The following is a 576,716-nucleotide window of genomic DNA, read 5'->3' on the forward strand; positions in this document are numbered from 1 at the left end:
ATCACTGGGCCTGCTCTCCCTAGGAAAATCTGCCAGTCTCAGTTGCCCAAACCCTCCAGATAAGGAGAAAACTTCAAGGTCCCTGAGCCCACACCAATTTTGTAGGCCGCTCTGGAAAAAATGCACAGTCTGACACATCCTCGGCACATACCTCCAGGAAGACACACAGGTCAATGGACCTCATTGGATCCCTGGCTTAGGTTTTCAGGACCGTGCCCCCAGAAGCCTGTTCGAAAACCAACATATGGTCAAACATGTGGTCCCGGATTCATACAACAGAAACCTTCCTGTCCCGAGAAGGAAACCTTCTCGGTGGCTCTTGGGAACTGGGTCCAACCCTCAGTGTAGAAGAATCCTGCATGACCCCAGAGCCACTGCCACATTCTAAGGTCTCCCTGGATACTAAGCAGCATTGTGACCCATCAGACTGAGAAACTCTGTCTACCCAGATCACTTGGAACTTCGAACCAGAGCCTTTGGAGCAAGCCTGCCCTGTTCCTTGGCTGCAATTGTAACAGGGATAGGGCTCTTCAGGCATCCATTCAGAGAGCACTGACGTTGAATCTTTCCATATGGGCAAACCTGGAGCCCTCTAACCGGACTTCCATTGTCTCACAGAAAGACACCTTGCTGTTTGGAGCAGCTCACAAGTTCCAGCTTCGGAAAGTCCCCAAGGATTCTTGAGGCCACCCCGCCATTTGTTGGATCATGCATACAAACTCCAGCGTGAGCAGACATCTGGCACTTGCCCTTTCTTAGGTGCTGGAGATCTCGAAACATCCGTAGCACATTGGAACTGCCATGCATTCGGCACTAAACTTAACCGGAGGTAGTGTTTTCAGACTTCTGTCCTCACACTCCTCAACTGCAAGCCCTCCATGAGGCCACCCGTCCATTATGTGGCCATCCTAGACATACAATCCAGACAGAAAAGCCTGTGCTACTGCCTCCCAGCTGCATGAATTTCAAATCCAGAGAAGCTGACCTCAGGGTCTGCAGATGTGGCCTGCCCTCACCTCGCCCCTAACCCTTACCCGAGTTTGGGTCTGAAGAATTCAATCCCAAAGCCCTGACCCACATGCCTACAGGATAGGCCCTCCAGAATCACACCACATCACTGGGCCTGCTCTCGCGAGGAAAATCTGCCCCTCTCAGTTGCCCAAACCCTCGAGATAAGGAGAAACCTGCAAGTCCCTGAGCCCACACTAATTTTGTAGGCCGCTCTGGAAAAAATGCACAGGCTGACACATCCTCAGCACATAGCTCCAGGAAGACACGCAGGTCAATGTCCCTGAGTCTGACGATTGAACCTGACATGTCCCTAGGACTTCATTGGATCCTTGGATTAGGTGTTCAGTCCTGAGTCCCTGGAAGCCTGTTTTTTTTTTAAAAAAAAAAAAAAAAAAAGTATGATCCAACTTGTGGTCCCTGATCCATACAACAGAACCCCTCCTTTCCCGAGAAAGAAACCTGGGTCTTGGGAAATGGGTCCAACCCTCAGTGTAGGAGAATCCTGCATGTTGCCAGAGCCATCGCCACATTTTAAGGTCCCGCTGGACACCAAGCAGCATTGTGACCCATCAGACTGAGAACCTCCATCTACCCAGATTACTTGGAACTTCGAACCAGAACCTTTGGATCAAGCCTGCCCTGATCCTCAGCTACAATGGTAATGTGAGTATGGCTCTTCAGGCATCCATTCAGAGAGCACTGTTGTCGAATCATTCCATATGGGCAAACCTGGAGCCCTCTAACCGGACTTCCCCATCCCGCAGAAGTGCAACTTGCTGTTTTTAGCAGCTCACAAGCTCTAGCTTGGGAAAAGACTCCAAGGATTCTTGAGGCCACCCCGCCATTTGTTGGATCATGCATACAAACTCCAGCGTGAGCAGACATCTGACACTCGCCCTTTCTCAGGTGCTGGAGATCTCGAAACAGTCGCTGCTCTTTGTAACTGCCATGCATTCGGCACTGAACTTAATTGGAGCTAGTGTTTTCAGACTTCTGTCGTCACATTCCTCACCTACAAGTCCTCCATATTGGGAATTCTGGAACCACAAGGCAGCCTTCTGCCTGCCCACCAAAAAGAATTTCCCTATGGGTTTGCCCTGAAACCCCATGTGAGGATCCATATGCACAGCCCTCATTGGCACCCGAATATCATGGACCGCCCTGTGCACTAATGATCTGTGTGACACAGTTTGAGCCCTGACCTCCTGTCAGCCACTGAGATAGCGGGCCCCATATCCTGCATGTGGGAACTGTTTTGGACCGAGGCTGTAATCACAACCAACCTGTATATTCAGGTCCTCTCCCCAGAACGTAGGTCAAATTCATGCCCAGGGGGAGCCTAAAGCAAAAAAAGAGTTTGCCTCCTTCCCCATGCAGGAAAACTGGATGTTGAGATGGTTGTCCAACCCTCAGTGTGGGAGCCAGCTGCATGGCGCATAAGACCATGCCCACTCAGGAGGGGAAACGGCACAAACAGGCATTGTGACCCTCAACTTAAGACCCCTTTCTAACAAGCCCCTTCAGGAGCATGACTAGGAGGCCACTGAACGGGCTTCTCATGCCCATAGCCCAAATCCTAATCCTTGTTGGGTTTATCCGGGTGCCCAAGCCCAGAACCTGTCTCTGGAATCCCTGTTTGTGCAGAACTATTCAGACGAAATACAGCATTCAAACCTTCCCCAAGATAGACACCAAACTTGGGGCACAGAGCAGAATCCCCAGATAGGAAGCATCTGCCATGGACCCATGATGCCACCCGTCCATTCCGTTGCCGTCCTAGACATACAAGCCCGATAGGAAAGCCTATGCTACTGACTCCCAACTGCCTGAATTTCAAATCCCGAGGAGCTGAACTCAGGGTCTGCAGATATGGCCCTGCAGATATGTCCTGCCATCACCTCGCCCCTAACCATTACCAGAGTTTGATTCTGAAGTGTGTTAAAGAGGCTATGGAGCAAGTATAACCCTCCTACACTGTTGGTGGGAGTGCAAGTTCATGCAGCCACTTTGGAAAACTGCCAATTCTTCAAAAAAAATTTTTTTTAAAGAGCTACCCTATGACACTGCAATTGCACTGTTGGGTATTTATACCAAAGATACAGATGTAATGAAAAGAAGGGCCACATTACACCAGTTAGAATGGCCAAAATTAACAAGACAGTAAACAACATATGTTGGAGAGGATGTGGAGAAAGGGGAACCCTCTTACACTGCTGGTGGGAATGAAAGTTGGTACAGCCATTTTGGAAAACAATGTGGAGATTCCTTAAGAAATTAAAAATAGAGCTACCTTATGACCCTGCAATTGCACTACAGGGTATTTACCCCAAAGATACAGATGTAGTGAAAAGAAGGGCCATCTGTACCCCAATGGTCATAGCATCAATGGCCACAGTTGCCAATATGTGGAAAGAACCAAGATGCCCTCCAACAGATGAATGGATTAGGAAGATGTGGTCCATACATACTATGGAGTATTATGCCTCCATCAGACAGAATGAATATCCAACTTTTTTATCAACATGGATGGAACTGGAAGAGATTATGCTGAGTGAAATAAGTCAAGCAGAGTCAATTATCAAAAGGTTTTGCATATTTGTGAAGCATAAGGACTAACACGGAGGACATGGGGACATGGAGAGAAGTGAGTTGGGGGAACTGGAGGGGGAGATGAACCATGAGAGACTGTGGACTCTAAGAAACAAACTGAAGGCTTTGGATGGGAGAGGGGTAGGAGCTTGGTGAGTTGGTGGTGGGTATTATGGAAGGCTTGTATTGCATGGAGCCCTGGGTGTGATACATAAACAATGAATTCTGGAACACTGAAAGGAAATTAAAAATAAATAAATAAAAATTTAAAGAAAAGGAAAAAAAATTAAAAAAAAAAATATATATATATATATGCATGCATATATATATATGCATGCCCCTCTGACTGGATGTGTTCACCTAGCCTGACTCCCTTTTTTATCTATGCTTTGCAAGTAAGTTCCTCTGGGAGGGGCAGGGTAAATCTAAGTTCACTGCATAGGGATAATCTAAGTTCCCTGGAACAAAATGGCTCCCTCTGACCAACCAGACTCTTATATTCCCCCACTTTTCTTTGGACATTAGTCAAATCCTTGATTTTTCAGCCATTTCTATGTTATATTGAGCATGTAAGGCTAACATTTTATAGCTCTAATTTTCTTTGGTATAAATGACATTAGGGCGTTTATAATACAGGGGCCATAAAAGTAACAGTAGTACACAGTCAATTGATAAGTTAGCCATTCAACACTTTGTATAACCTTTTCCATTTTTCCTAATTCCATGCATCTAATTTCCCACCTATACTTTACATAAACATGTTACAATAGGAGCAAGGAAAGGAGATCCACCCATCCACCGCCAGTCTCCAGAATTAGTTTTGTCAAGGTCTCTTTAAGGGTCCGGTTAATTCTCTCTACTTGCCCGGAACTCTGGGGCTGATAGGCACAATGTAGTTTCCAATTAGTGCTCGCGGCCTTGGCCAGTGTCTGTAAGACTGAACTGACAAATGCAGGGCCATTGTCTGACCCAATCGCGAGAGGCAGCCCAAACATAGGAATTATTTCTTCTAGTAGCCTTTTTGGCCACCACTCCTGCCATCTCATGTTTGGTGGAAAAAGTCTCAACCAAGCCTAAAAAGGTATCTACAAAAACTAACATATATTTGTGCCCATATTTTCTGGGTTTCATTTCTGTAAAATCTATTTCCCAATAAATTCCTGGTTCCGTACCTCTTTCTATTTTCCCTCTTCCATTTTAGATCTTCCCACATTAACTGCCTGGCATTGAGCACATCTATCAACTACATCCTCAACCATATGCCCTAATTTAGAAACCTGAAATTGCTTGCCTATAAGGTCCTTGAGTTTGTATATCCCCAAATGAGTGCCCTGATGTATCTGGTCTACTAACTTCTTACCTAGTTTTTGAGGAAGAATTATTTTTCCTGCTTTATTCTTAGCCCAATCCCCTTCATAGTCCAATTTAACCCATTTCTGTAAATACTTTAAATCTTCTTCTGAATAGTTCTTTTTTTTTTTTTTTTTTTTTTTTTGTAGGGGTGGTTCCGGGAGTTTAACCAGATCTTGCACTGTTTATGGGGCTGCTTGCTTTGCGGCTTGATCTTCTAAGTGGTTTCCTTTCGAAATCAGATCAGTCCCCTTTTGGTGTCCTGGGCAATGCATAACAGCTGCCCATTTTGGGTCCCAAATAGCCTTGAGGAGAGCCAATATTTCTCCTCTATTTTTAATTCATTTTCCTTCTGCTGTTAATAGGCCCCTTTATTTATAAATAGCCCCATGTATATGGAGAGTAGCAAAGGCATACCTACTCTCCATATAGATGTTGGCAGTTTTATCTTTGGCCATCTACAGTGCCTTAGTGAGTGCAATCAGTTCTGCTTTTAGTGCCGAAGTTCCATGTTGCAGGGCTGCTGTCCAGAGTTTCTGCTCAGGAGAAACAACCACAGCCCCTGCATACCTCTTTTCATTGACCATATAGCTACTCCCATCTGTGAAGAGAGTCATCTCAGCATCGGGGAGGGGACTGTCTCTGAGATCTGGCCTTTTTCCTGTGACATGGGTTAGGACCTCCACACAGTCAAATGGATGGTCAGCTAGCTCCACTGGCAGCAGTGTGGCTGAATTTAGCATGTCCAGGGGCTGGAAGGTCACTCTTGGTTCATTGAGGAGAAGGGCCTGATACCCCGTCACTTAGGTGGTCATCATCCATCGGTCTGTTGGAGTCCGGAGAAGGCTCTCAATAGCGTGGGTGATGGTTACAATGAGATTTTGATCCAAAGTCAATTTACTTACATCCTTGACCAGGAGGGCCGTTGCAGCAGTTATGCAAAGGCAAGGGGGAAATCTAGCTGCTACTGGATGTAGTTTCTTGCTAAGATAGGCTACTGGCCTTAGCCAAGGCCCCAGAGTCTGAGTTGAAACTCCTTTGGCCACCCCTGCTTTTTCATCCACATATAATTGGAAGGGCTTGGTAACATCTGGGATGGCCAATGTTGGGGCACTCAGCAAGGCTGTCTGTAATTCCGAAATGCTCCTTCTGCCTCAACTGTCCACTCTATCATAGTGAGCCCTCTTTTTGCCAGTTTGTAGAGAGGTCAGGCAATCTCTGAAAACCGTAGTATCCACAGCCAGAGTAGCCCACCATCCCAAGAAACTCCCTCACTTGTTGGGACATGGTGGGGCGGAGGTATTGGGTGATCACCTGTTTCCTGGACTCAGACAATGCATGCACTCCCTTGTGGAGATCAAAGACTAGATAAGTGGCATGTCTCTGAAAGAGCTGTGCTTTCTTCACTGACACCCAATACCCTTTTTCCTGCAGAGTCTGTAAGAGCTCTCATCCCAAGCAAACATGAATCAGTTCTCAGCGGCTACTAGCAAGTCATCAACGTACTGTAACAGAGTGACTCCTGGGTTGGAGCTTCTATACTCACGCAAATCCTCATGTAGGGCCTTGTCGAAGATAGTAGGCAAATTCTTGAACACTTGGGGAAGTCTTGTCCAGGTGAGCTGGCCTTCAAACACTTTCTGTGAGTCGGACCACTCAAAAGCAAAAAGGGGCTGAGATTCCCTTGCTAAAGATATACAGAAAAATGTATCCTTGTGATCTAAGAATGTATACACAGTTCTTTGTGGGCCCAGGAGGGAGAGTAGGGTATAGGGGTTAGGCACCATTGGATGGATATCTTCAACCCATTTATTAACTTCCAGCAAGTCCTGGACTGGTCAGTACTCCCCAGTCTCGGCATTTTTAATGGACAGCAAGGTGTGTTCCATGGAGATTTGCAAGAAACTAGGATCCTGTCTCCTCGGAGGTAGCTAATGTGTTTTCTGATCCCTTCCTTTGCTTCATGGGGAAGGGGGTACTGCCGAACGCAAATAGCCGTAGCTGTTGCCTTTAATTGTACCACCACTGGAGGTTGTTCCTCGGCCAAGCCAGGGGGTTACCCTTCTGCCCAGACCTGGGGAAACTCATCCTGTAGGATTTGGAGAAGGCTTCCACCCTGCCTTTGTTTCCTCTGGTTTGGAGACTTGTTCGTAAAGGTGGTATTCATCTACTGCTGCCATAATCACTGGTACAGTGGGTTGTCTCAAGGTTACAGTCATGCCTCCTTTCGAGAAGTGAATGCCAGCTCTTAACTTGTAGAGGAGATATCTTCCCATCAAGTTATATGGGGCATTAGGGAGGACCAAAAATTGATGTTTAACTACTCCTGAGGCCAAATTCAAAGTCCTTTCTGTGTCAATTTATGTCTCTCCCTGCCATTTACTCCTTGCACCCAAACTTCCTCTCCATATAGTTTTCCCATAGGTTTAAGTAATGATGAAAACTGGGCTCTCATGTCCACCAAAAATCAACTGATTTCCCCTCCACTTTAATTTTTACCCGAGGTTTGAGGAGGGGCTGAGAACAATGGCTCCTTCAGTCTCTGGTGGCAAGCATTGCTGTCTTCCTTTAGGGCACTTCCTGGCCCAATGTCCTTTTTCCTTACAGTAAGAACACTGATCTGAATCTAAGTCTTCCCGCCAGACTTCTCTGTGCTTAGGTCTTTCCTTCCATTTACTATCCCCTACCCGTCTCCTCCCTACCTCATGTAATGCCAAAACCTTAACCAGTTTTTTTTGTCTGTTTTTCATCCTCTTGTGCATCCCTGTTGTTAAACACCTTTTCTGTTATTCCCACTAACTCAGTCAGATTCTTCCCTTCAAATCCCTCAATTTTCTGAAATTTCCTCCTTATATCAGAGGCTGACTGACCGGCAAAAGGAAGATTCATTCCCCTCTGATTTTCGGGAGCCTCAGGATCGATTGGGCTATACATTTTATATGCTTCAATTAGCCTTTCTAGTAAACCTCCTGGAGACTCATTCTTACCTTGAGTCACTGTACTAATTTTAGATAAATTTATGGGTCACCTTGAAGCTGCACAGAGGCATCCCAGTAGATCCTGGTGGTAGAAACGTAAGCTCTCCTTACCTTCATTGGAGTTCGGATCCCAGTCGTGGGGTTCCCTCTGGCAGTAGTCCTCCATTTGGCGGGGATCGAGGTCCCTGTCAAGTCTCTCGCTTATCACCTTATGGGTTTCTCGCATGATGCAATCCCGCTCTTCCCCGTTAAAGAGAGCCATAAGGAGCCATTGAATATCAACCCAGGTAGGTTGATGAGTAAGAAAGACAGTCTCCAAGAAGCTAATTAAATCCTGAGGGTGGTCAGAAAATGATTCATGTTGGGTCTTCAAGTTAGAGATTTCAGAAGAGGAGAGAGGGATATAGCTTAGGTAGGGCCGCCCTCTCCCGTCTGGGAGAGCAAACTCACGAAAAGGCAGCATTGGCGCAGACAGTACTGGTGAGGTAAAGGGAGGCTGAGGGGGATAGAGGAAAGGGGAAGGATCAGGGCAGTCTCTCTGCTTGGTGGTCCCATAAGTGGACCCCAACCGTACATGAGGTGGACTGGTAAAGGCATTTTGGGACTGAGAGTCAGATTTAGTGGAGAAATGGGAGGGGGATTCCACAACCTCCATATCCAATGGAGGTAGTACGGTCTTCTTCCCTGGTTCCCCCTCATCTATCTGTTCTGGATTTGGTGCTCTGACATGCCTTAGAGGGAGAGAAATGGTTTCATTAGCAGGGGGAAGGTGGGACTTGAGCCATTAGGGTGGCTCTTCTATCAGATACCGCCAGGCCACAATGCATGATATTTGGTCTCGATGTAGATCAGAGACCTCACTCAGGGTAGAATAGATCTGAGTCAAGGCAAACGTTCCTTCCTGTGGCCACCCTGTGGAGAAAGTGGACCACTCTAATTGGCAGAGTGTTTTTAGTTTTCCCGGGTAAACTTTGTCACCTGACTGAGTGGCTTCACCTTGAAAATCCTTGAAATGTTCAAGAACAAGACCTAGGGATGTCAAAGGCGCCTTACTCCCCATTGGTCCCATTTCTCCAAATACAAGAAATAGCACAACAGACAACAACAACAACAACAAAAAAAACCAAGGCAAAGACCACTGCAGATACAGCGATCCTCATCCAGATCCTGCTGCTGGTGGGGACTTTCTTGGTCCCCTGCAAACACAACAAACCACACAACAGACAACAAAATAACCAGACAAAGAGAACTTTAGACCCAACGATTCCTACCCAGAACCTGACAGTGATGGGGGCTTTCTTTATTGCCCACCCGCCTATGGGGGACTCAAACCCCTCAACAGTCTAGGGGGACACGAACCTCCTGACTGCCTAGGGGAACTCAAACCCCCTGACTGCCCAAGGGGACTCAAAACCCCCAACCATCTAGGGGGACTCACACCCCCCATCTGCCCAGGGGGACTTGAACCCCCCGAACGCCCAGGAGGAATCAAACCTACTGTCAATCTACCAGCAGAGGGATGGGGAATCCCCGCATCCACTCCAGCCCTGTGGAGCATTGCTTCATCCACCTTCTCCCTGGTGGGCTACACCCTGGAGCTCCAACCAGACAGACAGATAGGATCCCAATACCCAATATCCCAGTACCCAAGATCCCAATACCTCTGGAGGCTTTTCCCAAAAATTTCGATGCTGGCTCAGTTCTCGCCATTTGATCCTGGACAAGCCTCCAATGTTAGGGTCCGTGATCAAAGGAACGAGACCAATACAAAGCGAAGGTCAAGCAAAGCTTTATTTCACACCAATCATCAAGAATCAAACTGATCAGTAAGGGCCGTCTCTTACAAAATGGTGAGGACAACGACCCCGGCAAGGCCGCTCCAAACGTGGCCACTGTGGAAGAGGCCTCCCCCCAGACGATGCTGCTCCTGACTAGGTTGCTCACCAAGGAGGCCTCATGACGAGGAAGCTGCTCCCATAATGAAGCTTCTCCACGGAATGACACTGCTTTCGCAAGGTCGCTTGACAAGGCCGCGACTCAGGGCCACAGGGCCGCTGGCAGCTCTCATGGCTCTTACATCTCTGACAAGAGCTCTGACAGCTCTGACAGCTCTTACAAGAGCTCTGACGGCTCTGCAGGCTCTTACAGCTCTCCTGGCTCTGATGGCTCTCCTACTCCTCTGACGGCTCTCCTTCTCCTCCAACCATGGCTCTCCTTCTTCTTCTCTGGCTCTCCTTCTACTTCTCTGGCTCTCCTTCTTCTCCGACAGCTCTCCTACTCCTCCAACAGCTCTCCTACTCCTCCGACGGCTCTCCTGCTCCTCTGACGGCTCTCCAACTCCTCCCCAACCTCAGCCTCACAGACTAACCTTTATAGGGGTGGTTGAGCCACACACACACACACAGGTGGCCAATGGGATTTAAACTCACCTCAATAAATATATGTGCGCCCCACTGATTGGATGTCTTCACCTGGCCTGACCTGCCCTTTTATCTATGCTTTGCAAGTAAGTTCCTCTGGGAGGGGCAGGGTCAATCTAAGTTCACGGCATAGGGTCAATCTAAGATCACTGCAACAAAATGGTTCCCTCTGGCCAACCAGGCCCTTAAAACACAATCCAGAGACATAAGCCTGAGCTCCTGCCTCACACTCACGCTAAGTTCAGATCCTGAGGAGCTGGTCAGGGACTGCAGATCCAGCCACCCATACCCTCGACTCTAACCGTAAACCAATAGTGATATTTTTTAAAGATTTTATTTATTTATATGACAGGCAGAGATCACAAGTAGGCAGAGAGGCAGGCAGAGAAGGAGAGGGAAGCAGGCTACCCACTGAGCAGACAGCCTGATGTGAGGCTTGATCCCAGGACCCCGGGATCATGACCTGAGCCGAAGCCAGAGGCTTTCACCCACGGAGCCACCCAGGCACCACTGGACAGCGTTTTCTCAGACTTCTCTTCCCAGAGTCCTTTCCCACACCCCCTCAGCATGGGGTGCAGGGGCCAAACCTCAGGATTGTGCCTTCCCTCACAAAGGAAACTGTGCCCTTTACAGTTGCCCAAAACCTCCAGTTTAGAGGAAACCAAAAAAGCCTCCCAATGACACCCCATTTCTCAGGTTGCCCTGGACAAAAAAGTGCAGTCTGACACTGTTAGTAAATACCTCCTGTCTTACACAAATGTAGATGGCCCCAGAAACAAAACATTGAACCTGACATGCCCCTAGTCCCTAATCTGAGCCCTAGATTAGGATTTCAGGAATCTGTCCCCAGAATCCTGGTCTCAGATACCAATATGTGGGGGTTCCAGAGGCCCAAAACAGAACACCTACTGTCCCACGAAGGGAACCTGTTTTTTTGAAGCTGTGTCAAAGCCTCAGTGTAGGATTATCCTGCATTGCTACTGAGCCAACACTGCATTCCAAGGAATCCCCATATTCAAAGCTACATTGTGACCCATCACATGAGACTCAATTTCAACTGAGTCCCCTGGGTTCCTCCCCCTAGAGCCAGCAGATCAAAACTCTCATGTTCTTACAGTACAATTCTTACAAGACAGGGGGTTTTTCAGGTATCCTCCCATAGAGCCATGCTCTAGAATCTTTCGGTATAGGGCAGCCTTGAGCCATCAAACAGAAATCCCCCTGTCCCAAAGAAGGAAAATGTGCTCGTTGGAGCAGCACAGAACCCCAAAGTGGGAAAACCTCCATGGCATCATGAGGCCACTCCTCCATTAAGGGGCCGTGATCTATACAAACTCCTACTGAGCCAATGTCTGATGCTCACCCTTACTTCAGATGCTGGAGATCTTGATTCAGCCTCTGCATAGTGGAACTGCCATGCCCTCAGCCTGAAACCTAACCCTACCTTGTCTTTTCAAACTTCTGTCCTCACACTCGTGGCTCACAAGCACTCCAGATTGTTAATTCTGGAGCCACCACAAAGCACTCTGCCTGCCCGCTGGAAAGAAGTGCCCTATGGGTCTGCCCAGAAACCCCACTAGGATCAATGTGCACAGCCCTCGACTGCAACCCTATTTCCTAGGCTGCCCTGTGCACTAGTGCTCTGTCTGACACAGCCTGACCCAGACATCTGTTCAGCCACCTAGAGAGCAGTTCGCATATACAGCACATCAGAAGTGCCATGGCCTGAGTCTGGCATCTCTACCCAACCTGGGTATTCATGCATCTGTCCCCAGACCTTATCTCAAATCCCCACCTGTTTGGGAAACTGATGCACAAAAGAGTACTCCTCCTTCCCCATGGCAGGAAACCTTGCTGTTGGGAGGGGTGTCATGCCCTCAGAGTTGTCTCCAACTGCATGGCCCATGAGGACATGGTCACTCAAGAGGGAACCCTGGGCACAAACATGTATTGTAACCCTCAGCTTGAGCCCATTTTCAAGCAAGCCCCCTCTGTAGCTGGATCAGGATCCCACATATTGGGCCTGTCATCCCCCAGGCCCAAATCTAAACCCTCAGTGGTGTTTTCCCAGTGCCTGGACCCAGAGTTCATCTCTGAAATCCCTGTTGTTAGGGGACCTCTGCGACGGAAACAGGACTCTGCCATTCCCCCAGAATGACACCAAAATATTGGGATCTGGGCAGAATCCACAGAGAGGGAGAAACTATCATGGCCCCATGAGGCCACCCCTACAGTGCACAGCCATGCTAGACACACCATTCAGAGAAAAAAAAAAAGCCTGAGCTACTGCCTCCCATTTACCTTAATTTCAGATCCTGAGGAGCTGCCTTCATCATCTTCAGATCGGTTCTGCCATTACATTGCTCCGTGAGGTGTTTGCAGACTTCTGTCCCCAAAGGGCTAGGCACATGGCCTCCAGGATGGGGCCACTGAGACACACCACAGGAATGTGCCTGCCCTCCTGAAGGAAACTCTGCACGTCCCAGTTGCCAAAACCCTTCAGATTAGGAGAAATCTGCAAGGCCCCTGAGTCAACTCCAAATTCATAAGCCGCTCAGGATAAAAATGTGCAGTCTGACACACCCTGAGCACCTACCTCCAGTCAGACAGCCAGGTAAATGGCCCTAAAGACAGAAGATTGAAACTGACATGCCCTCAAAACCTAATCAGAGTCCTAGCTTAGGTTTACAGACATCTGTCCGCAGAGGTCTGTTCTGGAATACCAACATATGGTGCAATATGTGGTCCCTGAGCCACAAACAGAGCACCTCCTGTCCCCAGAAGGAAACCTTGCTCTTGAGAGCTGTTTCCAACCCTCAGGGTAGGAGAATCCTGCATTGTTCCTGAACCACCCCCACATTCCAAGGTCTCCCTGGACACAAACGAACATTGTGACCCATCAGCATGAGACTCCACATCAATTCAGCTCCCTTGGCACTTCGCCGCAGAGCCACCAGATAGAACCTGCAATGTCCCTAGATTGCAATGATAACTTGAGGTGGGCTTTCCAGACATCCATGTGTAGATCTCTGCTACTGCTACTGCTACTGCTACTGCTGGAGCCATCACACCTGACTCCCCTGTCCCGCAGAAGGAAACATTGCTGTTTAGAGCAGCTCATGAGCCACAGCATGGATAAACCTCCATTGCCTCATGAGGCCACCACTCCATTAGTTAGCCATCATGGACGGAAATTCCAGCATGAGTGAACATCTGACACTCACGCATACTCAGGTGTGGGAGATCTAGAATCAGCCACTGTACACTGGAACTGCTATGCCCTTGGACTGGAACCTAACCCTAGCTTGTGTTTTCAGGCTTCCGTCCTCACAATCCTGGCCCATAAGCCCTCTAGATTGGGAATCCTGGAGCCACAAGGCAGCATTCTTACTGCCCACCAGAAAGACGTAGTGCCCTATGGGTCGGCCCAGAAACCCAAGATGAGGAACAACCTGCACCACCCTCGAAGGCACTCCAATTGCATAGGCAGCCCTGTGTACTAATGCTCTGTCTAACAGAGCCCGAGCCCCAACTTCCTGTCAGCAACCCAGATACCCAACCACATATCGTGCAGATGGGACCTGCCATGGCCCGAAGCTATCATCTCTAACCAACCTGGGTATTCAGGCATCTGTCCCTAGACCTTAACTCAAATTCCTGCCTATTGGGAAACCTGATGCACAAAACAGAACTCCTCCTTACTGATTGTAGGAAACCTTGTTGTTGGGAAGGGTGTTCAAACCCTTAGAGGAGGAGAGATCTGCCTGGCCCTGTAGGCTACGCCCACTCCTGAGGGCAGCCTAGGGAACAAACATGCATCGTAACCCTCAGCCTGAGACCCGTATCCAAATAAAGCCACTTGAAAGTTGGACCAAAAGGCCCCACATCAGGCTTGCCATGCCCCTAGGTCCAAATCCTGACCCAAGGTGGGTTTTTCCAGGTGCCCATACCCAGAGCTCTGTTCCGGAATTCCTCTTTTTTGGGACACCCCTGAGACAAAAAACACAAATCCTCCCTTTTCCTTGAATGACACCAAACTATTGGGATCCAGGCAAAATCCTCAGAGAAGTAGAATCTCCCATGGCCCGATGAGGCCACCCCTACATTCCGGAGCCATCCTATAAACAAAATTCAGAGGCAAAAGCCTGAGCTACAGCCTCACACTTGCCCTAATTTCAGATACTGAGGAGCTTCCCTCATTGTCTGCAGTTCAGGCCTGCCATCCCCTCGGCCCTAACCCTAACCCGAGTTTGTGTTTTCAGAATATTGTCTCCAGAGCCCTGTCTCAAACGAACTCAAGGCTGGGGTCTCCAGAGCCACACTGAAGGACTTTGCCTTCTCACCCAATGGAAAGTGTGCCCTTTACAGTTGCCAAATCCTCCAGATAAGGAGATACCTGCAAGGCATCTGAGGTTACCCCAATTTCGTAGTCTGCCCTAAGCAAAAGTGCACAGTCTGACACAACCTGGGCATCCACCTCCAGGAAGACCCCAAGCACCCTGTCCTTGACATGCTCCTCAGCCCTAATCTGAACCCTAACTTACATTTGCTGGCATCTGTCCCCAGAGGCCTGGTCTTGAAAACCAATGTATGGGGTACCAGGAGGTCCAGAACCGAATGACTCCTGTCCCCAGAAAGGAACATTGGTCTTTGGAGTTGTGTCCAGTCCTTAGGGATGGAGAATCCTGCGTGGACCCTGAGTTCTGAGATCTTTCTGTATGGAGGCATCATACAGATGCCTTGGGGCATCAAAGCTGTCAAAGCTGTCACCCCCCTGTCCTACAGAAGGAAACCTTACCATTTGGATCACTTCACCACTCCAGAGTGGGAAAAACCCCTGTTCTCATGAGGCCGCCTCTCCACTAGGCGGCCATTACAGACACAAAATCCAGCCTGAGCACCCGTCTGACACTCGCCCTTACTTTCGAGTGTCTGGAGTGCTGGAGATCTCAGTCAGTCTCTGCAGATTAGACCTGCCCTGCTCTAGGCCTTAAACTTAACCCTAGCTTGTGTTCTCAGACTTCCATCCTCACACTTCTGGCCCACAAGCCACCCAGACTGGGAATTCTGAAGCCACCACACAGCACTCTGCCTGCCAACCAGAAAGAAAAAGTGCCCTTTGGTGTTACTGAAAAGCCCTAAATGAGGATCCACCTGCACCGCCCTTGACCACACTCCAATTGCATAGGCCTTCCTGTGCACTATGCTCTGTCCGACACAGCCTAAGCCCAGACCTCCCAAAAGTCACCAGACAGCTGGCTCCATATCCAGCAGATCAGACCTGCCCTGGCCCTAGGCCGTCATCTCTAGCCAACCTGCATTGTCAGGCATCTGTCCCCAGACCTTAGCTGAAATCCCTGCATATGGGGGAAACTGATGCACAAAACAGAGCTCCTCCTTTCCCATGGCAGGAAACCTTGCTGATGGGACGGGTGTCAAACCCTTAGAGGAGGAGAGACCTTCGTGGACCAGGAGGCCATGGCCACTCCTGAGGGCAGCCTAGGGAACAAACACGCATTGTGACCCTCAACCTGAGCACTGTTTCCAAATGAAGCCTCTCAGGAGTTGGACCAAAAGCCCACATATAGGGCTTTCCATGGCCCTAGGCCCAAATCCTGACACAAGTTGAGGTTTTCCAGGTGCCAGGACCCAAAGCCCTGCTCTGGAATCCCTCTTTTGGGGGGACTCCTGAGACAGAAAACACAACTCCTCCCTTCCCCTGAATGATGCCAAAATATTGGGAGCCTGGCAAATCCCCAGAGAGGCAGAATCTTCCCTGGCCCCATGAGGCCACTCATATATTCCCTGACCAGCCTAGACAAAATCCAGAGCAAAAGCCTGAGCTACCACCTCACACTTGCTCTAACTACAGATCTTGAGTAGCTTCCCTCAGGGCCTGCAGTTCTGCCCTGCCATACCCTCGACCTTTACCCTAACCCTAACCCAAGATTGCGTTTTCAGACTTCTGTCCCCAGAGCCCTGACCCACACCCTCGAGGCTGGGGCCTCTGGAGCCACAATGCAGGACTGTGACTGCCCACCCAAAGGAAACTGTGCCCTTTACAGTTGCCTAAACCCTATGGATTAGGAGACACCTGCAAGGGTCCCGAGGCCACCCCAATGTCGTAGGGCACCCTGAACACAAATGCACAGTCTTACACACCCTAGGCATCGACATCCAAGTAGACACCCAGATCCGTGGACCCAGAGACAGAAGATTGAACCTGGCATGCCACTATGCCCTAAACTGAAGCCTAGCTTAGGTTTGTAGGCATCTGTCCTCGGGCATGGTCTCAAAAACCAACATATGGGGTTCCTGGAGGCCCAGAACAGAACACGTAATGGTCCCAGAAGAGAACCTTGTTCTTTGGAACTGTGTCCAATCCTCAGGGCTGGAGAATCCTGCATGGTCCCTGAGCCACGACCACATGTCAAGGTCTCCCTGGACACAAACCCGCATTATGACCCATCAGCATGAGACTCCATCCCCATTCAGCCTCCTGGGTAGCTCGCACCAGAACTAGCAGATATAATCTGCCTTGTTCCCAGGCACCAATAGGAACAGAAGGTTAGGTGTCCAGACATCCATATGCAGACCCCTGCTCTGGGATCTTTTTGTATGGGGGACCCTTGGGGCATCAAATCTGTCACCCCCTGTCCTACAGAAGGAAACCTTGACATTTGGAGCCCTCCAAAAGTAAACCATGCCCTATGGAGCTGCCTAAGTCAGGGCAAAGGTGCAAGGCCCCCAAAGCCACCCACTTTCGTTCTCCACCTGTCTGACACAACCTGAGTACTGTCCTCCAACCTGGCCCCTGGAAAGCTGGCACCAGAGGCATCAGATGGGAACTGCTATGCCCCTTGGCCCAAATCCTAACCCTAGATTGGGATTTCAGGCATCCAAACAAAGAGCCCTCCACTTGAACCCCTCCACAAGGGGGATGTCTGAGCCATAAAACAGGGCCCCACCTCTCACCGAGAGTGAAATAATACTATTTGGAGCTGCACAGATCCCTGAGCAGGAGATTACTCCATGGCCCCAGGAGGACACGCACAAATTCTGCAGCCTTAGTGGACACAAATTCTAGTCTGTTTTGCGTGAATGCTGACATTCACCCTAACTTCAGAAACTGGAGAACTCCCCTCAGCATCTGCAGATAGGATATCCATGCCCTATACCTTAAACATAAGCTGAGCTTGGGATTACAGAATTCTATCCCTTGAATTAAGGAATGCAAGGACTCCAAATTGTGGACTCCGGAGCCAGCCCACAGGACTCTCTGTGCCCTCCAGAAAGAAATTGTGCCCTATGGAGCTGCACAAAACCCCTTGATTATGGCAAAAGTGCATGGCCCCTGATGCCGCCCCATGTTCGTTCTCCATCCTGGAGACTAATACACAGTATGACACAACCTAAGTCCTGCCCTCCAATCAGCCACCAGGATAGCTGGCCCCAGAGCCAGCATATCAGAACTGCCATTCTGGTAGGCCCTAATCCTAACCCTACACTGGTGTTTCTGCTCTTGAAACGCTCCACACGGGGGAACCCTGAGCCATACTACAGGACTTCACCTCTCACAGAGAATGAAATCATACTATGTGGAGCTGTGCAAATCCCCCAGCAGGAGATACCTCCAAGGTCCCAGGAGAACATGCACACATTCTGCAGCCCTAGTGGACACAAATTCTATTCTGTTCTGAGTGAACGCCTGACATTCACCCTAACTTCAGGGTCTGGAGACCTCGCCTCAGCATCAGCATATAGGGGATCCATGCCCTACAATCTAAGCAGAAAATGAGCTTGGGTTATCTGAATTCCCTCCCTTGAATACTGAAATGCAAGTGCTCCAGACTGGGGACTCTGGAGCCACCCCATAAGAGGTTCCCTATGGAACTGCACAAAACAGCTCAGGGCAAATGTTCCAGCCCTGGATGCCACCCTACTTTCTCCACCCTGGACACTAATATGCAGTCTGACAGAACCTGGACGTCCTGTCCTGCAATCAGCCACTGCGACCGTTGGCCCCAGAAAGAGCAGATAAGAACTGCCATTCCCTAATGGCATAACCCTAGGTTGGGTTTTCTGGCATCCATACCCAGAGTCCTCTTCTTGTATCCCACCACATGGGGGAACCCTGAGATACAGAACATAACTTCTTCTGACCCCCAGAAGGAATAGTTGCTTTTTGCAGCTATGTATAGCCCTAAGAAGTGGAAGAACACTGTGGTGCCCCTGAGGCGATGCCCAAATTTACATCCAGCCAGGAAACAAACACCCATTGTGACCCTTCGCCTGAACCCCATTTTCAACACAGCCCCATGTGTAGCTCTTCGCAGAGCCAGTATATAAGGCCTGCCATATCATTAGGTTCTAACTCCAAACATACATACTGGCATGCATTCCCAGAAATCAGCTCTCAAATCCCTCTGTACGGGGATCCATGAGCCATAAACAGGAGCCACCTTTCCCCCAGAATAGACCAAACTATTTGGAACTGCACAAAAAACCCAGAGCAGAAGCAAACTCCATGAACCCCTGAGGCCACCCAGAATTTGGTACATGGCCTGGACACAAAATCCTGCTGGAGTTACCTCTTGACACTTGCCTTAACCTGAGATCCCTGGAAGCTCTCCCAGCATCTGAACATTAGGCCTGCCATGCCCTAAACGCTAACCCTAACCCTAGCTTTGATTTTCTGAATTCTGTTTCAAGAGCCCTAGCCCACAAGCACTACTGAGAGAGAAATCCAGAACCACACCATGGGGGTCTTCCTACCCTCCAGAAGGAAACCATGCTCATTGGAGCTGCACAAACCCCCCGGAGGAACCGGCACGACTACCAAGGTCACACCCATTTGCGAACCAGACACCAGACCCTAATGCACATTTTTTCCCACAGTGTGAGCCATGTCCTCCAATCAGCCACCTACATAGCTTGCCCCAGAGTCAGCAGATCATTTTGCCATGCCCCTTGTCCCAATAGCTAACCCTAGGTTGGGTTTTTAGGCATCAATACCCAGAACCCTGCTCTTGATCCCTCCATATGGGAACCCATGTGTCATACAATAGGACTCCACCTCTCACAAAAAATGAAATCATATTATTTGGAGCTGTGCAAAATCCCCGGCAGGAGATACCCCCATGACCCCAGGAGGACACCCACACATTCTGCAACCTTAGTGGGGGTGGGATACAAGATGGCAGGGAAGTAGGAGGAGGCGCCATTTCAACCATTTCAATCAGTGATCTGATTACCTACCAAAGAACTCCAATCACCCATGAAATCAGCCTGAGTTCAGAATTATACACGTCTGGATCTCTACAGGGGCAGAAGATTCCAGTGGCCAGGTAAAACAGAGTGGGAACTTCGGACTGTTATTGGAAGATAAACAAAAGAGGGGGGAGCCACTAGAGGCAGCGTATTGGAAAGTAATACTCCAACATGAGAGTGCTCTGCGTCTGGGGACCAGCATTAACTTGGAGTCTGGTTGAAAGCACTCAAAAAGAGCAAAGGCGTGGGAGGAATTTGTGGGAATCAGGGCGGTAGGGACGGGGTTTAAGTCCCCGGACCCAGGACAGCCACCCCTGCTGCTGAACTAGAGAGAGAGTGCTGCAGAGAGAGTGCAGTGGAGAAACCAGGTCTTGGTCCCTGAGCTGCCTGCACACCTGAGAACGCCTGGGGTCTGACTCCCATGAGGGGCTGGGAGCCTTGCCAGATGGCAAAACGCCACACCATGCTATCAGTGTCTGAGACGTGTGCATCCCACACCCTCCCCTGAGAGAGGTGTGTGCAGGCACCAGCCTGGTGCTCTTAGACCTGAGCCATTCCATGAGAACCTGAGAGGTGCGCGCCCCACACCCTCCCCTGGGAGAAGTGTGCGCAGGCGCCAGCCTAGTGCTCTCCAACCTGGAAAGACCAGGCACTCCCAGCCCGGGCCAGCGGGAAAATCTCAGTGTACAATCACTGCTTAGAACCTTGCTGGCGGTCTGGAGCTGCACAGACAGCCGCCGCTGCAGTGGTTTTGCGTACAAGCAGGAGATCCTCTGTCCCCAGGGAATGCAACTCGGAACCTGTTCTGCCAGCAGCCGAGGGGGACTTACATCCTCTGCAGCAGCCACAGGGGTGCAGACTGAGGCTTCTCTCTGAGAGGGAGGTTGGGGTGCAGTTTTCTTTCCTTTAAACCTCCAAAAACCATCAAAAACTGTCACAGCGAGAGAAAACAAATGAACAAACATAAAAACCCCCAGAGGACAAAAGCCTGAAAAACCAGTTTCCTCAGAGTCCACCCCCTTAAAGGGGGCAGGAGGACTTAACTCAGGGAACTTCATTGACAGAAAACCCACGATGCAGGCCCTCCCCCAGAAAATAAACCAGGAAAAAAAAAAGACAAGAGAACAACCACTACTACTTCATAGATACAAATTTTACTTTTAACTCGTTCCCACTATTCTGGTTCTTTTTTTATGTAGTTTTTTAACCTATTTACCATCACAGTGAGGTGTTCAGTACATCAAATTACATAATAGCCTTTCAATCTGAAGCTTTGGATACATATACCAGTGTTTTTCTTTTGCTTTTCTATTTTTAAATTATTTTTTTTTAATTTTAGTTTAGTTTAGTCTAGTTTATTCTTTTTTAATTTTTATTTTCTAATATTCATACAGAGTTAAACTTCAAGGAAATCCCCTTCCCCCAATCAATTCTAACCCTATAGGTAAACCAAGTTTTAATCGCCCTTTACCTTAGGAAAGTTGAGTCCTTTAACAAAGATATCAAGATACATCCAGGAAGAATCAAAATAACCTTCCTCTCACACACTGAGAATTTATAACCACTCTCCCCACCTTTTCTACCGCCACTGTTTCTGTGTATTTGTGTTTGTCCTGATAGTATATAAATCTTATACTTGGGGCTCTTTTTGGCAAGGTTCTTCCTTTTTTTGCATATATATATATATTTTTTTTTTTTCTCTTGTCATATAGTTTTATCAGTCTTTTTCTTTGTCTGCTTTTGTTTTTATACTTCATGAGTCTTACCTTGGGGCCAATTGTGCTGAGTCTTCTCTTTTATCCTCCCTTGTTTTCCCTCTCTCTCTCTCTATCTTTTTTTTTTCTTTTCTTTTTTTTCTTGTTTGGGTGGGGAATCCTGATTGCTCAGAAGGGTTCCAAGGGGAACCTTGACTGCACCATGGTCAATACATCCATCTACATACATTCAGTCATCTCTCACCAAAATGACTAGGAGGAAAAATGCCCAACAAAAGAAACATATAGAGGATGGGCCTTCTGCAGCAGAGCTAACAGCTATTGACATAGACAATATGTCAGAAAAGGAATTCAAGCTAACAATTATCCAGGCAATAGCTAGGTTTGAGAAAGCCATTGATGACCAAATGGTATTGATTAGGGCAGAACTGAAAGCGACCAGGGATGATGTTCACAATGTTAGGGCAGAACTGAAAGCCAGCAGGGATGATATACAAAATGCTCTCAGTGAGTTCCAACCTGCAACCTTAGTGGACACAAATTCTAGTCTGGTCTGAGCGAATGCCTGACACTCATCCTAACTTCAGGATCTTGAGAGCTCATCTTAGCATCTGCAGATAGGGGATCCATGCCCTATACCCTAAACATAAACAGAGCTTGGGCTTTCAGGATGCCATCCCTTGAATTCTGGAATGCAAGCCCTGCAGGCTAGGGACTCTGGAACCAACCCATAGGACTCTCCGTCCCCTTCAGAGGGAAACCTGTCCCTATGAAGCTGCACAAAACCCCTTGATTAGGGCAAATTTGCACAGCCTCTGATGCCACCTCACTTTCATTCTCCACCCTGGACATTAATATGCAGTCTGTCACAACCTGAGTCCCGACCTCCAATCAGTCACATGGTTAGCTGGCAACAGAGCCAGCAGATCAGACCTGCCATGCCCCAGGTCCTAATCCTAACCCTGGGTTGGGGTTTCTGGCATCCATACCCAGAGCCCTCCTCTCAAATCACACCACACGGGGGACCCATGAGAAACAAAACAGAACTTCTCCTGCCCCCTAGCAGGGATCCTTGCTTTTTGCAGCTATGTATAGCCCTCAGAGGTGGAAGAACACTGTGTTGCCACTGAAGCCACACGGAAATTTACAGGCAACCCAGGACACAAACACCCATTGTGACCCTTGGCATGAGCCCCATTTTCAACACAGGCCCATGGGTAGCTCTTTGCAGAGCCAGGATATAAGGTCTGCCATAACACTAGGACCTAACCCTAAACATAAGTTGGGTCTTCTGGCATCCATATGTAGAAATCTGCTCTCAAACCCCTCCATATGGGGGACCCATGAGCCATAAAACAGGACACCACCTATCCCCCAGAATAGGCCAAAGTATTTGGAACTGTGCAAAATCCCCAGAGTGGGAGAAAACTCCATGGCCCCTTGAGGCCACCCCCACATTCAGCGGATCACATAAACACAATCTCTAGCCTGAGTGACCTCCTGACACTCGCCTTTACCTCAGATCCTCAGGAGCTCATGCAGTGCCTGTAGATTGGGCCTGCCATGACCTATGCTCTAACCCTAAACATAGCTTCAGTTTTCAGTCTTCTGTCCCGAAAGCCATGGCCCACAAGCATTCCAGATAGAGAACTCTAAACCACACCATCGACTCTGCATAAACTACAGAAGGAAACCATGCTTAGTGGAGGTGTACCAAAGCCCCAGATTTGGAGAAGCCAGCACGACTAACAGGGCCACTCCCATTTACGGAAAGCAACTCTGGATCTTAATACACATTTTGTCCCCAGCCTTAACTCTGAACACCAGTCATCCACATAGCTGGCCCCAGAGATAGCAAATTGGACTTGACATGCCCCTAGTCCCTAATGCTAACCTTAGGTTAGGTTTTCAGGCATCCATACCCAGAGTCCTGCTCTCAAACCTCTCCATATGGGGGCATCTGTGCCATATAACAGGACTCCACATCTCTCCCAGAATGAAGTTATACTTTGTGGGGCTGCAAATATCCCCCAGAGGAGGAGAAATTTCCATGGACCCAGGAGGCCACCAACTCTTTAGGCAACCTTAGTGACACAAATTCTTATCTGGTCTGAGAGAATGGCTTACACTCAGAATAATTTCAGAATCGGGGATGGTCACCTCAGCTTCTGCAGATCAGGGATCTATGCCCTACACCCTAACCATGAAGGGAACTTGGAATGTCAGAATTCCATCCCTTGAGACCTGGAAAGCAAGGACTATAGATTAGGGAATCTGGAACCACACCACAGGACTCTCCCTGCCCTCCAAAAGGAAACCCTGCCCTATGGAGCTGCACATAACCCCTAGATCAGGGGAAACCTGCACGGCCCCCAATGCCACCCCACTTTCATTCTCCACCCTGGACACTAATAGACAGTCTGACACAACCTGAGCCCATATTCCAATCAGGTACGGGGACAGCTGGCATAAAGCCAGAAAATCTTATCTGTCATGCCCCTAGGCCCTAATCCAAAACTTTGGTTTGGGTTTCAGGCATCCGTTCCCAGAGCCCTCCACTTGAATCACTCTACACAGGGGATTCCTGATCCACAAAACAGAACAAAACAGCTCCTGCCCCCCAGAAGAAAACCTTGCCTTTTTGAACTATGTAAAACCCCCAGAGTTGGAAGATACCTGAGTAGTCCCTGAGGCCATGCCCACTTTTGCAGGCCACCCTGGACACAAAATCCCATTGTGATTCTTAGCCTGAGCCCAATTTTCAGCACAGCACTATGAGAAGCTCACCCCAGAGCCAGTATATAAGGATTGTCATGCAACTACTACCTAACCCTTATAGTATTTTGGGTTTTCAAGCATCCATACCTGGAACACTGCTTTCAAGGGTCTCCATATGGGGGAACCCTGAGCCATAAAACTGGACAGCACCTATCCCTCAGAATAGACCAAAGTATTTGGAACTGTGCAAAAAGCCCAGAGTGGGACAAAAATCCATAGCCCCATGAGGCCACCCGCACATTAGGCGGACCTCATGGACACAAACTCCAGGCTGAGTGACCTCCTGACACACGCCATCACCTCAGATCCCCAGGAGCTCACATCAGCGTCTGTAGATTGGGCCTGCCATGCCCTATGACGTAACCCTTACCCTAGCTTCAGTTCCAGACTTCCGTCCCAAGAGTTCTGGCCCACAAGCCCTCCAGATAGAGTAATCCAGAGCCACACCTTGGGTCTCTGCCTACCCACAGAAGGAAACTGTGTTCACTGGAGCTGCACAAAACCCCCAGATTAGGAGAAACCTGCATGGCAAATGAGGCCTCTATGATTTTCAGAACACCACCCAGGACACTAATAAACATTCTGTCCCTCAACTTAAGACCGACCTCCAGTCAGTCACCCAAGTAGCTGGCCACTGTGTCGGCAGATCAGACTTCCATTTCCCCTAGTGCCTAATGCTAAACCTAGGCTGGGTTTTCAGGAATCCACTCCCAAAACGCTGCTCTCAGATCCCTCCATATGGAGACCTCTGATGCAAACAGCAGGTGTCCCCCTCTCCCCCAGAATGAAACCACACTATTTGGAGCTACACAAAATCCCCAGTTTAGGAGAAACCTGCATGGACAACAAGGCCTCCCTGATTTACAGAACCCGACCCAGGACACTAATACACATTTTGTTCCTCAGCCTGAGCTGTCCAATCAGACTCCACATAGCTGGCCCCAGAGTCAGAAGATCAGACGTTCCATGCTCCTAGTCCATAATGCTAACCCTATGTTGGGTTTTCAGGCATCCATACCCAGAGCCCTGCTCTCAAATACTCCAATATGGGGACCCCTGAGCCATGAAACAGGACTCCATGTTTCCCCCAGAGTGAAACCATACTTTTCGCAGTTCTGAAACAACCCCAGCAGAAGAAACTTCCTAACCAAGGAGGCCACCCACACATTTGGCAGTCCAGATGGACGCAAATTCTTACAAGGTTTGAGCAAATGCCTGGGATTCACCCAAATGTCAGAATCTGGAGATCTTGCTTCAGAATCTGCAGATCGTTTATCCATGCCATACACACTCTGAGAGTTGGTTTTCAGAATGCTATTTCTTGAGTCCTAGAAGGAAATCATTCCAGTCTGGGGACTTCAGATCCACCCCACAGGACTCTCCCTACCCTCCAGAAAGAAACCATGCCCTATGGAGCTGCAGAAAACTCCTAGATCAGGAGAAACATGAACAGGTCCCAATGTCACCCCACTTTTGTACTACAATCTGGACAATATTATGCAGTCTGACACAACCTGAGTCCCGTTCTCCAATAAGCCACCAGGACAGCTGGCCCCAGAGTCAGCAGTTCAGACCTGCCATGCCCATAGGCCCTACTCCTAACCCTAGGTTGGCATTTCAGGCATCCATACCCAGAGACTTCCACATGAATCCCTCCATATAGGGGAGCCCTGAGCCACAAAACAGAATTCCTACTGACCCCCAAAAGTAAACCTTGCCTTTCTGAGCTATGTAAATGCCTCAGAGTTGGAAGAAAACTGTGTAGGCCCTGAGGCAATGCCCACTTTGCAGCCCACCCTGGACGCAAACACCCATAGTGATCCTTTGCCTGAACCCCGTTTTCAACACGGCCCTTTGGGTAGCTCACCACAGAACCAGGATATAAGGATGGCCATGCTACTAGGACCTAACCCTTATCATAGGTTAGGTTTTCAGGCATCCATACCCACAACTGTGCTCTCAAATCCCTCCATATGAGGGAATCCTGTGATATAAAACAGGACACCACACAACCCCCAGAATAGACCAAACTATTTGTAACTGTGCAAAAACCCCAGAGGGGGGCAAAACTCCATGGCCCTATGAGGCCAAACCCACATTTCTCAGATCTCATGGACACAAACTCCAGGCTGAGCACCATCCTGACACTTGCCTTAAGCTGAAATCCATGGAGGCTCGCCTCAGCGTCTGTAGATTGGTCCTGCCATGCCCTAGGCCCTAGCCCTAAACATAGTATGGCTCTTCAGACTTCCATCCCTAGAGTCCTGGCTCACAAGCCTTCCAGACAGAGAATTTCAGATCCATACCATGGTACTCTGACTACTTCCAGAAGGATGTCATGCTCAATGGAGCTGTACAAAACCCCCAGACTTGGAGAAACCTCCATGGCCAAAGGGCCACAACCTTTGATGCAACCGGACCCTGGATCCTAAAACAAATTCTGTCCCTCAGCCTGAGCTCTTAACTCCACTCAGGCACTCACACAGCTGGCCCCAGAATCTGAAGACCCGCCTGCCATGCCCCTAGTGTCCAATGCTAACTCTAGGTTGGGTTTTCAGGCATCCATACCCAGAGCCCTGCTCTCAAATCCTTCCATATAGGGATCCCTGAGCCATACAACAAGACCCCACCTCTCCCCAAGAATGAAACCATGCTATTTGAAGTTGCACAGAACTCCCAGAACAGGAGAAACCTCTATGGTCCCAGGAGGCCATCCACACATTTGACAGCCCTAGTGGACCCAAATTCTAGTCTGGTCTGAGTGAATGCCTGACACTTGCCCTAAATTCAGAGTCTGGTAAGCTTGCCTCAGAATCTTCAGATTGTGGATTCATGCCTAGACCCTAACCATACACCGAGCATTGATTTTTGGAATTCCATTCATTGAGTCCTGGAGTGAAAGGACTCCACATTGGAGACTGCAGGGCCTCACCATAGGGCTCTCTATGCTCTCCAGGAGGAAAACATGCCCTATGGAGCTTCACAAAACCCCTAGATCGGGGGAAACATGCACGGCCCACAATGTCACCCATTTCGTTCACTACCATGGGTGCCAATATGAAGTTTGACACAATCAGTGTCCCATACTCTAATCAGTCACCGGGACAGCTGGCCCCAGAGCCAACACATTGGACCTGTCATGCTGTTAGGCCCTATTCCTAACCCCTGACTAGGTTTTCAGGTATCCATAACCAGCGCCCTCGTCTTGAATCTCTCCATAAGGGGGACCCCTGAGCGACAAAAGAGAGCTACTCCTTTCCCCCAGAAGGAAACCGTGCTTTTTAGAGCTATGTAAAACCCTCAGATTTGGAAGAAAACTTCATTGACCATGAGGCCACGCTCACTTTTGCAGGCTGCCCTGGGCACAAACACCCATTGTGACCCTTAGCCTGAGCCTCATTTAAAAACAAAACAAAACAAAACAAAAAATTCCAGTGGTTAACTCACCCTAGAATCAGGATATAAGGACTGACATGCCACTAGGACCTAACCCTTATTGGAGCTTGGGTTTTCAGGCATCCATACGTGGAACCCTGCTCCCAAACCCCTCCATATGGAGGACCCCTGAGCAATAAAACTGGACACCACCTATCCCCAGAATAGACCAATATGTTTGGAACTGTGCACAAACCCCAGAGTAGGAGAAACCTCCAAGGCCGCATGAGGCCACTTCATATTTGGAAGATGGCATGGACACAAACTCCAGTCTGAGTGACATCCTGACCCTCGCCTTAACTTCGATTCTTGGGGAGCTCACCTCAGGGTCTGCACATTGGGCCTGCCATTTACTAGGCCCAAGCCCTAGACCTAGCTTGGGTTTTCAGACTTCTGTCCTCAGTGTCCTTGTCCACAAGCCAGAGTTGGCAGATTGGACCAGATATGTTCCTAGGCCCTATATCTAACGCTATTTTGTGTTTTTAGGCATCCATCTGCAGAACCCTGCTTGTGAATCCCTCCAAATGGGGTACCATAGAGCCATACAAGAAGACTCCACCTGCCTCCCAAAATGAAACCTTGTTATTCGGCATTGTACAGAACCCCCAATGAAGGAGAAACCTCCATGTACACATCAACTTATGGTAGCCCTAGTGGTCACAAATTATAGTCTGAGCAAATACATGACATTTGCCCTAAGCTCAGATCCTGAGGAGCTCAACATAGCATCTGCAGATCCGACCTGCCATTCCATAGGACCTTTCCCAAACCCTAGCTTGTGTTTTTAGACTTCTTTCTCCAGAGTCCTGGCGCACAAGCCTTCCAGACTGGGGACTCGGGAGTCATACCACAGGACTCTCCCTGCCCTTCAGAAGGAAACATTACCTATGGAGTTGAACAAAAGCCCCTGATTAGGAGAAACATGCACAGGCCTGAGGCCACTCCCATTTACAAAAGCCAGTCTTGGACAGTAATACACATTCTGTCATTCATCCTGAGCCCTGACCTCTACTCTGCCACCAATGTAGCTAGCCCAAGAGCCAGCAGATCAGAACTGCCTTGTGCCTAGGCCCTAATTTTCACCCTACTTTGTTTTTACAGATATCTGTCCCCAGTGGCTTGGTCTCAAATCCCTCCATATGGGATATCCCTGAGACAGAAAACAGAACTCCTCCTGTCCTCTGGAAAGGATTTATAACTGTTTGGAGATATGTAAATTCCAGAGAGTGAGAGACATCAGCATGGCTGAGGCCATGCCCTCTTTCTGAGGACTCACTGGACACAAACTTGCTTTGTGACTCTCAGCCTGTGCTCCATTTACAGCTGAGTCCCCCACGTAGATCCCCCAGGGACAGGTGATCAGGTATGCCATGCACCTAGGCCCATACCTAACCCTAGCTTGGGTTTTCAGACTTCCATCCCGAAAGTGCTGGCCCACAAGCCCTCCAGATGGATAACTCCGGAACCACACAATAGGACTCTGCCTGCCCTCCAGAAGGAAACCATGCTCTATGGAGCTGCACAAAGTCGCCAGATTAGGAGAAACCTGCATGACAAACGAGGCCAACCCCTATTAAGGAACTTGTCCCTGGATACTAATACTCATTCTGTCCCTCAACCTGAGCCCCTGTTAGGGTTAATAATCAAAGGAGCGAGACTGATACAAAGTGAAGGTCAAGCAAAGCTTTATTTTGCGCCAAGCATCAAGAATCAAACTGCCCGGTCAGGGTTGTCTCTTATAAAGAGGCGACACCTCCCAGCCTCACTGACTAACTTTGTGTGTGTGTGTGTGTGTGTGTGTGTGTGTGTGTGTGTGTGTACGGTGTAAGAGAATGATTGTGTTTCATTCTTCTACATATAGCTGTCCAGTTCTCCCAGCTCCATTTATTGAAGAGACTGTCTTTTTTTCCACTGTATATTTGTTCCTGCTTTGTTGAGGATTAGTTGACCATAGAGTTGAGGGTCCCTATCTGGGGTCTCTAATCTGTTCCACTGGTCTATGTGTCTGTTTTTATGCCAGTACCATGCTGTCTTGGTGAACACAGCTTTTTAGTAAAGCTTGAAATCAGGTAATGTGATGACTCCAGTTTTATTTTTGTTTTTCAACATTTCCTTGGCAATTCGGGTTCTCTTCTGGTTCCATACGAATTTTAGGATTATTTGCTCCAGCTCTTTGAAAAATACTGGTGGAATTTTGATCGGAATGGCATTGAAAATATAGATTGCTCTAGGCAGTATAGACATTTGAACAATGTTTATTCTTCTGATCCAAGAGCATGGAATGGTCTTCCATATATTTGTGTCTTATTCAATTTTTTTCATGAGTGTTCCTTAGTTCCTTGAGTACAGATCCTTTACCTCTTTGGTTAGGTTTTTTACCAGGAATTTTATGGTTCTTGGTGCTATAGTAAATGGAATCGATTCTCTAATTTCCCTTTCTGTATTTTCATTGTTAGTGTATAAGAAAGTCACTGATTTCTGTACATTGACTTGGTATCCAGCCACGTTACTGAATTTCTGTATGAGTTCTAGCAGTTTTGTGTTGGAGTCTTTTGGGTTTTCCATATAAAGTATCATGTCATCTGCGAAGAGCAAGAATTTTTTCATTGCCAATTTTGATACATTTTATTTCTCTTAATTATGTGAATGTTGTTGCTAGGTTTTCTAATACTATGTTGAACAAGAGTGTTGAGACAGGGCATCCTTGTCGTGTTCCTGATCTCAACGCAAGGCTGTGAGCTTTTTACCATGGAGGATGACATTTGCTATGGGTTTTTCATAGATGTTATGAAGTTGAGGAATTTTCCCTCTATCCCTGTAGTTCAAAGCATTTTTATCAGGAAGAGATGCTGGGATTTTATCAAATGCTTTATCTGCATCAAGTGAGAGGACCATGTGGTTCTTCTGTCTTCTCTTATTAATTTGTACTATGACATTGATTGATTTGCAAATGGTGAACCATCCTTGCAAACCAGGCATGGATACCACCTGGTCATGTTGGAAAACATTTTTAATGTGCTGTTGGATCCTGTTTGCTAGGATCCTGTTGAGTATATTAGCATCCATATTCATCAGCGATATTAGTCTGAAATTCTCCTTGGTGAGTTCTTTGCCTGGTTTGGGGATCAGGGTCATGCTCGCTTCATAAAAAAATTCTGGGAGTTTTCCTTCTGCATCAATTTTTTTAAAAGGTTTTATTTATTTATTTGACAGAGAGAGATCACAAGTAGGAAGAGAGGCAGGCAGAGAGAAAGGAGGAAGCAGGCTCCCTGCTGAGCAGAGAGCCCGATGCGGGACTCGATCCCAGGACCCTGAGATCATGACCTGAGCCGAAGGCAGCGGCTTAACCCACTGAGCCACCCAGGTGCCCCCTGCATCAATTTTTTGAAACAGCTTCAGGAGAATAGGTTTTATTTCTACTTTGAACGTTTGGTATAATTCCCCAGGGAATCCGTCAAGTCCTGGGCTCTTGTTTTTTGATCACTGCTTCAATCTTGTTAATAGATATCAGTCTATTCAGATTGTCAATTTCTTCCTGGATCAATTTTGGCTGTTTATAGTTTTCCAGGAATGCATCCATTTCATCTAGGTTGCTTAACTTATTGGCATATAACTTAATAATAAATTCTGATGATTGTTTCCATTTCCTTGGTGTTAGTTGTGATCTCTCCCTTTTCATTCATAATTTTATTAATTTGAGCTTTCTCTCTTTTCTTTTGTACTAGTGTGGTCAATGGTTTATCTATCTTATTGATTGAAAAAATACAGCTTCTAGTTTTATTGGTATGTTCTACTGTATCTCTTGTTTCTACCTCATTGATCTCAGCTTTAATCTTGATGATTTCCCTTCTTATGTGTGAAATTGGATTAATTTGTTGTTGATTCTCCAGCTCTTTAAGGTGTAGATACAACTGGTGTATTCTGAATTTTTCTATTTTTTGAAGGAGGCTTGGTTGGCTATGTATTTCCCCCTTAGGACCGCCTTTGCTGTATCCCATAGGTTTTGGACCAAAGTGTCTTAATTCTCATTGGTTTCCATGAATTGTTTAAGTTCTTCTTTGATCTCTTTGTTGATCCAAACATTCTTAAGCAAGGTGGTCTTTAGCTTCCATGTATTTGAGTTCCTTCTGAACTTTTTCTTGTGATTGACCTCCAGTTTCAAATATTGTGATCTGAGAATATGTAGGGAATAATCTCAGTCTTTTGGTATCGGTTGAGTCCTGATTTGTGTCCCAATATTTGGTCTATTCTGGAGAAGGTTTCATGGGCACTGGAGAAGAAAAAGTATTCTGTTGATTTAGGGTGGAATGTTCTGTATATATTTATGAGTTCCATCTGGTCCAATGTGTCATTCAATGCTCTTGTTTCTTTATTTATAAATATTTACAATTGTTAGATCATCTTGGTGGATAGTCCCTTTAAGAATTATGTAATATCCTTCTGTATCTCAGAGTGCAGTATTGAGTTTAAAATCTAATTTATCTGATATGGGAATCACTACCCCAGGCTTCTTTTGAGACCCAGTGGGATTAAAGATGCTTCCCCATCCCTTCACTTTCAGTCTGGGTGTATCCTTAGGTTCAAAATGAGTCTCTTGTGGACAACATATGGATGGGTCCTGTCGTTTTATCCAATCTGCAACCCTGTGTCATTTTATGGGTGCATTTAGGACATTCACATTGAGAGTGGTTAGTTGTAGATATATTTTATTGACATTGTGTTACCTTTGAAGTCTTTCTTTCTGTAGATTTTCTCTATATTTCTGTTCAATGATACTCTTATGATTTTTCCTCTTTTATAGAGCCACCCTTCATATTTCCTGCAGTGTCGGCTTGGTGGTTGCATAGTCTTTTAAGCCTTGCCAGTCTTGGAAACTCTTTATCTATCCATCCATTTTGAATGCCAGTCTTGTTGGATAAAGTATTCTTTGCTGCATGTTCTTCTCATTTAGGACCCTGAATATATCTTGCCAGCCCTTTGTGGCTTTCCAGGATTCTGTGGACAGGTTTGACATTATTCTGATGGACTTTCCTCTACATAAGGAGCTTCTTTGTCTTAGCTTCTTTCACGATGGCCTGCCTACAATTATAATTCCTCATTTTATTAGGAGTCTTGAGGACTTTCGAGAATCTATAATTTTGGGGGAGACCGTTCTGCCTCTAGTACATGACCACTTGTTCCATTCATGAGATTGGGAAAAGTTTTTTTTTCCTAAAGATTTTATTTATTTATTTGACAGACAGAGATCACAAGTAGGCAGAGAGGCAGGCATAGAGAGAGAGGAGGTAGCAGGCTCCCTGCTGAGCAGAGAGCCTGATGTGGGACTCGAACCCGGGAGCCGAGATCATGACGTGAGCCGAAGGCAGCAGCTTAACCCACTGAGCCACCCAGGCGCCCGAGATTGGGAAAATTTTTATGGAAAACTTTTTCCTAAATATCTGCTAGACTTCTTTCTTACTCCTCCCCTTCAGGGATTCCAATAATTCTGACGTTGGAACGTTTCATGGCATCATTTATTTTCCGTATTTAGTTTTCGTAGTTTCTAAGCTGTTTGTTCCAGGCTTCCTCCTGATCCTTTCTCTCTATCTCTTTGTCCTCCAGATCACAAATTCTATCTTCTGTCTCAGTTACCCTAGCTTTTAGAGAATTTATATAAGATTGGAAATCATTGAGATCATTGTGAGCATCATCCCTAGTGGCTTTCAGTTCTGCCTTACATTGTGAACATTATTCCTTTTAGCTTTCAGTTTTGCCTAATCAATTCCAGTTGGTCTTCCATGATTTTCTCCAACCTAGCTATTGCCCGGATAATCGTTAGCTTGAATTCTCTTCCCGACATATTTTCTCTGTTGATAACTGTTAGCTCCGTTGCAGAAAGCCCATCCTCTGAATTTTTCTTCTGTTGGGCATTCCTCCTCCTAGTCAATCTGGTGAGAGATGTCTGAATGGACATAGCTGGATGTATCTATCGACTGTGGTACAGTCAAGGTTCCCCCTAGAACACTTCTGAGCAATTAGGATTCCCCGACCAAAGGAAAGAGAAAAGAAAGAGAGAAAAAAGAAAAAGAGTGAGAGAGAGAGAGAGAGAGGAAAACAGAAAGATAAAAGAGAAGGTTCAGCAAACGGACCCCAAGATAAGATTAATGAAGTATACAAACAAAAACAGACAAACAAAAAGACTGATAAAAGTATATGGCAAGAGAAAAAAGTATATATATATATATATAATATATAAATATATATTTGATGACATGATTCTTTATATGGAAAACCCAAAAGACTCCACCCCCAAACTACTAGAACTCATACAGCAATTCAGCAGCGTGGCAGGATACAAAGTCAATGTGCAGAAATCAGTGGCTTTCTTAAACACTAACAATGAAAATACAGAAAGGGAAATTAGAGAATTGATTCCATTTACTATAGCACCAAGAACCATAAGATACCTGGGAATAAACCTAACCAAAGAGGTAAAGGATCTGTACGTGAGGAACTACAGAACACTTATGAAAGAAATTGAAGAAGACACAAAAAGATGGAAGACCATTCCATGCTCTTGGATCGGAAGAATGAACATTGTTAAAATGTCTATACTGCCTAGAGCAATCTATACTTTTAATGCCATTCCGATCAAAATTCCACCGGCATTCTTCAAAGAGCTGGAGCAAATAATCCTAATTTTGTATGGAATCAGAAGAGACCCCGAATCGCTAAGGAAATGTTGAAAAACAAAAATAAAGCTGGCGGCATCACCTTACCTGATTTCAAGCTTTATTACAAAGCTGTGATCACCAAGACAGCATGGTACTGGCATAAAAACAGACACATAGACCAGTGGAACAGAGTAGAGAGCCCTGATATGGACCCTCAACTCTATGGTCAATTAATCTTCGACAAAACAGGAAAAAATATACAGTGGAAAAAAGACAGTCTCTTCAATAAATGGTGCTGGGAAAGCTGGACAGCTATATGTAGAAGAATGAAACTCGACCATTCTCTTACACCGTACACAAAGATCAACTCAAAATGGATAAAAGACCTCAACGTGAGACAGGAATCTATCAGAATCTTAGAGGAGAACATAGGCAGTAATCTCTTCGATATCAGCCACAGCAACTTCTTTCAAGATACGTCTCCAAAGGCAAAGGAAACAAAAGCGAAAATAGACTTCTGGGACTTCATCAAAATCAAAAGCTTCTGCACAGCAAAGGAAACAGTCAAAAAAACAAAGAGGCAACCCACGGAATGGGAGAAGATATTTGCAAATGACAGTACAGACAAAAGGTTGATATCCAGGATCTATAATGAACTCCTCAAACTCAACCCACACGAAACAGACAAACACATCAAAAAATGGGCAGAAGATATGAACAGACACTTCTCCAATCAAGAAATACAAATGGCTATCAGACACATGAAAAAATGCTCATCATCATTAGCCCTCAGGGAGATTCAAATTAAAACCACATTGAGATATCACCTTACACCAGTTAGAATGGCCAAAATTAACAAAACAGGAAACAACATGTGTTGGAGAGGATGTGGAGAAAGGGGAACCCTCTTACACTGTTGGTGGGAATGCAAGTTGGTGCAGCCTCTTTGGAGAACAGTGTGGAGATTCCTCAAGAAATTAAAAATAGAGCTTCCCTACGACCCTGCAATTGCACTCCTGGGTATTTACCCCAAAGATACAGATGTCGTGAAAAGAAGGGCCATCTGTACCCCAATGTTTATAGCAGCAATGGCCACAGTCGCCAAACTATGGAAAGAACCAAGATGCCCTTCAACGGATGAATGGATAAGGAAGATGTGGTCCATATACACTATGGAGTATTATGCCTCCATCAGAAAGGATGAATATCCAACTTTTGTAGCAACATGGACGGGACTGGAAGAGATTATGCTGAGTGAAATCAGTCAAGCAGAGAGAGTCAATTATCATATGGTTTCACTCATTTGTGGAGCATAACCAATAGCATGGAGGACAAGGGGCGTTAGAGAGTAGTAGGGAATTTGGGTAAATTGGAAGGGGAGGTGAACCATGAGAGACTATGGACTCTGAAAAACAGTCTGAGGGGTTTGAAGTGGCGGGGGGGTGGGAGGTTGGGGTACCAGGTGGTGGGTATTATAGAGGGCACAGCTTGCATGGAGCACTGGGTGTGGTGAAAAAAATAATGAATACTGTTTTTCTGAAAATAAATAAATTGGGAAAAAAAAAAAAAAAAAAAGTATATGGCAAGAGAAAAAAGTATATATATATATAATATATAAATATATTATTTATATTTATATATATAAATATATATATATTTATATATATATAATATATAAAAAGTATATATAAATTAAAAGTGTGTATATATATATATATATATATATATATATATGCAAAAAAAAAGGAATCTCATCAAAAAGGCCCCCAAGTATGAAATTTATATACTATCAGGACAAATACAAATACACAGAAACACTGGTGGAAGAAAAAGATAGGAGAGTAGTTATAAATTCTCAGTGTGGGTGAGTAAGGTTATTTTGATTCTTCCTGGATGTATCTTGATATCTTTGTTAAAGGACGCAATTTTCCTAAGGGAGATAAATATTGGTTTACCTATAGGGGTAGCATTGACTGGAGAAGGAGGATTACCTTGAAGTTTTACTCTCTCTCTCTCTCTCTCTCTATATATATATATATATATATATATATATATATGAATAAAAATAAAAAAAGAATAAACTAAACTAAACTAAAAAAAAATAAAGAAAATTAAAAATAGAAAAGCAAAAGAAAAACACCGTGTATTCTGACACACCCTGTGTAACAACCTCCAGTCAGACAACCAGGTTCATGACCCTAGAGAACGAAGATTGAACATGACATACCCCTAGGCTCTCTCTGCACACTTGCTTAAAATTTCAGGCATCTGTGCCCCAAGGACTGGTCTCCAATACCAATATATGCTGTTTCCCAGCAGCACAAATCAGAACACCTCCTTTCAGCAGAAGGAAACTATTGCTAAACTATTGCTATTCAGAGCTGTGTCCAGCCTCAGGTTAGGGGAATCCTGCATGTCCCATGAGCCACTGCCACATTCCACATTCCACATTTCTCACCATGGAGGCAAATCCGCATTATCACCCATCATAATGAGAGTCCATTTCAATTCAGCCCCATGGGTACCTCGACCCAGAGGCAGCGATCAACCCTGCCTTGTTCCTAGGTGCTAACAGGAACAGGAGCTGGGGTTTCGAGGCATCTATCCAGAGGGCCTTCTCTCGAGTGTTTCCATATGGGGGATCCTTGGTCCAGGAAACAGGACACCTCCTGTCCTGCAAAAGGAAACGTTATTGTTTGGTGCAGCTTACGACCCCAAGAGTGGGAAAACCTCCATGGCTTCGTGAGGTCACCTCTCCATGAGGTGACCATCATGGACACAAACTCTAGCCTGAGTGAACATCTGACACTCACCCTTACCTCACATGCTGGAGATCTCGATTCAGACTCTGCAGATTTGGCCTGCCATGCCTTCGGCCCTCAACCTAATCCAAGCTTGTGTCTTCAGGATTCCAACCTGACACTCCTGGCCCGCAAGCCCTCCAGACTGGGAATTCTGGAGCCATAACTCAGCACTCTGACTGCCCAACAGAAAGAAGAAATTCCCTATGGGGCTGCACAGGAATCCCAAATGAGGATCAACCCTCACGGCCATCGGTGGCAACCCCATTTCATAGGCGGAACTGAGCCCAGAACTCCCATCAGTTACCCACACTCTGGGCGCATATCTAGCAGATCAGACCTGCTATGTCACTTGGCTGTCATTGTACTCTCCCTCGGTGTTCAGGTTTCGGTCCCCGGACCTTATCTCAAATCCCTGCACATGTGGGAACATCATGAACAAAACAGAACTCCTTTCCTCATGGCAGGAAGCCTTGCTATTTGGATGGTGTCAAACCCTCAGAATAGGAAAAACTTGCTGGGCCCATGTGGCCACGCCCACTCTGGAGGGCCGCCATGGGCAGAAACACGCACCATTTCCCTCAGCCTGAGCCCTGTTTTCAAATAAGACCACTCTGTAGCTGGACCATGAGCCTGCATATCAGGCTTGCCATTCCCCCTACATCAAAATCCTGACCCACAGAGCACTTCTCCAGTCACCTATAACCAGACACCTGCTCGGGAACCCCTTTTTTATGGGGAGCTTTTACAGAGAAGACAGGACTCCTACCTTTCCCCAGAATGACACCAAAACATTGGGAGATGGGCAAAATCCTCAGAGAGGGAGAATATTCCATGGCCCCATGAGTCCACCCCTACATTCTGTGCCAGCCTAGACACAAGAAACAGAAGCAAAGACAAGAGCTACCGCCTCACACTTGCCCGAATTTCAGGTCCCATGCAGCTCTGCTCAGGGTCTGCAGATTGGGCCTGCCATAACCTTGGCACTAACCCTACACCAACTTTGTCTTTTCAGACTTCTGTCCCCCATGCCCTGGCCGACAGGCCCTCCACAGTGGAGCTCCAGAAGCACACTGCTGGACTGTGCTTGCACTTCCAAAGGAAACTCTGCCCTTCTACGTTGCCCAAAACCTACAAGAGAGTGGCTCTCTGCAAGGCCAGAGAGCCACTCCAATATCGTAGGCCTCTCTGGACAAATACGCATAGTCTGACATATCTTAGCACCTATAATCTGATAGTCACCGATGTAAAAGGCCTTAGAGACAGAAGATTGATCCTGACATGTCCCTAGGACCGATTTTGCACCCTAGTGTAGTTTTGAGGCATCTTCCCAGAGGCCTTGTCTCGTATACCACGATATGGTCCATCATTTGGTCCCTGGGCTACAAAACAGAACACATACTGTCCCCAGAAGGAACGTTTCTATTCAGAACTGTGTCCAGCCCTCATGGTAGGGGAATCGTGCATGTCACCTGAGCCACTGTCACATTCCAAGGACTCCATGGGCGCAAACCCGAATTATGACCCATCATCATGAGAATCCATTCCAACTCAGCCCCATGGGTACCTCGACCCAGAAGGAGTGATCAACCCTGCCTTGTTCCTACCTGCCAATGGGAACACAAGGTGAGGATTCCAGGCATCTACCCAGAGGGTATGCTCTCAAGTTTTTCATATGGAGGAAACAGGACACCTCCTGTCTTGCAAAAAGAAACGTTGTCATTTAGGGCAGCTTGCTACCCCATGGAGGGAAAACTTCCATGGCCTCATAAGGTCACCTCTCCATGAGGCGACCATCATGGGCACAAACTCTAGCCTGAGCGAACGTCTGACACTCACCCTTACCGCACATGCTGGAGATCTTGATTCAGACTGTGCAGATTTGGCCTGCTATGCGCTTGGCCCTGACCATAACTCTAGCTAGTGTTTTCAGAATACCAACCTGACACTCTGGCTGGCAAGCCCTCCAGACTGGGAATTCTGGAGCCACAACTCAGCACACTGCCTGCCCACCAGAAAGAAGAATTGCACGGCTCTCAGTGGCACCGCCATTTCATAGGCGGAACTGAGCCCAGAACTCCCATCGGATACCCACACTCTGGGCGCATATCCAGCAGATCTGACCTGCCATGTCCCTCAGCCGTCATTTGTACCCCGCCTTGGTGTTCAGGCATGGGTCCCCATACCTTATCTCAAATTCCTGTATATGGGGGAACATGATGCACAAAACAGAACACCTTTTCCTCATGGCAGGAAGCCTTGAGGTTGGGATGGTATCAAACCCTCAGAATAGGAAAAACCTGATGGGCCCCTGTGGCCACGCCCACTCTGTAGGGCCGCCATGGGCACAAACATGCACCATTTCCCTCAGCCTGAGCCCCGTTCTCAAATCAGACCCCTCTGTACCTGGACCATGAGCCTGCATATAGGGCTTGCCATGCCCCTATTCCTAAATCCTGACCCATGGAGTGCTTTTCCTGTCACCTATACAAAGACACCTGCTCTGGAACCCCTTTTCTCGGGGAGCTTTTACAGAGAAGACAGAACTCCTCCCTTTCCCCAGAATGACACCAAACCACTGGTAGTCGAGCAAAATACCCAGAGAGAGAGAATATTCCATAGCCCCATGAGAACACCCCTATATTCTGTTCCCAGCCTAGACGCTAAGGCCCAAGCTACCGCCTCACACATGAGCGAATTTCAGGACCCACGGAGCTCCCCTCAGGGTCTGCAGTTTGGGCCTGCCATAACCTCTACATTAACCCTACACCAACTTTGTCTTTTCAGACTTCTGTCCCCCAGGCCATGGCCGACAGGCCCTCCACGATGGGGCTCCAGAACCACACTGCTGGACTGTGCCTGCCCTTCCAAAGGAAACTCTGACCTTCAAAGTTGCCCAAAACCTGTAAGGCCAGGGAGCCCCCCCAATACCATAGGCCTCTCTGGACAAATACGCGCAGTCTGATATATCTTAGCACCTACCATTTGGTAGTCACTGATGCAAATGGCCCTAGAGACAGGAGATTGAGTCTGACATGCCCCTGGGAATGAATCTATATCCTAGTGTAGGTTTTGAGGCATCGCCCAAGAAGCCTGGTCTCCGAAACCACCGTATGTTCCATCATGTAGTGTGGTCCCTGGGACACAAAACAGAACACCTCCTGCCCCAGAAGGAAACTTTGCTCTTGAGAGCTGTGTCAAACCCTCAGGGTAGGAGAAGCCTGCATGGCCCCTGAGTCACTGCCACATTTCACAGTCTCCCTGGATACAAACACACATTGTGCCCCAGGACCAAGAGACTCCATTTCAACACAACACTCGGTGTAGTTGGTTTCAGAGCCACCAGATTGAACCTGCATTTTTCCTAGGCTTCAATGGTAACACAAGTAGGCTTTCAGGTATCCATGCGTAGTGTCCTGCTTTCCAATCTTTTCATGAAGGGACCCTGGAGCCCTCAAACTGGATTCCCCCTGTCCCTCAGAAGCAAACCTTGTTGTTTGGAACAACTCACAACAGCCAGAGGGGGAGAACCTCCATTGCCGCATGAGGCCACCCCTCCATGAGGCAGCCAACATGGCCCCAACACCAGCCTGTGCACTAATGCTCTATCTGACGTAGCCTGAGCCCAGACATCCCATCATCCACTGAGACAGCAGGCCGCATATCCAGCAGATGAGAACTGCCCGTGCCCAGGGCCATCATCTCTCTCCAACATGGGTTTTCAGGCATCTGTGCCCAGACCTTATGTCAAATCTGTTCATGTGCTTGAACCTGATGCATAAAACAGAACTCCTCTTCCCCAATAGCAGTGAATCCCTGCTGTTGGGATAGGTTTCAAACACTCAGTGTGGCTGAAAACTGTATGGCCGATGAGGTCATTTGGGGGCTGAAGTGTGTGCAAACTCACATTGTCACCCTCAACCTGATCCCCATTGTCAAGTAAGGCCCCTCAGTAGCTGGACCGAGAGCTCACTTACTGGGTTTGCCAAACCTGGAGGCCCAAATCCTACCCATGTTGGAGTTTTCCAGGCTCCCATTCCCAGAGCCCTGCTCTGGAAGCCCTCTGTTTGGGTGACCCCAAAGACAAAATACAGGATGCCATCCTAACCCCAGTGTGACACCAAATTCTTGGGAGCTGAGCAAAATCCCCAGAGAAGGACAAACTCCCATGGCCCCATGAGGCCACCCCTACATTCTGTGGCAATGATAGAAACAAAATCCAGACCCAAAAGCCTAAGATACCGCCTCACACTTGCCCTAAGTTTAGATCCTGGGAATCTCCGCTCACGGTCCATGGATCGGGACAGCCATCCTGCGGACCTTATCCTAACCCAAATTTCTTTATCACACTTCTGTCTCCAGAGCCCTTGCCAATACACCCTCCTGGGGGGGCCTCCTGGGCCACATATCAGGAGGTGCCTACCTTCTGAAGGAAACCGTGCCTTTTAGAGTTGCCAAAACATTTCAAATTAGGAGGACACTGCAAGGCCCTCGAGGCCACCCCAATTTCGTAAGCCTCTCTTGAAAAAACTGCATAGTCTGATGCACCGTGTGTACAAACCTCTAGTCAGACAACCAGGTAGGTGACCCTAGAAAAAGAAGATTGAACATGACATACCCCTAGGCAGTAATCTGCACCCTTGCTTAGGATTTCAGGCATCTGTGCGCCAAGGACTGGTCTCCAATACCAATAAATGGGGGGTCCCAGCAGCCCAAAACAGAACACCTCCTGGCTCCAGAAGGAAACGTTGCCATTCAGTGCTGTGTCCAGCCCTCAGGGTAGGGGAATCCCGCATGTCCCATGAGCCACCACCACATTCCAAGTTCTCCATGGAAGCAAACCCACATCATCACCATAATCATGAGAGTCCATTCCCACTCAACTCCCTGGCTACCTCAACCCAGAGACAGCAATCGACCCTGTCTTCTTCCTAGGTGCCAATGGGAACATGAGGTGGGGTTTGCAGGCATCTATCCAGAGGGTATGCTCTCGGAGTGTTTTCATATGGGGGAACCTGGGGCCAGGAAAATGGACACCTCCTGTCCTGCAAAAGGAAACGTTGTTGTTTGGTGCAGCTTGCAACGCCACAGAGGGAAAACCTCCATGGCCTCATGAGGTCACCTCTCCATAAGGCGAACATCATGGGCACAAACTCTAGCCTGAGCGAATGACTGACACTCACCCTTACCTCACATGCTGGAGATCTAGATTCAGACTCTGCAGATTTGTCCTGCCATGTCCTTGGCCCGGAACCTAACCCTAGCTTGTGTTTTAGGAATTCCAACCTGACACTCCTGGCTGGCAAGCCTTCCAGACTGGGATATCTGGAGCCACAACTCAGCACTCTGCCTGCCTTCCAGAAAGAAGAAATGCCCTATGAGGCTGCATGAGAACCCCAAATGAGGATCAACCCACACGGCCATCGGTGGCACCACAATTTCATAGGCGGAACTGAGCCCAGAACTCCCATCAGCTACCCACACTCTGGGCACATATCCATCAGATCTGACCTGCCATGTCCCTTGGCCATCATTTGTACTCTCCCTCGGTGTTCAGGCATTGGTCCCCAGACCTTATCTCAAATCCCTGCACCTGTGGGAACATCATGAACAAAACAGAACTCCTTTTCCTCATGGCAGGAAGCCTTGATGTTGGGATGGTGTCAAACACTCAAAATAGGAAATACTTGATGGGCACCTGTGGCCACGCCCACTCTGTAGGGCCACCAAGGGCACAAACATGCACCATTTCCCTCAGCCTGAGCCCCGTTCTCAAATAAGACCCCTCCACAGCTGGACCATGAGCCTGCATATTGGGCTTGCCATACTCCCTACTTCAAAATCCTGACCCACAGAGCGCTTCTCCAGTCACCTATACCCAGACACCTGCTCTGGAACCCCTTTTTTGGGGGAACTTTTACAGAGAAGGCAGGACTCCTCCATTTCCCAATGACACCAAACCATTGGGATACAGGCAAAATCCTCAGAGAGAGAGAATATTCCATGTCCTCATGAGACCACCCCTATATTCTGTGCCCAACCTAGACACAAAAATCAGATGCAAAGGTCCAAGCTACCACCTCATACTTGCCCGAATTTCAGGTTCTGCAGAGCTCCCCTTAGGGTCTGCAGTTTGGGTCTGCCATAACCTCGACACTAACCCTATACCAACTTCGTGTTCTCAGACTTATGTCTCCCATGCCCTGGTCGACAGGCCCTCCACGATGGGGCTCTAGAACCACACTGCTGGACTGTGCCTGCCCTTCTGAAGGAAACTCTGCCCTTCAAAGTTGCCCAAACCCTACTTGTTAGGAGAATACTCTAAGGCCAGGGAGCCCCCCCAATACCGTAGGCCTCTCTGGACAAATACGCATTCTGACATATCTTAACACCTACCTTCTGGTAGACACCGATTTAAATGGCCCTAGAGATAGAAGATTGAACCTGACATACCCCTAGGACCAAATCTATGTCCTAGCGTAGGTTTTGCGGCATCTTCCCAGAGGCCTGGTCTCATATACCAACATATGGTCCACCATGTGGTCCCTGGGCCACAAAACTGAACACCTCCTGCCCCAGAAGGAAACCTTGCTCTTGTGAGCTGTGTCAAATCCCCAGGGTAGGAGAAGCCTGCATGGCTCCTGAGTCACTGCCACATTTCACAGTGTCCCTGGATACAAACACGCATTGTGACCCAGGAGCAGGAGACTCCATTTCAACTCAGCACCCTGCATAGTTGGTTTCAGAGCCACCAGATTGAACCTGCATTTTTCCTAGGCTTCAATGGAAATGCAAGTAGGCTTTCCGGGTATCCATGCGTAGAGTCCTGCTATCCAATCTTCCATGTAATAGACCCTGGAACCCTCAAACTGGATTCCCCCTGTCCCTCAGAAGCAAACCTTGTTCTTTGGAGCAGCTCACAACAGCCAGAGGGGGAGAACCTCCATGGCTGCATGAGGCCACCCCTCCATGGGGCAGCCAACATGGCCCCAACTCCAGCCTGTGCACTAATGCTCTATCTGACATAGCCTGAGCCCAGACATCCCGTCATCCTCTGAGACAGCGGGCCGCATATCCAGCAGATAACTGCCCATGCCCTGGGCCATCATCTCTCTCCAACATGGGTTATCAGGCATCTGTGCCCAGACCTTATGTCAAATCCATTCATGTGGTTGAACCTGATGCATAAAACAGAACTCCTCTTCCCCAGTAGCAGTGAATCCTTGCTTTTGGGATGGGTTTCAAACATTCAGTGTGGCTGAAACCTGCATGGCCCATGAGGCCACGCCATTTTGGGGGCCGAAGTGTGCGCAAACTCACACTGTCACCCTCAAACTGATCCCCATTGTCAAGTAAGGCCCCTCAGTAGCTGGACCGAGAGCTCACCTACAGGGCTTTCCAAACCCCTAGGGCCAAATCCTAACCCAAGTTCGGGTTTTCCAGGCTCCTATTCCCAGAGCCCTGCTCTGGAATCCCTCTGCTTGGGGGACCCCTGAGACCAGAATCAGGATGCCATCCTATTCCCAGTGTGACACCAAATTTTTGGGAGCTGAGCAAAATCCCCAGAGAGCGACAATCTTCATGGCCCCATGAGGCCACACCTACATTCTGTGGCCATGATAGAAACAAAATCCAGACACAAAAGCCTAAGATATTGCCTCACACTCGCCTTAAATTTAGATCCTGGGAATCTCCCTCAGGGCCTATGGATTGGGATGGCCATCTCTCAGACCTAATTCGAATCCGAATTTCTGTTTTCACAGTTCTGTCTCCAGAGCCCTTGCCAATACACCCTCCAGGCCGGGGCCTCCTGAGCCACATATCAGGACTGTGCCTACCTTTTGAAGGAAACCATGCCTTTTACAGTTGCCAAAACAATTAAAATTAGGACACTGCAAGGCTACTGAGGCCACTCCAATTTCGTAGGCCTCTCTTGAAAAAACTGCGTAGTCTGCCACACCCTGTGTACAAACCTCCAGTAAGACAACCAGGTCGGTGACCCTAGAAAAAGAAGATTGAACATGACATACCCCTAGGCAGTAATCTGCACCCTTGCTTAGGATTTCAGGCATCTGTGCGCCGAGGACTGGTCTCCAATACCAATATATGGAGGGTCCCAGCAGCCCAAAACAGAACACCTCCTGGCTCCAGAAGGAAACGTTACTATGCAGAGCTGTTCCCAGCCCTCAGGGTAGGGGAATCCTACATGTCCCATGAGCCACCGTCACATTCCAAGGTCTCCATGGAGGCTAATCTGCATTATGACCCATCATCATGAGAGTCCATTCCAACTCAGCCCCCAGGGTACCTCGACCCAGAGGTAGCGATCGACTTTGCCTTGTTCCTAGGTGCCAATGGGATAACGAGGTGGGGTTTCCAGGCATCTAACCAGAGGGCCTGGCTTCAAGTGTTTTCATATGGGGGAACAGGAAAATGGACACCTCCTGTCCTGAAAAAGGAAACGTTGTGGTATGGTGCAGCTTGCGACCCCATGGAGGGAAATCCTCCATTGCCTCATGAGGTCATTTCTCCATAAGGTGAACCTCATTGGCACAAACTCAACCCTGAGCGAACGTCTGACACTCACACCTCAGATGCTGGAGATCTCTATTCAGACTGCCAATTTGGCCTGCCATTCCCTTGGCCCTGATCCTAACTCTAGCTAGTGTTTTCAGAATACCAACCTGTCACTCCTGGCCCATAAGCCCTCCGGACTGGGAATTCTGATGCCACAATTCAGCACTCTGCCTGTCACCAGGAAAAAAAAAATGCTCTATGGGGAAGCACAAGTACCCCAAATGAGGATCAACCTGCACAGCCTTAGGCTGCACTGCCATTTCATAGGCAGAACTGAGCCCAGAACTCCCATCAGCTACCCACACTCTGGGCGCATATCCAGCAGATCAGACCTGCCATGTCCCTTGGCCATCGTTTGTACTCTCCCTCGGTGTTCAGGCATTGGTCCCCAGACCTTATCTCAAATCCCTGCACATGTGGGAACATCATGAACAAAACAGAACTCCTTTTCCTCATGGCAGGAAGCCTTGATGTTGGGATGGTATCAAACCCTCAGAATAGGAAAAACCTGATGGACCCCTGTGGCCATGCCCACTCTGTAGGGCCACCAAGGGCACAAACATGCACCATTTCCCTCAGCCTGAGCCCCGTTCTCATATAAGACCCCTCCGTAGCTGGATCATGAGCCTGCATATCGGGCTTGTCATGCCCCCTACTCCAAAATCCTGACCCACGGAGTGCTTCTCCAGTCACCTATACCCAGACACCTGCTCCAGAACCCCTATTATGGGGGGACATTTTATAGGGAAGACAGAACTCCTCCCTTTCCCCAGGATGACAAAAAAACATTGGGAGTCGGGCAAAATCCTCAGAGAAAGAGAGAATATTCCATGGCCCCATGAGACCACCCCTATATTCTGTGCCCAACCTAGATACATAATGCAGAAGCAAAGGCCAGAGCTAATGCCTCACACTTGCCCAAATTTCAGGTTCTGCAGAGCTCCCCTCAGGGTCTGCAGTTTGGGCCTGCCATAACCTCGACACTAACCCTACACTGACTTTGTGTTTTCAGACTTCTGTCCCCCATGCCCTGGCCGACAGGCCCTCCACAATGGGGCTCCAGAACCACACTGCAGGACTGTGCCTGCCCTTCCAAAGAAATCTCTGCCCTTCAAAGTTGTCCAAACCCTCCTTATTAGGAGAAAACTGGAAGGCCAAGGAGCTACCCCAATACTGTAGGCCTCTCTGGACAAATAAGTGCATTTTGACATACCTTAGCACCTACCTTCTGGCAGACACTGAAGTAAATGACGGTAGAGACAGAAGATTGAACCTGACATGCCCCTAGGACCGAATCTATATTCCAGTGTAGGTTTTGAGGTATCTCCCCAGAGACCTGACTCGCATACCAACATATGGTCCATCATGTGGTCCCTGAGCCATACAACAGAACCCCACCTGTCCGGAGAAGGAAACCTGGCTCTTGGGAATTGGGTCCAACCCTTAGTGTAGGAGAATCCTGCATATACTCAGAGCCATTGAAACATACTACGTTCTTCCTGGACACCAAGCAGCATTGTGACCTGTCAGACTCAGAAGCTCCCTCAACTCAGAACACTTGGAACTTTGAAGCAGAGCCAGCAGATCAAGCCTGCCATGTTCCTCGGCTGCAAATGTAACTCGAGTTGGGCTTTCCAGGCATCCATTCAGAGATCTCTGCTGTTGAATCTTTCCATATGGGGGACCCTGGAGCTCTGAAATTGGGCTTCCCCTGTCCAGCGGTAGGACACCTTGCTGTTTGGAGAAGCTCACAAGCTCTAGCTTGGGAAAACCTCCAAGGCTTCTTTTTTTTTTTTTTTTTTTTTTTACCAGTCATTGGAGATCATGGATACAAACTTCAGTGTGAGCAGAAATCTGACCCTCACCCTTATTCAGGTGCTGGAGATCTCGAAGCAGCCTATGCACACTGGAACTGTCATGTGCTTGGCACTGAACTTAACAACTGAAGCTGGTGCTTTCAGAATTCCATCCTGTAACTACTCCTCTGCAAGCCCTCCATATTGGGAATTCTGGAGTCACAACACATTCTTCTGCCTGTCCACCAGAAAAAAGAAGTACCCTATGGGTCTGCCCAGAAATCACACATGAGGTTCCACATGTACGGCCCTCAATGCCACCTCACTATCATAGGCCGCCCTGTACACTAATGCTCTGTCTGACACAGCCCGAGCCCCGACCGCCTGTCAGCCACCCAGATAGTGGGCCCCATGTCCTGCAGGTTGGACGTGCCATGGACCGAGGCCGTCATCTCTAACCACCAGGGTATTCAAGCATCTGTCCTCAGAACGTAACTCCAATTGCTGCCCATGGTGGAACCTGAAGCACAAAAGAGTACTCCTACTCCCCCTGGCAAAAAAGCTGGATGTTGAGATGGTTGTCCAACCCTCAGGGTGGGAGACAGCTGCATGGCGCATGAGACCACACCCACTCAGGAGGGACATCTTGGCACAAACAGACATTGTAACCCTCAGCCTGAGGGCCCTTCAAACAAGCCCTCTCGGGAGCAGCACCAGGAGCCCACAGAGCGAACCTATGTTGCCCCTAGGCCCAAGTCCTAACCCTTGTGGGGGTAATCAAGGTGCCAGGACCCAGAACCCATCTCTGCAATCCTTGATTGGATGGGACCCCTCAGTCAGAAAACAGCATTCTTCCCTTACCCCAGGAAGACACCGAACTCTTGGGAGCCAGGCAGAATCCGCCGATAGGAAGCATTTCCCATGGAACCATGAGGCCTCCCCTCTATTCCATGGCCATCGGAGGTACTCAGTGCAGACAGAAAAGCCTTTGCTACTGCCTCCCAGCCACCCGAAATTCAAATCACGAGGAGCTGACCTCAGGGTCTGCAGATCGGGCCTGCCATCACCTAGGCCCTAACCCATAGCTGAGTTTGGTTCTGAGGACGTCATTCCCAATGCCCTGACCCTCATGTTCTCCAGGATGGGGACTTCAGAATCACACTGCCTCACTGGGCCTGCTCTCCCAAGGAAACTTGCCCGTCTCAGTTGCCCAAACCCTCCACATTAGGAGAAACTGCAAGGCCCCTGAGCCCACCCTAATTTCATAGGCTGCTCTGGATAAAGTGCCTAGTATGACACACCCTCAGCACCTACCTCCAGGAAGACATGCAGGTCAATGGCCCTGAGTCTGAGGATTGAACCTGACATGGCCCTAGGACCTCATTGGAAATCTAGCCTTGGTTTTTAGGCCTCTGTCCCCAATGGTCTGTTCTGTAAAATCAACCTATGGTGCAACCTCTGGTCCCTGAGCCATACAACAGAACCCCTCCTGTACTGAGAAGGAAACCTGGCTCTTGCAAACTGGGTCCAACCCTCAGCGTAGGAGAGTCCTGCATGGCCCCAGAGCCACCGCCACATTATGAGGTCTCCCTGGACACAGAGCAGCATTGTGAACTGTCAGACTGATAACCTCCTTCAACTCAGATTACTTGGAATGTTAAACCAGAGCCAGTGGATCAAGCATGCCCTGTTCCTCGGCTGCAATGGTAATGCGAGGTGGGCTTTCTAGCATCCATTCAGAGAGCTCTGCTGTTGAATCTTTCCATATGGGGGACTCTGGAGCCCTGTGATGGGACTTCCCCTGTCCAGTATAAGAGCTCCTTGCTATTTGGAGCAGCTCACAAGCTCCAGCTTGGGAAAGCCACCAAGGCTTCTTGAGACCCCCCACCACTCGTTGGCCATCATGGATACAAACACCACCATGAGCAGAAATCTGACCCTCGCCCTTATTCAGGTGCTGGAGATATTGAAGCAGCCGATGCACATTGGAACTGCCCTGTGCTCGGCACTGAACTTAACAGTAGCTTGTGCTTTCAGAATTCCATCCTCTAACTCTTCCTCTGCAAGCTCTCCATATTGGAAATTCTGGAGACAGAACTCATACTACTGTCTGCCTACCAGAAAGAAGAGTACCCTATGGGTCTGCCCAGAAATCCCCATTAGAATCCACGCGTATGGCCCTCAATGGCACCCCAGGATCATAAGCACCCCCCTTTGCACTAATGCTCTGTCTGACACAATCCGAGGCCGACCTCCTGTCAGCCACCCAGGTAGCATGCCCCATGTATTGCTATTGGCCCCTGCCTTCACCCTAGGCCACCATATTGAATCAAGCTGGGTATTCAGGGGTCTATGTCCAGAACGTAGCTCCAATTCCTGCCCCTGGGGGAACCTGAAGCACAATAGAGTACTCCTACTTCTCCCTGGCAGGAAAACTGTATGTTGAGATGGTGGTTCAACCCTCAGAGTTGGAGCCAGCTGCATGGTCCATGAGACCACGCCCATTCAGGAAGGGTCATCTGGGCACAAACAGGCATTGTGACCCTCAGCCTGAGACCTCTTTCAAACAAGCCCTGTCGGGATCTGGCCCAGGAGCCCACAGAGTGAGCCTGTCATGCCCCTAGGCACCAAGGCTTAGGATTTGGGCCTAGGGGCATGACAGGCCCACTCGGTGCACACCTTGTCCAGCTCCCAAGGGGGCTTGTTTGAGAGGGACCTCTGGGTGAGGATCACAATGCCTTTTTGTGCCCAGCTGCCTCTCCTGAGTGGGCGTGGTCTTTTGGGCCATGCAGCTGGCTTCTACTCCAGGGGTTGGACAACCATCTCAACATCCAGTTGTCCTGCCATCAGGAAGGAGGAGTACTCTTTTGTGCTTCAGTTTTCCCCATGGGCAGGGATTTTAGCTAAGTTCTAGGGACAGTTACCTGGATACATAGGTTTGTTCGATATCATGGTCTCGGGCCAAGGCAGGTCCCACCTGCAGGATATGGGGCCCCCTATCTGGGTGACTGACAGAAGGTCGGAGCTCAGCTGTGTCAGACAAAGCATTAGTTCACATGGCGGACAATGATAGTTGGTTGCCGAGGGCCGCACAGGTGGATCCTCATGTGGAGTTTCTTCACAGACCCATAGGGCACTTCTTTCTGGTGGGCAGGCAGAAGGTTAGGTTGTGGCTCCGGAATTCCCAATAGGGAGGGCTTGCAGGCGAGGAGTGTGAGGATGGAAGACAGAAAACACAAGCTACAGTTAAGGTCAGTGCTGAGTGCATGGCAGTTTCAATGTGCAGCGGCTGTTTTGACATCTCCAGCACCTAAGTAAGAGCGAGTATCAGCTGTCGGCTCACACTGGAGTTTATATCCATGATGGCTTAGGAATGGTGTGGTAGCCTCAAGAAACCTTGAAGGCTGTCCCAAGCTGGAGCTGGTGAGCTGCTCCAAACAGAAAGGTGTCCTTCTTCAGGACAGGGCAAGTCCGGTTAGAGAGCTCCAGGGTCCCCCATATGGAAAGATTTGAGAGTAGGGCTCTCTGCATGGATGCCTTGAAAGCCAACATCGCATAACCATTGCAGCCGAGGAACTGGGCATACTTGATCTGCTGGCCCTGGTTTAATGTTCCAAATGATCTGAGTTGATGAATGTTCTCAATCTCACGGGTCACAATGCTGCTCGGTGTCCACGGAGACCCTAGAATGTTGTGGTGGCTCTGGGGCCATGCAGGATTCTCCTACACTTAGGGTTGACCCAGTTCCCAAGAGCCAGGTTTTCTTCTTGGGACACGATAGGTTCTATTGTATGGCTCAGAGACCACATGTTGAAATCATATGTTGAATTTCCAGAACAGGCCTCTGGGCACAGAGGCCTGAATACCTAGGCTAGGGTTCCAGTGAGGTCCTTGGGTCATGTCAGGTTCAATCTTCGGACTCAGGGCCATTGACCTGTCAGTCTTCCTGGAGGTAGGTGCTGAGAGTGTGTCAGACTGTGCAACTTTTTCCAGAGTGTCCTATTAAATTAGGGTGGGCTCAGGGGCCTTGCAGCTTTCTCCTAATCTCGAGGGTTTGGGCAACTGAGACGGGTCGAGTTTCTTCTGGAGTGCAGGCTCAGTGATGTGGTGTAATTCTGGATGCCCCATCCTTCAGTTCATGTGGGTCATGGCTCTGGGACCAAAGTCTTCACTGAGAAACTCGGGTTGTAAGGGCCTAATTGGCCAGAGTGAATCATTTGTGTTTATTTAGTGAACTTAGATTGACCATATGCAGTAATCTAAGATTGACCCCGCCCTTCCCAGAGGAACTTACTTGCAAAGCCTAGTTACAAAGGCAGGTCAGGCCAGGTGAAGACATCCAATCAGTGGGGCACACATAGATCTACTAGGGTAAATTGAAATTCAATTGGACAACCGTGTGTTACCTAGCATTTTTTTTTTTTTTCTGTGTGTGGCAGGCTTACCATGACTGTGCAGTGTTCTCTGTGTATTGCAATCTCAATGGCCACCTGTGTATAGCCCGGTTAAATTACCTCTATAAAAGTTAGTCTGTGAAGTTTGGAGGGGTCGCCTCTTTGCAAGTGACGGCCCTGACCGGTCAGTTTGATTCTCAATGCTAGACGAGAAATAAAGCTTTGCTTGACTTTCGCTATGTAACAGTCTCGCTCCTTTGATTATGGACGCTAAAATTGGAGGAGGCGCCTGGATTCAAACGATGAGAACTGAGCCAGCATCCGAATTTCTGGGAAAAGCCTCTGGAGGTAAGATCATGGGATCCTATCTGTATGCCTGGTTGGAGTTAGAGGGTATGGCCCACCAGGGAGAAACTGGATGCAGCCATGCTCCCCAGGGTGGAGTTAATGCTGGGACACCTCATCTCTCTGCTGTTAGATCATCAGGGGGGTCCAGTACCCCAGGGTGGTCAGTAGTTTCGAATCACCCTAGATGGTCAGGGGCTTCTAGTCCCCCTGGGCGGTTGGGGGGTTTGAGTCCCCCTAGACGGTCAGGGGGTTCGAGTTCCCTTGGGTGGTCATGGGGTTTGAATCCCCCTATATGGTCAGGGGGTTCGAGTCCCCCTAGGCAGTTGCTGGGTGGGTTCGAGTCCCCCTGGACAGTTGAGGGTTTTGAGTCCCCCTAGGCGGTTGGGGGATAAAGAAAACCCCCACCAGTGGAAGGTCTGGGTAAGAATCATTGAGCCAGCAGTTTTCTTTGTTTGGTCCTTTTGTTGTCTGTTGTGTTGTTTGTTATGATTGAAGGAATCGGGCAAGCAGAGTGTAAGGGGACTCTGACTTTCATCTCTCCGTTCTTCATAATAGATTTGAAGCTTCTTGCTCACTCATATCATGTGTTAAGGGCAATGACTGGAGCCAACTATGGTTAGTCTAATGCCGGTTAAGGTGCCCAATGCTGATGCTCATTGGAGCCAGACATGGAGTATGAGTGCCTAGTGTGCCACTTTTGGTAACAAGAACTGGCACTGTGGGATGAACTGAACTCGAGACAGAGACTTTAAGGACTATTCCCAAGCAGCTGCTGAAACTACCTTTGTTTCAGGGAATTCCTTGCCTTCTCTGGCCCGACATGGATTGCCTATCCCCTCCATCCCCCTTGCTGGTGGGAGAGCATGGCATCTTAAGTGGAGATGGTTATTTGTCTGTCTCAAGGTTTTAATGGGTAATTGTTAAAGTGGCTTCTGAAGTCTTTGGTAACCTGAAACTCTGAAGGGTTGCTTGAATGACAAATGGAATTTAATTTGTTGGACATGTAGGTCTTAACCAAATGGGATAAAATGCTAGAGCGTTGGCTGATGGAACTTGGTTTGTGCTTTCGAAATCTGCTGGTGAACATGTTCTGTGCTTAACTGATTGATAAATTTGCCAACTAAAGAATTCTGTTGTAACAACTCACAAATGGTTTATATTTAGTCTTCAGTAGAGATTCAGGTATTTCTAAGAGTACAAAATTCTGTTAAGTGTAATTAAGACTGAAGGAAATGAGAAAAGCAACTCTGTATGTAAAAAGTAGGAGATATGTGAAAGTTTGAATCTGAAAAGTGCCTGACTGTGTGAATGTGTCTGTATGGCTCCACTTCCACTACGGATTCTCAGTGGGCTGCACCTGAGTCTCGTCGGGTCTCATATGACATAATGGTCATCTACTCAACAGAGTAGCCTGTTCCGGGCTTTATACGGACAGACCATAGCTAAGACGCTCCTAAGTTCCCACGAGGGATGCGAGTAGGACAGCATCTGAAAGACCACCCTCCTTTTTTCTGCGACATCATTCACAATGGGAGGGAAACCTAGTAAACTCATTATCTGCATACTGTAAAAAAAGAGACACTGGTATAGAAAATCTGGTTTTCTCTCTGTTTAAAAAGACAAAGCTTTCTTAAGTTAATTGATCTGTTATGGTTTTCTCTTTGCCTGCCCAGAAAATTCAGTTTCTATGTTTTGTTTTATCAGGTGTTTAACATCCCTAATTATATTTTGGCATATGTTTTAAAACTTTCTAAGGTTTTAGCAATTGTTGACAGGATTTAAACCAATGATAAACCTTGGGTTACATTTCGGAAAATGACATGCATTTCCTAAAGTTTTAATATGTTGATAGATCATCATTTGATATTGTGATTATGGAAATGTTATGTGTCACAGAAGTAACCTGATTTTCTTGCCAGTGACATTGTAAATTCTCATCTCTCCAGCTCATTACAATATCTATTCTGAGTTTTTGTCATTTGTAATCGTTTCATTTCTCTTGTAAGACAAATTCCGTCTTAAAGAAAATTCATATGGGAGACGTTCAGGACAAATACAGGTCTTTGATATGTTAAAATCCTGGAACTGAAATGGGTAAGAATTTACAGAAGAAAAGCTGCATTCGGACTAAACCAGAATTATTAACATGGGACTAGGTGAACTGAAAGACTGTAATGTTGTACCTCTTGATGTTTTGTCTTATGTTTGCTCTTCCAGACTAGAGAAATTTTTTCTTAAGTTATCTGTAACTTACAGAGATAAAATGTAGTCATGTGTAAACAAATAAAGGTATTCAAGTCTTTCTCTCTATCTGCACCCTCTGAAACCAAAAGGTCTCAACAAGTATTCTTTCTTCCATGGCAATCAGTCATTTGCATAAGTTCAATAAGAATCCGTTCTCCTTGTAACAGGACACCATTGGAAACACTGGTTATTTTACCATGGCTTTGACTGGAATGTAATATTTGAAAAGACCCAGATATGACTAGACAGCTTAAAGGAACTAAGATTGACTTTATAAAACCCAGAACCGTAAACCCTTTGGAACTGGTGGCCTGATACCTTGCTTACAGAGTTCCCAGCAGCCTCATCAGGTGTATAAAGGATGTTACTTCCTGGCAGGTGCAGGAACCTCAGGATTATTTGGGGACCTCAGGAAGAGGAATTCACCCAAATCGACAGGTATTGCAGGAATGTCTGACCGCAAGTATGTAGCTGGGCTTCTAGCCTGGAGAGGCTATCATAAGTTCAACCTAGAAATTCCTTATGAGAAGTTCCAGCAGAGCAGATTCTAAAAGATTTATATGATCCCTTACTGTTCTTGCTGAGCTTATGTAAATAATAAGGCCAAGCTTGTTAAAACTGGACTTGTTTTTCAAATATATTAGTCCTGATTTGGCTATCTCTGAAAACGAGGGTTATTTTAGAGAGAAAAATAATGTTTTAATAACACACCTTTATGGATGTTAAATTCTATATTTGATTGTCTTTAAATGTTTGCTAACTTAAGCTAGACAACTTGAAGTAAACTTCAGGGAAGTTGCATGATACCTCACTTAGATGATCTTGCTTTGTCAGTCAGTCAGCCCCAGATATAGGAAACTTCAGAAAATTGAAGGATTTGAAGGGAAGAATCTGCTTGAGTTAGTGGGAATAGCAGAAAAGTTGTTTAAGAGCATGGATGCACAAGAGGATGAAAAACAGACAAAAAAATAAAACTGGTTAAGGTTTTGGCATTACGTGAGTTGAAGAGGAGATGGGTAGGGGATAGTAAATGGAAGGAAAAGCGTAAGCACCGAGAAGAGAGGGGGGAAGACTTATATTCAGATCAGTGCGCTTACTCTAAGGATAAATGACATTGGGCCTGGGAGTGCCCCGAAAGGAAGACAGCAATGCTTGCCACCAGAGACTGAAGGGGTCATGGTTTCGAGCCCCTCCCCGAACCTTGGGTAAAAATTGAAGTGGAGGGGAAATCAGTTGATTTTTTGGTGGATACAAGAGCCCAATTTTCATCATTACTTAAACCTATGGGAAAACTACTTGGAGAGGAAGTCTGGGTACAAGGATCAAATGACACAGAGAGACTTAAATGGGCAACAAAAAGGACTTTGAATTTGGCCTTGGGAATAGTTAAACATCAATTTTTGGTCCTCCCTAATGTCCCATATAACTTGATGGGAAGATATCTCCTCCACAAGTTAAGTCCCGGATTCATTTCTCGGAAGGAGGCATGATTGTAACCTTGAGACAACCCATGGTACAAGTGCTTATGGCAGCAGAAGATGAATACCTCCTTTATGAGTCAGTCTCAAAACCATAGGAGACAAAGTGTGGGGGAGCCTTCTCCAAATCCTACAGGACGATTTTCCCAAGGTCTGGGCAGAAGGGTAGCCCCCTGGCTTGGCCAAGGAACAACCTACAATGGTGGTAAAATTAAAGGCGACAGCTATGGCTGTTCATGTTCAGCAGTATACCCTCCTACCCCGGGAAGCAAAGGAAGGATCAGAAAAGACATTAACCACTCCGAGGAGATGGGATCCTAGTTCCTTGCAAATCTCCATGGAACACACCTTTGCTGCCCATCAAAAAGGCGGAGACTGGGGAGTACTGACCCGTCCGGGACTTGCGGGAAGTTAACAAATGGGTTGAAAATATCCACCAGGTGGTGCCTAACCTTTATACCCTACTCTCCCTCCTGGGCCCAGAAGTACTGTGTATACTGTCTTAGATCTCAAGGATGTATTTTTTTCTGCATGTATTTAGCAAAGGAATTCTTAGCTCCTTTTTTGCTTTTGAGTATCCAACCCACAGGGAGGATTCCAAGGCTAGCTCACCTGGACAAGACTTCCCCAAGAGTTCAAGAATTCGCCCACTACCTTCGACAAGGCCCTACATGAGGATTTGCATAAGTACAGAACCTCCAACCCAGGAGTCACTCTGTTACAGTATGTTGATGACTTGCTAGTAGCTGCTGAGGACTCTGAGTCATGTTTGCAGGGGATGAGAGCTTTCTTACACACTCTTCAGGAAAAAGGGTTTCAGGTGTCAGTGAAGACAGCACAGCTCTGTCAGAGCCATGCCATTTTTCTAGGCTTTGATCTCCACAAGGGAGTGTGTTCACTGTCTGAGTACAGGAAACAGGTGATCACCCAATACCACCGCACCACCACGTCCTGCAAGTGAGGGAGTTTCTTGGGATGGTGGGCTACTGTAGGCTGTGGATACCGCGGTTTGTGGAGATTGCCCGAACTCTCTATGAACTGACAAAAGGAGGGCTCACTATGGTAGAGTGGACAGCAGAGGCAGAAGGAGCATTTAAGGAGTTACAAACAGCCTTACTGAGTGCTCCAGCATCGGCCATCCCAGATGTTACCAACCTTTTCCACTTGTATGTGGATGAAAAAGCTGTGGTGGCCAAAGGAGTTTTAAATCAGACTCTGGGGCCTTGGCGAAAGCCAGTAGCCTATCTTAGCAAGAAACTAGATTCAGTAGCAGCCGGGTTCCCCTGTTGCCTCCGCATAATTGCTGCCATGGTCCTCCTGGTCAAGTATGCAAGTAAACTGACTTTGGGTCAAAATCTCATCTTGACCACCACCCACGCTATTGAGGGCCCTCTCCAGACTCCACCTGACTGATGGATGATGAACATCTGAGAGACAGGGTATCAGGCCCTCCTCCTCAACGAACCAAGAGTGACCTTTAGCCCCTGGTGGTGCTAAATCCAGCCACACTGCTGCCAGAGGACCTGGTTGACCATCCCACACTACTGTGGGTATGTCCTAATCCAAGTCACAGGAATAAAGCTGGATCTCAGAAACATTCCCCTCCCGGATGCCAAGATGACTCTGTTCACAGATGGGAGTAGCTACATTGTCAATGGAAAGAGGTATGGGGGTGCTGCGGTGGTTTCTCCTGAGCAGGAACTCTGGACAGCAGCCCTGCTAGATGGAACTTCAGCACAAAAAGTGGAACTAATTGCACACACTAAGGCACTGCAGATAGCCAAAGGTAAAACCGCCAACATCTATATGGACAGCAAGTATGCCTTTCCTATTCTCCATATACATGGGGCTATTTATAAAGAAAGGGGCCTATTAACAGCAGAAGGAAAAGGAATTAAAACTTTGGTTCTCCTCCAGGCTATTTGAGACCCAAAAGAAATGGCTGTTATGCATTACAAGGGACACCAAAAAGCGACTGATCTGATTTCAAAAGGAAACCAATTAGCAGATCGAGCCGCAAAGCAAGCAGCCCAAGAAACAGTGCAAGAGTTGGTTACACGCCCGACTCTAGCCCTACCTTAAAAACTGGACTATTCAGAGGAAGATTTAAAGTATTTACAAAAATGGGCTATATTAGACTATGAAGGGGACTTGGTAAGACTAAAAGAGGAAAGTTAATTCTTCCTAGAAGACTAGGTAAGAAGTTAGTAGACAAGATATATCAGGGTACTTATTTGGAGATACACAAACTCAAGGACCTTATAGGCTAGCAATTCCAGGTTTCTAAATTAGGGCGTATGGTTCAGGATGTAATTGATAGATGTGCTCAATGCCAGGCAGTTAATGTGGGAGGAACTAGAATGGGAAGAGGGAAATGAGAAAAAGGTAAGGAACCAGGAATTTATTTGGAAATAGATTTTATAGAAATGAACCCTGGAAAATATGGGCACAAGTACATGTTAGTTTTTGTAGATACCTTTTCAGGCTGGGTAGAAGCTTTTTCTGGCAAACATGAGACAGGAGGATCAGTAGGCAAAAAGGCTACTAGAAGAAATAATTCCTAGGTTTGGGCTGCTTCTCATGATTGGGTCAGACAATGGCCCTGCATTTGTGAGCTCAGTCTCACAGATATTGGTCAAGGCCATGGGCACAAATTGAAAACTGCATTGTGCCTATCAGCCCCAGAGTTCAGGGTAAGTAAGGAGAATGAGCCGGACTCTTAAAGAGACCTTGACAAAACTAATTCTGGAGACTGGCAGTGGATGGGTGGATCTCCTTCCTTTACCCTCCTCAGGGCATGATGTACACTCTGTTTAAACAAGGTGACCCCATTTGAAATAATGTTTGGGAGACACCCCCACCCGCTCAGTCCTTGGCTACAAGAGGTTGCCTTAGCAGAAATTACTGATCAGTCTGCACTCCAGTCACTGCAGGCATTACAGTCTATCTTTAAAAAAGCTCATGCAGAGATCTGGACTGCCCACACTGGGATGGAGATGGAGGTGTAACCGCATCCTTACCAACACAAGGACTTGGATTGGACATGTCACTATCAAGTGGGGAGCTTGGAGTTTCGCTGGGACTGTTAACTGTCATCCTGACTACCCCCACAGCAATAAAAATAGAAGGCATCAGGACCTGGATTCATGAGGGTCACGTCAAATGAGCCAAAGATGAAGACGCCCCCCCCAGAAGTGGAAGCCTCAGCTAATGGACCCCGCTGACCATGGACTAAAGCTAAAACTCAAAAGACTATGATTTTATTGTTGTTCCTATTGTTACCTGTTTATGTTAAGTATAGGTAGGAATTTAGATGAAGTTGTAAATGGCTAACTCATCAGCCGTCTGTGCACTAGTGCCATTTGTACAAAAGAAAACTAGAGGGATAAAATATTAGACTTACATGCTCAATATAACCCCTTACAACCAGAGAATGTAGAACTGGCTGAAAAGTCAAGGATTTGACTAATCTTCAAAGAAAAGGGGGGGGGTGTAAGGGCCTGATTGGACAGAGTAAGTCATTTTGTGTTTATGTAGTGAACTTAGATTGACCCTATGCAGTAAACTTAGATTGACTCCACCCCTCCCAGAGGAACTTACTTGCAAAGCCTAGATACAAGGGCGGGTCAGGCCAGGTGAAGACATCCAATCAGTCAGGCACAAATATATCTACCAGGGTAAATTGAAATTCAACTGGGCACCCGTGTGTTACCTAGCATTTTTTTTCTGTGTGTGGCACACTTAGCATGACTGTGCAGTGTTCTCTGAGACTGCAATCTCATTGGCCACCTGTGTATAGCCGGGCTAACCTACCTGTATAAAAGTTAGTCAGTGAGGCTGGGAGGGCTCGCCTCTTTGCAAGTGACATCCCTGACCGGTCAGTTTGATTCTCAATGATTGGTGCAAAATAAACCTTTGCTTGACCTTCACTTTGTACCAGTCCCGCTTTTTTTATTTCAGGCTCTAACACCCCCATTGGCAGGGTTTCCAGGAAAGGACTGGGGTCACATGCCTGAAAGATGGGTAGAGATGACTGATGTGAGCAATGACTGGTCTCACATGTTGGATTTGGCCCCGCTTTCTGGGTGGAGGGTACTAGGTCAGGGCTCTGGCTCTGTCAGAGAAAGCACTAGTGGCAAAAGCAGCCTATAAATCGGGGTTCTCTCGAGGGCCGAGCAGATTGATCCTCAAGTGGGGTTTCGGGGCAGACTCACCAGGTGCTTCTTCATTCTATGGGGAAGGCTGAATGCTGCGATGTGGCTGGAGAATTCTCTGTCAAGAGGGTTGGGGACCAGGAGGGTGAGGATGGAATTGTAAACACAAGCTACGGTTAAATTCAGTGCCAAGCAGAAGGCGGTTCCAGTGTGCAGGGGCTGATTTGAGATATCAAGCACCTGAGTAAAGGGCGATGTCAGACTTTTGCTCACACTGGAGTTTGTGCCTATGATGACTAACAAATGGAGGTGTGGCATCAATAGGCCATGGAGTATTTCCATCACTGGGTCTTGTGAGATGCTCCAAAAAGCAAAGTTTCCTTCTACTGGACAGGTGGAGTCTGGTTTGTTTTCTCCAGTGTCCCCCATGTGGAAATTTCGGTAGCAGAGCACTCCTGCAAAGATTCATGGAAAGCACACCTCCAATGACTATTGCAGCCGAGGAACATGGCAGGTTCGTTCTGGTGGCTATGAGGCGAAGTATTAAGGCCTTGAGTTCATATGGAATCTCTTGGTGATGGGTCTCAATGCTAGTTTGTTACCCGGGAGATCTTAGAATGTGATAGTTGCTAAGGTGCCATGTAGGATTCAACTACGCTGAAGGTTTGACACAGGAAGAAGAGCACGGTTTACTTCTGGGGACAGGAGATGTTCTGTTGTGTGGCTCAGGGACCACATGTTGCATCAGATGTTGGTATTCCAGAACTGACCTCTGAGGACAGATGCTTGAAAACCTAATCTAGGATTCCAATGAGGTCCTAGGGGCATGTCAGTTTCAATCTTATGACTCAGCACCATTGAGTTGGGTTTCTGCCTGGATGCAGGTGATCAGGATGATTCAGACTGCACATTTGCGTCCAAAGAGGCCTCCAGTATTGGGGTTGGAGCAGGGGCCTGGCAGGTGTCTCCTAATCTGGAGGGTTTGGGAAACTGTGACAGACAGAGTTTCCTTGGGGATTGTAGGCACAGTCTGTTCTGTGGCTCCAGAGACGCAATCCTGGAGTATATGTGAGCCAAAGTTTTGGAAGAGAAGTCTGCAAACACAAATTTGGGTTAGGGTTAGTGGTGAGCTGATCACAGGCCTAATGCATAGACATGGAGGTCACCTCATCAGGAAATTTAATTAGGTTGACTCAAAGGCAGTAGCACAGGCTTTTGTATCTGGAAGTGTGTCCTGGATGGCCTCAATATGCGGGTGTGGTCTCATGGGGTCATGGGAGATTTTTCCTCTCTAAGGATCCTGGTGACTCCCAATAGATTGGTGGCTTTTTCAGGGAAAGGAAGAGTGATGTTTTCCATCATAGGGGTGCCCCAAAACAGCGATTCCAGAGATGGGCTCTGGGTCTGGGCTCCTGGAAAATCCCACCAAGGGTTAGGATTTGGGCCTAGGGGCATACCAGGCCTGCAGTGAGGGATCCTGGTAGTACAACGGAGAGGGCTTGTTTGAAAGCATGCTCAGGCTGAGGGTCACAATGCCTCTTTCTCCCCAGGGAGGACCTCATGGGTGGCCGTGGCCTCATTGGCCATGCATAGGGCTCCCATTTTGAAAGCTGGACACCCATCCTTGCAGCCAGTCTTCCTGCCATGGGATAGAGGTGTTCTCTATTGTGCTTCAGGTTTCCCCATTGAGAGGAATTCCAGCAAGGTCTGGGGACAGGTGTCTGAATACCAAGGATGGGTAGAGATGACGGAGTTGGGCCATGGCCAGTTTCACATGTTGGATATGGGGCTCTCTCCCTCTGGGTGGCTGACGTGAGGTCGGGGCTCTGGCTCTCTCAGACAGAACTAGTGCTCACAGAAGCCTATAATTTGGGGTTCCATCAAGGGCCGAAGAGATTGATCCTAATGTGGGTTTCTAGGCAGACTCACCAGGCATTTCTTTCTATGGAATAGGCAGAATGCTGCATTGTGGCCCAGTATTCCCTATCAAGAGGGCTTGGGGACAAATAGGGAGAGGATGGAATTGTCAACACATGCTAAGGTTAAATTCAGTGCCAAGAGGAAGGAATTTCCAATGGGCAGCAGCTGATTCGAGATATCCAGCACCTGAATGAGGGTGGATTCACATATTTGCTCACACTGGAGTTTGTGTCTATGATGACTAACAAATGGAAGAGTTCCGTCAAGAGGCCATGGAGGATTTCCCACATGGAGGCTTGTGAGATGCTCCAAACAGCAAAGTTTCCTTCTACTGGACACATGGTGTCTGGTTTGTTTGCTCCAGGATCCCCCATGTTGAAAGTTTGGGTAGCAGAGCTCTCCCGCATGGATGCCTTGAAAGGACACCTCCATTGACCATTGAAGCTGAGGAACATTTCTGGTCCCTTCTGGTGGCTCTGCCTAGAAATACCAAGGCCTTGAGTTGACATGGAAGCTCTTGCACATGGGTCACAATGCTGGATAGTTACCAGGGAGATCTTAGAATGTGCTAGTGGTTACCTGGCCATGCAGGATTCTCCCACGTGTTGGGTTTGACACAGGTCGAAAAGCACGGTTTCCTTCTGGGGACAGGAGATATTATGTTGTGTGGCTCAGGGACCACATGGTGTATCATAAGTTGGTATTCCAGAATAGGCCTCTTAGGACAGATGCGTGAAAATCTAATCTAGGATTCCAATGAGGTCCTAGGGCCCTGTCAGGTACAATCTTCTGACTCAGGACCATTGACGTGGGTGTCTGCCAGGAGGCCGGTGATCAGGGTGTTTCAGACTGTGCATTTGTGTCCAGAGCAGCATTCAGAATTGGGGTGGTCTCAGGGGCCTTGCAGTTTTCTCCTAATCTGGAGGGTTTGGGCAATTGTGTTGGGCACAGTTTCCTTGGGGATGGCAGGCACAGTCTTGTGCTGTGGCTCCAGAGACCCCATCCTAGAAAGCATGTGAGCCATGGTTTTGGGAGAGAAGTCTGCAAACAGAAACTGGGGTGATGTTTAGTGGTGAGGTGATCGCAGGCCCAAGGCATAGACCTGGAGAACCGCTTGTCAGGAACTGTAATTAGGGTGACAGGTACACAGTGGCACATGCTTTTATATCTGTATTGTGTATCCAGGATTGCCTCAGAATGCAGGTGTGGTCTCATGGGTCCATGGGAGATTTTTCCTGTCCAAGAATCCTGGCAGCTCCTAATAGTTGGCTGGCTTTTTTTGGTGCAGGGAAGAGTGCTTTCTTCGATCTTAGGGGTGCCCCAAAACAGGGATTCCAGAGATGGTCTCTGTGTCTGGGCTTATGGAAAATCACACCAATGGTTAGGATTTGGGCCTAAGGGAGTACTAGGCCTTCAATGAGAGACCCTGGTGGTGAAAATGAGAGGGCTTGTTTGAGAGCATGCATAGGCTGAGGGACAAAATACCTGTTTGTGCCCACAGAAGCCCTCAGGAGAGGGAGTGGAATCATTGGGAATGAGGCTGGCTCCCACTCTGAAGGTTGGACACCCAAACCGTTAGACAGGTTTCCTGCCAAGGGGAAATAGGAGTTCACTACTGTGCATCAGGTTCCCCCATTGGCAAGGATTCCAGCAAGGTCTGGGGACAGATGCCTGAATACCAAGAATGTGTAGAGATGACAGACGTGGGCAATCGCCAGTCTCACATGCTGGATATGGGCCCCACTCTCCGGGTGGATGACACGAGGTCAGGGCTCAGGCTCTGTCACACACAGCACTAGTGGCCAGGGCAGCCTATAAATCGGGGTTCCCTCAAGGGCCGAGTAGATAGATCCTCATGTGTGCTTTCTGGACAGACTCACCAGGCACTTCTTATTTCTATGGGGAAGGCATAATGCTGCGACATGGTTTGAGAATTACCTATCAAGTGGCCATGTGGACCAGGAGGGTGAGGATGGAATTGTAAACACCAGCTATGGTTAAATTCAGTGCCAAGCGGAAGGCTGTTCCAGTGTGCTGGCTCTGATTTGAGATAGCTATCACCTGAGTAAGTTCAGATGTCAGATATTTGCTCACACTGGTGTTTGTATCTGTGATGAACGACTAATGGAGGGGTGGCATCAAAAGGCCTTGGAGGATGACCCACGCTGGGTCTTGTGAGGTGCTCCAAACAGTAAGGTTTCCTTCTACTGGAAATGGGGAGTCTGGTTTGTTTACTCCAGTGTCCTCCATGTGGAAAGATGGGGAAGCAGAGCTCTCCCGCATGGAAGTCTGGAAAGCACACCTCCATTGTCCATTGCAGCTTAGGAAATGAGCAGGTTCATCTGGTGATGCTGGGGCGAAGTACCAAGGTCTTGAGTTGACATGGAATATCTTGCACATGGGTAACAATGCTGGTTTGTTACCATGGAGATGTTAGAATGTGCTTGTGGCTAAGGTGCCATGGAGGATTCTCCTACCCTCAGGGTTTGACACAGGTCCAATAGCACGGTTTTCTTTAGGACAGGAGATATAATGATGTGTGGCTCACAGACCACATGTTATATCACAAATTGGTATTCTGAACAGAACTCTGATGACAGATGCCTGGAAACATAATTTAGGGTTCCAATGAGGTCCTAGAGGCATGTCTGGTTCAATTGTTGGACTCAGGACCATTGACTTGGCTGTCTGTTTCAATGTAGGTGATCAGGGTGTTACCGACTGCACATTTGCTTCCAGAGAAGCCTCCAATATGGGGGTGGGATCAGGGACCATGCAGGTTTCTCCTAATTTGAAAGGTTTGGGCAGCTGTGACGGACAAATTTCCCTTGGTGATGGCAGGCCCAGTACTGCAGTCAGGCTCCAGAGACCCTATCCTTGAGGGCATAGGAGCCATGGTTTTTGGACAGAATTCTGCAAACACAAGCACATGTTAGACTTACTGGTGATATGATTGCAGGCCCAATGCATATAACTGGATAACAGCTCATCAGGAATTGGAATTAGGGTGATTTGAAGGCGGTAGCATAGGCTTTTTTGACTGGATTGTGTATCCAGAATGGCCTCGGAAAGCAGGTGTGGTCTCATGCGTTTAGGGGAGATTTTTCATCTCTAAGGATCCTGGCGGCTCCCAATAGTTTGTGGCTTTTGCGGGGAAAGGAAAAGTGCTGTTTTCCATCTTAGAGGTGCCCCAAAACAGGGATTCCAGAGACGGGCCATGGGTCTGGACGCCTGGAATATCCTACCAAGGGTTAGGATTTGTGCCTAGGGGCATACCAGGCCTATAATGTGTTATCCCTGTGGGGCAATGGAGAGGGATTGTTTGAAAGAATGCTCAGTCTGAGGGTCACCATGCCTGTTTGTGCCCAGGGCGACCCTCAGGAGTGGGTGTGGACTCATTGGCCATGCAGATGGATCCCAATCTGAGGGTTGGACACCCATCCAAACAACCTGGTTTCCTGGATAGGATAACATTGTAAACACAAGATATGGTAAAATTCAGTGCCAAGCGGAAGGCAGCCAGTGTGCAGAGGCTGACTCGAGATACAAGCACCTGAGTAAGGGAGGATGTCAGATGCTTGCTCTCACTGGACTTTGTGTCTATGAGGACCACCAAATGGAGGGGTGGCGTCACAAGGCCATGGAGAATTTCCCATGCTGGTGAATGTGAGATGCTACAAACAGCAAAGTTTCCTTGTACTAGACAGGGGGAGTCTGGTTTGTTGGCTCCAGGGTCCCCATATGGAAAGTTTGGGTAGCAGAGCTCTCCCATATGGATGCCTGGAAAGCACACCTCCATTGACCATTGCAGCTTAGGAACATGGCAGGTTCCATCTGGTGGCTCTGGGGCGAGATTCCAAACGGCCTAAGTTGACATGGAGTTTCATGCTGTTGGATCATAATGCTGGTTTGTATCCAGGGAGATGTTAGAATGTTGGGGTGGTCAGGGGTCATGCAGGATTCTCCTACACTGAGTCTTGGACACAGCTACCAAGAGCAAGGTATCCTTCTGGGGACAGGAAGGGTTCTGTTGTGTGGCTCAGAGACCCCATGTTGGAATATAACTTGGTATTGGAGAACAGTCCTCTGAGGAAAGGCACCTGAAAATCTAAGCTAGGATATCGATGAAGTCCGAGGGGTATGTCATGTTCAATCTTCTGACTCAGGGCCTTTGACTTGGATATCTGCTTGGAGGCAGGTGCTCATGGTGTGCCAGAATGCAAATTTCGGTACAGAGTTTTCCTCGCAATTGAGGTTGGCTCAGGGGCTTTGTACATTGCTCCTAATCCTCAGGGTTTGGACAACAGTGAAGGGCATAGTTTCCTTTGGGAGGGTAGGCACAGTTGTCTGGTGTGCCTCTAAAGGCCCCATCCTGGAGGGCATGTGGGCCATGGCTTTGGGGACAGAAATCTGCAAATGGGAACTAGGGTTAGGGTGATGGCCGAGGTGATCACAGGCTTGATCTGCAGGCCCTGAGGGCAGCTCATAGTGTACTGAAATTAAGGTGTCTTGAAGGTGGTAGTGCAGGCTTTTCTGTCGGGATTGTGTTTCCAGGACGGTCGCCAATGGTAGGGGTGTCTTCATAAAGGCATGGGAGATTCTTTGTCTCTGGGGATTCTGATTAGATGCCAAGAGTTTGGTGTCTCTGAGGAAAGGGAAGACTGCTGTTTTCTGTCTCAGGGAACCCCCAGATGTGGGATTCCAGAGACAGGTTCTGGGTCTGGGCGCCATGAAACATGAACGAGGATGAGCATTTGGCACTAGGAACCTGGCAGGCATGCTTGGCAGGCTCCTGGTCTAGATACCGAGGGGTTTCATTTGAAAGCAGGCTCACGCTGAGGGTCACAATGCCTGTTTGTGCCCAGGATGGTTACCATGAGTGTCCGTGGTCTGATGGGCCATGCAGCTGGTTCCCACTCTGAGGGTTGGACACCCATCTCAAAAACCAGGTTTCCTGCCATTGGGAACGAGAAGTACTCTTGTGCATCAGCTTCCCCAATAGTCAGGGATTTAAGCTACAGTCTGGGGAGAGATACCTGAATATCCAGGTTGAGTAGATGTTATGGCATCGGGCCAAGTCAGGTCCCACCAGCAGGTTATGAGGCCCACTGTCCATGTGCCTGACTGGAGGTCGTGGCTCAGGCTGTGTCAGACAGAGCCTCAGTGCCCTTGGTGGCCTATGATATTAGGGTGCTGTAGAGGGCCATGCAGGTGGATCCTCATGTGGGGTTTCTGGGCAGACCCACAAGACACTTCTTCTTTTTGTTTCTCATGCAATATGCTGTGTTGTGGCTCCAGAATTCCCTATCATGAGGGCTTGCGAATCAGGAGGGTGAGGATGGAATTGTCAATACAAGGTATGGTTAAATTCAGTGCAAAGCAGAAGGCAGTCCCAGTGTGTAGTGGCTGATTCGAGATATCCAGCACCTGAGTAAGGCGAGATGTCAGATGTTTACTCACACTGGAGTTTGTGTTTAAGATGACCACCAAATGGAGGGGTGTCGTCTGGAGGCTATGGAGAATGTGCCACCCTAGGGCTTTTGATGTGCTCCAAACAGCAAGGTTTCCTTCTACTGGGCAGGGCGAGTCTGGTTTGTTTGCTCCACCATCCCCCATATGGAAAGTCTGGGTAGCAGAGCTCTCCCGCATGGAAGCCTGGAAAGCACATCTCCACTGATCATTGCAGCTGAAGAACATGACAGCTTCTATCTGGTGGTTCTGGGACGAAGTTCCTTGCCGCCAGAGATGACATGGAGTTCCATACTTTTGGATCACAATGCTTGCTTGTGTCCAGGGAGAGTTTAGAATGTTGGGGTGGTCAGGGGCCATGCAGGATTCTCTTACACTGAGTCTTGGACACAGTTACCAAGAGCAAGGTATCCTTCTGGGGACAGGAGGGGTCCTGTTGTGTGGCTCAGGGACCACAGCTGCAATATAAGTTGGTATTGGAGAAAAGGCCTCTGGGGACAGGCATCTGAAATTCCAATTTAGCGTATTGATGAAGTCCTGACAGGGCATGTCAGGTTCAATATTCTGACTCAGAGCCTTTGACTTGGATTTCTGCCTGGAGGCAGGTGCTCATTGTGTGTCAGAATATGCATTTCGGTCCAGAACATTCTTCGAAATTGAGGTGGGCTCTGGGGCTTTTACTTTGCTCTTAATCTTCAGGGTTTGGGCAACAGTGAAGTGTAGAGACTCCTTCAGGAGGGTTGGCACAATCATCTGGTGTTGTACCAGAGGCCCCATCCTGGAGGGCATGTGTGCCAGGGCTTTGGGAACAGAAATCTGCCAACGTGAACTAGGGTTAGGGTTAGGGCCAAGGTGATCACAGTCCCGATCTGCAGGCCCTGAGGGCATCTCATAGTGTACTGAAATTAAGGTGTCATGGAAGCAATAGTGCAGGCTTTTCTGTCTGGACTGTCTAGGTCGCAAAAAGCAGGGTTGGCTTCATGGGGTCATGGGAGATTCTTCGTCTCTAGGGATTCTGCCCTGCTCCCAAGAGTTTGGTGTCTCTGGGGGAAGGGAAGTCTGTGGTTTTCCGTCTCAGAGGGCTCCCAAAAGAAGGATTCCAGAGATAGGTTCTAGGTCTGGGTGCCTGGCAAACACGAACGAGTGTGAATATTTGGCCCTAGGAACCTGGCAGGTCTGCTCTATGGGCTCCCGGTCCAGCTACGGAGGGGGTTTGTTTGAAAGCAGGATCATGCTGAGGGTCACAATGCCTGTTTGTGCCCAGGATGGCTCCCATCAGTGGCTGTGGTCTCATGGGCCATACAGCTGGTTCCCACTCTGAGGGCTGGACACCCATCTCAACAGCCATGTTTCCTGCCATCAGGAAGGTGGAGTACCCTTGTGCATCAGGTTCACCCATATTCAGGGATTTGAGCTATGGTCTGGGAGAGATGCCTGATTATCCAGGTTGAGTAGATGTGATGGCTTCGGGCCAAGGCAGGTCCCACCAGCATGTTATGGGGCCCAATGTCCGCTTGCCTAACTAGAGGTCGTGACTCAGGCTGTGCCAGACAGAGCCTGAGTGCTGTGGCGGCCTATGTTATTAGAGTGCCATCAAGGGCCATGCAGGTGGATTCTCATGTGGAGTTTCTGGGAAGACTCAGCGGGCACATCTTCTTTCTGTGGGGTAGGCAGAAAACTGCGTTGTGGCCCCAGAATTCCCTAACAAGAGGGCTTGTGGACCAGGAGGGTGAGGTTGGAATGGTAAACACAAGCTATGGTTAAATTCAGTGCCAAGTGGAAGGAAGATCCAGTGTGCAGTGGCTGATTCGAGATACCCAGCACCTGTGTTAGGGCGGATGTCAGATGTTTGTTCACACTGTAGTTTGTGTGTATGATGACCGCCAAATTGGGGGTAGCATCACGAGACCATGGATGATTTCCCACGGTGGGGCTTGTGAGATGCTCCAAACATCAAGGTTCCCTTCTACTTGACAGGGGCAGTCTGGTTTGTTTGCTCCACGGTCCCCCATATAGGAAGTTTGGGTAGCAGAGCTCTCCCACATGGATGTTTGGGAAGCACAACTCCATTGACCATTGCAGCTGAGGAACATGACTGTTTTGATCTGGTGGCTTTGGAGAGAAGCTCCAAGGGAGCTGATTTGACATGGAGTTTCAGGCTGTTGGATCACAAAGCTGGTTTTTATCCAGGGAGATGTTAGAGTGTTGGGGTGGTCAGGGTCATGCAGGGTTCTCCTATACTGAGTTATAGACACAGCTACCAAAAGCAAGGTATCCTTCTGGGGACAGGAGGGGTTCTGTTTTGTGGTTCAGGGACCACATATTGGAATATAACTTGGTATTAGAGAACAGTCCTCTGGGGAAAGGCACCTGAAAATCTAAACTAGGGTATTGATGAAGTCCTAGGGGCATGTCAGTTTCAATCTTCTGACTCAGGGCCATTGACTTGGGTGTCTGCCTGGATGTAGGTCATCAGGGTGTTTCAAACAGCACATTTGCGTCCAGAGCAGCCTCAAATATTGGGGTAGGCTCAGGGGCCTTGCCAGTTTCTCCTAATCTGGAGGTTTTGGTCAACTATGATGGGCACAGTTTCCTTCGGGATGGCAGGCCTAACCCTAACACTAACCCTAACCCTAATCCTAACCACCCAGGGGGACTTGAACCAACTTGACCGTCTAAGAAGACTCGAACCCCCCGACCACCCAGGGGGACTCGAACCCCTTGTCTGTCTAGGGGGAGTCGAAACCCCTAACCGCCCAAAGGGACTCAAACCCCCCAACCGCCCAGGGGGACTCAAACCCCTTGACCATCTAGGGGAACTCGAACCCCCGACTGTCTAGGGGTACTTGAACCCCCAGACTGCCTATGGGGACTCAAACACCCCATCAGGCCCCTGACAGACCAGGGGGACTCGAACACCCCAGTGACCGCCTAGGGGGATTCAAAACCCCCGACAGCCAAGGGGGACTTGAACCCACCATCGATCTACCAGCAGAGGGATGGGGCGTCCCCGCATCCACTCCAGCCCTGGGGAGCAAGGCTGCATCCATCTTCTCCCTGCTGGGCCATACCCTGAAGCTCCAACCAGACAGACAGACTGTGATCTTACCTCCAGAGGCTTTTCCCAAAAATTCCAATGCTGGCTCAGTTATCGTCATTGGAATCCGGGTGCCTCCTCCAATGTTAGGGTCTGTAATGAAAGGAGCAGGACTGATACAAAGCGAAGGTCAAGCAAAACTTTATTTCCCGCCAAGCATCGAGAATCAAACTGACCGGTCAGGGCTATCTCATGCAAAGAGGCGACCCCTTGCAGCATCACAGACTAACTTTTATAGAGGTAGTTTAGTTGGGCTATACACAGGTGGCCAATGAGTTTGCAATACACAGAGAACACTGCACATTCATTCTAAGCCTGCCACACACAGAAAAAAAAAATGATAGGTAACACACGGGTGCCCAATTGAATTTCAATTTACCCTAGTAGATATATGCTTGCCTCACTGATTGGATGTCTTCACATGGCCTGAACCGACCTTGTGTCTGTGCTTTGCAAGTAAGGTCCTCTGGGAAGGGCGGGATCAATCTAAGTTTACTGCATCGGGTCAATATAGAATGACTCTGTCTGGCTAATCAAACCCTCACAGGGCAACCTTAAGCACAATAGAGAACTCCTTCTTCCAGATGGCAGAAACCTGGCTGTTGAGATGGGTGTCCAACACTCAGAGTGGGAGCCAGCTGCAAGGCCAATGAGACCACGACAACTCCTGAGGGCAGCCCTGGGCACAAAAAGGCATTGTGAGCCTCAGCCTGAGCATGCTTTCAAACAAGCACTCTCAGATGCACCAGCAGGATCCCGCATTGCAGACCTGGTACGCCCCTAGGCCCAAATCCTAAACATTGGTGGGATTTTCCAGGTGCCCAGACCCAGAGCCTGTCTCTGGAATCCCTGTTTTGGGGCACCCTGAAGACGGAAAACAGCACTCTTCCCTTCCTCCGAGAAAGCAACCAAACGATTGTGAGCCACCAGGATCCTTAGAGAGGAAAAAGTCTCCCACGGCCCCATGAGACCACGCATGCATTCCGAGGCCATTCTAGACACAAAATCCAGGAAGAAAAGCGTGTGCTACGGCCTTCCAGTCACCAAAGTTACAGTTCATGAAGAGCTGCCCTCCAGGTTTATGCATTGGGCCTGCAATCACCTCGCCACGAACCCTAACCTGATTAGGGTTTGCAGACTTCTCTCCCAAAACCATAGCTCACATGTCCTCCATGATGGGAACTCTAGAGCCACAACACAGGACTGTTCCTACCACCCCCAAGGAAAGTGAGCCCATCATAGTTGCCCAAACCCTCTAGATTAGGATAAAATTGGAGGGCCCCTGAGCCCATCCCAATATTGGAGGCTGCTCTGGACACAAATGTGGAGTCGGAAACACCCCGATCACCTCCATCCAGGCAGACACCCACGTCAATGGTTCTGAGTCAGAAGATTGAACCTGACATTCCTCTAGCACCTCATTGGAATCCTAGAATAAGTTTTCAGGCATCTGTCCTCAGAGGCCTGTTCTGGAATACCACCTTAAAATACAACTTTTGGTCCCTGAGCCACACAACAGTACTTGTCCTTTCCCCAGAAACTAACCGTGAATTCGACCTGTGCCAAATCCTGCAGGATAGGAGAATCCTGCATGGCACATTAGACACCAGCACATTTTATGATCTTCCTGGTAACAAACCGGCATTGTGGCCCATCTGAAAGAGATTCCATGTCAATTCAAGGCCTTGGTACTTCTTGGTACCACCAGAACGAACCTGCCATGTTCCTTAGCTGAAATGGTCAATGGAGGTGTGCTTTCCAGGCATCCATGTCGGAGAGCTCTGCTACCCAAACATTCCACATGGGGGACCCTGGATCAAACAAAACACACTCCACCTTTCCAGTAGAAGGAAGCCTTGCTGTTTGGAGTATTTCACAAGCCTCAGCATGGGAAATCCTCTGTGGCCTTTTGACGTCACTTCCCTCCATTTGTCAGTCATTATAGACACAAAGTCCAGTGTGAGCAAACCTGTGACAACCGCCCTTAATCAGGTGCTGTATATCTCGAATACACCGATGCACATTGGAACTGCCTTCTGCTTGCACTGAATTGAACCATAGCTTGTGTTTACAATTCCATCCTCACTCTACTTGTCCCCAAGACCTCTTGATAGGGAATTCTAGAGCCACAACATAGCATTCTGCCTTCCCCATAGAAAGAATAAGGGCCTGGTGAGTCTGCCCAGAAACACCACAAAATATCAATCTGCACGGCCCTCAGGGAACCCCGGTTAATAGGCTGCCCTGGCTATTAGTGTGCTGTCTGACAGAGCCTGGGGCCCGACCTCGTGTCAGCCACCCAAAGAGCAGGCCCCATATACAGTTTGTGAGACCGGTCATGGCCCAAGTCTGTTAACTCTACCCATCCTTGGTATTCAGTCACATGTCCCTAGACGTTTGCTGGAATCCCTGCCAAAAGGGGACCCTGAAGCACAATAGAGAATTTCTCCTTCCACATGGCAGGAAACCTGGTTGTTGGGATGGGTGTCCAACCCTCAGAGTGGGAGACAGCTACAAGGCCATTGAGACCATGCACACTCTTGAAGACTACCCTGGACAGAAACAGGCACGGTGACCCTCAGCTTGAGCATGCTTTCAAATAAGCCTCTCAGATGTAACAACAGGATCCCGCATTGCAGGCCTGGTACGCTACTAGACCCAAATCCAAAACTTGGTGGGATTTTTTCAGGCGCCCAGACCCAGAGCCCGTCTCTGGAATCCCTGTTTTGAGGCACTCCTAAGATGGAAAAGAGCAGTCATCCTTTCCCCGACAAATACACAAAACTATGGGGAGCCGCCAAGACCTCAGAGAGGAAAAATCTCTCATGGACCCATGAGACAACACCTGCATTCCGAGGCCATCCTGGACACACATTCCAGATAGAAAATCCTGTGCTACCGCCCTCCGGTCACCCTAATTACAGTTCCTGATGAGCTGCTGTCCATGTCTACACATTGGGCCTTAGATCACCTCGCCACTAACCCTAACCCGATTTAGTTTTGCATACTTGTCTCCCAAAACCATGGCTCACATGCCCTGAAGGATGTGGTCTGTGGAGCCAAACCACAGGACTGTGGCTGCCATCCCCAAGGAAACTGTGCCTGTCACAGTTGCCCAAACCTTTCAAATCAGGAGAAACCTGCAAGGCCCCTGAGCCCTCCCCAATATTGATGGCCCCTCTGCATGCAAATGCACAGTCTGAAATGCTCTGATCACAAAGAACCAGGAGACAGCCAAGTCAATTGTCCTGAGTCAGAAGATTAAACCTGACATGCCCCTAGGAACTCATTGGAACTCTAGATTAGGTTTTCAGGCATCTGTCCTCAGGGGCCTGTTATGGAATACCAATTTATGATACAGTATGTGGTCCCTGAGCCACACAACAGAACATCTCCTGTCCCCAGAAAGACACCATGCTCTTCTTCCTATGGCAAACCCTCAGGTTAGGAGAATCCTGCTGGGCACCTTAGCCATTAGCACGTGATAAGATATCCCTGGTAACAATCCAGCATGTGACCCAACTTCAATAGATTCCATGTCAACTCAAGGCCTTGGTACTTCACACCAGAGCCACCAGAACGAACCTTCCATGTTCCTCAGCTGCAATGGTCAATGGAGGTGTGCCTCTAGGCATCCACGCGGGAGTGCTCTGCTACACAAACTTTCCAAATGGGGGACTCTGGAACAAACAAACCAGGCTCCACCTGTCCAATATTAGGAAACCTTGCTGTTTGGAGCATCTCACAAGCCTCAGCGTGGGAAATGCTCCATGGCCTCTTAACGCCACCCCTCCATTTTTTGGTCATCATAGACACAAACTCCAGCGTGAGCAAACATCTGACATCTGTCTTTACTCAGGTGGTGGATATTCGAATCAGCCGCTGCACACTGGAATTGCCTTTCGCTTGGCACTGAATTTAACCTTAGCTTGGGTTTACAATTTCATCCTCATCCTACTAGTCCACAAGCCGTCTTGATAGGGAACACTGGAGCCACAATGCAGCATTCTGACTTCCCCATAGAAAGAAGAAGTGCCTGGTGAGTCTGCCCAGAAACTCCTCATGAAAATCATTCTACTCAGTCCTCTGGGAACCCCGATTTATATGCTTCCCTGGCCACTAGTGCTGTGTCTGACACAGCCTGAGCCCGTACCTCATGTCAGCTACCCAGAGGGCGGGTCCCATATCCAGCATGTGAGACTGGCCATGATCCAGAACTGTCATCTCTACCCATCCTTGTTATTCAGGCATCTGTCTCCAGACCTATGCTGGAATCCCTGCCAATGGGGGAGCCTGAAGCAAAATAGAGAACTCCTCCTTCCCCATGGCAGGAATCCACTCTGTTAGGATGGGTGTCCAACTCTCAGAGTGGGAGCCAGCTGCATGGCCAAAGAGACCACGCCCACTCATGATTGCCGCCCTGGGCACAAGCAGGCATTGTGACACTCACCCTGAGGATGCTTTCAACCAAACTTTCTCAGTTGCACCTCTCAGTTGCACAGTTTGGGCAACTGTGACGGGCACAGTTTCCTTGGGGATGGCAACCACAGTCCTGTGGTTTGGCTCCACAGACCACATCCTTCAGGGCATGTGAGCCATGGTTTTGGGAGACAAGTCTGCAAACACAAATCGGGTTAGGGTTAGTGGCGAGGTGATCTAAGGCCCAATTTCATACCTGGTACACCCCTAGGCCCAAATCTTAACCCTTCGTGGGATTTTCCAGGCACCCAGACCTACAGCCCCTCTCTGGAATCCCTGTTTTGGGGCACCCCTAAGATAGAAAACAGCAATCTTCCATTCCCTGAGAAAGCCACCAAACTCTGGGGAGCCACCAGGATCCCTAGATAGGAAAAATCTCCCATGGACTCATGAGATCACACATGCATTCTGAGGCCATCCTGGACACACAATCCAGATACAAAAGCCTGTGCTACCACCTTCGAGTCAACCGATTTACAATTCCTGACGAGCTTGCCTCCAGGTCTATGCATTGGGTCAGAGATCACCTGGCAACTAACCCTAACCCGAGTTTGTGTTTGCAGACTTCTCTCCCAAAACCATTGCTAACATGCCCTCCAGGATGGGGTCACTGGAGCCTCACCACAGATCTGTGCCTGCCATCCCCAAGGAAACTGTGCCCATCACAGTTGTCCAAACCATCCATATTAGGAGAAAAATGCAAGGCCCCTGTGATCACCCCAATACTGGAGGCCGCTATGGATGAAAATGCACAGTCTGAAACACCCTGATTACCTGAATCCAGGCAGGCACCCAAGTCAATGGTCCTGAGTCAGAAGATTGAAACTGACATGCCCCTAGGACTTCACTGGACCCCTAGATTAGGTTTTCAGGCATCTGTCGTCAGAGACCTGTTCTAGAATACGAACTTATGATACAACATGTGGTCCATGTTGAATCATATTCATCATATTCAATCCATGTTGAACCCCACAACAGAACATATCCTGTCTTCAGATGGAACTCGTGCTCTTGGACCTGTGTCAAACGCTCAGGGTACATGAATCCTACAGGGCCGCATAGCCACCAGCACATTCTAAGATCTCACTGGTAACAAACCTGCATTGTGCTCCATCTCCATGAACCTCCATGTCAACTCAAGGCATTGGTACTTTGCCCAAGAGCCACCAGAACGAATCTGTCATTTTCCTCAGCTGCAACGGTCAATGGAGGTGTGCTTTCCAGGCATCCATGTGGGAGAGCTCTGCTACCCAAACTTTTAATATGGGGAGCCCTAGAGTAAACAAACCAGACTCCCCCTATCCGTTAGAAGGAAACCTTGTTGTTTAGAGCATCTAACAAGCCCCAGCGTGGGAAATCCTCCATGGCCTCTTTTTTTTTTTTTTTTTTTCTCATTAAACTTTTGTTTTAATGGGTCTCAAAATTCTGTGACAGATTTTTGGTCAGGTTGTTTCCATTAAAAAGTACTGATTTTAAAAACTAATAACTTAAAACTGCCACACACACACACACACACACAAATAAACAAATGGTCCACAAAACATTCTCCGTTCCTTCTGAAGGTTTTATGATGCATTGTTATCATTAACCAGTCTTTTACTATTAAACTTAAATGGCCAATTGACACAAACAGTTCTGAGACCGTTTTTCCACCACTGATTAAGACTGGGGTGGTACGTATTGGGTATAATATTCATTTAGCCTTCTGAGCTTTCTGGGAAGACTTGGTGACCTTGCCAGCTCCAGCTGCCTTCTTGTCCACTGCTTTGATGACACCCACAGCAACCGTCTGTCTCATGTCATGAACAGCGAAACGGCCCAGAGGAGGATAGTCAGAGAAGCTCTCAACACACATAGGCTTGCCAGGAACCATATCAACAATGGCAGCGTCACCAGATTTCAAGAACTTGGGACCATCTTCCAGCTTTTTTCCAGAATGATGATCTATCTTCTCCTTCAGCTCAGCAAACTTGCAAGCAATGTGAGCTGTGTGACAAACCAGCACAGGTGCATATCCAGCACTAATTTGGCCTGGATGGTTCAGGATAATCACCTGAGCTGTGAAGCCAGCTGCTTCCATTGGTGGGTCATTTTTGCTGTCACCAGCCACATTGCCATGACGAACATCTTTGACAGATACGTTCTTGACATTGAAGCCCACATTGTCCCCAGGAAGAGCCTCACTCAAAGCTTCATGGTGCATTTCAACAGACTTGACTTCAGTTGTAACATTGACTGGAGCAAAAGTGACCACCATGCCAGGCTTAAGGACACCAGTCTCCACTCGGCCCACAGAGACAGTACCAATACCACCAATTTTGTAGATGTCCTGGAGAGGCAGACACAAGGGCTTGTCAGTTGGACGAGTTGGTGTCAGAATGCAATCCAGAGCTTCAAGCAGTGTGGTTCCACTGGCATTCCCATCTTTACGGGTGACTTTCCATCCCTTGAACCAAGGCATATTAGCACTTGGCTCCAGCATGTTGTCACCATTCCAACCAGAAATTGGCACAAATGCTACTGTGTCGGGGTTGTAGCCAATTTTCTTAATGTAGGTGCTGACTTCCTTAACGATTTCCTCGTATCTCTTCTGGCTGTAGGGTGGCTCAGTGGAATCCATTTTGTTAACACCAACAATTAGTTCTTTTACACCCAGTGTGTAAGCCAGAAGGGCATGCTCACAGGTCTGCTCGTTCTTGGAGATACCTGCTTCAAATTCACCAACACCAGCAGCAACAGTCAGGACAGCACAGTCAGCCTGGGATGTGCCTGTAATCATGTTTTTGATAAAGTCTCTGTGTCCTGGAGCATCAATGATAGTCACATAATTCTTGCTGGTCTCAGATTTCCACAGGGAGATATCAATGGTGATACCACGTTCACATTCAGCTTTCAGTTTATCCAAGACCCAGGCATACTTGAAGGAGCCTTTTCCCATCTCAGCAGCCTCCTTCTAGAAATTTTCGATAGTTCTTTTATCTATCCCACCACATTTGTAGATCAGATGACCAGTAGTGGTAGACTTGCCCGAATCTATGTGTCCGATGACAACAATGTTGATATGAGTCTTTTCCTTCCCCATTCTGGTTTAGGATGAAGCTGTGGTTTTCAGGACACCTGTGTTCTGGCGGCAAACCCATTGTGAAAAAGCCTCCATGGCCTCTTGATGACACCACTTTATTTGTCAGTCATCATAGAAACAAACTCCAGCGTGAGCAAACATCTGACATACACCCTTACTCAGGTGCTGGATATTAAAATAAGCTGCTGTACACTGAAACTGCCTTTTGTTTGGCACTGAATTGAAAAGGAGCTTGGGTTTACAATTTCATCCTCACCCTCCAGGTCTGCAAGTTCTCTTGACAGTGAATTCTGGAGCCACAACACAGCATTCTGCCTTCCCCATAGAAAGAAGAATGGCCTGGTTTAGTACTCCCAGAAACACCACATGGGGATCAATCTGCTCAGATCATGAGGGAACCCCGATTTATAGGCTACCATGGCCACTAGTGCTGTGTCTGACAGAGCCTGAGCCCTGACCTCATGGCAGCCACCCAGTGGGCGGGGTCCATATCCAACATGGGAGACTGGCCATGGCCCAGGGCCATCATCTCTACCCATCCTTGGTATTCAGGTATCTGTTCCCTACACCTTTGCTGGAATCACTAACAATGGGGGATCCTGAAGCACAATAGCAAACTCCTCCTTCCCCATGGCAGGAATTCTGGCTGTTGGGATGGTAGTCCAAACCTCAGAGTGGAAGCCAGTTGCAAGGCCAGTGAGACTACGCCCACTTATGAGGGCCACCCTGGGCACAAGCAGGCATTTTGACGCTCAGCCTGAGCATGCTTTCAAATAAACACTCTCAGTTGCACCTCCAGGATCCCGCATTGCAGCCCTGGTACGCCCCTAGGCCCAAATCCTAACACTTGGTGGAATTTTCCAGGCGCCCAGACCCAAAGCCCGTCTCTGGAATCCCTGCTTTGGGGCACCCCTAAGTTGGAAAACAGCACTCTTCCCTTCCCCGAGAAAGCAACCGAACTATTTGGAGCAGTCAGCAACTTTGAGAGGAAAAATCTCCCATTAACCCATGAGACCACACCTGCATTCTGAGCCCATGATGGAAACAAAATCCAGATACAATAGTCTGTGCTACTGCCTTCGAGTCACCTGATTTACAGTTCCTGATGAGCTTCCCTCAGGTGTATGCATTGGTCCTGCGATCACCTCGCCTCTAACCCTAACCCGAGTTTGTGTTTGCAGACTTCTCTCCCAAAACCATGGTTCACATGCCCTCCAGGATGGGGCATCTGGAGCCACACCACAGGACATGCCTGCTATCCCCAAGGAAACAGTGCCTGTCACAGTTGCCCAAACCCTCCAGATTAGGAGAAACCTGTAAGGCCCCTGAGCCCACCCATATGGAGGCTTCTCCATATGGAGCATATGGAGGCTGCTCTGGATGCAAATGCACCGTCAAAACACCCTGATCAACTTCATCCAGGCAGACATCCAAGTCAATGATCATGAGTCAGATGATTGAAACTGACATGCCCCTAAGACCTATTTGGAACTGTAGATTAGGTTTTCAGGCTTCTGTCCTCAGAGGCCTATTCTTGAATACCAACTTATGATAACACATGTGGTCCCTGAGCCCCACAACTGAACATCTCCTGCCCAGACAGAAGCCGTGCTCTTGGACCTGAGTCAAACCCTCAGGGTATATGAATCCTGCACAGGCCCTTAGCCATCAGCATATTCTAAGATCATCCTGGTAACAAACCAGCATTGTGACCCATCTTCATGAGACTCATGTCAACTCAAAGAACTGGTACTTTTACTCAGAGTAACAAGACAAACCTGCCATGTTCCTCAGCTGGTAAATAGATGTGTGCTTTCCAGGCATCCATGAGGGAGTGCTCTGATACCCAAACTATCCACATGGGGAACCCTGTAGCAAAAAAAAAGACTCCCCCTGTCTGGTAGAAGGTAACTTTGCTGTGTGGAGCATCTCACAAGCTCCACCATGGGAAATCCTCCATGGCCTCTTGACACCACCCCTCCATTTGTTGGTCATCATAGGCATAAAGTCCAGTGTGAGCAAACATCTGACCTCCACCCTTACTCAGGTGCTGGATATTCCTATCAGCCCCTGCACACTGGAAATGCCTTTCACTTGGCACTGGATTTAACCATAGCTTGCATTTACAATTCCATCCTCACCCTCCTGGTCCACAAGTCCTCTTAATAGTGCATTCTGGAGCCACAACACAGCATTCTGCCTCCACATAGAAAGAAAAAGGGCCTTGTGAGTCTGCCCAGAAATTCTGCGCGCCCGACCCACATAGGATCAGTCTACTGGACCCTTGAGGGAACCCCAATTTATAGGCTCCCCTAGCACCTAGTGCCGTGTGAATGAGCCTGAGCCCCCACCTCGTGTCAGCCACCCAGCGGGAGGGTCGCATATCCAGCATGTGAGATTGGCCATGTCCCAGGGCCATCATCTCTACCCATCCTTGGTATTCAGGCATCTGTCTCCAGACCTTTGCTCGAATCCCAGCTAATGGGGGAACCTGAAGCCCAGTAGAGAACTCCTCCTTCTCATGGAAGGAATCCTGGATGTTAGGTTGGGTGTCCAAACCTCAGAGTGGGAGCCAGCTGCATGGCCAAGGAGACCACGCCCACTCATGAGGGCCGCCCTTGGCACAAGCAGGCATTATGACCCTCCGCAATAGCATGCTTTCAAATAAACGCTCTCAGTTGCACCTCCAGGATTCCACATTGCAGGCCTGGTATGCCCCTAGGCCCAAATCCTAACCCTTTGTGGGATTTTCCACGTGCCTATACCCATAGCCCGTCACTGGAATCCCTGTTTTAGGGCACCCCTAAGATTGAAAACAGCACTCTTCTCTTCCCTGAGAAATCCACAAACTATCAGGAGCCTCAGGATCCTTGAGAGGAAAAATCTCCCATGGTCCCATGAGTCCACACCTGCATTCCAAGGCCATAGTGGATACACAATCCAGATACAAGAGACTGTGCTACTGCCTTCTAGTCACCTGATTTACCTTTCCTGATATGCTGCCCTCCAGGTCCATGCATTGGGCCTGTGAATACCTCGCCAATAACCCTATCCCGAGTTTGTGTTTGCAGATTTCTCTCTCAAAAGCATGGCTTGCATGTCCTCCAGGATGGGGCCCCTGGAGTCACACCACAGGACTGTGCCTGCCATCCCCAAGGAAACTCGGCCTATCATGTTGCCCAAACCTTCCTGATTAGGAGAAACCTGCAAGGCTACTGAGCCCAACCCAATTATGGAGGCGGCTCTGGATGCAAATGCACAGTCTGAAACACCCTGTTCACCTCCATTTAGGCAGACACCCAAGTCAATGGTCCTGAGTTAGATGATTGAACCTGACATGGCCCTAGGACTTCACTGGAAGCCTAGATAAGCTTTTAAAGCTTCTGTCCTCAGAGGCCTCTTCTGGAATGCCAACTTATGATACATCTTAGGTCCCTGAGCCCCACAACAGAAAATTTCCTGTCCCCAGCTGGAAGCCATGCTCTTGGACCTGTGGCCAACCCTCAGGGTATATGAATCCTGCCCCTTAGCCCCTTAGCCCCTTAGCCACCTTAGCCACCAGCTCCTTAGCCACCAGAACATTCTAAGAGCTCCCTTGTAACAAACCAGCATTGTGACCCATCTTCATGAGACTTCATGTCAACTCATGGCCTTGGTACTTCGCCCAGAGTCAGCAGAACGAACCTGCCATATTCCTCAGCTTCAATGGTCAATGGAGGTGTCCTTTCCAGGATTCCATGAAGTAGTTCTCTGCTACCCAAACATTCCACATGGGGGAACTTGGAACCAACTGCCCCTGTCCAAAAGAAGGAAACCTTGCTGTTTGGAACATCTCACAAGCCCCAACTTGGGAAATACTCCATGGCCTCTTGACGCCACCCCTCCATTTGTCAGTCAACATAGACACAAACCCTAGCATGAGCAAACATCTGACATCCGCCCTTACTCAGGTGCTGGATATCACGAATAAGGTGCTACACATTGGAACTGCCTTCCGCTTGACCCTGTATTGAACCATAGCTTGTGTTTACAATTCCATCCTCACCCTCCTGGTCTGCAAGCCCTCTTGAGATGGAACTCTAGAGCCACAACGCAACATTCTGCTTTCCCAATAGAGAGAAAAAGGGCCTGGTGAGTCTGCCCAGAAACTCCACATGAGGATCAATCTGCTCGGCGCTCGAGGGAACCCCAGTTTATAGGCTGCCCTGGGTACTAGTGATGCGTCTGCCAGAGCCTAGCCAAGACCTAGTGTCAGCCATCAAGTGATAGGGGCCCATATCCAGCATTTGAGACTGGCCATGGTCCAAGTCCGTCATCTCTACCCATCTTTGGTATTCAGGCATCTGTCCCCAGACATTTGCTGGAATCCCTGCCAATGAGGGAACCTGAAGCAGCATACAGAACTTTTCCTTTCCCATGGCAGGGATCCTAGCTGTTGGGATGCGTTTCCAACCTTCAAAGTGGGAGCCAGCTCCATGGACAAGGAGACCACATCCACTCATGAGTACCACCGGGACACAAGCAGGCATGGTGACCCTCAGCCTGAGCATGCTTTCAAACAAACGCTCTCACTAGCACCTTCAGGACCCCGCATTACAGGCCTGGTATGCCGTTAGGCCCAAATCCCAACACTTGGTGGGATTTTCCAGTGGCCCAGACCCAGAGGCCGTCTCTGGAATCCCTATTTTGGGGCACCCGTGATTTGGAAAACAGCACTATTCTTTTCCCCGAGAAAGCCACCAAACTATTGGGAGCCCCAGGAAACTTAGAGAGGAAAAATCTGCAATGGACCCATGAGACCACATCTGAATTCCGAGGCCATCCTGGACACACAATCCAGATACAACAGCCTGTGCTACCACCTTCAAGTCATCCGATTTACAGTTCCTGAGGAGCTGCCTTCCAGGTCTATGCATTGTGCCTGCAATCACCTCGCCACTAACCCTGACCCGAGTTTGTGTTTGCAGACGTCCCTCCCAAAACCATGCTTCACATGACCTCAAGGTTGTTGTATCTAGAGCCACAACAAAGGACTGTGCCTGTCATACTCAAGGAAACTGTGCCCGTCACTGTTGCCCAAATCCTTAGATTAGGAGAAACCTACAAGGCGTCTGAGCCCAGCCCAATATTGGAGGCTGCTCTGGACTCAAATGCGCAGTTTGAAACAACCTGATCACCTCCATCCAGACTGACACCCAAGTCAATGGTCCTGAGTCAGAAGATTGTACTTGACATGCCCAGAGGACTTCATTGGAACACTGGATTAGGTTTTCAGGTATCCATCCTCAGAGGTCTGTTCTGGAATACCAACTTATGATACAACATGTGGTCCCTGAGCCACAGAATAGAACATCTCCTGTCCCAAGAAGGAAGCCGTGCTCATGGACCTGTGTCAAACCCTCAGGGTAGATGAATCCTGAATGGCCCCTTAGCAACCAGCACATTCTATGATCTCCCTGGTAACAAACTAGCATTGTGACCCATCTTCATGAGACTCCATGTCAACTCAAGGCCTTGATATTTCACCCCAGAACCACCAGAATGAACCTGCCATGTTCCTCAGCTGCAATGGTCAATGGAGGTGTGCTTTCTAGGCATCCACGTGGGAGAGCTATGCTATCCAATCGTACCACATGTGGGACCCTGGAGCAAACAAACCAGACTCCCCCTGTCCGGTAGATGGAAACCTGTTTAAAGCATCTCACAAGCCCCAGGGTGGGAAATCCTCAATGGCCTTGACGCCACCCCTCCATTTCTCAGTCATCATAGACACAAACTCCAGCATGAGCAAATATCTGACATCCACCCATACTCAGGTGCTGGATATTCAATTCAACCGATGCACACTGGAAGTGCCTTTTGCTTAACTCTAAATTTAACCATAGCTTGAGTTTACAATTCCATCCTCAGCTTCCTGGCCCACAAGCCCTCTTGATAGGGTATTCTGGAGCCAAAGGCGGCATTCTGCCTTCCCCATAGAAACAAGAAGGGTCTGGTGAGTCTCCCCAGAAAGCTCATATGAGGATTAATCTGCTCGGTGCTCGAGGGAACCCTGATTTATAGGCTGCCCTGGACACTAGTGCTGTGACTGGTAGAGCCTGAGCCAAGTCCTAGTGTCAGCTACCCAGAGATCGGGGCCCATATCCACCATGTGAGATCGGCCATGACCCATGTCCGTCATCTCTGCCCATCCTTGGTATTCAGGCATCTGTCCCCAGACCTTTGCTGGAATCCCTGTTAATGGGGGAACCTGAAGCACAATAGTGAACTCCTCTTTCCGCATGGCAGGAATCCTGTCTGTTGGGATGGGTGTTCAACCCTCAAAGTGGGAGCCAACTGTATGGCCAAGGATCCAACTGTATGGCCAATGAGACCACGCCCACTCATGAGGACCACCCTGGGCACAAGCAGGCATTGTGACCCTCAGCCTGGGCATGCTTTCAATCAAGCCCTCCCATTTGCACCTCCAGGATCCCGCATGCAGTCCTAGTAAACCCCTAGGCCCAAATCCTAACACTTGGTGGGATTTTCCAGGTGCCCAGCCCCAGAGCCCGTCTCTGAAATCCCTGTATTGGGGCACCCCAAAGATGGAATACAGCACTCTTCCCTTCGCCGAGAAAGCCACAATAGTATAGGGAGCCGCCAGGATCCTTGAGAGGAAAAAACTCCCATGGACCCATAAGACAACACCTGCATTCCGAGGCCATCCTGGAAACACAAGCCAGATACAAAAGCCTGTGCTACCACCTTCAGGGCACCTTATTTACAGTTCTTGACAAGCTGCCCTCCAGGTCTATGCATTGGGCCTGTGATCACCTCGCCGCTAACCTTAACCCGAGTTTGTGTTTGCAGACTTATCTCCCAAAACCATGGCTCATATGTTCTCCAGGATGGGGTCTTAGAAGCCACACCACAGGACTGTGCATGCCATCCCCAAGGAAAATGTGCCCATCACAGTTGCCCACACCCTCCAGAATAGGAGAAACCTGCAAGTCCCCTGAGCCAACCCCAATATTGGAGGCCACTGTGGATGCAAATGCCCATTCTGAAACACCCTGATGCCCTACATCCAGGAAGACAGCCAAATCAAAGGTACTGAGTCAGATTAGTGAACCTAACATGCCCCTGGATGTCCCTGGAACCCTAGATTCGGTTTTCAGACATCTGTCTTCAAAGGCATGTTCCCAGAATGTGAATTTATGTTATAACATGTGGGCACTGGGCCACACAACAGATCATCCTGTCCCCAGGAAAAAAAACCTGTGCTCTTCCATATGTGCCAAAGCCCAGGATAGTAGAATTTTGTACAGTTCCTTAGCCACCAGCAAATTCTAAGATCTCCCTGGTAACAAACCAGCACTGTGGACCATCTGCAAGAGATTCCATTACAAATCAAGGACTTGGTACTTTGCTCCAGAGACACCAGAAAGAACCTTCCATGTTCCTCAGCTGCAATGGTCAATCAATTTGAGCTTTCTAGGCATCCATGCGGTAAAGCTCTGCTACCCATATTTTCCACATGGGGGACCCTGGAGCAAATAAACCACACTCCACCTGTCCAGTAGAACGAAACCTTGCTGTTTGGAGCAGCTCATAAGCCTCAACTTGAAAACCCCTCCATGGCCTCTTGACACCAGCCCTCTATTTGTCAGTCATCATAGATACAAACTCCAGTGTGAGCAAATATCTGACATCCGCCCTTCCTCAGGTGCGGGATATCTCAAATAAGCCGCTGCACATAGGAACTGCCTTCCGCATGGCATTGAAATAAACCGTAGCTTGTGTTTACAATTCCATCTTCACCCAACTGCTCCTCAAGCCCTCTTGGTAGGGAACTCTGGAGCCATAATACAGTATTCTGCCTTCCTGATAGAAACAAGTGCCTGGTGAGTCTGGCCAGAAACCCCACATGAGGATCAATCTTCTCGGCCCCATATTGGAAGGAACCCCGATTTATAGGTTGCCCTGGCCACGACTGCTGTGTCTGACAGAGCCTGAGCCCCGAACTAGTGTCAGTCACCAGAGACTGGGCCCCAGATCTAGCATTTGGGATTGCCAAGGCCGAAGTATGTCATCTCTACGCATCCTTGGTATTCAGGCACCTGTCCCCAGACCTTGGCTGGAATCCCTGCAGGGGAACCTGAAGCACAATAGAAAACTCCTCCTTCCTCACGGCAGGAAACTTGGCTGTTGGGATGGGTGTCCATCCCTCAAAGGGGGAGCCAGTTACAAGACCAATGAGACCATGCTCACTCCTGAGGGCCGCTCTGGGCACAAATATGCATTGTGACCCTCAGCCTGAGCATGCTTGCAAAGAATCCCTCTCAGTTTCACCACCATGATCCCGCATTGCAGGCCTGGTATGCCTCTAGGCACAAATATTAAAACTTTGTGAGATTTTCCAGGTGCCCAGACCCAGAGCCCACCTCTGGAATCCCTGTTTTGGGGCACCCCTCAGATGGAAAACAGCACTCTTCCCATCCCCGAAAAAGCCACCAAATTATGGGGAGCCACCAGGATCCATAAAGAGAAAAAGTTTCCCATGGACCCATGAGAACCCACCTGCATTCCGAGGCCATCCTGGACACACAATTGAGAGAGAAAAGCCTGTGCTACCACCATCCAATCACCCTAATTACAGTTTCAGATAAGCTGCCCTCCAGGTCTAAGCATTGAGCCTGTGATCACCTCTCCACTCACCCTAACTCGACTTTGTGTTTGCAGACTTCTCTACCAAACCATGGCACACACCCTCCAGGGTGGGGTCTCTGGATCCACACCACGGGACTTTCCCTGCCATCCCCAAGGGAACTGTGCCCGTCACGGTAGCCCAAACCTTCTATATTAGGAGAAACCTGCAAGTCCCCTGAGCCTACCCCAATATTGGCAGATGCTCTGAACGCAAATGCACAGTCTGAAACACCCTGATCACCTACATCTAGGCAGACAGCCAAGTCAATGGTCCTGAGTCAGAATAGTGAAACTAACATGCCCCTAAGACGTCATTGGTGCCCTAGATTCGGTTTTCAGTCATCTGTCCTCAGAGGCCTGTACTGGAATATGAACTTATGATACAACATGCGGTCCCTCAGCAACAGAACAGAACATATCCTGTCCCCAGAAGGAAAAACCGTGCCCTTCCATCTGTGCAAAAGCCCAGGGTAGTAGAATCCTGCAAATCACCTTAGCCACCAGCACATTCTAAGATCTCCCTGGTAACAAACCAGATTTGTGGCCCATCTGCAAGAGATTCTATGTCAAATCAAGAACTTGGTACTTCGCTCCAGAGACACCAGAATGAAGCTGCCATGTTCTTCAATTGCAATGGTCAATGAAGTTGAACTTTCCAGGCATTCATGTGGTAGAGCTCTGCTACTTCATTTTTCCTATGGGGGAAGCTGGAGCAAATAAACCAGACTCCACCTGTCCAGTAGAACGAAACCTTGCTATTTGAAGCAGCTCATAAACCTCAATGTGAAAACCCCTCCATGGCTTCTTGACGCCATCCCTCCATTTGTCAGTCATGATAGACACAAACTCCAGTGTGAGCAAATATCTGAAATCCGCCCTTACTCAGGTGCTGAATATCTCGAAAAAGCCACTGCACATAGGAACTGCCTTCCCCTCGGCACTGAAGTGAACCGAAGCTTGGCTTTATAATTCCATTCTCACCCGACTGGTCCCCAAGCCCTCTTCATAGGGAATTCTGGAGACACAAGGCAGCATTCTGCCTTCCCGATAGAAACAAGTGCCTGGTGAGTCTGGCCAGAAACCCCACTGAGGATCATTCTGCTTGTACCTATATTGGAGGGAACCCGATTTATAGGTTTCCCTGGCCACTACTGCTGTGTCTGACAGAGCCTGAGCCCCGACCTAGTGTCATTCACCAGAGAGTGGGCCGCACATGTAGCATTTGGGATTGCCAGGGCCCAAGTATGTCATCTCTATCCATCCTTGGTATTCATGCACCTGTCCCCAGAACTTTGCTGGAATTCTTGCCAATGGGTCAACCTGAAACACAATAGAGAGCTCCTTCTTCCTCATGACAGGAAACTTGGCTGTTGGCATGGGTGTTCAAATCTCAAAGGTGGAGTCAGTTACAAGTCCAATGAGACCACACCCACTCATCAGGGTCCTCCTGGATGCAAACAGACAATGTGACCCTCAGCCTGAGCATGCTTTCAAAAAATCCCTCTCTGTTGCACCACCATGAACCTGAATTGTAGGCCTTGTACGCCCCTAGGCCCAAATCCTAACCCTTGTTGTGATGTCCCAGATGCCATGAACCAGAGCCCGTCTCTTGAAACCCTGTTTTGTGGCACACATAATATGGAAAACAGCACTCTTCCCTTCCCCGAAAAAGCCACCAAACTATGGAAAGACGCCAGGAACCATGGAGAGGAAAAGACTACCATGGACCCATGACACCACACCTGCATTCCAAGGCCATCCTGGACACACAATCCGGAGAGAAAAGCCTGTGCTACTGCCTTCCAGTCTTCCTGATTATTGTTCATGACAAGCTGTCCTCCAGGTCTATGCATATGGCCTGCGATCACATCGCCACAAAGTCACTAACCCGAATTTGTGTTTCCAGACTTCTCTCCCAAATCCATGGCTTACATGCCCACCAGAATGGGATTTCTGTAGCCACACCAAAGAACTCTAGCTGCCATCGCCAAGGACACTGTGCATATCAGAGTTGCCCAAACCTTCCAGATTAGGAAAAACCCGTAAGGCCCCTAAGCCCACCCCAATATTGCCGGCCACTCTTGACAGAAATGTGAAGTCTGAAACATCTACATGATCACCTACATCCAGGGAGACAGGCATGTCAATGATTGTAAGTTAGAAGATTGAAATTAAAATTCCCCTAGGCTCTCAATGGAACCCCATTAGGTTTTCAGGCATCTGTCCTCAGGGGCCTATTCTGATATACTAATTTATGAGACATCATGTGGTCCCTGAGCAACATGAAAGGACATCTCCTGTCCCCAGAAGGGTACCGTGTTCTTCAACCTGTGCAAAACCCTCAGGGTAGGAGAATCCTGCATGGCACCTTATCAACCAGAACATTCTAAGTTCTCCCTGGTAACAAACCAGAATTTTGACCCATCTGCAAGAGATCCCATGTCAACTCAAGGCCTTGGTACTTTGCCCCAGAGCCACCAGAACGAACCTTCCTTGCTCCTCAGCTGCAATGGTCAATGGAGATGTGCTTTCCAGGCATCCATGCCAGAGAAATCTGGTTCACAAACTTTTCACATGGGGGAACCTAGAGTAAACAATCCAGACTTCACCTGCCTAGTACAAGGAAACATTGCTTTTTGCAGCAGTTCACAGGCCTCAGCATGTGAACTCCTCCATGGCCTCTTTACACCACCCCACCATTTGTCGGTTATCATAGACACAAACGCTAGTGTGAGCAAACATCTGACATCCACCCTTATTCTGGTGCTGGATGTCTCGAGTAAACCACTGCACATTGGAACTGCCTTCCACTGGGCACTGAATTGAACTGTACCTTGAGCTTACAATTCCACCCTCAACTGACTGGTCCCCAAGCCCTCTTGACAGGGAAATCTGGAGCCACAACGCAGCATTCTGCCTTCACCATCGAATGAAAAAAGGCCTAGAAGTCTGCCCAGAAACTCCACATTAGGAGCAATCTGCTCGGCCCTTGAGTCAACCTAGATTTATAGGCTGCCATGGCCACTAGTTCTGTGTCTGACAGAGCCTGAGCCCCGACTGAGTTTCAACCACCAGAGAGCGGGCCTCATATCTAGCATTTGGGATTGCCATGGCCCAAGTACATCATCTCTACCCATCCTTGGTATTCAAGCACCTGTCTCCAGACCTTTGCTGGAATCCCTGCCAATGGGGCAACCTGAAGCACAATAGAAAACTCCTCCTTCTTCATGGCAGGACATTTGGCTGTTGGGATGGATGTCCAACCCTCAGAGGGGAAGCTAGATACCATAACAGTGAGAACACGCCCACTCCTGAGGGCCGCCATGGGCACAAACAGGCACTGTGACCATCAGCCTGAGCATGCTTTCAAACAATCCCTCTCAGTTGTACCATCATGATCCCGCATTGCAGGCCTCGTACTCCCCTATGCCCAAATTCTAACCCTTGCTGGGAAGTCCCAGACACCCAGAACCAGAGCCCGTATCTGGAATCCCTGTTTTGGGGCACCCCTCAGATGGAAAACAACACTCTTCCCTTCCCCGAAAAAGCCACCAAGCTATGGAGAGCCGCCCGGATCCATAGAGAGGAAAAGTCTCCCATGGACCCATGAGAACACACCTGCATTTGGAGGCCATCCTGGACACACAATCTAGAGAGAAAAACCTGTACTACTGCCTTCCCGTCACCCTAATTTCAGTTCCTGATGAGCTGCACTCCAGGTCTACACATTGGGTCTGTGATCACCTTTCCACTAACCCTAACCTGCATTTGTGTTTGTAGACTTCTCTCCCAAAACCATGGCTCATATGCCCTCCAGGGTAAGGTCTCTGGATCCACACCACAGGACTGTGCCTGCCATTCCCAAGGAAACTGTGCCTGTCAAAACTGCCCAAATCTTCCAGTTTAGGAGAAACACGCAAGCCCCTGAGCCTACCCCAATATTGTCGGCAGCGCTGGACGCAAATGCCAGTCTGAAACACCCCAATTTCCTACATCCAAGCAGACAGCCAATTCAATGTTCCTGGGTTAGAAGATTGAACCTACATGCCCCTAGGACCTCACTGGAACCCTAGATTAGGTTTTCAGGCATCTGTCCTCAGGGTCCTGTTCTGGAATACCAACTTAGGATACAACATGTGGTCCCTGAGCCACACAACAGAACATCTCCTGTCCCCAGAATGAAATCTTGCCCTTCGACCTGTGCCAAGCCCTCAGGATTGGAGAATCCTGCACAGTACCTGAGACACCAGCACATACGCTAGTTTGTGCATTGCTCCAAACCATGAGGCTTCCATCTGCTGGACAGTTGAGTCCTGTTGAATGGCTCCAGGATGTCCTATATGGAAGGACTGAAGAGCAGGGTTTGAAGGATGGATGCCTGTACAGCATACCTCGCATTCCCATTGGCTCTTTGCGATAAGATATGTTTGAACTTTGGCTCTGGGGTGAGCTAACCGGGAGCTGAGTTGAAATGGACACTCCTGAGGATGGGTCATAATGTGTGTTTGTGTTCATGGAAACCTTGGAATGTGCTGGTGGCTCAGGGAACTTGAAAAATTCACCTAACTGAAGGGTTTGATATAGCTCCAATAAAAAAGCTCCCCATTTGGAGATGAGAGAGGTTCTGTATGGTGCCTCAGAAAAGCCCCTGGTGCTGGTCTTCAAACCAGTTCTCTGAGGAGAGACACCTGGAAACCAAAGCTAGGGTTCATATTAGGGCCTAGGTGCCTGTCTGTTTCAATCTTCTGTCTCTGGGGACACTGTCTGAGTGCCTAAGTGGAGATAGTTGCTCAGCTTGTGTCAGAGTGCCCCTCTAAGTCCAGGACAGCCTAAACTGTTGGCATGGACTTGGAGGCTTTAGAGGTTTCTCCTAATCTGTAGGGTTGTGGCCAATGGATTGGGCACAGTTTTCTTGGAGAGGACAGGCACAGTCCATTGGTGTGCCTCCATAAGCCCTAGCCTGGAGGGTGTGTGAGTCCGGGCTGTGGGCACAGAAGACTGAAAACACAAACTCAGCTTAGGTGCGGCGCTGAGGTTATGGCAGGCCGGATCCACAGACCATGAGGGGAGATCCTCGGCTTATGAAAGAAGGACGAATGGGAGGCAGTCGTACAAGCTTTTGTATCTGGATATTTTGTCCCCCATAGCCGTGGAATGTAGGGGTGGCCTCAGGGGCTATGGAAGTCTCCCTCTCTGAGAACTTGAGGCAGCTCCAAAGATTTTGGGGTCATTTTGTGGGAAGGGTGGAGTCCTGTTTTCTGGCTCAGGTGTTCTTCCAGGAGAGGGACTCCAGATCACAGTCCTGGGTATGAGCGAATGGAAAACTTGAACTCTGTGGAGGATTGGGATCATAGGGGCTTGGCAAGCCCCATATGTGAGCTCTTGGTCCAGGCCATGAGAGGCCTTACTTTGACATGGGGCTCATGCTGATGGTCACAATGCGAGTTTGTAACCAAGAAGGCACTCGAGTTTGGGCTTGGCCTCAGAGGTCATGAAGGTTTTTCCTACCCTGAAGGTGTGACTCCATGCCAACAGCAAGCTTTACAGACATGGGGAAGGAGAAGTTCTGATTTGTGCTTCAGGTACCCACGTGTGCCAGGATTTGATAAAATGTCTAGGTTCAGATGCCTGAAAACCCAGGTTGGGAAGAGATGACGGCGTAAGGCCATGGCGTGTCCGATGTGCTGGGTGTGGGGCCAGCTGCCTCCTTGTCTGTCGGGATGTCTGGCCTCAGGCTGTGTCAGCCAGAGGATTAGTGTCCAGGCAGCCTATCCAATTGGGGATGAGGCCCGAGCAGGTTTATCCTCAAATGAGGTTTCTGGAGAGACCCATAGGGCAACGTTTTTCTTCTGGTGGGCAGGCAGAGGGCTGGGTTGTGGTTCCGGAATTCCCAGTCTGGAGGGCTTGTTTGCCAGGTGTGTGAGGAAGGAAGTCTGAAAACACAAACTAGCGTTAGGTTTGGGGCCGAGGGCACAGCAGGCCCACTCTGTAGAGGCTGAATCGAGATCTCCTGCATCTGAGGTCAGGGAGAGTATCAGACATTGCCTCAAGCTGGAGTTTGTGTCCATAATGGCCCCTTCCTGAAGGGGGTGGAAGTGTCATGAGGCCAGGGTGGTTTCCCCACGCGGGGAGTTGTGAGCTGCTCTAAACCTCAAGGTTTCCTTCTGCAGGACGGTTGAGTCCTATTGGATGGCTCTAGGATGATCCCTACAGAAAGACTCGAGAGAAGGGGTCTAAGCATGGATGCCTGGAAATGCCACCTCATATTCCCACTGGCTTCTCTGGGCAAGGAAGCCTCAATCTATGGGCTCTTGGGCGAGCTACCCAGAGGACTGAGCTGAAATGGACTCTCCTGAGGATGAGTCATCATGTGGGTTGGTGGCCATGGAGACCTTGGAATGTGGCGGTGGCTCAGGGACTCTGCAGGATTCTCCAAACCAAAGGGTTTGACACAACTCCAACCAGGAAGCTTCCCATGTGGAGATGAGAGGTGTTCTTTTTGGTGCCTCAGGAAAGCCCCATATGCTGGTCGTCGAACCCAGGCGTCTGAGGAGTGACACCTGGAAACCAAAGCAAGAGTTTAGATTAGGGCCTAGGGGCCTGTCCGGTTCAATCTTCTGTCTCTGCAGACATCTGTCTGTGTGTCTGCGTGGAGGTAGTTGATCAGCTTGTGTCAGGATGCCCCTGTTTGTCCAGGGCAGCTTACAGTATTGGGATGTCCTCGGGTGTATTGAGGTTTCTCCTATTCTGTGGGGTTGTGGACAATGGAATGGGCACAGTATCCTAGGAAATAGCAGGACAGTCCTGTGATGTGGCTCCAGAAGCCCCAGCCTGGAGGCTGTGTGGGCCAGGGCTGTGGGGGCAGACATCCAAAAACACAAACTCGGCTGAGGTTTGGGGCCACGGCTATGGCAGGAGTGATCTACAGTCTGTGAGGGGAGTTCATCGTGATTATAAAGTAGGGTGAATGAGAGGCGGTCGTTCAGGTTTATGTCTCAGGATGTTGTATTCATGATGATCGTTTAATGTAGGTGTGGCCTCATGGGCCGTGGAAGAGTCTCACTCTCTGGTTATTTGCCCAGCTCCCAAGAGCTTGGGGTCATTCTGTGGGAAGGGAGGAGTCCTGTTTTCTGCCTCATGTGTCCCCCCAATAGAGGGATTCTGGATCAGAACACTGGGTACAGACAACTGGAATACCCGCCCTCTGGTTAGGCCTAGGGGTCTATGGGCATGGCAAGCCCCATATGCGGGCTCTTGGTCCAGCCACTGCAAAGTGTTACTTGAATAGTGGACTCACGCTGAGGGTCACAATGCGTGTTTGTGCCCAAGGCGGCCCTCAATATTGGGAGGGGCCTCATTGAACATGCAGGATTCTCCTACACTGAACATTAGACATGCCAACCTCAAGATTTCTTAGTATGGGGAAGGAGGAGTTCTGATTTCTGCATCAAGTTCACCTCTGGGCACTAATTGGAGATAAGGTCTAGGTTCTGAAGCCAGAAAACCAAGGTTGGGAAGAGATGATGCCCTAAGTCCATGGAGGGTCCAATGTGTTTAGTTTGGGGCCAGCTTTCTAGGTATCGTTCAGGAGGTCTGCACTCAGGCTATGCCAGACAGGGCATTCATGCCCAGATAGGATGTATAATTGGGGTACAGTCGAGTGGCGTGCAGAAGATAATCATTTGGGGTTTCTCAGTAGACCCATAGGGCAAAGTTTTTCTTCTGGAGGGCAGGCAGAGTGCTGCATTCTGGCTCCGGAATTGCCAAACTGTAGGGCTTCGGGGCCAGGAGTGTGAAGACATAAGTCTGAGAACACAAGCTTGGCTTTGGTTTCGGGGTGAGGACACGGCAGGCACACTCTGCAGATCTGAATCGAAATTTCGTGCATCTGAAGTCAGGGAGAGTTTCAGACATTGGCTCAGGTAGGAGATTCTGTCCATGATGGCCCCTTCATGACGGGGGGTCATCAAGATGCCATGGGGGGTTTTCCCATGGTGGTAGTAGTGAGATGCTCCAAACCACAAAGATTTTCTGCGGGTCAGTTGAAACCTGTTGGATGGCTACAGGACAACCCATATGGAACTATTCCAGAGCAGGGTTCTAAGGTTGGATGCCTGGGCAGCCCGCCTCACATTCCAATTGTCTCCTAGCGACAGGACGTTTGATTACTGGCTATGGCGTAGCAACTGAGGGGGCTGAGTTGAAATGGATTCTCCTGAGGAAGGGTCATAATGTGGGATTGTGTCCATGGAGACCTTGAAATGGGGCCGTGCCACCAGGGCCCTGAAGGATTCTTCTAACTGGGGGATTTGATACAGCTCCAATGAGCAAGGTTCCCATTGGGAGACAAGATTTGTTCTCATTGGTGCTTCAATAACTCCCCATATGCTGGTATTGGAAACCAGAACTCTGAGGAGATATGCTTGGAAACCAAAGCAATAGATCTGATTAGGGCCAAGGGTCCTGGCCGGTTTAATCTTCTTCTCTCAGGTCATCTGTCTACGGGTCTGAGTGGAGGTAGTTCCTCAGCTGGTGTCAGATCGCCCCTGTTCGTCCTGGGCGATCTTCACTATTGGGACAGCCTCTGTGACTTTGGAGGTTTCTCCTAATTTGCAAGTTTGTGGCCAATGAAATGAGAAGAATTCCTTTGGGGAGGGAAGGCATAGTCCTGTGGTGTGGCTCCAGGGGCCCAAGCATGGAGGGTATGTGGGTCAGAGCTGTCTGACAGAAGTGTGAAAACAGAAACTCGGCTTAGGTTTGGGGACGTAGGTATGGGAGGCCCGATCTACAGACCTTGAGGAGAACTCTTCACGATATGAACAAATGGTGAGTGTGAGGCGCTTGCTCAGGCTTTTGTCTCTGGATTTTGAGTCACTAAAGGCCATAGAATGTCGGGGTGGCCTCATGGGCCATGGGCGAGTCTCCCTCTCTGGGGATTTGGCCCGATCCCAAGATTTTGGTGTCATTCTGTGGGATGGGAGGAGTCCGTTCTGATTTTTTACCTCAGGTGTGCCACTAAAAGAGGGATTCCAGAGCAGAGCCCTGGGGAGGAGCGACTGGACAACCCGAACTCTTGTTAAGATTGGAGGCCTAGGGCATGGCAATCCCCATATGAGGGACCTTGGTCCAGCCACTGAGAGGTCTTACTTGATGACAGGGCTCATACGGAGGGTCACAATGCATGTTTGTGCCCAACGCAGCCCTCAAGCATGGGCAGGAACTCATGGGCCATGCTGGTTTCTCCTACACTGAACTTTGGAGTACACGCCAACCACAAGGTTTCTTGCCATGGGGAAGGAAGAATTCTGATTTCTGCATCACGTTCACCCCTGGGCAGTGATTGGAGATAAGGTCTAAGTTCTGAAGCCTGAAAACCGAGGTTGGGAACAGATTATACCCTAAGACAATGGCGGGTCCAATGTGCTCAGTGTACGGTCAGCTGTCTGGATGTTGGTCAGGAGGTCCGGGCTCAGGCTGTGTCAGACAGCGCATTAGTGCCGAGGTTAGCGACATAATTTGGGTACAGTCGAGTGCCGTGTAGGTTCATCCTCATTTAACATGTCAGGGAAGCTCATTAGGGCCACATTTTTCTTCTGGAGGGCAGGCAGAGTGCTGTATGGTCGGTCGGAATTGCCAAACTTGAGGGTGTCGGGGCCAGGAATGTGAGGATGGAAGTCTGAGAACATAAGCTAGACTTAGGTTTCTGGGCGAGGGTACGGCAGGCACCCTCTGAAGATCTGAATCGAAATCTCGTGCATCTGAAGTCAGGATAAGGATTAGACTTTGGCTCAGGATGGAGTTTCTGTCCATGATGGCCGCTTCATGAAGGGGGTGGAATCTCGAGGCCATGTAGGTTTTCCCACATTGGGAGTTGTGGGATGCTCTAAACTGCAAGGATTCCTTATGAGGGAAAATTGAGACCTGTTGGACGGCTCCAGGACATCCCATATGGAATGACTCCAGAGCAGCATTCTAAGGATGGATGCCTGGGCAGCCCGCCTCGCATTCCAATTGTCTCCTAGCAACAAGACAGGCTCGATCTGATGGCTCTGCAGGAGCAACCGTTGGGGCTGAGTTGAAATGGACTCTCCTGAGGATGGGTCCTAATGTGTTTTTGTGTCCATGAGGACATTTGAAGGAGTGGTGGCCCCAGGGCCCTGAAGGATTCTCCTAACCGGAGGTTTTGAGACAACTCCCAAGAGCACGTTTTCCATGTGGAGACAAGATTTGTTCTAATTGGTGCCTCAGGAAACCCCTATATGCTGGTTTTGGAAACCAGGCCTCTGAGGAGAGATACTTGGAAACCACAGCAATGGATCTGATTAGGTCCTAGGGTCCTCTCCGGTTCAATCTTCTTCTCTGGCGACATCTGTCTATGGTATGAGTGGAGGTAGTTCCTCAGCTTGTGTCAGACCGGTGCTGTTTGTCCAGGCGGCCTATGCTATTGGGATGGCCTCGGGGACTTTGGAGATTTGTCCTAAATTGTACAATTATGGACAATGGAATGGGCAGAATTCCAGTGGAGTGGGCAGGCACAGACCTGATGTGTGGCTCCAGGGGCCCCAGCCTGAAGGGTGTGTGGGCCAGGACTGTGGGGACAGATGTCTGAAAATACGAACTTAGCCTAGGTTTGGCGACGTAGGTATGGCAGTACTGATCTACAAACCATTAGGAGAAATCTTTGGGATATGATAACAGGGCGAGTGTGGCACTTGCTCTGGCTTTTGTCCCTGGATTTTGTGTCAGCGATGGCCGTGGAATGTCGGGGAGGCCTCATGGGTCATGGACGAGTCTTCCTCTCTGTGGATTTGGCCCGATCCTAATTGTTTTGGGTCTATCTGTGGGATGGGAGGATTCCTTTCAGTTTTGTTACCTCAGGTGTCCCACCAAAAGAGGGATTCCAGAGCAGAGCCCTGGGGAGGGGTGACTGGACAACCCAAACTATGGTTAAAATTGGGGCCTATCCAAAATTAACAAAACAGGAAACATGTGTTGGAGAGGATGTGGAGAAAGGGGAACCCTCTTCCACTGTTAGTGGGAATGCAAGTTGGTGCAGCCTCTTTGGAGAACAGTGTGGAGATTCCTCAAGAAATTAAAAATAGAGCTTCCCTATGACCCTGCAATTGCACTCCTGGGTATTTACCCCAAAGACACAGATGTCGTGAAAAGAAGGGCCATCTGTACCCCAATGTTTATAGCAGCAATGGCCACAGTCGCCAAACTATGGAAAGAACCAAGATGCCCTTCAACGGATGAATGGATAAGGAAGATGTGGTCCATATACACTATGGAGTATTATGCCTCCATCAGAAAGGATGAATACCCAACTTTTGTAGCAACATGGACGGGACTGGAAGAGATTATGCTGAGTGAAATAAGTCAAGCAGAGAGAGTCAATTATCATATGGTTTCACTTATTTGTGGAGCATAACAAATAGCATGGAGGACAAGGGGTGTTAGAGAGGAGTAGGGAATTTGGGTAAATTGGAAGGGGAGGTGAACCATGAGAGACTATGGACTCTGAAAAACAATCTGAGGGGTTTGAAGTGGCAGGGGGGTGGGAGGTTGGGGTACTAGGTGGTGGGTATTATAGAGGGCACGGCTTGCATGGAGCACTGGGTGTGGTGAAAAAATAATGAATACTGTTTTTCTGAAAATAAATAAATAAATAATAATTTAAAAAAATATTGGGGCCTAGGGTCATGGCAAGCCCAATATTCCTTCTAATGGTCCAGCAACTGAGAGGCCTTCTTTGAGGACAGAACTTATGCTGAGGGTCACAATGTGTGTTTATGCCCTCATGGCGCTCAAGCATGGGTGGGGACTCATGGTGCATGCTGGTTTCTCCTACACTTAACATTGGACAACATGCCGACCGCATGTACTCGTGCCATGGGGAAGTAGTATTTCTGATTTCTGCATCTCATTCACCCCTGGGCAGTGATTGGAGATAAGGTCTAGGTTGTGAAGTCTGAAAACCGAGGCTGGGAAGAGATGACGAACTAAGGCCATGGGGGGGGGTCCGATGTGCTCAGTGTGGAGCCAGCTGTCTGGGTGTTGGTCAGGAGGTTCAGGCCTGGGCTGTGTCAGATAGGGCATTAGTGCCCAGAGTAGATTTTATAATTGGGGTTCAGTCGAGTGCTGTGCAGCTAGATCGTCATTTGGTGTTTCTGGGTAGCCCCAAGGGCAAAATTTTTCTTCTGGAGGGCAGGCAGAGTGCTGCATTGTGGCTCTGGAATTCCCAAACTGGATGCCTTGTGGGTGAGGAGTTTGAGGATGGAAGTCTGAGGACACATGTTAGGCATAGGTTTCTGGGCGAGGGCACGGCAGGCACTCTCTGCAGATCTGAATAGGGATATCGTGCATCTGAAGTCAGGTCGAGGTTCAGACCTAGGCTCAGGTTTGAATTTCTGTCCATTCTGGCCACTTCATGAAGGGGGCAGCATCTCATGGCCATGGAGGTTTTCCCACGATGGGAGTTGTGAGATGCTCCAAACCGCAAAGATTCTTCTATGGGACTATTGAGACCTGTTGTTTGGCTCCAGGAGTTCCCATACAGAATGATTCCAAGCAGGGTTCTAAGCATGGATGTCTGGGAAGCCTGCCTCTCATTCCAAGTGTCTCCTAGTGACAAGACAGGTTAGATCTGCTGGATCTGTGGGAGCAACTGAGGGGGCTTATTTGAAATGGACTCTCCTGCGGATGGGTCCTAATGTGGGTTTGTGTCCATTGAGACCTTGGAATGGGGCGGTGGCACATGGGCCCTGAAGGAGTCTCCTAACCGGAGGTTTTGGGACATCTCCAAAGGACAAGTTTCCCATGTGGAGACAAGATTTGTTCTGATGGGTGCCTCAGGAAATCCACATATGCTGATATTGGAAACCAGGCCTCTGAGGAGATATACCTGGAAACCAAAGCAATGGGTCCATTTAGAGCCTAGGAGCCTGTCCAGTTCAATCTTCTTCTCTGGGGACAAACATTTATGTTATGAGTGGAGGTAGATGCTCAGCTGGTGTCAGATGGCCCTTGTTAGTGCCAGGTTGGCCTACACTATTGTGATGGCCTCGGGGACTTTGGAGGTTTCTCCTAATTTGTACAATTATGGACAATGGAATGGGCAGAATTCTCGTGGACTGAGCAGGCACAGTCCTGATATGTGGCTCCAGGGGCCCCAGCCTGGAGTGTGTTTGGGCCAGGATTGTGGGGACAGAAGTTTGAAAACACAAACTCAGCTTAGGTTTAGGGACGTAGGTATGGCAGGCCTGATCTACAGACCATGAGGATAACTCTTCCGGATATGAAGAAAGAGCGAGTGTGAGGCGCTTGCTCATGCTTTTGTCTCTGGATTTGTGTCAACGATGGCCGTGGAATGTTGGGGAGGCCTCATGGGCCATGGATGAGTCTTCCTCTCTGTGGATTTGGCTTGATTCCTATTGTTTTGGGTCAATCTGTGGGATGGGAGGAGTCCTTTCAGTTTAGTTACCTCAGGTGTCCCACCACAAGAAGGATTCCAAAGCAGAGCCCTGGAGAGGGGCGAATAGACAACCTGAAATATCGTTAAAATTTGGGGCCTTGGGGCACGGCAAGCCCAATATGCTGTCTTTTGTTCCAGCCACTGAGAGGCCTTACTTGAGGACTGGGCTCACGCTGAGGGTCACAATGCGTATTTGTGACCAGCACGGTCGTCAAGCATTTGTGGTGCCTCATGGACCACACTGGTGTCAACTACACTGAACATTGGACAACATGCCAACCACAGGGTTTCTTGCCATGGGGAATGAGTTCTGATTCTGCATTATGTTCAGCCCTGGGCAGTGATTGGAGATAAAGTCTAGATTCTGAACCCTGAAAACCCAGGTTGGGAAGAAATGATGACCTAAGGCCATGGCGGGTCTGATGTGCTCAGTGTGCGGCTAGCTGGCTGGGTGAGGGCCAGGAGGTCCAGGCTCAGCCTGTGTCAGAATGGGCATTAGCGCCCAGGGCAGCCTGTATAATTGGGGTACAGTCAAGTGGCATGCAGGTTGATCCTCATTTGTGGTTTCTGGGTAGCCCCAGAGGACAATATTTTTCTTCTGGAGGGCAGGCAGAGTGCTGCATTATAGTTCTGGAATTGCCAAACTGGAGCACTTGTGGGCCAGGAGTGTGAGGATGGAAGTCTGAGAACACAAACTAGGCTTACGTTTCTGGGCGAGGGCACGACAGGCACACTCTGCAGAGTTGCATCGAGATCTCGTGCATCTGAAGTCAGGGCGAGGATCAGACGATCACTCAGGTTGGAGTTTTTGTCCCTGATGGACCCTTCATGAAGGGGGGGGGGGCGGGATAACAAGGCCATGGAGGTTTTCCCACGATGGGAGTTGTGTGATGCTCCAAACTGCAAAGATTCTTCTGCGGGACTATTGAGACCTGTTGGATGGCTCCAGGACTTCCCATACGGAACTGTTCTGAGCAGAGTTCTAAGGATGGATGGCTCAGCAGCCCGCCTCTCATTCCAGTTGTCTCCTAGAGACAAGACAGATTAGATCTGCTGGCTATGGGGGAGCATCCGAAGGGGCTGAGTTGAAATGGACTCTCCTGCGGTTGGGTCCTAATGTGGGTTTGTGTCCATGGAGTCCGTGGAATGAGGCGGTGGCACCGGAGCCCTGAAGGGTTCTCCTAACCATAGGGTTTGACACAGCTCCAATGTGCAAGTTTCCATGTAGAGTCGAGATTTCTTCTGATGCGTGCCTCATGAAACAGCCATATGCTGTTATTGGATTCTAGGCCTCTGAGGAGAGATGCCTGGAAACCAAAGCAATGGATCTGATTAGGGCCTAGGGTCCTGTTCGTTCCAATTAACCTCTGGGGACATCTGTCTACAGGTCTGAGTGCAGGTGGGTGATTAGATGGGCTCAGACTAACCATGTTTGTCCTGGGAAGCCAACACTATTGGGATGGCCTTGGGGACTTTGGAGCTTTATCCTATTTGTAGGTTTGTGGCCAATGGAATGGGCAGAATTCCTTTGGAGAGGGCAGGTACAGTCCTCAGATTTTGCACTAGGGGCCTGAGCCTGTAGGGTGTGTGGGCCAGGGCTGTGGGGACAGTTGTCTGAAAACAAACTCGGCTTAGGTCTGTGGTCGTAGGTATGGCAGGACTGATCTATAGACTGTGAGGAGAACTCTTCGGGATATGAGCAAAGGGCGAGTGTGAGACCCTTGCTCAGGCTTTTGTCTCTGGATATTGTGTCACCTATGGCTGTGGGATGTCCGGGTGACCTCATGGGCAATGGACGAGTCTTCCTCTCTGGGAATTTGGCCCGATCCCAAGAGTTTGGGGTCATTCTGTGGAAAGGGAGGAGTCCGTTTTGATTTTTAACCTTAGGGGTCCCACCAAAAGAAGAATTCCAGAGCAGAGCCCTGGGGAGGGGCGACTGGACAACCATAAATCTGGTTATAAATTGGGGCCTAGGGGCATGGCAAGCCCATTATGACGTCTAATGGTCCAGCCACTGAGAGGATTTACTAGAGGACAGGACTCACGCTGAGGGTCACAATGCATGTTTATGCCCTCACAGCACTCAAGCATCAGCGGGGCCTCAGGGTGAACACTGGATTCTCCTACACTGAACGTTGGACAACATGCCAACCACAAGGTTTCTTGCCATGGGTAAGGAGGAATTCTGATTTCTTCATCACATTCGCCACTTGGCAGGGTATCGAGTTAAGGTCTAAGTTCTGAAGTCTGAAAAGCTTGGTTGGGAAGAGATGACGAGATAAGGCCAGGATGTGTCCGATGTGCTCAGTGTGTGGTCAGCTTTCTGGTGTTGGTCAGGATGTCCGGGCTCAGGCTGTGTCATACATTGTATTAGTGCCCAGGTTAGACTATATAATTTGGGTACAGTAGAGTGCCGTGTAGGTCTATCCTCACTTGGGGTGTCTGGGAAGCTCCATAGGGAAACAATTTTGTTCTGGAGTGCCGGAAGAGTGCTGCTTGTGGGTCCGGAATTGCCAAACTTGAGGGCTTGGGGGCCAGGAGTGTGAGGACGGAAGTCGGAGAACACAAGCTAGACATAGGTTTCAGGGCAAGGACAAGGCCTGCACACTCTGCAGAGCTGAATAGAGATCTCGTGCATCTGAAGTCAGGGTGAGGATCATACGTTGGCTCAGTTTGGAGTTCCTGTCCATGATTTCCCCTTCATAAAGGGGGGTGGGAATCACAATGCCATAGATGTTTTCCCACGTTGGGAGTTGTGAGATGCTCCAAAATGCAAGGATTTGTGAGATGCTCCAAAATGCAAGGATTCCTTCTGCAGGACATTTGAGACCTGTTGGATGGCTCCAGCACGTCCCATATGGAATGACGCCAGAGCAGGATTCTAAGGATGGATGCCTAAGCAGCCCACCTCGCATTCCAATTGTCTCCTATCAACAAGACAGGTTTGATCTGCTGGCTCTGGGGGGAAGCAACCAAGGGGGCTGAGTTGAAATGGACTCTCCTGCGGGTGGGTCCAAATGTGGGTTTGTGTCCATGGAGACCTTGGAATGGGGCTGTGGCACCGGGGCCCTGAAGGAGTCTCCTAACCGGAGATTTTGAGACAACTCCAAAGAGCAAGTTTCCCATGTGGAGACAAGATTTGTTCTAATTGGTGCCTCAGGAAACCTGCATATTTTGGTATTGGAAACCAGGCCTCTGAGGAGAGATACCTGGAAACCACAGCAGTGGATCCAATTAGGGCCTAGGGTTCAATCTAGGTCCTAATCGGAGACCCCGATTAGGGTCTCCAGTTCAATCTTCTTCTCTGGCGACATCTGTCTATGCTATGAGTGGAGGTAGTTGCTCCGATGGTGTCAGACCGCCCATGTTTGCCTGGGAGGCCTACACCATTGGGATGGCCTTGGGGACTTTGGAAGTTTCTCCTAATTTGTATTATTATGGACAGTGGAAAAGGCAGAATTCCCGTGGAGTGGGCAGGCACAGACCTGATGTTTGGCTCCAGGGGCCCCAGCCTGGAGGGGGTGTGGTCGAGGACTGTGGGCACAGAAGTCTGAAAACACAAACTCAGCTTAGGTTTGGGGACGTAGGTATGGCAGGACTGATCTACAGACTGTGAGGATAACTCTTTGGGATATGAAGAAAGAGCGAGTTTGAGGTGCTTGCTAAGGCTTTTGTCTCAGGATTTTGTTTCAACGATGGCCGTGGAATGTCGAGGAGGCCTCATGGGCCATGGACGAATCTTCCTCTCTTTGGATTTGGCCCAATCCCAATTGTCTTGGGTCTATCTGGGATGGGAGGAGTCCTTTCAGTTTTGTTACCTCAGGTGTCCCATCAAAAGAGGGATTCCAGAGCAGAGCCCTGGGGAGGGGTGACTGGACAACCCAAACTATGGTTAAAATTGAGGCCTAGGGTCATGGCAAGCCCAATATTCCTTCTAGTGATCCAGCAACTGAGAGGCCTTCTTTGAGGACAGAACTCACGCTGAGGGTCACAATGTGTTTTTATGCCCCCTCATGGTGCTCAAGCATGGGTGGGGACTCATGGTGCACACAGGTTTCTCCTGCACTAAACATTGGACAACATGCCAACCACATGTATTCTTGCCATGGGGAAGTAGTATTTCTGATTTCTGCATCTCATTCACCCCTGGGCAGTGATTGGAGATAAGGTCTAGGTTGTGAAGTCTGAAAACCAAGGTTGGAAGAGATGACGACCTAAGACCATGGCGGGTCCGATGTACTCAGTGTGGAGCCAGCTGTCTGGGTGTTGGTCAGGAGGTTCAGTCTTGGGCTTTGTCAGACAGGGCATTAGTGCCCAGGGTAGATTGTATAATTGGGTACAGTCGAGTGCCGTGCAGGTTGATCCTCATTTGGCATTTCTGGATATCCCCAAGGGCAACATTTTTCTTATGGACGGTAGGCAGAGTGCTGCCTTGTGGCTCTGCAATTCCCAAACTGGATACCTTGTGGGCGAGGAGTGTGAGGACAGAAGTCTGAGAACACATGTTAGGCATAGGTTTCTGGGCGAGGGCACGGCAGGCACCCTCTGCAGATCTGAATTGGGATTTTGTGCATCTGAAATCAGGGCGAAGTTCAGACCTAGGATCAGGGTCGATTTTCCGTTCATTCTGGCCCCTTCATGAAGGGGACAACATCTCGAGGCCATGGAGGTTTACCCACGATGGGAGTTGTGAGATGCTCCAAACCATAAGGATTCCTTCTGATCAACAATTGAGACCTGTTGGATCGCTCCAGTACATCCCAAACGGAAAGACACCAGGGCAGGGATCTAAGGATGGATGCCTCGGCAGCCCACCTCGCATTCCAACTGTGTCCTAGCGAATAGAAAGGTTTGATATGCTGGCTCTGCAGGAGCAACCGAGGGAGCTGAGTTGAAATGGACTCTTCTGTGGATGGGTCCTAATGTGGGTTTGTGTCCATGGAGACCTTGGAATGAAGCATTGGCACTGGGGCCCTGAAGGGTACTTCTAACCAGAGGCTTTGAGACATCTCCAAAGGACAAGTTTCCCTTGTGGAGACGAGATTTGTTCTGATGGGTGCCTCAAGAAACAGCCACATGCTGGTATTGGAATCCAGGCTTCTGAAGAGAGATGCCTGGAAACCAAAGCAAAGGATCCAACTAGGGCCTAGGAGCCTGTTCGTTCCAATTTACCTCTGGGGACATCAGCCTACGGGTCTGAGTGCAGGTAGATGCTCAGATGGGCTCATATTGCCCCTGTTTGTCCTGGGAAGCCAGATTTCCTGCCATGGGGAAGGAACACTTCTCTATTGTGTTTCAGGTTCCCCCACTGTCAGGGATCCCAGCAATGGTCTGGAGACAGGTGCCTGAATACAAAGGATGGGTAGAGTTTATGGATTGGGACATGGCCCATCCCACATGCTAGATATAGGAACAGCTCTCTGGGTGGCTGACACTAGGTCGGATCTCAGGCTCTGTCAGACAAAGAACTAGTGACCAGGGTAGCCTATAAATCTGGGTTCCCTCGAGGGTCAAGCAGATTGATTCTCATGTGTGGTTTCTGGGCAGTCTCACCAGGCACATCTTTCTATGGGCAAGGCAGAATGTAGTGTTGTGGCTGTATAATTCCCTATCAAGAGGCCTCGGAGATGAGTAGGGTGAAGATGGAATTGTAAACAAAAGCCATGGTTCAATTCAGTGCCAATCGGAAGGCAGTTCCAATGTGCAGCGGCTTATTCGAGATATCCAGCACCTGAGTAAAAGCGGAAGTCAGATATTTGCTCACACTGGAGTTTGTGTCTATGAGGACTGACAAATGGGGGGGTGACGTCAAGAGGCATGGACGATTTCCCACTCTGAGGCTATGGAGATGCTACAAACAGCAAGATTTTTCTCTACTGTACAGGTGGAGTCTGGTTTGTTTGCTCCAGGGTCCCATATTTGGAAAGATTGGGTAGCAGAGCTCTTCCGCATGGATGCCTGGAAAGCACAACTCCACTGCCCATTGCAGCTGAGGAAAATGGCATGTTCATTCTGGTGACTCTGGGGCGAAGTACCAAGGCCAGGAATGGACATGGAATCTCTAGCAGATGGGCCACAATGCTGGTTTGTTACCAGGGAGATCTTAGAATGTTCTGGTGGCCAAGGTGCTTTGCAGGATTCTCCTACCCTGAGGGTTAGGCACAGGTTGAAGTGCACGGTTTCCTTTTGGGAACAGGAGATGTTCTGTTGTGTGGCTCAGGGCGCACATGTTGTATCATAAGTTGGTATTCCAGAACAGGCCTCTGAGGACAGTTGCCTGAGAACCTAATCTGAGGTTCCAATAAGGTCCTAAGGGCATGAAAAGTTCAATCTTCTGACTAAGGACGTAGACTTAACTGTGCCTGAATGTAGGTGATCAGGTTGTTTCACCTACGAATTTGCATCCAGAGCAGCCGCCAATATTGTGGTGGGCTCAGGGTCCTTGCAGGGTTCTCCTAATCTGGAAAGTATGGGCAACTATGACAAGCACAGTTTCCATGGTGATGGCAGGCACAGTCTTGTGGTGTGGCTCCAGGGAAATCATCCTGGAGGGCATGTGAGCCATGAGAGAAGTCTGGAAACACAAATTTGGGTGATGGTTATTGGCAATGTGTTCACAAGGCCAATGCATTGACCGTGAGGGCAGCTCATCAGGAACTGTAGGGTGACTGAATGCAGTTTTATAGGCTTTTCTCTCTGAATTGGGTGTCCAGGATGGCCTCGGAATGCAGGTGTGGTCTCATGGGTCCATGGAAGAATTTTTTTTTTTCTCTAAGGATCCTGGAGGGTCCCCTTAATTTGGTGGAATTTTCAGAAAATGGAAGAGTACTGTTTTCCATCTTAGGGGTGCCTCAAAACAGAGATTCCAGAGACGGGCTTTGAGTCTTGGCGTCTGGAAAACCCCAGCAAGGGTTAGAATTTGGGCCTAGGGGCGTACCAGGCCTGCAATGGGGGATGCTGGTGGTCCAACTGAGAGTGTTTGAAAGCATGCTCAAACTGAGGGTTACAGTGCATGTTTGTGCCCAGAGTGGCCCTCAAGAGTGGGCGTGGTATCATTGGCCATGGAACTGGCTCCCATTGTGAGTGTTGGACACACATTCCAACAACCAGGTTCCCTGCCATATGGAAGGAGGATTTCTCTATTGTGCTTCAGGTTCCCTCACTGGCAGGGATTCCAGCAAAGGTCTGGCACAGGTGCCTGAATACCAAGGATGTGTAGAGATGACGGACTTGGGCCATGGCTGGTCTCACATGCTGGATATGGGAACCCCTCTCTGGGTAGCTTACAGAAGGTTGGGGCTCAGGCTCTGTCCAACACAACCCTAGTGGCCAGGGTAGCCTATAAATCGGGGTTCCCTTGAAGGCCAAGTAGATTGATCCTCATGTGGGGCTTTTCGGCAGAATCACCAGGCACTTCTTTTTTCTATGGGGATGGCAGAATGCTGCATCGTGGTTCCAGAATCCGCTATCAAGAGGACTTGGGGACCAGTCGGGTGAGGATGGAATTGTGTACACAAGCTCGGTTAAATTCATTGCTAAGGGGAAGGCAGTTCCAATGTGCAGTGGCTGATTCGAGACATCCAGCACCTGAGTAAGGGCAGTTGTCAGATGTTTGCTCACACTGGAGTTTGTGTATGATGACCTACAAACGGAGAGGTTGTGTCAAGAGTCCATGGAGGATTTCACACGCTGAGGATTGTGAGATGCTCCAAATAGCAAGGTTTCCTTTTACTGGATTGGTGGAGTCTGCTTGGTTTGCTCCGGGTCCCCCATGTGGAAAGTTTGGGTAGCATAGCTCTCCCACATGGATGCCTGGAAAGCACAACTCCATTGACAATCGCAGCTGAAGAACATGGCAGGTTCATTCTGGTGGCTCTTGAGTGAAGTGCCAATGACTTGAGTTGACTAGGAATCTCTTGCCCATGGGTCACAGTGTTGGTTTGTTACCAGGGAGATCTAGGAATGTGATGGTGGCTAAGGGGTCATGCAGGATTCTCCAACCCTGAGGGTTTGGCACAGGTTGAAGCACCCCATTTCCTTCTGGGGATAGGAGATGTTCTGTTGTGTTGCTCAGGGACCACATGTTGTATCACAAGTTGGTATTCCAGAACAGGCCTCTGAGGACAGATACATCAAACCTAATCTAGGGTTCCAATGAGGTCCAAGGGGCATGTCAGGTTCAATCATCTGACTCAAGACCATTGACTTGGGTGTCTGTGTGGATTCAATTGATCAGGGTGTTTCAGACTGCGCATGTGCTTCCAGAGAGGCCTCTAATAGTGGGTTGGGTTCAGGGGTCTTGCAGACTTATCTTAATCTGAAGGTTTTTGGTAACTGTGATGGGCACAATTCTTGGAGATGGCATGTCCAGGCCTGTAGTGGGCTCCAAAGACCCCATTCTGGAGGGCATGTGAACCATGGTTTTGGGTGAGTAGTCTGCTAACACAAACTCGGTTTAGGGTTAGCGGTGAGGTGATCGCAGGCACAGTGCATAGACCTGGAGGACAGCTGATCAGGAACTGCAATTAGGGTGACCTGATGGCAGTAGCATAGGCTTTTGTATCTGGATTGTGTGTCCAAGATTGCCTCGGAATGCAGGTGTGGTCTCAAGTGTCCATGGAACATTTTTCCTCTCTAAGGATCCTATTGGCTCCCAATATTTTGGTGCCCATTTGGTGAACGGAAAAGTGCTGTTTTCTATTTTAGGGGTGCCCCAAAACAGGGATTTCAGAGACGGCCTCTGTGACTGGGCACCAAGAAACACTACCAAGGATTAGGATTCGGGCCGAGTGGTGTACGAGGGCTGTATTGAGGGATCCTGGTGGTGCAACTGAGAGGGCTTATTTAAAAGTACGCTTAGGCTGTGGGCACAATGCCTGCTTGTGCCCAGGGCGTCCCTCATGAGTGAGCGTGGTACCATTGGCCATGCAGCTGGCTCCCACTCTGAGGTTTGGACACCCATCCCAACAGCCAGGATTCCTGCTATGGGGAAGGAGCAGTTCCCTATTGTGCTTCAGGCTCCCCCATTGGAAAGGATTCCAGCAAAGGTCTGGGGACAGGTGCATGAATACCAAGGATGGGTAGAGAGGATGTACTTGGGCCATGGCTGCACTAACCTGCTGGATATGGTCCCAAACTCTGGGTGGCTCACACTAGGTCGGTGCTCAGGCTCTGTCAGACACAGCACTTGTGGCCAGGGCAGCCTAAAAATCGGGGTACCCTTGAGGGCCGAGCAGAATGATCCTCATATGAGGTTTCTGTGCAGACTCACCAGGCCCTTCTTCTTTCTATGGCAAAGGCAGAATGCAGCGTTGTGGTTCCAGAATTCCCTATCAAGAGCGTGTGGAGACCAGTCGGGTGAGGATGGAATTGTAAACACAAGCTACGGTTCAATTCAGGGCCAAGCGGTGGCAGTTCCTATGTGCAGCGGCTTATTCGAGATATCCAGCTCCTGAGTAAGGGCAAATGTCAGTTATTTTCTCACACTGGAGTTTGTGTCTATGATGACTGAGAAATGGAGAGGTGGCGTCAAGAGGCCATGGAGGGGTTTTCACGTTGAGGCTTTCATGCTGCTCCAAACAGCAAGGTTTTGGTCTACTGGACAGGTGGAGTCTGGTTTACTTGCTCCAGGATCCCCCATGTGGAAAGGTTGGGTAGCAGGGCTCTACCGCATGGATGCCTAGAAAGCTCAACTCCATTTACCATTTACCATTACAGCTGATGAACATGGCAGGTTCGTTCTGCTGTCTCTGGACGAAGTACCAAGTCCTTGAGTTGACATGGAATCTCTAGCAGATGGGCCACAATGCTGGTTTGTTACCAGGAAGATCTTAGAATGTGCTGGTGGCTAAGGTGCTGTGCAATATTCTACTATCCTTGACTTTGGCACAGATGGAAGGGCACAGTTTCATTCTGGGGACAGGAGATGTTCTGTTGTGTGGACAAGGGACCACATATTGTATCATAAGTTCGCATTCCAGAACAGGCCTCTGAGGACAGATGTCTGAAAACCAAATGCATGGTTCCAATGATGTCCTAGGGGCATGATAGGTTCACTATTCTGACTCAGGATCATTGATTTGGCTGTCTGCCGGGATGTAGGTATATTGTCAGGGGTCTGGCAGGTGTGTCCTAATCTAGAAGATTTGGGCTACTGTGACTGGGGAGGCAGGGACAGTCCTGAGGTGTGGATCCAGAAACCCCATCCTGGAAGGGTGTGCCATGTGTGCTATGGTTTTGGGAGAGAAGTCTGAAAACACAAATTCGGATTGGGGTTAGTGGCGATGTGATCACAAGCCCAATGCAAAGACCTGGAGGGCAGCTTGTCTGGAACTGTAATTAGGGCAACTGGAAGGCGGTTGGAACTGTAATCAGGGTGACTGGAAGGTGGTAGCACAGGCTTTTCTCTCTGGATTGTGTGTCCAGGATGGCCTCGGAATGCAGGTGTTTTCTCATGGGTCCATGGGAGACTTTTCCTCTCTATGGATCCTGGTGGCTCCCCATAGTTTGGTGGCTTTTTGGGGGAAGGAAAGAGTGCTGTTTTCCAGCTTAGGGGTGCCCCAAAACAGGGATTCCAGATACAGGCTCAGTGGCTGGGAACCTGGATAATCTCACCAAGTTTTAGATTTGTGCCTAGAGGCATATAAGTCCTGCAATGCAGGATCATGGTGGTGCAACTGAGAGGGATTGTTTGAAAGCATGCTCAGGCTGAGGGTCACAATGCCTGTTTGTGCCAAGGGCGGCCCTCAGGAGTGGGCGTGGTCTCATTGGTATTGTAACAGGCTCCCCCTTTGTGGGTTGGACACCCATCACAAAGCCAGGTTTATTGCCATGGGGAAAGATGAGTTATCTATTGTGTTTCAAGTTTCCCCATTGGCAGGGATTCGAGCAAAGGTGTGGAGACAGGTGCCTGAATACCAAGGATGGGTAGAGATGACATACTTTGGCCATGACCATCCCAAATGCTAGATACGGGGCCCACTGTCTGGTTGCTGGAACTCATTCGGGGCTCAGGCTTTGTTAGAAACCTCAAGTTTTCCTTCTACTGGGCAGGTCAAGTCTGTTTATTTTGCTCTAGGTTCCCCCATGTGAAAGTTTGTGAAGCAGAGCTCTCTGGCATGGATGCCTGGAAAGCACACCTCCATTGACCATTGCAGCTGAGGAACATGGCAGGTGTTTTCTGGTGGCTCCGTGGCGAAGTACCAAGGCCTTGAGTTGACATGGAATCTCTCTCAGATGGGTCAAAATGCTGGTCTGTTACCAGGGAGATATTAGAATATGCTGATTGCTAAGGTGCCATGCAGGATTCTCCTACCCTGAGGTATTGGCAAAGGTCGAAGAGCACGGTATCCTTCTGGGGACAGGAGATGTTCTGTTGTGTGGCTCAGGGACCACATGATGTGTCATAAATTGGTATTCCAGAACAGGCCTCTGAGGACAGATGCCTGATAACCTAATGGGGTTCCATTGAGGGCCTAGGAGCATTTCAGTTTCAATCTTCTAACTCACGATCATTGACTTGAATGTCTCCCTGGATGTAGGTTATCAGGGTATTTCAGACTGCGCATTTGCATCCAGAGTGGCAGGCAATATTGGGGTGGGCTCACAGGCCTTACAGGCTTCTCCTAATCTTGAGGGTTTGGGAAACTCTGATATGCACACTGTCCTTGCCGATGGCAGCCAGAATTCTGTGGTGTGGCTCCAGAGATCCCATTCTGGTGGGCATGTGATCCATGGTTTTGGGAGAGAAGCCTGGAAGCACAAATTCGGGTTAGGGTTAGTGGCAATGTGATCGCAGGCCCAATGCATAGACCTGGAGGGCAGCTCATCAGGAACTTTGACTAGGGTGACTGAAAGGCAGTAGCACAGGCTTTCTCTCTGGATTGTGTGTCCAGGATGGTCTCGGAATGCAGGTGTGGTCTCATGGGTCCATGGGAGATTTTTTTTTCTCTGAGGATATTGTCGGTGCTCCATAGTTTGGTGGCTTTCTCGGGAAAGGAAAGAGTGTTGATTTCCTTTGTAGGGGTGCCCCAAAACAAGGATTCCAAAAACAGGTTTTGGGTCTGAGAGCCTTGAAAATCCCACCAAGTGTTAGCATTTGGGCCTAGGGGTGTACCAGGCCTATAATGCGGGATCCTGGAGGTGCAACTGAGAGCGTTTGTATTAAAGCATGTTCAGGCTGAGCTCAGAATGCCTGCTTGTGCCCAGGGCGGACCTCATGAGTGGGCGTGGTCTCAATGGCCATACAGTTGGCTCCCACTCTGAGGGTTGGACACCACTCCAACAGCCAGGTTTCCTGCCATGGGAAAGGAGGAGTTCCCTACAGTGCTTCAGGTTCTCCCATTGGCAGGGATTCCAGCAAAGGTCTGGGCATAAATGCCTGAATACCAAGAATGGGTAGAGATGACGGTCCTGGGCCATGCAGGGTCTCACATCCTGGTAATGGACCACACTCTTCGGGTGACTGACACACGGTTGTGGCTCCAGCTCTGTCAGACACAGCACTAGTGGGCAGGGCAGCCTATAAATCGGGGTTCCCTCACGGGCCGAGCAGATTGATTCTCATGTGGAGATTCTGTGCAGACTCATCATGCCCTCCTTCTTTCTATGGGGAAGGCAGAATGCTTTTTGTGGCTCCAGAATTCCCTATCAAGAGTGCTTGGGGACTAGTAGGGTGAGGATGGAATTGTAAACCCAAGCTACAGTTCAAAGCAGTACCAAGTGAAAGGCTGTTACAGTGTGCAGCGATTGATAGAAATACCCATCATCTGAGTTAGGGCAGATGTCAAATGTTGCTCATGATGGAGTTTGTGTGTATCATGACCGGCAAATGGAGGAGTGGCGTTTAGAGGCCAGGGAGGATTTCACATGCTGGGCTTTATGAGATGCTCCAAACTGCAAGGTTTCCTTCTACTGGAGAGGGGGAGTCTGGCTTGCTTACTCCAGGGTCCTCCATGTGGAAAGTTTGGGTAGCAGAGCTCTCCCGCATGGATGTCTGGAAAGCATACCTCCATTGACCATTGCAGCTGAGGAACATGGCCAGTTCGTTCTGGTGGCTCTGGGGCGAAGTACCAAGGTCTGGAGTTGACATGGAATCTCATGAAGGTGGGTCACAATGCTGGTTTGTTACCAGGAAGATCTTAGAAGGTGCTGGTGGCTAAGGGGACATGTAGGATTCATCTACCTTGAGGGTTTGACACCAGTCCAAGAACACGGTTTCCTTCTGGGGACAGGAGATGTTCTGTTGTGGGGCTCACGGACCACATGTTACATGTTGTATCATAAGTTGGTATTTTAGAACAGGCCTCTGAGGATGGATGCCTGAAAACTTAATCTAGGATTCCAGTGAAGTCCTAGGGGAATGTCAGGTCAAATCTTCTGACTCAGGACCATTGACTTCGGAGTCTACCTAGATGTAGGTGATCAGGGTGTTTCAGAGTGTGCATTTGTGTACAGAGCAGCCTCCAATATTGGGGTGGGCTCTGGGGCCTTGCAGGTTTCTCCTAATCTGGAAGGTTTGGGCAATTTGACGGGCACAGTTTCCTTGGGGATGGCAGGCACAGTCCTGTGGTGTGGCTCCAGAGACCCCATCCTGGAGGGCATGTGAGCCATGGTTTTGCGAGGGAAGTCTGCAAACAGAAGCTCTGGTTAGGTTTAGTGGCGAGGTGATCATAGGGCTAATGTATAGACGTAGAGGGAAGCTCTTCAGAAAATGTAAATCGGGTGACTCGAAGGCATTAGCACTGGTTTTTGTATCTAGATTGTGTATCCAGGATGGCCTCGGAATGCAGGTATGGTCTCATTGGTCTATGGAAGATTTTTCCTCTCTAAGGATCCTGGCGTCTCCCAATAGTATGATGGCTTTCTCGTTGAAGGGAAGAGTGCTGTTTCCATCTTAGAGGTGCCTCAAAACAGGGATACCAGAGATGGGCTGTGGGTCTGGGTGCCGGGAAAATCCCACCAATATTTACGATTTGGTCCTAGGGGAGTAACAGGCCTGCAATGCGTGTCCTGGAGGTGCAACTGAGAGTGTTTGTTGGAAAGCATGCTAGTCTGAGTGTCACAATGCCTGATGTGCCTAGGCCGGCCCTCATGAGTGAGTGTTGTCTCCTTGGCCACGCAGCTGTCTCCCACCTTAAGGTAGGACACCCATCCCAACAGTCAGGATTCCTGCCATGGAGAAGAAGGAATTCTCTATTGTGCTTCAGGTTCCCCCATTGGAGGGATTCCAGCAAAGGACTGGGGACAGATGCCTGAATAACAACAATGGGTAGAGATGAGGGACCTGAGACATGGCCGGTCTCACATGCTGGATATAGGCCTGACTCTCTGAGTGGCTGACATGAGGTGAGGGCTCATGCTCTGTCAGACACAGAACTAGTGGCGAGGGCTGCCTATAAATCAGGGACCCTTTGAGGGCCGAGCAGATTGATCCTCATGTAGAGTTTCTGTGCAGAATCACCAGGCCTTTCTTCTTTCTAAGGGGAAGGCAGAAAGCTGCGTTGTGGCTCCAGAATTCCCTATAAACAGGACTTGGGGACCAGAAAGGTGAAGACGGAATTGTAAACCAAAGCTAAGGTTCACTTCAGTGCCAAGTGAAAGGCAGTTCCAGTGTGCAGTGGCTGATTCCAGATATCCAGCACCAGAGTAAAGGTGCATGCCAGATATTTGCTCATGCTGGAGTTTTTGTCTATGATGACCAACAAATGTAGGGGTGGAAACAAGAGGCCATGGAAGATTTCCCACGCTGGGGTGTGTGAGATGCTCCATACAGCAAGGTTTCCTTCTACCAGACAGGGAGAGTCTGGTTTATTTGCTCCAGGGTCCCTCATGTGGAAAGTTTGAGTAGCAGAGCACTCCCTTATGGATGCTTGTAAAGCACTCCTCCACTGACAGTTGCAGCTGTGGTCCATGGCAGGTTCGTTCTGGTGTCTTTGGGGAGAAGTACCAAGGCCTGGAGTTGACATGGATTCTCATGAAGATGTGTGACAATGCAGGTTTGTTACCAGCGAGATCTTAGCAGGTGCTGGTGGCTATCGGACCATGTAGGATTCATCTACCCTGAGGGTTTTATACCAGTCCAAGAGCATGATATCCTTCTGGGGACAGGAGATGTTCTGTTGTGGGGCCCAAGGTCCACATGTTGTATCATAAGTTGGTATTCTAGAATAGGCCTCTGAGGACAGATACCTGAAAACTTCATCTAGGATTCCAATGAAGTCCTAGGGGAAAGTCAGTTTCAATCCTCTGACTCAGAAACATTGACTTTGGTGTCTGCCTAGATGTAGGCAATCAGGGTGTTCCAGACTGTGCATTTGTGTACAGAGTGGCCTCCAGTATTGGGGTGTGCTCTGGGGCCTTGCAGGTTTCTCCTAATCTGGAAGGCTTGGGCAACTTTTACTGGTACAGTTCCCTTGGTGATGGCGGGCACAGTCCTGTGGTGTGACTCCAGAGACCCCATCCTGGAGGGCATGTGAGCCATGGTTTTGTGAGAGAAGTCTGCAAACACAAACTCAGGTTAGGTTTATTGGCAAAGTGTTCGTAGGCCCAATGCATAGACCTGGAGGGCAGCTCGTCCGGAACTGTAAATCTCATGCCTCGAAGGCAGTAGCACAGGCTTTTGTATCTGGATTGTGTATCCACAATGGACTAAGAATGCAGGTGTGGTCTCATGTGTCCATGGGTGATTTTTCCTCTCAATTATCCTGGAAGCTCCCTATAGTTTGGTGGCTTTCTCAAAGAAGGGAAGAGTGCTGTTTTCCATATTAAGGGTGTCCCATAACAGGGATTGCAGAGACGTGCTCTGGCTCTGGGCACCTGGAAATACCTACCAAGGGTTAGGATTTGGGCCTAGGAGCTTATCAGGCCTCCAGTGCAGGTCCTGGAGGTACAACTGAGGGCATTTTTTTGAAAGCATGCTCAGGCTGAGTGTCACAATGTCCAGGATGGCCTCAGAATGCAGGTGTGTTCTCTTGGGTCCATGGGAGACTTTTCCTGTCTATGGATCCTGGTGACTCCCCATATTTTTGTGCCATTTTCGGGGAAGGGAAGAGTGCTGTTTTTCATCTTAGGGGTGCCCCAAAACAGGGATTCCAGAGACGGGCTCTGGGTCTGGACACCTGGAAAATCCCACCATGTTTTAGGATTTGTGCCTGGAGTCGTACCAGGCTTGCAATGTGGGATCATGGTGGTGCAACTGAGAGGGATTATTTGAAAGCATGCTCAGGGTGAGGGTCACAATGCCTGTTTGTGCTCAGGGCGGCCCTCAGGAGTGGGCGTGGTAATTGGTTTTTTAACTGGCCCCCCTTTGCGGGTTGGACACCCATCGCAACTGCCAGGTTTATTGCCATGGGAAAGAGGAGTTCTATATTGTGATTCAGGTTCCCCCATTGGCAGCGATTCCAGCCAAGGTCTGGAGACAGGTGCTGGAATAACAAGGATGTGGAGAGATGATGAACTTTGGCCATGACCATCCCAAATGCTAGATATGGGGCCCGCTCTCTGGTGGCTGACACTAGATTGGGTCTCAGGCTCTGTCAGACACAGCACTAGTGGAGTGGTTTATTCGAGACATCCAGCACCGGTATAAAGGTGGATGTCATATGTTTGTTCACACTGGAGTTTGTGTCAATGATGACCGACCAAAGGAGGGATGGCGTCAAAAAACCATGGAAGAGTTCAAACGCTGAGGCCTGTGAGTGGCTCCAAACAGTAAGGTTTCCTTCTACTGGGCAGGTGAAGTCTAGTTTGTTTGCTCTAGGTTCCTCCATGTGGAAAGTTTGTGAAGCAGAGCTCTCCAGCATGGATGCATGGAAAGCACACCTCCATTGACCATTTTAGCTGAGGAACATGGCAGGTTCATTCTGGTGGCCCTGGTACGAAGTACCAAGACCTTGAGTTGACACAGAATCTCTTGCATATAGGCCACAATGCTGGTTTGTTACCAAAGAGATTCTAGAATGTGCTGATAGTTAAGCTGTCATGCAGGATTCTACTACCCTGAGGGTTTGGCACATGTCGAAGAGCACGGTATCCTTCTGCGGAGAGGAGATGTTCTGTCATGTGGCTCAGGGACAACATGATGTTCCATAAATTGGTATTCCAGAACAGGCCCCTGAGGACAGATGCCTGAAAACCTAATGGGGGTCCATTGAGGGCCTAGGGGCACTTCAAGTTCAATGTTCTAACTCATGATCATTGATTTGACTATCTCCCTGCATGTAGGTGATCAGGGATTTTCAGACTGCGCATTTGCATCCAGAGTGGCAGGCAATATTGGGGTGGGCCCGGGGTCATAGAGGTTTCTCCTAATCTGGAAGCTTTGGGCAACTCTGATATGCACAGTGACTTGGGGATGGCAGCCAGAGCTCTGTGGTGTGACTCCAGAGATCCCATTCTGGTGGGCATGTGAGCCGTGGTTTTCAGAGAGAAGTCTGGAAACACAAATTCAGGTTACCAACTTTGTGGCGATGTGATCGCAGGCCCAATGCATAAACCTGGAGGGCGGCTCATCAGGAACTTTATTTAGGGTGACAGGAAGGCAGTAACACAGGCTTTTCTCTCTGGATTGTGTGTCCAGGATGGCCTCAGAATGCAGGTGTGGTCTCATGGGTCCATGGGCATATTTTCTTCTCTATGGATCCTGGCGACTTTCCATTGTTTGGTGGCTTTTTCGGGGAAGGGACGAGTGCAGTTTTTCATGTTAGTGGTGCCCTGAAACAGGGATTCCAGAGTTGGGCTCTGGTCCTGGGCTTCTGGGAAATCCCACCAAGTGTTAGGATTTGGGCCTATGAACGTATGAGGCCTGCAATGCGGGATGGTGCAACTGAGGGATTGTTTGAAAGCATGCTCAGGCTGAGGGTGACAATGCCTGTTTGCACCCATGGTAGACCTCAGAAATGGGTGTGTTCTCATTGATGTTGTAACTGGCTCCCCCTTTGGAGTTTGGACATTCAACCCAATAGCCAAGTTTCCTTCCATGAGGAAGGAGGAGATCTCTATTGTGCTTCAGGTTTCCCAGTTGGCGGGAATTCCAGCAATGGTCTGCAGACAGGTGCCTGAATACCAAGGAAGGGTAGAGATGACGTACTTGGGCCATGGCAATCCCAAATGCTACATGTGGGACCCACTTTCTGGTGACTGACACTAGGTGGGGCTCAGGCTTTGTCAGACACAGCAGTAGTGGCCAGGGCAACCTATAAATCGGGGATCACTCAAGGGACGAGCAGATTGATCCTCATGTGGGGTTTCTGGCCACACTCACCAGGGAATTCTTTCTATAGGGAAGGCAGAATGCTGCATTGTGGCTCCAGAATTCCCTATCAAGAGGGAGCAGTCGGCTGAGGATGGAATTGTAAACACAAGCTTCGGTTCAATTCAGGGCCAAGGGGAAGGCAGTTCCTATGTGCAGCAGCTTATTCGAGATATCCAGCACCTGAGTAAGGGCAGATGTCAGATACTTGCTCACACGGAGTTTGTATCTATGATGACTGACAAATGGAGCAGTGGCGTCAAGAGGCCATGGATGGTTTTTCACGTTGAGGCTTATGAGCTGCTCCAAACAGCAAGATTTCATTCTACTGGAACGGTGGAGACTGGTTTATTTGCTCCAGGGTCCCCCATGTGGAAAATATGGCTAGCAGAGCTCTACCGCATGGATGCCTGGAAAGCTCAACTCCATTGACCATGTCAGCTGAGGAACATGGCTGGTTTGTTCTGCGTCTCTGGAGCGAAGTACCATGTCCTTGAATTGACATGGAATCTCTTGCTGATGGGCCACAATGCTGGTTTGTTACCAGGGAGATCATAGAGTGTGCTGTTGGCCAAGGTGCTGTGGCTGATTCTACTACCCTGGGCTTTGGCACAGATGGAACGGCATGGTTTCCTTCTGGTGACAGGAGATGTTCTGTTTTGTGGCCCAGGGACCACATGTTGTATCATAAGTTCGCATTCCAGAACAGGCCTTTGAGGACAGATGTCTGAAAACCGATTCTAGGTTTCCAATGACGTCCTAGGGGCATGTCAAATTCACTAATCTGACTCAGGACCATTGTTTTGGCTGTCTGCCAGGATGTAGGTGATCAGGGTTTTTCAGGCTGTGCATTTGTTTTCAGAGCGGCCATCAATATTGGGGTAGGCCCAGGGTCCTTGCAGATTTCTCCTAATATAGAAGGTTTGGGCAACTGTGATGGGCAGTTTCCTTGTGGATGGGAGGGATAGTCCTGTGGTGTGGATCCAGAGACCCCATCCTGAGGGCATGTGTGCCATGGTTTTGGTAGAGAAGTCTGAAAACACAAATTCAAATTAGGGTGAGTGGCAAGGTGATCGCAGGCCCAATGCATAGACTTGGAGAGCAGATCATCTATAACTGCAATTAGGGTGACTGGAAGGCAGTAGCACAGACTTTTCTCTCTGGATTTTGTGTCCAGGATGGCCTCGGAATGAAGGTGTGTTCTCATGGGTCCAAGGGAGTCATTTCCTCTCTATGGATCATGGTGTCTCCCCATAATTTGGTGGCTTTTTCGGGGAAGGGAAGAGTGCTGTTTTCCATCTGAGGGGTGCCTCAAAACAGGGATTCCAGAGACGTGCTCTCGGTCTTGGCACCTGGAAAATCCCACCAAGTTTTAAGAAGTGTGCCTAGAGGCGTACCAGGCCTGCATTGCAGGATCCCAGTGGTGCAACTGAGAGGGATTTTTTGAAAGCATGCCCAGGCTGAGGGTCACAATGCCTGTTTATGCCCAGGGAGGCCCTCAGTAGTGGGCGTGGTCTCATTGATATTGTAACTTGCTCCCCATTTGAGGGTTGGACACCCATCCCAACAACCAAGTTTCCTGCCATGAGGAAGGAGTAGTTCTCTCTTGTGCTTCAGGTTCCCCCATAGGCAGGGATTTCAGCAAAGGTCTGGGGACAGGTGCCTGAATACCAAGGATGGGTAGAGATGACGTACTTGGGCCATGGCAATCCCAAATGCTAGATCTGGGCCCATTCTCTGATGACTGACACTAGGTCGGGGCTCAGGCTCTGATAGACACAACACTAGTGGCAAGGGCAACCTATAAATTGGGGCTGCCCCTAGGGCTGAGCAGATTGATCCTCATGTGGGGTTTCTGGCCAGACTCACCAGGCACTTTTTCATTCAATGGGGAAGACAGAATGCTGCATTGTGGCCCCAGAATTCCTTATCAAGGGTGCTTGGGGACCATTCAGGTGAGGACGGAATTTTAAACACAAGTTACGGTTCAATTCAGTGCCAAACGGAAGGTAATTCCTATGTGTAGCGGCTTATTCAAGATATCCAGCACCTATGTAAGGGCGCATGTCAGATATTTGCTCACACTGGAGTTTTTGTCTATGATGACTGACAAACGGAGGGGTGGCGTCAAGAGGCCATGGAGGCATTTCACGTTGAGGCTTATGAGCTGCTCCAAACAGCATGGTTTTGTTCTATTGGACAGGTGAAGTCTGGTTTATTTGCTCAAGGGTCCCCCATGTGGCTAGTTTGGGTAGCAGAGCTCTACTGCATGTATGCCTGGAAAGCTCAACTCTGTTGACCATTGCAGCTGAGGAACATGGCAGGTTCGTTCTGTTGTCTCTGGAGCGAAGTACCAAGTTTTGATTTGACCTGGAATCTCTTGCAGATGGGCCACAATGATGGTTTGTTACCAGGGAGTTCTTAGAATGTGCTTGTGGCCAAGGTGCTGTGCAGGATTCTACCACCCTGGGCTTTGACACAGATGGAAGGGCACGATTTCCTTCTGGGGACAGGAGATGTTCTATTGTGTGTCCCAGGGACCACATGTTGTATCATAGGTTTGCATTCCAAAACAGGCCTTTGAGGACAGATGTCTGAAAACCGAATCAAGGGTTCCAATGAAGTCTTTAGGGCATGTTAGGTTAACTATTCTGACTCAGGACCATTGATTTGACTGTCTTCCAGGATATAGATGATCAGGGTGTTTCAGACTGTGCATTTGTGTTCAGAGCGGCCGCCAATATTTGGGTAGGCTCAGGGGCCTTGCAGGTTTCTCCTAATCTAGACAGTTTGTGCAACTGTGACGGGCACAGTTTCCTTGGTGATGGCAGGGACAGTCCTGTGGTGTGGATCCAGAGACCCCATCCTGGAGGGCATGTGTGCCATTGTTTTGGTAGAGAAGTCTGAAAACACAAATTCGGATTAAGATGAGTGGCGAGGTGATCACAAGCCCAGTGCATAGACCTGGAGGGCAGCTCGTCTGGAACTGTAATTAGGGTGACTGGAAGGCGGTAGCACAGGCTTTTCTCTCTGGATTATGTGTCCAGGATGACCTCAGAATGCAGGTGTGTTCTCATGGGTCCATGGGGGACTTTTACTCTCTATGGATCATGGTGGCTTCCCATAGTTTGGTGGCTATTTCGGGGAAGGGAAGGGTGCTACTTTCCATCTTATGGGTGCTCCAAAATAGGGATTCCAGAGACCGATTCTGGGTCTGGGCACCTGGAAAATCTCACCAAGTTTTAGGATTTGTGCCTATAGGGGTACCAGGCCTACAATGCAAGATCATGTTGGTGCAACTGAGAGGGATTTTTTTTTAAAGATTTTATTTATGTATTTGAGAGAGAGAGACAGTGAGAGAGAGAATGAGCGAGGAGAAGGTCAGAGAGCGAAGCAGACTCCCCATGGAGCTGGGAGCCTGATGCGGGACTCGATCCCGGGACTCCAGGATCACGCCCCGAGCCGAAGGCAGTCGTTCAACCAACTGAGCCACCCAGGCGTCCCGAGAGGGATTTTTTGAAAGCATGCTCAGGCTGGGTCACAATGCCTGTTTGTGCCCAGGGTGGCCCTCAGGAGCGGGCATGGTCTCATTGATGTTGTAACTTGCTCCCCCTTTGAGGGTTGGACACCTATCCCAACTGCCAGGTTTATTGCCATGGGGAAGGAGGAGTTCTCTATTGTGATTCAGGTTTCCCATTGGCAGAGATTCCAGCAAAGGTCTAGGGACAGGAGCCTGCATATCAAGGATGGGTGGCTATGACATAGGTGGGCCATGACCATCCCATATGCTGGATATCACGCCCGCTCTCTGGTGGTTGAAACTCGGTCAGGGCTCAGGCTCTGTCAGACACGGCACTAGTGGCCATGGCAGCCTATAAATTGGGGTTGACTCGAGGGCCAAGCAGATTGATCCTCATGTGGGGTTTCTCGCCAGACTCACCAGGTACTTCTTCATTCGATGGCGAAGGCAGAATGTTGTGTTGTGCCTCCGGGTTTCCCTATGAAGAGGGCTTGAGGACCAGTTGGGTGAGGATTGAATTGAAAACACAAGCTTCGGTTCAATTTAGTGCCAAGCAGAAGGCAGTTCCAGTGTGCAGCAGTTTTTTTGAGACATCTGGCACCGGAATAAGGGTGGATGTCAGATGTTTGCTCACACTACAGTTTGTGTCTATGATAACCGACAAATGGAAGAGTGGAGTCAAGAGGCCATGGAGGATTTCACACGCTGGTGCTGGTGAGATCCTCCAAACAACAAGGTTTCTTTTTACCGGAGAGAGGGAGTCTGGTTTGTTTATGCCAGGTTCCCCCATGAGAAAAGTTTGGATAGCATAGTACTCCCACGTGGATGTCTGGAAAGCACACCTCCATTGACCATTGCAGCTGAGGAACATGGCAGGTTCGTTCTGGTTGCTCAAGGGCGAAGTACCAAAGCCTGGATTTGACATGGAGTCTCCTGAAGATGTGTTACAATGCAGGTTTGTTACCACGGAGATCTTACTATGTGCTGGTGGCTAAGGGGCCATGGAGGATTCATCTATCCTGAGGGTTTGACACCGGTTGAAGAATACGGTTTCTTTCTGGGGATCAGAGATGTTCTGTTGTGGGGCTCATAGACCAAATGTTGTATCATAAGTTGGTATTCCAGAACAGGCCTCTGAGGACAGATGCCTGAAAACTTCATTTAGGGTTCCAATGGAGTCCTAGGGGAATGTCAGGTTCAATCATCTGACTCAGGACCGTTGACTTTGGTGTCTGCCTATATGTAGGTGATCAGGGTGTTTCCGACTGTGCCTTTGTGTACAGAGTGGCCTCCAATATTAGGGTGGGCTCTGGGGCCTTGCAGTTTTCTCCTAATCTGGAACGTTTGGGTAACTTTGTGGGCACAGTTTCCTTGGGGATGGCAGGCACAGTCCTGTGGTGTGGCTCTAGACACCTCATACTGGAGGATATGTGAGCCATGGTTTTGTGAGAGAAGTCTGCAAACACAAATTCGGGTTAGGTTTAGTGGTGAAGTGATCGTAGGTCCAATGCATAGAATTGGAGGGCAGATCATCAGGAGCTGTAAATCAGGTGCCTCGAAGGCGGTAGCACTGGCTTTTGTATCTGGATTGTGTCTCCATGATGGCCTCGGAATGCAGGTGTGGTCTAATGGGTCCATGGGAGATCTTTCCTCTCTAAGGATCCTGGCAGCTCCCAGTAGTATGGTGGCTTTCTCGTTGAAGGGAAGAGTGCTGTTTTCCATCTTAGAGGGTCCCCAAACAGGGATTTTAGAGATGGGCTGTGGGTCTGGGTGCCGGGAAAATCCCACCTGTGTTAGGATTTGGGCCTAGGGGAGTACCAGGCCTGCAATGCGCGACCTGGAGGTGCAACTGAGAGTGAAAGTTTGATAGCATGCTAGTCTGAGCATCACAATGCCTGATGTGCCTAGGGTGGCCCTCATGAGTGGGCGTTATCTCCTTGGCCATGCAGCTGTCTCCCACTTTAAGGTATGACACCCATCCCAACTAACAGAATTCCTTCCATGGAGAATGAGTAGTTCTCTATTGTGCTTCAGGTTCCGCCATTGTTAGGGATTCCAGCAAATGCCTGGGGACAGATGCCTGAATACCAAGGATGGGTAGAGATAAGGGACCTGATACATGGCCGGTCTCACATGCTGGATATTGGCCCGACTCTCTGAGTAGCGGAAATGAGTTGACGGCTCAGGCTCTGTCAGACACAGAACTAGTGGCCATGGATGACTATAAATCGGGGATCCCTCGAGGGCCGAGCAGATTGATCCTCATGTAGAGTTTCTGTGCAGAATCACCAGGCCCTTCTTCTTTCTAGCGGAAGGCAAAAAGCTGCATTGTGGCCCCAGAATTCCCTATCAAGAGGGCTTGGGGACCAGTAAAGTGAGGATGGAATTGTAAAACCAAGCTATGGTTCAATTCAGTGCCAAGCAAAAGACAGTTCCAGTGTGCAGTGGCTGATTCCAGATATCCAGCACCAGAGTAAAGGTGCATGTCAGATGTTTGCTCATGCTGGAGTTTTTGTCTATAATGACCGGCAAATGGAGGGGTGGCGTCAAGAGGCCCTGGAGGATTTCCTACGCTGAGTCTTGTGAGATACTCCAAACAGCAAGGTTTCCTTCTACCAGCCAAGGGGAGTCTGGTTTATTTGCTCCAGGGTCACCCATGTGGAAAGTTTGAATAGCAGAGCACTCCCGCTTGGATGTCTGGAAAGCACACCTCCTTTGACAGTTGTAGCTGAGGAACATGGCCGGTTAGTTCTGGTGTCTCTGGGGCAAAATACCAAGGACTGGAGTTGACATAGAGTCTCATGAAGATGTGTCACAATGCAGATTTGTTACCATGGGGATCTTACAATGTGCTGGTGGCTAAGGGACCATGTAGGATTCATCTACCCTGAGGGGTTGACACCGGTCGAAGATCAAGGTTTCCTTCTCAGACCAAAGATGTTCTGTTGTGGGGCTCACGGACCACATGTTGTATCATAAGTTGGTATTCCAGGACAGGCCTCTGAGGAGAGATGCCTGAAAATTTAACCTAGGGTTTCAATGAAATCCTAGGGGAATGTAAGGTCAATACTCTGACTCAGTACCATTGACTTCGATGTCTGCCTAGATGTAGGCTATCAGGGTATTCCAGACTGTGCATTTGTGTACAGAGTGGCAACCAGTATTGGGGTGGGCTCAGGGGCCTTTCAGGTTTCTCCTACCTGGAAGGATAGGGCAATTTGACAGGAAAAATTTCCTTGGCAAAGGTGGGCACAGTCCTGTGGTGTGGCTCCAGAGACCCCATCCTGGAGGGCATGTGAGCCATGGTTTTGGGAGGGAAGTCTGCAAACACAAACATGGGTTAGGTTTAGTGGCGAGGTGATTGTAGGCTCAATGCGTAGACCTGGAGGGCAGCTCGTCGGGAACTGTAAATTGCATGCCTTGAAGGTGGTAACACAGGCTTTTGTATCTGGATTGTGTATTCACAATGGACTGGGAATGCAGGTGTGGTCTCAGGTGTCCATGGGTGATTTTTCCTCTCAAGTATCCTGGCAGCTCCTTATAGTTTGGCGGCTTTCTCAGAGAGGGAAGATTTCTGTTTTCCATAATAAGGGTGTCCCATAACAGGGATTGCAGAGACATACTCTGGCTCTGGGCACCTGGAAATACCCACCAAGGGTTAGGATTTGGGCCTCGGGGCTTACCAGGCCTCCAGTGCAAGTCCTGGAGGTACAACTTAGAGCGTTTGTTTGAAAGCATGCTCAGGCTGAGGGTCACTATGCCAGATTTTGCCCAGGGTGGCCCTCAGGAGTGGGCGTGGTCTCAATGGCCATGCAATAGGCTACCACTCTGAGTGTTGGACACCCTTCCCAAGTTCCAGGAATCCTGACGTGGTGAAGGAGGAATTCTCTATTGTGATTCAGGTTCCCATTGGTAGGGATTCCAGGAAAGGTCTGGGGACAGATGCATGAATAGCAAGGATGGGTAAAGATGACTGTCCTGGTCTGTGGCCTGTCTCACATGCTGGATATGGGCCCTGCCCTCTGGGAGGCTGACATGAGGTTGGGACTCAGGCTCTATCAGACACAGCACTAGGGGCCAGGGCTGTCTATAATTCGGGGTTCCCTCGAGGGCTGAGTATATTGATCCTCATGTGGAGTTTCTGGGCAGACTCACCAGGCCCTTCTTCTTTCTATGGGGAAGGCAGAATGCTGAGTTGTGGCTGCAGAATTCCCTATCATAAGGGCTTGTGGACCAGTAGGGTGAGGATGGGATTGTAAACCCAATATACGAATAAATTCAGTGACAAGCGAATAGCATTTCCAGTGTGCAGCGGCTGATTCGAATATCCAACACCAGAGTAAGGGCGGACATCAGATGTTTGCTTATGCTGGAGTTTCTGTCTATGATGACCGACAAATGGAGGGGAGGTGACAAGAGGCCATAGAGGATTTCCCAAGCTGGGGCATGTGAGATGCTCCAAACAGCAAGGTTTCCTTCTACCAGACAGGGGCAGTCAGATTTGTTTGCTCGAGAGTCTCCCATGTGGAAAGTTTGGGTAGCAGAGCACTCCCACATGGATGCCTGGAAAGCACACCTCTATTGACCATTGCAGCTGAGGAACATGGCAGGTTTGTTCTGGAAGTTCTGGGGCGAAGTAACAAGGCCTTGAGTTGACATGGAATCTCATGAAGATGGCTCACAATGCTGGCTTGTTACCAGCGAGATCTTTGAATCTGCTGGTGGCTACGGGCCAAGAGGATTCATCTACCCTGAGAATTTGACACAGGTCCAAGAGCACAGCTTCCATCTGGAGAAAGGTGATGTTCTGTTGTGGGGCTCAGGGACCATATGTTGTATCATAAGTTGGCACTCCAGAACAGGTCTCTGATTACAGATGCCTGAAAACCTAATCTAAGTTTACAATGAGGTCATAAGGGCATGTCAGGTTCATACTTCTGACTCAGGAACATTGGCTTGGGTGTCTTCCTGGATTCAGGTGATCGGCGTGTTTCAGACTGCACATTTGTGTCCAGAGCGGCCTCCAATATTGGGGGGGGGGGCTCAGGTGCCTTGCAGGTTTCTCCTTATCTCAAGGGTTTGGTCAACTGTGATAGACACATTTTCCTTGGGGATGGCAGGTACAGTCCTGTGGTGTGGCTCCAGAGACCCCATCCTGGAGGACATAGGAGCCATGGTTTTGGGAGAGAAGTCTGCAAACACAAACTCGGGTTAAAGTTAGCGGCGAGGTGATCATAGGCCCAATGCATAGACCTGGAGGGCAGCTGTCAGGAACTTTAAATCAGGTGCCCTGAAGGTGGTAGCACAGGCTTTTGTATCTGGCTTGTGTGTCCAGGATGGCCTCGGAATGCAGGTGTGGTCTCATGGATCCATGGGAGATTTTTCCTCTCAAGGATCCTGGTGGCTCCCTATTCTACGGTGGCTTTCTCGGTGAAGGGAAGAGTGCTATTTTCCATCTTAGGGGTGCCCCAAAACCGGGATTCTGGAGATGGGCTGTGTTTCTGGGCCCCTGAAAAACCTCACCAGGGGTTAGGATTTGGGCTTAGAGGCGTATCAGGCCTGCAAATCGGGATCCTGGAGATGCAACCGAGAGCGTTAGTTTGAAAACATGCTCAGGGTGGGGGTCACAATGGCTGCTTGTGTCCAGGGCGGCCCTCATGACTGGGCGGGGTCTCCTTGGCCATTCAGCTGGCTACCACTCTGAGGTTTGGACACCCATCCCAACAGCCAGGATTCCTGCCATGGGAAAGGACAATTTATTGCGCTTCCGGTTCCCCCAGTGGAGGGATTCCAGCAAAAGTCTGGGGACAGATGCCTGAAACAAGAATGGGTATAAATGACAGCCCTGGGCCATGGCCGGTCTCACATTCTAGAGATGGGGCCTACCTCTGGGTCCTGACACTAGGTCGGAGATGAGGTTCTGTCAGACAGAGCAATAGTTGCCAGGGCAACCTATAAATCGGGGTTCCCTCGAGGGTCGAGTAGATTTATCCTCATGTAGGGTTTCTGGGCAGTCTCACCAGGCCCTTTTTCTTAATACGGGGAAGGCAGAATGCTGTGGCTTAGAATTTCCTATCAAGAGGGCTTACTTAACACTAGGGTGAGGATGGAATTGTAAACCCAAGCTACTTTTACATTTAGTGCCAAGCAAAAGGTAATTCCAGTGTGTAGCAGCTGATTTGAATATCCAGCACTTGAATAAGCGTGGATGTCAGTTGTTTTCTCATGCTGGAGTTGGTGTCTATGATGACCAAGAAATGGATGGGTGGCCTCAAGAGGCCATGGAGGATTACCCATGCTCGGGCTTGTGAGATACTCCATACGGCAAGGTTTCCTTTTACCGTACAGAGGAGTCTGGTTTGTTTCCTTCAGGGTTCCCCATGTGGAAAGTTGGTATCAGAGCACTACCACTGGATGCCTGGAAAGTACACCTACATTGATCATGACAGCTGATGAACATGGCAGTTTCGTTCTGGTGGCTCTGGGGCGAAGTACCAAAGGCTTGAGTTGTCATGGAGTCTCATGAACATGGGTCACAATGCTGATTTGTTGTCAGGGAGATCATAGAATGTGCTGGTTACCAGGGGGCCTTGCAGTATTCATCTACGCAGAGTGTTTGACACAGGTCCAAGAGCACGGCTTCCTTCTGGGGACAGGCAATGTTCTGTTGTGTGGCTCAGGGACCATGTTGTATCATAAATTGATATTCAGAACCGCCCTCTGAGTACAGATACCTGAAAACCTAATCTAGTGTTCCAGTGAATCCTAGGGGCATGTCAGGTTTAATCTTCTGTCTCAGGACCATTGACTTGACTATCAGCCTGGATGTAAGTGATATGGTGTGTCAGACTGCACATTTGCGTCTAGAGCAGCCTCCAGTATTCGGGTAGGCTGAGGGGCCTTGCAGGTTTCTCCTAATCTAGAGTGTTTGTGCAATAGTGACAGGCACGGTTTCCATGGGGAAGACAGGTACAATCCCGTGGTGTGGCTCCAGAAACCACAACCTGGAGGGCATGTGAGCCATGGTTTTGGAGGGAAGTCTCCAAACACAAACTTGGGTTAGAGTTAGTGGCAAGGTGATTGCGGGCCCAATGCATAGAAATGGAGGGCTGTTCATCAGGAACTGTTAATCAGGTGACTCAAAGGCAGTAGCACAGTCTTCTTTCTCTGGATTGTGTGTCCAGGATGGCCTTGGAATGCAGGTGTGGCCTTATGGGTCCATGGGAGATTTTTCCTCTCTAAGGTTCCTGGTGGCTCCCAATATTTAGTGGCTTTCTCAGGGAAGGGAAGAGTGCTGTTTTCCATGATAGGGGTACCCCAAAATAAGGATTCCAGACACAGGCTCTGGGTCTGGTCCCCTGGAAAATCCCATCAAGTGTTAGGATTTGGGCCTAGTGGCTTACCAGGCCTGCATGCGGGATCCTGGAGGTGCAACTGAGAGGGCTTGTTTGAAATCATTCTCAGGCTGAGGGTCACAATGCCTGCTTGTGCCGAGGGTGGCCCTCATAAGTGGGCATGGTCACCTTGGCCATGCAGCTGGCTCCCACTTTGAGGGTTGGACACCCATCCCAACAGCCAGAATCCTGCCATGGGGAAAGAGGAGTTCTCTATAGTGCTTCAGGTTCCCCCATTAGCAGGGATTCCAGCAAAGTTCTGGGGACCAATGCCTGAATAACATGGATGGGTAGAGATGACGGACATCGGCCATGGCCATTCTCAAATTGTGGATATGGGACCCGATCACTGGGTGTCTGCCACTAGGGCTTGTCTCAGGATCTGTCAGACACAGCACTAGTGCCCAGGGCAGCCTATAAATCGGGGTTCCCTTGAGTGCTGAGCAGATTGATCCTCTTGTACGGTTTCTGGGCAGATTCACCAGGCCCTTCTTGTTTCTATGGGGAAGGAAGAATGCTGTGTTGTGGCTTCAGAATTTCCTATCAAGAGGGCTTGTGGACCAGGAGGCTGAGGATGGAATTGTAAACCCAGCTATGGTTACATTCTGTATCAAGCAAAAGGCACTTCCAGTGTGCAGCAGTTGAATCGAATATTAAGCACCTGAGTAAGGGTGGATGTCAGATATTTGCTCATGCTGGAGTTTGTGTCTATGATGACCCACAAATGGAGGGGTGGCATCAAGAGGTCATGGAGGATTTCCCAGGCTGGGGCTTGTGAGATGCTCCAAACAGTAAGGTTTCCTTCTACAGGACAGGGGCATTCTGGTTTGTTTGCTCCAGGGTACCACATGTGGAAAGAATGGGTAGCATAGCTCTCCCACATGGATGCCTGGAAACCACACCTCCATTGAGCAGTGCTGCTGAGGAACATGGCAGGTTCATTCTGGTGGCTCTGAGGCGAAGTAACAAAAACTGGATTAAACATGGAATCTCATGAAGATAGGTTATAATGCTGATTTGTTACCAGGGAGATCTAAGAATGTGCTAGTGGCTAAGGGGCCATGCCGGATTCATCTACCCTTAGGATTTGCCACAGGTCCAAGAGCCCGGATTCCGTTTGGGGACAGGAGATGTTATGTTGTGTGGCTTAGGGACCATATGTTGTATCATAAGTTGGTATTCCAGAACAGGCCTCTGAAGACAGATGCCTGAAAACCTAACCTAGGTTTCCAGTGAAATCCTAGGGACATGTCAGGTTCAATCATCTTACTCAAGAACCTTGACTCTGGTGTCTGCCTGGATGGAGGTGATCAGGGTATTACAGATTGTGCATTTGCATCCAGAGTGGCATCCAATATTGTGGTGGGCTCATGGCCCTTACAGTTTTCTCCTTTTCTGGAGGGTTTTGGCAACTGTGACGGGCACAGTTTTCTTTGGGATGGTAGGCACAAGTCCTTTGGTGTGGCTCCAGAGACCCCATCCTGGAGGGCATGTGAGCCATGCTTTTGCGAGAGAAGTCTGCAAACACAAACTCGGGTTAGGGTTAGCAGCATGGTGATCGCAGGCCCAATGCATAGACCTAGAGTACAGAAAGTCAGGAACTGTAAATCAGGTGACTCGAATGTGGTAGCACTGGCTATTGTATCTGGATTGAATTTTCAGGATGGCCTTGGAATGCAGGTGTGGTCTCATGGGTCCATGGTAGATTTTTCCTCTCAAGGATTCTGGCAGGTCCCAATAGTTTGGTGACTTTCTCAGAGAAAGTAAGAGTGTTGTTTTCCATCTTTGTGGTGCCCCAGGACAGGGATTCCAGACACAGGCTTTGGGTCAGGGATCATGGAAAATCCCACCAAGGGTTAGGATTTGGGCCTAGGGGAGTACAAGGCCTGCAATGCGGGTCCTGGAGGTGCAACTGAGAGCATTTGTTTGAAAGCATGCTCAAGTTGAGGGTCACAATGCCTGCTTGTGCCCAGGAAGCCCTCAGGAGTGGGTGTGGTCTCATTGCTCATGCAGTTGGATCCCATTCTGAGGGTTGGACACCCATCCCAAAGCCAGGATTCCTGTCATGGGGAAGGAGGAGTTCTCTATTCTGCTTCAGGTTCCCCCATTGGTAGGGATTCCAGCAAAGGTCTAGGGGACAGATGCCTGAATACCATGGATGGGTAGAGATGACCGACATGGGCCATCACCAGGCTCACATGCTGGATATGGGCACCACCCTCTGGGTGGCTGACACGAGGTCGGGGCTCAGGCTCTGTCAGCCACAGCACTAGTGGCCAGTGCAAACTATAAATCAGGGTTCCCTCATAGGCTGAGTGGATTGATCCTCATGAGCAGCTTCTGGGCAGACTCATCAGGTCCTTGTTCTTTCTATGGGAAAGGCAGAATGCTGCGTTGTGGCTCCAGAATTCCCTATCAAGAGGGCTTGCACACCAGTAAGGTGAGGATGGATTTGTAATCCAAAGCTAGTGTTATATTCAGTGCCAATCGAAAGGCCGTTCCAGTGTACAGCGGCTGATTCCTATATCAGCACCTGAGTTTGGGCGGATGTCAGATATTTGCTCATGCTGGAGTTTGTGTTTATGATGACTGACAAATGGAGGGGTGGCGTCAAGAGGCCATGGAGGATTTCCCACCCTGGGATTTGTGAGATGCTCCAAATAGCAAAGTTTCTTTCTACTGGTCAGGAGGAGTCTGGTTTGTTTGCTCAGGTTTCTCCATGTGGGTAGTTTGTGTAGCAGAGCACTCCCGCATGGATGCCTAGAAAGCACACCTCCATTGACCATTCCAGCTGAGGAACATGGAAGGTTCGTTCTGGTGGCTCTGGTGCGAAGTATCAAGGCCTTGAGTTGACATGGAGTCTCATGAAGATGGGTCACAATGCTGGTTTGTTACCAGGGAGATCATAGAATGTGCTGGTTGCTAAGTGGCTGTGTAGGATTCATCTAAACTAAGGGTTTGACATAGGTCCACAAGCATGGTTTCCTTCTGCGTCCCGGAGATATTCTGTTCTGTGGCTCAGGGACCACATGTTGTATCATAATTTGGTATTCCAGAACAGGCCTCTGAGAACAGATACCTGAAAACCTAATCTAGTGTTCCAATGAGGTCCTCGGGGCATGTCAGTTTCAATCTTCTGACTCAGGATGATTGACTTGAGTGTCTGCCTGGATGGAGGTGATCAGGGTTTTTCAGACTACGAATTTGAGTCCAGAGTGGCCTCCAATATTGAGGTGGGCTCAGGGACCTTGCAGGTTTCTCCTAATCTAGAGATTTTGGACAATAGAGAAGGGCACAGTTTCCTTCAGAAATGCAGGCATAGTCGTTACATGTGGCTCCAGATACCACAACCTGGAGGGCACGTGAGCCAGGGTTTTGGGAGAGAAGTCTGCAAACATAAACTCGGGTTAGGTTAGTGGCGAGGTGATTGCAGGCCCAAAGCATAGACTTGGAAAGCAACTCATCAGGAATTGTAAATTAGATGACTCGAAGGGGGTAGCACAGGCTTTTGTATCTGCATTGTGTGTCCAGAATGGCCCTGAAATGCAAGTGTGGTCTAATGGGTCCATGGAGGTTTTTCCTCTCTGAGTTACCTGGTGGGTCCCAATAGTTTGGTGGCTTTCTCGGGGAAGGGAAGAGTGCTGTTTTCCATCCTGGAGTTTCCCCAAAATAGGGAATTTCAGAGACTGTCTCTGGGTCTGTGTCCCTGGATAACCCCACTAAATGTTAGCATTTGGACCAAGGGGCATACCTGGCCTGCAATGCAGGATACTTTTGGGTAAACTGAAGGGCTTGTTTGAAGGCATGCTCAGGCTGAGGTTCACATTGCCTGATTGTGCCCAGGGTAGCCCTCATCAGTGGGCATAATCTTCTTGGCCATGCATCCAGCACCCACTTTGAGGTGGACACCCATCCCAACAGCCAGGATTCCTGCCATGGAGAAGGAGGATTTCTCTATTGTGCTTCACGTTCCCCCATTGGAAGGGATTACAGTTAAGGTCTACAGATGTCTGAATACCAAGGATGGGTAGAGGTGACAGACTTGGGCCTTGGCTGGTCTCACATGCTGGATATGGCCACCGATCTCTGGGTGGTTGACACAAGGTCTTTGCTCAGGCTCTGTCAGACACAACACTAGTGCCCAGGGCAGCCTATAAATCGGGGTTCCCTTGAGCACCGAGCAGATTGATCGTCATGTGGAGTTTCTGGACAGACTCTCCAGGCCATTTTTCTTTCTATTGGGAAGGCAGAATGCTGTGTTGTGGCTCCAGAATTCCCTATCAATAGGGCTTGTGGACCAGGAGGCTGAGGATGGAATTGTAAACCCAAGCTATGGTTAAATTCAATGTCAAGTGAAAGGCACTTCCAGTGTGCAGTGGCTGAATCGAATATCCAGCACTTGAGTAAGGGTGAATGTCAGATATTTGCTCATGCTAGAGTTTGTGTCTATGATGACCCACAAATGGAGGGGTGGCGTCAAAAGCCATGGAGGATTTCACAGGTTGGGGCTTGTGAGATGCTCCAAACAGTAAGGTTTCCTTCTACCAGACAGGGGCAGTCTGGTTTGTTTGCTCTAGGGTTCCCCATGTGTAAAGATTGGATAGCATAGCTCTCCTGCATGGATGCCAGGAAAGCACACCTCCATTGACCATTGCAGCAGAGAAACATGGCAGGTTCATTCTCGTGGCTCTGAGGCAAAGAACCAAGACTGGATTGGACAAGGAACCTCATGAAGATGGATCAAAATGTTGGTTTGCTACCAGGGAGATCTTAGAATGTGCTGGTGTTTAAGGGGCCATGAAGGATTCATCTAGCCTGAGGATTTGACACAGGTCCAAGAGCCTGGATTCCGTGTGGGGACAGGAGATGTTCTGTTGTGGGGCTCAGCGACCATATGTTGTATCATAAATTGGTATTCCAGAACAGGCCTCTGAGGATAGAAGCCTGAAAACCTAATCTAGGGTTTGAATGAGGTGCTAGGGGAATGTCAGGTTCAATCTTCTGACTCAGGACCATTGACTCTGGTGTCTGTCTGGATGCAGGTGATCAGGGTGTTCCAGAGTGTGCATTTGCATCTAGAGTGGCATCCAATACTAGGGTGGGCTCAGGGACCTGGCAGGTTTCTCCTAATCTGGAGGGTTTGGACAACTGTGATAGGCAGTTTCCTTGGGGATAGCAGGCACAGTCCTGTGGTGTGACTCCAGAGACCCCATCCTGGAGGGCATGTGTGCCATGGTTCTGAGAGAGAAGTCTGAAAACACAAACTCGGGTTAGGTTTAGCGGCGAGGTGATCGTAGTCCCAATCCATAGACCTGGAGGGAAGCAAGTCTGGAACTGTAAATCAGGTGACTCGAAGGTGGTAGCACAGGCAATTGTATCTGGATTTAATTCCCAGGATGGCCTTTAATGCAGGTGTGGTCTCATGGGTCCATGGGAGATTTTTCCTCTCAAGGATCCTGGCAGTTCCCAATAGTTTGGTGGATTTCTCGGGGAAGGGATGAGTGCTGTTTCCCAGCTTAGGCGTGTCCCAAAGCAGGGATTCCAGAGATGGGCTCTGGATCTAAGCTCTTGGAAAATCCCAGCAATGGTTAGGATTTGGGCCTAGGGCCATACCAGGCATGCAATGCGGGATCCTGGAGGTGCAACTGAGAGCGTTTGTTTGAAAGCATGCTCAAGCTGAGTGTCACAATGCCTGTTTGTGCCCAGGAGGTCATCAGGAGTTGGTGTTGTCTACTTGGCCATGCAGCTGGTTCCCATTCTGAGGGTTGGACACTCATCTGAAAGCCAGGATTCCTGGCATGGGGAAGGAGGAGTTTTCTATTGTGCTTCAGGTTCCCCCATTGGTAGGGATTCCAGCTAAGGTCTAGGGGACAGATGCCTGAATATCAAGGATGGGTAGTAATTACGGCCCTGGACCATGGCTGGTCTCACATGCTTGATATTGGCCCCACCCTCTGGGTGGCTGATAAGAGGTCGGGGCTCAGGCTCTGTCAGACACAGCACTAGTGGCCAGGACAAACTATAAATAGGGGTTCCCTCCTGGGCTGAGTATATTGATCCTCATGCACAGTATCTGGCAGACTCACCAGGTCCTTCTTTCTATGCGGAATGCAGAATGTTGTGTTGTGGCTCCAGAATTCCCTATCAAGAGATATGGCGGACCAGTAGGTTGAAAATGAAATTGTAATCCAATGCTAGGGTTAAATTCAGTGCCAAGCGAAAGGCAGTTCCAGTGTGCAGCAGCTGATTCCAATATCAGCACCCGAGTATGGGCGGATGTCAGATGTTTGCTCAGGCTGGAGTTTGTGTCTATGATGACCAACAAATGGAGGGGTGGCATCAAGAGGCCATGGAGGATTTCCCACCCTGGGGCTTGTGAGATGCTCCAAACATCAATGTTTCTTTCTTCCTGACAGTGGAGTCTGGTTTGTTTGCTCTAGTTTCTCATGTGGAAAATTTGTGTAGCAGAGCAGTCCAATATGGAGGCCTGGAAAGCATATTTCCATTGACCATTTCAGCTGGGGAACGTGGCATGTTCGTTCTGGTGGCTCTGGGGCGTAGTACCAGGGCCTTGAGTTGACATGGAGCCTCATGAAGATGGGTCACAATGCAGGTTTTTTACAAGTAAGATCTTAGAATGTTCTGGTGGCTAAGGGGCTGTGCAGAATTCATATACCCTGAGTATTGGACACAGGTCCAAGAGCACGGCTTTGATCTGGGGACAGGAGATTTTCTGTTGTGGGGCTCAGGAACCATATGTTGTATCATAAGTTGGTATTCCAGAATAGGCTCTGAGGACAGATTCCTGAAGCCTAGGCATGTAGGGTTCCAAATGTGTACTAAGGCCATGTCAGTTTCAATTTTCTGACTCAGGATCATTGACTTGGATGTCTGCCTGGATGTAGGTGATCAGGGTGTTTCAGACTTTGCGTTTGTGTCCAGAGTGGTTTCCTGTATTGGGGTGGGATCAGGGACTTTTGAGGTTTCTCCTAATTTGGAGGGTTTGGGCAAATGTGATGGGCAAAGTTTCCTTGGGGATGGCAGGCACAGTCCTGTGGTGTGGTTCCAGACACCCCATACTGGATGACATGTGAGGCATGGTTTTGGGAGAGAAGTCTGCAAACGAAAACTAGGTTTAAGCTTAGTGGCATGGTGATCGCAGTCCAATGAGTCGACCTGGAGGGCAGCTCGTCAGGAACTGTAATTAGGGTGACCCAATGGTGGTATCATAGCCTTTTCTATCGGCATTGTGTGTGCAGGATGGACTCGGAATGCAGGTGTGGTCTCATCGGTCTATGGGAGATTTTTCTCCCATATGGGGCTTATTCGAGATATTCATCACCTGAGTAAGGATGATGTCAGAGTTTTGTTCACACTGGAGTTTGTGTCTATGATGACCAACAAATGGAGGGGTGGGGACAAGAGGCCATGGAGGATATCCCATGCTGAGGCTTGTGAGATGCTCCAAATAGCAAGGTTTCCTTCTACTGGACAGGTGGAGTCTGATATTTTGCTCCAGGGTCCCTCAAGTGGAAATTTTTTGTAGCAGAGTCCTTCCACATGGATGCATGGAATGCAGAAGTGCAATGACCATTGCAGCTGATGAACATGACAGGTTCATATTGGTGGCTCTTGGGCCAAGAGCCAAGGCCTTGACTTGATATGGAATCTCTTACAGATGGGTCCCAATACTGATTTGCTAGCTGGTAGGTCTTTGAATGTGCTGGTGGCTAAGGGGCCATGAGGGATTCTCCTACCCTATGGGTTTGATACAGGTCGAAGTGCAGTTTCCTTCTTGGGACAGGAAATATTCTTTTGCGTGGCTCAGGGTCCACATGTTGTATCCTAACCTGGTATTCCAGAAGAGGCCTCTGAGGTCAGATACCAGAAATGTAATCTAGGGTTTCTAAGATGTCGTAGGTGCACGTCAGGTTCAATTTTCTGACTCAGGACCATTGACATGGGTGTCTGCCTGGATGTAGGTGATCAGGGTGTTTCAGACTGTGCATTTGCATCCAGAGTGGCTTCCAATATTGGGGTGGGCTCAGGGGCCTTGGAGGTTTCTCCTAATCAGGAAGGTTTGGGGAAATGTGATGGGTAAAGTTCCCTTGGGGATTCCAGGCACAGTCCTGTGGTGTGGCTCCAGAGACCCCATCCTGGAGGGCATGTGAGCCATGGTTTTGGGATAGAAGTCTGCAAACAAAAATTCGGGTTAGTGTTAGTTGCAAGGTGGTCACAGGCCCAATCCGTAGATGTTGAGGGCAGCTCGTCAGAAACTGTAATTAGGGTGATTGGAAGTCGGTAATATAGACTTTTCTATCTGGATCCTGTGTCCAGGATGGGCTCGGATTTTAGGTGTGGTCTCATGGATCCATGGGAGACTATTCCTCTCTAAGGATCCTGGCGGCTCCCCATAGTTTGGTGACTTTTTCGGGGAACTGAAGAGTGCTGCTTTCCATCTTAGGGGTGCCCAAAACAGGGATTACTGGGAAGGTCTGAGTCTGGGTGCCTGGAAAATCCCACCAAAGGTTAGGATTTGGGCCTTGGGGCATACCAAGCCTGCAATGCGGGATTCTAGTGGTGCCACTGAGAGGGCTTGTTTGAAAGCATGCTCAGGATGAGGGTCACAATGCCTGTTTGTGCCCAAGGCAACCCCTAGGAGTTGGTTTTGGTTCATTGGACATGGAGCTGGCTCCCACATTAAGGGTTGGACACCCATCCCAACAGCCAGGTTTCCTGCCATGGAAGGAGGAGTTCCTTATTGTGCTTCAGGTTTCCCCAATGGCAGGGATTCCAGCAAAGGTTTGGGGACAGATGTCTGAATACCAAGGATTTGTAGAGATGATAGATTAGGGCCATGCTCGGCCCCACCTGCTAGATATAGGTCCCACTCTCTGGGTGGCTGACACTAGGTCGGGACTCAGCTCTGTCAAACACAGCACTAGTGGCCAGGACAACCTATAAATTGGGTTTCCCTCGAGAGCGGAGCAGATTGACCCTAATGCGGGTTTTCTTGGCAGACTCACCAGGCACTTCTTATTTCTATGGGGAAAGCAGAATGCTGCATTTAGGCTCTAGAATTCCTTATCAAGAGACCTTGGGGACCAGTAGGGTGAGGATGGAATTGTAAGCACTAGCTAGGGTTCAAATCAGTGCCAAGCGAAGGGTAGTTCCAGTGTGCAGCGGCTGATTTGAATATCCAGCACCGGAGGAAGGGTGGATGTCTGATATTTGCTCACACTGGAGTTTGTGTCTACTATGACTGACAAACGGAGGGGTGGCATCAAGAAGCCATGGAGGATTTCCCATGCTGAGGTTAGTGAGATGCTCCAAAACAACAAGGTTTCCTACCACTGGTCAGGTGGAATCTGGTTTGTTTGCTCAAGGGATTCCCCATGTGGAAAGTATAGGATGCAGAGGTCTCCCACGTGAATGCCTGGAAAGCACACCTCAATTGACGATTGCAGCTGAGGAACATGGCAGGTTCTTTCTGGTGACTGTGGGGCAAATTCCAAAGGCCTTGATTTGACATGGAATATCTTGCAGATGGGCCACAATGCGTGTTTGTTACCAGGGATATCTTAGAATGTGCTGGTGCCTAACGTTACGTGCAAGATTCTCCTACACTGAGGGTTTGGCACAGGTCGAAGAGCATGGTTTCCTTATGGGGGCAGGATATTTTCTGTTTTGTGGCTCAGGGTCCACCTGTTGCATCCTAAGTAGGTATTCAGAACAGGTCCCTGGGGGCCGGTGCCTGAAAACCCAATCTAGGGTTTCAATGAAGTCCTAGGGGCATGTCAGGCTCAATCTTCTGACTCAGGACCATTGACTTGGCTGTCTGCCTGGATGGAGCTGTTCAGGTGGTTTCAGACTGCACATTTGCGTCCAGAGTGGCTGCCAATATTGGGGTGGGCTCAGGTGCCTTTCAGTTTTCTCCTAATATGTAAGGTTTGGGTAACTGTGATGGGTACATTTTCCTTGGGGATGGCAGGCATAGTCCTGTGGTGAGCCTCGAGAGACCCCATCCTGGAAGGCATGTGAGCCATGGTTTTGGGAGAGAAGTATGCAAACACAAATTCAGGTTCGGGTTAGTGGGGAGGCGAATAGTCCCAATGCATAGACCTAGAGGGCAGCGCATCAGGAACTGTAAATAGGGTGAATAGAAGACAGTAGCACAGGCTTTTCTCTCTGGATTGTGTGTCCAAGATGGCCTCGGAATGCAGGTGTGGTCTCATGGGTCCATGGGAAAATTTTCCTCCCTCTGGATCACGGCGACTCTCCATGGTTTAGTACGTTTTTCGGGGAAAGAAAGAGTGCTGTTTTACATCTTAGGGGTGCCCCAATACAGGGATTCCAGAGATGGGCTCTGGGTCTGGGCGCCTGGAAAATCCCACCAAAGGTTAGGATTTGAGCCTAGGGACTTACCTGGCCTGCATGAGGGATCCTGGTGGTGCCACTTTGAGGAGCTGTTTGAAAGCATGCTCAGACTGAGGGTCACAATGCCTGTTTGTGCTCATAGCGGATCTCAGGAGTGGGCGTGGTCTCATTGGCCATACAGTTGGCTCCCTCTTTGAGAGCTGGACACCTATCCCAACAGCCAGCTTTCCTCCCATGGGAAAGGAGGAGTTCTCTATTACACTTTAGGTTCCTCCATTGTCAAGGATTCCAGCAAATGTCAGAGACAGGTGCCTGAATATCAAGGATGGGTAGATGACAGACTTGGGCCATGGCCAGTCTCACATGCTGGATATGGGGCCCGCTTTCTGGATGGTTGAAACTATGTCTGGTCTCAGGTTCTCTCAGTCACAGAAATAGTAGCCAGTGCAGCCTATACATCGGGGTTCCCTCGAGGGCCAGGCTGATTGATCCTCATGTAGGGTTGCTTGGCAGACTCACCAGGCACTTCTTTCTATGGGGAAGGCAGAATGCTGCGTTGTGGCTCCAGAATTCCCTATCATGAGCTCTTGGGAGCCATTAGGTTCAGGATGGAATTGTAAACACAAGCTACAGTTCAATTCAGTGCCAAGCAAAAGGCAGTTCCAAAGTGCAGTGTTGGATTCAAGATATCCAGCACCTGAATAAGGGTGGATGTCAGATGTTTGCTCACAGTGGAGTTTGTGTCTATGATGGCCAACAAGTGGAGGGGTTGCGTCAAAAAGGCTTAGGGGATTTCCCATGCTGAGGCTTGTGAGATGATCCAAAGAGCAAGGTTTCCTTGTACCAGACAGGGGGAGTCTGGTTTTTTGCTCCAGTGTCCCCATGTGGAAAGTTTGGGTAGCAAAGCTCTCCCGCATGGATGCCTGGAAAGCACACCTCCATTGACCATTGCACTGAGGAACATGGCAGGTTCATTCTGGTGGTTCTGGGTGAAGTATCAATGCCTTAAGTTGACAGGGACTCTATTACAGATGGACCACAATGCTGGTTTGTTACCAGGGAGATCTTAGAATGTGCTAGTGGCTAAGGTGCCATGCAGGATTCGCCTCCCCTGATGGTTTGGCACAGGTCTAATATCGCTGTATTCTTCTGGGGACAGGATTTTTTTTATTGTGTGGTCAGGGACTACATGTTGTATACTAAGTTGGTATTCCAGAACATGCCCCTGAGGACAGATGCCTGAAAACCTTATGTTGCATTCCAATGAGGTCCTAGAATCATGTCAGGTTCAATCACCTGACTCAGGTCCATTTACTAGGCCTTTTTCCTGGTTGTAGGTGATCAGGGTGTTTCAGACTGTGCATTGCACCCATATTGGTGGCCAATATTGGTGTGGGCTCAGAGGCCTTAAGGTTTCTCATACTCTGGAAAGTTTGAAAAACTGTGACGGGCACAGTTGCCTTGAGGATGGCAGCCACAGTCCTGTGGTGTGGCTGCAGAGACCCCACGCTTGATGGCATGTGAGCCATGGTTTTGGGAGAGGAGCTGCTCATTCAGATACGAGTGTGGGTTACTGGTGATGTGATCACAGGCCCAGTGCATAGACTAAGAGGGCAGGATGTCAGGAACTGTAATTAGCATGACTAGAAGGCAGTAGCACAGGCTTTTTTATCTGGATTGTGTGTCCAGGATGGACTCTAAATGCAGGTGTGGTCTCATGGGTCCATGCAGACTTTTCCTTTCTAAGGTTCCTTGTGATTCCCCATAGTTTGGTGGCTTTTTCGAGGAAGGGAAGAGTGCTGTTTTCCATCTTAGGGGTGCCCAAAACAGGAATTCCAGAGACGGGCTCCGGGACTGGGTGCCTGGAAAATCCCACCAAGGGTTCGTATTTGGTTCTAGGGGCATACCAGGCCTGCAATGCTGGATACTGGCGGTTCAACTGAGAAAACTTGTTTGAAAGCATACTCAGAATGAGAGTCACAATGACTGTTTGTGCCAAGGGCAGCCCTCAGCTGTGGGTGTGGTCTCATTGGCCATGCAGCTGGCTTTCACTTTGGGGGTTGGAAACCTATCACAACACCCAGGTTTCCTCTTATGGGAAAGGAGGAGTTCTCTATTTTGCTTTATGTTCCTCCATTGTCAGGGATTCCAGCTAATGTCAGGGACAGGTGCCTGAATACTAAGGATGAGTAGATATGAGAGACATGTGCCATGACTGGTCTCACATGCTGGATATAGGGCCCGCTTTCTGGGTGCTTAAAACTATGTCTGGACTCAGGTTCTCTCAGTCACAGAAATAGTAGCCAGGGCAGCCTATACATCGGGGTTCCCTCGAGGGCCGAGCTGATTGATCCTCATGAGGGATTGCTTTGCAGACACACCAGGCACTTCTTCTTTCTATGGGGAAGGCAAAATGCTGTGTTGTGGCTCCAGAATTCCCTATCATGAGCTCTTGGGGTCCAGTACGTTGAGGATGGAATTGTAAACACAAGCTACGGTTCAATTCAGTGCCAAGCAAAAAGGCAGTTCCGATGTGCAGTGCTGGATTCAAGATATCCAGAACCTGAGTAAGGGTGGATGTCAGATGTTTGATCACTCTGGAGTTTGTGTCTATGCTGGCTGACAAGTGGAGAGGTTGCGTCAAGAAGGCTTGGGGGATTTCCCATGCTGAGGCTTGTGAGATGCTCCAAAGAGCAAGGTTTCCTTGTACCAGACAGGGGGAGTCTGGTTTTTTTGCTCCAGTGTCCCTATATGGAAAGTTTGGGTAGCAAAGCTCTCCCGAATGGATGCCTGGAAAGCACACCTCCATTGATGATTGCAGCTGAGGGACATGGCAGGTTCATTCTGGCGGTTCTGGGCGAAGTAGCACGGCCTTAAGTTGACAGGGAATCTATTAAAGATGGGCCACAATGCTGGTTTGTTACCAGGGAGATCTTAGAATGTGCTGGTGGCTAAGGTACCATGCAGGATTCTCCTACCTTGAGGGTTTGGCACAGATCGAATGCACGATTTCATTCTGGGGAAAGGACAAGTTCTGTTGTGTGGCTCAGGGACCAAAAGTTGTATTATAAGGTGGTTTTGCAGAATAGGCCTTGGAGGACAGATGCCTATAAACCTATTCTAGGGTTCCAATAAGGGTCCTAGGGGCATGCCTGGTACAATCCTCTGCCTCAGGCCCAATGACTTGGGTGTTTGCCTGCATTTAGGTGATCAGGGTGTTTCAGACTGTGCATTTGCTTCCAGAACGGCCTCCAATATTGGAGTTGGCTCAGGGTCTTTGCAAATTTCTCCTAATCTGGTGGGTTTCTGCAACTGTGACTGGCAAAGATCCTTGGGGATGGCAGGCCCAGTCTTGTGGTGTGGCTCCAGAGACCCCATCTTGGAGGGAATGTGAACCATGGCTTTGGGAGAGAAGTCTGCAAACAAAAACTCAGGTTAAGGTTAGTAGTGAGGTGATCCCAGGCCCAGTGCATAGACCTGGAGGGAAGCTTGTCAGGAACTGTAATTAAGATGACTGGAAGGAGGTAGCACAGGCTTTTTTATCTGGATTGTATGTCCAGGATAGCCTCGGAATGCAGATGTGGTCTCATGGGTCCATGGGAGATTTTTCCTCCCTAAGGATCCCCTCTTCTCCCAATACTTTGGTGGCTTTTTCGGGGAAGGGAAGAGTGCTGTTTTCCATCTTAGGGTGCCCGAAAATAGGGATTCCAGAGACGGGCTCTGGGTCTGCATGCCTGGAAAATCCAACGAAGTGTTAAGATTCGGGACTAGGGGCGTCCCAGGCCTGCAATGTGGGAAACTGGTGGTGCAATTGAGAGGGCTTGTTTGAAAGCATACTCTGGCTGAGGGTCACAATGCCTGTTTGTTCCCAGGGTGGCCCTTAGGAATGGGCGTGGTCTCATTGGCCATGTAGCTGGCTCTCAATTTGAGGGTTAGACACCCATACCAACAGCCAGGTTTCCTGCAATTGGGAAGGAGGAGTTCTCTATTGTGCTTCAGGTTCCCCCATTGGCAGCAATTCCAGCAAAGGCCTGGGAACATGTGCCTGAATACCAAGGATGGGTAGAGTTGATGGACTTGGGCCATGGCTATGGTTCCCATTCTCTGGGCGGCTGACACGAGTTCGGGGCTCAGGCTCTATCAGACACACCACTAGTGGCCAGGGTAACCTGTAAATCGAGGCAGCCTATAAATCCCTCGATGGCCAATCAGATTGAAGCACATTTGGCGTTTCTGGGCAGACTCACCAGGCACTTCTTCTTTCTATGGCAGAATGCTGCAACGTGGCTTGAGAATTCCCTACCAAGAGGGATTTGGGTCCATGGAGGTGAGTATGGAATTGTAAACCCAAGCTACAGTTAAATTCATTGCCACGCTGAAGGCAGTTCTAGTGTGCAGCGGCTTATTTGAGATATTCATCACCTGAGTAAGGATGATGTCAGAGTTTTGCTCACACTGGAGTTTGTGTCTATGATGACCAACAAATGGAGGGGTGGGGACAAGAGGCCATGGAGGATTTCCCTTGCTGGGGCTTGGGAGATGCTCCAAACACTAAGGTTTCATTCTACTGGACAGGTGGAGTATGGTTTGTTTTATCCAGTGTCCTCCATGTGGAAAGTTTGGGTAGCAGAGCACTTCCGCATGGATGTGTGGAAAGCACACCTCCAATGACCATTGCAGCTGAGAAACATGGCAGGTTCATTCTGGTGGCTATGGTGCAAAGTATCAAGGCCTTGAGTTGACGTGTAATCTCTTGCAGATTGGTCTCAATGCTAATTTGTTACCAGGGAGATCTTAGAATGTGCTGATCACTAAGGGGCCATGCAGGATTCTACCACCCTGGGTGTTTGACACAGGTCTAAGAACATGGTTTCCTTCTGGGGACAGCAGAAATTCTGTTGTTTGGCTCAGGGAACACATGTTGTATTATAAGTTGGTTTGCCAGAACAGGCCTCTGAGGACAGATGCCTGAAAACCTAATCTAGGGTTCCAATGAGGTCCTAGGGGCATGTCAGTTTCAATCTTCTGACTCAGGTCCATTGATTTGTGTGTCTGCCTGGATGGAGGTGATTAGGGTGCTTCAGACTGGGCTTTTGCATTCAGAGCTGCCTCCCATATTGGGGTGAGCTCAGGGGCCCTTCCAGGTTTATCCTAATCTAGAGAATTTGGGCAACTGTGATGGGAAGAGTTTCCTTGGGGATGGCAGGCACAGTCCTGTGCTGTGGGTCCAGAGACCCCATTCTGGAGGACATGTGAGGCATGGTTTTGGGAGAGAAGTCTGCAAACCCAAATCGGGTTATGGTTAGTGGCAAGGTGATGGCAGGCCCAATGCCTAAACCTGAAGGGCAGCTCTTCAGGAAATGTAATTATGGTGACTGGAAGGCGGTAGCACAGACTTTTCTATCGGCATTGTGTGTCTAGGATGGCCTCGGAATGCATGTGTGGTCTCATGGGTCCATGGGAGATTTTTTCCTCTCGAATGATCCTGGTGGCTTCCCATAGTTTGGTGGCTTTTTCAGGGAAGGTAAGAGTGCTGTTTTGCATCTTAGGCATGCCCCAAAACGCTATTCCATTCCAGAGCCAGGCTCTGGGTATGGGCGCCTGGAAAATCCCATGAAGTTTTATGATTTGGGCCTAGGGGCATACCAGGCCTGCAATGCGGGATCCTGGTTGTGCACCTGAGAGGGCTTGTTTGAAAGCATGCTCAGGCTGAGGCTCACAATGCCTGTTTGTGCCCAGGGTTGCCCTCAGGATTGGGTGTGGTCTCATTGGCCATGCAGCTGGCTCCCACTCTGAGTGTTGGACACCAATCTCAACAGACAGGTTCCTGCCATCTGGAAGAAGGAGTTCTCTATGGTGCTTAAGGTTCCCTTGTAAGGGTCTGGTTGGCCAGAGGGAGTAATTTTGTGTTTATGTAGTGAACTTAGATTGACCCTATGCAGTAAACTTAGATTGATCCCTCCCTTCCCAGAGGAACTTCCTTGCAAATCCTAGATACAAGGGCTGTTCAGGCCAGGTGAAGACATCCAATCAGTGGGTCATGCATATATCTACTAGGGTAAATTGAAATACAATTGTGCACCCGTGTGTTACCTATCATTTTTTTTTTTCTGTGTGTGGTGATTTAGCATGACTGTGCAGTGTTCTCTGTATATTGCAATCTCATTGGCCACGTGGGTATAGCCCAGCTAATTACCTCTATAAAAGGTAGTCTGTGGGCTGGGAAGGGACGCCTCTTTGCAAGAGACGGCCCTGACCAGTCAGTTTGATTCTCAATGCTGGCGCGAAATAAAGCTTTGCTTGACATTCATTTTCTATCAGTCTCATGCCTTTGATTACGGACCCTAACATTGGAGGGGGAACCCGGATTCAAACGACAAGAACTGAGCCAGCATCGGAATTTTTGGGAAAAGCCTCCAGAGGTAAGATCACAGGATCCTATCTCTCTATCTGGTTAGAGCTCCAGGGTATGGCCCACCAGGGAGAAGATGGATGCAGCCGTGCTCCCAGGGCTGGAGTAAATGCGGGGACGCACCAACCCTCAGCTGGTAGATTGATGGGGGGTTTCGAGTCCCCCAGGCTGTCGCAAAGGTCTTTGACTCCCCCAGTCAGTCAGGGGCCTGCCGGGGGTTCGAGTCCCCCTAGACGGTTGGGGGGTTAGAGTCTCCCTACACGGCCAGGGGTTTCGAGTCCCCCTAGATGGTCAAGGGGTTGGCGTCCCCATGGGCGGTTGGGGGATTTGAGCCCCCCTAGACAGTCAGGGGGTTCGAGTCCCCCTGGGCGTTTGGGGGGTTTGAATACCCATGGGTGGGTGGGGTTTTCAAGTACTCCTGGGGGGTTGAGGGGTTTGAGTTTCCCTAGGTGGTCGGGGGATAAAGTCCCCACCAGTGGCAGGTTATGGGTAAGAATCCTTGGGCCTATGGTTGTCTTTGCCTGGTCCTTTTGTTGCCTGTTGTGTTGTTTGTTATTATTGAAGGAATGGGGCAAGCAGAGAGTAAGGGGACTCTGACTTCATCTCTCCATTCTTCAAAATAGATATAAGGCTTCTCGCACACTCATTTTGTGTGTTAAGGGCTAAGACTGGAGTCAACTGGGGTTAGTCGAATGCCAGGTTAAGGTGCCCAAAGCTGGATCATTGGAGCCGGGCGTGGAATATAATGCCCAGTGGGCCCCTTTTGGTAAGCAGAACTGGCACTGTGGGAAGAACCGACCTCGAGACAGACACTTTAAGGAATATTCCCAAGCAGTTGCAGAAACTCCCTTTGTTTTGGGGAATTCCTTGCATTTTCTGGCCCAATGTGGACTGCATAGCGCCTCCCCCTTGCTGGCGGGAAAGCATGGCATCTGACGTGGAGATTGTTATTTGTCTGTCTCAAGGTTTTAATGGGTAATTGTTAAAGTGACTTCTGAAGTCTTTGGTAACCTGAAACTCTGAAGGGTTGCTTGAATGACAAATGGAATTAAATATGTTGGACATGTAGGTCTTAACCAAATGGGATAAAATGCTAGAGCATTGGCTGCTGGAACTGTGTTTGTGCTTTTGAAATCTGCTGGTGAACACGTTCTGTGCTTAACTGATTGATAAATTTGCCACCTAAAGAATTATGTTGTACTGACTCACAATTGGTTTATATTTAGTCTTCAGTAGAGGTTCAGGTGTTTCTAAGAATACAAAATTCTCTTAAGTGTAATTAAGATTTAAGGAAATGAGAAAAGCAACTCTGTATGTAAAAAGTAGGAGATATGTAAAAGTTTGAATCTGAAAAGTGCCTTACTGTGTGAATGTGTCTTTATGGCTCCTCTTCTGCTACGGAGTCTGAGTGGGTTGCACTCTGAGTCTTGCAGGGCATCATATGGCATAACGGTCATCTACTTTACAGAGTGTCCTGGTCCGGGGTTTATAGGGACAGACCTTAGCTAAGACACTCCTAAGTTCCCCCTAGGGATGCGAGCAGGACAGCATCTGAAAGATGCCCTGCACTTTGTCTGCAACATCATTCACAATGGAAGGGAAACCTAGTAAATTTATTATCTGCTTATTTAAAAAAAAAGACACTTGTATAGAAAAGCTGGTTTTCTCTCTGTTTAAAAAGACAAAGTTTTCTTAAGTTAATTGATCTGTTATGGTTTTCTCTTTGCCTGCCCAGAAAATTCAGTTTCTATGTTTGTTTTATCAGGTGTTTAACATCCCTAATTATACTTAAGCATGTGTTTTAAAACTTTCTAAGGTTTTAGCAATTGTTGACAGGATTTAAACCAATGATAAACCTTGGGTTACATTTTAGAAAATGACATGCATTTCCTAAAGTTTTGATACGTTGATAGATCACCACTTGATATTGTGATTATGAAAATGTTACGTGTCACAGAAGTAACCTGATTTTCTTGCCAGTTACATTGTAAATTTTCATCTCACCAGCTCTTTACCATATCTGTTCTGAGTTTTTGTCATTTTTAATTGTTTTAATTCTCTTGAAGGATAAATTCCCTCTTAAAGAAAATTCATATGGGAGACTTTCAGGACAAATACAGGTCTTTGATATGTTAAAACCCTGGAACTGAAATGGGTAAGAATTTACAGAAGTAAAACCTGCATTTGGACTAAACCTTAATTATTAACATGGGTCTGGTGAACTGAAAGTCTGTAATGATATATCCCTTGATGTTTTGTCTTATGTTTGGGTCTTCCAGACTAGGGAAACTTATTCTTAAGTTATCTGTAACTTACAGAGATAAAATGTAGTCATTTGTAACCAAATCAAGGTATTCAACTCTTTCTCTCTATCTGAACGCTCTGAAATCAAAAGGCTTCAGCAAGTATTCTTTCTTCCATGGCAATCAGTCATTTGCATAAGTTCAATAAGAATCCGTTCTCCTTGTAACAGGACACCATTGGAAATATTGGTTATTTTATTTTACCATGGCTTTGACTGGAACGCCATATTAGAAAAGACTCAGATATGACTAGACAGCTTAAAGGAACTAAGGTTGACTTTATAAAACCTGGAATCGTAAAGCCCTTTGGAAATGTTGGCCTGATACCTTGCTTCCAGTGTTCCCAGCAGCCTCACCAGATGAGTAAAAGGGTGTTACTTCCTGGCAGGTGCAGGAACCTTAGGATTCTCTGCGGGCCTCAGGAAGAGGAATTCACCCAAATCAACAGGTATGGCAGGCATGTCTGATGGCAAGTATGTAGCTTGGCCTCTGGCATGGAGATGTTATATAAGTTCCACCTAGAGATCCCTCATGAGAAGTACCAGCAGAACAGATTCTAAAAGATTTATATGATCCCTCGCTGTTCTTGCTGAGCTTATGTAACAATTAGGCCAAGCTTGTTAAAACTGGATTTGTTTTTCAAATAAGTTACTCCTGATTTGTCTAACTCTGAAAACGAGGGTTATTTTAGAGAGAAAAATTATGTTTTAATAACACATATTTATGGATGTTAAATTCTAGATTTGATTGTCTTTATTTTTTTAAAGGATTTTATTTATTTATTTGACAGACGGAGATCACAAACAGGCAGAGAGGCAGGCAGAGAGAGAGGAGGAAGCAGGCTCCCCGCAGAGTAGAGAGCCCGATGCGGGGCTCGATCCCAGGACCCTGAGATCATGACCTGAGTTGAAGGCAGTAGTTTAACCCACTGAGCCACCCAGACGCCCCTTGATTGTCTTTAAATGTTTGTTTACTTAAGCTAGACGGCTTGAGGTAAACTTCAGGGAAGTTGCACGATAGCTCACTTAGACGATCTTGCTCTGCCCATCAGTCACCCCAGATATAGGGAACTTTAGAAAATTGAAGGATTTGAAGGGAAGAATCTGACAGAGTTAGTGGGAATAGCAGAAAAGGTGTTTAACAACAGGGATGCACAGGAGGATGAAAAACAGACAAAAAACTGGTTAAGGTTTTGGCATTACATGAGGCAGAGAGGAGATGGGTAGGGGACAGTAAATAGCAGGAAAAGCCTAAGCACAGAGAAGGCAGGCGGGAAGACTTAGATTCAGATCAGTGTGCTTACTCTAACGGAAGAGGACATTGGGCCAGGGAGTGCCCCAAAAGGAAGACAACAATGCTTGAAACCAGAGATTGAAGGGGTTATGGTTCCGAGCCCCTCCCCGACCCTCAGGTAAAAATTGAAGTGGAGAGGAAATCATTTTATTTCTTGGTGGACATGGGAGCCAAATTTTCATCATTACTTAAACCTATTGGAACACTACTTGGAGAGAAAGTCTGAGTACAAGGAGCCAAGGACACAGAGAGACATAAATGAGCAACAGAAAGGACTTTAATTTTGGCCTCAGGAAGAGTTAAACATCAATTTTTGGTCCTTCCTAATGCCCCATATGACTTGATGGGAAGAGATCTCCTCCACAAGTTAAGAGCTGGCATTCAGTTCTCAGAAGGAGGCATGACTGTAACCTTGAGACAACCCACTGTACAAGTGCTTATGGCAGCAGTAGATGAATACCTCATTTAAGAGCCAGTCTCAAAACCAGAGGAAACAATGTTGGGTGAGCCTTCTCCAAATCCTACAGGAGTTGTTTCCCGATTTCTGGGCAGAAGGGAAGTCCCCTGCCTTGGCCAAGGAACAACCTCCAGTGGCGACAGCTATGGCTGTTCGCATTCAGCAGTACCCACCTTCAGCGGGAAGCAAAGGAAGGGATCAGAAAACACATTAACCACCTCCAAGGAGAGGGTATCCCAGTTCCTTACAAATCTCCATGGAACACATCTTTGCTGCCCGTCAAAAAGGCCGAGACTAGGGAGTACCGGCAGGGGAGTACAGGACTTGCGGGAAGTTAATAAATGGGTTGAAGATATCCACCCGACAGTGCCTATCCTCTATACCCTACTCTCTCTCCTAGGCCCCAAAAGAACTGTGTATACCGTCATAGAGCTCAAGGATGTATTTTTCTGCATATCTTTAGCAAAGTAATACTCATCACCTTTTTGCTTTTGAGTGGTGTGACCCACAGGAAGGATTCCAAGGCCACCTCACCTGGACAAGACTTCCCCAAGGGTTCAAGAATTTGCCACTATCTTCGACGATGCCCTACAGGAGGATTTGTGTGAGTACAGAACCTCCAACCCTGGACTCACTCTGTTGCAGTACGTTGATGACTTGCTAGTAGCCACTGAGGATTAGGAGTCATGTTGTCAGGGAAGAGAGCTCTCTTACAGACTCTGCACAAAAAAGGGTATTGGGTGTCAGTAAAAAATCACAGCTCTGTCAGAGCCATGCCACTTAAAGGCTTTGATCTCCATGAGGGAGTGCATTCACGGTCTGAGTCCAGGAAACAGGTGATCACCCGATACGCCCCCCCACCATGTCCCGACAAGTGAGAGAGTTTCTCTCTTGGGACAATGTGGTACTGTAGGCTGTGGTACCATGGTTAGCGGAGATGGCCTGACCTCTCTACAAACTGGCAAAAGGAGTGGTCACTATGATAGAGTGGACAGCTGAGGCAGAAGGAGCATTTCAGGAATTGCAAACAGCCTTATTGAGTGCCCCAGCATTGGCCATCCCAGATGTTACCAAGCCCTTCCACGTTGCCTGGGACACCAAAAGGGGACTGATCTGATTTCAAAAGGAAACCATTTAGCAGATCAAGCTGCAAAGTAAGGAGCCTGAGAAATAGTGTGAAAGCTGGTTACACTCCCGGCTCTAGCCCTACCATAAAAACCAGACTATTCAGAGGAAGATTTAAACTATTTACCAAAATGGGATAAATTGGACTATAAGGATACTGGGCTAAGACTAAAAGAGGATATTTAATTCTTCTTCGAAGACTAGGTAAGAAGTTAGTAGACATCAGGGTACTTATTTGGGGATACGCAAAGTCAAGGACCTTATAGGCAAGCAATTCCAGGTTTCTAAATTATGGAATATGGCTCAGGATGTAGTTGCTAGATGTGCTCAATTCCAGGCAGTTGTAGTGGGAGGAACTAGAATGGGAAGACGGAAAAGAGAAAGAGGTAAGGAACCAGGAATTTATTGTGAAATTGATTTTACAGAATTGAAACCTCTAAAATATGGACACAAATATATGTTAGTTTTTGTAGATACCTTATCAGGCTGGGCACAGATTGTTTCCATCAAGCATGAGATGGCAGGAGGTGTAGGCAAAAAAGGTTACTAGAAGAAATAATTCCTAGGTTTGGGCTGCCTCTCTCAATTGGGTCAGACAATGGCCCTGCATTTGTGAGCTCAGTCTCACAGACATTGGCCAAGGCTGTGGGCACAAATTGGAAACTACATTGTGCCTATCGGCCCCAGAGTTCTGGGCAAGTAGAGAGAATGAACCGGACTAGAGAATGAGACCTTGACAAAACTAATTCTGGAGACTGGCGTTGGATAGGTGGATCTCCTTCCTTCGCCCTCCTCAGAGAATGATGTACACCTTATTTAAACAAGGTGTCCCCATTTGAAATAATGTTTGGGTCTACGGCCATACCACCCTTATCATGCCCGATTTCATCTGAACTCAGAAGCTAAGCAGGGTCGGGCCTGGTTAGTACTTGAATGGGAAATAATGTTTGGGAGACCGCCCCCCCCCCGCTCTGTCCTCGGCTACAAGAGGTTGCCCTAGAAGAAATTACTGATCAGTCTGTACTCCAGTCACTTCAGGCATTACAGTCTGTCTTAAAAAAAAAAAAAAAAAAAAAAAAAAAAAAAAAAAAAAGCCCATGCCGGGATCCAGACTGCCCACACTGGGATGGAGACGGTGGTGTTAATATATCCTTACCAACACAAGGACTTGGATTGGACATGTCACTACCAAGTGGAGAACTTGGAGCCTCTTTGAAAGGGACCGTTTACTGTTATCCTGGCCACCCCACAGCAATAAAAGTAGGAGGCATCGGGGCCTGGATTCACGAGGGTCACGTCAAGTGAGCTGAGGATGAAGATGCCCCCCAGAGGTAGAAGCCTCAGCCAATGGACCCCGCTGACCATTGACTAAAGCTAAGACTCAAAAGACTATGAGTTTATTGTTGCTCTTATTGTTACCTGTTTATGTAAAGTATAGGTAGGACTTTAGATGAAGCAGTAAATGGCTAACTCATCAGCTGACTGTGTACTAGTTTCATTTGTACAAAAGAAAATTAGAGCTATAAAAATGTTAGACTTACATGCTCAATATAACCCCTTACAACCAGAGAACATAGAACTGGCTGAAAAGTCAAGGATTAGACTAATCTCCAAAGAAAAGAGGGAATGTAAGGGCCTGGTTGGCCAGAGGGCATCATTTTGTGTTTATTTAGTGAACTTAGATTGACCCTATGCACTAAATGTAGATTGACCCCGCCCCACCCAGAGGAACTTAACTGCAGAGCCTATGTACAAGGGCAGGTCAGGCCAGATGAAGACATCCAATCAGTGGGGCGCACATATATCTCCTAGGGTAAATTAAAATTCATTTGTGCACACGTGTGTTACTTAGCATTTTTTTCTGTGTGAGGCAGACATACCATGCATGTGCAGTATTCTCTGTGTACTACAATCTCATTGACCACCTGTGTATAGCCTGAATAAATTAACTCTATAAAAGTTAGTCTGTGAGGCAGGGAGGGGTCACCTCTTTGCAAGAGATGGCCCTGACTGGTCAGTTTGATTCTCGATGCTTGGCACGAAATAAAGCTTTGCTTGACCTTCGCTTTTTATCAGTCCTGCTACATTGATTATGGACCATAGCACCCCAATTTGCAGATATTCCAGGAAAGGACTGGGGAGAGATGCCTGAATAACAAGGATGGGTAGGGATAATGGACTTCAGCCATGACTGGTCTCACATGCTGGGTATGGGCCCCACTCTCTGGGAGGAGGGCACTAGGTCGGGGCTCAGGCTTTGTCAGACAAAGAACTAGTGGCCAAAGCAGCCTATACATTGGGGTTCCTTCGAGGGCTGAGCAGATTGAACTTCAAGTGGGGTTTTGGGATGGACTCACCAGGCACTTCTTTCTATGGGGATGGCAGAATGCTGTGTTGTGGCTGGAGAATTCACTTGACTTCACATGGAATTTCTTGCTGATGGGTCTCAATGCTAGTTTGTTACCAGGGAGATCTTAGAATGTGCTGGTGGCTTAGTGGTCATGCAGGATTCTCACACCTTGAGGGACTGACACAGGTTGAAGGGCACAGTTTCCTTCTAGGGACAGGAGATGTTCTGTTGTGTGGCTCAGGGAACACATGTTGTATTCTAAGTTGTTATTCCAGAACAGGCCTCTGAGGACAGATTCCTGAAAACCTAATCTAGGCTTCCAATGAGGTCCTAGGGGCATGTCAGTTTCAATCTTCTGCTACCTGCAGGGTAGCTCCTCAGGAGCTGTAATTATGGTGACTCAAAGGCAGTAGTGCAGGGATTTCTATCTGGATTGTGTTTCCAGGATGGCTTGGAATATAGGTGTGGTCTCATGGATCCATCGGAGATTTTTTCTCTCTAAGGATCCCAGCGATTCTCAATACTTTGTTGAATTTTTCAGGGAAGGGAAGAGTGCTGTTTTCCATCTTAGTGGTGTCCCAAAACTTTGATTCCAGAGGCGGACTCTGGGTTGGGCACATGGAAAATCCCACCAAGGTTTAGGATTTGGGCATAGAGGCATACCAGGCCTTCAAAGCTAGATCATGGTGGTGCAACTAAGAGGGCTGGCTTGAAATCATGCTCAGGCTGAGGGTCTACATGACTGTGCTCAGGGTGGCCCCCATGAGTGGGTGTGGTCTCATTGGCCATGCAGCTGGCTCCTACTCTGAGGGTTGGAAACCCATCCCAAAAGCCACGTTTACTGCCTTTGGGAAATAAATAGAAGTTCTCTCTTGTGCTCAAGGTTCCCCCACTGGAAGGGATTTAAGCACAGGTCTGGGTACAGATGCCTGAATACCAAGGATGGGTAGAGAGGACGGACGTCGGCCGTGGTCGGTCTTACATGCTGGAGACGGGCCCAACTCTCTGGGTGACTGAAACGAGGTCGGGGCTCAGGCTCTGTCAGACACAGCACTAGTGGCCAGTGACCCTATAAATCGGGGTTCCCTCGAGGGCCGAGCAGACAGATCCTCATGTGGGATTTCCTGGCAGTCTCTCAGGCAATTCTTCTTTCTATAGGGAAGGCAGAATTCTGGATTTTGGCTCCAGAATTCCCTATCAAGATGGCATGGTGAAGAGTAGGTTGAGAATGGAATTGTAAACACGGTTAAATTCTGTGCCAGGCCGAAGGCAGTTCTAATGTGCTGCATCTTATTTGAGATATCCAGCACGTGAGAAAGGGCAGATGTCACATGTTTGCTCACACAGGAGTTTGTCTCTATGATGAGCAACAAATGGAAAGGTGGCATAAAGAGGCCCTGGAGGATTTCCTACTCTGAGTCTTGTGAGATGCTCCAAACAGCAAGGTTTCCTTCTACTGGACAGGTGAAGTCTGATTTGATTGCTCCAGGGTCCCCCATGTGGAAAGTTTGGGTAGCAGAGCTCTCCCACATGGATGCCTGGAAAGCACATCTCCATGGACCATGCAGCTTAGGAGCATGACAGTTTCATTCTGGTAGCTCGGTAACGAAGTACCAAGGCCTTGAGTTGATATGGAATCTCTAACAAAGGGGTCACCATGCTGGTTTGTTACAAGGGAGATATTAGAATGTGTTGGTGGCTAAGGTGCCATGCAGGATTCTCCTACCCTGAGGGTTTGACACAGGTCCAAGAGCATGGTTTCCTTCTAGGGGCAGCAGTTTTTCTGTTGTGTGGCTCAGGGACCACATGTTGTATTATAAGTTGTTATTCCAGAACAGGCCTCTGAGGACAAATGCCTGAAAACCTAACTGGAGTTCCAATGTGGTACAAGGGGCATGTCAGGTTCAATCTTCAGACTCGGAACCATTGACTTGGATGTCTGTCTGGATGTAGGGAATCAGGGTGTTTCAGACTGCGCATTTGCATCCAGAGCGGCCTCCAATATTGGGGTGGGCTCAGGGGCTTCTCAGGTTTCTCCTAATCTGGAGGGATTGGAAAACTGTGATGGTCAAAATTTCCTTGGGGATGGAGACACAGTCCTATGGTATGGCCCAGAGACCTGATACTGGAGGGCATGTGAGCCATGGTTTTGAGAGAGAAGTCTGCCAACACAAACTTGGGTTAGGGTTAGTGGCGATGTGATCACAAGCCTGGTGCGTAGACCTGAAGCACAGATTGTCAGGAATTGTAGATAGGGTGACTTTAGGCGGTAGCACAGGCTTTTATATCTGGATTGTGTGTCCACAATGGCCTCGGAATGCAGGAGTTGTCTCATGAATCCATGAGAGACCTTTCCTCTCAAAGGATCCTGGAAGTTCCCAATAGTTTGGTGGCTTTTTCGGGGAAGGGAAGAGTGCTGATTTCCATCTTAGGGAAATCATGGCAGGTTCAAACTTCTGACTCAGGGACTTTGACTTGGATGTCTGCCTGGAGGCAGGGACTCATTGTGTGTCAGAATGTGTATTTGGGTCCAGAGCATTCTTTGAAAATGAGGTAGGCTCAGAGGCTTTGTACTTTGCTCCTAATATTCCGGATTTGGGCGACAGTGAAGGGCAATTTCCTTCAGGAGTGTAGGCACACATCTGGTGTGGGATCAGAGACCCCATTCTGGAGAGCGTGTGAGCCAGGACTTTGGGAAAAGAAATTGCAAACGCGAGCTAGCATTAGAGTGAGGGCCGAGGTGTTCACAAGATGGATCAGCAGGCCCTGAGGGCAGCTCATAGTGTACTGAAATTAAAGTGTCATGGAGGCGGTAGCGCAGGCTTTTTTCTCTGGATTCTGTGTCCAGGACAGTTGCAAAAGTTAGGGGTGGCTTCATGAGGCCATGGGATATTCTTCATCTCTGGGGATTCTGCCCAGCTCCCAGTGTTTAATGACTATCAGAAGGGAAGACTGCTGTTTTCCGTTTCAGGGGACCACCAAAAGAGGGATTTGAAAGACAGGTTCTGGGTCTGGGCACCTGGAAAGTACAAACGTGGGTGAGGATTTGGCCCTAGGGACTTGGCAGGCCCACTCTGTGGACTCCTGGTCTAGCTACCAAGGGTGTTTGTTTGAAAGGAAGCTAACATTGAGGGTCACAATGCCTGTTTGTGCCCAGGGCATCTCCCATGAATGGCCCTGGTCTCATGGGCCATGCAGCTGGTTCCCACTCTGAGGGTAAGACACCCATCTCAACAGCCAGGTTTCCTGCCATTGGAAAGGAGGAATAATCCTGTGCTTCAGGTTCCCCCATAGGCAGGGATTTGAGCTACGGTCTGGGGACAGATGCCTGAATATCCAGGTTGTGCAGAGATGATGGCTTCGGTCCATGGCAGGTCCACCTGCTAGATATGGGGTCCACTCTCTGCGTGGATGCCTGGAGATTGTGGCTCCGGCTGTGTGAGACAGAGTCTTAGTGCCCATGGCGGCCTATGATATTATGGTGCTGTCGAGGGCCATGCAGGTGGTTCCTCATGTGGGGTTTCTGGGCAGACTCACCAGGCATTTCTTCCTGTGGGGAAGGCAGAATGTTGCGTTGTGGCTCCAGAATTCCCTATCAAGAGGGCTTGCAGAGGGGGGACAAGATGGCGGGGTACTAGGAAGAGGCGTCTTTTCAGCTGGTACCCCAAAGTGAGCTGATTACCTACCAAAGAACTCCGATCACCCATGTAATCAGCCTGAGATCAGAATTATACACGTCTGGATCTCTACAGGGGCAGAAGACCCCAGTGAGCAGGTAAAGCAGAATGGGAACAGCGGACTGATATCGGAAGATAAACAAAAGGGGGAGGGAGCCACCAGAGGCGACCGGTGCAAAAGTAATATCCCGATACAAGCGAGAGCGCCCTGCGTCTGGGGACCAGCATTAACTTGGAGACTGGACTCCAAAAGAGCAAAGGATCGCGGGGACAAATTCTGGGAATCGGGGCGGCTAGGGACAGGGACTTAAGTCCCCGGTGCCAGACGGCCTCCCTGGCGCGGAGGCAGAGAGAGTGCGGCAGAGAAACCGGCTCCTGGTCCCTAAGCCGCCAGCGCGCCCCAGAGCGCGGGGGTTCCGGATCCTGTGAGGGGATGGGAGCTGCGTCGGTCTGCAGAACGCGCGCTAGCCCTACCACAAAGCTTGAGAATCGCGCGCACGTCCCTCCAGCTCTCCTGGGTTTCTAAGGCCCAGGGGCGCTTCATGACCCGCGCCATTGTTTCAAAGTCTAAGCCGCGCGCGCGCGAAACACTTCCCCGGACAGAGGCGCGCAAAGCCCAGCCTGCGGCTTACGGACCAGATCCCCATTCTCAGTGCCCCAGATGCGGGCCCGACCCACAGCCGCCTCTGAAAAGAGGTGCGCGCAAGCCGGGCACTCCCAGCCCGGGCCGGCAGCAAAATCTAGTGTGCGATCGCTGCTTGGAACCTCTCTGGCGGTCAGGAGCTCCCAGACAGCCGCCACTGCCTTGGCTTTGGGGACGAGCAAAAGATCCTGCACCCCCAGGGTCTTTAACTTGGAACCTGCACTGCCAGCGTCCAAGGGGGAATTTATTCAGCTTCTGCACCCAGACTGAGGCTTCTTTCTGAGACGGAGATCAGGAAGTGTTCCAGGGTGCACCTTGACTGCACCAGAGTTGATACATCCAGCTACATCTGTTCAGTCTTCTCCCACCAAAATGACTAGGAGGAGGAATGCCCAACAGAAGAAAAATACAGAGGATGGACCTTCTGCAATAGACTAATGGCTATCAACATAGACAATATGTCGGAAAGAGAATTCAGGCTAACAATTATCCAGGCAATAGCTAGGTTGGAGAAAGCCATGGATGACCAAACAGAATTGATTAGGGCCGAACTGAAAGTGACCAGACATGATGTTCACAATGTTAGGGCGGAGCTCAAAGCTACCAGGGAGGAGGACCACAATGCTCTCAATGAGTTCCAATCCAATCTAAACTCTCTCAAAGCTAGGGTAACTGAGAAAGAAGATAGAATTAGTGATCTGGAAGACAAACAGATGGAGAGAAAGGATCAGGAAGAAGCCTGGAACAAACAGCTTAGATCCCACGAAAGCAGAATTAGGGAAATAAATGATGCCACGGAGCGTTCCAACGTCAGAATTATTGAAATTCCTGAAGGGGAGGAGAAAGAAAGAAGTCTAGAAGATATCATGGAACAAGTCCTTCATGAAAATTTTCCGAATCTCACGAATGAAACCAGCGTTCATGTACTAGAGGCTGAACGGCCTCCACCCAAGATTATACACTCCAAAAAAACATCACGACACCTGATAGTCAAATTGAGAAATTATAATTGTAGGTATAATCTCTTGAAAGCTGCCAGGGCAAAGAGGCTCCTTTTTACAGAGGGAAGCCAATCAGAATAATGTCAGACCTGTCCACAGAGACCTGGCAAGCCAGAAGAGGCTGGCAAGATATATTCAGGGCACTAAATGAGAAGAACATGCAGGCAAGAATACTTTATCCAGCAAGACTGACATTCAAAATGGATGGAGAGATAAAGAGTTTCCAAGACCGGCAAGGCTTAAAAGACTATGCAACCACCAAGCCGACACTGCAGGAAATATTAAGGGGGGTTCTATAAAAGAGGAAAAATCCCAAGAATAGCATTGAACAGAAATATAGAGAAATTCTACAGAAAGAAAGACTTCAAAGGTAACTCGATGTCAATAAAAACGTATCTATCAATAATCACTCTCAATGTGAATGGCCTAAATGCACCCATAAAACGGCACAGGGTTGCAGATTGGATAAAACGACAGGACCCATCCATATGCTGTCTACAAGAGACCCATTTTGAACCTAAACTTACACGCAGACTGAAAGTGGAGGGGTGGAGAAGCATCTTTCATGCCAATGGGACTCAAAAGAAGGCTGGGGTAGCGATTCTCATATCAGATAAATTAGACTTCAAACTAAAGACTGTACTCAGAGATACAGAAGGACACTACATAATCCTTAAAGGGACTATCCACCAAGATGATCTAACAATTGTAAATATCTATGCTCCCAATATGGGAGCAGCCAATTACTTAAGAAAACTGTTAATCAAGATAAAGAGTCATGTTGATATGAATACACAAATCGTAGGAGATCTTAACACGCCTCTTTCAGAACGAGACAGATCATCGAAGCAGGAAATCAATAAAGAAACAAGAGCATTGAATGACACATTGGACCAGATGGACCTCATAGATATATACAGAACATTCCACCCTAAAACAGCAGAATACTCATTCTTCTCAAGTGCACACGGAACCTTCTCCAGAATAGACCACATACTGGGTCACAAATCAGGACTCAGCCGATACCAAAAGACTGAGATTAGTCCCTGCATATTATCAGATCACAATGCTTTGAAACAGGAGCTCAATCACAAGGAAAAGTTCTGAAGGAACTCAAACACCTGGAAGCTAAAGACCACCTTGCTTAAGAATGCTTGGATCAACCAGGAGATCAAAAAAGAACTGAAACAATTCATGGAAACCAATGAGAATGAAGACACTTCGGTCCAAAACTTATGGGATACAGCAAAGGCGGTCCTAAGGGGAAAATAGATAGCCATCCAAGCCTTGCTCAAAAAAATTGAAAAATCCAGAACACATCAGCTGTCTCTACACCTTAAAGAACTGGAGGATCAACAACAAATCAAACCAACTCCACACATAAGAAGGGAAATCATCAAGATTAGAGCTGAGATCAATGAGGGAGAAACCAGAGATACAGTAGAACGTATCAATGAAACTAGAAGCTGGTTTTTTGAAAGAATCAATAAGATCGATAAGCCACTGGCTACACTAATCCAAAAGAAAAGAGAGAAATCCCAAATTCATAAAATTATGAATGAAAAGGGAGAGATCACAACTAACGCCAAGGAAGTAGAAACAATCATTAGAAGTTATTACGAACAGTTATATGCCAATAAGCTTAGCAACCTAGATGAAATGGATGCATTCCTGGAAAAATATAAACTACCAAAATTGAACCAGGAAGAAATCGACAACCTGAATAGACCGATATCTAATAACGAGATTGAAGTTATGTCCTTCAAGAAGACATAACACCTATTCTCCTGAAGCTGTTTCAAAAAATTGAAGCAGAAGGAAAACTTCCAGACACTTTCTATGAAGCCAGCATTACTCTGATCCCCAAACCAGGCAAGGACCATACCAGAAAGGAGAATTTCAGACCAATATCACTGATGAATATGGATGCTAAGATTCTCAACAAGATCCTAGCCAACAGGATCCAACAACACATTAAAAAGATTATCCACCATGATCAGGTGGGATTCATCCCTGGGCTACAAGGATGGTTCAACATTCGTAAATCAATCAATGTGATACAACAAATTAATATGAGAAGAGAGAAGAACCACATGGTCCTCTCAATTGCAGAAAAAGCATTTGACAAAATCCAACATCCGTTCCTGATTAAAACACTTCAAAGTATAGGAATAGAGGGAACATTCCTGAACCTCATCAAATCTATCTATGAAAGACCCACAGCAAATATCATCCTCAATGGGAAAAAGCTTGCAGCCTTCCCGTTGAGATCAGGAACACAACAAGGATGCCCACTATCACCACTCTTGCTCAACATAGTATTAGAAGTCCTAGCAACAGCAATCAGACAACAGAGAGAAATAAAAGGTATCCAAATTGGTAATGAAGAAGTCAAACTCTCTCTCTTCGCAGATGACATGATTCTTTATATGGAAAACCCAAAAGACTCCACCCCCAAACTACTAGAACTCATACAGCAATTCAGCAGCGTGGCAGGATACAAAGTCAATGTGCAGAAATCAGTGGCTTTCTTAAACACTAACAATGAAAATACAGAAAGGGAAATTAGAGAATTGATTCCATTTACTATAGCACCAAGAACCATAAGATACCTGGGAATAAACCTAACCAAAGAGGTAAAGGATCTGTACGTGAGGAACTACAGAACACTTATGAAAGAAATTGAAGAAGACACAAAAAGATGGAAGACCATTCCATGCTCTTGGATCGGAAGAATGAACATTGTTAAAATGTCTATACTGCCTAGAGCAATCTATACTTTTAATGCCATTCCGATCAAAATTCCACCGGCATTCTTCAAAGAGCTGGAGCAAATAATCCTAATTTTGTATGGAATCAGAAGAGACCCCGAATCGCTAAGGAAATGTTGAAAAACAAAAATAAAGCTGGCGGCATCACCTTACCTGATTTCAAGCTTTATTACAAAGCTGTGATCACCAAGACAGCATGGTACTGGCATAAAAACAGACACATAGACCAGTGGAACAGAGTAGAGAGCCCTGATATGGACCCTCAACTCTATGGTCAATTAATCTTTGACAAAACAGGAAAAAACATACAGTGGAAAAAAGACATTCTCTTCAATAAATGGTGCTGGGAAAACTGGACAGCTATATGTAGAAGAATGAAACTCGACCATTCTCTTACACCGTACACAAAGATCAACTCAAAATGGATAAAAGACCTCAACGTTAGACAGGAATCCATCAGAATCTTAGAGGAGAACATAGGCAGTAATCTCTTTGATATCAGCCACAGCAACTTCTTTCAAGATCCGTCTCCAAAGGCAAAGGAAACAAAAGCGAAAATAAACTTCTGGGACTTCATCAAAATCAAAAGCTTCTGCACAGCAAAGGAAACAGTCAAAAAAACAAAGAGGCAACCCACGGAATGGGAGAAGTTATTTGCAAATGACAGTACAGACAAAAGGTTGATATCCAGGATCTATAATGAACTCCTCAAACTCAACCCACACGAAACAGACAAACACATCAAAAAATGGGCAGAAGATATGAACAGACACTTCTCCAATCAAGACATACAAATGGCTATCAGACACATGAAAAAATGCTCATCATCATTAGCCCTCAGAGAGATTCAAATTAAAACCACATTGAGATATCACCTTACACCAGTTAGAATGGCCAAAATTAACAAAACAGGAAACAACATGTGTTGGAGAGGATGTGGAGAAAGGGGAACCCTCTTACACTGTTGGTGGGAATGCAAGTTGGTGCATCCTCTTTGGAGAACAGTGTGGAGATTCCTCAAGAAATTAAAAATAGAGCTTCCCTACGACCCTGCAATTGCACTCCTGGGTATTTACCCCAAAGGTACACATGTCGTGAAATGAAGGGCCATCTGTACCCCAATGTTTATAGCAGCAATGGCCACAGTCGCCAAACTATGGAAAGAACCAAGATGCCCTTCAACGGACGAATGGATAAGGAAGATGTGGTCCATATACACTATGGAGTATTATGCCTCCATCAGAAAGGATGAATATCCAACTTTTGTAGCAACATGGACGGGACTGGAAGAGATTATGCTGAGTGAAATAAGTCAAGCAGAGAGAGTCAATTATCATATGGTTTCACTTATTTGTGGAGCATAACAAATAGCATGGAGGACAAGGGGCGTTAGAGAGGAGTCTGGAATTTGGGTAAATTGGAAGGGGAGGTGAACCATGAGAGACTATGGACTCTGAAAAACAGTCTGAGGGGTTTGAAGTGGCGGGGGGGTGGCAGGTTGGGGTACCAGGTGGTGGGTATTATAGAGGGCACAGCTTGCATGGAGCACTGGGTGTGGTGAAAAAAATAATGAATACTTTTTTTCTGAAAATAAATAAATTGGGGGAAAAAAAAAGAGGGCTTGGTGACCAGGAGGGTGAGGATGGAATTGTTAACGCAAGCTATGGTTACATTCAGTGCCAAGTGAAAGGCACTTCCAGTGTGCACCGGCTGATTCGAGATATCCAGCACCTGAGTAAGGGCAGAAGTCAGATATATGCTCACACTGGAGTTTGTGTCTATGATGACTGACAAATGGAGGGGCAGCGTCATGAAGCCATGGAGGATTTACTACCCTGGGGCTTAAGAGATGCTCCAAACAGCAATGTTTCCTTCTAATGGACTGGTGAAGTTTTGTTTGTATGCTCCTGGGTCCCCCATGTGGAAAGTTTGGGGAGCAGAACACTCCTGCATGGATGCCTGGAAAGCACACCTCCAGTGTCCATTGCAGATGAGGAAATGGCAGTTTTGTATTGGTAATGGTGGGGAGAAGTTCAAAGTCGCCAGTGTTGACATGGAGTTTCATGCTGTTGGATCACAATGCTGTTTTTTATCCAGGGAGACATTAGAATGTTGAGGCGGTCAGGGGCCGTGAATGATTCTCTTACACTGAGTCTTGGACACAGCTAACAAGAGCAAGATATCCTTAAGGGACAGGAGGGGTTCTGTTGTGTGGCTCAGGGACCACATGTTGGAATATAAATTGGTATCGAAGAACAGGACTCTGGGGACAGGTAACTGAAAATCTAAGCTAGGGTATTGATAAAGTCCTAGAGGCATGTCAGGTTCTATCTTCTGGCTCAGGTCCTTTGACTTGGATTTCTGCCTTGAGGCAGGGTCTCATTGTGTGTCAGAATGTGCCCTTGGGTCCAGAGATTTCGTCAGAATGGAGGTGGGCTCAAGGCCTTTGTACTTTGCTCCTAATTTCAGGTTTTGGGCAACTGTGAAGGGAAGAGTTTCCTTCGGGTGTGTAGGCACAGTCATCTGGTGTGGCTTCAGAGGCCCCATCCTGATGGGCATGTGGGCCAGCGCTTTGGGACAGAAATCTGCAAACGTGAACTAGGGTTAGGTTGAGGGCTGAGGTGATCACATGCCCGAACTGCAGGCCCTGTTGGAAGATCATAGTGTACTGAAGTTAAGGTATCATCGAGGCGGTAGTGCAGGCTTTTCTGTCTGCATTGTTTGTCCCAGACTTTTGCAAAATGTAGGGTTGGCTTCATGGTGCCAAGGGAGATACTTCATCTCTGGGGATTCTGCTCAGCTCCCAAGAGTTTGTTGTCTCTGAGAGAAGGAAACACTGTTGTTTTCTGTCTCAGAGAACCCCCCAAAGAAGGATTCCAGAGACAGGTTCTTGGTGTGGGTGCCTGGAGAACACCTAGGAGGGTGAGTGTTTGGCCCTAGGGTGGTAGGCATACTCTGCGGGCTCCTGGTCCAGCTAGGGAAGGGGTTTGTTTAAAAGAAGCCTCACGCTGAGGGTAACAATGCAAGTTTGTTTTCAGAGTGGCTTCCATGAGTGGCGTGGCATCATGGGCCATGCAGCTGGTTCCCACTCTGAGGGCTGGACACCTATCTCAACAACCAGGCTTCCAGCCTTCAGGAAGGAAGAGTACTCTTGTGCTTCAGGTTCCTCCGTAGTCATGCATTTGAGCTACAATCTGGGAAAGATGCTTGAATATCCAGGTTGAGGATAGATGACGGCTTTGGGCCATGACAAGTCCAAACTGCAGGATATGGGGCAAACTATATGCATGGCTGATTCTAGGTCGTGGCTCAGTCTGTGTGATAGAGAATCTTAGTGCCCATCTCAACAACCAGGCTTCCTGCCATCGGGAATAAGGATACTCCTGTGCTTCATGTTCCCCAGAGGCAAGGATTTGAGCTATGGTTTGGGAAAGATGCCTGAATACCCAGGTTGAATAGAGATGACGGCTTCTGGCCACGGCACGTCCCACCTGCAGGATATGGAACCCACTGTCTGTGTGGCTGCCTGGAGTTCATGGCTCTGGCTCTGTCAGTCAGAGGGTTCCATCGAGGGCCATGCAGGTGGATTCTAATGTGGGGTTTCTGGGCAGACTCACCAGGCACTTCTTCTTTCTAAGGGGAAGGCAGAATGCTGTGTTGTGGCTCCAGAATTCCCTATTAAGAGAGCTTGGCGACCAGAAGGGTGTGGATGGAATTAAAAACACAAGCTTCGGTTCAATTCAGTAACAAGTGGAATGCAGTTCCAGCATGCAGTGGTTGATTCGAGACATCCAGCTCCTGAGTAAGGGCAGATGTCAGATATTTGTTTACACTGGTGTTTGTGTCTAGGATGACGGACAAATGGTGGGTTTGCGTCAAGAGGCCATGGAGGATTTCCCACTCTGTGGCTTGTGAGATGCTCCAAACAGTAAGGTTTCCTTCTACTGGACAGGGGAGTCTGGTTTGTTTGTTCCAGGGTCCCCCATATGAAAGGTTGGTAGCAGAGCTCTCCCTCATGGATGCCTGGAAAGCACTACTCCATTGACCATTGCAGCTCAGGAACATGGCAGGTTCAATCTGGTGGCTCTGGGGCAAAGTTCCAAGGGGGCTGAGTTGACATGGAGTTTGATGCTGTTCGATCACAATGCTGGTTTGTATCCAGGGAGACACTGGAATGTTGGGATGGTCAAAGGCAATGCAAGATTCTGATACACTTTGTCTTGGACACAGCTACCAAGAGCAAGGTATCCTTCTGGGACAGGAGGGGTCTGTTGTGTGGCTCAGGGACAACATGTTGGAATATAAGATGGTATGGGGGAACAGTCCTCTCGGGACAGGCTCCTGAAACCTAAGCTAGGGCATTGATGAAGTAATAGGAGCATGTCAGGTTCAATCTTCTGACTCAGGGCTTTTGACTTGGATGTTTGCCTGGAGGCAGGTGGTCATTGTGTGTCACAATGTACACTTGGGTCCAGACCATTCTTGGAAATTGAGGTGGGCTCAGGGGCTTTGTACTTTGCTCCTAAGCTTCAGGGTTTGGATAACAGTTAAGGGCAGAATTTCCTTCAGGAGGGTAGTCACAGTCATCCGGTGTGGCTCCAGAGGCCCCATCCTGGAGCGCATTTGCCACAGGGTTTTGGAGACAAATATGCAAATGCGAACTAGGTTTCGGGTGAGGCCCGAGGTGATCATAGCCCTGATCTGGAGGCTCTGAGGGCAGCTCATTGTGTAGTGAAATAAGGTGTCATCGAGGCAGTTGGGAAGACTTTTCTGTCTGGATTGTGTGTCCAGAATGGTCGCAAAATGTAGCAGTGGCTTCATGGGGCCATGGAACATTTTAATCTCTGGGGATTTTGCCCATCTACCAAGAATTTGCTCTCTCTGGGGGAAGAGAAGACTGTTGTTTTCCGTCTTAATGGACCCCACAAGAGGGATTCCAGGGACAGTTTCTGGGTCTAGGCGACTGAAAACACCAATGAGGGTGAGGATTTGCCCCTAGGGGCCTGGATGTTTCACTCTGCAGGCTCCTGGTCCAGCTACTATGGGCATTTGTTTGGAAGCAGGTTCACGCTGATGGTCACAATGCCTGTTTGTGCCCAGGGTGGCTCCCATGTGTGGCCGTGTTCTCATGTCCATACAGCTGGTTCCCACTCTCAGGGTTGGACACCCATCCCAACAGCCAGATTTCTTGCCATCAGGAAGGAGGATTACCCTTGTGCTTCAGGTATCCCATAGGCAGGGATTTGAGCTACGGACTAGGCACAGAGGCTTGAATATCCAGGTTGAGTAGAGATGATGGCTTTGGGCCACAACAAGTCCCACCTGCAGGAAATGGGGCCCACTGTCTGGGTGGCTGACTGGAGGTCGTGGCTCAGGCTTTGTAGAGAGAGCCTTAGTTCCCATGGTGGCCTAAGATATTAGGGTGTTGTCAAGGGCCCGGCAGGTGGATCCTCATGTGGGGTTTCTTGGCAGACTCACCAGGCAATTCTTCTTTCTTGGGGCAGGAAGAATGCTGCGTTGTTGCTTCAGAATTCCCTATCAAGAGGGCTTGTGGACCAGGAGGGTGAAGATGAAATAGTAAACACACGCAACTGTTAAAGTCATTACCAAGCAGAAGGCAGTTCCAGTGTGTAGCGGCTGATGGGATATATCCAACACCTGAGTAAGTGCGGATGTCAGCTCTTGGCTCACATAAGAGTTTGTGTCTATGATGACCAACAAATGGAAGGTGGTGTCAAGAGGTCATGGATGATTTCCCTCAGTGGGGCTTGTGAGATGCTCCAAACAGCAAGGTTTCCTTCAACCAGACAGGAGGATTCTGGTTTGTTTGCTTCAGGGTCCATCATGCAGAAAGTTTGTGTAGCAGAGCATTCCCATATGGATGCCTGGATAGCATACCTCCATTGACCATTGCAGCAGAGGAACATGGCAGGTTCATTCTGTTGGCTCTAAGGCGAAGTACCAAGGCTTGAGTTGACATGGAGTTTCATGAAGATGGGTCACAATGCTGGTTTGTTACCAGGGAAACCTTAGGATGTGCTGGTGGCTAACGGGCCATACAGGATTCATCTACCCTGAGGATTTGACACAGGTCCAAGAGCACGGTTTCCTTCTGGGGACAGGAAATGTTCCGTTGTGTGGCTCAGGGACCACATATTGAAACATAAGTTGGTATTCCGGAACAGGCCTCTGAGGACAGGTGCCTGAAAACCTAATCTAGGGTTCCAATGAAACACTAGGGGCATGTCAGGTTCAAATAACTGACTCAGGCCCATTGACTTGGGTGTCTGCCTGGGTGTAGGTGATCAGGGTGTTTCAGACTGCACATTTGAGTCCAGAATGGCCTCCAGAATTGGGGTGGGCTTAGGGTCCTTGCAGATTTCTCCCATCTGGTGGGTTTGGGCAACCTTGATGGCACAATTTCCTTAGGGATGGCAGGTACAGTCCTGTGGTGTGGATACAGAGACCCCATCCTGGAAGGAATATAAGTCATGGTTTTGGGAGAGAAGTCTGTAAACACAAACTCGGCTTAGGGTTAGTGGTGAGGTGATCGCAGGCCCAAAGCATCGACCTGGAGTGCAGCTCGTCAGGATCCGTAAATCAGGTGACTCAAAGGTGGTAGCACAGGCTTTTGTATCTGGACCTGTGCCAAGCCCTCAGGGTTGGAGAATCCTGCATGGCACCTAAGACACCACCACCTTCTAAGATATCTCTGGTAACAAACCAGCATTGTGACCCATCTGCAAGAGATTCCATGTCAACTCACGGCCTTCGTACTTCGCCCCAGAGCCAGCAGAACGTACCTGCCATGTTCCTCATCTGCAATGCTCAATGGAGGTGGGCGTTCCAGGCATCCATGCGGGAGTGCTCTGCTACCTAAACTTTCCACATGGGGGACTCTGCAGCAAACAAAGCAGGCTCCACCTGTCCAGTAGAACGAAACCATGCAGATTGGAGCATCACACAAGGTTCACCGTGAGAAATTCTCTACGGCCCCTTGATGCCACCCCACCATTTGTCGGTCATCAAAGTCACAAACTCCAGTGTGAGCAAATATATGACATCTGCCCTTTACTCAGGTGCTGGATATCTCGAATAAGCCGCTGCACATGGGAACTGCCTTCCACTTGGCACTGGATTGAACTGTAGCTTGTGTTTACAATTCCGTCCTAACCCTACTGGTCCTGAAGCCCCCTTGATAGGGAATTCTGGAGCCACAATGCCAAATTCTGCCTTCCCCATAGAAAGAACAAGTGCCTGATGAGTCTGCCCAGAAACACCACATGAAAATCAATCTGCTCTGCCCACGAGGGAACCCCGATTTATAGGCTTCCCTGGCACTAGTGCTGTGTTTGACAGAGCCTGAGCCCCGACCTAGTGTCAGCAATCCAGAGAGTGGGTCCCATTCCATCATGTGAGACCCGCAATGGGACAAGTCTGTCATCTCTACCCCTCCTTGGTATTCAGGCAACTTTTCCCTAGACTTTTGATGGAATCCCTGCCAATGGGGGAACTTGAAGCACATAGAGAACTTCTCCTTCCCCACGGCAGGAAACCTGGGTATTGGGATTGGTGCCCAAACCTCAAAGTGGGAGACAGCTGCATAGCCAATGAGACCAAGCCCACTCCTGATGGCTGCCCTGGGCACAAACAGGCATTGTGACCCTCAGTCTCAGTGTCCTTTTAACCAAGGCCTCTCAGTAGCACCACCAGAATCCCGCTTTGCAGACCCGGTACATACCTAGGCCCAAATCCTAACCGTTGGTGGGATTTTCTAGGCCAAGAGACAGAGGGTCCGTGTCAGGAATCCCTGTTTTGGGGCACCCCTAAGATGCAAAACAACACTCTTACCTTCCCCAAAAAAGCCACCAAATTATGGGGAGCTACCTGTATACTAAGAGAGGAAGAATCTCCCATGGACCCATGAGACCACAACTGCATTCCGAGGCCATCCTGAACACACAATCCAGATAGAAAAGCCTGGGCAACCACCTTCCAGTCACCCTAATCACAGTTCCTGACGAGCTGCCCTCCAGTTCTCCACATTGGGCCTCTGAGCACCTCGCCACTAACCCTAACTGAATTTGTGTTTGCAGGCTTCTCTCCCAAAACCATGGCTCACATGCCTCCAGGAAGGGGTCTCTGGAGCAACACCACAGGACTATGCCTGCCATCACCAAGGAAACGGTACTCATCACAGTTGCTTAAACCTTCTAGATGAGGAAAAACCTGCAATGCCCCAGAGCCCCTAAGATTGGTGTCCACTACAGACACAAATTCACAGCCTGAAACACCCTGACCACCTACATCAGACAGACAGCCAAGTCAATGGTCCTGATTCAGAAGATTAAACCTGACATCCCCCTAAGACCTCACTGGAACCCTAGATTAGGTTTTCAGGCATCTGTCCTGGGTTACCTGTTCTGGAATACCAACTTATGATACAACATGTGGTCCCTGAGCCACACAACAGAACATCTCCTGTCCCCAGAAGGAAACCGTTCTCTATGACCTGTGCCAAACCATCAGTGTAGGAGACTCCTGCACGGCACCTTAGCCACCAGCTAAGATCTCGCTGGTAACAATCCAGCATTGTGACCCATCTTCCTGAGACTCCATGTCAACTCAAGGCACTTGGTACTTCGACCCAGAGCCACCAGAATGAACCTGCCATGCTCCTCAGCTGCAATAGTCAATGAAGGTATGCTTTCCAGATATCTGTGCGGGAGAGCTCTGCTCCCCAAACTTTTCACATGGGGAACACTGGAGCAAAAAATCCAGGCTCCACCTGCCCAGTGGAAGAAATCCTTGCTCTTTGGAGCATCTCAGAAGTCTTAGCATGGGAAATCCTCCATGGCCTCTTGACGACAACCCTTCATTTGTAGGTCATCATAGACACAAACTCCAGTGTGAGCAAACATCTGGCATCCGTCCTTACTCAAGTGATGGATATCTCTAATCAGCCGCTGCACATTGGAACTGATTTCCACTTGGCATTGAATTGAACCATAGCTTGTGTTTACAATTCCAACCTCACCCTGGTAGTCCCCAGGCCCTCTTGATGAGGAATTCTGGAACCACAAGGCAGCATTCTGCCTTAAACATAGAAAATTGAAGTCCCTGGTATGTCTGCCGAGAAACCCCACATGAGGATTAATCTGCTCGGCCCTCGAGGGAACCCCGATTTATCAGCTGCCCTGGGCACTAGTGCTGTGTCTCACAGAGCCTGGGTCCTAACCTAGTGTCAGCAACACAGAGTTTGGGCCCCATATTCATCATATGAGACCTGCCTGGGACAAGTCCGTCATCTCTACCCATCCTTGGTATTCAGGCACCTTTCCCCAGACTTTTGTTGGAATCCCTGCCAATGGGGGGAACCTGAAGCACATAGAGAATTCCTCCTACCCCATGGCAGGAAACCTGGGTATTGAGATGGGTGTCCAACCCTCAATGTGGGAGAGAACTACATGGCCAAAGAGACCATGCCCACACCTGAGGGACGCCCTGAGCACAAACAGGCAATGTGACCCTCAGTCTAGCAAGTTTTCAAACAAGCCCTCTCATTTGCACCACCAGGATCCCGCATTGCATGTCTGATATGCCCCAGGCCCAAATCCTAACCCTTGGTGGGATTTTCCAGGCAAGCACACCCAGAGCCCTCCTCTGGAATCCCTGTTTTGTGGCACCCCTATATTAGAAAACAGCACTCTTCCTTTCCCGAAAAAGCCACCAAACTATGGGGACCTGCCAGGATCCTTAGAGAGGAAATGTCTCCCATGAATCCATGAGACCACACCTGCAATCTGAGGCCATCCTGGACACACAACCCAGATAAAAAAGCCTGTGCTACATTCTTCCATGTCCCCTAATTACAGTTCCTGATTAGCTCTCCTCCTGGTCTATTCATTGGGTCTGTGGTCACCTCGCCACACACCCTAACCCGAATTTGTCTTTGCAGACTTCTCTCCGAAGACCATGGCTCACATGCCATCCAGGATCTAGTCTTCGGAGCCACACCACAGGACTGCGTCTGCCTGCCCAAGGAAACTCTGCCCATCACAGTTGCCCAAACCCTTCAGATTGGGGGAAACCTGCAAGGCGCTTGAGCCCACCAAATATTGGAGGCTGCTCTGCATGCAATTGCACTGTCTTAAACACCCTGATACCATACATCCAGGTAGACACCCAAGTCAATGGTCCTGAGTAAGAATATTGAACCTGACAGGCTCCTAGGACTTCATTGGAACCCTAGATTAGTTTTTCAGGCATCTGTCCTCAGAGGCCTGTTCTGGAATACCACCTTATTTTTTTTTCCCAATTTATTTATTTTCAGAAAAAAAGTATTCATTATTTTTTCACCACACCCAGTGCTCCATGCAAGCTGTGCCCTCTATAATACCCACCACCTGGTACCCCAACCTGCCACCCCCCCGCCACTTCAAACCCCTCAGACTGTTTTTCAGAGTCCATAGTCTCTCATGGTTCACCTCCCCTTCCAATTTACCCAAATTCCAGACTCCTCTCTAACGCCACTTGTCCTCCATGCTATTGGTTATGCTCCACAAATGAGTGAAACCATATGATAATTGACTCTCTCTGCTTGACTTATTTCACTCAGCATAATCTCTTCCAGTCCCGTCCATGTTGCTACAAAAGTTGGATATTCATCCTTTCTGATGGAGGCATAATACTCCATAGTGTATATGGACCACATCTTCCTTATCCATTCGTCCGTTGAAGGGCATCTTGGTTCTTTCCATAGTTTGGCGACTGTGGCCATTGCTGCTATAAACATTGGGGTACAGATGGCCCTTCTTTTCACGACATGTGTACCTTTGGGGTAAATACCCAGGAGTGCAATTGCAGGGTCGTAGGGAAGCTCTATTTTTAATTTCTTGAGGAATCTCCACACTGTTCTCCAAAGAGGATGCACCAACTTGCATTCCCACCAACAGTGTAAGAGGGTTCCCCTTTCTCCACATCCTCTCCAACACATGTTGTTTCCTGTTTTGTTAATTTTGGCCATTCTAACTGGTGTAAGGTGATATCTCAATGTGGTTTTAATTTGAATCTCTCTGAGGGCTAATGATGATGAGCATTTTTTCATGTGTCTGATAGCCATTTGTATGTCTTGATTGGAGAAGTGTCTGTTCATATCTTCTGCCCATTTTTTGATGTGTTTGTCTGTTTCGTGTGGGTTGAGTTTGAGGAGTTCATTATAGATCCTGGATATCAACCTTTTGTCTGTACTGTCATTTGCAAATATCTTCTCCCATACCGTGGGTTGCCTCTTTGTTTTTTTGACTGTTTCCTTTGCTGTGCAGCGTCCAAGGGGGAATTTATTCAGCTTCTGCACCCAGACTGAGGCTTCTCTCTGAGACGGAGATCAGGAAGTGTTCCAGGGTGCACCTTGACTGCACCATAGTTGATACATCCAGCTACATCTGTTCAGTCTTCTCCCACCAAAATGACTAGGAGGAGGAATGCCCAACAGAAGAAAAATACAGAGGATGGACCTTCTGCAATAGACTAACGGCTATCAACATAGACAATATGTCGGAAAGAGAATTCAGGCTAACAATTATCCAGGCAATAGCTAGGTTGGAGAAAGCCATGGATGACCAAACAGAATTGATTAGGGCCGAACTGAAAGCGACCAGACAGGATGTTCACAATGTTAGGGCGGAGCTCAAAGCTACCAGGGAGGAGGTCCACAATGCTCTCAATGAGTTCCAATCCAATCTAAACTCTCTCAAAGCTAGGGTAACTGAGACAGAAGATAGAATTAGTGATCTGGAAGACAAACAGATAGAGAGAAAGGATCTGGAATACCACCTTATGATACAACATGTGGACCCTTAGCCACAAAACACAACAACTCCTGTCCCAGAAGGAAACCTTGTTCTTGGACCTGTGTCAAATGCTTAGTGTAGGAGAATCCTGCAAGACCCCTTTGCCACCAGCACATTCTAAGATCTCCCTGTTAACAAACCATCATTGTGACCCATGTGCAAGACATTCCATGACAACTCAAGGCCTTGGCCCTTTGCCCTAGAGCCACCAGAATGAAACTGCTGTTCCTCAGCGGCAATGGTCAATGGAGATGTGCTTTCTAGGAATCCATGCGGAAGAGCTCTGCTGCCCAAACTTTCCACATGGGGGATCTTGGAGCAAACACACCAGACTCCACCTGTCCAGTAGAAGGAAACTTTACCGTTTAGAGCATCTCACAAGCCTCAGCGGGGGAAATCCACCATGGATTCTTGACGCCACCCCTCCATTTGTCAGTCATCATAGACACAAACTCCAGTGTCAGCAAACATCTGACATCCGCCCTTACTCACATGCTGGATAGCTCGAATAAGAAGCAGCACATTTGAACATCCTTCCGCCCGACGCTGAATTTAACCGTAGCTGGTGTTTACAATTCCATCCTCACCTACTGGTCCCCAAAACCTCTTGAGAGGGAAATGTGGAGCCACACTCAGCATTCTGCCTTCGGCAAAGAAAGAAGAATTAACTGATGTGTCTGTACAGGAACCCCACAATGAGGATCAATCTGTTCCTCCCTCGAGGGAACCTCGATTTATAGGCTGTGCTGACCACTAGTGCTGTGCATGACAGAGCATGAGCCTCGACCTCATGTTAGCTTTCTAGAGAGTGGGGCCCATATCCATCATGTGAGACGAGTCATTGCCCATATCCGTCATTTCTACCATCTAATATCATTCAAGCATCTGTCCCCAGACCTTTGCTGGCATCTCTGCCAATTGGGGAACCTGAAGCACAATAGAGAACTCCTCCTACCCCATGGCAGGAAACCTGGCTGTTGGGATGGGTGTCCAACCCTCAGAGTGGGAGCCAGCTGCATAGCCATTGAGACCAAGCCCACTCCGGAGGCCTGCCCTGGGCAAAAACAGGCATTGTGACCCTCAGCCTGAGCATGCATTCAAACAAGCCCTCTCAGTTTCACAACCAGGATCGTGATTTGTAGGCCTGGTATGCCCCTAAGCACAAATCCTAAACGTTGGTAGGATTTTCCTGGTGCCGAGACCCAGATTCTGTCTCTGGAATCCCTGTTTTGTGACACCCCTAAGATGGAAAACAGCACTCTTCCCTTCCCGGAAAAAGCCACCAAAGTATAGGGAGCCATCAGGTTCCTTAGTGAGGAAAAGTCTCCCATGGACACATGAGACCACACCTGCATTCCGAGGCCATCCTAGACACACAATGCAGATAGAAAAGCCTGTGATACTGCCTTCCATTCACCATAATTACAGTTCCTGACATGCTGCCCTCTAGGACTATGCATTGGGCCTGCGATCACCTAGCCACTAACCCTAACCCATATTTGTGTTTTCAGACTTCTCTCCCAAAACATGGCTCACATGCCCTCCAGGATGGGGTCTCTGGAGCCACAACACAGGACTGTGCCTGCCATCCCCAAGGAAACTGTGCCAGTCACAGTTGCTCGAACCCTCCAGATTAGGAGAAACCTGAAAGGCCCCTGAATATGGGGGTCACTCTGGATGCAAATTCGCAGTCTGAAACACCCTGATTCCATACATTCAAGCAGACACACAAGTCAATGGCCCAGAGTTAGAAGATTGAAACTGACATTCCCCTAGGACCTCATTGGAAACATAGATTAGGTTATCAGGCTTCTGTCCTCAGAGATCTGTTCTGGAATACCGACTTATGATACAATATCTGGTCCCTGAGCCACACAACATAACATGCCCTTTCCCTGGAAGCAAACTGTGCTCTTGGACCTGTGTCAAACCCTCAGGGTAGGAGAATCCTGCATGGCCCCTTAGCCACCATCACATTCTAAGAACTCCCTGGTAACATACCAGCATAGTGACCCATGTGCAAGACATTCCATGTCAAATCAAGGCCTTGGTACTTAGCCCCAGAGCCACCAGAATGAACCAGCCATGTTCCTCAGCTGCATTGATCAACGGAGAAGTGCTTTCCAGGGATCAATGTGGGACAGCTTTTCTTCCATGTTTTTATTTATTTTTATTTTTTTCTATGAAAACTAGGGGACCCTGGAGCAATCAAACCAGACTCCATGGGTCCAGTACAAGAAAAAATTGCTGTTTGGAGCATCTCACAAGCCTCAGTGTGGGAAATCCTCCATGGCCTCTTGACACTACCCCTCCATTTGTCGATAATCATAAATGCAATCTCCAGTGTGAGCAATCATCTGACATTCGCCTTTACTCAGGAAAGGTGTTGGATAACTTGAATTGGACGCTGCACACTAGAAGTGCCTTCCACTTGGCACTGAATTGAACCGTAGCTGATGTTTACAATTCCATCCTCACCTACTGGTCCCCAATCCCTTTTCATAGGGAATTCTGGAGCCACAACTCAGCATTCCACCTTCCCCATAGAAAGAAGAAGTAACTTGTGATTTTGCCCAGAAACCCCACATGAGGATCAATCTACTCTTTCCTTGAGGGAACCCTGATTTATAGGTTGTGCTGGCCCACTAGTGTGGTGTCTGACAGAGCCTGAGCCCCGACCATGTGCCAGCCTTCCAGAAAGCGGGGCACATATCCATGTGCCATGTGCCATGAGACTGACCATGACCCAAGTCCGTCATTTGTACCCATCATTGGTATTCAGGCATCTGTCCCCAAACCTTTGAAGGAATCCCTGCCAATTAGGGAACCTGAAGCACAAGAGAGAATTCCTCCTTCCCCATGGCAGGAAACCTGGCTGTTGGAATGGGTTTCCAACCCTCAGAGTGGGATCAAGCTGCATGGCCAATGAGACCATGCCCACACTTATGGGCCACCCTGGGCTAAAACAGGCAAGGTGTCCCTCAGCCTGAGCATGCTTTCAAACAAGCCCTCTCAGTTGCACCAACAGGATCCCGCTTTGCAGGTCTGGTACGCCCCTAAGCACAAATCCTAACACTTGGTGGGATTTTCCAGGTGCCCAGACCCAGAGCCCACCTCTGGAATCCCTGTTTGGGGCACCCCTAACATGGAAAACAGCACTCTTCACTTCCCTGTAAAAGCCACCAAAGTATGGGGAGCCAGCAGGTTGCTTGAGAGGAAAATCTCCCATGGACCCCTGAGACCACACCTGCATTCCGAGGCCATCTGGGACACACAATCCAGATAGAAAAGCATATGCTACCACCTACCATTTACCCTAATTACAGCTCCTGACGAGCTGCCCTCCAGGTCTACCAATTGGGCCTGCAATCACATCACCACTAACCCTAACCCGAATTTGTGTTTGCAGACTTCTCTCCCAAAAGCATGACTCACATGCCTTCCAGGATGGGGTCTCTGGAGCCACACCACAGGACTCTTCCTGCCATCTCCAAGGAAACTGTGCCAGTCACAGTTGCCTGAACTCTCCAGATTAGGAGAAAGCAGCAAGACCCCTGAGCTCACGCCAATATTGGCAGTCACTCTGGATGCAAATTCACAGTCTGAAAAGCCTGATCACCTACATCCAGGAAGACACAGAATTCAATGGCCCAGAGTCAGAAGATTGAAACTGACATGCCCCTAGGACCTCATTGGAAACCTAGATTAAGTTCTCAGGATTCTATCCTCAGAGGCAATGCAAGACATTGCATGTCAACTCAAGGCACTTGGTACTTCGCCCCAGAGCCACCAGAACGAACTTCCCATGTTCCTCAGCTGCAATGATCAATGGAAAAGTGCTTTCCAGGCATCCATGCACGAGAGCTTTGCTACCAAAACTTTCCACATGGAGGACCCTGGAGAAATCAAACTAAACTCCACCTCTCCCATAGAAGTAAACCTTACTGTTTGGAGCATCTCACAAGCTTCAGCGTGGGGAATCCTCCATGGCCTAGGCCTATTGATGTCACCCCTCCATTTGTCAGTCATTATACACACAAACTCCCGTGTGAGCAAACATCTGACATTGGCCTGAACTCACGTGCTGGATATCTCAAATAAGACACTACAGATTGGAAGTGCCTTCCACATGGCACTGAATTACTCGTAGCTGGTGTTTACAATCCATCCTCAACTACTGGTCCCCAAGCCCTCTTCATAGGGAATTCTGGAGCCACAAATCAGCATTCTGCCTTCCCCATAGAAAGAATAAGTTCCTGGTGATTCTGCCCAGAAACCCCACATGAGGATCAATCTACTCAGCCCTCGAGGGAATACCGATTTATAGGCTCCCTGGCATTTAGTGCTGTGTCTAAGAGTGCCTGAGCCCCGACCTCGTGTCAGCCACCCAGAGAATGGGGCCCATATCCAGCATGTGAGACTGGCCATGGCACAAGTCCTTCATCTCTACCCACCCCTGGTATTCAGGCATCTGTCCCCAGACATTTGCTGGATCCCTGCCAATTGGGGAACCTGAAGCACAATAGAGAAATCCTCCTTCCCAATGGCAGGAAACCTGGCTGTTGGGATGGGTGTCTAACCCTCAAAGTGGGAGTCAGCTGCATGGCCAATGAGACCACGCCCACACCTGAGGGCTTCCCTGGGCACAAACAGTCATTGTGACCCTCGACCCGAGCATGTTTTCAAATAAGCCCTCTCAGTTGCACCACCAAAATCACGCATTGCAGGCCTGGTATGCCCCTAGCACCAAATCTGAACACTTGGTGGGAGTTTACAGGCACCCTGGCCCAGAGCCTGACTCTGGAATCCCTGTTTTGGGGCACCCCTAAGAATGAAAACAGCACTCTTCCCTTTCCAGAAAAAGCCACCAAACTGTTGGAAGGTGCCAGGATCCTTAGAGAGGAAAAATCCCCCATGGACCAATGACAAAACACCTGTGTTCTGAGGCTATAATGGACACACAGTCCACATAAAAAAGCCTGTGCTACTGCCTAGAGTCACCCTAATTACAATTCCCGACTATCTGCCCTCCAGGTCTACACACTGGGCTTGTGATAACATCATCACTAATGCTAACCCAAGTTTGTGTTGGCAGACTTCCCTCTCAAAACCATGGCTCACATGCCATGCAGATCTGGTCTCTGTAACCACACCATAGGACTGTGCCTGCCATCCCCAAGGAAACTTTGGCCATCACAGCTGCCAAAACCCTCCATATTACAAGAAACCTGCCAGGCCCCTGAGCCCACCCCAACATTGGAGGCGACTCTGGACACAAATGCACAGTCTGAAACACTCTCATTCCCTACATCCAGGCAGACAGCCAAGTTAATGGTCCAGAGTCCAAAGATAGAACCTGACATGCCCCAAGGACCTCACTGGAACTCCAGATAGGTTTTCATGCATCTTTCCTTAGAGGACTGTTCTGGAATACCAATTTATGACACCACATGTGGTCCCTGAGCCACACAACAGAACAACTCCTTTCCCCAAAAGGAAACCGTGCTCTTCGACCTATGCCAAACCCTCAGGGTAGGAGAATCCTGTATGGCACCTTAACCACCAGCACATTCTAAGATCTCCTTGGTAACAAACCAGAATTGTGACCCCTGTGCAAGACATTCCATGTCAACTCAAGGCCTTGGTACTTTGTCGCAGAGCCTACAGAACGAACCTGCCATGTACCTCAGCTGCATGGTCGATGGAGATGTGCTTTCCAGGCTTCCATGCAAGAGAGCTTAGCTACCCAGTATTTCCACATGGGGAACCCTGGAGCAATCAAATCAGGAGAAAGAAACCTTGCTGTATGGAGCATCTAAAAAGCCTCAGCGTGGGAATTCCTCTGTGGCCACTTGACACCACCCCTCTATTTGTCAGTCACCATAGACATAAACTCCAGTGTGAACAAACATCTGACATCCGCCCTTACTCACGTGCTGGATATCTCGAATAAGACGCTGCACATTGGAACTGTCTTCCACCTGGCACTGAATTTACCCATGGCTTTGGTTTACGATTCCATCCTTACCCTACTCGTCCCCATGCAATCTTGATAGGGAATTCTGGAGCCACAACGCAGCATTTTGCCTTTCCCATAGAAAGAAGTGACTGGTGAGACTGCCAGGAAACCCCACATGAGGATCTGTCTTCTCAGTCCTCGAGGGAACCCTGATTCATAGGTTCACTGGCCATTAGTGCTATATCTGACAGATCCTGAGCAGTGACCTCGTGCCAGCCTTCCAGAGAGCGGGACCCATATCCAGCATGTGAGACCGGCGATGGCCCACTTTCATCATCTCTACCAATCTTTCGTATTCAGGCAACTGTCCCAGACCTTTGCTGGAATCCCTGCCAATGGGGGAACCTGAAGCACAATAGAGAACTTCTCCTTCCCCACAGCAGGAAACCTGGCTGTTGGGATAGGTGTCCAACTCTCAAAGTGGGAGCCAACTGCATGTCCAAGGAGACCACACCCACTCATGAGGTCCACCATGGGCACAAATGGGCATGGTTACCCTCAGCCTGAGCATACTTTCAAGAAAGAACACTCAGTTGCACCACAAGGATCCCGCTTTGCAAGCCTGGTCATCCCTAGGCCCATGCCTAACCGTGGTGGGATTTTTCAGGCACCAAGACCCAGAGCCTGTCTCTGGAATCCCTATTTTGTGGCAACCCTAAGATAGAAAAGAGCACTCTTCCTTTCCCGAAAGAGCCACCAAAGTATTGGGAGCCGCCAGGATCCTTAGAGAGTGAAAATCTCCCATTGACCCATGAGATCACACTTGCATTCCGAAGCCATCATGGACACACAATACAGATATAAAAACCTGTGTTACCACCTTCCAGTCACCCTAATTTCATTCAGTTACTGATAAGCTTCCCTCCAGGTCTATGCATAGGTCTATGATCACCTCGCCACTAACCCTATCCCGAGGTTATGTTTGCAGACTTCTCTCCCAAAACCATGGCTCAAAATCCCTCCCAGATGGGGTCTCTGGAGCCACATCACAAGATTGTACCTGCCATCCCCAAGGAAACCTTGCCCGTCACAGTTGACCAAACTTTCCAGATTAGGAGAAACCTGCCTGGTCCTTGAGCCAACCCCAATATTGGAGGCCGCTCTGGACGCAAAAGCATAGTCTGAAACACTTTGATCACCTCCATCGAGGCAGACACCAAAGTCAATGGTCCTGAGTCAGAAGATTGAACCTGGCATGCCCCTAGGACCCCATTGGAACCCTAGATTCGGTTTTCAGGACTCTGTCCTCAGGGGCCTGTTCTGGAATCCCAAGTTATGATACAACATGTAGTCCCTGAGCCACACAACAGAACATCTCATGTCCCCAGAAGGAAACCATGCTCTTTGAACTATTTCAAACACTCTGGGTGGGAGAATCCTGCATAGCCCCTTAGCCAACAGCACATTCTAAGATCTCCCTGCTAACAAACCAGCATTGTGATTGATCTGTAAGAAATTCTATGTGAACTCGAGGCCTTGGTTCTTCACCCAGAGCCACCAGAACAAACCTGCCATGTTCCTCAGCTTCAATTGTCAATGGAGGTGTGGGAGAGGTCTGCTACTCAAACTTTCCAGATGGGGGACCCTGGAACAAACAAACCAGACTCCATGTGTTCAGTAGAAGAAAACCTTACTGTTTGGAATCACACAAGCCTCAGCTTGGGAAATCCTCCATGGACTCTTGACGCCACCCCTGCATTTGTCGGCCATCATAGTTACAAACTCTAATGTGACCAAACATCTGACATCCACCTTTTACTCACGTTCTGGATATCTCGAATAATCCACTGCACATTGGAGCTGCCTTCCGCTTGGCACTGAATTTAACTGTAGCATGTGTTTACAATATAACCCTCACCCTACTGGTTACCAAGCCCTCTTTATAGGGAATTCTGGAGCCACAATGCAGCATTCTGCCTTCCCCATATAAAGAAGAAGTGCCTGTTGAGACTGCCCAGAAACCCCACATGAGGATCAATCTGCTCGGGCCTCGAGGGAACCCCAATTTATAGTCTTCACTGGCCACTTGTGCTGTGTGTCTCAGAGCCTGATCCCCGACCTCGTGTCATCCACCCAGAGAGTTGCACCCATATCCAGCATGTGAGACCAGCCAAGGCCCACGTCTGTCACCTCTACCCATCCTTGGTATTCAGGCATCTCTCTCCAGACCTTTGCTGGAATCCCTGCCAAAGGGCGAACCTGAAGCACAATAGAGAACTATTTCCCCAAAGCAGGAAATCTTGCTGTTGGGATGGTTGTCCAACCCTCAGAGTGGGAGCCAGCTACATAGCCAATGAGACCATGCCCACTCCTGGGGACCTCTCTAGGCAGAAAGAGGCATGCTGACCCTCAGCCTGAGCATGCTTTCAAACAATCCCTCCCAGTGGCACCAACAGGATCCTACTTGGCAGGCCTTGTATGCCCCTTGGCTCAAATCCTAACAGTTGGTGGGATTTTCCAGGCGCCCAGCCACAGAACCTGTCTCTGGAATCCCTGTTTGTGGGCACCCCTAAGATGGAAAAACAGCACTTTTCCCTTCCTCGATAAAGCAACAAACTATGGAGATCCACAAGGATCCTTAGTGAGGAAAAGTCTCCCATGGACCAATAAAACCACACCTACATTCTGAGGCCATCCTGGACACACAATCCAGATAGAAAAGCTGTGATAGGGGCGCCTGGGTGGCTCAGTGGGTTAAGCCGCTGCCTTCGGCTCGGGACATGATCTCAGGGTCCTGGGATCGAGTCCCGCATCGGTCTCTCTGCTCAGCAGGGAGCCTGCTTCCCTCTCTCTCTCTCTCTCTCTACCAGCCTCTCCATCTACTTGTGATTTCTCTCTGTCAAATAAATAAAATCTTAAAAAAAAAAAAAAAGAAAAGCTGTGCTACCGCCTTAGAGCCACCCTAAATGCAGTTCCTGAAAAGATGCCCTCCAGGTCTATGCATTAAGCCTGAGATCACCTCACCAACAACCCTAACCTGAATGTGTTTGCAGACTTCTCTCCCAAAACAGTGGCTCTCATGCCCTCCAGGATGGTGTCTCTGGACCCACCACAGGACTGTGCCTACTATCCCCAAGGAAACTTTTCCCATCACAGTAGACCAAATATTCCATTAGGAGAAACCTGCAAGGTTCCTGAGCCCACCCCAATATTGGCGGCTGCTCTGGAAGTAAATGCACATTCTGAAACAACCAGATCACCTCCATTCAGGCAGCAACCAAGTCAATGGTCCTGAGTCAGTAAAATGAACCTGACATGTCCCTAGGACCTCTTTGGAACCCCAGATTAGGTTTTCAGGCATCTGTCCTCAGAGGCCTTTCCTGGAATACCAACATATGATACAATATGTACTACCTGAGCCACACAACAGAACATCTCCTGTTCCCAGAATGTTACCTGCCCTTCGACCTGTACCAAACCGTCAGCATAGGAGACTCCTGCACGGAACCTTAGCCACCAGCACATGCTAAGATCTCCCTGGTAAGAAACCAGCAATGTGGCCATTCTCCAAGAGATTCCATGTCAACTCAAGGCCTTGGTACTTGGCCCCAGAACCACCAGAACAAACCTACCATGTTCTTCAACTGCTATGGTCAATTGAGGTGTGTGGTACAGGCATCCATGTGGGAGAGCTCTGCTACTCAAACTTTCCACATGGGGGATCCTGGAGAAAATTCACCAGACTCTACCTGTCCAGTAGAAGGAAACATTGCTTTTTGGAACATCACACAAACCTTCAGCGTGGGAAATCCTCCATGGCCTCTCGATGCCACCCCTCCATTTGTCGGTCATCATAGACACAAACTCCACTGTGAGCAAACATCTAACATCCGTCCTTAATCAGGTGCTGGATATCTCGATTAAGCTGCTACACATTGGAACTGCCTTCTGCTGGCACTGAATTGAACCGTAGCTTGTGTTTACAATTCCATCCTCACCGAGTGGTCCCCAAACCCGCTTGTTAAGAAAATCTGGAGCCACAGTGCAGTATTCTGCTTTCCCCATAGAAAGAAGAAGTGCCTGGTGAGTCTGCGCAGAAACCCCACATGAGAATCAATCTGCTCACCCTCGAGGGAACCCCAATTTATAGGCTGCCCTGATCGCTAGTTCTGTGTCTGACAGAGCCTGAGTTCCGCCCTAGTGTCAGCCACAGAGATTGGGCCCCATATCTAGCATGCAGTATTGGCCATGGACCAAATCCATCATCTCTCCCTATCCTTGGTGTTAAGGCACCTGTCCCCAGACCTTTGCTGGAATCCTGGCCAATGGGTGAACCTCAAGCCCAATAGAGAACTCCTCGTTCCCCGTGGCAGGAAACCAGGCCAGGAAACCAGGGATGGGTGTCCAACCATCAAAGTGGGAGGCAGCTGCATGGCCAATGAAACTACGCCGCCGTGGGCCCAAACAGGCATGTGTCCCTCATCCTGAGCATGCTTTCAAACAAGCCCTCTCAATTGCTCCAACAATATACTGTATTGCAGGCCTGGTATGCCCCTAGACCCAAATCCTAACCATTGGTGGGATTTTCCAGGTGCCCAGATCTGAGACCGTCTCTGGAATCACTGTTATGGGGCAACCCTAAGATGGAAAAGAACACTCTTCTATTCCCTGATAAAGCCACCAAACTGTGGGGACCGCCAGGATCCTTACAGAGGAAAAGTCTCCAATTAACCCCAGAGATCACACCTGAATTCTGAGGCAATCCTGGACATAGAATTCAGATAGAAAATCCTGTGCTATTGTCTTACAGTCACCCTAATTACAATTCCTGATGAGCTGCCCTCAAGGTCTACTCATTGGGTCTGCGATCACCTCTCTGCTAACTTTAACCCGATTTGTGATTGCAGACTTCTCTCTCAAAACCATGGTTCAAATGCCCTCCAGGATGGCGTCTCTGGATCCACACACAGTAATGTACCTGCCAAACCCAAGGAAAGTGTGCCTGTCACCGTTTTCTAAACCTTCCAGATTAGGAGAAACCTGCAAGGCCCCTTAACCACCCCCCCAATATTGACAGCGGCTCTGGAGGCAAAGTCACATTGTGAAACACCCTGATCACCTAGATCCAGGTAGACAGCAGGTCAATGCTCCTGAGTCAGAAGATTGAACCTGACATGCCCAAAGGACCTCATTGGAACCCTAGATTATGTTTTCAGGCATCTATCCTCAGGGGCATGTTCTGGAATACCAACTAACGATACAACATGTGGTCCCTTAACCACACAACAGAACATGTCCTGTCCTCTGAAGGAAACCGTGCTCTTCGACCTGGGCCAAACCCTCAGGGTAGGAGAATCACGCATGGCACCTTAGCCACCAGCATATTCTAAGATCTCCCTGGTAACAAACCAGCATTTGGCCCATCTGTAAAGATTCCATGTCTACTTAAGGCCTTGGTCCTTCGCCCCAGAGCCACCAGAATGAACCTACCATGGTCCTCAGCTGCAGTGGTCAATGGAAGTGTGCTTTCCAGGCATCCATAAGGAGAGCACTTCTACCCAACTTTCCAAATGGGGGACCCTGGAGCAAACAAACCAGACTTCACCTGTCCAGTAGAAGGATACCTTCCTGTTCGGAGCATCTCACAAGCCTCAGCGTGGGAAATCCTCCATGGCCTCTTGATGCCACCCCTCCATTTTTTGGTCAACATAGACACAATGTCCAGTGTGAGCAAACATCTGACATCCGCCTTTACTCTGGTGTTGGATATCTTGAATCAACTGCTGCACATTGGAACTGTCTTCCGCCTGGCACTGAATTGAACCATAGCCTGTGTTTACAATCCCATTTTCACCCTACTGGCCCCAAGAACTCTTGATGGATAATTCTGGAGCCAATACACAACATTCTGCCTTCCCCATAGAAAGAAGAAGTGCCTGGTGAGTCTGCCCAGAAACTCCACATGAGGATCAATCTGCTCGGCCCTCAAGGGAACCCCGATTTATAGGCTGCACTGGCCACTAGTGCTGTGTCTCACAGAGCCAGAACCCTGACCAGGTGTCAGCCACCTAGAGAGTGGGCACCATATCCAGCATGTGAGACCGGCCATGCCTCACGTCCATCAATTTTACCCATCCTTGGTATTCAGGCACCTGTCCCCAGACCTATGCTGGAAAACCTGCCATGGGGGAACCTGAAGCACAATTTCCTAATGGCAGGAAACCTGGCTGTTGTTATGGGAGTCCAACCGTCACAGTGGGAGGCAGCTGCCTGGCCAAAGAGACCACTACCACTCCTGACTTCCACCATGTGCATAAACAGGCATTGTGCCTCTCAGCCTGAGCCTGCTTTCAAATAAGCCCTCTCAGTTGCACCACAAGCACACTGCGTGGCAGGCATGGTACTCCACTAGGCCCAAATCCTAACACTTGGTGGGATTTTCCAGGCACCAAGAACCAAAGCCCGTCTCTGGAATCCCTGTTCTGGGGCACCCCTAAGATAGACAACAGCACTCTTCCCTTCCACGAAAAAGTCACCAAATTATGGAGAGCCACCAGGATCCTTAGAGAGGAAAAGTCTTCCATGGACCCATGAGACCACACCTGCATTTTAGGCCACCGTGGACATACATTTCAGATAGAAAAGCCTGTGCTACCACCTTCCAGTCACCCTGAATACAGTTCCTGATGAGGTGCCCTCCAGGTCTTTGCATTGGACCTGCGATCACCTCACCAATAACACTAACCCAAATTTGTGTTTGCAGACTTCACTCTCATAACCATGGCTCACACGATCTCCAGAAAGGGGTCCCTGAAGCCACACCACAGGATTTTGGCTGCCATCCCCAAGGTAACTGTGCCTGTCACAGTTGTCCACACCTTCCCGATTAGGAGAAACCTGCATGGCCCCTGAGCCCACCCCAATATTGGTGGCCATCTGGACTCAAATGCACAGTCTGAAACAACCTGATCACCTATATCTAGGCATACAGCCAAGTCTATGTTCCTAAGTCAGATGATTGAACATGACATGCTCCTAGGACCTCATTGGAACCCTCAATTAGGTTTTTAGGCATCTGACCTCAGAGGCCTGTTCTGAAATACCAACTGATACAACATGTGGTCCCTGAGCCAAACAACAGAACAACTCCTGTCCCCAGAAGGAAACCATGCTCTTCGACCTGTTCCAAACCCTCAGGGTAGGAGAATCCTGCACAGCACCTTAGCCACCGACATATTCTAAGATCTCCCCAGTAGCAAAACAGCATTGGGACCCATCTACAAGAGATTCCATGTCAAAACAAGGCCTTGGTACTTCGTCCCTGAGCCACATTAACGCACATGCCATGTTCCTCACCTGCAAGGGTCAATGGAGGTGTGATTTCCAGGCATCCATGTGGGAGAGCTCTGCTATCCAAACTTTCCACATGGGTACCCTGGAGGAGACAAACCAGACTCTACCTGTCCTGTAGAAGGAAACTTTGCTGATGGAGCATCTCACAAGCCTCAGCATAGAAAATCCTCCATAGCCTCTTGATGCCACCACTCCTTTTGTTGGTCATCATCGTCCCATCATCCCATCGTCCCATTGTCCCATCGTCCCATCGTCCCAAGTCCAGTGTGACCAAACATCTGACATCTGCCCTTACTCAGGTGCTGGATATCTCAAATCAGCCAATGCATATTGGAACTGCCTTCCAATTCAAAGGCATTGAATTGAACCATAGCTTGTGTTTATAATGCCATCCTCACTCTACAGGTCCCCCAACCTCTTGATAGGGAACTCAGGAGCCACAACTCAGCATTCTGCCTTTGCCATAGAAAGAAGAAGTGCCTGATGAGTCTGCCCAGAAACCCCACATAAGGATCAATCTGCTAGGCCCTTGAGGGATCTCCGATTTATAGGCTTCCCTGTCCACTAGTGCTGTCTGACAGAGCCTGAGCCCCGACTAGTGTCAGCCACCCAGAGTGCGGGCACCATATCTAGCATGTGAGACTGGCCATGGCCCAAATCTGTGATCTCTACCCATCCTTCATGTTCAGGCACCTGTCCCCAGAATTTTGCTGGTATCCCTGCCAATGGGGAACCTGAAGCACAATAGAGAACTCCTCCCTCCCCATGACAGGAAATAGCTCTTGGGATGGGTGCCCAACCCTCAATGTGGGAGCCAGCTACATGGGCAATGAAATCATGCCCACCCCTGAGGGTTTCCCTGGGCACAATCAGACATTGTGACCTTCAGCCGTAGAATGTTTTCAAACAAGCCCTCTCAGTTGCACCACCAGGATCCCGTATTACAGGCCTGTTACGCTCCTACACCCAAACCCTATCCCTTGGTGGGATTTTCCAGGTGCCCAGACCCAGAGCCTGTCTCTGGAATCCCTGTTTTGGGGCACCCTTAAGATGGGAAACAGCATGCTTCCCTTCCCCAAAAATGCCACCAAACTATGGAGAGCCAACAGGATCCTTAGAGATGAAAAGTCTCCCATGGACCTATGAGACCACACATGCATTCTGAGGCCATCCAGGACACACAATCCAGATACAAATCCTGTGCTACCGCCTTCCAGTCACCCTAGATACAGTTCCTGATGAGCTTCCTTCCAGGTCTCCCGTCTTTGGGAGACGTCTTTCGATGATCCCATCTTTGGATGATCCCTGTTTTGGGCACCCATAAGATGGAAAACAGCACTCTTCCCTTCAAAAAGAAAGCCTCAAAGTATTGAGATTATCCAGGATCTTTAGAGAGAAAAAATCTCCAATGGACCCATGACACCTCACCTGCATTTGAGATCATCCTGGGCACAAAATCCAGATACAAAAGCCTGTGCTACCGCCGTCGAGTCACCCGATTTAGAATTCCAGACGAGCTGCCCTCCAGTTCTATATGTTGGGACTGTGATCACCTCGCCACTAACCCTAACATGAGTTTGTATTTGCAGACTTCTCTCCCAAAACCATGGCTCACATGCCCTCTAGCATGGGGTCTCTGGAGCTGCACCACAGGACTGTGCCTGCCATACCCAAGGAAACTGGGCCCATCACAGTTGCCCAAACCTTCCAGATTAGGAGAAACCTGCAAGGCCCCTGAGGCAACCCCAATATTGGAGGCCGCTCTGGATGCAAATGCACAGTCTGAAACACCCTGATCACCTCCATTCAGGAAGACAGCCAAGTCAATGGTACTGAGTCAGAAGATTGAACCTGATATGCCCCTAGGATGTCATAGGAACCCTAGATTAGTTTTTCAGGCATCTGTCCTCAGAAGCCTCTTCTGGAATACCAACTTATGATGCAACATGTGGTCCTTGAGCCCCACAACAGAACATCTCCTGTCCACAGAAAGAAACCGTGCTCTTAGTCCTGTGTCAAACCCTCAGGGTAAATTATTCCTGCATGCACCTTAGCCTCCAGCATATTCTAAGTACTCACTGGTAACAAACCAGCATTGTGGTCCATCTTCATGAGACTCCATGTCAACTCAAGGCCTTGGTACTTTGCCCCTGAGCAAACAGAACAAATCTGCCATGTTCCACAGCTGCAATGGTCAATCGATGTGTGCTTTCCAGGCATCCATGCGAGAGTGCTCTGCTACCCAAACTTCCACACGGGGGACCCTGGAACAAACAAACCAGATTCCACATGTCCAGTAGAAGGAACTATGCTGTTTGGAGCATCTCACAAGCCCAGCGTGGGAAATCCTCCATGGCCTCTTGACACCACCCCTCCATTTGTTGGTCATCCTAAACACACATTGCAGCATGAGCAAACACCTGACATAGGCCTTTTCTTAGGTGCTGGATATTCAGTTCAGCCGCTGCACACTGGAACTGCCTTTCACTTGGCACTGAATTTAACCGTAGCTTGTGTTTACAATTCCATCCTCAGCCTCCTGGTAATCAGACCCTCTTGATAGGGAATTCTGGAGCCACAATGCAGCATTCTGCCTTCGCCATAGAAAGAAGAATGGCCTGTTGAGTCAGCACAGAAACTCCACATGAGGATCAATCTGCTCAGCCCTCGAGGGAACTAGTGCTGTGTCTGACAGACCCTGAGCCCTGACCTCATGTCAGCCACTCAGAAAGCAGGGCCCATATCCAGCATGTGAGAATGGCCATGGCCCAAATCCATCATCTCTACGCATCCTTGGTATTCAGGCATCTTTCCCCAGAACTTTGCTGGAATCCCTACCAATGGGGGAACCTGAAGCACAATAGAGAATTCCTCCTTCCCCATGGCAGGAATCCTGGCTGTTGGCATGGGTGTCCTATCCTCAGAGTGGGAGCCAGATGCATGGGTAAGGAGACAACCGCCACTCATGAGAGCCGCCCTGGGAACAAGCAGGCATTGTGACACTCAGCATGAGCATGCTTTCAAAGAAACGCTCTCAGTTGCACCTCCAGGATCCCGCATTGCAGGCCTGGTGTGCCCCTAGGCCCAAATCCTAACTCTTTGGTGGGATTTTCCAGGCACCCAGACCCAGAGCCCGTCTTTGGAATCCCTGTTTTGGGCAACCCTATGATGGAAAACAGCACTCTTCCCTTCAACGAGAAAGCCACTAAACTATTGAGAGTTGCCAGCATCTTTAGAGAGGAAAAAATTCCCATGGAACCATGAGACAACACCTGCATCCCAAGGCCTTCCAGGACACACGATCCAGATACAAAAGCCTTGTGCTACCACCTTCGAGTCACCCGATTTACATTTCCTGATGAGCTGCCCTCCAGGTCTATGTGTTGGCCCTGCGATCACCTCGCCACTGACCCTAACATGAGTTTGTGTTTGCAGACTTCACTTCCAAAATCATGACTTACATGCCCTCCAGCATGGCATCTCTGTATCCACACCACAGGACTGTGCCTGCCACCCCCAAGAAAACTCTGTCCATCACAGTGGCCCAAACCCTCCAGATTAGGAGAAGCCTGCAAGGCCTCTGAGCGACCCCGATATTAGAGGCTGCTCTGGAAGAAAATGCACAGTCTGAAGCACCCTGATCACCTACATCAGGGAGACAGCCAATTAAATGGTCCTGAGTCGGAAGTTTGAAACTGACATGCCCCTATGACCTCATTGGAGCCCTCAATTAGTTTTTAAGGCATCTGTCCTCAGAGCTCTGTTCTGGTATACCAACTTAAGATACAACATGTGGTCCCTGAGCCATACAACAGAACATCCCCTGTCCCAGAAGGAAACTGTACTCTTCGACCTGTGCTAAACCCTCAGTTTAGGAGAATCCTGCACACCCCCTTAGCCACCAGCACATTCTAAGATTTCTCTGGTAACAAATCAGCATTGTGGCCTGTCTGCAAGAGATTCCAAGTCAACTCAAGGCCTTGGTGTTTTGCCCCAGAGCCACCAGAATGAACCTGCCATATTCCTCAGCTTCAAGAGTCAATGGTGGTGTGCTTTCCAGGTATCCATGCGGGAGAGCTCTAATACACAAACATTCCACATGGGGGACACTGCAGCAAATAAACCAGACTCCACCTGTCTAGTAGCAGGAATCATTGCTGTTTGGATCATCTCACAAACCTCAGCATGGGAAATCATCCATGGCTTCTTGAAGACACCCCTCCATTTTTCTGTCACATAGACACAAATTTCATTGTGAGCATACATCTGAAATGTGCCCTTACTTGGGTACTGGGTATCTTGAATCAGCCGCTGCACATTGGAACTTCCTTCCACTTGGCACTGAACTTAACCATATCTTGTGTTTACAATTCCATCCTCACCATACTAATACCCAAGCCGACTTGATAGGGAATTCTGGAGCAACAACACAGCATTCTGCCTTCTGCAAAGAAAGAAGAATTGCCTGGTGAGTCTGTCCTGAAACCCCACATGAGGATCAATCTGCTCGGCCCTTGATGGAAACCCGATTTATAGGCTGCCCTGGACAGTAGTGCTGTGTCTGACAGAGCCTGAGCCCTGACCATGTGTCAGCAACTCAGAAAATGGGCCACATATCCAGAATGTGAGACCAGCCATGGCCCAAGTCCGTCATCTCTGCTGATCCATGCTATTCAGGCACATGTCCCCAGATGATTGCTGAATCCCTGCCCAATAGGGGAATCTGAAGCACCATAGAGAACTCCTCCTTCCCCATGTAGGAATCCTGGCTGTTGGCATGGGTGTCTAACCCTCACAGTGGGATCCAGCTGCATGACCAATGAGGCCACGCCCACTCTTGAGGACCGACCTGGGCACAGTCATTGTGACCCTAAGCCTGAGCATACTTTCAAACAAACCCTCTCGTGGCACCACCAGGATCCCACATTGCAGGCCTGGTACACCCCTAGGCGGAAATCCTAACAAGTTCTGGGATTTTCCAGGCACCCAAGTGAAGAGCCCGTCTCAGGAATCCCTGTTTTGGGGCACCCCTCTGATAGAAAATGGCACTCTTTCCTTACCCTAAAAAGCCACTAAACTATGGAGAACAACCAGGATCCTTAGAGAAGAAAAGTATCCCATGGACCCATAAGACCATACATGCATTCTGAGGACATCCCGGACACAAAATCCAGATGGAAAATCCTGTGCTACGACCTTCCAGTCACCCTAATTATGGTTCCTGAGGTGCTGCCCTCCAGATCTATGCAATGGGCTTGTGATCCTCTCCACTAACACTACCTGAATTTATGTGTGCAGACTTCTGTCCCAAAACCATGGCTCACATGCCCTCCAGCATGGGGTCTCTGGAGCCACATCACATGACTGTGCTTGCCATCCCCAAGGAAACTGTGCCCATCACAGTTGCCCAAACCTCCCAGATTAGAAGAGCCCTCAAGGCCCGTGAGCCCACCCCAATATTGGTGGTTGTTCTGGACGCAAATGCGCAGTCTGAAACGCCCTGTTCACCTACATCCAGGCAGACAGCCAAGTCAATGCTCTTGAATCAAAAGACTGAACCTGACATGCCCCATTGACCTCATTGGAACCCTTGATTAGGTTTTCAGGCATCTGTGCTCAGGGGCCTGTTCTGGAATACCAACTTATGATACAACATGTGGTCCCTGGGACCAACAACAGAACATCTCTTGTCCCCAGATGGAAGCCGTGCTCTTAGACCTGTGTCAAACCCTCAGAGTAGATGAATCCTGCACAGCCCCTAAGCCACCAGCACATTCTAAGATCTCCCTGGTAAAAAACCAGCATTATCGTCTATCTGCAAGAGATTCCATGTCAACTCAAGAACTTGGGACTTCGCCCCAGAGCCAACAGGACAATTCTGCCATGTTCCTCAGCTGCAAGGGTCAATGGAGGTGTGCTTTCCAGGCATCGGAGAGCTCTGCTACCGACACATTCCACATAGGGACCCTGGGGCAAACGAATCAGACTCCATCTGTCAGTAGAAGGAGACATTGCTTTTTGGAGTATCTCATATCTTCAGCGTGGGAAATCCTCGATGGGCTTTTGATGCCACCCCTCCATTTTTCGGTCATCATAGACACAAACTGCAATGTGAGCAAACATCTGACCTCCACCCTTACTCTGGTGCTGGATATCTCGAATAAGCTTCTGCACATTTGAACTGCCTTCCCATTGGCAGTGAATTAAACTGTAGCTCGTGTTTACAATTCCATCCTCACCCTACTGGTCCTCAAAACGTATTGAGAGGAAATTCTGGAGCCACAACGCAGCATTCTGCCTGCCCCATAGAATGAAGAAGGACCAGATGAGTCTGCCCAGAAACCCTATATGAGGATCAATCTGCTCAGCCCTCGAGGGAACCCCGGTTTATAGGCCTCCCTGGCCACTAGTGCTGTGTCTGACAGAGCCTTAGCCCGGACCGTGTGCCAGCCACCCAGAGAGCAGGCCTTATATCCAGCATGTGGTACCGGTCATGGTTCAAGTCCGTCATCTCTACCCATCCTTGGTATTCAGGCACCTGTCCCCAGACCTTTGCTGGAATCCCTGCCAATGGGGAAACCTGAAGCACAATAGAGAACTCTTCCTTCCCCATGGCAGGCAACCTGGCTGTTGGGATGGGTGTCCAACCCTCAGCGTGGGAGCCAGCTTCATGAACAATGAGACCACGCCCACTCCTGAGGGCTGCCCAGGGTACAAACCGGTATTATTACTCGCACCCTGAGCATGCTTTCAAACAAGCCCTCTCAGTTGCACCACCAGGATCCCACATTGCATGCCTGGTATGTCCCTAGGCCCAAATTCTCACCCTTGGTGTGAATTTCCAGATGACCAGACCCAGAGCACGTCTCTGGAATCCCTCTTTTGGGGTACCCCTAATGTTGAAAACAGTACTCTTCCCTTCCCCGAAAAAGACACCAAACTTTTGGGAACTGCCAGGATTGTTAGAAAATTTCCCCCAAGGACCCGTGAGACCACACCTGCATTTTGAGGCCATTCTGGACACACAATCCAGATATAAAAGCCTGTGCTACCGCCTTCGAGTCACCCTAATTAGAGTTCCTGATGAGCTGACCTCCAGGTCTATGCATTGGGCCTGCGATCACCTCGCCACTAACTCCTACAAGAGTGTGTCTCCATGTGAGACAGGCCATGGCCCAAGTCCTGCATCTCTACTTAATCCAGAACAGGAATCCATGGACAGAAACCGGAAAACCTGATGTGGGGTTCCAATGTGGTCCTAGGGGCATGTCAGGTTCAATCTTCTGACTCAGAACCATTGACTTGGGAGTCTGCCTGTATGTAGGTGATCAAGTTGTTTCAGACTGTGCATTTGCGTCAAGAGCCGCCTCCAGTATTGGCATAGGCTCAGGGTCCTGGCAGGTTTCTCCTAAACTGCAGTTCCATTGTGCGGCAGCTTATTCAAGATATCCAGCACCTGAGTAAGGGCCGATGTCAGATGTATGCTCACACTGGAGTGTGTGTCTATGATGACTGACCAATGGAGGGGTGGCGTCAAGAGGACATTGGAGGATTTCCCACCGGACATTTGTGAGATGCTCCAAACAGCAAGGTTTCCTTCCATTGTACAGGTGGAGCCTGGTTGGTTTGCTCCAGGGTCCCCCATGTGGAAAGTTTGGGTGGCAGAGCACTCCCGCAGCAATGCCTGGAAAGTACACCTCCACTGAACATTGCAGCTGAGGAACAAGGCAGGATCGTTCTGAAGGCTCTGGAGAGAAGTACCAAGGCCTTGAGTTGACATGGAATCTCTTGCAGATGGGCCATAATGCTGGTTGGTTACCAGGGAGTTCTTACAATGTGCTGGTGGTTAAGGTGACCTGCAGGATTCTCTTACCCTGAGGGTTTAGCAAGGGTCGAAGAGCACGGTTTCCTTCTGAAGACACGAGATGTTCTGTTGTGTGGCTCAAGGAACACATGTTGTATCATAAGTTGGTATTCCAGAACAGGCCTCTGAAGACAGATGCCTGAAAACCTAACCTAGGGTTCCAATGAGGTCCTAGGGGCATGTCAGGTTCAATCGTCTGACTCAGGACCGTTGACTTGGCTGTCTGCCTGGATGTAGGTGATCAGGGCGTTTCAGACTGCATATTTGCATCCAGAGCAGCCGATAATATTGGCGTGGGCTTGGAGGCCTTGCTGGTATCTCCTAATCAGGAAGGTTTGGGCAACTGTGACGGGCACGGTTTTGGGTGTTGGCAGCACAGTCCTATTATATGGCTCCAGAGACCCCATCCTGGAGGGCATGTGAGCCATAGTTTTTGGAGTGAACTCTGCCATCACAAATTAGATTTTGGGTTATTGGCGTTGTGGTCACAGCCCAATGCATAGACCTGGAGGGCAGCTCGTCAGGAACTGTAATTAGGGTGATTGGAAGGCAGTAGCACAGGCTTTTCTATCTGTACTGTGTGTCCATGAAGGCCTCGGAATGCAGGTGAGGTCTCATGGGTCCATGGGAGACATTTCCTCTCTAAGGATCCTGGTGGCTCTCCATAGTTGGTGGCTTTTTCGGGGAAGGGAAGAGTGCTGTTTTCCATCTTCAGGGTGCCCCAAAACAGGGATTCCAGAGATGGGATCTCGTTCTGGGCACCTGGAAAATCCCACCAAGGGATGGTATTTTGGCTTAGTGGCATACCAGGCCTGCTATGCGGGAACCTGGTGGTGCAACTGAGAGGTCTTGTTTGAGAGCATGCTCAGGCTGAAGGTCACAATGCCTGTTTGTGCCCAGGGCGGCCATCAGGAATGAGCATGGTCTCATTGGCCATGCTGCTGGCTCCCACGTTGAGGGTTTGACACCCATCCAAGGAGCCTGTTCTGCCATGAGGAAGGAAGTCTCTATTGGGTTCAGGTTCTCCCATTGGCAGGGATTCCAGCAATGGTCTGGGAACAGGTGCCTAAATACCAAGGATGGTTAGAGATGCCAGACTTAGGCCATGGCCCGTCCCATATGCTAGAAATGGGGCCCGCTCTCTGGGTGGGTGACACTAGGTCGGGGCTCAGACTCTGTCAAACACAGCACTAGTGGCCATAGCAGCCTATAAATTGGGTTCCCTCGAGGGCCGAGCAGATTGATCCTCATGTGGGGTTTCAGGCCCTACTCAACAGAATCTTCTTTCAATGAGGAAGGCAGAATGCTGCATTGTGGCTCCAGAATTTTCTATCAAGAGGGCTTGTGGACCAGTAGGGTGAGGATGGAATTGTAAACACAAGCTACGGTTCAATTCAGGGCCAAGAGGAATGCAGTTCAATTGTGCAGTGGCTTATTCAAGATATCCAGCACTTGAGTAAGGGCCGATGTCAGATGTATGCTCACACTGGAGTTTGTGTCTATGATGACCGACCAATGGAGGGGTGGTGTCAAGAGGACATTGGAGGATTTCCCACGCTGACACTTGTGAGATGCTCCAAACAGCAAGGTTTCCTTCCATTGGACAGGCGCAGCCTGATTGGTTTCGTCCAATCAGGCATGGTTCCCCCATGTACAAAGTTTGCGTGGCAGAGCTCTCCCGCTGCGATGCCTGGAAAGCACACCTCCATTGATAATTGCAGCTGAGGAAAAAGGCAGGATCGTTCTGAAGGCTCTGGAGAGAAGTACCAAAGTCTTGAGTTGCCATGGAATCTCTTGCAGATGGGCCACATTGCTGGTTGGTTACGAGAGAGTTCTTACAATGTGCTGGTGGCTAAGGTGACCTGCAGGATTCTCCTACCCTGAGGGTTTGGCAAAGGTCGAAGAGCACGGTTTCCTTCTGGGGACAGGAGATGTTCTGTTGTGTGGCTCAGGTAACACATGTTGTATCATAAGTTGATATTCCAGAACAGGCCTCCGAAGACAGATGCCTGAAAACCTAACCTACGGTTCCAAAGAGGTCCTAGGGGCATGCCATGTTTAATCATCTGTCTCAGGACCGTTGACTTGGCTGTCTGCCTGGATGTAGATGATCAGGGTGTTTCAGACTGTGTCAGACGCATTTACGTCCAGAGTGGCTGACAATATTGGGGTGGGCTTCAGGTATCTCCTAATCAGGAAGGTTTGGGCAATTGTGACGGGCACGGTTTTGGGTGTTGACAGCACAGTCCTATTGTATGGCTCCAGAGACCCCATCCTGGAGGGCATGTTACCCGTGGGTTTTGGAGAGAACTCTGTAAACACAAATTCGGGTTACAGTTACTGGCGTGGTGGTCACAGGCCCAATGCATAGACCTGGAGGGCAGCTCGTCAGGAACTGTAATTAGGGTGATTGGAAGGCGGTAGTACAGGCTTTTCTATCTGCACTGTGTGTTCTGGATGACCTCGGAATGCAGGTGAGGTCTCATGTGTCAATGGGATACTTTCAGCTCTAAGGATACTTGCGGCTCTCCAGAGTTTGGTGGCTTTTTCGGGGAAGGGAAGAGTGCTGTTTCCATCTACGTGGTGCCCCAGAACAGGTAATCCAGAGACGGACTCTGGGTGGGCGCTTGGAAAATCCCACAAAGGATTAGGATTTGGGGGTTTGTGTGTACCAGGCCTACAATACGGAAACATGGTGGTGCATCTGAGAAGGCTTGTTTGAAAGCATGCTCAGGCTGAAGGTCACAATGCCTGTTTGTGCCTAGGGTGGCCTTCAGGAGTGGGCGTGCTCTCATTGGCCATACAGCTGGCTCCCACTTTGAATGTTGGACAACCATCCCAACTGCCATGTTCCCTGACATGGGGAAGGAGAGTTCTCTATTGCGCTGAGGTTCCCCCATTGGCAGGGATTCCAGCAATGGTCTGGGGACAGGTGCCTGAATACCAAGGATGCAAAAAGATGATGGCTTGGGCCATAGCCGGTCCCACATGCTAGGTATGGGGCCCGCTCTCTGGGTGGTTGACACCAGGTTGGGTCTCAGGCTCTAGTGGCACTAGTGACCAGGGCAGCCTATAAATTGGGGTGCCCTGGAGGGCCTAGCAGTTTGATCCTCATGTGGGGTTTCCGGCCATACTGACCAGGCTCTTCTTCCTTCTATGGGGAAGGCAGAATGCTGCATTTTGGCTCCAGAATTCCCTATCAAGTGGGTTTGGGGACCAGTAGGGTGAGGGTGGAATTGTAAGCACAAGCTAAGGTTCAATCAGTGCCAAGCGGAATGCAGTTCCAATATGCAGCGGCTTATTCGAGATATCCAGTACCTGACTAAGGCAGAATCAGATGTTTGCTTACACTGGAGTTTGTTTCAATGACGACCGACAAATGCAGGGGTGGCATCAAGAGGCCATGGACGATTTCCCATGCTGAGGCTTGTGAGATGCTCCAAAGAGCAAGGTTTCCTTCTACTGAAAACGTGGAGACTTGTTTTTTGGCTCCAGGTCCTTTATGAGGAACATTTGGATAGCACAGCTCTGCCTCATGGATGTCTGGAAAGCACACCTCCATTGCCCATTGAAGCTGAGGAACATGGCAGGTTTCTTCTGGTGGCGCTGGGGCGAAGGACCAACCCATGGAGATGACATGGAATCTCTTGCAGATGGGCCACAATGCTGGTTTGTTACCAGGGAGATCTTAGAATGTGCTGGTGACTAAGGTGCCATGCAGGATTCTCCGACCCTGAGTGTTTGGCACAGGTAGAAGAGCACAGTTTCCTTCTGGGGACAGATGTTCTGTTGTGTGACCCAGAGAACACATGCTGAACTATGTTCTTATCCATAACAGGCCTGCGTGGACAGATGCCTGAAAACCTAATGTGGGGTTCCAATGCAGTATGGGTTGCATGTCAGGTTCAATCTTTTGACTCAGTACCATTACTTGGGTGTCTACCTGGATGTAGGTGATCAGATTGTTTCAGACTGTGCATTTGCATCAAGAGCAGCCACCAATATTGGGGTAGGCTCAGGGGCCTGGCAGGTTTTTCCTAAACTGGAAGGTTAGGGCAGCGGTGGCAGGCACAGTTTCCTTCAGGATGGCAGCCACAGTCCTGTGGTGTGGCCAAAGAGCCTATCCTGGAGGGCATGTGAGCCATGGTTTGGGGAGAGAAGTGCAAACACAAATTCGGGTTAGGATTAGTGGTGAGGTGATCACAGGCACAATGAGTAGATCTAGAAGGTAGCTCATCAGGAACTGTATTTAGGGTGACGGGAAGGCAGTAGCAGAGGCTTTTCTATCTGTACTGTGTGTCCAAGATGGCCTTAGAATGCAGGTGTGGTCTCATGGTTCCATGGGATACTTTTCCGCTCTAAGGATCCTGGTGGCTCTCCATAGTTTGGTGGCTTTTTCGGGGAAGGGAAGAGTGCTGTTTCCATCTAAGGGGTGCCCCACAACGGGGATTCCAGAGACGGGCTCTGGGTTTGGGCACCTGTAAAATCCCACTAAGGGTTAGGATTTAGGCCTTGGGGCAGACCATGCCTAAAATGTGGGAACCTGGTGGTGCAACTGAGAAGGCTTGTTTGAGAGCATGCTCAGTCTGAAGGTCACAATGCCTGTTTGTGCCCAGGGCGGCCCTCAGGAGTGGGTGTGGTCTCATTGGCCAATGAGCTGGCTCCCACTTTGAGGGTTGGACACCCATCCAAGTAGCCATGTTTCCTTCCATGGAAGGAGGTCTCTATTGGGTTCAGTTTCCCCCACTGGGAGGGATTCCATCAAAGGTCTGGGGACAGGTGTCTGAATAGCAATGATGCGTAGAGATGCCGGACTTGGGTCATGGCCCATCCCACATGCTAGATATGGGGCCCAAACTCTGTGTGGCTGACACAAGGTCAGGATCAGACTCTGTCAGACACAGCACTAGTGGCCAGAGAAGCCTATAAATTAGGTTCCCTTGAGGGCCAAACAGAATGATCCTCATGTGGGGCTTCAGGCCCTACTCATCAGGATCTTCTTCTTTCTATAAGGAAGGGAGAATGCTGCATTGTGGCTCCAGAATTCCCTGTCAGGAGGGCTTGGGGACCAGTAGGGTGAGGATGGAATTGTAAACACAATCTACGATTCAATTCAGTGTCAGGCGGTATGTAGTTCCATTGTGCCGTGGCTTATTCAAGATGTCCAGCACCTTAGTAAGGGCCGATGTCAGATGTTTGCTTACACTGGAGTTTGTGTCTATGATGACCGACCAATGGAGGGGTGGCGTCAAGAGGCCATTGGAGGATTTCCCATGCTGATGCTTGTGAAATGCTCCAAACAGCAAGGTTTCCTTCCACTGGAGAGGTGGAGCCTGGTTGGTTTGCTTCAGGGTCCATCATGTGGAACGTTTGGGTGGCAGAGCTCTCCCTCAGAGATGCCTGGAAAACACACCTCTATAGACCATTGCAGCTGAGGAAAAAGGCAGGATCATTCTGAAGGCTCTGGAGAGAAGTACCAAGGCCTTGAGTTGACATGGAATCTCTTGCAGATGGACCACAGTGCTGGTTCGTTACCAGGGAGTTCTTAGAATGTGCTGGTTGCTAAGGTGACGTGCAGGTTTCTCCTAACCTGAGGTTTTGGCAAAGGTCGAAGAACACGGTTTCCTTCTGGAGACAGGAGATGTTCTGTGTGTGGCTCAGGGACCACATATTGTGTCATAAGTTGGTATTCTAGAACAGGCCTCCGAGGACAGATGCCTGACAACCTAATTGGAGTTCCAGTGAGGTACTAGGGGCGTGTCAGGTTCAATCTTCAGACTCAGGACCATTGACTTGGATGTTGCCTTGATATAGGCAATCAGGGTGTTTCAGAATGCATGTTTGCATCCAGTGCAGCAGACAATATTGGGGTGGACTCAGGGGCCTTGCAGGTTTCTCCTAATCTGGAGGATTTTGACAACTGTGATGGCCAAAGTTTCCTTGAAGCTACTGATGCCTGGGCCATTGCATTTGCTGCCACATCTAGGGAGGAGTGCACCAAAACCTTACGGAATCGGATCAGAGAATTAGAAGCAGAGGGCAAGAAGCTCACGATGGACATGAAGGTGAAAGAAGACCAGATCAGAGAACTAGAACTGAAAGTTCAGGAGCTTCAGAAATATAGGGAAAATTAGGATACTGAGGTATTAATGTCAGCCCTCTCGGCCATGCAAGATAAAACACAACACCTGGAGAACAGTCTGAGTGCAGAGACGAGAATCAAGCTGGACCTGTTCTCTGCACTGGGGGATGCGAATCGACAGCTCAAGTTGGCGCAAGGACAAATTTTTCAGAAAGACCAGGAAATTAAGGACCTTAAACAGAAGATAGCTGAAGTCATGGCCGTCATGCCCAGCATAACGTACAGTGCCACCACCAGCCACCTGAGCCCCGTTTCACCCCACTACTCTTACAAATTTGTGGAGACCAGCCCCTCTGGACTCGATCCCAATGCCTCTGTTTACCAGCCCCTGAAGAAATGAAAACTAGCTGTGGGTTTTGCCCAACCATTTGTTTACCAGAAGACATCACAAAGGAGCATCTCTGGTAGTCAAGATTAAAAAAAAAAAAAAAAAAAAAGCTTATATTGTATTTTGTGGGACTGTATATGTTGTCGTTTTTAAAAAGGGGAGGAAGATAACATCCGAGTCTGATTAGAACTGCCCATCCGTTATTCTTGTAAATTTTTAGAAGTCCTCACAGAACTTTGCAGTTTATTTTTCTCAGCCAATACATTAAAACCACTCTTGGATTTCAAATAGTGAAAAAAAAAAAAGTCTGTAGAGAGGAAAAATAGGCCATGGACCCAGGAGACCACACCTGCATTTGGAGGCCATCCTGGACACACAATCCAGATACAAAAGCCTGTGCTATCGCCTTTGAGTCATCTGATTTACAGTTCCTGAGTAGCTGCCCTCTAGGTCTATGCATTGGGCCTGCAATCACCTTGCCACTAACCCTAACTCGTATTTGTGTTTGCAGACTTCCTGCCAAAACCATGGCTCACATGCCCTCCAGGTCGTGGTATCTGGAGCCGCACTACAGGACTGTGCCTGCCATCCTCAAGGAAACTGTACCTGTCACTGTTGCCCAAATCCTCTGGATTTAGGAGAAACCTGCAAGGCCCTTGATCCCACCACTATATTGGAGGCCACTCTGGATGCAAATGCGCATTCTGAAACACCCTGATCAACTGAATCCAAGCAGACACCCAAGTCAATGGACCTGTGTCATAAGATTGAACCTGACATGCCCCTAGGACTTCATTGGAACCCTTCATTAGGTGTTCAGGTATCTGTCCTCAGAGGCCTGTTCTGGAATACCAACTTATGATACAACATGTGGTCCCTGAACCACACAGTAGAACATCTCCTGGCTCCAGAATGAAGCCGTGCTGTTGGACCTGTGTCAGACCCTCAGGTTAGATGAAACCTGTATGGCCCCTTAGAATCCAGGACATTTTATGATCTCCCTGGTAACAAACCAGCACTGTGACCCATCTTCATGAGATTCCATGTCAACTCAAGGCCTTGATACTTCGTCCCAGAGCCAGCAGAATGAACCTGCCATGTTCCTCAGGTGCAATGCTCAATAGAGGTGTGCTTTTCAGGCATCCATGTGGTAGTGCTCTGATACCCAAACTTTCCAAATGGAGAACAATGGAGCAAACAAAGCAGACTCCTCCTGTCCGGTAGAAGGAAACCTTACTCTTTGGAGCATCTCACAAGCCCCAGCATGGGAAATCCTCCATGGCCTCTTGATGCTACTCCTCGATTTGTCGGTCATCATAGACACAAACTCCAGCGTGAGCAAACATCTGATATCCATACTTTCCAGGTCATGGATATTCAAATCAGCTACTGCACACTGGAACTGCCTTTCGCTTGGCACTGAATGTAACCGTAGCTTGGGTTTACAATTCCATCCTCACCCTACTGGTCCACAAGCCTTCTTAATAGGGAATTCTGGAGCCACAATGCAGCATTCTGCCTTCCCCATAGAAAGAAGGGCCTGGTGAGTCTACCCAGAAACTCCACATGAGGCTCAATCTACTCGGCCCTCGAGGGAACCCCGATTTATAGGCTGCTGTGGTCACTAGTGCTGTGTCTGACAGAGCCCAAGCCTCGACCTCATGTCAGCCACCCAGAGGGTGGGGCCATATCCAGCATGTGAGACCGGCCATGGCCCAGGGCCATCATCTCTACAAATCCTTGGTATTCAGGCATCTGTCCAGACCTTTGCTGAAATCTCAGTCAATGGGGAAACCTGAAGCACAATAGAGAAATCATCCTTCCCCATGGCAGGAATCCTGGCTGCTGGGATGGATGTCCAATCCTCAGAGTGGGAGCCAGGTGCATGGCCAATGAGACCATGCCCACTCCTGTGTGTGGATCTGGGCACAAGCAGGCATTGTGACCCTCAGCCTGAGCATGCTTTCAAGTAAACTCTCTCACTTGCACCCTCAGGATCCTGCATTGCAGGCCTACTATGCCCCTAGACCCAAATCCTAACACTTGGTGGGATTTTCAGGGGCCCAGACTCAGGGCCCATCTCTGGAATCCCTATTTTGGGGCACCCCTAAGATAGAAAACAGCACTCTTCCATTCCACGAGAAAGCCAACAAACTATTGGAACCCGCCAGGAAACTTAGAGAGGAAAAATCTGCCATGGACCCATGAGGGAACCCTGCATTCCGAGGCCATCCTGGGCACACAACCCAGATACAAAAGCCAGTGCTACCACCTTCGAGTCATCCGATTTACAGTTCCTGATGAGCTACCTTCCAGGTCTATGCATTGGGCCTGCGATCACCTCACCACTAACCCTAACCCGAGTTTGTGTTTGCAGACTTCCCTCTCAAAACAATTGCTCACATGCCCTCCAGGTTGTGGTATCTGGAGCCACACCACAAGATTGTGCCTGCCATCCTCAAGGAACTGTGCCCATCACTGTTGCCCCAACCTCTAAATTAGAAGAAACCTGGAAGGCCCCTGGGCCCAGCCCAGTATTGGAGGCCACTCTGGACTCAAGTGCGCAGTCTGAAACACTCTGATCAACTCCATCCAGGCAGACACCCAAGAAATGGTCTTGAGTCAGAAGATGGAACCTGACATGCCCTGAGGACTTCATTGGAACACTAGATTATGTTTTCACGTATCTGTACTCAAAGGCCTGTTCTGGAATACCAAGTTATGATACAACAATGTGGTCCCTTAGCCACACAACAGAACATCTCATGGCCCCAGAAGGAATCCGTGCTCTTGGACCTGTGTCAAACCCTCAGGATAGATGAGTTCTGCATGGCCGCCTAGCAACCAGCACATTCTATGATCTCCCTGGTAACAAACTAGCCCTGTGACCCATCTTCATGGGACTCCATGTCAACTCAAGGCCTTGATACTTCGTCCCAGAGCCACCAGAACAAACCTGCCATGTGCCTCAGCTGCAAAGGTCAATGGAGTTGTGCTTTCCAGACATCCAGGCGGCAGAGCTCCGCTTCACAATACTTCATTGCCCTGGGGCCACTGCCCCATTCCATGGTCTCCATGGACACAAACCCACATTATGACCCATCCTAAGGAGAGTCCATTTCAACTCAGCCCCATTGGTTGCTCCCCCAGAGCCAGCAGATCAAACCTGTCTTGTCTCTAGGAGACAATTTAAATGCAAAGTGGGAACACCACACATCCATCCTTAGATCCCTGCTCTGCAGTCGTTTCCTATGGGACATCCTGGAGACATCCAACAGGTCACAACCGTCCCGAAGAAGGATTCCTTGCGTTTTGGAGCATCTCAAAACTCCCATCATGGGAAAACCTCCATGGCCTCTTTTTTTTTTTTTTTTTTTCCCCAATTTATTTATTTTCAGAAAAACAGTATTCATTATTTTTTCACCACACCCAGTGCTCCATGCAAGCTGTGCCCTCTATAATACCCACCACCTGGTACCCCAACCTCCCACCCCCCCGCCACTTCAAACCCCTCAGACTGTTTTTCAGAGTCCATAGTCTCTCATGGTTCACCTCCCCTTCCAATTTACCCAAATTCCCTACTACTCTCTAACGCCCCTTGTCCTCCATGCTATTGGTTATGCTCCACAAATGAGTGAAACCATATGATAATTGACTCTCTCTGCTTGACTGATTTCACTCAGCATAATCTCTTCCAGTCCCGTCCATGTTGCTACAAAAGTTGGATATTCGTCCTTTCTGATGGAGGCCTCTTGAGATCCTCCCCCTTCATGAAGGGGCCATCATGGACAGAAACTCCAACCTGAGCAAAAGTTTGATTCTGTCCCTGAGTTCAGATGCTCCATATTTCTATTCAGCTCTGCAGAGTGTGCCTGCGTGCCCTTGCCCTGAAACCTAAGCCTAGCTTGCATTCTCAGACACCTTAGGTTAAGAAAAAAAAAAGAAAGAAAAAGAAAGAAAGAAAGAGAGAAGAAAGAAAGAAAGAAAGAAAGAAATCCTCCCATCCACAGAATGACCCCTAATCTCTTGGGATTGAGCCAAATCCCCAGAGAGGGAGACTTGTCCATGGCCCATGAGGCCACCCCGACATTCCACGGCTATCATTGATACTAAATCCAGAGACAAAAGACTGATCAAGTGCCTAACACTCGCCCTTTCTTCATATCCCTAAGAGTTCTCCACACGGTCTGTATTTCAGGACGGCCATACCTTCATCCCCAAACCTAAGCCGAGTTCCTGTTTTCAGACTTATGTCTCCAAAGCCCTGGCCTAAAAACCCTCCATTCTTGGGCCACTGGAGCCACACATCAGAACTGTGCCTGCCCTCTCCAAGAGAACTCTGCCCATTCAATTGACCACAACCCTACAGGTTAGGAGAAACCTCCAAAGTCCCCGTGGTCATCCCAATAGTGTAGGCACCACAGGACAAACAGGGGCAATCTGCCACCAGCTGAGCAACTACCTCCACTCAAACCCGGAGACAGATGTTCCCAGAGAATAACATTAACCGGATGGACCTCTAGGCCCTAATTGGATCCATTGCTTTGTTTTCTAGGCATCTCTCCCCAGAGGTCTGGTTTCCAATACCACCATATGGGGGTTTCCTGAGGCACCAGTCAGAACAAATCTCGTGACCACATGGGAAACTTGCTCTTTGGAGCTGTATTAAAGTTCTGATTAGAGCAATTTTCAGGGCCCTGGTGCTACGATGGCATTCCAAGATCTTCATGGACACAAACCAACATTATTACCCATCTGCAGGAGAGTCCATTTCAACTCAGTCCCCTCAGTTGCTCCCCCAGAGCCAACAGATCGAACCTGCCTCGTCACTAGGAGACAATTGGAATGCGAACGGGCTGCCCAGGCATCCGTCCTTAGAACCGTGCTCCCCAGTCGTTTTATATGGGATGTCCCGGAGCCATCCAACAGGTCTCGACTGTCCCACAGAAGGAATTCTTGATTTCTGGAGCATCTCACAACTCTCATCATGGGAAAACCCCCATGTCCTCGTGATGCCCGCCTCCCCCTCATGAATGGGCCATCATGGATAGAAACTCCAACCTGAGCCAACGTCTGATGCTCGCCGTGACTTCAAATGCACGAGATCTCGATTCAGCTCTGCAGAGTGTGCCTGCCATGCCCTCGCCCCAAAACCTAAGTCTGAGAACAAAACCTAAACCTAGCTTGTGTTCTCAGACTTCCGTCCTCACACTTCTGGCCCATATGCCCTCCAGTTGTGAATTCTGGAGACACAATTCAGCACTCTGCCTGCCCTCCAGAAGAAAAATGTTGCCCTATGAGTTTACCGAGAAATGGCAAATGAGGATCAACCTGCATACCACTTGACTGTACCCCAATTATACCATCTAGCCTGGGCACTAAAGCCCTGTCTGACACAGCCCAAGCCCAGAACTCCCGACCACACCCAGACAGCTGGCTGTACACTGAGCACATCGGACCCACCATGGCCTTAGGTCGTCATCTCTTCCCAAACTCGGTTTTCAGGCTTCAGAACTTAGAACTTATCTCCACTCACTACCCAGGGGTGAACGTGATGCAGAAATAATAGCTCTTCCTTCCCCAAGGCAAGAAACCTTGTGGTTGGCATGTTGCCCAAAATTCAGTGTAGGAGAATCCAGCATGGCCCATGAGGCCCCGCCCATGCTTGAGGGCCTCAGTGGGCACAAACACCCATTGTGAACCTCAGAGTGACCCCTGTACTCAAGGAAAGCATCTCAGGGGCAAGACCAAGAGCATGCATATGGGGCTTGCCATGCCCCTAGTCCCCCAATCTTAACCAGAGTTTGAGAGGTCTAGTCACCACTACTCAGAGGTCTGCTCTGGAATCCTTCTAAGGTGGGACACCTGATATAAAAACATACTGAAAGAACTCCTCCCATCCACCAAATGACCCCAAACACTTGGGATCTGGCCAAATCCACAGAGAGAAAGACTCTTCGATGGCCCATGAGGCCATCCCAACATTCCACGGCCACTGTTGACACAAAATCCGGAGACAAAAACCTGGGCAAGTGCCTCACACTTGCCCTTTCTTCATAGCCCGAAGAATTCTCCTCACGGTCTATAGATCAGGCCTGTCATACATATGTCCACAAACCTAAGCCCAGTTTGGGTTTTCAGACTTCTGTCCCCACAGTATTATCCCACACACCCTCCAGACTGGGACCCCTGGAGCCACACCTCAGGTCTGTGCCTGCCCTCTCCAGGGGAATTCTGCCCACTCCACTGGCCACAACTCTACAGATTAAGAGAAACCTCCAAAGTCCCCGAGGCCATCCCAATAGTGTAGGCCGCCCAGGACAAACAGGGGTGATCTATCCCAAACTGAGCAAATACCTCAACTCAGACCCATAGACAGATATCCCCAGAGAAGAAGATTGAACCGCACAGGCACGTAGGCCCTGATAGTATCCATTGCTTTTGTTTCCAGGCATCTCTCCTCAGAGGCCTGGTTTCCAATACCAGCATATGGGTTTTTTCGGAGGTACCAATCAGAACAAATCTCGTCTACACATGGGAAATGTGCTTTTTGGAGCTGTGTCAAAACCTCCAGTTAGGGTAACCTTCAGGTCCCTGGAGCCACCGCCCCATTCCAAGGTCTCCATGGAAACAAACCCACACTATGACCCATTCTCAGGAGAGTCCATTTCAACACAGGCCCATCGGTTGCTCCCCCAGAGGAAACAGTTCGAACCTGCCTTATCACTAGGAGACAATAGGAATGCGAGGGGGGCTGACAGTCATCCAACCTTAGAACCCTGTTCTGGCATCGTTCCGTATGGGACGTCCTGGAGCCATCTGACTGGTCTCGACTGTCCTGTAAAAGGAATCCTTGCCGATTGGATCACCTTACAACTCCCATTGTGGGAAAGCCTCCATGGCCCCATGATGTCCCCCACCTTCATGAAGGGGCCATGCTGAACAGAAACTCCAACCTGAGCCTACGTCTGATCCTCGCCCTGATTTTAGAAGCACCAGATCTCGATTTAGCTCTGCAGAGTGTGCCTGCGGTGCCCTCGCCCCAAAACCAAAGCCTAGCTTATGTTCTCAGACTTCCTTCCTCACACTTCTGGCCCACAAGCCCTCCAGTTTGGGAATAACGGAGCCACAATGCAGCACTCTTCCAGCCCTCCAGAAGAAAAACGTTGCCCCTGGGGCTACACAGAAATGCCAAATGAGGATCAATCTGCATGCCACTCAACTGTACTCCAATTACACAGTCTACCCTGGGCACTAATGCCCTTTCTGACACAGCCTGAGCCTGAACCTCATGACCAACACCCAGAGAGCTGGGGCCACACCTCAGGACTGTGCCAGCCCTCTCCAAGTGAATTCTGCCCATTTCATTTGCCACAACACAACAGATTAGGAGAAACCTCCAAAGTCTCTGAGCCCAGCCTAATAGTGTTGGCCTCTTGGGACAAACAGGTGCGATCTGACACAAGCTAGGTGATGACCTCCATTCTGAATCATAGACAGAGGCTCTCAGAGGAGAATATTGAAGTGGAAAAGACCCTAGGCCCTAATCGGATCCATTGCTTTGGATTCCAGGCATCTCTCCTCAGAAGCTTGGTTTCCAATACCAGCTCATGGGGGTTCCTGAGGCACCTATCAGAACAAATCTCGTCTCCCCATGGGAAACTTGCTCTTTGAAGCTGTCTCAAAACCTCAGGTTAGGAGAATTCTTCAGGACACCGGGGCCACTGCCCCATTCCAAGGTCTCAATGGACAGAAACCCACATTATGACCGATCCTCAGGAGAATACATTTAAATTCAGCCCACTCAGTTGTTCCTCCAGCGCCAGCAGATCGAACCTGCCTTGTCACTAGGAGACAACTGTAATGCGAGTTGGGTTGCCCAGGCGTCCATCATTAGATCCCTGCTCTGGAGAATTTCCTTATGGGATGTCTTTGATCCATCCAACAGGTCTCAACTCTCCTGCAGAAGGAATCCTTGTGGTTTGGAGCATCACACACTCGCACAGTGGGAAAACATCCAAGGCTTCCTGATGCCCCCCCCAACCTTCATGTTGGGGAAATCATGGACAGAAACTCCAACCGAAGCCGACGTCTGATCCTCGCCCTGAGCTCAGATGCCCGAGACCCCTGTTCAGCATTGCAGAGTGTGCCTGCCATGCCACCACTGGGAAACCTAAGCCTAACTTGTGTTCTCAGACTTCTGCCTTGAAACTCCTGGCCCACAAGCACTCAAGTTGGGAATTCTGGAGCCACAATGCAGCACTCTGCCTACCCTCCAGAAAAGAAACATTGCCCTATGGGGCTACCCAGAAACCCCAAATGAGGATCAACCTGTATACCACTTGACTGTACCCCAATTATACAGTCTAGCCTGGGCACTAAAGCCCTCTCTGACACAGCCTGAGCCTGGACCTTCCAAACGACACCCAGACAGCTGGCCGCACACTAAGCACATTGGACCCGCCATGGCCTTAAGTTGTCATCTCTCCCCAACCTCTGTTTTCAGGCTTCAAAACCTAGACCTTATCTCCACTCACTGACAAGCGGTGAACGTGATGGAGAAATCAGAACTTCTCCTTCCCCATGGCCAGAAACCTTGTGGTTGACATATTATCCAATGTTCATTGTAGGAGATACCAGCGTGGCCCACGATGTCCTGACCATGCTTGAGGGCTGCAATGGGCACAAACACACATTGGGACCCTGAGCATGAGCCCTGTCCTCAAGTAAAGCCTCTCACGGGCTGGACCAAGAGCCCGCATATGGGGCTTGCCCCTAATCCCCCAATCTTAACCAGAGCTCGAGAAGGCTAGTCACCCCTACTCAAAGCTCTTTTCTGAATTCCCTCTTTGGTGGGACACATGAGGTTAAAACAATAGAGAAAGGACTCCTACCATCCAAAAAATGACCCCAAACATTTGGAATCGGGCCAAATCCCCAGAAAGAAAAACTCGTCCCTGGCCAGTGAGGCCAGCCTGACGTTCCCCGGCCACCACTGACACAAAATCTGCAGACAAAAGCCTGAAAAAGTGCCTCACACTCGCCCTTTGTTCATAGCCCGAAAATTTCTCCTTATGGTCCGTAGATCGGGCCTGTCATACCTATGTCCCCAAACTTAAGCCAGGTTTGTGTTTTCAGGTTTCTGTCTCCACTATCCTGGCCCACACACCCTCAATTATGGGGACCCTGTTGCCACACCTCAGGACTGTGCCTGGCCTTTCCAAGGGAATTCTGCTCATTCCTTTAGACACAACCCTACAGATTAGGAGAAACCTCCAATGTTCCCGAGGCCATCCCAATAGTGTAGGACGTCCAGGACAAACAGGGGCGATCTTACACAAGCTGAGCCACTACCTCCACTCAGACCCATAGAAAGATATGCCCAGAGAAGAAGATTTAACCGGACAAGCATCTAGGCCCTAATCGGATTCATTGCTTTTGTTTCCAGGCATCTCTCCTCAGAGGCCTGGATTCCAATACCAGCATATTGGGGTTTCTGGAGGTACCAATCAAAACACATCTCGTCTCCACATGGCAACTTTGCTTTATGGAGCTGTATCAAAACTTCCCGTTAGGAGAAAACTTCAGGTCTCCGGAGCCACCACCCCATTTCAGTGTCTCCATGGACACAATCCCACATTAGGACCCATCCTCAGGAGAGTCCATTTTAACTCAACCCCCTTGGTTGCTCCCCCAGAGACAGCAGATTGAACCAGGCTAGTCTCTAGGAGACAATTGAAATGTGAGGCAGGCTCTTCAGGCATCCATCCTTAAAACCCTGCTCTGGCGTCGTTCCTTATGGGACGTCCTAGAGCCATCAACAGGTCTCGACTGTCCCACAGAAGGAATCTTTGTGCATGGAGCATTTCACAACTCCCATCATGGGAAAACTTCCCAGGCCACATGATGCCCCCAATTTTCATGAAGGCGGATTATGGGCAGAAACCCCAACCTGAGCCAACAGCTGATCCTCGCCTTGACTTCAGAAGCCCGAGATCTCCATTCAGCTCTTCAGAGTGTGCCTTCCGTGTCCTCGCACCGAAACTTAAGCCTAGCTTGTGTTTTCAGACTTCCGTTTTCACACTCCTGTCCCACAAGGCCTCTAGTTTGGGAATTCCAGAGCCACAATGCAGCATTGTGCCTGCCCTCTAGAAGAAAAATGTTACCCTATGGGGCTACTAATAAATCCCAAATGAGGATCAAACTGCACTCCACTCGACTCTTCCCCAATAATACTGTCCACCTTGGGCACTAATGCCCTGTCTGACACAGCCTGAGCCTGGGCGTCCAGACTGACATCCAGACAGCTGGCTGCAAAATGAGCACATCGGACCTGCCAGGGACTTAAGTCATCATCTCTTCCCAACCTTGGTTTTAGACTTCAGAACCTAGATTTTATCTCCAATCACTGCCTAGTGGTGAACGTGATGCAGAAATCAGAATTCCTCCTTCCCTATACCCAGAAACCTTTGGTGCACGTGTTGTCTAATGTTCAGTGTAGGAGAAACCAGCATAGCCCATGAGGCCCTCGCCATGTTGAGAGCCACTTTGGACACAAACACGCTTTGCGACCCTCAGTGATTTGACACAAGCTGAGCAACTACCTCCACTTAGACCATAGACAGATGTCCCCAGAGAAGCCGATTGAACCAGACAGGACCCAAGGCCCAAGGCTCTCATCTCTTCCCAACCTGGGTTTTCAGACACCTGAACCTAGACATTATATCAAATCCCCACACAGGTGGATAACTGAAGCACAAATCAGAACTCCTCCTTCCCCATGACTGGAAAGCTTGCTGTTGGCATGGAGTCACACCTTCAGGGTAGGAGAAACCTTCATAGCCCCTGAGGCCACGCCCAAACATGTGTGCCGACTTGGGCACGAACTCGCATTGTGACCCTCAGTGTGAGCCCCATGTCAAAGTAAGGCCTCTCAGAGCTTGGACCAAGAGCCCTTATATGGGGCTTGCCAAGCCCCTATCTTCCCAATTCTCACCAGATTTCACGTTTTCCAGTCGCCTGTACCTGGGGCTCTGCTCTGGAATCCCTCTCTTGGAGAGACACCTGAGCCAGACAACAAGAATCCACCCTTCCCACAAAATGACGCCAAACTCTTGGGAGCTGGGCCAAATCACCAGAGAGGGAGACTCGCCCATAATCGCTGAGGCCACCCTACAATCCACGGCTATCCTGGACACAAAATCCAGAGATAAAAGCCTGTGGGACTCCCTCCTACTCGCCCTTCTTTCAATAGCCGAGGAGCTCCCCTCACAATCTGTAGATCCAGCCTGCCATACCCTCTGTGCCACACCTAAGCCGAGTTTCTGTTTTCAGACTTCTGTGTCCACAGCCCAGACAAACACACTCTCCAGGCTAGGGCCTATGGAGACACACCAAAGGACTGTGCCTGTCCTATCCAAGTTAACTGTGACCAATCCTTTGACCACAACCCTAAAGATAAGAAGAAATCCCCAAGGCCCCCGAGGCCATCCCGATAGTGTAGGCCACCCTGAACTAAGAGGGGCACTCTGACACTAGCTGAGCAACTATCTCCACTTACACACTCAGACAGTTACCCCAAAGCCAGAAGATTGAAACGGACAGGTCCCTATGCCCTAATCTGAACCCTAGCTTTCATTTCCAGGTGTCTCTCCTCAGAGGACTTGTTTTGAAGACGAGCATCTGAGCTTTTATGAGGCACCAAACAGAACCTGTCTCGTCTCCACATGGGGAGCTTTCTTATTGGAGCTGTATCAAACCCTTCAGGCAGGCGAATTCTGCAGGGCCCCTGAGCCACCAGCACATTCCAACGTCTCTATGGAAACAAATCCACATTATGACCCATCCTCAGGAGAGTCTGTTTCAACTCAGCCCCCTAGGTATGTCGCCCCAGAGCTAGCAGTTCAAACATGTCTTGTCCCAAAGAGCCAATGGGAATGTGATGTATGCTCTACAGGCATCCATCCATCGAACCCTGCTCTCCAGTCCTTCCGTATGGGACTTCCTGGAGCCATCCAACAGGACTCGACTGTCCTGCAGAAGGAAACCTTGTGGTTTGGAGCTACTCACAAACTCAGCATGGGAAAACCTCCTTAGCCTCATGAGGCCCCCACTTCATGAAGGGGCCATCATGGACACAAACTCCAGCCTCAGCCAACGTTTGATCCTCACCCTGATTTCAGATGCAGGAGATCCCGATTCAGCCTCTGCAGAATGGTCCTGTCACGTGTCCTTGGCCCCAGTCCTCACCCTAGCTTGTTTTCAGACTTCCGTCCTCACACTCCTGGCCCGCAAGCCCTCCTGATTGGGAATACTGGGGCCAAAACGAAGCACTCTTCCTGCGCACTGGAAGAAATACATTGTCTATGGCTTTGCCCAGAAACCCAAAATGAGGATCAACCTGCTAAGCCTTCGGCAACACCCCAATTGCATCAGCTAGCCTAAGAACTAATGCTCTATCTTACATAGCCTGAGCCCAGACATTCCGACAGACACCGAGACAGCTGGCTGCACACCAGCACCTTGGACCCACCATGGCCTTAGAGCATTCATCCTTTCCCATTGACCTGCATGTCTTCCTGGAGGTATGTTCTGAGGCTGTGTTAGACTGTGCATTTTTCCCGAGTGGCCTATGGAATTGGGGTGGGCTTAGGGGCCTTGCAGTTTTCTGCTAATCTGGAGGGCTTGAGAAACTGAGACAGGCAGAGTTTCCTCGGAAGAGGAGGCCCAGTGAAGTATGTGGTTCTGGAGGCCCCATCCTGGAATGCTTGTGGGTCAGGACTTTGGAACCAAAGTCTTCAGACACAAACTCGGGTAAGAGTTAAGGGGGAGGTGATGGCAGGCCCGATCTGCAGACCCTGAGGGCAGCTGCTCGGGATTTGATATTCGGATGTCTGGGAGGCAGGAGCACAGGCTTTCTGTCTGGATTGTGTGTCTAGGATGGTCATGGAATGGAGGGGTGGCCTCATGGGTTAATGAGAGATTCTACCTCTCTGGGGATTCTGTCCAGTACCCCAGAGTTTGGTGTCTTTCTGGGGGAAGGGGAAAGCACGGTTTTCCATCTCAGGGGTCCCATCCGAACAGGCATTCCAGATATTGGTTCTGGGTCTGGGCACGTGGATAACACCACCAAGGCTTAGGATTTAGGGCTAGAAGCATGACAGGTCCGTTCTGTGGGCTCCTGGTCCAGCTCGCAAGGGGGCTTGTTGGAAAGGGTCTTAGGGTGAGGGTCATAATGGCTGTTTGTGCCCAGCTGCCCATCCTGAGTGGGCATGGTCGCATGGGCCATGCACCTGGCTCCCACACTTAGGGTTAGACTGTCATCTGAATATTCAGTTTTTCTGCCATGGGGAAGGAGTAGTACTCATTTCTGCTTCAGGGTCCCCCATGGGCAGCAATTTGAGCTAAGTTCTGGGACAGGTACCTGATTACCAAGGTTGCTTCAAGATGATGGCCTCGGGCCAAGGTAGGACCCACTTGCAGGATATGGGGTCCGCTGTCTGGATGGCTGACCAGAGGTCAGAGTTCGAGCTGTGTCAGACAGAGCATTCGGGCAGAGGGCGGCCTATGATATTGGGGTGCCATTGAGAGCTGTGCAACTGGATCCTCATGTGGGGTTTCTGCTCAGACCCATAGGGCACTGCTTCATTCTGGTGGGCAGGCAGTAGGCTGCGTTGTGGCTCCAGAATTCCCAATATGTAGGGCTTCCAGGCGAGGACTGTGAGGACAGAATCCTGAAAACACAAGCTATGGTTAAGCTCATTGCCGAGCACATGGTCGTTCCAATGTACAGCAGTTGTTTCGAGATCTCCAGCACCTGATTATGGTCGAGGGTCAGATGTCTGCTCACGCTGGAGTTTGTATCCATGATGGCCAACGAATGGTGGGGTTTTCTCAAGAATCCTTGGAGGGTTTCCCAAGCTGGAGCTTGTGAGCTGCTCCAAACAGCAAGGTGTCCTACTGTGGGACAGAGGAAGTGCGCTTAAAGGGCTCCAGGTTCCCCCATATGGAAGACTCTATAGCACAGGTCTCTAAGTGAAAGCCTGGGAAGCCCACCTCGTGTTACCATTACAGCCGAGGAACAGGGCAGGCTTGATCTGCTGTCTCTGGTTCCACATTCCAAGTTGACGGAAGTTCTCAGTCTAACGGGTCCCAATGCTGCTTCGTGTCCAGGGAGACCTTAGAATGTGGCGGAGGCCCTGGGCCCGTTCTGGATTCTCCTATCATAAGGGTTAGACCCAGTTCCCAGGAGAAAGGTTTCCTTCTCCGGACAGGAGGGATTCTCTTGTATGGCTCACCGACCATAGGTTAAACCAAATATTGGTTTTCCAGAACAGGTGTCTAGGGACAGAGGCCTCAAAATGTAAGCTAGGGTTCTGATGAGGTCCTAGGGGCATGGCAGATTCAATCTTCAGACTCAGCGGCATTGACCTGCATGTCTTCCTGGAGGCAGGTGCTGAGGCTGTCAGACAGTGCAATTTTTCCAGAGCGGCCTATGAAATTGGGGTGAGCTCAGTGGCCTTGCAGGTTTATCCTAATGTGGAGGGTTTGGGCAACTGAGACGGGCAGAGTTTCCTCCTGAGAGCAGGCCCAATGATATGCTGTGGTTCTGGAGACCCCATCCTGGAAGGCATGTGGTTCAGGGCTCTGGGACCAAAATCTTCAGACATAAAATCAGGTACGTGTTAGGGGTGAGGTGATGGCAGGCCTGATCTGCAGACTCTGAGGACAGTTCCTCGGATTTGAAATTCGGGCAGCTGGGAGGCAGGAGCACAGGCTTTTCTGACTGGATTGTGTATAGGATGGCCACGGAATTAATGGGTGTCATCATGTGCCCATGGGAGTTTCTTCCTATCTGGGGTTTCTGCCTGTCACCCAAAAGTTTGGTGTCTTACTGGGGAAGGGGAGACTGTGTTTTACCGTGTCAACGTTCCTGTCAAAACATGGATTCCAGAGATGGGTTCTGGGTCCTGGTGCCTGGGTAACCCCACCAAAGCATAGGATTTGGGCCTAGGGGACTGATAGGCCCACTCTGTGGGGTCCTGGTCCAGCTTCTGCAGGGGCTTGTTGGAAAAAGGTCTTAGGGTGAGGCTCACAATGCCTATTTGTTTCCAGCTTCCCATCTGGAATGGGCGCTGTTTCTTGTTCCATGCACCTGGTTCCCAATCTGAGGGTTGGGCAACCATCTCAACATTTAGTTTTCCTGCCATGAAGAAGGAAGAGTACTATTTTGTGCTTCAGAGTCCCCCATGGGCAGGAATTTGAGCTATGTTCTGGAATAGGTACCTGAATATCCAGGTTGGTTCGAGATGAAAGACTCAGGTTAAGGCAGCTCACACCTGTAGGATATGAGGCCCACTATTTGTGTGGCTGCTAAGTGGTCGGGGCTCAGGCTGTGTCAGACAGAGAATTAGTGCACAAGGTGGCCTATTATACTGGGGTGCCATAGAGGGCCGTGCAGGTGGATCCTCATGTGGATTTTCTGCACAGACCCATAGGGCCCTTCTTTCTGGTGGGCAGGCAGAAGGCTGCATTGTGGCTCCCAAATTCCCAATATGGATGGCTTACAGGCGAGGAGTGTGAGGACAGAAGTCTGAATAGACAAGCTACATTTAAGCTCATTGCCGAGCACATTGCCGTTGCAATGTGCAGCTGTTTTTTCGAGATCTCCAGCACCTGAGTATGGGTGAGGTCAGATGTCTGCTCACGCTGGAGTTTGTATCTATGACAGCCAACAAATGAGATATCCAGCACCTGAATAAGGGCGGAAGAATGATGTTTGCTCACTCTGGAGGTTGTGTTTATGATGACTGACAAATGGAGAGGTGGCGTCAAGAGGCCATGGAGGATTCCCCACGCTGATGCTTGTGAGATGCTCCAAACAGCAAGGTTGTTTTTTCTACTGACAGGTGGAGTTGGTTTGTTTGCTCCAGAGTCCCCCACGTGGAAATTATGGATAGCAGAGCTCTTCCCCATGGATACCTTGAAAGCACACCCCAAATGACCATTGCAGCTGAGGAACATGGTAGGTTCCTTCTGATGGCTCTGGGGCGAAGTACCAAGGCCTTGAGTTGACAGTGAATCTCTTGCAGATGGGTCACAATGTTGGTTTGTTACCAGGGCGATCTTAGAATGTGCTGGTAGCTAAGGTGCCATGCAGGATTCTCCTACCCTGATTGTTTAACACAGGTCGCAGAACTGTGTCCCCTTCTGGGTACAGGAGATGTAGTGTTGTGTGGCTCAGGGACTACATGTTGTATCATAAGTTCATATTCCAGAACAGGGCTCTGAAGACAGATGCCTGAAAACCTAATCTAGGGTTCCAATGAAGTCCTAGGGGCATGTCAGTTTCAATCTTCAGACTCAGGACAGTTGACTTGGTTGTCTTCCTAGATGTAGGTGATCAGAGTGTTTCAGCCTGTGCATTTGCATCCAGAGCGGCCTCCAATATTGTGGTGAGCTCAGGGGATTTGCAGGTTTCTTCTAATCTGGAGGTTTAGAAATCTGTGACATGTACAGTTTCCTAGGGGATGGCACACGCAGTGCTGTTGTGTGATTCCAAGACCCTACCCTGGAGGACATGTGAGCCATGGTTATGGAGAGAAGTCTGCAAACACAAACTCGGGTTAGGGATAATTGCAAGGTGATCACAGCCCCAGTGCATAGACCTGGATGGCAGCTCATCAGGAACTGTAATTGGGGCGACGTGAAGGTGGTAGCACAGACTTTTATATCTGGATTCTGTATCTAGGATGGCCTTGGAATGCAGGTATGGTCCCATGAGCCCATGGGAGATTTTACTCCCTAAGAATCCTGGCATCTTCCAATAGTTTGGTGGGTTTTTCAGGGAAGGGAAAAGTGCTCTTTTCCATCTTAGGGGTGCCCCAAAGCAGAGATTCCAGAGACAGGCTCTGGGTCTGAATGCTTGGAATATCCCACCAAGGATTAGGAAATGGGCCTAGGGACGTCCCTGGCAGACAAAGCCAGATCCTGGTAGTGCAACTGGGAGGGCTTGTTTGAAAGCATGTCAGGCTGAAAGTCACAAAACCTGTTTGGGCCATAGGAGGCCCTCATGTGTGGTTGTGGTCTCATTCGCCATGCAGCTGGCTTCAACTCTGAGAGTTGGACACCCATCCCAACAGTTGGGATTCCTGCCATGGAGAAGGTGGCATTCTCTGTTGTGCTTCAGGTTCCTCCATTGGCAGGGATTCCAGCAAATGTCTGAGGACAGATGCCTGAATACCAAGGATGATTAGCGATGATGGAGTAAGGCCATGTTCAGTCCCACATGCTAGATACGGGTCCCACTCTCTGGGTTGTTGACACTAGGTCGGGGCTCAGGCTCTTACAGACACCGTATGAGAGGCCAGGGCAGCCTATAAGCCGGGGTTCCCTTGAAGGCCTCGCAGATTCATCCTAATGTGGGTTTTCTGGGCAGAATCACCAGGCACTTCTTCTTTCTGTGGGGAAGGCAGAATATCATGTTGTGACTCTGAAATTCTGTATCCAGAGGGATTGTGGACCAGTAGGGTGAGAATGGAATTGTAAACACAAGCTACAGTTAAATTCGGTGCAAGGTGTAAGGCTGTCCCCATCTTCATCGGATTCTGTGAGATATACAGCACCTGTGTAAGGGAGGATGTCAGATGTTTGCTCACACTTGAGTCTGTGTGTATGATGACCGACAAATGGAGAGGTGGCTTCAAGAAACCATGGGGGATTTCCAACGCTGGGGCTTTTGAGATGCTCCAAACAGCAAGGTTTCCTTCTACTGGGCATGTCGAGTCTGGTTTGTTTGCTTCAGCGTCCTGGATGGATGCCTGGAAAGCACACCTCCATGGTCCATTTCAGCTGAGTAACATGGAATATTTGATCTGGTGGCTCTGGGGATAAGTTCCAAGCATCCTGAGTTGACATGGAGTTTCATGCTGTTGGATCACAAGGCTGGTTGGTATACATGAAGAAATTAGAATGTTGGTTGGTCAGAGGGCCATGCAGGATTCTCCTACACTGTATCTGGGACGCAGCTACCAAGTGCAATGTATCCTACTGGGGACGGGAGGGGTTCTTTAGTGTGTCTCAGGGACCACATGTTGGAATATATGTTGGTATTGGGGAACAGGCCCCTGTGGACAGGCACCTGAAAACCTAAGCTCAGGTATGGATGAAGTCCTAGAGAAATGTCAGGTTAAATCTTCTGACTCAAGGCCTTTGACTTTAATGTCAGCTTGGAGGCAGGAGCTCATTGTGTGGCAGAATGCGCACTTGGGTCAAGAAATTTCTTCAAAATGGAGGAGGGCTCAGGGGCTTTGTACTTTGCTACTAATCTTCAGGGTTTGGACAACAGTGAAGGGCAGAGTTTCCTTCGGGAGGATAGGCACAGTTGTCCGGTGTGGCTCCAAAGGCCCCTTCTTGAGGGCATGTGGGTCAGGGCTTTGGGGACAGAAATCTGCAAATGCGAGCTAGGGTTACAGTGAGGGCCGAGGTAATCACAGGCCTGATCAGCAGTCCCTGAGTGCAGCTCATATTGTACTGAAATTAAAGTGTCATGGAGGCAGTAGCACAGGCATTTCTGTCTGCATTGTGTGTCCAGGATGGTCACAAATTGTAGGGGTGGATCATGGGGCCATGGGAGATTCTTCGTCTCTGAGAATTCTGCTCTGATCACAAGAGTTTGGTTTCTCTGTGGGAAGGGAAGACTGTTCTTTTCAGTCTCAGGGGACCCCCAAAAGAGGGATACCAGAGACAGGTTCTGGGTGGGAGCCTGGAAATAACGAAAGATGGTGAGGATTTGGTCCTAGGAACCTGGGAGGCCTGCTCTGCGGGCTCCAGGCCCAACTACTGAGGGGGTTTGTTTGAAAGCAGGCTCATGCTGAGGGTCACAAAACTTGTTTGTGCCCAAGGCGGCTCTCATGAGTGACCGTGGTTTTATGGCCCATGCAGATGCTTCCACTCTGAGGGTTGGACCCCCATCTCAACAGCCAGGTTTCCTGCCATTGGGAAGGAGGAGTACACGTAGGCTTCAGGTTCCCCCATAGGCAGCAATTTGAGCTACGGTCTGGGGAGAGATGCCTGAATATCCAGGTTGAGTAGATGTGATGGCTTCGTTCCACGGCAGGTCCCTCCTGCAGGATATGGGGTCCACTGTCTAAGTGGTTTTCTGGAGGCCGTGGCCCAGGCTGTGTCATACAGATCCTTAGTGCCCATGGCGGCCTATGATATAAGGGTGCCATCGAGGGCCATACAGGTGGATCCTCATGTGGGTTTTTTGTGCATACTCACCAGGCACTTCTTCTTCTGTGGGGCAGGCAGAATGCTGTGTTGTGGCTGAAGAATTCCTTATCAAGAGGGCTTAGGGACAAGGAGAGTGAGGATGGAATTGTAAACACAAACTACGGTTCAATTCAGTGACAAACGGAAAGCAGTTCCAGTGTGCAGCAGCTGATTTGAGATATCCAGCACCTGAGTAAGGTCGGATGTCAGATGTTCGCTCACACTGGAGTCTGTGTCTATGATTACTGCCAATTGGAGGGGAGCGTCATGAGGACATGGAGAATTTCCCACCCTGGGGCTTGTGAGATGCTCCAAACAGCAAGATTTCCTTCTATTGGATAGGGGGAGTCTGGTTTGTTGGCTCCAGTGTCCCCTGTATGGAAACTTTGGGTAGCAGAGCTCTCCCTCCTGGATGCCTGGAAAGCACACCTCCATAGACCATCGTAGCTGAGTAACATAACAGGGTCGATCTGGTGCCTCTGGGGTGAAGTTCCAAGCGGCCCAAGTTGACATGAAGTTTCATGCTGTTGGGTCACAATGCTGGTTGGTATCCAGGGAGGTTAGAATGTTGGGGTGGTCGTGGATCCATGCAGGATTCTCCTGCACTGAGTATTAGACACAGCTACTAAGATCAGGGAATGCTTCTGGGGATGGGAGGGGTTCTGTAATGTGGCGCAGGGACCATATGTTGGAATATAAGTTGGTTTTGGAGAAAAGGCCTCTGAGGACAGGCACCTGAAAATCTCAACTAGGGTATTGATGAAGTCCTAAAGGCATGTTAGTTTCAATCTTCTGACTCAGGGCTTTAACTTGGATGTCTGCCTGGAGGCAGGTGCTCAATGTGTGTCAGAATGTGCATTAGGGCCAGGGCGTTCTTCAAAATTGAGCTGGGCTCAGTAGTTTTGTACTTGCTTCTGATCTTCCGGTTTTGGGCAACAGTGAAGGGCAGAATTTCCTTTGGGAACATAGGGATTGTCGTCTGGTGTGGCACCAGAGACCGCATCCTGGAAGGCATGTGGACCAGCGCTTTGGGTACTGAAATCTGCAAGAGCCAACTAGGGTTAGGGTAAGGGCCATGGTGATTACAGGCCCGATCTGCAGGCCCTGTGGGAAGCTCATAGAATACTGAAATTAAGGTGTCATGCAGGCTTAGGGCAGGCTTTTCTGTTTGGATTGTGTGTCTAGGACGGTCGCAAAATATAGGGTAGTCTTCATGGTGCCATGGGAGATTCTTCGTCTCTGGGGATTTTGCCCAGATCCCAAGAGTTTGAGACTCTGGGGGAAGGGGAAGACTGCTATTTTCCGTCTCAGGAGACCCCAAAAATAGGGATTCCAGAGACAGGTTCTGGGTGTGAACAACTGGAAAACACGAACACAGGTGAGGATATGGCCTGAGGGACATGGCTATCCCGTTCTGCGGGCTCCTAGCCCAGCTACCAAGGGGGTTTGTTTGAAAGAAGGCTCATGCTGAGGGTCACAAAGCTTGTTTGTGCCCAAGGCGGCTCCCATGAGTGACCATGGTCTTATGTCCCATGCAGCTGGCTCCACTCTGAGGGTTGGACACCAATCTCAACAGCCAGGCTTCCTGCCAACAGGAAGGAGGAGTACACCTGGGCATCAGGTTCCCCCATAGGCAGGGATTTGAGCTATGGTCCAGGGAGAGATGCCTGAATATCCAGGTTGAGTAGATGTGACGGCTTCGTTCCACGGCAGGTCCCTCCTGCAGGATATGGGGTCCACTGTCTAAGTGGCTATCTTGAGGTCGTGTCCCATGCTGTGTCAGACAGATCCTCAGTGCCCATGGCGGCCTATGATAGAAGGGTGCCATCGAGGGCCATACAGGTGGATCCTCATGTGGGTTCTCTGTGCATACTCACCAGGCCCTTCTTCTGTGGGGCAGGCAGAATGCTGTGTTGTGGCCCAAGAATTCCCTATCAAGAGGGCGTGTGCAAAAGGAGGGTGAGGATGGAATTGTAAACACAAACTATGGTTAAATGCAGTGACAAGCGGAAGGCAGTTCCAGTGTGCAGCAGTTGATACAAGATATCCATCACTGGAGTAAGTGTGGATATCAGATGTTTGTTCACACTGGAGTTTGTGTCTATGATGACTGCCAAATGGAAGGGTGGTGTCACGAGGCCATGGAGTATTTCCGACTCTGTGACTTGTGAGATACTCCAAATAGCAATGTTTACTTCTACTAGACAGGTGGAGTTTGGTTTGTTTGCTCCAGGGTCCCCAATATGGAAAGTTTGTGTAGCAGAGATCTCCCTCATGGATGCCTGAAAGCACAACTCCATTTACCATTGCAGCTCAGGAACGTGGCAGGTTTGATCTGGTGCCTCTGAGACAAAGTTCCAAGAGGCCTGAGATGACATAGAGTTTCATGCTCTTGGGTCACAATGATGGTTGTTATTCAGGGAGACGTTAGAATGTTTGGGTGGTCACGGGGCCATGCAGGATTGTCCTGCATTGAATCTTGGACACAGCTACCAAGAGCAAGGTGTCCTTCTGGGGACGGGGGGGGGGTTCTGTTGTGTGGCTCAGGGACCACATGTTGGAATATAAGTTGGTGCTGGTTAACAGGCCTCTGGGTACAGAAGCCTGAAAACCTAAGGCAGGGTATCAGTAAAGTCCTAGAGGCCTGTCAGGTTCAAATTTCTGACTCAGGGCCTTTTACTTGGATGTCTGTCTGGAGGCAGGTGCTCATTGTGTGTCAGAATATGCACTTGGGTCCAGAGCTTTCTTCGAAATTGAGCTGGGCTCAGGGGCTTTGTACTTTGCTCCTAAGATTCATGGTTTTGGCAACCGTGAAGGACAGAATTTTCTTCAGGAGGGTAGACACACTCGTCCTGTGTGGCAACAGAGGCCCCATCCTGGAGGGCATGTGGGCCAAGGCGTTGGGGACAGAAATCTGCAAACACAAACTATGGTTAGGGTGAGGACTGGTGTGATCACAGTCCTAATCTGCAGGGCGTGAATGCACCTCATAATGTACTGAAATTAAGGTGTCATGGAGGTGGTAGCACAGGCTTTTCTGTCTGAATTGTGTGTCTAGGACAGTCACAAAATGTAGGGGAGTCTTCATGGGTCCATGGGAGATTCTTCGTCTCTGGGGATTCTGCCCTGCTCCCTAAAGTTTGGTGTGTCTGGGGAAGGGAAGACTGCTGTTTTCCGTCTCAGGGGACCCCAAAAGAGGAATTCCAGAGACACATTATGGGTCTGAGTGCCTGGAAAACACTAACGAGCATGAGGATTTGGCCGTAGGGACATGGCAGGCCTGTCCTGTGTGCTTCTGGTCCATCTACCAAGGCGGTTTGTTTGCAAACAGGCTCACGCTGAGGGCCACAATGCCTATTTGTGCCCAGGGAAGCTCCCATATGTGGCCATGGTCTCATAGGCCATGCAGCTGGTTCCCACTCTGAGGGTTGGACACCCATCTAAACAGCCATGATTCCTTCCATTGGTTAGGAGTACTCCTGTGCTTCAGTTTCTCTGTTCTGCAGGGATTTGAGCTACAGTCTGGGGAGAGATGCCTGAATATCCAGGTTGAGTAGATGTGACAGCTTTGGGCTACAAAAGGTCCCACCTGCAGGATATGGTGGCCAATCTCCACGTGGCTGACTGGAGGTCATGGCTCAGGCAGTGTCAGACAGAGCCTGAGTTCCCATGGCGGCCTATGATATTAGGGTGCCATCGAGGGTCATGCAGGTGGATCCTTATGTGGGGTTTCTGGGCAGACTCACCAGGCACGTCTTCTGTTGTGGGGTAGGCAGAATGCTGTATTTTGGCTCCAGAATTCCCTGTCAGGAGGGCTTGGTGACCAGGAAGGTGAGGATAAAATTGTAAACACAAGCTACTGTTAAATTCATTGCCAAGTGGAAGGCAGTTCGAGTGTGCAGTGGCTGATTCGAGATACCAGCACCTGAGTAAGGGCTGAAGTCAGATGCTTGCTCACACTGAACTTTTTGTCTATGATGACCACCAAGTGGAGGGGTGGCATCACGAGGCCATGGAGGATTTCCCATGCTGGGGTTTGTGAGATGCTCCAAACAGCAAGGTTTCCTTGTACTGGACAGGGGGAGTCTGGTTTGTTTGTTCTAGGGTCCCTATATGGAAAGTTTGGGTAGCAGAGCTCTCTAAAATGGATGCCTGGAAAGCACACCTCCATTGACCATTGCAGCTGAAGAACATGGCACGTTCGTTCTGGTTATTCTGGTGCGAAGTTCCAAGCGGCCTGAGTTGACATGGAGTTTCATGCTGTTGGATCATAATGATGGTTTTTATCCAGGGAGACGTTAGAATCTTGGTGTGGTCTGGGGCAATGCAAGATTCTCCTACACTGAGTCTTGGACAAAGCTACCAAGAACAAGCTATCCTACTGGGTACTGGAGGGGTTTTGTTGTGTGGCTCACGGACCACATGTTGGAATATAAGTTGGTATTGGATAAAAGGCCTCTGGGGAGAGGCGTCTGAACATCTAATATATGGTATTGATGAAGTCTTAGGGGCATGTCAAGTTCAGTCTTCTCACTCAGGGCCTTTGACTTGGATGTCTGCCTGGAGGCAGGTGCTCATGGTGTGCCAGAATGCACACTTCAGTCCAGAGTTTTCCTCACAATTGTGGTGGGTTCAGGGACTTATTACATTGCTTCTAATCTTCAGGATTTGGGCAAGAGTGAAGGGCAGAGTTTCCTTCGGGAGGTTAGGCACAGTTGTCTAGTGTGGCTGCAGAAGCCCCACCCTGGAGGGCATGTGGGCCAGGGCTTTGGGGACAGAAATCTGTCAACGTGAATGCTCGGTGGTCTCCCGGTCTAGCTACCGAGGTCGTTTGTTTGAAAGGAGGCTCACACTGAGGGTCACAATGCATGTTTGTGCCCAGGGCGGCTACCAAGAGTGGCCCTGGTCTCATGGGCCATGCAGCTTGTTCCCAGTCTGAGGGTTGGACACCCATCTCAACAGCCAGGTTTCCTGCCATCTGGAATGAGGAGTACTCTTGTGCATCAGGTTCCCCCATACTCAGGGATCTGAGCTACGGGAGAGTCTGGGGAGAGATGCCTGAATATACAGGTTGAGTAGACATGACAGCTTCGGGACAAGGCAGGTCCCACAAGCAGGTTATGGGGCCCACTGGCTGCATGCCAGACTACAGGTCGTGGCTCAGGCTGTGTCATACAGAGCCTGAGTGCTCTTGGAGACCTGTGATATTAGGTGTTTTCGAGGGCCATGCAGGTAGATCCCCATGTGGGGTTTCTGGGCAGTCTCACCACTCAATTTTTCTTTCTGTGGGGCATGCAGAATTCTGAGTTGTGGCTCCAGAACTCCCTATCAAGAGGGCTTGGGGAGCAGGAGGGTGAGGATGGAATTGTCAACACAAGCTACAGTTACATTCAGTGCCAAGGAGAAAGCAGTTCCAGTGTGTAGCGGCTGATTTGAGATATCCAGCACCTGACTAAGGGCGGATGTCAGATGCTTGCTCACACTGGAGTTTGTGTCTATGATGACCGACAAATGGAGGGGTAACATCATGAGGCCATGGAGTATTTCCCACACTGGGCCTTGTGAAATGCTCCAAACAGCAAGGATTCCTCCTACAGGACAGGGTGAGTCTGGTTTTTTTGCTCCATCATACCCCATATAGAAAGTTTGGGTAGCAGAGCTCTCCGGCATGGATGCCTGGAAAGCACACCTCCATTGACGATTGAAGCTGAGGAACACGGCATGGTCGATATTTTGGCTCTGGGGAAAAGTTCCTTCCGGGTGAATTAACATGGAGTTTCATGCTGTTGGATCACAAAGCTGGTTTTTATCCAGGCAGATGTTAGAATGTTGGGGTGCTCAGGGGCTATGCAGGATTCTCCTACAGTGAGTCTTGGACAAAGCTACCGAGAGCAAAATATCCTTCTGGGGACATGCAGGGTTCTTTAGTGTGGCTTTAGGGGCCACATGTTGGAATATATATTGGTATTGAAGAACAGGCTTCTGGGGTCTGGCACCTGAAAATCTAAGATAGGGTATCGATGAAGTCCTGACAGGACATGTCAGGTTCAATCTTCTGACTCAGGGCCTTTTACTTGGATGTCTTCCTGGAGGCAGGTGTTCATTGTGTGTCAGAATAGCGTCCCTTGAAATTGACATGGGCTCAGGGGCTTTTACTTTGCACTTAATTTTCAGGGTTTGGGCAACAATGAAGTGTACAGACTCCTTTGGGAGTGTTATCACAATCATCTGGTGTTGCACCAGAGGCCCCATCCTGGAGGGCATGTGGGCCAGGGCTTTGGGGACAGAAATCTGCAAATGCGAACTAGCGTTAGGGTGAGACCCAAGGTGATCACAGGCCCGATCTGTAGGCCATGAGGGCAGCTCATATTGTACTGAAATTACGGTGTCATGGAGGCGGTAGTGAAGGCTATTTTGTCTGGATTCTGTGTCCGGGACGGTCACAATATATAGGGGTGGCTTTATGGGGCCATGGGATATTCTTCGTCTCTGGGTATTCTGCCCAGCCCCCAAGAGTTTGTTGTCTCTGGGGGAAGTGAAGACTGCTTTTTTCAGTCTCAGGGGAACCCGAAAAGAGAGATTCCGGAGACAGTTTCTGGGTCTGGGTGAATGGAGAACAACAACGAGGGAGAGGATTTGGCATTAGGAACCTGGTAGGCCCACTCTGCGGACTCCTGGTGCAGCTAACGCGGGGTATTTCTTGAAAGCAGGCTCACTCTGAGTGTCACAATGCCTTTCTGTACCCAGGGCATCTCCCATGAGTGACTGTGGTCTCAAGGGCCATGCAGCTGGTTCCCACTCTGAGGGTTGAACACCCATTTCACAGGCCAGATTTCCTACCGTTGGGAAGGAAGAGTACTCTTGTGCTTCAGGTTCCCCCATAAGCAGGGATTTGAGCTAAGTTCTGGGGACAGATGCCTGAATAACCAGGTTGAGCAGAGATGACAGTATCAGGCCACGCAAGGTCCCACTTGCAGGATATGGGGCCCAATGTCTAGGTGGCTGACTGGAGGTTGTGGATCAGGCTATGTCAGACAGAGCTTTAGTGCCCATGGTGGCCTATGATATTAGGGCTTTGTTGAGCGCCATGCAGGTGGACCCTAATGTGGGGGATCTAGGCAGACTCACCAGGCACTTTTTCTTTCTATGGGGCAGGCAAAATGCTGCACTGTGGCTCCAGAATGCCCTATCAAGGGGGCTTAGGGACAATTAGGGTGAGGATGGAATTGTAAACACAACTATGGTTAAATTCAGTGCTGAGCAGAAGGCAGTTCCAATGTGAAGGGGCTTATTCGAGATATCCAGCACCTGAGTAAGGGTGGATATCCAATGTTTGCTCACACTGGAATTTGTGTCTATGATGGCCGACAAATGGAGGAGTGGCGTCAATCGCCAGGGAGGATTATCCACGCTGAGACTTGTGACAGGCTCCAAAGAGCAAGGTTTCCTTCTACTGGACAGGTGAAATCTGGTTTGTTTCTTCCAGGTTCCCCCGTCTTGAAATTCTGGATAGCAGAGATCTCCGACATGCATGCCTGGAGAGCACACCTCCATTGACCATTGCAGCTGAGGAACATGGCAGGTTCATTCTGTTGGCTCTGGGGCGAAGTACCAAGTGTGATGAGTTAGCATGGAATCTCCTTCAGATGTGTCACAATGCTGGCTTGTTACCAGGGAGATCTTAGAATGTGTTGGTAGCTAAGGTGCCGTGTAGGATTCTCTTATCCTGAGGTTTTGACACAGGTCAAAGAGCACGGTTTCCTTCTGGGGACAGGAGATGTCCTGTTGTGTGGTTCAGGTACCACATGTTGTATCATAAGTTGGTATTCCAGAATAGGCCCCTGAGGACAGATGTCTGACAACCTAATCAAGTGTTCCAATGATGTCCAAGGGCATGTCAGGTTCAATCTTCTGACTCAGGACCATTGAAGTGGCTGTCTGCCTGGATGGAGGGGATTAGATTGTTTCAGACTACACATTTGCGTCCAGAGCAGCCACCAATATTGGGGTGAGCTCAGGGGCCTTGTAGGTTTCTCTTAATCTGTAAGATTTGGGCAACTGTGATGGGCACGGTTTCCTTGGTGATAGCAGCCACAGTCCGTTGGTGCACCTCGAGTGACCCTATCCTGGAGGGCATGTAAGCCATGGTTTTGGGAGAGAAGTCTGCATACACAAATTCCGTTTCAGGTTTGTCGAGAGGCGATCACAGGCCCAATGCATAGTCCTGGGGGGCAGCTTGACTGGAACTGTAATTAGGTTGACTGGGAGATGGTAGCACAGACTTTTCTATCTGGATTGTGTGTCCAGAAAGGCCTTGGAATGCAGGTGAGGTCTCATGGGTCCATGGGAGACTTTTCTGCTCTATGGATTCTGGCAGCTCCAGTCCATAGTTTGGTGGCTTTTTTGGGGAAGATAAGAGTGCTCTTTTCCGTCTTAGAGGTGCCCCAAAACAGGGATTCTAGAGACAGGCTCTTGGTCTGGGAACCTGGAAAATCCCACAAAGGGTTAGGATTTGGGGCTATGGGCATATCAGGCCTGCAATGCGGGAACCTTGTGGTGGAACTGAGAGTGTTTGTTTGAAAGCATTCTCAGGTAAGTGTCACAAAGTCTGGTTGTGCCCCAGGCAGCCCTCAGGAGTTGGTGTGGTCACATTGGCCATGCACCTTGCTCCCACTATGAGGGCTGGACACCCATCCCAAAAGGCAGGTTTCCTTCCTTGAGGAAGGAGTAGTACTCAATTATGCTTCAGGTTCCCCCAATGGAAGGTTTCCAACAAAGTGTGGGAAAAGGTGCCAGAATACCAGGATGGGTAGAGATGATGGACTTGGGCCATGGCCAGTCCCACATGATAGATATGGGTCCCGCTCTCTGGGTGACTGACACTAGGTCGGGGCTCAGGCTCTGTCAGACACAACACTAGTGGCCAGGGAAGTCCATAAATCAATGTTCCCTAGAGAGATGAGCAGATTCATCCTCATGTGGGGATTCTGGACAGACTCAGCAGGCACTTCTTCTTTCTATGGAGGAGGCAGAATGCTGCACTGCACCTCCAGAATTCAATATTAAGAGGCCTTGGGGACCAGTAGGGTGAGGATGGAATTGTAAACACAAGCTACTGTACAATTCAGTACCAGCGGAACGCAGTTCCAAGTTATTCAGGTTATTCGGCATCTTTTTCGAGATATCCAGCACCTGAGTAAGGGCAGATGTCAGATGCTTGCACACACTAGAGTTTGTGTCTTTGATGACCAAAAAATGGAGAGGTGGCATCAAAAGCCCATGGAGGATTTCCCCTGCTGAGGCTTGTGAGATGCTCCAAACAGCAAGGTTTCCTTCCACTGGACAGATAGAGTCTGGTTTGTTTGCTCCACGGTACCCCATTTGTAAAGTTTGGGTAGCAGAGCTGTTCAGCATGGATGCTTGCAACACCCACCTCCATTCTCCATTGCAGCTGAGGAACATGGCAGGTTCATTCTGGTGGCTCTGGGGCGAAGGAGCAAGGCTTTGAGTTGACATGGAATCTCTTGCAGATGGGCCACAATGCTGGTTTGTTACCAAGGAGATTTTAGAATGTGCTGGTGGCTAAGGTGCCATGCAGGATTCTCCTACACTGAGGGTTTGGTACAGGTCGAAGAGCGCACTTTCCTTCAGGGGAAGGGAGATGTTCTTTTGTCAGGCTCAGGGACCTCCTGTTGTTTCATAAGTTGGTATTCCAGAACAGGCCCCGGAGGACAGATGACTGAAAACCTAATCTAGGGTTCCAATGAAGTCTTACAGGCATGACAGTTCCAATCTTTGGACGCAGGACACCGTTGACTTGGCTGTCTGCCTAGATGTAGGTGATCAAGGTTTTTCAGATGGAAATTTGTGTCCAGAACAGCCCCCTATATTGGGGTGGGCTCAGGGGCCTTGCAGGTTTCTCCTGATCTGGAAGGTTTGGGCAACTGTGACGTGCACAGTTTCCTTGGTGATGGCAGGCACATTCCTGTGGTTTGGCCCCAGAGACCCCATCCTGGGGGACATGTGAAGTATGTTTTTGGGAGAGAAGTCTGCAAACACAAATTCGGGTTAGGGTTATTGGCGAGGTGGATAGCAGAGCCAATGCGTAGACCTGGATGGCAGCTCATCTGGAAATGTAAGGTGACTGGAAGGTGGTAGCACAGGCTTTTTTATCTGGATTGTGTGTCCAGGATGGCCTCAGAATGAAGGTGTGGTCTCCTGCGTCAATGGGAGATTTTTCTTCTCTAAGGATCCTGGCGACTCCCCATAGTTTGGTGGCTTTTTTGGGGAAGGGAAAAGTGCTGTTTTCCATCTTAGGGGTGCCCCAAAACAGAGATTCCAGAGATGGGCTCTGGGTCTCTGCGCCTGGAAAATCCCACCAAGGGTTAGGATTTCGGCCTAGGGGAGTACCAGGCCTGCATTGAGGGATCATGGTTGTGCAACTGAGAGGGTTTGTTTGAAAGCATGCTCAGGATGAAGGTCACAATGCCTGTTTGTGCCCAGGGCAGACTGAAGGAGTGGGTATGGTCACTTTGCCATGTACCTGGATCCCACTGAGAGTTGGACACCCATCTCAACAGTCAGGTTTCCTTCCATGGGGAAGGAGTAGTTCTCAATTGTGCTTCAGGTTCCCCCATTGGAAGGCTTCCAACAAAGTCTGGAGAAAGGTGCCAGAATACCAAGGATGGGTAGAGAGGACAGACTTGGGCCATGGCCAATCACACATACTGGATTAGGGCCCGCTCTCTGAGTGGCCAACACTGGTTCAAGGCTCAAGCTCTGTCAGAAACAATGCTAGTGGCAAGAGCATCCTATAAATCAGGGATCCCTCCAGGGCTGAGCAGATTGATCCTCATGGGGGATTCTGGACAGACTCAGCAGGCACTTCTTCTTTCTATGGGCAAGACAGAATGCTGTGTTTTGGCTCCAGAATTCAATAACAAGAGGCCTTGGGGACCAGTCAGGTGAGGATGGAATTGTAAACACAAGGTATGGTTCAATTCAGTGCCAAGCAGAACACAGTTTCAATGTGAAGTGTCTTTTCCAAGATATCCAGCACCTGAGTAAGGCGGTTGTCAGATGTTTGCTCATACTAGAGTTTCTATTTTGATGACCCACAAATGGAGGTATGGTGTCAAGAGGCCATGGAGGATTTCCCCCGATGAGGCTTGTGGCATGCCCCAAACAGTAAGGTGTCCTTCTACTGGACAGGTGGAGTATGGTTTGTTTGCTCGAGGGTCCCCCATGTGGAAAGTCTGGATAGCAGAACTCTTTGGCATGGATGCCTGGAAAGCAGACCTCCATTGACCACTGCAGCTGAGGAACATGCTAGGTTCGTTCTGGTGGCTCTGGAGTGAAGGACCAAGGCCTTGAGTTGACATGGAATCTCTTATAGATGGGCCATAATGCTGCATTGTTACAAGGGAGATCTTAGAATATGCTGGTGGGTAAGGTTCTGTGCAGGATTCTCCTACCCTGAGGGTTTGACACAGGACAAAGAGCACGGTTTTCTTTTGGGGACAGGAGATGTTCTATTGTGTTGTTGAGGGACCACATGTTGTATCATAAGTTGGGATTCCATAACAGAACCCTGAGGACAGATGCTTGAAAGCCTAATCAAGGTTTCCAATGAGGTCCAAGGACATGTCAGGTTCAATCTTCTGTCTTAGGACCATTGAATTGGCTGTATGCCTGGATGGAGATGATCATGGAATTTCAAGTTGTATTTGCATACAGAGCAGACGCCAATGTTGGGGTGGGCTCAAGGTTCTTGAAGATTTCTCCTAATCTGGAAGATTTGGGCAACTGTGACAGGCACAGTTTCCTTGGGGATGGCAGGCAAATTCCTGTGGGATCCAGAGACCCCATCCATCCCTGAGGGCATTTGAGCCATGGTTTTGTGAGAGAAGTCTGCAAACACAAATTTGGGTTAGGGTTAGTGGCGTGGTGTTTGCCGGCCCAAGGTGTAGACCTAGAGAGCAGCTCATCAGGAACTGTAATTAGTGTGACTGGTAGTGTGGAAGGTGGTAATACAGGCTTTTTTATCTGGATTGTGTGTCCTGGATGGCCTCGGAATGCAGGTGTGGTCTCCTGTGTCCTTGGGCATTTTTCTTCTCTAAGGATCCTGGTGGTTCCCCATAGTTTGGTGTCTATTTCGGGGAAGGGAAGAGAGCTGTTTTCAATCTTAGGAGTGCCCCACAACAAGGATTCCAGAGACGGGTTCTGGGTCTGGGTGCCTGGAAAACCCCACCAAGGGTTAGGATTTGGGCCTACGGGCACACTGGGCCTACAATGCGGGATCCTGGTGGTGCAGTTGAGAGGGTTTGTTTGAAAGCATGCTCAGGCTGGGGGTCACAATACCTGTTTGTGCCCAGGGTCGACCTCAGGAGTGGGCGTGGTCTCATTGGCCATGCAACTGGCTCCCACTTTGAGAGTTGTACATCCATCCCAACAGCCAGGTTTCCTGCCATGGGAAGGAAGAGCTATCTATTGTGCTTCAGGCTCCCCCATTGGCAGGAATTCAAGCAAAGGTCTGGGGACAGGTGCCTACATACCAAGCATGGGTAGAGATGATGGATTTGGGCCATGGCTGATCTCACATACTAGATAAGGAGACGGTTCTCTGGGTGGTTGACAGTAGGATGGGGCTCAGGCTTTGTCAGACACAGTAATAATGGCCAGGGCATCCAATAAATAGGGGTTCCCTCGAGGGCCGAACAGATTGATCATCATGTGGGGTTTCTGGACAGACTCACCAGGCACTTCATCTTTCTATGGGGAAGGAAGAATGCTGCATTGTGGCTCAGAATTCCCTATCAAGAGGGCTTGGGGACCATTTTGGTGAGGATGGAATTCTAAACACAAGCTTCAGTTCAAATCAGTGCCAAGAGGAAGGGAGTTCCAATGTGCAGCAGCTTATTCTAGATATCCAGCACCTGAGTAAGGGCAGATGTCAGATGTTTGCAGACACTGGAGTTTGTGTCTATGATGACAGACCAATGGAGGGATGGCCTCAAGAAGTCATGGAGGATTTCCCATGTTAAGGCTTTTGAGATGCTCCAAACAGCAAGGTTTCCTTCGACTGGACAGGTGGAGTCTGGTTTGTTTGCTCCAGGATCCCCCATGTGGAAAGTTTGGATAGCAGAGCTCTCCAGCATGGATGCCTAGAAAGCACACCTCCATTGACCATTGCAACTGAGGAACATGGCGGGTTCGTTCTGGTGGCTCTGGGGCAAAGGACCAAGGCCTTGAGTTGACATGGAATCTCTTGCAGATGGGTCACAATGCTGGTTTGTTACTAGGGAGATCTTAAATGTGCTGGTGGCTATGGTGCCGTGTAGGAGTCTCCTATCCTGAAGGTTTGACACAAGTCCAAGAGCAGGGTTTCCTTCTGGGGACAGGAGATATTCTGTTGTGTGGCTCAGGGAACACATGTTGTATCATAAGTTGGTATTCAAGAACAGAACCCTGAGGACAGATGCCTGAAAACCTAATCTAGTGTTCCAATGTGTTTCTAGGAGCATGTCAGATCCAATCTTCTGACTCAGGACCATTGACTTGGCTCTCTCCCTGGATGTAAGTGATCAGGGTGTTTCAGACTGCACATTTTTGTAGAGAGCGACCGCCAATATTTGGTGGGCTCAGGCGTCTTCCAGGTTTCTCCTAATCTGGAAGGTTTGGGCAACTGTGACGGGCACAGTTTCCTTGGGGATGGCAGGCACAGTCCTGTAGTGTGGATCCACGGACCCCAACCTGGAGGGCCAGTAACCCATGGTTTTGGGAGAAAAGTCTGCATACACAAATTTGGGTTAAGGTTAGTGGCAAGGTGATCTCAGCCCAATGCGTAGACCTGAAAGGCACCTCGTCAGGAACTGTAATTAGGGTGATGGAAAGGCAGTAACACAGGCTTTTATATCTGGATTGTGTGTCCATGATGGCCTCGAAATGCAGGTGTGGTCTCATGGGTCTATGGAGACTTTTCCTCTCTAAAGATCCTGGTGGCTCCCATAGTTTTGTGGCTCTTTTGGAGAAGGGAAGTGTGCTGTTTTCTATCTTAGGGGTGCCCCACAACAGGGAATCCAGAGATGAGCTCTAAGTCTGGGCATCTGGAAAATCCCACCAAGGGTTAGGATTTGGGCCTAGGGGCGTACCAGGCCTGAAATGCGTGATCCTGATAGTGCAACTGAGAGAGCTTGTTTGAAAGAATGCTCAGGATGAGGGTCACAATGCATGTTTGTACCTAGGGCGGCCCTCAGGAGTGGGCGTAAATCATTGGCCATGCAGCTGGATCCCTATTTGAGGACTGGACACCCATTGCATCTACCAGTATTCCTGCCATGGGAAGGAGGAGTTCTCTATTGTACTTCAGGTCCCCCTTTGCCATGGATTCCAACAAAGGTCTGGGGACAGGTGCCTGAATACCAAGGATGTGTAGAGATGACGGATTTGGGACATGACCAGTCTCACATGCTAGATATGGGTCCCTATCTCTGGGTGGCAGACACTAGGTCGGGGCTCAGGCTCTATCAGACACAGAAATAGTGGCCAGGGCAGCCTATAAATCATGGTTCCCTCGAGGGCCAAGCAGATTAATTCTCATGTGGGGTTTCTGGGTAGACTCACCAGGCACTTCATCTTTCTATGGGGAAGGCAGAATGCTGCCTTGTGGCTCCAGAATTCCCAATAAAGAGGGCTTGGTGACCAGTAGGGTGAGGATGGAATTGTAAACACTACCTATGGTTCAATTCAGTAGCAAGCAGAAGGCAGTTCCAACGTGCTGCGGCTGATTCGAGATTTCCAGCACCTCAGTAAGGGCAGATGTCAGATGTTTGCTTACATTGGAGTTAGTGTCTATGATGACGGACAAATGGAGGGGTGGCGTCAAGAGGCCATGGAGGATTTCCCACGCTGAGGCTTGTGCGATGCTCCAAACTGCAAGGTTTCCTTCTACTGGACAGATGGAGTCTGTTTTTCTGCTCCAGGGTCCCCCATATGAAAAGTTTGGATAGCGGAGCTCCCTTGCATAGATGCCTGAAAAGCACACCTCCATTGACCATTTCAGCTGAGGAACATGGCAGGTTCATTCTTGTGGCTCTGGGGCGAAGTACAAAGGTCTTGAGTTGACATGGAATCTCTTGCAGATGGGCCACAATGCTGGTTTGTTACCAATGAGATCTTAGAGTGTGCTGATGGTTAAGGTGTCATGCAGGATTCTCCTACCCTGAGGGTCTGGCTCAGATCAAAGGGCATGGTTTCTTTCTGGGGACAGATGATAGTCTGTTGTGTGGCTCAGGGACCACATGTTGTATCATATGTTGGTATTCCAGAACAGGCCCCTGAGGACAGATGCCTAAAAACCTAATCTAGGCTTCCATTGAGGTCCTAGGGGCATGTCAGTTTCAATCTTCTGACTCAGGAGCATTGCTTGGCTGCCTCCCTGGATGTAGGTGATCAGGGAGTTTCAGACTGCACTTTCTTATAGAGAGTGGCCGCCAATATAGGGGTGGGCTCAGGGGTCATGCAGCTATCTCCTAATATGGAAGATTTGGGTACCTTTGAAGCAGACAGTTTCCTTGGGGATGACAGGCACAGTCCTGTGGTATGGATCCAAAGACCCAATCCTGGAGGGCACGTGACCCATGGTTTTGGGAGAGAAGTCTGCAAAGACAAATATGGGTTAGCGTGTCTGGCGAGGTGATCACAGGCCCGATGAATAGACCAGGAGGGCAGCTCATCAGGAACTGTAATTAGGGGGCCTGGAAGAATGTATCACAGGCTTTTCTATCTGGATTGTGTGTCCAGGATGGCTCGATTGCCAGTGTGGTCTCTTGGATTCATGGGAGAATTTTTTTCTTAAGGACCCTAGCAGCTCCCCATAGTTTGGTGGCTTTTTAGGGAAGGGAAGAGTGCTGTTTTCCAATTTAGGGGTGCCTCAAAATAGGGATTCCAGAGGAGGGCTCTGTGTGTGCTTCCCTGGAAAATCCCACTAAGGGTTAGGATTTGGACCTGGGGCATATCAGACCTGCAATGTGGGATCCTCAGTGTGACCCTCAGTGTGAACCTGTTTTCAAACAAACCGCCTTGGTATCTGGACCAGGAGCACACAAGGCAGTCCTGCCAAGTCCCTAGGGCCAAATCCTAACCCTCGATGATTTTCAGACGCCCAGTCCCAGAACCTGTCTCTGGAATCCCTCTTTTGGGGGTCTCCTGAGATGGGAAACAGCAGTCTTCCCTTCCCCCAGACTCACCAAACTCTAGGGAGCTGGGAAGAATCCTCAGAGTTCAAGAATCTCCCATGGCCCCAAGAAGAATCCCCTACATTTTGTGACTTTCCTAGACACAGAGTCCAGACAGAAAAGCCAGCACTACCACCTCCATAACACCTTAATTTCAATACACTATAAGGTGCACTCACACCCTGCAGATTTGGGCTGTGATCACACCGGCCCTCACCCTAACCATAGTTTGCATTTGCAGATTTCTGTCCCCAAAGCACTGGCCCACGTGCCCTCCAGGATGGGGCCTCTGGTCCCACATCGGACGAGTGAGCTTACATTCCAGAAGAAAACTCTGCCCTTCACGTTTACCAAAACCGTGAATCTTCTGAGCAAAGTACAAAGCACCTGAGCCCAGCTAAATTTCAAAGAACGCTCTGGACCCAAGTGCATATTCTGATACACAATGAGCACCTGCCTCGAGACAGACATGCAAGTAAAATGCTCTGAGTCAGAAGATTGAACTTAACATGCCTCTAGGATTTCATAGATACCCTAGCTTAGGTTTCCAGGCTCTTGTACCCAGAGGCCTGTTCTCCAATACCAACTTATATTTCAACATGTGGTCCCTCAGCCACACAACAGAACTCCTCCTGTCCCAAGAAGGATAACTTTCTCTCACTAGCTATGTCCAAGACTCAGTGTAGGAGAATCCTGCATGGGCCCCTGACCACCCCAAAATTCTAACGTCTCCCTGGATGCAAACCAGCACTGTGATACAACAACATGAAACTCCATGTCAACTCAGGCCTCTTGGAACTTTGCCCCAGAGGCACCAGATAAATCCTGACATGTTTTTCAGCTGCCAAGGTCAATGGAGGTGTGCTTTCCTGACATCCATGTGAAATTGCTCTGCTACCCAAACTTTCCATATGGGGGACCCTGGATCAAAGAAACCAGACTATCCACTATCCAATAGAAGGAAACCTTGCTGTTTGGAGCATCTCACAAGCCCCAGTGTGGGAAATCCTCTATGACCTCGGGATGCCACCCCGCCATTTGTTGGCCATGATAGACACAAACTCCAGTGTGAGCAAGCATCTGACATTCACCCTTAGTCAGGTGCTAGATATCTCAAATCAGCCACTGCACACTGGAGCTGCCTACCGCTTGGCACTGAATTTAACCATAGCTTGTGTTTACAATTCCATCCTCAATCTCTTGGTCCACACCCACTTGATAGGGAATTCTGGCGCTACAATGCGGCATTCTGTCTACCACACAGAAAGAAGTCCTGCCTGGTGATTCTGTCCAGAAACCTCACATGAGAATCCACCTGCATGGCCCTCGATGGCACACTAATATCATAGGCTGCAATGGGCACTCAGGCTCTGTCTGACACATCCTGAGCCACAACCTCCAGACAGCCATGCAGACAGTGGTCCCCGTATTCTTCAGGTGGGAAATGTCGTGGCCCGAAGCCGTCATCTCTGCTCAACCTGGGTATTCAAGCATCTCTCCACAGACCGTAGCTCAAATCCCTGCCTATAAGGGAACCTTAAACACAAGTACTCCTCATTTCCAATGGCAGGAAACCTGGCTGCTAAGATGGGTGTCCAAGCCCCAGAGTAGGAACCAGCTACATGGCCCATGAGACCACGGCCACTCATGAGAGTCGCCTTGGGCACAAAGAGACATTGTGACTCTCAGCGTGAGCCTAATTTCAAACTAACTCCCTCGGTAGCTCAACCAGGAGCCCACAGAGTGGGCCTACCAGGTTCCTAGGTCCAAATCCTCACCTTCATTCGTGTTTTCCAGGTTCCCAGAACAAGGATGTGTCTCTGGAATCCTTCTTGTGGGTGTCCCCTGAAACGGAAAACAGCAGTCTTCCCTTCTCCAGAGACACCAAACTCTTGGGAGCTGGGCAGAATCCCCAGAGACGAGGAATCTCCCATGGCACCATGAAACACTTCTACATATGCGACCGTCCTTGACACACAATCCAGACAGAAAAGCCTGCAATACCGCCTCTAAGACACCGTAATTTCTGTACAATATGAGCTGCACTCAGGGCCTGCAGATAAGGGCCTGTGATCTCCTCGGCCTTCACCGTAACCCTACTTCACGTTTCCAGATTTCTGTCCCCAAAGCCCTGACCCACATGCCCTCAGGACGGGCCTCAGGAGCCACACTGAATGACTGTTCCTACCCTCCCGAAGGAAACTCTATCCTCACTGTTGCCAAAACCCTGAAGATTAGGAGCAAAGTACAAAGCCTCTGAGCACACCTCCATTTTGAAGAATGCTCTGGGCCCAAATGCGCATTCATTTTTTTTTCAATTTATTTATTTTCAGAAAAACAGTATTCATTATTTTTTCACCACACCCAGTGCTCCATGCAAGCTGTGCCCTCTATAATACCCACCACCTGGTACCCCAACCTCCCCCTCGCCACTTCAAACCCCTCAGATTGTTTTTCAGAGTCCATAGTCTCTCATGGTTCACCTCCCCTTCCAATTTACCCAAATTCCCTTCTCCTCTCTAACTCCCCTTGTCCTCCATGCTATTTGTTATGCTCCACAAATGAGTGAAACCATATGATAATTGACTCTCTCTGCTTGACTTATTTCACTCAGCATAATCTCTTCCAGTCCCGTCCATGTTGCTACAAAAGTTGGGTATTCATCCTTTCTGATGGAGGCATAATACTCCATAGTGTATATGGACCACATCTTCCTTATCCATTCATCCGTTGAAGGGCGTCTTGGTTCTTTCCATAATTTGGTGGCCGTGGCCATTGCTGCTATAAACATTGGGGTACAGATGGCCCTTCTTTTCACGATATCTGTGTCTTTGGGGTAGATACCCAGGAGTGCAATTCCAAATGCGCATTCTAACAGACAATGAGACGCTGCCTCCAGGAAGACATCAAAGTCAAAGGCCCTGAGTCAGCAGATTAAACCTGACATGCCTCTAGGACTTCATCAATACCAGAGCTTAGATTTTCAGGTGCCTATCCCCAGGATCCTGTTACCCAATACCAACTTATATTCCAACATGTAGTCCCTGAGCCACACTACAGAACCCCTCCTGTCCCCAGCAGTATACCTTGTTTTTGGTAGCTGTGTCCAAGTCACAGTGTAGGAGACTCCTGCATGGCCCTCTGACCACACCAACATTCTAACTTCTCCATGGATCCCAACCAGCATTGTGATCCAACATCATGAAACTCCGTGTCAACTCAGGCTGCTTGGAACTTAGCCCCAAAGCCACCAGATCGAACATGCCATTTCCTCAGGTGCAATGGACCATGGAGATGTGCTTTGTAGGCATCGACGCGGGAGAGCTCTGCTACCCAAAATTTCCATATGGGGGACTCTGGAGCAAACAATCCAATATCCCCCTGTCCAGTAAAAGGAATCCTTGCTGTTTGGAGCATCTCACAAGTCACAGCATGGGAAATCCTCCATGGCCTCTTGTGCCACCCCTCCATTTGTTGGTCATCATAGACACAAAGTACAGTGTGAGCAAACATCTGACATCCACCCTTACTCAGGTGCTGGATAGCTCGAATTAGCCTTCTGATTGGCACTGTATTGAACTGTAGTTTGTGTTTACCATTCCATCCTCACCCACTTGGTCCCCAAGGCCTCTTGATAGGACATTCTGGAGCCACGATGCAGCATTCTGCCTGTCCCACAGAAAGAAGTGCCTGGTGAGTCTGCCAAGAAAACCCACATGAGGATCCACCTGCATGACCCTTGACGGAGCCCTAATATCATAGGCCGCCATGGACACTCAGGCTCTGTCTGACACAGCATGAGCTACGACCTCCATTCAGCTATGCAGACAGCGGGCCCCATATTCTGCAGGTGGGACCTGTTGGCCCGAAGACTGACGGCCCGAAGCTGTCACATCTACTCAACCTGGATATTCAGGCATCTCTCCCCAGACCATAGCTCAAATTCTTGCCTATGGGGGAAACTGAAGCCCAGGAGTACTCCTCCTTCCCAATGGCAGGGAGGATGGGTGTTGGCTGTTGGAATGGGTGTTCAACCCTCAGAGTAGGAACCAGGTGTGTGGACCATGAGGCCACGGTCACTCAGGGGAGCCTCCCTGGGCACAAAGAAGCATTGTGACCCTTAGCCTGAGCATGCTTTCAAACATGCCCTCTCAGTTGCACCACCAGGATGCGGCACTGAAGTCCTGGTATGCCCCCTAGCCCCAAATATTAACACTTGTTGGGGTATTCCAGGGGCCCAGACCCAGAACCTGTTTCTGGAATCCCTGTTTTGGGTCACCCCTAAGATGGAAAACAGCACTCTTCACTTCCTCAAAAAAGCCACCAAACTATTGGGAGCCGCTAGGACAGTAAGAGAGGAAAAATTTCCCATGAACCCGAGACAGCATCTGCATTCCAAGGCCATCTGGGATAAGAGTACAGATATAAAAGCTTGTGCGACTGCCTTGCATCACCCTAATTACAGTTCCTGACGAATGGCACTCCAGGTCTATGCACTGGGACTGCGATCACTTTGCCACTAACCCGAACCTTAGTTTGTGATTGCAGACTTCTCTCTCAAACCATGGATCACATTCCCTCCAGGATGGTGTCTCTGGAGCCACACGACAGGACTCTGTCTCTCATACCCAAGGAAACTGCCCAACCCACTTGCCCAAACCCTCCAGATTAGAAAAAACTGCAAGGCCCCTGAGCCCACCCCAATATTGGAGGATGCTCTAGATTCTAATGTGCAGTCTTTAACACCCTTAGTCCTACATCTAGGCAGACAACCACGTCAATGGTCCGGAGTCTAAAGATTGAAATACAAATGCTTCTAGGACCTCATTGTAACCCCAATTAGGTTTTCATGCATCTGTCCTCAGAGGCCTGTTCTGGAATACCAAGTTATGATACAACATATGGTCCCTAAGCTAGACAGCAGAAAAACTCCTGTCCCCAGAAGGAAAATGTGCTCTTGGACCTAATGTCAAACCCTCAAGGTAGGAGACTCCTGGATGGCATTTTAGCCAACAGCACAGTCTAAGATCTCCCTGGTAACAAACCAGCATTGTAACCCCTGTGCAAGACATTCTATGTCAACTCAAGGCCTTAGTACTTCACCCCAGAGCCACCAGAATGAAACTGCCATGTTCCTCAACTGCGTGGTCCATTGAGATATGCTTTCTGGGCATCGATGTGGGAGAGCTCTGTTACCCAAAATTTTCATATGGGGGACCCTGGAGCCAACATGCCAAACTCCAACTGTCCAGTAGAAAGAAACCTTGCTGTTTGGAGCATCTCACAAGTCTCAGCATGGGAAATCCTCCATAGCATCTGTATGCCAACCCTCCATTTGTGCATCATCATAGACACAAACTCCAGTGTGAGCAACCATCTGACATCCACCCTTACTCACATGCTGGATATCTCGCATAAGAAGCAGCTCATTGGAACTGCCTTATGCCTGGCACTGAATTTAACCACAGCTTGTGTTTACAATTCCATCCTCACCATACTGGTCCCCAAGCCCACTTGATTGGGAATTCTGGAGCCACAACGCAGCATTCTGCCTTCCCCATAGAAAGAAGTGCTTGGTGAGTCTGCCCAGGAACCCCATATGAGGATCAATCTACTCCTGCTTTGAGGGAACCCTGATTTTTAGACTGCCCTGGCCACTAGTGCTGTGTCTGACAGAGCCTGAGCCTCTGTCAGCCTTCCAGAGCTGACCTCATGTCAACCTTCCAGAAACCGGGGCCCGAATCTAGCATGTAAGACCGTCCATGGCCCAAGACCATCATCTCTACCCATCCTTGGTATTCAGGCATTTGTCCCCAGACTTTTTCTGGAATCCCTGCCAATGGGGAACCTGAAGCACAATGGAGAACTCCTCCTTCCCCATGACAGGAAACCTGGCTGTTGGGATGGATGTCCATCCTTCAAAGTGGGTGCCAGCTGCATAGCCAATGAGACCACGCCCACTCCTAAGAGCCGCCCTGGGTACAAACCGGCATTGTGACCCTAAACCTGAGCATGCTTTCAAACAAACACTCTCAGTTACACTACCAGGATACCGCACTGCAGGCTTGAGGCGCCCTTAGGCCCAAATCCTAAGCCTTGGTTGGATTATCCAGGTGCCCACACACAGAGCCCATCTCTGGAAATCCTGTTTTGGGACACCCCTAAGTTGGAAATCAGCACTCTTCCCTTCCCCGAAAAAGCCACCAAACTACTGGAAATTGCCAGGATCCTTTGAGAGGAAAAATCTCTCATGGATTCATGATACAACACCTGTATTCCGAGGCAATTGTGGACACACAATCCAGATATAAAGCCTGTGCTACCTCCTAGAGTCACCCTAATTACAATTCCTGTCAATTTGTGCTCCAGGTCTACACACTGGTCTTGCGATCACATCGCCGCTAACCCTAACCCAAGTTTGTGTTGGCAGACTTCTCTCTCAAAACCATGGCTCACATGGCCTCCAGGATCTGGTCTCTGGAGCCACATCACAGGACTGTGTCTCCATCCACAAGGAAACCTTGGCTGTCACAGTTGCCCAAACCCTCCAGATTAGGAGAAACCTGCAAAGCCCCTGAGCCCACCCCAGTATTGGAGGTCGCTCTGGACGTGAATGCACAGTCTGAAACATCCTGATTCTCTACATCCAGACAGACATCCACGTCAATGGTTCCGAGTCTGAAGATTGAACCTGACACCACCCTAGAACCGCATTGGAACTCCAATTAGGTTTTCAGGCATCTGAGGACAGATGTTCTGGAATAACAACTTATAATACAACATGTGGTCCCTGAGCCAAAAACAGAAAAACTCCTGCCCCTAGAAGGAAACCGTGTTCTTGGACCTGTGTCAAACCCTCAGGGTAGGAGAATCCTGCATGGCACCTTAGGCACCAACACGTTCTAAAACTCCCTTGTGACAAAACAGCATGGTGACCCCTTTGTTAGAGATGTCATGTCAACTCAAGGACTTGGTACTTCATCACAGATCCACCAGAATGAACCTGCCATTCTCCTAAGCTGCATGGTCTATGGAGATGTGCTTTCCAGGCGTCCATGCAGGAGAGCTCTGCTACCCATACTATCCACATGGGGGACCCTGGAGCAATCAAATCAGACTCCACCTGTCCAGTAGAGGAAAACCTTGCTGTTTGGAGCATCTCACAAGACTCAGTGTGGGAAATACTCCAGGGCCTCTTTACGCCACCTTTCCATTTGTAGCTCATCATAGAGACAAACTCCAGTCTGAGCAAACATGTGACATCCACCCTTTCTCACATGCTGGATATCTCGAATAGGACACTGCACATTAGAACCCTCTTCGGCCTGGCACTGAATTTAACCATGTCTTTGGTTTTCAATTCCATTCTCACCCTACTCTTCACCATGCTCTCTTGATAGGGAATTCTGGAGACAAAAAGCAGCATTCTGCCTTCCACATAGAAAGAAGAAGTGCCTGAGAGATTGCCAGTAAATCCCACATGAGGATCTGTCTGTCTGCTCAGACCTCGAGGGAAACCTGATTTATAGGTTGACTGGCCACTAGAGCTGTGTCTGACAGCCTGAGCCCCAACCTCATTTCAGCCACCCAGAGAGTTGGGCCCATATCCAGCATGTAAGACCGACCATGGTCAACATCCGTCCTCTCTACCCATCCTTGGTATTCAGGCATCTGTACCCAGACCTGTGCTGGAATCACTGCCAAAGGGGAAACCTTGAGCACAATAGAGAACTCCTATTTCCCCAAGGCAGGAAACATGGCTTTGGGGATGGTTTTCCAACCCTCAGAGTAGGAGCCAGCTGCATGGCCAATGAAACCACGCTGACTCGTGGGGGCCACCCTGGGCACAAAAGGGCATATAGACCCTCAGCCTGAGCATGCTTTCAAATCAGCCCTCTTAGTTGCAACACCATGATCTAGCTTTGAAGGCCTGGTATGCTCCTTGGCCCAAATCCTAACCCTTGTTGGGATTTTCCATGTGCCCAACCCAGATTCCGTCTCTGGAATCCCTGTTTTGGGACACCACTAAGATGGAAAACAGAACTCTTCCCTTCCCTGAAAAAGCCAACAAAGTATTGGGAATGGCTGTGATCCTTAGAGAGGAAAAATCTCCCATGGATCCATGAGACCACACCTGCATTCCGAGCCATCCTGGAAACACAATACAGATAGAATAGCCCATGCTACCGCCTTCCAGTTACCGTAATTATAGTTCCTGACGAGCTGCCATCCAGGTCTATGCATTGGGCATGCGATCACCTCACAAATAACCCTATCCCAAGTTTGTGTTTGCAGACTTCTCTCCCAAATCCTTGCCTCACATGCCCTCCAGGATTGGGTCTTTGGATCCACACCACAGGACTGTGCCTGCCAACCCAAGGAAAATGTGCTCGTCACTGTTGCCCAAACCCTCCAGATTAGGAGAAACCTGCAAGGCCACTGAGCCCACCCAAATATTGGAGGCCGCAAATGTGCAGTCTGTAAAACCCTGATCACCTACAACAGGAAGACACCCAGGTCATTCTTCCTGAGTCAGAAGATTGAACGTGACATGCCCCTAGGACCTCCTTGGAACCCTAGATAAGGTTTTCAGGCATCTGCCCTCAGAGACATGTTCTGGAATACCAACTTAGGATACAATATGTGTTCCCTGAGCCACACAACAGAACATCTTCTGTCCCTAGAAGGAAACTGTGTCCTTCAAACTGTGTCAAACCCTCAAGGTGTGAGAATCCTGTATCGCCCCTTAGCCACCATCACATTCAAAGATCTCCCTGATAACAAACTAGCATTGAAACCCAAAAGCAAGAAATTCCATGTGAAGTCAAGTGAATTCTCCAGCCACAACACAGCATTCTGCCATCCCCATAGAAAGAAGAAGTGCTTGGTGAGTCTGTCCTGAAATCCCACTTGAGGATCAATCTGCTCAGCCCTCAAAGGAACCCCAATTTATAGGCTGCTTTGGCCACTAGTTCACGAAATCAGGCACGATCAGGGTGGTATGGCCGTAGACCCAAACATTATTTCAAATGGGGACACCTTGTTTAAATAGGGTGTACATCATTCTCTGAGGAGGGCAAAACAAGGAGATCCACCGATCCACTGCCAGTCTCCAGAATTAGTTTTGTTAAGGTCTCTTTAAGAGTCCGGTTCATTCTCCCTACTTACCCTGAACTCTGGGGCTGATAGGCACAATGTAGTTTCCAATTTGTGCCCATGGCCTTGGCCAATGTCTGTGAGACTGAGCTCACAAATGCAGGGCCATTGTCTGATCCAATTGCGAGAGGCAGCCCAAACCTAGGAATTATTTCTACCAGTAACCTTTTTTTTGCCTACACCTCCTGCCATCTCACGCTTGGTGGAAACAACCTTTACACAGCCTGATAAGGTATCTACAAAAACTAACATATACTTGTGTCCATATTTTAGAGATTTCATTTCTGTAAAATAAATTTCCCAATAAATTCCTGGTTCCTTACCTCTTTATCTTTTTCCTCTTCCCATTCTAGTTCCTCCCACTTCAACTGCCTGGAATTGAGCACATCTAGCAACTACATCCTGAGCCATATTCCATAATTTAGAAACCTGGAATTGCTTGCCTATAAGGTCCTTGAGTTTGTGTATCCCCAAATAAGTACCCTGATGTATCTGGTCTACTAACTTCTTACCTAGTCTTCGAAGAATAATTAAATTTCCTCTTTTAGTCTTAGCCCAGTCTCCTTCATAGTCTAATTCATCCCATTTTGGTAAATAGTTTAAATTTTCCTCTGAATAGACTGGTTTTTATGGTAGGGCTAGATCCAGGAGTGTAACCAGCTTTTACACTGTTTCTCAGGCTGCTTACTTTGCAGCTTGATCTGCTAAATCGTTTCATTTTGAAATCAGATCAGTCCCCTTTTGGTGTCCAGGCAATGTGGAAGGGCTTAGTAACATCTGGGATGGCCAATGCTGGGGCACTCATTAAGGCTGTTTGCAATTCCTGAAATGATCCTTCTGCCTCAGCTGTCCTCTCTATCATAGTGAGCACACATTTTGCCAGTTTGTAGAGAGGTCAGGCCATCTCCACAAACCGTGGTACCACAGCCTACAGTAGCACACTGTCCCAAGAAACTCTCTCACTTGTCGGTGGGGTGGGCATATTGGGTGATCACCTGTTTCCTGGACTCAGACCGTGAATGCACTCCCTCATGGAGATCAAAGCCTTTAAGTGCCATGGCTCTGACAGAGCTGTGCTTTCATTGCTGACACCCAGTACCCTTTTTTGTGTAGAGTCTGTAAGAGAGCTCTCTACCCCGCCAACATGACTCATAGTCCTCAGAGGCTACTAGCAAGTCATCAACGTACTGCAACAGAGTGAGTCCTAGGTTGGAGGTTCTGCACTCATGCAAATCCTCCTGTAGGGCCTCGTCGAAGATAGCGGCAAATTCTTGAACCCTTGGGGAAGTCATGTCCAGGTGAGGTGGCCTTGGAATCCTTCCTGTGGGTCACACCACTCAAAAGCAAAAAGGTGATGAGAATTCCTTTGCTAAAAATATGCAGAAAAAACACATCCTTGAACTCTAAGACAGTATACACAGTTCTTTTGGGGCCTAGGAGAGAAAGTAGGGTATAGGGGATAGGCACCGTCGGGTGGATATCTCCAACCCATTTATTAACTTCCTGCAAGTCCTGTACTCCCTGGCTGGTACTCCCCAGTCTCGGCCTTTTTGATGGGCAGCAAAGATGTGTTCCATGGAGATTTGTAAGGAACTGGGATATCCTCTCCTTAGAGGTGGTTAATGTGTTTTCTGGTCCCTTCCTTTGCTTCCCACGGAAGGTGGGTACTGCTGAATGCGAACAGCCATAGCTGTCGCCACTGGAGGTTGTTCCTTGGACAAGGCAGGGGACTTCCCTTCTGCCTAGACCTAGGGAAACTCCTCTTGTAGGATTTGGAGAAGGCTCCCCCAACTTTTTTTTCCTCTGGTTTTGAGACTGGCTCATAAAGGGGGTATTCATCTATTGCTGCCATAAGCACTTGTACAGTGGGTTGTCTCAAGGTTACAGTCATGCCTCCTTCTGAGAACTGAATGCCAGCTTTTAACTTATGGAGGAGATCTCTTCCCATCAAGTCATATGGGGCTTTAGGGAGGACCAAAAATTGATGTTTAACTCTTCCTGAGGCCAAATTTAAAGTCCTTTCTGCTGCCCATTTATGTCTCTCTGTGTCATTGGCTCCTTGTACTCAGACTTTCTCTCCAAGTAGTGTTCCAATAGGTTTAAGTAATGATGAAAATTTGGCTCCCATGTCCACCAAAAAAAAAAAAAAAAAAAAAAAAAAGATTTCCTCTCCACTTCAATTTTTACCCGAGGTTCGGGAAGGGGCCTGGAAACATAATCCCTTCAATCTCTGGTTTCAAGCATTGTTGTCTTCCTTTTGGGGCACTCCCTGGCCCAATGTCCTCTTCCGTTAGAGTAAGCACACTGATCTGAATCTAAGTCTTCCCGCCTGCCTTCTCTGTGCTTAGGCTTTTCCTGCCATTTACTATCCCCTACCCATCTCCTCTCTGCCTCATGTAATGCCAAAACCTTAACCAGTTTTTTTTGTCTGTTTTTCATCCTCCTGTGCATCCCTGTTGTTAAACACCTTTTCTGCTATTCCCACTAACTCTGTCAGATTCTTCCCTTCAAATCCTTCAATTTTCTAAAGTTCCCTATATCTGGGGTGACTGATGGACAGAGCAAGATCATCTAAGTGAGCTATCATGCAACTTCCCTGAATTTTACCTCAAGTCGTCTAGCTTAAGTAAACAAACATTTAAAGACAATCAAATCTAGAATTTAACATCTATAAAGGTGTGTTATTAAAACACAATTTTTCTCTCTAAAATAACCCTTGTTTTCAGAGGTAGCCAAGTCAGGAGTAACTTATTTGAAAAACAAATCCAGTTTTAACAAGCTTGGCCTAATTGTTTACATAAGCTCAGCAAGAACAGCGAGGGATCATATAAATCTTTTAGAATCTGCTCTGCTGGTACTTCTCATAAGGGATCTCTAGGTTGAACTTATGAGCCTCTCCATGCCAGAAGCCAAGCTACATACTTGCCATCAGACATGCCTGCCATACCTGTTGATTTGGGTGAATTCCTCTTCCTGAGGCTCGCAAAGAATCCGAAGGTTCCTGCACCTGCCAGGAAGTAACATCCTTTTACTCATCTGGTGAGGCTGCTGGGAACACTGGAAGCAAGATATCAGGCCAACATTTCCAAAGGGCTTTACGATTCCAGGTTTTATAAAGTCAACCTTAGTTCCTTTAAGCTGTCTAGTCATATCTGAGTCTTTTTTTTTAAAGATTTATTTATTAGACAGAGAGAGAAAGCATGTGCACAAAGTGGAGGGGAGGGGCAGAGGGAGGAGGAGGGAGAAACTCTAGAGCAGATTCTGTGCTGAGCCAGATGCAGGGCTCGAACTCATGACCCTAAGCTCATGACCTGAGCTGAAATCACAAGTCAGATGCTGAATCCGCTGAGCCACCCGGGCGCCCCCATTATTAGCATTTCTGAATCAGGAGTGGGCTAGATGAAGTCCTTTGTAGCTTTGAAAGGGCATGATTCTCTAGTCAGATCCTTTGCTTCTCAACGGATGAGACTCAGTTCTTAGGAAGGTCTGCTGCTCCGCGTTAGTGTTTCTGGAAGCCCCGATGACAATGACCAGATGACGTCGATGGCGATGGCGATGGTGTTGGTGATGACGGCGATGGTGACAATGACGGGGATGACGGTAATGGTGATGATGGTGACAAAAAAACAGAAACAGCTCATCTATCAGGCTCTTACTAACGTGCCGGGCAAGGAGCTCTTCCTGTAAAACCTACCTAAGAGCTCCAGGAAGTAGAGGCCAACATAATTTCCATTTCATAGACGAGGAAACAGGGACAGAGTGAAGCTCGGTGTTTGCCCAAGGACCCTTCTGCTGGGACACAGGAGCCGTGTGCTCTAAACGATATGGCTCAAGGCCCATGCATCTGGCTTCCTGTTTTTGTGTCTTTGCCCATCGCAGCTCAGTGTAACTACATCCCAGAAGGCAGGAGCTCTTGGCCACCTATGACGGGCTCGGCTCACCCACTCTCAGTCTACAGCACCTTTTTAGTGCGTTCTGCCCTCTCCCCTCCTAGGATTGGCCTCTCTCGCCTTGGAACTTTCTCTGGCCACCGGATCTCTCGCTGCTCAAACAGACTGCACCCAGGACTGGACAAATACCCTATTCCCTCTTTGCTCAGGAGGTAAACTCATATCTGAGTCTTTTCTAATATGGCTTTCCAGTCAAAGCCATGGTAAAATGAAATAACCAATGTTTCCAATGGTGACCTGTTACAAGGAGAATGGATTCTTATTGAATTTATGCAAATGACTGATTGCCATGGAAGAAAGAATACTTGCTGAAGCCTTTTGATTTCAGAGCGTTCAGATAGAAAGAGTTGAATACCTTGATTTGGTTACAAATGACTACATTTTATCTCTGTAAGTTACAGATAACTTAAGAATAAGTTTCCCTAGTCTGGAAGACCCAAACATAAGACAAAACATCAAGGGATATATCATTACAGTCTTTCAGTTCACCAAACCCATGTTAATAATTAAGGTTTAGTCCAAATGAAGCTTTTACTTCTGTAAATTCTTACCGATTTCAGTTCCAGAATTTCAACACATCAAAGACTTGTATTTGTCCTGAAAATCTCCCATATGAATTTTCTTTGAGATGGAATTTATCTTCCAAGAGAATTAAAACAATTAAAAATGACAAAAACTCAAAAAAGATATTGTAAAGAGCTGGTGAGATGAGAATTTACAATGTAAGTGGCAAGAAAATCAGGTTACTTCTGTGACACGTAACATATCCATAATCACAATATCAAGTAGTGATCTACCAACGTATTAAAACTTTAGGAAATGCAGGGCATTTTCCCAAATGTGACCCAAGGTTTATCATTGCTTTAAATCCTGTCAACAATTGCTAAAACCTTAGAAAGTTTTAAAACACATGCCTAAGTATAATTAGGGATGTTAAACACCTGATAAAACAAAACATAGAAACTGAACTTTCTGGGCAGGCAATGAGAAAACCATAACAGATCAATTAACTTAAGAAAACTTTGTCTTTTTAAACAGAGAGAAAACCAGCTTTTCTATACAAGTGTCTTTTTTTTAAATTAAGCAGATAATGAGTTTACTAGATTTCCCTTCCATTGTGAATGATGTTGCAGACAAAGTGCAGGGCCTCTTTCAGATGCTGTCCTGCACGCATCCCTAGGGGGAATGTAGGAGTGTCTTAGCTAAGGTCTGTCCCTATAAACCCCGGACCAGGACACTTCGTGGAGTAGATGACTGCCAAATGACGCCCTGCGAGACTCAGGGTGCAGCCCACTCAGACTTCGTAGCGGAAGTGGAGCCATACAGACACATTCACACAGTCAGGCACTTTTCAGATTCAAACTTTTACATATCTCCTACTTTTTACATACAGAGTTGCTTTTCTCATTTCCTTCAGTCTTAACTACACTTAACAGAATTTTGTACTCTTAGAAATACCTGAACCACTACTGAAGACTAAATATAAACCAATTGTGAGTCAGTACAACAGAATTCTTTAGGTGGCAAATTTATCAATCAGTTAAGCACAGAACGTGTTCACTAGCAGATTTCAAAAGCACAAACACAGTTCCAGCAGCCAACGCTCTAGCATTTTATCCCATTTGGTTAAGACCTATATGTCCAACATATTTAATTCCATTTGTCATTCAAGCAACCCTTCAGAGTTTCAGGTTACCAAAGACTTCGGAAGCCACTTTAACAATTACCCATTAAAACCTTGAGACAGACAAATAACCATCTCCACGTCAGATGCCATGCTCTCCCGCCAGCAAGGGGGAGGGGCTATGCAGTCTACATTGGGCCAGAAAAGGCAAGGAATTTCCCAAAACAAAGGGAGTTTCTGCAGCTACTTGGGAATATTCCTTAAAGTCTCTGTCTCGAGGTTGGTTCATCCCGCAGTGTCAGTTATGCTTACCAAAAGTGCCCCACAAGGCGCTATATTCCACGTCTGGCTCCAATGAGCCAGCATTGGGCACCTTAACCCGGCATTCGACTAACCCAAGTTGAATCCAGTCTTAGTCCTTAACACACAAAATGAGTGAGTGAGAAGCCTTACATCTATTATGAAGAACGGAGAGATGAAATCAGAGTCCCCTTACTCTCTGCTTGCCCCATTCCTTCAATCATAACAAACAACACAACAGACAACAAAAGGACCAGGCAAAGACAACTGCAGGCCCAAGGATTCTTACCCATAACCTGCCACTGGTGGGGGCTTTATCACCCGACCACCTATGGGGACTCGAACCCCTCAACAGCTCAGGGGTACTGTAACCCCCCAACCAACCATGATGACATGAACTCCCCGACTGTCTAGGGGGACTCAACCCCACTGACCGCCCACGGGAACTCGAAGCCCTTGACCGTATAGGGGGACTTGAACCCCCTGGCCTTCTAGGGGGATTCGAATTCCCCTACCACCAAGGGGGACACGAACCCCCCGACTATCTAGGGGGACTAGAACCCCTTGGCTGTCTAGGGGCACTCAAATGCCCCAAACGCCTAATGGGACTCGAAACCGCCGGCAGGCCCTTGATTGACTGGAGGGACTCGAACACCCTGGCGACAGCTTACGGGGACTCAAAATCCCCGACCACCCAGGGGACGCGAACCCCCCCCCCCGTTGATCTACCAGCAGAGGGATGGGGCATCCCTGCATCCACTCCAGCCCTGGGGGGCATGGGTGCATCCATCTTCTCCCTGGTGGGCCATACACTGGAGCTCTATCCAGACAGACAGGTAGGATCCCATGATCTTACTTCTGGAGGCTTTTTCCAAAAGTTCCAATGCTGGCTCAGTTCTTGTCATTTGAATCCGGGTGCCCCCTCCAATGTTAGGGTCCTTAATCAAAGGAGCGAGACTGACACAAAATGAAGGCCAATCAAAGTTTTATTTCGTGCCAGCATTGAGAATCAAACTGAGTGGCCAGGGCCATCTCTTGCAAAGAGGCGACCCCTCCCAGACTCACAGACTAACTTTTATAGAGGTATTTAGCCGGGCTATACACACGTGGCCAATGAGATTGCAATACACAGAGAACACTATAAAGTCATGCTAAATCACCACACACAGAAAAAAAAAATGCTAGGTAACACACGGGTGCCCAATTGTATTTCAATTTACCCTAGTAGATATATGCGTGCCCCACTGATTGCATGTTTTCATCTGGCCTGAACAGCCCTTGTAACTAGGCTTTAAAAGTAAGTTCCTCTGGGAAGGGCGGGTCAATCTAAGTTTACTACATAGGGACAATCTAAGTTCACTCCATAAACACAAAATTACTCCCTCTGGCCAACCAGACCCTTACAGGGGAGCCTTAAGCACCATAGAGAACTTCTTCCAGATGGCAGGAACCTGTCTGTTGAGATTGGTGTCCAACACTCAGAGTGGGAGCCCGCTGCATGGCCAATGAGACCACACCCAATCCTGAGGGCAGCCCTGGGCACGAACAGGCAATTTGACCCTCAGCCTTAGCATGATTTCAAACAAGCCCTCTCAGTTGCACCACCAGGATCTCGCATTGCAATCCTGGTAGGCCCTAGGGCCAAATTATAACACTTCGTGGGATTTTCCAGGCGCCCAGACCCAGAGCCTGGCTCTAGAAAGGATGTTTTGGGGCATGCCTAAGATGGAAAACAGCACTCTTCCCTTCCCTGAAAAAGACACCAAACTATGGGGAGCTGCCAGGATTCTTAGAGAGGAAAAAATCTCCCATGGACCCATGAGACCACACATGCATTCCGAGGCCATCCTAGACACACAATCCTGATAGAAAAGTCCCGATAGAAAAGACCTCCTTCCAGTCACCCTAATTACATTTCCTGATGCGCTGCCCTTCGGGTTTACGGTTAGGGCCTTTGATCACCTCGCCACTAATTATAACCCAATTTGGGTTTTCAGACTTCTCTCACAAAACCATGGCTCACATGTCCTCCAGAATGCGGTCTCTGGAGCCACAACACAAAACTGTGCCTGCCATCCCCAAGGAAACTGTTCCCATCACAGTTGCCCAAACTCTCTCGATTAGGATAAACTTAATGAGCCCCAGAGCTCACCCCAATATGGGAGGCTGCTCTGGATTCAAAAGCCCAGTCTGAAGCACCCTGATCACCTCCGTCCAGTCAGACACACAAATCAATGGACCTGAGTCAGAAGATTGAAACTGACATGCCTCTAGGACCTCACTGGAACCCTAGATTAGGTTTTCAGGCATCTGTCCTCAGAGGCCTGTTCTGGAAAACCAACTTATAATACAACATGTGTTCCCTGAGCCAAACAACAGAATTTCTGCTGTCCCCAGAAGGAAAACATGTTCTTGGACCTGAGTCAAACACTCAGGGTGGTAGAAACCTGCATAGCCCCTTAGCGACCAGCACATTCTAAGGTCTTCCTGGTAACAAATTAGCATTGAGGCCGATCTGCAAGAGATTCCATGTCAACTCAAGGCCTTGATACTTCGTGCCCTAGCCACCAGAACGAACTTGCCATGTTCCTCAGCTGCAATGGTCATTGGTGGTGTGCTTTCCACACTTCCTTGCGGAAGTGTTCTGCTACCCAAACTTTCCACATGGAGGACACTGGAGAAAACAAACCAGACTCCACCTGTATAGTAGAATGAAACCTTACTGTTTGGAGCATCTCCCAAGCCCCAGTGAGGGAAATCCTCCATGGCCTCTTGACCCCACCCATCCATTTCTTGGTCATAAACACAAACTCCAGTGTGAGCAAAACTCTGACATTGTCCTTACTCAAGATGATGAATATCTCGAAAAAGACGCTGCACAGTAGAGCTGCCTTCTGCATGGCACTGAATTTAACTGTAGCTTTGGTTTACAATTCCATCCTCACCTCCAATGACCCAAATATGTCTTGGTAGGAAATTCTCAAGCCATATTGCAGCCTTCACCATAGAAAGAAGAAGTGCCTGGTGAGTCTGCCCAGAAACGCCAAATATGGATCAATCTGCCTGGCCATCGAGGGATTTATAGGCTTCCTCGTTTTACAAGTTGCCTTGGCTACTAGTGGTGTCTCTGACAGAGCCTGAGCCCCGAAATCGTGTCAGCTACCCAGAGAGAGGGCACCATATCCAGCATGTGAGACCAGCCATGGCCCAAGTCCATCAACTCTACCCATCCTTGGTATTCAGGCACATGTTCCCAGGCCTTTGCTGGAATTGCTGCCAATGGGGAACCTGAAGCACAATAGAGAACTCCTCCTACCCAATTGCAGGAAACCTGGCTGTTGGGATGGGTGTCCAACCCTCAAATTGAGAGCCAGCTACATGGCCAATGAGACCACGCCCATTCTAAGGGCCACCCTGGGAACAAACAGGCATTGTGACCCTCAGCCAGAGTATGCTTTCAAACAAGCCTTCTCAGTTGCACCACCAGTTTCCTGCATTGCAGGCCTGGGACTCCCCTAGGCCCGAATCCTAACACTTCGTTGGATTTTCCAGGCATGCAGACCCAGAGTCCGTCTCTGAAATCCCTGTTTTGGGGCACCCCTACGATGGAAAACAGCACTCTTCCCTTCCCTGACAAAGCCATCAAAGTATTGGGAGAAGAGGGATTCCTTATAGAGGAAAAATCTCCAATGGACCCATGAGACCACACCTGCATTCTGAGGCCATCCTGGTCATACAATCCAGATATCAAAGCCTGTGCTACCTCCTTCCAGTCACCTTAATTGCAGTTCCTGATGGGCTGCCATCCAGGTCTATGCATTGGGCCTGAGATCACCTCGCCACTAACCCTAACCAGAGTCTGTGTTTGCAGACTTCTCTCCAATTTTGGAGGCCATTCTGGAAGCAAATGCGCAGTCTGAAACACTGATCACCTAAATGCAGGCAAACACCCAAGTCAATGGGCCTGAAGTAGAAGATTGTACCAGACATGCCCCTAGGACCTCATTGGAACCCTAGAATAGGTTTTTTAGACATCTGTCCTCCAGGACTTGTTCTGAAATAGCACCTTATAATACAACTTTTGGTCCCTGATGACACAACAGAACTTGTCCTTTCCCCAGAATGAAACCGTGCATTCGACCTGTGCTAAATCGTCAAGGTAGGAGATTCCTGCATGGCATCATAGTCACCAGCACATTCTAAGATCTCCCTGGTAACAAACTAGCATTGCGGCCCATCTGTAATAGATTCCCTGTCAACTTAAGGCCTTGGTACTTCGCCCAGAACCACCAGAATGAACCTGCCATGTTCCTCAGCGGCAATTGTCAATGGAGGTGTGCTTTCCAGGCATCCATGCGGGAGAGATTTGCTATCCAAACTTTCCACATGGGGGACACTGGAGCAAACAAACCATACTCCCCGTGTCTGGTAGAAGGAACCTTTCTCTTTGGAGCATCTCACAAGCCTCAGCATGGGAAATCCTCCAAGCCTTCCTGACGCAACCCCTTCACTTCTCGGCCATCATAGAACACAAACTTCAGTGTGAGCAAACATCTGACATCTGCCCTTACTCACGTGCTGGATATCTTGAAACCAACACTGCACATTGGAACTGCATTTTGCTTGGCACTGAATTGAACCATAGCTTGTGCTTACAATCCCATCCTCACCCTACTGGCTCCCAAGACCTCTTGATAGGGAATTCTGGAAACACAATGCAGCATTCTGCCTTCCCCATAGAAAGAAGAAGTGCCTGGTGAGTCTGCCCAGGAACCACACATGAGGATCAATCTGCTCGGCCCTCGAGGGAACCCCGATGTATAGGCTACACTGGCTACTATTGCTGTGTCTGACAGAGCTTGAGACCAGACTTAGTTTCAACCACCCAGAAAGCAGGCCTTATATCCAGCCTGTCTGACCGGCCATGGCCCAATTCTGTCATCTCTACCCATCCTTGGTATTCAGGCACTTGTCCCCAGACATTTGCTGGAATCCCTGACAATGGAGGAACCTAAAGCATAATAGAGAACTCCTCCTTTCCCATGGGAGGAAACCTGGGTGTTGGAATAGTTGTCCAACTCCCAAAGTGGGAGCCAGCTGCATGGCCAATGGGACCACGCCCACTCCTGAGGGCATCCCTTGGCACAAACAGTCATTGTGACTCTCATCCTGAGTATGCTTTCAAACAAGCCCTCTCAGTTACACCACCAATATCCAGAATTGTATGCCTTGTATGCCCTAGTCCCAAATCCTAACCTTTGGTGGGATTTTCCAGGCGCCCAGACCCAGAGCCCGTCTCTGGAATCCCTGTTTTGGGCACCACTAAGATGGAAAACAGCACTCTTCCCTTCCTCGAAAAAGCCACCAAACTATGGGGAATCACAAGGAACCTTAGAAAGGAAAAGTCTGCATGGACCCATGAGACCACACCTGCATTTGGAGTCCATCCTGGACACACAATCCAGATAGAAAAGCCTGTGCTACCACGTTCTAGTCATGCTAATTACAGTTAATGACATCCTGCCCTTTTGATCTATGCACTGGGCCTGCGATCACATTACCAGTAACCCACACCCATATTTGAATTAGCAGCTCCCCTCCCAAAAGGTCACATGCCCTCCGGCATGGGGTCTCTGCAGCCACACCACAGGACTGTGCCTGCCATCCTCAAGGCAACTGTGCCCGTCACAGATTTCCAAATTTTCCAGAGTATGTTAATATTAATGCCCTAAGCCCACCCCAATACTGGCCGCCAATCTGGGTGCAATGCACAGTCTGAAACACCCTGATCACCTACATCCAGGCAAAAGGCCATATCAATGGTTCTGAGTCAGATGATTGAACTTGACATGCTCCTAGGACCTCATTGGAATGCAACATTAGGTTTTAAGGCATATGTCCTCAGGGACCTGTTCTGGAATACCAACTTAGGATACCACATGGGGTCCCTGAACCACACAATAAAACAAATCCTGTCCCCAGAAGGATACAGCAGTCTTAGACCTGTGCCAATCCCTCAGGTTAGGAGAATTCTTCACGGCACCATAGCCACCAGCACATTCGAAGATCTCCCTGGTAACAAACCATCATTGTGGCCCATATGTAATAGATTCCCTGTCAACTAAAAGCCTTGGTACTTCGCCCAGAACCACCAGAATGAACCTGCCATGTTCCTCAGCTGCAATGGTCAATGGAGGTGTGCTTTCCAGGCATCCATGCGGGAGAGATTTGCTATCCAAACTTTCCACATGGGGGACACTGGAGCAAACAAACCAAACTCCCCCTGTCTGGTAGAAGGAAACCTTGCTCTTTGGAGCATCTCACAAGCCTCAGCATGGGAAATCCTCCAAGTCTTCTTGACACAACCCCTCCATTTGTTGGCCATCATAGACATAAACTCCAGTGTGAGCAAACCTCTGACATCCACCCTTTCTCAGGTGCTGGATATCTTGAATCCAACACTGCACATTGGAACTGCCTTTTGCTTGGCACTGAATTGAACCATAGCTTGTGTTTACAATTCCATCCTCACCCTACTGGCTCCCAAGGCCTCTTGATAGAAAATTCTGGAGCTACAACGCAGCATTCTGCTTTCCCTATAGGAAGAAGAAGTGCCTGGTGAGTCTGCCCAGCAACCACACATGAGGATCAACCTGCTCAGCCCTCAAGGGATTCCCGATTTATAGGCTGCCGTTGCTACTTTTGCTGTGTCTGACAGAGCCTGAGACCAGACTTAGTTTCAACCCCCCAGAAAGTGGGCCACATATCCAGCATGTGAGACCGGTCATGGCCCAAATCTGTTATCCCTACCCATCCTTGGTATTCAGGCCCCTATCCCCAGACATTTTCTGGAATCCCTGACAATGGGTGATGCTGAAGCACAATAGGGACCTCCTCCTTCCCCATGGCAGGAAACCTGGCTGTTGGGATGGGTGTCCAGCACTCAAAGAGGGAGCCAGCTGTATGGCCAATGAGACCACGCCCACTCATGAGATCCATCCTGGGCACAAACAAGCATTGTGACCCTCAGCTAGAGCATGCTTTCAAACAAACCCTCACAGTGGCACCACCAGGATCCCGCATGCAGACCAGGTATGACCCTAGGCCCATATCCTAAAATTTGGTGGGATTTTCCAGGCACAGAGATCCAGAGCCCATCTCTGAAATACCTGTATTGGGGCATCCCTAAAATGTAAAAAAGCACACTTTCTTTCCCCTAAAAAGTTACCAAACTATGGAGAGCCACCAGGATCCTTAGAAAGGAAAATTCTCCCATGGACCCATGAGACCACACCTGCATTCCGAGGCCATCTTAGACACACAATCCAGAGAGAAAAGCCTATGCTACTGCCTTCTATTCTACCTACTTACAGTTCCTAAAATGCTGCCCTCTAGATCTTTGCATTGGGACTATTCGCCTCCCCACTAACCTTACCCCGGATTTCAGTTTTCAGAATTCTCTCCCAAAACCATGGCTCTCATGCCACCAAGGATGGGGCCTTTGGAGCCACAACACAGGACTGTGTCTGCCTTCCCCAAGGAAACTGTGCCCGTCACAGTTGCCCACACCTTCAAGATTAGGAGAAATCTGCAAATCCCCTGAGCCCACCTCTATATTGGCAGTCGCTCTGGTGCAAACTTGCAGTCTGAAACACCCTGATCACCTACATACAGTCAGACAGGCATGTCAAAGGTCCTGAGTAAGAAGATTGAACCTGTCATGCCCGTATGACCTCATTGGAACCCTAGATGAGGTTTTCAGGCATCTTTCCTCTGGGTACTGTTCTGGAATACCAACATATGATAAATGTGGTCCCTAATCCTCCCAAAAGAACATCTCCTGTCCTGAGAAGGAAACCATGCTCTTCGACGTGTGCCAAGTCCTCAGGTTTGGAGAATCCTGTGTGGCACATTAGCCACCAGCATATTCTAAGATCTGCCTGGTAACAACCAGCATCGTGGCCCATCTGCAAGAGATTCCATGTCAACTCAAGGCCTTGGTCCTTCACCTCAGAGGCACCAGAACAAACCTGCCTTGTTCCTCAGCTGCAATGCTCAATGGAGGCGAGCTCTCCAGGCATCCATAAGGGAGAGTGCTACTACCCAAACGGGAGGACACTGGAGCAAACTATCCAGACTCCACCATTCCAGTAGAAGGAAACCTTGTGATTTGGATAATCTCACAAGCCTCAATTTGGGAAATCCCCCATGGCCTCTTGACACTACCCATCCATTTGTTGGTCATCAAGACACAAACTCTAGTGTGAGCAAACATCTGACATCCGCCCTTACTCAGGTGCTGGATATCTCGAAAAAGTTGCTTCACATTTGAACTGCCTTCTGCTTGGCACTGAATTGAACTGTAGCTTGTGTTTACAATTCCATCCTCACCGTACTGTTCCCCAAGTCCTCTTGACATTGAATTCTGGAGCCACAACGCAGAATTCTACCTTCTCCATGGAAAGAAGAAGTGCCTGCTGAGTCTGCCCATAATCCACACAAGAGGATCAATCGGTTCGGCTCTCAAGGGAAACCCGACTGGTTGGCTGCTCTGGCCAGTAGTGCGGTTTCTGACAGAGCCTGAGCCCAGACCTAGTGTCAGCCATCCAGAGAGTGTGCTCCATATCTAGCATGTGGGTCTGGCCATGGCCCATGTCCGTTATCTCTAACCATCCTTGGTAATCTGGCTTCTTTCCCCAGACATTGCTGGAATCTTTCCAATGGCGGAAACTGAAGCACAAAATAATACTACTCCTTCCTCAAGGCAGGAAACCTGACTGTTGGGATGGGTGTCCAACCGTCAAAGTGGGAGCCAGGTGCATGGCAAATGTGACCACACCCATCCATGAGGGCTGCCTTGGGCACAAGCAGACATTGTGACCCACAGCCTGGGTATGCTTTCAAACAAGTCCTCTCAGTTCCACCACAAGGTTCCCGCATTGCAGGCCTGGTACGCCCCTAGGCCCAAATTCTAAACCTCGGTTAGATTTTACAGGTGCCCAGACCCAGAGCCCGTCTCTGGAATCCCTGTTTTGGGGCACCTCTAAGATGGAAAACAACAATCTTACCTTCCCCGAAAAAGCTACCAAACTATGGGGAGCCGCCAGGGTCCTTAGAGAGGAAAAATCTCCCATGGACCCATGAGACTACACCAGCATTCCGATACCATTCTGGACACACAATCCAGATAGAAAAGCCTATAGTACCACCTTCCAGTCACCCTAATTACAGTTCCTGATGTGCAGCCCTCCACGTCTATGCACTGGGCCTGCGATTGCCTTGCGACTAACCCAAACCCAAATTTGTGTTTGCAGACTTCTCTCCCAAAACCATGGTTCACGTGCCCTCTAGGATGGGGTCTCTCGAGGCACACCACAGGACTGTGTCTGCCATCCCCAAGGAAAATGTACCCATCACAGTTTCCCAAACCTTACTGATTAGGAGAAAACTGAAAGGTACCTGAGCCACCCCAATATTGGCAGCCACTCTGGATGCAAATGCTCAGTGTCAAACAACCTGTACAGCTCCATCCAGGCAGACAGCCAAGTCAATGGTACTGATTCAGATGATTGAACCTGATATGTCCCTCGGACCTCATTAAATCCGTAGATTGGGTTTTCACACACCTGCTCTCAGGGACATGTTGTGAATACCTACTTACGATGCAACATGTAGTCCCTGAGCCACAAAACAGAAGATCTCCTGTCCCTAGAAGGAAACCCTGCTCTTCGACCTGTGCCAAACCCTCAGTGTAGGAGAATCTTGCACATAACGTTAGGCACGAGCACATTCTAACATATCCCTGGTAACAAACGTGCATTGTGGCCCATCTGCAAGACATTCCATGTCAAATCAAGTCCTTTGTACTTCGCCCCAGAGCCACCAGAAAGAACCTGCCATGTTCCTCAGCTGCAATCGTCAATTGAGGTGTGCTTTCCAGGCATCTATGGGGGAGAGCTCTGCATCCTAAACTTTCCACATGGGGAAACCATGAGCAAACAAACCAGACCCACCTGTCCAGTGGTAGGAAACCTTGTTGTTTGGAGCTTCTCACAAGCCTCATCATGGGAAATCCTCCATGGCCTGTTGACACTACACCTCCATTTGTCAGTCATAATAGACACAAACTCCAGTGTAAGCAAGTATCAGACATCCACCCTTCCTCAGGTGCTGGATATTCAAATCAGCCACTGCACACTGGAACTGCCTTTTGCTTGGCACTGAATTGAACTCTAGCTAGTTTTACAGTTCCATCCTCACCCTATTGGTCACCCAGGTCTCTTGATGAGGAATTTTAGACACTAAAAGCAGCATTCTGCCTTCCCCATAGAAATAAGAAGTGCCTGGTGAGTCTGCCCAGAGAACCCACATGAAGATCGATCTGCTCGGCCCTCGAGGGAACTCTGATTTATAGGCTGTCCTAGCAACTAGTGCTGTGTCTGACAGAGGCTGAGCCCTGACCTAGTGTGAGCCACCCAGAGAGCAGGACATATATCCAGCAGGTGGGGCGAACCATAGCCCTACTCCATCATCTCTACAAATCCTTGGTATTCAGGCACCTGTCCCCAGACTTAACCCCTGCCATTGGGGGAACATGAAGCACAATAGAGAACTCCTCCTTCCCATGGCAGGAAACCTGGCTGTTGGGATGGGTGTCCCAACTCTCAACATGGGAGCCAGCTCCATGGCCAATGAGCCAACGCCCTCTCCTAGGGGTGCCCTGGGCACAAACAGGCATTGTGACCCTCAGCTTGGCATGCTTTCAAACAAGCCGTCTCAGTGTCACCACCAGATTCCCACATTGCAGGCCTGGTATGCCCCCAGGCCCAAATCCTAACCTTTGGTGAGATTTTCTAGGCACCCAGACTCAGAGCCCGTCCCTGGAATCCCTGTTTTGGGCAACTCTAAGATGGAAAACAGCACTTGTCAGTTCACCGAAAAAGTAACCAAACTGTGGGGAGCTGCAAGCATCCTTAGAGAGGAAAAGTCTACCATGAACCCATCAGACCACACCTGCATTTGGAGTCCATCATGGACACACAATCCAGATAGAAAAGCCTGTGATACCGACTTCCAATCACCCTAATTACAGTTCTTGACGAGCTTCCCTCAACATCTACGGATTGGGCCTGCGACCACCTTGCATCTAACACTAACCCGAATTTTTGTTTGCGACTTATCTCCTAAAACCCTGGCTCACACGCCCTCCAGAATGTGGTCTCTGGAGTCACACCACAGGACTGCGCCTGCAATCCCCAAGGAAATTTTGCCCATCACATTTCCCCAAACCCTCCTGATTAGGAGAAACCTCCAAGGCCCCTGATCCCACCCCAATATTGGAAGCCTCTCTGGACACAAATGCACAATCTGAAACACCCTGATCACCTACATCCAGGCAGACACCCACGTCAATGGTCCTGGTTAGAAAATTGAACCTAACGTGCACCTAGGACATAAAAGGAACCCTAGATTACATTTCTGGTATCTGAACTTAGAGGCCTCTTCTGGAATACCAAGTTAGGATACAACATGTGGACCCTGAGGCACACAACCAAACATCTCCTGTCCCCAGAAGGAAATCGTGCATTCGACCTGTGTCAAACCCATAGGGTAGGAGAATCCCTAATGGCCCCTTAGCCACCAGCACATTCAAAGACCTACTGGGTAACAAACCAGTAATGGGACCCATCTGTAAGAGACTCCATGTCAAGTCAAGGCCTTGGCACTTGGCCCAAGAGCCACCAATATGAACCTGTCATGTTCTTCAGCTGAAATGGTCATTGCACTTGTGCATTCCAGGTATCCATGCGGAAGGACTCTGCTGCCAAAAATTTCCACATGAGGAACCCCAGAGCAAACAAACCAGCCTCCATCAGTCCAGTAGAAGGAAACCATGCTACTTGGAACATCTTAAAAGCCTCAGCATGGGAAATACTTCATGGCCTCTTGACGCCACCTCTCCATATGTCAGTCATCATAGACACAAACTCGAGTGTGAGCAAACATTTTACATTTGTCCTTACTCAGGTGCTGGATGTCTCGAATGAGTCGCTGCACATTTGAACTGCCTTCTGCTTTGAACTGAATTTAACCCTAGCTTGTGTTTAAAATTCCATCCTCACCCTACTGATCCCGAAGTCCTCTTGATAGGGAATTCTGGAGCCACAACGTAACATACTGCCTTCCCCATAGAAAGAAGAAGTGCCTGGTAAGACTGCACAAAAAACCCACATGAGTATCATCTGCTCGGCCCTCACGGATCCCCGATTTATAGGCTGCTCTGGGCACTAATGCTGTGTCTGACAGATCCTGAGCCCCGACCTCATGTCAGCCACCCAGAGAGCAGGACGCATTTCCAGCCGGCCATGGCCCAGTCCGTCCTCACTACCCATCCTTGGTATTCATTTGCTGGAATCCCTGCTAATGGGGGAACCTGAAGCCCAAGAGAGAACTGCTCCTTCCCCATGGCGGGAAACCTAGCTTTGGGATGGGTGTCCAAGCTTCAGAGAGGGAGCCAACTGCATGGGCAATGAGAGCATTCCCACCACTGAAGGGTGTCCTGGGAACAAACAGGCATTGTGACCCTCAGCCTGAGCATGATTTCAAATAAGCCCACTCAGTTGCACCACAAGGATCCTTCATTGCAGGCCTGGTGGGCCCCTAGGCCCAAATCCTAACCTTGGTGGGATTTTCTTGGTGCCCAGACCGAGAGCCTGTCTCTGGTATCTCTGTTGTTGGGCACCCCTAAGATGGAAAACAGCACTCTTCCCTTCCGCGAAAAATCCACCAAACTATGGGGATCCGCCAGGATCCTTAGAGAGGAAAAATCTCCCATGGACCCATGAGACCACACCTGCATTCTGAGGCCATCCTGGACACACAATGCCAATAGAAAAGGCTATGCTACCGCCACTGAGTCACCCTAATTACAGTTCCTGACGAGCTGCCCTCCACGTTGACTCATTGGTCTGCGATCACCACGCCACTAAGCATAAACCTAGTTTTTGTTTGCAGACTTCTCTCCCAAAACCATGCCTCACATGTCCTCCATGATGGCATCTCTGGAGCCACACCACAGGACTGTGCCTGCCATCCGAAGGAAACTTTGCCCATCACATTTGCCCAAACCCTCCAGATTAGGAGAAACCTAAAAAGCCCCTAATCCCACCCCAATATAGGAAGCCACTCTGGATGCAAACACAAAGTCTGAAACATCCCGATCACATACATCTATGCAGACACCCAAGTCAATGATTCTGAGTCAGAAAATTGAACTGGACATGCCCCTAGGACATACTTGGAAGCCTAGATTAGGCTTCAGGCGCTTGTCCTCAGAGACCTATTCTGGAATACCAAGTAAGGATCCAACATGTGGACCCTGACCCACACAACAGAACATCTCCTGTCCCAAGAAGGAAACTGTGCTTTTCGAACTGTGCCAAACCCTCAGGGTAGGAGTATCCTGCATGGTACCTTAGCCACCAGCACATTCTAAGATCTCCATGGTAACAAACCAGCATTGGGACCTATCAGCAAGGGAATTCTGCCCATTCCATTGGCAACAACTGTACAAATTAGGAGAAACCTCCAAAATCCCTGAGGCCATCCCAATAGTGTAAGCCTCCCAGGACAAACAGGGGTGATCTGATACCATCTGAGCAACAGCCTTCATTCAGAACTGTAGAGAGATGTCCACAGAGAAGAAGATTGAACTATCAGGACCAGAGGCCCTAATCAAACCCATTGCATTGGTTTCCAGGCATATCTCCTCAGAGGCCTGTTTTCCAGTTCCAGCATATGGGGTTTCCTGAGGCACCTATCAGGACATATCTTGTCTCCACATGGGAAACTTGCTCTTTGGAGCTGTCTCAAAATCTCCGGTTAGGAGAATCCTTCAGGGCCCCAGTGACACCGCCCCATTCCAAGGTCTCCTTGAACACAAACCCACATTAGGACCCATATGCAGGAGAGTCCATGTCAACTCAGTCCCCTTGTTTGCTCCCCTATAGCCAGCAGATCTTACCCGTCTTGTCAGTAGCAGACAATTGGAATGCGAGGCGGGCTGCCCAGGCATCAATCCTTACAACCCTGCTCTGGAGTCATTCCGTACAGGATGTCCTGGAGCCATCCAACAGATCCTGACTGTCCTGCAGAAGGAATTTTTGTGGTTTGGAGCATCTCAGGACTCCCACCATGGGAAAACCTCCATGGCCTTGTGATGCCCGGCCCCTTCATGAAGGGGTCATCATGGACATGAACCCTAACTTGAGCCTACTTCTGAGCATCGCCCTGACTTCAGATGCACGGGATATCGATTCAGCTCTGCAGAGGGTGCTTTCCGTGCCCTCGCCCCGCAACCTTAGCCTAGCTTCTGCTCTCAGACTTCCATCCTCACACTCCTGGCCCACAAGTGCTCCAGTTTGGCAATACTGGAGTCACAATGCAGCAATCTAACTGTCCACCAGAAGAAAACGTTGCCCTTTGGAACTACCCAGAAACCACAAATGGGGATCAACCTGCTCTCCACTTGACTGGACCACAATTATACAGTCTACCCTGGGCATTAATGCACTGTTTGACACAGTCTGAGCCTGGAACTCCCGACCGACACTCAGACAACTGGCCGCAGACTGAGCACATTGGACCCGCCATGGCCTTAGGTCGTCATCTCTTCCCAACCTCGTTTATCAGGCTTCAGACCCCAGATATTATCTCCAATCACTGCCAAGGGTTGAATGTGATGCAGAAATCAGAACTCATCCTTCCCCATGGCAAGAAATATTGTCCAACATTCAGTGTAGGAGAAACCATGTGGTCTATGAGGCCTTGCCCATGCTTGAGGGCAGCGTTGGGCAAAATCACAAATTGTGACCCTCCACGTGAACCCCATCTTCAAGTAAGACCTCTCAGTGGCTGGAGCAAGAGCATGCATAAGGGGCTTGCGACGCCTCTAGGCCCCCAATCTTAACCAAAGGTCAGGATGTCCAGTCGCCTCTCCCCAGGGCTCTGCTCAAGAATCCCTATTTTGGTGGGAGACCTGGTTAGGAAACAGAAAGGACTCCTACCATCCCAAGAATGACTCCTAACTCTTGGGATTGGGCCAAATCCCCACAATTTGGAGACTCGTCTATGTCCCATGAGGCCACCCCATTATTCCACGGCCATTGGTGACAAAATCCAGAGACAAAAGCCTGAGCATGCGCCTCACACTAGCCCTTTGATCATATCCTGAAGATGTCTCCTCATGATCTGTAGATTGGGTCTACCATCACTATGTCCCCAAAACTAAGCCAAGTTTGTGTTTTCAGACTTCGGTCCCCACAGCACTGACCAAACACCTTCAATGCTGGGGCCCCTGTGGCCACAACTCAGGACTATACCTGTCCTCTCCAAGGGAATTCTGCCCATTCCATTGGCCACAACCGTACAAATTAGGGGAAACCTCAAAAATCCCCAAGGCCATCCCGATAGTTTAGGCCGCCCAGGACAAACAGGGGTTATCTGACACCAGATGAGCAACAGCCTCAACACAGAACCCTAGACAGATATCCACAGAGAAGAAGACTGAACCGGACAGGCCCCTAGGCTATAATTGAATACATTGCTTTGTTTTCCAGGCATCTCTCCTCAGAGGCCTGGTTTCCAATACCAGCATATGGGGGTTTCCTCAGGCACCATCAGAGAAAACCTTGTCTCCACATGGGAAAATTGCACATTGGAGCTGTTTCAAACCCTCTGGTTAGGAGAATCCTTCAGAGCCTCAGTGCCACTGCCCCATTCCAAAATCTGCATGGACACAAACACACATTAAGACCCATTTGCAGGAGAGTCCATATCAACTCAAGAACCTCACTTTCTCTAAAAGAGCCAACCAATCAAACCTGTCTTGTCACTAGGAAACAATTGGAATGTGAGGTGGGCTGCCCAGGCATACATCCTTAGAAACATGCTCTGGAGTCATTCCGTATGGGGCATCCTGGAGCCCTCCAACAGGTTTTAATTATCCCACAGAAGGAATCCTGGCGGTTTGGAGCATCTCAAAACTCCCATTGAGGGAAAACCTCCATGGCCTCGTGTTGCCCCGTCCTCTTCATGAAAGGGCCATCATGGACAGAAACAACAAACTGAGCCAACATCTGATCCTTGACCTGACTTCAGATGCACGGGATATCGATTTATCTCTGCAGAGTGTGCCTGCCGTGCCCTCTCCCCGAAACGTAAGCCTCTCTTGTGTTCTCAGACTTCCATCCTCACACTCTTGGCCCAAAAGCCCTCCAGTCTGTGAATTCCAGAGCCACAGTGAAGCACTCTGCTTGTCCTCCAGAAAAACAAAAACAAAAACAAAAACAAAAACAAAACCTTGCCCTATGGGGCTACCCAGAAACCACAAATGAATATTAACCTGCATGCAACTTGACTGTACCCCATTTCTACAGCCTACTTTGGGTACTAGTGCCCTGTCTGACACAGCGTGAGCCCGACACTCCCAACCGACACCAAGACAGATGGCCGCACACTGAGCACATTGGACCCACCAAGGCCTCAGGTCGTCCTCTCTTTCCAAACTAGCCTTCAGGCTTCAGAACCTAGACCTTAACTCTAATCAAGGCCCAGGGGTGAACGTGATGCAGAAATCAGAACTCATCCTTCCCATGGCAAGAAACCTTGTGGATGGCATGTTGTCCACCATTCAGAGTAGGAGAAATCAGCGTGGCCCATGAGGACCCGCCCATGCTTGATTGCCGTGAGGACACAAACATCCATGGGGACCCTCAGAGTGAGGTCTGCCCTCATTAAGTCTTTCAGTGGCTGGACCAATAGATAGCATATTGGACTTGCCATCCCCGTAGGCCCCAATCTTTAACCAGAGGTCAGGTTGTCCAGTTGTACCTCATCAGAGCTATGCTCTGGAATCCCTCTTTTGGTGGGAAACCTGAGGTAACAAAACAGAAATGACTCATCCCATCCCACAGATTGACACAAAACTCTTGGGAACAGGCCAAATCCACAGATAGGGAGACTCGTCCATGGACCATGAGGCCTCCCCAACATTCCACGGCCATCGTTGACACAAAATCCAGAGAAAAAAGCCTGAGCAAGTGCCTCACACTTGGCATTTGTTCAAATCCCAAAGAGTTCTCCTCACGGTCTGTAGATCGGGACTGCCATACCTACGTCCCCAAACATAAGATGAGTTTTTGTTTTCAGACTTCTGTCCCCACAGTCCTGGCCCACAGACCCTCCAGGCTGGGGCCCCTGGATCCACACATCAGGACTGTGCCTGCCCACTCCACGGGAATTCTGCCCATTCCATTGTCCACAATCGTACAAATTAGGATTTGTACCTCCAAAGTCCCTGAGGACATCCCAATAATGTAGGCCGCCTGGACAAACAGGGGCGGTCTGAACCAGCTGAGCATCTACCTACACTAATACTGTAGATGGATGTCCCCAGAGAATAAGATTGAACCGGACAGGCCTCTAGGCCCTAATTGGATGAATTGCTGTGGTTTCCAGGTATTTCTCCTCAGAGGCCTGGTTTCCAATACCAGTATATGGGGGTTTCCTGAGGCACCAATTAGAACAAACCTTGTCTCCACATGGGAATCTTGCTCATTGGACCTGTCTCAAAATCTCCGGTTTGGAGAATCCTTCAGGGCCCCGGTGCCACCGCCCCATACCAAGGTCACCATGGACACAAACCCACATTAGGACCCACCCGCAGGAGATTCCATTTCAACTTAGCCCCTTTGGTTGCTCCCCCAGAGGCAGCAGATCAAACTTGTCTTGTCACTAGGAGACAATTTGAATGCGAGCCGGGCTGCCCAGGCATCCATCCTTAGAACCCTGCTCTGGCGTCATTCATTATGGGATGTCCTGGAGCAATCCAACAGGTCTCAAATGTTCTGCAGAAGGAACACTTGCATTTTGGAGCATCTCACAACTCTCAATGTGGGAAAACCTCGATGGATTTGTGACCCCCCCCCTTTATGAAGGGGAAACCATGGACAGGAACTCCAAACAGAGTCAACGTCTGATTCTCGCCGTGACTTCAGATGCACAAGATATCGATTCAGCTCTGCAGAGTGTGTCCGCCTTGCCCTCGCCCTGAAACCTATGTCTAGCTTGTGTTCTCAGACTTCCCTCCTCACACTCCTGGCCCCTAAGCCCTCAAGTTTGGCAATTCCGGACCCACAATGCTGCACTCTGCCTGCCCTCCAGAAGAAAAAAAGTTGCCCTATGCAGCTTCCCACACACTCCAAATGAGGATAGACCTACAAGGCACTCTACTGTACCCAAATTATATAGTCTAACCTGGGCAATAATACACTGTCTGACACAGCCTGAGCCTGGACCTCATGACAAACACCGAGACAGCTGACCACACACTGAGCACATCAGACCCGCCATGGCCTTAGCTCATCATCTCTACCCAACCTAGCTTTTCAGGATTCAGAACTTATACCTTAACTCCAAACCCTGCCAAGGGGTGAACGTGATGCAGAAATCAGAACTCCTCCTTACTCATGGCAAGAAACCTTGTGGTCGACATGTTGTCAAACGTTCAGTGTAGGAGAAACCAGCATTCTGTGACACAATATCCAGAGACCAAAGCCTGAGTAAGCGCCTCACACTTGCCCTTTGTTCATATCCCAAAGAGTTCTCCTCACGGTCTGTAGATCAGCCCTGCCATACCTATGACACGAAACCTAAGCCGAGTTTGTATTTTCAGACAACTGTCCCCACAGCCCTGGCCCACACACCCTATAGGCTCAGGCCCCTGGAGTCAAACCTGAGGACTGTACCTGCCCTCTCCAAGGGAATTCTGCCCATTCCATTGGCCACAACCCTACAAATAAGATAAACCTCCAAAGTCCACAAGGCCATCCCAATAGTGTTGACTGCCCAGTACAAACAGGGGCAATCTGAGCCCATAGGAGCACCTACCTGCACTCAGACCCGTAGACAGATGTCCCCCAAGGTAAATTGGAACGAACAGGCCCCTAGGCCCTAATCAGATCCATGCTTTGGTTTCCAGGCATCTCTCCTCAGAGGCTTGGATTCCATTACCAGAATATGGCTTTTTCTTGAGGCACCCATCAGAACAAATCTCGTCTCCACATGGGAAACTTGTGCATTTGAGCTGTGTCAAAGCCTCTGGTTAGGAGATCCCTTCAGGGCCCCAGTGCCACCGCCTCATTCCAAGGTCTCCATGAGCACAAACCCACATTAGGACCCATCCGCAGGAGAATCCATTTCAACTCATCCCCCAGATCCAGCAGATCTAACCTGTCTTGTTGCTAGGACACAATTGGAATGAGAGGCAGGTTGCCCAACCATCCATCCTTAGAACCCTGGTCGGAATCGTTACGTATGGGATGTCCTGGAGCCAAACAACAGGTCTCAATTGTCCTGTAGAAGAATCTTTGCGGTTTGGAACATCTCACATCTCCCATCGTGGGAAAACCTCCATGGCCTCGTGACCCCCCCCACCCTTCATGAAGGGGCCTTCAGGGACAGAAACTCCAACCTGAGCAATCGTCTAATCCTCGCCCTGACTTCAGATGCACTAGATCTCGATTCATCTCTGTAGAGTGTGCCTACCGTGCCCTCGCCCAGAAACCTAAGCCTAGCTTGTGTTCTCAGATTTTAATTCTCACACTTCTGGCCAACAAGCCCTCCAGTTTGGCAATTCCAGAACTACAATGCAGCACTTTGCCTATGCCTGCCCTCCAGAAGAAAAACATTGCCCCCTGGGGCTACCCAGAAACCCCAAATGAGGATTAACCTGCATGACACTTGACTGTACCCCAATTATACAGGCTGCCCTGGGCATGAATGCCCTTTCTGACACAGACAGAGCCTGGACCTCCCGGACCAAACCCAGCCAGCTGGCCGCACACTAGGCACATCAGACCTGCCATGGCCTTAGGTTGTCATCTCTTCCCAACCTCGGTTTTCAGGCTTCAGAACTTAGACATTATCACCAATCTCTGCCCAGGGTTGATCATGATGCAGAAATCAGAGCTCCTTCCCCATGGCAAGAAACCTTGTGGTTGGCATGTGGTCCAACGTTCAGAGTAATTGAAACCAGTGTGGCCCATGAGACCCCGCCCATGCTTGAGGGCCTCTTTGGTCACAAACATGCATTGTGACCCTCAGCGTGAGCCCAGTCCTGAAGTAAGGCTTCTCAGTGACTGGACCAAGAGTTGGGATATTGGGCTTGTCATGCCCTTAGGCCTCAATTTTTAACCATATTTCGGGTTGTCCATTCGCCCCATCCCAGGGTTCTGCTTTGGAATCCATCTTTTGGTGGGACACCTGAGGTAACAAAACTGAAAGGACTCCTCCCATCCCACAGATTGACCCCAAACAATTGGGATAGGGACAAATCCCCAGAGAGGAAGTCTCGTCCATGGCCCATGATGCTTCCCCAACATTGCACGGCCATCGTTGATGCAAAATCCAGAGAAAAAAGCTTTGCTCGCTCTTCATATCCTGAAGAGTTCTCCTCACAGTCCATAGATCGGGCCTGCCATACATACGTTCCAAAACCTAAGCCGAGTTTGTGATTTCAGACTTCTGTACCCAAAGTCCTGGCCCACATACCCTCCAGGCTAGGGCCCCTGGAACCACACATCAGGACTGTGCCTGCCCAAACCACAGTAATTCTGCCCATTCCATTGTCCAAAATCGTAAAAATTAGGAGAAACCTCCAAATCTCTGAGGCCATCCCAATACTATAGTCCGCTTGGACAGACAGAGGTGGTCTGACACCAGCTGAGCATCAACCTCCACTCATACCATAGATGGATGTCCCCAGAGAAGAAGATTGAACCATACAGGCACCTAGTCCCTAATCGGATCCATTGCTTTGGTTCCAGGTATCTCTCCTCAGAGGCCTGGTTTCCAATATCAGCATATGGGGGTTTCCTGAGGCACCAATCAGAATAAATCTCGTCTCCACATGGGAAACTTGTCCTTTAGAGATGTCTCAAAACCTCTGGTTTGGAGAATCCTTCAGGCCCCATGTGCCACCGCCCCATTCCAAGGTCTCCATGGACACAAACCCACATTAGGACCCATCCGAAGAAGAGTCCATTTCAACTCAGCCCCCTCGGTTGCTCCCCTAGAGCCAGCATATCAAACCTGTCTATTCACTAGGAGACCGTTGGAATGCGAGGCGGGCTGCCCAGGCATCCATCCTTAGATCCCTGCTCTGGCGTCGCTCCGTATGGGACATCCTGCAGTGATGCAACATGTCTAAATTGTTGCTCAGAAGGAATCCTTGTGGTTTGGAGCATCTCACAACTCTCATCGTGGGTAAACATCCATGGCCTCGAGATGATGCCCCCTTCATGAAGGGGCCATAATGGACAGAATCTCCAACCTGATCCTCGGTCTGAACCTCGCCCTGACTTCAGATCCACGAAATCCCAATTCAGGTCTGCAGAGGGTGCCTGCTGTGCCATCGCCTGGAAACCTATGCCTAACTTGTGTTCTCAGACTTCCATCATCACACTCCTCACCATAAGGCATCCAGTTTAGGAATTTTGGAGCCAATGCAGCACTCTTCCAGCCCTCCAAAAGAAAAAAAAAAAAAAAAAAAGTTGCCCTTGGGGCTACCAGAAACGCCAAACGAGGATCAACCTGCATGGCACTCAACTGTACCCCAACTAATGCCCTGTCTGACACAGCCCAAGCCTGAACCTGCCGACCAACACCCAGGCAGCAGGCTGCACACTAGACAATCGGACTCGCCATGGCCTTAGGTCGTCATCTCTTCCCAACCTCGGTTTTCAGACTTTACAACCTAGCCCTTATCTCCAATCACTGCCCAGAGGTGAATGAGATGCAGAAATCAGATCTACTTATTCCTTATGGCAAGAATATGTGTGGTTGGCATGTTGCCCAACGTTCAGTTTAGTAGAAACCAGTGGGCACCATGAGTTGCCACCCAGGCTTGAGCGCCACAAGGGCATACACACGCATTGACCCTCAGTGTGAGTTTTGTTCCCAAGGAAGGCCTCTCAGAGGCTGCATCATTAGAAGGCATATTGGGCTTGCCATGCCCCTAGACCCCAATTTTTAAACAGATTTCTGGTTGTCTAGTCGCCCTTCCCCAGGGCTCTTCTCTGGAATCCCTCTTTTGGTGGGACACCTGAGGTAACAAAACTGAAAGGACTCCTCCCATCCCACAGATTGACCCAAAACAATTGGGATAGGACCAAATCCTGCCCACTCCACGGAAATTCTGCCCCTTCCATTGTCCACAATAGTACAAATTAAGAGAAACCTCCAGAGTCCCTGAGGCCATCCCAAAAGTGTAGGCCGCCCGGACAAACAGGGGTGGTCTGACACCAGCTGAGCAACTACCTCCACTCATACCATAGACTGACGTTGCCAGAGAAGAAGATTGAACTGGACAGGCACCTAGGCCCTAATCAGATCCATTGCTGTGGTTTCCAGGTATCTCTCCTCAGAGGCCTGGTTTCCAATACCAGCATATGGGGGTTTTCTGAGGCACCAATTAGAACAAATCTTGTCTCCATGTGGGAAAATTGCTCTTTGGAGCTGTCTCAAAATCTCTGGTTAGGAGAATCCTTCAGGGTACCGGGCCACCACCACAATCCAAGGTCTCCATGGACACAAACCCACATTAGGACATATCCTCAGAGATTCCATATCAACTCAGCCCCCTTCTTTTGCTACGAGACCATTGGAATGCGAGGCGTGCTGCCCAGGCATCCATCCTTAGATCCCTGCTCTGGCATCTTTCAGTATGGGACGTTTTGGAGTGATGTAACAGGTCTCAATTGTCGATCAGAAGGAATCCCTGCGGTTTGGACCATCTCACAACTCCCATCGTGGGTAAACCTCCATGGCCTTGAGGTGCTTCCCCCTTCATGAAGGGGCCATAATGGACAGGAACTCCAAACTGAGCCAACGTCTGATCCCCGCCCTGACTTCAGATGCACGAGATCTCGATTCAGATCTGCAGAGGGTGCCTACCGCTCCCTCGCTCTGAAACCTAAGTCTAGCTTGTGTTCACAGGCTCCCGTCCTCCCACTCTTGTCCCCAAAGCCCTCAAGTTTGGCAATTCTGGACCCACAATGCAGCACTCTGCCTGCCCTCCAGAAGAAAAATGTTGCCTTAATGAGCTTCCCAGACACCTTAAATGAGGATAAACCTACACGGCACTCGACTGTACCCAAATTATATTGTCTAGCCTGGGAACTAATGCACTCTCTGACACAGCCTGAGCCCGGACCTCCTGACCAACACCCAGACAGCTGACCGCACACTGAGCACATCCCACCCGCCATGGCCTTAGGTCAAGATCTCTTCCCAACCTCGGTTTTCAGGCTTCAGAACTTAGACCTTATCTCCAATCACTACCCATTGGTGAACGTGATGCAGAAATCAGAATTCCTCCTTCCACATGGCAGGAAACCATGTGGTTGGCATGTTGTTCAAAGTTCAGTGTAGGAGAAACCAGCGTGGCCCATGAGTCACCGCCCATGCTTGAGGGCTGCGTTGGGCACAAACATGCATTGTGACTCTCAGTGTGAGCCCTGTCCTCAAGTAAGACCTCTCAGTGGCTGGACCAAGGTCCCGCATATGGGGCTTGCCATGCCTCTAGGACCCCAATCTTAACCAGAGTTTGGTTGTCCAGGCGCTCGTCCCCAGGGCTCTGCTCTGGAATCCCTCTTTTAGTGGCACACCTGAGGTAAAAAATCAGAACAGACTCCTCCCATCCCACAGAATGACCCCAAAATCTTGGGATTGGGCCAAATCCCTAGAGAGGGAGACTCATCCATGGCCCATGAGGCCACCCCGACATTCTACGGCCTTCAGTGACTCAAAATCCAGAGACAAAAGCCTGAGCAAGCACCTCACACTCATCCTTTGTCCATATCCTGAAGAGTTCTCCTCAAGGTCTGTAGATTGGGCCTCTCATACCTACGTCCCCAAACCTAAGCCAAGTTTCTGTTTTCAGACTTTTGTCTGACAGCTCTGACCCACATACCCTCCACGCTTGGGCCCCTGGAGCCACACCTCAGGACTATGCCTTCCCTCCCCAAAGGAATTCTTCTCATTTCATTGGCCACAAACTTGCAAATTAGGAGAAACCTCCAAAGTCACAGAGGCCATCCCAATAGTGTAGACCGCCCAGGACGAACAGGGGCGATCTGACACCAGCTGAGGAACTACCTCCACTCAGACCCGTAGACAGACGACCTGAGAGAAGAAGATTAAACCGGCCAGGACCCTTGGCCCTAATCAGATCCATTGCTTTGGTTTCCAGGCATCTCTCCTCAGAATTCTTCTTTCCAATACCAGCATATGGGGATTGCTGAAGCACCAATGAGAACAAATCTTGTCTCCCCATGGGAAACTTGCTCGTTGGACCTGTGTCAAAACCTCCAGCTAAATTCCCTACTCCTCTCTAACACCCCTTGTCCTCCATGCTATTTGTTATGCTCCACATTGGAAGGGGAGGTGAACCATGAGAGACTATGGACTCTGAAAAACAGTCTGAGGGGTTTGAAGTGGCAGGGGGGAGGGAGGTTGGGGTACCAGGTGGTGGGTATTATAGAGGGCATGGCTTGCATGGAGCACTGGGTGTGGTGAAAAAATAATGAATACCGTTTTTCTGAAAATAAATAAATTGGGAAAAAAAAAAAAACACCTCCAGTTAGTAGAATCCTTCAGGACCCCAGTACCACAGCCCCGTTCCAAGTTCTCCATGGACACAAACCCACATTATGACCCATCCTCAGGAGAATCCATTTCAACTCAGCCCATCGGTTGCTACACCAGAGTCAACAGATCAAACGTGTACTGTCACTAGGAGACAATTGGAATGTGAGGCGGGCTGCCCAGGCATCCATCCTTAGAACCGTGCACTGGAGTCGTTCCATATGGGATGTCCTGGAGCCATCAACAGGTTTCAATTGCCCCGTAGAAAATCCTTGTGGTTTAGAGCATCTCACTAATCCCATCATGGGAAAACCTCCATGGCCTCGTGATGACCCCCCTTCATGAAGGGGCCATCATGGACAGAAATTCCAACCTGAGCAAACATCTGAACCTCGCCCTGACTTCAGTTGCACAAAGTCTCTATTCAGCTCTGCAGAGTGTGCCTGCCGTGTCCTCTCCCCAGAAACCAAAGCCAAGCTTGTGTTCTCAGACTTACATTCTCACACTCCAGGCCCAAAAGCCCTCCAGTTTGGAAATTCTGGAGCCAGAATGCAGCACTCTGCCTGACCTCCAGAAGAAAAACTTTGCCCTATGGGGCTACCGAGTAACCCCAAATGATTATTTTCTGCACGCCACTTGACTGTACCCCAATTATACAGCCTATCTGGGTACGAATGCCCTGACTGGCACAGCCTGAGTGCAGACATCATGAACTACACCTAGAAAGCTGGCCCCAAACTGAGCACATTGGACCTGCCATGGCCTTAGGTTGTCATTTCTTCCCAACTTCTATTTTCAGGCTTCAGAACCTAGACCTTATCTCCAATCACTGCCCAGAGGTGAACGTGATGCGGAAATCAGAACGCCTCCTTCCCCATGGCAAGAAACCTTGATTTTGTCATGTCCAAGTTTCAGTGTAGGAGAAACCTGCATGCTCAATGAGGCCCCGTCCATGATTGAGGGCTGCCTTTGGCACAAACACTCATTTTGACCCTCAGCGTGAGTCCACTATTCAAGTAATGCCTCTCAATGACTGGACCAAGATCCCTCATGTGGGGCTTGCCATTCCCATAGGACCCCAGGCCTAACCAGAAGGCAGGTATTCCAGTTGTCTGTACCCAGGGTTCTCCTCTAGAATCCCTCTACTGGGGGAACAAAGGAGGCAGAAAACAGGACTTCTCCCTTCCCACAGAATGACCCCAATCACTTGGGTTCTGGGAAAATCACCAGAGAGGGAGACTCTTCCATGGCCCATGAGGCCACCCCTACATTAAATTACCATCATGAATACAACAGCCAGAGACATAAACCTTAACAACCGCCTCTCACTCGCCCTCCTTTCTAATCGTGTAGAGCTCCCCTCATGGACTGTGGATCACTCCTGCCATAACCTCGGCCCAAAACCTCAGCTGAGTTTGTGTTTTTGAACATCTGTCCCCACAGCCCTGGCCCACACAACCTCCAGGCTGGGGCCTCTGGAGCCACACCACAGGAGTGTCCTGCTCTCTCCTAGGAGACTGTGCCCATTCCATTGCCCACAACCCCACAGAATAGGGGAAACCTCAAGGCCCCCGAGGACATCCCACTACTGTAAGCCACTCTAGACAAACAGGGGCATCCTGACACAAGCTGAGCAACTACCTCCACACAGACACATAGAAAGATATCCGCAGAGACAGAAGATTGAACCAGACAGGCCCCTAGGCCCTAATCTGTACTCCTCCTTTGGTTTCCAGGTGTCACTCTTCAGAGGCCTGGTTTCGAAGACCAGCATATGGGGCTTCCTGAGGCAACAAACAGAACACCTCTCATCTCCACATGGGAAGCTTCCTGGTTAGAGCTGTGTCAAACCCTTTGGGTTGGAGAATCCTGCAGATTCCTTGAGCCACCGCCACAATCCAAGGTCTCCATGGCCACCAACCCACATTATGACTCATCTTCAGGAGAGTCCATTTCAACTCAGCTCTCTGGGTAGCTCGATCAAGAGCTGGCAGATTGAGCCTGCGTTGCCCCAAGCAGCCAGTGGGAATGTGAGGTGGCGTTTCCAGACATCCATGCTTAGACTCCTGCTCTCGAGTCTTTCCGTATGGGGTTTCCTGGAACCATCTAATAGGATTCGACTGTCCAGCGAAGGAAACCTTGAGGTTTGGAGAAGCTCACAACTCCCAGCAAAGGGAAACCTCCCTGGGCTCAGGATGCCCCCACCCCATTCAGAAAGGCGCCATCATGGACACAAACTCCAGCTTGAGGCAACGTCTGATACTCCCCTCAGAACTCAGATGCAGGAGATCTCGGATCAGCCTCTACAGAGTGGGCCTGCCATGCCCTCGGCCCCAAACCTAACCCTAGCTTGTGTTTTCAGACTTCCTTCCTCACACACCTGGCAAACAAGCCCTCCAGACTGGGAATTTCGGAAAAACAACACAGCCCTCTGCCTGTCCACCAGAAGAAAAACGTTGCCCTATAAGGCTCTCCAGAAACCCCAAATGAGGATCAACCTACTCGGGCCTCGGCTGCACCCCAATTGGATAGGCTGCCATGGGCACTAATGCTCTGTCTGACACAGCCTGAGGCCAGACGTCCCGACAGACCAGGAGACAGCTGTCTGCACACACTGCGCATCAGACACGCCATGGCCTTACGCCATCATATATTCCCAACCTGGGTTTTCAGGCATATAAACCTAGACATTATATCAAACCCCGGCACACGTGGGTACCTGAAGCACAAATCAGAACTCCTCCTTCCCCATGGGTGTAAAGCTTGCTGTTGGCATGGAGTCACACCTTCAGGGTAGGAGAAACCTTCATGGCCCCTGAGGCCAAGCCCAAACTTGAGTGCCTCCTTGGGCACAAACTCGCATTGTGACCCTAAACGTGAGCCCCATGTCGAAGTAAGGCCTCTCAGGGCCTGGACCAAGATCCCGCATATGGGGCTTGCCAATCACCTATGCTCCCAATCCTCACCAGAGTTTGAGTTTTCCAGTTGCTCATACCCAGGGCTGTGATCTGGAGTCCCTCTCCTCGAGGAACACCTGAGCCAGATAACAGGACTCCACCCTTCCCACAAAATGACCCCCAAATCTTTGGAGGTGACCCAACTCCTCCGAGAGGGAGACTCTTCCATCGCCCTTGAGGCCACCCCTACATTCCATGGAATGCCTACATTCCATGGCTATAGGGGACACAACATCCAGAGATAAAAGCTTGTGCAACTGCCTCCCATTCGCCCTTCTTTCATAAGCCGAGGAACTCCCCTCTTGGTCTGTAGATCTGGCCTGCCATAGCCTCGGTGCCACACCTAAGCCGAGTTTGTGTTTTCAGAATTCTGTGCCAACAGCCCGGACCCACACACCCTCCAGGCTAGGGCCTATGGAGACACATCGAAGGACTGTGCCTATCCTCTCCAAGAAAACTGTGCCCAATCCGTTGGCCACAACCCTACAGATTAGGAGAAAGCTCCAAGGCCTCTGAGGCCATGCCAACAGCTGCCCTGGACTAAGAGGGGCACTCTGACAACAGCTGAGCAACTATCTCCACTTAGACACTCAGACAGTGTCCCCAGAGACAGAAGATTGAAACGGACAGGCACCTAGGCCCTAATCTGAACCCTATCTTTGGTTTCCAGATGTCTCTCCTCAGAGAACTGGTTTGAATACCGGAATCTGGAGCTTTTCTGAGGCACCGAACAGAACCTCGCTCATCTCCACATGGGGAGCATTTTTATTGGAGCTGTATCAAACCCTTCGGTTAGGCGAATTCTTCAAGGCCCCTGAGCCTCCAACACATTCCAAGGTCTCCATGGATACAAACCCACATTACGACACATCCTCAGGAAAGTCCATTTCAACTCAGCCCCCTGTTTAGCTTGCCCCAGAGCAGGTAGTTCAAACATGTCTTGTCGCAAAGAGCCAATAGGAATGCGAGGTATGTTGTACAGGCCTCCATCCTTCGAACCCTGCTCTCCAGTCCTTCCGTATGGGCTGTCCTGGAGCCATGCAAGAGGACTTGACTGTCCTACAGATGGAAAACTTGTGGTTTGGAGCAACACACAAACTAGCATATGTGCTGGTGTTTAAGGTGCTGTGCAGGATTCTCCAGCCCTGATGATTTGGCACAGGTCGAAGGGCACGGTTTCCTTCTGGGGACAGGAGATGTTCTGTTGTGTGGCTCAGGGAACATATGTTGTATCCTAAGTTGGTATTCCAGAACAGGACCCTGAGGACAAATGCCTGAAAACCTAATATAGGGTTCCAATGAGGTCCTAGGGGCATGTCAGGTTCAATCTTCTGACCCAGGAACATTGACTTGGCTGTCTGCTTGGATGTAGGTGATCAGGGTGATTTAGACTGGCATTTGCGTCCAGTGCTGCCGACAATATTGGGGTGGGCTCAGGGGCCTTGCATGTTTCTCCTAAACTGCAAGGTTCGGGCAGCTTTGACGGGCACAGTTTCCTTGGGGATTGCAGCCACAGTTCTGTGGTGTGGATCCAGAGACCCTATCCTGGAGCGCATATGAGCCATGGATTTGGGAGAGAAGTCTGCAAACACAAATGTGGGTTCGGGTTAGTGGAAACGTGATCCCAGGCCCAATGTGTAGACCTGGAGTGCAGCTCATCAGGAACTGTAATTAGGGTGGCTGGAAGGCGATAACACAGGCTTTTCTGTCTGGATTGTAGTCCAGGATGGACGCTGAATGCAGGTGTGGTTTCTTGGGTCCATGGGATACATTACCTCACTAAGGATCCTGGTGGCTCTCTACAGTTTGGTGGATATTTTGGGGAAGGGAAGAGTGCTGTTTTCCATCTTAGGGGTGCCCCAAAACAGGGATTCCTGAGACGAGTTCTGGATCTGGGTCCCTGGAAAATCCCACCAGGTTTTAGGATTTGGGCTTAAGGGCATACCATGTCTGCAATGCGGAATCATGTTGGTGCACCTGAGAGGGCTTATTTGAAAGCATGCTCAGGCTGAGGGTCACAATGCCTGTTTGTGCACAGGGCAGCCCTCAGGAGTGGCCGTGGTCTCATTGGCCATGTAACTGGCTCCCACTTTGGGGGGTGGATACCCATCCCAACAACCATGTCTACTGCCACGGGGAAGGAGGAGTTCTCTATTGTGCTTAGGTTCCCCCATAGGCAGAGATTCCAGCAAAGGTCTGGAGACAGGTGCCTGAATACAAAGGATAGGTAGAAATGACGTACTGGGGCCATGGCAATCCCAAATGTTAGATGTGGGGCCCACTCACTGGTGACTCACTAGGTCGGGGATCAGGCTCTCTCAGACACAGCACTAGTGGCCAGGGCAATCTATATATTGGGGTTCCCTCGAGGGCCAAGAATATTGATCCTTATGTGGGGTTTCTGGCCAGAATCACCAGGCACTTCTTTCTATAGGGAAGGCAGAATGCTGTGTTGTGACTCCAGAATCCCCTATCAATAGGGACTGGGGACCAGTCTCGTGAGGATGGAATTGTAAACACAAGCTACCTTCAATTCAGTGACAAGCGGAAGGCAGGTCCAATGTGCAGCTTTTTATTCGAGACATCCCACACCGGAATAAGGGTGGATGTCATATGTTTGCTCACACTAGAGTTTGTGTCTATGATGACTGACCAATGGAGGGGTTGCGTCAAGACGCCATGGAGGAGTTCACACCCTGAGGACTGTGAGCTGCTTCAAACAGTAAGGGTTCCTTCTACTGGGCAGGTGAATTCTGGTTTGTTTGCTCTAGGTTCCCCCATGTGGAAAGTTAGTGAAGCAGAGCTGTCCAGCATGGATGCCTGGAAAGCACCCTCCACTGACCATTGCAGCTAAGGAACATGGCAGGTTTGTTCTGGTGGTTCTGGGGCGAAGTACCAAGGTCTTGAGTTGACATTGAATCACTTGCAAATGGGCCACAATTCTGGTTTGTTAACAAGGAGGTCTTAGAATGTGCTGGTTGCGAAGGTGCCATGCAGGATTCTCCTACACTGAGGGTTTGGCACCAGTCGAAGAGCACAGTATCCTTCCGGGGAGAGGAGATGTACTGTCGTGTGGCTCAGGGACTACATGATATTTCATAAAATGGTATTCCAGAACAGGCCCCTGAGGACATATGCCTGAAAACCTAATAGGGTTCTATTAAAGGCCTAGGGGCATTTCAGGTTCAATCTTCTAACTCTCGATCATAGACTTGGCTGTCTCCCTGAATGTAGGTGATCAAGGTGTTTCAGACTGCGCATTTTCGTCCAGAGTGGCTGGAAATATTGGGGTGGGCTCAGGGGCCTTACAGGTTTCTCCTAATCTGGAAGGTTTGGGCATCTCTGATATGCACAGTGTCCTTGTGGATTGCAGCCAGAGTTCTGTGGAGTGGCTCCAGAGATACCATTCTGGTGGACATGTGAGCCATGGTTTTGAGAGGGAAGTCTGAAAACACAAATTGGGGTTAGCGAATTTGTGCCGATGTGATCTCAGGCCCAATGGGTAAACCTGGAGGACAGCTCTTTTGGAACTTTATTTAGGGTGACACGAATGCAGTAACACAGGTTTACTCTGGATTGTGTGTCCAGGATGGCCTTGGAATGCAGGTGTGGTCTCTTGGGTCCATGGGCTACTTTTCCTCTCTATGGATCCTGCCGGTTCTCCATAGTTTGGTGGCTTTTTCAGGGAAGGGAAGAGTGCTGTTTTCCATCATAGGGGTGCCCCGAAACAGGGTTTCCAGAGATGGGCTCTAGTTCTGGGCATCTGGAACATCCCACCAGTGGTTAGGATTTGGGCCTAGGGGTGCACCAGGCCTGCAATGTGGGATCATGGTGGTGCAACCGAGGGATTGTTTGAAAGCATGCTCAGGCTGAGGGTCACAATGCCTGTTGGCGCCCATGACAGCCCTCAGGAATGGGCGTGGTCTCACTGATGTTGTAACTGGCTCCCCCTTTGAGGGTTGGGCACCCAACCCAACAGCCAAGTTTCCTGCCATGAGGAAGGAGGAGTTCTCTATTGTGCTTCAGGTTCCCCCATTGGCAGGGAGTCCAGCAAAGTTCTGGGGACAGGTGCCTGAATACCAAGGATGGGTAGAGATGATATACTTGGGCCATAGCAATCCCAAATGCTAGTTGTGGGACCACTCTCTGGGTGACTGACACTAAGTAGGGGCTCAGGCTTGTCAGACACAGCACTAGTGGCCAGGGCAACCTATAAATCATGGCTCCTTCGAGGGCCGAGCAGATTGATTGTCATGTGAGGTTTCTGGCCAGACTCTCGAGGCACTTCTTTCTATAGGGAAGGGAGAATGCTGCGTTGTAGCTCCAGAATTCCCTGTCAATGTTAGGGTCTGTGATCAAAGGAAAGAGACTGATACAAAGCGAAGGTCAAGCAAAACTTTATTTCGCGCCAAGCATCAGGAATCAAACTACTGGTCAGAGCTACCTCTTACGAAAAGGCGGTGACGATGAACCCAACAAGGTCACTTCCAAGAAGGCCACTCTGGACGAGGCCGCTCTAGATGACGCTGCTGCTCCGCAGATGAGGCCGCTCCATGATTGGAGCCGTTCCCAAGAAGAGGCCACTCCCAAGACAAGGCCACTGCTCAATGAAGTTGCTCCCCGGACAAGGCCGCTCCCAAGAAGAGGCTGTTCTGGACAAGACCATTTCCTGGATGAGGCCACTCCCAATGACGAAGAAGCAACAATGACAAGGAGGACAACCCAGATGACACAGACTCTGCTCCCCACGATGCTACTCTGACCAGGCTTCCACCCGGAGGAAGCCACCACTGCGGACAAGGCCACTTGTGGTTCGGGGTGGCGAGGCACTTTGCAGCGAGGCTGCTGGTGTCTAGGGGCAGTTGGCATCTCAGGGCTGCTTACGCCTCCAGACTGCTGGCATCTAGGGGATGCAGGTGTCAGGACCGACTGCTGGCATCTAGGGTCTGTAGGCATCAGGACCGCAGGCGTCGAGGGACCGCTGACAACTGGACCGCAGATGTCTCAGGACCGCAGGCGTCGAGGGACCGCTGACAACTGGACCGCAGATGTCTCAGGACCGCAGGCGTCGAGGGACCGCTGACAACTGGACCGCAGATGTCTCAGGACCGCAGGCGTCGAGGGACCGCTGACAACTGGACCGCTGACAACTGGACTGCTGAAAACTGGACTGCTGGGCAGCCGGAGGCTGGAGGCTGAAGGCGGCGGCTCGGGGCCGCCGCCGGAGGCTGGAGGCTGCAGGCGGCGGCGCTCGGGGCCGCCGCCGGAGGCTGGAGGCTGCAGGCAGCGGCGCTCGGGGCCGCCACCGGAGGCTGCAGGTGGCGGCGCTCGGGGCTGCCGCCGGAGGCTGCAGGCGGCGGCGCTTGGGGCCGCCGCCAGAGGCTGGAGGCTGCAGGCGGCGGCTTGGGGCCGGCGGGAGGCTGGAGACTGCAGACTGCAAACGCGGTTGTAGCTCTTACAAGAGCTGTTACAGCTCTTCTATTCACCGTTGACTCCCCTGCTCTCCGCCGACTTCCACGGCTCTCCGCACCGCTTCACCGATCTCCGCGGACTTCACCGCTCTCCGCCGACTTCACCACTCTCCACGGACTTCACTGCTCTCCGTGGACTTCACTGCTCGCCGCGGACTCCATCCCTCCTGCAGCAGCTGCTGCTCTCCTGCAGCAGCCCCCCTTTGACAGCCTGGCAGAGTAACCTTTATGGGGGTGGTTAAGCCCCGCCCCTACACAGGTGGCCAATTGAATTCCAATTTTCCCAGTGGATCTACATACGGCTTACTGATTGGATGTTTCCACTCAGTCTGCCCCACCCTTACATTCAGGGTCCACAAGCAAGTTCCTCTGGGAGGGGCAGACCCTTACACTGTCAAGATGGCATGGGGAGCAGTCCGGTGAGGATGGAATTGTAAACACAAGCTACAGTTCAATTCAGTGCCAAGCGGTAGGCAGTTCCTATGTGCAGTGGCTTATTTGAGATATCCAGCACCTGAGTAAGTGTGGATGTCAGATGTTTGCTCACACTGGAGTTTGTGTCTATGATGACTGACAAATGGAGGGGTGATGACATGAGACCTTGGAGGGGTTTTCACGTTGAGGCTTATGATCTGCTCCAAACAGCAAGGTTTCGTCTACTGGAAAGGTGGAGACTGGTTTATATCCTCCAAGTTCCCCCATATGGAAAGTTTGGGCAGCAGAGCTCTACCGCATGCATGCCTGGAAAGCTCAGCTCCATTGACCATTGCAGCTGAGGAACATGGCAGGTTCGTTCTGGTGTCTCTGGAGTGAAGTACCAAGTCCTGGATTTGACATGGAATCTATTTCAGATGGGCCACAATGCTGGTTTGTTACCAGGGAGATCTTAGAACGTGCTGGTGGCTAAGTGCTTTGCAGGATTCTACTACCCTGGGCTTGTGATGGTGGCAAAGGTGCTGTGCAGGGCTTTGCTAACCTGGGCTTTGGCACAGATGGAAGGGCACGGTTTCCTTCTGGGTATAGGAGATGTTCTGTTGTGTGGCCCAGGGACCACATGTTGTATCATAAGTTTGCATTCCAGAACAGGTCTCTGAGGACAGATGTATGAAAATTGAATCTAGGGTTCCAAGGACGTCCTTAGGGCATATTAGGCTCACTATTCTGACTGAGGACCATTGATTTGGCTGTCTGCCTGGATGTAGGAGATGAGGGTGTTTCAGACTGCGCATTTCCATTCAGAGCTTCCGCCAATATTTGGGTAGGCTCAGGGGCCTTGCAGGTTTCTCCTAATCTAAAATTTTCAGGCTACTGTGATGGGCACAGTTTCCTTGGGGATGGCAGGGACAGTCCTGTGGTGTGGATTCAGATACCCTATCCTGGAGGGCATGTGTGCCATCGTTTTGGTAGAGAAGTCTGCAGATACAAATTCGCATTAGGGTGAGCAGCGAGGTGATCGCAGGCCCTATGCATAGACCTGGAGGGCAGCTCATCTGGAATTGTAATTAGGGTGACTGGAAGGCGGTAGCACAGGCTTTTCTCTCTGGATTGTGTGTCATGATGGCCTTGGGATGCAGGTGTGTTCTCAGGGGTCCATGGGGGGATTTTCCTCTCTATGGATTCTGGTGGTTCCCCATATTTTGGTGGCTTTTTTTGAGGAAGGGAAGAGTGCTGTTTTCCATCTTAGGTGTGCCCCAAAACAGGGATTCCAGAGACGGGCTCTGGGTCTGGTCCCCTGGAAAATCCCACCAAGTTTTAGGATTTGTGCCTAGCATCATACCAGGCCTGCAATGCGGGATCATGGTGGTGCAACTAAGATGGATTATTTGAAAGTATGCTCAGGCTGAAGTTCACAATGCCTGTTTGTGCCCAGGGCGGCCCTCAGGAGTGGGCATGGTCTCATTGATGTTGTAACTGGCTCCCCTTTGAGGGTTGGACATCCATCCCAACAGCCAGCTTTATTGCCATGGGGAAGGAGGAGTTCTCTATTGCGCTTTAGATTCGCCCATTGGCAGGGATTCCAGGAAAGGTCTGGGGACAGGGGCCTGAATATCAAGGATGGGTAGAGATGACGTACATGGCCCATGACCATCCCATATGCTGGATATGGAGCCCACTCTCTAGTGGTTGAACCTCGGTCAGGGCTCAGGTTGTCAGACACAGCACTAGTGGCCATTCCATTTGTCAGTCATACCTATAAATCTAGCCTATAAATCGGGGTTGACTCGAGGGCCGAGCAGATTGATTCTCATGTGGGGTATCTGGCCAGACTCACTAGGCACTTCTTCATTTCATGGGGAAGGAAGAATGCTGTGTTGTGGCCCCAGAATTCCCTATCAAAAGGGCTTGGGGACCAGTAGGGTGAGTATGGAATTGTAAACACAAGCTATGGTTCAATTCAGTGTCAAGCAAAAGGCAGTTCCAGTGTGCAGTGGCTTATTCCAGATATCCAGCACCAGAGAAAAGGTGGATGTCAGATGTTTGCTCATGCTGGAGTTTTTGTCTATGATGACCGACAAATGGAGGGGTGGCATCAAGAGGCCATGGAGGATTTCACACTCTGGAGCGTGTGAGATGCTCCAAACAGCAAGGTTTCCTTCTACCAGACAGGCGGCATCTGGTTTATTTGCTCCAGTTTTCCCCATGTGGAAAGTTTGGGTAGCAGAGCACTCTGGCATGAATGCCTGAAAAGCACACCTCCATTGAAAACTGCAGCTGAGGAACATGGCCGGTTCATTCTGGTGGCTCTGGGGTGAAGTACCAAGACCTGGAGTTGACACGGAGTTTCATGAAGATGGGTAACAATGCAGGTTTGCTACCAGGGAGATCTTACAATGTGCTGGTGGCTAAGCAACCATGTAGGATTCATCTATCCTGAGGTTTTGACACTGGTCGAAGAACACGGTTTCCTTCTGGGACAAAAGATGTTCTGTTGTGGGGCTCACGGACCACATGTTGTATCATAAGTTGGTATTCCAGAAAAGGCCTCTGAGGACAGATGCCTGAAAATTTAATCGAGGGTTCCAATTAAATCCTAGGCAAATGTCAGGTTGAATCCTCTGACTCAGGACCATTGACTTCGATGTCTGCCAAGATGTAGGCAATCAGGGTGTTCCAGACTGTGCATTTGTGTACAGAGTGGCAACCAGTATTGCGGTGGGCTCAGGGGCCTTGCAGGTTTCTCCAAATCTGGAAGAATTGGGCAACTTTGATGGGCAGAGTCCTTAGCAATGGTGGGCACAATCCTGTGGTGTGGCTCCAGAGACCCCTTCCTGGAAGGCATGTGAGCCATGGTTTTGGGAGGGAAGTCTGCAAACACAAACACGAGTTAGATTTGGTGGCGAGGTGATCGTAGGCCCAATGCATAGACCTGTAAGGCAGCTTGTTGGGAACTGTAAATTGCATGCCCAGAAGGTGGTAGCACAGTCTTTTGTATCTGGATTGTGTATTCACGATGGAATGGGAATGCAGGTGTGGTCTCAGGTGTCCATGGGTGATTTTTCACTCAAGTATTCTGGCAGCTCCCTATAGTTTGGTGGCTTTCTCAGAGAGGGAAGAGTTCTGTTTTCCATATTAAGGATGTCCCATAACAGGGATTGAAGAGACGTGCTCTGGCTCTGGCCACATGGAAATACACACCAAGGTTATGATTTCAGCCTAGGGGCTTACCATGCCTCCAGTGCAAGTCCTGGAGGCACAACTGAGAGCGTTTGTTTAAAAGCATGCTCAAGTTGAGGGTCACTATGCCAGCTTTTGCCCAGGGCGGCCCTCAGGAGTGGGCGTGGTCTCAATGGCCATGCAGTAGGCTACCACTCTGAGTGTTGGACACCCTTCCCTACTTCCAGGAATCCTGCCATGGGGAAGGAGGTTTTCTCTACGTGATTCAGTTTCCCCCATTGGTAGGGATTCCAGGAAAGGTCTGGGGACATATTCCTGAATATGAAGGATGGGAAGAGATGATGGCCCTGGTCCTTGGCCTGTCTCACATGCTGGATATGGGCCCAACCTTCTGGGTGGCTGACACGAGGATGGGGCTCAGGCTCTGTCAGACACAGCACTAGGGACCAGGGCTGTCTATAATATGGGGTTCCCTCAAGGGCCGAGTATATTGATCCACATGTGGAGCTGGAGGGCTCTGGGTAAAGTCGTGGTGAAAGAAGTGGCCACAGACCACTTATGCCAGAGATGGTATAAGGGTGAGTGTGCGCCTTGATATCCCAAGTAGGAGGCATTCCAGAAAGTTCTTGTCTGAGGGGAAGCCCAGCTTATGGCAGCACACTGAATGGAACCCTATCCGCATCACACCCATTGGAAAGACGTTACTGGCTCTCAGTACAGGGTATGCAGTCTCTAGGCATAAGGGTGAATTCTGAACTTCTAGGCTAAGGCTACAACCCCTTCTTGCTTTTAAAATTAGAAAGCATATGATCCTGGGAAGCTATTACCCACCCCTCTATAGGTGAGGCTGTCACTTGCTGGGACTCCAGAATTTGAGCACTGATGAACACATGTGTACGTATATGAGAGAGTGTGCATACACACACACACACACACACACACACACACACACATACGCACACACTCCAGTAGGAACTGTAGAGTGAGATTTGACCAATAGCAGACCTAGAGAAGATAAGAAGAGGAAGAAAATATGGCTAGAGCTATTTCTTGCATGTGACACCATTCCTCCATTATCACAGATATTATCCCACATATGCCTATGGACATCTGGAGGAAGTCCATGCTAGAATCATCTTTATTGTACAGACAAGATGCAGACCAACAGTGACAGGGATAGTGGCTTATCCAGGAACACAAACAGATAAGATTGGAGAGCTGTTCTGAAGATACATGTGTTTCCAAGCTGGGGCCCTGGCTGTTCCCAGACGTTCCTTAGGGGCCTGTGAAGAGGCGTGTGTTGGTATCAATGTGTACAGATGTCTCCTTGCATTCAGAATGGAGATGAGCAGATGGCAACCCTGAGCACTGTTTTTGTAGGTGTCAATCCAGGAGGGGACTTGGGTAGGTGATCTCAGGCAGTGAAGTTACTTACTTGACTACAGACCCCAACAGAATTTGGAACCCCCGCACTTAGGCTTCCACATTATAGTTTAGTCCAGCACCACAGTTACTTGTCAAGAGACATCCAATATGTTCTCCTGCTGTTTGACTACGTCCCAGGACTCTGGTTCCCAGAAAACATAGGGGAATGGCTTTTTCACATGCTGCAGATATTGGCTCAAACCTCATGAGCAGAGGCTCCTGACATTTGGCAGGAGGTTCGATAAGGTAATACAGAACAGCTAGTGTCAGGACAAGCCATACCTCTGAGCCATCCCAGGGTAGCTTCGTCCTCTCCTCTGGAATTTCTGGCAAAGAGGGATATGTAGGGGTTCCTGCCGCTCAGATGGAGGGGGTTGCAAGATAATGGATACCCTGATGATCCTTTTATGTTCACACCAATGTCATGGTGGGCAGGGTGGAGTGGATTCCTGAGGTGCTTCTTACCTCTCTCAGAGGTCATACAGGGCCCTGAAGCTGTGTCACATTTCTCTCCTTGGTGGAGCTGTGTGCATACTGGGGTTTGGTGTGTCTGGAATGGAGTGCCCTGGGACTGAGGACCAGGAGAGGCAGCCAGATAGGGCTCTGAAGCCTCCTTTCTGATTGCTGGGCACTGTCTTTATTTAAAGAGCTTCACAAAGGAGATCTGACAGGAGCTGAATGTTGCGATCCTCTGCTCTCCTTCCTTGAAGGACATAAGGTGCCCCCAAATGCTAAAAGAGTCCAGTGCTGGCTCATGATGAGTGTATGTGCTGGGAGATCCATCCACCAGGGTCTCAGTGGAGCAGAAAGGGACCTCTGTCCCAGAGGCCAGCCTAGTACTGCCGTGGGCTCCCTCCTGCAGTCCTGAACCCACATGAATCTGCATCACAATCTCCTTTTCAAAATTGCCCTCATTGCCCTGCCCCTACCTTGGCCAGATGTAGAGTCATTATCCATATATTTGTAATAATATCACAAAAGAGACTTTAAACTATGTCTCATGCCATTCATCTAGAATCCTTGTGCTCCCAGGTGTTCCCACTGTCCTGACAGTCCTCCCCACGTTCTGCAAGCATTGCACATGATCATGGTGAGCTGTGAGCCTTTTACCCAAAGGGGCTTTTTGCCAATGACTTTTTGCCAATGTATCTTGCTCTGCCTTTCAGCTTAGAGGAAATACATCCCTGGGGCCCCTCCAGGGTCAGGATAAGGGGCTTCACTCTGCTGCACAACATTACATAAGGCCAGTCATTTGTCACAGCCACTGAGCCCTTCAATGATGCAGGACTTTGATGTGATTCTCTTTTGTTGCTAAATCATAGTGCTACACTAAACATCCTACATGCCATAATATCCTGAGCTGTCTCACCTAAGAAAATGTCTCTGTGCTCTCATCTCAAAAATGGAATCTGTTGTCAGAAACCACAGGATTGATGCCATTCATGCAGAGGGTTGCCATCAATACTCAGTTCACAATCTGACCTGAGATACTATCAATGTCAGACTTCACGGACTTCAATTCTTTGTATGTCTACCACAAAAGGTTTTTCCTCTTTTTCCTTAAAGATTTGTTAATTGATTGGTTGATTGACTTAATTGAGAGATGAAGGGAGAGAGTAGGGAGAAGTAGAGGGGGAGACAGTATCCTCAAGCCTTCTCTGCCCTAAGTACATAGCCCTATAGGGAGTTCTATCTCAAGAAATCGTGGTCATTACCTGATCCAAAACCATGACTCCTAGGCTTAAGCCAAGGAACTGCCTTGTCACCTGATTGTTTTTATGACTGTGGGACCTCTTTTCCCACCTCTTGACATAAGTCACTGGCATCTTGGGGTTTCGATCTGTGCTCCAATCCCTAACATCCCTTGTGGCTACAGAACTGACTCATATCTCCTCTGTTTCACATGAGGTGAAATATGGACCACTGATGAGAATGAGGGAGACCTGTGTGCTATGGACAAACTGGACCAAGCTGCTAAAGAAGCAAATACAATATCTGGTGACTGATTTCCTAGGAAGAGACCTCAGCTATGCCTACATGTTCCTGGACATATATCAAGCCATTGCCACCACCCAGGAGGTGCTGGACTTCCTGTTTGGAAGGTGAGCACCCTGTCTCTAACAGCCCAACTGGATTTGGAAACCACTTGCTATGAGTCATTGAAATGTCCCCAAACTTCCTGAGCCTCATATTGCTCCTCTGACTGGGCCAGAGTTACGTTAGGGACTTACGAAGTCTTGAAAGGAAAGGGCACCTGGGTGCCTGGGCCTGTGCAAAGATCTGCTAGAGAGCCTGTGGTTGTACTAAGTTATTATTGTTCTGCTTGCCATGATGAAGCCTGCCTCACTATCAGTATGATCTTGGTTTGGGCTGTTTTGCCATTTGAAAGAGAGATCCGAGACTCCATTTGGGGTCTGTGTCTGGGTGAAAGCTGTGATCCCCGGGGTTCAGAGGTGTTGCCAGGCCCATTCAGATACCTGTGATGGGCTGGGTGGGGCCCTTTCATTCGGCAAGTATTTAGGAAGCCCCACTAGGCACAGGTGTTACTCTAGGACTTGACTGTGATCCCCATGCAGAGCATACAGTAGCCCAAGTCTCCAGAGTAGTCAGGATTCAGATAGTGATACCTCACAATAAGAAGTAGTACCCACAGGATATTCCACGTGATGTCCCCTGACCTCCTCTAGATATGGGTGCATTTCCTCCAGCTGTGATGAAGTCATCAAAGCCCAGAAGGAGTGAAACAGGAGTGATCTTCAGCTGATGTGAGAGGGCCTTCCCTCTCCACCAGAGCATGAAGGGGACTGTGAGTTGGAGGGACTCTTGGATCCTCATCACACGTCTGTGATTCCTCTTTAAGGGTGAAGGTCTGAGAGTTTCTTCTGGAGAAATGAAGGGACTCAGGGGAGCTGTAGTTTTGGGTACTCTGGGAGAGCTAATAGACTAATAGTCATAGACTAATAGACTAATAGAGTCATTCCCCATCAACGTGACCTCCCACACATGTCTCTATCCCAATCCTGGGACCTAGAAGAGAGTCTGTGGAAATGATAACACTCAGCAGTATGCTGGAACCTGGTCACTGGGTGCTCAGAGGGTGCTCAGGAAACCCAGTGAGAGGATAGGGACCAGATATTCCAACCCTGTGGGAAATTAGTGACAGTAGAAGGAGACCCACTCATGGCACCTAGTGAAAGAGGCAGCACATGGGCACAAGAGATAATGTTTAAATTATTGGCAGGATCCAGGGAAGGCCTGGCTAGAAACAAAGTCCTTTTGCTCCCTCCTTTGTTGGATCTTCAGAGAGCTGTGCTGTGTGCATTGAGAGTAATTAAGAGGCTAGACACCACCCCTCCTTGGACACATGCAGTTGAATTCAAATGGCAAATGCACAAGAAGATAGACTAAAGAGTGTGTCCAGATCCACCATGTAGGGCAGAAATGGTCTCACCATTCATCAAGATCTCCCAAACATTGAGGCTCTTCCCAGGCTGTTGTCTGTTACCAGACCTATCTCAGGCAGGATTGACAGATCACAGGTGGACAAGGAGTAGGACTGGTCTCTGACAGGAGATTTATGCCCAGGTTCCCACAGATTTCCCTGGGATATTCATTTGGGAGGGTGCCCAGTCTTCTGATTCCTCTTCTTAACTGTATATCCCTGAGGTCAGCTCCTCCATCTTGAACACATGGCTAGAAAAACATTCTGAACATTTTTACAGACTCCAGAATTTCTCAGCCTGAATATGCTACTGCCATACATGGGGCTCAGAATGCCAGACTCAGACATGGAACACCGTTCCCAGCTTCTGCTCACACAGTTGCAGCACCTTGAGCCCACGGAGTCAGAAGCTTTTGGTGAGAAGGACTGGTGTTGACTGATGTGGGCCTGAGGAGGAGACAGGGTGGGCCACACTGAGCAAGCCTCCATGGAGTGCAGTCAGGCAGAGAACAGTAAATAGTCTCAGATCCTGGTCCCAGTGGTCTTCAGTCATGGAGCCTTCACAGGGATTGGTTCTTGGATGCAGGCAACATTGAGTGGTGGGGAAAGTTTCCTTTACTTAGAAGGGACATGGTAATTCAGTCATGCTGATGATATTTTCCCTTCATGGAGCTTCAGCGCCAGGCCCAGAGAAACAGCCTGAACAACATCAGGAACTCGGTCCAGCTCCCACTGTGGCAACTGCTGTATCTTCGGAGACAATGGTGGCTCCAACTCTTCCTAGTGCTGGAGCTCACACGTTAACAAGAATGGTGACAATACCTGCCCTGTTTGGGACCAATGCAGGTGGTCGTCAGGGCTCTAATTCACTCTTCTGAGATGGAAGAGCCACCAGCTCTTTTGCCTGACACAGAGGTCCAGCAGGGCCTACCCTCTGTTATTGAGGTCAAGAAGGGCTTGAGCCAGCACCTGTCTCAGTGGAACATCCCCCTTCAGCCCCCAAGCAGCAGCTCTTTCTGGCTGGAACCCCAAGGATGGTATCCCCTCCTCTATCATTGCTCTCTTTGTAATTTTTGTGTTTTGTATACACTTGTATAATGGCTTAATGGATTTTTTTCATTAAATAAAGTAGGTCTTGAGTTTACATAAAATTTTACTATGCTCCTTTTCTGTGGTATATGGAGGTACCATTAAGCACTTTAAGAGCACTGCACAACCATTTACTTGAGGAACATTTCCTTCACAGAGAAATCTGGGCTATTTATCACTCACTGCTCATTCCCTCACCCCAGTCCTGGCAATTCACTGCTTTTCTCTCTGACTTTCATACTTTACTTTATCTGGGATTTTCTTGTGCCTGGTATCCTAAATTATGGCCTTCTCTGTCTGGCTATAGAACGTAGGAAAGATTAAAAAAATCTTTTTTTTTTTTACAATTTTTTTTTTTTATAAAAAAAGGCATTTTATTACACCAGATGTTTCTGAAACAGCAATGATCTTGGGAAGCCCCAAAATGAACTACACTCATTATCGGGAATTGTGTTTCCTTTCATAAGGATAACTTGAAAGGCAGAAACCGGATAGATGTCTGGGTCCATGAGATACCTTTAAATTAATTCATTTTCCTGCATAGGCCATGTTTAAACTACTTTAGCGGGCATATTATAAAAATATTAACATTGCATCTTAAATCTTCCAATTTTTTACAAAAGAGTCAGGAAATAAAGTAAACAGTTCTTTAGGTTTAGGCAGACTATATTTATGTATTAAAATAATGATTTAAACATGAATAAATGAAGACACATTTGTTCCTCCATGAAATAATAACATAATAGATGGTGTCCAGCTTCCATGCATTTCCCTCTGGATTTAGTGTGTGCTTACTTGCACACATGTGTGTGTACAAATACAGGGTGTGTGGCAGGGAGAGTCTTAGTGCTGGGCTCTTGTTCTACCTGATGTTCCTACAGTGGATAGGCATGGTCACTTCTGTCCCCTTGGACATTCTCAGTGACAGCACTCAAAGCACCATCTGTTGAACAACTGAGCCATTTCCAATTATTTGACTCACATCATTAAAGTAATAAGTACATCTGTTTTATAAATCCCTGTTCTTTATGTCTGATTCCTATAAACACCATTTCTGGAACACACTATAACCACATTTTTGGAGGATATGTTGCTGTCTCCTCTATCTATGCTCTCTTCATCCAGTGGCAGCTTTCCTTGGGAAAGGAGGAATCTGGAGTCTATAGATGAGATCTGAAACCATAAGGAGGAGAATCCAGCAGTGAGTCCATCGGTAGTGGGAATGACCACAGAGGACGGAAGAGCTTTCCCACACCCCCCTCCTGTGTCATCCCCAACAAGCATCCCTGCCCCGTATCCTGGAACACACATCACCCAGGCCCTGTCCAGTGGTATGCTCCAGCCACTCCAGCCCCTTGTGCTCTATAACTCAGATTCTAACCTGAGCAACCACGCCCTGCTCCAGGCCAGCAGAGGAATACAGACCAGGCCACTCCTGTCAGGTTGCTCCCTGTATTTCCTGGCTGGACCACATCCTCTGAAGGAAGAACCTCTAAGGACAGTTCAGGCCAGTGAGTTACAGACTTGTGTTCATCCAGATGTAGTTCTAGTGGCAACAGCAAAAGCCACTTGAACCTGTGTGAACAAGAGAGGTGCTTACAAAGCACATTGGCTGCTCATGGAAGCTTCAGGATGGAGAGAGGCTCTACCAAGTGTTTTGGCACTTGATATTGTTTGCTCACAGCCCTCAGGCTCCCCTAGACATGACCCCATACACCTGCCAGCCCCAACCTCATTATCCCTCAAATTCAGCTTGTGTGAGAGAGTAGTATGTGAATCCAGCTTAAGAAATCTTGTGAGAAGAGCGAGATATCCCTCTCTTCCCTCAATGTTGGGTAAGGGGCATCCACATAATCTGAAGCTGCTGGATAAGCCATGGTAATAATCCCTGTGATCTCTGCCACAAGATGGAGCAAGCCAGGCACAGAAGGTAAATCTTCATAGAGAGGATGTCTGGGGCTCTCCCTTCAGGAAGACAGAGAAACACCAATGAATGGGGACTCAGTGAGAAAGGAGATTTCTGACACTAGGGGAAGGGCTGCCATGGGCTGGAGCACTGCCCTATTGGTCAGGGGAGCAGGCTCTGTGTAGGTTTGTAGGGAGTGGTCAGGTTTCTTCCTACCAGCAGTTCCATCAAAAAACAAATTCACCTCCAGAAAATACTTTCAACTCTGACCATCAAAAGTTTCTGGTATCTTGGCAAGCAAGGAAGCCTAAGATACCAATGATTATATGATAGGGTGAGATAGGAGACAGTTGTGATGGAAATGAGGGCAGCTCATTTGCCTGCTTTGGAGGGAAAGAGCCCCATCACAAGACACCCCAGCATTTGTTCCAAAAACATATGACAATTTAGGAAACTCCAGACTGACAGCCTCTGCACCAAGTATTGTTCATGTCCAAGACACAAGCTGTGAGTTAGACCCTTACCCAGGGCTGGCCTGGGTTTAATGGAAGAGGACCAGTGTTGTGGGATCCCAGCTGAGGGACAAGTCACCCATGCTGGAAGGGTTGAAGGCTTTCTGGAAAGACAATTCAGTCAGGGGGAGTCAGGTTTGCCCGGCAAATGGGACAGAGTAAAGTAGAGGCCCAGAGCCCATGGCACCAGTGGGCTCACAGTAGATAATGTAAGCATATAGAGTTATGGATGTCTGAGTGTCCTTTGATAACATGAATCATGTCAGTCAATCTCTATAACAATTCCATGAGGAAGGTTGAAATGCTGTTTCTGCTTGATGAATCAGGAATTCAAGGCTTTATGAAATTGCCCCTCTCCATACTCCACAGTGAATCAGAGGCAGGATTTGAACACAGGCCTTGCCTATCCTTGTTGGCCTCACATGACAGGAAGGTTGCATTCCAGATGCTTCAGAAGGGACTTCTCAACTCTGAGTTTACATGAACCTTTGTGCCTGGTACCCAGGGAGAAACCTAATCCTGCCCAGACAAAGGCTGGATGGAACTGGGAGAGTCCTCAATGCCAAGACCTACCATTTCAGACAACAGACCCAGGCCAAGTTCCAGAGAGGTACCACTGCCCCCTGAGTTCAGTGAGGTCTCCAGGCCTGGGTGTTTGTATGTGGAGCTTTGCAATACTCTGAATTCCATGTTGGGACCATGTGAAAGAATCAGAGTCTAGTGGCAGATAGACAGCAGTTCTAGACCCTACTCAGCCTCTTTGAAGCTGGGTGTCACCAGGCAGGGCTCTGAAACTACAGACCACACCCCTTAATTAGAGATAGTAATGGGTACAGCTAAGTAATATGTAGAAATAAATGACACCTACAGTTCCTACCTGGTGCCTGGGAGCACGTGGGGTCCCAGAGGAAAGGCATTTGCGTTGGTGACAGATTTACCCATGTATCAGTTCTTCTACTTGTTGATTCTGGCATTATCTTTAAGAAACAGATGCTGAATCTCAGGTCAGAAATATTTCTTCTCTGGCTTTCTTCTCTGAGGTTTATAGTTTTAGCTCTTAAATTTAGGTCTGTGTCCCATTTGGGGCTCATTCTGTGTCTCATGTGAGGGGAGGGTCCACCTTCATTCAGTCATTTATAATTTTATGTGTCTGCATGTGCAAGAAGGAACAAGGTTTAGTCACTGTAGAACCTTAGGTTGTCACTTCTAGGAAACTGTCAATAGATCCCAAAGAATATTTACAGTAAATAATCCTTAAAGCAGTTGTCTAAGATTGTGATGGAAGTCCTAAAGGAGGCAAACGTCTACCTTCTGCAGAGGTGAAGACCTGTCTTCCGTAAGAGCACAAACCCCCCTCTGGTGGCTACAGGAGACATTACAGGAGTACCGCAGGGCTCCCTGACCTGTCTGCAAAACAAACCACATTCAACCTTGGACATCTTCAAGGATCCCAGAGAGATCAAAAACAATTTTGTAAAATTCAATGTTTTGAGGATGTCGTATAGGAAATCTATGAAAAAATAGGCTCCTTCCCAAGCGCATTATTTTGAGAAGTATTTTATGAGCAACTTAGTCAGGCCCTGTGTCAAAGGATAGAAAGCAGAGAGAATGGTGCATGTCTTCCAAGTGGCAGAGCTTGTAGGTTGGGAAACTTTGGGGGAATAACTGGTCTAAGCCACAGCTCTGTATATCTTGTTGAAAGAAAAGAGTAAAGGAAACAAGCCATATTTATGGATTCCTTTACTTACATTAACCACAGAACATTTTAGACAATTTGTAAATGATCTCTCAGCATACCTGTATCTTTTTTTTCCCCAGTTAGATAACATCAAATTATATTCCCAGTTAAGTTTTTACTTATTAAGAGAACATGATAAAACATATGGAACCCAAAATGATTCTACAAAAATCCTCATAGAAACAACAGACGGATTAAGTCAAGCTTAAGGACACAGATTCAATATGCAAAAACGAGTTTTATCTATACTCATGAATATTAAGTTATAACTGAGAAAAAGTAAGAAAATAATTTTTAAGAAAATAATTTTTATTTGATAATCACTTAAAAAATAAAATACTTATGAAGCATTTTCATCAATATGGGAAAGACCTGTATAGTGAAAACCATAAATAATTAATGCAAGAATTTTGAGAAGAAAAATGACGTCTTTAGACATCCCATACTAATGGATCCCAAGAATATATGTAATCCAAATGTACACACTGCAAAAATCAATCTAAACATTCAGTCCAAACCCCATCAACATTTAATAGCATTTCCAGAAAAAAGAGCAGCAATCATACAAAGTGAATAATACCATGAAAGGCCTTGAATAGCCAAAGCCATCTGGAGAAAGAACAAAACTGGAAGTGTCATGCTTTCTGAATTCAACGTGTATTACAAAGTTGTAGAAATCAAAACAGTATAGTATTGATATACAGACAGACACACAGATGAATGGAACATAGTACAAATCCCAGGAAGTAAGTGACAGATATTTAGTCAATTCATTTCCAACCAAAGCTCCAGGAATAAAAAATAGGGAAGCAACAGTCTCCACGTTAAGGGGTTCTGGAAACACTGGGCAACCTCAACTAAAGCAATGCAACTGAATGTCTATCCAACCCCATCCACAACAACAGAGTCAACACATGACAAAGACTTCAACAAAACAGTTACATCTATAAAATACCTAGAAGAAAATTGGACAGAATGTAATTAACACCCCAACTTTTTTTTTAACAATCTCCATGACAAAAATTTGAACTCAAGATTCTGAGATCAAGAGACAGATACTGTGGTGACTGACCCAGTCAAGAACCATTTAAAACTACAGAGAACAAATTGCAATGAAGAAATCAAACTCTTTCTCTTCACAGACAGCATGATACTTTATATGGAAAACCCAAAAGACCCAATCCCCAAACTACTAGAACTCATTCAGCAATTCTGTAATGTGGCAGGATACAAAAACCAATGTACAGAAACATTGGTTTTCTGTATACACTAACTTTCTTATACACTAACAATGAAAATACAGAAAGGAAAATTAGAGAATCAATTCCATTTACTATAGCACCAAAAACCATAAGATACCTGGGAATAAGCCTGACCAAAGAGGTAAAGGTTCTGTACTCGAGGAACTACAGAAAACTCCTGGAAGAAATTGAAGAAGACACGAAAAGATGGAAGACCACTCAATGCTCACCGATCTGAAAAATAAACATTGTTAAAATGTCTAGACTGCCTAGAACAATCTATACTTTTAATGCCATTCCTATCAAAATTCCACCAGTATTTTTCAAAGAGTTGGAACAAACCATCCTAAAATTTGTGTGGAATCAGAAGAAACCACGAATTGCTAAGGGAATGTTGAAAAACAAAACTGGGGACATCACGCTGCATGATTTTAAGCTTTACTACAAAGCTGTGATCAGCAAGACAGCATGGTACTGGCATAAAATCAGACACATAGACGGAGTAGAGAGCACAGATAGGGACCTCCAACTCTACGGTCAAAAAATCTTCAAAAAATCTGGAAAAAAAATATCCAGTGGAAAAAAGACAATACCTTCAATAAATGGTGCTGGGAAAATTGGACAGCTATGTGTAGAAAAATGAAAGTCAACCATTCTCTTACACCATTCACAAAGGTAAACTCGAAATGAATAACAGACCTCAACATGAGGCAGGAATCCATCAGAATCTTGGAGGGGAACACAGGCAGTAAACTCTTTGACATTAGCCACAGCAACTTCTTTCAAGATATTCTCCAAAGGCAAAGGAAATAAAAGCAAAAATGAATTTTGGTGTCTTCATCAAGATCAAACCCTTCTTCAAAGCAAAGGAAACAGTCAACAAAACTATGCAGCAACCCACTGAATGGGAGAATATATTCATCAATGACAATACAAAGGGCTGATATCCAGGCTCTATAAAAAACTCCACAAAGTAAACACACACAAAACAGATAATCATGTCAAAAAATGGGCAGAAGACAAGAACAGACACTTCTCCAATGAAGACATACAAATGGCTAACAGACATGAAAAAAAATGTTCATCATAACTAGCCATCAGGGAGATTTTAATCAAAACCACATTGTGATACCACCTTACACCAGTAAGAATGTCCAAAATTAGCAAGACAGGAAACAACATGTGTCGGAGAGTATGTGGAGAAAGGGGAACTCTCTTACACTATTGATGGGAATGCAAGTTGTTGCAGCCACTTTGAAAAACAATGCAAAGATTCCTTAGGAAATTAAAAATATAGATTCCCTACCATCCTGCAATTGCACTATTGGGTATTTACCCGAAAGGTACAGATGTAGTGAAAAGAAGGGCCATCTGTACCCTAGTGTTCATAGAAGCAATGTCCACAATCACCAAACTGTTCAAAGAACCACGATGAACTTCAACGGATGAATGGATAAGGACAATGGGGTCCATATATACTATGGAGTATTATGCCTCCATCAGAAAAGATGAATACCCATCTTTTATATTAACATGGACAGGACTGGAAGAGATTATCCTGAGTGAAATAAGCCAAGCAGAGACAGTCAGTTATCATATGGATTCACTTCTTTGTGGAGCATAAGAAATAACACAGAGGGCATGGGGAGATGGAGAGGAGAAGGGAGCTGAGGGAATTTGGGAGAGTAGATGAACCAAAGATTAATGTTTTCCATCTTTGTCTAAGACCAGAAGTTACAGCTCATCTCCTATGTTCAGAGAAACTCTTGCTTTCCAAATGGTAACAGTTTGGTTTCTCCTTCCCATGTCCCTCCTGTGGTTCACGAGGCTCTGAGATTGAGAAGTATTTTGCAGTGGACTAGGATTTACGTTTTCAATAGTTAGGAGTTACCCAGAGGTTTTTGTTTTGTTTTTTGTTTTTGTTTTTCTCCTAAGCATTGATTTAAAAGATGCACGTGAAAGATATCTATCTCACAGCAAAGCTCCCAGTTATGTTACCCATATCATTCTCTGTTCTTTTTCATGAGCTAATACAACTCTGAGGGTTTTTTTGGTTTGTTTTGGTTTTTTGAGTGCATACATTTGCCCCACGTTGTGTGTTCCACTTAATATAACTTCTTTTGTGCTTAAGCAATTGCTTGCATGACTACGAGTGCTTTGAGGTCAATTTTAAAAAAATTCACAAGTTATAAATACAGAAGAGAGAGCAACCCTACCTAACCTGACCTAACAAGAACCCCTTCAACCCCCAGTTTTCCTGCCAAGACTGTGTGTGAACGTCAGTTCTGCTTTTCCCATAAGGTGATCTAAACATCTGGAAGAAAAATGACTAAGACTGTTTGCATCTTTGTATGTATTTATTACTTGATGTAATAAAGCTTATTTTTATTAAAAAGAAAAAAACCTGTGAACTCTGAGAAAACAATCTGAGGGTTTTGGAGGGGAGAGGGTGTGAGTTTGGGTGCGGCTGGTGGTGGGTATTATGGAAGGCATGAATTACATAGATCACAGGGTGTGGTACATAAACAATGAATTATGGAACACCAAAAAGAAATTAAAAATATAAATAAAATTTTTAAAAAATTAAAAAATTAAAAAAAAACACATTATGGAGCAGAGGTGTCAGAATAGATGTATCTGGGGCACCTGGGTAGCTCAGTGGGTTACGCTAAAAACCCAGTAGTGCTTTGAGACACGTGCAGAATTTTACTACCTTGCAATTTAGAATCAGCAAACACAGTATTTCCCACTAATACCTAGAAGGCCTGTACTCTTCCTTGCAGTGGAACATTTGCTTCAGCCAGAAAAAGAAAAAAAAAGAGAGGAGGAGCCTGCAGCTTCCGGATTCTAAATGGCTGCCCTTTCTAAGCCATGGATCTTTGAGTCTTCACCAGACTCTGCACATCTGTTGAGAACTGAGAGGCCGCATCCTGGTTTGCTGAGATGCCTTCTGTCTATTTCTGATTTCATCTCTCATGGACCCTTCTCATTGATATCTCTTCTTGAGTATCTTTCCTGAGGCCCAGGGACCTTTGTCTAAATTTCTGTATGCAGGAAAATAAAACCATTTAATTACAGAAAAAGCAAGAATATAAACAAACAACAATAACAACAACAAAAACAACAACAAAACCCTGCAAGCTATAATCATATACCACAACCAAAATACCACATGGCTGGGCTAAAATGTTTGAGTTTAGTCAATCATAGAATTTAAAATCACATATGCACCTAATGCTACCTCTACAAATCACCACAGTCAGAGCACCAAGGCCCAAATTATTATCCTTAAACCACCAAGGCTTTCTATATGCATACTTTGGTCTCCCAAATTCCATTCTTTTGGTTTTATTTTCCGGTATTTATGGCTGGTACATTTCATGTTGGGGTTTTAACAAAGCCATCACAAAATTATTATTGTCCCTCCCTTACCCTGGTGTAATCTGAAGAAGCTGGGGAAAAAAATAGTCAAGGCCTCAAAATAGGGGATAAAATAATAACAGATACCTAGCTGACAAGAATGGCTCTCAATAGGTGAGTCATGCTTCTGCTAATGCTGATCCTCAGACCTAAGCAGATTTATCCTCCCGATTATGGGCAATACAGAAGACTGGAGGAAAACGTGTGCCTTTTAAAGACAAGATTAGTAGCAAAAGAGAAAAGAGTGAAATGAGTTCAAGTATGTAGTTATTCTTCCCAAGTAATCAATTAGTTATGTAAACTTCACTTTTACTAGGGTGGAATGAGTGAAGAAGTAGAGGAAGGCCAGAATATGCAAAGGGAAGATAACCTCCTCTTGGAAGCCTGGAATGGGAAATGGCATTCCCCTCCAGACAGAAAGGTCAATAAAATGCCCAATGTTAAATAGCTCACATATGGAAACCACAGTTGTCTGGTTCTAAGATTCCTGCTGTTTTCACAGTGACATGCTATCTTTGTAAATTCAAAACTCAGTCTGGTAGACTTACTAGAATTATTAGTTGTCATTACTGTGGTAATGAGATTACTTTTCAAGTATGAAATTCAATGTGTCTATTTATATGTCAATAAAAGCCTTGATAAGATTACATCATTTCCTGTAATAGAGTGCTCTCAGGCCACTGGCACTCTTTTTATGTGAGAGGCAGAATTATCCATGTTATTATTTTATCATGCGTTTTTGCTCATATCATCGAGTGATAATTAAAATCACTTTACTGGGTTTTGGGCAACATTCTCAAACTTTTAAAATGATGGAAATGATCTGCAATTACAGCATTCATTATTCAAAAGTATTTTTTAAGAAGTCAGCAATTCTAAAAAATTTGAAATATATTAAATTTATTTTTTAAAAAGTATGACTAATGTACTGATCTTATAATAACAACACCTAAAACTTTTAAAAAGTGTGTCTATACTCATCAAGTTCACTTAAGCTTCTCATCATTCTACAACATAAGTATTATCATTCTCTTTCTCAAGGATAGAAACTAAAGTTTAAGGTGATGAGTGGCTCTCCAGGGTCATAGACTTATGAGCATGAGGCTTGAACCTAGATTGTTATGGCTTCTAGGTTAGTATTTATTTCATGACCTGGGCTTCCTCTAGGTCAGAGGCAAAGAGGAACTCACATTATGGTTACTGCAGAAAACTATAATATCTACTCATTATCTCAAAGATCATTGAAAACAAGATGAAAGAATGATGCAGGATTTCAATTCCTCATGTGAAAAGAAGTTCCAGATATGGAAACCTGTATTCCCTATAGCACTACACTAGTAGCAATAGATACAGGAAGATTGCATCCCTTCGTGAAAAAGGAAGGCCCTCTTGAAAAGGACTTATCATCCCTGATGATACTGATTCTGCTTCTCTTGACATCTTTGAGGCTTGACCTCTAAAGACTTTTTTAACTTTATTTATGTAAATGGATAACGATGACATTTTTCTTGGGTTATGATTGGTAGTTTCTTCTTTCATCCAACTTATTTTCTGCAAGTCCTCTGCAGAAAGCATGAGGCTATGGAATTTTCTCGAGCCCAGAAGAAAGGGTTTAGAGGAGGATTTATCTTTCTTCCCCTCCTTCTTTCCCCTGGATATATTCTCTTTTGTCTATCAAAAAGGTCTTCTCTCACTTATTTCATTGAATGAATAATGAACAAGCGAATGAATAAATGAGACTATAGAATGGAATAGGGAGAAAAGAAGTGGGAAATAAGTTTTACTGAGAAATGGAGCTGGAACCCTAGGTGTTAGGAAGAATGGAAATCTGTACACATAAAAGGTGTAAATCAGATAGATCAATGCAAGTACTGAAAGTCCCCATGAGAAATAATAGCACCAGCACTCCTTATTGCCATATATATATGGGTATACACACACACACACACACACACATATATATATATATATATATATATATATATATATATGTATGTATATACGTATCTATATAAAACATGAAGTGGTATGCTTGCCTACATTGTCATTTCTAGTTGTTTTTGTAGAGATATTCTAGTTGTTTTTGCAGAGTTTTTGTGGAGATATGTATATGGATCTATCTATCCATTTATTTATTTAGAGATTTATCTATTTATCTACTTATAGATAAATAGATAGATAGATCCATATACATATCTCCGCAAAAACAACTAGAAATGACAATGTAGGCAGGCATATCATTTCATGTTTATATTGCCATGCCAATGACTTTAATTAACACCTTACTTAGGCTAAACACTTAGCCTTCACATCATTGTTAAACACAAAAAGTGAAGAGAAGGGTGATTATTTCCTCCCTAGTGTTGGCTTTTCTCACTCAATCTTATTCAGCATATTGTTTTCTTCTCAGGAGGCAGGTTATACAGGCTTCGGCCGGTTATACACCTGACCTGCATTAGAAAAGTTAGCAAATGAAATGAGATTTCCCCTAAACCCCTATCAGTGTTATTTGGAGTATATTTGAAAGAATATCCTTTAGTATAGTAATATTCCATTCTCTATACTTTTATTACTTTGCACTTGAATTCAGTCTCCATAGTCGAGACAGAGGCACACATTGAAACAGTATATCACTATATATGTGGAAAAACTTGTTAGTGTATAGATACACACACATACACATGTAGATATTTTCTATACACTTCCAAGGCATTCATTAGAAAAACATGGAGGGAATAATGAGATCCAGACCCAGATTCAGGTGGAATTAGACCTCAGCTACATATGCACTACAGTTTTTAGTGGAGCTCAACTTATAATACATTTATGCACCCATTGGTAACCACAGATTACCTTCTTATAGAACAACCTTCCCAAAATTTTTCACTTTCTAAATCCCATCTATCTTCATAATCTAACAATGGTTATTGATAATCCATGAGACAGGTCTAGACTAATCCAGAGACATGTCTTTCTTTTCTAAACTTATGGTACTTCTAGTTAGTGTCAAAATCAATCATTTGAAAATGATACCAGGCACCAGGCACATTCTTGTGATACTGTGGATCTTTCTTTCAAATATTGTTCTATTTCATATATTTCATATAAATTGAAGCTTATTGATTTCTTCCTATGTATATTAGTCTCTGCATATGATCCATGGCTAAAAGCCAACTGTTGTGTCATGAGTAATAGTTCTAGAAAGGTGTTTTCTAAACTTTCATGTGGTATTGAACTTTACATTTTATACTAGGGCTGCAAAGGGAAAATGAAATAAAAAACATTAATAATGCAGAAAAAGAGACTGAGGCAAGAGAATAAAGGTATGCGGTAGATAAGATTCAAATGTTATGTAAAGGCAGCATTCAGGAGAATATGAGATTGAGCTAAAAATGTATGATGGGGATGGAGACAATAATGGGTCCCAGAGAGGCAAGAATTGAGCCTCAGCGAGAATATTCTTAACAGAGTAATAGGGACACAAGAGTGCCAACAATTCTAGAAGGAAAGCTGGGTTGAATGAATCTCTGTCCCTCAGAAACTGTAAGTGATGAAAGCATTTAGCTAAACATTCAATTTGCACATACCGTTCTGTGATTGATTTCTGATTTTTTTCCAAATCGCCTTTGATCTACTTTATGTTAAGACCATAGAAGGGATTATTTTCTACTCAATATAGCATATTTCCTAGACTCACTGAGTACTACAGGCTCAGACATATACAATAGGATTTTCCTCAAGGAACTCAAAGCTTATGCTTCCAGAGGTATGCCTTAATGATCTATAACTCTACAGTGAAGTTCTCGAGATAACTATTTTTACTCACCTGTTATGGACTGAATATTTGTTCCTCTCAAAAATTCATATGTTAAAATCCTAATTCCAGTAAGATAGTATTTGGAGTTGGGGCCTTTGGAGATAATTACCTCTCAAGGGTGAACCCTCATGTATATGGTTGGTGTCCTTATAGGGAGAGGTCAGAGGGCTAGCCAGCTCTCTTTACACCACATGAGGATACAATGAGCAGTTAGCAATATGCAGTGTGGAAGAGGGCTCTCACCAGAACTGGACCATGTTGGCACTCTGATATCTGACCTAAAACCTCTAGGATAATACTCATTTATATTGTTGAGAAGCTGCTCATTTTGTGGCATTTTGTTATAGCAGCACAAGTTGACTAAGACATTTTCCTTATATTCCCATAGAACCTATCACAATAATTTTCATATGGTAGATTTCCCATTAATGGATGATTAGCATATCCTTTATAATTCCACATGCTTTTCATTTATCTGTGATGAATATTCAAAGATCTTTCTCTAAAAGATGCAACCCTGGCCAATTAATAAAAAAATCATTAAACATTCAATCACATCATTAATATATCTTGAGTGCAATGAAAAGTCAGGTGAGTGGAACAGATAATATCAAAGGATTTGTTTTTTTCATTATTTCACAGTTTTTAGCTGTGATTGGAGTTGCCTTTGAAAACATTTGTATCTCTCATTTAGATGTGCTCTGTGTCATGCAGAAAAAGATAAAAAGCAATCTCTGTGTGTATCAGGTATAATGGTTTAGTTCTATATTTACCAGGCACTAATTCCTTTGAGTGATCATATTTGTTCTCTGTTTACACATGTCCTGATGGATTTCAGAGCAAAAGAGCAGGAGGGATTAAAATACTTGAATCACACAATAGTCTCAAGTGTTGCCATTGGCAATGAAGAGCCAACATTCCATTCCCAAGTCTTACAATATATGAGACATAACTAGTTTTTGGGAAAATCTGATGCAGTAGTGATAGCCCATACTACATAAGGCTAAATACCAAGCAAAAGACAGTTTGTTTACTGTGTACAGGAGCTCCTGAAGCCCAGACAAGGAGCATGAAGGGATGAACTAGGGACTCCCTGACTAATGGTTGGTTTCCTGGGAAAAGTTTAATGGTGTTACATAGGAAGTACCCTGGTGGCAATGTCCCTAAAACATGGGAAAGGTCTTTGCCAAGCAAGAAGAGATTCTTTTTCAGAAGGAGGGTTAAAACTCTTGCTTACTTCTGATTGAATAAAATCATATATTCCCATCGAGTGGGCTGGTGATGACCTAGAGCAATCTGGTAAAAGAAAAAAAAATCACAGAATGTACTACAAAACGTAAAGTCTCCCTTAGGAATAAAAGATCAAGTAGTAAAGTCTTGCATTGAGGAAACACATAAAATTATATATTACATCATTTTATTCTATAAAGATGTAATGATTCATTTTTGTGTTTTATATTATTTCACATTTGTTAAGTGATTATTATATGCAGAGTACTGAACTGGATATTTCCCAATATTATTGTTTATAAATCTCATTGACAAGAAATACGGACAAATGTCAACTCCATTTTGAAAACAGGAATTTAGACTTTAGAGAAATGAAGTAAACAGTTAAATGATGTAGTTAACATTAAGTATGTTGAAAGCAAAGAAAGGTGTCTATGCACTGAGACCCAACACCTCATTTGTAATCTCTGGCCTGCACAAAGTGATAAGAAAAGAATAACAAGTCGCATTACACACCAGCTAAGACTGGATAACAAAAATATTTAGTGCATCCAGTCAGCTTGGTCGCAATTAGCAGTATGTGATTGGAGGAAAGGAAGTAGATAGTTGTCATCAACCTGGAAGCTGTATTATGTGGGCCTGGAAGGAAGTCAAGAGATGGAAAGAAATCTGCGTATGAAAAGAACATTCATGAACCTATTGTTGGCAAGCTCTGATAGCCTGGAGATGCACTCATTTCTCTTTCAAGGATGTTTATAGAAAGAATAAATAATAGATAAATTAACAGAGATAACAGAATGAGACAAATGAGGCCTCCAGAATACAAATTTAAGGAGCCAATCACTTCAGGGTCATGAAGGTTCATGGGTGAGACTTGTGCAAACATAGGCATGAATGTCTCCTGACAGCCTGTGCTCTAGATGCATCAAGTGCCTCACCTTAGTGATGGTTCTGGTGTTTACATTATGTCAAAACCAATTAATTATTATTTTCTCAGATGATATGGCTATTTTTCAGTTTCAGGAAGAATAAATCTTAGTGAAAAATAGTAATGAAAAAGTAGTAAAAAGAAAAAAAAATGGACACTAATGGCCCATTTTTTGATGACAAATTTGCAACAATTTGCTCCAACGAATCATTTTTTATTTCATATTTATAGAATTTCAGTTATATTTCCAAACTCTGATACAATTTCACTTTCTTGGCGTACATATTTATTCATTCCAAGGTATTTATTGAGTTCCTACCTAATGTGTCATCATGCTAGGCAAATGATTATACATTGGTGAATAAAACAGAATAGGTGACTGCCCTTTTGGCATTGATAAGTGGGAAAGAAAAACACACTTAATATGTACATACCTAAATTAGTAAGTACTTATCATTGTGGTAAGGACAATAAAAGAAATAAACACGATGCAGGAACGTCTAGTATTATTGGTTCGTGTTTGAGAACACAGTCAAGGATCACAATCAAGACCTTTCACAATGAAATGTGGTTGAGGAGAATTCCTGACAGAAGTCCTAAGACGTTTGAGAAAGTAAATTGTATAACATCATTTCTTTCAATATTAAAGATAAAATTGAAATAATTCATGCATGCCTTAAAAATAGATATTTTTTCGAGTATGCAGAATAATAACAAAACACATTTGGTCATACCCCAAAGATACTACTAATACAGTTATTTCTTTCTTTCTAGTTTTGTCTCATGTCGCACTTTATTACTTCTTGATTAATTTTCCTCTGCTCTTGTCATTTTTGTTTCTTGTCCTCCTACTCTTCCCTTTTATTCTTACATATTTAGGATTGATATAATTTTAATTTCTTCTCATTTGAAGCTACTCTTCGAGGGGAGCCTAGGTGGACCAGTTGTTGAGTTTCAGCTAAGGTATTTTCATTTGGACCCTGGGATCCTGCCCAGAGTTGGACTCTATGCTCAGTAGGGAGTCTGCTTGAATATTATCTGTCTCTGCCCAACAGCCCCCCCAGCACACTCTCTCCCTGTAATAAAAAAATTATTTTAAAAGAGATGAAAAATTAAAAAAAAACCTGAAAAAAATAAATAAAAGGCTACAAAAAAAAAAAAAAAAGAATGCTACTTAGTGCTTTCCCTAAGCTCTGAAGCTTTCCAGGCCTCTATTATCAGTAAACTTGAGAGGAGTGAATTGTTCATGCTGGTCTTCTAGGGAAGGGATCTCTTGCCCTGATCCTCAAGTGGACTCCAACTGGTACAAATGCAGCTCTCCTAAGCAGCAGAGACAGGCCTCCAGGTAAGCAGGTCTGGATTCCAGTATGTTGTGCTGTATTACTCCCTGAAGGCATGCAGCACCAATGGGTGAGATGAATATCGCTGCACCCTGCTCTCTACTTAAGAGCTGAAAATTTGCACCCCATATCTGCAGTGAGCCATCACAGGAAAAAAAATCCACCAGTCTTAACTCCTCAGTTTCTCTCAGAACTCTGTGCTCATGCTGCCAGTGACAAGGCATTTTTATCTCAGGCACGTGACTGAGTTCTAACTACAATTTTTTTTTGTTTGTTTTTAAAGATTTTATTTGTTTATATTAGAGAGAGAGTGAGAGAGAGAATAAGATGGAAGAAGGTCAGAGAGAGAAGCAAACTCCCCATGGAGCTGGGAACCTGATGGGGGACCTGATGCAGGGGGTCTGGGATGAAGACCTGAGCCGAAGGCAGTTACATAAACATCTGAGCCACCCAGCTGATGCCAATTCCAATTTCTATGGGTTCCTGTGGCATAGACCCACACCATACCTCCAGAGTGTTGGAGGTCTTGCCATGCTACCGTTTTTTGCTGGACCCCTCTCAGGAAAGTGGACACCCAGTCATGATGTGATTTGGAGTATAGGGCAACACAGAGCAGAAAGCCAGGACTTACCTTCGTGGTTTTCAGCCATTTTTTCCTCTAAGTGATGTCTGGGAACTCTGAAACATTCAGGCCCCAGCTGTTCATCTTCTGACCCCCTGGGATCATGAGTTCACGCTGTCACATCTGGGATTCCAACCCACCTTACCACTTTAACAGCTTTAAGCCATAAATGTCCCCCATCGTAGTCAACTCCTATGTGTCTCAATCAAACTCTTCATTGTCAATAAAAACGTTGCAGTAGGCTCCTTCAGGAAGGTGCCTCCCCTCTGCTGTATCCACAGTCATACCACCAACACAACTTATTCCCACCCATTCCAACTAAACTCTGAAGCTGCTGCAGGCACCACAGTGAGAGCTAGAGGTTGCTCTTCAGGTGGTTCAGAATCTTCTTCTTGGGCTGGTGCTGTAGGTCCAAGAACAGAAATTACCATCACCAAGATTAACTTTTTATTTCTCTCCTAAATAAAGGAAAAATTCCCCACCACTCAATGTTCTCTGAGTTTATGAAACAATCCCTGGAAGTTCTCCCTTGATGGCAGGTCAAGTCACAGGGATCTAAGAATAATCATTACACCTGGACTACCAGTTGATGGAGACTTGCTCTGTGTAGCCTAAGCTGTTTCCTTCACCAGTCTACATCAGCCACACCCGGTCTTCCTCGCCTCGGCATCTCGCTGGTTCTCTTCCCTCTGCACCTCCTCACCTGCTTGTGCTCTTTACCCTCTAATAAAGAAATAGAACCATGAGAAGAAAAGATTGAGCACAAAAGTGTACATTTAGGTCTTCAAGACCTGGGTGGAAACACACCCCTTTGCGTATTTCTTTGACATCTTTCCTCTTGTGCTGATGGCATCAGAGGTACATGATAACCCAGGGCGTGAGAAGGCCCACTGTGGAGGGAGTCTGCATTCCTGAAAGACCACATAAAGGATTTCAGTCTCCTAATTAGAAGAGCCCCTTAGCACTGTCATGGGGGAAAATCTGTGGTGACATGCTACCAAAATTTGGGGAGTTACTTGGTAATTAAGCATACTGCAGTATACCGACAACATGTTGAAATCACCAAGTTAACTTCAAGATTTATCAGCTAAAAACCTTTAAAAATAACCAAAGAGGTACCTGGCTTCCTCAGTCAGTAATATACTTGATCTCTGGGTTATGAGATTGAGCCCCACATCAGACAGAGTTAACTAAAAACTAAAAACCAAACTAAAGAATTTACAGATTACCAAAATCGATGAGGCTTAAGCAATGGAGCTGCTCGGTATTGGGATGGACCCTGTCTCCCATTCATTCAGCCACTGGGCACTGCACAATGAGATGGTACCAGTGTTTATCAGTCAACCATGTTCTCCTTCTATGAGCTCAGGATCTAGAGGAGAAGATGAACAAATAAGAAACAAAAGTGAGATTGAAAAGAGCAATTGCTCCATAGGAAAAGAGCAAGGGACTACATCTATGTCCTGAGCTCCACCAGGTGAGGGTTATGACAAGGCTATCCTGATATGACAATGAGAATTCCTGTGGTAGGAAAAGAAGGAGACAGCCCTGCAATAAACTGAGTGTATTCAGCCAGGCAGAGGACACCATGGAGCAGATGATTGGAGGCAGAATTTGATGTTCCCAGAGTGGAGGTTAGAAAGGAGGCCAGGATGGCCAGTGGAAGCTGAGAATGAGAGCAGAGAGTGAGCACAGGAGGTCCCAGACCAGGAGCAGTTCGACAGTATCAGTGCCCTTCTCCCAGTGCTGTGTGACCACATTTCTACACACTTAGTAGCTGAAACCACAAACACTGTCTCCCGGTCTCAGGGGATCAGGAATCCAGCAGTGCGTAGCTGGGCACTCTATCCAGAGTCTCTCATTAGGTTGTGGCTGTTGAAAACAAACAGGTAGAACCTGCTTTACTGAGAATGTGAAATCACTTAGGGGCATAGGCCAGATACAGACCACCTCAAAAACCTGAGTTCTTCTGTCTATTGTTGACCCACAGTGCTAGGCCACAAGAATATGTCTGTGTCATGGTTCAACCTAGGGGCTTGTACTCAAGTCTGAAGATCTGAGAGAGAACATGGGTCAGAGTCAACATGGGGCTGGGCAATGAGCTTTTATATCCAAATCTCAGCAAGGACATTGGGTCATGTTCCCATTTTCTGTCGAACAGAATTGAATCACTATATCCAGACCACATTCAGGGGAGGGGGTTACACAAGGATGTATACAGAGGAGTTGGGGAATCAATGGAGCCCCTGAGGGGAGAAGGCGATGATCCCTGCAGGGTCCGTGCCTTGCCCAGAATCAGACTGGTAGGAAGGCTTACCAGACATGAATCCAGCTCTTTGAGTATACCCAATGGTGGGGTCCTGGTGCACATAGCCTTTCACTGAGGACTCTGGAAAAGGTTGTCTAGAAGGATGTGGTTATAGACATGGAAATGGTATTAGGCTGAGGGTAATCATTGGTATCCTAGAAAAGAGACAACTCCCAATGTTCTTGTCTGAGAGGGACCCCATGTTGTGACAACCCACTGAACCGAACCCTATCTACATCACACCCTTTGGAAAGTAGGTAATGGCTTGCATCCCAGGACAGGCAGTCTCTAAGGGTAAGGGTGCATTCTGACTATAAATGGCCAAGGCTCCAATCCCTTCTTTAGGGTTTCCATTGAAAATTAGAAGTATAAGATCTTGTTAAGCTATTATTCATTTGATGTAGGTGGGACTATCACCTTCTGGGACTCTAGAATGTCAGCACTGATGAACACATGTGTGCGCACAGGAGCAAGTGTGCATGTGCACACAAAAACACACAAATCAGTCGGGACTGTGGGTGGGATGTGAATAGTAGCAGATTCAAAGACATTGATAGGAGGAAGTAAATTTGGTTGGAGGAATTTCCTACATGTGACGCACAACTCTAACATCATAGATATTATCCAACCTATGCCTGTGGATATCTGGTAGAAGGACATGCTACAATCATCGGTATTTTACAGAGAAGACCATCCCTGTCAGACACAATGGCTTATCTAGTGTCAAAAACAGGTAATAATAGAGAATTGTGTCTGAAACCAGATGTGTTTCCAAGCTTGGGCCCTTGCTACACCCAGATCTTCCTTGGGGCCCTGTGGATAGGGGTATGTTGATGTCACTATGTACAGATGTGGCCTTGCATGCAGAAAAGGGATGCAGAGATGGCAAACCAGAGCACAGTTTCCATTGGTGTCAAAACAGGAATTGACTGGGGCAGCAGATCCCGGGCTGTGATGTCATTTCCTTGACCACAGACCCCAACAGAACTTGGAACCCCTGCAACTAGGCACCCGCATTCTAGTGTAATCCATATCAGGGTTACTTGGCTAGAGAGAAATCTTATACAGAAAGATATTTTCTGGATGCTTCCCTATTTTCAAGGTCTCTGGTTTTCAGAAACCCTAGGGAAATGGCTTTTTCACATGCTGCAGATATTGGTCCAAAACTTGGACCCCAGTGCCTCAGGGCATATGGCAAGAGGTGCCATAAGGTATGTAGTACTGAGAAGACGAGGCAATTCCCACCTCTATGAGCCATCCAAGGACAGCTCCATCCCTTGCTCTTGAGTTTTAGGTAAAGAGGAATTTGTGGGGGTTCCCAACCATGGGGTATAGTAGGTTGAGGAGAGTGGATACCCTGGTAATCCCTTCTTGTTCACACCCACGTCATTGTGGACAGGGTGGAAAGGGGATTCCTGAAGTGTCTCTTACCTGTGCCAGAGCCCATCCAAGATCCTGAAGCTGTGGCACGTTTATATTCTTGATGGAGGTGTGGGCATACTGGGGTGTGGTGTGTCTGAAATGGAGTGCCCTTGGTCTCAAGACCAGAAAAGTCATCCATACAGGGCTCTGAGGCCTCCTGCTTGGATTCTGAGCACTCTCTTTACAGGGCTCTACAAAGGAGAACTGAATGATGAGATCCTCTGCTCTACCTCCTTGAAGGACAAGAAAGTGCCCCACTCTGCCAACAGAGTCCATTGCTGGTTCGAGGTGAGTGCAGATGTTGGGGAGATCCCACTCAAATGATGTCAATACAGCACAAAGGGCCCCACTTCCTAGAATCCAGCCTGGGCTCCTAGAGTCCAGTTATCACATGCATCTCCATCCCATCTCTTTCCAAACTTGCCTCATGGTCCTGCCCATGCCTTGGACAGAAGCAGAGTCATTGTCCACATATTTATAAGAATATCATTAAATGGACTTTAAACCATGTTTTATTTCATTAATCTAGTTATTTTGCACTGTGCTATGCATTTTCCTATCTCGTGTTCTCAGGTGTCCTCATTGGCCCAACAGCTCTTCCCCAAGTTTTGCAAGTCTTGCAAATTATCATGGTGAGCTGGGAGACTTTTATCCAAAGAGACCTTCAGCCCATGGTGCTATGTCTCTAGCTCTGCGATTTTGTTTTGGTGGAACACATCTTCGGGGTCACTCCAGGGTCAAAATAAGGGGCCCCATTGCACTGCACACCATCCCTGAAAGCCAGTCATTTATCACAGCCATTGAACCCTTTACTGATGCAGGACTTTGATGTGATCCCCTTCTGTTACCAATGCAGAGTGCTCCACCCCATGTCCTTCACGCCCTAGTATCCTAAGCCCTCTCACCCAAAACATCTGTGTTCTTGTCTCAAGAATGGGATATGTTATCAGAAATCACAGGATTGGACAAGATGGAGAGAACTAGAAGGATGTGCCATTTCAACCTGTACCCTGAAGAGAGCTAATTATCTACCAAAGAACTCTGATCACCCATGAAATAAGCCTGAGATTAGAATCATACACATCTGGATCTCTACTGGGACAGAAGACTCCAGTGGACAGGTAGAGCAGAGTGGGAACATTGGACTGATACCAGAAGATAGACAAAAGGGGAAGAAAGCAACCAGAAGCAACCCATCGGAAAGTAATACCCCAATATGAGTGTGCCCTGTGACTGGGGACCAGCATTAACTTGGAGTCTGGTTGAAAGCACTCAAAAAGAGCAAAGGATCAGGGGGGAAATTGTGGGAATTGGGGTGGTTAGGGACAGGGGCTTAAGTCCCCAGACCAAGGACAGCAACCCCTGGCTCTGAGCCAGAGAAAGTGCAGCGAAGAAAACAAGTCTTGGTCCCTGAGCCATGAGCACACCCGAGAGCGCCTGGGTGGTGGCTCCCATGAGGGGCTGGGAGCCTTGCCAGCCATCAGAACCACAGCCTTTTTGCACTCTCCACACACGTGCCATGCAGTGCTATGAGTCTGAGTCACGCCCCACACCCTCAAATGAGAGAGGTGGGTGCAGGCCCCATCCCAGCACTCTCAGACCTGGAAAGTCTGATCACTCCCAGCCCAGGCCAGTGGGAAAATCTCAGTGTGCTATCGCTACTTGGGACCTCTCTGGAAGTCTGGAGCTGCCCAGACAGCCACCGCTGTAGTGGTTTTGGGTACAAGCAGGAGGTCCTGTGTCCCCAGGGACCGCGACTGGGAACAGGCTCTGCCAGTGGCCAAGGGGGAATTTATTTGCTCTGGAGCACCCAGAGAGTAAGACTGAGGTTTCTCTCTGAGAGGGAAGTCTGAGTGCAGTTTGCTTTCCTCTAAACCTCTAAAAACCACCATCAAAAGCTGTCAAAGTGAGAATAACCAAAGGAAGAAACAAAGCAAAAACCTCCAGGGAAAAAAAGCCTGAAAAACCGGTTTCCTCAGAGCCCACCCCATTGAGGGGTGGGGGCGGGAGGACTTAACTCAGGAAACACTGCCTGAAAACCCAGGCAGCAGGTCCTCCCCCAGAAAGCCAACTGAAAAAAAATACAAGAAAACAACCATCACTACTTCATAGATACAACTTTTATTTTTAATTTGTTCCCACTATTTTGGTTTATTACTTTTAATAGATAATTTTTAAACCTATTTACCATCACAGTGAGATGCCCAATACATCAAATTCCATAATAACCTCTCAATCTGAACTTTTTGATACATATACCCATATTTTTCTTTTGCTTTTCTATTTTTTAAATTTTTAAAATTTCATTTTAGTTTAGTTTACATTATTTTTTATTTTTTAATATTAATATAGAGTTGAACTTCAAGGTAATCAATTTTCCCAAGTCAATGCTACCTCTATAGGTAAACCAATTTTTAATTCTCATTTACCTTAGGAAAGTTCAGTCCTTTAACAAAGATTCAAGATACATCCAGGAAGAATCAAAATAAACTTCCTTGCCCACACTGAGAATTTGTAACTACTCTCCCATCTTTTTATTCCACCAGTGTTTCCGTGTATTTGTGTTTGACATGGTGGTATGTAAACCTTATACTTGGGGTTCTTTTTGAGGAAGTTCTTTTTTTTTTTTTTGCTTTTTTATATATGTATATTTTTCTCTTGTAATCTACTTTTATTAGTCCTTTTGTTTGTCTGTTTTTGTGTGTATACTTCATAAATTTTACCTTAGGGCACATTTGGACTGAGCCTTCTCTTTTATTTTATCTTTCTTTTTTTTCCCGTCTCGCTCTCTCTCTCTCTCTCTCTCTCTCTCTGTTTCTTTTTTTTTTTTCTCTCTTTCTTTTTTCTTTCATTTGGGTGGGGACTCGTGATTGCTCAGAAGCATATCAGTGTGCACTTTGACTGCACCACGGTCGATAATTCAGCTACATCCATTCAGCCATCTCTCACCAAAATGACTAGGAGGAGGAATGCCCAACCAAAGAAAAATTCAAAGGCTGGGCCTTCTGCAACAGAGCTAAAAATTTTCGATATAGACAATATGTCAGAAAGGGAATTCAGGCTAACAATTATCCAGGCAGTAGCTAGGTGGGTGAAAGCCATGGATGACAAAATGGAATTGATTAGGTCAGAACTGAAAGCCACCAGGGATGATGTTCACAATGTTGTCAATGAGTCCCAGTCTAATCTAAATTCTCTAAAAGCTAGAGCAACTTAGACAGAAGTTAGAATTAGTGATCTTAAGAACAAACAGATATAGAAAAAGGATCAGGAGGAAGCCTGGAAAAAACAGCTTAGAAACTACAAAAACAGAATCATGGAAATAAATGATGCCATGAACATTCAACATCAGAATTATTGGAATCCCTGAAGGGGAGGAGAGAGAAAGAAGTCTAGAAGATACAGTGGAACAAATTCACCATTGAAAAATTTCCTAATTTCTCAAAGGGAATCAACGTTTGTGTACTAAAGGTAGAACAGGTAGAACAGCCCCCCCCCGAAGATTATGGAATCTCAAAAGTCCTCAAGACACCTGATAGTAAGAATGATGAATCATAATTGTAGTCAGGCTCCCCTGAAAGCAGCTAGGACAAAAAGATCCTTACATACAGAGGAAAGCCCATCAGAATAATTTGAGACCTGTCTGCACAAACCTGGCAAGCCAGAAAGGGCTGGCAAGATATATTCAGGGCACGATATGAGAAGAACATGCAGCCATGAATACTTTATCCAGCAAGACTGACATTCAAAATGAATGGGGAGATAATGAGTTTCCAAAACTGGCAAGGCTTAAAAGAGTATGCGACCACCAAGCTGACACTACAAGAAATATTAAGGGGGGTTCTATAAAAGAGAAAAAATCCTGAGAATATCATTGAACAGAAATATGGAGAAAATCTACAGAAAGAAAGACTTCAAAGATAACACGATGTCAATAAAACGTATCTCTCAAAAATCACTCTCAACGTGAATGGCCTAAATGCACCCATAAAATGACAAAGGGTTGTCGACTGGATAAAACAATAGGACCCATTCATATGTTGTCTACAAGAGTTTCATTTCGATTCTAAGGATACAACCAGACTGAAAGTGAAAGGATGGAGAAATATTTTTCATGTCAATGGGCCTCAAAAGAAGCCTGGGATAGTGATTCTCATATCAGACAAATTATATTTTAAACTAAAGACTGTAGTCAGAGATACAGAAGGCACTACATAATTCTTAAAGGGACTATCCACCAAGATGATCTAACAGTTGTAAATATCAATGCCAATAGGGGAGCAGCAAATTACACAAGAAAAATATTAATGAAGATAAAGTGTCATATTGATATGAATATATTAATAGGAGGGTATTTTAACACATCTCTCTCCGAAACAGATCATCCAAGCAGAAAATCAATAAAGGAACAAGAGCATTGAATTACACATTGGACCAGATGTACCTCATAGATATATACAGAACATTCCACCCTAAAACAACAGAATAATGATGCTTCTCAAGTGCACATAGAGCCTTCTCCAGAATAGACCACATACCGGGTCACAAATCAGGGTTCAACCGATACCAAAAGACTGAGATTAGTCCCTGTATATTCTCAGATCACAATGATTTGAAATTGGAGCTCAATCACAAGGAAAAGTTTGAAAGGAATTCAAACACCTGGAAGCTAAAGACCACCTTGCTTAAGAATGCATGGATCAACCAGGAGATCATAGAAGAACTGAAACAATTCATGGAAACCAATGAGAATGAAGATATTTGGTTAAAAACCAATACAACAAAAGCAGTCCTAAGGGGGAAATACATAGCCATCCAAGCCTCCCTCAAAAAAGTGGAAAATTCCAGAATACACCAGCTGTCTCTACATCTTAAAGAATTGGAGAATCAACAACAAATTAAACCAACTCCAAACACAAGAAAGGAAATAATCAAGATTAGAGCAGAGATAATTAGATAGAAACTAGTGATACAGTAGAATGTATCAATGAAACTAGAATCTGGTTTCCTGAAAGAATCAATAATATAGATAAGCCATTGGCCACCCTAATACAAAAGAAAACAGAGAAGGCCCAAATTAATAAATTATGAATGAAAATCGAGAGATCATAACTAACACCAAGGAAATAGAAACAATAATCAGAAGTTATTCTCAACAGTTTTATGCCAATAAGTTAAGGAACCTAGATGAAATGGATGTATTCCTGGAAAACTATAAACTCCTAAAATTGAACCAGGAAGAAATTGGCAACCTGAATAGGCCAATATATAGTATGAAGATTGAAGCGGTGATCAAAAACCTCCAAAAATACAAGAGACCAGGACAGGAAGGATTTCCTGAGGAATTCTCCCAAACTTTCAAAGAAAAAATATCACCAATTCTCCCGAAGCGTTTTTCAAAAAATTGAAACATAAGGAAGACTTCCAGACTTTTTTTTTTATGAAACCAGCATTACCCTCATCCCCAAACCAAGCAAAGACCCTAACAGAAAGGAGAATTTCAGACCAATATCACTGATGAATATGGATGCTAAGATTCTCAACAAGATCCTAGCAAACAGGATCCAACAGCACATTAAAAAGATTATCCACCATGACCAGGTAGGATTCATCCCTGGGTTACAAGGATGGTTCAACATTGACAAATCAATCAATGTGATAGAACAAATCAATAAGAAATAGAGAACCACATGGCCCTCCCAATTGATGCGGAAAAAGCATTTGACAAAATCAAGCATCCGTTCCTGATTAAAAATTTCAAATTAAAGAGATAGAAGGAACATTCCTGAACTTCATAAGATCTTTCTATGAAAAACAACAAATATCATCCTCAATGGGAAAAAGCTCACAGCCTTCCCCTTGAGATCAGGAACACAACAAGGATGTGCACTCTCACCACTCTTGTTCGACATAATATTAGAAGTCCTAGCAATAGCAATCAGACAAAAAAGAGAAATAAAATGTATCTGAATTGGCAGTGAATAAGTCAAACTCTCTCTCGTCACAGATGATAGGGTACTTCATATGGAAAACCCAAAAGACTCCACCCCCAAACAACTAGAACTCATACAGCAATTCAGTAATGTGCCAGGATACAGAGTCAATGTACATAAATCAGTTGCTTTCTTATAAAATAACAATGAAAATACAGAAAGGGAAATTAGAAAATCAATTCCATTTACTATAGCACCAAGAACCATAAGATACCTGGGAATAAACCTAAACAATGAGGTAAAGGATCTGTACTCAAGGAACTACAGAACACTTATGAGAGAAACTGAAGAAAACACAAAAAGATGGAAGACCATTCCATGCTCTTGGATTGGAAGAATAAACATTGTTAAAATGTCTATACTGCCTAGAGCAACCTATACTTTTAATGCCATTCCCATCAAAATTCCACTGGTATTTTTCAAAGAGCTCGAACAAATAATCCCCAAATTTGTATAGAATTAGAAAAGACCCCGAATTGCTAAGGAAATATTGAAAAAGAAAATCAAAACTGGGGGCATCACATTACCTGATTTCAAGTTTTACAGCAAAGCTGTGATCACCAGGATAGCATGGTACTGGCATAAAAACAGAAAAATAGACCAGTGGAACAGAGTAGGGAGCCCATTTAGGGACCCTCAACTCTATGGTCAAATAATCTTCGACAAAGCAGGAAAAACTATTCAGTGGAAAAAAGACATATTGAAGACAATAAATGGTGCTGGGAAAATTGTACAGATTTATGTAGAAGAATGACACTCAACCATTCTCTCACACTGTACACAAACATAAACTCTAAGTAGATAAAAGACCTCAATGTGAGACAGGAATCCATTGGAATCATAGAGGGAAACATAGGCAGTAACCTCTTCAATATCAGTCACTGCAACCTCTTTTAAAATATGTCTCCAAAGGCAAAGTGAAAATGAACCTTTCAGACTTCATCAAGATCAAAACCTTCTGCACAGCAAATGAAACAGTCAACAAAACAAAGAGGCAACCCACAAAGTGGGAGAAGATATTCACAAATGACAGTGCAGACAAAAGAATGATATCCAGAATCTATAAAGAACTTCTTAAACTCAACACACACAAAACAGATAATCATGTCAAAAAATGGGCAGAAGACATGAACAGACAGTTCTCCAATGAAGACACACAAATCACTATCGGACACATGAAAAAATATTCATCATCACTAGCCATCAGGGACATTCATATTAAAACCACATTGAAATACCAACTTACATCAGTTAGAATGGCCAAAATTAACAAAACAGGAAACAACGTGAGTTGGAGAGGATGTGGAGAAAGGGGAACCCTCTTACACTGTTGGTGGGAATGCAAGTTGGCACAGTCTCTTTGGAGACCAGTGAAGAGATTCCTTAAGAAATTAAAAATAGAGCTTCCCAATACCCTGCAATAGCACTACTGGGTATTTACCCCAAAGATACATATGTAGTGAAAAGAAGGGACATCTGTACCCCAAAGTTTATAGCAGCAATGGCCACCATCGCCAAACTGGAAATAACCAAGATGTCCTTCAATAGACGAATGGATATGAAGATGTGGTCCATATACCGTATGGAGTGTTATGCCTCCATCAGAAAGGACGAGTACCCAACTTATGTATCAACATGGACAGGACTGGAAGAGATTATGCTAAGGGAAATAAGTCAAACAGAAAGAGTCAATTATCATACGGTTTCACTTATTTGTGGAGCATAACAAATAACACGGAGGACATAAGGAAATGGGGAAGAGAAGAAAATTGAGGGAAATTGGAAGTGGAGATGAACCATGAGAGACTATGGACTCTTAAAAACAATCTGAGGATTTTGAAGGGGTGGGGGTTGGGAGGTTGGGGGAGCCAGGTGGTGGGTATTATGGAGAGCACATAATGCATGGAGCACTGGGTGTTGTGCATAAACAATGAATTCTGTTACACTGAAAATAAATAAATTTTAAAAAAAGAAAAAAAATCACAGGATTCATGCCATTCAGGCAGGGTGGTCTTATCAGTACTCAGCTCACAAAGTGGCCTGAGATATAATCAGATCAGATATCATTTACTTCAATTCCTTATATGGGTGCCAAGAAACTTTTTCCTTTTCCTTAAAGGTTTATTAATTGATTGTTTGATTGACGGATTTGAGAGAGAGGCAAAGAGTGGGGAGAAGCGGAGGGAAAAACAGAGTCATCAAGCAGACATTACCCTATGTGCTCAGACCTATGAGGAGGTCAGTCTCCGGACATTGAAAACATGACCTGAACGAAAAACAAGAGCCTTTTGATTAACCTAATGAAACACTGAGTCAACTTATTCTTTTTAGGGCTGTGGACTCTCTCGCCCCACCTCTTGCTGTAAGTCACTGAGATCTGTGGGGTCAGTCTTCCCTTCACACCCACTTCTCCTGATAGCTATAGCACTGACTCATGTCTCCTCTGATTCACCTCAGGGTAAAAATAGCTCAATCAGAAATAGAAATGAGACCTCTGTGCTATTTACCAACTGGGCCAACACGCTGGAGATAGAAATAGAACACCTGGCACCTGCCTTCCTGAGAAGAGACCTAAACTCTGTCTACATGTTCCTGGGTATATACTGAGCCTTTGCAACCACAAAAGAGGTGCTAGACCTCTTATTTGCAAGGCGAGCACGCTGCCCCTAACTGCCAACTGTGATTTGGCCAATGCCTGGTTGTGAGACTTTGGCATGTCTCCAAACTTCCCCAAACATCAATTTGATCCTAACTGAGGCTGAGTTATTATAGGGAATCAGTGGGGACTTGTAGGGAAAGTATACCTGGGTGCTTGCTCCTGTGGAATAGTCTGCTAGAGGGCCTGTGGTCACACTATTTGAGCATTCTCCAGCTCCACATGACGAAGCCTCTGCCTCATCCCTCACTATCACTATGGTCTTGAACTGGGCTTTTTTGCCATTGATAGGGAGATCTGAGACTCCATGTCGGGTCTGTGTCTGGGAGAATCTGGAGTAGGACTACCTGGGTGTGAGCAGGGGACCCTGCCCACTCAGATATCTATGATGGGCTCACTGGGGCCCTTTCATTCATCAAGCATTCAGGAATCCCCACTCAGTGAAGGCATTTATATAGGAGCTGAATATGATCCCTACACAGAACAGACAGAACCCCAGGGCTGCAGACTTACCAGGGCTCAAATAATGAGAGGTAGTATCCACAGGACATTTCATGTGATGCCCCCTGGCCTCCTCTAGATATGGGTGCATTTTCTCCAGCTATAATGAGGTCAACAGAGATCAGGAGAAGTGGAATGTGTGAGTTAGCTTCAGCTGATAAATGAGGGCCCTACCTCTCCACCAGGGTAGTGAGGTACTGTGAATTGGAAGGTCTGCTGGACCTTCATCCACACATCTGTTATACTTGCTTTAGGGTAAATAACTGAGATACTTTCTGGAAAATGAGATGGTGTTGTGGGGAGATATGGTTGGTGTCTGAGCACTGTGGAAAAGTATAGTGGGATGGAGGACAGCTTCAACCCCTAAGAAGGTCATTCTCCATACCTGCCCCCTCCCAGCCCTATCTCTAACCCAATTCTAGGACTCTGAACTGAGGATTAGGAACCGTCACAAATATATCTGTTAGAACCTGGACACAAGGTGTTCAGAGGGTGCTCAGGAGACCCAGTGAGAGGTCAGGAACCACACAACCCACAACCTGTGGGATATCAGTGTCAGTGGAAGGAGACCCACTCATGTCACCTAGTGAATAAGGCAGCACATGAGCTCAGAATGCAAAGTTTGAGGTGTTGGGTGGGTGCTGGGAGGGCTTGGAGAGACAGAGTATTTTGGTTCACTCCTTGTTTGGATCTTTACAGAGCAGTGGTGTGTTCAGTGAGGGTAAATGGTGTGTGAAGAGTGAGTGGTATATGCAGTGAAGCCAGACACCACCCATCCCTGGGCACATGCAGGTAAATTCAAGTAGCATGTGAGCAAGGAGACAGACTGAGGAGTTTGTCCAGCTCTCCTCAAAAGGAGAGAAGTGCCGGGACGCCTGGGTGGCTCAGTTGGTTGGACGACTGCCTTCGGCTCAGGGCATGATCCTGGAGTCCCGGGATCGAGTCGCACATTGGGCTCCCAGCTCCATGGGGAGTCTGCTTTGCTCTCTGACCTTCTCCTCGCTCATGCTCTCTCTCACTGTCTCTCTCTCTCAAATAAATAAATAAAATCTTTAAAAAAAAAAAGGAGAGAAGTGCTCACAACACTGATCAAAGACTCCCACTCATAATGCTCTTTTTCAAGGCTGCCATCTGTGACCAGGCCTGTCTTGGGCAGGACTGGAAGATAACAGGTGGAGAAGGATTAGGACTCGTTTCTGACAGGAGCTGGAAATTCAGGAACTCATGTTTCCACAGGTGTTCCCTGGGATATTGGTTTGAATGGGTGCCCTGTCCTCTGACTTCTCTGCCTACCTACCTGTACCCAGGGCCATCTATTCCATCTTGAGCACATGTCTGGAACAATATTCTGGGGATATTTTCCAGCCCACAGAATTTCTCAGCCTGAATATGCTGCTGGCATACATGGGGCTCAATATGCCATGCTCAGACCTGGAGCGTCGTGACCAGCTTCTGCTCTCACAGCTGCTGCAACTTGAGCTCATGAAGCCAGAGCCTGGGGCTGAGGAGGACTGGGGATGACTGATGTTGGCCTGAGGAGGAGGCAGGGTGGGCCACACTGAGTAAGCCTCCATAGATTGTTATTGGTCTGAGAGGAGTGAGTAGTCTCAGATCCCTGTCCCCACAGGCTTCAGTTGGGGAGACATTTCAAAGATTAGGTCTTGAATACAGACCATATTGAGTAGTGGGAAAAGTTTCTTTCATTTATAAGGCAAAAGGGAAGTCAATCATGTTAATGATACTTTCTCTTCTTGGAGCTACAACACCAGCCCCAGAGCAAGATCCTGATCCACTTCAAGAACCTGTCCCAACACCCATTCTGGCACCCGCCACAACTTTGGAGCCTGAGCTGGCCCACCCCGTACCTCTGCTATTGCTCATCAGTCAAGAAGAACAGTGACTTCATCTGTGCTGTTGGGGCCAGTGCAGGTGGTAGTCAGAGCTCTAATTCACGCCCCTGAGATGGGAGATCCAGCAGCCCCTTTGCCTAAAGTGGAGGTCCAGCAGGGTTCTGCCTCTGCTCCTGGAGTTCCTGAATGGCCTGAACCACCAGCTGCCTCAGCGGAGCAACTAGCCTCATCCCCTGAACAGCAGCTGGTGCAGGCTAGAGCCCTAAACAATGCCTTCCCCTCTACTGTCATTGCCTTCTTTGTAATATTTGTGTTTCATATACACCTGTATAAGGACTTAATAGATTTTGGTCATTAAACAAAGTAGAATTTGGGGTGCCTGGGTGGCTCAGTGCATTAAAGCCTCTGCCTTCAGCTCAGATCATGTTCTCCAGGTCCTGGGATCAGGCCTCACATCAGGCTCACTGCTAAGTGGAGATCCTGCTTTCCTTTCAGTATCTGACTGCCTCTGCCTACTTGTGATCTCTCTCTGTCAAAATAAATAAATAAAATTTATAAATAAACAAATAAATAAATAAATTAGAATTTCAGTTTACATAAAATTTTACTCAGAGCCTTTTCAATGTTATATCGATATCTTATTAGGTATATTCAGAGTTTGGCACAAATATTTACTTCTATATCATTTCCATCACAGAGACACCTGTGCTACTAATCACTCACTTCTCATTACCTCACCCCAGTACCTGAAACCACTGCTCTTCTCTCTGTCTCTGGTACATATTTGACTTGGATTTTCATGTGCCTGGAATGCTACAATAAGGCCTTCTCTGTCTGTCTGAAGAACATATGAGTGATTCACCTTTTTAAAAAGTTATACAAATAAAATTTTATTACATGGAGATGTTCCTGAATGAAGAAAGATCACAGGAAGCCCAAAAATGAACTATTTTCATTATCTGAGATAGTGTTCCCTTTCATAAGGATGCCTGAAAAGCAGAAACCACAAGAGAAATGTCTTGGTCCATGAGCCACTTTCTTCTTTCATTTTTTTCCTGGATAGACTATGTTCAAACTATTCTAATGGGCATATTATAAAATATTAAAATCATATCTTAAATATTATTATTTATTGCTAACAATTTAGTTCATGAAGTAAATAGTTCTTTAGGTTTTATCCAGAGAAAGCATGTTCCTTCTACCAAGAAATAATCGCCCATAACACACGGTGTCCATTTTTCCTGCCTTTCCTTGTAAGTGTAATGTGTGTTTTTGTGTGCACGTGTGCACACACGTGTGTGAGAGAGTGGGGCAGGGAAGGTTCCAGGGCCACACTCTTGATACCTGATACCCCCACTGTGGACAGGCACTGTCACTGCTGTCCCCTTGGGCATTCACAGTCACAGTACTTAGCAGCCCCATCTTTTGAACAACTAAGTCATTTCCAAATATTTGACTCTCATAATATAAGTGATAAGCATGTCTGTGCCATGAATCTCTGTTTCTCTACAAATGATTCCTATAAACACCGATACTGGAAAACACTTTAACCACATTTTTGGAGGACTGGCTGCTAGCTTCTCTATGCTCTCTTTATTAAGAAGAAGCATTGCTTTGGAAAGGAGGGATCCTGGATTCTATAGTTGAGACCTTAAATCACGAAGTGGACAAGCCAATAGTGAGGCTATCAGGGTATTGGGAGTGACTACAGAGCATGGAACAGCCTGCCCAAATGCCCCCTCATATGTCTTCTCCCACAAGCTTCCTGCCTTGTTTCCTGGAACACACATCACCCATACCCTGGCTGGTGACATGCTCAAACCACTTCATACCCTTGTGCTCTTTAACTTGGATGCTAACTAGAGCAATCAGACCCTGCTCCATGCCAGCAGAGAGGTGCAGGCTAGGCCACTCCTCTCAGCTTGCTCCCTGCCATTCCTGGATGAACCCAATACTCTCTGGGAGGAACCTTTGAAAGCAATGCAGGTAAGTGGTTCACAGACAATTTTTCATCCAGATGTAGTTTTAGTGGCAACAGCAAGAACCCCTTGAACTTGTGTGAGCAAGACAGGCCTTTACAAAGCACATTGGCTGCTCATGGAAGTTGCAGGTTGGACAGAGCCTCAACCAGGGGCTTTGACACTGGACATAGCTCATCCACACCATTCAGGATTTTCTAGCTGTGAGCCCCTGACCCTTCCAACACCAACCTAGGTATTCCTCACATTAAGCTTGTCTGAGAGAGGGGGTTTTGCTTCCTGATGATACCCCTCTCCTCCCCCAAAGTCACGTAAGGAGGAGTCCACTTTATCTGATGATCTATTAGAGGCCACTGTCATTAATTCCTGTCTTCTCTGCCATAACATGGAGATAACCAGGCACAGAAGATATCCTCAGAGAGAGGACATTCAGGGCTCTCCCTGCAGGAAGAGAAAGAAACACCAGTGAGTGGGACTCAGTGAGAAAGGACAGCTCTGAGAGCTAGGGAAAGGGCTACCATGGGCTGGGTGCTGTCATATTGGTCAGTGACACAGACTTTGTGTTGGCTTATAGGGAGTGGCCAGGCTTCCTCCTACAAACAGGTCCATCAAAAACCAAAATGGATTCAATAAAATACTTTCATTCTCAACCATGGAAAGGCAGTGAGACACAGGAAGCCAAGGAAGCCTAAGATTCTTTGATAACACAGTCGGGGGAAGGTGTGAGAGTCATACTGGAATGGAGGGCAGCTAATTTCTGTGCTTTGGGTATAAAGAGCTCCATCACAAGGTACACCAATATTAGTTACAAAAACGGGTGGCAGTTCAGGGGGCTCCAGCCTGCCAGTCTCCACACTGAGGATTGTTCATGTCCAGGACACAAGCTCCAGGTGACATCCTGTCCCATGGCTGGCCTGGGACTGATGGATGAGGACCAGTGTTGTGGGATCCCATACTGGAAAGGATGAAGTCTTTCTGGAAGGACAACTGAGTCAGGGAAGCCTGGATTGGCAGGCTGAAAGGGCACAGCAAGACAGAGACCGAGAGCCCATAACAGCAATGTGCTCCCTGTGGGCCAATTTTAGCAGGTAAAGCTATGGATTACTGAGTATATTTTTAGAGCATGTATGGCATCAGTTAAGCCCCCTAACAATTGCTTACAGAAGTTAAAAATGCTGTCTCTGTTTGACGAAGAGTGATTCGGTTACAGGCAGGATTTGAACCCAGGGCTTACCAGCGTTGTTGGCCCAGCCTCACAAGTAGGTTTCATCCAGACGTTTCAGAAGACTTCTCAACTCTTAGGTTACATGAGCCTTTGTACAAAGGGAGAAACCTCCTCCTTCCCATAAAAAGGCTGGATGGTACTGGGAGAGTCCTCAGTGCTAAGTTACAGCATCATCAGACAACAGACCCAGGACAAGCCCCAGTCAGAAGTGGCACAACTACTCCTTGAATTCAGTGAAGTCTCCAGGCCTGGGGGATGGATGTGGAGCTTTGTGCACCTCTGAGTTCCAGGGGTGAGCCATGTGCATGGAACACAAAGTTCAATAGCAGATAAACAGCAGTTCAGGCCCCCACTCAGCCTCGTTGTAGCTGGGTGACCCCAAGCAGGGCTCTGAAGCTACAGACCCTATCCTTAAATTGTAGAATGTAATGGGTACTGCTAAGTGGGATTTAGAAAGAATTGAGTTGTACAGTTCCTGTCTGGTGCCTGGAAGCACTTGCAGAGTCCAGAGGAAAGGAATCTGTGTCAGTGCCAAATTTACCCATGTACCTGCTCTTCATTTGTTGGTTCTGGTGTCATCCTTAAGAAACATATGCCAAAGCTAAGGTCAGGGAAGATTTCTTCTTAGGCATTCTTCTCTGAGGTTTATAGTTTTGGCTCTTGAATTTAAATCTGTGACCCATTTGAGGTTCATTTTCTGTCTCTCTGAAGGGAGAGTCCACGGACCTTCATTCAATCATTTATAATTTTATGTATTTGTAGTTGTAAGAACGGATGTGGTTAAGTCACTGTAGTACCTTTTGTTGTCCCTTGTAGGGAGTTGTCCATAGATCCACAAGAATCTGCAGAATAATATGTATTCTCTCCTTGAAGAAATTCACTGAGATTGTGAAGGAAGTCCAAAATGAGGATAACTGGTATCTTCTGTGGAGGTGGAGCAGTGTCCATGTCCTTGTTAAGAGCACAAACACCCCTTTGGTGGCCCCAGGAGTCATTTCAGGAGTTCCCTTCTCTGTCAGAAAAACAAGCCACAGTCAATGTTGGGCATCTTCAAGGATTCTCAGAGAGATCAAAATGTACCAGAAAATTCAACGTTTTGGTGTGTGTCTTCTAGGAAATCTGTGGAAAATGAGCTTTTCCCCAAATGTACTATTTCGACAGATATTTTCTGAGTTGCTGAGTCAGGCCCTGGTTTCCAAGATAGAAAGTAGCGAGAATGGTGGATGCTTCCCAAGAGGCACAGGGTGTACAGTGGGATAGCGTGGGAAATAACTGGTCCATACCACAGCACTTTATATCTGGTTGAAAGAAAGCAGTAAAAGAAAACAAGCCATATTTATGGATTCCTTTGCTTACACTAACCATAAAACATTTTAGACAATTTGAAAACTATCACTCAGCATACCTGCATCCTCTTTTCCCAGTTAGAAGACACCAACTTATATTTCCAGGTTATATTTTACTAATTAGGAGAAGGTGGTGTCATATATTGATCCCTTAATGACTCTACAAAAATTCTTGTAGAACAGATGGATTAAGTCCTAAACATAAGAACATTGATTGTACATACAAAAATGATTTTCATCTCTATACACAAATAACATGCTATCAAGGACAGAAATTAAGAAAATAAAACTTTTAATTGATAATCACTCAAAAAGAATAAAATACACAGGGATTATTTTCACCTGGAGGTGAACGACCTGTATACTGAAAAGTTAAATCATTAATGAAAGAATTTGAAGAAGACAGAATTAAGTCTGGAGACATCCCCTGCTAAAGGAGCACTAGAATATATGTAATGCAAAGGTCCACACTATATAAAGCAATCTAAATATTTACTGAAAACCCCATCAAGGTCTACTGGCATTTTTAGAAATAAACCCAAAAATCCTACAAAGTGAATAATACCACAGAAGGCCCTGAATAGCCAAAGCCATCTGGAGAGAAAACAAACCTAGAGGCATCATGATTTCTGAATCCAAAGTGTATTAAGAGTTGTAGAAATGAAAATAGTATGGTATCCGCCTACAGAGAGACAAAGATCAATGGAACAGAGTAGAAAACCCAGGGAAAAAGCCACACATATTTAGTCAACTTATTTACAACAAAAGCTCCAAGAATGTAAAATAGGGAAACAACAGTCTCCTCCATAAGTGGCTTTGAAAACACTAGGCAACCTCAAATATAGCAATGGAACTGAATGTCTCTCCCACCCGACCCACAATAATGAAGTCACAATGTGGCAAGGACTTCAACAAAACAGCTACGCTCATAAAATAACTAGCTGGAAATTGGGCAGAATGTTAACACCCCTGCCTTTTTATAATAAACTCCATGACCAAAATTTGAACTCCAGATTCTGAGATCTAGGGTCAGATGCTATGGTGATTGAGCCAGTCAAGAACGTATTAAAATAATGGGACAGAGAGTTTTCAGGATAGATCTATTCATTCATCCCCTTAACACAATTTTTTTGAAAGAATGTTTCCTGAGATCCTTCTTGACACTGACTTTTGGATTTGACATTAGAAGCAAAGGCTACATTGAAAAACAAACAACTGGGCCATCTTTGAATTAAAAGTCTTCTGTGCAGCAAAGGAAATCTCCAGTCATCAACACATTGAACAGACAACATACTGAAGAGGAGAAAATATTTGCACACTACCTAACTGATAATTGTCTCATCTACAATATTGAAGAACTCATACAACTCAATAACACAAAAACAGATGGCAGTTACAAGATGAGCAGAGTTCAGACTAGATATTTTTCCAAAGAAAACACACAGAGGGCCAACAAATACAAGAAGAGATGTTCACCACCACTTATCACCAGGGAAATGCAAATCAAAGCCCAAAATGATATCCCCTGTCATCTGTCAGAAAGACTAGTATCCAGAAGACTGAACAAGAATTTTGGCCAATATGTGGAAGAAAGGGAACTCTGCTCTATTGATGGGACAGTAAATGGGCTCTGTTGGTGGACTGTAAATGGGTGCAGTCACTATGGAAAACAGTATCAAGTTTTCTCAAAAAATTAAACATAGGAGCACCTGGATAATGTAATCAGAAGGGTGAGTGACTCTTGATCTTGGCGTCATGAGGTTGAGAACCACATTGGGGGTAAAGCATACTTAAAAAATGGATATAGAACAACCATATCATCCAACAATTCTCCTCTAATGTATTAAAATGAATAAAGGTCTTCTCATTTCTACAAAGAAGGTGTATAGAGGTAACTGGGTGGCTCAGTCATTAAACCTTTGCTTTTGGCTCAAGTCATGATACCAGGGTCGAAGTATGGAGCCCCACATTGAGCTCCCTGCTCAGTGGAGAGTCTGCTTCTCCCTCTACCACTCTTGTGCTTGTGCTCTCTCTGTGTGTGTCCTTCTCTCTGTTAAATAAATAAATACAATATAAGTAAGTAAGTAAGTAAGTAAATAAATAAATAAATAAATAAAATGAAGGTGTATAGTTTGATGTGCCCTGCTATTTCATTCTAGCACTGAGAGTCTCTGCTCCTTTGAAGTAGACTGTGAAGGGTCCAGGCCACCAAGCTAAGGTGTAAAGTCTCAGGTAAACTGCCCTCCAAAGCTCTGCTCAAATCCTAAGAAGTTAGCTATCAGTCTATATTCCTTGTACCCACAGCTCTGTGTTCCCCAATCTGTCAAGACCCAGCCCACTACCCACGAGGAACTTGACATAGCTTGCAGTATAGTTGACCCAAGACTTGCTGGGCCATCACTGGGCCCAATTCTATGTCCTGATATGCCCCCCTACAAACATGCCTGGGCCAGAGGACTTAGTAACTACTTAGCAGAATGCTCTCACAAGCATAGGCCCCCAACCATATACTTCCTGATCAGGGAGTATCTCCCAGCCATTGCAGTCCCACTGCATCCAATGAGCCATACAGGTGTTCTGTGCAAATTCCTTCCACACTTGTCCCTCAAGCAGCCGAATAAGATACACATGATCACCAAAATCATCTTGCTGGCTTTAAGTCTTCTGCTACTCATGCAGATATTTCCTTCCCAGGTGAGCAGTATTTATATATATATATATATATATATATATATATATATATATATATATATCATATATAGTTATATGTAAATGTATGCATATTTACATATATATACATACATATATATTTGAAGTTTCCTTTCTGATCATATATATACATCCATATATGGATGTATATATATGATCAGAAAGGAAACTTCAATCTATGATTTGTCTCATTTTGTATTTATATTTATATTTATCCAAAATGATAACGTAAGTTTGTTTCCTTCAAAAGGTCCACATAACTCAGCAAGAGGCTATTTTAAGTGGTCACTTTGAGAGAAACCTAAGTGGTGCTTTTCCTTTCCCATTGCTGAGTTTTTCTTCCTCCAACTTGCAACAGCCTATTCTTTCTTCCTCTTCAGAAGGAAGCCATGTGCCCAACTTAATGCTCAATCCCTGAAAAACATCACTTGTTTGTTTCTTTTTTTTATTTTTGGTAGGATAGTGTCCTCCGTTAATCACACACAAACCATAGCTGCCCAGGTGAAGAATACAGATTATGCACAAGGGAACTGCAATTCCACTTTTTTCAACATTATCTGAGGTGAAATGTTAGATCCCAACTGGGGTAATTTGGAGTGAATTTTATTCAACTCTTCCAGAGGACAGTGTGGGATGTGACTGCCCTGAGGCCTGACTACCACAGCAAAGAGCCCTGCTCCAGAACTCCAGACTTTGAAGACTGTGGGAAGATTATCTCTGAAACTTCCTGTAATCAAAATAGTTTTGGAGTGAGGGAAGGAAGAACAGCGGATCATCAGTGTGGAAAATACCCATTGGATACTAAAATACTTGAATGCTGAGCAAGGACTGGGCCTGATGTCTTTCATCTGACATGTGTCCCCTACAGGTGGCTCCAGAGCAAGGACGAAAGTCAGTTGATGCCAAACTCAGAGCAGAAATTTAAAGCTCCTTCCAGGCAGTGGAGATGTGAGAGAAAGTGTGTGGGGTTTGGAATCAAGACATCAAATCTTCAGTGCCTGGTTTCTCATATGCTGGCTGTGCCTAAGTAGTGCTCAAGTCTCTGTTCCCTCACATAGCACACAAAGACCATGATGGTGCCTTTTCTTTTCTCATGCTTGATCAAATGCCATGAGGGAAATCTATACCCTGCTCAGAGCTGTGGTTTATTGTTAGATGAAGTTATAACTGACTCAGTAACAGAGATTCTGAATTATATTTTTTGTTCATTTACCGCCCTGTGAACCGGATTTACAGTGGTGATGACATATCTCCCCAGGTTTATTGAGATACCACTTTGTGTAAAATGAACTCTGGAAGCCCAAGCAGCACCAGGCTTCTCTCAAGATAAGGCTCGGTGACCAAGTGGATGCTTATTACACATAATCCTTGTATTGACCTCTGGGCATTACCAGTAGAACTGACCTTTGGAGAAGTACAGTGAACATGAGTTAAAAATTTGCCATAATAGCATTTGTAGGAACATTCACAGTGATAACCCCAGGCCAATGCTTAAGGGGTTCTTTAGATTAACAGAAAGCAGAAGGACAATAAATAGAAAAGTAGATAAATAGAAAGAGAATGAAAACTTTCTATCTCAGCCTATGAAGCCAGCATTACCCTGGTACTCAAACCAGGCAAAGATTCCATCAAAAGGAATAATTTCAGACCAATATCCCTGCTGAATATGGACACCAAGATTATCAACAAGATCCTAACTAATAGGATCCAACAGTACATTAAAAAGATTATCCCCATGACCAGGTGCCATTGATCTCTGGGTTACAAGGATGGTTCTATATTCACAAAGCAATCAATGGGATAGAACAAATCAATAAGAGAAGAGAGAACCACGTGTCCTCTCAAATGATGCAGAAAAAGCATTTGACAAAATACAGCATTCATTCCTGATTAAAATGCTTCAAAGTATAAGGATAGAGGGAACATTCTTCAACTTCATCATTCTATCAATTAAAAGCCCACAGTGACTATGATTCTCAATGGGGAAAAGTTGGCAGCCTTCCCTTCGAAATCAGGAACACGAGAAGATGCCCAGTCTCACCACTGTTGTCCAACATAGTACTAGAAGTCCTAGAAACAGCAATCAGACAACAAAACGAAAAAAAAAAAAACGTACTTAAATCGGGAAAGGAGAAGTCAAACTCTTTCTGCAGAATTCCTGATACTTTATATGGAACACCCAAAAGAATCTACCCCCTAACAACTAGAACTCATACAGTAATTCAGTAATGTGGCAAGATAAAAGAATCAATGCACAGAAATCAGTTGCTTTCTTATACAATATCCATGAAAATATAGGAAGAGAAATTAGATAATTGATTTCATTTACTATAGCAACAAGAAGCCCACAGTACGTTGGAATAAACCTAACCAAAGAGGTAAAGGATCTGTACTTGAGGAACTAAAGAACACTCACAAAAGTAATTGTAAAAGACACAAAAAGATGGAAAATCATCCCATGCTCATGGATCAGAAGAATAAACGTTGTTAAAATATCTGTACTGCAAAGAGCAATCTATATTTTTAATTCCATCCAAGTCAAAATTCCACCAGCATTTTTAAAGTGATGGAACAAACAATCCTAAAATTTGTATGGAACTGGAAATTACTGAAATTGCTAAGGAAATGTTGAAAAAGAAACCCGGGGCCATGGGGCACCTGGGTGGCTCAGTGGGTTAAAGCCTCTGCCTTCAGCTCAGGTCATGATCCCGGGGTCCTGAGATCAAGCCCCACATCTGGCTCTCTGCTCAGCGGGGGAACTGCTTCCTCCTCACTTTCTGTCTCCTCTCTGCCCACTTGTGATCTCTGTCTGTCACATAACTAACTAACTAACTAACTAACTAAATAAATAAATAAATAAACCAGGGTCATCACCTTGCCTGATTTCAAGCCTTATTATAAAGTTGTGATTACCAAGACAGCATGGTACTGGCCCAAAAACAGACACATTGACCAGTAGAACAGAGGAGAGAGTCCAGATATGGACCCAAAGTCTATGGTTAAATAATCTTCGACAAAACAGGAAAAAATATCCAGTGAAAAACAGACAGTCTCTTCAATAAACAGTGTTGGGATAATTGGACAGCTATATATAGAAGAATGAAGTTTGGCCATCCTCTTACTCCTTACAAAAAGCTAGACATGAAATGGATAAAAGACCTCAACCTGAGGTAGGAGGCTATCAAAATCCTAGAGGAGAAGATAGGCAATAACTTCTTTGACAGCATCCAGAGCAACTTCTTTCAAGACATGTCTCCAAGGGCAAAGGAAACAAAAGTGAAAATGAACTTTTGAGACTTTATCAAGACCAAAAGTTTCTGCACAGCAAAGGAAAGAGTCAATAGAACAAAAAGACAACACACAAATGGGAGAAGACATTCACAAAGGACACTACAGACAAAGGGCTGTTATCTAAGGTCTATAAATAACTCCTCTAACTCAACACCGAAAAAAAACAGATACTCTTATCAAAAATTGGCAGAAGGCATTAGCAGACACTTTTCCAAGGAAGACATGCAAATGACTAACAGACACATGAAAAAATGTTCATCATCATTACCATTAGAGAAATTCAAATCAAAATCACATTGAGATGCACCTTACATCAGTTAGAATGGCCAAATTAACAGAACAGTAAATAACATGTGTTGGAGAGGATATGGAGAAAGGGAATCCCTCTTACACTGTTGGTGGGAATGCAAGTCATTGCAGCTGCTTTCAAAAACGGTGTGGAGAATCCTTTAAAAATTAAAAATAGGCCTAGCCTATGACCCTGCAATTTCACTACTGTGTGTTTACCCAAAAGATACAGATGTAGTGAACAAAAGGGCTATATGTACCCCATTGTTCATAGCAGCAATGCTCACAATCACCAAACTGTGGAATAAGCCAAGAAGCCCTTCAACAGACATTAGATAAATAAGATATGGTCCATATATACAATGAAATATTATTCAGCCATCAAAAGAGATGAATACCTTAATTTTGTACCAAGATGGAGGACTGGAGGAGATTATGCTGAGTGAAATAAGTCAAGCAGAAAAGGTCAGTCATCATACGGTTTCACATACTTGTGGTGCATAAATTACATTTAGGACATTAGTAGAAGGAAAGGGAAATTGACTTGGGGAAGATTGTAAGAAGAGACGAAACAGAGAAACTGTGGCTCTGACACACATACTGAGGGTTTTGGAGGGGTAGGGATTGGGGGATAGGTGAGCCTGGTGGTGGGTATTAAGGAGGCATATATTGCATAGAGCACTGGGTGTGGTGCATAAGTAATTGATCTTGGAACTAATAAAAAATAAATTTCAAAAATAATTTATTCACTTATAGGAATCAATAAAATATGAAGAGTGAAAAAATACACTTTATTTAAAATTAAATAATGATGCCATTTTATGTCTTTATGAGATTTTTAAAGCAAAGCATACATGACCTACATTCTCCTATTGATAAAAATTACCTCGTTTATCATCTTTATAAAAACAAACTTCCTAGATTTCTACTCTAGCTGAGGGGCTTGAAGTGGTGGGGGGGTGGGAGGTTGGGGAAACCAGGTGGTGGGTATTCGAGAGGGCACGGATTGCATGGAGCACTGGGTGTGGTACAAAAACAGTGAATACTGTTATGCTGAAAATAAATTAAAAATGATTTAAAAAATAAAAAGGTTTTTATGCAGCATATTGCTCTATGTAAGTTAAGCCTAAACCAAATAAAGAATATGTAACATATTGTAAAAAAAATTACTACAGATTTCCATTCAGCAGAAAAGGACTGTATTGGAAAGTCATAGAATATTTACAAGAAGACTTTCCACTGTAGCTTTTTTTCTATACTTCCCCTTTAACACAGAGAATCTAGGAGACAAGACACCGAGAACCCAGAGTGATGCTAATCTGTTCTCAGATGTTAATCAAAATGAAATCTTAAATATCCTCTTTCAGAGCATAGGGAGGTCACTCACTTCATAGAACATACCTTGAATAATATCACTTTAAAATATTTTTTAGGGACACCTGAGTGGCTCAGTCATTAAGTGTCTGCCTTTGGCTCAGGTCATGATCCCAGGGTCCTAGGATCAAGTCCCACATCGGGCTCCCTGCACAGTGGGAAGCCTCCTTCTCCCTCTTCTGCTCCTGTTTGTATTCCCTCTCTGGATATATATATATATATATATATATATATATATATATATATATATCACTAGTTGACACTGTTTCAAAATTTTTTTCAGGGATGAGTCAAATTTAAAACAATGTCTGGATAAATACGTAAAGTCCAAGTCATTGAGGCTAAATTATAGAAGTTTCAATCCTTGGGTCTTTGTTGTACTTGTATTATTTTCTTTCTTAAAAAAATATTAACCATGACTGTGTAATTCTTTTTTTTTCTTTTTGCGTTATTTTATATGGAATATATATATAATTAAGAAATTACAACCGTTACACTAATATATGAACATTGTAAAACCTTAAGGAAATATACATGTTCTAATTTTCATAGGTATTCACAATGTTAGAAATCTGTCATATTTTTATGCATGTACATTCATAGGTAAAAACACACTTTTTCATAACTGGTAATACAATACACATGTTGCCTTTTTTACCTTTATCTATTTCCATGTCACTGCATGCAAATCTTCATTCTTTATAATAGCTACACAATATTCCACTGTACAGAGGTAGCATAATTTTAACCATTCCACTACTGATGTTTCCTAGAGAGTTTCCACTTTTAATATTGCTGCAATTAATAATTTTTTCCAATTTATTTATTTTCAGAAAAACAGTATTCATTATTTTTTCACCACACCCAGTGCTCCATGCAAGCCGTGCCCTCTATAATACCCACCACCTGGTACCCCAACCTCCCACCCCCCCGCCACTTCAAACCCATCAGACTGTTTTTCAGAGTCCATAGTCTCTCATGGTTCACCTCCCCTTCCAATTTACCCAAATTCCCTACTCCTCTCTAACGCCCCTTGTCCTCCATGCTATTGGTTATGCTCCACAAATAAGTGAAACCATATGATAATTGACTCTCTCTGCTTGACTTATTTCACTCAGCATAATCTCTTCCAGTCCCGTCCATGTTGCTACAAAAGTTGGATATTCATCCTTTCTGATGGAGGCATAATACTCCATAGTGTATATGGACCACATTTTCCTTATCCATTCATCCGTTGAAGGGCATCTTGGTTCTTTCCATAGTTTGGCGACTGAGGCCATTGCTGCTATAAACATTGGGGTACAGATGGCCCTTCTTTTCACGACATCTGTATCTTTGGGGTAAATTCCCAGGAGAGCAATTGCAGGGTCACTTTTAATTCTATTTATAATTTCTTGAGGAATCTCCACACTGTTCTCCAAAGAGGCTGCACCAACTTGCATTCCCACCAACAGTGTAAGAGGGTTCCCCTTTCTCCACATCCTCTCCAACACATGTTGTTTCCTGTTTTGTTAATTTTGGCCATTCTAACTGGTGTAAGGTGATATCTCAATGTGGTTTTAATTTGAATCTCCCTGAGGGCTAATGATGATGAGCATTTTTTCATGTGTCTGATAGCCATTTGTATGTCTTGATTGGAGAAGTGTCTGTTCATATCTTCTGCCCATTTTTTGATGTGTTTGTCTGTTTCGTGTGGGTTGAGTTTGAGGAGTTCATTATAGATCCTGGATATCAACCTTTTGTCTGTACTGTCATTTGCAAATATCTTCTCCCATTCCGTGGGTTGCCTCTTTGTTTTTTTGACTGTTTCCTTTGCTGTGCAGAAGCTTTTGATTTTGATGAAGTCCCAGAAGTTTATTTTTGCTTTTGTTTCCTTTGCCTTTGGAGATGTATCTTGAAAGAAGTGACTGTGTAATTCTAGTGGGATGGCACACTAATACAGATGATAGATTTTATGCAGTGAATATAGGTCTTTTCTTAAGCATATTTTTTTTAAAAAAATTAAAGATTTTATTTATTTATTTGACAGAGAGAGAATACAAGCAGGGTGAGTGGGAGAGGGAGAACAAGCTTCCTGGGGAGCAGGGTGTGGGTTGCGGTGCTTGATCCCAGGACGCTTGGATCATGACCTGATCTGAAGGAAGAAGTTTACTGTTGGAGCCACCCAGGCACTCCTTAAACAAAACAAAACAAAACAAACAAACAAACAAACAAACAAAAAATATATATATAAACTATTGTACCAAAAGTGTCATAATAAGAGGTCATACTTTCACTATAAAATTATGATTTATAATCACAGAATACTGTTCTTTTTTATACTATTTGACAGACAGATATCACAAGTAGACAGAGAGACAGGTGGGGGTGGGGAGTAGGCTCCCTGTTGAGCAGAGAGCCTAATGGGAAACTCAATTCCAGGACTTTGAGATCATGACCTTAGCCAAAGGCAGAGGCTTTAACCCACTGAGCCACCCAGGCACCCGCAGCATAATGTTCTTAAGAATATTTTTCTATTTTTAAAATTGAAAATAATTTGTAGAGGAAATTTTGTGCCAGTGTGTCTAGGGAGTAGTAAGTTTTGATGTAGTTGCAATAAAACATAATTTGCTAAGATTGGAATGTTACCAAGAGAAGCCCAATGCCTGTGGTAAGAAAACTAGCAAGAGGCATTGACTCAAAGGACTAGGGAAAATGTTCTTTCTCACATGTGTGAGAATATGCACACAGGTGCCCGGGATTCACACATGAAGACTCCCATTCACCAGTCCTAAAAGCAGCACCTTTTTTTCATATGATTCTTTTGTAGGTTGTCCTTTGACCAGACTTTGATAAACACTGCTTTAGAGTTTGTCTCTCATACTTACAGACTCAGGAAGCTGGACAATTTTTAAGTCCATCAAGTATGGATGCATCTGTCTGGAGCAGACTCATGTGCACAGAAAGCAACATATCATAGACCCTGGAAAATGGAGTTTGAAAGGTGCAGGTCCACTCATATGCAGATTTTTTTTCAATACAGTCCAGTCCTCTAAATGTATGTTTTCATCCCTATGAATTTCTTAACAACATACTGTTTTCTCTCTCATACTTTATTGAAAGAATGTAGTATATTATACTTATATAAAATATGTACTTCTTGACTATGTTATTGGTAAGGTTTCTCGTCAATATTAGGCCATCTTAAGTTAAGTTTCTGGGGAGTTAAAAGTTATATGCAGACTTCAGCTGCATGGGGAGTCAGCACCCTTAGTCACCACGTTGTTCAATTATGTAACAAAGTGTTAAAGTATTAATTAAAATGAAAATTATAAGTCCTGCAAAACAGTACACTTAGGTCACTAATGGAGGCAATTGCACTCAGAAAGTGGCCTGCAAAGTACAGACTCTATAACATATGATTTATGGGATTTAAATAAAGTGACAAAGTATAAACTGATCTCACAAAAAACCTTGTTAATTATGCAGAATGGTGTCCTCTCTTCATTTTTAGAAGAAATATGAACATATGGAAAATTACAAAAACACATTACTCTTTTATATACCCATCAGTCCAAATTAATAAAGGCTAAAACTTTAATATGTCTCTTCTTAAATGCATGAATCCCTTGATATTTAAATTTACATATTTTGTCTTACACATAGGATATAGGCATACATTGTCCCTTAGTTTATAAAACGTTATAGATGAAGTCCCTATTAAAAACCGCTTAGTTCCTTGTTATTTTCTTGGTATTTCAAGATGTTTTCATGCATCATGCATAAGCTGTCAAGAATGATGTTCATTTATATGAAAGCATTGAATGTATGTTGACATCCTGTCACCGTCAATTGTTTGTTCACCATGCTGCTACCTTCAATCTAAAATGTGTGCAGGGATGTTGATAGGGGCTTCCTCAGTTTAGCAGTAAGGAGGTTATTTTATATTAGTATATAAAAGTAGATAAAAAATTAGTAGATAAAAAAGTAGATTAGTAGATACATATACAAGGAAAATATCACATAAAAATTTACAATTCACAAATGATTTTAGAGACATAAAAAGAAAGGATTAAGTACAAAAAAAGAATTCACACTTCAAAATGAAGCTTGCACTGCAGTCACAAACGCAAGATTGATACCCAAGAGGCTGTAATTCTTAGATCAGGCATAAACAACTGCATGTGTACAATGACTCTAAAATAAAGCATAATAGCCTGAAATGGACATCATTAAGAAAGGCTTTTGGGACAGGGGGATTTTGAGCTAAATCATAGAAGTCTGGCAATACCTAGTGGAGAGGAAAAGGAAGATGATCTTTGCTGGGAACCATTCCACTGAAGTGGAAACAAGCAAGTTGAGACCATGTCACAAGAGCACCTAGATTATGGCTCTTGACAATTTCTGGAATTTTAAAAAGGGGTGAGTTGATGGTCATATTTTAACAACAGGATTTTCAAAATACTTTTCACAGATGATCTTTCCTTTAATGGTGTTTTGAAAAATATTGACATTCTGTTGGATAGTAATGCTGTTGAATATTAATGTTGGATATTAATTATCTCCATTTCTCTCCAAAATAATCACATATTCTATTTGGGAATTGCTCTATACCCTCTATACTGCGTACAGTATACCCAGACTCTGGACCCTCGTGGCCATTTACAGTAAGTATTATCATAGGAGGATTCTATGGGGTTGGATAGGAAAAAATCATCTTTACATTTGTCCACAATAATGCCTGAACTACTGCAAAATAGTAACTTCATTTGGTTGTGGTAACATTTGCAAGAGAGGTGGGAATGAATATATGTGGTGAATATCCTTCAGGGGCATGGACTCGGTCAAAGAAATATGTGGAATGCTAAATACTTGGGGCCCAGGTTTCAGTTTCAGAGAACCATTTCAGAGAATCTACTGAAACTAGTTTAAGAAAAAAGAACAATATAGTACAGAGAATTATTAAATGGTTTGCAGAATCACTGGGAGGACAGAAGAAATATGTTTGAGCAAGAAAGATTCCCCAAGTTGCTACAGAAATAGAAGCCAAAGGAGCTGCTGCTGCTACACCACCCACGTGCTACCTGTGGAGTGGGTACCACAACTAGGGCTCTGGAACCACCCACCCTCAGCTACAATACACACCAGCACTATGTAATTCATCTTTGTGTGTCCATTAGGCATGGGCTTATAGTCAATGTATATTTACTGAAGAGAAGAACAAATACTCTTTCTTCTTTGTTATACACTCAAAGTCCATTTGTGAAAATGCATAAAGGAATTAAAAGACTTACTTATTACCATGAAGGAAAGCTGAAGAGCAATATTGTTAGACATGCTGTTATAGATTTCTGTATTATTTACTGCAATAAGTCACTGAGATAAAACTGAATCCATAAAGTTTTAGTGAGGAAGGAGATGTTCATCCTTTACAGTCAGGTGAACTGTCTAGGCAGTGGGAGCAGTGGGGGCCAACTTGCTTCAATTCTCACTCAAAGACTGGATAGTTTGGGACCAAGGCATTAAATATGGTGAAGGCTTCTGCAGCCTTTTTTAACATTCAGATGGCATCGGGAGGGGTGAAGGTGTTTATGGTCCAGGCCCAGAAGTGCTGCATGTAATGTTTATTTACCTCACGGGACAGCATAGTCACATGACTCCAGTGGACTACAGTAGAATCAAGGAATACAGTAGAGTTGCTTATTTTATCCACAGGAAGAATAGGAAACAGATTTTTCACAGACATAGCTGAGTTTGTGACAGTATCAGAAGAGAAACTGGAACATCTGGTTTATAAAAATCACTATAGAAAATTGTATTGTGAATGCTGTTTTTGAGAGACACTTCTAGACGGAATAGACAAAAACATCTTATCTGTCAAAGTAATAATGATAAGACTTTAAATATCCTTCTGGACCACTAAGTTGAGTTTTAGCATTTCTTTGGGTGACAAATAATAGCTTGTGAGATTTATCTTTTCCACATAGCAGACCAAGTTCGTTTGCATTACACTAAGCAACCAAACTTTTCCAAGCAGAGCAGGTCACAGTTGCCATCTCTCCCAGAATGACGTTTTTTTGTTTTTTGTTTTTTTTTTTTTTGCTTCTGGACATGGAACGAACCCCTAATCCACCAACTTAAGTTCATGGGAGTGTCATTAAAATGAAACTAATACTAAATTTTTATCCTTAAGTATGGACCCCTTGAAAAAGAAGATTGATATTGAATCTAAGTGGATGTATTCAAAAAATAGATGAGAATTATGAGTTGATTGAAATGTGAAGTCATGTGACAGACAAAGACGTTTAGAGAAAGGGCAAGATTCTGTAGCTGCCTTACATCTATAGAGTTTGCTTCCTTGCCCACATTTTTGTTTTTTGGAATGCCTAAGTTCAGTAAACTAATTTTTGACAATAGCTGATTTTATATATTTTGAACGATGTTATATGAATTCATATAATAGGAAAAAAAAACTGAGGAATCAGAGACAACATTCCCAAAACTAGAACATAAAGAAAAGGATCAGGTCTTTGCCACTAGGAATAATGGATTATAAGAAACTTCCTTTTTGGTTAATCCATGGACTCATCTCTGTCCTCCTCTAACAGAAAAGAATGTGAAGAAATCCAACAGGCAAAAGGTTACACTTCAAGAAATGTAGTTTCATTTTAACCTTCAATAATATTTAACCTCTGGGAGACAATATAGTGGAAAATTAGGAGGATGCTCCGTTTCATCCTTTCCCATAAAGTGAACTGATTACCTACTAAAGAACTCTTATCACCCGTGAAATAAGCCCGAGATTGGAATTATACACTTCTGCATCATTACGGGGACACAAGACACCAGTGGGCAGGTAAAGTGGAGTGGAAATATCGGATGGATATGGAAAATAATCAAAAGGGGAGGGAGCCACAAGAGGTGACCCATTGAAAAGTAATACCTCAGTACAAAAGTTGCCTGTGATTGGGGACCAGCATTAACTTGGGAGTCTGGTTGAAAGCTCTCAAAAAGAACAAAGGGTAATTGGGGGAAATTGGGGAATTGGGTGGTTAGGGACAGGGGCTTAAGCCCGTCAACCCAGGACAACCACCTCTGGCACTGAGCCAGAGAGAGTGCAGCGAAGAAGCCAGGTCTTGGTCCGTGAACCATGGCATGCCTGAGAGCTTCTGGCTGGCAGCACCCATGAGTGTGAGGTAGCCTCGACAGCTGGTAGAAACACAGCCTTTTCTACTTTCCAAGTGTGGACTGCATGAACAGAATCTGAGTCATGTCCTACATCCTCTCCAGAGAGAGCTCTGTGCAGGCGCCAGCCAGCCAGCACTCTCTAGAATCCAGAAAGTCTGAGCACTACCAGCTCAAGCCAGCATGAAAATCTCAGGGCTTTATCTGCTCTGGACTTCTCTGGCAGTCTGGAGCCACCCAGACAGCCAGGGCTAGTATTTCCCATGATTTGGGGTAAAAGCAGGAATTCTTGTTCCAGAGACCATGACCCCAGAGACTGTGACTGGTGACTGTCTCTGCCAGTGGCAGAGGCAAAATTTATGTGCTCTGGAGGACCCAGAATGGAAGAAACTGAAGCTTCTCTGAGAGGGAGGTCTTGGTTCAGTTTGCTTTCCTCTAAACTTCCAAAAACCATCAAAAGCTCCAAGGGGAGAGAAAACAAAGAAACAAAGAAAAAAAAACTCATCATCACTAGCCATCAGGGAGATTCAAATTAAAACCACATTAAGATACAACCTTACACCAGTTAGAATGACCAAAATTAGCAAGACAGCAAACAAAATGTGTTGGAGAGGATGTGGAGAAATGGGAAATCTCTTACACTGTTGTTGAGAATGCACGTTGTTGCAGCCACTTTGGAGAACAGTGTGGAAATTCCTCAAGAAGTTAAAAAATAGAGCTTCCCTATGACCCTGTAATTGCACTACTGGGTATTTACCCCAAAGATACAGATGTATTGAAAAGAAGGGCCATCTCTACCCCATTGTTTATAGCAGTGATGGCCATGGTTGCCATACTGTGGAGAGAACCAAGATGCTCTTCATCGGACGAATGGATAAGGAAGACTTGGTCCATATACACTATAGAGTATTATGCCTCCATCAGAAAGGATAAATACCCAACTTTTGTAGCAACATGGATGGGACTGGAAGAGATTATGCTGAGTGAAATAAGTCAAGCAGAGAGAGTCCATTATCATGGCTTCACTAACTTGTGGCGCATAACAAATAACATGGAGGACATAGGGAGATGGAGAGGAGAAGGGAGTTGAGGGAAATTGGAAGGGGAGGTGAACCATGAGAGACTGTGGACACTGATGAACAACCTGAGGGTTTTGAAGGGGCAGGGGCTTGGAGGTTGGGGGAGTCAGGAGGTGGGTATTACGTAGGGCACATTTTGCATGGAGCACTGGGTGTGGTGCAAAAACAATGAATTCAGTTTCACTGAAAAGAAATAAAACAAACAACAAACAAAACAAACAAACAAACAAACAAACAAATAAAACCTCCAAAAAACAAAGGCCTGAAAAACATATTTCCTAAGAGCCCACCTCTTTGATGGGGGCAGGAGGACTTAACTCTAGGAACATTGCCTGAAAAGCCACGTGACAGGCCTCTCCCCCAGAAAGTCAACCACAAAAAAAAAAAAAAGTCAAGAGGACATTCATCTCTACTGCATAGATACAACTTTGCCTTTTAATTTGGTCCCAATATTCTGGTTATTTTCATTTTTTTTAAATATGTAACTTTTTAACCTATTTACAATCACAGTGAGATGTGCATTACATTGAATTACATAAAAACATTACACCTGAAATTTTAAATATATATGCCTGTGTTTTTCTTTTGCTTTTCTATTTTATTTTTTTTTCCTTTCGTTTCTTTTTTTTTTTAAATATTCATATAGAGGTAAGCTTTAAGGTAACTCCCTTTCCCCAATAAATGCTAACCCTACAGGTAAACCAGTTTTGATCCCCCTTTATCTCAGAGAAGTTGAGTCCATTCACAAAGATATCAAGATACATCCAGGAAAAATCAAAATAACCTGCCTCTCCCACACTGAGAATTCATAACCACTGTCCATTCTTTTTCGTCAATCCGTCTCTCTGTATTCATTTTTTTTCCAATTTATTTATTTTCAGAAAAACATTATTCATTATTTTTTCACCACACCCAGTGCTCCATGCAAGCCGTGCCCTCTATAATACCCACCACCTGGTACCCCAACCTCCCACCCCCCCGCCACTTCAAACCCCTCAGACTGTTTTTCAGAGTCCATAGTCTCTCATGGTTCACTTGCCCTTCCAATTTACCCAAATTCCCTACTCCTCTCTAACGCCCCTTGTCCTCCATGCTATTGGTTATGCTCCACAAATAAGTGAAACCATATGAAAATTGACTCTCTCTGCTTGACTTATTTCACTCAGCATAATCTCTTCCAGTCCTGTCCATGTTGCTACAAAAGTTGGGTATTCATCCTTTCTGATGGAGGCATAATACTCCATAGTGTATATGGACCACATCTTCCTTAACCATTCATCCGTTGAAGGGCATCTTGGTTCTTTCCATAGTTTGGCGACTGAGGCCATTGCTGCTATAAACATTGGGGTACAGATGGCCTTTCTTTTCACAACATCTGTATCTTTGGGGTAAATACCCAGGAGAGCAATTGCAGGGTCACTTTTAATTCTATTTATAATTTCTTGAGGAATCTCCACACTGTTCTCCAAAGAGGCTGCACCAACTTGCATTCCCACAACAGTGTAAGAGGGTTCCCCTTTCTCCACATCCTCTCCAGCACATGTTGTTTCCTGTTTTGTTAATTTTGGCCATTCTAGCTGGTGTAAGGTGATATCTCAATGTGGTTTTAATTTGAATCTCTATGAGGGCTAATGATGATAAGCATTTTTTCATGTGTCTGATAGCCATTTGTATGTCTTGATTGGAGAAGTGTCTGTTCATATCTTCTGCCCATTTTTTGATGTGTTTGTCTGTTTCGTGTGGGTTGAGTTTGAGGAGTTCATTATAGATCCTGGATATCAACCTTTTGTCTGTACTGTCATTTGCAAATATCTTCTCCCATTCCGTGGGTTGCCTCTTTGTTTTTTTGACTGTTTCCTTTGCTGTGCAGAAGCTTTTGATTTTGATGAAGTCCCAGAAGTTTATTTTCGCTTTTGTTTCCTTTGCCTTTGGAGACGTAACTTGAAAGAAGTTGCTGTGGCTGATATCAAAGAGATTACTGCCTATGTTCTCCTCTAAGATTCTGATGGATTCCTGTCTCACGTTGAGGTCTTTTATCCATTTTGACTTGATCTTTGTGTACGGTGTAAGAGAATGGTCGAGTTTCATTCTTCTACATATAGCTGTCCAGTTTTCCCAGCACCATTTATTGAAGAGACTGTCTTTTTTCCACTGTATATTTTTTCCAGTTTTGTCAAAGATTAATTGACCATAGAGTTGAGGGTCCATATCAGGGCTCTCTACTCTGTTCCACTGGTCTATGTATCTGTTTTTATGCCAGTACCATGCTGTCTTGGTGATCACAGTTTTGTAATAAAGCTTGAAATCAGGTAAGGTGATGCCGCCAGCTTTATTTTTGTTTTTCAACATTTCCTTAGCGATTCGGGGTCTCTTCTGATTCCATACAAATTTTAGGATTATTTGCTCCAGCTCTTTGAAGAATGCCGGTGGAATTTTGATCGGAATGGCATTAAAAGTATAGATTGCTCTAGGCAATATAGACATTTTAACAATGTTTATTCTTCCGATCCAAGAGCATGGGATGGTCTTCCATCTTTTTGTGTCTTCTTCAATTTCTTTCATGAGTGTTCTATAGTTCCTCAAGTATAGATCCTTTACCTCTTTAGTTAGGTTTATTCCCAGGTATCTTATGGTTCTTGGTGCTATAGTAAATGGAATCAATTCTCTAATTTCCCTTTCTGTATTTTCATTGTTAGTGTATAAGAAAGTCACTGATTTCTGCACATTGACTTTGTATCCTGCCACGCTGCTGAATTGCTGTGAGTTCTAGTAGTTTGGGGGTGGAGTCTTTTGGGTTTTCCATATAAAGAATCATGTCATCTGCGAAGAGAGAGAGTTTGACTTCTTCATTACCAATTTGGATACCTTTTATTTCTCTCTGTTGTATGATTGCTGTTGCTAGGACTTCTAATACTATGTTGAACAAGAGTGGTGAGAGTGGGCATCCTTGTCTTGTTCCTGATCTCAATGGGAAGGGTGCAAGCTTTTTCCAATTGAGGATGATATTTGCTGTGGGTCTTTCATAGATAGATTTGATGAGGTTCAGGAATGTTCCCTCTATCCCTATACTTTGAAGCGTTTTAATCAGGAACGGATGTTGGATTTTGTCAAATGCTTTTTCTGCATCAATTGAGAGGACGATGTGGTTCTTCTCTCTTCGCATATGAATTTGTTGTATCACATTGATTCATTTGCGAATGTTGAACCATCCTTGTAGCCCAGGGATGAATCCCACCTGATCATGGTGGATAATCTTTTTAATGTGCTGTTGGATCCTGTTGGCTAGGATCTTGTTGAGAATTTAGCATCCATATTCATCAGTGATATTGGTCTGAAATTCTCCTTTTTGGTAGGGTCCTTGCCTGGTTTGGGGATCAGGGTAATGCTGGCTTCATAGAAAGAGTCTGAAAGTTTTCCTTCTGCTTCAATTTTTTGAAACAGCTTCAGGAGAATAGGTGTTATTTCTTCTTTGAAGATTTGGTAGAATTCCCCAGGGAATCCGTCAGGTCCTGGGCTCTTGTTTTTTGGGAGGTTTTTGATCACTGATTCAATCTCGTTATTAGATATTGGTCTATTCAGATTGCCGATTTCTTCCTGGTTGAATTTTGGTAGTTTATATTATTCCATGAATGCATCCATTTCGTCTAGGTTGCTAAGCTTATTGGCATATAACTGTTCGTAATAACTTCTGATGATTGATTCTACTTCCTTGGCGTTAGTTGTGATCTCTCCCTTTTCATTCATAATTTTATGAATTTGCGATTTCTCTCTTTTCTTTCGGATTATTGTAGCCAGTGGCTTATCGATCTTATTGATTCTTTCAAAAACCCAGCTTCTAGTTTCATTGATAGGTTCTACTGTATCTCTGGTTTCTCCCTCATTGATCTCAACTCTAATCTTGATGATTTCCCTTCTTATGTGTGGAGTTGGTTTGATTTGTTGTTGATCCTCCAGTTCTTTAAGGTGTAGAGACAGCTGGTGTGTTCTGGATTTTTCAATTTTTTTGAGCAAGGTTTCGATGGGTATATATTTTCCCCTTAGGACCGCCTTTGCTGTATCCCATAGGTTTTGGACCGAAGTGTCTTCATTCTCATTGGTTTCCATGAATTGTTTCAGTTCTTCTTTGATCTCCTGGTTGATCCAAGCATTCTTAAGCATGGTGGTCTTTAGCTTCCAGGTGTTTGAGTTCCTTCGGAACTTTTCCTTGTGATTGAGCTCCAGTTTCAAAGCATTGTGATCTGAGAATATGCAGGGAATAATCTCAGTCTTTTGGTATTGGTTGAGTCCTGATTTGTGACCTAGTATGTGGTCTATTCTGGAGAAGGTTCCGTGTGCACTTGAGAAGAATGAGTATTCTGCTGTTTTAGGGTGGAATGTTCTGTATATATCTATGAGGTCCATCTGGTCCAATGTGTCATTCAATGCTCTTGTTTCTTTATTGATTTCCTGCTTCGATGATCTGTCTAGTTCTGAAAAAGGCGTGTTAAGATCTCCTACGATTAGTGTATTCATACCAATATAACTCTTTATCTTGATTAACAGTTTTCTTAAGTAATTGGCTGCTCCCATATTGGGAGCATAGATATTTACAATTGTTAGATCATCTTGGTGGATAGTCGCTTTAAGGATTATGTAGTGTCCTTCTGTATCTCTGACTACAGTCTTTAGTTTGAAATCTAATTTATCTGATATGAGAATCGCTACCCCAGCCTTCTTTTGAGTCCCATTGGCATGAAAGATGCTTCTCCACCCCTTCACTTTCAGTCTGCGTGTATCTTTAGGTTCAAAATGGGTCTCTTGTAGACAGCATATGGATGGGTCCTGTCGTTTTATCCAATCTGCAACCCTGTGCCGTTTTATGGGTGCATTTAGCCCATTCACATTGAGAGTGATTATTGATAGATACGTTTTTATTGACATCGAGTTACCTTTGAAGTCTTTCTTTCTGTAGACTGTCTCTATATTTCTGTTCAATGCTATTCTTGGGATTTTTCCTCTTTTATAGAACCCCCCTTAATATTTCCTGCAGTATCGGCTTGGTGGTTGCATAGTCTTTTAAGCCTTGCCGGTCTTGGAAACTCTTTATCTCTCCATCCATTTTGAATGTCAGTCTTGCTGGATAAAGTATTCTTGGCTGCATGTTCTTCTCATTTAGTGCCCTGAATATATCTTGCCAGCCTCTTCTGGCTTGCCAGGTCTCTGTGGACAGGTCTGACGTTATTCTGATGGGCTTCCCTCTTTAAGTAAGGAGCCTCTTCGCCCTGGCGGCTTTCAGGAGATTATACCTACAATTATAATTTCTCAATTTGACTATCAGGTGTCGTGATTTTTTTTTGGAGTGTATAATCTTGGGTGGAGACCCTTCAGCCTCTAGTACATGAACGCTGGTTTCATTCGCGAGATTCAGATAATTTTCATGAAGGACTTGTTCCACGATATCTTCTAGATTTCTTTCTTTCTCCTCCCCTTCAGGAATTCCAATAATTCTGACTTTGGAACGCTTCATGGCATCATTTATTTCCCTGATTCTGCTTTCATGGGATCTAAGATGTTTGTTCCAGGCTTCCTCCTGATCCTTTCTCTCTATCTGTTTGTCTTCCAGATCACTAATTCTATCTTCTGTCTCAGTTACCCTAGCTTTGAGAGAGTGTAGATTAGATTGGAACTCATTGAGAGCATTGTGGACCTCCTCCCTGGTAGCTTTAAGCTCCGCCCTAACATTGTGAACATCCTGTCTGGTCGCTTTCAGTTCGGCCCTAATCAATTCTGTTTGGTCATCCATGGCTTTCTCCAACCTAGCTATTGCCTGGATAATTGTTAGCCTGAATTCTCTTTCCGACATATTGTCTATGTTGATAGCCGTTAGCTCTGTTGCAGAAGGTCCATCCTCTGTATTTTTCTTCTGTTGGGCATTCCTCCTCCTAGTCATTTTGGTGGGAGAAGACTGATCAGATGTAGCTGGATGTATCAACTCTGGTGCAGTCAAGGTGCACCCTGGAACACTTCCTGATCTTCGTCTCAGAGAGAAGCCTCAGTCTGGGTGCAGAAGCTGAATAAATTCCCCCTTGGACGCTGGCAGTGCAGGTTCCAAGTTGCAGACCCTGGGGGCGCAGGATCTTTTGCTTGTCCCCAAAGCCAAGGCAGTGGCGGCTGTCTGGCAGCTCCTGACCGCCAGAGAGGTTCCAAGCAGCGATCACACACTGAGATTTTGACGCCGGCCCGGGCTGGGAGTGCCCGGCTTGCGCGCACCTCTTTTCAGAGGCGGCTGTGGGTCGGGCGCGCGTCTGGGGCACTGAGAACGGGGCGCTGGTCCGTAAACAGCAGGCTGGGCTTTTGCGCGCCTCTGTCCGGGGAAGAGTTTCCCGCACGTGCGGCTTAGACTTTGAAACAATGGCGCAGGTCAGGAAGCGCCCCCGGGCCTTAGTAACCCAGGAGAGCTCGATGGACGTGCGCGCACATCTCAAGCTTTGTGGTAGGGCTAACGCGCATTCTGCAGACCGGCGCAGCTCCCATCCCCTCACAGGAGCCAGAACCCACGCGCTCTGGGGCGCGCTGGCGGCTTAGGGACCAGGAGCCGGTTTCTGTGCCGCACTCTCTCTGCCTCCTCGCCGGGGAGGCCGTCTGGGACCGGGGACTTAAGCCCCTGTCCCTAGCCGCCCCGATTCTCACAATTTCCCCCCGCAATCCTTTGTTCTTTTGGAGTGCTTTCAACCAGTCTCCAAGTTAATGCTGGTCCCCAGACGCAGGGCACTCTCGCTCGTTTTGGGGTATTACTTTCCCACCGGTCGCCTCTGGTGGCTCCCTCCCCCTTTTGTTTATCTTCTGATATCAGTCCGCCGTTCCCTTTCCGCTTTACCTGCTCACTGGCATCTTCTGCCCCTGTAGAGATCCAGACGTGTATAATTCTGATCTCAGGCTGATTTCATGGGTGATCGGAGTTCTTTGGTAGGTAATCAGCTCACTTTGGGGTACCAGCTGAAAAGATGCCTCTTCCTAGTACCCCGCCATCTTGTCCCCCCCAAGTGTTCTTTTTGTTTTTTTTTTTAAATTATTATTTATTTATTTATTTTCAGAAAAAGAGTATTCATTATTTTTTCACCACCATTTACCTTTTAACATTTAACTATATACCTATGTGAAAATATAAAATAGATAATACATTTATCTTTAAATCGACCTTGACAAATAAGATTTTCTTTGGGTTTCTTTTATTTAAATGCTGAAAGAAGTATCAACTGTTAATTCTAATAGTTTATTAAAATAGTTTTTATTAATTCCAATTAAAATCATCTTAAGAATTTGGAGAAATATTTCAACCTTAAATGATAAATAAAACTAAAAATGCCATAAGATATATACTGTTTATTATCTTGCAAAGTTACAAACATACTGGATTGGAGAGCTGACATTGGTCCTTCCACCATCCTATGAAGGAAGTCATTTTTTTGAAAAGACTTCTTTGAATAGTTTTCAAACCAGTGTGTATACTTTTCTTTCATCCCTGCCCTTAACTTTTTAGATAACTCCATAAAAACGTAACAGCAATCGTGATTTCAGGACATCTTTGTACATGAAGGAGAATACCTAGTGTTTTATGTGTGTATTCACTTGACTACTAGATATTATATGCCTCCTGCTGGGTTGCAACAGGAAGTTTGTTTTTAAGGTTATATTTTTAATTAATCTCTATACCCAATGTGGGGCTTGAACCTATGACCCTGAGATCAAGAGTCACACGTTCTACCTGCTAAGGTACCCAGGTGCCCTTTGTGTGTGTATTCTACACACTAAGCCACCCAGCTGCCCTTTGTGTATGTATTCATTTGAGAAAGTCCACAGACATAAGTAAGGTGAAAATATCAATTGCTCAGCGTTTTCCTAAGACAAAGTTTAGAAATGAGTTCTGATACATTGTGTGTTGTTGGAATAGTTGAGTTAAAGATTAATTCAGAAGGTAAACAGATATATTTACTCAGGTATTTGAATATTATGTCTCTCATGTATAAGTTCTTTCTATTTTTTGGATATTAATCCTTAATTGGATATGTCATTTGAAAATATCTTCTCCCAATCAGAAGTTCTGTTGATTGGTCTCTTTGCTGTGCAGAAGCTTTTTATCTTGAGAAACAGTAGTTCATTTTTGCTTTTGTTTCCCTTGTCTTTAGAGACATGTGTTGCAAGAAGTTGCTGTGGTTGAAGTTGAAGACGTTGCAACCTGGTTTCTCCTCTAGGACTCTGAAGGATTCCGGTCTCACATTGAGGTATTTCATCCATTTTGAATTTGTTTGCATATAGTGTAAGAGAAGGTCCAGTGTCATCCATCTATGTGTGACTGTCCAATTTTCTGAGCACCACTTATTGAAGACACTGTCTTCCTTTTCTGAGTACCCTTTTATGCTTTGTCAAGGATTAGTTGACCATAGACATGAAGGTCCATTTCTAGGGACTCTCTTTTGTTATACTGAGTGATTGGTCTCTTTTTGTGTCACTATTATGCTGTCTGATGAGCACAGCTTTGTAAACTAGCTTGAAGTTGGGCATTGTGATGTGCCAGGCTTTGGTTTTCTTGTTCAACAGTCCCCTGGCTATTCAGGATCATTTCTGGCTACATGGAAATTGTATGATTTTTAGTTTTAAGGATTAAAAGTTTTGGTGATATTTTGATAAGTATTTCGTTGAATGTGTAGAGTGCTCTGGACAGCATATGAATTTTTACAATGTTGGTTCTTCCAGTCCAGGAGTATGGAATGTTTTTCCATTTCTTTGTGTCTTCCTCAACGTCCTTCCTCAGTGTTCTGTAGTTTATACGGTAGAAATAATTTACATCTTTGGGTTTACTCCTAGGCATCTTATGGGTTTGGGTGCTATGGTTGGTGGAATTGACACCTTCATTTCTCTTTCTCCATTCACTTTGTTAGTGCATAGGAAAGCAAGAGATTTCTGTGTTTTCATTTTGGAATCCTACATGTTTCTGACTTGCTGTATGAATTCAAGTCATTTTGGAGTGAAGTCTTTTGGTTTTTCCACATAAAGTATATTGTCTTATGCAAAGAGAGACAATTTGACTTCTTCAATGACAACTTGCATCCCTTTTATTTGCTATTGTTGTCCAAATGCTGAGGTTGGGATTTCTAATATTGTGTTCAACAAAGGTAGTAAGAGTGGGCACCCCTGTCATATTCCTGACCTGAAGGGAAAAGCTGTCAGTTTTTCTCCATTGAGAATGATATTTGATGTGGGCTCTTCATAGGTGGCTTTTATAATATGAGGTATGTTCCCTCTATCTCTGTATCTTGTTTTAATCATGAGAAAGTATTGTATTTTGCCAAATGGCTTGCTTTTTCTGCATCAAATGAGAGGTTGATATGGTCCTTGTCTTTCTTTTGTTTGTATGACTAATGACATCAATTGATTTCTGTGTGTTGAACCTCCTTTGCATCCCAGGAATAAACCTTACCGGGTGATGGTGAATAGCCCTTTTAATGTACCATGGAATCCTACTGGCCTGTATCTTGTTGAATAATTTGGTATTAGTGCTCACCAAGCTTATTCATCTGTAATTCCCCTTTGACATGAGGTCTTTGTCTGCTTGTGGGTCAAGGTAATGCTCAGCCTCAGAAAATCTTTTGGAAGCTTTCCTTAAACTTCTATTTTTTGGAAACAGCTTCAGTAGAATATGCATGGTTTATTCTTAAAATGTTTGGTAAAGTTCCACTGAAAAAGTATATGGCCCTGGACTCTGGTGTTTTTAGGAAGGTTTTTGATTCCTGATTCAATGTCTGTGCTGGGCATTGGTCTGTTCAGATTGTTCAGAATGTTTATTTCTTCCTGTTTCAGGTTTGGTATATTTCCAGGAATGCTTCTATTTCTTCCATATGATCTACTTTGCTTGTATATAGTTGCTGATAATGTGTCCTAACAATTCCTTGGTTCTTTTGCATTGGTCGTGATCTCTCCCCTTTCCTTCCTGATTTTATTAACGTTAGCCCTTTATCTTTTCTTTTGGCTACGTGTGGCCAGAGGCTTATCGAACTGATTAATTCATTCTGAGAACAAGCTTCTAGTTTTGTTAGTGGGCTCTGCTGCTATACTACTTTCCATTTCATTGATTTCTGTTCTGATCTTTATTCTTTTTCTTCTCCAGCTTGATTCAGTTCAATTTGCTGTTCTTTTTCCAAGTGTAAGTTTAGCTTGTGCATTTGGGATTTCTCTAATCTTTTGGATGGCTATGTAACTCCCTCTAAAGAGCAACTTTTCAGTATCCCATAGGTTCTAAATCAATGTATTTTCATTTTCATTAGTTGCAATGAATTGTTTAAGTTCTTTAATTTCCCGAATGATGCAATCATTCCCTGGAAGGATGCTCTTGATCTCCAAATGTGTGAATTCTTTCCAAAGTTCCTCTACTGATTGGGTTCTAGTTTCAAATATTACTGTCTGAAAAATGCAGGGGAAAGTCTCAGAAGTTTGTTGTTGGTTGAGATCCGATTTGTGACTCATTATGTGACCCTTTTCTTTTTAAATTTTTGATTATGTAATGTTATTCACCATACAGTAAATCATCAGTTTTGACCTAGAGTTCTTAAACTCATGGTTTACATATAACATTATATATGTTTTATATATATATATATATTCATTCAGTAAATGCCCTCCTTAATAACTCCACCAGCCTCATCAAACTCCTCAACCTCTTTTTCTCTAAAATCATCTATTTCTTCAAGTTTCCATTCTTTTGTGGTTCATCTCTCCCTCCAATTCCCCTACATTCCACTTTCCCTTTCTTTTCCTAATGTGCTCCATGTCATTCCTTGTTTTCAACAACTACATGAAAACATAAGATAATTGACATTCTCTGCTTTACACCTTAGAGTCAGTATACTTTCATCCAGTCACTTCCATGTTGATTCAAAAGTGGGGTATTCCAAAAAATATATCAAGGAAGGGGAGACAAGATGGCGGGGAAGTAGGAGGAGCCATCGTTTCAACATGTACCCTAAAGTTAGCTGATTACCTACCAAAGAATTCTGATAGCCCATAAAATCAATCTGAGAAATCAGGGGCAGAAGACGCCCATGGGCAGGTAAAGGGGAGTAGGACTGATATCGGAAGATAAACAAAAGGTGGAGGGAGCCACCAGAGGTGAACGATGGAAAGTAATACCCCAATATGAGAGTGCCCTTCATCTGGGGACCAGCATTAACTTGAAGTCTGGTTGAAAGCACTCAAAAAGAACAAAGGATCACGGGAGGGAATTGTGGGAATCGGGAGGGCTAGAGACAGGGGTTTAAGTCCCTGAGCCCAGGACAGCCTCCACTGGCACAGAGGCAGAGAGAGTGCATCAGAGAAACCAGTTCTTGGTCTTTTAGCTGCCAGTGCACCCCAGAACATGTGGGGTCCGGCTCCTGTGAGGGGCTGGGAGCATTGCCAGAAGGGAGAATGCCAAACCTTGCTAACAGAGCCTGAGACACATGCCCCCTTCACCCTCCCCTGAGAGAGGTGCACGAAGGCCCATCCTGGTGCTCTTAGACCTGCGCCATACTATCAGAGCCTGAGATGCAGGTGCCCATCACTCTCCCTGAGAGAGGTGTGCGAAGGCCCAGCCCGGTGCTTAGACCCACACCATACTATCAGAGCATGAGACGCATGCACGCACGCCACACACCCTCCCCTGAGATAGGTGCACACAAGCCCAGTGCTCTTAGACCCAGAAAGACCAAGCACTCCCAGCCCAGGCCAGTGGGAAAATCTCAGTGTGCGATCACTGCTTGGAACCTCTCTGGTGGTCTGGAGCTGCCCAGAAAGCTGCTGCTGCCATGGTTTTGGGGCAAGCAGAAGATCCTGCATCCCCAGGGACCACGACTTGGGACCTGCTCTGCCAGCGGTCAGGAAGGAATGTATATGGGCTCTGCAACACCCACATAAGAGCAGACTGAGGCTTATCTCTGAAAGGGAGGTCGGGGTGAAGTTTGCTTTCCTCTAAACCTCCCAAAATCATCAAAAGTGGTCAAGGTGAGAGAAAAATAGTGAACAACATAAAAACCTCCAGAGAACAAAAGCCTGAAAAAAATGTTTTCCTCAGAGCCCACCTCCTTGAGGGGGTCGGGAGGACTAAACTCAGGGAATGTCTTTGACTGAAAACCCACGAGGCAGGCCCCTCCCCCAAAAAACCAACTAGAAAGAGAGAAAAAAAAAAGACTACAAGAGAACAACCACCACTAGTTCATAGATAAAACTTTAATATTTAACTAATTCCCACTATTCTCATTCACTTTTTTAATATAAATAATTTTAACCTATTTATCATCACAGTGAGATGCCCAGTATATCAAATTCCATAATAATCTTCTAACCTGAACTTTTGATACATAAACCTGTATTTCTCTTTTGCATTTCTATTTTTTCAATTTTTTTTAAAATTTGAGTTTAGTTTAGTCTAGTTTATTCCTTTTTTACTTTTATTTTCTAATATTCATATAGAGTTAAATTTTAAGGCAATCCCCTTTTCCCAATCAATATTACCCTTATAGGTAAACCAATTTTTAATACCCTCTTATCTTAGAAAAGTTGAGTCCTTTAACAAAGATATCAAGAAACATCCAGGAAGAATCAAAATAATCTTCCTCGTGCACACTGAGAATTTATAACCACTCTCCCATCTTTTTCTACCACCAGAGTTTCTGTGTTTTTTTGTTAGTCCTAATAGTATATAAATCTTATACTTGGGGTTCTTTTTGCTGAGGTTTTTCCTTTATTTGCATATATATATATATGCATATATATATATATATATATATATATATATAGTGTGTGTGTGTGTGTGTGTGTGTGTATTTTTTTCTCTTTTGTCATATACATTTATCAGTCTTTTCTTTGTCTGTTTTGTTTGTATACTTCATAAATCTTACCTTCGGGCCCATTTGGGCTGGACCTTCTCTCTTATATTCTCTTTCTTTCCTCTCTCTCTCTCTTTCTCTTTGTTTTTATTTTTCTTTTCTTTTTCCTCTACTTTGGGTGAGGAATGCTGATTGCTCAGAAGTGTTCCAGGGTGCACCTTGACTGCACCACTGTCGATACGTCTAACTACATCCGTTCACTCATCTCTCACCAAAATGACTAAGAGGAAGGATGCCCAACAGAAGAAAAATACAGACGATGGGCCTTCTGCAACAGAGCTAATGGCTATCAACATAGACAATATGTTGGAAAGAGAATTCCGGCTAACAATTATCAGACAATAGTTAGGCTGGAGAAAGCCATGGATGACCAAATGGAATTGATTAGGGCCGACCTGAAAGTGACCAGACAGGATGTTCACAATGTTAGGGCAGAACTGAAAGCCACCACAGATGAGGTTCACAATGATCTCAATGAGTTCCAATCTAATCTAAATTTTCTAAAAGCCAGGCTAACTGAGACAGAATATAGAATTAGTGATCTGAAGGACAAACAGATAGAGAGAAAGGATCAGGAGGAATCCAGGAACAAACAGCTTAGAAGCCACGAAAACAGAATCAGGGAAATAAATAATGCCATGAAATTTTCCAATGTCAGAATTATTGGAATCCCTGAATGGGAGGAGAAAGAAAGAAGTCTCGAATATTTAGTGGAACAAGTTCTTCAAAAATTTTTCCCAATTTCGTGAATGGAACCAGCGTTCATGTACTAGAGGAAGAACAGTCTCCCCCCAAGATTTTAGGTTCCAAAAAACATCAAGGCACCTGATAGTAAAACCCAGAGATCATAATTGTAGATACAATCTCTTGAAAGCCGCTAGGACAAAGAGGCTCCTTACGTACAAAGGAAAGCCCATCAAAATAATGTCAGACCTGTCCACAGAGACCTTGCAAGCCATAAAAGGGCAGGAATGATACATTCAGGGCACTAAATGAGAAGAACATGCAGCCAAGAATACTTTATCCAGCAAGACTGACATTCAAAATGGATGGAGAGATAAAGAGTTTCCAAGACTGGCAAGGCTTAAAGGACTATGCAACCACCAAGCCGATACTGCAGGAAATATTAAGGAGGGTTATAGAAAAGAGGAAAAATCCCAAGAATAGCATTAAACAGAAATATAGAGACAATTCACAGAAAGAAAGACTTCAAAGGTAACCCGATGTCAATAAAAACATATCTATCAATAATCACTCTCAATGTGAATGGCCTAAATGTGCCCATAAAATGACACAGGGTTGCAGATTGGATAAAACGACAGGACCCATCTATATGTTGTCTACAAGAGACCCATTTTGAACCTAAAGATACACCCAGACTGGAAGTGAAGGGATGGAGAAGGATCTTTCATGACAATGGGCCTCCAAAAAAGGCCAGAGTAGCGATTATCATATCCAATAAATTAGATTTTAAACTAAAGACTGTAGTCAGAGATACAGAAGGACACTAGATTATTCATAAAAGGACTATCTACGAAGAAAATCTAACAATTGTAAATATATATGTCCCCAATATGGGAGCAGTCAATTACATAAGAAAACTGTTAATCAAGATAAAGTCATATTGATGTGAATACACTAATAGTAGGAGATCTTAACACATCTCTCTCAGAAAGAGACAGATCATTGAAGCAGAAAATCAATAATGAAACCAGAGGATTGAATTACACATTGGATCAGGAGGACCTCGTTGATAATATACAGACCATTCCATCCAAAACAACAGAATACTCATTCTTCTCAAGTGCATATGGAACCGTCTCAAGAATAGACCACATACTGGGTCACAAATCAGTACTCAACAGATATCAAAAGGCTGAGATTATTCCCTGCATATTGTCATATCACAATGCTTTGAAACTGGAGCTCCATCACAAGGAAAAGTTCAGAAGGAACTCAGAAACATGAAAGATAAAGACGACCTTGTTTAAGAATGCTGGGATCAACCAGGAAATCAAAGAACTGAAACAATTCATGGAAACCAATGAGAATGAAGGAACTTCGGTCCAAAAGCTTTGGGATACAGCAAAGGCAGTCCTTAAGGGGGAAATACATAGCCATCCAAGCCTCCCAAAAAAAAAAATGAAAAAATCCAGAATACACCATACCAGCTGCCTGTAAACCTTAAAGAACTGGAGAATCAACAAAATCAAACCAACTCCACACATAAAAAGGGAAATAATCAAGATTAGAGCAAAGATCAATGACGTAGAAACTAAAGATACAGTAGAATATATCAATGAAACCAGAAGCTAGTTTTTTGAAAAAATCAATAAGATCGATAAATCATTGGCCAAAGTAATCCAAAAGAAAAGAGAGAAAGCACAAATTAATAAAATTATGAATGAAAAGGGACAGATCACAACGAAGACAAAGGAAGTAGAAACAATCATCAGAAGTTATTACCAACAGTTATATGCCAATAAGTTAAGCAAACTTGAAGAAATGGATGCATTCCTGGAAAACTATAAACTCCTGAAATTGAACCAGGAAGAAATTTACAATCTGAATAGACCAATTTCTCATAACAAGATTAAAACAGTGATCAAAAACCTCCAAAAAACAAAGCCCAAAACCTGAAGGATTCCCTGGGGAATTCTATCAAACTTTCAGAGAAGAAATAAGACCTATTCTCCTGAAGCTGTTTCAAAAAATTGAAACATACTCTTTCTATGATGCCAGCATTATCCTAATCCCCAAACCAGGCAAAGACCCTATCAAAAAGGAGAATTTCAGACCAATATGACTGATGAATATGGATGCTAAGATTCTCAACAAGATCCTAGCAAACAGGATCCAACAAAATATTAAAAAGATTATCCACCATGACCAGGTGGGATTCACCCCTGGTCTACAAGGATGGTTCAACATTCACAAATCAATCAATGTGATAGAACAAATTAATAAGAGAAGAGAAAACCACATGCTCTTCTCAATTGATGCAGAAAAAGCATTTGACAAAATCCATCATCCATTCCTGATTAAAACGCTTCAAAGTATAGGGATAGCAGGAACATTCCTGAACTTCATCAAATCTATCTATGAAAGACACACAGCCAATATCATCCATCCTGGATGGGAAAATATTTTTAGCCATCCTGTTGAGATGAGGAACATGACAAGGATGCCCACTCTCAACACTCTTGTTCAACATAGTATTAGAAGTCCTAGCAACAACAATCAGAAAAGAAAGAGAAATTAAAGATATCCAAATCGGCAATAAAGAATTCAAACTCTCTCTCTTCGCAGTTGACATGATTATTTATATGGAAAACCCAAAAGACTCCACCCCCAAACTACTAGAACTCAAACAGTAATTCAGCAACATGGCTGGATACCAAGTCAATCTACAGAAATCAGTGGCTTTCTTATACACTAACAATGAAAATACAGAAAGGGAAATTAGAGAATCAATTCCATTTCCTATAGCACCAAGAAATATAAGATACCTGGGAATAAGCCTAACCAAAGAGGGAAAGGATTTATATTCGAGGAACTACAGAACACTCATGAGAGAAATTGAAGAAGACACTAAAAGATGGAAGACCATTCCATCTTGGCAGAATAGACATTGTTAAAATGTCTATACTGTCTAGAGAAATCTATAATTTTACTGTCATTCTGAAGAAAATTCCACTGGTATTTTTCCAAGAGCTAGAGCAAATAATCTTAACATTTGTATGGAATCAGAAGAGACCCCGAATCGGTAAGGAAATGAAAAACAAAAAAACTGGGGGCATAATGTTACAGGATTTCAAGCTTTACTACAAAGCTGTGATCACCAAGACAGCTTGGTAATGGCATAAAAACAGAAACATAGACCAGTGGAACAGAGTAGAGAGCCCAGTTATGGACCCTCAACTCTATGGGCAAATAATCTTCGACAAAACAGGAAATAATATACAGTGGAAAAAAGACAGTCTCTTCAATAAGTGGTGCTGGAAAAACTGGACAGCTATATGTAGAAGAATGAAACTCGAATATTCTCTTACACCATATACAAAGATAAACTCAAAATGAATAAAAGATGTCCACATGAAATAGTAATCCATCAGGATCCTAGAGGAGAACATAGGGAGTAATCTCTTCAATATCAGCCATAGGAACTTCTTTCAAGATATGTCTCCGAAGGCAAAGGAAACAAAAGTGAAAATGAACTTTTGGGACTTCCTCAAGATCAAAAGCTTCTGTACAACAAAGGAAACAGTTAACCAAACAAAGAGGCAAGCCACAGAATGGGAGAAGATATTTGCAAATGACAGTACATACAAAAGGTTAATATCCAGAATCTATAAAGAACTCCTCAAACTCAACACACACAAAATAGGAAATCATATAAAAAATGGGCAGAAGATATTAACAGACACTTCTCCAATGAAGACATACAAATGGCTATCAGACATATGAAAAAATGTTCATCATCACTAACCTTCAGGGAGATTCAAATTAAAACCACATTAAGATATCAACTTACACCACTTAGAATGGCCAAGATTAGCAAGATAAGAAACAACGTGTGTTGGAGAGGATGTGGAGAAAGGGGAACCCTCTTTTACTGTTGGTAGGAATGCAAGTTGGTGCAGCCACTTTGGAAAACAGTGTGGAGATTCCTCAAGAAATTAAAAATAGAGACACAGATGCCATGAAAAGAAGGGCCATCTGTACCCCAATGTTTATAGCAGCAATGGCCACAGTCGCCAAACTATGGAAAGAACCAAGAGGCCCTTCAACGGATGAATGGTTAAGGAAGATGTGGTCCATATACACTATGGAGTATTATGCCTCCATCAGAAAGGATGAATACCCAACTTTTGTAGCAACATGGACGGGACTGGAAGAGATTATGCTGAGTGAAATAAGTCAAGCAGAGAGAGTCAATTATCATATGGTTTCACTTATTTGTGGAGCATAACAAATAGCATGGAGGACAAGGAGCGTTAGAGAGGAGTAGGGAATTTGGGTAAATTGGAAGGGGAGGCGAACCATGAGAGACTATGGACTCTAAAAAACAATCTGAGGGGTTTGAAGTGGCAGGGGGGTGGGAGGTTGGGGTACCAGGTGGTGGGTATTATAGCGGGCACGGCCTGCATGGAGCACTGGGTGTGGTGAAAAAATAATGAATAATGTTTTTCTGAAAATAAATAAATTGGAAAAATAAATAAATAAATAAATAAAAATAATAATATGAATGAAAAAAAAATAGAGCTTCCCAGTGAGTCTGCAATAGCACTACTGGGTATGTACCCCAAAGATAGACATGTAGTGAACAGAAGGGCCATCTCTACCCCAATGCTTATAGGAGCAATGGCCATAGTCGCCAAACTGTGGAAGGAACCAAGATGCCCTTAAACGGACAAATGGATATGGAAGATGTGGTCCATATACACAATGCATTATTGTGTCTCCATCAGAAAGGATGAATACGAACATTTGTAGCAACATGGACGGGACTGGAAGAGATTATGCTGAGTGAAATAAGTCAAGCAGAGAGAGTCAATTATCATACGGTTTCACTTATTTGTGGAGCTTAACAAATAGCATGGAGGACATGGGGAGTTAGAGAGGAGAAGGGAGTTGAGGGAAATTGGAAGGAGAATTGAACCATGAAAGACTATGGACTCTGAAAATCAATCTGAGGGTTTTGAAGGGGCAGGGCGTGGGAAGTTGGGGAAACCAGGTGGTTGGTACTCTAGAGGGCACGGTTTGCATGTAGCACTGTGTGTGGAACAAAAACAATGAATACTGTTACGCTGAAAAGAAAAAATAAATAAATATACCAAGGAGGGGGGAGTGGGGTATTCCTACTTTCAGATGGCTTAGTAATATTCCATCGTATATATGGACCACATCTTCTTTGTCCATTCATCTGTTGAAGAGGACCTTGACCCTTTCCACAGTTTGTCTATTATGGCCATTACTTCTATGAACACGGGGGTACATATGACCCTTCTTTTCAATACATCTGTATCTTTAGGGTAAATACCCAGTAGTGCAATTGCTGTGTCATAGGGTAGCTCTATTTTTAACTTTTTGAGAACTCTTCTGAAATACCTGTGGCTTCTTCGAATCTATAAATCTAAGTCTCCTCCTCCCTTCATGTCTATAGTAGTGTTCTACCTGTCAGCACACCCCTAAGTAAAGCAATCCCAACCCAGGTCATGGGAGTTCCAAATATCTCCTAAAGAACCCTATGTTGTGGGTATCAAGCAACAGTGAAGAAGGCAGGATGGGTCTGTAGCTGGTCTGTGAATTGGCCAGTGCTGTCCTGTGATGACCTATTGTCCAAAGGGGCAGCAAATGCTGGATATGGGGGAGTCATCTCACACACTACCTTCCCAATTCTGATATTTTGCTTTGGGGAGAAAAGGCTGCAACAAGGACCTTTGTCTACTGTCACTTCTTCCCTTCTGCCTCTAGACTGCATATGTCCCTGCCCTTGTAGATCCCCTCCACAAAACTTCCTTCTCCTGTCTCCTGCTCACACAATCACCTCCTACAGAATTTGCCCCCATTTTCGGTATGAAGGAATGGGGACTGAAGAGGTGAGCAACTCTGGGGTGCCAGTCAATGCAGGGCCTTGATGTTTGTGGAACCATTGGTACAATGAACATGGTCTGAGCAGCTAATCACAGGAGTTCAAGAGTGCTAGGAACACATAAGCAACCCATGTCCCCCTTAAACTTAAGTGACCTGGACTCCACCAGTCTTCACATTTGCTCTGGGAAGCATCACCCTCAAATAGGCTCAGACATCATCCATTTCATGGTTGCATGTCTCCATCTTTTCAGGTCCCTTGAATTTCATTTCAATCCCCAGAAGAAACTTCCTCATGGTTCCCATCTGTTTATACCCAGGTGCTATGAGCACACTGTCATTACTGAGCTCAGCCCAGGAGCCACAGCTCTAGGCAATTCCCCTACAATCTCAGTTGGTGTCAAATGTAGACACCAGATCACTGTCATTTGCACCACACCTACACTCCCACTTCACATCCCTGCAGCTAAGATGGACCATAGCCCAGCAGGGGCATCCAGGAATCTCACCTTCCAACTGCATTCTGACCCCAGTGTCCAATTTATCAGAAGGTCAGTATTGAGTCCTCGAAGTGGCCCCATTCTTCATACCCAAGCAGACACTACAGTCTCCAAGGTGCACCTCTTCCCACCTCTCTCCCACTGAGCTTTACACTGTGCAGACACCCATGCACCAAAAGAACCCATTGTTAATCCCACATTTCTCTCCAATTCCTGCAGTCCTTCTTTGGTAAGAATGGAGCCCACAGCCTGGTCACTCATACCATTCTGCCTCCTGCTCTGACCCCAAACCTACTCAGCCAGACACAGGTAATCATACCCTGCCTCTGGAATAGCTCTACTCCTCTTGCATGGTCTTGTTACATTTGTCCTTCCAAAGACTGCATCACAGACAAATCTGTCCTGGATCAACAGCCGTATTTCTGGCCACAGTCTGAAGCCATAACATCAGGGGCCAACTTCAAATTTAGCAAAAATCTGAAAAATTGGTCTCTGCCAAAGCTTTATAAAGGAATACCTGTGAACAGACACAAGGATTGTCTATTCCTTCAAATCAAATGCTCATAAAATTTAGTATGTATGAACAAGTTGATGAGGACAGGCAGGTTATGCTCAATGTCAACTCTGAATGTTTAACCAACATATTCTTCGAGCCATGAAGACCCCAACCTCAGGAGAATGTGATAGATAGTAAGGAATAGTAGTAGCTCTAAGACAGGCTTCCCTTCACAATCACCCAGGGGTTGTCTTTTGCAAATCAGTTATTTAGAAATAATTAGTTTTTTTTATTTTTGCTTTTTTTTCTAATTTTAAATGCTTTATTTGCCTATTTTTCAAATCCATACTATACCATTAATTGGAGAGATGAACACATATTTCCCATCTCCCCTTCTATGCCATAGTGGGTGGATGCACAAACATTAACACGTGGGCACTGCATGTAAGGCAGAAATGTCCATGAAGACCTTCATTTGAATGAAGAAACTCTCCAACTCAAGGGGCTGAGCCTGCCTCTCAGTGCACTGCTTGACTTCTTGCTTTAAGGCCTCCACCTCTCCTTTGAAGATGTAACACTTCTCCTTCAGCTGGAGGATCTCAGCCAATGACTCCACAGTTTTCATGGCCTGGGTCTTCTCCACAATTTCCTCCAATTGTCACTCTTCATTTCATTCCATAAATTTGAATAAAAGTATTCAAACCACTGGACTGTTTCATCTTCTAGGGCATGGTGTAGTTTTCTTCGCAGGGGGAGAACTCCCCCCAAAATGAATACTGTACAGATAGCAGGCCAAAATGACCTCAGGCTGAAGGAGATCAAAAGTAAGAAGAAACTTGAATACTCACTTTTCTGCAAAGGTGAAAAACATACTATCATAGATTTATGATGCAAGTTGGCATCTTTGTTCCGTCCTGTCCTGGGATGGAGGGCTCACAGTTTGGAGGTTCCCAGATCTCCATGGCTGCATTGGACAAATCAGTTCAATTCTGAGCAGGTTTGGAGGTCGCATAATCTCATGCCAGCTGGAAAGCTGAGTTAACACTTAGCTAGTTAAAGTGTTCTTCACTTTGGGAAGAAGGAACGATCTGTTTCCAAGGAAACATGCTGAACTTGCTGTCTAGTTGCTTTCTTGGCCTAGTGCAGAGCTTTATTATTAGTCTCCAGGTCCTTGGGAACACAGTGAAATTGCTGTTGGGTGCCTGATAGGCCTATTAGACAGCTCAATTATTGGTTTCCAGTTCCAAGGGCATATGGTGAACTCACATTCATCATGCCCGCTTGGCCTAGCACACAGCTGAATTTTTGGTCTACTGGGTCAAGTGCCCATTGTAAGTCTGCTATCAACATTCCTAATTGATTGAGCACAAAGCTGAGTTGTTGATTTTGAGATCCAAGATCCCATGGTGCACCTGCTTTCTAGATGCCTATGTGCATATCGGAAAGCTGAGTTTGTCTCCAGGTACAAGGGCACATGGAGATCCTGTTCTCCGGGTGTCCACTTGGCCTGACAGCTCAATTTTTGGTCTCCTGGCCAAAGGGCACATGATGAGCCCACTATCTGTCTGCTTGGCCTGGGGCAGAACTGTGTGTTTCTTATTTCCTTTAAAGAACACACAGTGAGCCTGCTATCGAGGGGCCCTCTTGGCCTATCAAAGTGCTGTGTGTTAGTTTCAGGTCCAAGGGTACATGGTGATCCCACTCTCAAGGTATGTGCTTGGTCTAGTTGAGGGTTCTTTTACTGGTCCCCATGTCCAAAGTCTCATGGCAAGCCTGCTATCCAAGTGGCTGCTTGACCTAATAGAGTGCTGTGTTCTTGGTCTTGAGACCCAAGCGCATATTGTAAGCCAGCTCTCCAGGGCCTGCTTGGCCTAGTAGATACCTCACTGTTTGGTTTCCAGATCCATGGATACATGTTGAGCCAACTGTGAAGTTTCCTGCTTGGCTTGTCACAGAGCTGTATTGTTGGTCTACAGATCCAAGGGTGACATCCTTATCCCACTGACAAGGAGACAGCTTAACCTAGCAGACAGCTCAGTTTCTGGTCTCCAGGTCCAAGGGAACACGGTGAGCCTGCTGTCAATGTTTGTCCTTGGCCAAGCTACAAAGAGTGTTGTTTGTCTTGAGGTATAAGGGCCTATGTTGAGCCTCCTGTCTGGGTGTTTGCTTGGCCTAGTACAGACCTGGTATTGTGGCTTCCATGCCCATAGGCCCATGATGAGCCAGCTGTGAAGCTGTCTCCTTGGCTTGTCACAGAGGGACATCATTGGTCTCCAGGTCCAAGGGCACCCAGTAAACTGACTGTCAGCATGCCAGTGTACCCCCTTACACAACTCAGTTGTCATTCACCAGGTCCAAGGATACATGGAAAGCCTGTTGCTAAGTTGGCCACATGGCCAAGCAAAGAGCTGAGTTTCAGAACTCCAGGCCCAGTTGCACACAGTGAGCCTCCTGTCTAGGTGTGTGCTTGTCCTGTCCCAGGTCTCCTTTCTTGGCCTCAATGTCCAATAGCACAGGTTTATCCCACTATCCAGGTGCCTGCTTAACCCAGGCACTGCTCAGTTATTGGTCTCCAGGTCCAAGGGCACTTGGTGAGTCTTTTTTTAAGGTGCCCCTTTGGCCAGGCAAAGAGCTGAGTTTTTGGTTTCAAGGACTTGCGCACATGGTTAGCCATGTGTCTAGATGGTTGCTTGGCTTAGCCCAGAGCTTTCTTATTGGTCTGCAGGCCCAAAGGCACATGGTGAACCATCTGCCCAGGTGCCTGCTTCGCCTGGTAGGGACCTGTTTTTGTGGTTTCCAGTTCCATGGGCCCGAATTGAGACAGTTGTGAAGTCACCTGCTTGGCTTATCTCAGAGCTGCATTGTTGGTCTCCACATCCAAGGGCACATGGTTAGCCCACTGTCAACATGCCTACTTATCCCACGAGATAGCTCAGTTGTTGGTCTCCAGGTCCAAGGGCACATGGTAATCCCACTGTCATGGTGCCTGCTTGCCCAAACAAAGATCTGACTTGTTGATTTCCAGGTCTAAGGGCACATGGTGAGGCTCAAGTCCAGTTATCTGCTTGACCTAGCCCAGGGCTCCTTTTTTGTGCTTAATATCCAAGGGACCATGGTGATCCCACTGACAAGGTGCCTGCTTAGCTTACCAGACAGCTCACTTGTCAGTCTCCAGGTCCAAGAGCACATGGTGGACCTGCTGTCCAGGTGCCTGCTTCGTGTAATTGAAAACAGATTTGTTAGTCTCCATGTCCATGGGAACATGGTGAGATGGCTCTTCAAGGTTCCTGCTTGACCTAGCAGACATCTGAATTGTTGGTCTCCTAGTCCATGGGAACATGAGGAGTCCAGGTGCCTTCTTGGCCTAGTGGAGAGCTGAGTATTTTTACACTGGGTACAAAGACCATAGTAATGCTTGTGTTGAGTTGAATCATTTTACTGATACCAGCTGGGATGCAGAACCCATGGTTTCTTGGCACTTGGCAAACCTGTTCTCTGGGATTCTTTGCCTTGTGCTGCACTGGCCTGGCCAGGTTAAGGTATGGAGAATCCCTGTCTACCCTGTGTCTGTGTGACTCATCTGCCCAGTGTCAAATGGAATCAGAAGCCTCCCAGTCTTTGGGTTCCTGGGAGTTGCTATATCCTGAGGTCTGAAATTCTCTTTGTTAGGCTGTATTTGAGGATTGATGGTGTGTGGGCTCTGGGTTAGCCAGGTTTCTTGAAAATATTTTGTGCAATGCTGAGTTGTTTCAGACAGTCCATGGACTGAGTGTCAGTGCTCCAAGGACTAACATTGCATATAGAGACGTGGTGATTCTTTTTCCCAGTACCTACTTGTGTAAAATACCCCCTATACCTGATGTCTCCAAATATTCCACATATTGTGCACATCTGGGTTGGCTGGATGTTTAGAGCACCCATGTGCCCTGTGCTGAGCCAGGTTGGAGGGCTTCAGAGTAGTAGTGTGCCAAATATACACTTAGGACATGGACTCAGCTTTTCTCTACTGAAGTTACATATGGCCTCAGGGGTGTGGGACCCAGCTGTCAGATAATCCATGGTATCTTGATAGACAGTGTCCCACTCCCACATGCCAAATGAGAATGTCTCCCTGAGGACCTGAGCCAGCCTCATAGTGTGGAATGGGTCTAGGTTTTGCCGTGTATGTGTATGAGGATTCTCTGGACCACAGAGGGGCAAAAACATAGGTGCTAACATGATGGTGCTGTGTAGAGTATTGGAGAGGGCCACAGCCGGAAGTTTGGGTAGGGGGCTTGTCATGGTCAGGGGCAGGGAACAGGGCAGAGAAGTCGAGGAAGAGAAGGAAGAGTTGTGACTGAACTGCCATCTCTATCTTCACTGGAGCCTGGGCTATTGCCAAGTTTTTATAACCGCCCTGGGACACCAGAATACCTTCATGTGATGTCACCACCATGGAATGTCATCACTCTTCCCTGGCCAATCACCAGTGATTTCGCAGATTGGCATCATTCTGATGACCAACGCCAAGACATGTCAACTGACCAATTACTGATGAATTTCTCAGTGACACCCCTGACTGATATCATTACCTGGAAACCATGTTTTAAAGGAAAAGAGTTAAACTGTGCTTCAAGTGGAAAATTTTATATTTGGGTTGTATTTACAGTGATGGTCATAAATAATGCAAAGTACATGTGCCACACAGAGGCACCATTAATTAAAACATTGACATGCTTATTAATGAAGACATGGACCATTAGAACCCATGAAAGGTCCCAGGTGTACGTAAGTCAGACAACATGGCAAGAGAGAAATCGCTACTCTCAGCTCATCCAACAAAGCTTAAATATAAGTGGATAATATGGTAGACATTATGTTTAGGACCTCTTACCACAGTAAACCTAAGACTGGAAGGGATGAATATGTGTCACCCGTAAGGATCTGCTTGCCAATATCATAGTGGCATTCAGCTCTCATAGACCGGGAACAAAAAAAATCCGTCCTGTCACCAGGTTCTCAGTTTTCATATCCAGCATCCACTGAGAGAATTCTGTGAGGAAGAATTAAATTTTCCTCCACCCTCAAATATAATTACATACTTAATAAATCATTCTGAACACTCAAGAAATCAGTCAAAGGTGTGATCATATAAATGTTTCAAGGCTACAAGTAGAAAAGTGACAACTATTTCCACGGCAGGAGGATGGGGACTTGAATTTGGTGTGGTATAGCTGAGGATACAGTGGAAGGGAGGGAGTCTTATTCAGAAAGGTGCCACAAAGTATTATAAACAGCTGGGTGCAAAAGCAGAACATTTTAAAGTTTGGATAAAGAAGATGTGGTTCATAGATAGGATGGAATATTACTCAGCCTCCCAAAAACTGAAATATTCTCTTTTGTAAGGATGAGGATGGAACTGGAGGGTATAATGCTGAGGGAATAAGTCAGTCGCAGAAATCCAAATGCCATATGATTTCTATCATAAGCGTAATATGAGAAACAAAACCAATGAACATAGGGGAAGGGGAGAAAAAATAAAACAAGATGCATATAGGGAGGGAGGCAAACCATAAGAGACTCAACAACTAGGGAGCAAATTGAGGGTTGCTGGAGAGGAGGTAGCTGTGACATGGGGAAACTGGATGATGGGCATTACAGAGGGCATTTGATAGAATGAGCTCTAGGTATTATATGGAACTGATGCATCCCTAACATGTACCCCTGAACTTAAAAAAATAATAATGTTTTCAGGAGAATTCCATAGCTTTTCCCCACCTGCACATAGGAAGTTCCCATAAATTACTTGTTGAAAGAGTGAGCTGCCATGTGGATCTCTCTCATCCTTGTGTCCATCCACTGACTCTACAGCTCAGGGGAGAGATTAATAAGAGCAGAGAGGTACCCTCAGAAAATGGGAGGAAATGGGCTTCCCTGTGTGGACCATGGAGAGACCAAGAGCATGTGGCCTGGGGCTGACCACCAACCAAACGGGCACACAGGAAATGCTGCCAACAGAAGCTGAAACAAAAATCTTCAAAGAAGTGAATAAGAAGTAAATCACCACAGAAGTGAAGAGTGGGGTCTCCCCAGGAGACCAGTTACCTTTCATCCCTAGACTGGTCGAGTGAGGGTAATTCCAGCTGGATTGTCCTTTGGTTTCTGTCACTTTCAGACAAACCCATTCCTGTTATATTTGTATACTTTATGACTCATTATTATTTTCTGTACCATATTTGACACACAATAATTTGTTAATGTCAGGTGAACATTATGATTGGACAAGGTTTTACCTTATATTACAATGATGAAAAGTGTAGCTACCATCAGTCAACAGAGACACCATTCCAATACAATTGTCATATTCCCTATGCTGTACCTTTCATCCCCGTGACTTACTCAACCCACAATGGGAAGACTGTGTCTCCTACACCCCTTCACCTATTTCTTCCATGCCCCCCTCAACTCCCTTCTGAGAACCATCTCTTTCTTATCTGTAGTGACATTCTGATTGTGCTTTGTATTTGTGTATTCATTTGTTTTGATTTTCAGAATCTAGACAGAAGTGAAATCCTATAGTGTTTGTCCTTCCTGTCTTACCTATTTCACTTTAGTGTATGCCCTCTGGGTCCATCAATGATCCAAAGGACATAAATCCCATCCTATTCTAAGGTTGAGTAATTTTCCATTTCCTCTAGGTGGCTTACCTTATTGGCATATAGTTGTTGGTCATAATTTCTGATGGTTGTTCTTATTTCCTTGGTGTTATTCCTGATCTCTCCCCTTTCATTCATAATTTAATTAATTTGGGAACACTCTCTCTCCTTTTGGAATAGTTTGGCCAGTGATTTATCAAACTTCTTGAGTCTTTTAAAGAACCAGCTGCTAGTTTCGTTATGTGTTCTGTATCTCTACTTCCTAACTCATTGATCTCTACTTTAATCTTGATTCTTTCCCTGTCTTTGTGTGGCAACAAGGGCATGCTGCTTGGCCCATGAGAAAGGTACGCCAGAAGTCCCTGAGTGGAGGGGCACCCGGAGCATACTTGTCTCACCCACAAACACCTCCATGGCTCACTAGATAGGCTCAGGCCAATGCTCATGTAAGCCATCAGGTATACCTTCACACTAATAGGTGGAAAGATAAAGTGATCAGGGGGACTTATACCAGCTCCCTTCCTCGGAACAACACTGAGGTCCTTTGGGGAAATCCTGGGAATCCACAGAAATTCTGTGTTGTGGCATCCTCCTCCTCCCCTCACCGGGGACTATCATCCACCCAGCATAACCACAGACCGTCCCATCCACTCTACCCTCAGGGCCAATGGGACAGCAGGCTCTCTTCCAGATGAAGTGCAGAGGTGCCAAAACACAACGTCATGGGTCTTGACATTCCTCCAGAATTTCTCTGTGAGAACAGATGGGAAAAGTCCCCAGCATCTGAGGACGATGTGCACCGTTTGGACTCTTGAGTATTTTAATTTTGTCATTTCCCAGTGGTTTCTACCTTGCGTTTCCCCTTGCAGTAATACTGAAAATGTCAAAATAATTGTTCCTCCAAGAATACAAGTCAGCCATCAGATCTACCCTGAAATGAGACCCTAAGTACCATCTAGATGGGATGTCCTCAAATCTTCTTAGTGGGATGCAGTCCAAAGGCTCAACTAGCTTGGATGACCCAGGATCTAGGAAACTGCCACCTTCCAGGGGAAGAAGGGACCCAAAGCAGGGGTGGTAGGAAAACATACTCAGATCATTGGTGTTTTCCTGTTAGAATGATGGCAGAATAGAGATGGAGGAGAACTCTCAATTAAGATTCATAACAAAGGAAGCTTTGCTAAGAGAGCCACTCTGAAACTAGAGTGTGAAGGACAACCAGGAAGGAAATCATAGGCCCATCTCCTGTTTCAAGTATCTGAGCACCATGAACTTTTGACTTCTGGCACAAGGACCTGCTCATTGGGAATCCACCACAACCTTTTACACATCCTTCTACTCTGGACTGAGAGACAAAGTAACGCCTGTTAGCTGCCAGCACTCATCATCATTCTTTCAAAACAAGTGCCTGTGCTTTTCCCTTGTGAACCTGTACTCTCTGCTCAAAATCAGTAGTACACCTGATTTCTCTCCACACTGTGTCTCCCAGATGATGGTCCGTAAATCCCCAAACAGAAGTGTCCTTTTTTGCTTCTTTCTTTCCCAGCACCCGCTTCTTGACTGACACGATGATGTACCAATGCAAAAGCCATGTGAGGCTATTTGTACATCATCAGGTCATGGAAAACATCAGAGAAAACATTAAAAGACTGAAGTCCATCTCACCTTAAATCCAGATTCCTGAAATTGATGTGTTCCCAGTTTGGTCTTTTCAGAAAATTTCTTTCCAAAGAACCAGCCCTGGGTGTTGGAATTTAAATGTCTATTTTGACAGAATGTCAGAAACCCATGCAATTTCCTCCATCATAGTCTATAAGGTACTCTAAATAGCTATAATTTTTTTCACACCACTACCATCAAGAAAACCCTCTCCAAGTCGTAAACTCCAATTAACTGTTATCTGACATTTGCCAAAGTGACAGAGATTACTTGATATTGTTCAAAACTTAATTCCTTAAAAGTACATATGCTCATAAGATCATTAAGAAATGTTTCCAAAACTGTCCAGAAAAATGATCTACTTAGATATCAATTGGATAAAATGGTATAATTGTGTTACCTGAAGTGGCTTGACAATTGTATTGTCATGTATAAATATGTGCTGTTACTCGGGGTTTTGTTTTCTTCCCGTAGTATTATGTTGCATAAATCATAAAATATTTTTATTTACGTTCATTTTTATTAATGTGTTTATTTATCATGTAAGAATTGTACTCACTTCTTTGCCAGAGACATAGAGCTCACAAGTAGGCAGAGCAGCAGGCTGAGGCAGCGGGAGAAGCAGGCTCTCCTCCCCTGAGCAGGGAGCTCGACTTGGGCTCGATCCCAGGGCCTGAACCTGAAATGAAAGCAACTGCTTAAGCGACTGAGAAACCCAGATACCCCAGGTAGAAACTATTTTAAAGAGATCACATTATATTTGCTGCCTGCAAATGCCTATTTCCCCTGGGATCTTTCCAAGGAGTTCTGAATTGTAATTTTCCAAGAGACCACACAGCAGTGGCCAGTCCTGCAGGGAATTACAATGGTTGTGGCCCCCCAACATGCCAAGCTCCAGTGAGTACAAGGATAAGGCGTATAACCAGCAGAGAGGTTTTGGGTCCAAACACTCCAGAGTGCACAGACTGACCTCAGCAGCCAAGAGGGGCCTGCCCAGATGTCACCTGTCTCGGCATCTGTGTCCATGTAAGGACACCACGCATGCATGCCATGAATGCAGGCCCCGGAAGCGCCATCCAGTGGTCAAGATGACCCACTGTCCACAATGGGCGACCCTATTGCAGACCGGAAATTGAGGATGGGTGAGAGCAAGATGGAGGTCAGTGCACTAAGGACCTTTCAAATCAGACACGCATGGGAATCCAGTGTTTTCAAAGAGTATTTCTCTGTCTCCTGCAGAAAGGGAACCTTGGGAACCAAATTAATGCAACTCACTGGAAAATGACAGACATATGTTTGCATCTTTATCTTGAGGCTCAGGTAGTCCGCCCCACAGACAACTGTCCCCCTTGGTTCCAAGGGGCTCCTGGAAGGAAAACCAGCCCTTCCTGGGGTGGAGAGCCCCACAGGAATTTCTTTTTTAACATATTTTACTTATTCGACACAGCAGGCATGACTTGGGTGAGGGGCAGAGGGAGAAACACTCCCCCCTGAGCAGGAAGCCTGATGCTAGGTTTGATCCCTGGACTTCAAGAGCAGTACCTGAGCCAATGGCTAATACTTAACCCACTGAGCCATCCAAGAACTCCTAGAGAGACTTTGTGAAACAATGTCGTATAAATAGGAGTTTTACAGAGTAACAGATGTAAAATGAACATTTAAGTCTCCTATGTGCCCTCAGGAGTATCTTTTTTAATTAAAAAAATTTGTTACTTAAAATAGAGTGCATCTTTGCTTTTTGCAGTAGAATTCAGGGACTCACACTTATATCCACCACTCAGAGCTGATCACAAGAAGTGCCTTCTTCAATGCCCATCATCCATTGACCCCTCCCCAATCCACTTCCCTCCATGACCCCATGTGTGCAGGAACGCCTTCACTCTGAGAGTTCTGTCGTGACCCATCGCCATGGTGACCTGAAGACATGCACCCATCCTTCTTTCAAATGCCACGCTGTTAGCTGAGCCCCTTGCAGTTTGGTGAACAGGTTTAAAGGTCCCCAAGATGGGAAATCTCAACTTCTGTTTTACAGGTATGTGCCTATCAATTTTTTGAATTCTCTTCTCTCAGATTGGCTGTCTCACGTTTACAGAGACTGGGTTCTTTTCTTTGAGTTTTCCTTTCCACCCTCTGATTTCTCCTCCTGGTTCGATGCCTGTATTTGTTAGTTTTTCTGAGTTATTTCAGTGTGATTTCTTGGTGAATCTTTCTTCCTTAAATAACCTCTATGTTCAGAAAACTGTACTGTTTCTGAATGCCAATTTCAGACACAGTCATACAGTGAACACACACAGGCCACACGCCTGGATCAAGAGAACCTTGGTGTGACCCAGGCCACACATTTGAGGGAGAGGAATTGCCAGTTACTTCTTCTCAATGGAGATGACAAAATCAGAGAGGAACAGTCAGCAGTCAAAATGCAGCTGTTTTTATAAGGAGACACACTGGAAGATATAGGGGTGTTTTCATGGGTTGGTGTGGAGGGTTTCCCAGGCCATCTGCATGATGCTTGGGAGTGGATGAAAATGGAAAGAACACTTGGCAGCTGAAAAGTGGACTGTCTGTTGGTCTCAAAGACACTGCTTGGCTGGGTTCTCAAGGTCCAGCCTATGGAGGGAGACAGGACACTGTCTCCTAAATCTACGGTCTCCAGAGGAGATCAAAAGACCTGCGAGTAGACACGGGATGTTGGGGAGGAATGAGAAAGTAGGGAGGAAATCACTCCAGCAAGGGTAGCCTCACTTCCATCCAGGCTCCTCAGAATAGTCCTCACAACAAGAGTAGTCCATTCAGCATCATACATCTCTTTCCTTAAACCAACCATTCCAAGCCCAGTTGGTCACCTCCATGTTAACTCTTACCATGAACTGCTCCTCAGGATTGGCCAGCTGGAGTCTAGTGAATTCTGGGCAGGGTCATAGTGTGATAGTTGGGAGTAGAAAGATCTGGAGTTTGAATCAGCTTGGGAGCCAAGCAGAACACCAGTAGCAGTGGGGATCCACTGGCGTTCAGGAAGGCCATGGGCGACAGTGCTGACCTTGCAAACAGGTGGGGGAACATGGCCAATGCTACACATTCCTGGTTCTTCACTAGGACTCTATTTGGAAGAAACTGTCTCATTTTTTTATGTCAGGGCCCCAAACACAGAGGTGACTGAGGACTGAGTCTGATCTCATGGCACTCGGTCTCCCCTAAAGAAACACTGGCAAAGGGGAATTTGAGATTGTGAGGGCAGCTCTTGGTTCAGGGGTCTCAGGGGCACTGGGTGGGTATCAGGGGCTTGGGGATCTCCATCCACAGGGAAACAATAGCATTACTGTCACAGATCCATCCCTCATCAGGGTGGCAACTCTAGACAGTCCCTTTACCACACTACATTTCAGTTCCTTCCACTGTGAAATGGGGCTTCCATTCCCTGTTTCCACTCCCATCAGTGCTGCTGTGGGGAGGACAGGAGAAAGGGACATGGATTCTCTGCTGTCTGTAAAGCATCATTCTCATGTGAAGGATAAAGAGGGGCTTATATCCTCCAGGGCAGTGGAGCCATCCCAAATCCTATGTCTGGATTCACCCACAGCCAGCCGTCTAGCTGATTCCCTAGGCAGTATGTTCCTCAACACCTACAGAGCAACTTACAAGCATCCCGTTCTTTCCTATGTCCCAGGGGCTCCTTGTGGTAAATCACTTGGGACACCCTAATGGCACATTAATGTATAGGCCGGAGGAAAGGGAAACCAGGCACAGAGGGCTCTCGGGAATGCTCTTGGGTAGGTGTGGCTGCTCAATATGGTGTGAACCCAGGCCATCAGGCATGCTGACTGCACTCTGCTGCATTTCTGTAATGTCTATGCAAAATACAAGCAGTTGCCCACAGAACCTGTGTTGTGGAAGGGGGCGGAATTCAGAACACAGCACATGGTGACATCTTCCTAAGTTCCACCTAGAGGGAGAAATGCCTGCTGGGCAGCTGGTGAGTAGGGGGAGAAGATGGTTGGACTAGAAGTAAAGAATGTCTAATCCTGGGCGCCTGGGTGGCTCAGTGGGTTAAAGCCTCTGCCTTTGGCTCAGGTCATGATCTCAGGGTCCTGGAATTGAGGCCCACATCAGGCTCTCTTCTCAGCAGGGAGCCTGCTTCCTCCTCTCTCTGTGTGCCTCTCTGCCTACTTGTGATCTCTGTCTGTCAAATAAATAAACAAAAATCATTAAAACAAACAAACAAACCAAAAGAATGTCGAATCCCCCTATGGTCTTCTGACAAGATGCCGACACTACTCTATTTCTATGTGTCACCCAGAAATCTCTGTGGAGCATCCCCCTGAGAATGTGGTGACACCCTCAACCATGCCAGGCGCTCCACAGCCACACAATAGGAAAGTCCAGTTCTTCCTCCAGGATCAGGTCTACCCCATCAGGGACACCCAGGAATGTACCTTGGATATTGACTCATTACGGTGATTGGAGACACATTTTTCTACTCAGTAACACAGACATAACCAAAGCTTTCAAAACTGCTGAGACACAATTTCCTATGATTTCACTGGTAGCAGTTTCCCTCTATGCCATCCATCACCATTAAATCCAGAAGTCAAGATGGAATTCTGATTCAAACTGGACCCAAGGGGCACAGGAAAAAAGTGTCTACTAGCTGAAGGGATGGATTTTAGGTCTTTTTGGAACACAGGTCCATATAGCTTTCTCCAGGAAACATGGTTCTTAGATGTGTAGGAAGGAAGAGAGTATGTTTTCCACCAGTAACACTGAACATAACAATGGAACAGAATACGAAGAAGGTTTCACGATCCGCCTCCTCCACTTCCGTCCATTAGCCACATCTTACATGAGTGTGCTAGGTACCTTAAAAGGAACAAAATGACCCCACTTTTGGGGAACTAAAGTAGCCAGTACATTCCATGCGTTTACCATTCTACAAATTGGGCAAATGCATTCTGTGATGTATTCTCATTCTGGAAACAGAGATCTGTGCACGAAATGTCTAAGACAGCTGGGTTCCCAATAGCCATAGACAGGCACAGCCCCCAAATCCATCATGGGAGGAAAGGACACATTAAAAGGCATACATAGGCATCATGAAGTGCTATTCAGGAATAAGAAGAAACAAAGGTTTCCAATATTTTAGGAAATAGATGGGCCTTGGAAACCTAACACACATTTTGAGAGCATGCACACAAGTAAAGAGGTACATTACATGATCCCAGGCTTTGAGGACACTAGGGTAGGGACATTCGTAGACCCAGAAAGTGGATAGTATGGTGCAGGGAGAAGAGGGGGAGGGCAGGTAATGTTGTCATGGGTACAGAGGTTCCATGATATAGGATGGCAAAGTTTTCCATGTAGATGTCAGTGCTGTCTACAAAGCATCAGGCATGTGAGTAGTGTCACTGAACATACACGTACTAACAAATACAACTGTCAATATTACTTAGATTCCATCACCAAAAAAAGCACTACTCCAAGGCAATAGAGAACAGATAGGGCCACAGCAGAGATGCAGGGAAGACAGCTGAACTGGTCCCATGACCAGGTGAAGAAGTGGCAAGCTGGCTTGGCTTCACAGTGGGCAGGAGGGTTCAGGGGACTGAGCCCTGAAACCCAGTGTGCCTTGAGTGTTTCCCAGATTGACCCTGATGTTCAGGTCAAAACCCACTGATCACCCCCCCTTTTGAAAGCCAAGGACCCGTTTCCAATTTCCATCTTCTCCCCTCCTCTGTGTTTCTATGTACACCAAGGACGTTGTCCCAGCAGCAGGTCAGGCCTTGCTTGGTCACTCTCACAGTCTGGCTCCCCATACACATCAAGCAGAGTTAACTCCCGAGTCATTCCTGAGTAGTGAAGCCAATGTCCTGACAACTCTTCTGTGTTCTCTTAGATCCTTTAGAGGGCCAGTCCAACAACCTTCTTAGGGACTGGACAGAAGAAGGTGCCCCAACTCTCTCTGAGGCAAGCTTGCCAATCTTTCTCAGAGACTGAAATGTTCCTTCCTTGATTTCTTCAATCAATGGAGGATGAAAATATGGCACTTTACCTCCGAGAGGAAGGGGGCAGCAGTCTTCCCTTGTGGAGGAATGGTGGGTCCAACCTCTTACGGACAGTGGACCCATAAATGGTGATGACACAGGACAGCCTCAGTTACAATCTCTATGGGATCAAACAACTTCTTCAGCAGAAAATGTTTCTACTTGAAAAAGAATATTCTATCTGTTGATCAGAATGGACTTCGGAGATCTGTCAGGAAAAGCTCCAGAATCATTTCAAGTGTCCTCTTTAACTCGGGTTGGGGGATATGGACTCTACCTTGAGACCTCATCCAATTAAATGCCTGAAGTCTTCCCCAAACCAAAGAGCTGGCCCAACAGCATACAAGATGCTGGGATCCTCACTGTGTTTTCATTTTCCCAATCACAGGTAGACGCTGGGAGGAATGACAGCTGTATGTATTTAAGAACATCGGGCTCTGGGAGGAAATCTAGAATACAAAGAAGCCTGCCCCTGATTCTGGGTTCCAACAAGGAATGGGGATTGGGGGATACTGACTGAGACTGTCCAGTGAGGAATGGTCACCACATTGTACAGGGCCTGGAAGAACTAGTACCTATGGAAGGGTGATTTGTGTGCATGATGGATGAAGGCCCTGTGTGCATGGCTGCATGGCTGTGTGTCTGTCTGTGTCTATGTGTTATGCTTGTGAACACGAATGTGTGGTTTTCTCAAGAGATTTTTCTCACACTTTCATCACAATCAAAGTATCACCCTGCCAAAACACTCTCATCACCCTGGCACACTTTACATACTCCTTCCCCTGCTCACCATAGATGTACCTGGAGGATGTTTCTGTTTGCTTTACTGAGACGGCCATGGCTAGGAGATGAATGATCCAACCCTTGACCTTATACTTGGAAAGCAAATATTTGAGCTCAGGTTTCAATATGAAAATTGTTCTCTCCTACACACCTGTGTTAGTCCCTCAGCCAGGGGGTCATGATGTACCATAGGTGCTATTTAGCAAAGGGGCACCAGCATCTGTGCAGACAGCCAAAAAACTAGATCCTATAAAGGTCGCCGAAAAGACCCATCATGACACAGTGGCCTCCAAGATCACAGAAGCTGAGGCAAGGATAGAAGCCCATGTTAAAGATTACAGCCTGGTCCCTGGACTCAAGGGCACAGAGAAAAGCCACATCCTCGTGCTCAAGCCCATAATGCTGGAAAGTGTGTGGATCCATGGAAGACAGAATAAGGCAGCATTAGTCATAGCCAGTCTCAATGTGTACACACGACCAACAGCAGAAAAGCATAACAGAGGGAATTTAGTGTACTTGATAAGATTTCTGTAAGCCTCAGGAAGGATCAAATTTTCTAAGCACACACTCACACACCACTGGCAAATAGGAAATCAAGGTCAAGCTTGGTTGGAAACTTTGGACCCAACACTCCCAGGGCAAATCTCCTGCAAAGCCAGCCTACAGAGTGTCATCACACACTCCAAAAGTCCTTTGTGTAAGGAACTTCCCACTGGTCAGAACACCTGGGAGGGTTTGGACAGCCACTGTCTTTGTCGGAAACACACACACACACGGAACAGCTCAAGAATAGTGGAAGGAATATATCAAACTCATCGACGGTGCCAGTGTTTATGTAAGTTATGATGTCAGTTTTCTCCAGCATTGTACATGGGATTTTCTGAAGACAAATGATGAGTGAAACAAACCACTAGGCTTCTTTTCTGAGGGTTGAATTCAGCCCGGCAAGCAAAGCTGCTTTTTATGCCATGCAAAATCTTAGAGGCGTGATGCATATAGTCACAGCATATGGGGATCTTGGGCCCAGAACTGATGTCCAAAGAAGCAGCGTGTGACACCTCAGTGGCACGTCAGTCAGGAGAGGTTATGGGACTTGGTCCTCATTCAAAAGCCAGGTTAGGGTTCACATGTATTGGATTGACTATTTGACTTTGATTGGGCACATTTTAGCTAGAAAGACAAAAACCTTCTTCTCATTTCCTTCCTGCTCCTCTCGCATCCCTTCCTCTCTGCACCGAGGAGAAGGTCCAGTGCGGTCTGTACCTCCTATGCACGCACACACACACACTCGCCTCCTGTCTTCATCCATCCAAACTCCCTGCCTACTTCCTGAGCAGCCACACCAGTGTCCTCACAGTGCCGCTGTATCCCCCTAGCTCCCCCCAAGGACCTGATGGAAGATCTACCCATTTTGAGGGCAGAGGAATTAACGCCAACTCTCCCTAAGGTAAATCCATTTTTCTTCAAGATTCTATTTATTTGAAAGAGAAAAATACAGAGTCAGAGAGAGACAGACAGACAGACAGTCAGTGCATGATAGTGCAAGCAGGAGGAGTAGCAGAGGGAGAGGAAGAAGCAGGCTCCTTTTTTGAGCAGGGTGCCCAATGTGGGGCTCCATCCCAGGACCCTAGGTTCAGGTCCTGATCTGAAGGCAGAAGCTTCAATGTCTGTGCCACTCAGTCCCCTCAGTAAAGTCATTTTGTGCTTCTGAGGGACAACCAGTGTTTAATTTCTCTTTCCATGAACATCTGAGCATGTACATGCCAGAGGGGAGAGACAATTTCCTTGGTGCTAAGAGCCTGCAGTGAGTTTATATCATTACGGGACACCATATTTAGAGGGGCACTGAGAAAACACCACCACCATTCCTTAAGCAATGGATGGTCATGAGCATTTTCCACCAGGTCATTCTGTCTATGGAAAATAGCTTTGATTTGAGTTGCTGAAGAAAATGGACTTGGGAGATTTGACATTCCAAGCTGGAGCTTTTTCTGGAGGTCATTTTTTCCTTCTCTGGATCATAAACTCAATGATTGCATCCCATATGACTTTCTTATGACACCAAGAGCACATTGATGAGTGCACATGGTGTGCACAGGATGCTTGGATCCTCACTGGGTTTCCCTTTCTCCAACTGCAGGAGGCGGCAACTGGAAATGGACCATGTACATATTCTCCCATCAGTCCCTTTTGGGGGACAGATCTAGCTGAAGAACAAGGTAGGGATTTGTCTCCTCATTTGGTCTGGAGGGCTTCCTCCATTCTGAGTTTCTGCTCAGAACAGAGGTTGGGGCGGACTGAACAAATGGAGTGTTCTGTAGAAAACCAGGACCCTGTGCTACATTCCCTGCAAACCAGTAGGTCATTCAGGTGGTGTGCTTGGTGCGTCTGAGGGTTGGGGCTTGTTTTTGTGTGGGTCGATGCAACAGGACTGGACATGTGGGTGTGTTGAGTGCATGTATTTCATCAGAAGACATCTCCCACTTAATGGAGTTCAGAACATGGGTCAAAGTTTCAAAGCCAAACCTCCTTCATCCCTACTGCACACACCCACCTAGGACACCACACTCCTCGCTGACCAGAGATACACCTGGAGGGTTGCTTAGGATTCCCTTTCCTCAAACTGGGATGGGGAGAAAGGAAGGGGCCTACATCTGTACTAGCTGGGGACATTTCTTAGACAGGGTCAAAACACAAAAGAATCAGAACCTACTGTAGTCAACCAAAACATCATCACCAGCCTTACAAAAATGCTCACAATTTGAATGCACAGAGGGAAGGCTCACTGGCAAATGACAACTGCCAGGAAAGCCTCATCATTAGCTTGGCACCCAATCAAATTTCCTGACAATATGCTACATGGCCAGGTTAGTGAGTACCCTTCTTTTGCCTGGCCTCTGCTATATCATGAAATTGCTGATTCCTGATTGAGGATGGGGTGGGGGTGGGCGCCTGGGAAACTGGGTCCTGCTAACTCAAAGGACACACCCACATACCACAGGAAAGGAAGACTGGGAAGAATAAGCACTTTGAGGATCGGGACTCTTTTGGAATGCACAGATGTCAGGACATAAAAATCTTGTGTCTTTGGTTTTCCTGACCATGCATATCTCAGGAACAAATAGAAAACTCTAGGGTACTTGCGCTTCCATTGAATACAACCCTGACACACAGTGTTCTTCTGAAGAAATACAATATCCTAGAAGAGGGGAGAGATAGGGAGGAGCCTCACAGGTTGATCCTGGCAAAGAAACGGTCTTGACAATGACCACGACACAGTCGCTGGTTGGAGGAACTTGCCTGTCAGTACAACAGAGCATGCACAATAGTGTTTACCCTCTTTCAATTGAAGAGATCACCATGATTCAATTCCCTGTAGCTAAAGTTCAGAGTCAATGTTTCTTTCTCCATCCGGCTCATTGCACTGACCATTCTTGATGCAGCAGCAACTTGCTCAGTCCATACCCATGTTCCCCAACATCTCCATACACTCCCATGTATGCTGGCCCCAAGCTAAACTCCATGAGCTCTTCCTGCCGAGCCCCACCAGTGGACTGAACATTATGTGTATCTCTCCCTAGCTTCGCTGGATGGACAGGTGTGTGAACGTTCCACAGGAATGACAGAGGAAGCTACTCCATTTTTTATCAGATTGGTACGTTGGCCTTTCTTTGTGGGAGACACAAAATTCTTCTGGCTTTTTAAATCAAGGTCACATACAAAAATCTCAGCATGCACAATTTACAGGGTAGGGAAAAGTCTGAGTAAGAATCTGTTAACAAATGTTACCTAATCCCAAAGACATTGCAGGGGGTCGAGACAATTACAGTAGGATCATCTAATATCTGTAGGGCAGTGAGCTTTGGTAAGGGTAGCAGCTATTCCTCCTTGCCACCTACTTTGTCCAGTGGGACTCAGAACGTGGGACCTGTAGGAAGACTGGGCCCATTTGTGCATGACTCATTTTGCTCTCTTCATACTTTGGGCCTCACAGGCCTCTAGCACACTTCCCTATATTCCCCAGGAATGAGGGGTCCTCTGCGCATTGCAAAGTGGTGAAAGAGAACCTCAAACCTCAAATCTCCCATCCCCCAGGGAACAAAAGAGTCATGCAAACAGGATAAAGCATGATTTGATGAACATACTGTTTTCTTTCCTGAAATCACAGGTGTCCTAGCTGGAAGGGGAGGGTGATAAGTTTTCCGTACTCTAGAGTCATTCACTTGTTTGCAACAACCTAGAAAAGGGGAAAGGTGGGGCTTCCTTACAGGCTCCATGATGAAACCACCATGATTCCAGGTCCTGCAGGATTGAGAATAAGGGTCATAGTAACAGAAGAATATTTTCTGGGGAACGAATCATGGCCTCATGGCCCTGTCCCCCAGACACTACGCTGCTGCCTTTAGGTGGTGCAGGTGTGGGTGCAGGGAGTAGGTGGTCTATTGAGATGGACTTATTTCACAGCTACTCCATGCCCTGTAGCTGCAATAGGATGCAGAGTTACTATTCACATCCCTGCTCCTCTTCAGGACCTTTCTTCCTCCATCCAGGAAGGGCCAACTGCAGCTTAGTCCATACTGATTAACTCCCCACCTCCACACACTTGTCCATACGTGCACACCAAGCAAAGCTCCCTGAGCCCAATGGATGTCCAGACACTCTCTGTGTGTATTAACTTAGATCCCCTGGCTAGCCTGTGCAATGGCCTTGATGTGAACAGCACAGAAGGAGAGGTCCCATTTTTTTTAAATTTATTTTTTATTTATTTTCAGCATAACAGTATTCATTATTTTTGCACCACACCTGGTGCTCTATGCACTCCGTGCCCTCTATAATACTCAATACCTGATACCCCGACCTCCCCCCTCCCGCCCCTTCAAAACCCTCAGACTGGCAGTCCATAGTCTCTCATTGTTCACCTCCCCTTCCAATTTCCCTCAACTCATTTCTCCTCTCTATCTACCCATGTCCTCAATACTATTTGTTATGCTCCACAAATAAGTGAAACCATATGATATTTGACTTCCTCTGCTTGACTTATTTCACTCAGCATAATCTCTTCCAGTCCCATCCATGTTGCTACAAAAGTTGGGTATTCGTCCTTTCTGATGGAGGCATAATACTCCATACTGTATATGGACCACATCTTCCTTATCCATTTGTCTGTTGAAGGGCATCTTGGTTCTTTCCACAGTTAGGCGACCGTGGCCATTGCTGCTATAAACATTGGGGTACATATGGCCCTTCTTTCACTATATCTGTATCTTTGGGGTTACCCGGGAGACAATTGCAGGGTCACAGGTAAGTTCTATTTTTTTTAATTTCTTGAGGAATCTCCACACTGTTCTCTAAAGAGTCTGCACCAACTTGCATTCCCACCAACAGTGGAAGAGGGTTCCCATTCTCTGCATCCCCTCCAACACATGTTCTTACCTGTCTTGCTAATTTTAGCCATTATAACTGTTGTAAGGTGATATCTCAATGTTGTTTTAATTTGAATCTCCCTGATGGCTAGTGATGATGAACATTTTTTCATGTGTCTGATCGCCATTTGTATGTCTTCACTGGAGAAGTGTCTGTTCATATCTTATGCCCATTTTTTGGATATGATTGTCTGTTTTGTTTGTGTTGAGTTTGAGGAGTTCCTTATAGTTCCTGGATATCAGCCTTTTGTCTGTACTGTCATTTGCAAATTTCTTCTCCCATTCCATGTGTTGCGAGATGCCCCATTTTTCACCAATGTGGTAAATTAGCCTTTCTTCATGTGAGGTACAGCATCCTTTGATTCTCTTATACTCGAAATCAGATCCAAACACCTAAGCACATACAATGTCCTTGTGGGAGAGTCTGTTACCCATGGATACCCGATTCCAAAGACCCTGCAGGAAACAGCATGTTCTGTTACAGTCCACAGGGTAGTGAGCTTTTTCATGGGTACTACTTACACTGCCTTGGCACCTGTTTTTTCCAATGGACCCAGGACATGCAACCTCTAGGTACATTCCATACCACTGCCCATGGCTCTGCCCATCACCAAGAGAAAAAAAGAGGTGGGCACACAGGACAAGGGATGATTTGATGTCCATAATATTTCCTTTTCTGAAATCGCAGGTAGTCCTACTGGAAAGGGCGAGTGGTAAGTATGCTGTATTCTAGAGTTACTCATTGGTTTGGAGCAACCTGGACAAAGGGCAAGGTGGGGCTTCATTGCAGGCTCCTTCTTGAGACCCATCCAGAATCCAGATCTTGCAACAAGGAAACTAAAGGTCATGTTCCAGACCGTGACCCGAGGCCTCATGACCCTGCCCCCGGAAGCCACCATGCTGGTCTTAAGTGCTATAGGATTGAGTGGTGGATAAGAGGTGTGTTTACAAAGGAACCCATGTCCTTTGATTCTCAGGGTTGGTGTTTGTGTCAGTTGGATGAATGGTATGTTCTCATACGTGTCTGTTCCCTTCCACATGGCGATTAATGGTGTCCACTTTCTCAGGGAAGTTTCCCATCACCATCATGTCAGGAACATCCAAGCACATGAAAACTCTTCAACACCCACAATTTAAATAGGTGTTCTTTTTCTTTCAATATTTTATCTATTTATTTGATAGACAGAGATCACAAATTGGCAGAGAGGAAGGCAGAGAGAGAGGAAGGGAAGCAGGCTCCTGCTGAGCAGAGAACCCGATGTGAGGCTCAATCCCAGGACATTGGGACCATGACCTGAGCCGAAAGAGGAGGCTCAACCCACTGAGCCACCCAGGCACCCCTTAAATAGGTGTTCTTTCCTTGCAAATACATATCAATTTCCCTAGAAAACAGATCCCATCACTAACTAGGAAAAGTTAAGAAGGAGGAAACTGTGCCCAAAGACACAAGTGTATCTTTTCCAATCCCTTTTACTGAGTCAGTGTCCATGGGTCTCTGATGTCATGGTACATCACAGGCATGAATGGTCACAGTACCTCTCTCTTGCCACAACACTCACACACACATCTCTGCATCAGAGGCCCCATGATGCATCTTCCCAACCTCACTGGAAGCACTGAGTACTGGGACAGACTCCTTCCTTCTGCAGGCGGCTTCTGGGGCAGTCTCATGCAACAGCCCATTCAGGGAAGACCCTGACAAAAGAGCAATGGCCAGGAATAGATGGGGTCAATTCACTCCCTGTTTCTCCGTGGATATCTACCATTTCCTTGAAGATACTGTGTCTAAGAATTAAACTGCCCTTCTCCCATGGGAAATCACACACCCACCACTGGTCCTAGGTGGGACTTTCTGAGGTAGGCCCAAAAGGTGTCCTATCAAAGGAGAAATGAGGTCTTCTTCAGGGACTGAGCATCACTGTGGGGACTTGGGCACCCTCCATGCAGGAACGGGGGGTGCTATGTGCGTTGCAAAGTGGTGAAAGAGAACCTCAAACCTCAACAGGTGTGACAGAACAATCACCACACATTTCAATAGCCATCTGTCCATGCAAGAGGGGCTTGTTTTATTCAGAAGTTCTGGACCAATCGAAAAGTCACAGGAGTTCCATGCCTGTGAATGGAAACAACCAAGTCAGGGTTTCAGGTTTTTTTGGCATCAAACAAGACTTTCTCTTGGTGAGAAACACGTGTTTGAAAAGACTCTGATTTTCTGACATTTCTTTTCCTCACTCGCATGTGCAGGATCCATGGGAGTACCTTTTGCTGCTCTTTGAGGACACTCTAAAGGCTCTTCCCAGGTTGCTGCACCATTTTGCATTCCACTAGTTACATACAAAGTCTCAAATTTTCTGCATCCTTCCAACATGGGTTTTGGGCTTGAATTCCTGGTTTTGGTCCTCACTATCCTAAAAGACAATGCCACAGCTCAGCATCCTTTGTATTGGCATTGCCCTAACGATGAACTTATATTGAGCCTATTTTCATAAGTGTCTCAAATCTGTTGGCTGCCTTTTCATTCTGCTTGCTGTTTTAGAAGAGGATGCTTTTTCTAGGTGGTCCTCTTGACAAGCATTGTGATGCCAACAAGAGTGCATTTCTTTGGGCATTTCTATTTCACTCCCATGTGCCCCTGCCTATTTGTAGGCCAGCGCCATCCTGTTAGCTCAGGGGAGTGATCCAACTTATTTGAAAGTCAGCTTCTAGGGACCCCCCTCCTACTTCTTCATATTCAGAAACGTTTTGACTACTTGTGTTATTTGTGGTTCCATATCTATTCTAGCAGTTTCTCTGTTTTGAGAGCACCACATTGTGCTTTTGGTCAGTGCTGTACTGAATATGTTCCCCATTTATTCTAGGAACGGGGGGTTCACCTTAATCTCTTAGGGTCCAATGGCCTCCAACATTGCCTGGTGGGTGTGCGTGAGGCTGGGAACATCTTACGTATCAACGTTCCTGTCAGGCCAGCCACTAAGGCTGGAGAAATATGCTGGAGAGCAGGGCTTTTCCCTCGCTCCTGGGTGGTTTTTAGTACTGAGCTAACCAGGAAAGAGTCAGTCTACAATCCGTTTTACAAAGTCATTCATTATCTCAATGAACTATAGGGAAAGCATCAAGGAAAAGAAAACGTCTAGTTGCTCACTCCCACTTGCCACATGTCAAGAGTCCCATAATGACTAGAGTTTTAGATGGTTGCATTGGGAGGGGACAGCAGTCATGGGCATGTAGAACTGACACTGAGGTGACTGCTGCATGATCCTGGTCTCATTAGAAGGGAAGAAACTCCAATCCCTGTCTCCTCGAAGGCCTCTGGCTTCACCAGCCCCATGGATATTTCACAGCAGAGCAAAAGGCTCAGAAAAATGCTGCATGGATCATAGACATCTCAATAGAACTGGGATGAATGGATGAGGCAGTCTCTCTCATAACATCATTGTTCCTGTTTCAGTTCCTACAGATTTGGGTATAGACAACACCGACAACTGCAGCAGTGAGGACGAATTCTCTTCAGGTAGGGAACAGCACAGAGGAAGGGAACAGTGGGACAGGGCTCCTGGGAACAGGGTGTTGCCCCTGGTGCTCTGCAGAAAGAAGAAGGTGGGTAAAAAACTGCCATGGAAGGGATGTATTGGAAACAGGCATTATTTGCTCATTTCATAGTTTCTGAATGAAAAGAACAGACATTGTGACCACAGGCCTTTAGTGTAGGCTGTGTTTGTCATCACCACTTAACTCCTTGGGTAGCTATTTTAAGGACATTTCCCATCAAACTTGCTCTTGCCTCCCTTTGTGGCTGCCACATGTCAAAGCTTGGTCTCTTTACTCATGGCCTCTCAGGAATGGTGCACAATACATTCTGGGTCTTTATTGGCATGGGCCCATACCTGGTCATGGTCATGACTTTGCAGACCCAATCACCCTCTCCTGTGAAGGAAAACCAGGACACTATGTTCTATTGAGAGCCAGGATGTGGAAGACAAGTAAACTCTCTCCCTTATAACATCTACTACTAAACCTTCCTGGTTCTGTCCAAGCTGCTGTACATTCAAGGGTACTCCTTAAAGGAGAAGGTAAAGCAAACTTTCCCTGGGTTCACTTCACAGGCTCCCATGGTACTTAACTTCTGCCAGCCTTCACACCCCAGCTGAGTCTTACCTGTGTACGTGTTCCCAAAGAAGGACGTCGCCATGAAGCTGCCCTGGAGACACAGTCATGGGCCAGGGTCCTCCAAGCCTGTGTTAAGGGGCTTCTTGGGACTGCTTCACACACTTGCTGTCCCACCTGCACCCTGCGAAGATCAAGCGGCCAAGGTCAGGGAGGACTCAGAGCTGGGGCCCCACCCAACTGAGGACATATATATCATACCCAGAGCAGCAGGCCATAAATCGTCAGCTCCACTAACTCCCTTTTATCCTCTCTCACATCCACCCCAGAATCCTCTCTGCTCTCTGACCTGGAGGAGGATTCCATGGAAGACGACGATTCTGAGGGAAGGAGCAACACTGTGACTATAATTCATTTCCACCTCCATCTCTTGGGCTTCTTGTCTCATCTGTCCATAAGCACCTCCTTCCTCTTTTGACGATGCCCACCCTGGAGGCCCTAATCTCTGGCAGGCATTCAGGCTTTGCATCTGAACTGCTGCATGATATCCGTGGGCAGCCCTCCTCACCCTGTTCCTAACATCACCCTGACCCCTCACAGCTGAGTCTAGAAAGCAGCACTGGACAAAAGAGCAATGAGTACTTCTGAGATTTAGCAGGGCACAGGATGCCCTGCTGGAGGGGCCTCACGTAGGGAGGCTGTGCCTTGGTGTCCCCACTTGGTTCTCCACTGCCAGGGAATCTGTGCTCATGCCCCATTCTGCTATTGCTTTCAGATCTCAAGAAGCTTCCATTCTGTGGACTTGACAGAATCTACAAGGGAAGCAGAAGAAAAGAAGGACTTGGGAACGTGGTGAGTTGGGCAGGAAGAGGAGCCGACAAACAGGGACACATGTTCTACTTCATTGTCCTGACTTTGTTGTGGGCATCTTGGGAAACAACACAAAATCCCGGGTGCTGTCCTGGCCTCCGACAACAAAGAGGAGATTAGTGGAAGGTCACAGTCCCTACAGGCAATAGGAAGCCTGAGAACATCCCAAGGGGAACCTCCACCTGATCTGTACAACTCCCTGTGGTGGTTGGGCACTATTGTCCAGGAGCTGCTGCTCTTGGAGGGAGGACAATTACTGCCTGGAGGTACTGGACCTCAGACAGTCCATGCACTGTGCTCCTCTGGAAAAGAGCCCCACACCCCAGTGACCCCTCACTCTGCACGACCCAAGCCTTGCCCTCCTACCCTGCAAAACCCAGCAGACTACTTGCTCCCAAACAACACTAGTCGAGAAGAGACAGTGATGGGTTGGCGCCATCTCCCACTTCAGACACCTGAGAAATGAGCAAAAAATACAGTCCGCAGGCTCATAGGAGTCAGACAATGCTCCTATCCCAGGGCTGTATCCTTGTGGGCACGGAGTAGGCAATGGTCTCTGGCTGAGTCATATATGCTGGAAAATCCTGTAGTACCTGACCTACACCTCCAGTCCCCCAAGCCTCCAAAACACCTCAGGGGAGGTAGCCGGTCTCCTCATGGCACCATTTCTCTATGTGAGTTTGATATTCTAGAGACTCACCTCAATCTATAAATCCACAGGGAAGACCCATCAGGAAAAGGCCTCACTGTCTGCTTCCACCTTGTCCACCACCTGCCCACAGTGTGGGGCCCATGCAAACTCACTTCCCATGGGAGTCAGGAGCATGCCTTCACTGTCATGCCATCTGCAACACTCGTGTGGCTCCCCCCACAGAGAAGGGCATGTTGAGGGCTCTCAGAGAGGCTGGAGAAGTGACAGCCTGGCAGGAGGAGGACCTGCCAGTAATGGGGGAAGATGGTCAGGGAAGGGACCTGAATGACCCTGGGAGTGTAGCTTTCATTCAGCCCCAGGGGGCCCATGGGAAACGTCCCTTTCTTCATGTCACACATGGATCCTGCAGGGAAACCTCCACCTCAACACCTCAGAAGACATGTCCCTCAAAGGCCCAAGGGCCTCTGTAAGACTTGCCCAGGGCACATGCCACTCGCTATCTCATACCACTCCACCATCTGTCTCCACAGCTGCACTACAGGACAGTATGCCCACGACCCCAAGGCACCAGAGTCTTCAGAGGTGCTCAGACAAAGGGAGCCAGGAGGGACCTGGGGCCCCTCTTGTGACTTCATTTTGGGCCTGGAGGAAGACTCAGCATGAAATCATAGGGAAACACACCTGCAGGAATGGCTCTCTTGCACCTGACCTCCACAGACCAAACAAAGAGAACACTTCTTTGCAGCCCTCCAGAAGACGGCAATGGATCTCCGAGGATGAGACAAGAGGACCCTCTGAGTTGGCCCCCACACGCACAGTTGGCTGCCCAAGCCCTGCTGATGTCTGACACTTGGTGAAGGAAGAAATTATCTAGGCCAACAACAGTCCGTTGTCTAGTGAGACTGGGCCTCCCTGGACTGGGTGGGACAGCAGTCTTCCAGTCATTTCCCCTATATGCTGCAGGGAATACTCCTCCTCCCACTGACCACTCCACTCTCCATCAACCATACAAAGCATGACAGATGCATGAAGAAGCGTGATTTCCAGGGCCCTTTGACCACCATGAAATTGACTTGAGGGGTAGCAGCCACCCAGTTGTATTCCTCCAGGGTTCTACCTTAGAACCACCCTGTCACTTTCACACACAGGACCATAGCCAATGCTGGGCTCAACACTGGCAGTGGCCCAACAAAATGGGTCCTGCTCAGTCTGTGTGTTCTGCAGCAGCAACAGGTATAGGGAGGAGAGGCTGTCCCTAAACTGAGTTCCACCTCTGGAGCAGCCAGACACCACAGCAGAGGAACTGGGACCCCAAGTACCATGCTGTACCTCGGGGAAAACATGAGCTTCAAGGTAGGCAATGCTAGACACCTAGAGTGTACATAAATGGGATCCAACATTCCTTTGGTGGGAATTCAAGCTGGTGTAGCCAATTTGAAGAACAGTGTGGATATTCCTTAAGAAATTAAAAATAGAGATTCCCTATGACCCTACAATTGCACTATACGGTATTAATCCCAACATTACAGATGTAGTGAAAAAAACGGCCATCTGTAGCCCAATGTTCATAGCATCAAAGGCCAACATTACTTAGGAAGCATGTTGAAGCATTGTACGTATTGCTCTACCTGAGGCCTCCAAGTTCAAAGGTCTTAGGAACTATTTCTTCACCCACAGCAACCCTAATCTATCTCACCATGTTCAAGGAGAATCTCTTCTCCTTGTAATGGGGCATCATTGGAAACATGGGTGATTCGAACAAGACTTTGACAGGGCTGTCCTATGGAGAGAGCTAGACAGAGACTCAGATGGGACCAAAGGGCTTTAAGGATTTCAGGCTGATTTTCGGAAAAACTACAGCCATCAAACCCTTGGGAATGTTGGCCTGACACTTTGCTTACAGACTTCCCCATTGCCTCACCAGGAGCTTAAAGAATGTCACTCTCTGGCAGATGTAGGAACCTTGGATATATCGGGCACCTCAGAAAGAGGAATATGCCCAAACCCACAGTTATCACATGCATGTCTGATGGCAAGCCCTTTCCTTAGCTGCTGGCCTGGAGCGACAACGATCACAGATTCCTCAAAAAAGTCCCAGTGATGCAGATTCTAAGCAATAACCATGATTGATCACTAGGCTTGCTAAGCTTAAGTCAATGATTGCAGCACATGGGTTAAAGTAGGACTTGCTTTCCAAGGACATGAGCCCTGAGCTGGCTGTCTCTGGAAAGGAGCATTCTTTTATAGAGGAAACATAGACTTCAAAAACCCACCATGTGGACTTTCAAATCTAACTCTGGTGGCCTTTCCATTTGTGTTGCTTAGCTGAGGGAGACAACTTGAGGTCATTTTCAGAAACATTTCTACATTAACTCATGGTCAGGCAATCCCCTTGTTTCTTATTCTGTGGGGATACCAGGACCCCATGGGCTCAGGGATAATTCAACACCTGGAACATGCGATTGATTCCCCCACGACTGTAGAACTCAACTAGCACCTTGACCAATTGGATGGGGCTTGGATGAGGAACTCATTCCTTCAAAGCCAGAGAACACATACCACTACACAGGTTTCTCTGGGGACATATGGAGACAATGAAGGACCCAGCTGTCCCTGTAACTGGAGTGGAGGGGGCACTTGGGAAGGCCCTTATCTGCCAGCAAAGTTTTCTCCCACTCACTGGAGACTACTACTAACGAGGATATTCAGGCGAGACCTCAAAATAAAAAGGGCTTCCTGGAATGGTTTCTTACTTCCCAGTACTACTGATCAAGTGCAATGGCAAACAAAGGCTTTAGCTAAGCATTCAACTGCCCGCCTGGGAAAATGAACCTCCTGATTCATATGGGTTTGGTCCCTGACTCTAAGGACTTGGCATCAGCTCCAGAGCATCACAAAGAATAAAGGCCACCAAACGATGACAGGAGGCTGATTTATCAAGTACCAGCTTCCGTTTGGAGATATGCCTGAACAAACACCGGAAACCAGCCCAACTTTAAACCCAGCTACCCTTAGGCCTGGACCCGACAACTCTACAACTATGGCTCCTAACTCTTGAAAGGTTCTTACGTCGACCAGACTTAAGATGCCCCACAAAAATGCAGAGGACAGGTGCTTTAGCAATGGCAACAGTTCCATGGAAAGGGGCTAAGAAAAACCAGGTATGCTCTCATCAATCGAACTCAGACTGCTGAGGCCAAAGCCTGTCAGCAAACATGTCTGACCCCAAATCAGAGATCCTACTACCTACCTGTTGGTTGTAATTGGCAAAAGTCTTACAAGTATTTATCCTGACTCCAACAGACCTTCTTTGTCTGCTATGCCCATGAAGGAAATGACAGGAAAGGCTCTTCTCGCCAAGCCATAACCCGCCAACCCAACATGGGCCTGAAATGATTGCACATTCAAAGAATGGCCCTCCAAACCCGAGGAGCCATTGAAAGCCTGGCTGCAGCTCAAGGAGACTCAAGATTAGATAAGGGCCCCTAGCTGGGACAAATTGCCTTGAACCTCTAACCTGTGCCCACAGATTCCCCAAGCTCCAGAGGCCACTGGACACTTAGGATGGGCCCAGATGCATGGGCTCATTATGAAAACCATCACCGACCCAGCCAACCTTCCCCATTTCAAGCAACGGTGCACGTGTGCTCTGTTTCATTGACATGATTACCTAGTATCCATCTTGCCCCTCGTTGGGGCTGGAGGATGTTGTGTGGCATGGGGAAGTCATTACGAAGTACACAGTCAAGGCCCTACATGTCAGCTCCAATAGGATTTCTCAATGAAACAAGGGAATGATCCCAATGCATGAAGCAGTTCTACAAAACACAAAGACTTTAGATGTTGTAACTGCTGCATGAGGTGGAGCTTGTGTCAATCTAAAGACAGAATGATGTGGGTACATTCCCACTACCACAAAGAGATTTCTGGGTTTCTACCAGATACCACTGTCCAAATTTGTACCTCCAAGGATCCCTCTCTTTAAGGATTGGCTCAACTTTTGGCCTGGAGGAGCATTCTCACCCACTATCAAAGGACTCTTCATGGGGATTTGCCTTCTCTTTCTTCTTCTAACCCTGTTGTCTTGTTCCCCATACATCATGGCTGTCTCTGCAGGTAGTTCCAGGAACCCTTCACTGCAGTAATTTCCAGAGGACAGATGGTCCTTTCCACTCAACAGGATCCAGTTAAAACTTCTCCCCTGCACTAAGCAGCCTCTTCATTTTACAACTCTGACAGAGAGGCCCCCCAACTGACCAGGAATGACCCACAGGTAGGGACAGCTCTATGCCCCTATTCAGCTGGAAGAAGTTACAGAAGATGAGACCATCCTCCTTCAACAACCTTAATGACAGAAGAGTCTAAACTGTTCAGGGGCACACGAGGAGGGAGGAGAAAGCCAGCTGAGCACCAAGCAGGAGCTGGCACACAACAAAGACCCCACCCCCAACATGTGATATGAGTGACATCCCTCAGGTGCTCTCACTGCCCTAAAATAAGGAAAGGAAAAAACAGATTCGCCACAAATAGAGATCAAAACCCTGCAAGACCAGAGTCTTCCTCAATTTATAAAAGTCCTCATGATTCTCAAGGAAGAGACTTTCTTAACAAGAGGCTAGCTTTCATCCAGAGACCCATAACTCCGTTTCCTAAGGCTCTAAATCCCCCTCCCTTTCATCACACTAAGGAAGGCTGAGGCAGAAGGAAATGTCAAGAAAATGAAATTTCTATTCAAACTTGCAGTCCCTTGAGAAGGACTTGTGAGAGGAGGAAAGTAATATTCCTCCAGGAAGCTCCCAACTATCTTTCTATTAATGCCTTCCTAGTAGGAAAAACTACCTTCATTTGACAAGAGCAAAGTCTCTTGTATCCTGTGTGTCCTCTGTCCTACTGCAACATTCTTGCAAAATATCCCTTTTGCCTGACCACCCCCAACCCCATCATAGAGTCAGCCTCCCATCATGACCCCAATATAGCACAGAAATCTGAATAGTTTTATTTCTGGAATGAAATGCACCTCAGGTCAAACCATCGCCCGAGTGTCTGTAAAAGTCACTGTCTTGAACACGACTCACCGATATAGTTTGAAACTCAAATATCTAAAACTTAATCAGCAGTTGACATGGATGTGAAGCTACCATGTAGAAAAATCTATCTGAATTCCAGAAAGTAACATGGCACATGACTACAAGTGGCATGCAGAGGTTGATGCAGAGACAATTCCTGAGGAAAGGGGCTAGAATTTGTATGTTGAGTCAGGAAGGTAGGAACATGAGTGAGCAGTCCTTCCACAGTCCCTCCTGTTTTGGCCATTAGCAGAGGGTTCACCCTGCACAGGAACCCGGCCAATGCTGGGGCACAGGAGGGAGATTTCTCACGTACCTCAACTCATTCCATGTGTGTTATGTCCTGGGAAGAGAAACCTTGTATTTACAGACAATGTGGAAGAACCTTCAGCCACGTGTCCCCAGTTCAAATGACATCAGAACTCGTTCATCCTGGATTGCACCACACACATCTCCCCAGTGTGGGTGAGCCTTTTGTCGGGGCTCTAACCTTGGGAGACACAAGAGAACTCACCCTTCTGAGAAAAGTAGACATGATACACATGGGGGAAACAATTCTAGGCCAGGGCTCACTTCTGCACACAGCAAAACCACGGGAGATGCACCTTAGGGATGTAACAAGGGTGGGAGACACTTCATTCAGAAAGCTCTGTTCATATTTTTCCTCATGACCTCACATGGGTTAGAAGACATGTGGTGGCATTGCTGTACCAGAGCCCACAGCAACATGCATCCCTTCGAGGCCATGGGCACGTTGCCACAGACAGAAACTGGTTGAATCCATCTTCAAGGGAAAGCATTTAGTACAACCATACCCTTAGCCAGCATCTGAGGAGCCACACCAGTGGGAACCCCGACAAACGTGGTCAACGTGGAAGAGCTGTTAGATACAGCTCTCACATTTGGAGACACCAGACAACTCAGACCAGGGAAACCTGTGTCTGTCATTACTGGAGTCCTGCCTGTACCCAGAGTGCCCACCTTTCTCACCACCACAGAAATCAGAGAGTAAAAACCCTGTGACTCCAATCACTGAGGCAGAGACTTCTGCCAGATGTGGTCACTTTCCCAACACCAGAGAACTCACACAGGGAGAACGACTAACACTATGTATTCGTGGAAGAAGCTTCAGCTGGGGCTCAGGCCTGAGCTCCTGCTACCATCTTAGAGAGCAGATCATCCCTCATACAGAAGCGAAGGTGCAGGGACCTCCTGGGACACCCTGCATCATTGCTGCTGCTGAATGCTGATGAAATCAATGTGGGAATCCCATTCCTCATGGAGCCAACACGTGAAGGACCTGGGAGGATTCACACAAAAGAAAGTTTTCCTGGAGTGATGAGGAAAGGAATGTTCTCAGGTATTCCTTCTTCCTTAGCCAACTATGACACCCTCACACCGAGGAAACACTTTTCCCAGTGCACAGGGGGGAAATTCTTCCCCAGACACTCACATCAGAAAATCACTGGGCAAATACCTCCCAAGGAATTTATTAGGGTGAAAACGAGATAAAAACTCATACACTGACAATTTTTCACTGCAAACACATACAACTGAGTCACATTCTGAGGGATGCTGAATGTAGTATTTCAGTAACCAATAGCTAGAAATAAAGCAAATCTGCTCCCATTTATCAGTACTTGCATAAAGACCAGTATCACTGAAAAGGAGGGGTCTCACAACCATGCACACTGTGCCAGTTAAGATCGGGGGGACTTTTCCTTTACTAGCTCTCACAAATGACACTGGTACTGTCTCTTGGTAGGAAGTTTGACACATATATACACTGCCTGGGATCCATAATAACTTCAACTGAAGGGTTAACTTAGAATCTTAGAACACAAGGAGATTGATGTATGTTCACGAAAACATTAATCTATTGATGTATGCAGATTTCAAGGATGAATGGCAACAAGACTCAACAAACACATGGTTTGTGATCTACCTCTCATGTATCCTTATCCATTCTACTAATATTGTCCTCATAAATTGGAAAGGATTTATAAATTAATTACATGATTAGAAATATTTCTATTTTCTTTACTTATTTGAGAGTGAGAGAGCTAGAGAGGGAGCAAGAATATTCCAGGTTGGGGAGAACAATATGGTGGATGGCGAGGAGCCGGAGAAGAAAAGAAGGAGAATAGAGGAGTTGCTGGCTGAGAAAATGGCTGTTGATGGTGGGTGTGGGGACACTGAAGACTGGGAAGGTCGCTGGAACCATGTAAAGAAGTTCTTCATGCGATCTAGACCCTTCACACACCCTGATTTCGAATCGAGCACTGAATCTTTCCAGTTTTTGTTAGATACATGTAAAGTTCGAGTCATTGGAGCTGGTGGCTTAGGATGTGAGCTCCTGAAAAATCTGGTGTTGTCTGGTTTTAGACAGATTCATGTTATATACATGGACACTATAGATGCTTCCAATCTAAATAGACAGTTTTTATTTAGGCCCAAAGATGTTGGAAGACCTAAGGCTGAAGTTACTGCAGAATTTCTAAATGACAGAGTTCCTAACTGCAATGTAGTTCCACATTGCAACAAGATTCAGGATTTTAATGACACTTTCTATTGACAATTTCATATAATTGTATGTGCACTGCACTCTATCATAGCCAGAAGAGGGATAAATGGTATGCTGATATCCCTTCTGAATTATGAAGATGGTGTATTAGATCCAAGATCCATTGTCCCTTTAATAGATGGGGGGACAGAGGTTTTAAAGGAAATGCCCAGGTGATTCTGCCTGGAATGACTGCTTGTATTGAATGCACACTAGAACTGTATCCTCCACAGGTTAATTTTCCCATGTGCACCATTGCGTCTATGCCCAGGCTACCAGAACACTGTATTGAGTATGTAAGGATACTGCAATGGCCTAAGGAGCAGCCTTTTGGAGAAGGAATTCCATTAGATGGAGATGATTCTGATCATATTCAGTGGATTTTCTAAAAGTCCCTCGAGAGGGCATCACAATATAATATTAGGGGTGTGACCTATAGACTCACTCAAGGAGAAGTAAAACGAATAATTCCTGCAGTAGCTTCTACAAATGCGGTCATAGCAGCTGTGTGTGCCACTGAGGTTTTTTAAATAACCACAAGTGCATATATTCCTCTTAATAATTACTTGGTATTCAATGATGTAGATGGACTGACTATACACATACACATTTGAAGCAGAGAGAAAGGAAAACTGCTCAGCTTATAGTCAGCTTCCTCAAAGTATTCAGTTTTCTGTCTGATAAACTACAGGAGGTTTTGGATTATTTAACTAATAGTGCTTCTCTGCAGAAGAAATCTCCAGCCATCACAGCTACATTAGAGGGAAAAAATAGAACATTTTACCTACAGTCAGTAACATCTATTGAAGAATGAACAAGGCCAAATCTCTCCAAAACGTTGAAAGAATTGGGACTCGTTGATGGGCAAGAACTGGCAGATGCTGATGTCACCACACCACAGACTGTACTATTCATACTTCATTTTACTTCTTAAGGAAAATAAACTTGTACATAATAGAAAACTCATGGAAATATATTACGTGGATGATAAGACATTTAATGTCATTTTTAGCATTAGTGTTGCTGGAATTTGACTTTTATATAATGAACCACTCTTTTTAAAAATTTACAACTTCCCCTTGAAGACAGAATTTTGGGGTTGGTACTTGTAAGCATTTTCATTATAATATGGGAAATGATGCTTGGAGAGAGAGAATAAACAAATGTATTGCTTCTTTCAAAAGAAGAGGCAAGCGCTCTCTTGTATCTGACTTTTGTTACTGTGGTCTAAGAATGCATTCCTCAGTTTTCATTTGATCACCCACATAAACAAAAGATGTCCCTCTAAAGAAAAAAAAATTAAGTTTTAAATGACCTTGACTATTACACCCTGACATCTAGAACATGTTGAACATAGCCCATTTCTTGCTTGATTTAATACTCATTTAATTGTGGTTGTCCAAATAAATATTAATTATTGCAAAGGTTACCTTGTCTATAATAATTTGTAAATGGTATTATAGCTGAATACCTGTGCATGGATATGGGAACTATTTTCATGTTTACTTGTAGTGCCATAGAGGCCAGTATGCACAATATTAAAGCCAAGACGTGGATATTTAAAAGAATTTAATGCTCAGGCAATTATCACTGATGCTTTCACACCATTTATTAATAAAATCATATATTGTATTAAAAAAAAAGAATAGTCCAGGTTGGGCAGCAGAGAAGAGGGAGAGGAAGTAGGCTTCATATTGAGAAGGGTGTCCAATGCAGGGCCTGATCCTCCAGGATCCAGAGATCCTGACCTCAGCCAAAGGCAGATGCTTAACGAACTGTGCCACCCCAGTACTTGCAAATTAATTAAATCTTTTAGAGTGGTCCTGATTTTGAAGAATTGTGTGTATCAGGACAGGAATTAAACTGTAATTTTCAGATTCAGGCAGTGACATCTTCCTCCCCCTCTATGAGAATTTGGTAGCCAGCTGCTTTTCTCCACCACCAAGAATTGCTCCTTATTTCTTGGCCTGAGAATGTGTAAGACCACTGCCGATAAGGAAACAGTCCGCGATTTAGAAGATTTAGAACAGGAGGGGATATGTATGCTACCTTCCATAAACACAAAGCACATCCAGGAATGCCTGTATGTTTCTTTTATTTAAGGGACAAACTTGATTTAGGCTCAGGTCCTGATATCAGGGTTGTCAGATTGAGTCCGTGACATGTGTCATGCTCTGCACCACGGATGGAACCTGCGTAAAGGTCTCTCTCTCTCCCTTCATACCTCCCCTTCCAATCTTGGCTACCAGAAGTTCCACAATGTCTATGCCAGACTAAAGGAGGAGTGTGTAGGACAAGAGGTGATCCAGACATCAATCACCATTGGCAACTAGTGACAGGAAAATAAATAAACTTCCTGCTGCTCCCAGAACCAAACAGAAGACTTGCAGAAATCATATTACAACTGCATTTCACATGACCTCTTAGCAATGCTTACTTCTCCTAGAATCTTCATATTAGAAATATGTTCCCATTCATCTACCCTGAATCTTCAGTGATATGGAATTCCTACAGGAGATTTGCAAACACTCTACCTCCTCATGTCTTCTCTACTCTATGTGAGTGACCTTCTTACTGACCCTCTTGATTTTGGCTGAGATGATGATTCCGGGTTGTGAGATCAAGCCCTGCAAAGTGTGCGGCGCCTGCCCGGTGTCTCCCTCTCTCTCTCTCTCTCTCGCACCTTCCCCTCAAAAAAAAAAAAAAAAAGACGAGCAAAACAAAAACAAAAACAAAAAACGGCACGTCCACTCAGAGATCCATTTGTAAAGATGCCTGATATTTTTTACTCTAGTTTACTGGCCCTAAAAAGAATGTGTTGACAGAGAACACTTTTGGAGAGAATGTCTATTTATAAAATAACCCTGCAATAATTCTGGATTCTGCTAACAGAAGCAAACTGTAGTTCAGGTGTTTTTTTTTTTTTTTTTTTTTTGGAGAAGGGACTTGCAGAACCTTCTCCATATGTGCCACAAAGCAATTTTCCCCAAGCAACAAATTCTAGTTATTCTGGCTAATGGTACATCTCCAATTTAATCGAAAAGAAGAAGGTATCTTTCCCTCCGGAAGAAAGACAGAAGCCAGCAAAAGAGGCACCCAAGTCACACCATGAACCTCAATTCAGACAGAAAGTTCAGAACCAGGACAACTTACTGCTGTTATGTACATCCACCATGGAGATGACAGGGGTCACACTCCTGTACGTGTTGCACTAGAATCTGCACTGAAGAGACAGAGGCCAGATGCATTGGATGCTGCCAAGGAGGCCAAGTCACCTGAGCCTCGAAGCACCACCGGAAAAAACACAGAGAACGTTTAGCTGAGGTTTCAGAACCCATATTCAGGAAGACACAATGTCATACAAAACTGAAAGCATGCTCCTCCCTTCCAGCAGAGAGCACAAGCTCAAAGAGGCCAAAACCACAGGATCTCGGAATTTGTGAAAGACTTAGCATTGCTGCTGGCAGACCTTCAAATAATGCATGCATGGTAAGTTGGCTACCAGGAGTTCCATGATATCTATGCCAGTCCCAAGCAGGAGGATGTGGGCCAGGAGATGGCCCAGAGGTCAATCATCATTTGCAATTAGTGACGAGAGTCTAAAGAAAGTTCCTGCTGATCTGAGAACCCGAACAGAAGATCTGCAGAAACCCTCTTTCAACTGCATTTTGCATGACCGTCCTAGGGTTGCTTACTTCTCCTTGAATCTTTTTTAACCTTTGACATGCGTTCTCATTAATCTACCCAGTGTCTCCCATAGGAGATATGCATATACTCTACCTTCTCAATGTCTTTTCTACTCTCCATGAGTGACTCTGTTAGACTTTCTTTCTCTTTTCACAACTCTTTTTGGCTGAAATGAGCCTCTGGTCTTTCCTTTCTAAGACATGCGTCTCATGGACCCTGGAACTTAAAAAAAAGGAAAAAAAAAGGAAGAAAAAAGCCAACAACTAATCACCACCCAATATGAACGTAACCTATACCTTGGAGATTGAAGTTGTTTCACTCCTAACCAGTGACTATGCTATTGACCCAAAGGGCCAGCCCTCCAGCAACTTCCTTCTAGAGGATTCTGGGACAATTTGGGGTATAGTTCTGATAGGATTTTCCCAATAAGAAAGCACTGCCTGCCTCCAAACCTGATTGCAAACTAAATAGATTCAGAGCTTCACGGGACCCACTGTGAGGCAAAGAAATGCCTGGTGGTGGTGGCAGCGGGTGCCAGTCCACACGGCTGATGGATTTCAGTTCAACGGATTTGGGATGGTTTCTTAGATGCAAGAAGGCAGCCGCAAACACACTTGGTTTATTAGCATCTATTCTAACTAAGCCTGGAAGGCATAGTGATGGACCATTTCATCCAGATTTTGAAACCCTGATGTGTTGGGAACTTTTCATGAGGAATCTCTAGAGTTAAATTTCAGTAGTGTCCAACCCAAAGCTAAGCACGATACTCCCATCAGACTTGACTGCAATACCTTTCGATTTTGGTTGATTCCTCTACTCAAGGTCCCCCAAATATCCTGAGTTTCCTATAACTGCCAACAAATAACTTTCCCTAGTCATCTGGCAAGGCTTCTGGGCACTGTGTCATCGAAGTGTGAGGCTTTGATTGCCAAGGGGCTCCACAAAGCCACCCTTAATTCCTGAAAATTGTCTGGTCATTATCTGACTCTATACACATTACTCTCAAATTGGACATTTCACTCAAACCATTGGTAAAATAACCAATGTTTCCAGCAGTGTACTGTTACAAGAAAAAGGCATTTGTGCTGAACTTACGTCAATAATCCTAAGTAACTTGGAAGAAAGAATCCTTCCTGACAGATTCTGAATGATGGAGGATTCAGGGAGGGAGAGAAGTTAAATGCTCCCATTTGCTCACACAGAAATATTTCATCACATTTCTGTAGATCATGGATACTTTCAGATCCAGAAATACAGATACATGGATACAGATACAGATACAGATACATGGATAATTTCCCTCAATCTGGAAGAAGAAACATTAAAGAACCAGCAATGTTTCAAACAAGAGTCACAAAGGTAGACTCATCTCCCTCAACTCATTCAGTCCCCCCTTATTAATTCTTGTTCGGCTTGAATGCAGCTTTTCCATGAGTTCTGCAAATCTGTATACATTTGAGTTTGAGGATTTTCACGATCAGATACTAAGACCCCATGAGGCACATCATCATGTAAAGTCACAGGCATTTAGTGGTAGAGTAGGAATGAAAGGCCTGTGGACACACGATTAATGAGATATATTTCCACCAAACATTGAAAGCAAGGCATCAGCATGGAGGCAGAGAGGCCACAAGACCAGCATCCTGCTCCCTAGGGCATAGTGTGTCCATGAGTTTCCATATCTCCAAGCCAAACACACTCATGTCTTCTGAGCTAAGGGTTCTGCTTCTAGAATTTTCTCCCAAGGAGAAAACCAGAGGGGTTGTGAAGGATTTGAAACAGTGTTCATGGAGGCTTCCTGGATGATGACAAAACCCTGCAGCCCACCGTCCTACCCGAGGCCCACAAAACTGTACAGTGCCCACTTTGCATCCACCATGGTCAGGCAGGTCTAGCCCTTTCTCCCCCGGTTGCACAGCACACCCTCTCCTGGTGTCCACCAGGACACTCAGCCTCTGTGTTCCATGTCCTTGATGGATCTCCTTGGAAGGTGGTAACCTGCATAGGGGTGGAAGGAGCAAATATACTCATTCCCACCCTTTATACCTCTTTGCACTCATCCAAGGTTTGTGCAGGGGGAGCAGAGCTGTGGGGACATTCAGACAGGGTTCTTCTTCTATGGAGCTTCCAAGAATCCACTTGCACAGAGCCTGAGCCTTAGCACTTAGCAGGATATTTTGGTCTCTAACCCCACCACCCACCCCAGCCACAAGGCAGTATTCCACATGCCAGCCTCCTGAGAAAGAACTCCTGCACCCTAGCTAGCTTCCCTCCATCCAACGCCCAAGTGCTGACCTAGGCATTCGATAGGAGACTGGATTAGGAGACACACACACTGTAACCATGTGCCTGATTGCATGTCACACCACACCTTCTACTTCAGTGTTGTGGTGATGTCAGAATTCCCGCTGTGTGCTTTTTTCACTGACACATGCCAACCCTCCAATGTGTCACAGAGTATAGAGCTGGGCTTCAGACCCCTGTGATCTGGCTGTCTGATGCAGCTGCCTGGGCCTGCCCACCTCCCTCCCTGCCTCCAGTCCTTTCCTATGAGCATCTGCCTAGGCCTTGCGACTCTGGCTCTGCTCCAGTGCCCCAGATCCTGGTTGCAGGCCATCAACAGGCAGTTGAGGAGCCACAGACTCTGGCTTGCTGGCCCTGTGCTCCCCTCAACCCAACCAACATGGTGACCAATGTGGACCCAAGTGCCAGATAAGACTGCAGCCCCTGCCTTCCTGCTCAATCTCAGGGGGCACTTCTGAAGCAAGGCACGTCAGACCCAAATACCTGCTCCCAGCACCCTCCCCACCAGCCGAATAACCCCTAGGGACAGATGTATAGGGAAGCCAACATATTATACACTCCAGGCATTGCATATCACTCAGCCTCTCATGGTACGCAGGTGGGTCAAAGGAGGATTCAGCACAACAGCACAAACAACATGAGTAGTGAGCAAATGTGCTACTCCCGGGGCAGAAACATTTCAAGATACCCTGCAAATGGCCTGGTTGTCAGCCTACCTGTGATCCAGTAAGAGCCCCACTCTGACACTGATGAGCCAGCCACAGACCAAGAATACCTCTGCAGGTAAATGGGCTCAAATATATCCTGGATCCTTTCATTTTGTTGTTTTCATTTTGCTCCAATGTCCAGGGAGATATCTCTGGGGCATGGATGGGGCTCTCCATTCAAGAGCACAGGATGTTAATGAGCAATATGTTCCCCTCAACACAAGTCCTGAGATAGGCCAGGTCAAACTACTACCCATGGGTTACTGTGTGACCTCAGCAGGGCCAAAGCACAGCATGCTCCCTCGATGTGGAGAGAACAGGGATGTAGTTCCTGTGCCTCACATTTGGAATCCAGAACTCTAAGGGAACTATGCATGTGGGCTGTTTGTATCACAGAAACTGGCAGGCATCGCACTGCCCTGAAAGCCACCCAGGCTCCTGGAGGCCTCAGAGTGGGGTTTCAGTAGCTGCTCTGCATTCCAGATCGCTCCTGCTCTGTCCTGACATCAACCTAACCTGGAACCCCTGTGGTACCTCCAAGGTTGGGTGGCATAAAAATGGCCTACAGTAGTTGGGGTGGCCCTGGGAAGGGAAACCACTGAGGCAAATCCCAAAATGAGGCTGGAGGACATATTAGGGGCTCACTGATATGGGAACCCACAGCATATTGCTGTGGGAACAGGGATCCCAGAGTCTGTGGAGGGTGTTCACATCACTGCCTCAACAGCTGTGTCCCACTCGAATGGCTGACTCTGTCTGTGCCCCACATCTTCCATAGAAGTGGACATCACAGCACTTTGTACCCCAGCGTTTGTAGAGGAGAAACCAAGAAAATGAACAATAAAAGCACCTCACCACTGCTTGGAAGAGAAGCAGCATCCATGAAGACATATCTCCCTAGGATTGCTTTGTAGAAAACGTGTTTTGGAACCCCTGGCTCAGCTGGTCATGTCGTTTTGAACATCATAGAAAAAGCACCTGGCTTCAGGGAGCCTACCTCCAACATGGTGACTCAGAGCCATACTGATCCAATTACAAAACCTCCTCTCCAGGGACATTCCTGACTGTCTGGTAAATATCGGGCTGTGTAGACACACTACCCTGCAAGCTCTGCCCCAGGAAGCTGTGGACCCAGCAAGTTTGTGGCTCCCAATTGGGCCCAGCTGTCCTCCCCATGTCACCAGGACAGTGGACCTGGGCCCCTGGCCTTACCTCACTTGTCAGTGGTGATGAGAGTGGCCTCTAGGAGTTTCCCAGCCCTGCCTCATCTTGGTCATCAGTCTGAATATGTATGCTGAATCTGGGGCCAGCTATGTGGCTGAGAATTGCCTCAACATGGCACCCATCTCCACTGTGGTGAACGTGCTGGTGTTGCTGTTGGCTAGGCAGTAGAGGATCTGATACACTGTGGGTGGGACAGGAGGGCCACACATTAGTCTTATCACCACCTCGGACCCCACATTCCCACCACCCCACCCCAACACTCTGCCATGTTTCCACCACTTCCTTCCTCCTCTGCCAGCATCTGAGAGAAATGGCACAGCCACAGTGGCAGATGAAGCCTCTGAGTGCTGGGCTCCCATGACTCTCATTCCTCTTCATCCAGCCCACCACCAAAATGTGGAAACAGTTTCATCTTTAGTGATTCAATACTTACATAAAACACTAGTACTCATCATATCAGCAATTTAAAACCTCCCAAAAAACCAAGTTCCAGAACCAGAAGCCTTTCATGGTAAATTCTCCCATTCAGGGGAGGATTCATAGCAGTCATTTGCCCACTTTTCAAAAAACTAGAAGAGAAAGCTTCTAAACTCATTTGCTGAGGCCAACATAACCCTAATGCAAAAATGAGGACCCTCCCAAGAAATGCGTCTTACAGTCCAATATCCCTGATGACCATAAATACAAAAATGTTCAACAAAATACTAGCAACTCAAGTTCACCAATATGCTGAGGAAATCATATACTATGATCAAGTAGGATCTTGCAGGAATGCAATCATGCTTTAGAGGTGCACATTGATCAAAGTGATACAGCACATTAAGAAAATAAAGAATAAAAATGATGTTATTTTGAGATGCAGGGAAGCATTTGACATACTTTAATATCCGTTTGCAATCAAAATTCTCAACAGTGTGTGTAGACCAGGAACATACCTCAACACTGAAGAGGCCATATGGGGTGCCTGGGTGGCTCAGTGGGTTAAAGCCTCTGCCTTAAGCTCAGGTCATTATCCCATCGTCCTGGGATCGAGCCCTGCATCTGACTCTCTGCTCAGCAGGGAGCCTGCTTCCTCCTCTCTCTGCCTCTCTGACTACTTGTGATCTCTCTCTCTCTCTATCAGATAAATAAATAAAATCTTTTATAAAAAGGCCATATATGACAACCACACAGATTACTTCACATCTGATAGTGAAAAGTTTTAGCTGTTTCTATTTCCTCTAAGATCGCCTAAGTTAGGAACATTACTGATCTTTCCTTGCCACCTTTGCTGAACACAATATTGAGAATCCAAGGCAGAACAACTATACAAGAAGATAATCAGAAGGCATCAACACTGGAAAGAAAGAAGTAAAATGGCCACTAGTTGGAGATGATATAGAATATAAGGAAAACCTCAAAGAAGCCAGTGAAAAATTGTTCAAACTATGACTAAATTCAGTAAAGGGGCAGGATACAATATCACTACCCCAAAATCTGCTGTGTTTCTATATGCTAATAATGAATCATCAGAAAATAAATTAGAAAGATCATCCCACCTGAAGTTGCATGAAAAAGAATAAAATACCCAGGAATATACTTCACCAAGAGGTAAAATCTTCTATGATGAAAACGACAAGATGGTAAGGAAATAAATTGAAGGCAACACACATAAACCAAGAGACACCGCATATTCATGGGTGAGCAAAATGGTAAAATGCCCATACTTCCCTAAAACATCTACAATTTCATTGCAATTCCTGCCAAAATTCTAAGGACATTTTTCACAGAAAGAGAAAAAAGTTTCGAAAAATTTGTATGATGCCACAAAATACTCTGAACACCAGAGCAATCTAGAGAAAGAACCACCATACTAAAGGCATTGTGTTTGCTCATTTCAGACTAATGACAAAGATAGAGTAATCAAAACAATCTAACACTGTCATAAAAACAGACACACACATCACCAGAAGACAGGAAACATCCCAGAAGTAAACACAGACATCTATGACCCGGGACCTTATGACAAAGGAACTAAGAATAAACAAGGGGGAAAAACAGTCTCTTTCATCATTGGTGCTGGGAATACTGGAGATCCACATGCAAAAGAACAAAACGGCACCATTCTCTTACACCATACACAAAAATTAACTAAAAATGGGTCAAACAATTGAATATAAGTCCTGGAACTATAAAACCTGTAGTAGAAAACACAGGGTTTGGAAAGGTCCTTGACAAAAGGTCTCAGTAGTGGTGTTTTTAAGCAGAGACCAAAGTGAAAACAAACAAAGAAGCAAAGTGTGGGCCTACATCTAACTATTAAACATCCAAAAAAACAAAGGAAACCATCAACAAAATAAAACGGTAACCTAAGGTAAAACATTTGTAAATTATATATCCGATAAGGGGTTAATATTCAAAATACAAAGAACTCATGCAACTCAACAACCAAACTAAACAAAACACACAAAATCACCCGAAACAACAAAAAACCCACAAGTTATTGAGTTTATCAAGATATGTTCCAAACAGACATTTTCCTAAAGAAGACATACAGATGGTCTACATGAACATGAAAAGATGCTCATCATTAATAATCAGGGAAATGCAAATCAAACCAGAATGAGGCACTACTTAACACCTGTCAGAAGGGCCATTTTAAAAAAAACAGAAGGGATAGCAAGTTTTGGTGAATATGTGGAGTAGAGGAAAACTCTAGTGCACCACTATGGGGAGTATATATGGGTGCGGCCACTATGGAAAACAGTAAAGAAGTTCCTCAAAAAAATGAGAAAGAGAGCAACCAAAGGAGCCAGAAATTCCCTTTCTGAGTATCTGAAGGGAATGAAAACACTAATTCACAAAAGTATATTCACCCCGGTGTACACTGCAGGATTATTTACAACAGTGAAAATAAAGAAACAACCTAAATGCCATCAGTGGATGAATGAATAAAGAAATTGTGGTCGATAAACACAGTGGAATCCTACTCAGCCATAATAAAGGATGAAATCTTTTGATTTACAACATGGTCACCCTTGAAGGCATTATGCTAAGTAAAACAGTCCAGACAATAAGACAAATACTAGAAATCACTTACATGTAGAACCTTAAAACATACAAAACAAAAACAAAAATGTGAGCACACAGACAGAGTAGATGGGGGCTGACAGAAGTTTGGGGTTGGAGGTGGGAGAAATGGGTGAAGGTGTCAAAAGGAAAAAAGTAGAAACAATCATCAGAAGTTACTACGAACAGTTATATGCCAATAAGCTTAGCAACCTTGATGAAATGGATGCATTCCTGGAAAAATATAAACTACCAAAATTGAACCAGGAAGAAATCGACAACCTGAATAGACCGATATCTAATAACGAGATTGAAGCAGTGATCAAAAATCTCCCAAAAAACAAGAGCCCAGGACCTGACGGATTCCCTGGGGAATTCTACCAAACCTTCCAAGAAGAAATAACACCTATTCTCCTGAAGCTGTTTCAAAAAATTGAAGCAGAAGGAAAACTTCCAGACTCTTTCTATGAAGCCAGCATTACCCTGATCCCCAAACCAGGCAAGGACCCTACCAAAACGGAGAATTTCAGACCAATATCACTGATGAATATGGATGCTAAGATTCTCAACAAGATCCTAGCCAACAGGATCCAACAGCACATTAAAAAGATTATCCACCATGATCAGGTGGGATTCATCCCTGGGCTACAAGGATGGTTCAACATTCGTAAATCAATCAATGTGATACAACAAATTAATAGGAGAAGAGAGAAGAACCACATGGTCCTCTCAATTGATGCAGAAAAAGCATTTGACAAAATCCAACATCCGTTCCTGATTAAAACGCTTCAAAGTATAGGGATAGAGGGAACATTCCTGAACCTCATCAAATCTATCTATGAAAGACCCACAGCAAATATCATCCTCAATGGGAAAAAGCTTGCAGCCTTCCCGTTGAGATCAGGAACAAGACAAGGATGCCCACTTTCACCACTCTTGTTCAACATAGTATTAGAAGTCCTAGCAACAGCAATCAGACAACAGAGAGAAATAAAAGGTATCCAAATTGGTAATGAAGAAGTCAAACTCTCTCTCTTCGCAGATGACATGATTCTTTATATGGAAAACCCAAAAGACTCCACCCCCAAACTACTAGAACTCATACAGCAATTCAGCAGTGTGGCAGGATACAAAGTCAATGTGCAGAAATCAGTGGCTTTCTTATACACTAACAAGGAAAATACAGAAAGGGAAATTAGAGAATCGATTCCATTTACTATAGCACCAAGAACCATAAGATACCTGGGAATAAACCTAACTAAAGAGGTAAAGGATCTATACTTGAGGAACTATAGAACACTCATGAAAGAAATTGAAGAAGACACAAAAAGATGGAAGACCATTCCATGCTCTTGGATCGGAAGAATAAACATCGTTAAAATGTCTATACTGCCTAGAGCAATCTATACTTTTAATGCCATTCCGATCAAAATTCCACCGGCATTCTTCAAAGAGCTGGAGCAAATAATCCAAAAATTTGTATGGAATCAGAAGAGACCCCGAATCGCTAAGGAAACGTTGAAAAACAAAAATAAAGCTGGCGGCATCACCTTACCTGATTTCAAGCTTTATTACAAAGCTGTGATCACCAAGACAGCATGGTACTGGCATAAAAACAGACACATAGACCAGTGGAACAGAGTAGAGAGCCCTGATATGGACCCTCAACTCTATGGTCAATTAATCTTCGACAAAACAGGAAAAAATATACAGTGGAAAAAAGACAGTCTCTTCAATAAATGGTGCTGGGAAAACTGGACAGCTATATGTAGAAGAATGAAACTCGACCATTCTCTTACACCGTACACAAAGATCAACTCAAAATGGATAAAAGACCTCAACGTGAGACAGGAATCTATCAGAATCTTAGAGGAGAACATAGGCAGTAATCTCTTCGATATCAGCCACAGCAACTTCTTTCAAGATACGTCTCCAAAGGCAAAGGAAACAAAAGCGAAAATAGACTTCTGGGACTTCATCAAAATCAAAAGCTTCTGCACAGCAAAGGAAACAGTCAAAAAAACAAAGAGGCAACCCACGGAATGGGAGAAGATATTTGCAAATGACAGTACAGACAAAAGGTTGATATCCAGGATCTGTAATGAACTCCTCAAACTCAACCCACACGAAACAGACAAACACATCAAAAAATGGGCAGAAGATATGAACAGACACTTCTCCAATCAAGAAATACAAATGGCTATCAGACACATGAAAAAATGCTCATCATCATTAGCCCTCAGGGAGATTCAAATTAAAACCACATTGAGATATCACCTTACACCAGTTAGAATGGCCAAAATTAACAAAACAGGAAACAACATGTGTTGGAGAGGATGTGGAGAAAGGGGAACCCTCTTACACTGTTGGTGGGAATGCAAGTTGGTGCAGCCTCTTTGGAGAACAGTGTGGAGATTCCTCAAGAAATTAAAAATAGAGCTTCCCTACGACCCTGCAATTGCACTCCTGGGTATTTACCCCAAAGATACAGATGTCGTGAAAAGAAGGGCCATCTGTACCCCAATGTTTATAGCAGCAATGGCCACAGTCGCCAAACTATGGAAAGAACCAAGATGCCCTTCAACGGATGAATGGATAAGGAAGATGTGGTCCATATACACTATGGAGTATTATGCCTCCATCAGAAAGGACGAATATCCAACTTTTGTAGCAACATGGACGGGACTGGAAGAGATTATGCTGAGTGAAATCAGTCAAGCAGAGAGAGTCAATTATCATATGGTTTCACTCATTTGTGGAGCATAACCAATAGCATGGAGGACAAGGGGCGTTAGAGAGTAGTAGGGAATTTGGGTAAATTGGAAGGGGAGGTGAACCATGAGAGACTATGGACTCTGAAAAACAGTCTGAGGGGTTTGAAGTGGCGGGGGGGTGGGAGGTTGGGGTACCAGGTGGTGGGTATTATAGAGGGCACAGCTTGCATGGAGCACTGGGTGTGGTGAAAAAATAATGAATACTGTTTTTCTGAAAATAAATAAATTGGGAAAAAAAAAAGAAATTGTGGTCGATAAACACAGTGGAATCCTACTCAGCCATAATAAAGGATGAAATCTTTTGATTTACAACATGGTCACCCTTGAAGGCATTATGCTAAGTAAAACAGTCCAGACAATAAGACAAATACTAGAAATCACTTACATGTAGAACCTTAAAACATACAAAACAAAAACAAAAATGTGAGCACACAGACAGAGTAGATGGGGGCTGACAGAAGTTTGGGGTTGGAGGTGGGAGAAATGGGTGAAGGTGTCAAAAGGAAAAAAAGAAAACAAACCCAAATATAGCATCTTGTTTTTCTTATTTTTTGAATTAAGTAACCTGTACCCCAAACATGACTCAAACTCATAACCTGGAGATCAAGAGTCACACACTCCACCGACCCTGCCAGCCAGGATCCTGGAATTGTCGTATCTTCCGATACTCAATGTATGGAGAAAGGGGAAACTAATTTAATCTATGGTATTTTGAGGGCTAGGTATTTTTTGGTAAATGTACAAATGAAATAACACACTCTTCAGGGTCAGACAACCAGGAATTTATCTAGTTCTAATATTTATCATGACACTGAGAAAGTAACTTGCCTTTTTAATTTAATTATTTATTTGAGAGACAGAGAAAGGGGGTATAAGCAGGGGGAGGGACAGAGGGAGATGGAGAAGAAGACTCCCCACTTAACAGAGAGTCTGAACTGGGGTTTGATCCCAGGAACCTGTGATTATGTCCTGAGCCAAAGGCAAGCTTCAACAACTGAACCACTCTGGTGTCCCTACTTAACCTCTTTTCTGCCTGTTGCTCCACCTCTGAGGATATTATGAATATTTGCTTTTAGAACAGCTTCTATTTTTAATTGAATAATAGCTTTTAGATTTGAATGAAATAGAGGTCACATAGAATAATACCTATGAAATTAAGCCCTCAAAAATGTTTTTAAAAATCTTATTCTGGGGGTACCTGGGTGGCACAGTCAGTTAAGCAGCTGACTCTTAATTTGGGCTCAAATCAAGATCCCAACTACTGAGAGAGAGCACCACACAAGGCTCCACATTCAGCGGGGACCCTGCTGGAGGATTCCCTCTCTCCCTCTGACCCTCCCCTCTCTAGCATATGCTTGTGCATGCAATCTCTTTCTGTCTCTACAATTAATAAATATGTCTTAAAAATCTAATCTTGAACAATTGGTGGTTGCATAATCATTTTCATTATTGGGCAGTATCTCCTAGTTTACAAAGCACTCTTATACATACTTTCTTACTGGAGTCAGGATATCATCCTGGGAGAAGAATTTATTGTGTTTATTTATATAGGAAAATAAAGAAAACCAGACTTAAAGCAGGGCTGTGCTTTGCTCATGAATTCAGAGCTAACAGATGATCTTCTGATTTTCAGTTCAATGGAGGAAGAAAAGAAAAAATCCAAACACTGTAACAAGAGACAATGAAGGGCACTAGAAACTGATAATGGAATCAATGCAGTAAGATGATGCAATAATTATAAATATTTACCCACCCAGCAGTGGAGCAACTAAATATGTAGAGCATATATGAACAGAACTAAGAAAAGCAATCAGCCCAAATACCACAGGGAACTTTAATACCTCACACTTCTCTCAATGATACACCATCCAGACAGAAGTTCACAAAGGAAACATCAGCCTCAGACAACCCGTTACTTAGATGGACTTGAGAGATACACACAGAACCCTCCATCCAAAAGCAGCACATGGAATGCACTCCTCTCAAGTGAACCTAGAACATTATCCACCATAGGTCATATGTGAGGCCACAAAACAAGTCAATTAACTCCAGAAGCCTAAGATTTTCCCAAATGATGAGTGAAACCAAATCGACCATTTTTTCGAAACACAGTGGTATAGAACTAGAAATCAATTACAAGAAGAAAACTGGAAATTCATAGACAGAGAGACTAAACAACATGTTACTGAACAACCAAATGAATTCATGGGAAAATTGAAATAGGATCACAGAAATACTTTGAGGCAAATGAAAAAATAATACAATCAAACAAAAGTAATGGAATGCAGTAAAACGGGTTCTAAAATGGGGCACCCAATTAGTCAGTGGAGCACTGTGACTCTTGATCTTGCAGTTTTGAGTTTCAACCCCACGCTGGGCATAGAGATCACTTTAATTTTTTGAAGATGTCATTTATTTATTTGACACAGAGGGAGAGAGAGAGAGACTGAGCTAAGTGGAAGGAGCGGCAGGCAGTAGAAGAGGGAAGAAGTGGTTCCCCATGCTGACCAGAGAGCTGACGCAGTACTCAATTCCAGGACCCTAAATTCATGACCTGAGACAAAGTCCAATGCCTAACAGAATGAGCCACACAGGTACCCTTTACAGCTACCTTATAAAAAAAAATGGTTCTAAGAAGGAAGTTTATAGTGATACGGGCTAACTCAAGAAACAGGAAACATCTCAAATAAACAACCTAACGTGATACCTCAAGGAAACAGAAAAAGAACAAATGAAGTCCAAAGTTAGTAGAACAAAGGAAGGAACACATCAGAACTGAAATAAGTGAAATATAGACTAAAAAGACAACAGAAAGATTAAAAAAAAAAAAAAGAACAACAGATCAACAAAGAGCTGTGTCTTTGAAAAGAACAAAGCTGAAAGAGTCTCAGCCAGACTCAAGCTAACAAAAAAGAAAGAGGACTCATCATCAGAAATGAAAAATGAAAGAGTTGTTCCCTGATACCACGGATATGCAAAGGCTCATAAGAATGTCCTATGAACAATTACACCCCAACAAGCTGGATAATCCAAAAGAAAAGGATACATTCCCAGAAACATAAAACCTGCCAAGACTGAATCCTGAAGAAATAGAAATTCTGAACAAACCAATGCCCAGGAGGGAGATTAAATTAGAAACCAAAAACTTCCAACAAGCAAAAGTCCAGGACCCCATAGTTTCACTGGTGAATTCTATGAATCATCCACCGGAAAAAAAGAAAAAAATGAATACCAAACCTTCTCCAACTCTGCCAGAAAGACAAGAGGAAGGAAAGCTCCCCGCCTCATTTTATGAGGCCAGCATGGCCCTTATCAAAGCCTCCCAATGTGCCCCAAGAAAATGTCAGACTAATATCTGTCATGAACATAGACATAAAAATCGTCCCACAAATCAAACTAATGTGCCACATTCACAAAACGAAGGATCAGCATCATAGAACCATCTCAACATATGCAGGAAAAGCATTTGATAGCGCTGCTACCAAATCACCACACCCCCATCTGTGTTTCTGCTGCCTGGCTGGTGCCCAAACCCCATACCACGGCCACCCCACTGTGCCATCCCCCCACTGGCACCCTGCTGCACCCCACACACCCGCCTCTGTCCCTTCCACCCCCCATTGCTGACAGGCCGCTTCCACCAGCACTGCCACCCTCCACCCTGCTACTCCACAGCATCACCCCTTTGTCCCACAACAGCTAACCCTCGCCATAGCTGCCCTGCTGCCCTGTGTGTTGCAACAGATGCCCTGCTCTGTCACCCCCAGTGCCCCTACCACTGCCTTGTGCACCCCCAGGACTCTGCCACCCTGCTGCACCACTTTCCAGTGCTTCTACTGGCCTGGTGCCTGTGTTTCCAAGCACCACCACTGCTACCATGGTCACCGTGATGCTCCTGCCCATCTCCACCATCCCGCCCTGCCCCTAAGCCATGCCATGCTATTGCAAAGCAGCTGCTGCCCCGCTGGTCCCTGCCAACCACATCCGGGCAAATCTCTCCCTGCTTCACCTCCACTTCTGCTGCCATCCAACTGCACTTCCTTAAGTCACTGCCATTCTCAAGTCACTGCTGTCTCACTGTCCCCCACTGCCATTTCTTCACTGCATACTCTCCCCTTGCTGCCACAGCTGTGCAGGGCCCCTGCCCTGCCCACATATATATTTACCTGATGTTCTTGCCCTGCTGGTCCCACCAAACACCCCCAACATGCTACTGCCTGTCGTGCCCCCATCCCTACTCCAGTGCCTCCAGATTCCCTCCCCGTTGACTTGCGGCTGCCGCCCCACTTGTCCCAGCATTCTCCCAATGATACTACTTCCTGGGTGCCCCTGCCTCATGACCCTGCCATCCGTAGCACACCCCTCATTCTGTCCACATTACCACTGCTGCTGTATCTAAGCTTCTGCCCTGTGCCCCAGGCCACTGATGACCTTCACTGTCCAGTCCCCACTGACATGCATTAAGGCTTACCCCACCCTTCATGCCCTTCCTGTGCAGTTGCTGTCCCACTGCCTCCCCATTGGTTCCATCCCCCCCTTCTCCCCATGCCACCACCTGCCTGCCACCCCACATACACCTGTGCAGCCACATTGTCCTATCCCGCACACCACCATGCTCATTACTGTCCTGCTGCTCCACCACATTGCTGCTACCATCCCTCTGTGCTCTCCCCGCACATCTACCCTGCCGGGTGTCCCACATCCCAACTAACAGACCCATCCCTTCACTGTCATTGCCCCCTTACCACTACCCTGCTTCTGATCTGCTGCTGCCCTGTGTCCCACTCTTGCCCTATGTCCTGCTGCTGTCCTGTGTCCCATTGCTGCTGGTCTTCATAGTCTAGCCCTATGCAGCCCTTCCCTGTTAAGTTGCATGCCTGCCCCACCTGCCACGCTGCCCTTGTGCTGTTCCAGCCACCCCACCCTGCAGCTACTACCTAGTGTGAATCCTGCCCCCCACTCTGGAGCCTTCCTGATTTCCTACCCCTGTTGCCATGGTGCTGCCGTCCCATGAGTCCTACTCCACTTTCCTTGCACTAGTACCTCCAGGCTGCCCCCACAACATGAGCTGCTCCCACCACGCTGCAACCCCGTCCACAGCGCCCCCACTTACAACCGCCATTTCCCCTCTGCTGCTACCCTGGGTCCCCGCTGCTTCTGCTATAGGTGGTACCGCCCTGTAGACATGCACCAAGCCCAGCAAAGCCAGGCGCTTGCTCACTGCCTGACCCACCACACCATGATATTGGCATCCCGCTTATACCCAGCTAGTCCTGCCCAGGCCTAAGCGACACTACCGCCTAGCTACTCCCCTCCCCCCACTCCAATGCCTCCTGTCTGCCAAGTGTGTGGCTGCCCAGCATGTACATCACCTCCCGCACTGCTACTGGCTTGCTGCCCGCAAAAAATGCACCCCTGCCACCCTGCTATTCCCCCTCAGGCCCCCTTACTGCTGCACCACATCTGTCCTGTGCTCATGGCCTCTGCTGTGCTTCGCTGCCCCACATTGTTGGCAGGCACTATGAGCAGGCCCAGTAAGCCAGCCACGCTGTCGCTGTGCTGCTGCCTCAGTGCTGGTCCCACACTCCCTACGCTGCCCTGCCGCCTAAATTCCATCCCCCCACCGGTGCCACACGGCTGCTGCACTCGCATGTCACACAGCTTCCCCTTACCACAAGAAGCGTCCCTTCCCTGTACCAGTGCTGCCTGGTGACACCCCCACTCCCTCCCCCGCCGGCCCCGCCCCATGAGTGTTCTAACCTCTCTGCCACCTCCTAGCCCGCATGGAGCTTGGCAGCCTTGCCCACCACACCATGACACTGACGCCCAGCAGATGCCAGGATGGTCCCTCCCCTCCACCTGCCACGACCTAGTAACTGTTTCCCCCTCCCCCTGCTCTGTTGCCTCGCCACGGCCACCCACATTACTGCTTCGCACGCCCACCCCCTGCCCCTCTCACACTGCCACCATCTTGCTGCCCCCCACATGTACCCTTGTCACCCTGCTGTACCGCCCACCCCCGCACAACCCTCTTTACCACTGTTGCCGCTGCTCCACTATTGCCTTGTGTCCCAGCCTCTACTGTGCTTCGATGCTCTGCCCCCTTGATGTGCACAAAGGGCCCGCCCCCCACGCCTGCCCCACTGCTGCTGCCCCGCCCACTATATGTGTACTATGGGCGCGCCTCCCACGCCCGCCCCACTGATGCTACCCCGTCCCCATGACGTGTACTATGGGCCCGCCCTCCACGCCTGCCCCACTGATGCTGCGCATCCCCATAACATGCACTATGGTCCCGCCCTCCACGCCCGCCCCACTGCTGCTACCCCGCCCCCTTGACATGCACAAATGGCCCGCCCCCCACGCCTGCCCCACTGATGCTGCCCGTCATCTTTATATGTATGATGGACCCGCGCACCCTGCCCTCCTAACTACTGCTACCCCATCCCATTGACGAGCACGATGGGCCACCCACCACGGGCTCCTAACTGTTGCTGACCCGCCCCCTTGACCTGCATGATAGGCCCACCCACCACGTCCTCCTAACTTTTATGCCCCGCCCCCTTGACCTGCACGACAGGCCTGCCCACCAACAACCTCCTAACTGTTGCTGACCATCCCCCTTCACCTTCCTGATGGACCCACCCACCATGCTCACTCCGCTGCTCACCCCATTGACGTGCACAATGCACCCGTCCATCATGCCTGCCTCACTGTTGCCGCCCCGCCCCCTTGACGTGCACGATGGGCCCGCCCAACCACACCCTCCCTCCTCTGTTGCCCCGCCCCTTGACGTGAACCACGGGCCCATCCACCACACCGTCCTAACCGTCACTGCTGCCTGGGGCTGCTCCCACCCTCTCACACCCTCTGCAGCCACCTAGATTCCACCAATTCTCCACAGGTGCCACAGAGCTCCCACTCCTCCCAGTGCCACTACTGCCTGTCCCCATCCCTGCCTCTTATGACTCCTGCTCCCTCCCATGTGATCCCAAACCCCTTCTTCAGTATTGTCTCCTGGCTGCCAACTACTCAGGCCCATGCAGCCCCGCCCACCGTGCCATGACATTGACGTTCCGCTGACTCCCGGCTGGTCCTGCCTCCCCGCACACGCCACAACTGCCTAACGGCTTCCCCTCCCCCTGCTCCGTTGCCTCCCCACTGCCAGGTGTATTACTACACTACTTCCACCCTGAATATCTGCCCCGCTCCCCGCACAGCTCACATTGCTATGGCCACATGCACCTCTGTCACCCTGCTGTGCCCCTCACACTGCACGCCTTAACTCAGCTGCCTCGGCTCTGAGGCTGCCCTGTGCCCCTGGTCTCTGCCAAGCTTCGGCGCCCCACCCCCTTCACGTGCACGATGGGCCCGCCCACCACACTAGCCTAACTGCTGCTGCCCCGCCCCCTTGACATGCACTCTGGGCCCTCCCACCACACCCTCCTAACTGTTCTGGCCCGCCCCCGTGACGTGCATTCTGAGCCCGCCCACCACGCTGGCCTAACTGCTGCTGCCCCACCCCCATGACATGCACTCTGGGCCCGCCCACCACGCTCACCTAAGTGCTGCTGCCCCGCCCCCAGGAGTGCACTCTGGGCCCGCCCACCACAACCGCCCCACTGCTATTGCTGCTGAGCCGCTACCTCCAGGCTGGCCCGACCTCCACTACCGGTTGCTGCTGCCTTGATTCCACCAACCCCTGACAGTCACTGCAGGGCTGCCCCCATTGGTTGTCACACAGCTCCCACACCATGGGCCCTCCACCGTTCCCTGTGCCATTACCGCCTGGCTGTCCCCTCACCTGCCTCTGGTGACCCCTGCTCCCTCCCCCATGGGTCCCGCCCCCCTACCCTAGGGTCATCACCGGCTGCCACCTCCTCCCACTTGGGCAGCCCCATGGCCCCACCTACTACCTCATGCCATTACAGCCCGATTGCCCCATGGAGTTGCCCTTGATTCCCCCTGCCACACCCCATCCCCCACAGCTACCCCACCCCAGTGTCTTGCTGTCCCGCTGAACATCCCCCCATCGCCACTGCAGCCCTCCCCAACTACTCTCCACATCTCCCCTTATTGCCACCCTGACCCCGCCCCCCTCCCTGCCCCACCACCCGCTGGCCTGATGCTGCTGACAGTGATTACAAGGCAACTGCCCCTTCCTTGGTTGCCCTGCTGCTGCTGCCTTGCCCCACTACCTTGAGACCGCCACCCTGCTGGTCCTGCCCGCCCCCACCATTAACTCCCACTCCAGTACTGTCCTGCTTCACCCCCCCACTCTGCTGCTGACCCACTGTGCCCTGCCAATGCCACCTCCACCCCACTGCACCTCTCCAATGCCACTGTGACTATAACCCAGTAACACTGCTTCCCTTCTGATCCCCCATTGCCCCTGCTGCCTCACTGCAACCCTCTGGTTTCTGCCTCCCCTCCCCGCTGCTGCTTCCCACCCCTCCACTGTCGCGTCCCCCATGCAGGCCCTCCATACCACCCTACTGCTGCCCAGGGGCTGCCTGGCTGTTCCAACGTCACTGGCGTGGCCTGGACATCGTCAGTGGGAGACCATCCCTAAGAGAATGTCTGCATAGGGGCTGGCAGCAGGTGTGTTCTGGAAATGGGTTGGAGGTATAAGCAAGGGGGTAAATCCCAAGAACGAAAATGTTAGCATAATTATGTTAAGTGTTAAATTAGCCTAAAGAGCTAAATTTAAAGTGCTTTTAATGTCTCCTTCCTTTCCATACAGTGACTTTATTCATCATACTGTGCACCTGAAAATAATATAATCTCAAGTTAACTAACTGGAATAAAAATTAAAACTGCAAAAAAAGATAAAAAAAAAACTTTTAACATCATGCGTCGATTGACATAGAGACATCAAGGAAACAGTTTGCACAATAAAATGTGTATATGTGTCTAGGTGCTCTTTCTCAACAAAGGCTGGTCAAAACCATGGAAAAACTGATTTTTATTTCTCTTCAGAATCACTCACTGTTCTGGTCTTTCATGTATAGTGTACATACATATGAACAAGCTTTTCTCAAGAACTAAAAAAAGCTCTTAAGAGCCATCACTAGATGTCCACTGTAGAATCGCATGAACAGAAATGCCCTCATTAGCTTTGTTGATGAGAAGACCTTGGGAGATACTCATTTCAGAAATAAGTGTCAAGTGAAATACATCATAAACAAGAATTTCTCCCTTACCATAATGCTCACTGGGGAACTTAACACTCCATTTTATTTTTCTCTAATCACCAGAAAAATCAAAACTTAACAACCCACATAGCCCCATGATTTTATTAAATTTATGCTTTTCTCTCAGTTAGTGGTAGAACTGAGACCTTGGGGCTGACTCTGTGATCATACATGTGTTACTTTTAGGATAAGATGTACATTAATTTAAGTATATGAATAAATTCACACTCGTTAGGTTTTCCACAGCAAGCATTTTCACTGACATAATTTCATGGGATCTTCATCATAGTCCCGGTGAAAGCAAAGGTAAATGTTTATGGTATAAAAAATGTAAACAAAGCTAAATGCACAAAATAAGACAAATGCAACCCAGTAAGATTTCAGACCTCCTAGGCTTTATTAATAGATCTACGAATGACTTGGATAGTATCCTATCCAGTATATAGAGGGGTGCTCTAAATGGCCACAAGAAAGAAAAGACTTCCAAGATAGCCTGTGAGATGGAATGCATGGGGGGTGCAGTTAGTTAATTGTCACACTCTTGGTTTTAGCTCAGGCTCTGATCTCAGTGTCTTGGGATCCAGCCCTGCACATGGATCTGTGCTCAGCAGATCCCTCTCACTCTCACTCTGACCCTCCCCACAAGTAGATAAATCTTAAAAATAAGGCATCAAGGGAGAAAACAAAACATAATCAGCTAAGAATCCATTGTTTTAGGTAAGATCACCCTCCTAAGTGAAACATAGGGGGCCATTCAGTAGACTTCCTAGCGCTGACCAGGAAATTCCCATCCTGGGCTGGATAAAAGTTATGTAGTTCTGGATTTGCAACTGCAGTTGGGTCATTATTAAGTCTTGTCTAACCAACTTAGGGCCTTAAGCCATGTGAGGGCATTTTGAGCCCGTGGTTTTCCTTTTGAACAACCCCATCTTTTGATCAGACTCTCAACTTATATGAGACATGGGCTCTAAATTCAAGGCTTTCACACCACTCTCAGCAACTGCTCTGAAGGGCTCAGAGTACTTGTTTTTCCTCAGTGTAGTATTCAGAGTTCCTGACCTTTCTGATTAACCCTTGTGATGTTCACAGGTCACCACTGCAGCCTTACAATTTTTGAGTTGATCATGATCTTCTTTTTGTTTGTTTGTTTTTCTGATGTTCCAGTCTTAGAAAGATCATTAGTGTGCAGGTTAGTGTCTCTGTATTTGTATTTAGAGCTTTTGATAAAACATAGAGCACCACACAGATTATATTGCTTACAATAAACAAGATAATTTCCAATATATGGAGTGCAATTTGGGGCTATGCACTCCAAGACTCAAAGCAATTAAAAACAAATGAGTAAGAAAGACCTTGCTGAAGGAGTCAGTCTTTTAAGCCACGTGGCTTCCTCAGTAATCTGCCATGACCTTAGTGCCTTATGCTAAACGTATGTTGGGTTATCAGGCATCCATACCCAGAGCCCTTCCCATGAATCTCTCTACATTAGGGACCCCATAGCCTCAAAATAGACCTCCTGCGCCTCAGAAGGAAACCTTGGTTTTTGGAGCTATGGAAAATCCTCAGAGATAGCAGAAACCTGCATTGCCCCGGAGGTTTCATCCACATTTTCAGACCATCCTGGACACAAACACCAATTGTGACCCTTAGACTGAGCACCATTTTGAACAAGGCTGCATGGATAACCTGCCTCAGAGCCAGGAAATAAGGCCTGCCATGCCACTAGGACCAAATCCAAAACCTAGGCTGGGTTTTCAGGCATCCATACCCTAAACCCTGCTCTCAAATCCCTCCATATGGGGGAAACCTTATTCATAAAACAACACAGGACCTTCCCCACAGGAAATATCAAGCTATTTGGAACTGCACAAAAACCTCCATGCGGGAGAAAACTCCTTGCCCCCATGAGGCTAAACCTACATCCAGCAGATCTCATCGACACAAACTCCAGCATGAGCGACATCCTGCCACTCATCTTAACTTCAGATTCTCTGGAGTTTTCCTCAGGGACTGAACATTGAGCCTGCCATGACCTAGGCCCAAACCCTAGCACTAGCTTTGTTCTCAGGCCTCCGATCAGAGAGTCCTGGTCCACAAGCTCTCCAGATAGGGTACACCGGAGCCATAGCACAGGACTCGTCCTGCCCTCCTGAAGGAAAACATGCTCTATGGAACTGCACGCAACCCACAGATTAGGAGAAAGTTGCATGAAACCCCAAATCCACCCTCCTTTACGGAAGCTGGCCCTGGACACTAAAACACATTCTGTCCCTCAACCTGAGTCCCAACCTCCAGTAAGACACCCATGTGGCTGGCATCAGAGTCATCAGATCAGCCTGGCCAATTCCCTAGTCCAGTACTATCGGTTACAAATGTAACAAATGTATAGTTACAAACATAACTATAGATTGTATTTACAGGCATCCCAGAGGCCTTCTTTCAAATACCTCCACAAAGGGAACAACTGAGCCACAAAGCAGAATGCCTCTTTCCCCCAGAAGCCTTCTGGAGTTATGGAAATCCCTCAGAGTTGGGCGAAAACTGCATTGCCCCCGAGGCCTCACCCATTTATGCTGGCCTCTTGGGACACAGACACCCATTGTGACCCTTAGCCTGATCCCTAATTTCAACACATTCCCCATGGGTAGCTCAGGCCAAGCCCTGCTCTCAAGTACTTCCATATGGGGGACCCCTGTGGCTTAAACAGAACAGGACCTATTTCCCAGAATAGACAAAGCTATTGTTAACTACACAAAAATCCCAGAGTGGGAGAAAACCCTATGTCCCTGTTGGGGTCTGATATCAAAGGAGTGAGACTGATACAAACTGAAAATAAGGCAAAGCTTTATTTTTATGCCAGGCATCAGAAATCAGACTGACCAGTCAGGGCTGCCTCTGAAGAGGGCGACCCTATCAAGGTTTATAAGGCATAACCGGAGACCCAAGGTACATGGCTTCTATTGTTAAGACGTTTACTCCCAGAATTGATACCCAGAACCAATACAAGGAACTAATGGGGCATTTATTCCCAGAATGATTTCTTTAGATGTAAACTACAGTATGGCTACCCAGGTAATATGGAGTCGCTCTGGCTAAGCAGGCCTTAATAGTTAAACATGTTTTAACATTCAATCAGCCTAACATCCGGCCCACCTTTTCTTTGAAGATTAGTCAATTCCTTGACTCTTCAGTCAGTCCCATGTTCTCTTGTTGTATATTGAGTTTGTAGGACTAACCTTTTTATTGCACCAATTCTCCTTTGTACAAGTGACTTTAGGGCGTTTATAATGCAGGGGCCAAAAAGCAATATTGTTAATAGTAAAGCTAGGGGACCTGCAGTGGCTGATAATTAGGGAAGTCACCAAGGAGACCAGATGAACAAATTTTCAAACCATCCCTGTGAGTTCTTGTGTTGTTGCTCGCATTCAAGTCTCTTTTTTAATGACTGCCAGACTGTTTTTGATGACTCCAGTATAATTTACACAGAAGCAGCATTCTTCTCCCAGGGCTATGCAGAGTTCCCCTTTTTCCAGGAATAGTATGTCAAGCCCTTTTTTATTTTGCAGTACTATTTCAGCTAATGAGCTCAAATAATCAGTTAGTTTGTCTATATTTTCATGCATATAATGTAGGTCAGCATCTACTTGGGTCCAAAGAGCCTCAAAATTTATTTCTTCCTTTATTAAAGCTGCAGTCCCTACTGCTGTGGACCCTGCTATCTCTGCCACAACTAGTGCTGGGATTAGGATGGGAACCCCATGCTTTGTTCATTTTATAGCTGCAGTAAGATGTTGGAATCCCTCAGCTCCTCCATGATAATCTAGCTGGGGGAGAATGTGGGCAGTTATACAGAGTTTGTTCCAGGAAGAGTTTTGGAACAAAGAGAGATTAAGACATGGCGTGAGTCCTGAACTGCAAGCAAACCTGGCTCTGGTGGGGGCCTTAAGGAAGTTAGTGAAGACAGTAGGTACTATTATGGTGTCACATAGGTCTCTATATGGGGAAGCTTATTTTCCTTTTTGTGTCACAAGGTAAAGCTTCTTTCCTTCTATATCTCCTAAGGTTAGTCTGGGTGCCCTTCCTCACTCCCAAGAGTCATAAGAACTTTCATTTGTAATCTGTCCCTTCTGAGTTTCTACAGTAAGATTGACCCCAATTCCGATATAATATGGGGACTAAGGGTTTAAGCATATCCAGCAGTCTCAAGTAATATTAGGGTATGAGGCGTTTAAAAAGCTAAACATTGAATCTGCCAGTGGGAATAAAACTTTGGTGGTGCTGTTGTCATTGTCAACACTCTTTTTATTTTCCATGACAGTCTCTTTTGGGGTTGTGGTGGCAGTTGGTCTTGTTGGTTTTGGTGGCTTGGGAGGATTTAAGACTGGGTTCAGCTTTATTGACCAGGGTGGCTCCTAATTTTTTTTTTTTTTTTGGATGGTGAAGCCTGTTCCGTGATCTTTTTCTCATACACACAGTCTTAAAACCCTAGTTTTTCCTGCCTCCCAATTAAAGCTTCCTGATGACCCCGACTGCCATAACTTGGCTGTGATCTGTATGGGGTTGAATTTCTGACCTGACAATTTTCCCAGTTGACTGGTGTTCTAACTCAGATGAGGTCAATAACATGTCATGGTGTGTCAACTGGGCTATTGTTTCACATCCCCAGGCTGCACAGTGGAATTCCCCTTCCCCTTGGCAATTAGGTTCCCCATTAGGGACAGGCATAAAATAGGTAACTTTGCAAGTGAAACTCATATGACTGGTTCCCACATCCATGATCTGGTTACTGGTCACCCATCCCAAAGGGGGTGCTACCCCTGAGCAATTTTACATTCACCTCTGACATCAAACCACAGAGATTAAGGGTGAAAACAGGCTGACATGAGGTGTCATTGACCTTGAGTTGTTCCACCCACTGTCTTTCTGATTTTCCATTGGGCTGTTTTAGGCTGATGGCGTGTCCCTTGGCTGCTGCTGAGTAGGAACAGGGTTAAAAGTGACCAAGTCATGAAACCCTATTGAGTTCTAGTTTTAGTCCATGGCTAGTGGGATCCACCAGCAGTGGGTCCCATTTCTGGGGGGGGGGGGTTGTCCTTGCTTTCGGCTCATTTGACACGATATGTGTGAATCCAGGCCCTGATGTCTTCTACTTTTACTGTCATGGGGGTGGTCAGGATGACCGTGAATCGTCACTTCAAGCAGGGCTCCATGTTTTCCACTCAGTGGCAGTGTATCCAAATCAAGTCTCCGGGTTGGTAAGGATGTCATTCTCCGTCTCCATCCCAGTGTAGGCAGCTCGGATCCCTGCATGGTCTCTTTTTAAGACAGACTGTAGAGCCTTCAGTGACTGTAGTACAGACTGATCAGTCATTTCCACTAGGGCAACCTCTTGTAGCTGAAGGACAGAGTGGGGGGTGGGTCTCCCAAACATTATTTCAAATGGGTTCACCTTGTTTAACTAGGGTGTACATTGTGCCCTAAGGAGGGCAAAGGGAAGAAGATCCACCCATCCACCACCAGTCTCCAGAATTAACTTTGTCAAAGTCTCTTTAAGAGTCGAGTTCATTCTCTCTATTGTCTGGAGCTCTGGGGCCTGTAGGCACAATGTAGTTTCTAATTAGTGCTCATGGCCTTGGTCAATGCCTGCGAGAATGAACTCACAAATGCAGGTTGTTGTCTGACCCAATCATGAGAGGAAACCCAAACCTAAGAATTATTTCTTCTAGTAGCTTTTTGGCTACCATTCCTGCCATCTCATGTTTAGTGGATAAAGCCTCTACACAGCCTGAAAAATATCCACAAAAGCTAATATATACTTGTGTCCATCCTTTCCCTGTTTCATCTCTGTAAAATTTGCTTCCCAATAAATTCCTGGTTCCCTACCTCTTTCTCTTTTTCCTCTTTCCATTCTAGTTCCTCTCGCATTTACCACCTGATACTGAGCACAGCTATCAGCCATATCCTGAGCCATATGCCCTGATTTGGAAACCTGGAACTGCATGTCCCTAAATGAGTGCTCTGGTGTATTTGACTTACTAATTTTTCTTCCTAGTATTTGAGGAAGAATTAACTTCCCCATTCTAGTCTTAGCCCAACCCCCTTCATAGTCTAATTAGAGGCCCATTTTTGTAAATATTTCAAATCTTCCTCTGGATAATCTGGTTTTGCTGGTAGGGCTGGAGCTGGGAGTGTAACCAGTTCTTTAACCATTTCCTGGGCTGCTTGCTTTGCGGCTTGAGTTGCTAATTGGTTTCCTTTTGAAATCAGATCAGTCCCCTTTTGGTGTCCTGGACAGTGCATAAAGGCCAACTCTTTTGGGTCCCTAGTAGCCTGGAGGAGAGTCAATATTTATTTTCTGTTTTTAGTTTCTTTTCCTTCTGCTGTTAATAGCCCCCTTTCTTTATAAATAGCCCCATGTATATGGAGAGTAGCAAAAGCATACCTGCTGTCCATATAGATGTTGGCGGTTTTACCTTTGGCCATCTGCAGTGCCTTAGTGAGTGCAATCAATTCCACTTTCTGTGCCGAGGTTCCATGTGGAGGACCGCCTTCAAGAGCTCCTATTCAGGAGAAACCACCGCAGCCCCCACATACCTCTTTCCATCGGCCATGTAGCTACTCCCATCTATGAACAGACTCATCTCTGCATCCAGGAGGGAAGTGTTTCTGAGGACAGGTCTTATTCCTGTGATCTGGGTTAGGACGTCCCCGGAGTTGTGTGGGTGCTCAACTAGCTTTTCTGGCAGCAACCTGGCTGGATTTATCATCAAACAGGGCCGGAAAGTCACTTTTGGTTTGTTGAGTAGGAGGGCTTGATACCCTGTCACTCGAGTGTTTGTCATCCACCAGTCTTGTGGGGTCTGGAGGAGGCCTTTGATGGCATGAGTAGTGGTCAAGATGAGATTTTGACTCAAATTCAGTATATATAGTATATATTAGCTTACATCCTTGACCAGGAGGGCCATGGCAGCAATTATGCAGAGGCAAGGGCAGAACCCAGCTGTTACTGGATCTAGTTTTTTGCTAAGATAGGCTACTGGTCTTTGTCAAGGTCCCAGAGTCTGAGTCAAAACCCTTTTGGCCACTCCTGCCTTTTCAACCACATACACGTGGAAGGGTTTGGCAACATCTGGGATGGCAAGTGCTGGGGCACTCAGGCTGTTTGTAATTTTCAAAATGCTCCTTGTGCCTCAGCTATCCACTCTACCATAGTGAGTCCTCCCTTAATCAGTTCGTAGAGGGGTCAGGCAATTTCCATGAACCACGGTGTACACAGTCTGCTGTAGCCCACTGTCCCAAGAAACTCCCTCACTTTTCAGGATGTGGTGGGATGGGGGTATTTGGTGATCACCTGTTTCCTGGACTCAGGCAATAAACACACTCCCTCGTGGAGATCAAAGCCTAAATAAGTGGCGAGGCTCTGACAGAGCTGTGGTTCCCTTGATGACACCTGATACCCTTTTTCTTACAGAACTTTGATCCTGCACAAGCATGACTCATAGTCCTCAGTGGCTATTAGCAAGTCATCAACCTACTCTAATGGAGTGACTCCCGGGTTGGTGATTCCATACTCACACAAATCCTCATGTATGACCTCGTCGAAGATGGTGGGTGAATTATTAAATCCTTGGGAAAGTATTGTCCAGGTGAGCTGGCCCTAGAATACTTCCAGTGGGTTGGACCACTCAAAAGCAAATAGGGGTTGAGTCTCCCTTGCCAAAGGCATGTAGAAAAAGGCATTCTTGAGATCTAAGATGGTAGACACAGTTCTTTTGAGGCCTAGGAAGTTGAGTAGGGTATAGGGGTTGGGCAGCGTCAGATGGATATCTTCAACCCATTTGTTAACTCCCCACAAGTCCTAAATGGGTCAGTACTCCCCAGTTTCAGCCTTTTTGATCGACAGCAAAGGTGTGTTCCATGGATACTTGCAAGAAACTAGGATCCCATCTCCTTGGAGGCAGTTAATGTGTTTTCTGATCCCTTCCTTTGCTTCCCAGGGGAGGGAGTACTACTGGACATGAAAAGCCGTAGCCATAGCTTTTAACTGTACCACTAGTGGAAGCCGTCCCTTGGCCAGGCCAGGAGGCCTCTCTTCTGCCCAGACTTCAGGAAACTCGACCTGTAGGGTTTGGAGAAGACTTCCCTCCCTTATCTCCTCTGGTTTTGAGACTGGCTCATAAAGGAGATGTTTATCTACTGCGGTCACAAGAATCTGCACAGTGGGTTGTCCCAAAATTACAGCCATGCCTACTTCTGAGAACTGAATGCCAGCCCGTAGTTTGTGGAGGAGGTCTATTCCCATCAGGTTATACAGGGCATAAGGGAGGACCAAGAATCGATGTTTGACTATTCCTGAGGCCAAATTTAAAGTCCTTTATATGGTTCATTTCTATCTTTCTGTGTCATTTGCCCCTTTTACCCAGACTTCCTCTCCAGATAGTTTTTCCTTAGGCTTCAGTAATGATGACAATTGGGCTCCCGTGTCCAGCAAAAAATCAATTGATTTCCCCTCCACCTCAATTTTAACCTGAGTTTTGGGGAGAGGCTTAAACCACAGCCCCTTCAGTCTTTGGTGACTAGCATTGCCGTTTTCTTCTTAGGGAACTCTCTGACCCAGTGTCCTTTTTTCTTACAGTAAATACACTGATCTGTATCTATGCCGTCCCAAATGCTTTATCTGTGCTTAGGCTTTTCTTTCCATTGACTATCTCCTAACTGCCTTTTTCTTTTCCACTGACCTTTTACCCCTCTCTCCTTCCCGCCTCATGTAATGTCAAAATGTTAACTATTTTTCAGTCTGCTTTTCATCTTCTTGTGTATCCCTGTTGTTAAACACCTTTTCTGCTATTCCCACTAACTCAGTCAGATTCTTGCCTTCAAATCCTTAAATTTTCTGAAGTTTCCTCCTTATATCTGGGGCTGACTGACTGGCAAAGGCAAGATTTACTGTCCTCTGATTTTTGGGTGCCTCAGGGTCAATCGGCTATACATTTTATAGGCTTCAATAAGCCTTTATAGAAAGGCCCCCAGAGACTCACCCATACCTTGAATCACTGCACTAATTTTAGATAAATTTATGGATCTCCTCACAGCCACATGGAGGTCTCCCAGCAGAGTTGCTTAGGGGGACTCAAGCCCCCCCTGCCAGTTCCATGACTGATTAGGGGGACTTGAGACCCCAGTGACAGCCTAGGGGGACTCAAACTCTCTGGCAGGTCCTTTGACTGCCTAAGGGGACTCGAAACCCCTGGCAGGTCCCCTGACCACCTAAGCAGACTCAAACTCCCTGTCTATCGACCAGAGGAATGATGGGACATCCCCGCATCCACTCCAGCCCTTGGGAGCAATGCTGCATCCAGTTTCTCCCCAGTAGGATATATCCTGGAGCTCCACAACCAGACAGACAGACAGAATCTCGAAGGATGGGGTCTCGAGATCTTACCTCCAGAGGCTTTTCCCAGAAATTCTGATGCTGGCTCAGTTCTCGCCATTGGATACCAGGCAAGCCCCTAGAATGTTGTGGACTGATACCAAAGGAACAAAACTGATATAAATTAAAAGTAAGGCAAAGCTTTATTTTTATTCCAGCCATCAGAAATCAAAATGACCCTCCAAAGAGGGTGACCCCATCCTGAACTCACAGGCTGGTTTTATAGGTTGTTGATTTTCCAGTTCTTTAAAGGGTAAAGGGAGTTAGTGTATTTTAGCTTTTTCAATTATTTTTGAGAGAGGAGTGGATGGCTACGTATTTCTCTCAACAGGGAACTAAGGCAGGACTTAGGACAAAGGACTGCCACTGCCATATCCCATATGTTTTAGACTGATATTTCTTCATTCTCATTGGTTTTCATGAATTGTTTAAGTTTTTCTTTGATTTCCTGGTTGATCCAGACATTCTTGAGAAGAATAGTCCTTAGTTTCCAAGTGTTTGAATTTCTTCCAAACATTTTGTTGAGGGTGAGTTTCAGTTTCTAAGCATTGTGGTCTGAGAATATGCAGGGAATAATCTCAGTCTTTGGGTATCAGTTGAGCCCTGTCTTGTGCCCCACTATGTGGTCTATTCTGGAGAAAGTGCCAGGTGTGCTCAAGAAGTGTATTCTGTTGTTTGAGGGTGGACTTTTCTGTATATATCTACGAGGTCAATTTGGTCTAATATGTCACTTAAAGCTTGTCTGTTGGTTTTCTGCTTAGATTATGTGTCTATTGCTGAGAGTGGTGTGTTAATATCCCCTGCAGTTAACATATAAATATCAATATGACTCTTCATCTGGCAAGAATTGCCTTATTACGAAGTTGGTAGCTCCCATGTCGGGGGCAAAGATATTTACAATTGTTAGGTCCCCTTGGAGGATAGATAATTTAAGAATGATACAGTATCCTTCTATATCTCTGATTACAGTCTGCTTTAAGCTCTAATTTATCTGATATGAGAATCATAACCTGAGCTCTCTTTTGAGGACCCTTGGCATGGAAGGTATCTCTCCTTCCCTTCACTTGCAGTCTGGATGTATTTTAGGTTCCAAAGATGTCCTTTGTAGACAGGGACGCTATGGTCCTGGTGGTCCATATGGACAGGTCCTATTGTTCACACCAATGTCATTGTCGTCTGGGTGAAAAGAGGATTGTGAAGTGCATCTTACCTCTGCCACTGGATTGGAAGCAGAATGTGATGTCCATATGGACAGGTCCCAGTCTGTACCCTGTTCATTTTTATGGGAACCTTTAGGCCATTCACATTGAGAGTAATTATTAAAGATTAAGTTTTTATTGACATCCTGTTGCCTGTGAAGTCCTGTTTCTATAGATTATCTCTGTAAATTTCTGTTTTATGTCACTCTTCATTATTTCACCTAAAAAACCTTTAATATTTCCTATAGTGCCAGCTTGGTTGTCATATAATCTTTTAAACCTTACCTGTCTTGAAAGCTCTTTATCTCTCCATCCATTCTGAATGTCAGCCTTGCTGGGTGAAGTATTCTTGGCTGCATGTTCTTCTCATTGAGTGCCCTGAATATGTATGCCAGGCCTTTCTGGCTTGCGAGGTGTCTGTGAACAAGTCTGACATTATTCAGACGGTCCTTCCTCTGTAAGTAAGGAATCTCTACAACCTAGCTGCCCTTAAGACCTCCTGTCTATAATTATGATTAATGAATTTCACAAGTAAGTGTCTGGGGGAATTTCTAGACTGGTTGATTTTGGGGGTGTCCTTTCTCCCTCTAGGGCATGAACACTTGTTCCATTCTCCATATTGGGGAAATTGAGCGTGGGTCACCTTCTTGTACTTCAAGCTGGTAGAACAGAGGATCTCGCTGTTCAGCTCTTGCCCCATCTCCTGTGTGTAACTCTGTAAAGACAGTGCCCAACAGCCAGGAAGGAGGATGCAGAGCCTTGTCTGGCTACCTTTGGTGGTCCTTGTACCCTGGAAAGTATCTTCCAGCCACACCACTCCCCCCATGTGTACACTTCTCCACCAAGGAAAGAAATGGGAACATCACATTCTGCTTCCAATCCACTGGCAGAGGTAAGATGCACTTTGCAATCCTCTTTTCACCCAGCCGACAATGACATTGGTGTGAACATAAAGGGATCACTAGGGTTTCCACTGTCTTGCATCCTCCTACAGACCCATGGCAGGAAACCCGAAATATCACTCTTTGCCAGAAGTTCCAGAGGAGGGGACGAGGATGTTCTGGGACAGCTCAGAGGGGTTGCTTGTCTTGGCCTAGGTTCCTTTTTATTAACTTATGGAAGATCCTGCCAAAAGCCCTGAGGCAGTGAGGGTAAAGTTTGGGCCAATGTTTGCGGCATTTGAAAATGCCACTCCTCTGGGGTTTCTGGAAGCCAGAGCCCCTGGAAGTAGGCAAGCAGCAAGAGAACATCTTTCCGTATCAGATGTCTCCAGCCAAGTAATTCTGGTACTGGACTACACTAGAATATGGGCACCTGGTTATGGGGTTCCAAATTCTGTTGGGTCTGTGGTCAAGAAAGTGACTTCACTGGCTGAGATCACCTACACAAGTCCACGCTGGATTATCACCTACACAAATGGTGCTCAGGGCTGCCATCTGCTCATCTCCTTTCTGCATACAAGGCCACATGTGTACACAAGGACACCAGCACACCCCTCTTCAAAGGCCCCCAAAGTAGAGCTGATTGTAGCCAGGGCCCCAACTGGCTTCAGACACAACTCTCCCCTCTTACCTGTTTGTGACCCTGGATAAGGCATTATTCCTGTGAGTGGTGGTCTGCATCTTGTCTGTACAACACAGATGATTCTAGCATGGACTTCCTGCAGAAGTCTACAGGCATATGTGGAATAATATCTGATATTGGATGAATGGTGTCACTTGTAGGAAATCTATCCAAGCACATTCTACTACTCTTCTCACTTTCTCTGAGTCTGCATTTGGGCAAGTACCACCCTATAATGCCTAATGTGTGTGTGTGTGTGTGTGTGTGTGTGTGTGTGTGTGTGTGTTGCATGCACAGTGGCTCCTGTGGGCACACATCTGTTCATCAGTGCTCACATTCTGGAGTCCCATAAGGTGACAATCCCATCTACAGAGGGAGGGGCCATAGTTTCCCAAGACCTTTGGTTTTCTAATTTTCAAAAGGAACTGGAGACTTGGCCCTTGAGAAGGGAATGGAGACTTGGCCCTTGATGGTCATAATCCATTACTACTATAGACTGCATATCCTGTGCTAAGAGCTATTACCTCCTTTCCAATGGGTGTCACATGGATAGAGGTCCATTCAGTGGGTTGCCATGACCAGGGCTCCTCCTCGTACAATATCTTGCTGGAATGCCTCCTGTCTATGATACCAATTCTCACCCTCACCCTGAAACCATCTCCCTCTCTATAGCCCATGTCTTCAACACAACATTTTCCAAAGACCTCCAGTGAATGACTAGGTGCATCCAGGGCCCCAACCTTGAGGACACTCACAAAGAGCTGAGTTCATGCTTGGTTCAGTGTTCTTGCCAGTCTGTGATTCTTGGCAAGGCACTAACCTTGCAGGGGACTTAACCTTCTCCTTTCAATGGGTCCCTGAAGTCCCATACCCTATTTACACATTATTGTGTAACCTTGTGCCCAGGGATGTGGTATGGACTTAGTGACTACTTCCATTTCACAGAACATGGCAAAATGTCCTGAAGGCCCCATTTGAGATTTAGTTATAAAAGCTCACTGCACATCTCCATGCTGCCTGTGACCTGTGTTCTCTCTTAGATCCTCACACTGGAGTATAAACCCCTATGTTTAAACATGGACCAGACATGTGCATGTGACCTACACATGAGGGCCAACAATAGAGAGAGGAACTTGGATCTTTGGAGATGCACTGAATCCTGCTGAAACACCTAAGTGTGCTCAAGTTCTCAGTGAAGCAGGTCTTGTCTTGGTGTTGTCAACAGCCCCATAGAACTGAGGGGCTCTGGCAGGGGATCCTAGCTGATGACTGCTGGATTGCAGTACTTAAAGTCTCCTCTAAGACTGTGAGACAGTGTTTGTTGTTAAGCCACAGAGGGTGGGGTAATATGGTCACACATCATTAGGAGCAGTGTACTGATACTTGTACAGTAGCTGCCCCAGGCTGTGGCCCTCCTCTTCTTCTCTGCTCCCCTCTTCATCTTCCTCCAATCACCCTTGTCTCCATTCTAAACCCCACTCTGGGAACATCATATTCTGCTTCTAATCCTCTGTGCTGTGGTTCCCTCTGCCGGGCTAAGTATACTCAGATTTGTGCAGGACTGTCTTCTTTTCCTGCCACAGGAATTCTCAATGTCATCACAGCAGAGCCTTGTCGGACCCATCACCTGGTGGAGTTCAGGACCCATTGTAGTCCCTTGTTATTTTCTTATGCAGAAAATGCTCTTTTCTTTCACCTTTTCATTTTCTGTTTGTCCATCTTCCCCTCAAGGCCATGAACTCCTAGGAGGAAAAACTGGTTGCCTGATAAGCACTGGCATCACCTGAGTTGTCAGGGCCCAGTGGCCGCATGAACAGGTGAGAGGATCCAGCTCACCACTGACTAGCTCTATTTTCCATGCCCAAATGACTTTGGTCATGTGTAAGTCCTGTTGTTTTCTTTTGCTTCCTACATCAACTCTGTATTTCATGTGGGTCTCATACTCATGACCCCAAGGTCAAGTACCATTTGCCCTATTGACTGAGGAAGGCACATGCTTCTCTTGTCATTTTTTCTAGGTTCTAGTGTCATAACTATTGAAGTTTCTTTGTTTATTTATACATGTTGTAGGTATATTACATTATGCTGTATTATCAAATAACTCCCCAAATTCTGGTAGAATGTTACCATAGCTTTCTTCAGGTGGATCTTCAGATTGGAGACTGAACTACTTCATGTGGACTTTTAGGAATCCAGTGTCCCTCAACCGTCGGCCTTCTCACTCCCTGGGATGTCAGGCATATCTGACGCTATAAGCCCATGGGGAACATCCCTGACTTAAAGGTGTTCAAGTGGTAAAGTGGGGCAGAATCCCAGGTGTTGTCAGTATAATCTCAAGATCCCAGGGGTCACAAGAAGAACAGTGGGAGCTTGATTGCTTCAGTCCTCAGATATCAGTTGGGGAAATCTGGCTGAACCCCACGAGGCTAGATGCTGGCTTTCTGCTCTATGTAACCCTAAACATCGAGTCCTAGCACAGCTGGGTGATGGTATTCATGGGAGAAGTCCATCAAAACAGAAGCATGGGGAAACCTCCAACACTAGGGAGATACAACGTGAATCTGCGCCACAAAAATCTTCAGAATTTGGTTTTGGAAAACAGTCTCACACCTGAGAAAAAAAATGTGACCTCCGTGTCTTGCTGGAGGTAGGTGCTGAGGATGTGTCATACTGTGCATTTTTCTTCCAGAACGGCCTATGAAATTGAGGTGGGCTCAGGGGCCTGGCAGATTTCTCCTAATCTGGAAGGTTTGGGCAACTGATACAGGCAGAGTTTCCTCAGGGGAGCATGCGGTATGTTTCTGGAGGCCCCATCCTGGAGGGCATGTGGGCCACAGGATTGTGACCAGTCTTCAGACCCAAACTCCGGTAAGGGTTAGGGGCGAGGTGATGGCAGGCCATATCTGCAGACCCTGAGGTCAGCTCCACGGGGTTTGAAATTCGGGCGAGTGGAAAGCAGTAGCACAGGCTTTTCTGTCTGGATTTTGTGTCTAGGATGGCCACAGATGGATGGGTGGCCTCAATGGTCCCTGGGAGATTCTTCCTATCTGGGGATTCTTCCTGGCTCCCAAGAGTTTGGTGTCTTTCTGCGGGAAGGGAAGAGTGCTGTTTTCCATCTCAGGGGTCCAACTCAAACAGGGATTTCAGTGACGGATTCTGGGTCTGGGCGCTGCCTAAACCAAACAAGGGTTAGAATTTGGGACTAGGGGCATAACAGGTCCGTTCTGTGGGCTCCTGATCCAACTCCCGAGGGGCCTTCTTTGAAAGGAGTCTCGGGCTGAGGGTCACAATGCCTGTTTGTGCTGAGCTGCCCTCCTGAGTGGGCGTGGTCTTATGTGCCATACAGCTGGCTCCACTCTGAGGGTTGGACAACCACCTCAACATCCAATTTTCCTGCCATGGGAAAGGAGGCATAGTTTTTTGTACTTCAGGTTTCACCATGGGCAGGAATATGAGCTACGTTCTGGGGACAGGTACCTGAAAACTCAGGTTGGTTGAGATGATGGCCTTGGGCCAAGGCACTTCCCACCTGCAGGATATGGGGCCCACTCTCCACGTGGCTGACAGGAGGTAGGGGCTCGGTCTGTGTCAGATCATTCGTGCACAGGGCAGCCTATGTTATTGAAGTGATGTTGAGGGCTGTGCAGTAGACCATCATGTGGAGTTTCTGGGCAGACCCATTGGGCATTTCTTTCTGGTGGGCAGGCAGAAGGCTGTGTTGCGGCTGCAGAATTCCCAATATGGAGGGCTTCTAGGTGTGGGGTGTGAGGACTTAAGTGTGAAAACACAAGCTACAGTTAATTTCAGGGCCGAGTGCATGGGAGGTCCAATGTGCAGTGGCTGTTTCAAGATCTCCAGCACCAGAGTAAGGCAAGTGTTAGATGTCTGCTCACGCTGCAATTTGTATCCATGATGGCCAAGGAATGGTGGGGTCACCTCAAAAAGCCTTGGAGGCTTTCCCAAGCTGGAGCTTGTGAGCTGCTCCGAAGAACAAGGTATCCTTTTATGAGACAGTGGAAGTCTGATAAGAGGGCTCCAGGCTCTCCCATATGGAAATATTCGATAGCAGAGCTCTCTGAATGCATACCTGGAAAGCCCACCTTGCGTGACCATTGCAGCTGAGGAACAGGGAAGGCTTGATCCCCTGGCTCTGGTTCAAAGTTCCAAGTGATCGGAGTTGACGGAGGTTCTCAGTTTGATGGGTCACAATTCTGCTTGGTGTCCAGGGAGACCTTAGAATGTGGCGGGGGCTCTCGGGCCATGCAGGATTCTCCTACACTGAGGGTAGAATCCAGTTCCCAAGAGCCAAGTTACCTTCTTGGGACAGAAGGGGTTCTGTGGTAAGGGTCAGGGACAACATGTTGGACCATATGTTGGTTTTCCAGAACAGACCTCTGGGGACAGAGGCCTGAAAACCTAAATAAGGATCCAATGAAGTCCTAGGAGCATGTCAGGTTTAATCTTCGGACTCAGGGCCATTGACCTGAGTGTGTTCCTGGAGATACGTGCTGAAAGTGTGTCAGACTGCCCATTTTTTTCCAGAGTGGCCTATAAAATTGGAGTGAGCTCAGGGACCTGGCAGGTTTCTTCTAATCTGGGAGGTTTGGGCAACTGACATGGGAAGAGTTTACTCAGGAGAGCAGGCCCAGTGATGCAGTGTGTTCCTGGAGATCCCATCCTGGAGGGCATGTGGGCCAAGGAATGGGGACTGACGTCTTCAGACCCAAAAACAAGTAAGGGTTGGGGGTGAAGTGATGGCAGGCCATATCTGCAGACCCTGAGTCCGCTCCTCGGGACTTTAAATTTGGGTGGCTGAGAAGCAGAAGCACAGGCTTTTCAGTCTGGACAGTGATTGCCATGGATGGACAGGTGACCTCAATGGCTCCTGGGAGATTCTTACTATCTGGGGCTTCTGCCCGGTTCCCAAGAGTTTGGTGTCTTTCTGGGGGAAAGGAAGAGTGCTGTTTTCCGTCTCAAGGATCCTGCCCAAACAGGGATTCCAGAGAGAGGTTCTGGGTCTGGGGGCTGCCTAACCCAAACAAGGGTAAGGATTTGGACCTAGGGGCATGACGGGCCCGCTCTGTGGACTCCTGCTCCAACTCCTGAGTGGGCTTGTTTGAAAGGGTTCTCAGGCTGAGGGTCACAATGCCTGCTTGTGTCCAGCTGTACCTTCTAAGTGGGCGTGGTCTCATGTGCCATGCAGCTGATTCCCACTTTGAGGGTTGGACAACCATCTCATCCAGTTTTCCTGCCTTGGGGAAGGAGGCATACACCTTTGTCCTTCGTGTTAAACCATGGGCAGGAATTTGAGCTACTTTCTGGGGACAGGTACCTGAATACCCAGGTTGGTTGAGATGATGGCCTCTGTCCAAGCAGGTCCCACCTGCAAGATAGGGGGCCCACTATGAGAATTGCTGACAGGAGGTCGGGGCTCAGCTTTGTCAGACAGATCATTCGTGCACAGGGCAGCCTATGATATTGGGCTGATGTTAAGGGCCACGCAGGTAGATCCTCATGCGGGGTTGCTGGGCAGACCCATAGGGCACTTCTTCTTTCTGGTGGGCAGGCAGAAAGCTGTGTTATGGCTGCAGAATTCACAATATGAAGGATTTTTTTTTTTTTTTTTTTTAGAGAGAGAGAGAGACAGTGAGAGAGAGAATGAGCGAGGAGAAGGTCAGAGAGCGAAGCAGACTCCCCATGGAGCTGGGAGCCTGATGTGGGACTCGATCCCGGGACTCCAGGATCACGCCCTGAGCCGGAGGCAGTCGTTTTAACCAACTGCGCCACCCAGGCGTCCCCACAATATGAAGGATTTGCAGGTGTGGAGCGTGAGGGCGGAAGTATGAAAACATCAGCTACGGTTAAGTTCAGGGCCGAGCGCATGGCAGTTCCCATGTGCAGTGGCTGTTTTGAGATGTCCAGCACCTGAGGAAGAGCGAATGTCAGATTTCTTCTCACACTGGAATTTGTATCCCTGATGGCTAAGAAATGGTGGGGCCACCTCAAGAATCCTTGGAGGCTTTCCCAAGCTGTAGCTTGTGAGCTGCTCCAAATAGCAGGGTGTCCTTCTGCGAGACAGTGGAAGTTCGATTAGAGGGCTTTAGGGTCCCCCATACGGAAATATTTGATAGAAGAGCTCTCTGAATGGATGCCTCTAAAGCCCCCCTCATGTTACCATTGCAGCCGAGGAACAGGGCAGGCTTGATCTTCTGGCTCTGGTTCAAAGTTCCAAGAGATCTGAGTTGACAGAAGTTCTCAGTCTGATGGGTCACAATGCTGCTTGGTGTCGTATATGGTGGTGGCTCTGGGGCCATGCAGGATTCTCCTACACTGAGGTTAGAACCCAGTTATCAAGCGCCAAGTTACCTTCTCGGGACAGGACGATTCTGTGTTATGGGTCTGGGACCACATGTTGAACCATATGTTGGTTCTCCAGAACAAGCCTCTGGAGACAGAGGCCTCAAAACTAAGCAAATTATCCAATGAAGACCTAGGAGCATGTCAGGTTCAATCTTCGGACTCAGGGCCATTGACCTACATGTCTTCCTGGAGGTTCATGCTGAGGGTGTGTCAGACTGTGCATTTTTTTTCTAGAGCTGCCTATGAAACTGGAGTGGGCTCAGTGGCCTGGCAGGTTTCTCCTAACCTGGAAGGTTTGGGAAAAAGAGACGGGCAGAGATTCCTCGGGAGAGCAGGCCCAATGGTGTGGTATGTTCCTGGAGGCTCCATCCTGTAGGGCATGTGGGCAAGGGATGGGGACCAAAACCTTCATACCTAAACTCGGGTAAGTGGTAGGGGCGAGGTGATGGCAGGCCTTATCTGCAGACCCTGAGGTCAGCTGAGGTTTGAAATTCGGGCAGCTGGGAAGCAGTAGCACAGGTTTTTCTGTCTGGATTGTGTGTCTAGGATGGCCACAGATGGAGGTGTGGCCTCAATTGTCCCTGGGAGATTCTTCCTATCTGGGGATTCTTCCTGACTCCCAAGAGTTTGGTGTTTTTCTGGGGGAAGGGAAGAGTGCTGCTTTCCGTCTCTGGGGTCCCACTCAAACAGGGATGCCAGAGATGAGTCTGGGTCTGGGCGCAGCTTAATCGAAACAAGGGTTAGGATTTGGGCCAAGGGGCATGAGAGGCCCACTCTGTGGGCTCCTGCTCCAAATCCCAAGGGGGCTTGTTTGAAAGGGGTCTCAGGCTGAGGGTCACAATGCCTGTTTGTGCCCAGCTGCCCTTCCTGAGTGGGCGTGGTCTCATGTGCCGTGCAGCTGGCTCCCACTCTGAGGGTTGGACAACCATCTTAACATCCAGTTTTCCTGCATGGTGAAGGAGACATACTCTTTTGTACTTCAGGTTCTGCCATGGGCAGAAACATGAGCTACATTCTGGGGACAGGTACCTGAATAACCAGGTTGGTTGAGATGACGGCCTCCAGTCAAGGCAGGTCCCGCCTGCAGGAGAGGGGGCTCGCTATCTGGGTGGCTGACAGGAGGTCGATTATGGGCTGTGTCAGACCGATCATTAGTGCACAGGGAAGTCTATGATATTGGGGTGATGTTGAGGGCCGTGTTGGTAGATCCTCATATGGGGTTTCTGGGCAGACCCATATGACACTTCTTCTTTCTGTTTGGCAGTCAGAAGGCTATGTTGTGTTTTCAGAATTCCCAAAATGGAGGGCTTGCAGGCATGGAGTGTGAGGACGGAAGTGTGAAAAAAACAGCTGTGGTTAAGTTCATGGCTGATGGCATGGCAGTTCCAATGTGCAGCAGCTGTTTCGAGATGTCCGACACCTGAGGAAGAGCAAGTGTTGGATGTCTGCTTACGGTGGAATTTTTATCCATGATGGGCCAGGAATGGTGGGGTCGCCTCAACAAGCCTTGAAGGCTTTCCCAAGCTGGAGCTTGTGAGCTGCTCCAAATAGCAAGATGTCCTTCTGCGAGATAGGGGAAGCAGATTAGAGGGCTCCAGGGTCAGCAATATGGAAACATTCGATAGCAGAGCGCTCTGAATGGATGCCTGGAAAGTCCCCCTCGTGTTACCATTGCAGCCTAAGAACAGGGCAGGCTTATTCTGCTGTCACCGTTTCAATGTTCCAAGGGATCTGAGTTGACAGAGGTTCTCAGTCTGATGGGTCACAATGCTGCCTGATGTCCAGGGAGACCTTAGAATGTGGCAGTGACTCTGGGGCCATGCAGGATTCTCTTACACTGAGGGTAGTAGCCATTTCGCAAGAGCCAGGTTACCTTCTCAGGACAGGAGGGGATCTGTGATATTGGTCAGGGACCACAAGTGGGCCACATGTTGGTTTTCCAGAAGAGGCCTGTGGGGACAGAGACCTGAAAACCTAAGCTAAGGATCTGATGAAGTCCTAGGAGCATGTTAAGTTCAATCTTTGGACTCAGGACCATTGACCTGCGTGTCTTCCTGGAGGTAGGTGTTGTGGGTGTGTCAGACTACATTTTTTCCAGAGAGGCCTCTGAAAATGGAGTGGGCTCAGGGGCCTGGCAGGTTTCTCCTAATCTGGACCGTTTGGGTATCTGAGACGGGAAGCATTTCCTCAGGAGAGCAGGCCATGTAATGCTGTGTTACTGTAGGCCCCATCCTGGAGGAAATATGGGCCACGGTATTGGGACAGGGGTCTTGGGACCCAAATCGGGTAAGTGTTGGGTGCGAGGTGATGGTAGGCCATATCTGCAGACCCTGAGGTCACCTCCTCGGGATTTGAAATTTGGGCAGCTGGGAAGCAGTAGCACTGGCTTTTCTGTCTGGATTGTGTGTCTAGGATGGCCACGGATGGATGGGTGGCCTCAATGGTCCATGGGAGATTCTTTCTATCTGAGCATTCTGTCCGGCTCCCAAGAGTTTGGTGTCTTTCTGGGGGAAGTGAAGAGTGCTGTTTTCCATCTCAGGGTTCCCGCCCAAACAGGGATTCCAGAGACGGGTTCTGGGTCTGGGTGCTGCCTAACCCAAACGAAGGATAGGACTTGGGCCTATGGGCCTGACAGGCATGCTCTGTCATCTCCTGCTCCAACTCTGAGGAGGATTGTTTGAAAGGGGTCTCAGGTTGAGGGTCACAATGCCTGTTTGTGCCCAGTTGCCCCTCCTGAGTGGGCGTGGTCTCATTAGTCATGCAGCTTGCTCCCACTCTGACGTTGGACAACCATCCCAACATCCAGTTTTTCTGCCATCGGGAAGGAGGCATACTCTTTTGTGCTTCATGTTCCTCCATGGGCAGGAATTTGTGCTACGTTCTGGGGATAGTTATCTGAATAACCAGGTTGGTTGAGATGACGGCCTTGGTCCAAGGCAGGTCCAACCTTCATGATATGGGGCCCGCTATCCCGGTTGCTGACAGGAGGTCGGGTCTCGGGCTGTGTCATCAGATCATTCGTACACAGGGCAGCCTATGATATTTGGGTGATGTTGCGGGCCATGCAGTTAGATCCTCATGTGGTGTTTCTGGGCAGACCCATAGGGCACTTCTTTCTGGTAGGCATGCAGAAGGCTGTGTTTTGGCTGCAGAATTCCCAATATGGAGGGCTTGCAAGCGTGGAGTGTGAGGACGGAAGTGTGAAAACACCAGCTACTGTTAAGTTCAGGGCCGAGAGCATGGCAGTTCCAATGTGCAGCGGCTGTTTCGAAATGTCCAACTCCTGAGGAAGGGTGAGTGTCAGATGTCTGCTCAAGCTGGAATTTGTATCCGTAATGGCAAGGAATGGTTGGGTCGCCTCAAGGAGCCTTGGAGGCTTTCCCAAGCTGGAGCTTGTGAGCTGCTCCAAATAGCAAGGTGACTTTTTGCGAGACAGGGGAAGCAGATTAGAGGGCTCCAGGGTCAGCTATATGGAAATATTCGATAGCCGAGCCCTCTGAATCGATGCCTGGAAAGCCTAACTCGCATTACCATTGCAGATGAGGAACAGGGCAGGCTTGATCGGCTGGCTCTGTTTCGACGTTCCAAGTGATCTGAGTTGACGGAGATTCTCAGTCTGATGAGTCACAATGCTGCTTGGTGTCCAGGGAGATCTTAGAATGTGGCGGTGGCACTGAGGTCATGCAGAATTCTCCTATACCGAGGGTAAAAGCCAGTTACCAAGAGTCCGGATACATTCTCGGGACAGGAGGAGTTCTGTGGTATGGGTCAGGGACCACATATTGGACCATATGTTGGTTTTCCAGAACAGGCCTCTGGGGACAGAGCCTGAAAACCTAAGCTAAGGATCCGATGAAGTCGTAGGAGCGTGTTAGGTTCAATCTTCAGACTCAAAGCCATTGATCTGCATGTCTTTCTGGAGGTAGGTGCTGAGGGTGTGTCAGACTGTGCATATTTTTTCAAAGTGGCCTATGAAATGGGAGTCGGCTCGTGGACCTGGCAGGTTTCTCCTAACCTGGAAGGTTTGGGCAACTGAGAGTTTCCTCAGAAGATCAGGCCCAGTGTTGCGGTGAGTTTGTGGAAGCCCCATCCTTGAGGGCATGTGGCCACGGGATTGGGAGTGAAGTCTTCAGACCCAAACTTGGGTAAGGGTTAGGGGCGAGGTAATGGCAGGCCTTATCTGAAGACCCTGAGGTCAGCTCCTCGGGATTTAAAATTTAAAATTTGGGCAGCTGGGAAGCAGTAGCACAGGCTCTTCTGTCTTGATTGTGTGTCTAGGATGGCCATGGATGGATGGGTGGCCTCAATGGTCCCTGGGAGGTGCTTCCTCTCTGGGGAATTCTGCCCAGCTTCCAAGAGTTTGGTGTCTTCTTGGGCAAACTAAGAATGCTGTTTTCCATCTCAGGAGTCACAGCAAAACAGGGGTTTCAGAGATGGTTTTTGGGTCTGGACACCTGGATAATCCCAGCAAGATTTACGATTTGTGCTATGGTCATGAGAAGCCCTCTCTGTGGGCTTTAGTCATGCACCTGACGGGCCTTGATTGAAAGGGGTCTCAGGCTGAGGGTCTCAATGCCTGTTTGTGCCCAGCTACCTCTCCTGAGTGGACGTGGTCTCATGGGTCATGCAGCTGGCTCCCAGTCTGAGGGTTGGACAACCATCTCAACATCCAGTTTTCCTGCCATGGGGAAGGAGGAGTAATCTTCTTTTCTTCAGGTTCCTCCATGGTCATGCATTTGAGCTAAGTTCTGGGGACAGGTACCTGAATCCCCAGGTTTGTTCAATATAACGGCCTTGGGTCAAGGCAGGTCCCACCTGTAGGAAATGGGACCCGCTCTCTGTGTGGCTGACAGGAGGTCGGGGCTCAGGCTGTGTCAGACAGAGGATTAGTTCACAGGGAGGCCTATGATATTGGGTGCCATTGAGGGCCGTGCTGGTGAATCCTTATGTGGAAATTCTGGACATACCATAGGGCATTTCTTCTTTCTCGTGGGCTGGCAGAAGGCTGTGTTGTGGCTCCAGGATTCCCAATATGGAGGGCTTGTTGGCAAGGAGTGTGAGGAAGGAAGTCTGAAAACACTAGCTCTGGTTAAGTTCAGTGCCGAGTGCATGGCAGTTCCAATATGCAGTGACTGTTTCGAGATCTCCATCACCTGAGTAAGGGTGAGTGTCAGATATCTGCTGACGCTGGAGTTTGCATCCATGATGGCCAACGAATGGTGGGGTGGCCTCAAGAATCCTTGGAGACTTTTCCACATTGGAGCTTGTGAGCTGCTCCATAGAGCAAGGTGTCCTTCTGTGGGACAGGGGAATTCTGGTTAGAGGGCTCCATGGTCCCTCATATAGAAAGATTCAATAGCTGAGCTCTCTGAATGGATGCTTGGAAAGCCCACCTTGTGTTACCATTGCAGCCGAGGAACAGGGCAGGCTTGATCTGCTGGCTCTGGTTCGAAGTTCCAAGTGATCTGAGTTGATGGAGTTTCTCAGTCTGATAGGTCACAGTGCTTCTTGGTGTCCAGAATGACTTTAGAATGTGGCAGTGGCTCTGGGACCATGCAGTATTCTCCTACCCTGAGGGTTGGACCCAGTTCCCAAGAGACAGGTTTCCTTTTCAGGACAGGAGGGGCTCAGGGACCACAAGTTGGACCATAGGTTGGTTTTCCAGAACAGGCCACTGGGGACAGAGGCCTGAAAACCTAAGCTAGGGTTCTGATGAAGTCCTAGGGGCAAGTCAGGTATAATCTGGATCAGGGCCATTGACCTGCATGTCTTCCTGGAGGTAGGTGCTGAGTGTGTGTCAGACTGTGCATTTTTTCCAAAGCGGCCTATGAAATTGGGGTGGTCTCAAAGTCCTTATAGGTTTCTCCTAATGTGGAGGGTTTGGGCAACTTAGACGGGTAGAGTTTCTTTGGAGAGTAGGGTCAGTGATGCATTGTTGTTATGGAGGTCCCATCCTGGAGGGCATGTCGGTCAGGGCTTTGGGATCAAAGTCTTCAGACACAAACTCGGGTAAGGGTTAGGGGCGAATTGTCGGCAGGTCTGCTCTCCAGACCCCGAGGACCGCTCCTTGGGATTTGAAATTTGTTTGGGTGGGAGGCAGTAGCACAGGCTTTTCCATCTGGAGTGTTGTCTAGGATGGCCAAAGAATGGAGGGGTGGCCTCATGGGTCCATGAGAGTTTCTTCCTATCTGTGAATTCTGCCCATCCCCAAAAGTTTGGTGTCTTTCTGGGGGAAGGGAAGAGTGCTGTTTTCCATCTCAGGACTCATGGCTGGTCATGGGCACAGGGATCTGAGTTTACTCGTTACTTCCAGCCTACCATAATTGGTGGAGACTTGCTCTGTTTGGGCCAAGCTGTTCCAGACCTTGTAAGGTACCCCTTGTCTTCCTCACCTCAGCAACTCTCTGGTTATTCTCCCTCTGCAACTCCTCACTTCTTGTATTCTTTACCATATAATAAATAAAATCCTAAAATAATAAATAAAACATTGAACATAATGATGTATATTTAGGCCTTCAAAACCTGAATGAAACAATCTCCTATATGTATTTGCCATCTGTCCTCTAGTGCTGATGGTTTCAGAGGTGCAAGACAACCCATGGAGTGAGAAGGCCCATGGTGGAGGGACTCTTAGTTGTGTTCTTTGAAAGACAACACAAAAGAACTTTGTCTCCAAACAGAAGATTCACTCAGTACTCTCATGTGGGGAAATTTATGGTCATATGCTACCAAAGTGTGGGGAGTTATTTGGTAACTCAGCATAACATAATATTCCTACATCGTGTTGAAATTGACAAGTAAACTTCAATCATTAACAGACTAGAACCTATGCAATATGACGAAAGAAGCACCCAGCCTCCTCAGCTGGTATTGACTCTGGCACTTGAAATCAGGTTCATGAGTTTGAGCCCAACGTGGAACATAGAGTTTCCTTGGCGGGGGCAGGGGGAATGTCTTACACATGATGAGTATCAAATAGGCTTAGGCAGTATTGCTGGACAATGGTGGGCTGGATCCTCTAGCCTGTTCATTCAGCCACTGGGCCCTAAGCACTCAGATGGTGCCAGTGTTTATCAGGCAACCAGTTTCTCCCTCTAGGAGCTCAGGCTCTAGAGGGGAAGATGGACAAACATGAGCCAAAAGGTGAATGAAAAGAGCATTTTCCCCATTAGAAAAGAGCAAGAAACTATAACTGGGTCCTGAGTTCCACCAGGTGAGAGGTGTGAGAAGGCGGTGCTGAGATGAAATTGAGTATTCCTATGGCAGGAAAAGAAGGAGACAGTCCTGCTCAAATCAGAGTATATTTAGCCTGGCAGAGGGCACCATTGTGCACAGGATTTGAAATTGTAAGGGTGGGGCAGACTGAGTGGAGTCATCCAATCAGTAGGCCGTATGTATATCCACTGGGAAGGTTGAAATTCAATTGGCCACCTGTGTAGGGGCGGGGCTCAACCACCCCCATAAAGGGTGCTCTGCCAGGCTGCCAAGGGGGGCTCCTGCAGGAGAGCCGGGGCTGCTGCAGGAGAGCCGGGGCTCCTGCAGGAGGGCAGGGGGCTGCTGCAGGAGAGCAGCGGCTGCTACAGGAGGGATGGAGTCGGCGGAGAGCGGTGAAGTCCGCGGAGAGCGGTGAAGTGGAGCGGAGAGCGGTGGAAGTCGCAGAAGAGCAGGGGAGTCAACGGTGTATAGAAGAGCTGTAACAGCTCTTGTAAGAGCTATAACCGCGTTTGGCGGTCCAGACTCCAGCCTCCGGCGGCCCGAGCCGCCGCCGGCAGCCTCCAGCCTCGGCGGCGGCGCCGAGCCGCCGCCTGCAGCGTGCAGCCTCCCGCGGCGGCCCCGATCGCCGCCGCCTGCAGCGTGCAGCCTCCGGCGGCGGCGGCCCCGAGCGCCGCCGCCTGCAGCTTCCAGCCTCCGGCGGCGGCCCCGAGCGCCGCCGCCTGCAGCCTGCAGCCTCCGGCGGCGGCCCCGAGCGCCGCCGCCTGCAGCTTCCAGCCTCCGGCGGCGGCCCCGAGCGCCGCCGCCTGCAGCCTCCGGCGGCGGCCCCGAGCGCCGCCGCCTGCAGCCTCCGGCGGCGGCCCCGAGCGCCCCCGCCTGCAGCCTGCAGCCTCTGGCGGCGGCCCCGAGCGCCGCCACCTGCCGCCTCCAGCCTCCAGCCTCCAGCGGCGGCCCAGCAGTCCAGTTGTCAGCGGTCCCTCGACGCCTGCGGTCCTGAGACATCTGTGGTCCAGTTGTCAGCGGTCCCTCGACGCCTGCGGTCCTGATGCCTACAGACCCTAGATGCCAGCAGTCGGTCCTGACACCTGCAGCCCCTAGATGCCAGCGGTCTGGAGGCGTGAGCAGCCCTGAGATGCCAACGGCCCCTAGACACCAGCAGCCTCGCTGCAAAATGCCTCGCCACCGGGAACTACAAGTGGCCTTGTCCGCAGTGGTGGCTTCCTCCGGGTGGAAGCCTGGTCAGAGTAGCATCGTGGGGAGCAGAGTCTGTGTCATCTGGGTTGTCCTCCTTGTCATTGTTGCTTCTTCGTCATTGGGAGTGGCCTCATCCAGGAAATGGTCTTGTCCAGAACAGCCTCTTCTTGGGAGCGGCCTTGTCCGGGGAGCAACTTCATTGAGCAGTGGCCTTGTCTTGGGAGCGGCCTCTTCTTGGGAATGGCTCCAATCATGGAGCGGCCTCATCTGCGGAGCAGCAGCGTCATCTAGAGCGGCCTCGTCCAGAGTGGTCTTCTTGGATGTGACCTTGTTGGGTTCATCGTCACCGCCTTTTCGTAAGAGGTAGCTCTGACCAGTAGTTTGATTCCTGATGCTTGGCGCGAAATAAAGTTTTGCTTGACCTTCGCTTTGTATCAGTCTCGTTCCTTTGATCACAGACCCTAACAGAAATAATATGATGTTCCTGCAGTGAAGTTAGAAATAAGGCCAGGGGGATTGGCAGAAGCTGAGGAGAGGAGCAGGGAGGTAGGGGAGGAGGGCTAAGGCCTGGGGCAGGTGGACAGTATCAGTACCCTGCTCCTAGTTTTGTGTGAACACATGACCCCACACTCAGTGGCTTAACCAACAAACAATTTCTCATAGTCTTAGAGTATCAGGTATCCATGAGTGCCCATCTAGAGGCCCCTGCCAGAGCTTCTCAGAATTTTGGTACACAACCTGATTCACTGAGAACCTCAGCTCACTTATTGATGTTGGCAGGATTCATTCTGTCTCAAAGGCCTGAGTTCTTCTGTCTGCTGTTGTCCTTCATTGGTATGTAATGTGCACATATCTGGGTCATGGTTCAACATATGGTCTATGGGCTTGTACTCCTGAGTGAAGATCTGAGAGAGAATAGTGTTCAGAGTCAGCATGGGACTGAGCATATAACTGGAGTGTTTATAACTAAATCTCAGAAAGGGCTTGTGGGTCATGTTGCTATATTCTGTGGAATGGTAGGAATCACTACTCCAGACCACATTCCAGGTGACAGGGTTACACAAAGATGTACAAACAGGATATGGGATTTCAGGGAACCACTGAGAGGAGAAGGTGAAGACCTCTACAGGGTTAGGGCATTGCCCAGAAGGGTTAGAAGGCTGAACAAGGCATGAACCCAACTCTTTAAGTGTCCTCAAAGTAGGGACATCGGATGCATGTAACCATTCACTGGAGGGCTCTGCGGAAAGTTGTGCTGAAAGAAGTGGTCACAGACTACTTATACCAGAGATGGTATAAGGGTGAGTGTGCACCTTGATATCCTAGGTAGGAGGAATTCCAGAAAGTTCTTGTCTGAGGGGAAGCCCAGCTTATGGCAACACACTGAGTGGAACCCTGTCTGCATCACACCCATTGGAAAGAAGTTACTGGCACTCGTACAGGGTATGCAGTCTCTAGGCATAAGGGTGAATTCTGAACTTCTAGGCCCAGGCTACAACCCATTCTTGCTTTTAAAATTACAAAGCATATGATAATGGGAAGTTATTACCCACCCCTCTATAGGTGAGGCTGTCACCTGCTGGGACTCCAGAATTTGAGCATTGATGAACACATGTGTACATACATGAGAGAGTGTGCATGTACACACACACACACACACACACACACTCCAGTAGGAACTGTAGAGTGAGATTTGACCAATAGCAGACCTAGAGAAGATAAGAAGATGAAGAAAATATGGCTAGAGCTATTTCTTGCATGTGACACCATTCCTCCATTATCACAGATATTATCCCACATATGCCTATGAACATCTGGAGGAAGTCCACGCTAGAATCATCTTTATTGTACAGACAAGATGCAGACCACCAGTGACAGGGATAGTGGCTTATCCAGGAACACAAACAGATAAGATTGGAGAGATGTTCTGAAAACACGTGTGTTTCCAAGCTGGGGCCCTGGCTGTTCCCAGACCTTCCTTAGGGGCCTGTGGAGAGGGGTGTATTGGTATCAATGTGTACAGATGTCTCCTTGCATTCAGAATGGAGATGAGCAGATGGAAACCCTGAGCACTGTTTTTGTAGGTGTCAATCCAGGAGGGGACTTGGGTAGGTGATCTCAGGCAGTGAAGTTACTTACTTGACTACAGACCCCAACAGAATTGGGAACCCCCACAAACAGGCTTCCACATTCTAGTGTAGTCCAGCACCACAGATACTTGGTTAGAGACATCCAATATGTTCTCCTGCTGTTTGACTACTTCCCAGGACTCTGGCTTCCAGAAAACCCAGGGGAATGGCTTTTTCACATGGTGCAGATATCGGCTCAAACCTCATGGGCAAAGCCTCAGGACATTTGGCAGGAGGTTCGATAAGGTACATGGACGGGACTGGAAGAGATTATGCTGAGTGAAATAAGTCAAGCAGAGAGAGTCAATTATCATATGGTTTCACTTATTTGTGGATCATAACAAATAGCCTGGAGGACAAGGGGCGTTAGATAGGAGTAGGGAATTTGGGTAAATTGGAAGGGGAGGTGAACCATGAGAGACTATGGACTCTGAAAAACAGTCTGAGTGGTTTTAAGTGGCGGGGGAGTGGGGGGTTGGGGTACCAGGTGGTGGGTATTATAGAGGGCACGGCTTGCATGGAGCACTGGGTGTGGTGAAAAAATAATGAATACTGTTTTTCTGAAAATAAATAAATTGGAAAAAAGAAGGTAATACAGAACAGCTAATGCCAGGACAAGCCACACTTCTGAGCCATCCCAGGGTAGCCTCGTCCTCTCCTCTGGAATTTCTGGCAAAGAGGGATATGTAGGGGTTCCTGCCGCTCAGTTGGAGGGGGTTGCAAGATAATGGATACACTGATGATCCCTTTATGTTCACACCAATGTCATGATGGGCAGGGAGGAATGGATTCCTGAGGTGCTTCTTACCTCTCTCAGAGGTCATACAGGGCCCTGAAGCTGTGTCACATTTCTCTCCTTGGTGGAGCTGTGTGCATACTGGGGTGTGGTGTGTCTGGAATGGAGTGCCCTGAGACTGAGGACCAGGAGAGGCAGCCAGATTGGGCTCTGAATCCTCCTTTCTGATTGCTGGACACTGTCTGTAAAGAGCTGCACACAGGAGATCTGACAGGATCTAAATGTTGAGATCCTCTTCTCTACTTCCTTGAAGGACATAAGGTGCCCCCAAATGCCAAAAGAGTCCAGCGCTGGCTCAGGGTGAGTGTAGGTGCTGGGGAAATCCATCCGCCAGGGTCCCAGTGGAGCAGAAAGGGACCTCTGTCCCAGAGGCCAGCCTAGTACTGCCGTGGGCTCCCTCCTGCAGTCCTGAACCCACATGAATCTGCATCACAATCTCCTTTTCAAAATTTCCCTCATTGCCCTGACCCTACCTGGGCCAGATGTAAAGTCATTATCCATATATTTGTAAAAATATCAGAAAAGAGACTTTAAACTATGTCTCATGCCATTCATCTAGAATCCTTGTGCTCCCAGGTGTTCCCACTGACCTGATAGTCCTCCCCAAGTTCTGCAAGCATTGCGCATAATCATGGTGATTTGGGAAACTTTTACCCAAAGGGACTTTTTGCCAATAACTTTTTGCCAATGTCTTCTGCTCTGCCTTTCAGTTTAGAGGAAACACATCCCTGGGGCCCCTCCAGGGTCAGGATCAGGGACTTCATTCTGCTGCACAACTTTCCAGAAGGCCAATCTTTTGTCACAGCCACTGTGCCCTTCAATGATTCAGGATTTGATGTGATTCTCTTTTGTTGCTAAACCATAGGGCACCACTAAACATCCTACATGCCATAATACCCTGAGCTATCTCACTTAAGACAATGTCTTTGTGTTCTCACCCCAAGGATGGAATCTGTTACCAGAAACCACAGGATCAATGCCGTTCATGCAGAGGGATGCCATCAATACTCAGTTCACAATCTGACCTGAGATACTATCAATGTCAGACTTCACGGACTTCAATTCTTTGTATGTCTACCAAGAAAGGTTTCTACTTTTTTTCCTTAAATATTTGTTAATTGATTGGTTGATTGCCTTATTTGAGAGAGGTAGGGGGATGGTGGGGAGAAGTAGAAGGGGAGACGGTATCCTCAAGCCAACTCTGCCCTAAGTGCACAGCCCCACAAGGAGTTCTATCTCAAGAAATAGTAATCATGACCTGATCAAAAACCATGACTCCTAAGCTTAAGCCAAGGAACCACCCAGTCATCTGATTGTTTTTATGACTGTGGGACCTTTTTTCCCACCTCTTGACATAAGTCACTGGCATCTTGGGGTTTCTATCTGTGCTCCAATCCCTAACCCACCTTGTGGCTACAGAACTGACTCATATCTCCTTTGTTTCACATGAGGTGAAATATGGATCACTGATGAGAATGAGGGAGACCTGTGTGCTATGGACAAACTGGGCCAACCTTCTAAAGAAGCAAATACAACATTTGGTGACTGATTTCCTAGGAAGCGACCTCAGCTATGCCTACATGTTCCTGGGCACATATCAAGCCATTGTCACCACCCAGGAGGTGTTGGACTTCCTGTTTGGAAGGTGAGCACCCTGTCTCTAACAGCCCAATTGGATTTGGCCACCACTTGCTGTGAGTCTTGGAAATGTCCCCAAACTTCCTGAGCCTCAGTTTGCTCCTCTGACTGGACCAGAGTTATGTTAGGGACTTACGAAGTCTTGAAAGGAAAGTGCACCAGGGTGCCTGGGCCTGTGCAAAGATCTGCCAGAGAGCCTGTGGTTGTCCTAAGTTATTATTATTCTGCTTGCCATGGTGAAGGCTCTGCCTCATCCCTCACTATCACTATGACCTTGAGTTGGTCTGTTTTGCCATTTGAAAGAGAGATCTGAGACTCCATTGGGGTCTGTGTCTGGGTGAAAGCTGAGATCCCCGGGGTTCAGAGGTGTTCCCAGGCCCACTAAGATACCTGTGATTGGCTGGTTGGGGCCCTTTCATTCAGCAAGTATTCAGGAAGTCCCACTAGCTGCAGGTGCTACTCTAGGACTTGACCGTGATCCCCGTGCAGAGCATACAGTAGCTCAATTCTCCAGAGTAGTCAGGATTCAGATAGTGATACTGGACACAATAAGAGGTTGTATCCACAGGATATTTCATGTGATGTCCCCTGACCTCCTCTAGATATGGGTACATTTCCTCCAGCTGTGATGAAGTCGTCATAGCCCAGAAGCAGTGAAACATGAGTGATCTTCAGCTAATGCTGGAGGGCCTTCCCTCTCCACCAGAGCAGCAAGGGGACTGAGTTGGAGGGACTCTTTGATCCTCATCACACATCTGTGATTCCTCCTTAAGGGTGAAGGTCTGAGAATTTCTTCTGGAGAAAGGAAGGGACTCAGAAGAGCTGTAGGTGTGGGTACCGTGGGAAAGCAGAGCAGAAGGGAGGACAGTCTTAGCCCCTAATAGAGTCATTCCCCATCAATGTGACCTCCCACACGTGTCTCTATCCCAATCCTGGGACCTAGAAGAAAGTCTCTGGAAACCAGAACACTCAGCAGTATGTTGGAACCTGGTCACTGGGTGCTCAGAGGGTGCTCAGGAGACTCAGTGAGAGGATAGGGACCAGATATTCCAAACCCTTTGGGAGATTAGTGACAGTAGAAGGAGACCCACTCATGGCACCTAGTGAAAGAGGCAGCACATGGGCATAAGAGATAATGTTTAAAGTATTGGGAGGATCCTGGGAAGACCTGGCTAGAAACAGAGTCCATTTGCTCCCTCCTTTGTTGGATCTTCAGAGAGCAGTGCTGTGTTCATTGAGGGTAATTAAGAGGCTAGACACCACCCCTCCTTGGGAACATGCAGTTGAATTCAAATGGCAAATGCACAAGGAGGTAGACTAAAGAGTGTGTCCAGATCCACCAGAAATGGTAGAAGCAAAAATGGTCTCACCATTCATCAAGATCTCTCACGCATTGAGGCTCTTCCCAGGCTGTTGTCTGCAACCAGACCTGTCTCAGGCAGGATTGCCAGCTCACAGGTGGACAAGGAATAGGACTGGTCTCTGACAGGAGATTTCTGCCCAGGTTCCCACAGATTTCCCTGGGATATTCGTTTGGGTGGGTGCCCCAGAATTTTTCAGCCTGAATATGCTGCTGACATACATGGGGCTGAGAATGTCAGGCTCAGACATGGAGCACCGTGCCCAGCTTCTGCTCACACAGTTGCAGCACCTTGAGCCCACGGAGCCAGAAGCTTTGGGTGAGAAGGACTGGTGTTGACTGATGTGGGCCTGAGGAGGAGACAGGGCGGGCCACACTGAACAAGCCTCAATGGAGTGCAGTCAGGTAGAGAACAGTAAATAGTCTCAGATCGCGGTCCCAGTGGTCTTCAGTCATGGAGACTTCACAGGGATTGGTTCTTGGATGCAGGCAACATTGAGTGGTGGGGAAAGTTTCCTTTATTTAGAAGGGACATGGTAATTCAGTCATGCTGATGATATTTTCCCTTCATGGAGCTTCAGCGCCAGGCCCAGAGAAACAGCCTGAACAACATCAGGAACTCGGTCCAGCTCCCACTGTGGCAACTGCTGTATCTTTGGAGACAATGGTGGCCCCAACTCTCCCTAGTGCTGGAGCTCACACGTTAACAAGAATGGTGACAATACCTGCCCTGTTTGGGACCAATGCAGGTGGTCGTCAGGGCTCTAATTTACTCTTCTGAGATGGAAGAGCCACCAGCTCTTTTGCCTGACACAGAGGTCCAGCAGGGCCTACCCTCTGCTATTGAGGCCAAGAAGGGCTTGAGCCAGCACCTGTCTCAGTGGAACAACCCCCCTCAGCCCCCAAGCAGAAGCTCTTTCTGGCTGGAACCCCAAGGATGGTATCCCCTCCTCTATCATTGCTCTCTTTGTAATTTTTGTGTTTTGTATACACTTGTATAATGGCTTAATGGATTTTGTTCATTAAATAAAGTAGAATTTGAGTTTACATAAAATTTTACTATGCTCCTTTTCGATGGTATATGGAGGTCCCATTAAGCACTTTAAGAACACTGCACAACCATTTACTTGAGGAACATTTCCATCACAGAGAAATCTGGGCTATTTATCACTCACTGCTCATTCCCTCACCCCAGTCCTGGCAATTCACTGCTTTTCTCTCTGACTTTGGTACCTTACTTTATCTGAGGTTTTCATGTGCCTGGTATCCTACATATCCTGGTCTTCTCTGTCTGGCTATAGAACATAGGAAAGATTAAAAAAAATCTTTTTTTTTTTTTTACAATTTTTTTAATAAAAAAAGGCATTTTATTAAACCAGATGTTTCTGAAACAGCAATGATCTTGGGAAGGCCCAAAATGAACTACTCTTATTATCTGGAATTGTGTTTCCTTTCATAAGGATAACGCGGAAGTCAGAAACCGGGGAAATGTCTGGGTTCATGAGAACCTTTAAATTATTTCATTTTCCTGTATAGGCCATGTTTAAACTACTTTAGTGGGCATATTATAAAAATATTAACATTACATCTTAAATCTTCCAATTTTTTTCCTAAAGAGCCAGGAAATAAAGTAAATAATTCTTTAGGTTTAGGCAGAGAATATTTATGTATTAAAATAATGATTTAAACATGAATAAATGAAGACACATTCCTTCCTCCATGAAATAATAACTTATAATGGATGGTGTCCAACTTCCATATATTTCCCTCTGGATTTAGTGTGTGCTTACTTGCACACATGTGTGTGTGTGCAAAGACGGCGTGTGTGGCAGGGAGAATTTTAGTGCTGGGCTCTTGTTCTACCTGATGTCCCTACAGTGAATAGGCATGGTCACTTCTGTCCCCTTGGACATTCTCAGTGACAGCACTCAAAACACCATCTGTTGAACAACTGAGCCATTTCCAATTATTTGACTCACATCATTAATGTAATAAGTACATCTGTTTCATAAATCTCTGTTCTTTATGTCTGATTCCTATAAACACCATTTCTGGAACACACTATAACCACAGTTTTGGAGGACATGCTGCAGTCTCCTCTATCTACGCTCTCTTTATCCAGTGGAAGCTTTCCTTGGGAAAGGAGGAATATAGAGTCTATAGATGAGATCTGAAACCATAAGGAGGAGAATCCAGCAGTGAGTCCATCGGTAGTGGGAGTGACCACAGAGGATGAAAGAGCTTTCCCACACCAACCTCCTGTGTCATCCCCAACAAGCATCCCTGCTCCGTATCCTGGAACACACATCACCCAGGCCCTGTCTGGTGGTATGCTCCAGCCACTCCAGCTCCTTGTGCTCTATAACTCAGATTCTAACCTGAGCAACCACACCCTGCTCCAGGTCAGCAGAGGAGTAGAGACAAGGCCACTCCTATCAGGTTGCTCCCTGTATTTCCTGGCTGGACCACATCCTCTGAGGGAACAACCTCTAAGGAAAGTGCAGGTCGGTGAGTTACAGACTTGTGTTCATCCAGATGTAGTTCTAGTGGCAACAGCAAAAGCCACTTGAACCTGTGTGAACAAGAGAGGCACTTACAAAGCACATTGGCTGTTCATGGAAGATGCAGGATGGAGAGAGGCTCTACCAAGGGTTTTGGCACTCGATATAGTTTTCTCACAGCCCTCAGGTTCCCCTAGACATGACCCCCTACCCCTGCCAGCCCCAACCTCGTTATCCCTCAAATTCAGCTTGTGTGAGAGAGTAGACTGTGATTCCACCTTAAGAAATCTTGTGAGAAGAAGGGGGAGATCCCTCTCTTCCCTCAATGTTGGGTAAGGGGTGTACATATAATCTGAAGCTGCTGGAGAAGCCATGGTAATAATCCCTGTGATCTCTGCCACAAGATGGAGCAAACCAGGCACAGAAGGTACATCTTCATAGAAAGGACATCTGGGCTCTCCCTTCAGGAAGAGAGAGAAACACCAATGAATGGGGACTCCGTGAGAAAGAAGAGTTCTGACACTAGGGGAAGGGCTGCCATGGGCTGGGGCACTGCCCTATTGGTCAGGGGAACAGGTTCTGTGTAGGTTTGTAGGGAGTGGTCAGGCGTCATCCTACCAACAGGTCCATCAAAAAACAAATTCACATCCAGAAAATACTTTCAACTCTGACCATCAAAAGGTTCTGGTATCTTGGCAAGCAAGGAAGCCTAAGATGCTATGTACAAATGATTATACGATAGGGTGAGCTTAGGAGACAGTCATGATGGAAATGAGGGCAGCTCATTTGCCTACTTTGGAGGGAAAGAGCCCCATCACAAGGCACCCCAGCATTTGTTCCAAAAACATATGACAATTTAAGAAACTCCAGACTGACAGTCTCCACACCAAGTATTGTTCATGTCCAAGACAGAAGCTGTGAGTGAGATCCTTACCCAGGGCTGGCCTGGGTCTAATGGATGAGGACCAGTGTTGTGGGATCCCAGCTGAGGGACAAGTCACCCATGCTGGAAGGGTTGAAGGCTTTCTGGAAAGACAATTGAGTCAGGGGGAGTCAGGCTTGCCCAGCAAATGGGACAGAGTAAGGTAGAGGCCCAGAGTCCATTGCAGCAGTGGGCTCACAGTAGGTAATCTAAGCAGATAGAGTTAGGGATGTCTGAGTGTCCTTTGAGAACGTGCATCATGTCAGTCAATCTCTATAATAATTACATGAGGAAGGTAGAAATGCTGTCTATGTTTGATGAATCAGGAATCCAAGGCTTTATGAAACTGCCCCTCTCCATACTCCACAGTGAGGCAGAGGCAGGATTTGAATCTAGACCTTGCCTATCCTTGTTGGCCTCACATGACAGGATGGTTGCATTCCAGATGCTTCAGAAGGGACTTCTCAACTCTGAGTTTACATGAACCTTTGTGCCTGGTACCCAGGGAGAAACCTAATCCTGCCCGGACAAAGGCTGTATGGAAATGGGAGAGTCCTCAGTGCCAAGATCGCCATTGTCAGACAACAGATCCAGGCCAGGCTCCAGAGTGGTACCACTGCCCCCCAAGTTCAGTGAGGTCTCCAGGCCTGGGTGTTTGTATGTGGAGCTTTGCAAAACTCTGATCTTCACCCTGACTTCAGATGCAGGTGATCTCGATTCAGCCTCTGCAGAGTGGGCCTGCTGTGCCCTTGTCCCCAAAATTAACCCTAGCTTGTGCTTTCAGACTTCTGTCCTCACACTCCTGGCCCACAAATCCTCGCGATTGGGAATTCTGGGACCACAACAAAGCACACTGCCTGCCCACCAGAAGAAAAAACATTGCTTATGGGGTTGCCCAGAAACCCCAAATGAGGATCAACCTGCTCAGCCTTCGGCAACACCCCAATTGCATAGGCTAAGCACTAATGCTCTGTCTTACATAGCCTGATCCCAGACCTTCCAAAATACACCAAGACAGCTTGCCGCGCACCCAGCACATCGGACCCACTATAGCCTTAGGCCATCATACATTCCCACCCTGGGTTTGCAGGCATCAGAAGCTAGACCTTATCTCCAATCTCTGCACAGGGGGGAACCTGATGCACAAGTCAGAACTTCTCCTTCCTCATGGCAGGAAACCTTGCTGTTGGCATGGTGCCAAACCTTCAGTGTAGGAGAAACCTGCATGATCCATGAGGCCACGCCCATGCTTGAGGGCCGCCTTGGGCACAAACACACATTGTGACCCTCAGCGTGAGCCCCGTATTCAAGTAACGCCTCTCAGTGGCTGCACCAAGGGCCCGCATATGGGCCTGCCATGCCCATAGACACCCAGGCCTAACCAGAGGTCAGGTATTCCAGTCGCCAGTACCCACTGCTCTGCTCTAGAATCCCTCTATTGGGGGGACACCTGAGGCAGAAAATAGGACTCCTCTCTTCCCATGGAATGACCCCAATCTCTTGGGATCTGGGCCAAATCTGCAGAAAGGGAGACTCATCCATAGCACATGAGGCCACCCCTACATTCCACCGCTATTCTGAAAACAAATCCAGAGACATAATGATGAGCAATCGCCTCATATGCACCCTTCTTTCATAAAACGAGGAACTCCCGACATGGTCTGTAGATCCGGCCTGCCATACCCTCGGCCCCAATCCTAAGCCAAGTTTTTGTATTCAGACTCTGTCCCCAGAGCCCTGTCCCACACACTCTTCAGAATAGGGCCTTTCGAGCCACACTGAAGGACTGTACCTGTCCTCTCCAAGGAAACTCTGCCCAATCCATTGGCCACAGCCCTACAGATTAGGAGAAACTTCCAAGGTCCCTGAGGCCATCCAAATAGTGTAGACCTCCCTGGACTAAGAGGGTCACTCTGACACAAGCTGAGCATCTATCTCCACTTAGACACTCAGACAGTGTCTCCAGAGACAGAAGTTTGAAACGGACAGGCCCCTAGGCCCTTATCTGAACCCTAGCTTTGGTTTGCAGGTGTCACTCATCAGAGGACTGGTTTCGAGACCAGCATATGGGACTTTTCTGAGGCAACAAACAGAACCTCTCTCCTCTCCACATGGAGAGATTTCTTGTTGGAGCTCTATCAAACCCTTCGGGTAGGCGAATACTGCAGGGTCGCTGAACTACCAGCACATTCCAAGGTCTCCATGGACACAAACCCATATTATGAGCCATCCTCAGGACAGCCCATTTCAACTCTCTCCCCTGGGCAGCTCGCCCCAGAGCCAGCAGATCAAACATGTCTTGTCGCCAATAGCCAATGAGAATAAGAGGCGTGGTGTACAGGCATCCATCCTTCAAACCCTTCTCTCCAGTCTTTCCGTATGGGACCTCCTGGAACCATCCAACGGGACTCGACTGTCCCGCAGAAGGAAACCTTGTGGTTTGGAGCAACTCACAAACTCAGCATGGGAAAACCTCCTTGGCTCATGAGGCCCCCGCTTCATGAAGAGGCCATAATGGACTCAAACTCCAGCCTCACCCAACGTCTGATCCTCACCCTGACTTCAGATGCAGGAGATCTCGATTCAGCATCTGCAGAGCAGGCCTGCTGTGCCCTCGTCCCCAAACCTAAGCCTAGCTTGTGTTTTCAGACTTCCGTCCTCATACTCCTGGCCCACAAATCCCCCGACTGGGAATTCTGGGGCAACAACGAAGGACTCTGTCTGCCCACCAGACGAAAAACATTGCCTATGGGGTTGCCCAGAAACCCCAAATGAGGATCAACCTGCTCGGCCATCGGCAACACCCCAATTGCATAGGCTACTCTAAGCACTAATGCTCTGTCTTACCTAGCCTGAGCCCAGAACTTCCAACAGACACCGAGACAAGTGGCTGCACACCCAGCACATCAGACCTTCCATGGTCTTAGGCTATCATCCCTTCCCAACCTGGGTTTGCAGGCATCGGAACCTAGACATTATCTCCAGTCCCTGCATAGGGGGAACCTGATGCACAAGTCAGAAGTCCTCCTACCCCATGGCATGAAAACTTCCTGTTGGCATGGAATCCAATCTTTAGTGTAGGAGAAACCTTCATGGCCCATGAGGCCACGCCCATGTTTGAGGGCCGCCTTGGGCACAAACAGGCATTGTAACCCTCAGCGTGAGCCCAGTATTCAAGTAATACCTCTCAGTGGCTGGACTAACAGCCCGCATATGCGGCTTGCAATTCACATAGAGCCTAGGCCTAACCAGTGAGCGGGTATTCCAGTCGATAGTACACTGTTCCGCTCTAGAATCCCTCAATTGGGGGGACACCTGAGGCTGAAAACGGGACTCCTCTCTTCCCACGGAATGACCCCAAGCTCTTGGAAGCTGGGCAAATCACCAGAGAGAGAGACTCGTCCATGGCCCATGAGGCCACCCCTACATTAAATGGCCATCCTGGACACAATATCCAGAGACAAACGCCTGAGCGACTGCCTTCCACTCGCCCTCCTTTCATATCCCAAGGAGCTCCCCTCACGGTCTGTAGATTGGGCCTGCCATCCCCTTGGCCCCAAACCTGAGCCGAGTTTGTGTTTTCGGATGTCTATCCCCACAGCCCTGGCCCACACCCCCTCCAGGCTGGGGCCTCTGGAGCCACACCACAGGTCTGTGCCTGCTCTCTCCTAGGAAACTGTGCCCATTCCATTGTCCACAACCCTCCAGAATAGGACAATCCTCAAGGCCCCCAAGGACATCCCACTACTGTAAGCCTCCCTGGACAAACAGGGGCATTCTGACACAATCCAGGCAACTACCTCCATGCAGACATGCAGACAGATGTCCGCTGAGACAGAAGATGGAACCCAACAGGTCCCTAGGCCCTAATCTGAACTCTTGCTTTGGTTTGCAGGTGTCACTCCTCAGAGGCCTGGGTTCAAAGACCAGCATATGGGGTTTTCATGAGCCACCAAACAGAACACCTCTCGTCTCCACATGGGAAGCTTCCTTGTTGGAGCTGTGTCAAACCCTTTAGGTTGGAAAATCCTGCAAAGTCCCCGAGCCACTACCACATTCCACGGTCTCCATGGTCACCAACCCACATTAGGACCCATCTTCAGGAGAGTCCATTTCAACCCAGCCCCATGGGTAGCTTGCCCCAGAGCTAGCAGATCCAACATGCCTTGTCATTAATAGCCATAGGGCCTGAGGCCTCCTGCCTTTTGCTGGGCACTGTCTTTTCAGAGCTCCACATAGGATATTTGGCCAGGAGATGAAAGTTAAGATCTTCTTCTCTTCCTCTTTGAAGTACAAAACGTGCCCCCAAATGCCAACAGAGTTCAATTCTGGCTCCAGGTGAGGGCACGTGCTGAGGACATCCATCCCCCAGGGTCCCAGTGGAGCAGAAAGGGACCCATGTCCCAGAAGCCATCCTAGTACTGCTATAGGATTTCTCCTACAATTGTGAACCCACAAGAATCTGCATAACCATTTCCTTTTCAAACTTTTCCTCATTGCCCTGCCCTTCCCTTGGCCAGATGTAATTTTCCACATATTTGTAATAATAGCATAAAAGAGACTTTAAACTATGTCTCATGCCATCCATATAGAATCCTTTTGGTCCCAGGTGTCACCATTGACCTGACAGTCCTCCCCACCTTCTGCAAATCTTGCACATGATCATGGTGAGCTGGGAGACTTTTACCCAAGGGACATGTTGCCAGTGGTACTATGTCTCTTGATTTACCTTTGGTTTTGAGAAAACACATCCCTGGGGCATTTCCAGGGTCCGGATCAGGGACTTCATTCTGCTGCACAACTTTTCAGAAGGCCAATCTTTTGTCACAGCCACTGTGCCCTTCAATGATGCAGGACTTTGATGTGATTCTCTTTTGTTGCTAAATCATAGGGCACCACTAAACATCCTACATGCCATAATACCCTGAGCTGTTTCACCTAAGAAAATGTCTCTGTGTTCTCATCCCAAGGATGGAATCTATTATCAGAAACCACAGGATCAATGCCATTCATGCAGAGGGTTGCTATCAGTGCGCAGTTCACAATCTGACCTGAGATACTATCAAGGTCAGACTAAACTGACTTCAATTCTTTGTATGTCTACCAAGAGAGGTTTTTCATTTTCCTTAAAGATTTGTTAATTGATTGGTTGATTGACTTATTTGAGAGAGGCAGGGGAGAGTGGGGAGATGTAGAGGGGGAGACAGTATCCTCAAGCCAACTCTGTCCTAAGTACACAGCCCTACAAGGAGCTCCATCTCAAGAAATTGAGATGATAACCTGAGCCAAAACCATGACTCCTAGGATTAAGTCAAAGAACCACCCAGTCACCTGATTGTTTTTGTGACTGTGGACCTCTTTTCCCACCTCTTGACATAAGCCACTGGCATCTTGGTGTTTCAGTCTGTGCTCCAACCCCTAATCCTCCTGGTGGCTATGGCACTGACTCATGTCTCCTCTCTTTCATATCAGGCAAAATATGGATCACTGATGAAGAGGAGTGAGACCTGTGTGCTATGGACAAGCCGGGCCAACCTGCTAAAGAAGCAAATACAACATCTGTGCCTAATCTCCTAGGAAGGGACCTCATCTATGTCTACATGTTCCTGGGCACATATTGAGCCTTTGCCACCACCCAGGAGGTGTTGGACTTCCCATTTGCAAGGTGAGCACCCTGTCCCTAATGGCCCAGTTGGATTTGGCCACCACTTGCTTCAAGTCTTGGAAATAACCCCAAGCATCCTGAGTCTCAGTCTGCTCCTCTGACTGGGCCAAAATTATGTTAGGAACTCATGAAGTCTTGAAAGGAAAGTGCATCTGGGTGCCTGGGCTTGTGCAAAGGTCTGCTAGACAGCCTGTGGTTGTACTCATTTATTATTGTCCTGCTTACCATAATGAAACCTCTGCCTCATCCCTTACTATCACTATGTTGAGTGGGGCTGTTTTGCCATTTTAAAGAGAGATCCAAGACTCCATTTGAGGTCCATGTCTGGATGAAAGCAGAGAAGGGATCCCCGGGGTTCAGAGGTGTTCCCAGGCCCACTCACATACCTGTGATGGACTGGTTGGGGCCCTTTCATTCAACGAGTACTCAGGAAGCCCCACAGGGTGATGTTGTTTCTCTATGACTTGACTGTGATCTCTGCTCAGAGCAGATAGCATCCCTGGTCCCCAGAGTAGTCAGGTCTCAGACAGTGATATTGGACACAATGAGAGGTAGTATCCACAGGACCTTTCATGTGAAGCTCCCTGGCCTCCTATAGATATGAGTGCATTTCCTCCAGCTGTGATGAAGATGGCATAGCCCAGGAGCAGTGAAACACGACTGAGCATTGGCTGATTCAGGAGGGCCTTCCCTCTCCACCAGAACCACAAGGGGATTGTGAGTTGGAGGAACTCTTGGATCCTCCAAAAGCATGAAGGTCTAAGAGTTTCTTCTGGAGAAAGGAAGGGGCCTGGGGGACCTGTGGGTTTGGTAACTGTGGGAGAGCAGAGGGGAATGGAGGACAGCTTTAGCCCCTAAAGAGTCATTCCCCATCACCGTGCCCTCCACCCTTGTCATTATCCCAATCCTGGGACCTAGAAGAGAGTTCATGGAAACCAGCACACTTAGCAATATGTTGGAACCCTGCCACTGGGTTCTCAGAGGGTGCTCAGGAGACCCAGTGAGAGAATAGGGGCCAGATATTCCAAACCTTCTGGGAGATTAGTGTCAGTGTAAGGAGACCCACTCATGGCACTTAGTGCATAAGGAAGCACATGGGAACAGGAGGTAACTTTTGAAGTATAGGGAGGGTCCTAGGATGGCCTGGCTAGAGGCAGAATCCATTTGCTCCCTCCTTGGTTGGATCTTTACAGAGAAGTGGCATGTGCAATCAGGGTAATTAAGAGGCCAGACACCACCCCTCTCTGGGCACATGCTGTTGAATTAAAGTGGCAAGTGCACAAGGAGACAGACTGAGGAGTTGTCCAGATCTGCCATGAAGGACAGAAATGGTCCCACCATTCATCAAGATCCCCCACCCATTGAGGCTGTTGCCAGCCTGTTGTCTATAACCAGGCCTGTCTGAGGAAGGATCACCAGATCACATGTGGACAAGGAATAGGACTGGTCTCTGATGGAAGCAGGATGCCCATTGGCCCAGGTTCCCACAGGGTTCCCTGGGATATTCAATTGGGTGGGTGCCCTGTCCTCTTATTCCCCTTCCTAACTGTCTATCCCCAGGGCCATCTCCTCTATCTTGAACACACAGCTAGAAAAATATCCTGAAAATTTTTACAGCCCCCAGAATTTCCCAGCCTGAATATGCTGCTGGCATACATGAGGCTTAATATGTCAGGCTCAGACCTGGAGCACCGTGCCCAGCTTCTGCTCACACAGTTGCAACACCTTTGGCCCACAGAGCCAGCAATTGTGGGTGAGAAGGGCTGGTGGTGACTGATTTGGGCCTGAGGAGGGGACAGGGTGGGCTGCACTGAGCAAACCTACATACAGTGCAGTCGGAAGGAGAGCAGTAAATAGTCTCAGATCCCGGTTCTGATGGTCTTCCATCATGGAGACTTCACAGGGATTGGTTCTTGGATGCAGGCAACATTGAGTGGTGGGGAAAGTTTCCTTTATTTAGAAGGGACATGGGAATTCAATCATGCTGATGATATTTTCTCTTCATGGGGTTACAGCACCAGGTCCAGAGGAACAGCCTGAACAACATCAGGAACTTGGCCGAGCTCCCACTGTGGTATCTGATGTGTCTTTGGAGATAAAGGTGGCCTCAACCCTCCCTGGTGCTGGAGCTCACACGTTAAGAAGAGTGGTGACGCCATCTGCCCTGTTGGGATCAGTGCAGGTGGTAGTTAGGGTTCTAATTAACTCTTCTGAGATGCTGAGATGGAGGAGCCACCAGCTCTTTTGTCCGACCCAGAGGTCCAGCAGGGTCTAACCCCTGCTATTGAGGTCGATCAAGACTTGAGCCATCACCTGTCTCAGTGGAACAACCACCCTCAGCCCCCAAGCAGCAGCTCTTTCTGGCTGGAACCCTAAGGATGGTTTCCTCTCCTCTGACATTGCTCTCTTTGTAATTTTTGTGTTCTGTGTACAATTGTATAATGGCTTAATGGATTTTGTTCATTAAATAAAGTGCAATTTGAGTTTACATAAAATTTTACTCTGATCCTTTTCAGTGGTATATGGAGGTGCCATTAAGTACTTTAAAAGTGTTGCACAACCATTTACTTGAGGAATATTTCCGTCAGAGAGAAACCTGGGCTGTGTATCACTCATTACTTGAAGAATATTTCCATCACAGAGAAACCTGGGCTATGTATCAATCACTGACCATTCCGTCACCCCAGTCCTGGCAACCACTGCTTTTCTCTATGTCTTTGGTACTTTACTTCATCTGGGATTTTCATGCACCTGGTATCCTACATTATGGCCTTCTCTGTCTGAACATAAGAAAGATTTAAAAATCTTTTTTTCCAATCTTTTATGTAAATAGCATTTTATTACACCAAAAGTTTCTGAAACAGCAATGATCATAGGAAGCCCCAAAATGAGCTCCTTTCATTATCTTGAATTCTGTTCCCTTTCATAAGGATACCTTGAAAGTCAGAAACCGGGGAAATGTCTGGGTCCATGAGACACCATTAAATTATTTCATTTTACCTGCATATGCCACTTTTAAACTATTTTAGGTGGCATATTATAAAAATATTAACATTACATCTTAAATCTTCCCATTTTTTATTAACAAGTCAGGAAATAAAGTAAATAGTTCTTTAGGTTTAGGCAGACTATATTTATGTAGTAAAACAATGTTTTAAATATGAATAAATGAAGACGTGTTCCTTCTTCCATGAAATAATCACCCATAATGGATGGTGTCCTGTTTCCATGTGTTTCCCTATGAATTTTGTGTGTGCTTGCTTGCACGCATGTGTGTGTGCAAAGACGGGGGTTGTGGCAGGGATTGTTTTAGGGTTGGGCTCTTGTTCTACCTGATGTCCCTACAGTGAAGAGGCACAGTCGCTGTTGTCTCCTTGGACATTCTCAGTGACAGTACTCAAAGCACCATCTGTTGAACAACTGAGCCATTTCCAATTATTTGACTCACATCATTAAAGTAATAAGTACACCTGTGTCAAAAATCTCTGTTCTTTATGTCTGATTCCTATAAGCACCATTTCTGGAATACACTTTAACTGTATTTTTGGACGACATGCTGCAGGCTCCACTATCTATGCCGTCTTTATCCAGTGGCAGCCTTCCTTAGAAAAGGAGAATCTGGAGTCTATAGATGAGATCTGAAAACATAAGGAGGAGAATCCAGCAGTGAGTCCATCAATAGTGGGAGTGACCATAGAGCAGGGAAGAGCTTTCCCACACCCCCCTCATGTGTCATCCCCAACAAGCATCCCTGTCCCATATTCTGGAATACACATCACCTAGGCCCTGTCTGGTGATACACTCCAGCCCATCCAGCCCCTTGTGCTCTTTAACTCAGATTGGAACCTGAGCAACCATGCCCTGCTCAAGACCAACAGAGGAGTACAGACCAGGCCACTCCTATCAAGTTTCTCCCTGTATTTCCTGGCTGGACCACATCCTTTGAGGGAATAACCTCTAAGTACAGTGCAGGTGAGTGTGTTACAGACTTGTGTTCATCCAGATGTAGTTTTAGTGGCAACAGCAAAGCCATTCAAACCTGTGTGTACAAGAGAGGCCCTTGCAAAGCATATTGGCTGTTCATGGAAGCACAGGATGGAGATAGACTCTACCAAGGGTTTTGGCACTGGATATAGTTTGCTCACAGCCCTTAGGATCCCCTAGCCATGAACCCACACTCCCGCTTACCCCAACCTTGGTATCCCTCAAATTCACCTGTGTGAGAGAGGTGGCTGTGCCTCCAGCTGAAGACACCATGTGAGAAAAAGAGGGAGATCCCTCTCTTCCCACAATGTTGGGTAAGGTTTATCCACCTAATCTGAAGCTGCTGGAGAAGCCATGGTAGTAATCCTTCTCTTCTCTGTCACAAGATGGAGCTAACCAGGAACAGAAGGTACATCTTCAGAGAGAGGACATCTAGGGCTCTCTCTGTAGGAAGAGAGAGAAACACCAGTGAATGGGGACTCAGTGAGAAAGGAGAGCTTTGAGTACTAGGGGAAGAGCTTCCATGGGCTGTGGCACTGCCCTATTGGTCAGGGGCACAGGCTCTGTGTAGGTTTGTAGGGAGTGGACAGGATTCATCTTACCATTAGATCCATCAAAAGCCAAATTCACCTCCAGAAAATCCTTTCAACTCTGGCCGTCAAAAGGTTCTGGTATCCTGCCAAGCAAGGAAACCTAAGATGCTATTTACAAATGATTATATGATAGGGTGAGATAGGAGACAATCATGATGGAAATGAGGGCAGCTCATTTGGCTGCTTTGGAGGTAAAGAACTCCATCACAAGGTACCCCAACATTGGTTCCAAAACATGACAATTTAGGAAGCTCCAGACTGACAGTCTCCACACTGAGTATTGTCCATGTCCAGGACACAAGCTCTGGGTGAGATCTTTACCCAGGACTGGCCTTCGTCTGATGGATGAGGACCAGTGTTGTGGGATCCCAGCTGAGGAACAGGTCACCCATACTGGAGGGGATGAAGGCTTTCTGGAAAGACAATTGAGTCAGGGGAAATCAGGCTTGCCAGGCAAAAGGGACAGAGTAAGGAAGAGGCCCAGAGTCCATGGCAGCAGTGGGCTCACAGTGGGTAATCGAAGCAGGTAGAGCTAGGGATGACTTAGTGTTCTTTGAGAACATGAATCGTGTCAGTCAAACTCTATAACAATTCCATGAAGAAGGTAGAAATGCTGTTTCTTTTTGACGAATAAGGAAACCAAAACTTTATGAAAACACCCCTCTCCATACTCCACATTGAGGCAGAGGCAGTATTTGAACGCAGGCCTTGCCTACCCTTTTTGGTCCCAGCTGACAGGAAGACTGTATACCAGATTCTTCAGAAGGGACTTCTTAACTCTGAGTTTACACAAACCTTTGTGCCTGGTACTCATGGAGAAACATTATCCTGCCCAGACAAAGGCTGGATGGAACTGGGAAAGTCCTCAGTGCCAAGACCTGCCATTGTCAGACAACAGACCCAGGCCAAGCTCCAGAGTGGTACCACTGCCCCCGAGTTCAGTTAGGTTTCCAGTCCTGGGTGTTTGTATGTGGAGCTTTGCACAACTCTGAATTCCATGTTGGGACCATCTGAATGGAACAGAGTCTAGTGGCAGAGAGACAACAGTTCTAGCCCCTACTCAGCCTCCTTTAAGATGGGTGACCCCACGTTGAGGTCTTTTATCCATTTTGTGTTTATCTTTGTGTACAGTGTAAGAGAATGGTTGAGTTTCATTCTTCTACATATAGCTGTCCAGTTTTCCCAGCACCATTTATTGAAGAGACTGTCTTTTTTCCACAGTATATTATTTCCTGTTTTGTCAAAGATTAATTGACCATAGAGTTGAGGGTCCATATCTGGGCTCTCTACTCTGTTCCACAGGAATCCATCAGAATCCTAGAGGAGAACATAGGCAGTAATCTCTTTGATATCAGCCACAGCAACTTCTTTCAAGATACGTCTCCAAAGGCAAAGGAAAAAAAAAAAAACGAAAATAAACTTCTGGGACTTCATCAAAATCAAAAGCTTCTGCACAGCAAAGGATACAGTCAAAAAAAAAAAGAGGCAACCCACAGAATGGGAGAAGATATTTGCAAATGACAGTACAGACAAAAGGTTGATATCCAGGATCTATAATGAACTCCTCAAACTCAACACACACGAAACAGGCAAACACATCAAATCTCTGCCTACTTGTAATCTCTCTCTGTCAAATAAATAAATAGAATCTTTTAAAAAAGATGCTTAATCTAAGGTCAGAAATATTTCTTCTCTGGCTTTCTTCTCTGGGGTTTATAGTTTTAGCTCTTAAATTTAGGTCTGTGTCCCATTTGGGGCTCATTTTGTGTCTCATGTGAGGGGAGGGTCCACCTTCATTCAGTCATTTATAATTTTATGTATCTGCATGTTCAAGAAGGAACAAGATTTAGTCACTGTAGTACCTTAGGTTGTCACTTCTAGGAAACTGTCAATAGATCCCAAAGAATATTTACAGTAAATAATCCTTAAAGCAGTTGTCTAAGATTGTGATGGAGGTCCTAAAGGAGGCAAACGTCTACCTTCTGCAGAGGTGAAGACCTGTCTTCCGTAAGAGCACACACCACCCTGTGGTAGCTACAGGAGACATTGCAGGAGTACCGCAGGGCTCCCTGACCTGTCTTCAAAACAAACCACATTCAACCTTGGACATCTTCAAGGATCCCAGAGAGATCAAAAACAATTTTGTAAAATTCAATGTTTTGGAAGATGTCTTCTAGGAAATCTATGAAAAACTAAGCTCCTTTTTGAGAAGTATTTTCTGAGCAACTTAGTCAGCCCTTGTGTCAAAGGATAGAAAGCAGAGAGAATGGTGCATGCCTTCTAAGAGGCAGAGCTTGTAGGGTGGGAAACTTTGGGGGAATAACTGGCCTAAGGCACAGCTCTGTATATCTGGTTGAAAGAAAACAGTTAAGGAAACAAGCCACACTTATGGATTCCTTTACTTACATTAATCACAAAACATTTTAGACAGTTTGTAAATGATCTCTCAGCATACATGTATCTTTTTTTCCCCAGTTAGATAACATCAAATTATATTCCCAGTTAAGTTTTTACTTATTAGGAGAACATGATAAAACATATGGAACCCAAAATGATTCTACAAAAATCCTCGTAGAAACAACAGATGGATTAAGTCAAGCTTAAGGACACAGATTCAATATGCAAAAATGAGTTTTATCTATACTCATGAATAGCAAGTTATCACTGAGAAAAAGTAAGAAAAGAATTTTTAAGAAAATAATTTTTATTTGATAATCACTTAAAAAATAAAATACTTATGAAGCATTTTCATCAATATGGGAAAGACCCGTATATTGAAAACCATAAATCATTAACACAAGAATTTTGAGAAGACAGAATGACGTCTTTAGACATCCCAATCTAATGGATCCCAAGAATATATGTAATCCAAATGTACACACTGCAAAAAGCAATCTAAACATTCAGTCCAAACCCCATCAACATTTAATAGCATTTCCAGTAAAAAGAACAGCAATCATACAAAGTGAATAATACCATGAAAGGCCTTGAATAGCCAAAGCCTTCTGGAGAAAGAACAAAATGAGGTGTCATGCTTTCTGAATTCAACGTGCATTACAAAGTTGTAGAAATCAAAACAGTATAGTATTGATATACAGACAGACACACAGATGAATGGAACATAGTACAAAGCCCAGGAAGAAAGTGACAGATATGTAGTCAATTCATTTCCAACCAAAGCTCCAGGAATAAAAAATAGGGAAGCAACAGTCTCCACATTGAGTGGTTCTGGAAACACTGGGCAACCTCAACTAAAGCAATGCAACTGAATGTCTATCCAACCCCTTCCAAAACAACAGAGTCAACACATGACAAAGACTTCAACAAAACAGGTACACCTATAAAATACCTAGAAGAAAATTGGACAGAATGTTATTAACACCCCCACCTTTTTTTTTTTAACAATCTCCATGACAAAAATTTGAACTCAAGATTCTGATATCAAGAGACAGATACTGTGGTGACTGACCCAGTCAAGAACCATTTAAAACTATGGAGAACAAATTGCAATGAAGAAATCAAACTCTCTCTCTTCACAGACAGCATGATACTTTATATGGAAAACCCAAAAGACCCAACCCCCAAACTACTAGAACTCATTCAGAAATTCTGTAATGTGGCAGGATACAAAAACCAATGTACAGAAACAGTTGCTTTCTTATACACTAACAATGAAAATACGGAAAGGAAAATTAGAGAATAAATTCCATTTACTATAGCACCAAAAAACATAGGATACCTGGGAATAAGCCTAACCAAAGAGGTAAAGGATCTGTACTCGAGGAACTACAGAAAAATCTTGGAAGAAATTGAAGAAGACGCGAAAAAATGGAAGACTACTCAATGCTCACGGATCTGAAAAATAAACATTGTTAAAATGTCTAGACTGCCTAGAACAATATATACTTTTAATGCCATTCCTATCAAAATTCCACCAGTATTTTTCAAAGAGCTGGAACAAACAATCCTAAAATTTGTGTGGAATCAGAAGAAACCACGAATTCCTAAGGGAATGTTGAAAAATAAAACTGGGAGCATCACACTGCATGATTTCAAGCTTTACTACAAATCTGTGATCAGCAAGACAGCATGGTACTGGCATAAAATCAGACACATAGACCAGTGGAACTGAGTAGAGAGCACAGATAGGGACCTCCAACTCTACAGTCAAATATCTTCAAAAAATCTGGAAAAAATATCCAGTGGAAAAAAGACAGTCCCTTCAATAAATGGTGCCAGGAAAATTGGACAGCTATGTGTATAAAAACGAAAGTCAACAATTCTCTTACACCATTCACAAAGGTAAACTCGAAATGAATAACAGACCTCAACATGAGGCAGGAATCCATCAGAATCTTGGAGGGGAACACAGGCAGTAAACTCTTTGACATTAGCCACAGCAACTTCTTTCAAGATATTCTCCAAAGGCAAAGGAAACAAAAGCAAAAATGAATTTTGGTGTCTTCATCAAGATCAAAACCTTCTTCAGAGCAAAGGAAACAGTCAACAAAACTATGAGGCAACCCACTGAATGGGAGAATATATTCGTAAATGACAATACAAAGGGCTGATATCCAGGCTCTATTAAAAAAAACCCTCAAAGTAAACACACACAAAACAGATAATCATGTCAAAAAATGGGCAGAAGACAAGAACAGACACTTCTCCAATGAAGACATACAAATGGCTAACAGACATGAAAAAATGTTCATCATCACTAGCCATCAGGGAGATTCAAATTAAAACCACATTGAGATAACACCTTACACCAATTAGAATGTCCAAAATTAACAAGACAGGAAACTACATGTGTTGGAGAGAATATGAAGAAAGGGGAACTCTCTTACACTATTGGTGGGAATGCAAGTTGTTGCAGCCACTTTGGAAAACAGTGCGGATTTCCTTAAGAAAGTAAAAATATAGATTCCCTACCATCCTGAAATTGCACTACTGAGTATTTACCCAAAAGGTACATATGTAGTGAAAAGAAGGGCCATCTGTACCCTATTGTTCATAGAAGCATTGTCCACAGTCGCCAAACTGTTGAAAGAACAAAGATGCCCTTCAACGGACGAATGGATAAGAAAGAGGGTCTATATATACTATGGAGTATTATGCCTCCATCAGAAAAGATGAATACCCATCTTTTATGTTAACATGGACGGGACTGGAAGAAATTTTCTTGAGTAAAATAAGTAAAGCAGAGACAGTCAGTTATCATTTGGTTTCACTTCTTTGTGGATGATAAGAAATAACACAGAGGACATGGTGAGATTGAGAGGAGAAGGGAGATGAGGTAAATTGGAAGAGGAGATGAACCATGAGAAACTGTGAACTCTGAGAAAACAATCTGAGGGTTTTGGAGGGTAGAGGGTGGGAGTTTGGGTGAGGCTGGTGGTGGGTATTATGGAAGGCATGAATTACATGGATCACAGGGTGTGGTACATAAACAATGAATTATGGAACACCAAAAAGAAATTAAAAAATATATAAAATTTTTTTAAAATTAAAAAACGCATTATGGAGCACAGAGGTGTCATAATAGATGTATCCAGGGCACGTGGGTAACTCAGTGGGTTAAGCTAAAAACCCAGTAGTGCTTTGAGACACATGCAGAACTTTACTACCTTGCAATTTAGAAGCAGCAAACACAGCATTTCCCACTAATACCTAGAAGGCCTGTACTCTTCCTTGCAGTGGAACATTTGCTTTATCCAGAAAAAGAAAAAAAAAAAAAAGAGGAGGAGGAGGCTGCAGCTTCCAGATTCTGGATGGCGGCCCCTTCTAAGCCCTGGATCTTTGAGTCTTCACCAGTCTCTGCAAATCTGTTGAGAATTGAGAGGCCCCATCCCGTTTTGCTGAGATGCCCACTGTCTATCTCTGATTTCATCTCTCTTGGACCCTTCTCATCGATATCCCTTCTTGAGTATCTTTCCTGAGGCCCAGGGACCTTTGTCTAAATTTCTGTATGCAAGAAAATAAAGCCATTTAATTACAGAAAAAGCAAGCAAACAAACAAACAACAACAACAACAACAACAAAACCCTGCAAGCTATAATCATCTACCACAAGCAAAATACCACGTGGCTGGGCTAAAATATTTCAGTTTAGTCAATAATAGAATTTAAAATCACATATGCACCTAATGCTACCTCTACAAATCACCACAGTCAGAGCACCAAGGCCCAAATTATTATCCTTAAACTACCAAGTCTTTCCATGTGCATACTTTGGTCTCCCTAATTCCTTTCTTTTGGTTTTATTTTCCAGTATTTCTGGCTGATATATTTCATGTTGGGGTTTAAACAAAGCCATCACAAAATTATTATTGTCCCTCCGTTACCCTGGTGTAATCTGAAGAAGCTGGGGGAATAAAATAGTCAAGGCCTCAAAATAGAGGATAAAATAATAACAGATATCTAGCTGACAAGAATGGCCCTCAATAGGTGAGTCATGCTTCTGCTAATGCTGACCCTCAGACCTAAGCAGATTTATCCTCCCGATTATGGGCAATACAGAAGACTGGAGGAAAACGTGTGCCTTTTAAGGACAAGATTAGTAGCAAAAGAGGAAAGAGTCAAATGAGTTCAAGTATGTAGTTATTCTTCCCAAGTAATCAATTAGTTATGTAAACTTCACTTTTACTAGGGTGGAATGAATGAAGAAGTAAAGGAAGGCCAGAATATGCAAAGGGAAGATAACCTCCTCTTGGAAGCCTGGAATGGGAAATGGCATTCCCCTCCAGACAGAAAGGTCAATAAAATGCCCAATGTTAAATAGCTCACATATGGAAACCACGGTTGTCTGGTTCTAAGATTCCTGCTGTTTTCACAGTGACATGCTATCTTTGTAACTTCAAAACTCAGTCTGGTAGACTTACTAGAATTATTAGTTGTCATTACTGTGGTAATGAGATTACTTTTCAAGTATGAAATTCAATGTGTCTATTTATATGTCAGGAAAAGCCTGGATAAGATTACATCATTTCCTGTAATAGGGTGCTCTCAGGCCACTGGCACTCTTTTTATGTGAGAGGCAAAATTATCCATATTATTATTTTATCATGCGTTTTTGCTCATATCATTGAGTGATGATTAAAAACACTTTACTGGGTTTTGGGCAACATACTCAAACTTTTTAAAATGATGGAAATGATCTGCAATTACAGCATTCATTATTCAAAAGTATTTTTTAAGAAGTCACCAATTCTAAAAAATTTTGAAATATATTAACTTTAATTTTTTTTTAAAAAAAGTATGACTAATGTACTGATCTTATAACAACAACACCTAAAACTTTTAAAAAGTATGTTCATACACATCAAGTTCACTTAAACTTCTCATTATTCTAATACATAAGTGTTATCATTCTTTTTCTCAAGGATTGAAACTAAAGTTTAAGGTGATGAGTGGCTCTACAGGGTCATAGACTTAAGAATGAGCATAAGGGGGGGCAAGATGGCGGGGTAGTAGGAAGAGGCAGCTTTTCAGCCGTACCCCAAAGTGAGCTGATTACCTACCAAAGAACTCTGATCACCCATGAAATCAGCCTGAGATCAGAATTATACACGTCTGGATCTCTACAGGGGCAGAAGACACCAGTGGGCAGGTAAAGCAGAATGGGAACAGCGGACTGATATCGGAAGATAAACAAAAGGGGGAGGGAGCCACCAGAGGTGACTGGTGGGAGAGTAATACACCAATAAGAGCTAGAGTGTCCTGCGTCTGGGGACCACCATTAACTTGGAGACTGGTTGAAAGCACTCCAAAAGAGCAAAGGATCGTGGGGGGAAATTGTGGGAATTGGGGCGGCTAGGGACAGGGGCTTAAGTCCCCGGTCCCAGACAGCCTCCCCAGCGCGGAGGCAGAGAGAGTGCGGCGGAGAAACCGCTCTTGGTCCCTAAGCCACCACCGCGCCCGAGAATGGGTGGGTTCCGCCTCCTGTGAGGGGATGGGAGCTGCGCCGGTCGGTAGAACGCGCGCTAGCCCTACCACAAAGCTCGAGATACGCGCGCACGTCCCTCACGCTCCCCTGAGTTACGGAGGCCCAGCCGGCACTCCTTGACCCGCGCCATTGTTTCAAAGCCTAAGCCCCGCGCGAAACTCTTCCCCCAACAGAGGCGCGCAAAAGCCCAGCCTGGGGCTTATGGACCAGCACCCCGTTCTCAGTGCCCCAGACGCGCGCCCGACCCACAGCTGCCGCTGAAAGACGTGCACGCAAGCCGGGCACTCCCAGCCAGGGCCGGCGGCAAAATCTCAGTGTGCGATCATGCTTGGAACCTCTCTGGTGGTCTGGAGCTCCTCGACAGCCTCCACTGCCTTGCCTTTGGGTACAAGCAAAATACCTGCACCCTTAGGGTCTGCAACTTGGAACCTGCTCTGCCGGCAGACAAGGGGGAATTTATTCAGCTTCTGCACCTAGACTGAGGCTTCTCTCTGGGAGGGAGATCAGGGAACGGTTTGATTTCTTCTAATACTACAAAATCCATCAAAGGCGGTCAAGGTGAGAGGAAAAAAAGTGAACAAGCAAAAAAACCGCTTTTTATGCCTGAAAGCCTGAAAAAAACCCAGTTTCCCCAGAACCCACCCCCTTGAGGGAGGCGGGAGAACTCAACTCAGGAAACATCATTGACTGACAACCCACGTGGCAGGCCCCTCCCCCAGAAAACAAACCAAGAAAGAAAGAAAAAAAAGGACTACAAGATAACAACCACTACTTCATAGGAAAACTTGTATTGTTCACTCATTTCCACTATTCCGGTTCATTTTTTTTTTTTTACACATAGGTAAGTTTTTTAACTGATTTACCATCACAGCGAGCTGTACAGTACATCAAATTCCATAATACCTTTCTAACCTGAACTTTTTGATACATACACCTATGTTTTTCTTTTGAATTTTTATTTTTTGAATTCCTTTTTTAAAATTTTAGTTTAGTTTAGTCTAGTTTATTCATTTTTATCTTTATCTTCTAATATTCATATAGAGTTAAACTTCAAAATAATCTCCTTTCCCCAATCAATACTACCCCTATAGATAAACCAATTTTTAATCCACTTTATCTTAGGAAAGTTGAGTCCTTTAACAAAGATATCAAGATACATTCAGAAAGAATCAAAACAACCTTCCTCGCACACACTGAGAATTTATAAGAACTCTCCCATCTTCTTCCACCAGTGTTTCTGTGTTTTTTGTGTTTGTCCTGACAGCATATAAATTTTACACTTGAGGTTCTTTTTGACGAGGTTCTTTCTTTACATGCATATATATATATTTTTTTTCTCTTGACATATACTTGTATCAGACTTTTTATCTCTTTTTGTTTGTCTACTTCATAAATCTTACCTTGGGGCCCATCTGGGATGAAACTTCTTTTTCATCTTCTCCTTCTTTCCTGTCTCTCTCTCTCTCTCTCTCCCTCTCTCTCTCTCTTTATTTTTCCCTTCTTTTCTTTTTCTCTTTTCTTTTGTCTCTCGTTTGGGTGGGGAATCCTGATTGCTCAGAAGTGTTCCAGGGTGCACCTTGACTGCACCAGAGTTGATACATCCAGCTACATCTGTTCAGTCTTCTCCCACCAAAATGACTAGGAGGAGGAATGCCCAACAGAAGAAAAATACAGAGGATGGACCTTCTGCAACAGAGCTAATGGATATCAACATAGACAATATGTCGGAAAAAGAATTCAGGCTAACAATTATCCAGGCAATAGCTAGGTTGGAGAAAGCCATGGATGACCAAACAGAATTGATTAGGGCCGAACTGAAAGCGACCAGACAGGATGTTCACAATGTTAGGGCGGAGCTTAAAGCTACCAGGGAGGAGGTTCACAATGCTCTCAATGAGTTCCAATCTAATCTAAACTCTCTCAAAGCTAGGGTAACTGAGACAGAAGATAGAATTAGTGATCTGGAAGACAAAAAGATAGAGAGAAAGGATCAGGAGGAAGCCTGGAACAAACAGCTTAGAAGCCACGAAAGCAGAATCAGGGAAATAAATTATGCCATGAAGCATTCCAACGTCAGAATTATTGGAATCCCTGAAGGGGAGGAGAAAGAAAGAAGTCTAGAAGATATAGTGGAACAAGTCCTTCATGAAAATTTTCCGAATCTCGCGAATAAAACAAGCGTTCATGTACTAGAGGCTGAAAGGTCTCCACCCAAGATTATACACTCCAAAAAAACATCACGACACCTGATAGTCAAATTGAGGAATTATAATTGTAGGTATAATCTCTTGAAAGCCGCCAGGGCAAAGAGGCTCCTTACTTACAGAGGGAAGCCCATCAGAATAACGTCAGACCTGTCCACAGAGACCTGGCAAGCCAGAAGAGGCTGGCAAAATATATTCAGGGCACTAAATGAGAAGAACATGCAGCCAAGAATTCTTTATCCAGCAAGACTGACATTCAAAATGGATGGAGAGATAAAGAGTTTCCAAGACTGGCAAGGCTTAAAAGATTATGCAACCACCAAGCCGACACAGCAGGAAATATTAAGGAGGGTTCTATAAAAGAGGAAAAAACCCAAGAATGGCATTGAACAGAAATATAGAGACAATCTACAGAAAGAAAGACTTCAAAGGTAACTCGATGTCAATAAAAACATATGTATCAATAATCACTCTCAATGTGAATGGCCTAAATGCACCCATAAAACGGCACAGGGTTCCATATTGGATAAAACGACAGGACCCATCCATATGCTGTCTACAAGAGACCCATTTTGAACCTAAAGATACACGCAGACTGAAAGTGAAGGGATGGAGCAGCATCTTTCATGCCAATGGGACTCAAAAGAAGGCTGGGGTAGCGATTCTCATATCAGATAAACTGGACTTCAAACTAAAGACTGTAGTCAGAGATACAGAAGGACACTACATAATCCTTAAAGGGACTATCCACCAAGATGATCTAACAATTGTAAATATCTATGCTCCCAATATGGGAGCAACCAATTACTTAAGAAAACTGTTAATCAAGATAAAGAGTCATATTGATATGAATACACTAATCGTAGGAGATCTTAACACGCCTCTTTCAGAATTAGACAGATCATCGAAGCAGAAAATCAATAAAGAAACAAGAGCATTGAATGACACATTGGACCAGATGAACGTCATAGATATATACAGAACATTCCACCCTAAAACAACAGAATACTCATTCTTCTCAAGTGCACACGGAACCTTCTCCAGAATAGACCACATACTGGGTCACAAATCAGGACTCAACCAATACCAAAAGACTGAGATTATTCCCTGCATATTCTCAGATCACAATGCTTTGAAACTGCAGCTCAATCACAAGGACAAGTTCCGAAGGAACTCAAACACCTGGAAGCTAAAGACCACCTTGCTTAAGAATGCTTGGATCAACCAGGAGATCAAAGAAGAACTGAAACAATTCATGGGAACCAATGAGAATGAAGACACTTCGGTCCAAAACTTATGGGATACAGCAAAGGGGGTCCTAAGAAGAAAATACATAGACATCCAAGCCTCCCTCAAAAATATTGAAAAATCTAGAACACATCAGCTGTCTCTACACCTTAAAGAACTGGAAAATCTACAACAAATCAGACCAATCCACACATAAGAAGGGAAATCATCAAGATTAGAGCTCAGATCAATGAGGTAGAAACCAGAGATACAGTAGAAGGTATCAATGAAACTAGAAGCTGGTTTTTTGAAAGAATCAATAAGATCGATAAGCCACTGGCCACACTAATCCAAAAGAAAAGAGAGAAAGCTCAAATTCATAAAATTATGATGAAAAGGAACAGATCACAACTAACACCAAGGAAGTAGAAACAATCATCAGAAGTTATTGCGAACAGTTATATGCCAATAAGCTTAGCAACCTAGACGAAATGGATGCATTCCTGGAAAAATATAAACTACCAACATTGAGCCAGGAAGAAATCGACAACCTGAATATACTGATATTTAATAACGAGATTGAATCAGTGATCAAAAACCTCCCAAACAACAAGAGCCCAGGACCTGACGGATTCCCTGGGGAATTCTACCAAACCTTCAAAGAAGAAATAACACCTATTCTCCTGAAGCTGTTTCAAAAAATTGAAGCAGAGGAAAACTTCCAGACTATTTCTATGAAGCCAGCATTACCCTGATCCCCAAACCAGGCAAGGACCCTACCAAAAAGGAGAATTTCAGACCAATATCACTGATGAATATGGATGCTAAGATTCTCAACAAGATCCTAGCCAACAGGATCCAACAGCACATTAAAAAGATTATCTACCATGATCAGGTGGGATTCATCCCTGGGCTACAAGGATGGTTCAACATTCGCAAATCCATCAATGTGATACAACAAATTAATATGAGAAGAGAGAAAAAACACATGGTCCTCTCAATTGATGCAGAAAAAGCATTTGACAAAATCCAGCATCCGTTCCTGATTAAAACCCTTCAAAGTATAGGGATAGAGGGAACATTCCTGAACCTCATCAAATCTATCTATGAAAGACCCACAGCAAATATCATCCTCAATGGGAAAAAGCTTGCAGCCTTCCCATTGAGATCAGGAACAAGACAAGGATGCCCACTCTCACCACTCTTGTTCAACATAGTATTAGAAGTCCTAGCAACAGCAATCATACAACAGAGAGAAATAAAAGGTATCCAAATTGGTAATGAAGAAGTCAAACTCTCTCTCTTCGCAGATGACATGATTCTTTATATGGAAAACCCAAAAGACTCCACCCCCAAACTACTAGAACTCATACAGTAATTCAGCAACTTGGTAGGATATAAAGTCAATGTGCAGAAATCAGTGGCTTTCTTATACACTAACAATGAAAATACAGAAAGGGAAATTAGAGAATCGATTCCATTCACTATAGCACCAAGAACCATAAGATTCCTGGGAATAAACCTAACTAAAGAGGTAAAGGATCTGTACTCAAGGAACTACAGAACACTCATGAAAGAAATTGAAGAAGACACAAATAGATGGAAGACAATTCCATGCTCTTGGATCGAAAGAATGAACATTGTTAAAATGTCTATACTGCCTAGAGCAATCTATACTTGTAATGCCATTCTGATCAAAATTCCACTGGCATTCTTCAAAGAGCTGGAGCAAATAATCCTAAAATTTGTATGGAATCAGAAGAGAACCCAAATCGCTAAGGAAATGTTGAAAAACAAAAATAAAGCTGGCGGCATCACGTTACCTGATTTCAAGCTTTATTACAAAGCTGTGATCACCAAGACAGCATGGTACTGGCATGAAAACGGACACATAGACCAGTGAAAAGAGTAGAGAGCCCAGATATGGACCCTCAACTCTATGGTCAATTAATCTTCGACAAAACAGGAAAAAATATACAGTGGAAAAAAGACAGTCTCTTCAATAAATGGTGCTGGGAAAACTGGACAGCTATATGTAGAAGAATGAAACTCGACCATTCGCTTAAACCGTACGCCAAGATAAACTCAAAATGCATAAAAGACCTCAACGTGAGACAGGAATCCATCAGAATCCTAGAGGAGAACATAGGCAGTAATCTCTTCGATATCAGCCACAGCAACTTCTTTCAAGATACGTCTCCAAAGGCAAAGGAAACAAAAGCGAAAATAAACTTTTGGGACTTCATCAAAATCAAAAGCTTCTGCACAGCAAAGGAAACAGTCAAAAAAAAAAAAAAAAAGGAGGCAACCCACGGAATGGGAGAAGATATTTGCAAATGACAGTACAGACAAAAGGTTGATATCCAGGATCTATAATGATCTCCTCAAACTCAACACACATGAAACAGGAAAACACATCAAAAAATGGGCAGATGATATGAACAGACACTTCTCCAATCAAGACATACAAATGGCTATCAGAGACATGAAAAAATGTTCATCATCATTAGCCCTCAGGGAGATTCAAATTAAAACCACATTGAGATATCACCTTACACCAGTTAGAATGGCCAAAATTAACAAGACAGGAAACAACATGTGTTGGAGAGGATGTGGAGAAAGGGGAACCCTCTTACACTGTTGTTGGGAATGCAGGTTGGTGCAGCCTCTGGAGAACAGTGTGGAGATTCCTCAAGTAATTAAAAATAGAGCTTCCCTATGACCCTGCAATAGCACTCCTGGGTATTTACCCCAAAGACACAGATGACCTGAAAAGAAGGGCCATCTGTACCCCAATGTTTATAGCAGCAATGGCCACGGTTGCCAAACTATGGAAAGAACGAAGATGCCCTTCAACGGATGAATGGATAAGGAAGATGTGGTCCATATACACTATGGAGTATTATGCCTCCATCAGAAAGGATGAATACCCAACTTTTGTAGCAACATGGAGGGGACTGGAAGAGATTATGCTGAGTGAAATCAGTCAAGCAGAGAGAGTCAATTATCATATGGTTTCACTTATTTGTGGAGCATGACGAATAGCATGGAGGATAAGGGGTGTTAGAGAGGAGAAGGGAATTTGGGTAAATTGGAAGGGGAGGTGAACCATGAGAGACTATGGACTCTGAAAAACAATCTGAGGGGTTTGAAGTGGCGGGGGGGTGGGAGGTTGGGGTACCAGGTGGTGGGTATTATAGAGGGCACGGCTTGCATGGAGCACTGGGTGTGGTGAAAAAATAATGAATACTGTTTTTCTGAAAATAAATAAATTGAAAAAAATTCAAAAAAAAAATAAAGAGCATAAGGCTTGAACCTAGATTGTTATGGCTTCTAGGTTAGTATTTATTTCATTACCTGGGCTTCCTCTAGGTCAGAGGCAAATAGGAACTCACATTATGGTTATTGCAGAAAACTATAATATCTACTCATTATCTCAAAGATCATTGAAAACAAGATGAAAGAATGATGCGGGCTTTCAATTCCTCATGCTAAAAGAAGAAGTTCCAGATATGGAAACCTGTATTCCCTATAGCACTACACTAGTAGCAATAGAGACAGGAAGATTGCATCCCTTCGTGAAATAGGAAGGCCCTCTTGAAAAGGACTTATCATCCCTGATGATACTGATTCTGCTTCTCTTGCCATCTTTGAGGCTTGATCTCTAAAGACATTTTTTTTATTTTTTTTATCTAAAAGGATAACGATGACTTTTTTTGGGTTATGATTGGTTGTTTCTTCTTTCATCCAACTTATTTTCTGAAAGTCTTCTGCAGAAAGCAAGAGGCTATGGAATTTTCTCGAGCCCAGAAGAAAGGGTTTAGAGGAAGATTTATCTCTCTTTCCCTCCTTCTTTCTCCTGGATATATTCTCTTTTGTCTATCAAAAAGGTCTTCTCTCACTTTTTTCATTGAATGAATAATGAACAAGCAAATGAATAAATGAGACTATAGAATGGAATAGGGAGAAAAGAAGTGGGAAATAAACTTTACTGAGAATGGAGCTGGAACCCTAGGTATTAGGAAGAATGGAAATCTCTACACATAAAAGGTGTAAATCAGATAGATCAATGCAAAGTACTGAAAGTCCCCATGAGAAATAATAGCACCAGCACTCCTTATTGCCATATATATATGGGTATACACACACACACACACACACACACACACACATATATATATATATATATATATATACGTGAAGTGGTATGCTTGCCTACATTGTCTACATTGTCATTTCTAGTTGTTTTTGTTGAGATATTCTAGTTGTTTTTGTGGAGATATGTATATGGATCTATTTATCTATAGATAAATAGATAGATAGATCCATATACATATCTCCGCAAAAACAACTAGAAATGAAAATGTAGGCAGGCATATCATTTCATGTTTATATTGCATGCCAATGACTTTAATTAACACATTACTTAGGCTAAAAATTTAGCCTTCACATCATTGTTAAACACAGAAAGTGAAGAGAAGGGTGATTATTTCCTCCCTAGTGTTGGCTTTTCTCACTCAGTCCTATTCAGCAAATTGTTTTCTTCTCAGGAGGCAAGTTATACAGGCTTCTGTAGGTTATACACCTGACCTGCATTAGAAAAGTTAGCCAATGAAATGAGATCTCCCCAAAAACCCCTATCAGTGTTATCTGGAGTATATTTGAAAGCATATCCTTTAATATAGTAATATTCCATTCTCTATATTTTTATTACTTTGCACTTGAATTCAGTCTCCGTAGTCGAGACAGAGGCACACAATGAAACAGTATCTCAGTATATATGTGGAAAAACTTATTAGTGTATAGATACACACACATACACATGTACATATTTTCTATACACTGCCAAGGAATTCATTAGAAAAACATGGAGGGAATAATGAGATCCAGACCCAGATTCAGTTGGAATTAGACTTCAGCTACATATGCACAACTATTTTTAGTGGAGCTCCACTTATAATACATTTATGCACCCATTGTTAACCACAGATTACCTTCCTATAGAACAACCTTCCCAAAATTTTTCACTTTCTAAAGCCCATCTATCTTCATAATCTAACAATGGATATTGATAATCCATGAGACAGGTCTAGACTAATCCAGAGACATGTCTTTCTTTTCTAAACTTATGGCACTTCTAGTTACTATCAAAATCAATCATTTGAAAATGATACCAGGCACCAGGCACATTCTTGTGATACTGTGGATCTTTCTTTCAAATATTGTTCTATTTCATATATTTCGTATAAATTGAAGCTTATTGATTTCTTCCTATGTATATTAGTCTCTGCATATGATCCATGGCTAAAAGCCAACTGTTGTGTCATGAGTAATAGTTCTAGAAAGGTGTTTTCTAAACTTTCATGTGGTATTGAACTTCACATTTTATACTAGGGCTGCAAAGGGAAAATGAAAGAAAAAAAACATTAATAACAGAAAAAGAGACTGAGGCAAGAGAATAAAGGTATGCGGTAGATAAGATTCAAATGTTATGTAAAGGCAGCTCTCAGGAAAGTATGGAATTGAGCTCAGAATGTATGAAGGGGATGGAGGAAATAATGGGTCCCAGAGAGGCAAGAATTGAGCCTTAGCGAGAATATTCTTAACAGAGTAATAGGGACACAAGAGTGCCAACAGTTCTAGAAGGAAAGCTGGGTTGAGTGAATCTATGCCCCTCAGAAACTGTAAGTGATGAAAACATTTAGCTAAACTTTCAATTTGCACATACCGTTCTGTGATTGACTTCTGATTTTTTTCCTACTCACCTTTGCTCTACTTTATGTTAAGACCATTTGCAAGAAGGGATTATTTTCTACTCAATATAGCATATTTCCTAGATTCACTGAGTACTACAGGCTCAGATGTATACAATAGGATTTTCCTCAAGGAACTCAAAGCTTATGGTTCCAGATATATGCCTTAATGATCTATAACTCTACAGTGAAGTTCTCGAGATAACTATTTTTACTCACCTGTTACGGACTGAATATTTGTGCCTCTCAAAAATTCATATGTTAAGGGACGCCTGGGTGGCTCAGTTGGTTGGACGACTGCCTTCGGCTCAGGGCGTGATCCTGGAGTCCCGGGATCGAGTCCCACATCAGGCTCCCAGCTCCATGGGGAGTCTGGTTTGCTCTCTGACCTTCTCGCTCATGCTCTCTCTCACTGCCTCTCTCTCTCAAATAAATAAATAAAATCTTTAAAAAAATTCATATGTTAAAATCCTAATTCCACTAAGATGGTATTTGAAGTTGGGGCCTTTGGAGATAATTAGGTCTCAAGGGTGAACCCTCATGTATAGGATTGGTGTCCTTATAGGGAGAGGTTAGAGGGCTAGCTAGCTCTCTTTACACCACATGAAGAGACAATGAGCAGTTAGCAATCTGCAGTGTGGAAGAGGGCTCTCACCAGAACTGGACCATGTTGGCACTCTGATATCTGACCTAAAGCCTCTAGGATATTGTTGAGAAGCTACTCAGTTTGTGGTATTTTGTTATAGCAGCACAAACTGACTACGACATTTTCCTTATATTCCCATAGAACCTATCATAATAATTTTCATATGGTAGATTCCCCATTAATGGCTGATTAACATATCCTTTATAATTCCACATGCTTTTCATTTATCTATGATGAATATTCAAAGATCTTTCTCTAAAAGATGCAACCCTGGCCAATTAATAAGAAAAATCATTAAACATACAATCACATCATTAATGTACCTTGAGTGCAATGAAGTCAGGTGAGTGGAACAGATAATATCAAAGGATTTGTTTTTTCATTATTTCACATTTTTTTCCAATTTATTTATTTACAGAAAAACAGTATTCATTATTTTTCACCACACCCAGTGCTCCATGCAAGCTGTGCCCTCTATAATACCCACCACCTGGTACCCCAACCTCCCACCACCCCGCCACTTCAAACCCCTCAGATTGTTTTCCTGAGTCCATAGTCTCTCATGGTTCACCTCCCCTTCCAATTTACCCAAAAGCACACACCCTCCCCAATGTCCATAACCTTACCCCCCTTCTCCAAACCCCCTCCCCCCAGCAACCCACAGTTTGTTTCATGAGATTAAGAGTCACTTATGGTTTGTCTCCCTCCCTATCCCATCTTGTTTCATGGATTCTTCTCCTACCCACTTAAGCCCCCATGTTGCATCACCACTTCCTCATATCAGGGAGATCATATGATACTTGTCTTTCTCCGCTTGACTTATTTCGCTAAGCATGATACATTCTAGTTCCATCCATGTTGTCGCAAATGGCAAGATTTCGTTTCTTTTGATGGCTGAATAGTATTCCATTGTGTATATATACCACATCTTCTGGATCCATTCATCTGTTGATGGACATCTAGGTTCTTTCCATAGTTTGGCTATTGTGGACATTGCTGCTATAAACATTCAGGTGCACGTGCCCCTTTGGATCACTACGTTTGTATCTTTAGGGTAAATACCCATTAGTGCAATTGCTGGGTCATAGGGCAGTTCTATTCTCAACATTTTGAGGAACCTCCATGCTGTTTTCCAGAGTGGTTGCACCAGCTTGCATTCCCACCAACAGTGGAGGAGGGTTCCCCTTTCTCCGCATCCTCGCCAGCATCTGTCATTTCCTGACTTGTTGATTTTAGCCATTCTGACTGGTGTGAGGTGATATCTCATTGTGGTTTTTATTTGTATTTCCCTGATGCTGAGTGATATGGAGCACTTTTTCATGTGTCTGTTGGCCATCTGGATGTCTTCTTTGCAGAAACGTCTGTTCCTGTCCTCTGCCCATTTCTTGATTGGATTATTTGTTCTTTGGGTGTTGAGTTTGTTACGTTCTTTATAGATTTTGGACACTAGTCCTTTATCTGATATGTCGTTTGCAAATATCTTCTCCCATTCTGTCAGTTGTCTTTTGGTTTTGTTAACTGTTTCCTTTGCTGTGCAAAATCTTTTGATTTTGATGAAATCCCAATAGTTTATTTCTGCCTTTGCTTCCCCTGCTTTGGCGATGTACCTAGGAAGCTGTTGCTGCGGCTGAGGTTGAAGAGGTTGCTGTCTGTGTTCTCCTCAAGGACTTTGATGGATTCCTTTCTCACATTGAGGTCCTTCATCCATTTTGAGTCTATTTTTGTGTGTGGTGTAAGGAAATGGTCCAATTTCATTTTTCTGCACGTGGCTGTCCAATTTTCCCAAACCATTTATTAAAGAGGCTGTCTTTTTTCCATTGGACATTCTTTCCTGCTTTGTCAAAGATTAGTTGACCATAGAGTTGAGGATCTATTTCTGGGCTCTCTATTCTGTTCCATTGATCTATGTGTCTGCTTTTCTGCCAGTACCATGCTGTCTTGATGATGACAGCTTTGTAAGAGAACTTGAAGTCCAGAATTGTGATGCCACCAACTTTGGCTTTCTTTTTCAAAATCACTTTGGCTATTTGAGGTCTTTTCTGGTTCCATATAAATTTTAAAATTATTTGTTCCATTTCTTTGAAAAAGATGGATGTTACTTTGATAGGAATTGCATTAAATGTGTAGATTGCTTTAGGTAGCATAGACATTTTCACAATATTTATTCTTCCAATCCAGGAGCATGGAACATTTTTCCATTTCTTTGTGTCTTCCTCAATTGCTTTCATGAGTACTTTATAGTTTTCTAAGTATAGATTCTTAGCCTCTTTGGTTAGGTTTTTTTCCTAGGTATCTTATGGTTTGGGGTGCAATTGTAAATGGGACTGACTCCTTAATTTCTATTTCTTCTCTCTTGTTGTTGGTGTAGAGAAATGCAACTGATTTCTGTGCATTTATCTTATATCCTGACACATTACTGAATTCCTGTACAAGTTCTAGCAGTTTTGGAGTTGAGTCTTTTGGGTTTTCCACATAGAGTATCATATCATCTGCGAAGAGTGATAATTTGACTTCTTCTTTGCCGATTTGGATGCCTTTAATTTCCTTTTGTTGTCTGATTGCTGAGGCTAGGACTTCTAGTACTATGTTGAATAGCAGTGGTGATAATGGACATCCCTGCCCTGTTCCTGACCTTAGTGTAAAAGCTTTCAGTTTTTCTCCATTGAGAATTATATTTGAGGTGGGTTTTTCATAGATAGCTTTGATGATATTGAGGTATGTGCCCTCTATCCCTAACTCTGAAGAGTTTTGATCAGGAAGGGATGCTGTACTTTGTCAAATGCTTTTTCAGCATCTTTTGAGAGTGTCATATGGTTCTTGTTCTTTCTTTTATTGATGTGTTGTATCACATTGACTGATTTGCGGATGTTGAACCAACCTTGCAGCCCTGGGATAAATCCCACTTGGTCGTGGTGAATAATCCTTTTAATGTACTCTTGAATCCTATTGGCTAGTATTTTGGTGAGAATTTTTGCATCTGTGTTCATCAAGGATATTGGTCTATAGCTCTCTTTTTTGATGGGATCCTTGTCTGGTTTTGGGATCAAGGTGATGCTGGCCTCATAAAATGAGTTTGGGAGTTTTCCTTCCATTTCTATTTTTTGGAACAGTTTCAGGAGAATAGGAATTAATTCTTCTTTAAATGTTTGGTAGAATTCCCCCGGGAAGCCATCTGGCCCTGGGCTTTTGTTTGTTTGGAGATTTTTAATGACTGTTTCAATCTCCTTACTGGTTATGGGTCTGTTCAGGCTTTCTATTTCTTCCTGGTTCAATTTTGGTAGTTTATATGTTTCTAGGAATGTATCCATTTCTTCCAGATTGTCAAATTTGTTGGCGGAGAGTTGCTCATAGTATGTTCTTATAATAGTTTGTATTTCTTTGGTGTTAGTTGTGATCTCTCCTCTTTCATTCATGATTTTATTTATTTGGGTCCTTTCTCTTTTCTTTTTGATAAGTCTGGCCAAGGGTTTATCAATTTTATTAATTCTTTCAAAGAACCAGCTCCTACTTTGGTTGATTTGTTCTATTCTTTTTTGGTTTCTATTTCATTGATTTCTGCTCTGATCTTTATGATTTCTCTTCTCCTGCTGGGCTTAGGGTTTCTTTCTTGTTCTTTCTCCAGCTCCTTTAGGTGTAGGGTTAGGTTGTGTACCTGAGACCTTTCTTGTTTCTTGAGAAAAGCTTGTGCCGCTATATATTTTCTTCTCAGGACTGCCTTTGTTGTGTCCCACAGATTTTGAACCGTTGTATTTTCATTATCATTTGTTTCCATGATTTTTTTTCAATTCTTCTTTAATTTCCCGGTTGAACCTTTCATTCTTTAGAAGGATGCTGTTTAGTCTCCATGTATTTGTGTTCTTTCCAAACTTCCTCTTGTGGCTGTGTTCTAGCTTCAGAGCATTGTGGTCTGAAAATATGCAGGGAATGATCCTAATCTTTTGATACTGGTTGAGTCCTGATTTAGGACCGAGGATGTGATCTATTCTGGAGAATGTTCCATGTGCACTAGAGAAGAATGTGTATTCTGTTGCTTTGGGATGAAATGTTCTGAATATATCTGTGATGTCCATCTCATCCAGTGTATCATTTAAGGCCTTTATTTCCCTGTTGATCTTTTGCTTGGATGATCTGTCCATTTCAGTGAGGGGAGTGTTAAAGTCCCCTACTATTATTGTATTATTGTTGATGTGTTTCTTTGATTTTGTTATTACCTGGTTTATATAGTTTGCTGCGCCCACGTTGGGGGCATAGATATTTAAAATTGTTAGATCTTCTTGTTGGACAGACCCTTTGAGTATGATACAGTGTCCTTCCTCATCTCTTATTATAGTCTTTGGCTTAAAATCGAATTGATCTGATATAAGGATTGCCACTCCTGCTTTTTTCTGATGTCCATTAGCATGGTAAATTCTTTTCCAACCCCTCACTTTAAGTCTGGAGGTGTCTTCGGGTTTAAAATGAGTTTCTTGGAGGCAACATATAGATGGGTTTTGGTTTTTTATCCATTCTGATACCCTGTGTCTTTTGATTGGGGCATTTAGCCCATTAACATTCAGGGTAACTATTGAGAGATATGATTTTAGTGCCATTGTATTGCCTGTAAGGTGACTGTTACTGTATATTGTCTCTGTTACTTTCTGATCTACCACTTGTAGGCTCTATCTTTGCTTAGAGGACCCCTTTCAGTATTTCCTGTAGAGCTGGTTTGGTGTTTGCAAATTCTTTCAGTTTTTGTTTGTCCTGGAAGCTTTTTATCTCTCCTTCTATTTTCAATGATAGCCTAGCTGGATATAGTATTCTTGGCTGCATGTTTTTCTCGTTTAGTGCTCTGAAAATATCATGCCAGCTCTTTCTGGCCTGCCAGGTCTCTGTGGATAAGTCAGCTGCCAATCTAATACTTTTACCATTGTATGTTACAGACTTCTTTTCCCGGGCTGCTTTCAGGATATTCTCTTTGTCACTAAGGCTTGTAAATTTTACTATTAGGTGACTGGGTGTGGGCCTATTCTTATTGATTTTGAGGGGCGTTCTCTGAACATCCTGAATGTTGATGCTCGTTCCCTTTGCCATATTGGGGAAATTCTCCCCAATAATTCTCTCCAGTATACCTTCTGCTCCCCTCTCTCTTTCTTCTTCTTCTGGAATCCCAATTATTCTAATGTTGTTTCGTCTTATGGTGTCACTTATCTCTCGAATTCTCCCCTCATGGTCCAGTAGCTGTTTGTCCTTCTTTTGCTCAGCTTCTTTGTTCTCTGTCATTTGGTCTTCTATATCGCTAATTCTTTCTTCTGACTCATTTATCCTAGCAGTGAGAGCCTCCATTTTTGATTGAACTTCATTAATAGCTATTTTTATTTCAACTTGGTTAGATTTTAGTTCTTTTATTTCTCCAGAAAGGGCTTTTATATCTCTGGAGAGGGTTTCTCTAATATCTTCCATGCCTTTTTCAAGCCCGGCTAGAACCTTGAGAATTGTCATTTTGAAATCTAGATCTGACATATTACCAATGTCTGTATTGATTAGGTCCCTAGCCTTCGGTACTGCCTCTTGTTCTTTTTTTTTTGTTGTGAGTTTTTCCGCCTTGTCATTTTTTCAAGCTAAGAGTATATGAAGGAGCAAGTAAAATACTAAAAGGGTGGCAACAATCCCAGGAAAATATGCTTTAACCAAATCAGAAGAGATCCCAAATCGGAAATCCCCCCTCATGATTGGGTGAGGGATCTCCTCTGATTGGGATCTCCTTTGATTGGGACCTCCCAATCTCTTCTGATTGGGATCTCCCAATCTCTTCTGATTGGGATCTCTTCTGATTTGGGGATAAAAAGAGGTTCAAAAAGAAAGAAAGAAAAAAAAGTAAAAAAGAATTAAAAAAAAGAGATTGAATTAAAAATTCAATCAAGAATTTAAAAAAGAATTAAGAAAAAAAAGATTGAAGAGATTAGGATCTCTTCTGATTTGGGGATAAAAAGAGGTTCAAAAATAAAGAAAGAAAAAAAAGAATTTAAAAAAAGAAAATGAATAAAGAAAAGTATAAAAAAGAAATATATATATATATATATATATTAGATAATCTAGTTAAAAAACGTTAAAAAAGAAAAGGGTAAAAGTTATAAAAAATTTTAGCAGAAGAAGAGAAAAAAAATGAAAAAGAAAAAATTTAAATTAACTGCAAGACTAAAAAATCACAGGCAGAAAGCCATGAGTTCCGTGGTTTGTTTTCTCCTCCTCTGGAATTCTGCTGCTCTCTCCTTGGTATTGAAACTGCACTCCTTGGTAGGTGAACATGGTCTTGCCTGGATTTCTTGTTGATCTTCTGGGGGAGGGGCCTGTCGTAGTGATTCTCAAGTGTCTTTGCCCCAGGCGGAATTGCACTGCCCTTACCAGGGGCCGGGCTGAGCGATCCGCTCGGCTTTGCTTTCAGGAGCTTTTGTTCCCTGAGCGCGTTCCGTAGAGTTCCGGAGGACGGGAATACAAATGGCGGCCTCCTGGTCTCCGGCCCGGAGGAGCCAGAGCCCGGGGCCCCGCTCCCCAGTGCGCCCTCAGCGAACAGCTCCTAGTAACTCGCGTCTGCCTAACCTCCGGCCGCGCTCCGAGCTCACCGAGCTTGCGACCGGTTCAAGGCAACTCCGAGCTGCAAGCTTACTGTCGGCTCTGTCTCTGCACCCGGCTTTCCCGTTCCAATATCCGCAAGCTCTGCAACACTCAGACACCCCCGATCCTTCTGTGACCCCGCGGGACCTGAGGTCACTCCGACCCCGCGTGGTCTTCGGTTTAGCCTCCGGAGCGATGTCCCTCAGAGGAACAGACTTTTAAAAGTCCTGATTTTGTGCTCCGTTGCTCTGTCGCTTGCCGGGAGCTGGCACCTCCCCCCGGGGTCTATCTTCCGGTCGCTTTGGATTCACTTCTCCGCCAGTCCTACCTTTCAGAAAGTGGTTGTTTTTCTGTTTACAGAATTGCTGTTCTTCTCTTCAATCTGCCGATGGATTTGCAGGTGTTTGCAATCTTTAGATAAGCTCTCTAGCTGATCTCCTGCTAGCTGAGGTAGTCTCATCCTGCTACTTCTCCGCCATCTTGACTCCTCCCCCCAAGGAGGAAAGACAGCCTCTTTAATAAATGTTGTTGGGAAAATTGGACAGCCACGTGCAGAAAAATGAAATTGGACCATTTCCTTACACCACGCACAAAAATAGACTCAAAATGGATGAAGGACCTCAATGTGAGAAAGGAATCCATCAAAATCCTTGAGGAGAACACAGGCAGCAACCACTTCGACCTCAGCAACAGCAACATCTTCCTAGGAACATCGCCAAAGGCAAGGGAAGCAAAGGCAAAAATGAACTTTTGGGATTTCATCAAGATCAAAAGCTTTTGCACAGCAAAGGAAACAGTTAGCAAAATCAAAAGACAACTGACAGAATGGGAGAAGATATTTGCAAACGACATATCAGATAAAGGACTAGTGTCCAAAATCTATAAAGAACGTAACAAACTCAACACCCAAAGAACAAATAATCCAATCAAGAAATGGGCAGAGGACAGGAACAGACGTTTCTGCAAAGAAGACATCCAGATGGCCAACAGACACATGAAAAAGTGCTCCATATCACTCAGCATCAGGGAAATACAAATAAAAACCACAATGAGATATCACCTCACACCAGTCAGAATGGCTAAAATCAACAAGTCAGGAAATGACAGATGCTGGCGAGGATGCGGAGAAAGGGGAACCCTCCTCCACTGTTGGTGGGAATGCAAGCTGGTGCAACCACTCTGGAAAACAGCATGGAGGTTCCTCAAAATGTTGAGAATAGAACTGCCCTATGACCCAGCAATTGCACTAATGGGTATTTACCCTAAAGATACAAACGTAGTGATCCAAAGGGGCACGTGCACCTGAATGTTTATAGCAGCAATGTCCACAATAGCCAAACTATGGAAAGAACCTAGATGTCCATCAACAGATGAATGGATCCAGAAGATGTGGTATATATACACAATGGAATACTATTCAGCCATCAAAAGAAACGAAATCTTGCCATTTGCGACAACATGGATGGAACTAGAATGTATCATGCTTAGCGAAATAAGTCAAGCGAAAGACAAGTATCATATGATCTCCCTGATATGAGGAAGTGGTGATGCAACATGGGGGCTTAAGTGGGTAGGAGAAGAATCCATGAAACAAGATCGGATAGGGAGGGAGACAAACCAAAAGTGACTCTTAATCTCACGAAACAAACTGTGGGTTGCTGGGGGGAGGGGGTTTGGAGAAGGGGGGTGAAGGTTATGGACATTGGGGAGGGTATGTGCTTTTGGGTAAATTGGAAGGGGAGGTGAACCATGAGAGACTATGGACTCAGGAAAACAATCTGAGGGGTTTGAAGTGGCGGGGGGTGGGAGGTTGGGGTACCAGGTGGTGGGTATTATAGAGGGCACAGCGTGCATGGAGCAATGGGTGTGGTGAAAAAATAATGAATACTGTTTTTCTGTAAATAAATAAATTGGAAAAAAAGAAAATTTTCATTTTCCTCCTCTTACCTGTATCAGTCAGTGATAATATGTGTGTTTCAATTTCAATTATTTTTCTGAAATTCTTAGTTCAGAAAAATTTGCATATTTGCAAGTTCATTTGCTTTCACTTATTTACTATATATTTTGCCAGAGAGAATTATTAATACTTTCAAGTGATCACATTCACATGAATATATTTTCAATTATTGTTGACCTTAGCTTAATTTACCTTAAATTGAGTAAAGAATGCATTAATGCTTGTAGATATCATTCATTGATTAAAATACCACTTCCGCCACATTTACTACAAGCTCATAAGAGATTAGAAGGTACATCACCAATTCTTTCAAGAATTCTATCATGTTTTTTGAAGTTACAAGATTGGTTTATGTTTTTTAAACACACAAGTATGTAATTTATTTACCTTTTAATATTTAACTATATATCTATGTGAAAGTATGTAATAGATTATCTATTTATCTTTAAATCGACCTTGACAAATATGATTTTCTTTGGATTTCTTTTATTTAAATGCTTGAAGAAGTATCAACTGTTAGTTCTAATAGTTTATTAAAATAGTTTTTATTAATTCCAATTAAAATCATCTTAAGAATTTTGAGAAATATTTCAACCTTAAATGATAAATAAAAATAAAAATGCCATGAGACATATACAGTTTATTTTCTTGCAAAGTTACAAACATACTGGCTCGGAGAGCTGACATTGGTCCTTCCACCATCCTATGGATAAAGACATTTTTCTGAATAGACTTCTTTGAATAGTTTTCAAACCAGTGTGTATACTTTTCTTTCATCCCTGCCCTTGACTTTTTAGATAACTCCATAAAAACGTAACAGCAATCGTGATTTCAGGACATCTTTGTACATGAAGGAGAATACCTAGTGCTTTATGTGTGTATTCACTTGAGAAGGTCTACAGACATGAATAAGGTGAAAATATCAATTGCTCAGCGTGCTCCTAGGACAAAGTTTAGAAATGAGTTCTGATACATTGTGTAGTTGTTTGAATAGTTGAGTTAAATGTTAATTCAGAAGGTAAACAGATATATTTACTCAGATATTTGAATATGATGTCTCTCAGGTATAAGTTCTTTCTATATTTTGAATATTAATCCCTTATTAGATATGTCATTTGCAAATATCTTTTCCCAGTCAGAAGTTCTGCTGATTGGCCCCTTTACTGTGCAGGAGCTTTTTATCTTGAGAAACAGTAGTTCATTTTTGCTTTGTTTCCCTTGTATTTAGAGATATGTGTTGCTGTGGCTGAAGTTGAAGAGGTTGCAACCTGGCTTCTCCTCTAGGATTCTGAAGGATTCCTGTCTCACATTGAGGTACTTCATCCATTTTGAATTCATTTGCATATAGTGTAAGAGAAGGTCCAGTGTCATCCTTCTGTGTGTGTCTGTCCAATTTTCTGAGCCCCACTTATTGAAGACACTGTCTTATTTCCCTGAGTACTCTTTTCAGCTTTGTCAAAGGTTAGTTGATCATAGAAATGAAGGTCCATTTCTAGGGACTCTCTTTTGTTCTACTGAGTGATGGGTCTCTTTTTGTGTCACTACTATGCTGTCTTCATGATCCCAGCTTTGTAAACTAGCTTGAAGTCGGGCATTGTAATGGGCCCAGCTTTGGTTTTCTTGTTCAACAGTCCCCTGGATATTCAGGATCATTTCTGGATACATGGAAATTATATGATTGTTTGTTTTAAGGATGAAAAGTTCTGACTGTGTAGAGTGCTCTGGACAGCATATGAATTTTTACAATGTTGATTCTTCCAATCCAGGAGCATGGAATGTTTTTCCATCTTTTTGCGTCTTCCTCAATGTCCTTCCTCAGTGTTGTGTAGTTTAGACGGTAGAAATGATTTACCTCTTTGGCTGGGTTTATTCCTAGGCATCTTATGGGTTTGGGTGTTATGGTTGGTGGAACTGACACCTTCATTTCTCTTTCTCCATTCACTTTGTTAATGTATAGGAAAGCAAGAGATTTCTGTGTTTTCATTTTGGAATCCTACATGTTTCTGACTTGCTGCATGAATTCAAGTCATTTTGGAGTGAAGTCTTTTGGCTTTTCCACAAAAAAGTATATTGTCTGATGCAAAGAGAGACAATTTGACTTCTTCTATGACAACTTGCATCCCATTTATTTGCTATTGTTGTCCAAAGGCTGAGGCTGGGACTTCTAATGTTGTATTCAACAAAGGTAGTGAGAGTAGGCATCCCTATCATATTCCTGACCTGAAGGAAAAAGCTGTCAGTTTTTCCCCATTGAGAATGATATTTGCTATGGGCTCTTCACAGGTGGCTTTTATAATATGAGGTATGTTCACTCTATCTCTGTATCTTGAAGAGTTTTAATCATGAGAAAGTGTTGTATTTTGCCAAATGCTTTGCTTTTTCTGCATCAAATGAGAGGTTGATATGGTCCTTGTCTTTCTTTTGTTTGTATGACTAATGACATCAATTGATTTGTGGCAGTTGAACCACCTTTGTATCCCAGGAATAAACCTCACTGGGTGGTGGTGAATAGCCCTTTGAATGTACCATGGAATCCTGCTGGCTTGTATCTTGTTGAATAATTTGGTATTAGTGCTTGCCAAGCTTATTCATCTGTAATTCCCCTTTTACATGGGGTCTTTGTCTGCTTGTGGGTCAAGGTAATGCTCAGCCTTATTAAATCTTTTGGAATCTTTCCTTCAATTTCTATTTTTTGGAAACAGCTTCAGTAGAATATGCATTAATTGTTCTTAAAATGTTTGGTAGAGTTCCACTGAAAATGTATCTGCCCCAGTACTCTTTTGTTTAAGGGAAGTTTTTTGATTCCTGATTCAATGTCCGTGCAGGGTATTGGTTTGTTCAGTTTGTTTATTTCTTCCTGTTTCAGACTTGGTAGATTAAAAGTTTCTGGGAATGCTTCTATTTCTTCTAGATGACCTCCTTTGTTGGTATCACAGCCGAGCTGAAAGCGATGAGAGATGATGTTCACAGTGTTAGGGCGGAGCTTAAAGCTACCAGGGCTAAGGTTCACAATGCCCTCAATGAGTTCCAATCTAATCTAAATTCTCTCAAAGCTAGAGTAACTGAGACAGAAGATAGAATTAGTGATCTGGAGGACAAACAGATAGAGAGAAAGGATCAGGAGGAAACCTGGAACAAACAGCTTAGAAAGCACGAAAACAGAATCAGGGAAATAAATGATGCCATGAAACTTTCCAAAGTCAGAATTATTGGAATCCCTGAAGGGGAGGAGAAAGAAAGAAGTCTAGAACATATAGTGGAACAAGTTCTTCATGAAAGATCACAACCAATGCAAAAGAAAGAGGGAATTGTTAGGACACATTATCAGCAACTATATACCAACACACAAAATATTAAGGGGGTATTATAATAGAGGAAAAATCCTAAGAATGGCATTGAACAGAAATATAGTGACAATCTACAGAAAAAAAGACTTCAAAGGTAACCCGATGTCAATAAAACATATCTATCAATAATCACTCTCAATGTGAATGGCATGAATGTGCCCATAAAATAACACAGGGTTGCAGATTGGATAAAACGACAGGACCCATCCATATGTTGTCTACAAGAGACCCATTTTGAATCTAAAGATACACCCAGACTGAAAGTGAACAGATGGAGAAGCATCTTTCATGCCAATGGGCCTCAAAAGAAGGCCGGAGTAGTGATTATCATATCAGATAAATTAGATTTTAAACTAAAGATTGAAGCCAGAGATACAGAAGGACACTAGATAATTCTTAAAAGGACTATCCACCAAGATGATCTAACAATTATAAATATCTATGCCACCAATATGGGAGCAGTGAATTACATAAGAAAACTGTTAAGATAAAGAGTCAAGATAAAGAGTCATATTGATATGAATACATTAATAGCAGGAGAACTTAACACATCTCTCTCAGAAATAGAAAGATCATCGAAGCAGAAAATCAATAACGAAACCACAGGATTGAATGACACATTGGACCAGGTGGACCTCATAGATATTTACAGAACATTCCACCCTAAAACAACAGAATACTCATTCTCCTCAAGTGCATATGGAACCTTCTGAAGAATAAACCACATACTGGGTCACAAATCAGGACTCAACAGATACCAAAAGATGGAGATTACACCCTGCATATTCTCAGATCACAATGCTTTGAAACTGGAGCTCCATCACAAGGAAAAGTTTGGAAGTAACTAAAAAACGTGGAAGCTAAAGACCACCTTGCTTAAGAATGCTGGGATCAACTAAGAAATCAAAGAAGATCTGAAACAATTCATGGAAACCAATGAGAATGAAGACACTTTGGTCCAAAAGCTATGGGATACAGCAAAGGTGGTCCTAAGGAGTCCTAAAACTCGCTCAAAAAAATGAAAAAATCCAGAATACACGAGCTCCCTCTACACCTTAAAGACTGGAGAATCAAAAAAAAAAAAAAATGAACTCCACACATAAGAAGGAAAATAATCAAGATTAGAGCAAAGATCAATGACATAGAACTAGAGATACAGTAGAACATATCAATGAAACCAGAAGCTAGTTTTTTGAAAGAATCAGTAAGACCGAAAAACCATTGGCAAAACAAATCCAAAAGAAATAAGAGAAAGTTCAAATTAATAAAATTATGAATGAAAAGGGAGAGATCACAACGAACACCAAGGAAGTAGATACAATCATCAGAAGTTATTATCAACAGTTATACGCCTATAAGTTAAACAAACTTGAAGAAATGGATGCATTCCTGGAAAACTATAAACTCCTGAAATTGAACCAGGAAGAAATTACAACCTGAATTGACCAATTTCTAGTAAAAAGATTGAAGCAGTGATCAAAAACCTCCCAAAAAACAAAGCCCAGGACCTGACAGATTCACTGAGGAATTGTCCCAAACTTTCAGAGAAGAAACAAGAACTATTCTCCTGAAGCTGTTTTAAAAAAATTGAAGCATAAGGAAAACTTCCAAACTCTTTCTATGAAGCCAGCATTACCCTAACCTCCAAACCAGGCAAAGACCCTACGAAAAAGGAGAATTTCAGACCAATATCACTGATGAATATGGATTATCAACAAGATCCTAGCCAACAGGATCCAACAACACATTAAAAAGATTATCCTCCATGAACAGGTGGGATTCATCCCTGTACTACAAGGATGGTTCAACATTCACAAATCAATCAATGTGATAGAACAAATTAATAAAAGAGAGAAGAACCACATGGTCCTCTCAATTGATGCAGAAAAAGCACTTGACAAAATCCAGCATCCGTTCCTGATTAAAACGCTTCAAAGTATAGGGATAGAGGGAATATTCCTGAACTTCATCAAATCTATCTATGAAAGACCCACAGCCAATATCATCCTCAATAGGAAAATAATTGCAACTGTCCCATTAAGATCAGGAACATTACAAGGATGCCCACTCTCAACACTCTTGTTCAACATAGTATTAGAAGTCCTAACAACAGCAATCAGAAAACAAAGATAAATTAAAGGTATCTAATAATAATAATAAATAAATAAAGGTATCTAAATTGGCAATGAAGGAGTCAAACTCTCTCTCTTTGCAGATGACATGATTCGTTATATGGAAAACCCAAGCTTTGTGCAGTGGCAGTATCGTAGCCAATGAGGTTTATCCGAGGCGCGATTATTGCTAGTTGGAAAACCCAAAATACTCCACCCCCAACTACTAGAACTCAAACAGCAATTCAGCACCGTGGCAGGATAAAAAGGCAATGTACATAAATCAGTGGCTTTCTTATACACTAACAATGAAAACACAGAAAGGGAAATTAGAGAATCAATTTCATTTACTATAGCACCAAGAACCATAAGATACCTGGGAATAAACCTAACCAAAGTGGTGAAGGATCTGTACTTGAGGAACTAGAGAACACACATGAAAAAATTGAAGAATACACAAAAATTTGGAAGAATATTCCATTCTCTTGGATCAGAAGAATAAACATTGTTCAAATGTCTATACTGCCTAGAGCAATCTATACTTTTAATGACATTAAGATCAAAATTGTACCGGTATTCTTGAAAGAACTGCAGCAAATATTTCAAAAATTTGTATGGAATCAGAAGAGACCACAAATCACTAAGGAAATATTGAAAAACAAAAATAAAACTGTGGGCATCACGTTACCTGATTTCAAGCTTTACTACAAAACTGTGATCACCAAGACAGCATGGTACTGGCATAAAAACAGACACATAGACCAGTGGAACTGAGTAGAGAGCCCAGATATGGACCGTCACCTCTATGGGCAAATAATCTTCAACAAAGCAGGAGAAAATATACAGAGGAAAAAAGACAGTCTCTTCAATAAATGGTGCTGGGAAAACTGGACAGCTATATGTAGAAGAATGAAACTCGACCATTCTCTTACACCATACACAAAGATAAACTCAAAATGGATAAAAGACCTCAACGTGAAATAGGAATCCATCAGAGTCCTAGAGGAGAACATAGGCAGTAACTTCTTCGATATCAGCCACAGCAACTTCTTTCAAGATATGTCTCAAAAGGCAAAGGAAACAAAAGAGAAAATGAACTTTTGGGACTTCCTCAAGATCAAAATCTTCTTCACAACAAAGGAAACAGTTAACAAGACAAAGAGGCAAGCCACGGAATAGGAGAAGATACTTTCAAATGACAGTACATACAAAAGGTTGATATCCAGGATCTATAAAGAACTCCTCAAACTCAACACACAGAAAACAGGCAATCATATAAAAAACTGGGCAGAAGATATGAACGACACTTCTCCAATGAAGACATACAAATGGCTATCAGACATATGAAAAAATGCTCATCATCACTAGCCTTCAGGGAGATTCAAATTAGAACCACATTGAGATATCACCTTACACCACTTAAAATGGCCAAGATTAGCAAGACAGGAAACAACGTGTGTTGGAGAGGATGTGGAGAAAGGGGAACCCTCTTACACTGTTGGTTAGAAGTCAAGTTGGTGCAGCCATTTTGGAAAACAGTGTGGAGATTCCTCAAGAAATTAAAAATAGAGCTTCCCAATGACTCTTCAATAGCACTACTGGGTATTTACCCCAAAGATACAGATATAGTGAACAGAAGGTCCACCTGTACCCCAATGTTTATGACAGCAATGGCCACGGTCGCCAAACTGTGGAAATAACCAAGATGCCCTTAAACAGACGAATGGATATGGAAGATGTGGTCCATATAAACTATGGAGTATTATGTCTCCATCAGAATGGATGAACACCCAACATTTGTAGCAACATGGACGGGACTGGAAGAGATTATGCTGAGTAAAATAAGTCAAGCAGAGAGTCAATTATTATATGTTTTCACTTATTTGTGGAGTATGACAAATAACATGGAGGACATGGGGAGATGGGGAGGAGAAAGGAGTTGAGTTAAATTGGAAGGAGAAGTGAACCATGAGAGTCTCTGGACTCTGAAAAAAATTCTGAGGGTTTTGAAGGGGCGGGGGGGAGTTTGGGGAAACCAGGGGATGGGTATTAGAGAGGGCACAGTTTGCCTATAGCACTGGGTGTGGAACAAAAACAATGAATACTGTTATGCTGAAAAGAAAAAATAATAATAAATATACAAAGGAGGGGGGAGTGGGGTATTCCTACTTTCAGATGGCTCAGTAATATTCCATCATATATATGGACTATATATTCTTTATCCATTCATCTTTTGAAGAGGACCTTGACCCTTTCCACAATTTGGCTATTGTTGCCATTACTTCTATGAACACTGGGGTAGTTATGACCCTTCTTTTCAACACATCTGTATCTTTAGGGTAAATACCAAGTAGTGCAATTGCTGTGTCATAGGGTAGCTCTATTTTTAACTTTTTGAGAACTCTTCTGAAATACCTGTGGCTTCTGCAAATCTATAAATCTACGTCTCCACCTCCCTTCCTTTCTGTAGTAGTGCTCTACCTGTCAGCACACACCTAAGTAAAGCAATCCCACCCCAGGTCATGGGAGTTCCAAATATCTCCTAAAGAACCCTATGTTGTGGATGTCAAGCAACAGTGAACGAGGCAGCTGGTCTATGAATTGTCTGGTGCTGTCTTGTGATGACCTATAGCACAAAGGGGCAGCAAATGCTGGATATGGGGGAGTCATCTCACACACTACCTTCCCAAATCTGATATTTTGCTTTGGGGAGAAAAGCCTGTGAATAGGACCTTTGTCTACTGTCACTTCTTCCCTTCTGCCTCTAGACTGCATATGTCCCTGCCCTTGTAGATCCCCTCCACAAATCTTCCTTCTCCTGTCTCCTGCTCACACAATCACCTCCTACAAATTTGCCCCCATTATCAGTATGAAGGAATCGGACTGAAGGGGTGAGCAACTCTGGGTTGCCAGTCAATGCAGGGCCTTGATGTTTGTGGAACCATTGGTACAGTGAGCATGGTCTGAGCAGCTAATCGCAGGAGTTCCTGAGAGCTAGGAACATGTAAACAATCCCTGTCCCCCCTACACTTAAGTGACCTGGACTCTACCAGCCTTCTCATTGGCTCTGGGAAGCATCACCCTCAAATAAGCTCAGACATCATCCATCGCATGGTTGCATGTCTCCCACTTTGCAGGTCCCTTGAAGTTCATTTCAACCACCAGAAGAAACTTCCTCATGGTTCCCATCTGTGTATGCACAGGTGCTATGAGCACACTGTCATTACTGACCTCAGCCCAGGAGTCACAGCTCTAGGCACTTCCCCTACAGTCTCAGTTGGTGTCAAATGTAGACACCAGATCACTGTCATTTGCACCACACCTACATTCCCACTCCACATCCCTGCAGCTAAGATGGATCATAGCTCAGGAGGGGCCATCCAGGAATCTCACCTTCCAACTCCATTCTGACCCCAGTGTCCAATTTAGGAGAAGGTCAGTATTGAGTCCTGGAAGTGGCCCCATTCTTCATACCCATGCAGACACTACAGTCTCCAAGGTGCACCTCTTCCCACCTCTCCCCCACTGAGCCTTACTCTGTGCAGACACCCATGCACCTAAAGCTCCCATTGTTAATCCCACATTTCTCCCCAATTCCTGCAGTCCTTCTTTGGTAAGAATGGAGCCCTCAGCCTGGCCTCTCATACCATTCTGCCTCCTGCTCTGACCCCAAACCTACTAAGCCAGACACAGGTAATCATACCCTGCCTCTGGAATCGCTCTACTCTTCTTGCATGGTATTGTTACATTTGTTCTTCCAATGACTGCATCACGGATAAATCTGTCCTGGATCAACAGCTGTATTTATGGCCACAGTCTGAAGCCATTACATCAGGGGCCAACCTCACATTTAGCAAAAATCTGAAAAATTGGTCTCTGCCAAAGCTTTATGCAGAAATACCTGTGAACAGACACACAGATTGTCTATTCCTTCCAAACAAAATGCTCCCAAACTTTAGTATGTATGAACAAGATGAGAGGACAGGAAGGTTATGCTCAATGTCAACTTTGCATGTTTAACCAACATATTCTTAGAGCCATGGAAACCCCAACGTCAGGAAATGCGATAGATAGTAAGGGATAGTAGTAAATCTAAGACAGGCTGCCCTTACAATCACCCCGGGGTTGTCTTTTGCAAATCAGTTATTTAGAAATAATAAGTTTCATTTATTTTTATTTTTTTTTCTAATTTTAAATGCTCCATTTGCCTATTTTTCAAATTCATACCATACCATTAATTGGGGAGATGAACACATATTTCCCATCTCCCCTTCGATGCCATAGTGGGTGGGTGCACAAACTATAACAATTGGGCGCTCTATGTAAGGCAGAAATGCCCACAAAGACCTTCATTTGAATAAAGAAACTCTCCAACTCAAGCAGCTGTGCCTGCCTGTCAGTGCATTGCTTGGCTTCTTGCTTTACGGCCTCCACCTCTCCTTTGAAGTTGTAACACTTATTCAGCTGGAGGATCTCAGTCAATGACTCCACAGTTTTCATGGCCTGGGTCTCCTCCACAATTTCCTCCAATTGTCACTCTTCATTTCATTCCATAAATTTGAATAAAAGTATTCAAACCACTGGACTGTTTCATCTTCTAGGGCATGGTGTAGTTTTCTTCTCAGGGGGAGAACTCCCTCCAAAATGAATATTGTACAGATAGCAGGCCAAAAGGACCTCAGGCTGAAGGAGATCAAAAGTAAGAAAAAACTTGAATACTCACTTTTCTGCAAAGGTGAAAAACATACTACCATAGATTTTTGAGGCAAGTTGGCATCTTAGTCCCGTGCTGTCCTGGGATGGCAGGCTCACAGTTTGGAGGTTCCCAGATCTCCATGGCTGCATTGGAGAAATCAGTTCAATGCTGAGCGTCTATGGAGGTCACATAATCTCATGCCAGCTGAACGCTGAGTGTTAGAGTGTTCTGCACTTTGGGGAGAAGGAACGATCTGTTTCCAAGGAAACATGCTGAACTTGCTGTCTAATTGCCTTCTTAGCCTAGTGCAGAGCTTTATTATTAGTCTCCAGGTCCTTGGGAACACAGTGAAATTGCTTTCCAGGTGCCTGATAGACCTATTAGACAGCTCAATTATTGGTCTCCAGTTCCGAGGGCATATGGTGAACCCACATTCATTATGCTGCTTGGCTTAGCACACAGCTGATTTTTTGGTCTACTGGGACAAGTGCCCATGGTAAGTCTGCTATCAACATTCCTAATTGCTTGAGCACAAAGCTGAGTTGTTGGTTTTGAGATCCACGATCCCATGGTGCACCTGCTTACCAGGTGCCTATGTGGCATATCAGACAGCTGAGTTTTTCTCCCGGTCCAAGAGCACATGGAGATCCTGTTGCCCGGGTGTCCACTTGGCCTATCAGACAGCTCATTTTTTGGTCTTCTGGCCAAAGGGCACATGGTGAGCCCACTATTTGTCTGGTTGTCCTGGGGCAGAACTGTGTGTTTCTTATTGCCATTAAAGAACACATGGTGAGCCTGCTATCCAGGTGCCTTCTTGGCCTATCAAAGTGCTGTGTGTTAGTTTCAGGTCCAAGGGTACATGGTGATCCCACTCTCAAGGTATGTGCTTGGCCTAGTTGAGTGTTCTTTTACTGGTCACCATGTCCAAAGTCTCATGGCAAGCCTGCTCTCCAAGTGGCTGCTTGGCCTAATAGAGAGCTGTTTTGTTGGTCTCGAGGCCCAAGGGCACATGGTGTGCCAGCTGTCCAGGGGCCTACTTGGCCTAGTAGAGACTTCACTGTTTGGTTTCCAGGTCCATGGGTAAATGTTGAGCCAACTGTGAAGTTTCCCGCTTGGCTTGTCACAGAGCTGTATTGTTGGACTACAGATCCAAGGGTGACATCATTATCCCACTGACAAGGAGACTGATTAACCTATCAGACAGCTCAGTTTCTGCTCTCCAGGTCCAAGGGCACATGGTGAGCCTGCTGTCAACGTGTGTCCTTGACCAAGCTACAAAGAGAGTTGTCTTGAGGCATAAGGGCCTATGTTGAGCTTCCTGTCTAGGTGTCTGCTTGGCCTAGTACTGACCTGATATTGTGGCTTCCATGCCCATGGACCCATGATGAGCCAGCTCTGAAGCTGTCTCTTGGCTTGTCACAGAGGGACATCGTTGGTCTCCAGGTCCAAAGGCACCCAGTAAACTGACTGTCAGCATGCCAGTGTAGCCCATTACACAATTCAGTTGTCATTCACCAGGTCCAAGGACACATGGAAAGCCTGTTGCAAGTTGGCCACTTGGCCAAGCAAAGAGCTGAGTTACCGATCTCCAGGTCCAGGTGCACACAGTGATTCTCCTGTCTAGGCGTCTGCTTGTCCTGTCTCGGGTCTCCATTCTTGGTCTCAATGTCCAATAGCACAGGTTTAGCCCACTATCCAGGTGCCTGCTTAACCCACCAGACTGCTCAGTTATTGGTCTCCAGGTCCAAGGGCACCTGATGAGTCCTTTGTCAAGGTGCTCCCTTGGCCAGGCAAAAAGCTGAGTTCTTGGTCTCAAGGACCTAGGACACATGGTAAGCCACGTGTCTAGATGGCTGCTTGGCTTAGCCCAGAGCTTTATTATTGGTCTCCAGGTCCAAAGGCACATGGTGAACCATCTGTCCAGGTGCATGCTTGGCCCAGTAGGGACCTGATTTTGTGGTTTCCAGTTCCATGGGCCCGTGTTGAGACAGTTGTGCAGTCACCTGCTTGGCTTAACTCAGAGCTGCATTATTGGTCTCCAGATCCAAAGGCATATGGTTGGCCCACTGCCAACATGCCTTCTTAACCCACGGGGCAACTCAGTTGTTGGTCTCCAGGTCCAAGGGCACATGATAACCCCACTGTAATGGTGCTTGCTTGGCCAAGGAAAGATCTGAGTTGTTGGTTTCGAGGTCTAAGGGAACACGGTGGGGCTCAAATCCAGTTATCTGCTTTACCTAGCCCAGGGCTCCAATTTGGGGCTTAATATCCAAGGGACCATAGTGATGCCTCTGCCAAGGTGCCTGCTTAACTTAACAGACAGCTCACTTGTCAGTCTCCATGTCCAAGAGCACATGGTGGACCTGCTGTCCAGGTGCCAGCTTGGTGTAATTGAAAACAGATTTGTTAGTCTCCATGTCCATGGGAGCATGGTGAGATGGCTATTCAAGGTGCCTGCTTGACCTAGCAGACATCTGAATTATTGGTCTCCTAGTCCATGGGCACATGGTGAGTCTGGTGTCCAGGTGCCTTCTTGGCCTAGTGGAGAGCTGAGTATTTGTCCACTGGGTACAAAGACCATGGTCATGCTTCTGTTGAGTTGAATCATTTTACTGATACCAGCTGGGAAGCAGAACCCATGGTTTCTTGGCACTTGGCAAACCTGTTCTCTGGGATTCTTTGCCTTGTGCTGCACTGGCCTGGCCAGGCTGATATATGGAGAATCCCTGTCCACCCAGTGTCTGTGTCACTCATCTGCCCAGTGTCAAATGGAATCAGAAGCCTCCCAGTCTTTGGGTTCCTGGGAGGTGCTATATCCTGAGGTCTGAAAGTCTTTTTGTTAGGCTATATTTGAGGATTGATGGTCTGTAGGCTCTGGGTTAGCCAGGTTTCTTGAAAATATTTTGTGCAATGCTGAGTTGTTTCAGAAAGTCCATGGACTGAGTGTCAGTGCTCCAAGGACTAACATTGCATATAGAGACGTGGTGATTCTTTTTCCCAGTACCTACTTGTTGTGTAAAATCCCCCCTCTGCCTGATGTCTCCAGATATTCCACATATTGTGCACATCTGGGTTGGCTGGATGTTTAGAGCACCCATGTGCCCTGTGCTGAGCCTGGGTTGGAGGGTTTCAGAGTAGTAGTGTGCCAAATGTTCCCTCAGGATGTGGACTCAGTTTTTCTCTACTGAAGTTACATATGCCCACAGGGGTGTGGGACCCAGCTGTCAGATAATCCATGGAATTCTGATAGACAGTGTTCCACTCCCACACGCCAAATGAGAATATCTCCCTGAGGACCTGAGCCAGCCTCATAGTGTGGAATGGGTCTAGGTTTTGCCATGTATGGGATGAGGATTCTCTGGACCACAGAGGGGCAAAAACGTAGGTGTTAACATGATGGTGCTGTGTAGAGTATTGGAGAGGGCCACAGCTGGAAGTTTAGGTGGGGGGCTTGTCATGGTCAGGGGCAGGGAAGAGGGCAGAGAAGTCGAGGAAAAGGGAAAGCTGTGACTGAACTGCCATCTCTATCTTCACTGGAGCCTGGGCTGTTGCCAAGTTTTTATAACCACCATGGGACAACAGAATGCTTTCATGTGATGTCACCACCATGGAATGTCACCACTATGTCCTGGCCAATCACCAGGTATTTCTCAGATTGGCATAATTCTTATGACCTACGACAAGACAGGTCAGCTGCCCAATTACTGATGGATTTCTCAGTGACACCCCTGACTGATATCATCACCTGGAAACCATGTTTTAAAGGAAAAGAGTTAAACTGTGCTTCAAGTGGAAAATTTTATATTTGTGTTGTATTTACAGTGATGGTCATAAATACTGCAAAGTACATGTGCCACACAGAGGCACCATTAATTAAAACATTGACATACATATTAATGAAGACATGGGCCATTAGGACCCATGAAATTTCACAGGTGTACGTAAGTCAGACAACATGGCCATAGAGAATTCGTGACTCTCAGCTCATCCAACAAAGCTTAAATATAAGTGGAGAATATGGTAGACATTATGTTTAGGGCATCTTACCACAGTAAACCTAAGTCTGGAAGGGATGAATATGTGTCACCAGTAAGGATCTGCTTGCCAGTATCATAGTGGCATTCAGCTCTCCGGGAAAAACAAAATCCGTCCTGTCACCAGGTTCACAGTCTTCATATCCAGTATCCAAGGAGAGAATTCTGTGGGGAAGAATTAAATTTTTCTCCACCCTCAAATACAATTACATACTTAATAAATCATTCTGAACACTCAAGAAATCAGACAAAGGTGTGATCATATAAATGCTACAAGGCTACAAGTAGAAAAGTGACCACTATTTTGAAGGCAGGAGGATGGAGACTTGAATTTGGTGTGGTATAGCTGAGGATACAGTGGAAGGGAGGGAGTCTTATTCAGAAAGGTGGCACAAAGTATTACAAACAGCTCGGTGCAAAAGCAGAACATTTTAAAGTCTGGATAAAGAAGATGTGGTTCATAAATAAGATGGAATATTACTCAGCCCCCCAAAATAACTGAAATATTGTCTTTTGTAAGGATGAGGATGGAACTGGAGGGTATAATGCTAAGGGAATAAGTCAGTCGCAGAAAGCCAAATGCCATATTATTTCTATCATAAGCATAATATGAGAAAAAAGACCAATGAACATATGGGAAGGGGAGAAAAAAATAAAACAAGATGCATATAGGGATGGAGGCAAGCCATAAGAGACTCAACAACTAGGGAAGAAATTGAGGGTTGCTGGAGAGGAGGAAGCTGTGACATGGGGAAACTGGATGATAGGCATTTGATGGAATGAGCTCTAGGTATTATATAGAACTGATGCATCCCTAAATTGTACTCCTGAAACTTTAAAAAAAAATAATGTTATCAGGAGAATTACATAGCTTTTCCCCACCAGCACATAGGAAGTTTCCATAAATTACTTGTTGAAAGAGTGAGATGCCAGGTTGAGTTCTCTCATTCTTCTGCCCATCCACAGGCTCTAGAGCTCAGGGGAGAGATTAATAAGAGCAGAGAGGTACCTCGGAAAATGGGAGGAAATGGGCTTCCCTGTGTGAGCCATGAAGAGAAGAAGAGCATGTGGCCTGGGACAGACCACCAACCAAAGGGGCACACAGGAAAAGCTGCCAACAGAAGCTGAAACAGAAATCTGCAAGGAAGTGAACTAGAAGTAAATCACCACAGAAGTGAAGAGTGGGGTCTCCCCAGGAGACCACTTACCTTTCACCCCTAGACTGGTCGAGTGAGGATAATTCCAGCTGGATTGCCCTTGGGTTTCTGTCACTCTCAGACAAAACCATTCCTGTTATATTTGTATACTTTATGGCTCATTATTATTTTCTGTAGCATAGTTGACACACAATAATTTGTTAATGTCAGGTGAACATTATAATGATTGGACAAGTTTTTACTTTATATTATAATGATGCAATGTGTAGCTACCATCAGTCAACAGAGACAATATTCCAATACAATTGTCATAGTCCCTATGCTGTGCCTTGTATCTCCATGACTTACTCAACCCACAATGGGAAGACTGTGTCTCCTACACCCCTTCACTTATTTCCTCCATCCCCCCCTCAACTCCCTTCTGAGAACCATCTCTCTCTTATCTATAGTGACATTCTGATTGTGCTTTGTATTTCTTTATTCATTTGTTTTGCTTTTCAGAATCTAGACAGAAGTGAAATCCTATAGTGTTTGTCCTTCCTGTCTTACCTATTTCACTTTAGTGTATGCCTTCTGGGTCCATCAATGATCCAAAGGACATAAATCCCATCCTATTCTAAGGGTGGGTAATTTTCCATTTTCTCTAGGTTGCTTACCTTATTGGCATAGAGTTGTTGGTCATAATTTCTAATGGTTGTTCTTATTTCCTAGGTGTTAGTCATGATCTCTCCCCTTTCATTCATAATTTTATTAATTTGGGAACACTCTTTCTTCTTTTGGAATAGTTTGGCCTGTGATTTATCAATCTTCTTGAGTCTTTTAAAGAACCAGCTGCTAGTTTCGTTATGTGTTCTGTATCTCTAGCTCCGAACTCATTGATCTCTGCTTTAATCTTGATTCTTTCCCTGTCTTTGTGTGGCAACAAGGGCATGCTGCTTGGCCCCTGAGAAAGGTAGGCCAGGAATCCCAGAGGGGAGGGGCACCTGGAGCATACAGTTCTCACCCACAGACACCTCCATGGCACACTAGATAGGCTCAGGCCAATGCTCATGTAGGCCATCAAGTATTTCTTCACACCTACAGGTGGTATTTCTTCAGACCCACAGGAGGAAAGATAAAGGGTCAGGGGGACTGATACCAGCTCCCTGCCTTGGAACCACACTGAGGTCCTTTGCAGAAACCCTGGGCATCCACAGAGAGTCTGTGTTGTGGCATCCTCCTCCTTTCCTCACTGGGGACCATCATCCACCCAACATAACTGCAGACCCTCCCATCCACTCTACCCTCAGGGCCAATGGGACAGCCGGCTCTCTTCCAGATGAAGAGCAGAGGTGCCAAAACACAATGTCATGGGTCTTGCCATTCATCCAGAATCTCTCTGTGAAAACATATGGGGAAAGTCCCCAGCATCTGAGAAAGAAATGCACCATTTGGACTCTTGAGTATTTTGATTTTGTCATTTTCCAGTGGCTTCTACCTTGCGTTTCTCCATGCAGTACTATTGAAAATGTCAAAATAATTGTTCCTCCAAGAATACAAGTCAGCCATCAGATCTACCCAGAAATCAGATACTAAGTACCATCTTAGATGGGATGTACTCAGATCTTCTTAGTGGGATGCAGTCTGAAGGCTCAACTAGCTTGGATGACCCAGGAACTAGGAAACTGCCACCTTCTAGGGGAAGAAGGGACCCGAAGCAGGGATGGTAGGAAAACACACTCGGATCATTGGTGTTTTCCTATTAGAATGATGGCAGAAAAGAGATGGAGGAGAATTCTTAATGAAGATTCATAACAAAGGAAGCTTTGCTAAGAGAGCCACTCTGAAACGAGAGTGTGAAGGACAATCAGAAAGGAAATCATAGGCCCATCTCCTGTTTCAAGTATCTGAGCACCGTGAACTTTTGGCTTCTGGCACAAGGACCTGCTCATTGGGAATCCACCACAACCTGGTGCACATCCTTCTACTCTGCACTGAAAGAGAGACAAAGTAACGCCTGTTAGCTGCCAGCACTCATCATCATTCTTTCAAAACAAGTGCCTGTGCTTTTCCCTGTGAACCTGTACTCCCTGCTCAAAATCAGTAAGACACCTGATTTCTCTCCACACTGTGTCTCCCATATGATGATCCGTAAACCCCAAATAGAAGTGTCCTTTTTTTTTTCCCCAATTTATTTATTTTCAGAAAAACAGTATTCATTATTTTTTCACCACACCCAGTGCTCCATGCAAGCTGTGCCCTCTATAATACCCACCACCTGGTACCCCAACCTCCCACCCCCCCCGCCACTTCAGACCCCTCAGACTGTTTTTCAGAGTCCATAGTCTCTCATGGTTCACCTCCCCTTCCAATTTACCCAAATTCCCTACTACTCTCTAACGCCCCTTGTCCTCCATGCTATTGGTTATGCTCCACAAATGAGTGAAACCATATGATAATTGACTCTCTCTGCTTGACTGATTTCACTCAGCATAATCTCTTCCAGTCCCGTCCATGTTGCTACAAAAGTTGGATATTCGTCCTTTCTGATGGAGGCATAATACTCCATAGTGTATATGGACCACATAGAAGTGTCCTTTTTTGCTTCTTTCTTTTTCAGCACCCGCTTCTTGACTGACACGGTGATGTACCAATCAATGCAAAGGGCCATGTTAGGCTATTTGTACATCGTCAGTCATGGCAAACGTCAGAGAAAACATTACAATGCTGAAGTCCACCTCACCTTAAATTCAGATTCCTGAAATTGATGTGTTCCCAGTTTGGTCTTTTCGTAAAATTTCTTTTCAAAGAATCAACCCTGGGTGTTGGAATTGAAATGTCTATTTTGACAGAACGTCAGAAATCCATGCAATTTCCTCCATCGTAGTCTATAAGGTACTCTAAATAGCTATACTTTTTTTTGTTCACACCACCACCACCAAGAAAACCCTCGCCAAGTCATAAACTCCAATTAACTGTTATCTGACATTTGCCAAAGTGACAGAGATTACTTGATATTGTTCAAAACTTATTTCCTTAAAAGTACATATGCTCATAAGATCCTTAAGAAATTTTTCCATAACTGTGCCAGAAAAATGATCAATTTAGATATCAATTAGATAAAATTGTATAATTGTGTTACCTGAAGTGGCTTGACAATTGTATTGTCATGTATAAATATGTGCTATTACTCGGGGTTTTGTTTTCCTCCCGTAGTATTGTGTTGCATAAATCATAAAATATTTTATTTACGTTTCATTTTTATTAATGTGTTTATTTAGCATATAAGAATTGTACTCACTTCTTTGCCAGAGACATAGAGCTCACAAGTAGGCAGAGCAGCAGGCTGAGGCAGCGGGAAAAGTAGGCTCTCCTCCTCTGAGCAGGGAGCTCGACTTGGGCTCGATCCCAGGGCCTGGACCTGAAATGAAAGCAACTGCTTAAGCGACTGAGAAACCCAGGTACCCCAGGTAGAAACTATTTTAAAGAGATCAAGTTATATTTGCTGCCTGCAAATGTCTAATCCCCCTGAGATTTTTCCAAGGATTTCTGAATTTTCACTTTTCAAGAGACCACACGACAGTGACCAGTCCTGCAGGGACTTACATTGTTGTGGCCCCCAGCATGCCAAGCTCCAGGGAGTGCAAAGATAAGGGGTGAAGCCAGCAGAGAGGTTTTGTGTCCAAACACTCTAGAGTGCACAGACTGAACTTGGCATCCAAGACAGGCCTGCCCAGATGTCACCTGCCTCATCCTCTGTGTCCATGTAAGGACACCATGCATGCATGCCATGTATGCAGGCCCCGGAGGCGCTACCCAGTGGTCGAGACGACCCACTGTCCACAAAGGGTGACCCTCCCTGCAGACAGGAAATTGAGGGTGGGCGGGAGGCAAGAGGGAGGTCAGTGCACTAAGGGCCTTTCAAATCAGACACTTATGGGAATCCAGTGTTTTCAAAGAGTATCTTTCTGTCCCCTGCAGAAAGGGCACCTTGCGAACCAAATTAATGCAATTCACTGGAAAATGACAGACATATGTTTGTATCCTTATCTCATGGCGCAGGCAGTCTGCCCCACAGACAATATTAGTAACTCTCACCCTTGGCTCCAAGGGGCTCCTGGAAGGAAAACAAGCCCTTCCTGGGAAGGAGAGCCACGCAGGAAGCACTTTTTTTTTCATATTTTACTTATTCAACAAAGCAGGCATGACTTGGGTGAGGGGCAGAGGGAGAATCTCTCCCCCCATGAATAGGGAGCCTGATGCTAGTTTTGATCCCTGGACTCCAAGAGCAGTACCTGAGCCGATGGCCAATACTTAATGCACTGAGTCACCCAAGAACTCCTAGAGAGACTTTGTGAAACAACATCTTATAAATAGGAGTTTTACAGAGTAGCAGATGTAAAATGAACAGTCTCCTATGTGCCCTCAGGAATATCTTTTTTTTTAATTAAAAAAAATAGTTACTAAACATACAGTGCACTTTTGCTTTCTGCAGTAGAATTCAGGGACTCAACACTTATTTCCACCACTCAGAGCTGATCACAAGAAGTGCCTTCTTCAATGTCCATCATCCATCGACCCCTCACCAACCCACTTCCCTCCATGACCCTACAGTGTGCAGGGATGCCTTCACTCTGAGATTTCTGACATGAACCATCCCCATGGTGACCTGATGACATGCACCTATCATTCCGTTTCAACTGTCACTCTGTTAGCTGAGCCCCTTGCAGTTTGGTGAACAAGTATAAAGGTCCCCATGATGGTAAATCTCAACTTCTGTTCTACGGGTATGTGCCTATCAATTTTCTGAATTCTCTTCTCTCAGATCAGCTGTCTCACTTTTACAGAGACTGGGTTCTTCTCTTCGGGTTTTCCTTTCCACCCTCTGATTTCTCCTCCTGGTTCAATGCCTGTATTTGTTAGTTTTTCTGTGTTATTTCAGTGTGATTTCTTGGTGAAGATGTCTTCCTTAAATAACTTCTATGTTCAGAAAACCGTACTATTTCTGAATGCCAATTTCAGAGACAGTCATACAGTGAACACACACAGGTCACACACAACTCTGTTGTCCCCGGATCAATAGAATCTTGGTGTGACCCAGGCAACACATTTGAGGGGGAGGAATTGCCAGTCACTTCTTCTCAATGGAGATGAAAAAATCAGAGAGGAACAGTCAGCAGTCAAAATGCAGCTGTTTTTAGAAGGATAGACACTGGAAGATATCGGGGTGTTTTCATGGGTTGATGTGGAGGGTTTTCCGGGCCATCTGCTTGATGTTTGGGAGTGGATGAAAATGGACTGTGAAATTGAGTGGGTGGAAGGAACACTTGGCAGTTGAACAGTGGACTGACTGTTGGTCTCAAAGATACTGCTGGGCAGGGGTCTCAAGGTCCAGCCTATGGAGGGAGACAGGAGAGTGTAGGTTTAGTAGACAGTCTCCTAAATCTAAAGTCTCCAGAGGAGATCATGAGACTTGCGAGTAGACACAGGATGTTGGGGAGGAATGAGAGAGTAGGGAGGAAATCACTCCAGCCAGGGTGACCTCACTTCCATCAAGGCTCCTCAGAACAGTCCTCACATCAAGAGTAGTCCATTCAGCATCATACATCTCCTTCCGTAAACCAATCATTCCCAGCCCAGATGGCCACCTCCATGTTAACTCTTACCGTGAACTGCTCCTCAGGATTGGCCAGCTGGAGGCAAGTGAATTCACAGCAGGGTCATAGTGTGATAGTTGGGAGTGGAATGATCTGGAGTTTGAATCAGCTTGGGAGCCAGAACACCAGTAGCAGTGCAGATCCACTGGACTTCAGGAAGGCCGTGGGTGACAGTGCTGGCCTTGCAAACAGGTGGGGGAACATGACCAATGCTACACATTCCTGGTTGTTCACTAAGGCTCCATTTGGAAGAAACTGTTTCATGTTTTACGCCAGGGCCCCAAACACAGAGGTCACTGAGGACTGAATCTGTTCTCATGGCACTCGGTCTCCCCTAAAGAAACACTGGCAAAGGGGGATTTGAGATTGTGAGGGCAGCTCTTGGTTCAGGAACTCAGAGTGTTTTCTTAGGGGCACTGGCTGATTGTCAGGGGCCTGGGGATCTCCTTCGACAGGGAAACAATGGCATTCCTGTCCAGATCCATCCCTTATCAGGGTGGCTACTCTCGACAGTCCCTTTACCACACTACATTTCAGTGTCTTCCACTGTAAAATAAAGCTTCCAGCCTGTTTCCACTCCCATTGGTGCTGCTGTGGGGAGGACAGGAGAAAGGGACATGGATGCTCTGTTGGCTGTGAAGCATCATTCTCATGTGAAGGAAAAGAGGGGGCTTCCATCCTCCCATGCAGTGGAGCCATCCCAAGTCCCACGTCTGGATTCACCTACAGCCAGCCGTCTAGCTGATTCCCTAGGCAGTATGTTCCTCAACACCTACAGAGCAACTGTCAAGCATCCCGTTCTTTCCTATGTCCCAGGGGCTCCTTGTGGTAAATTACTTGGGACACACTGACGGCACACTAAGGTCTAGGCCGGAGGACAGAGAAACCGGGCACAGAGGGCTATCAGGGATGCTCTCGGGTAGGTGTGGCTGCTCAATGGCATGTAAACCCAGTCCATCAAGCATGCTGACTGCACTCTGCTGCATTTCTGTAATGTCTATGCTAAATACAAGCAGTTACCCACAGAACCTGTGGTGTGGGAGGGGGCGGAATTCAGAGCACAGCACATGGTGACAGCTTCCTAAGTCCCACCTGGAGGGAGGAATGTCTGCTGGGCAGCTGGTGAGTAGGGGGAGGAGATGGTTGGACTAGAAGTAAAGAATGTCAAATCCCGGGAGCTTGGGTGACTCAGTGGGTTAAAGGCTCTGCCTTTGGCTCAGGTCACGGTCTCAGGGTCCTGGGACTGAGGCCCATATCAGGCTCTCTGCTCAGCAGGGAGCCTGCTTCCTCCTCTCTCTGCCTGCCTCTCTGCCTACTTGTGATCTCTGTCTGTCAAAGAAATAAAAATCTTTAAAACAAACAAACAAACAATAAGAATGTCAAATCCCCCTATGGTCTTCTGACAACAAGATGCCAACACTGCTCTCTATTTCTATGTGTCACCCAGCAATCTATGTGGAGCATCCCCCTGAGAATGTGGGGGCACCCACAACCATGCCAGCCCCTCCACAACCAACCAAGAGGAAAGTCCGGTCTTCCTCCAGGATCAGGTCTACCCCATCAGGGACACCCAGGAAGGTACCTGGGATATTGACTCATTACGTTGATTGGAGACACATTTTTCTACTCAGTAACACAGGCAAAACCGAAGTTTTCAAAACACTGAGACAAAATTGCTATGATTTCACTGGTAGCAGTTTCCCTCTATGCCATCCGTCACCATGAAATCCAGAAGTCAAGATGGAATTCTGTTTCAAACTGGATCCAAGAAACACAGGAAAAAAATGTCTACTAGCTGAAGGGATGGATCTTAGGGCTTTTTGGAACACAGGTCCATATAGCTCTCTCCAGGAAACATGGTTCTTAGATTTGTAGGAGGGAAGAGACTATGTTTTCCACCACTAACACTGAATATAACAATGGAACAGAATACGAAGAAGGTTTCACGATCCGTCTCCTCCACTTCCGTCCATTAGCCACATCTTACATGAATGTGCTAGGTACCTTAAAAGGAACAAAATGACCTCACATTTGGGGAACTAAAATACCCAGTACATTCCATGTGTTTACCGTTCTACAAATTGGGCAAATGCATTCTGTGATGTCTTCTCATTCTGGAAAGAGAATTCAGTACACGAAAGTCTAAGACAGCTGGGTTCCCAGTAGCCATATATGGGCACAGCCCCCAAATCCATCATGGGAGGAAAGGACACATTAAATGGCATACATAGGCATCATGAAGTGCTATTCAGGAATAAGAAGAAACAAAGGTTTCCAATATTTTAGGAAATAGATGGGCCTTGGAAACCTAACACACATTTTGAGAGCATGCACACAAGGAAAGAGGTACATTACATGATCCCAGGATTTGAGGACACTAAGGCAGTGACATGCGTAGACCCAGAAATTAATAGTATGGTGCAGGGAGGAGAGGGCGAGGGGCGGTCATATTGTTATGGGTACAGAGGTTCCATGAGATAGGATGGCAAAGTTTTCCATGTAGATGTCAGTGCTGTCTACAAAGCATCAGGCATGTGAGCAGTGTCACTGAACATACACGTACTAACAAATACAACGGTCAATATTACTTAGATTCCATCACAAAAAAAAAAAAAAACAAAAAAAAACATTACTCCAAGGCAATAGAGAACCACTAGGGTCACAGCAGAGATTCAGGGAAGATAGCTGAACTGGCCCACTGACCTGGTGAAGTAGTGGCAAGCTGGCTTGGATTCACAGTAGACAGGAGGGTTCAGGGGACTGAGCCCTGAAACCCAGTGTGCCTTGAGTGTTTCCCAGATTGACCCTGATGCTCAGGTCAAAACCCACTGATCACCCCCCCATTTGAAAGCCAAGGACCCGTTTCCCTTTTCCATCCTTCTCCTCTCCTCTGTGTTTCTATGTACACCAAGGACGTTGTCCCAGCAGCAGGTCAGGTCTTGCTTGGTCACTCTCACATCAATTCACTCTGGCCCTCCATACACATCAAGCAGAGTTAATTCTCGAGTCATTCCTGAGTAGTGAAGCCAATTTCCTGAGAGCTCTTCTGTGTTCTCGTAGATCCTATAGAGGGCTAGTCCAACGAACTTCTTAGGGACTGGACAGAGGAAGGTGCCCCAACTGTCTCTGAGGTAAGCTTGCCTCTCTTTCTCAGAGACTGTAATGTTCATTCCTTGATTTCTTCCATCAATGGAGAATGAAAATCTGGCATTTTACCTCCCAGAGGAAGGGGGCAGCAGTATTCCCTCATGGAGGAATGCTGGGTCCAACCACTTACTGACAGTGGACCCAAAAAGGGTGATGACACAGGACAGCCTCAGTTACAATCTCGATGGGATCAAACAACTTCTTCAGCAGAAAAGATTTCTACTTGAAAAAGAATGTTCTATCTGTTGATCAGAATGGTCATCGGAGATCTGCCAGGAAAAGCTCTAGAATCATTTCAAGTTTCCCCTTTAACTCATGTTGGGGGACATGGACTCAACCATGGGACCTCATCCAATTAACTGCCTGAACTCTGCCCGAGACCAAAGAGCTGGCTCCACAGCATACAGGATGCTGGGATCCTCACTGTGTTTTCTTTTTCCCAGTCACAGGTAGACACTGGGAGGAATGACAGCTGTATGTATTAAAGAGCATCGGGCTCTGGGAGGAAATCTAGAATACAAAGAAGCCTGCCCCTGATTCTGGGTTCCAACAAAGAATGGGGTTTGGGGGATACTGACTGAGACTGTCCAGTGAGGCATGGTCACCACGTTGTACAGGGCCTGGAAGAACAAGTACCTATGGAAGGGTGATTTGTGTGCATGTTGGATGAAGTCCCTGTGTGTGTGGCTGCATGATTTTGTGTCTGTCTGTGTCTATGTGTTATGCTTGTGAACACGAATGTGTGCCTTTCTCAGGAGATCTTTCTCACACTTTCATCACTATCAAAGTATCACCCTGCCTAAACACTCTCATCACCCTTGCACACTATATGTACTCCATCCCCTGCTCACCATAGATGTACCTGGAGGATGTTTCTGTTTGCTTTTCTGAGATAGGCATGGTTCAGAGATGAATGATCCAACCCTAGACCTCCTACTTGGAAAGCCAAGATTTGAGCTCAAGTTTCAATATGAAAGTTGCTCTGGCCTACACACATGTGTTAGTCCCTCAGCCAGGGGGTCATGATGTACCATAGGTGCTAGTTAGCAAAGGGGCACAGCATCTGTGCAGACAGCCAAAAACCTAGATTCTATGAAGGTCGCTGAAAAGACCCATCATGACACAGTGGCCTCCACGGTCACAGAAGCTGGGAAAGGATAGAAGCACATGTTAATAATTACAGCCTGATCCCTGGAATCAAGGGCACAGAGAAAAGCCACATCCTCATGCTCAAACCCATAATGCTGGAAAGTGTGTGGACCCATGGAGGACAGAATAGGGCAGCATTAGTCACAGCCAGTCTCAATGGGTACATAAGACCAATGGCAGAAAATCATAACAGAGGGAGTTTAGTGTACTTGATAAGATTTCTGTAAGCCTCAGGAAGGATCAAATTCTCTAAGCACACACTCACGCACCTTTGGCAAATAGGAAATCAAGGTTAAACTTGGTTGGAAACTTTGGACCCAACACTCCCGGGGGCAAATCTCCTGCAAAGCCAGCCTACAGAGTGTCATTACACCTCCAAGAGTCCTTTGTGTAAGGAACTTCCCACTGGTCAGAACACCTGGGAGTGTTTGGACAGCCACTGTCTTCGTCGGAAACACACACACATGGAACACCACAAGAATAGTGGAAGAAATATATCAAACTCATCGATGGTGCCAGCTACGATGTCAGCTACGATGTCAGTTTTCTCCAGCATTGTACATGGGATTTTCTGAAGACAAATGATGAGTGAAGCAAACCACTAGGCTTCTTTTTGAGGGTTGAATTCAGCCCGGCAAGCAAAGCTGCTGTTTACGCCATGCAAAATCTCAGAGGCGTGATGCATATTGTCACAGTATATGGGGATCTTGGGCCCAGAACTGATGTCCAAAGAAGCAGCGTGTGACACCTCAGTGGCACGTCAGTCAGGAGAGGTAATGGCACTTGGTCCTCACACAAAAGCCAGGTTAGGGTTCACATGTATTGGACTGACTCTTTGACTTTGATCGGGCTCATTTTAGCTAGAAAGACAAAAACCTTCTTCTCATTTCCTTCCTTCTCCTCTCGCATCCCTTCCTCTCTGCACCGAGGAGAAGGTCCAGTGCGGTCTGTACCTCCTATGCACACAGACACACACACAAACACACACACACACTCGCCTCCTGTCTTCATCCATCCAAACTAACTGCCTACTTCCTGAGCAGCCACAGCAGTGTCCTCACAGTTCCCCTGTATCCTCCTAGCTCCCCCGGAGGACCTGATGGAAGAGCTACCCATTTTGAGGGCAGAGGAATTAACACCAACTCTCCCTCAGGTAAACCCATTTTTCTTCAAGATTTTATTTATTTGAGAGAGAAAAATACAGAGTCAGAGAGAGACAGACAGACAGACAGAGCATGATAGTGCAAGCAGGGGGAGTAGCAGAGGGAAAAGAAGAAGCAGGCTCCTTTTTTGAACAAGGTGCCCAATGTGGGGCTCCATACCAGGACTCGAGGATCAGGTCCTGATCTGAAGGAAGAAGGTTCAATGTCTGTGCGACTCGGTCCCCTCAGTAAAGTTATTTTGTGCTTCTGAGGGACAGCCAGGGTTTGATTTCTCTTTCCATGAACATCTGAGCATGTACATGCCAGAGGGGAGAGACAATTCCCTTGGTATTGAGAGCCTGCAGTGAGTTTATATCATTATGGGACACCATATTTAGAGGGGCACTGAGAAAACACCACCACCATTCCTTAAGCAATGGATGGTCATGAGCATTTTCCACCAGGTCATTCTGTCTATGGAAAATAGCTTTGATTTGAGTTGCTGAAGAAATTAGACTTGAGAGATTTGACATTCCAAGCTGGAGCCTTTTCTGGAGGACATTTTCTCCTTCTCTGGATCATAAACTCAATAATTGCAACCCATATGGCTTTCTTATGACACCAAGAGCACATTGATGAGTGCACATGGTGTGCACAAGATGCTGGGGTCCTCACTGGGTTTCCCTTTCTCCAACTGCAGGAGGTGGCAACCGGAAATGGACCATGTACATATTCTCCCATCAGTCCCTTTTGGGGGACAGATCTAGCTGAAGAACAAAGTAGGGCTTTGTCTCCTCATTTGGTCTGGAGGGCTTCCTCCATTCTGAGTTCCTGCTCAGAACGAGTGCTGTGGTGGACTGAACAAATGGAGTGTCCTGTAGAAAACCAGGACCCGGTGCTACAGTCCCTGCAAACCAGTAGGTCATTCAGGTTGTGTGCTTGGTGCATCTTAAGGTTGGGGCTTGTTTTTGTGTGGGTCGATGTGATGGGACTGGGCCTGAGGGTGTGATGAGTGCATGTGTTTCAACAGAAGACATCTCCCACTTAATGGAGTTCAGAACATGGGTCAAGGTTTCAAAGCCAAACCTCCTTCATCCCCACTGCATACACCCACCTAGGAAACCACATTCCTCGCTGACCAGAGATACACCTGGAGGGTTGCTTAGGATTCCCTTTCCTCAAACGGGGATGGGGAGAAAGGAAGGGGCCTACATCTGTACTAGCTGGGGACATTTCTTAGACAGGGTCAAAACACAAAAGAATCAGAACCTTCTTTAGTCTACCAAAACATAACCACCAGCCTTACAAAAATGCTCACATCTTGAATGCACAGAGAGAAAGCTCACTGGCAAATGGCAACTGTGAGGAAAGCCTCATTGTTAGCTTGGCACCCGATCAAATTTCCTGACAATCTGCTACATGGCCAGGTTAGCAAGTACCCTTCTCTTGCCTGTCCTCTGCTATCTCATGAATTTGCTGGTTCCTGATTGAGGACAGGTTTGGTGGAGGGCTCCTGGGACACTGGGTCCTGCTGACTCAAAGGACACACCCACATACCACAGGAAAGGAAGACTGGGAATAATAATCACTTTGAGGATGGGGACTCTTTTGGAATGCACAGATGTCAGGACATAAAAATCTTGTGTCTTTGGTTTTCCTGACCATGCATATCTCAGGAACAAATAGAAACCTCTAGGGTACTTGCGCTTCCATTGAATGCAACCCTGCCACACAGTGTTTTTCTGAAGAAATACAATCTCCTAGAAGAGGTGAGAGATAGGGGGGAGCCTCACAGGTTGATCCTGGCAAAGAATCATTCTTGACAATGACCATGACACAGTTGCTGGTTGGAGGAACTTGCCTGTCAGTACAACAGAGCATGCACATTAGTGTTTATCCTCTTTCGATTGAAGAGATCACGCTTATTCAATTCCCTGTAGCTAAAGTTCAGAGTCAATGTTTCTCTCTCCATCCCGGCTCCTTGCACTAACCATTCTTGATGCAGCAGCAACTTGCTCAGTCCATACTCATGTAATCCAACGTCTCCATACACTCCCATGTATGCAGTCCCCAAGCTAAACTCCATGAGCTCTTCCTGCCGAGCCCCACCAGTGGACTGAACATTCTGTGTATCTCTCCCTTGCTTCGCTGGATGGACAGGTGTGTGAACATTCCACAGGAATGACAGAGGAAGCTACCCCATTTTTTATCAGAGTGGTACGTCGGCCTTTCTTTTTGGGAGACACAAAATTCTTCTGGCTTTTTAAATCAAGGTCACATACAAAAATCTCAGCATGCACAATTTACAGGGTAGGGAGAAGTCTGAGTAAGAATCTGTTAACAAATGTTACCTGATCCCAAAGACATTTCAGGGGGGCGAGACAATTACAGTAGGATCACCTACCATCTGTAGGGCAGTGAGCTTTGGTAAGGGTAGCAGCTATTCCTCCTTGACACCTATTTTGTCCAATGGGACCCAGAAGCTGAAACCTGTAGGAAGACTGGGCCCATTTGTGCATGACTCATTCTGCTTTCTTCATACTTTGGGGCTCACAAGCCTCTACCACACTTTCCCATCTTTCCCAGGAATGAGGGGCCCTCTGTGCATGGCAATGTGGTGAATGATAACCTCAAACCTCAAATCTCCCATCCCCCAGGGAACAAAAGAGTCATGCAAACAGGACAAAGCATGATTTGATGATCATACTGTTTTCCTTCCTGAAATCACAGGTGTCCAAGCTGGAAGGGGAGGGTGGTAAGTATTCTGTACTCTAGAGTCATTCACTTGTTTGCAACGACCTGGAAAAAGGGAAAGGTGGGGCTTCCTCACAGGCTCCATAATGAAACCACCCTGATTCCAGGTGCTGCAGGATTGAGGTTAAGGGTCATAGTAACAGAAGAGTAGTTTCTGGGGAACGAATCGTGGCCTCATGACCCTGTCCCCCAGAAACTACTCTGCTGCCTTTAGGTGATGCAGGTTTGGGTGCAGGCAGTAGGTGTGCTTTTGAGATGGACTTATTTCACAGCTACTCCATGCCCTGTAGCTCCAATAGGATGCATAGTTTCTATTCACATCCCTGCTCCTCTCCAGGACCTTTCTTCCTCTATCCAGGAATGGCCAAATGCAGCTTAGTCCCTACTGATTAACTCCCCACCTCCACACACATGTCCACAAGTGCACACCAAGCGAAGCTCCCTGAACCCAGTGGATGTGCATACACTCTCTGTGTGTATCTACCTAGATGCCCTGGCTAGCTTTGCAATGGCCTTGATGTGGACAGCACAGAAGGAGAGACCCCATTTTTTTTAATTTATTTTTTATTTATTTTCAGCATAACAGTATTCATTATTTTTGCCCCACACCCAGTGCTCCATGCAATCTGTGCCCTCTATAATACTAACCACCTGACACCCCAACCTCCAACCTCCCGCCCCTTCAACACCCTCAGATTGTTTTTCAGAGTCCATAGTCTCTCATCGTTCACCTCCCCTTCCAATTTACCTCAACTAACTTCACCTCTCTATCTCCCCATGTCCTCAATGCTATTTGTTATGCTCCACAAATTAGTGAAACCATATGATAATTGACTCTCTATGCTTGACTTATTTTACTCGCCATAATCTCTTCCAGTCCCGTCCATGTTGTTACAGAGTTGGGTATTCGTCCTTTCTGATGGAGGCATAATACTCCATAGTGTATATGGACCATATCTTCCTTATCCATTCATCTGTTTTTTTTTCAATTTATTTATTTTCAGAAAAACAGTATTCATTATTTTTTCACCACACCCAGTGCTCCATGCAAGACGTGCCCTCTATAATACCCACCACCTGGTACCCCAACCGCCCACACCCCCGCCACTTCAAACCCCGCAGACTGTTTTTCAGAGTCCATAGTCTCTCATGGTTCACCTCCCCTTCCAATTTACCCAGATTCCCTACTCCTCTCTAACTCCCCTTGTCCTCCATGCTATTGGTTATGCTCCACAAATAAGTGAAACCATATGATAATTGACTCTCTCTGCTTGACTTATTTCACTCAGCATAATCTCTTCTAGTCCCGTCCATGTTGCTACAAAAGTTGGGTATTCATCCTTTCTGATGGAGGCATAATACTCCATAGAGTATATGGACCAGATCTTCCTTATCCATTCATCCGTTGAAGGGCATCTTGGTTCTTTCCATAGTTTGGTGACTGTGGCCATTGCTGCTATAAACATTGGGGTACAGATGGCCCTTATTTTCACGACATCTGTGTCTTTGGGGTAAATACCCAGGAGTGCAATTGCAGGGTCATAGGGAAGCTCTATTTTTAATTTCTTGAGGAATCTCCACACTGTTCTCCGAAGAGACTGCACCAACTTGCATTCCCACCAACAGTGTAAAAGGGTTCCCCTTTCTCCACATCCTCTGCAACACGTGTTGTTTCCTGTTTTGTTAATTTTGGCCATTCTAACTGGTGTAAGGTGATATCTCAATGTGGTTTTAATTTGAATCTCCCTGAGGGCTAATGATGATGAGCATTTTTTCATGTGTCTGATAGCCATTTGTATGTCTTGATTGGAGAAGTGTCTGTTCATATCTTCTGCCCATTTTTTGATGTGTTTGCCTGTTTCGTGTGGGTTGAGTTTGAGGAGTTCATTATAGATCCTGGATATCAACCTTTTGTCTGTACTGTCATTTGCAAATATCTTCTCCCATTCTGTGAGTTGCCTCTTTGTTTTCTTGACTGCTTCCTTTGCTGTGCAGAAGCTTTTGATTTTGATGAAGTCCCAGAAGTTTATTTTCGCTTTTGTTTCCTTTGCCTTTGGAGACGTATCTTGAAAGAACTTGCTGTGGCTGATATCAAAGAGATTACTGCCTATGTTCTCCTCTAAGATTCTGATGGATTCCTGTCTCACATTGAGGTCTTTCATCCATTTTGAGTTGATCTTTGTGTACGGTGTACGAGAATGGTCGAGTTTCATTCTTCTACATATAGCTGTCCAGTTTTCACAGCACCATTTATTGAAGAGACTGTCTTTTCTCCACTGTATATTTTTTCCTGTTTTGTCAAAGATTAATTGATCATAGTGTTGAGGGTCCATATCAGGGCTCTCTACTCTGTTCCACTGGTCTATGTGTCTGTTTTTATGCCAGTACCATGCTGTCTTGGTGATCACAGCTTTGTAATAATGCTTGAAATCAGGTAACGTGATGCCGCCAGCTTTATTTTTGTTTTTCAACATTTCCTTAGCGATTCGGGGTCTCTTCTGATTCCATACAAATTTTAGGATTATTTGCTCCAGCTCTTTGAAGAATGCCGGTGGAATTTTGATCGGAATGGCATTAAAAGTATAGATTGCTCTAGGCATTATAGACATTTTAACAATGTTAATTCTTCCGATCCAAGAGCATGGAATGGTCTTCCATCTTTTTGTGTCTTCTTCTTCAATTTCTTTCATGAGTGTTCTATAGTTCCTCAAGTATAGATCCTTTACCTCTTTAGTTAGGTTTATTCCAAGGTATCTTATGGTTCCTGGTGCTATAGTAAATGGAATCGATTCTCTAATTTCCCTTTCTGTATTTTCATTGTTAGTGTATAAGAAAGCCACTGATTTCTGCACATTGACTTTGTATCCTGCCACGTTGCTGAATTGCTGTATGAGTTCTAGTAGTTTGGGGGTGGAGTCTTTTGGGTTTTCCATATAAGGAATCATGTCATCTGCGAAGAGAGAGAGTTTGACTTCTTCATTACCAATTTGGATACCTTTTATTTCTCTCTGTTGTATGATTGCTGTTGCTAGGACTTCTAATACTATGTTGAACAAGAGTGGTGATAGTGGGCATCCTTGTCTTGTTCCTGATCTCAATGGGAAGGCTGCAAGCTTTTTCCCATCGAGGATGATATTTGCTGTGGGTCTTTCATAGATAGATTTGATGAGGTTCAGGAATGTTCCCTCTATCCCTATACTTTGAAGCGTTTTAATCAGGAACAGATGTTGGATTTTGTCAAATGCTTTTTCTGCATCAATTGAGAGGACGATGTGGTTCTTCTCTCTTCTCATATGAATTTGTTGTATCACATTGATTCATTTGCGAATGTTGAACCATCCTTGTAGCCCAGGGATGAATCCCACATGATCATGGTGGATAATCTTTTTAATGTGCTGTTGGATCCTGTTGGCTAGGATCTTGTTGAGAATCTTAGCATCCATATTCATCAGTGATATTGGTCTGAAATTCTCCTTTTTGGTATGGTCCTTGCCTGGTTTGGGGATCAGGGTAATGCTGGCTTCATAGAAAGAGTCTGGAAGTTTTCCTTCTGCTTCAATTTTCTGAAACAGCTTCAGGAGAATAGGTGTTATTTCTTCTTTGAAACTTTGGTAGAATTCCCCATGGAATCCGCCAGGTCCTGGGCTCTTGTTTTTTGGGAGGTTTTTGATCACTGATTCAATCTCGTTATTAGATATCGGTCTATTCAGGTTGTCGATTTCTTCCTGGTTCAATTTTGGTAGTTTATATTTTTCCAGGAATGCATCCATTTCATCTAGGTTGCTAAGCTTATTGGCATATAACTGTTCGTAATAACTTCTGATGATTGTTTCTACTTCCTTGGTGTTAGTTGTGATCTCTCCCTTTTCATTCATAATTTTATGAATTTGCGATTTCTCTCTTTTCTTTCGGTTTAGTGTAGCCAGTGGCTTATCGATCTTATTGATTCTTTCAAAAAACCAGCTTCTAGTTTCATTGATACGTTCTACTGTATCTCTGGTTTCTACCTCATTGATCTCAGCTCTAATCTTGATGATTTCCCTTCTTATGTGTGGAGTTGGTTTGATTTGTTGTTGATCCTCCAGTTCTTTGAGGTGTAGAGACAGCTGGTGTGTTCTGGATTTTTCAATTTTTTTGAGCATGGCTTGGATGGCTATATATTTTCCCCTTAGGACCGTCTTTGTTGTATCCCATAGGTTTTGGACCGAAGTGTCATCATTCTCATTGGTTTCCATGAATTGTTTCAGTTCTTCTTTAATCTCCTGGTTGATCCCAGCATTCTTAAGCAAGGTGGTCTTTAGCTTCCAGGTGTTTGAGTTCCTTCTGAACTTTTCCTTGTGATTGAGCTCCAGTTTCAAAGCATTGTGATCTGAGAATATGCAGGGAATAATCTCAGTCTTTTGGTATAGGTTGAGTCCTGATTTGTGACCCAGTATGTGGTCTATTCTGGAGAAGGTTCCGTGTGCACTTGAGAAGAATGAGTATTCTGTTTTTCTCGGGTGGAATGTTCTGTATATATCTATGAGGTCCATCTGGTCCAATGTGTCATTCAATGCTCTTGTTTCGTTATTGATTTTCTGCTTCGATGATCTGTCTAATTCTGAAAGAGGCGTGTTAAGATCTCCTACGATTAGTGTATTCATATCAATATGACTATTTATCTTGATTAACAGTTTTCTTAAGTAATTGGCTGCTTCCATATTGGGAGCATAGATATTTACAATTGTTAGATCATCTTGGTGGATAGTCCCTTTAAGGATTATGTAGTGTCCTTCTGTATCTCTGACTACAGTCTTTAGTTTGAAGTCCAGTTTATCTGATATGAGAATCGCTTCCCCAGCCTTCTTTTGAGTCCCATTGGCATGAAAGATATTTCTCCACCCCTTCACTTTCAGTCTGCGTGTATCTTTAGGTTCAAAATGGGTCTCTTGTAGACAGCATATGGATGGGTCCTGTCGTTTTATCCAATCTGCAACCCAGTGCCGTTTTATGGGTGCATTTAGGCCATTCACATTGAGAGTGATTATTGATAGATACGTTACGTTTTTATTGACATCGAGTTACCTTTGAAGTCTTTCTTTCTGTAGACTGTCTCTATATTTCTGTTCAATGCTATTCTTGGGCTTTTTTCTCTTTTATAGAACCCCCCTTAATATTTCCTGCTGTGTCGGCTTGGTGGTTGCATAGTCTTTTAAGCCTTGTCGGTCTTGGAAACTCTTTATCTCTCCATCCATTTTGAATGTCAGTCTTGCTGGATAAAGAATTCTTGGCTGCATGTTCTTCTCATTTAGTGCCCTGAATATATCTTGCCAGGCTCTTCTGGCTTGCCAGGTCTCTGTGGACAGGTCTGACGTTATTCTGATGGGCTTCCCTCTGTAAGTAAGGAGCCTCTTTGCCCTGGCCGCTTTCAAGAGATTATACCTACAATTATAATTTCTCAATTTGACTATCAGGTGTCGTGATTTTTTTTTGGAGTGTATAATCTTGGGTGGAGACCGTTCAGCCTCTAGTACATGAACGCTGGTTTCATTCGCGAGATTCGGAAAATTTTCATGAAGGACTTGTTCCATGATATCTTCTAGACTTCTTTCTTTCTCCTCCCCTTCAGGAATTCCAATAATTCTGACGTTGGAATGCTTCATGTCATCATTTATTTCCCTGATTCTGCTTTCGAGGCTTCTAAGCTGTTTGTTCCAGGCTTCCTCCTGATCCTTTCTCTCTATCTGTTTGTCTTCCAGATCACTAATTCTATCTTCTGTCTCAATTACCCTAGCTTTGAGAGAGTTTATATTAGATTGGAACTCATTGAGAGCATTGTGGACCTCCTCCCTGGTAGCTTTAAGCTCCGCCCTAACATTGTGAACATCCTGTCTGGTCGCTTTCAGTTCAGCCCTAATCAATTCTGTTTGGTCATCCATGGGTTTCTCCAACCTAGCTATTGCCTGGATAATTGTTAGCCTGAATTCTCTTTCTGACATATTGTCTATGTTGATAGCCATTAGCTCTGTTGCAGAAGGTCCATCCTCCTTATTTTTCTTCTATTGGGCATTCCTCCTCCTAGTCATTTTGGTGGGAGAAGACTGAACAGTTGTAGCTGGATGTATCATCTCTGGTGCAGTCAAGGTGCACCCTGGAACACTTCTGAGCAATCAGAATTCCCCACCCAAATGAGAGACAAAAGAAAAGTAAAAGAAAAAGAATAAAAGGAAAAGAAGGAAATGAAGAAGAAAAAACAGATAAAAGAGAGAGAGAGAGACAGGAAAGGAAGGGAAGATGAAAGAGAAGGTTCAGCCCAGATGGGCCCCAAGGTAAGAGTTATGAAGTAGACAAACAAAAAGAGATAGAAAGACTGATACAATTATATGGCAAGAGAAAGAAGAAAAGAAAATATATATATATATATATATCGATCTTATTGATCAATATATATATTGATCTTATATATATAAATATATATATATATATATATATATATATATATATATATTCAAATAAAGAAAGAACCTCGTCAAAAAGAACCACAATTGTAAAATTTATGTGCTATCAGGACAAACTCAAAAAACACAGAAACACTGGTGGAAGAAGATGGGAGAGTTCTTATAAATTCTCAGTGTGTGCGAGGAAGGTTGTTTTGATTCTTCCTGGATATATCTTGATATCTTTGTTAAAGGACTCAACTTTTCTAAGATAAAGGGGATTACAATTTGGTTTACCTATAGGGGTAGTTGATTGGTGAAAGGGGATAACTTAGAAGATAACTCTATATGAATATTAGAGGATAAAAATAAAAAGGAATATATTAGACTAAACTAAACGAAAATTTAAAAAAATGAATTCAAAAAATAAAAATGCAAAAGAAAAACATAGGTGTATGTATCAAAAAGTTCAGGTTAGAAAGGTATTATGGAATTTGATGTACTCTTCAGCTCGCTGTGGTGGTAAATAGGTTAAAAAATTACCTATGTGTAAAAATATATATATATATATATATATATATATATATATATATACATATACCGTAATAGTGGAAACGAGTGAATAATACAAGTTTTCCTATGAAGTAGTGGTGGTTCTCTTGTAGTCATTTTTTTTTCTTTCTTGGTTTGTTTTCTGGGGGAGGGGCCTGCCACGTGGGTTGTCAGTCAATGATGTTTCCTGAGTTGAGTCCCCCTGCCCCCCTCAAGGGGTTGGGCTCTGGGAAACTGTTTTTTTTCAGGCTTTTGTTCTCTGGCGGTTTTTTTTGCTTGTTCACTTTTTTTCCTCTCACCTTGACCGCCTTTGATGGTTTTTGTAGTATCAAAAGAAATCAAACCACACCCCGATCTCTGTCTCAGAGAGAAGCCTCAGTCTGGGTGCAGAAGCTGAATAAATTCCCCCTTGGACACTGGCAGAGCAGGTTCCAAGTTGCAGACGCTGGGGGCACAGGATCTTTTGCTCGTCCCCAAAGCCAAGGCAGTGGCGGCTGTCTGGGAGCTCCTGACTGCCAGAGAGGTTCCAAGCAGCGATCGTACACTGAGATTTTGCCGTCGGCCCGGGCTGGGAGTGCCCGGCTTGCGCGCACCTCTTTTCAGAGGAGGCTGTGTGTCGGGCGCGCGTCTGCGGCACTGGATGTATCATCTCTGGTGCACTCAACGGGGCGCTGGTCCGTAAGCCGCAGGCTGGGCTTTTGCGCGCCTCTGTCCGGGGAAGAGTTTCGCGCACGCGCGCGACTTAGACTTTGAAACAATGGCGCAGGTCAAGAAGCGCCCCCGGGCCTTAGTAACCCAGGAGAGCTGGAGGGACGTGCGCGCGCATCTCAAGCTTTGTGGTAGGGCTAGCCCGCGTTCTGCAGACCGGCGCAGCTCCCATCCCCTCACAGGAGCCGGAACCCACGTGCTCTGGGGCGCACTGGCGGCTTAGGGACCAGGAGCTGGTTTCACCGCCGCATTCTCTCTGCCTCCGTGCCGGGGAGGCCATCTGGGACCGGGGACTTAAGCCCCTGTCCCTAGCCGCCCCGATTCTCACAATTTCCCCCCGCAATCCTTTGCTCTTTTGGAGTGCTTTCAACCAGTCTCCAAGTTAATGCAGGTCCCCAGACGCAGGGCACTCTCGCTCGTATTGGGGTATTACTTTCCCACCGGGTCGCCTCTGGTGGCTCGCTCCCCCTTTTGTTTATCTTCTGATATCAGTCCGCCATTCCCATTCCGCTTTACCTGCTCACTGTCGTCTTCTGCCCCTGTAGAGATCCAGACGTGTATAATTCTGATCTCAGGCTGATTTCATGGGTGATCGGAGTTCTTTGGTAGGTAATCAGCTCACTTTGGAGTACCAGCTGAAAAGACGCCTCTTCCTAGTACCTCGCCATCTTCCACTCTCCATTCATCTGTTGAAGGGCATCTTGATTCTTTCCACAGTCTGGCGACCATGGCCATTGCTGCTATAAACACTGGGGTACACATGGCCCTACTTTTACTACATCTGTATTTTTGGGGTTACCCAGGAGTCAATTGCAGGGTCACAGGTAAGTTCTATTTTTTAATTTCTTGAGCAATCTCCACACTGTTCTCCAAAGAGTCTGTACCAACTTGCATTCCCACTAACAGTGGAAGAGGGTTCCCATTCTCCACATCCCCTCCAACACATGTTATTACCTGTCTTGCTAATTTTGGCCATTGTAACTGTTGTAAGGTGATATCTCAATGCGGTTTTAATTTGAATCTCCCTGATGGCTAGTGATGATGAACATTTTTTCATATGTCTGCTAGCCATTTGCATGTCTTGATTGGAGAAGTGTCTGTTCATATCTTCTGCCCATTTTTTTGATATTATTGTCTGTTTTGTGTGTGTGGAGTTTGAGGAGTTCTTTATAGATCCTGGATATCAGCCTTTTGTCTATACTGTCATTTGCAAATATCTTCTTCCATTCCATGGGTTGCGAGAAGCCCATTTTTCACCAAGGTGGTAAATTAGCCTTTCTTCATGTGAGGTACTGCATCTTTGATTCTCTTATACTCGAAATAAGATCCAAACACCGAAGCACGTACAATGTCCTTGGTGGGGAGATTATTGAGGGAGAGTCTGTTACCCATGGATACCTGATTCCAAACACCCTGCAAGAAACAGCATGTTCTGTTACAGTCCACAGGGTAGTGAGCTTTTTTATGGATACTACTTACACTGCCTTGGCAGCTGTTTTGTCCAATGGACCCAGGACATGCAACCTCTAGGTACATTCCATACCACTGCCCATGGCCCTGCCCATCACCAAGAGAAAAAAAGAGGTGGGCACACAGGACAAGGGATGATTTGATGTCCATAATATTTTCTTTTCTGAAATCGCAGGTGGCCCTGGTGGAAAGGGAGAGTTGTAAGTATGCTGTATTCTAGAGTTACTCATTGGTTTGGAGCAACCTGGACAAAGGGCAAGGTGGGGCTTCATTGCAGGCTCCATCTTGAGAGCCACCCAGAATCCAGATCCTGCAATAGGGAAACTAAAGGTCATGTTCCGGATCGTGACCCGAGGCCTCATGAACCTACCCCCGGAAGCTACCATGCTGGTATTAAGTGCTGTAGGATTGGGTGGTGGGTAGGAGGTGTGTTTACAAGGGAACCCATGTCCTGTGATCCTCAGGGTTTGTGATTGTGTCAGTTGGGTGAATTGTATGTTCTCATACGTGTCTGTTCCCTTCCACATGGTGATTAATGGTGTCTACTTTCTCAGGGAAGTTTCCCATCACCATCATGTCATGAACGTCCAAGACATGAAAACTCTTCAACAACCACAATTTAAATAGGTGTTCTTTTTCTTTTAATATTTTATCTATTTATTTGATAGACAGAGATCACGAATTGGCATAGAGGAAGGCAGAGAGAGAGGAAGAGAAGCAGGCTCCCTGCTGAGCAGAGAGCCTGAAGCGAGACTCAATCCCAGGACATTGGGACCATGGCCTGAGCCGAAAGCAGAGGCTCAACCCACTGAGCCACCCAGGCGCCCCTTAAATAGGTGTTCTTTCCTTGCAAATACACATCAATTCCCCTAGAAAACAGATCCCATCACTAACTAGGAAAAGTTAAGAAGGGGGAAACTGTGCCCAAAGACACAAAGGTGTCTTTTCCAATCCCTTTTACTGAGTCATTGTCCATGGGTCTCTGATGTCATGGGACGTCACGGGCATGAATGGTCACAGTACCTCTCTCTTGACACTTCACTCACACACACGTCTCTGCATCAGAGGCCCCATGATGCATCTTCCCAAACTCACTGGAAGCACTGATGACTGGGACAGACTCTGTCCTTCTGCCGGCGGCTTCTGGGGCAGCCTCATGCAACAGCCCATTCAGGGAAGACCCTGACAAAGGAGCAGTGGCCATGAATAGATGGGGCCAATTTACTCCGTGTTTCTCCGTGGATATCTACCATTTCCTTGCAGATACTGTGTCTAAGAATTAAACTGGCCTTCTCCCATGGGAAATCACACACCCACCTCTGGTCCTAGGTGGGGCTTTCTGAAGTAGGCCCAAAAGGTGTCCTATCAAAGGAGAAATGAGGTCGTCTTCAGGGACTGAGCATCACTGTGGGGACTTGGGCACCCTCCATGCAGGAACAAGGGGTGCTCTGTGCATTACAAAGTGGTAAAAGGGAACCTCAAACCTCAACAGGTGTGACAGGACAATCACCACACATTTCAATAGCCATCTAGATGTCCATGCAAGAGGGACTTGTTTTATTCAGAAGTTTTGGGCCAAGAGACAAGTCAATGGAATTCCATGCCTGGGAATGGAAACAGTCAAGTCAGTGTTTCAGGGTTTCTTGGCAGCAAACTAGACTTTCTCTTGGTGAGAAACACGTGTTTGAAAAGAACCTGATTTTCTGACATCCCTTTTCCTTACTCGCTTGTGCAGGATCCACGGGAGTACCTTTTGTTGCTCTCTGACGACACTCTACAGGCCCTTCCCGGGTTGCTGCACCATTCTGCATTCCACTAGTTCCATACAAAGTCTCAAATTTTCTGCATCCTTCCAACATGGGTTTTGGGCTTGAATTCCTGGTTTGGGTCCTCACTATCCTGACAATGCCACAGCTCAGCGTCCTTTGGATTGGCATTGCCCTAACGATGACTTATATTGAGCTTCTTTTCATAAGGGTGTCCAATCTGTGGGCTGCCTTTTCATTCTGTTTGCTGTTTTAGAAGAGGATGCTTTTTCTAGGTGGTCCTCTTGACAAGCATTGTGATGCCAACAAGAGTACATTTCTTTAGGCATTTCTATTTCACTCCCATGTGCCCCTGCTTATTTGCAGGCCAGTACCATCCTGTTAGCTCAGGGGAGTGATCCAATTTATTTGAAAGTCAGCTTCTAGGGACCCACCACCTACTTCTTCATATTCAGAAACGTTTTGACTACTTGTGTAATTTGTGGTTCCATATCTATTCTAGCAGTTTCTCTGTTTTGGGAACAGCACATTGTGCTTTTGGTCAGTGCTGTACTGAATCTGTTCCCCATTTATTCTAGGAACGGGGGGTTCACCTTATCTCTTAGGGTCCAGCAGCCTCCAACATTGCCTGGTGGGTGTGCGTGAGGCTGGGAACGTCTTACATATCAACGGTCCTGTCAGGCCAGCCACTAAGGCTGGCGAAGTATGCTGGAGAGCAGGGCTTGTCTCTTGTTCCTGGTTGGTTTTTAATACTGAGCTAACCAGGAAAGAGTCGGTCTACAATCCGTTTTACAAAGTCATTTATTATCTCAATGAACTATAGGGAAAACATCCAGGAAAGAAAATGTCTAGTTGCTCACTCCCACTAGCCACATGTCAATAGTCCCATAATGACTAGAGTTTTAGATGGCTGCATTGGGAGAGTACAGCATTCATGGGCATGTAGAACTAACACTGAGGTGACTCCTGCATCATCCTGGTCTCATTAGAAGGGATGAAACTGCAATGCCTCTCTCCTCAAAGGCCTCTGGCTCCACCAGCCCCATGGACATTTGACAGCAGAGCAAAAGGCTCAGACAAATGCTGCACGGCTCATAGACATTGGAATAGAACTGGGATGAATGGGTGAGGCAGTCTCTCTCATAACAACATTGTTCCTGTTTCAGTTCTTACAGATTTGGGTATAGACAGCAACGGCAACTGCAGCAGCGAGGACAAATTCTCTTTAGGTAGGGAACAGCACAGAGGAAGGGAACAGTGGGACAGGGCTCCTGGGAACAGGGTGTTGCCCCTGGTGCTCTGCAGAAAGAAGAAGGTGGATAAAAATCTGCCAAGGAAGGGATGCATTGGCCAAAGGCATGATTTGCTCATTTCATAGTTTCTGAATGAAAAGATTAGATATTGTGACCACAGGCCTTTAGTGTAGGCTGTGTTTGTCATCACCACTCAAATCCTTGGGCAGCTATTTTAAGGAACTTTCCCATCAAACCTGCTCTTGCGTCCCTTTGCTGCTGCCACATGTGAAAGCTTGGTCTCTTTACTCATGGCCTCTCAGGAATGGTGCACAATACATTCTGGGTCTTTCTTGGCATGGGCCCAGGCCTGGTCCTGGTCCTGACTTTGCAGACCCAACCACCCTATTCTGTGCAAGAAAACCAGGACACTACATTCTATTGAGAGCCAGGATGTGGAAGACAAGTAAACTCTCTCCCTCATAACGTCTATCACCAAACCTTCCTGGTTCTGTCCAAGTTGCTGTACATTCAAGGGTACTCCTTGAAGGAGAAGGTAAAGCAAACTTCCCCTGGGTTCACTACACAGGCTCCCATGATCCTTAGCTTCTGCCAGCCTTCACATCCCAGCTGAGTCTTACCTGTGTATGTGTTCCCAAAGAAGGACGCCGCCATGAAGCTGCCGTGGAGACACAGTCATGGGCCAGGGTCCTCCAAGCCTGTATTAAGGGGCTTCTGGGCCTGCTTCACACACTTGCTGTCCCACCTGCACCGTGCGAAGATCAAGCGACCAAGGCCAGGGAGGACTCAGAGCTGGGGCCCCACCCATCTGAGAGCAGAGCTATCATACCCAGAGCAGCAGGCCATAAATCGTCAGCTCCACTAACGCCCCTTTATCCTCTCTCAAAGCAACCCCAGCATCCTCGCTGCTCTCTGACCCGGAGGAGGATTCCATGGAAGACGACGATTCAGAGGGAAGGAGCCACACTGTGCCTATAATTCATTTCCACCTCCCTCTCGTGGGTTTCCTGTCTCATCTGTCCATTAGCACCTCCTCCCTGCTTTGACGATGTCCATCCTGGAGGCCCTAATCTCTGCAAGCATTCAGGTTTGCATTTGAACTGTTGCATGATATCCATGGGCAGCCCTCCTCACCCCGTTCCTAACATCACACTGACCCCTCACAGCTGAGTCTAGAAAGCAGAACTGGACAAAAGAGCAGTGAGTACTGCTGGGATTTGGCAGGGCACAGGTCGCCCTGCTGGAGGGGCCTCAGGTAGGGAGGCTGGGCCTGGATGTCCCCACTTGGTTCTCAGCTGCCAGGGAATCTGTGCTCATGGCCTATTCTGCTCATGCTTTCAGATCTCAAGAAGCTTCCATTCTGTGGACTTGACAGAATCTACAATGGAAGCAGAAGAAGAGAAGGACTTGGAATGGGGGGAGTTGGGCAGGAAGAGGGGCCGGCAAACATGGACACATGTTCTACCTCATTGCCTTGACTTTGTTGTGGGCATCTTGGGAAACAACACAAAATCCGGGGTGCTGTCCTGGCCTCTGGCAATAAAGAGGAGATTAAAGGAAGTTCACAGTCCCTGCAAGCAGTAGGAAGCCTGAGAACATCCCACGGGGAACCTCCACCTGATCCATACAACTCCCTGTGGTGGTTGGGCACTGTTGTCCAGGAGCTGCTGCTTTTGGATGGAGGGCACTGACTGCCTGGATGTACTGGACCGCAGGCAGCCCATGCACTGTGCTCCTCTGGAAAAGAGCCCCACACCCCAATGACCCCTCACTCTGCACGACCCAAGCCTTGCCCTCCTACCCTGCAAAACTCAGCAGACTACTTGCTCTGAAACAACACTAGTCGAGAAGAGACAGAGATGGGGTGGCCCCATCTCCCACTTCAGACACATGAGAAATGAGCAAAAAAGACAGGCCCCAGGCTCATAGGAGTCAGACGACTCTCCCCTCCCAGGAGTAGGCAACGGTCTCTGGCTGAGTCATATATGCTGGAAAATCCTGTAGTACCTGACCTACACCTCCAGTCCCCCAAGCCTCCAAAACACCTCAGGGGAGGTAGCCGGTCTCCTCATGGCACCATTTCTCTATGTGAGTTTGATATTCTAGAGACTCACCTCAATCTATAAATCCACAGGGAAGACCCATCAGGGAAAGGCCACACTGTCTGCTTCCACCTTGTCTACCACCTGCCCACAGTGTGGGGCCCATGCAAACTCACTTCCCATGGGAGTCGGGAGCAAGTCTTCACTGTCATGCCACCTGCAACACTCGTGTGGGCAAAGGCTCCCCCCACGGAGAAGGGCATGCTGAAGGCTCTCAGAGAGGCTGGAGAAGTGACAGCCTGGCAGGAGGAGGACCTGCCAGTAATGGAGGAAGATGGTCAGGGAAGGGGCCTGAGTGACCCGGGGAGTGTAGCCTTCATTCCGCCCCAGGGTGTCCATGGGAAACGTCCCTTTCTTCATGTCACACATGGGTCCTGCAGGGAAACCTCCACCTCAACACCTCAGAAGACACGTCCCACAAAGGCCCATAGGCCTCTGTAAGACTTGCCCCAGGAACATGCCACTCGCTATCTCATACCACTCAACCATATGTCTCCACAGCTGCACTACAGATGAGCATGCCCAGGACCCCAAGGCACCAGAGTCTCCAGAGGTGCTCAGACAAAGGGAGCCAGGAGGGACCTGGAGCCCCTCTCGTGACTTCAATTTGGGCCTGAGGGAGACTCAGTGTGAAAGAACAAGGAAACACACCTGCAGGAATGGCTTTCTTGCACCTGACCTCCACAGACCAAACAAAGAGAACACTTCTTTGCAGCCTCCAGAAGACGGCAATGGATCCCTGAGGATGAGACAAGAGACCTTCTGAGTTGGCCACCACACCCACAGTTGGCTGCCAAAGCCCTGCTGATGTCTGACACTTGAAGCAGGAAGCAGTCCATTGTCTGGTGAGACTGGGCCTCCTTGGGACTGGGTGGGACAGCAGTCTTCCCGTCATTTCCCATATCTGCTGCAGGGACTGCTCCTCCTCCCACTGACCCCTCCAGTCCCTATCAACCATGCAAAGCATGACAGATTCAAGAAGAAGCATGATTTCTAGGGCCCCTTGACCACCATGGGATTGACTTGAGGGGCAGCAGCCACCCCAGCTGTATTCCCCCAGGGTGCCACCCCTGAAACACCCTGTCACTTCCACACACAGGATCATGACCAATGCTGGGCTCAACACTCAGTCTGTGTGTTCTGCAGCAGCAACAGGTATAGGGAGGATAGGCTGTCCCTACACTGAGCTCCACCTCTGGATCAGCCAGACACCGCAGCAGAGGAACTGGGACCCCAAGCACCATGCTGCATCTTAGGGAAAACTTCAAGGTTGGCAATGCTAGACACCTAGTGTGTACAGAAATGGGATCCAACATTCCTTTGGTGGGAATGCAAGCTGGTGCACCCAATTTGGAGAACAATGTGGATATTCCTTAAGAAATTAAAAATAGAGCTTCCCTATGACTCTACAATTTCAGTACAAGGTATTTACCCAAAAGATACAGATGTAGTGAAAAGAACGGCCATCTGTACCCCAATGTTCATAGCAGCAATAGCCAACATTCCTTAGGAAGCACGTTGAAGCATTGCACGTATTGCTCTACCTGAGGCCTCCAAGTACAAAGGTCTCAGGAACCATTTCTTCTCCCACAGCAACCCTAATCTATCTCCCCATATTCAAGAAGAATCTCTTCTCCTTGTAACGGGGCATCATTGGAAACATGGGTGATTTGACCAAGCCTTGGACGGGGCTGTCCTATGGAGAGAGCTAGACAGAGACTTAGATGGAACCAAAGGGCTTTAAGGAACTAAGGCCGACTTTCGGAAAACTTACAGCCATCAAACCCCTTGGGAATATTTGCCTGACCACTTGCTTACAGACTTCCCCATTGCCTCACCAGGAGCTTAAAGAATGTCACTCTCTGGCAGGTGTAGGAAGCTTGGATATATCAGACACCTCATGAAGAGGAATGTGCCCAAATCCACAGGTATTGCATGCATAATTGATGGCAAGCCCTTCCCTTGGCTGCTGGCCTGGAGAGACAATGATCAGATTCCTCAAAAAAGTCCCAGTGATGCAGAGTCTAAGTAATCACCATGATTATTCACTAGGATTGCTAAGCTTAAGTCAATAACTGTACCTCGTGGGTTAAAGCAGGACTTGCTTTCCAAGGACATGAGCCCTGAGGTGGCTGTCTCTGGAAAGGAGCATTCTTTTGAAACATAGACTTCAAAAACCCACCTTTGTGGATGTTCAAATCTAACTCGGGTGGCCTTTCCATATGTATTGCTTACCTAAGCAAGACAACTTGAGATCATCTTCAGAAACATTTCCACATTAGCGCATGGTCAGGCAATCCCCTTGCTTCTTATTCTGTGGGGATACCAGTACCCCATAGGCTCAGGTCTAATTCAACAACTGGAACATGTGGTTGATTCCACCATGACTGTATAACTCAACTATCACTTTGACCAATTGGATGGGGCTGGGATGAGAAACTCATTCATTCAAAGCCAGAGAACATACACCACTCCATAGGGTTCTCTGGGAACATATGGAGACAATGAAGGACCCAGCTGTCCCTGTAACTGGAGTGGAGGGTGCACTAGGTAAGGCCCTTTTCTGCCAGAGAACTTTTCTCCCACTCACTGGAGACTACTACTAACAAGGATATTCAGGTGAGACCCCAAAATAAAAAGGGCTTCCTGGAATGGTTTCTTCCCTCCCAGTACTACTGATCCAGTACAATGGCAAACAAAGGCTTTAGCTAAGCATCCAACTGCCCTCCTAAGAAAATTAACCTCCTGATTCATACAGCGATGGCCCCTGACTTTAAGGACTTGACATCAACTCCAGAGCATCACAGAGAATAAAGGCCACCAAACAATGACAGGAGGCTGATTCATCAAGTACCAGCTTACGTTTGAGATATGCCTGAACTAATGCTGGAAACCAGCCCAACTTTAAACCCAGCCACCCTTAGGCCTGGACCTGACCACTCTAAACCTATGGCTCCTAACTTTTGAAAGGTTCTTAAGTTGACCAGACTTAAGATGCCCCATGAAAATGCAGAGGACAGGTGCTTTAGTAATGGCAACAGTTATAAGGGTCTGCCCCTCCCAGAGGAACTTGCTTGTGCACCCTGAATGTAAGGGTGGGGCAGACTGAGTGGAGACATCCAATCAGTAAGCCGTATGTATATCCACTGGGAAAATTGGAATTCAATTGGCCACCTGTGTAGGGGCGGGGGCTTAACCACCCCCATAAAGGTTACTCTGCCAGGCTGTCAAAGGGGGGCTGCTGCAGGAGAGCAGCGGCTGCTGCAGGAGGGATGGAGTCTGCGGAGAGCGGCGAAGTCGGCGGAGAGCGGTGAAGTCCGCAGAGAGCGGTGAAGTCGGCAGAGAGCGGTGAAGCGGTGCGGAGAGCGGTGGAAGTCGGCGGAGAGCAGGGGAGTCAACGGTGAATAGAAGAGCTGTAACAGCTCTTGTAAGAGCTACAACCGCGTTTGCAGTCTCCAGCCTCCCGCAGGCCCCAAGCCGCCGCCTGCAGCCTCGAGCCGCCTGCAGCTTCCAGCTTCCGGCGGTCTAGCCTCCGGCGGCGGCCCCGAGCGCCGCCACCTGCAGCCTCCGGCGGCGGCCCCGAGACCTGTCGCGTGCAGCCTCCGGCGGCGGCCCCGAGCGCCGCCGCCTCCGGCCTCCAGCGGCGGCCCTGAGCCACCGCCTGTAGCCTCCAGCCTCCGGCGGCCCCGAGCGCCGCCGCCTGCAGCCTCCGGCGGCGGCCCCGAGCGCCGCCACCTGCAGCCTCCGGCGGCGGCCCCAAGACCTGTCGCGTGCAGCCTCCGGCGGCGGCCCCGAGCGCCGCCGCCTCCAGCCTCCAGCGGCGGCCCTGAGCCGTCGCCTGTAGCCTCCAGCCTCCGGCGGCCACGAGAGCCGCCACCTGCAGCCTCCAGCCTCCGGCGGCGCTCCCGAGCTGCCGCCTGCAGCCTCCAGCCTCCGGCCTCCGAAGGCGGCCCCGAGCGCCGCCTCCTGCAGCCTCCGGCGGCGGCCCCGAGCGCCGCTGCCTGTAGCCTCCAGCCTCCGGCGGCGGCCCCGAGCGCCACAACCTGCAGCCTCCGGCGGTGGCCCCGAGCACCGCTGCCTGCAGCCTCCAGCCTCCGGCGGCGGCCCCGAGCCTCCGCCTGCAGCCTCCAGCCTCCGGCGGCCTAGCAGTCCAGTTGTCAGCGGTCCCTCGATGCCCGCGGTCCCGAGACGTCTGCGGTCCAGTTGTCAGCGGTCCCTCGACGCCTGCAGTCCCGAGACGTCTGCGGTCCAGTTGTCAGCGGTCCCTCGACGCCTGCGGTCCCGAGACGTCTGCGGTCCAGTTGTCAGCGGTCCCTCGACGCCTGTGGTCCTGAGACACCTGCAGCCACTAGGTGCCAGCGGTCTCGAGGCGTAAGCAGCCCTGAGATGCCAATGGCCCCTAGACACCAGCAGCCTCGCTGCAAAATGCCTCGCCACCCCGAACCACAAGTGGCCTTGTCCGCAATGGTGGCTTCCTCCGGGTGGAAGCCTGGTCAGAGTAGCATCGTGGGGAGCAGAGTCTGTGTCATCCGGGTTGTCCTCCTTGTCATTGTTGCTTCTTCGTCATTGGGAGTGGCCTCATCCAGGAAATGGTCTTGTCCAGAACAGCCTCTTCTTGGGAGTGGCCTTGTCCGGGGAGCAACTTCATTGAGCAGTGGCCTTGTCTTGGGAGTGGCCTCTTCTTGGGAACGGCTCCAATCATGGAGCGGCCTCATCTGCGGAGCAGCAGCGTCATCTAGAGCGGCCTCGTCCAGAGTGGCCTTCTTGGAAGTGACCTTGTTGGGTTCATCGTCACCGCCTTTTCGTAAGAGGTAGCTCTGACCGGTTGTTTGATTCCTGATGCTTGGCGCGAAATAAAGTTTTGCTTGACCTTCGCTTTGTATCAGTCTCGTTCCTTTGATCACGGACCCTAACATTAGTGGCGATGGGGGATGTTCAGCGGCACAGCAAGACCCTGAGGTATGGTAGCTGTGGAGTGCGGGGTGTGGCAGCGGGAATCAAGGGTATCTCAGTGGGGAAATGGGGCCATCATGGCATGGGGTAGTAGGTAGGGCCGTGGGGCTGCTCAAGTGGGAGGAGATGGCAGCCAGGTGATGACCCTATGGTAGGGGGGCAGGACCCATGGGGGAGGGAGCAGGGGTCACCAGAGGCAGGTGAGGGGACAGCCAGGCGATCGTGGCACAGGGAGCAGTGAAGGGCCCATGGTTAGGCAGTTGTGTGACAGCCAAGTGGGGCGGCCCTGCAGTGACTGTCGGGGGTGGGTGGAATCTAGGCAGGAGCAACCGGGAGTGGAGGTGGGGCCAGACCAGAGGTATCAGCTCAGCAGCAAGCAGCAGGGCAGGCGTGGTGGGTGGGCCCAGAGTGCACCTTACGGGGGTGGGGCAGCAGCAGTTAGGAGGGCGTGCTGGGCGGTCCCACACTGAACTCCTGGGGGCGGGGCAGCAGAAGTTAGGCGAGTTAGGTGGGTGGGCTCATTATGACGTCATGACTCCTCCTATGACTAGGAGGGCATGGTGGGCGGTCTCAGAGTACACGTCATGGGGGCAGGGCAACAGCAGTTAGGAGGGCGTGGTAGGCGGGTTCAGAGTGCACGTCATGGGGTTGAGGCAGCAACAGTTAGGAGGGCGTGGTTGGCGGGCCCACAGTGCACTCCTGGGGGTAAGGCAGCAGCAGTTAGGTGAGCGTGGTGGGTGGGCTCAGAGTGCATGTCATGGGGGCAGGGAAGCAGCAGTTAGGAGGGCATGGTGAGCGGGATCAGAGTGCACGTCATGGGGGCGGGGCAGCAACAATTAGGAGAGCATGGTAGGTGGGTTCAGAGTGCACGTTATGGGGGAGGGGCAGCAGCAGTTAGGCGGGCGTGGTGGTCAGGCCCATTGTGCACGTCATGGGGCGGGGAAGGAACAGTTAGAGGGCGTGGTGGGCGGGATCATACTGCACGTCAAGGGGTGGGGCACCGAATCTCGGCAGAGATAGGGGCACAGGGCAGCTGTGGCAGCTGAGGTAAGGCGGGCAGTGTGAGGGGTACAGCAGGGTGGCAGGGGTCCATGTGGCAGTAGCAATGTGAGCTGCGTGGGGTGGGGGACAGATATTCAGGGTGGAAGTAACGTGGTAATGCACCTGGCAGTGGGGAGGTATGGAGCAGGGGAGGTGAAGCTGTTAGGTAGTCGTGGCGTGTGGGGGGAGGTGGGACCAGCCGGAGGTCAGCGGGAGGTCAACGTCATGGCATGGTGGGTGGGGCTGCATGGGCCTGAGGAGTTGGCAGCCAGGAGTCGACACTGAGGAAGGGGACGGGATCACATGGGAGGGAGCAGGGGTCACCAGAGGCAGGGATGGGGGCAGGCAGTGTAAGGGTCTGCCCCTCCCAGAGGAACTTGCTTGTGGACCCTGAATGTAAGGGTGGGGCAGACTGAGTGGAGACATCCAATCAGTGAGGCATATGTATAGCCACTGGGGAAATTGGAATTCAATTGGCCGCCTGTGTGGGGGCGGGGCTCAGCCACCCCCATAAAGGTTGCTCTGCCAGGCTGTCAGAGGGCTGCTGCAGGAGAGCGGTGGAGTCGGCGGAGAGCAGTACGGAGAGCTGTGCAGAGAGCGGTGAAGTCGGTGGAGAGTGGTGAAGTCGGCGGAGAGTGGTGAAGTCGGCGGAGAGCGGTGGAAGTCGGCGGTGAGCGGAGAACAGGGGAGTCAACGGTGAATAGAAGAGCTGTAACAGCTCTTGTAAGAGCTATAACCGCATTTGGCGGTCCAGACTCTGGCGGCCCCGAGCCGCCGCCTGCAGTCTCCAGCCGCCTGCAGCTTCCAGCTTCCGGCGGTCCTGCCTCCTGTGGCCCCGAGCCGCCGCCGCCTGCAGCCTCAAGCCACCTGAGGCCCCGCCTCCGGCGGCCCGAGCCGCCGCCCGCAGCTTCCAGCCTCCAGGGTCCCCGAGCCGCCGCCCGCAGCTTCCAGCCTCCGGCGGCCCTGAGCCGCCGCCTACAGCCTGCAGCCCCGCAAGCTGCCGAGACCCCAGCGGTCCAGCGGTCAGTGGTCCCGATGCCTACATCCCCTGGACGCCAACCTTCGGCTGTCCTGACACCTGCAGCCCCGAGACGCCAGCGGTCCCGAGGCGCAAGCAGCCCTGAGATGCCAATGGCTCCTAGACACCAGCAGCCTCGCCGCAAAATGCCTTGCCACCCCGATCCACAAGTGGCCTTGTCTGCAGTGGTGGCTTCCTCCGGGTGGAAGCCTGGTCAGAGTAGCATCGTGGGGAGCAGAGTCTGTGTCATCCGGGTGGTCCTCGTCATTTTTGCTGTCATTGTTGCTTCTTCGTCATTGGGAGTGGCCTCATCCAGGAAGTGGTCTTGTCTAGAACGGCCTCTTCTTGGGAGCGGCCTTGTCCGGGGAGCAACTTCATTGAGCAGTGGCCTTATCTTGGGAGTGGCCTCTTCTTGGGAACAGCTCCAATCATGGAGCAGCCTCATCTGCGGAGCAGCAGCGTCATCTAGAGTGGCCTCGTCCAGAGTGACCTTCTTGGAAGTGACCTTGTTGGGATCATCGTCACCGCCTTTTTGTAAGAGGTAGCTCTGACCGGTCGTTTGATTCCTGATGCTTGGCACGAAATGAAGTTTTGCTTGACCTTCGCTTTGTATCAGTCTCGTTCCTTTGATCACGGACCATAACAGCAGTAGTGGCACCTTTGGAGGATGGGTGGAATCTAGGTGGCCACAGAGGCGGTGAGAGGGTGGGAGCAGTCCTAAGCAGCTGTGCAGCAGCAGTTAGGATGGCGTGGTGGGCGGGCCCATGGTTCAGGTTAAGGAGGCGGGGCAACAGCAGCAGGGAAGTCGTGGTGGGTGGGCCCATTGTGCACGTCAAGGGGGCAGGGTGGCAACAGTGAGGCAGGCGTGGTGGGCGGGCGAATTGTGTACGTCAAAGGGGTGGGGCAGCAGCGGAGGGGTGGGTGTGGTGGGTGGGGTCATCATGTAGGTCAAGGGGGCGGAGCAGCATCAGTTAGAAGGGTGTTGGTGGGTGGTTCCGTCGTGCACGTCAAGGGAGCAGGGCATCAAACTTAGGAGGATGTGGTGGGCGGGCCCATCGTACAGGTCAGGGAGGTGGGGCAGCAACAGTTAGGAGGGCGTTGTTGGCGGGCCCATCGTGCACGTCAATGGGTTCGGGGTAACAGTAGTTAGGAGGGCAGAGTGTGTGGGTCCATCATACATATCAAGGAGATGGGCAGCATAAGTGGGGCAGGCGTGCGAGGCGGGACCATAGTGCACGTCATGGGGGTGGGGTAGCAGCAGTGGGGCAGGCGTGGGGGGCGGGCCCATAGTACACGTAAAGTGGGCGGGGCAGCATCAGTGGGGCAGGCGTGGGGGGTGGGCCCATTGTACACGTAAAGTGGGAGGGGCAGCACCAGTGGGGCCGGCGTGGGGAGCAGGCCCACAGTGCACGTAAAGAGGGCAGGGCAGCATCAGTAGGGCAGGCCTGGAGGGCAGGCCATTTATGCACGTCAAGTGGGCGGGGCACCGAAGCACAGTAGAGGCTAGGACACAGGGCAACAGAGGAGCAGTGGTAAAGAGGGTTGTGTGGGGGGTACAGCAGGGTGGTAAGGGTACATGTGGGGGGCAGCAAGATGGTGGCCGCGTGAGGGGGCAGGAGGGCGGGCATGTGAAGCAGTAATGCGTGTGGCCGCTGTGAGGCAATGGAGCAGGGGGAGGGGGAAGAAGATACTTGTTCGTGGTGGGTGGAGGGGAGGGACCAGCCTGGCATTAGCGGGGTGTCAGTGTCATGGTCTGGTGGACAAGGCTGCCCAGCTCCATGGGGGAGAGGAGGTGGCAGAGAGGGTAGAACACTCAGGGGGCGAAGCCAGCAGGGGAGGGAGTGGGGGTGACACCAGGCAGCACTGGTACAGGGAGGGGAAGCTTCTTGAGTTAAGGGAAAGCTGTGTGACACCTGAGTGGGGCAGCTGTGTGGCACCTTTGGGGGGATGGAATATAGGTGGCAGGGCAGCGTAGGGAGTGTGGCACCAGCCTGAGACAGCAGCACAGCCCTGAGGCTGGCTTGCTGGGCCTGCTCATAGTGCATGCCAACAATGTGGGGCGGTGAAGCACAGCAGAGGCCGTGGGCACAGGACAGAGGTGGCGCAGCAGTAAGGGGACCTGAGGGGGGGCACAGCAGGGTGGCATGGGTGCATTTTTGGGGGGCAGCAAGCTGGTAGCAGTGAGGCATGTGGTGGACCTGCTGGGCAGCCACACACTTGGCAGACAGGAGGCATTGGAGTGGGGGAGGGGAGTAGCGAGGCGGTAGTGTCGCTTGGGCCTGGGCAGGACTAGCTGGGTATAAGCGGGGTACCAATATCATGGTGTGGTTGTTCAGGCAGCGAGCAAGGGCCTGGCTTTGCTGGGCTTAGTGCATGTCTACAGGGTGGCACCACTGATAGCCGAAGCGGTGGGCACCCAGGATAGCAGCAGAGAGGAAATGGTGGTTGTAAGTGGGGGCGCTGTGGACGGAGTTGCAGCATGGTGGGAGCGGCTCATGTTGTGGGGGCAGCCTGGTGGTACCAGTGCAGGGAAGGTGGAGTAGGACTCGCGGGGTGGCAGCAGAGTGGGAACAGGGGTAGGGAATCGGGAAGGCTCCAGAGTGGGGGGCAGGGTTCGCACTAGGTAGTAGCTGCAGGGAGGAGTGGCTGGAACAGCACGGGGGCAGTTTGGCAGGTGGGGCAAGCATGCAAGCCAATAGGGCAGGGCTGCATAGGGCTGGGCTATGAAGACCAGCAGCATCGGGGCAGCAGAAAGACATAGGGCAAGAGTGGGACACAGGGCAGCAGCAGATCAGAAGCATGGTGGCGGTAAAGGGGCAATGACAGTGAGGGCAGGAAATTGGTAGTGGGGGTGTGGGGCACCCGGCAGGATAGAGGTGCGGGAAGAGCACAAAGGGATGGTAGCAGCAATGTGGTGGGGCAGCAGAACAGTAATGAGCATGGTGGTGGGTGGTATGGGACAGTGTGGCTGCACAGGTGCATACGGGGTGGCAGGCAGGTGCTGGCATAAGGAGAAGGGGGAATGGAACCAACTGGGAGGCAGTGGCAAAGCAACTGCACAGGAAGGGCATGAAGGGTGGGGTAGGGCCTTAATGCATGTCAGTGGGGACTGGAGAGTGAAGGTCAGCAGTGGCCTGGGGCACAGGATAGAAGCTTAGCAACAGCAGTGGTGATAATGTGGACAGAATGAGCGATGTGCTGCAGATGGCAGGGTCATGAGGAGGGGGCACCCAGGAAGTAGCAGCATTGGGAGAAGGCGATGAGTGGGGCGGCAGCAGCAGGTCAACGGGGAGGGAATCTGGAGGCACTGGAGCAGGGATGGAGGGGACAACAGGTGGTAGCATTTTGGGGGTGTTTGATGGAACCAGCAAGGCAAGGGCATAAGGTTAATATCTGTGTGGGCAGGGCAGGGGTCCTGCACAGCTGCGGCAGCAAGGGGACAGTAGGCAGTGAAGAAATGGCAGTGGGGGGCCATGAGATAGCAGTGATTTGAGAAAGGCAGTGACTTAAGGAAGTGCAGTTGGATGGCAGCAGACATGGAGGCGAAGCGGTGAGGGATTGGCCCGGATGTGGTTGGGAGGGACCAGCGGGGCAGCAGCTGCCTGGCAATTGCATGGCATGGCTTGGGGGCAGGGCAGGGTGGTGGAGATGAGCAGGAGCAGCAGGGTGATCACGGTAGCAGTGGTGGTGGTGTTGGAAACACAGGCACCAGTAGAAGCACTGGAGAGTGGCGCAGCAGGGTGTCAGAGTCCTGGGGGTGCACAAGGGAGTGGTAGGGGCACTGGCGGTGGCAGATCAGGGCATCAATTGCAAGCACAGGGCAGCAGGGAAGCTATGGCGACGGTTAGCTGTTGTGGGACAAAGGGGCACTGCTGTGGCATAGCTGGGTGTAGGGTGGCAGCGCCAGTGGCAGTGGCCTGTCAGCAATGGGGTGTGGAAGGGACAGCGGTGGGTGTGTGGGTGCAGCAGGGTGCCAGTGGGGGGATGGCACAGAGTGGTGGCCATGGTATGGGGTGTGGGGACCAGCCAGGCAGCAGAAACACAGATGGGGGGGCAGTGATTTGGTAGCAGCGCTATCAAATGCTTTTTCTGCATATGTTGAGATGGTCCTATGATGCTGATCCTTCGTTTTGTGAATGCGGCACATTAGTTTGATTTGTGGGATGATTTTTATGTCGATGTTCATTACAGATACTAGTCTGACATTTTCTTGGGGACACACTGGGAGGTTTCAATAAGGGCCATTCTGGCCTCATAAAATGAGGCAGGGAGCTTTCCTTCCTCTTGTTTTTCTGGAAGTTTGAGAAGGATTGGTATTCATTTTTTTCTGTGGATGATTCATAGAATTCACTGGTTAAACCATGGGGTCCTGGACTTTTGCTTGTTGGAAGTTTTTGGTTTCTTATTTAATCTCCCTACTGGTCATTGGTTTGTTCAGAATTTCTGTTTCTTCAGGATTCAGTCTTGGCAGGATTTATGTTTCTGGGAATGTATCCTTTTCTTTTGGATTATCCAGCTTGTTGAGGTGTAATTGTTCATAGGACTTTCTTATGAGCCTTTGCATATCTACGGTATCAGGGAGCATCTCTTTCATTTCTGATGAGTCCTCTTTCTTTTTTGTTAGTGTGAGTCTGGCTGAGACTCTGTCAACTTTGTTCTTTTCAAAGAACCAACTCTTTTTTGATCTGTTGTTCTTGTTCTTTTATTTTTTTTTATCTTTCTGTTGTCTTTTTAGTCTGTATTTCACTTATTTCAGTTCTGATGTGTTCGTTCCTTTGTTCTACTAACTTTGGATTTCATTTGTTCTTTTTACGTTTCCTTGAGGTATCAAGTTAGGTTGTTTATTAAAGATGTTTCTTGTTTCTTGAGTTAGACCTGTATCACTATAAACTTCCTTCTTAAAACCACTTTTTTTTTAATGTTAGCTCTAAGGGGTGCCTGTGTGGCTCATTCTGTTAGGCATTGGACTTTGGCTCAGGTCATGAATTTAAGGTCCTGGAATTGAGCGCTGCATCAGTTCTCTGGTCAGCATGGGGAACCACTTTTTCCCTCTTCTACTGCCTGCTGCTCCTTCCACTTTGCGCAGTCTCTTCTCTCTCTCCCTCTGTGTCAAATAAATAAATGACATCTTCAAAAAATTAAAGTGATCTCTATGCCCAGCGTGGGGTTGAAACCCAAAACCACAAGATCAAGAGTCACAGTGCTCCACTGACTAATTGGGTGCCCCATTTTAGAACCCATTTTACTGCATTCCATAACTTTAGTTTGATTGTATTATTTTTTCATTTGCCTCAAAGTATTTCTGTGATCCTGTTTCATCTTGCCCATGAATTCAATTGGTTGTTCAGTAGCATGTAGTTTAGTCTCTGTGTTTATGAATTTCCAGTTTTCTTCTTGTAATTTATTTCTAGTTCTATACCACTGTGATCTGAAAAGATGGTGGATTTGGTTTCACTCATCATTTGGGAAAACCGTAGGCTTCTGGATTTTATTGACTTGTCTTGTGGCCTCACATATGACCTATGGTGGAGAATGTTCTAGGTTCACTTGAGAGGAGTGCATTCCATGTGCTGATTTTGGATGGAGGGATGTGTGTATATATGTCAAGTCCATCTAAGTAATGGGTTGTCTGAGGCTGATGTTTCCTTTGTGATCTTCTGTCTGGATGGTGTATCACTGAGAGAAGTGTGAGGTATTAAAGTTCCCTATGGTATTAGTGCTGATTGCTTCTCTTAGGTCTGTTTACATATGCTCTACATATTTAGTTGCTTCACTGCTGTGTGGGTAAATATTTATAAATATTGCTTGCATTGTCTTACTGCATTGATTCCATTATCAGTTTCTAGTGCCCTTCATTGGCTCTTGTTACAGTGTCTGTATTTTTTCTTTTCTTTCTCCATTGGACTGAAAATCAGAAGATCATCTGTTAGCTCTGCAGTCATGAGCAAAGCACAGCCCTGCTCTAAGTCTGGTTTTCTTTACTTTCCTATATAAATAAACACAATAAATTCTTCTCCCAGGTTGATATCCTCACTCCAATAAGAAAGTATGTATAAGAGTGCTTTGTAAACTAGGAGATACTGCCCAATTATGAAAATGGTTATGCAACTACCAAATGTTCAAGATAAAATTTTTAAGACATATTTATTAATTGTAGAGACAGAAAGAGATTGCATGCACAAGCATATGCTAGAGAGGGGAGGGTCAGAGGGAGAGAGGGAATCCTCCAGCAGCATACCTGCTGAGTGTGGAGCCTGGTGTGGGGCTCTCTCCCAGGATTTGTGATCTTGATTTGAGCCCAAATCAAGAGTCATCTGCTTAGGGAGGGGGGTTAGAATAAGGGGGTGGGGTTATGGACATTGGGGAGGGTATGTGCTATGGTGAGTGCTGTGAAGTGTGTAAACCTGGTGATTCACAGACCTGTACCCCTGGGGATAAAAATATATGTTTATAAAAAAAAAGAGTCAGCTGCTTAACTGACTGTGCCACCCAGGTACCCCCAGAATAAGATTTTAAAAACCTTTTTGAGAGTTTACTGTCATAGGTATTATTCTAAGTGACCTCTATTTCATTCGAATCTAAAAAACTATTATTAAATTAAAAATAGAAGCTGTTCCAAAAGAAATAATTCATAATATCCTCAGAGGTGAGGAAACAGGCAGAAAAGAGGTTAAGTAGGGGCACAGTGGTGGTTCAGTTGTTGAAGCTTGCCTTTGGCTCAGGACATAATCCCAGGTTCCTGGGATCAAACCCCAGTTCAGACTCCCTGCTCAGTGGCGAGTCTTCTTCTCCATCTCCCTCTGTCCCTCCCCCTGCTTATGTCCCCCTATTCTATCTCTCAAACAAATAATTAAATTAAAAAGGCAAGTTAATTTCTCAGTGTCATGACAAATATTAGAACTAGATACAGTCCTGAGTGTGTGACCCTGAAGAATGTGTTCTTTCATTTGTACATTTACCAAAAAATACCTAGCCCTCAAAATACCATAGATTAAATTAGTTTCCCCTTTCTCCCTACATTGAGTATCGGAAGATGCTACAATTCCAGGACCCTGGCTGGCGGGTTCGGTGGAGTGTGTGATTCTTGATCTCCAAGTTATGAGTTTGAGTCATGTTGGGGGTACAGATTACTTAATTGAAAAAAAAAAAAAGATGTTATAATTGGGTTTGTTTTCTTTTTTCCTTTTGGCATCTTCACCCATTTCTCCCACCTCCAACCCCAAACTTCTGCCAGACCCCATCTGTTCTGTCTGTGAGCTCACATTTTTTTGTTTTGTTTGTTTTAAGGCTCTTCATGTAAGTGATCTCTAGTATTTGTCTTTCTGTCTGACCTGTTTTACTTAGCATAATGCCTTCAAGGGCCACCATGTTGTAAATCAAAATATTTCATCCTTTATTATGGATGAGTAGGATTCCACTGTGTTTAACCCCACAATTTCTTTATTCATTCAGCCACTGATGGCCTTTAGGTTGGTTCTTTATTTTCAATGTTGTAAATAATCCTGCAGTGTACGCAGGGGTGACTATACCTTTGTGAATGAATGTTTTCATTCCCTTCAGATAAATACTCAGAAAGGGAATTGGTGGCCCATTTGATTGCTCTATTTCTCATTTTTTGAGGAACTTCTGTAATGTTTTCCGTAGTGGCCGCACCCATATATACTCCCTGTAATGGTGCACTGGAGTTTTCCTCTACTCCACATCTTTACCAAAACTTGCTATTTCTTCTGTTTTTGATAATGGCTCTTCTGACAAGTATGAAGTAGTGCCTCATTCTGGTTTGATTTGCATTTCCCTGATGATTAATGATGAGGATCTTTTCATGTTCCTGTAGACCATCTGTATGTCTTCTTTAGGAAAATGTCTATTTGGAACGTCTCCTGATACACTAGATAACTTATGTGGTTTTTGTTGTTTTTGTTGCTTTTGTATGTTTTGCTTTGTTTTGTTGTTGAGTTGCATGAGTTCTTTCTATTTTGAATATTAACCCCTTACCAGATATACAATTTACAAATGCTTTACCTTAGGTTACCGTTTTATTTTGTTGATGGTTTCCTTTGTTGTTTGGATGTTTTATAATATTATTTAGGCCCACACTTTGCTTCTTTGTTTATTTTTCCTTTGGTATCCGCTTCAAAGCACCACTACCAAGACCTTTCACCTAGGACCTTTCCAAACCCTGTGTTTTCTGCTACAGGTTTTATAGTTTCAGGACTTATATTGTTTGACCCATTTTGAGTTAATTTTTGTGTATGGTGTAAGAGAATGGTGCAGTTTTGTTCTTTTGCATGTGGCTTTCCAGGGTTCCCAGCACCACTGATGACAGTGACTATTTTTCCCCCTTGTTTATTCTTGGCTCCTTTGTCAAAAAGTCCCAGACCATAGGTGTGTGTGTTTACTTCTGGGCTCTCTCCTATATTCTGGTGATGTGTGTGTCTGTTGTTAAGACAATGCTAGATTGTTTATATTACTCTAGCTTTGTCATTAGTCTTCAATGAGCAAGCATGATGCCTTTAGTGTGGTTCATCTTTCTCTAGATTGCTCTGGTATTCAGAGTCTTTTCTGGCAACATACACATTTTTAGAATCTTTCTTCTCTTTCTGTGAAAAATGTCCTTAGTATTCTGACAAGAATTGCAATGAAACTGTAGATAGCTTAGAGAAGTATGGACATTTTACCATTATTAATTTTTCTCACCCATGAATATGTGGTGTCTCTTGGTTTATGTGTGCTGCCTTCAGTTTCTTTCCTTCCCGTCTTGTCGTTTTCAACATACAGGATTTTACCTCTTGGTGAAATATATTCCTGGGTATTTTATTCTTTTTCGTGTAACTTCAGGTGGGATGATCTTCCTAATTTATTTTCTGATGATTTGTTATTAGCATATAGAAACACAGCAGATTTTGGCGTAGTGATATTGTATCCTGCCCCTTTACTGAATTTAGTCATAGTTTGAACAATTTTTCACTGGCTTTTTTTGAGGTTTTCCTTATATTCTATATCATCTGCAAGTAGTGACCATTTTATTTCTTTCTTTCCAGTTTTGATGCCTTCTGATTATCTTCTTGCATAATTGTTCTGTCTTGGATTTTCAATATTGTGTTCAGCAAAAGTGGCAAGGAAAGATCGGCAATGTTCCTAACTTAGGTGATCTTAGAGGAAATGGAAACAGCTAAAAATTTTCACTATCAGATGTGACGTAATCAGTGTGGTTGTCATATATGGCCCTTTTATAAAAAATTCATTTATTTATTTGATATATAGAGAGAGATCACAAGTAGGCAGAGAGGCAGAGAGAGGAGGAAGCAGGCTTCCTGCTGAGCAGAGAGCCTGATGTGAGGCTCAATCCCAGGACCATGGGATAATGACCTGAGCTTAAGGCAGAGGCTTTAACCCACTGAGCCACCCAAGCACCCAATATATGGCCTTTCCTGTGTTGATGTATGTTCCTGGTCTACACACACTATTGAGAATTTTGATTGCAAATGGTTATTAAAGTATGTTGAATGCATCCCTGTATCTCAAGATGATCACATCATTTTTATTCTTTATTTTCTTAATGTGCTGTATCACTTTGATCAATGTGCACCTGTAAAGCATGATTGCATTCCTACAAGATACCACTTGATCAGAGTGTATGATCTTCTCAGCATAGTGGTCAGCTTGAGTTGCTAGTATTTTGTTGAAAATTTTTGTATCTATGGTCATCAGGGATATTCGACTGTAAGACTGTTTTATTGGGGGCTCCTCATTTATTTTCCAATAGGGTTATGTTGGCCTCAGCAAATGAGTTTAGAAGCTTTCTCTTCTAGTTTTTGGGAAAGTGGGCAAACGATTGCTATGAATCCTTCCCTGAATGGTAAAATTTACCACGAAATGCATCTGGTTCTGGAAGTTGGTTTTTTGGGAGGTTTTAAACTGCTGATATGATGAGTACTAGTGTTTTATGTAAGTATTGAATCACTAAAGATGAAAGTGTTTCCACATCTTGGTGGTGGGATGGATGAAGGGGAATGAGAGTCATGGGGGCCCAGCACTCAGACGTTCCATCTGCCACTGTGGCTGTGCCATTCCTCTCAGATGCTGGCAGAGGAGGAAGGACGTGGCGGAAACAGAGTGCTGGTGGTGGGGTGGCGGGAATGTGGGGTCCGAGGGGCTGATGAGACTGATCTGTGGCCCTCCTGTCCCACCCACAGTGTATCAGATCATCTACTGCCTGGCCAACAGCAGCACCAACACGTTCACCACGGTGGACATGGGTGCCATGTTGAGGCAATTCACAGCCACTTAGCTGGCCCCAGAGTCAGAGTACATCTTCAGACTGATGACCAAGATGAGGCGGGGCTGGGGCAGCTCCTAGAGGCCACTCTCATTATCACTGAGGAGCGAGGTAAGGCCAGAGGCCCAGGTCTACTGTCCTGGTGACACGGGGAGGAGAGCCGGGCCCAGTTGGGAGCCACAAACTTGCTGGATCCACAGCTTCCTGGGGCACAGTTTGCAGGGTAGTGTGTCTACACACCACGATATTTACCAGACTGGCAGGAATGTCCCTGGAGAGGAGGTTGTGTAACTGGATCAGGGTGGCTCTGAGTCACCATGTTGGAGGCAGGCTCCCTGAAGCCTGGTGATTTTTCTCTGATGTTCAAAACGACATGACCAGCTGATCCAGGGGTTCCAAAACACGTTTTCTACCAAGCAATCCTAGGGAGATGTGTCTTCATGGATGCCGTTTCTGTTCCAAGCACTGGTGAGGTGTTTTTATTGTTCATTGTCTTGGTTTCTCCTCTCCAAATCCTGGGGTACAAAGTGATGTGAGGTCCACTTCTATGGAAGATGTGGGGCACAGACAAATACAGTCATTCGACACAGCTGTTGAGGCAGTGATGTGAACACCCTCCACAGACTCTGGGCTCCCTGTTCCCACAGCAATCTGCTGTGGGTTCCCATATCAGTGAGCCCCTGATATGTCCTCCTGCCTCATTTTGGGATTTGCCTCAGTGGTGTCCCTTCTCAGGGCCACCACAACTACTCTAGGCACTTTTTATGCCACCTGACCTTGGAAGGACCACAGGGGTTCCAGGTTAGGTCAATGTCAGGACAGGGCAGGGGCGATCTGGAATGCAGACCAGCTACTGAAACCCCTCTCTGAGGCTTCCAGGAGCCTGGGTGGCTTTCAGGGCAGTGTGATGCCTGCCAGTTTCTGTACTACAAACAGCCCACATGCATAGTTCCCTTAGAGTTCTGGCTTCCAAATGTGAGGCACAGGGACTGCATCCCTGTTCTCTGCACATCCAGGGAGCAGGCTGTGCTTTGGCCCTGCTGAGGTCACACAGTAACCCGTGGGTATTAGCTTGACTGGGCCTATCCCAGGAGTTGTGTTGAGGGGAACATATGGCTCATTAACATCCTGTACTCTTGAATGGAGAGCCCCATTCTTGCCCCAGAGATATCTCCCTGGACTTTGGAGCAAAATCAAAACAATAAAATGAAAGGATCCAGGATATGTTTGGGCCCATTTACCTGCAGATGTACTCTTGGTCTGTGGCTTGCTCATCAATGTCAGAGAAGGGCTCTTACTGGAGCACAGGTTGGCTGACAACCAGGCCTACTGCAGTGTATCTTGAAATGCTGCTGCCCCGGGAGAAACACATTTGTTCACTACTCGTGTTGTTTGTGCTGTTGTGCTAAATCCTCCTCTGACCCACCTGCATACCATGAGAGTCTGAGTGATATGCAATGCCTGAAGTGTAAAATATGTTGGCTTCCCTGGGCACCTGGGTGGCTCAGTGGGTTGGGCCTCCTCCTTCAGCTCAGATTGTGATCTTAGGGTCCTGGGATAGAGTCCTGCATTGGGCTCTCTGCTCAGCAGGGAGCCCGCTTCCCCCTCTCTCTCTGCCTCCCTCTCTGCCTACTTTTGATCTGTGTCTATCAAAAACATTTAAAAAAGTCTTTTTAAGAATATGTTGGCTTCTCTATACATCTGTCCCTAGGTGTTATTAGGCTGGTGGGCAGGGGGCTGAAAGCAGGTATTTGGGTCTGACGTGCCTTGCTTCAGAAGCGCCCCCTGAGGATGAGCAGGAAGGCAGGGGCTTCAGTCCTATCTGGCACTTGGGTCCACATTGGTCACCATGGTGGTTGGGTTGAGGGGAGCACAGGGCCAGCAAGCCAGAGTCTGTGGCTCTTCAACTGCCTGTTGATGGCCTGCAACCAGGGACTGGGGCACTGGAGCAGAGCCAGAGTTGCAAGACCTAGGCAGATGCTCATATGAAAGGACTGGAGGCAGTGAGGGAGGTGGGCAGGCCCAGGCAGCTGCATCAGACAGCCAGATCACAGGGGAGCTGAAGCCAATCTCTGTACTCTGTGACACATTGGAGAGTTGGCATGTCTCAGGGCAAAAAGCACACAGCGGGAATTCTGCCATCACCACAACCCTGAAGTATAAGGTGTGGTGTGGAGCACAGTCAGGCACCTGGGTACAGTGTGTGTGTCTCCTAATCCAGTCTCATTTTGAATGCCTAGGTCAGCACTTGGGCGTTGGATGGAGGGAATGCTGCCTCGTGGCTGGGGTGGGTGGTGAGTTTATAGCCCAAAATATCCTGCTAAGTGCTAAGGCTCAGGCTCTGGGCAAGGGGATTCTTGGAAGCTCCACAGAAGAAGAACCCTGTCTGCATGTCCCTGAAGCTCTGCTCCCCCTGCACAAACCTTGGATGGGTGCAAGGAGCGGGAAAGAGTGGGAAGGAGTATATTTGCTCCTTCCACGCCTATGCAGGTTACCATCTTCCAAAGAGATCCATCAAGGACATGGAACGCAGAGGCTGAGTGGGCTGGTGGACACCAGGAGAGGATGTGCTGTACAACTGGGGGAGAAAGGGCTAGACCTGCCTGACCATGGTGGATGCAAAGTGGGCACTGAACACTTTTGTGGGCCCCAGGCAAGACAGTGAGCTGCAGGGTTTCACCATCATCCAGGAAGCCTCCATGAACACTGTTGCAAAAATTTACTACCCCTCTGGTTTTCTCCTTGTGAGAAAATTCTAGAAGAACCCGTATCTCAGAAGACATAAGTGTGTTCGGCTTTGAGATATGGAAACTCATGGACATGCCCTGCCACAGGGACCAGGATGCAGGTCATGTGGCCTATCTGCCTCTATGCTGATGTCTTGCCTTCAATGTTTGGTGAAAATATATCTCATTAAGCGTGTGTCCACAGGCCTTTCATTCCTACTCTGCCACTAAATGCCTGTCACTTTACACGGTGATGTGTCTCATGGGGTCTTAGTGTCTGATATTGAAAATCCTCAAACTCAACTGGGTACAGATTTGGAGAACTCATGGAAAAGCTGAATTCAAGCCGAACAAGAATTACTAAGGGGAGGGGGACAGAGTGAGTTGAGGAAGATGAGTCTACCTTTGTGACTCTTGTTTGAAACATTGCTGGTTCTTTAATGTTTCTTCTTCCAGATTGAGGGAAAGTACCCATGTATCTGGATCTGTATCCATGTATCTGTATTTCTGTATCTGAAAGTATCCATGATCAACAGAAATGTGATGAAATATTTCTGTGTGAGCAAATGGGAGCATTTAACTTCTCTCCCTCCCTGAATCCTCCATCATTCAGAAGCTCTCAAGGAGAATTCTTTCTTCTAAGGTACTTAGGATTATTTGCGTAGGATCAGCACAAGTGCCTTTTTCTTGTAACAGGACACTGCTGGAAACATTGATTATTTTACCAAGGTATTGAGCTAAATATCCAATTTGAGAGTAACTTGTATAGAGTCAGATAATGACCGGATAATTTTCAGAAATTAAGGGTGGCTTTGTGGAGCACCTTGGCAATAGCGGCTTCACACCTCGATGACACAGTGCCCAGGAGCCTTGCCAGATGAGTAGGAAAAGTTACTTGTTGGCAGGTATAGGAACCTCAGGATATTTGGGGGACGTCAAGAAGAGGAATCAACCCAAATAGACAGGTATTGCAGTCAAGTCTGATGGGAGTATCACGCTTGGCTTTGGCTTTTGGACACTACTGAAAGTTCACTCTAGATATTCCTCATGAAAAGATCCAGCACAGCAGGGTTTCAAAATCTGGATGAAATGGTCCGTCACTATGCCTGCCAGGCTTAGTTAGAATAGATGCTAATAAACCAATTGTGCTTGTGGCTGCCTTCTTGCATCTAAGAAACCATCCCAAATCCGTTGAACTGAAATTAATCAGCCAAGTGGACTGGCACCTGCTGCCAACACCACCAGGCATTTCTTTGCCTCACAATGGAACCCGTGAAGCTCTGATTCTATTTAGTTTGCAATCAGGTTTGGAGGCTGGCAGTGTTTTCTTATTGGGAAAATCCTATCAGAACTATACCCCAAATTGTCCCAGAATACTCTAGAAGCTAGTTGCTGGAGGGCTGGCCCTTTGAGTCAGTAGCATAGTCGCTGGTTAGGAGTGAATCAATTTCAATCTCGAAGGTATAGGTTACATTAATATTGGGTGGTGATTAGTTGTTGGTTTTTTTTAATTTCTTTCTTTTTCTTTTTCTTTTCTTTTCTTTTTTTTTTTTTTTTGAGTTCCAGGGTCAATGAAAGGCATGTCTTAGATAGGAGATACCAGAGGCTCATTTGAGCCAAATAGAGTTGTGAAGAGAGAAAGAAAGACTAACAGTCACTCACGTAGAGTAGAAAAGACATTGAGAAGGTAGATTATGTGCACATCTCCTATGGGAGTTCTGTGTCATTGAAGATACAGGGTAGATTAATGAGAACACATGTCAAAGGTGAAAAAAGATTCAAGGAGAAGTAAGGAATCCTAGGACGGTCATGCAAAATGCAGTTGAAATAGGGTTTCTGCATTCTTCTCTTCAGGTTCTCAGAGCAGCAGGAACTTTACTTTGACTCTCGTCACTAGTTGCAAATGGTGATTGACCTATGGGCCATCTCCTGGCCCCCATCCTCCTGCTTGGGACTGGCATAGATATCATGGAACTCCTGGTAGCCAATTTACCATGCATGTATTATTTGAAGGTCTGCCAGCAAAAATGCTAATTCTTTCACAAATTTTGGGATCCTGTGGTTTTGGCCTCTTTGAGCTTGTGATCTCTGCTGGAAGAGAGGAGCATGCTTTCAGTTTTGTATGACATTGTGTCTTCCTGAGTATGGGTCCTGACATCTCAGCTAAATGCTCTCTCTGTTTTTACAGGTGGTGCTTCAAGGCTAAAGTTACTTGGCCTCCTTGGCAGCATCCAGTGTGTCTGACCTTTGTCTCTTCAGTGCAGATTCAAGAGCAACATGTACAGGAATGTGACCCCTGTTGTCTCCATGGTGGGTGTCATCACTGCAGTAAGTTGTCCTGGTTCTGAAACTTCTGCCTGGGTTGAGGTTCATGGCTTGACGTGGGTGCCTCTTTTGCTGGCTTCTGTCTTTCTTCCAGAGGGAAAGATACCCTTTTCTTTTCGATTAAATTGGAGATGTACCCTTAACTAGAATATCTAGAGTTTGTTGATTGGGAAAAATTAATTATTGGCACATATGGAGAAGGTTGTGCAAGTCCCTGCTCCAAACAAAACATCTAAACTACGGTTTGCTTCTGTTAGCAGAATCCTGAGTTATTGCAGGGTTGTCTTATAAATAGACATTCTCTCCAAAATAGTGTTTTCTGTCAACACATTCTTTTTAGGGCCAGTAAACTGAGTAAAGAATATTGGGCATCTTTACAAATGGATCTCTGAGTGAATGTGCCTTTTTTTTTCCTTTAGTGGGAGAGGAACAAGAGAGAGAGAGAGACACTGGGCAGGTGCCACACACTTTGCAGAGCATGACACAGGGCTCGATCTCATAAGGTAGAGAGGACATGAGGAGGTAGAGTGTTTGCACAGCTCCTGTAGGAATTCCATATCACTGAAGACCCAGGGTAGATGAATGAGAACATATTTCTAATATAAAGATTCTAGGAGAAGTAAGTATCGCTAAGATGGTCATGTGACATGCAGTTGTAACAGGGTTTCTGCAAGTCTTCTGTTTGGTTCTGGGAGCAGCAGGAAGTTTATTTAGTCTCTTGTCACAATTTGCCAATGGTGATTGATGTCTGGGATACCTCTTGTTCTACACACTCCTCCTTTAGTCTGGCATAGACATCGTGGAACTTCTAGTAGCCAAGTTTGGAAGGGGAGGTATGGAGGGAGAGAGAGACCTTAACGCATCTCCACCTATGGTGCAGAGGATGATACATGTCAGGGGCTCGATCTGACAACCCTGATATCAGGACTTGAGCAAAAATCAAGTATATGTCCCTTAAATAAAATTACCATACAGGCGTTCCTGGATGTGCTTTGTGTTTATGGAAGGGAGCATACGTATCCCCTCCTGTTCTAAATCTTCTAAATCGGGGACTGTTTCCTTATTGGCAGTGATGTTACACCTTCTCAGGCCAAGAGATAAGGAGCTATTCTTGGTGGTGGAGAAAAGAAGTTGGCTACCAAATTCCCATAGAAGGGGAGGAAGCCTTCACTGCCTGAATCTGAACAGTACAGTTTAATTCCTGTCATGATACACACAGTCCTTCAAAAATAGCACCATTGTAAAAGATGAAATTAATTTGCAAGTCCCCGATGGCACGTTGGTTAAGCATCTGCCTTTGGATGAAGTCAGGATCCCTGGATCCTGGAGGATCAGGGCCTGTATTGGGCACCCTTCTCAATGTGAAGCCTGTTTTCTCTCCCTCTTCTCTGCTTCCCAACTCGGACTGTTCTTGCTCCCTCTCTAGCTCTCTCACTTTCAAATAAGTAATGAAAATAGAAATATTTCTAAGCATGCAATTAATTTATAAATCCGTTCCAAATTATGAGGACCATATTATTAGAGTTAAGGACACATGAGAGGTAGATCACAAACCATGTGTTTGTTGAGTCTTGTTGCCATTCATCCTTGCAATCTACCTACGTTGATAGATTAATGTTTTCGTGAACATACGTCAATCACCTTTTGTTCTAAGATTCTAAGTTAACCCTTCAATTGATGTTCTAATGGATCCCAAGCAGTGTATATATGTGTCAAACTTCCTACCAAGAGACAGTACCAGTGTCGGTTGTGAGAGCTAGTAAAGGAAAAGTCCCCCGTTTTTAATTGGCACAATGTGCATGGTTGTGAGACCCCCTCCATTTCAGTGATACTGGCCTTTATGCAAGTACTGATAGATGGGAGCAGATTTGCTTCATTTCTAGCTATTGGTTACTGAAATACTGCATTCAGCATCCCTCAGGATGTGGCACAGTTGTATGTGTTTGTAGTGAAAAATTGTCAGTGTCTGGGTTTGTATCTCATTTTCACCCTAAGAAATTCCTTTGGAAGTATTTGACCAGTGATTTTCTGATGTGAGTGTCCGGGTAAGAATTTCCCCCCATTGCATTGGGATCAGTGGTTCCTCGGTGTAAGGGTGTCGTTGTTGGCTGAGGAAGAAGGGATACCTGAGAACATTCCTTTCCTCATCACTCAGGGAGGATTTTCTTCTATGTGAATCCTCCCAGGTCCTTCACGTGTTGGCTTCATGAGGAATGGGATTCCCACATGGATTTCATCAGCATTCAGCAGCAGCAATGATGCAGGGTGTCCCAGGAGGTCCCTGCACCTTCGCTCCTTAATGAGGGATGACCCGCTCTCTGAGATGGTAGCAGGAGCTCAGGTCTGAGCCCAAGTTGAATCTTCTTCCACCAAGGCACAGTGCTAGTGGCTCTCCCCGTGTGAATTCTTTGGTGTTGGGAAAGTGACCAAATCTGGCAGAAGGCTCTGCCTTAGTGATCAGAGACACATGGTTTGTACTCTCTTATTTCTGTGGTGGTGAGAAAGGTGGGCACTCTGGGTACAGACAGGACCCCAGTAATGACAGACACAGGTTTCCCTGCTCTGAGTTGTCTGGTGTCTCCAAATGTGAGAGCTGTATCTAACAGTTCTTCCATGTTGACCACATTTGTAGGGGTTCCCACTGGTGTGGCTCCTCAGATGCTGGCTAAGGGTATGGCTCTACTAAATGCTTTCCCTTGAAGATGGATTCAACCAGTTTCTGTCTGTGGCAACGTGCCCATAGCCTCAAAGGGATGCATGTTGCTGCGGGTTCTGGTACAGCAATGCCACCACAAGGCTTCTAACCCATGTGAGGTCGTGGGGAAGAATAAGAAAAGAGCTCTCTGAATGAAGGGTCTCCCATCCTTGTTACATCCTTAAGGTGCCTCTCCCGTGGTTTTGCTGTGTGCAGAGGTGAGCCCTGGCCTAGAATTGTTTTCCCCGTGTGTATCATGTCTAGTTTCCTCAGAAGGGTGAGTTCTCTCGTGTCTCCCGAGGTTAGAGCCCCCACCAAAGGCACTCCCACACTGGGGAGATGTGTGTGGTGCAATCCAGGATGAACGAGCTCTGATGTCATTTGAATTGGGAACACATGGCTGAAGATTCCTCCACATTGTCTGTAAATACAAGGTTTCTCTTCCCACGACATAGCACACATGGAATGAGGTGAGGTACGTGAGAAATATCCCTCCTGTGCCCCAGCATTGGCCAGGTTCCTGTGCAGAGTGAACCCTCTGCTAATGGCCAAAACAGGAGGGGCTATGGAAGGACTGCTCACTCATGTTCCTCCCTTCCTGACTCAGCATACGAATTCCAGCCCCTATCTTCAGGAATTGTCTCTGCATCAACATCTGCATGCCACTTGTAGTCTGGTTCCATGTTACTTTCCGGAATTCAGATAGATCTTTTTACATGGTAGCCTCACATCCATGTCAACTGCTGATTAAATTTTAGATGTTTGAGTTTCAAACTCTATCGATGAGTCGTGTTCAAGACAGAGACTTTTACAGACACTCAGGCGATGGTTTGACCTGAGGTGCATTTCAGTCTAGAAATAAAACTATTCAGATTTCTGTGCTGTTCTGGGGTCATGATGGGAGGCCGACTCTATGATGGGGTTGGGGGTGGTCAGGCAAAAGGGAGGTTTTGCAAGAATGTTGCAGTAGGACAGAGGACACACAGGATACAGGAGACTTTGCTTTTCTCAAATGAAGGTAGTTTTTCCTTCTAGGAAGGCATTAATAGAAAGATGGTTGGGAGCTTCCTGGAGGAATATTAATTTCCTCCTCTCACAAGTCCTTCTAAAGGGACTGCAGGTTTGAATAGAAATTTCATTTTCTTGACATTTCTTTCTGCCTCAGCCTTCCTCAGTGTGATAGAAGGGAGGGGAATATTAGGGCTTCAGGAAACTGAGTTATGGGTCTCTGCATGGTAGCTAGCCTCTTCCTTGAGAATCATGAGGACTTTTATAAACTGAGGAAGACTCTGATCTTGCAGAATTTTTATCTTTATTTGTGGAGAATCTGTTTTTTCCTTTCCTTATTTTAGGGCAGTGAGAGCACCTGATTAATGTCACTCATATCAAATGTTGGGATGGTGGCTTTGTTGTGTGTCAGTTCCTGCTTGGTGCTCAGCTGGCTTTCTCTTCCCTCCTCCTGTGCCCCTGAACAGTTAGACTCTTCTGTCATTAAGGTTGTTGAAGGAGGATGGTCTCATCTTCTGTAACTTATTCCTGCTGAATAGGGACATAGAGCTTTCCTTACCTGTGGGTCATTACTGGTCAGTTGGGGGACCTCTCTGTGTCAGAGTTGTAAAATGAAGAGTTCACTGAGTGCAGGGGAGAAGTTTTAACTGGATCCAGTTAAGTGGAAAGGACCATCTGTCCTCTGGAAGTTAATTCAGTGACGGGTTCCTGGAACCACCTGCAGAGATGGACGGGATGGATGGGAAACAACACAACAGGGTTAGAAGAAGAAAGAGAAGGAAAATACCCATGAAGAGTCCTTTGATATTGGGTTAGAATGCTCCTCCAGGGAAAGAGTTGAGCCAATCCTTAAAGAGAGGGATCCTTGGACATGCGAATTTGGGCAGTGGTATCTGTTAGGAACCCAGAAATCTCTTTGTGGTAGTAGGGAATGTACCCACATCATTCTGTCTTTAGACTGGCACAAGCTCCACCTTGTGCAGCAGTTGCATCTAAAGTCTTTGTGTTTTGTATAACTGTTTCATGCATTTGGATTATTCCCTTATTTCATTGAGAAATCCTATTGGAGCTGATATATAGGGCCTTGACTGTGTACTCTGTAAGGACTTCCCCATGCCACACAACATCCTCCAGTCTCAAAGAGGGGCAAAGATGGATACTAGATGACCATGTCAATGAAACAGAGCACACGTGCACTGTTGCTTGAAATGGGGAAGGTTGGCTGGGTCGGTGATGGTTTTCATAATGAGTCCCTGCAACTGGGACCACCCTTAGTGTCCAGTGGCCTCTGGAGCTTGGGGAATCCATGGGAACAGGTTAGAGCTTCAAGGCCATTTGTCCCAGCTAGGGGCCCTTATCTAATCCTGAGTCTCCTTGAGCTGCAGTCAGGCTTTCAAGGGCTCCTCAGGTTTGGAGGGCCATTCTTGGGATGTGCAATCATTTCAGGCCCATGTTGGGTTGGCGAGGTATGGCTTGAGAAGAAGAGTCTTTTCTGTCAATTGCTTCTTGGGCATAGCGGACAAAGAAGGTCTGTTGGAGTCAGGATAAATAATTGTAAGACTTTTGCCAATTGCAACCAACAGGGGGGCAGTAGGATCTCTGATTTGGGGGCAGACATGTTTGCTGACAGGCTTTGGCCTCAGCAGTGTGAGTTCGATTGATGACAGCATACCTGGTTTTTCTTACCCCTTTCCATGAAACTGTTGTCATTGCTAAAGCACCTGTCCTCTGCATTTTCGTCTGGTTCTTAAGTCTGGTCGACTTAAGAACCTTTCAAGAGTTAGGAGCCATAGGTGTAGAGTTGTTGGGTCCAGGCCTAAGGGTGGCTGTGTTTAAAGTTTGGCTGATATCCAGCATTAGTTCAGGGAATCTCGAAATGTAAGCTGGTACTTGATAAGTCAGCCTCCTGTCATCGTTTGGTGGCCTTTATTCTCTGTGATGCTCTGGAGCTGATGCCAAGTCCTTAGAGTCAGGGGCCATCCCCGAATGAATCGGGAGGTTCATTTTCCCAGGTGAGCAGTTGGATGCTTAGCTAAAGCCTTTGTTTGCCATTGTACTTGGTCAGTAGTACTGGGAGGGAAGAAACCATTCCAGGAAGCCCTTTTTATTTTGAGGTCTCGCCTGAATATCCTCGTTAGTAGTAGTCTCCAGTGAGTGGGAGAAAACTTCGCTGGCAGATAAGGGCCTTCCCAAGTTCACCCTCCACTCCAGTTACAGGGACAGCTGGGTCCTTCATTGTCTCCCTAATGGGGTGGTGTATGTTCTCTGGCTTTGAAGGAATGAGTTCCTCATCCCAGTCCCATCCAATTGGTCAAGGTGCTAGTTGAGTTCTACAGTCGTGGGGGAATCAATTGCATGTTCCAGTTGTTGAATTAGCCCTAAGCCCATGGGGTCCTGGTATCCCCACAGAATAAGAAGCAAGGGGATTGCCTGACCATGAGGTAATGTGGAAATATTTCTGAAAATGACTTCAAGTTGTCTCCCTCAGGTATGTAACACATATGGAAAGGCCACCAGAGTTAGATTTGAAAGTCCACAAAGGTGGGTTTTTGAAGTCTATGTTTCCTCTTCAAAAGAATGCTCCTTTCCAGAGACAGCCAGCTCAGGGCTCATGTCCTTGGAAAGCAAGTCCTGTTTTAACCCACGTGGTGTAATTATTGACTTAAGCTTAGCAAGCCTAGTGATCAATCATGGTGATTGCTAAGAATCTGCATCACTGGGACTTTTTTGAGGAATCTCTGATTGTTTTCTCTCCAGGCCAGCACCCAAGGAAAGGGCTTGCCATCAGACATGCATGCAATACCTGTGGATTTGTGCACATTCCTCTTCCTGAGGTGCCCGATATATCCAAGGTTCCTACACCTGCCAGAGAGTGACATTCTTTAAGCTCCTGGTGAGGCAATGGGGAAGTCTATAAGCAAGGGGTCATGCCAACATTCACAAGGGGTTTGATGGCTGCAGGTTTTCTGAAAGTCAGCCTTAGTTCCTTAATGCTCTTTGGTTCCATCTAAGTCTCTGTCTAGCTCTCTCCATAGGACAGCCCTGTCCAAGCCTTGTTCATATCACCCATGTTTCCAATGATGCCCCGTTACAAGGAGAAGAGATTCTTCTTGAACATGGGGAGATAGATTAGGGTTGCTGTGGGAGAAGAAATGGTTCCTGAGACCTTTGAACTTGGAGGCCTCAGGTAGAACAATACGTGCAATGCTTCAGCATGCTTCCTAAGGAATGTTGGCCATTGCTTTTATGAACATTTAGGTACAGATGACTGTTCTTTCACTACATCTGTATCTTTGGGGTAAATACCTTGTAGTGCAATTGTAGGGTCATAGGGAAGCTCTATTTTTAATTTCTTAAGGAATATCCACACTGTTCTCCAAATTGGCTGCACCAGCTTGCATTCCCACCAAAGGAATGTTGGATCCCATTTCTGTACACCCTAGGTGTCTAGCATTGCCGACCTTGAAGCTCATGTTTTCCCCGAGGTACAGCATGGTGCTTGGGGTCCCACTTCCTCTTCTGTGGTGTCTGGCTGCTCCAGAGGTGGAGCTCAGTTTAAAGACAGCCTTTCCTCCCTAGACCTGTTGCTGCTGCAGAACACACAGACTGAGCAGGGCCCGTTTTGTGGGGCCACTGCCAGTGTTGAGCCCAGCATTGGTCATGGTCCTGTGTGTGGAAACGACAGGGTTGTTCTGGGGTGGCACCCTGGAGGAATACAGCTGGGGTGGCTGCTGCCCCTCAAGTCAATTCCATGGTGGTCAAGGGGCCCTGGAAATCACGCTTCTTCATGCATCTGCCATGCTCTGCATGGTTGATGGGGACTGGAGGGGTCAGTGGGAGGAGGAGCAGTCCCTGCAGCAGATAGGGGAAATGACCGGAAGACTGCTGTCCCACCCAGTCCCAGGGAGGCCCAGTCTCACCAGACAATGGACTGTTGTGGGCCTAGATAATTGCTTCCTTCCCCAAGTGTCAGCATTAGCAGGGCTTGGGCAGCCAACTGTGGGTTTGGTGGCCAACTCGGAGGTTCCTCTTGTCTCATCCTCGGGGATCCATTGCCATCTTCTGGAGGGCTGCAAAGTAGTGTTCTCTTTGTTTGGCCTGTGGAAGTCAGGTGCAAGAGAGCCATTCCTGCAGGCGTGTTTCCTTGTGTTTTCATGCAGAGTCTTCCTCCAGGCCCAAATTGAAGTCACAAGAGGGGCCCCAGGGCATTTCTGGCTCCCTTTTTCTGAGCACCTCTGGACACTCTGGTGCCTTGGTGTCGTGGGCAGACTGTCCTGTGGTGCAGCTGTGGAGACAGAAGGTGAAGTGGTATGAGATAGTGAGTGGCATGTGTCCTGGGGCAGCTTTTACCAGAGGCCTGTGGGCTTTTGTGGGACATGTCTTCTGAGATGTTGAAGTAGAGGTTTCCCTGCAGGACCCATGTGTGACATGAAGACAGGGAAGTTTCCCATGGGCCCCCTGGGCCTGAATGAAGGCTACACTCCCAGGGTTACTCAGGCTCCTTCCCTGACCATCTTCCTCAATTACTGCCAGGTCCTCCTCCTGCTGGGCTGTCGCTTCTCCAGCCTCTCTGAGAGCCCTCGACATGCCCTTCTCTGTGGCAGGAGCCTCTGCCCACACGAGTGTTGCAGGTGGCATGACAGAAAAGGCATGCTCCCGACTCCCATGGGAAGTGAGTTTGCATGGGCCCCACACTATGGGCAGGTGGTGGGCAAGGTGGAAGCAGGCAGTGTGGCCTTTCCCTGATGGGTCTTCCCTGCGGATTTAGAGATTGAGGAGAGTCTCTAGAATATCAAACTCACATAGTGAAATGGTGCCATGAGGGGACCGGCTACCTCCCCTGAGGTGTTTTGGAGGCTTGGGGGACTGGAGGTGATGTTCAGGTACAACAGGAGTGGCCAGCATATATGACTCAGCCAGAGACCATTACCTACTCCATGCCCAGAAGGATACAGCGCTGGGAGGGGTGAGCTGTCCGACTCCTATGAGCCTGGGGCCTGTCTTATTTGCTCATTTCTCAGATGTCTGAAGTGGGAGATGGGACCACCCCACCACTATCTCTTCCTGACTAGTGTTTGGGAGCAAGCCATCTGCTGAGTTTTGCAGGGTAGGAGAGCAAGGCTTGGGTTGTGCAGAGTGAGGGGTCCCTGGGGTGAGGGGCTCTTTTCCAGAAGAGCACAGTACATGGGCTGCCTGGGGGCCAGTACCTCCAGGCAGCCAGTGCCCTCCCTCCAAGAGAAGTGGCTCCTGGACGACAGTGCTCAACCACCACGGAGAGTTGTACGGATCAGGTGGAGGTTCCCCGTGGGATGTTCTCAGGCTTCCTACTGCCTGCAGGTACTGTGACCTTCCTCTAATCTCCTCTTTGTTGTCAGAGGCCAGGGCAGCACCACGGATTTTGTGTTGTTTCCCAAGGTGCCCACAAAAAAGTCAGGGCAATGAGGTAGAGCATGTGTCCATGTTTGCCTGTCCCTCTTCTTGCCCAACTCACCCCATTCCCAAGTCCTTCTCTTCTGCTTCCCTTGTTGTTTCTGTCAAGTCCACAGAAGGGAAGCTTCTTGAAAGCCGAAATCAAGAGCAGAGTAGGGCATGAGCACAGATTCCCTGGAAGCGGAGAACCAAGTGGGGACACCCAGGCCCAGCCTCCCTTCCTGAAGCGCCTCCAGCAGGGTGACCTGTGCCCTGCCAACTCCCAGCCATACTCAGTGCTCTTCTGTCCAGTGCTGCTTCCCAGATTCAGCGGTGAGGGGTCAGGGTGATATTAGGAATGGAGTGAGGAGGGCTGCCCACGGATATCATGGAGCAGTTCAGATGCAAAGCCTGAATGCCTGCCAGAGATTAGGGCCTCCAGGGTGGGCATCGTAAAAGCAGGGAGGAGGTGCTAATGGACAGATGAGACAGGAAATCCATGAGAGGGAGATGGAAATGAATTATCGGCACAGTGTGGCTCCTTCCCTTAGAATGGTTGTCTTCCGTGGAATCCTCCTCCAGGTCAGAGAGCAGCGAGGATGCTGGGGTGGTTGTGATAGAGGATAAAGGGGAGTTAGTGGAGCTGACGATTTATGGCCTGCTGCTTTGGGTATGATAGCTCTGCCCTCAGTTGGGTGGGGCCTCAGCTCTGAGTTCTCCCTGGCCTTGGTTGCTTGATCTCTGCATGGTGCAGGTGGGACAGCAAGTGTGTGAAGCAGGCCCAGGAGCCCCTTAACACAGGTTTGGTGGGCCCTGTCCCATGACTGTGTCTCCAGGGCAGCTTCATGGGGCCATCCTTCTTTGGGAACATGTACACAGGTAAGAGTCAGCTGGAGTGTGAAGGCTGGCAAAAGCTAAGGATCGTGGGAGCCTGTGTAGTGAACCCAGGGGAAGATTGCTTTACCTACTCCAGCTCTGGGAGTCCCCTTGAAGGTACAGGAGCTTGGACATATCCAGGAAGGTATGTTAATAGACATTATGAGGGAGAGAGTTCACCTTTTTTCCACTTCCTGGCTCTGAATAGAACGTAGTGTCGTGGTTCTCTTGCACAGGAAAGTGTGGTTGGGTCTTCAAAGTCATGACAATGACCAGTCTGGGCCCGTGCCAAGAAAGACCCAGAATCTATTGTGCACCATTGCTGAGAGGCCATGAGTAAAGAGACAAATCTTTGACATGTGGCAGCATCAAAGGGAGGCAAGAGCAGGTTTGATGGGAAAGGTCCTTAAAATAGCTGCCCAAGGAGTTGAGCGGTGATGACAAACATAGCCTACCCTAAAGGACTGTGGTCACAATGTCTGTTCTTTTCATTCAGAAACTATGAAATGAACAAACCATGCCTGTTTCCAATGCATCCCTTCCATGGCAGTTTTTATCCACCTTCTTCTTTCTCCAGAGCACCAGGGGCAACACCCTCTTCCAAGGGGCCCTGTCCCACTCTTCCCTTCCTTTGTGCTGTTCCCTACCTGAAGAGAACTCATCCTCACTGGAGTTGTCAGTGCTGTCTATACCCAAATCTGTAAGAACTGAAACAGGAGCAGTGCTGTTATGAGAGAGACTGCCTTACCCATTCATCCCAGTTCTATTGAGATGTCTATGGGCCATGCAGCATTTGTCTGAGCCTTTTTCTCTGCTGTCAAATGTCCATGGGACTGGTCGAGCTAGAGGCCTTCAAGGAGACAGGGATTAAAGTTTCATCCCTTCTAATGAGACCAGGATGATGCAGCAGTCACCTCAGTGTCAGTTCTACATGCCCATGATGGCTGTCCCCTCCCAATGCAACCATCTAAAACCCCAGTCGTTATGGCACTCTTGACATGTGGCTAGTGGGAGTGAGCTACTAGATGTTTTCTTCTCCTGGATGCTTTCCCTATAGTTCATTGAGATAATAAATGACTTTGTAAAATGGATTGTAGACTGACTCTTTCCTGGTTAGCTCAGAATTAGAAACCAACCAGGAGCAAGAGACAAGCCCTGCTCTCCAGCATATTTCTCCAGCCTTAGTGGCTGGCCTGACAGGACCATCGATACATAAGACGTTCCCATGCTCATGCACACCCACAGGCAATGTTGGAGGCCGTTTACCCTAAGAGATTAAGGTGAACTCCCCATTCCTAGAATAAGTGGGGAACATATTCAGTACAGCACTGACCAAAAGCACAATGTGGTGCTCTCAAAACAGAGAAACTGCTAGAATATATATGGAACCACAAAGAACACAAGGAGTCAAAACGTTTCTGAATATGAAGAAGTAGGTGGTGGGTCCCTAGAAGCTGACCTTCCAATACATTGGATCACTCCCCTGAGCTAACAGGATGGTGCTGGCCTACAAATAGGCAGGGGCACATGGGAGTGAAATAGAAATTCCCAAAGAAATGCACTCTTGTTGGCATCCTGATGCTTGTCAAGAGGAAAGCCTAGAAAAAGCATCCTCTTCTAAAGCAGCAAACAGAATGAGAAGGCAGCCCACAGATTGTAGACACTTATGAAAAGATGCTCAATATAAGGCACCATTAGGGCAAGGCCAATCCAAAGGACGTTGAGCTGTGGCATTGTCTGTTAGGATAGTGAGGACCCAAACCAGGAATTCAAGCCCAAAACCCATGTTGGAAAGATGCAGAAAATTTGAAACTTTGTATGCAACTAGTGGAATGCAGAATGGTGCAGCAACCCGGGAAGAGCTTGTAGAGTGTCCTCAGAGAGCAGCAAAATGTACTCCCGTGGATCTCGCACGTGCGAGTGAGGAAAAGAGATGTAAGAAAATCAGATTCTTCTCAAATATGTGTTTCTCACTAAGAGAAAGTCTTGTTTGCTGCCAAAGAACCTTGAAACCCTGACTTGTCTGTTTCTATTCCCAGGCACGGACCTCCCTTGACTTGTCTATTGGCCCAAACATTCTGAATAAAACAAGCACCTCTTGCATGGACAGATGGCTAGTGAAACGTGTGGTGATTGTCCTGTCACACCTGTTGAGGTTTGGGGTTCTCTTTCACCACTTTGCAATGCACAGAGCACACCCCGTTCCTGCATGGAGGGTGCCGAGGTCCTCACAGTGATGCTCAGTCTCTGAAGATGACCTAATTTCTCCTTTGATAGGACACCATTTGGGCCTACCTCAGATAACCCCAGCTAGGGCCAGTGGTGGGTGGGTGTGTGATTTCCCATGGGAGAAGTCCAGTTTAGTTATTAGACACATTATCTTCAGGGAAATGTTAGATATCCACAGAGAAACACGAAGTGAATTGGCCCCATCCTTTCCTGGCCACTGCTCCTTTTTCAGGGTCTACCCTGAATGGGCTGTTGCATGATGCTGCCCCAGAAACTGCCTGAAGAAGGAAGCAGTCTGTCCTAGCACTCAGTGCTTCCAATGAGGTTGGAAAGATGCATCATGGGGCCTCTGATGCAGAGATGTGTGTGTGTGAGTGACGTGGCAAGAGAGAGGTACTGTGACCATTCATGCCCGTGATGTACCATGACATCAGAGACCCATGGACACTGACTCAGTAAAAGGAATTGGAAAAGACACACTTGTGTCTTTGGGGCACAATTTTCCCCTTCCTAGTTAGCAATGGGATCTGTTTTATAGGGGAATTGATGTATATTTGCAAGGAAGGGACACCTATTAAAGGGGGGCCTGGGTGTCTCAGTGGGTTGAGCCTCCACTTTCTGCTCAGGTTATGGTCCCAGTGTCCTGGGATTGAGACTCGAATCAGGCTCTCTGCACAGCAGGGAACCTGCTTCCCTTCCTCTCTCTCTGCCTGCCTCTCTGCCTATTTGTGATCTCTGTCTATCAAATAAATAGATAAAATCTTAAAAGAAAATGAATGCCTATTTAAATTGTGGTTGTTGAAGAGTCTTCATGTGCGTGGACGTTCATGACATGATGGTGATGGGAAACTACCCTGAGAAGTGGACACCATTAATCGCCATGTGGAAGGGAACAGACACGTATGGGAACATACCATTCACCCAGCTGACACAAAAACCAACACTGAGAATAACATCACATGGGTTCCCATGGAAACACACATCCTACCAAGCACCCAATCCTACAGCATCTAAGACCAGCTTCCGGGAGCAGGGTCATGAGGCCTCGGGTCATGGTCTGAAACATGACCTTTAGTCTCCTTGTTTCAGGATCTGGATTCTGGGTGGTCCTCAAGATGGAGCCTGCAATGAAGCCCAAACTTGCCCATTATCCAGGTTGCACCAAACCAATGAGTAACTCTAGAATACAGCATACTTACCACTCTCCCTTTCCAGCAGGTCGACCTGTGATTTCAGAAAAGAAAATATTATGGACATCAAATCATGCCTTGTCCTGTGTGGACAGTTCTTTTTTTCTCTTGGTGATGGGCAGGGCCATGGGCAGTGATATGGATACCTAGAGACTGCATGCCCTTGGTCCATAGGACAAAACAGGTACCAAGGCAGTATAAATAGTACCCATGAAAAAGATCACAACCTTGTGGACTGTAACACAACATGCTGTTTCCTGCAGGGTTTTTGGAATTGGGTATCCATGGGTAATAGACTCTCCCTCAATAATCTCCCCACCAAAGAGGTGTTTGGATCTGATTTCGAGTATAAGAGAATCAAAGGATTCTGTACCTCACATTAAGAAATGCTAATTTACCACGTTGGTGAAAAATGGGGCCTCTCCTTCTGTGCTGTCCACATCAAGGTCATTGCACAGGCTAGCTAGGGATCTAGGTAGATACACAAAGAGAATGTCTGGACATCCACGGGGCTTAGGGAGATTTGCTTGGTGTGCTCCTGTGGACAAGTGTGTGGAGGTGGGGAGTTAATCAGTATGGACTAAGCTGCAGTTGGCCCTTCCTGGATGGAGGAAGAAAGGTCCTGAAGAGGAGCAGGGATGTGAATAGTAACTCTGCCTCCTATTGGAGCTACAGGGCATGGAGTAGCTGTGAAATAAGTCCATCTCAAAAGCACACCTACTCCCTGCACCCAAAGCTGCACCACCTAAAGGCAGCAGCATAGTTTCTGGGGACAAGGCCATGAGACCATGAGTCTTTCCCCAGAAAATACTCTTCTGTTATTATGACCCTTATTCTCAATCCCTCAGGACCTGGATTCAGGATGGTTTCATTATGGAGCCTGTGAGGAAGCCCCACCTTTCCCCTTTTCCAGGTTGTTGCAAACAAATGAATGACTCTAGAATACAGAATACTTACCACCCTCCCCTTCCAGCTGGGACACCTGTGATTT

At 46.9% G+C, this 576,716-nt stretch overlaps 4 pseudogenes; 3 read left to right on the top strand and 1 right to left on the bottom strand.

Moving 5' to 3' along the window:
• Positions 1 to 76,534: 76,534 nt before the first annotated feature.
• LOC122904619 lies at positions 76,535 to 78,039 on the bottom strand (annotated as a pseudogene).
• Positions 78,040 to 200,794: 122,755 nt separating this feature from the next.
• On the top strand, positions 200,795 to 201,286 carry LOC122903979 (annotated as a pseudogene).
• A 198,985-nt stretch (positions 201,287 to 400,271) lies between these two features.
• Positions 400,272 to 401,702, top strand: LOC122903980 (annotated as a pseudogene).
• Positions 401,703 to 502,127: 100,425 nt separating this feature from the next.
• Positions 502,128 to 502,215, top strand: LOC122905655 (annotated as a pseudogene).
• Positions 502,216 to 576,716: the final 74,501 nt, after the last annotated feature.

Source organism: Neovison vison, chromosome 4 (assembly GCF_020171115.1).
Source record: "Neovison vison isolate M4711 chromosome 4, ASM_NN_V1, whole genome shotgun sequence".
Classification (NCBI taxonomy): Eukaryota; Metazoa; Chordata; class Mammalia; order Carnivora; family Mustelidae; genus Neogale; species Neogale vison.